The sequence below is a fragment of the Leucoraja erinacea genome, chromosome 16, assembly GCF_028641065.1.
Source record: "Leucoraja erinacea ecotype New England chromosome 16, Leri_hhj_1, whole genome shotgun sequence".
Classification (NCBI taxonomy): Eukaryota; Metazoa; Chordata; class Chondrichthyes; order Rajiformes; family Rajidae; genus Leucoraja; species Leucoraja erinaceus.
The window spans coordinates 37,668,840-38,228,002 of NC_073392.1; the positions used below are offsets into that span (position 1 = coordinate 37,668,840).

Below are 559,163 nucleotides of genomic sequence, written 5' to 3' on the forward strand. Positions count from 1 at the left end.
TATCACTTCTGAGAATTTTTAGATACCAATCGTCCATGGTTCCACATTGGGTTTGGTACATACAAGAATGAATCAAGAAAAAAACAAACAAATGCCTTATTCCTTTGGCATCTGAAGTGATAAATCTGGCTGTAATTTTTTTTGAAAAATTTACCGCCAGATTTATCACTTCTGAGAATTTATAGATACCAAAGGAATCAAGAAAAAACACAAATAATGCCTTACTGTTGATGAAATGCAGTGAGCAAATGTGATAATTCCCAATATTTTCAATGTTTACCAAGCACTTTAGCTGCTGTAGTCCCTTCAGTTCTCGCTTCTCTATACCTTCATTTCGCTTCCCTTTTGGAATTATGAATTTGGGTACATGTCTCTCACACTTACCCCGACTCCCACAATGTTTTTCAGCGCAAATATTCAACATTTGGCAGTTTTTAACAGGTAAGAAAGTATGCGTTTCTAGCATTAATAACATATACCGGAAGTGACGGATGTCTTCCAGTTGGATTTAGCGGCTCCGTGCGTCGAGCCCTAAGACCCAGTGACCTTCCGTGCAACGCCCCTGTATTCATGTGTTCTCAGTGTTATACCAAGCCAATGAACCTACAAACCTGTTCGTCTTTAGAATGTGGGAGGAAACTGAAGGCCTCAGAGAAAACCCACGCTGGTCATGGAGAGAACGTACAGACAGCACCCGCACTCGGGATCGAACCAGGGTCTCCGATGTTGCAAGGCAGTAGCTCTACCGCTGCGCTGCCGTGCTGCCCTTGAGCTGCCAGAGAAAGTTACAGAAGAGGATAGAATTACAACTTTTAAAAGACATTTGGACAGATATATAGATGTTGATTAGAGACTCGTGGGCCAAATGCAAGCAAATGGGCCAAGCCCAGTATACCATGGCATGGAGAAGATGTTTCCATGTTGTATGGTGCTTTGATAGACACAAAAAGCTGCAGTAACTCAGCAGGACAGGCAGCATCTCTGGGCACAAAAAGCTGGAGTACTTTTATGACTCTATGAAGTAAAGCAGGTGGGTATTTTACACAATCCAGTAGTTTCATGGATACTATTGCTGACTGACTTTCTTTTAAATTCCAGATGTATATAATCACATGAATTTATGCAATGATTTGATTCAAAAATGTGGCTGCTGGTTCAGTATCTGAACAACAATGCTGCAGGACAATTTCTGTTGATCCAGAGAGGATATGTTTACAAATGTTAGGTAACTAACATTATAAACACAATGCATTTGTTAAAATGGCCCCATACATTATTTTGGGATTAGATTAAATATTGGGCGGGAATGCCTAACATCCCATTGAACGTCCCTTTATCTAACTGTTATGTCTATTCCCCCACTGACTCTCATGACTGAGTTTGGCTGACGACCACACCAGCTAATCACAAGCTATACTTGTATTATCAGTACACAAGGAGGTTATGCCACCATCCCTTGCATGTACTGATGACCTTCGTCCCTTCAATAATTATTTTCTTCAGATTCATCGGTTGTACTTCCTGTTTCAGGATAGGATTTGGTGCTTTAAATGAGAAACAAGTTGTTGTGGTGGTATCGAATGTAACAATTATTCTTGGTTAATCCTTTACACATGTGATATGATTTCTCCATCACCTGTCCTCAATATGTGTTCTCTGTGCTATTTCTTTTATGTTTTGTCCATACTGTAGGAATCTCTAAGTCATGAGTATTCCAGTACATGGATTTTGGTGGGTGTTGCATATAAAATGCTGTGTTGTGTTTTCCCTCTTCCACTTGTCAGGTACAATTTTTAATTGTGACAAAGTAGTGGAGGTTTACTGCCTGAACTTTTGTGCCTTTCTAATTTAACTCCAGATTATTTTTTAAAAATATAGGAGTAGTTACACTTTGTCCAAGTTTGGCAGGTCATCTGTTATTTTCAATAAGAAGTTAAAATTGATACCAATATTGCAATTCTACTGAAAATGTAATGCTTGTTTTATAAAATTGTTCATTTATATTCATAACTAAAAGCGGAATTTAGAGGAATTCTTCCTTAATAATTAATGCAGATTGTGATGCAGATTGTAAAAACTTGAACCAGAAATTGCAATCTGAAACAACTCTTTGTTTTAAAAATCAGACTTGGGTTTGTTCAAGCTAAATTTCCATAACTGCATAAAATATATTTCATTCCATATTATTGTACCTACTTTAGTAATATACTGTACTGAATTGTTTCAACCACATGTTGCTTGCCTTCTATTTCTTTAGTGCCAACTTTGTTGTATTACTTGTAACAAACACAATTTACACAAGGAGTGTCAATCTTTTGTTTCCTGTAGATCATGCCATCATTGCAATGTTATACTCCAGGCTTGAATCTTGTTCACTATTATCTTTTTAGACAATTGCATAAAGTGGAATACTGTGTACATTATTTTCTATTTACATCGGTTTTTGAGGTATCATTCATTTTGTTACCTTCATGAATTTTTAAATGTATAAAAAATCAGCACAACAGTAGCAATTATTCTTCGCCACAGGGAATTCTACACTCCATCCCCCCCCCCTCTACTTTTCCCTCCTACATCCCAGGCTGAAGCAGAGATCCTCGGGTTCTCACAGATCCAGCAGTCCAGATGCATTGAAAAGTCTTGATTAGATCTGGAACAATGGTACGGGATGCTGCCTGCCAATGCAAGGGTCTGGGGATTCTATGCTCCAAGTGGAGTGGTTTGGTGATCTGGTCACGTTCAGGCCAGAAATGAAGGTAAATGCTCGCTTATAGGTAAAACAAACCTATACTCACAAGAGCCCCAGCTTTGCCTGCCTTTTTGTGGTTGTCCAACAGTCCTTGTTCCAAATGCACACTGGCATCATCCTGGCTATACCTTCTCTGACTGCATCGTGGCTGCCTTCTGCACTTGTGCAGAACTGATTGATTTCAGCAACTTTACCACTAATTGCCACCCTGGCCTCAAGTTCACTTGTGCTATCTCTGATACCTCTCTCCCCTTTCATGATCTCTCGGTTTCCATCATAGGGAACAGACTATTGATTGAACCATATACTATAAACCCATTGACTCCCACAGTTATCTGGACTGCACCACCTCCCACTCTGCCTCTTGCAAAGACGCCATCCTCTTCTCTCAATTTCTTCTTCTCTGCCGCATCTGCTCCTAAGATGAGGCTTTCTACTCGGGGACATCCAAGATGTTCACTATCTTTAGCCAACTTGGTTTCTGCCTGCTGTAGTAGATGAGGCCCTTGCCCACATCTCCTCTGGGTCCTGTAGTTCTGCACAGATGGAACAAGAATGACGTACCCCTGATCCTTGCTTTTCAGCCCGCCAGCCTTCATCATCATTCTCCAAAATTTCCACCATCTTCAATATGATTCCACCACCAGTTACATCTTACCAACCCCATCTTTCTCTGCTTTCCACAGAACCCACCCCCTCTACAACTCCTTGGTTAATTTCTCCCTTCCCATCCAAACCAGCTCACCCCAAGTACTTTCCCTGGTAAGAAGGCATTGCAGATGCTGGTTTAATTCAAAGATGGACACAAAATTGTGGAGTAACTCAGTGGGACAGGCAGCATCTCTGGATAGAAGAAATGGGTGACGTTTCAGGTCAAGACCCTTCTTCTTCTTCACAGCTCTCCGCTGACTCAGTCTGAAGAAGGGTCTTGACCCGAAACATCACCCATTCCTTCTATCTAGAGATGCTACCTGTTCTGCTGAGTTACTCCAGAATTTTGTGTCTATTTTCCATGGTCACTGCAGGACCTGTCCCTACACTCTCTCCCTCACATCCATCAAGGGACCCCAGCAGCCCTTCACGATAAGACAAAGGTTCATCTCTTCTAACCTCATCTACTGTGTTTGGTCTCCTTTACATTGGCGAGACCAAGCATAGAAAAGGCGAACATTTCACTGAAAACGTGTGCTCCAAGGCCTGCTGAATACACCGTTTGCTAACCGTTTTAACTCCCCTTCCCATTCCCATATGGTCTTTCTATTCCAGGCCTTCTTCAAAGTCAGAATGAGGCCCAGACAAACATATTCCTCATATTTAGCTTATGAGGAACAGTATGAACGGTTTCAGTCTATATATCAATTTTAACAATAAGTAAATAGTGAAGTTCAGATGACACACAATTCTCATCTTAATTTTTAATTCTAGCCTGATTTAAGCAAAATTCCCAAGTTTTCTTCCTCACCATTGCGATGAGTTGGGGTGACATTTGGCCAAGTACCACGATTGGCTTGAGGGCGCACCATTTCCTCCCAGCTCCACACAAAATCATCAGCAGCCTTGCTTCCACTCGCAGGTAGGTGAGAATCTAATCTAATTTTAAGGACTTAAGGCAGGAATATCTCTCCATGTCACATAAACAGCCATGGGCCCACATTTACTTTATTTCTCAAACCACATCCTGGTGTCAGCTGCCAAAGACTTCACTCAGCACAAATGTCCCCATTCCCATGTGTCCCTGGTTACTGATGGTTCTTGGGCACTCATCCTGTGCTAATGCGGACCCTGCTAGTTTAATATGATAGTCAGTGCTGGCATATTTAAATCAATACTTATTAAAATGGCCCGGCCTTCAAACTGGGGCTGCAGTGGATGTTTCCCTGCTTTGCGCACTCCATCAATCAATATTGAGGATATTGATTGCCAAAGATAGTCACTGCTACAACATGTAAAATAAGATGAGTGGCCACCCACTTCATTCATCCCAGAGCAGTCAGCTTCTCTAGGGCATCGCTGTCCTTGGCATCAGCAGATGAATGGATAAACCAGCAGATTTTACTCAAAAAGGAAAGCTGTCATCCATCATTGTGCAAGCAATCTAGGATCATTGCCAAAAGATCATTCAGTTGGTTATAGATCTGTTGTTAGCAGCACTGTTCTTTAATCCACAGCACTTCCGTCCCACCACCATTCCTTCCCTTTCGATAATTAAGAGGACTGTTGGTGGGATAAGCAATACCCATTCCATATTTACCTCGACAATTCAATTCCATTTAAAGCAGCACATTTACATTAGTAGTTGTGATGGTCGGTAACATAATTGAATGTATTAACAGGTCTTGGGGCCATCTACAATATCTCTGACTAAGTGGAACAAATCATAGTTGGTGCAATATTGTGCACCACATAAATATACCACAAATCTATGGCACGGTGGCGCAGCAGTAGAGTTGCCTCCTAAGAGCCTGTCCCACTTGGCTGTCATTTGTGCCTCATTTTTACGCGTCATATGTAAAATAGGTCGATGCGTCATGATGCGTGGGTGACGCACGCATTGCGCATGGTGAGGCGTGGAATCGCATGCGGTGGCGCGCGGTATCGCGTGGCGCTCCAGGATTTCATAGTGTAACAAAATCCTCGCGTGCCACCTGCGTGACGTATTGCGTACGCACGCTGACGCATTGGCGTTGCACGCTGTATCGCGTGGTGACGTCAATGTCAACGTCCGTAAACATGCGACGCCCATACGCAGTCGGCCCGCCTTTCACACGTCATGTAACCTCTAACCTAGCCCACACAGACCTCTTCCTGGGTTTCTTGCTGGCCTTTCTTGTTGTACTCCTGCCTGGCTGATCTGTAAGTATGAGGGCTGCTGCTAGCAGATGTCTCTGTTGTTCCTGTAGCAATAAAATCTGTAGTTCTTCCATGATGGTCATGATGCAGAATAGGGAAGCAGGGTATTCTAATTACGTCACGCGCACCAGACGGCTGTGCTGACGCATGATGCCGCGTGATTTGCGCGCGACATCGTGCGTGATGACGCTTCAACCTATTTTACATATGACGCGTAAATGAGGCGCAAATGATGGCCAAGTGGGGCAGGCCCTTTACAGCACCAGAGGCTCTGATTCGATCCTGACCATGGGTTCTTTCTGTACAGAGTTTGTACGTTCTTCCCGTGACCACGTGGGTTTTCTCCAGGTGCTCCAGTTTCCCCCCCACACTCCATCAGTTAATTGGCTTCAGTAAAATTTTAAATTGTCCCTTGTATGTGTAGGGTAGTGTTAGTGTGTGGGGATCGCTGGTGGACGAGGACTCATTGGGCTGAAGGGCCTGTTTCCATGCTGTATCACACAACTAAACTAAACAGAGATATTGGAATGGCACAGCAACGGTAAATGGCAGAGTGTAATGTGGATGGATTTAGTAAAGATGAGAGATGGCTGCGAGAAAATATAAGATCCTAAGAAAGCACCAAAATGTGAAAAAGGAGATGAATTTATTATGAAGCATTAAACTAGAGTGTCACGGTAGCAAAGCCATTAGAACTGATGCAACACAGCTCCATAATCCAGATTTATTTCTGACCTTGGGTGTGGAGATTTGTCTTGAAGATCGACACAAAATGCTGGAGTAACGCAGTGGGACAAGCAGCATCTCTGGAGAGAAGGAATGGGTGAAGTTTCGGGCCGAGACCCTTCCTCATGACTTTCATTTTATGACTGTGGGCTTACTTATGAAGCTTAATTTTTTGCCTCTTTATCCCAAAGATGTGTTGATAGATTAATTAGCCATTTAAACTGTCCTTGCTCTGAGTGGTGGGAGAATGATGGGGGTAAATTGATGGGCATGTGAGTGAGTGAGGAAAAAGACTGAAGGGAAGGCTTTGGGAGCTGTCATAACGATGGGATGAATGGCTTCCTTCTACGTCAAAAGAAAATATGAATAATGAACTGAAGTAAAATTTAGGAACACAAACGGTCAGAATGCAAGTTTTTTTCATTCTAGGATCACCGTGATGTTCCCAACTGGTCTGTGTTTACTGGAGTTGATGAAAAGCTGCATTTGCACAAGTGGAACCCCCTTTGATATGACCATGGGCAGCTTCCATGCTCAAACCTGAGTGGCAACCCTGTAGATTGTCAGACTATGGCTGTGCCAGGGCAGTCTGCAAAGAAACCACATTTCCCAACCTCAGGCAGACACAAACATGCCGTTCCTGTGGTTTCGTTTCCATCGGACTTATCATGTTTACTGTTCTGAAGGAGGGCAAGCTGCAGGAGGTGAGTTTATTTAAAAAATAATCCGAGCATTCGCTTTCCTATTTAGTGCAAAGTGATGGTGTACGATGTCTAAGAAATACTCAGGACTCTTGTTACCAATCAAAATTAAAAGAATCAAACTTGAAATAATCTCCTCCACACTTTTAACAATAGCGGTAAAATTCATTCAACTGTTGTGTGAAACAAACAAATTTCTACCCATTGCTGGTGCTTCTAAACCTTCATTGGGTGTACTCTAGGCTTTCAATATTACCACTACTCACTTGGTGCAATATCTGAGAAAGATTTCCATTTCTACTTATTCATTCATTTATGAGATTCATCAAACTCGAACATTTATTGTTAATTTCTAATTTCTTATCTGAACTTAGTGGCTTTCAAAGCTGTTTGAGAGAGCAGTAGACAGTCAGCCATATGTTGGCTCTGGAGTTGCAATTAGAAAAGATAATTAGACCAGATAAGGATGGCAGATTTCTTTCACCAAAGGATCGTCTAGTGTTTTCATGTTCTGCTTTACCGCCACTCAGTGTTTTTTTTTTTGCAGCCAATAGGTTTCTGGTACTCACAATTAATAAACATATGTGTCACGTGGGTGGAAAATGAAATAATAACATTTAAACTTTTGGAGGTGCTGGTACACGTTCAATCACAAGAGATGCACTGGCACTAATATTCATCATCACTAGGTCTAAATGCTTGAAATATCATACCAACAGCACGAAGGGACTATCTTCACCAGAATCACTGCAGTTGTTCAAGATGGTGGCTCATTACCATCTCCAGGGCAATCATGGATGTGGACTGACATGCTCAGTATTTCCTGCATTTTTTAGGTTTTGCTTGAACTTCTTCCCAATGCACTAAAATGCTCCATTCATGGCAATATCCATGTGCATTTACTTTACCCCCTCTAGATTCAACCTATAGCCTAACCAATATTTTATATTATTACTTCCTTATTCTTATGTTCTATGCTCTGGCTCTTAATCACCTTATCCACCTGTGTTGCTGCTTTCTGGGATCCATGGACATGTTGACCAGAATCCCTCTTTTCTTCAGTACTACCTACAATCCTATTGTTCATTGTGTATACCCGAGCCTCGGTTTTTCCTCGCCATTTCTCTGCCCATTATGCCAAATCATCAACATTGTTCTATGACTAAGACAACCTACCTCAGTATGAAAAAAAAAAACAATTTTCACATGGATATTACTTTGAATGGAGCATTTTAGTTTTGAGGAGTTGGGTGGTCATGTTGCAGTTGCATAAGGCGTTGGTGCGACCACATTTAGAGTCTTGTGTTCAGTTCTGGCCACCATGTTATAGGAAATATGTTGTAAAGCTGGAAAGGGTATAGTGAAGATTTGCAAGGACGTTGCCAGAACTAGATGGTCTGAGGTATAGGCAGAGACTGAGTAAGCTGGGACTAAAATCGCAGGAAGATGAGGGGTGATCTTATTAGGGTGAATAAAATCATGAGAGTAGTAGATCAGGTAGATGCACAGAGACTCTTGCCCAGAGTAGATGAATCGAGGACCAGAGGACATGGGTATAAGATGAAGGGGAAAAAATGTAATGTGTGCCCCCCATAATGTTTGGGCCAAAGACCCATCATTTATTTATTTGCCTCTGCACTCAACAATTTGAGATTTGTAATAGAAAAAAATCACATGTGGTTAAAGTGCACATTGGCATTTTATTAAAGGCCATTTTTATACATTTTGGTTTCACCATGTAGAAATTACAGCTGTGTTTATACATAGTCCCCCCATTTCAGGGCACCATAATGTTTGGGACACATGGGTTCACAGGTGTTTGTAATTGCTCAAGTGTGTTTAATTGCCTCCTTAATGCTGGTATAGAGAGCTCCCAGCACCTAGTCTTTCCATCACCTTTGGAAACTTTTATTGCCGTTTATCAACATGAGGATCAAAGTTGTGCCAATGAAAGTCAAATAAGCTATTATGAGACTGAGAAACAAGAATAAAACTGTTAGAGACATCAGCCAAACCTTAGGCTTACCAAAATCAACTGTTTGGAACATCATTAAGAGACAGAGCACTGGTGAGCTAACTAATCACAGAGACTGGCAGGCCAAGGAAGATGATGACAGAAGAATTCTCGCTACACTAAAGAAAAATCACCAAACACCTGTCTGACAGATCAGAAACACTCTTCAGGAATCAGGTGTGGATTTGTCAATGACCACTGACCGCAGAATACTTCATGAACAGAAATACAGAGGCTACACTGCAAGATGCAAACCACTGGTTAGCCACAAAAATAGGATGGCCAGGTTACAGTTTGCCAAGAAGTACTTAAAAGAGCAACCACAGTTCTGGAAAAAAGTCTTGTGGACAGATGAGACGAAGATTAACATATCAGAGTGATGGCAAGAGCAAAGTATGGAGGAGAGAAGGAACTGCCCAAGATCCAAAGCATACCAACTCATCTGAGAAACACAGTGGTGGGGATGTTATGGCCTGGGCATGTATGGCTGCTGAAGGTACTGGCTCACTTATCTTCATTGATGATACAACTGCTGATGGCAGTAGCATAATGAATTCTGAAGTGTATAGACACATCCTATCTGCTCAAGTTCAAACAAATGCCTCAAAACTCATTGGCTGGCGGTTCATTCTACAGCAAGACAATGATCCTAAACATACTGTTAAAGCAACAAAGGAGTTTTTCAAAGCTAAAAAATGGTAAATTCTTGAGTGGCCAAGTCATTCACCAAATTTGAACCCAATTGAGCATGCCTTTTATATGCTGAAGAGAAAACTGAAGGGGACTTGCCCCCCAAAAAAGCATAAGCTGAAGATGGCTGCAATACAGGCCTGGCAGAGCATCACCAGAGAAGACAACCAGCAACTGGTGATGCCCACGAATTGCAGACTTCAAGCAGTCATTGCATGAAAGGAAATGCAACAAAATACTAAATATGACTAGTTTCATTCACATGACATTGCTGGTTCCAAACATTATGGTGTCCAGAAATGGGGGGATTATATATAAACACTGCTGTAATTTCTATATGGTGAAACCAAAATGTATAAAAATGGCCTTTATTAAAATCTGACAATGTGCACTTTAACCACATGTGATTTTTTTTCTATTACAAATCTCAAATTGTGGAGTACAGAGGCTAATAAATAAATGATGGGTCTTTGTCCCAAACATTATCTATAGGGAGCTGTCAGAATCTGAGGGGTGACTTTTTCAAACAAAGGGTGGCGAATGTATGGAACAAGCTGACAGAGGAGGTAGTTCAGGCAGGGACTATCCCAACATTTTAGAAATAGTTAGACAGGTACACGGTTATGAGGGATAGGGACCAAATGCTGGCAGGTGTGGGCAAGTTGGGCCTGTTCCCACACTGCATCATTCTATGACTGTATGAGAGGCTGAGATTGTTTCTGAAATCTAGCTTGGGGCAGAGGGGTGTTGTGGATGTAGTTGTTCTCACAACATTTAATAAGTATTCAGATGAACAGTTTTCAGATCAGTTTTAATGGCTTTGCCACTGTGGCACCCTAGTGTAATGCTTCATAATAAATTCAACTCCTTTTTCACATTTTAGTGCTTTCTTAGGGTCTTATCTTATTTTTCGTAGTTTATCCCCAGTGTTGAAATGTCGTTGATATTATAGTTGGCTGAATAATTTTATTTTTTAACATGTAATATAAAAAGTCATGGTTTAGGTATGAAGTGGAATTTATTATAAACCAATGGGACGCAATGAAGACACTGATATCAACTGCTATGTCACAGTATATAGACAATAGTTGCAGGAGTAGGCCCTTCGAGCCAGCATCGCCATTCAATGTAATCATGGCTGATCATCCACAGTACCCTGTTCCTGCCTTCTCCCCATATCCCCTGACTCCGCTATCTTTAAGAGCCCTATCAAGCTCTCTCTTGAAAGTATCCAGAGAACCGGCTTCCACCGCCCTCTGAGGCAGAGAATTCCACAGACTCATAACTCTCTGTGTGAAAAAGTGTTTCCTCATCTCCGTTCTAAATGGCTTACCCCTTTTTCTTAAATTGTGGCCCCTAGAAGAACACAGGTCAAGTGCTGCAAATTGGGATGAATTTAAACAGATATTGATGGTAATGAACTTTGCAATGGTCGTGCCATTGAAGACCAAGGGTAGGTGGTCAGACTCCCCCATGTTGCCGTTGTCATTGCCTGATACTTTTGTGGTGTACAAGATTATTCTACACTCCTTTTCAGCCTTCCCTACATATTATTTAGATTTGCTACATTGCAAACATGGGCTTCTTCATTTCCGAAGAGTATCGAATGGAATTGAACATTATGTAATCACCAAACAAACATCATTTTTGTGGCCTTATAATGGAAGGAAGAGTCATTTGATGGAGCTACTTAAGATGTTAGACCTCAACACTGTTCTGATGAATCCTTTCAGTGATGTCCTGCGCCTAGGACAACAAATCTCTAGCAACTCTAACCTGCATTATTTGTTCAACCTGGAAACTATTCTTCCCTTGACGCTTTAATTTTATTGGGGCTTTTTAATTACATGTTGTGTCAAATACTGCGTTAATGATTCCAAATCAAAATTAAGGTCAAGCTTTGGTAATATTTTTGATTCCAAATGTAATTTCTCTCTCCAGAAAAAAAACCCGTGTTTGCTTAAGAGCAGTTTTGCATTTTTTTGAAATGTAACTATTCTATAAGTATGGCGTGAGGAAATCTAAATATTTAAAGAGTAACCATACAAAGGACAAGGAGATTATTATTATTATTATTTTTTTTTTAAAACAATTTGTTTCATCGCTTTGAATTAATGCAATGTGAGAGAGTTTCCTCTCGGGAATCCTACCCTCCAAACTCAGTTTAATCTCCTAATCTGTAGGTTACACCACAGTGAGCGAAACTGGCATTCACAATGAATGGAAACATAGCGAGAGAATACTCAGCTAAGTAGACAAATGTAGAGAACATTAGATTTAACATCTCAATGACCTTCAATCAGGAATTTAAAAAAATTGGTTCTGATAAAGGACAATGATCATTTCCAACTCTTGTCTTTTTATGGAAACTATATTTTGCTATTGCGAGTTGGTGAAACAAACAATTGAAAATGAAGTAGTGAATTAAGCTGATTTTTGCTGTAAATATTTTATTGTTTCATTTTAACAGAGAAAATAAGTAGTCCACATATTTGATAAACACTTATACTTTAATCTTTGCTTACATAGGTAGTTTCAGCTAAGAAGCAAAACTGTTCAATAAAGGACATTTCAGAGAACCAAATCACTTCCACAAGGCACAGTTTTTCACTTCCAAGACCCAAGACAATGATTTTAGTTTTTTTCCCCATCTAATGTTCTTGTGTCACGAGTGTTATTGAATCATAAAAACAGTCAAATCTGGAAATATCTTCAAATTCTCCAATTAATTATCAGAACAGAATAAAACAGCCATATTTAATGTGGATGTTTAATATTTAATAAATAGTTTGCCAGTTTTCATCTTAAAACATGATATTTGCCAAGGTTTTACTTGTAGGTGATGCTGTGGCACAATTAACACCTACTTCCTGTATAATCTCAGGTTTACAGGAAAGAGATGATTTGCTTCAACAGCCTACACTGGCTTTTCAGCTAAACCCTCGTGTCCAATCCCATGATGCTGCTGTTCCCCATATCCTTGACTACACTTCTGTTTTAAGTACTTATCCAATTCCAATTTAATTAATGTTTTGGTCTCTGCAATAATAGTCCCTATGGTAAAGGACTATCTGTGAAAGTTCTTAGTACATACTGTGATCCTCATCGTAACCCTGACCCAAAGAGGTTTTCATTTAGTTAACGATTGAATCATGGTTGAAATTTCAAACCTACCTCCAAAATTTTAAGCACAAAATCCAAGTTGGAATCCTATGCAGGACAATTTGGAGGTACCATACTTTGAATGGGATGATACATCTACTCAGGTTTACAGGGAAACTGCTTGATAGCACTATTTTTTGTCCTTCCCTCACCCACCTCGTAACCCATTTAAGGACCTCAATTGTGACTTTACTTCCTGGTTGTCTGACCATGAATTGATCGATTATTTTTTAACCTACAGTGTTCAAATGTTCAAGGCCATTACTTACATAATTGGAGTCATTATGTCCACAATCATTCCATTATATCAGACTGTTCTCGAGCTGTTTGCTAAAGTTGAGGGAGCTGTATTAAAATATGGAAAAGGTACAGAGAAGATTTACAAGGATGTTGCTGGGACTCGAGGGTCTGCGCTATAGGGAGAGGTTGAGTAGGCTGGAACTCTATTCCTTGGAGTGCAGGAGGATGAGGGGTGATCTTATTGAGGTATATAAAAACATGAGAAGAATAGATTGGGTAGATGCACAGTCTCTTGCCCAGAGTAGATGAATCGAGGAACAGAAGACATAGGTTTAAAGTGAAGGGGGAAAGATTTAATATGAATCCGAGGGGTAATTTTGGTGGGTGTATGGAACAAGCTGCCAGAGGAGGTAACTGAGGCAGGGACTATCCCAACCTTTAAGAACCAGTTAGACAGGTACATTGATAGGGCAGGTTTTGAGGGATATGGACCAAACTCGTGCAGTTAGAACTAGTGTAGCTGTGGGCAAGTTGGGCCGAAGGGCCTGTTTCCACACGGTGTCACTCTATGAATACGAGTCTGTATGTAACAACCGGCGATTTGTCTTATACGAGTCGGCATCTCCATCTCATGGTGGTCGTAAAGTTTCTCACCTCGGAGTCGGCGGATCCAGAGTTAAAATCCCAGTAGATTGAAGAGCACAAAATCTTCGCCCTCCTTTCGTTAAACTCCCGCGGGAACATTTGGGCAACGTGGGAATCTTTCCGGATACTCCCCTGGGGCTTTTCGTCTATGCTCTCCGATAGATGCAAGGCATCCCAAGACGTCTTCTTTTTTTTTTAAAACAGCTGTGCAGTTCTCCCGTGCCCCATCCAACATTCTCACCCAAACACAAAATCTGGTCACAGCACGTTGTTCTTTATGGGATCCCTCTGTGCATATTAAGTCAACGTGTGTCTAATGAAAGTGAACAGTAATTATTTTAAAACACTTTGCTGAAAATTCTGGTGCTGTGGTTTTTTTTTCATCATCCGATCATTGCTTTGACAAAAACAGTTACATTCTTCACTGCAATAGCATGATTTGGTGGGACTCACAGAGTTACTATTTTATGTTAAAGCTTTACTCCTTCCTCCAAATATTCTCTTTGCCATTATTTCTCTCTTTTTTTCCCCTCCTATAAAGAGGCGTTCAAAACGCACGATGTGAAATGATGCTGTGAATTGCCTTTTTAAGTCGAGTTCCCTCAATTAAGTACAGCTAGCTGGTGAAATCACGTCGGCTTGTACGTGTGATGAACATTGAGCTCAGCTGGACGGCATGCAGCGGTGGCCAAACCCCCAGCCACACGTTCACTCATTCACTCAGTGCAATACAAACAATGGCGGAAGGCAGCTAGAAAAAGGCGTTTTGTGTTTACCTCTGTATTAAGGAACGACTGTGATTCGTTTCCCCGCGGGCAAACGAACTTATGCACTGCATATATGTTCGCCATGGAAGGCGCAGCGGAGAACCCGAACCGAGCCGTGGAATACCTCAAAGAGCTGAATAAAATAATCGAGACTCAGCAAGAGTTGTTGGAAAACCAGAAGAAGCGCATCGAGGAGCTGGAGCAGCAAGTGGCCGAGCTGTGGAAGGAAAATGCTTCTCTCAAAGAGGAACACCAGCGGCATCTGGCCACTTGCCGTTTACAGAGCGCCAATTATACGCCTCTAGCATCAATTAAAGAGGACTTAAAACAAGAAAAGTAAGATTCGCTGATACTCCGTGCCGGTTTCTTTATCCAGTGTAATTACATTTGCCAAATGTAACCCGTTATTTTAAGATATGAACTGAATGTTGCCGGCGTGGTATTGTTGGAAGTTAAAATTCGAAATATAAATATTCTATATTATATGAATAACAAACATTGTTATCAACGTTAGGACTGGGCTTCCTTCAATATTCATAAGAATAGTAAGCATGAGGCAAACTAGATTATGTATGTTGAAGCGGATATAAAGTAAATACGCAGGGACGGAGTAAAATTTGCTGATTTAAGTTGAATAGGTACTGATTTAAATACTCCCTGGAAAATCAAGTCTCTGTCGAAACCTAAGCTCTTAACGATCTTTTATAATCGGATGATTTTAATGTATTTCCGATAATTTTTGTTTCAAGGATTCGAGTGATCATATGACTGATCATTGCTCTCACTTTATTGACATTAGGAAACGGCAACAGAAAGTGAAGCTACTGGGTTTTATTATACGTCTCCAGCTATTTATGTGGCAGTGGATTATAAATACAAATCCTTTTAATTAATATCGACTCAAATACTTTCTTGGATAAAAAGTGATTTTAAATCAAGGTTTTAAAAAAAATCGGAATTGCTTAAATCAATTACAAAATATAACTCAATTGCATAGTGTTTAAAAATAAACACTAGCCATTATTTTAGTTCTAAACTAAAGGAAGTAGTATTCTTTGATGTTCTTAGCTGCCCAAATCCTCGGTGGGAATGACTAAATAGAAGATAAGTATCCAGAAACGCAAACACCGATGTTTTGTGCTCCTGGTGTTTATGCATAAGGGCGTTGGATATTTATAGTTTACATATGGGACGAAATAACTCGACCGGTGTTATTTCTGTCAAAATTAGAAGACGTCGCCAATTAATGTGAAACATTTCAAAATATATAAAACATTTTGTTTAAGCGAGTGTATTGCGTGCTTTTCAGAATTAAAACAAAACATTGCTCCAGTGAAACTGGTATAATATTAGGTACCATCTGTGGCATCCCGGTATTTAGGACAGTATTCTGATAAATCGATTTAGTTAATCTCTAATCCGTGATATTTTTAGTAACTGAACTCGTGTAATAGTGGCCTTTACTTTTCCGCTACTTTAAAGCCTTCTCGTATTAAGGTGTAATTTACGTACACTCCTGCGATTTGCGTACTTTAGCAATTTAAATCATTCTTCATGAATGTGCTTGAATGAATGAAATAAGAAGGCGTATCTGGCTTTGTGATTACTCAAGATCAACTGCGGGATAATTTAGATTCTGCCGCTACTAGTTTCAACAAATCGCGGCTGTCATTTCTCGTGTCAGAATACTTCAAACAGGAAGTATCGTTCCTGTTTGACGGATAATGCATTACAAGCTGCAATTTCACAGTGACACCTTTCCTTTATTAACGTTTTGATATTTCTTAGATAAAGCGAGCCCGAGGATTTTTTTTTTCTGTTTCAGGAAAATTGTAACCGTAGTACAGTTATCCATCAAATATTAGCCAAGAACAGAAACGGTACCTGTACATTGCAAGCGTAAAGAAAACATCAAGCCATTGATACTGTAAGCGAGATCGATACATAACAGCGGGTGAAATGCCATTTAGCTGAAACGACCGCAGTTGAAGGGAGCTTTATATTGCAGTATGAATAGACATCAGCGCGTACATACTTCAAGTAGCCTTGATTTGAATTTCACAATGCATCTAATGGGACGTTCAATTTCAAAGAAAAGGAGAGTTCGACGTTAAGGTTGGCTTTATTCCCTTGGGCAGTCAAGGCTGGATGCCCCAGGACGTCAAAAGATTGATGATACTATACTGTGTAAGAAGGAACTGCAGATGCTGGTTTAAACCGAACACAGACACAAAAAGCTGGAGTTACAGCGGGACAGGCAGCATCTCTGGAGAGTAGGAATGGGTGACGTTTCGGGTCCAGACCCTTCTGAACCAGAGTGTACTATACTTGTGGTTTTGGATTGCAACACAACATTCTTGTGATTTATATAGATATGTAAATATAAATAACAAATCACAGGGATGTTGCGTTGCAATCCAAATATATATCGTTGGGATGTTTAAGAAGGCTTGAACGTGTGTATGTTGCTGCTTGTGGTGACTGTGATGGCATGGGGTGTAAATGCGCGGCTTGCTATAAGCTGCCTCTGTGCGGGCGGTGGGGCGGGAGAGTGCGGCAGCGCGCGTGCGCGGCGGCGGCGGCGGCGGCCAGCGCGAGCACCGGGGGCGCCATCTTTCCAACGGTCTCTTCAACTTGAAGGGAGAGAGAGGGAAAATATCTCTGACAGACAGGCGCCATTAACCCGTCTCTCTGGCTCTTCACACACTTGATTCACCAGGACAAACTCTTATGGTGGGTTAACTCCCCGAGTTGTATTAACATTTTAAAGGAGGGAGGTCTGAGGAAGGGTCTCGACCTGAAACGTCACCCATTCCTTCTCTCCAGAGATGCTGCCTGTCCCGCTGAGTTACTCCAGCATTGTGTGTCTTATCTTCGGTGTAAACCAGCATCTGCAGTTCCTTCTTACACATTTGGTCTGTCAAGTACAGTTTGGGTTGTGATAAACCGTCAGCCACCTAACATTGCTAACTACCTCCCCACCTCTCTCTCTCTCTGCAGATGCTGCTGGTCCAGTTGAATGTTTCCAGCATCTTGCATTCCTTTTTTTCCCCAACAGTAGTTTTTTTCCCCCCATTTGGATTGTGCCAATGGTACAGAAGTGAAATGCTGTAAATGTGAAATAAAAATACCAGAAATTTCGCAGCAGCATCAGTAGAGAGAGAAACTGGAGTTACTATGCTGACACTTAAATGAGTTGCGATGCTGACTCTTAAATTAGGTGGGAATGTTAAGGAAACTGGCATATCCTAAGGTTTGGAGAAAGGGAAGGTTGGGAGAATATTGGGAAGAACAAATGATACGTACAGTATGTGTTGGGGTTGAGATCCAGAGTGACTGACATTGGAATTGATGGAGGGGGTGAAGGTAGCTTGTTAACGGCAGCTGATCTGTCTGGTGAAAGTGTAACACAAGGGAATGCACAATCCATGCTGGAAGTGAGAAATACAGAACAACATCTGCTGGATATCTGAAAGAAAAGGAAGTGCAGGTCATGTGAAATTTGTGAAGAAACAAAACAATAGAATTGCAAAATAAATGCAGAAAATAGAGGTTGAAATGCAAACAAAAATGCAGGTGCTGAAAATACTGAAACAGAGCTGGAATGAATTGTGCCAATGTTTGCTTTGTTCTCGTAGCTGTGTTTTAAATGTCACGGCATAAGATTTATTTTTGATGATAGTATGTACCATTTGACCCAACAAGCTACTCATTCGTTTCTCAGTTCTTTAATGGTCTTTAAATGCATCCTAAGTATTACATTTACTGCCTGGACAGTCCTTTATACATTTTTCTTCATCTTAGATTATACGCAATGTGTTGTCTTTCTCCTCTGCTTGCCGTTACACATGTTTTAGCAGCAGGGAAATCATTTTGATATTAAGGATTCTATCCTTTTGAGTTAAAGGTATGAAACGGGCACATTTTGGTTGCACAATTTGAGGTTTTTTTTTAAGCACCTCAAACTCACTTAGGAATGAAGTGCTTGTGGAAAGATACTGGCTTTAGTTTAGTTGAGAGATACAGTGTGGAAACAGGCCCTTCGCCTGCTGAGCACACCAACCAGCGATCCCCTTAATTTACAATTTTTACCAAAGCCATTTAACCTACAAACTTGTACGTCTTTGGAGTGTGGGAGGAAGCTGGAGCACCTGGAGAAACCCCATGCGATCACAGGAAGAATGTACAAACTGTAAGACAGCACCTGTAGTTGGGATCAAACACAGGTCCCTGTGGCAATAAGGCTGCAACTCTACTGCCGCACCACTCTGTGCTGACAAACAAACTACCAGTGTATACTTAGTTATTACACTGGGCTTGGGGTCCAAGTCCATAACTCTCTGAAAGTTCGAACACAAGTAGATAGAATGACAAAGAAGGCATGTGCTATGCTTGCCTTCATAAGTCAAGGCATTGACTATAAGAGTCAGAAAGTCATGATGCCAGTTTTATGATTTTGGTTAGGCCGCATTTGGTGTATTGTGTGCAGTTCTGGTTGTCCCATTACAGGAAGGATGCGGAGGCTTTGGAAAGGGTGCAGAGGAGGTTCATCAGAATGACTCCTGGTTTATGGAGTATTAACTTTAGGAAGATGTTGGATAAACTAGGATTGTTTTCTCTGGAATGCTGGAGGTTGTGAGGAGACCTAATAGAAGTATACAAAATTAATAGAGGCAAGCTTAGGGTTGACAATCGGAACCCTTTTCAAGGATGGAAACAACAAATAATAGAGGGCTTTGCTTTAGGCTGAGAGGGGCATAGTTTAAAGTAGATGTCTGGGGCAACTTTTTTTACACAGAGAGTATTGTGTGTCTGGAACACGCTGCGGGGATCGGTGGTTGAGACGGATACTACAGTTACATTTAAGAGACTTTTGGATAGGCATATGGATATGCAGGGAATGAAGGGATATGGGTTATAGCAGGTAGATACAAGATTGTTGTGGCATCATCCGTGGCACAGACGTTGTGGGCCGAAGGGCCTGTTCTTGTGCTGCACTGTTCGATGTTCCATGTGGCCTGAAACATTCTAGTTTCCAGTCAGTGGTTCCATTGAGAACTGCCAGTGACATCATTCTGAGGGGACAGTTTTTAATTCCTCTACTTACATATTGAAACGCATCCAATTTATTCCCTTTACTGAAGCTATGACTTGTATGACCTCATTTATTTGAATTGGGTTAATGACTGATTATTTCCTGTTTGTTCTCTTTATGGTTTTATCTATTTATTAGTTGTTTTTTTTTCCAATTTTTCTCAGAATAATAGAGACATTTTAAAAGACAGAGCCAAATTAGATGTGCTAGAAGTGTAAAGATGAGTATGGGCAACAAGCTGCTCAATCAATTTTGAAATGGGTAGCAACTTCGGGAGCTCACACATACAAAGTCAAAGTGGTTATCCAAAAGTTGCTGTCAGTAATCTCCTGTCCTTTCGCAGTCGATATTGTTTCACCAACCATCTCCAGTGGAGGCAAAGGATATCGTTAAGCAGGCAAATGTAGGATATTAATTAACTTCCAAAATATTGCACATAAATGAATGAGGTAAATAGTTTTTAAAAGCATATTGAACCATTGTTATTATGCAGCAAACTTTATGGACTTATGACCATTGAATAAATATTCATAATACAATGTATTGTAATTAACATTTTAATATTTAGATATGTATTGAAATTTAATCCATGCTCTGTAAAACACTTATAAAATTGGCTTTTGACTTTGTGGTTGAGAATACCAGTGATTAAGACAGCTCACATCTACCATCATCTGTTATTCACGTGAATTGACACCTGACAAACTGGTATTGGAAAATAAGGTGCATTTGATAGTCTGCTGGTTCTTTTATAAGCAGCTTGCTCTATGAACAGGAAGTTACTTTAGTACCTTCTACAAATGTTAACTAAAACATATAATGTTTGGGCATTGAAAACATATAGGAACAGGGGCTGATTTTTCGGTCATTTTGAGTATGCTATGCTATTCAGTACAATCGTGACTGATCGTCTATCTCAATACCATATTCCTGCTTTCTTTCCATACTCACTGATGTCATTTGAATCTAGAAATTTGTTCAGGCAGTTCAGCTGTAACATAAGGTTTCTCATTGTCTTATAGAAAATCACATTGTAAAGGCAATGTGTCTATTGGGTCCTTATACCTTTAAACCTTTCCTATGCATGTTCCTGCCAAAATGTAATTTTAAATGTTGTTATTGCAACTGCCATACCAACTTCCTCTGGCAGCACATTCCAAATACCCACCACCCTTTGTGTGGGAGTGTTGCCACTCGGGTTCCTATTAAATCTTTCCACTTTCAACTTAAACTTATGCCATCTAGTTCTAGAATTTCTATCCCTCGGGAAAAAGTCTTTGTGCATTCACCCTATTTATTCCCCATATAATTTTATACAGCTCGAAGACACCCCTCTGCCTCCTGCATCAAATAAATAAAGTCCTAGTCGGCCCCATCTCTCCCTTTAGTTCAATCTTTTGAGTCCCATTATATCTTGTAAATCTTCTCTACATGCTTTTCAGCTTAATGACATATTTCCTCTTGCATCATGACAAAAACTGAACACATTAAGCCAAGTGCGGTCTCACCAGCATCTTGTACCACTGTTACACAATGCCCCAACTTCTATACTCGATTCTCTAATTGATGAAGACCAGTGTGCCTAAAGCTTTTTTCACCTTCCTATCTATCTGCAACTATATATTCCTAAATCCTCTGCTCTACCACACTCCCCAGTGCACCACCTTTCAGTATGAAGGTCTTCCCTGGTTTGACTTCCTAAAATGCAATACCTCACACTTTAAAACTCCATTTGCTGTTCATTGGCCAACTTGCCTAACTGATCAAGATCTCACTGCAATTTGTGATAACCATCTTCACAGTCTACAATACCACCTATTCTATTGTCATCTGCTATCATGCGTTGTACATTCTCATCCAAATCTTTGGTATACATGACAAACAGCAGTGGGCCCAGCACTGATCCCTGAGGCACACCACTGGTCACAGGCCTTCAGTTTGAAGAACGACCTTCCACCACCACTCTTCCTCCTATCATTAAGCCAATTCTATATCCAGTTAGCTTACCCTCCCTCGATCCCACACGATCTAACCTTCCAGCGCACCTTACCATGCAGGACCCTTATCCACAATTTTGTTGAAGTCCATATATGCTATATTCACAGCCTTGCCCTTGTCAATCTTCTAGGTTATTTCTTCCAAATCTCAAATCAAATTCTTGAGTCATGATCCACCTCACACAAAGCTATGCATGGAAGATTGTGGGGCAATCCCCGTCTCTTCAAATGCATGTACACCTTATCCCACAGAATCCTCTCCAGTAACTTTCCTTTGACAAATGTTGGACTTACTAGCCAATAGTTCCCAGTTTTTTCTGCAGTCCTTAAATAGAGGCACAACATTAGCCACCCTCTAGTCTTGTGGTACCTCATCCCTGTCCAATGATGATTTGTACATCGCGGCCATGGTTCATACAATTTCTACTCCAGATTTTCAGAGTTCCTGAATATACCTGACTAGGACAGATATCTATCTTTGTATGTTTTAGTTCATTTTATCATTAAGTTATTTGATTTAGTACCATTCGAGATTAATACCTTTTTGATAGATGAGCCTATTGGTTGGGTATAACTTCACTGCAATTATTGAAGGTTGGGTTAAGGCACAACAACAGAATAAATTCCTCCCTTTCATATTGATTTGCAGTTACTTATGGAATGTTTAAGAGATTATCACAGCTACTAGCTTTCCACAATTTTATATTAGCGACTTGGATGTTACAAAACTGGAAGGAAAAGTGAGCTACGAGATCAAAAAGTGACGTATGTAACTTGGAAGAATGGACAAAAAGGGAGCAAGTGATAAAATGTTAATTATATAATGAATAGATAAAAACAGTATTAAATGTTGATTAATATTATTAAATACTAGAATAAGTACACGGGAGGCCTGGTTCCCCCACCCCTCCCCCCCAAAGCAACCCGTTCCCCAACTCAATATTCCACCACTCACCCGTTCACCCAACGCAACCCATTCCCCCAACACAATATTCCACCACTCACGCCTATCCTCACTCCCCCCCCCGATCAATCAGCGTGGCGATGGTGACTGACGGGAGAGGAGAACAATCTGTGTGGCGGCGACAGACAGCAATCTGCGCATACCCGGCTTTTACGATTTATAAACCTTAATAACCTTTACGATATACTATAGATCGGAACAAAACTTGTTGCACTTGCAGCACGGGAGAACGGTGAGTAAGCTGACGTTATATCGTAGAGCTATCGTGTACCGTTTATGTGCAAATAGAAAAACCACGCAAACTGGAAGAGCACAAGATCAGAGTTTTAGTTATGTACAGAAGATAGATAGATAGATTGGCGCATGAGGTAATCTTGGTGGGCTAGCTCATGGGACTCGAAGCAAACGTGAACATAGAATAAGCAAAAAAGAAAGGCATATGTGTCTTTTTACAATACTGGAGAGATTTTGAGGAACAAGATTATCTCAGTTTTTTACCAATACACTGTTCTTAACAAAAGTATCACCTATCATGTGAAACCTTATAAATAACAGATATAAATTAGACAACTTCAAGACCGAAGGTAAAAAACTTTGTTCATGACACAAATTTTCATCGTTTTACCACCAATTTGGACACAAAAATGTGATATTAAAAACTTTGCCACATTTAGTCATGAATATTTAATTCATAAGTAAACTTCATATGGCCCCTCATAAATATACGTTTTGATAATAATCTAGGGAAATATCTTCATCAATACCAGGAGAAAAATAAAGTAACATAAAGATAATACAGTACAGTAAAGATCCCGTAACGGTCATTGTGCATAGTGTCCATTGTCACAACGACCGTTATCGGGGTCGGTACCTCCGTAAGTTAAATCACGGAGGCTCCAAACCTCGAATGCTTTTCAAAAACCCAACAAGGTTTCCGATGCTAGTAGCAATTTTTGGGTGAGTTAATTATTTTTAATGAGCGAATCTTCAATTTGGCAACGCACTGTCTCTTGTTTACCTTTCGTACGGACCAAGTCGCTAACTTCATTCCTTCGTGTCAATTTCGGAAAGCTTCGCAACGACTGTTACAGAGACATTTTACTTACTAAAAAATCAGCCCAAATCAAATGTTCTGACGAATCATCGGCCATCAATATAGCTCAAATCCATAAGCTAATGTACCGTTTAGATCACATAGATGAAAATGTTTGGTTTTCGTTAATAATGTAACATTCGTTTTCTGGGACACAAAACCTTTTAGTGTCCACCGCAACGTACGTTTGTGTGTATGATGTGTAACGCGTGTTGCGATATCTACTCAGATGGATGCAGTACTCTACTATATGATCAGGTGAATGAAGTGGTGCTTGCAATTTTCTTGGTCCATGGGGTATTCATAAACATTAGAAAGGAATAAGAAATACATGCACTTACTGTGCCAACCGTTACACAAAATGTATTTGTGTATTCTGATGCCATTTTCGGAAACTTGCCATCAATATGCTATCTTATATTTTTTTTGTTGATGCAATGTTAGTCATGAACCCAATAAAGTGCCTGTCAACTTTTTTGAAGGAATTTGAAATGTGACCCCCTTTGTCACATTTTTGTTTTGTAAAAAGTATTGTAAGAGTATTGTAAAAAGACACAAATTATACTTTGGCCATTGCAGAATTATTGGAATATAATATAAGATTGTGCAAAACATTGATTACTCATCTGGAGTATTGAGTTTGGACATAGTCATCATAACCAACAAAGGATATGCTCAGGAGTGAGTGTATATTAGATTCATTAGAATGGTTCCTGCGAAGAAAGGCTTCTCATAAAGGAAGATTAAACTTGGCCTCTGCACTCTGACATTCAGAAGAGAGGTAATCTTGAAATGGTTCTCATTTTAGTAAAGTGGTTGCAAGGGGACTCCTTCCTCTAGCTGGATAGTCAAGAACTACAGGCTAAAGAGACAGCTAATTGGGGCTGAGATGAGGACCAATTTCTTCCTGCCTAAGGTTGTATATCCGAAGGCAATGAATGCTCAGTTGTTGAGTTATTTCTGTACAAGGGGAATTAGACATGTGACAGCGGCCCCTCTCGGATGCCGCTCTAATCCCCCTCTCTGGCAGACAGGCCGGGAGAGGCCAAACCTCAGTGTTATTGAGCTGAGGCTACAGCTAAATGACGGCTGTGTCCAATTAGCTGATATTAGACTGGCCCACTTGAACCTCGCTGGCCTACTATAAACCCAAGTTGGTGTATTGTTAATCATTGCTGATTAAACCTGAGAAAGCTATGAAAACAATGAATAAGCAGAAGAGAGTAAACAAAACTATCCTGAAACTAATTTGCAAAATTTTGAAATAAATGTGGGAACTTTTCAGCTGCTCAATGCGGAGGACATAAACATTGATCCAATATTACAATTAAGGAACTTACAAGTTATCAAATACTTGGAGGTACTGAGACTTCAGACACTGCAATCTGTAGCAAAAAATGACAGTTGCTGGAGGAACCAGCGGAGTTCCTCCAGCAGCTCTTCTATTTTATGCTTTTAATCAATGCACTCCTTGTTTTCTTGTTATGCATACTTCCAATAATTTATCCCTTTAGGATTAGCTTTCCTAATTTTGTTTAATTGCCCATCTAGTCTTCTCTGTTTACCCAATGCCATACTCGAGATATCCTGATATTAGTCCTAGTTGGTTTTGTTACATCTGCAAATGTATATTGTTTGGTGCTTGAATTGGTTTGTTCAAAATTTGACAACTATTTTGAACCATGAACCTGATTTAAGATCTGTTTTAAGATTTGATCATTTTTAAATCGTCATTGGTGCATAATTCTAGTTTGTAAGCAGCTGTTATGGTAAGAACTTAGTTTCTCAAGTGACGACGAAGCAGTAAAGAGGAGGAGTGCCACTGCTTAAAAAAAAAAATCCTTTTCTGGCAGACATGACCCTGAGAATCAAATAAAAAGAAGATTGCCTCTAACAGAGTGGCCATTGTGATAGTGGTTGTGTTTTGGTTCCAAGTGCTGAGTTTGAGTAATAGGTATTGAGGCTTTAAAGGTCTCATGGATGAGCAGTGATAAACCACGGTCTTTTTACTTTTCTTCATTTGCCTTGTCGTCAAGATGGCAGGGTGGGCAGTCATGTGCTTCTCCTGTTGGATGTGGGAGATTGAAGAAACTTTCGCAATGGGAAATGTGTGCAGCTGCTGCTCATGACCGACCTCAGTGGCTAGAGCTGCAGTTGGACTCATCTGTGATAATGAGAGCATCATCAATGGGAGTTTCAATGAGCTGGTCACACTTAAGGTGCAGGAGACATGTAGTTAGGTGACCACCAAGAAAAGCTGAGTAACAGGGGTTGAGTGCAGGATTCTGCAGGAAGTTCCTTCAATAAAGTGTACACCATTTTGGATACTGTTTGGAGTGCCAGGGGAATGGCCTTTGGGAGGAGAGCAAAAGCAGCACCCAGGTCTCTGGCGCAAAGAATAGAGACAGGGATAGCTACAGTGATAGGAGACTCGTTAGACAGACAAGAAGTTCTGTGACTGAAAACAAGATATTAGGATGATATATTGCTTCCTGGGTACCAGGGTCAAAAATGTAAGTGTGAAGTTGCAGAAAATTCTCAGGTCTTGCAGAATGAATATCGAGAGATTTTTAAAAAACAGCACCTAAAGGGTTGAAATCTCTGGATTAATTTTGATGCCATATTCTACTGAGAATATGAATAGGAGGTTGGGGAAAATGTATGCGTGGTTGAGGACCTGGTCTATAGTCGAATGTTTTAGATGTCATATGAACCAACAAATAAATTCTTACTTGCTGCAGCTTAACAGGTCCATAAACACACGGGTATTTAATAATTGCAATGCAATAAATTCATAACTTAATAATAGGTAACTGTTATTTAACAGTTTAACATTTTAAAAGGTGAATAAGTAATGGAGCTGTCCCACTTAGGCGATTTTTCAGGCGGTGGTCAAGTTGCCGGCAGTGGCCTGAAAAATTGGCAACTGGAACAACGACTCTCAGAATGGAACACACACACACACACTCCTTCACCATCCCGTTATGCAGGCGGGGGACAAGGCAAGCAGGGGAGCGCTGTCTGAGTGAAATTTACAATAAACAGGAAGGTTGGTGCTGCAATTAAGGCGGCAAAGCACACTGTACGGTAAGTCTTTTTTAGAGGTGGGGAGAAGGAGTGGAGACAACTTTTAAGAAGCAGGAGATGTGAAGCTCGGCGGACATTAACATTACCGGTCGGTTACCCTTGGTTCTGAAATCTACTGCTTATGTTTTTTTTCCCAATGAGCCAATGAAATTCACTGGTCAGCATCGGCTACAACCTACGAGAACCTTCGACCTCCTGGCAACCTACTAGGACCTCCTGGCGACCCACCTATGGCAGAGGAATTCTTCCTACTCTCCATGGCGGCTTCATTCTGGTCGCCGCTAATTTTTCAACATGTTGCAAAATTTGCGGCGACTATAATGAGGCTGTGACGAGTTCCCAGAATGCGGAAACTACTCACGACCATGAAGGCGACTGCCCGGCAACCACCCGCGAACATGTGGCAACCATGTGGCGATTGCGTAGTCTCCTGCAGTCGCCTAAAAAGTCGCTTAAGTGAGACAGGCCCATTACTATCCAAACTGTTTTATAAAGGCATCAATAATAAAAGTGCCCAAGAAGAATAAGTAGATGTGCGTCAATAATTCCCAACTGGTGACAGTAATGTCTATGGTGATGAAGTGCTTTGAAAGGTTGGTTATGACACATATCAACTCCTTCCTAAGCAAAGACTTTGACACTACAATGTGTCCACCAGTACTTTAGATCAACAGTAGATATTGCCTTGCTAACTCTTTACTGTGCACTGGTCAACTTGGGCAAAAAAGACACCGACGTTTGGCTGTTGTTCATGGGCTAGAGCTTGACGTTCAACACCATCCCCTTCAAACTTGTCATCATGCTGGGGAAACTAGATCTCTGCTCAGCCCAATGCAACTGGATCCTCGACTTCCTCATTGGCAAACCACAGTCAATACAAATTGGCAACACCACTTCATCCGTGATAGCCATCAGCATAAGTGCTGCTCAAGGCTGTGTGCTCAGTACCCTGCTCTACTCGCACAACGCCCATGACTACGTAGCCAGACACAGTTCTATTATTGTCTTTAAAATTTGCCCATGATACCGCTGTCGTAGGGTGAGTAGCGGGTAATGATGAGTCGGAGCACAGAAGGAGAACAGAACAGCAATCTTGCTTTCAACGTCAGCAAGATCAAGGAACTGATTGTCACAAATCTTTTTTCCCTTTTCATAATCGACAATGTTACTGGGTCTGGAGAGTTTGCGTTATGAAGTGCATGGATGAGCAGGATAGTGACAATTTCAAAGAAGCATCAGTAAGTTGGCTGATTGCCTTATGTAGATGAACTTTGCAGCTACATTATGTGAATTGAAAAGAACAATTATTTTAGATGGTGGATACATTAATGTGGATGTAGTCAAGGTTATTGTGTTGGAGTTGCATTTAATCAAAGTATATGAATATTCTATCAATCTGACCAATTTTGTTAGATAATGGAAAGAATAGGGAAATTGGGAGGTGAGTCTATAATTGTAGAATAGCTGGCAATCATTGTAGAATATACCTGTTGTTTTGATGGTGTTATGTGGCTGGTTCGGTTAAATTTCTGCTCCATGGTGATCACCACTAGAATATAGTTGGGGGATTTGATTCAATTGTCATTACATCTTGTGAGTATGTGGTTAAACATGTTGGAGATGGCCATTACCTGACACTTGTAGCTTGATGTTCCATGCCACTTTATCAGACTATGATATAGGAGGCTATTTGACTCTATAATATCTATAATAGCTGATATTAACTAAGCCTATGCCAGCTAATGTTGTACAGAGCTTTCTTTTGTATATTTGTTTAGAAATCTGGTTGTTGTTGGCAAAGTCAGCCTTTATTGCCCAGCTTTAATTGCGACTGAGAAGGTACTGGTGAGCAGCCACCTTGACTGCTGCCATTGTTATGGTATGGATACACTAACAGTGCTGATGGGTCCCGATTCCAGGTTTTGAATATATGCAATGATATATTTCTGTCAATATGGTGTGCAACTTGGAAGAGAACCTGCAGGTGGTTGTGGCCTTTAACCTTGTCTTTCTCAGCAGATAAACTGCAATGCATTTTTGTAAATTGTGTACTGCAGCCACTGTGCACTGGTGATGGAGAAAATTAATGTTTAGGGTTTGGATAGAGTTAAGAGATAAAGTTAAGCAAGCTACTTTGTCCTGGATGGTGTTCAGATGCTTCAGATTTTGGCACTGCTATCATCTAGGCAAGTGGAGAGTATTGCATCCCAATATGATGGTAGGAGGTCTTGATGTCAGGCAGTACATTGTTCATTGCTGATACCCAGCCCCTGATCTGCTCTTGTAGTAACTGTATTTGACTGGCTGGTCTGGAGTGTTTTCTGGCCAGTGGTGATCCCCGAATCCCTTATATGACTGCATCCACACAGCTGCTTGGATTCTACCATTTTAGTTGATTATTTCCACCACATTAGGTTAGTTTAGTTTCGAGAGAGAGAGCTCGGAAACTGGCCCTTTTAGGCCCCTTCCGCCCGACTAGCGATCCCCGCACACTAACACTATCCTACACACACTAGGGACAATTTACAATTTTACCAACTAACCTACAAATCTATGTCTTTGGAGTGTTGGAGAAAACCGGAGCTCCCAGAGAAAACCTACGCAGGTCACGGGGAGAGCGTACAGCACCCTTAGTCAGGATCGAAGCCTGGTCTCTAGTGCTGTAAGGCAGCAACTCTACTGCTGCACCACCGTGCTGCCGTAACTTTTATGCCATGAATGCACATTGGCCTTCATCAGTCAGGGTATTGAGTATAGAAATTGGGATGTTATGTTACATAGAAACATAGAAAATAGGTGCACGAGTAGGCCATTCGGCCCTTCAAGCCTGCACTGCCATTCAATATCATGGCTAATCATCCAACTCGGTATCCTGTACCTGCCTTCTCTCCATACCCCCTGATCCCTTTAGCCACAAGGGCCACATCTAACTCCCTCTTAAATATAGCCAATGAACTGGCCTCAACTACCTTCTGTGGCAGAGAGTTCCAGAGATTCACCACTCTCTGTGTGAAAAATGTTTTTCACATCTCGGTCCTAAAGGATTTCCCCTTTAACTTAAACCGTGACCCTTTGTCCTGGACTTCCCCAACATCGGGAACATTCTTCCAGTATCTAGCCTGTCCAACCCTTTACAATTGTGTACAAGACGTTGGTGAGGCCACATTTGGAATGTCATGTTCAGTTTGCACATCTGGAGGGATATCATTGAGCTGGAAAGAATGCAGTGAAAATTTACGCGATGTTGTCTGGACTCTGGCCTGAGTTACAGAGATGGATTGGACAAGCTTGGACTTTTCCTTGAAATGCAGGAGGCAGAAGGGGTGATCTTGCAGAGGCGTATAAAATCATGAGGGGAATAGACAGGGTGAATGCAAGGTGTCTTCTACCCAGTGTATGGGAATCAAGAACCAGAGGACATTGGTTTAAGGTGAGGGGAAATATTTAATAGGAACCTGAGAAGCAACATTTTCACACAGAAGGTGGTGGGAATGAGCTACCAAAGTAGGTGGTTGAGGCAGGTACAATAACAACATCTAAAAGACACATGGACAGGTTCATAGATAGGTCCAATCCATATGGACCAAATGCAGGCAAATGGGATTAGTATAAATGGGGGACTGAGGTCGGCATGAAAGAGCTGGGCTGCAGCCCTTTTTTCGTGCTGTATGGCTCTATGAATGTGATGAGGAGTTGCAGATACTGGTTTATATCAAAGATGGACACAAATGATGGAATAACTCGGTGGGTTAGGCAGCATCTCAGGAGCATAATGGATAGGTTACGTTTTGGGCCAGGACCATTATTCAGACCTTCAGAAGTCTGAACAAGGGTCCCGACCTGAAACATCACCTATCAATTTTCCCTGGAGATGCTGCATGATCCGTTGAGTTATTCCAGCTTTTTGTGTCTATCTTCAGTTTAAACCGGCATCTACAGTTCCATCTTTCACAATAAACCAGTGCATGTGGCTCGGGGCAGTGCCCTAGGCCCAACCATCCTCATCAGCTTTGGTGACCTTCCTTCCATCACAAGATCAGAAGCAGAGTTACAAAACAAAATCTGATGTAGGAACTCAGCGGGTGCAGCAGCACCAGGACTGATGTGGGATTTCAAAATGTTGACAATTCTTTCCTCCACAATCAAATGCTTCTCAACCCACCAAGTTCCTCCAAATTCCATCACCCGCATTAAATCACACATTAATTCATTTATGTCCCTAATTCATTAATGATTGCATTGCTCCAATTTGATTCATAACACTGCATCAAATCATGCAGCACAGGTCTGCATCCAGACCCTTCTTCAGACCGATTAGGAATAAGGGAAACGGGAGGTACAGTCGGTGATGGGAGAGATAAAGAGCAATAAATGAAAGATATGCAAAAGGGTAAAGGAAAAGGCCATTGTAAAATGAGAAACTAGTGCAACTTGGCTGGGGAGGGATAGAAAGAGAGGGAATGCCGGGGCTACCTGAGGAGAAATAAATTAATATTCGTACCACTGGGGCCCAAGTGAAATATGAGATGCTGTTCCTCCAATTTGCATTTAGCCTCACTGACAATGGAGGTGACAGAGGACAGAAAGGTCTGTGCAGGAATGGGAAGGAGAATTAAAGGGTCCAGTAACCGAGAGACCAGGTTGGTTCATGCGGGCTGAGTGAAGGTGTTCCGTGAAAAGATCGCCCAGTCTGTGTTTGGTCTCGCCTATGTATAAGAGTTCACATCTTGAACAACGGATACAGTAGATGAGATTAGAGGAGGTGCAAGTGAACCTATGCCTAACCTGAAGACTGTCTGGGTCCCTGAACAGTGTCAAGGGAGGAGGTATAGCGACAGGTGTTGCATCTTCTGTGGTTGCAGGAGAAAGTACCCGAGGAGTGGGTGGTTTGGGTGGGAAGGGATGAGTTAACTAGGGAGTTGTGGAGGGAACGGTCTTTGCGGAAGTTGGAAAAGGATGGAGATGGGAAAATGTGGCGAGTGGTGGGATCCCGTTGGAGGTGGTGGAAATTTCAGAGGACTAGGGGGACTCTGTCTCTGTTGCGACTAGGAGGACGGAAGCAAGGGGAGAGCTGCGGAGTACCGATGAGACATGAGTGAGGGCCTCATCTATGATGAGTGAGGGGAACCCCCTTTCCCTAAAGAATGAGGACATCTTGGATGGTCTCATATGGAACACCTCATCTTGGGTCCAGATGCGACGTAGATGGAGGAATTGGGAGTAGGGGATAGTCTTTACAAGAGGCAGGGTGGGAAGAAGTGTAGTCGAGATAGATGTGGGAGCCAGTGGGTTTGTAATATATGTCAGCCAATAGTCTATTTTTTGTGATGGAGACTGAGATCAAGAAAGGGGAGGGAGGTGTTGGAGATGGTCCAAGTAAATTTGAGTGCAGGATGAAAATTGGTGAAGTTGATGAAGTCCATGAGTTCTGCATGAGTGCAGGAGATAGCACCGTTGCAGTCATCAATGTAACGGAGATAGAGTTTGGGAATAGGGCCAGTGTACGATTGGAACAGGCATTGTTCAACGTAGCCTACAAAGAGTCAGGCATATCTGGGGCCCATGCGGGCCTTGGAGGAAGTGGGGGGTCAAAAGAGAAGTTGTTGAGGGTGAGGACCAGCTCCGCGAGGCGGAGTAGAGTGGTAGTAGAGGGAAATTGGATGGTTCTGCGGTCAAGAAAGAAACTGAGGGCTTTAAGGCATTTCTGGTGGAAGATGGAGGTGTCGAGTGACTGAAGGTCCACAGTAAAGATGAGGGTGTGGGGGCTTGAAAAGTGGAAGTCATTAAAGAGACGAAGGGCATGTGAGGTATCTTGGACATAGGTCGGGAGAGATTGTTGTCACATGGACAGAGAAACAGTAAAAACTTTATATTGTGTGCAATCCAACCAACTCAGCATAAATGAATACATCAGTTAATGCAAAAGAGAAAGAAAGAGTGCAGTTTATATTGCTATAGCCACAGAGAAAGTGCAGTCTCTGAGATCTGCAGTGAGGTAAATTGGGAATGCAGTAAACCCTTGTTATTAAGAATATCTTTACAACGGTTATTGCGGATGGACCTACTGGCCTTCACCTCCAGGCCAGGCTGCTGACACTTCCTCCCCGACTGCTTCCAAACTGCGATGTCAATGCAATCCCAGTCCACATTACCTACCCGGCAGCTTCCTGGCCGCCGTCGCTATCTCCGGCCTCTTCCCAGCCGGACCTACCGGCCTTTACCACCAGGCCAGGCCGCCGACGCCAGCCTGCACCGCCTTCCCGGCTGCTTCCAGGCGGGACCTACATACGCCAATGCTGGCCCACCACTGACCGTCATCTGCATAATGATCGCCCGCAGGCCACGACCAATGACTCGGCTGATCCTTACGCCTCCTCCAGCAGGCGGGACTGTCGTCACCTGGATCCCAGTCCCAGATCCGGGCATGAGGTCTAGAGAAGGGTCCTAACTCGACTTTACCTATCCATGTTCTCCAGAGATGCTGCCTGACCTGCTGAGTTACTCGAGCACTTTGTGTCATTTTGTGTATTAACCAGCATCTGCAGTTCTTTCTTTCTACTATTAATGCAATGATTCTCTGACAGCTGGAAAGAAGCTGTGCTTGAATCTGGTGGCCCGTGCGTTCAAGCTTTTGCACCTCCTGGGTCAGGCCAATAACCCTGCACTTACATCAACTAGGACTTGACAATGGTGCCAAACTGGCGACTCTGTATACTGTCTTTACTGCTGCTATACACTTTAACTGTATCTGAGATACTTAAGATGTATCTAAGTGCTTATGTATTGTGAAACTTGTAGTGAACTGTATGCAAAAATGAATTTCACAGTAACTCGGTACATGTGATGAATAAAGTACCATGCCATCATGGGAGAAGGGAGCGGAGAGAATAACTGGTCTTTGATTATATTCTGCTTTCCTGACGTAGCATGAAGTATAGATGGAGTTAAGTGGGAGAGAAGCTAGTTTGCCTGTTGGACAAAGCTAGCTCCCTCTGCAACTCCTTGGTTTACTCATCCCTTCCCATACCCTCCCTAGGTACTTTCCACAGCAGGAGATGTAACACCTTTCCATTTACCTTCTCCCGTGCATCCATCCTGGGACCCCAACAGCCTCTTCAGGTGAGAGAGAGGTTCACATGTATCTCCTCTAATGTCATCTACTGCATTTGGTGCTCCCGATGTGGTCTCCTTTACATCGGTGACATCAAGCCTGGACGAGGCGACCATTTTGCCAAAGTCCTCGATCTGCCAAGGCCTGCTGGGTTTAATTTTAACTCTCCTTCCCATACTAACCTTTCGGATCTGGGCCTCTTCCATTGCCAGAGTGAGGCCACACACAAACTGGATGAACAGCCCCACATATTCTGTGTGGTTAGCTTACAATCCAATGGTATGAACATTGAATTCTCTAATTTTAGGTAACTAACATACAACACCCACACCCCCATTAAACCTACTCACCTTTTTATCCCCCTCTCTTCCTTGTGTGGCACCCGTATGCACAGCCATTTCTCCCTTTCCACCTATATTGCTTCCTCCAGTTTAACATTTCATGCCTATTATATCCATATCTCTTATCTCTGGCCTTTGGCCAATCGTCTTCCAAGCACAAACGCTTCTCTCCTGTGTCCTCCTTTCACTTGCCAGGCTTTGCCTTGCCCCTCCCTGTCTTCCAACTTTCTTCCCCCCCCCCCCCCCCCCCCCCCCCCCCCCCCCCCCCATCAAGTATGAAAAAGTATCTTGATATGCAACACTGCCTATCCACGTTGTCCAGAGATACTACCTGACCTGTAGAGTTATTTTTGTAAATCAGCATCTGCAGTTCTTTGTCTACATATTTACCCAAACTTGGTGACACAGATAGACAGGTAGGTGAAGAAGGCATATGACATGCTTGCCTTCATTGGATGGGGCATTGAGTACAAGAGTTGAGACTGCATGTTATGACTGTCAAGGATGATGCTGAGACTGCACTGGAATATAACATTAGGTAGGATGTGATTAAGTTGGGGAGGATGCCGAAAAATTTCACAAGAATGTCAGGCTGTGACTTTTCCCTGGAGTGAAGGAGGCTGAGGAATAACTGCTGATGTTTATAAAATCATGAGGGCATAAATCAGGTGGATGATCACTGTCATTTTTTTCCCTGGGAAGAGCAGTCTAAAACCAGAGGACATAGATTTAAGGCAAGAGGGAAAAAAAAAAATCACAGGGAACCTGCGGGACAACTTTTCACACAAATGGTTGGGTGTGTATGGAATGAGCTGCCAGACTAAATACAGGCTAAATGTATTATCAATTGCATTTTGACAAGTACAGAGGTCTCTGGGAACTGATGGATTTAATGCCAGTATCTTAAAAGAAGAAGGGAGCTGATGTTTTGGTTTTATTTTTCAAAAAAATCCGAGATTGAAGCAAACTTCCAGTAAATTGATAAATGACAAAAAAGCTAGCAAATTGGTAAACCATAGGTCACAGTCCAATATTTGTCAACAGTAAAACAATAATGCTGCTCTTAACATTATCAGAGCTAGACTTTTTGAAAATTTAAGGTAATCAGGCAGTCACATGGTTTTATGAAACGGAAATCACATTTGGTCAATTGATTAGCATTCTTTTGAAGAACAAATGTGCTGTGAAGAAGGGGGTATTGATGAATGTAGCACATTAACATTCCCAGAGGAATTTGACAAATTTTGTGCATCAAAGGTTATTACAGAAAATAATAGCTTGTGCAGGTGGGAATAGTGGCAGAGATTTAAACCTGATAGCAAACAGGAAATGCAGCATACTAAATTGTTCCTTTCTTGCTTCACAAGATGTAGTAATGAATGGTGTGTTGGGCCCACAACGTAATTATTTGGAAGAACACATTGGTATAGTTGCTAAATTCACTGACGACAGAAGTTGAAAGGAGAGTAAATTACAGAGAAGTCAAAAGGAGGTGAGTTTGAGATGGAAATAGATTAAATGAATGGGCAAAGACATGCAAAATGGAGTACAATGCGAGTTGGAGACACAGAAAACTGCACATACTGTAATTATGAGAAAGTGGAGGAACTCGGTCAGACAGCATTTGTGGAGGAACTGGACATATGTCATTTCTGCTTGGAATCCTTTGGATTAATGGGGTGGGGGAAGAAAGCTGAAAAGAGTTGGGGTCTGGGACAAAAATGTGGCAAGTGATTGGTAGTTACAGGTGAGGGGGAGGGTGATTAGCAGATGGATGAAGTAAGTGACAAAGGTCAGATATTGAAATAGGAGGTGTGAAATGTAGATACGCAAGGTGAATATGGATGGAATTGATTTTGCAGATCAAATAACGCTTTCCTGTTTCATCACTGTCATGTCTGTCCATGGCCTTTTCTACTGCTATTGCGAGGCTAAATGCAAAATGGAGGAATAATATCTCTTATTCTGCTTGAGTAGCATGACGTGAAAATTCAGGAAACCCACAGCTCTGATGTTTTCCTCCCAAACACCCTTCCATCCAACTAGTGTGAAGAAGGGTCTCGAACCGAAACGTCACACATTCCTTCTCTCCAGAGATGCTGCCTGCCCTGCTGAGTTACTCCAGCTTTGTGTCATCTTTAATATTCTTCTCCCATTGTTTATATTTACTGTTCCCTCCCTGTCTGGTTTCACCTATCACCTACTGGCCTCTATTTCATCGTGCCTTCCTCTCTTACTAACATATGCAGTTGATCTCTCCTCTTCTCTTTGTGTGCCGAGTTCTTCCAGCATGCTGCGTTTTGCTTAAAGATGAGATGCTGTTACTTAAGCTTAAGATGGGCCTCGTGTAGCAGTGCAAGAAACCATAGTCGATAAATGCTGGAGTAACTCAGCGGGCCAGGCAGCATCTCTGCAGAAAAAGGATGGTTGATGTTTTGGTTCAGGCTTCTTCAAATCCGAACCTGAAAGGTCACCTATCTGTTTTCTCCAGAGATGCTGCCTGACCCGCTGAGTTACTCCAGCACTTTGTGTCTATCTTTGGTATAAATAAGCATCTGCAGTTCCTTTCTACACACAAGCTGTAGTCGCTGAGAGTAGCATTGGTAATGGGCCGTTCGTCTCAACTTGCCCATGCCAATCAAGATGCTCCATCTATGCTAGCCCCATCTGCCTGCGTTTGGTCCATATCCCCCTAAAGCTTTCCTATCCTTGTATCTGTGAAACCTCTTCTCTTACTGGGTCTGTTTTGCTTGGCATTCCAAGGCTTTCCCTTGTCATGGTTGACAGAGCCATTGACCCACATCTTGCATACTGCTCGCACTTCTTCTTGCTCTCTGAACAGAGCAAGGACAGATTTACCTTTTTTCTCTACCTCCAACATCCACATTCAGCTGATCATTCTTCGCAATGTTTGCCACTTTTAGTAAAGTTCTAGAAATAGATATACTTTGCTTTCCTTTTTCAGCATTCTGAAGGGATTGTTGATCTTGCAACTCCCTGGACTGTGTTTCCATTTGCATCAGCTATTCCCATTATAGCATTTTCTTCCTCAACCCCAGGAGATGCATCGTCTGTCCAATGCAATGATTCATAACACATTTCCATTCAAGTGTACCGCTTTCAGTGTTCAAATTGTAGCCTCTACATTGGACAAACAAGATGCAGATTGGATGACAACCTTTGCAGAACACTTGCATTTAGTTCATAGGGTGACTGTGCTTCCAGTTGCCTGTTACTTCTCTATCCCATGCCACCTCTATATGGAGCCTCCAGCACTGTTACAAAGAGGTCCAAAATAAAGTTGGGGGAACCATCGCACCTTCCTTCCTAGTGTATTGCAGACCAAATCTCACATGGGCTCAAGCCATGGGCCCAAGCAATGCCTGACTTTTTGTGAGACACATATAATAGTCCTTGTTTCAGTCTTTCTTGGGATCTGCTCCCTCAATAGTTTTCCAGACTCCTATCAAATTCAATTAGAAGTAATTTATTTTATTTGATGACATTGGACTGGCCAGTGGTACTGCTATATTGACTATTTTATTTTGGTCTTGGATGGAGGCTAGTGCAGTGGTGTGCTTCGCCTGTAGGATGTGGGAACTCGGCACGTTGTCCAGTGTCCTTGATGACTATCTCTCCATATCCTTGATATCCTGCAACTCTGCTCTTGCTCTTGCTCCCCCCATTTGTAACAAGGACAGAGTCCCCCTTGTCCTCATCTTCCACCCCATCAGCCGTTGCAACCAGCACATAACCCAACATTTTCACCGCCTCCAACGGGATCTCACTACTAGCCACATCTTCCCATCTCCATCCCTTTCTGCTTTCCGCAGAGACCATTCCCTCTGCAACTCTCTGGTCAACTCATCCCTTCCCACCACAGGTACTTTCCTCTGCAGGGGATGCAACATGTCCCTATACTTCCCCCTTGAACTCCGTCCAGGGACCCTGACAGTCTTTTTAGATGAGGCAATGGTTCACTTGCACCTCCTCCAACCTCATCTACTGTATCCGCTGTTCCAGGTGTGGACTCCTGTATATCGGCGAGACCAAGTGCAGGCTCGGTAATCGTTTTGCTGAACACCTCCGCTCAGTCCGCCTAAACCCATCTGATCACCCGGTTGCCCAACACTTTAACTCCCCCTCCCATTCCCACACTGCTCTTATTGTCCTGGGTCTCCTCCATTGTCAGAGTGAGGCCCAGCTCAAATTGGAGGAACAGTACCTCATATTTCGCTTGGGTAGCTTACACTCCAGCGGTATGAACATTGACTTCTCTAACTTCAAGTAGCCCTGGCTTTCCCTCTCTCTCCATCCCCTCCCCGTTCTCCGACCAGTCTTACTGTCTCCGACTACATTTTATCTCTGTTCCGCCCACTCCCTTCATCACTCTGAAGAAGGGTCTCATCCCGAAACGTTACCCTTTCCTTCTCTCCAGAGATGCTGCCTGTCCCGCTGAGTTACTCCAGCATTTTGTGTCTATCCCCGAGGACTACATCTGCAGGAGATGCGTCCAGATGCAGCTCCTTAATGACCACATCAGTGAACTGGAGCTGTAGCTGGATGAACTCCGGCTCGACTGGGAGAGTGAGAAAGTCATAGAGAGGTGGTCACACCTAAAGTGCAGGCAGAGAATAGATGGATGACCACCAGGAAAGGGAGAAGGCAGAGTGTTAAGGAATCCCTTGTGGCTATTCCCCTGCAAAATGGGTATAGCCTTTTGGATACTGTTGAGGGGGATGACTATTCAGGAGACTGCAGCAATAGCAGCAGCAGCCACATCTTTGACACTGGATCGGGCTCTGCGGCACAGCGGGGTTGGAAGATGTCAAGCATAGTGATAGCAGACTTGTTAGTTGGACAGATGGGAGATTCTGTGGCAGAAAACATGACTCCGGGATGGTCTGTTGCTTCCCTGGTGCCAGGGTCTGCGATGTCTTAGAGAGGCTGCAGAACATTCTCAAGGGGCAGGGTGAGTAGTCAGAAGACATAGTGCATGTCAGCACAAATGACATGGGCAGGAAATTGGAAGAGATCCTGCAGGGTGAATAGGAAGTTAGGCAAAAGGTTAAAATGTACGATCTTGTTAATCTCTGGATTACTACCCGTGTCACGTGTTAGCGAGAGTAGCAATAGTAGAATAGGACAGATGAATGCATGGCTGAGGAGTTGGTGCAAGGGTCAGGAATTCAAATTTTTGGAAAATTGCGATCTCTTTGGCAGAGAGGTTCTGTACAAGGTGGCATCAGACAGGGCTTGTGAAGATTATAAAGCAAGTTGCAAATAACTCAAGCAGGTGATTGGAAAGGCCAAAAAGGGCCATGCCATGGCATTGGCAACTAAAATTAAGGAAAATGCCTTTTTATACATATGTTAAGAACAAAAGGGAGACCAGAGAGAAGAAAGGATAAAGAATCTCGAGTCGGAGGATGTAGGTGAAGTGCTAAATTAGTACTTTGCATCTTTACAAGGACTTTGAGATCAGGGAGGAGAATACCGATGCACGGTGCCACAACGGTAGAGCTGTTGCTTTACAGCGCCAGTGAACCCAGGTTCCATCCTGACTACGGGTGCTATCTGTACGGAGTTTGTACATTCTCCCCATGACTTGCATGTGTTTTGCTCGTGGATCTCCAGTTTCCTCCCACACTCCAAAGATGTACAGGCTAATTGGCTTGGTATAATTGTAAATTGTCCTTAATGTGTGTCGGATAGAGTTGGTATGCAGGGATCGTTGGTCAGCACGGACTCGGTGTGCTGAAGGGCCTGTTTCCGCACTGTATCTTTAAACTAAACTAATACGGTTATGCTATGGCAATTTATGATCAAGAAGAAGGTGGTGCTGAGGCCCTCGACGTCTGATGGAATCTATTCCAGGTTATTAAGGGTGACTGAAGAGGAGATGGGTTCAATACATTGGAAATGTATGGATGAAGTTAAAGGGAAAGAGAGCACAGGAGAGGTTACTGAAGTCTTCAGAAGGTAATGGGACAGAAAGTTTAAAAAGGAATACATGTCTAAGATCAGGCCAAATTGGGACCAGTTTGAGAAGAGGGGTGATGAATACTGAATTAAAGGTGTTATATCTGGATGCGTGCAATATATGGAACAGTGGCTGAGCTTATAGAGCTGTTAGAAATTGGTAGGTACAACCTTGTGGGCATCACAAAGACATGACTACAGCAGGATCAGAGCTGGGAGCTGAACATCCAAGGATGTTCTGTCGAAAAGATGGGAGTTAAGTATGTTTTATTGTCATCTGTCTTGGAATGGTCAATGACATTCTTACAGCAGATATGTAAACATAGTTCTTTGTAAATACCATAATATAAAACAAAGATAGTACAATTGGTAGCAATGTTACAAAATTTTGAGATTTAAAAAATCAAGTCTGCAATTTATCCCATCAGATAAAGCATAACAATAAGTTTAATTTGACACCTAATTCACTTTCATATCTCAAGTAATAAAAAAGTTATGGCCATTTTCATACTCTGAAATTAGCATCTTGTTCCCTATTAATTTTCTATGGACATAACAAAAAAGTTGTGATCGTGGACAGTCAAAAGCCCATAACTTTCTTAAAAATTAAGAGAATTGAATGAAATTTTCAGTTATCATAGATTGAAGCATTCTGAAACAAATATAAAATAATCTTACTTGGATGACCTGAAATTAAAGCATATAATTAGTTAGTTACCCAATTGTAGCTAATTTCAATTTACAATTCCTAGATCTAAACATCTATCCATTTCTTAATAAATGATTAACATGTTTAAATAGCCCAAGTGTCCAAATAATATTCACAAATTATTTACAATAAAACATGATTTTTAAATCTCATTTACATCAATTTATAGGCCAAATGGAAGGAATTTAGTGTTCAATTGCTGTAAATTAAAGTCAATTTAAATCGGCTTTCTAGTGGGTTCCTGTGAACGCGCTGGTTTAGAACGTTCACATTGCGCTGGATTTGTGCCCTCAAGTGCCCAGAAAAATACTGCGGGATATAAAGAGCCCAAAATGAACTACTCGCTATAGAAAACTTTATAAACAGGTTTATATACAAGCCCCATTTAATGTAAAAATAAGGTACATACCTTTAATTGTTTGCTTTATAAAACCCTGGGGCTGCGAGAGGTTGCGGATTGAGAGAGTGATTTTTAACCTACTATAACTATTATACAAGGCCATAAAAACTAATAATACCTTTCAGCGATTTTCCGTTAATAATTTACAGCGATTTTCCGTTAATAATTTACTAGGCTGAACATTTTCGATTGCAACAGCCTAGTAAAAATCGCGTTTTAAACCCGCCCCCTCTAAACAGCGCCAAAATCGCGCACACGGGGTAGGGCAGATGCTCAGCCACGATTCAGGTAGGTTTTGTAACATACCTACAATTGGAAAAACAGGCAATAAATATAAACAATAAAAGACACAAAACACATAATACCCTGGGGGGGGCACAGTGCCAGAGACCCGAATTCGATGCTGACTTCCGGAACTCCCTGTGGCAGCATGTGTTTCCTTTAGATGCTCGGGTTTCCTCTCTCATTACCTCGATGTGCAAGTTTGTGGTTTGGTTGTGTTTTGCGTGTTGTGTGGGTTGCTGTTAGAGCCGCTGCCTCACAGTGCAGGGGGCCCGGGTTCGATCCTGGCCTTGGGTGCGCTCTGTGGTATCGTGGCTTTTCTCCGGCCCATCTGTATATCAATCTATAAACCCACTGAGGTAGTTCTCCTCTACACATTGTGATTTGTCCCTCATGTACCCAAGAACCATCAGGCTAGTAAACACTGCAACCTCTAATAAGCTCCAAACTCTCTAACAAAATACGTTTCTAACTCCAAACTCCTTATTACGGATTTTGGGGTTATCGCGGACCAAATCTGTTGTAGACGAGAGTTTGTTATTTCACGGAATGACCACCAGATGGATGGAGCACAGATGGGTGCGGGGAGGGGCACAATGGCGCAGGGAGAGGCACAGAGGGGGAGCGGGCAGCGCGTCAACCAAAGGACTGCATATTCAGCGGCTTCGATTAAGAGCTCGGGGGGTGAGGGGAAATGCAATACTCTGTTGCGCCAGGCTCCAGGGACAGGGAAAGGGCAGAGACAGTGAGAGGGGAGCTTGCTGTCTTTTGGAGCTGGGATTTCCGATTTGCAGCCTCTTTTTGAGACGGGGAGAGGACAAAGACAGGGAGAGGGATGCGGGTGGATGTGGACTCGAGGGAGGCCGCGGTCGGGCGGTCATGGACCTGAGGACCCTGAGCGAGGGTGGGGCTCGAGGGCAGAGACAGAGAAAGGGCTGCGGGCGGACGTGGACTCGAGGGAGGATGCGTGTGGGCGGTCATGGACCCGAGAACCCCGAGCGCCAGTCAAGTGGGGCCACGGCGAGCAGGAGGCGATAAAAGGACAGCGTCGGGGGGGGGATGACGTCACCCGCACCGTATGGAAAGCAGTGCAGAGCAGACTCATTGTGACATCATCAGCTCGATTATTTTCAAAGAAATTTCAGATTTGTGAACATTTCCATAAATAACTCGTGAAATAAAGCATGAATATTTGAGATAAGCCGATTTCTGAATCCACGGGATAAAACTCTACAGGAATATGTAAAAATATCACCGTTAGAGCATCGTTTTTCCTAGCAGATGGGATCACACCCCCCCCCCCCCCCCCCCCAAAGATCAGAGTTTTAAGTATATAGGATATGATTGAATCAAAATTTCACAATTCAGTGGTATTGATTTTCAGCGTTCCATACTGATATTTGAGAATACATGAGGTTGCATGCAAAATTCTAATTTTCAAAAATCCAGTTTCTGTGAAGGACATTCTATTGCATTTATGTGAGAAATACCGATTTCCCCCAACAAAATACTGATTTTCAGCCATCAAAATACAGAAATGCTCGCTGAAACTTGGCAGCTCTGCAATTATTTACAATCACATTGTGTTTGAGAATTCAAAATATGATTTGGAACTAGAATTTGTTATAATAGTATGACAGTAAAATAGTAAGATTAAACAAGAACTTACCAGTTTGATCTTTATTTTATGAGGAGTTACGGTGAGCGATTACGTGAAGAAGCCCCGCCAGTCCGCATGCGTGTCAATCTTCAAAGCAGCGGTGTGAAATCACAGATAACAGCAGTCTAAGTAACATAGTAAGACTTAGAGAAGACTAGAACTACCGAGTGATCTTTATGAGAGAGGGTAGGGAGCGGTGGGCACGAAATCGCTCATTGTAACTCCTCATAAAATAAAGATTAAACTTCGAACTGGTATGTTCTCGTTTAATCTTACTATTTTACTTCGGAGTCACGTGAGTGAGTGATTTTCAGCCATTTCAGAGGATTTCAAAGCTCTGATTTCATGCCGTGAGAAACAAGTCTACACAACCACAACTGCTTCATTGACAGATGAGGGAAACATTCATAATGAATAAATAACAGTAACTCCTCTCATCCGGGAGTAAACTAACCACTGAACCTAAAATAGAGCTGGCAAATACCCCTGGTCTGGCAATAAGTTATTCAGATAGGAAATGTTCAGAAAGTTCGTTTGTTCGACCATCCTGCAGTCACCAGGGTGTGGTCCAGCGGAACGTACATAACCTTTGCTGCTGATGTTGTTGCAGCCCTGGTGGAGTGAGACTCGAAAAATATCAGTATCTGCATGAGCCAAACCCTGTTTTAACCACCTGGAGTTGGTCTAAACCAATACCTTTTTAAAACGTTTTTGTAATTAACAAACATTGCTAGTTCAGAGCCTCTAAGGCTCTTTGTGACGTTGACGTATTGTTGTATATGTGTGACCATACACGAGTGAAGGTCCATGGGGTATGCCATGAAACTAGTTTGAGACCTCGCGTCTGCTCTGCTTAACTAAACATTAAAATATAATATTATTTGCAGATGTAACCATCCTGTCCAGTCACAATATGTAGTGACTGAACCCGTTGCGCTGAGACCAGCGCCATGAGGATAACTACCTTATGAGAGCCGAGCCAAAGCTAAGGATGTAGCTGGAGCTCCCTGAAGAAATAGTGTTAATACCACATCAATATCCCATACTGCCTTGTGCTTGTCCTGGGAGAACTTGTGTGAAAGACATCCTTTATAACTCGGTATCAGGGGGTGAAACCCGACAGAGTGGGTCCCTTTTGCTGCAGCAAATATGATGGGAAGGCACGTTGGGCACAGTTAATGGTCCTATAACTTAATCTATCGTCAAAGACCTATTTGAAACGAACTCCAAGACGTCAGTTATCTGTACTGTATTAGATGTAACATAAGTATTTAAACAAACGCTTCCCATCTCCTGAAGAGGAAATGTAATGCTTTCCTTTCTTGGTGCTATCCCTGCACTCTGCAGTGAGCACACACATGGATCGGTCTGACAACCGGAGCCGCACGAGCGGTCTACTCAGAATCTATGTCAATAAATTGATTCTATCATGCAGAGGCTGGTTTCCCGAGCCACAGGCTGAACCAGCAAGTTTTATGTTTAGAATAACCGTAAAAGGTTGTATTATTATTCCCGACAAAGCGGGAAGCATGGCTGCATAGGCCAGTCAGACAGAACGACAACCAAAAGTGGGATCTTGCTGACTTTATTGCAAGACCCAACTAATGAGGCAAAATGAAGGGAGACAAACATAACTTCTTTCTCCTTGTAGCGAGAATGTATCTTTTGCCACTGTTATCCCACATATTTTTGCAACCGGTAAATGAGCCTGGAAACAAACATATCGATTCGGTGTTCCATTGAGCCATAATTTCATTAAATGCTTTGTAATCCAACACCCATTTTGTGTTGTCATTGATTGTAGGTGATGATACTCCAGCGTAAAATTAGATTAGGTAAATTATTACAGGATATTCTGTCTTGATTGCACCCATGTGATTAACATACACCACCACATAGTGTATCAGCTTAACGTTGAGCATGCAGATAATGCATATTCACTCAATAACCCTTTCACCTCCAGAATGCACCTAGTGTTTATAGGTAGTTCATAACAATAACTGAATAATTGTTAACTGATGCAAATCTCCTCCGCCTCTGAACTAGATGGCACTCATAATTTTCCACCTTAGAGCCCCATCAGTTTATAATATAACTGAAATTTCACTGACCAGATTGCTGGGGCAATGCTTAATACTGTTCGTCCACCATAATGGCCTTGGTAGCTTCAGCTGGTAATAGTAATTATGCTATTGTGACAAGATTACTACTTTGCACGATGTAAGTTCCCCCACTTGCACAGTTGAATCACAGCTACTATATTGCCAATTATACTTGATGAGTAGAAGGCTGTTTTATCACAACAAGATTGTTTGAGACTCCTATTAATTCCAATCTCTTACCCCAGGGCGGAGTCACAGGCTAATTAATAGTTAAAGGTAAATCCCAATGTTGAAAAACTATAGTTGGTATCACCTTAATTTTCTTAAACATAGTTTGAGGCTGAAACAGTTGATTTTAGTAACATACAGCGTTAGAATATCCTCCAGACAAGACATAACAAATGTTTTTGAGCTCTGAGCAGTCCAAATGGGTTTTAGTATTCTGGTAAATAACCTGTGAAATGAATGTTAAACCATTTTGCAATGTTTTATCATTCCCTTTATCCAGATACATTTAGAATGACTCCCGTGATCTCTGTAAATGGGAGCATGGGGAGTCATAAGGAAGCATCCTAAGGAAATCAGATGTGAAGTTTCCTATTCTGAAAAATTTATACTGCACATGCAAGTTAAACGACATTCTGCATCTTTTCACAATGAACAGGCCACGCCTGCAAATTCCGTACCTGCTCGAGCAACAACTCTGGCCCGATTTCTGAGCCAATCCCGGCCACAATACTGAGCCTGCCTCTAAAGACAACTCTGGACCTAATTCTGAACTTGCCTGTAAAGATAATTCTGTGCTTGGAACCTTAGTATTGTGCAGCTTTACATGGTTAGATGCCACAACCATTTGTGTGTTGTAAGGCCACTAGGACCCCTTCCATCCTTATCAAGGGTAATGCTACTTTCATACAACACATTTTATCATTATCATTTGTACAAAAACAAGTCTAAATATTACCAACTTGTAGATGATCCCATATTTTTACTGAGCCGGACTTGGGTCTCGGATTGAAGACCTCTGCCCAGCTTTCATGCTGCACCAGCTTCAGTGAACTGCTTACTGCCAACGGAGGCACGGGGTGTGTTGTTGCCGCAATGATGAAGCTTTGCTCGTCGTTGGTACCTCGATTGGTCCGACAGATTTTGCTTCCTTATCCAGGTTTTACCTGTTGACTAGGTCTTACCTGAAGAGAAGATTCGGCAGCTGATCTTTAGTGTCACCCTTGATAGCGTTGTTCATTCCCGGCACTTATAGCATGAGGGGAACTCTGGCCCCTTCCGGCTATTCTGCCACCTTCATTTGCGAGGACTCCCTTGAATCCATACGCATGTGTTCCAGTACGTTCCACAGACATACTTTAGAATTTGAAGTCCGTTACACTGACCACTTGCACTCCCCTTCACAACGAGGGAGATTCGTCGACAGCCCTGAACAGGTGCTGCTGCAGGCTCCTGCCTCGTGGTATTGCCACCAGTTATACCTCCGATCTCGGAGTCAGATCAAAACTGACTCCGTGTGACTCCATGTGCTCATCTCCTCCAAGAGGGAGACATCATGCAGCCCTTCTATAGGTGCTGCTGCCAGAGGCTCCCGAGGAGACCCCCGGATATAAAGCTCCTCTTGCTGGAACATATCGTGATGGAGCATCCTCTCCATCAGGTGTTTCCAGACAGCCCTTCAACAGGTGTTGCTGCCACGGGCCCCCAAGGAGACCCCTGGATATAAAGCTCCTCTTGCTGGAGCATATCGTGCTGAAGCATCCTCTCCATCAGGAGCTCTTTCCAGACAGCCCTGATATGGTCCCGTGGCAGCAGCTCTGTTAAAGGGCTGTATGGGGAAGATCTGCTCCATGAAGAGCTTAAGGTAAAGGAACCTCTAGGAAATAGTGACCATCTATATATTACTAAAAGTTTGTTCTTGACCGGTTTTGGCGATCTGTGCTGCGATTTCCGAGAGAACGCCGCCACCTACGGCCGTCATTTTTGGCCACCTCGCTCAGAGCCCCCCTCCGCCACATGTGTGCCGAGGATTTTTCCAGTCGATGAAAAATGACAGAGATATTATGATTTTAAAAATTTTCACCCTCTCTCTCTCCTCCCCTCCAAAACCCACCCTCCCTCTTCTCCTCCTCGCCACCCCCTCTCCCCCCCTCTCTCCCTGCCCCCTCCCCCTCACCCTCCCCCCCCCCCCCCTCTCTAGATGTGACTGCAAGTTGGGGGCTATGCGTCAGTGGTTATGGGGTAAAAGGACAAATTAATAATATTAATATAATATCAAGGGGGGGGGGGGGGGTAATTAGCATGAGTGCGGGGGGGGGGGGGGGAGATAGTTAGTGTGTGTGACGCTGCATGCCGCCCGCCCCCCCCCCCCCCCCCCCCCCCCCCAACCGCACGTTGGGGGAACAGACCCAACGGGTCTGCACTTGGTCTAGTAATATGTTAAAATTCAACCTGCAGTTTGAAGGAAACATTAAATCAAATGAAGAAAGATTCTAAAGGGAGGAATAAGGTGATCATGGCTAACAGTATGATAGTAACAGAGAAGACATATAATATTGCAAAGATTAGCAAGAAGATAGAGGATTGGAAAGCTTTTAAAATCCAACTTGAGGTAACTAAAAGTAAAGGAAGAAAAGATAAAATATGAAAGTAAGTTAGCTAATAATACAAGAGGATACCAAAAGCTTCAGATATATGAAGAATAAAAGAGAGGCAAGAGTGGACATTGGGCCGCTGGGAAATGACGCTGGAGAAATAGTAATGGGTAATAAAGAAATGGCAAACGAATCAAATACGTTTTTGCCTCGGTCTTCACAGTGGTGGACACCAGCAACATGTCAGAAATTCAAGAGAATCAGGAAGCAGAAGTTAGTGGAATTGCTATTACTGTGGAGAAGGAGTTTGGGAAGCTAAAAAGACTGTAGGTGTATGTCACCTGGACCACTTGGACTCCATCCTAGGATCTGAAAGAGGTAGCTTTAGAGATTGTGTCGGCATGAGTAGTGATCTTTCAAGAATCACTACAGTTAGGAGAGGACCCAGAAGACACTAAAGTGGAATTCAAGAGGCTTTCAGATAGGTGCAGGAAATGGGGGGATATGGATGAGGCAGATGAGATTTGTTTAACTTTGCAATTTGTTTGGCATGGACATTTTGGGCCATAGGGCCTGGTCTTACACTGTACTGTTGTATGTTCCTTCCTGGTAGTTAGTTTCTGCCCGTACCTTCGATGTGATGACTTCACTAAATCTCTGCTCTCATTCTCCAGCTGCAGCTCGCGTTCACTCACGTGATCAGCCAGGAGCTGCAGCTGGATGCACTTCCCCACAGTTGTCATGTTTGGGCACACTGGAAATCTCTCTGACTTTCCACATTTTGCAGCAGGAGCATATCCTGGTCGGGGGGCGCTGTTCTGGCAGCAGCCATGTCAGCAGTGCGTCAGTTTTTTCAACTTTTTTTTATTTTTTAGTATGTTTTTAAAGTGTGTATTTAATGTTTTTTGTGTGGGGGGTGGTGTGGGGGACGAGGGGGAAACCGGTTCGGTCGCCTCCTCCATGGAGAGGCGACTTTTTCCAGGTCGCCTCCCCCGTGGCCTAACAACGAGGATCGGCGCGGCCTTTCCCGGAGACGTGCCCGGGGCTTCAGCGGCGGGCGCAGCGTGGACTCTCGGCGTGGAGCGGGTGAACCCTCGCTGGAGGGGAGCGCCCCGTTTCGCTGGCCTGGGGCAGCCGGCAGCCTGAAGTCGCAGCCTGAAGCCGCGGTCTGCAGAGCTCCAGCTGGTGCGACGTCTACAGCCCGGGATCCCTCGTGGGGGACCCGGGGGAGGAAGAAGCCATCACTGCCGGCCCGCGGCCAACTTCTACCGCGGGGCCAGCATGGACCTTACCATCACCCCTGGAGGGGTGCTTTGACCGCTGGCCCTGCAGTCTACGGTGCTTCTGGCTGCGGCGGGGACTTTAAATCTTGACCGCTGGCCTGTGGCCTACAACAATCTAAAGCCGCGGTCTCCGGTGAGGAAGAGCCGATCCTGGACTGACTCTGCACTCTGGTCCTGTCCACGGGGGGGGCGGGGGGGAATGGAGGAGGATTGGCCAAATTTTTGTGCCTTCCACCACAGTGATGAATGCTGTGGTGGATGTTTGTGTTACATTTTGTGTGTTCTTTATTATTGTATTGCTGCTGACAACCCAATCCTTGCCGGGTCACTGCTCGTGCGGTCGACCGGTAGGTGCAGAGAGTAGCTTTGAATGTTTGTCTCTTCGTTGATTGTGTCTCTTTCTTTTTTTTATTTTAAAAAGCTACTGTAATGCGCCCTTTTAAATTGCCCCTAGGGGATGAATAAAGTGCTTGATTGATTGATTGATTGATATCAGTGTAATAATGTAACTACCGTGTAGTCACATGGTAGCATCGTACATGGCAGCCGTGCCAACAGCCTGCCTTGTCTTTTTCTTCTTTTGCTGTATTTGGTTTGTGTTTACTGTGTTTACTTGTATGATTTTAGTGTACCTTTAATTTTTGTATTATGTGAGGGTGGGGTGTTGGGGGAAACCTGTTTTTAATCTATTTCCTTTATGGAGATGCGACGTTTTCATCATATCTCCGTCTGCACTGCGGCTTTAACATCGTGGAGCTGGCGGTCCCTTTGTTAGGGATCGACTGCGGGAGCTCCAACCGCAGGCGCTTCGACCGCCCTGATCGCGGGAGCTTACATCGACGACTGCGGGAGCTTCGATCTCCGCGACTGCGGACGTTTCGATTGAGGATTGATTGAAAATGAGGAAAGAAGGTATAAGTTATTTGCCTTCCATCACAGTGGGGAATGTGAGGTCGCTGAAAAAACAAAATGGACGTGCTCCCTGCGCTGGTGAGGACTCGGAGGACTCTGAGGGAGTGCTGTGAGTGCAGTGATCTTGGTGTTTTGCGGGGACATGACTCCGTGAGGACATCCTGGAGTTTAGTGCAAGAGTGGGCGGCTTTCTGACTGTTCGGGCAGATAGGGAATGCAGAGAGAGTGACAGCGGTCGGTACAACTCTGGTCACATCACAGTGAAGGAGCGTGTGTGGGGCGCGGACATTGAACTGATGGCTGTGGTTCTCCGCTTATGCTGTGTGCCCTGGGGATTCTTGCATATTGTTATGGTGGCCGCTTAAGTCTATATTTAATTTTTATGTGGTTATGTACCTTGTTGCTTTTTTGTATGACTGTTGGCAAATCAAATTTTGTATGTTTACATACTTGGCTAATAAATTAATTATAATACAATACAATAGCTGCCACTGCACTAAGACCAAAGTTGAATAACGAAAAAAGTCCTTTTCCTACCATCTTGCTCCACTCAGCCTCCGAGCTGAAGGCTCATTAGTCATTGCCCTCAACAAAGTACTTTGCCTCAGTATATAGCTTCTCCCAATATGCTGCTCTGTTAGTGCCTGCATTTTATACACCACTGGGAGCAGTCATTCCCAGACACTAACAGCTACTTTTTAAATCTCTCGTGCTGCTCTTCCTCTCAGCTGCTTACTTGACAGTGAAACTAACCTGGGCTCTCACCAAAAGCTGGTTTATAAATCTCACAAAGTGCTGAAAGAACTCCGTACGACCGACAGCATCTGTGGAGGGAATAGAGAGTGTGTAGGAAGGAACTGCAGATGCTGGTTTAAACTGAAGCTTGACACAAAAAGCTGGAGTAACTCAGCAGGACAGACAGCATCTCTGCAGAGAAGGAATGGGTGACGTTTCGGGTCGAGAGCCTTCCTATAGTGCGGTGCCATTTGGTCTGAAGAAGAGAGCAGACCTGAAACATAGCCTGTTCATTCCCTCCACGGAGCATGCCTGAATGTAGAGTTCCTCCAGAAATTTCTTTGCTCAAGATTCCAACATTGCAGTTCCTTGTGTCACCACTCAACAGTGAAACTGAAGTCGTTGTGAAACATGGGCCGCAGTGATTCAAGAGGATTGGCTTTATTGATCTTTATTGGTCTTTTGGACTATGGATGAAATACACTATGCCCTTAGACACCAGTAACCATTTGTCTGGAATGGGGAAACAAAATGTCAATTGATATTTTTGTCATGCTTTTTCAGATGCTCTCCCTGCATTATGATGCAATAGTATCAAATGTCCCCTTGTAAAATATCTCAAAGATTTCAATAAGGTTGGATGATAGGTGGAAGTTGGGAGGTAATTGTGAAGTGGAAGAGGGCCGTTATTACTACACATTTATTTTGCACTGATTTGTTTTGACTATCTTGAGGTTAGACTCACGAATTGGGCAAAGTACACAGTGGAAATCACCATTTTTCCCCTTCTTCCCATTACTGTTACCAAAAGCAGTACAAGTTTTTTTTGAGATCAATCAAATATAGTCGGCTTTGGTTCTCTGATAATTTTTGATGTCATGTTTACAATAGGTTAAAGATTTCTATGATTTGTACTTTGGTCAGTAACTGTTATCATGCAAAGTAGTTTGGCTGCTTTTTGTTTGAACTTGAACTTCTAATCTATTTTGCGTACATCTGTCTTGTTTCAATATATTATGAGTAACTGAAGCTCCTCCTAATCCTTTTCTAGCTTTGATCTTGGAAATTGTGGCACTGTATAATAACCCGGTACTTTTGGAATGATTACATGGTGTCAATGTTAAGCTGAAGTATGAAGTCACAAAGTGCTGGAGTAACTTAACGGGTCCGGCAGCATCTCTGGAGAACACGGATTGGTGGCGTTTCAGGTTGAGACCCTTCTTATAGCCTGAAGAAGGGTCCCAACCCAAAATTTCACCCATCCATGTTTTTTAGAGATACTGGCTGAGCCGCTGAGTTACTCCAGCACTTTTTGTCTTTTGTAAATCAGCATGTGCAGCTCCTTGCTTCTACATTAAGCTAAAGTAAGTTTCATTATGCACTATGCAAATGACCATACAAAAATGAGATCATTTGGCAATATGACCACACACTGGAGTTGAACCTCTGAAAGGTTAATGTATTCACTACTGCTTTGGATGTATCTATTTTGAGGGCATTTAAAAAGATCTCTGGACATTTGTGTTTAGATTTCTGTATACAAAAATGCTATGCTGATGCTTCTTTGTTGTACTGTGTGTGTGCTAACCTTGGATGACATTTTGGACAAAAGGTTCTAATATTATTTCAGATAATGGGTGTTGCTGTTGTTCCGATAAATGTTAGAAACAAACATTAAGTACGTGCAAAATCTGGATTAATTCTGTAAATGCATGACACTTATTGGCTATTTTACAAACACATTTAATGTGATAACAACACTGTGCAGATTAAAATATGTTTAAATATTTGGGTATGTTTATTTGGTAACATACCCAAATATTTAAATGTGCTAAAAATATCCCAACCTCCTCATCCTGTGTAGTACTTGATTTATAAATTACTTTAGTAGCTAAATAGAAAATAAAATGTCACTTTGAGTAATTGTGCTGTGACATGAAGGAACAATATAACTTGTCTTGTTAATATTTTGTTTCAAATTGAATATGAGTGTTCTGTGAAGTATTTTATGTAATCTAATAAAATGCAAATATTCTGGGGATCTGTATGATGTATTTTCTGGCAGTTAAGAGACTAGATAGATACATTAATAGGACATATAATTGGTTATTATTTATAAGGGTGCTTCATAATCACCATTTTGAATTTGAAATGTACTGTCAAATATTTTTTGAATTGTTTCAGAAATATAGAAATGTGGTTCCTTGCTTATAGCTCAGTGGTTGAGACCAGTGGTTCCACACCTCAAAAAAAAACTTCCTTAAATAGAATCCGAAATTTTCTGAAATTTTATGGTATTTCCTGAAATTTCCTGAATGAAATTTCCTGAACGCAACGTTCTTCGGCTTTGTGAGATAATCATCCACAGATTCATAACTTGCTTGTGTGAACTCTTGAAGTGTGGCGATATATGCGATGGTTGGTCTTTGGTTCAAGGTGGGAAACAATACCACCCACTTTTGCGTCATCTGCAAAGTTCCTTATCATGCCTTTTACATTCTCACCCAAATCATTGATATAAACCACAAACCCCAATGGGCCCATAACTGATCCCTGAGGCACACCACTAGTCCTAGGCCTTCAGTCTGAAAAACAACCTTCCGCCTTCACCCTCTGCTTCCTTCCATGAAGCCAATTTTCTATCTTGTCAGGTAGCTCTCCCTGGGCCCCATGTGATCTAATCTTCCAGAGCAGCCTACTGTGTGGACCCTTATCAAATGCCTTGAAGTCCATTTAGCTTCCCTTCCTATTCTCGTACTGACATTTCTGTCCTGGGCCGCCTTCTTTGCCAGGGCGAAGCCAAACACAAATTGGAGGAACAACACTTAATTTTGCTTGGGTAGCTTACAACCCAGCAGTATGAACATGGAAACCTTTAATTTTGGGTAACTTCTATATACTCCCCCCTTCTTGCACCCTAGTCGTATTACCAGTTCACAGTACTCCACATTGTTTTCCTTTCCTAGCCAGTAAAGGGCTTACCAAGCACCGTCCTGGCTGAGGTAATTTGTGGCTGGCCTTGACTGGTGCTGGTCTTTTCTCATCTCCAGCTCTTCACCCCGTACTTTCAGTTTGAAGAAGGGTCCCAACCTGAAACGTCACCTATTATTTTTCAGAGATGCTACCTGACCCGCTGTTAATTCAGCACTTTGTGTCTATCTTTTGGTATAAACCAGCATCTGCAGTTCCTTGTTTCTACATCTATGGCTTTGCACTCATCGACATTTTGTTTACTTCTTCAATATCTGACTATGAAGTGCCGTCCCTACTACCTGCCGAGGGAATTCACCTCAGCCATCCTGACAGCAGTCTACATCTCCACCCCCCCCCCCCCCCCCCCCCCCCCCCCCCCCCCCCCCCCCCCCCACGCAGACGTCAAACTTGCTCTGAATGAATTTACTCCACTACAATAGCCACGAGACAAAACACCCAAGCCCTGATCATTGTAACTGGAGATTTCAATTAAGCCAACCTCTGGGCGTACTACCAACATGTCGCTTGCCCACCAGGGGCCAGAACACCCCCGACCACTGCTACACATCAATAACCGCTCTGTTCCTCAGCCACATTTCGGGAAATCTGATCACCTAGCTGTGCTTCTGCTCCCTGCCTACAAACAACAATTGGAACAGGAGGATCCGGTACAGACAGTTGTTAAATGGACATCTTATGCAACTGTTTTGAGTCAGTGGACTTGTCCGTATTCGGGGATTCTACAGCTAACCTGAATGAGTACGCCACTGCCGTGACTGACTTCATCAGCAAGTGCGTGGAAGACTGTGCCGACGAAGCCGATCCAAGTGTTTCCCAGACATCAACCACGGATGAACAGCAAGGTACATTCACAAGTGAAGGCTAAGTCCGTTGCAAAAAGTCAAGTGATCCGGAGCAGTACAAGAAGGCCCACAATGATCTTCACAAAGCCATCAAGGATGTCAAGAGGCAATACCAGGACAAACCTGAGTGCCAGCATAATCACTCAGACACATGGAGAATGTGGCAAGGTCTGAATCAGATAACTGACTGCAAAGCAAGGTCAGGCAACATCATTGATGATAGTGTGACCCTACCTGATGAACTGAATGCTTCCTCTAAAGTGCTTTGAGCAGAAGGCCTACATGGCGGTGAGACCTGGCCCTTCAGACTCCGATGTGTCTCTTCCCAGGGTCACTGTCGCAGAGGTTAGATTGGCCCTCCTGACGGTAAACCCACTGAAAGCTACTGGCCCAGACGGAGTTCCTGGCCGTGTCCTTAGTAGCTGCGCGGACCAGGCAGCGGGAGTATTCACGGACATCGTTAATCCCTCCTTTCGGAGGTACCCATCTGCTTCAAGAAGACTACCATCATCCTGGTGCTGAAGAAAAGCAAAGCCTAAAGGACTACCATCCAGTTTTGAGAGCCTAGTTATGGAATGCATTAATTCCAATCACCAAGCAGCCTTGACCCACAGTAGTTTGCCTACCACCACAATGCTATCGCCCTGACTCTACACTCATCCCTGGTACAGCTGGGTAAGAGAGACACCTTCGTCAGACACTTATTCATAAACTACAGTGTCTTTAACACCATTATATCATCCAAGCTCATCACCAAACTTGCAGGACTTGGAGTCAGCACCCATCTCTGCAACTTGATCCTCATCTTCCTGACCAGCGGACCCCAATCAGTAAGGATAGAGGACCAATTCTACGATAATCCACAACACTGGTGCTCCACAAGGATGCATTCTCAGCCCCCTTCTTTACTCCTTGTACCGTGCAGCCATGTACAAATCTAATTCAACTTACAAAGTTGCAGACGATACCACTATTGTGGGCCGGATATCAAAAAGTGATGAGACAAGAGTACAGAAAGGAGATTGAGAACCTCATGTTCTGGTGCGGAGATGACAACCTTTCTCTCAGCAAGATAAAGGAGATAGTGATCGACTTCAGGAAGCGAAGCGGTACACATACCCCAGTTTGTTTTGATGTTGCCGAAGGAGAGATGGTTGAAAACTTCAAATTTCTAGGAGTAAATATCACCAACAACTTTTCCTAGACCACCCATATTGAAGCAATGGCCAAGAAAGCACACCAATGCTTTTATTTCCTTAGAAAGCTTAGGAAGTTCAACATGACCCCCATCAACTTCCACCAACTTCTACAGATGTGCCACAGAAAGCATTTGATCAAGATGCATCACAACTTGGTCTAGGAACAACACCATCCAAGAGAATTGTGGATGCAGCCCACATGATCTCCAATGCTGACTATCTCTAATCAGTCCGTCTTTCCAAATATATCTATTAGACAAAGAGCAGACCCGTTGGGTCTGTTTCTACAACGGCGTTTGCGGGGGAGGGGAGAGGAGGAGGAAACGGGAGAGATTTGGGAGGGAATGGAGAGCGGGGTAGGGGGTGAGAGAGGGAAACATTAGGTGCAGGAGTGGTGGAAGAGGGACAGAGGGGAAGGGGGCGGGGGGAGAGAGGGAAGGGGTGGGGGTAGAGAGGGAAGGGGGTGGGAGAGGGAGGGGTGGGGGAGGAGGGGGAGGAGAGGGAGAGGGGAGCTGGAGAGGGGGGAGGAGAAGAGGGGTGGGTACGGGAGGAGGAGAGAGAGATGGGAGGGGGGGGGAGGGGAGGGTGGGGGAGGGGGGGAGTAGGGAGATGGGGTGAGGGGGGGGGGGGGGGAGAGGGGGTAGGGAGGGGAGGGGGGAAGAGTATGGAGGGAGGGGGAGAGGGGTATGGGGAGTGGTGGAAGAGGGTCAGAGGGGTAGGGGGGAAGGGGTGGGGGGGAGAGAGGGCAGGGGGGAGGGGGAAGGGAGGGGGAGAGGGAGGGGTAGGGTAAGGGGGAGAGAAGTGGAAGAGTGGGGAGGGGGGGTAGGGGTAGGGGGAATGGTGAAAGAGGGACAGAGGGGTAGGGGGATGGGGGGGGGGGGGAAAGAGGGGGGGGGGGGGTGGGGTAGAGAGGGAAGGGGTTGAGGGATGGGGGTGGGAGGAGGAGGAGGGAGAGAGGGTGAGGAGAGGAAAACATAGAAATTAAGTGCAGGAGTAGGCCATTCGGCCCTTTGAGCCTGCACCGCCATTCAATATGATCATGGCTGATCATCCAACTCAGTATCCTGTACCTGCCTTTTCTCCATACCCCCTGATCCCTTTAGCCACAAGGGCCACATCTAACTCCCTCTTAAATATAGCCAATGAACTAGCCTCAACTACCTTCTGTGGAAGTGAATTCCAGAGATTCACCACTCTCTGTGTGAAAAATGTTTTTCTCATCTCGGTCCTAAAAGATTTCCCCCTTATCCTTAAACTGTGACCCCTTGTTCTGGACTTCCCCAACATCGGGAACAATCTTCCTGCATCTAGACTGTCCAACCACTTAAGAATTTTGTAAGTTTCTATAAGATGAGGGGGAGGGGCTGGGGCTGAGGCTGGTGCAGAGGCATATGTAAATGGATCCATTCCGATTGGACATCTGTGAGCATTGGGCATTTTGACATCACACGATGGAACGTTCACCAACATGTTATGGCTGAGGGTTGTTTTGTTTTTTTTAATTTTGTGGAGGGAGGGAGAAGGATTTTATTAAAAATATGTACATAAACATGACAAAATTTAATCAGGAGTGGATACTTGGAATGAAAAGTGAAATCTCTACCGAAATGGAAAAAATCTCGGCGAAGAAAAAAACTAAAAAAAAACGAACTTGCTCCGCATTATCTCCTTTTTCAACCTTGCCCCCATCACCTTAATGTTATGTCCTGTAGCATTTACTTTTTCCATCCTGGGAAAAAAGCCTAGACTGTCTGTCCTATCTATGCCTCTCATCAAGTCACCTCACAACCAACAGTGTTGCAGAGAAAATAATCCAAGTCTGTCTAATCTCTCCCTGCAGTTAATGCCCCATAATGCAGGCATCATTCAGTTAAACCTCGTCAGTACCCTCTCAAAATCTACCACATCCGTCCTTTAATGGAGTGATCAAACCAGCACATAATACTCAAAATGTGGCCTAACCAAAGGTATATAAAGCTGCATCATGATTTTCGGACTCTTATACTCAATACCCCAACCTATGTAAGCAAGCATACCATAAAGGGCCTGTCCCACTTGGGCATCATTTATGCGTCACGCAGATGGCATGCAAAGATTTTGTACATCCCAAAATCATGGGGCGCCGCGCGCGACCACACGTCACTGCCTACGTCACCACGCACCATGCTCGCGTAATGCGCACCATGCATGCATCACGTGCGTGTCACGACGCGTGCGTCATGACGCGTAAATTATGTCGCGTAAATGACGCCCAAGTGGGACAGGCCCTTAAGCCTTCTTTACCACTTTCAGGAAGTTATGGAGTTAGACCCTAAGATCCTCCAACTAGTGAACATACAAAAATCATTGGTAAGGCCCATGCAAAAACCTCTCTTGCATCTCACAATTACTTGGGATAGATCCCATTAGGTAATCTTATCCACCCCGAGGGCCCTAATACCACCACTTTCTTGATCTCAAATTGTTCAAGTGTATTGTTTTTTTTTATCCGCACTGATCCCGCTGTCCTCCATGTCCTTCTCCTTTGTGAATACAGATGTAAAGTACTGGTTTACTACGTCGGCTACTTCCTCTGACTCCAAGCATAAATTCCTTCCTTTATTTTTGAGTGGTCTTGCCTTCTCCCTGGTTACCCACTAGTTTTTAATGTTCTTATAAAAAGCCTTGGGAATTTTCTTTAATCTGATGCCCTAATGATATTTCGTGCCCCCCTTGGGCGCTTCTATTTGCACGCTCAAGTTAGTTCCTGCTTGTTTTATATTCTGCAAGGGCCTTGGCTGATTTTGTTTTTCTAAACATCGCATTGGCTACCTTTTTTTGATTAATTTCCCAAGCCAAGGTTCTCTTACCTTGGCCCCTTATCCCTCCTCCCTACTGGAACAGGCCAGTCTAAGCTCTGATCAGCTGGCCTTTAATGATTTGCACATGTCAGATGTGGACTTTCCCAATAACAACTGCTTCCAATTTACCCTGGGGAAAAAGGCTGTGCATTGACCCTATCCATGCCACTCATGAATCTGTATATTTCTGTAATGTCACCCTCCGTCTCCTCTGCTTCAAGGAATAAAGTGCTACCCTTCCCAAACTCTGTAATTCTGTCTTTTGAGTCCTGGCAACATCCTCCTAAATCTTCTCTGCACTCTTGCCTGCTTAATGGCATCATACCTATAGCAGGGTGACCCATGTACTTTTACATAGATCAGTTTGAAGACGGATCCTAGCCTGAAATGTCATATGTCTATTTCCCTCCACAAATTCTGTTTGATCTGCTCAATTCCTCTAGTAGTTTGTCTATTGCTCTAGATTACTGCATCTGCATTCCCTTGCCTCCATATTCATATTCCTAGATCCCTCTGCTCTACAGCACTCCCAACTGTTCACTGAGAAGGTCCTGGCCTGATTTGACTTCCCAAAATGCAGCACCTTACTGAAGTCATAGATTCTTACAGGCCCTTCTTATCTTACGTCATTTCTTATGCAGCACCTTACTGAAGTCATAGATTCTTACAGCGTAGAAGCAGGCCCTTCCGCCCAATTTGCCCACACTGGCCAACGTGTCCCATCTACACTACATTTGGCCCATATCCCTTTAAGCATTTGACCCATATCCCTTCTTAGAATAAAGGGGAGGTCATTTAAGACTGAGGTGAGAAAATACTTTTTCACCCAGAGAGTTGAAAATGTATGGAATTCCCAGTGGAGGCCAAGTCACTGGATGGATTTAAGAGAGAGTTAGATAGAGCTCTAGGGGCTAGTGGAGTCAAGGGATATAGGGAGAAGGTAGGCACGGATTATTGATAGGGGACGATCAGCCATGATCACAATGAATGGCGGTGCTGGCTTGAAGGGCCGAATGGCCTCCTGCTGCACCTATTTTCTATGTTTCTATGTTCTATGTTTCTATCCATGTACCTGTCTAAATGCTTCTTAAATGTTGCAATAGGACCTGCCTCAACTACCATGTCCAGCAACTCGTTCCCTCCACCCACTACTCTTTGTGTGGAAAATGTTGTCCCTCAGGTTCTGATTAAATCTCCTCCCTCACCTTAAACCTATGTCTTCTGGTTCTCAATTTCCCCTACTCTGGGCAAGAGATTCTGTACATCTACCTGATCCTCTCATGATTTTGTGCAACTCTTTGTATAACTCATCCTCCTGCGCTCCAGGGAATTCACTCCGAGCCGGCTCAATCTTTCCCTATAGCTCAGACCTTCGAGTCTTGGCAATATCCTTGTAAATCTTCTCTGCACCCTTTCCAGCTTATCCTCATTAAACTCCATTTGCCTCTCAGCCTACATGCCCCGTTGATTAAGATCCCGCTGTAATTTTTGATAACCATCTTCACTGTCAATACCAAATATTTGTGTCATCTGCAAAGTTACTTATCATTCCTTGTACATTCTCATCCAAATAGTTGATAATAATGACAAATAGCAATGTTTTCAGCGCCGACTGCTGAGGCACACGACTAATCACAGGCCTCCAGTCTGAAAACAAACCTTCCACCATCACCCTTTGCTTCCCACCATAATTAGCCAGCTCGCCCAATATCCCATGTGATCCAACCTTCTGGAGCAGCCTGTGATGTGGAAGCTTATAAAAAGGGTTTGCTGAAGCCAATAAAGATTACATCTATTTCCCCGCCCAAATAGACCTCCCTGTTTACTTCTTCAAAAAGCTTGATCATGATTGCTCATTCAAAATTCATGCTGATTACCTCTCATAGAACATAGTACGGAGCAGTGCAGCACAAGAACATGCCTGTTAGCCCACAAAGCCAAACATAATACCAAGATCATCTTACATCTGAATATAATCCATATCCCTCCAATCCCTGCATAGCCATATGCCCATCCAAAAGTCTCTTAAATGCAACTACCATATCTTCCTCAACCACCAACCCCAGCAGCGTGTTCCAAGCACTTGCCACCATCTTTGTAAAATAAATAGTTGCCCTGCACATCCCATTTGAACTTTGCCCCTCTCACCTCTCATATTTGATTTTTTTCCATTGTGGGGGAATACATTTTGACTGTCCACCCTATCCATGCCTCGCATAATTTATGTGCTCCCTGCAATCTCTAGTGTTCCAGAGAAAACAATCCAAGTCTATCCAACTTGTCCATTAATTTCAGAGAATTGGCCAGTGTTTGTCTTTTTGTCTTTCTCTGCAGTTAAATCATATGAGTTTTTTAAAGATCTGTCCCTTCTCCTGTGGTTCCATACATAGCTGTCCATTTTGGCATTTGAGGAGTTATCCGTCGTTACTTTGGCCTTGGAGTTCAATCCCTTTTTTCCTCCCTCAATATACTTATATTATCTCTTTTGATTCTCCTTCATTTTGTTCTCCTGATTTACTTCTTAATTATACTCCTACATGTTCTGTGCATGTCCAATGATTCACTTGATCTCAGCTGCCTACACATGAGCTTTGTCTCGTACTTTTTTTCTGACAAGAGCCTCTCGCACTTTTCATCCACGGTTCTCTATTCCTGCCAGCCTTGACCTTCCCACTAATAGGAACATGCAGACCTTGAACCCTCACTATCTCATTTTTAAAAGCCTCCCAGATGCTCCTTTCGCCTGCAAACAACCTACTCCAATTAACGCCTGCAAACTCCTGTCTGATACTGTCAGAATTCACCTTAAAACTTCTGTCCTTTTCCATAACCATTTAAAAACTAATAGAACCTATGGTCACTGATCCCAAAGCACCCCTCTGCCCCACCTGACCATTGCCCTTTCCTATTTCCCAAGAGTAAGTAAAGCTTTGTTCTCTCCGTAGTAGGTACTCCTATATATTGCCTGAGGAATTTTCGCTGGATGCTTATTCAATTCTATATGGGTTGGTGAGCAACCCATGTGGAACTCCACTGGTCACAGACCTCAAGCCAGAATATCTACCACCACAACCCTCAATTCTATGAATAAGCCAGCGCTGAATCCACACCACCAAGTCATCACGAATCCCTACTGGATTCTTAATCTTAATCCATTGGATCAGCCAATCATGAGGGACGTTATCAAAAATCTTATTAAAATTCATGTTTACAACATCCACTGCTCTACCTTCATCAATTTCCTTTGTCATCTCCTCAAAATTCAGTCAAGTCAGTGAGACACAACTTGCCACGTACAAAGCTGTAGTTAGACACAAAAAGCTGGAGTAACTCAGCGTGACATGCAGCATCTCGGGGGCGAAGGAATGCGTGACGTTTCGGGTCGAGACCAATCTTCAAACTAGTTAGGGGAAAGGGAAATGAGAGACATAGACGATGATGTAGAGAGATAAAGAACAATGAATGAAAGATATGCAAAACGATGATAAAGGAAACAGGCTGTTAGGTGTTTGTTGGGTGAAAAGGAGAAGCTGGTGTGTCTTGGGTGGGGGAGAGATGGAGAGAGAGGGAATGCTAGGGTTACTTGAAATTAGAGAAATCGACATTCATACCACTGGACTGTTAGCTGCCCAAGCGAAATATGAGATGCTGTTTCTCCAATTTGCATTTAGCCTCGCTCTGACAATGGAGGAGACCTAGGACAGAAAGGTCAGTGTGGGTTTAAGAGGGAACTGCAGATGCTGGAGAATCGAAGGTTACACAGAAAAGCTGGAGAAACTCAGCGGGTGCAGCAGCATCTATGGAGCGAAGGAAATAGGCAACGTTTCGGGCCGAAACCCTTCTTCAGAAGGTCAGTGTGGGAATGGGAAGGAGAATTAAAGTGTTCAGCAATAGGGTAGGTCAAGTTGGACTGAGTGAAGGTGTTCAGCGAAACGATTGCCCTGTCTACGTTTGGTCTTGCCGATGTATAAGAGCCTTCAACAACGGATACAGTAGATGATGTTGGAGGAGGTGCAAGTGAACCTCTGCCTAACCTGAAAGGACTGTCATGGTCCCTGGAGAGAGTCGAGGGAGCAGGTATAGGGACAGGTGTTGCATCTCCTGTGGTTGCAGGGCAAGGTACCTGGGGAGGGGGTGGTTTGGGTGGGAAGGGATGAGTTAACCAGGGAGTTGCGGAGGGAACAGTCTCTGTGGAAGGCGGAAAGGGGTGGAGATGGGAAAATGTGACTAGTGTTGGGATCCCGTTGGAGATGATGAAAACATCGGAGGATTATGTATGCGACGGCTGATGGGATGAAAGGTGAGGACAAGGGGGACCATGTCTCTGTTGTGATGAGGGTGGGCAAGGGCTGAGCTGCGGGGTACCAAGGAGATACGAGTGAGGGCCTCACCTGTGATGGGAGACAGGAACCCCTGTTCCCTAAGGAATGCCTGGTATCGAATGCCTCATCTTGTGCACATGAATTGGGAGTAGGGGATAGAGTCTTTGCAGGAAGCAGTGTGGGAAAAAGTATAGACAAGATGGGACGACAGATGGGACGACAGACGGCACAATGGGCTAAGTGTTCGGCTGGCGACTGGAAGGTAGCTGGTTCGAATCCCGCTTGGAGTGCATACTGTCGTTGTGTCCTTGGGGCAAGACACTTCACCCACCTTTGCCTGTGTGTAAATGTAATGTAGTTATGTGAAGCACTTTGGGGTCAATGCAAGTTGACTAAAAATGTGCTATATAAATAAGATTATTATTATTATTATTAAGATAGTCGTGGTTGTCAGTGGGTTTTTAATCGACGTCAGTCAATACAAAGCTGTGCTGGCTATCCCTTATTATTCCATTTTCTTTCAAATTGGAGTAAAGCCTGCCTTTAAGAATTCTCGCCAATAGTTTCCCTGCCACTGACGTGAGGCTCATTGGGTTATAGTTATCTGGATTCTCTACTTCCTTTCAGAAACACAGGAGCAATATTGGCCATTCTCCAGTCTTCTGGAACTCGCCTGTGGTTAGGGAGGAAACAAATATCCCAGACAAGACTCCCGCCATCTCTCTTGCCTCCTTCAATAACCTGGGATAGATCCCATCCTCCTCTAGGGACTTATCCATCTAAATGAGCCTCACCACCACCTCCTTCTCGATCTCAAATTGCCCAAGCGCATTTGTATTCTCCACACTGATTTTGCTGTCCTCCAAGTCTTGCTCTGTGAATCAATACGCAAAGTATTCATTTAGTACCTCACCTACATCTCCCAAACCAAGATTCCCTCTTTTATCTTTGAGTGATCCTACCTTCACCCTGGTCACCCTTTATTTTTAGCTTATGTATAAAAAGCATGGGGATTTTCTTTAATTTGTCTCGACAATTACATTTCATGGCCCCTTTTTGGCTCTTTGAATTGCGCGTCGAGTTCTTTCCTGCTCGCTTTATGTTCCTCATAAACAGTCTAATGCCACCTTCTTAAACTTGACATGCGCTTTTTTTCCTGACCAAGTTCATAACCTCCTTGGTAATCCATGATTCCCTTACCTTGCTGTCCTTATCCCTCCTCCTTTATGGAACATGCTGATCCTGCACTTTGATCCGCTGGCCTTTAAACACCTCCCACATGTCTTCTGTAGACTTACTCAATAATAACTGATCCCAATCCACCCTCCTTAGCTCCTGCCCAATGACATTGTAATCTGTGTTGCCCCAAGTAAATACCTTCCCCCAACATCTTGATCTATCCCTATTTAAAACAATCTTAAAACTTATGGAACGTGTTGGAAGGAACTGCATGTGCTGGTTTAAACCGAAGATAGACACAAAATGTTGAAGTAACTCAGCGGGACAGGCAATATCTCTGGAGAGAAGGAATGGGTAACGTTGAGGGTCGAGATCCTTATTTAGAGTCGGGATGGGGAGATAAGGAAGTGTCAGATGTGAGAACGAGACATCAAAGGGGGTGGGATCAAGGAAAATGTAGAATTGTTAGCTAGGAGATAACAAAGCAAACAGATAAAATGTAATCAGGGACAGTCAGGCTGGTCGCGGGAAGGGGGAGGGGTGGAGAGAGGGGAAAGCAACGGTTACTGGAAGTTGGAGGTCAATATTCATACCGCTGGGGTGTAAGCTGCCCAAGCGAAATATGAGGTACTGTTCCTCCAATTTGTGCTGGGCCTCACTCTGACAATGGAGGAGGCCCAGGACAGAAAGGTCAGTGTGGGATTGGGAGGGGGAGTTAGTGTTTAGCAACCGGGAGATCAGGTAGGTTTAGGTGGACAGAGCGGAGGTGTTCTGCGAATCGATCTCCGAGCCTACGCTTGGTCCCACCAATATATTGTAGTCGGGAGTTATGTTCACTATCTCCAAATTCTTCTTCCACTGCAACACCAGTCACCTGGCCAGGCTAGTTGCCCAATACAAGGTCCAATAGGTCCTTCCTCCAGTCGGACTATCCACGTACTGTTGAAGGAAATCTTGGATACACCTAACAAATTCTTCACTGACTAATCCGCTTGCCCTGAGTAGGTGCCCCTCAATATCGGGGAAGTTAAATTCACCTACTACAACAGCCCTATGGTTCCTGCATCCTTCCATAATCTGTCTACACATCTGATCCACTATCTCCCGCTGACTATTGGGTGGTAAAGCAACTCCTTCACCTCTTTTACTCCACTGTCTATCTCATCTATACATCACTCAGTATTCTCACTCCCAGAAACTAATGGCTATTTTTATTAATTGACAGCTATTGACAGTCAATTAACCTACTACAGTATGTTTCAGATTTACAATGAAACCAGGGCAGAGGATAGGAGAAACCCACACAGTCACAGGAGAGCATGCAAACTTATGGCGCTAATGTATCACCTTATCTCATCCTTGCATTTTGGCACTGTTCATTATTTGTTGGCACTTGGCTGTTGTGTAACTTCATGTTGGCACTTACAGTAAGCTCGCAAAACAGTAGTCACTTCAAATTGTGTAAGAACACTGTATTTCAATTGCTTGTTATTAGCATGTGACAAAAATAACGTATCCCAAATGTAGATAAAACACCCTGTCCATAGTTGGCAAGATCCTAGTTTTATTTGTTATAAAAATTTATTTGTCCATCAACACCCCATCATCTGAGGTTTACAGGTGTGTTTGGTAAGGTGAGATGGGTCACCAGATCTCAAATGATATATGGGACGAAAGTTACAATATATCCATATTTGCTCCTTAAATGCCAGACATTGCCTGATACAGCTCAAAGTGCTGCACAGGTAATACTACTCAAAAACCAAACGGAACAAAAAATTTCCCCAGTGTTTCCCCTCTTTGCGATAAGTGTCAATTCCAAGAAACCAAACTTTCCAAGAAAGGTTTTGGACAGAAGTATTCAGCGTCCTCCCTAACATACTGAAAATCCCATTAGAGCCAGACTCAAAACTGATAATACTGGGAATATCAGAGGCATGTAGTAAATTGACTGCTTTTCAGCGACGCTTTGTCGGCTCTGGACTAATATCAGCAAAAAAAACTCATACTTAAATTCAGGAAAAACGCTGAAGTTCCTCTAGTGAAGACGTGGATTACAGAAATGACGGACACATTAAATGGTCCTGTTTCCTGCGTTATCGCAATGGGAGGATGGCGAGGGCTTCCCATCGACGTCATATATATAAAAACCTCACCCGGGTTCGCTGCTCTTCCAGTTTCGGCCACTTTCGGTGTGACACTGAAGGCGAGCAAGAACGAGGGAAGTTGCAGAGAGCAACTCTTGGCCAAGTTGCCGACTTCTTCCACAAGTTGCACCAGTGAGCCCTTCACCATCTGCTGCACACGGCTGTTGTTGTGGCTCACATTGCAGCCCATGGCCCACAGCGCTTTCTTCAGGCTGCCACTGCCAGGACGTGCTTGGTCACCATGGGGCTCCCTTCCTTCTCACCAGCTGCCGCTCTTCCCTTTGGCTGTTGTTTGTCTGCTTTCCCCTCTGCCACTGCCGCCTCTGCCTCCTTCCCCGGAGTCGCCGACATCTTCCAAGGTATAGGAGGAGGAGGAGGAAATGATGGTGGAATGGGAAATGGACAGTGACGACTCGCAGGAAGAAGAGGCAGCAGGGGAGGGAGCCCAACAGTGACCAAGTGCGTCCTGTCGGTGGCTGTGACCTTATGAATGTGATGTCAGCTGGCGGCTGCAATGTGATCTGTGTCAACCAGACGGTACGGCAACTGGTGAAGAAGGACTCACTGGAGCAGACCAGTGGATCTGTGGGAGAATTTTCTCACCCAGAGTATAGTGAATATGTGGAATGCACTGCAGGACAGATTGGTGGGAGCAGAGTCACAAGCAGCATTTAAGCATAAATTTGCCCAGACATAGAAGGCTACGTGCCAAGTGCTGTACGAGGGATATACTGATGTGCTCAGTGGTCAGTTTTGATGACGTAGGCCAGGTGGCCTATGCCCATGCTCTGTCAGATCATGGAGTCATAGCCATACAGCACGGAAACAGGCCCTCTGGACCAACTTGCACATGGCAACCCAGATGCCGCCATCCAAGCTAATCCCATTTGTTTGACCCTGGCCCATAATCCTCCAAACCTTACCTATCTGTGTACCTGGTCAAATGTCTTTTTAAATGGTGTTATTGTACCTCCTTCAACTACCTCCTATGGTACCTTGTTCCATATGCTGCCTCACAGCACCAGAGACCTGGGTTTGATCCAGAACTCTGGTGCTGTCTGCATGGTGTTTGCACATTCTCCCTATGTTTCCTCCCACATTCCAAAGACGTGCAGGTTAATTGGCCTCTGCAAATTATTCCTGGCGTGTAGAGAGTGGATAAGAAAGTGGGATAACATAGAATTTGTGTGATTTGGTGATGGATGGTCGGCGAGGACTCGTTGAGCTGAATGGCCTGTTTCCTTATTACATGGAGCATAGAACTGTACAGCACAGGAACGGGCCTATCGGCCCACAATGTTTGTGATAAACAATGCCTAATTCAACTGATCACATTGTGGATAAATGTGAGGTTATCCATTTTGGTGGCAAAAACGGGAAAGCAGACTATTATCTAAATGGTGGCCGATTGGGAAAGGGGGAGATGCAGCGAGACCTGGGTGTCATGGTACACCAGTCATTGAAGGTAGGCATGCAGGTGCAGCAGGCAGTAAAGAAAGCGAATGGTATGTTAGCTTTCATTGCAAAAGGATTTGAGTATAGGAGCAGGGAGGTTCTACTGCAGTTGTACAGGGTCTTGGTGAGACCACACCTGGAGTATTGCGTACAGTTTTGGTCTCCAAATCTGAGGAAGGACATTATTGCCATAGAGGGAGTGCAGAGACGGTTCACCAGACTGTTTCCTGGGATGTCGGGACTGTCTTATGAAGAAAGACTGGATAGACTTGGTTTATACTCTCTAGAATTTAGAAGATTGAGAGGGGATCTTATAGAAACTTACAAAATTCTTAAGGGGTTGGACAGGCTAGATGCAGGAAGATTGTTCCCGATGTTGGGGAAGTCCAGGACAAGGGGTCACAGCTTAAGGATAAGGGGGAAATCCTTTAAAACCGAGATGAGAAGAACTTTTTTCACACAGAGAGTGGTGAATCTCTGGAACTCTCTGCCACAGAGGGTAGTTGAGGCCAGTTCATTGGCTATATTTAAGAGGGAGTTAGATGTGGCCCTTGTGGCTAAGGGGATCAGGGGGTATGGAGAGAAGGCAGGTACGGGATACTGAGTTGGATGATCAGCCATGATCATATTGAATGGCGGTGCAGGCTCGAAGGGCCGAATGGCCTACTCCTGCACCTAATTTCTATGTTTCTATGTTTCTATCTCTAAGTTCATTTTAAGTACCTATCTAAAAGCCTCTTAAATGCCATTGTCGTATCTGTCTCAACACCACCCCTGGCAGTGTGTTCTGGGCCTCCACTACTAACTGTGTTTAAAAAAAAACTTGCTCCACATATCTCCATTCAACGTTCCATCTATCACCTTATAGCTATGTGCTCTCGTGTTGGACATTTCTACCCTGTGGAAAAGGTCTACCCTATACGTGCCTCATAATTTTATATGCTTCTATCAAGTCTCCTCTCAACTACCGATGTTCCAGAGAAAACAATCCAAGTCTATCCAACCTCTCCCGATAGCTGAAACCCACTAATCCAGGCAGCATTCCAGTAAACCTCCTCTGCACCCTCACTAAAGCCTCCACATCTTTCCTGTAATGGGGTGACCAGAACTGCACGTTATATCAAAAATATATACCCACCCTACGTAAGTTCCTTCTCACCTCTGTACCTACTATTTCTTGATTCACCTACCATGGGAAAAAGATTCTATGCATTTACCTTATCTATTTCCTTCATGATTTTATATACCTCTATAAGATTTCCCTTTAGCTTCCTGCACTAAATAATCAAGATCCCAGGATAACCATCTTCACTGTCTACAATACCACCTGTTTTGTTGTAATCTGCAAATTTACTAACATGCCTTGTACTATCCCATCCAAATTGTTGATATTGTTGACAAATGGTAATGGGCCCAGCACCAATCCTTGAGGGACACTAGCCACAGGCCACAAGTCCAAAAAAAAAACTTTCCACCTTTACCACCCTCTGTTTCCTATCATTAAGCCAATTCTGTCAGCTAGTACCCATTGAAACCCATGCGAACTAAACTTCCACAGCATTCTACTGTGCAGAATCTTATCAAAGGCTTTGCTGAACTTCATATCGAGTACGTCGGTGGCTCGTGTAGTCTAAAACATTATTTTGCACTAAAACTTTAAATCATAGTTTTGTGTCTTATATATGCCTTCTTAAATTTGCCTTTGAAAGCTTATAAACTTATGATGGTATATAAATGGAGAACTGCTTTTGTTCTGGAGAAAAGCCATATAATATATTTTAACCAACCAGTAAATCTTCATGCCATTCATATATTTGGCACATTAAAGGACATTATTTTGCTTGTCTACTATCAAATATCTCTGTGGATCAATATTTCATTGGAGGGTTTCAGTGATTTTTGTTATGTAATATATTTAATTTTTTATTACATAATGCTAAGATTTAAAATTTCCATTCTTTGGTCAGTGATCAGCACAGGGGCACCTCAAGGCTCTATGATCGCTCCCTACTCTACTTGCTCCACACCCATGACTGAGTAGCCGGACACAATTACAATTCCATCTTTAAATTTGGTGACGACACCAGGATTATTGGACAAATTATGGGTAATGATGAGTCAGTGTATAGGAGGGAGATCAATCGTCTGATTGAATGGTGCCAGAATAACAACCTGCTCTCAACGTCTCTAAGACCAAGGAGTTGATTGTTGATTTTAGAAGAGAGAGGCCGAGGGTTCACAAACCTGTCTTCATTGTCAGCCTGGTGGGGGACAGCATCAAAAACCTCTGGTTCCTGGGCAAGAATATCTCAGAAAATCTGTCTTGAGCCCCACACATTGATGTAAGCACAAATAAACCCTATCAATGACTTTACTTGTGTAGATTGAGGAGATTTGGTCTGTCGACAAATACTCTCTTGAACTTCTACAGGCGTAGGGTGCATATCGACTGGTTGCAACGCAGACTGGTTCGGTAACTCGAATGACCAGGAACAAAAGAGAATATAACAAATGGCGGACAGCGCCCAGTCCATCACGGGTACTGACCACCCCATCATCCAAGGGATCTAAAGGAAGCGCTTCTGAAAAAAGGCAGCCAGCATATCAAGGACACACACCATCCTGGCCACGCTCTCATATCACTCTTGACATTTGGAAGAAGGTACTCTTGCCATCAGATTCAATAACCGTTTCTTCCCAACAACGATTGGGCTTTTGAACATTACGAACATCAACTAAACTATGAATTATATATGCATGGATATTGCGGTTATAATTTATTGAACTTTTTTGTTGTAATTTTATCCAGGAGTGCTGTGTTTAGAGACTTATGTTGCTGGAAATAAGAATCTCATTGTTCTGTTTTTGATACATATAACAATTAAACACTCTTGCCTCTTATATTATAAGGAATTAATAATTGCTCTTTTAATGTGAAACCCAAAGTTGTCATCAAATACAAATTTTCATTTGTTTTTATACAAAAACTATAACGACTCTGTTCAAGCTGTTGCATTTCCAATATCTGAAAAATGAATGAGGTCTATGAGATTAATTTCAATGGTATTATTCCTGCTGTTACTGTTGATGAGTTACTGCCATGATGGATTATTTTATTTATTTTCAAGTCTAATTATCAGAGATTGTAAATTGTCCTGAGGTACCTCTTATTTTTCCCCAGTCTTAGTGCAATTACCATTTCCCCTGCTTCTGTGTACCAGAACTGATTTAAAAACATGCAATATTTAATATCTAGTTGATTTAACATTTGGTTAGTTCTGGGCACCATGTTACGAGGAGGATGTTATCAGGTTCAAAAGGGCACAGAGCCGATTTACGAGGATGTTGCCAGGACTCGAGCGTCTGAGCTGAAGAGAGAGGTTGAGCAAGGCTGGGACTCTATTCCTTGGAGTGGTATGATCTTGTAGAGGTGTATAAAATCATGAGATAAATTGATCGGGTAGACGCACAGAGTCTCTTGCTCCAGTGGGGGAATGGAGAACTAGGGGACATAGGTTTAAGGTGAAGGTGGAGAGATTTAAAAGGAATCTGAGGGGTAATGTTTTCACACAAAAGGGTGGTGGGTGTATGGCAAGAGCTGCCAGAGGATGTAGTTGAGGCAGGGATTATTGCAACGTTTAAAAGACAATTAGACAGGTACATGGATAGGATAGGTTTTGAGGGATATGGGCCAAACTTTGGCAGGCAGGTGGGACTAGTGTCGGTGTGGGCAAGTTGGGCCGAAGGGCATGTTTACACATTGTACGACTATGACTTTGCTATTTAAAGTAATGATTTAACATTTGCTCTTATCCTAGTACCTTTTTATTTCTGGCATGTCCTGCTGAGAATTAATGTCACAGAAGCAGAGATAAAACTACAGTGCCAATGTGACTTATTTTCGCAACAGATGGCAGAGCTTAGTATTTGTCATCTTTTGAGCAATTTGGTTTTATTTTGTTTGCAAAGTTGTGAAGATAATTTGATTGCTCTCTTTTCTGTTAGCAACTTTTCAGATATTTGTTCATTACTACTTTTCCCATGCCTGCGTTAGCAAATTGTATTATGAGAAAACTATGTAAAAAAAATGAAATAACATTGTTATAGATGCTAGAGTAAATGTAATAGTTATATAGCACAGAAACGGGCCCTTCAGCCCATCTGTCCGTGCCGACCAAGATGCCATGTAAAATGACTGCTGTTTTTATTTATGAAGCTGTGATGCCAAAGATCATACCTTCAAGTGTGCTTTCTTTGATTTCTGATTTTTTATCTATAACTAATTTGCTACCATAGTTTTGGATGCACCATCGTTTATAATAGTAATGTCATATTTGATTGAAGAAAACGTACGTCCAAATGCTGGATTATTTGATTTAACAAAAATGTTCTTGGGAATTGTAAAGATGTGAAGTCTGACACACTTGTAACTTTACTTATTGTTTAATGAGCACCCAGGTTAAAACACATTCCAGCACTGACTACTAGCAGTCTATAACTAAGCTGGAACCAAGAGGGCGTGAGAGAGATAGGGAGAGTTATTATACTTGATAACTAAGGCGTGGTTAGTGGTACTGAGGTAGCTATGTTATTGGTTGCATACATGGACCATCTACATCCTTCCCCTTAGAAATCAAAAATTAGAGCTGTGGCAATGTAACAGCACAGGGCATACGAGTTTAAGCAAAGTCGCCGTAGCGAACATACGGCTTGACAATGCGACCCGAACGCGTGCGTACAATACCCCCCCCCCCATTGGAAAGAGGAGTGGGCGTAGAAGAATGCAAGGCGAGAAAGTGGAGAGCAGGATCAAGCGCAGATGAAGCCGGAAATGCAGGAGGAGAAGTTGAACGCAGAGGAGGTGAAGGGACATGGACAAAACCAGGCGGCGGAGGAGGAGGAGAAGATTGCAAAGGAGGAGGACGCAGCAGCGGAGGGGAAAGCGGCATGCAGGGAACAGCAGGGAGACCGGCAGTGGCAGGCTGGAGCGGCAGCGGAGGAGCATAAGGACCCGCCACGGCCAGTAGGTGTTGACGGCCAGTAGGTGTTGATGGCTCCGGCGATAAACAGTCCCTTCATAGTCCACCAGGTAAGATCTTGGTGAGTCAGCCATACCGACCACGGTTGCGAGGCGGGAATAGCCGGTGGTAGAGTGCATCCGAACGACTTGGCCTGGCAGTAGAGGGGACAAGGGGCGGCAGGACTTGTCGTGGGAACGCCGTTGGCCCTCATGCTTTTGGTCAATCCGCTGTTGGACAGTGGCAGGCTCGAGCACTTTGGATAGCAGGGCCTGTTGGGCGATTGGCATGGGAGGTCTGATCATCCGCGACATTAGACGCTGGGCAGGGGAACCCATGGCAAGGTCCCGGGAGATGTTTCGTAGGTTGAGTAAGCCCAGGTAAAAATCGCAGTTGGACAGGCGCGACTGCTCCAACAGAGCCTTAGTACTCCGCACAGCCCGTTCGGCCAGGCCATTGCTCTGAGGATACTCAGGGCTACTGGTGTAGTGATGAAAGTTCCACCTGGCAGCGAAAGCTTTGAATTCGGTACTAGTGAATTGCCGGCCGTTGTCGGTCTGCAAGCGCACAGGGGCACCGAAGGTTGCGAAGTGCTTGCGCAGCTTGCTGATGACCATCTCGGAGGTGATGGAGGGAAGTATGTCAACCTCAAACCAGTTGGAATACTAGTCGACCAGGACGAGGAACTGCTTGCCCTGCCATTCAAATATGTCGGCAGCCAGCGATGTCCAGGGCATAGTAGGCGCCGGCTGCTGCAAAAGAGGCTGGCGTTGCTGGTGTGGGGCAAGGTTGTTGCAGGAGGGACAGGAAGACACTTTATCCCTGATGTATTTGGCCATACCGGGCCAGTAGAATTGTCCTTGGGCATGAGAAATGGTAGCATCGACCCCGGGATGACCATTGTGGGCTGCATTGAAGTACAGATCGTAAAGGGAGGCAGGGACCACGACCTTGTGGCCCTTAACGATGACACCGTCTTGGATAACCAGTTCATCACGGACGAGAAAGAAAGGGTGGGCACCCGACGGCAGAGAGGTGCACCTGTCGGGCCACCCGCGCTTGATAACGGCTGCGAGCTGCTGCAATGCAGGGTCAGCGGCGGTGTGCTCGACCAGGCACTGTAGCTGTTTGGTTGGGACAAAGTTAACGTTCAGTACCAGCAGGTCCTCCTGCTCGTAGGGGTGGCGGTCGCAGGAGGCTAGTGGGGCACGAGACGGGGTGTCTGCCACATGCATCTCAGTGCCCTTCTTGTAAACGATGTTGAAATTAAAACGCTGGAGCTGCAGCATCATGCGCTGAAGCCTGGCGGAGGCAATATGTATCGGTTTGTTGAGGATAGTCACCAATGGCTGGTGGTCCGTTGCGACTGTGAATTTTCTGCCGAAGAGGAAGTCTTTGAACTTGGAGCAGGCGAACACCACTGCCAGAAGCTCCTTTTTGATCTGAGCATAACATTGCTCCGTGTCGGTCATGGCCCGAGAGGCATACGAGACCGGTAGCAGCGACCCGTCGTCATAGAGCTGCAGGCAGGCAGCACCTAGACCAAAGCGGGAGGCATCGCAGGTAACAACAATGGGACGACGCAGGTCAAAGAATTTCAGGGTCGGGGTGCAGGTCAGCTTAGAATTCAGTCATTCGAAAGCCAGCTGGTGTTGTGGAAACCAGGACCAGGCAGTATCCTTTCTTGTTAGCTGTCTCAGGGGCGAGCTTAGTTCACTGAGATTTGGGATGAACTTCCCCAGATAGTTGACCATGCCCAGGAATCGCTGCAAGCTGAGGACATCGTTGGGGCTGACATCTGGGAGATAGCATTTGTCTTTTGCGGGTCTGGCTTCAGACCGTTAGAAGTGAAGATGTGCCCGACATAAGGCACTTCGGATACGCGGAACCGGCATTTTTTTCGTTCAGTTTCAAATTGATCTGTCGGGCCCGGTCCAGGACCCGGGCGGAGGTTCTTGTGATGTTCAGCAGTGTTCTTCCCGTAGACTAGGATGTCATCCATGATGATGGCACACGGCATGCCAGCAAACAGCTGTTCCATGGAGCACTGAAACACCTCGCTGGCAGAGCTAATACCAAATGGCATCCGTAAGAACTTGAATCTGCCATATGGAGTAGCAAACGTTGTCAGGTCGGAGGAGCGTTTGTCGAGAGGTATTTTCCAGAAAGAGCTCTTGGCATCAAGAACAGAGAACACCGTGGCCTGGCCGACTTGGGCTGCAACGTCCTCCACGGTTCTCATAGGGTAGTGTGGTCACCTTATCGCGAGGTTCAGATCCTTTGGATTGATGCACACCCATATCTCGTTCTTGTCCTTTTTTAGGGTGGCAACCATGGTGGAGACCCAGTCAGTGGGTTCGTTAACCGCTTCCAGCACTCCCATCGCAACCATGCTTTTCAGCATAGACTCAACTTTATCCTTCATAGCAAGGGATATTCTGTGTGGTGCACGGACCACGGGCACCACTTTCGTGTCGGTGGTGATTTTGTAAACCAGTGGTAGCTTGCCCAGCTCATTGCCGAACAGGTCAGGGTATTCAGACGTAGGATTCAGCAACATCTGCACTTCATTGACAGTGCGATCAAAGGACACCAGTCCTAGGTCTTGGCATGCGTGGTTGCCCAACAGAGTCACACAGTCATAGTCGAGAACATAGAACAGGAGCGGCCGCGATAACTTCTGCAGTACACAGTTGAAAGTGGCCCTCCCCACAGGTTTCAGCACCTCACCCCCATAAGCATGTAAAGTCGAACGGTCTGCAATCAGCAGCTCGTTAAGTCTAATCTTCTTGAACAGGCTTGTTGACATAACATTGACTTTTGCCCCAGTATCGAGCTTAGCAGAGAAAGAATGATTGTTGACAGTAACGAGGACCGATGGATCAGGGAGTAAAACAGGTGCGTATAGGAGTGTGAACACACTGGCATCTCCTTGAGAACTAATTGGCTCAGAGTCGTGGGCAGTGTCGAGAGATGACTGAGAACCAAACTCGTTGTTGACTTGTACCAGGTTGTTTAATACTTGTCTGGAAGCTGGGAGAAGTTTCCCACGGGACCGGCAGGCAGCAGAGAAATGGTTCAACTTCTTGCAGAAATTGCAGGATTTACCGTAAGCCGGGCACTGCGACTGCATAGAATGCACATAATTGCAATTGGGGCACTTTTTTACAACGTGAGCACCAGGGGGGTTGCCCATCCGCGGAACAGGTCTATTGTTGTCTATTTTCGGACGCGGTCTGTTGAAAAACGTTAGATTGATAGCTCGGCTATCGGACTCCCGCTGTCCAAACTGCGGGTCAACATCTTCGGCCAACCTGCATGCGTGCATGGCCTCGGTCAGGCTTTCTCAGTAGCTCAGATCGCAACTTCTGATCCAGCATCCCCGTTACTAAAATGTCTCTAGTAAGCTGGTCAGTCATATTTTCAAATCGGCACCTCTGGGCAAGATGGCGCAGATCAGCAATAAAACACTCAACTGGCTATTATGGCAGTTGTTTTGCGTAAAGAATCTGGCTCGCTCTAAAATACGGTTAGAGGGCAAGTCACAAATTTCAGCAAACTTCCGTAGCAAACGTACCGGATCATTGGCAGATTCCGCAGGCACTAGGAACTGGTCGTTGTCATCCTGGACCACAGGATTGTAGACAAAAGCAAGTGCTCTCCTCATAGCATCAGGACCGGCAAGGTTCAGCGGGAGAGATGCTTTGACGGCGTCGGGATCGTTTCGGTGAACGATATTCATGTAGTGTGTGAAATACAACTCAAAAGTCGCCCGGCGCTCCACTATGTCTGCATCAAAGACAAGGGGCGAGGGTTTGCGGCACGAGGAGGCCATGGTGGCAGAGGGGTGCGAGAAAACTTCAGATAAAACAACACTTATAAAGAAATAAAACCTGATGTACAGGAGGCGCGCGTTTTAACTATCTGACACCATGTAAAGATGTGAAGTCTGACACACTTGTAACTCGAGAGTCTTCAGAGAGGAGACCACGCAATACGCTTGAGAGGTAGAGACGAAAGAAGGAGATGTCAGGCAAGCTGATTCAGTGCGATGCTTGCAGTATGTGGGAGGTCAAGGACACCGCTGGTGCCTCTGGCTGCTACAAATGCGAGAAGTGCATCCAGGTAGAGCTCCTGAAGGACCGTGTTGGGGAACTGGAGAAGCAAGTGGATGACCTCCAGTTCGTCCGAGAAACGTAGTCGTTCCTCGACAAGTCCTACAGTAAGATTGTTACACCTAAGGTGCTGGAAGAGAGAGGGTGTGAGACAGTGAGAAAGGGAGGGAAGCATGGAATGCCAAGGTCGCCGGGTGTTGTACCTCTTGTGAACAGGTTCACCCACTTAGAAGCTGTCGGCACAGAAGACGTGTTTACACTGAGCGGCGGACTGGCTTGCGATGTGAATAGGGCTGTTGAGCCAAAACCAAAAAAGGCCTAAGGCAGGCAATGCCATTGTAGTGGGAGACTCCATTGTGAGAGGTACGGACAGGGGTTGCTGCGGCAACAGACGGGATGCGAGGATGGTGTGCTGCCTTCCAGGTGCCAGGATCCAGGATGTCACGGACAGAGTGCAGAAAATCCTCAAGGGCGAAGGTGAACATCCGGAAGTGGTAGTGCATGTCGGCACAAACGATGTCGGAAAGAAGGGGATGAATATTCTGCAGCGTGACTTTAGAGAGCTCGGAAAAATGCTGAAAAGCAGGACCTCCAGGGTTGTTATCTCCGGTTTGCTTCCAGTTCCTCATGCTGGCGAGAGCAGGAACAGGGAGATACGGGACCTGAATGTGTGGCTGAGGAACTGGTGCACGGGGCAGGGATTTAGATTCTTAGATCACTGGGATTTGTTTTGGGGTAAGGGGGAACTGTACAAAAGGGACGGATTGCATCTTAACAGGTATGGGACCAGCATTCTGGCAGGCAGGTTTGCCACTGCTACACGGGTGGTTTTAAACTGAATAAGTGGGGTGGGGTGTCGAATGGGATAGGGGAGGATGGAGTTAAAGGGAAAGGGTTTCTTAAATGTGTGAGCGTAGAGACAGAAGGGTGTGAAATGAGGGTAGAACTAATAGGTAGCAAGGTGAAAAGTAAAAGCGGCAGGCCAGCAAATCCAGGGCAAAAATCAAAAAGGGCCACTTTTCAATATAATAGTATAAGGGATAAGAGTGTAGTAAAAACAAGCCTGAAGGCTTTGTGTCTCAATGCAAGGAGCATTCGTAATAAGGTGGATGAGTTGAATGTGCAGATAGCTATTAATGACTATGATATAGTTGGGATCACGGAGACATGGCTCCAGGGTGACCAATGCTGGGAGCTGAACATCCAGGGATATTCAATATTCAGGAGGGATAGACAGAAAGGGAAAGGAGGTGGGGTAGCGTTGCTGGTTAGAGAGCAGATGAACGCAATAGAAAGGAAGGACATTAGCTTTGAGGATGTGGAATCGATATGGGTAGAGCTGCGAAACACTAAGGGGCAGAAAACGCTAGTGGGAGTTGTGTACAGGCCACCTAACAGTAGTAGTGGAGTTGGGGATGGCATCAAACAGGAAATTAGAAATGTGTGCAACAAAGGTAAAACAGTTATAATGGGTGGCTTCAATCTACATATAGATTGGGTGAATCAAATTGGCAAGGGTGCTGAGGAAGAGGATTTCTTGGAATGTATGCGGGATAGTTTTCTAAACCAACATGTAGAGGAACCAACGAGAGAGCAGGCTATTCTAGACTGGGTATTGAGTAATGAGGAAGGGTTAGTTAGCAGTCTTGTTATGCGTGGCCCCTTGGGCAAGAGTGTCCATAATATGGTTGAGTTCTTCATTAGGATGGAGAGTGACATCGTTAATTCAGAAACAAGGGTCCTGAACTTAAAGAAAGGTAACTTTGAGGGTATGAGACGTGAATTGGCCAAGATAGACTGGCGATTGATTCTTAATGGGTTGACGGTGGATTTGCAATGGAAGGCATTTAAAGACTGCATGGATGAACTACAACAATTGTTCATCCCAGTTTGGCAAAAAAATAAATCAGGGAAGGTAGTGCATCCGTGGATAACAAGGGAAATCAGGGATAGTATCAAAACAAAAGATGAAGCGTACAAATTAGCCAGAAAAAGCAGCCTACCAGAAGACTGGGAGAAATTCGGAGACCAGCAGAAGTGGACAAAGGGCTTAATTAGGAAAGGGAAAATAGATTATGAAAGAAAACTGGCAGGGAACATAAAAACTGACTGCAAAAGTTTTTATAGATATGTGAAGAGAAAAAGATTAGTTAAAACAAATGTAGGTCCCTTGCAGTCAGGAACGGGTGAATTGATCATGGGAAACAAGGACATGGCAGACCAATTGAATAACTACTTTGGCTCTGTCTTCACTAAGGACGACATAAAAAATCTGCCGGAAATAGCAGGGGACCGGGGGGTCAAATGAGATGGGGGGAACTGAGTGAAATCCAGGTTAGCCGGGAAGTGGTGTTAGGTAAATTGAATGGATTAAAGGGCGATAAATCCCCAGGGCCAGATAGGCTGCATCCCAGAGTACTTAAGGAAGTACCCCCAGAAATAGTGGATGCATTAGTGATAATCTTTCAAAACTCTTTAGATTCTGGAGTAGTTCCTGAGGATTGGAGGGTAGCTAATGTAACTCCACTTTTTTAAAAAGGGAGGGAGAGAGAAAACGGGGAATTACAGACCAGTTAGTCTAACGTCGGTAGTGGGGAAACTGCTAGAACCAGTTATTAAAGATGGGATAGCAGCACATTTGGAAAGTGGTGAAATCATTGGACAAAGTCAGCATGGATTTATGAAAGGTAAATCATGTCTGACGAATCTTATAGAATTTTTCGAGGATGTAACTAGTAGAGTGGATAAGGGAGAACCAGTGGATGTTTTATATCTGGACTTTCAGAAGGTATTCGACAAGGTCCCACATAAGAGATCAGTATACAAACTTAAAGCACACGGTATTGGGGGTTCAGTATTGATGTGGATAGAGAACTGGTTGGCAGACAGGAAGCAAAGAGTAGGAGTGAACGGGTCCTTTTCACAATGGCAGGCAGTGACTAGTGGGGTACCGCAAGGCTCAGTTCTGGGACCCCAGCTATTTACGATATATATTAATGATTTGGACGAGGGAATTGTATGCAACATTTCCAAGTTTGCGGATGACACGAAGCTAGGGGGCAGTGTTAGCTGTGAGGAGGATGCGAGGTGGATGCTAGGAGGCTGCAAGGTGACTTGGATAGGCTGGGTGAGTGGGCAAATGCATGGCAGATGCAGTATAATTTGGATAAATGTGAGGTTATCCACTTTGGTGGCAAAAATAGGAAAGTAGATTATTATCTGAATGGTGGCCGATTAGGAAAGGGGGAGATGCAATGAGTCCTGGGTGTCATGGTACACCAGTCATTAAAAGTAGGCATGCAGGTGCAGCAGGCAGTGAGGAAGGCGAATGGTATGTTAGCATTCATAGCAAAAGGATTTGAGTATAGGAGCAGGGAGGTTCTACTGCAGTTGTACAGGGTCTTAGTGAGACCACACCTGTAGTATTGCGTACAGTTTTGGTCTCCTAATCTGAGGAAATACATTCTTGCCATAGAGGAAGTACAGAGAAGGTTCACCAGACTGATTCCTGGGATGTCAGGACTTTCATATGAAGAAAGACTGGATAGACTCGGTTTGTACTCGCTAGAATTTAGAAGATTGCGGGGGGATCTTATAGAAACTTACAAAATTCTTAAGGGGTTGGACAGGCTAGATGCAGGAAGATTGTTCCCGATGTTGGGGAAGTCCAGAACAAGGGGGTCACAGTTTAAGGATAAGGGGGAAATCTTTTAGGACCGAGATGAGGAAAACTTTTTTCACACAGAGAGTGGTGAATCTGTGGAATTCTCTGCCGCAGAAGGTAGTTGAGGCCAGTTCATTGGCTATATTTAAGAGGGAGTTAGATGTGGCCCTTGTGGCTAAAGGGATCAGGGGGTATGGAGAGAAGGCAGGAACAGGATACTGAGTTGGATGATCAGCCATGATCATATTGAATGGCGGTGCAAGCTCGAAGGGCCGAATGGCCTACTCCTGCACCTATTTTCTATGTTTCTATGTTTACTTATTGTTTAATGAGCACTCAGGTTAAAACACATTCCAGCACTGACTACTAGCAGACTATAACCGTGCTGGAACCAAGAGGGCGTGAGAGAGATAGGGAGAGTTATTATACTTGATAACTAAGGCGTGGTTAGTGGTACTGAGGTAGCTATATTATTGGTTGCATACATGGACCATCTACAGGAATGTTACTGAACATCTCGATTGGCTTGATTCAAGTCCCACTCATGCCTCTTAAGAGACCCCTTAGAATTGATGATTTATTTTCACTTTGTTCGCTTGGTTTGAAGGTGATTGATCCGGCTAGTGGGGATCTGCAGCTTTTGCCTCTAATCGGTCAGTAGTTAATTAACAGGGTTGGGTAATGGAGTTGGTTTGTGAACTGATTTGCTCCTTTAACATGGGGTTGCTTGTGCTCTCAATGCAGGAGCTTTCAAGCCTGATTGCTCTTTATCTACTTTGAATGCCCATGGACAAAATATTCCTAGGATTTAGTGGGAATCTTGGATTTATTTTTGAAAGCATTTTTGAATATTGTCCTCTGTCCTCTGGATGATCTCTTGCCATGTTAGAAGACAGAAGAGTATTTGTTTTGGTCGTCTGGTGTTAGCCATGTAAACAAGGTAAACCGCTTCTTTGAGTTTTTGGTGTAATTAGAGTGCCAGGGTTGGGAGTGTTGGCCTGGGAGAGCAGGCTGATGTTGAGCCATCATCTATCCATGTCCTCCGGAGATGCTGCCTAACCTGCTAAATTATTCCAGCACTTCATCCTGTAAACCAGCATCTGCAGTTCCTTGTTTTTATATTCTTGATTTAAATTCTGCATTTTACAGCCACTGCATTTCTGGTGTTCTGAGGTGGACAATCGATGTGCTGTTGGCACTCAGAGTCTTTAATGTATTTTTGTGTCAGGGGTCTTTGTTTCTTACTTAAACCATGAGTAGTCTACCAGATTACCAAATTTGAAAGCTTGATCTTCAAACACAATTTTCTGTAGGTAGTCAGTCCGTAGTCCTCCCTAGAGCCCGTTATGCCAGTGAGACATGGAAAATCAATGTGAAGATGAAAAAGAAATTGGATGCATTCCAACAACGCTGCTTGAGGAAGATCCTGACGACTAGCTACAGAGACGAGCACAAACGAGGAGATCTACCAGGAAACTGCAACAAAACCTCTCGGGCAGGATATAGAGGTACGAAGGATGACATTTGCAGGACATAGAAACATAGAAATATAGAAATTAGGTGCAGGAGTAGGCCATTCGGCCCTTCGAGCCTGCACCGCCATTCAATATGATCATGGCTGATCATCCAACTCAGTATCCCGTACCTGCCTTCTCTCCATACCCCCTGATCCCCTTAGCCACAAGGGCCACATCTAACTCCCTCTTAAATATAGCAAATTACATGTACTTAGAATGTCACCAGAACGTGCAACTAAGATAGCAATGACATGGCAACCTGACGGAAGAAGGAAAAGAGGCCGACCAAAACTCACATGGAGGCAAACATTCCAGAAGGATTTAGAAGCCCAGGACACAAGCCTATCGAGGGTGGAAGACGTCGCACATAACTGAAAAGAATGGAGAAAGCTTGCTGCCCAATGCACTCAACAGTGTGGGAGGAACTAAGTCTAAGTAAGCCAAAGTCAATAGTAAATTGCATGATCAATATCTTACTTTGTAAGAGGAGCTTTCTGAAATAAGGGATGCAGTTCAAGTTTTCTGGGGCTTTTGATGGTATTCAGATCATACCAACACTTGGTGTACTGTTTTACAGTGTGAAAACTCTGAAGCCAGAGGTAGTGCTGACATTTTATCAGTTCTCTTACCCGGGATCAGGGATCAGATCAGTCAAATCGTTTGCATTCCTTTAGCCTATAAGGTTTGTAGAAGAGAGACACAAAATGCTGGAGTAACTCAGCGGAACAGGCAACATCTCTGGATAGATGGAATGGGTGACATTTTGGGTGGAGATCCTTCTTCAATGTTTCAATGGTCCTTTATTGTCATGTGTACCGAGGTACAGTGAATTTTGATTTACCATACAGTTTTACCAAAAAAAGCAACAAGATACAAAACTACATAAAGATTAAACATAAACAGCCACCACAACGGCGTGTAGGAATCCCCAGGGCACACAGCATAAGCGGAGAACCACAGCCATCAGTTCAATGTCCGTGATGTGGCCAGAGTTGTACCGGCTGCTGTCAGGACCTCTGCAGTCCCTATCCACCCAACCAGTCAAAAAGCCATCCACGTTTGCACCAGACTCCAGGATGTTCTCATGGCACGATGTCCCCGCAAACACCGAGATCACTGCACTCATGGCAATCCCTTCGAGTCCCCACCAGCGCAGGCAGCACGTCCATCTTGTTTTACGGCAACCTCACATTCCCCACTGTGATGGAAGGCAAATAAGTTTTACCTTCTTCCTCCTTTTCTCCCGCATTCGGGGTGATCGAAACATCCGTAGTCGGGGTGATCTAAACTCTCGCAGTCAGCGACCGAAGCCCCCGCAATGGAACGATCGAAGCTCCCGCGATTGGGGCGGTCGAAGCTCCTGTGTTTGGAACTCCTGAAGGCGATCCCTAACAAAGGCACGCCAGCTCCACGATGTTAAGGCCACAGTGCGGACGGAGATACGATACGGAAAAAGTCGGGGGAAGAGATTTAAAAAAAGTTCCCCCCCCCCCCATCTCCTACATAATACAAAAACTAAAGATACACTAAAACATCCAAATAAAAAAGACTAAAAACAAAACAAGAAAGGGACGAGACAGTCTGTTGGCGAGGCTGCCACTTACTGCGCCACCCAGTGGAATTTTATGGAATTCTTCAGACTGATAGGCAGGGGAGACGGTGATAGAGATAAGTAAGGTGTGAAAATGAGACGAGGAGAATGATGGAGATCAAGGAGAATGGAGAATAGATCATTGTTAGCTAGCAGAAGGTAACAACTAAGCAAACAGAATTAGAACGTTTCTGTTTCTGGAGAACACTGGGATGGGGAGGGGATGGAGAGAGAAGGAAAGCAAGGGTTACTTGAAATTAGAGAAGTCAATACTGCTGGGGTGTAAGCTGTGCAAGCGACATATGAGGTGTTCCTCCAATTTGGGCTGAGCTTCACTCTGACAATGTAGGAGGCTCAGGACAGAAAGGCCAGTCTTGTAGAAGACATTATTCAAACAGTTATCAACTGATATCAGAGTTGCATTTGTGTGCAATATGAGAATGGTTTTCAGTCCCTGTGAAGGATTTAGAACTTTTAAAGTGAGGGAACTGCATTAACGGAGGTATCATACATGCAGGTGGAAAAACCTCTCGTCCCAAATGTTGTTTATTAATTTGCAGCGTTCCCTCAAAGCCCAGAGACAATTTTTACTCAAGTAGGCATTGCATACATTGTTAACTTCACAACATGGCACATGCAAATGCAAAATGATCGGAATCCCATAAGCAGTCTTGCTAAACTTTGCACCTTGGTGATCGATTTTCATCTTTTCCCAGATTGATTTGAAGAATTGAAATTTACTGGTTTCTGCTTGGAAGTTGGATTTCAGAATATCTTTAATATAGCTTTACTTTAAATAAAATTATGCACTGCATTTGAAAGGTAGGCAAAATGGTATTTCGTCCAATCATCTAATTTCATGATTCTCTTTCCCAAAGAAAGTTGAAGATTTTGTGGAATGTCATTTTTTTTTTGTCATTCTCATAATTCTCTTCAAATATAGATCTGAGCTGAGTAGTAAATAATCTCTACCTTTTGCTAACTCAAAACGGTATTCAAGGAAAAGAGATCTGAATTGACTCTGAGTCAGTGATCCAGTTAAATGATCTCTGATAGACACAAAATGCTGGAGTAACTCAGTAGGACAGGCAGCTGATTACTCCACCATTTTGTGTATCTTTGGTGTAAACCAGCATCTGCAGTTCCTTCCCACATAAAGCCTCATCTCTATTTGACTAATTTTTGACTTATTTAGTGCACTTTGAAACTGCATATTCAGATGGCTATAATATTCACTATAGGCTATTTAGTGAATTCAAATGAGACTGCCTGAATAAATGAAATTAATGTTTGCAGTTATTGTGTAAATCTGGCTGGGCTGTGCCATTTTTAATATAGATTATTACTAATCATTCAAAATGTTCCAATCACATCAACTAGAATACTGTTTATTGTGAAATAATTGCTCAGAATTATTGTACATTGGCTTTGCCTCAAAAAGCTGCTTGCTACGATCCAGCAAGCTCTGTGAATTACTCCTTCCTGATATCGAGTGTTGGCAAACTCTCTCTCTAATGTGCAGCTGCATGGATATATTCACGTATTAAATATTGTGTTAAAGAACTCCAAGCAGTTCAGATGACTAATTTCTATCTTTTAAAAATAATTTTCAGAAAGCAAAATAAATGTTGGGATATGTGCACAAGATTAAGATAGAAGCTTAAAAAATATCAATGATTAATAAACTTTGGAATTAAACTCATTGAGAATTGGATTTTCCATGTATGAAATGTAGTTTTTAAGGAATAACTATAATTTTGAATGATTAGAAAGCTGCATTTTGGTTTCTCAAAGTTATAAGCACTGAATGCAGATTGGGAGAAGAGCAATACTTCTCGGATCTCTGGGTGATGTAAAGGGTATTGGTAATGGAACAGGTGATTCATCTACTGCTGTGCATCAAAAAATGTAGTGAAAAGTTAAAGAGGTTGGTGGAGATGAAGAGCAAACCAGAGAGTGAGATGGGAATGGTGTCTTAAATGCTAAAAGGAGATTTGAGGTGACAGTGTGTCTAGTAGTAGTGGCATCTTGCTGATGATAGCAGAAATTACAAATGTTTTGTTGAGTGAGTGAATGATACTTTATCATCACGTGTGGCATGTCACAGTGAAATTCTTTGTTTTGCAGACCATACATTAAGTATGCAAAGAGTCTAGAATTCCGACAGTTACAAAAGTATTCGGTCCTCTTTGTTCTCTCAGTGGCCCCCCCCACGCTGGGCTCCTCTTTGTTCTCGGCAGCCCCCTCACGTCGGGTCCTCCATTGTTTTTGGCGGCACGTCCTCAACTTCATTGCGTATGGCGTGCACAGCCTAAAGTTGTCAGACAACTTGTTCTATTTGATATTATTTGATTGTGCATGCCGGGTTGATTGCATTCGTCGAAACAGGGCGGACCACGTGAAGGTTGCAATCTTCCACCCCACGTCCTCAACTAGACTCTGGCATTCACCGCGGGTCTCTCCTCGGCCTCCTGCTGCCAGGTCCCCTCTTGGATGACTCGGATGTGCATTCTGGGTGCTTGATGGTAAATCTGTGCTTGATCTGTACGGGGAAATGTAGGCGAAAGCAGAGGTCCTGAAAATAAATGGGAGGGAAAGCCAAGTCAACGCCATTCATTGGAGTCAGATCTGGAATCATTTGATGCTGAAGAAGCTCCATAAACTTGACCAGCAATATTACTAGATTTGTGCAGATGAATCATTTGCTTTGGGGGCACAAAAGACTGTGGATGCTGAAATCCTGAGGAAAAGGTGGAGCTGCTGGAGGAACGGTGGGTTAGGCAGCATCTAGTCGATGTTTTAGGATGAGACACTGGATTGGCTTTGCGGGCTTACCTTTCATGAAAAACTTGGATGATTCTGGTAATTTTTACTGCGACGAGGAATGTTGTCTATCAGAGAGATTTCATTTCAAAAGGAATAAAATGAAAATAATTAAAATTGGAAAAGCAGATGCAATGATTATGATATTTGTTTACCAGAGTTGGATGTAAAAAGTAAGCTATTTAAATATTAAATTGTTTCTCTGTCGATACTGCCTGATATGCTAACTGTTTCTAAGTTTCTATTTGGAATTTTAGCATTGACAGCCTTAACTTTCACATTGACAAGTCACTGCATCATTAATTATCTTAATACTTCCGCACAATGGCAATTAGAAGTATAGTATTTCAAAACTTCGAGTATTTTGTATATCATTCGTTAAAAAGATCTGTAAATGTAATTATTTAAAATTACTGCTGTGCTCAGTATTGAAGTATCAGAATCATGTTCAGTAATCAAGATTGTTTACATTTTGCATACAGTGTGCTTCCTAAACTCATTCAGTTTCATTATTTTAATTAATGGCAAGTATTGCTTAATGGACTCTCCTTTTGGATTGCAAAGAATTTGCTATGATTTTTTAAAGATCTTTAAAAAAAACGATGACATGTAAAATGAATGGGAGTATTAAGGGGTAAAGCATCTTTTAGAGCTCGATGCCAGCCTAGTAAGGGAGGAAATTACAAAAGTCCTAATCTCTTTAATCATTTCTGGCCACGGTGGATTGAAGGACTGTTATCATACAGTTAATTGGATTTTCTTGACATTTTGAACAGAGAATTGAGGAATATATGGTTCGTGCAGGAAAATACAGAAGTAAGAGCTGTGATTTATTTTTGAATGGCAGAGCAGGCACAAGGGACAGAATGGTCTACTCCTATTACTTATTATTGGTAGTTCTCAAATGGTGAATAAATTATGTAAGTAATCGCAGATTAATCTGTGACAGGCGGCATAGATTTTGTTAAGGAAAGGGCACGTTTGCCTAACTAATTTTGAGTGGAGGTTAGACACAAACAGTGGGCTTGATATATTTTACATGGACTTCAGCAAGATTTTAGCAGGATGGTGAAAATTAGGATCCAATGGCAAGTGGCAAATTGGATCCAAATTGCTTTAGTGGCAGGAAGTTGAGGGTAATAATTAACAGATGTTTTTGTAATTTGAACACTGTTACCGGTTTCACAAAGGCCAATAACCAGTTATTTGTTTGTTTTGCATTTATTAATAAGCTTAAATGTGGAGTTGTGATAAAAATGTTTGTAGATGGTATAAAAATTAACCTTGGTTGATTGTGCGGAGGAAAGCTTTAGGCGTCTGGAGAATGAACTGGTCATTTGGGCAGGTATATGGTAATTGGTGACATAATGCAATATACAATTAAAAACACGTTTATTGAGAACTGTGGAGAAAAAGACAGATCTTGGAATATATCCGCACATCCCAAAAGGGAGCAAGATATGCATATAAAGTAGCTAGGAAGGCATATGCAATATTTTCCTTTATTAGCTGGGGTCTAGAACTTAAGATGAGAGAGACAAAACTAGAATTGTGTATAGTGTTTTTTAGATCACAGCTCGAGTACTGTGCTCTGTTCTGGTCAGCACATTACAAGTATGATGTACCTTCACTGGAGAGGGATTTTTCAGGGAATGGTTTCCACAAGAGGAAGATGTGTTGCACTGCTGATTATGGAGAACATTACAGCAGTACTCAAGGAAATCCCAAATAGGCTGTGTGCCGAGCATCAAAAATGTGTCTAGAAATCAATTTTTGTGACCCATGTCTCGGAACTACATTAAATTTTGCACAGATTTAGATAAAATATAATTGATAAGTCATAACTCGTCAGTGCCAAAAGTTCAACATTAATTAATTAAACTAATTAGAAAATGAGATCGAAAAAGTAAGTGCCATCTAGTGTCCAATGCCCATATTACACCATGGGGAGCATATTTCTATAGGCTGGTTCAGGAGCCGGACCTCTGCAGCAGTCTCATTCAAAAAACACACTCACAATTATATTAATTATATAATTTTTATATAATTTTTGGCTATCTTACTCAGTGTCCCCCTCCGCTGCGCAAGACAAGAGGATTTTTCCCATCGAAGAAATATAAAAGAGTTATTAGTGTTTAAAAAAGGTTGAGATTCTCTCTCCTGAAGGCCACGCCCCTTCCGGAGGGACTACAAACCCAGAATTGTTCAGTGCCTCAGTCAGTCTCTGCAAGATGGGGGAGCGAGAGGGTCACGTCTCTCAGTCTGAGCTGTGAATAACACTGAGCACATGTCTACTAAACTGTGAGTGGTTTTACTGACCTGTCAGTGCCCGTAATGTGGTTTGAAAATATAGTTTGGAAATGCTAAAGCTGTGTTGCCTTTGGTTTGGAAATGCTAAAGCTGTGTTGCCTAATTAAAGTTGCCTTGCCTAATTAAAGTTGCCTTGCCTAATTGAAAAGCTAATTTGAGAATGCCCTGCCTAATTCAAAAGTTGGTTTGAGAATGCTAAAGTTGCCTTGCCTAATTGAAAATTTGGTTTGAGAATGCTAAAGTTGCCTTGCCGTCTATATCATTAAAAGTCTAATCTTGACCACTTCCTGTTTGATCTGTATATTTATTTTAGGACTTGCACCCTGCTGAAATGGAATTTCAAGGAATAGCCGTGAGTCAACTGCCAGCCCACCAGCCGTGAGTGAGCGAGCTGCCAGCACGACAGGCTTGAGTGACTGACCAGCCAGCCCAAGAATCAATTTGGCCCACAATGTCCATACTAGCTCTCTGGAAACCAGTCCCTTCAGCCCACAACACCGATACTATCACTCCAGAAATCCCCCCCCCCCCCTCCACAGGCCACCAATATTGGAATTGGTGGAGAGATGAAATATTGTGTTGGGGGACCAGCCCTCCTGTGTGATGCTGGGACCCAACGGACCCCACTTAGTCTAGTAATATAATGAATATAATTGTGAGTGTGTTTTTTGAATGAGACTGCTGCAGAGGTCCGGCTCCTGAACCAGCCTAATTATTGGATGAGTGCAGTTCCTCGTTTACTGATCCCCACTGCCAGCCAGTGTGTGGAGTGGGAGGTCATGACCATAGTGGGACTGGGGCAGTGCCAGACTGGGGGAAGGCTAAGGCATCTTCCACTGACAGGAAAATAACTAACCCTAACTCGCCCCCCTTCCAGAGCTGCCCATGGCTGGAGCTGGAGCCACTTTGGGACCGGCTGTGGGCTCCGTACATGTGGCCACGCAGCGCGTCCACCTCGGCCAGCATGCACTTCTGGATCATCGTGGTGATGATGGTGGGGAGCAGCACTGCCCGGCACGCCACACGGGCCGCCTTCAGCACCCCCTTGGCGCCGGCTCCGTCAGTCCGCCCGCTCGCTCGCTGCAACACCAGCCTACCGACAGCCCGACCGACCACTCGCAGCACCCACCGTCCGTCCGACCCCTCGCAGCATCCCCGGCGGACCGACCACTCTCACCGTCCACCAGTGGCCCGGCCACTCTCACCATCTACTGGCGGCCCAGCCACTCTCATGACCCACCGGCGGCCTGGCCCAACCCGACTGACCACTGTCACGACCCACCGGAGGCCCGGCTTCTCTCACCACCCACCGGCGGCTCGGCCACTCTTATCATCCACTGTTGGCCCGGCTACTCTCACCATCCACTGTTGGCCCGGCCACTCTCACCATCCACTTTTGCTCGGCCACTCTCACCATCCACCGGCTGCCCACTCTAACGACCCACCGGAGGCCCAGCCACTCTCACCACCCACCGGCGGCCTGGCCCGGCTGACCACTGTCACGACCCACCGGCGGCCCGGCTACTCTCACCACCCACCGATGGCTCGACAGCCCGACCGATCCTCCACAGCATCCATCGGCCTACCGACAAGCCCGACCGACACACTGTCCGACTGACCGACTGACCCTAACCGTAGCTCTACGTTTGTTATTTATCAGTTTTATTTAACAGTCCACATCATAACTTTATAAAGATAAATCATTTGAAGAACAAAAATATCAGCAAGGTTAGAATTACCTTTATTCCTTGGAAACCTTGTTATTGTTTTGATGTAATGAGGAGGCAGCCATGATCCCAGGGTCCTCACTGTCTAGTGACCATAAAACAAAGCGCGGGATTGGTCAATTTGTGTCTGACCTCAATGTCAAACGTGCATTGATTGGACAATTACTACTCGGAAAATTGGCTTTTTGTCATATTTTTAAAAAATGTACAGGTTTTGGTCTTGACGAGTTTCAGGTATAATTTATATAATGTTTTTAAACAATATGTTAAAAATTCAGGTAGTTCCTGAATTTGAGTGAGTTGGGTCACGAACTTGAATGAAAAAGCGCCTCGGCCCACAGCCTAAGAGGGATTGGCAAATGAAGTTAGGAGGGTGGCTGATGGGATTATACTATAGGCCTCCAAATAGTTGTATTTAGAAAAGCAAATATGAAAACAAATATCAGTTGGTGTAAAAGCAATAAACAATATATATAATATAGTGGTAGGCTAATATTGTCTGGGATTGCTTTGGTGTAAGGGGTGGAATTTTGCCAATACTTTCCCTACTAATGATGCAAGGTTCACTCACCTGTACTTACCTGGCCTTATAGAATATGGGAATAACATTAGTTAGCATGCTGAATTCTGGTATCTGTCACCTATGGCTAAAGGTGATGTAAAATTTCCAGATGCTGGGCAATCTCCTCCCATACTTCCCATATTGTACTGAGATTTTTATCAAGCACTGGTGGTTTGTCCACATTTTATACGTTGGTATCTTTTTCCTGATGCAGATATTCCAGACTATCAGTTTACACCTTCGCTAACTATCCATTCTTCTCCAGGTTGAATAATGACATAAAGCATTCATTAAAAATATCACAACCCTTTCAGTGCCTAAGTGGACCTACTCTTTCTCCAACTACCAACTTTTTGAATATTTTTTGCCCTCCAAACAGATTTCCTACATCATAAATTCATCCTCGTAGGCATGGAAATGGGTCTTTCGGCCCAACTTGTCTATGCCAAACAAGATGCTCCATCCACACTGGTCCCACCTGCCAACATTTGGCTAATTTCCATCTCAACCTTTTGTATCCACGCACCTATCCAAATGTCTTTTAAATGTTGTTCTAGTACCTGTCTTAACTACCTCTCCTGCAGCTCGTTCCATATATTCACCACTGTGTCAAAAATAATCCCCTCAGGTTCCTATTAAATCTTTCCCCTCCCGCCTTAAACTTATTCCCTCTGATTCTTGATTCTCCTACTCTGGGTAAATGACTGCATTCATCCTATCCATCATGATTTTATACTGATTGTGGGCAGATCCTGTGTACAGGATCCAGTGGCAGAAGTGGATGCTGGTTCCTAGGTCCATTAGTTTGGATGTGATTATAGCATTGAAGGCAGAGCTGCAGTTGAGGAATCCGAGTCTAACAGAGGAGACCTTGTTATATAAGTGTTCCAGAGATGAGTTTAAGCACAAGGAGATGGCATCTGCAAGCAAATTGCAGTGGATTAAGACTGGCTGGGAGGCGGGAGTTAATGTGATCAATCACCAGTCTCTTGACGCACTTCATGAAAGTGAATATCAGAGCCAATGGACGGTCGTTAAGGCATGCTACTTTACTTTTAGTTGGCACTGGCATGATAGTGGATCTTCTTGAAACAGGTGGGAATCTCAGGATGGTGCAGTAATGGAATGGAATGCTTTGAGGTACAAGAGCTGGACGTCATGATGCATTATGTCCGCGGCTGTCGGGCAGGGCAAGTGGAAAAGTGTTTTTTGTAAAGTTTAAAATGTCAATAACCTATAAAATATAACATCAATCTGAACGAAACTTGGCCAATTCACACCCCAGGAGAATGGTGAGTAAGGTGGGCCAAAATTGTAGCACTATCATGTACCGTTTTGGTGGAGTTACCAGAACACGCAATCATACAAACAAACAAACAAGATGAGAGTTTTAGTAATATAAAAATATAGAATAAATATATATAGATATGGATTATCTGATGGAGCTCTTTAAAATGTTTGATAAGATAGACGTCAAGAAGATGGTAATTTATCAATCCTTCGGAATTTGGAAGACATTTCTTTTTATGCAGAGTAATTGGAATGTAACAAAAATCGAGTTTATCTGGTATTTAAGTGGGAGCTGAATAAATACATGAAGGACAAATGTGGAATATTCGGAGATCAATTAAGTAGGTTGTCATGAGGTCTCTAAAGCGTCCAGCTACCCTCAAAGACTTCAACGTGTTCAAGAAAGCAGTTTGTCTTCTCCATCTTGTCAAGGGCAACTGGTGATGGCCAATTAAATGCTGGCCCAGCCCATATACTTTTTTTATAGATCGACAGATTTTAAAAAAACTGGAAAGGTACAATTTTTGGGAAGTAAAGGGAAATAAAAGGATTTGCCAATATTGTACAAATGCTACTCTCAACAGGACATTCTTCCAAAATTAAAATCAACTGGCACAGGGGATATTGATGTTCACATCTATAATTTAAATTACAAACTGAGATTTCAATTTCCAGCCAAATTAACGTGGCCAATTTATTGTTTCATTACCCTGTTTTTGTTTATGCATCATTGTTTTCTGTATAGTAAAGTTGGTATCCTGATATAAAAGTGTCTTTGTTAAATTTGCCACCCTTCTCATATCCAAGTCGCTCTTCTATTTCCAACATAGGCACTGTTTAAATTTGTACGTTTTTCACTTCTTGCTCTTTTGAAACAATCTTAAGCTGCTGAGAAATATTCCAACTAACTTTTATTGTGTTCTGTTGATGTCTTACATTTGTGATGGCTGCTGCAGTCTTGTAGATGTTGATTTAATCCTATTGTGTTCACAGGTACATAAAGCTCTAAATCCTAATGAACATGTGTCAAAGGCGATACAATAGCACGGGTCAGACAGATTATCAGATTGCCTTTACATGCAGCTGGGCAATAGTTGATTTAAATCTATTTTAAAAATCCATAATTTTAAACTCTTGTTCCTTCACAATTTATCACCATGGACAATTTGTCTCCAGGCTTTCACAAAATAGTATTTATTTAGCAGGGATAACTAATTTTAAGCTGATTACCAGTTTCTGAATATAAGGTATATGAAATTAAGATAAATGACAATATGGTTCTATATTCATTTAACCAATTGATACAAATACATCTATAGATGCTCCTGAACACATCATCAGCGATGTAACCTGGGGTCATTGGGTGTTTCGGGTCTTTCAACATCAGACACCCTCACCCAGGCGACCCAGCCGTGGTTGATCAGACCACGACTTGTGTTCAGGTGGCATTCGTTCCTCCCCACGGACCTCCTCTCTTGATTCAGAGCCATCCCGAGGCCTTCTCCGCTGCCTCTGTGGTGTTCCTGATGGCCTTTCTCCTCGCCACTCCGTTTATGCCCAATGCACTCAAGGCTTTGTAGAGCGATTGCCCTGCAAAACCTCTGCTGCCAACCTCGATGGGCATACACCTTGCCTTCCAGCCCTGCTTGCGGCAGTCTATGACCAGCTCTTCATACTTGGCCATCTTCCTCTCGTGGACCTCTTCCAGACGGTCCTCCCACGGCACAGTCAGTTCCAACAAGATGATGTTTTTAGTCGCCTCTGAGACCAGGAGGATATCTGGCCTCAGGGTGGTCGTGGCAATGTGCTGTGGGAACTTCAGCTGTTTCACCAGGTCTACAGAAAGCTGCCAGTCCTGCGCTGTCGCCAGGATTCCTGACTGATTCCTGGCTGCTGTGGTTCTTGGCAGCTGCACTGCGGCTTTCACGAAGATGATCATCTGGGTGGTGGGGCGTTCTCGTCTGCAGCTGCTGATTCCCATGCTGATGGTTTCTGCAATGGGTTTAAGAACCTGGTCGTGACGCCATGTGTACCGGCCCTGCCCAAGAGCCTTTGGACAACAGCTCAGGATGTGCTCCAACGTCCTCTTGCCTGAGCATTGTGGGCAATCTGGAGATTCCGCTTTGCCCCAGATGAAGAGGTTCGATGGGCTGGGCAGGACATCATACACTGCCTGGACCAGGAACTTGATGCGCTGCGGTTCAGCCTGCCAGAGCTCAGTCCATGTGACTTTTCGGTCCATGGCCTGCTCCCACCTTGTCCAGGCTCCCTGCTGCCTCAATCCAACTGCTCTGGTACACCTCTCCTCCTCCACCACTGCCCTCACTTCCTCCTGGACCAGCCTGCTCCTCTCCTTCCCCTTGGCCTTGTCAAACTGGGGAGATGGGAAGATTCCCAGGCCAGCTCTTCCCCGAGTCACTGCTCCCACCAGGACTCTGTGGCATATCCGAGACTCTGCTTGCAGCATGGCTTCGCTGGCTCTCCACTTCCTCCCAGTTTTCACCTCCACCCCTGCCTGAGCCACCTTGGGGTCGCTGGAGTCCCTGTAGAGCATCACCTCTCTGGCCCGAGTCACCTTAAACTCCTCCTCCAGGGACTTCAGGGGCAGCTGGAGCTTGGTGTTATTTCCGTAAAGGGCGATGCTGCTAAGGCTCCTGGGCAGTCCCAGCCACCTTCTGAGAAAGCTGCTGACTTTCCTCTCCAATCTCTCTACGATGGATATTGGGACTTCGTGGACAACCAGTGGCCTGAGTATCCTTGGCAGGATACCATGCTGGTAAATCCATGCCTTGAACTTGCCGGGAAGCCCCGACCGGTCCACTGCTCTTAACCAACTCTCCAGTACCTGACAGGTTGCCTGGACAGATGCTGTATCCTTCAGGCTGCTGTTAAACACCTTGCCAAGACTCTTCACTGACCTTTCGGAGACAGTTGGGGTTGGTGTCCCTTCGATGTTGAAGCGGAGCCTGTCCATGACTTTGCCCTTCTTCAGCACTAGTGACCTTGATTTTCCTGGCTTAAACCTCATCCAATCAGCTTCTCCAACCCCTGCAGGATCCACCTGCCTCCTGGCACTGACTCAGTGGTGACAGTCAGGTCGTCCATGAAGGCTGATTGGTGGTTGGCGCATTCCTGACTTGGTCCGAGGGCCCCGGCACTCTGACTCAGCAGACTTGATGATCATGTTCATCGCCAAGGCAACAAGGATCACAGAGATGGTACAGCCTGTGATGATCCCAACCTCCAATCTGTGCCACTCTGATGTTACTGACCCTGATGAGACTCTCATGCTGAACTGGTTGTAATAGTCCAGGATGAGATCTGCCACTTGGCCCGGCACATGATGCTTGGCCATGACTGTCTGGATCAGCTTGTGGGGGATGGAGCCATAGGCATTGGCCAGGTCAAGCCAGAGCACTGTCAGGTTTCCCTTGTTCTCCCTGGCTTCTCTGATGAGCTGGGTCACCACTCCCGTGTGCTCTAGACACCCCGGCACTCCAGATAAGCCTCCCTTTTGCACTGAGCTGTCGATGTAGCCATTGCTGGAGAGGAAGTTGGTCAGCCGCCTCGCCACTATGCTGAAGAAGATCTTGCCTTCAACGCTTAGCAAGGAGATGATCCTGAACTGATCGATCTTCTTGGAATCTTCCTCCTTTGGGATCCAGACTCCTTCAGCGAATCGCCACTGCTGCGCCACTTTTCCTCTCCTCCAGATGACTTTCAGGATATTCCACAGCCGTTTCAGTAACAAGGGGCAGTTCTTGTAGACCCTGTAGGGGACTCCGCTCGGGCCAGGGGCTGAGCCAGCTCTTGCTCTCTTCACAACGTCCTGGACCTCTTTCAGGAGTGGCTCTCTACTATCAAACTCCTTGATGGGTGGAGGTGGTTTTATCAGGATGTTGCACTGGCCCAGCTCCTGCTGCCTGACGGGGTCACTGTAGGTCGTCTGGATGTGCCGGTCGATCTCCTCCTTAAAGCAAGCCAAACTCCCACTGCGCTTCTGCCCGAGTAGTTGTTTGGTGAAGCTGAAGGGGTTGGCTATGAAGGATGCTCTCTTCCTGGCTCTTTCCTTCTGGCGTCTTCGGTGCCACTCAGCTCTACGGAGGGTCATCAGCTTCTTCCTCAGGATGGTTCGCAGCTCAGCCAAGGGGGGACGTTGATCTTCGCTGGCCTCTTTATACTGTTTCTTGAGGGACTTCAGCTCCTGCCGGATCTTGTGGATCTTTGTTGCTCGTTGGTTCATGGTGAAAGGTGTTCTGGCCGGCTTCTTCTCCACTGCTCCAAACCTTTCCACAGCTAGGCTGATGATGATTGTCGTCATCGACCGCAGCCTTCGGTCCACGTCTCCCTTTGCAGTTGCTTCTAGCACCTTGTCGACGTCCTCGTCAAACTGATGCCAGACTGCCGTCTTGCAGGCCTGAGGCCATTTGACTCGAACCTTCTCCGGAGAACTGTCCTGAGGGACTAGTTGCGCCACTTGGAGGCTTCGGGCTCTATGGGGTGATTCCGGTCCCGGCTCCTCCTGCGTCTCACCAGGTAAAATACCTGTGCGTTGTGACACTCCCTGTCCCTCCAAACACTTCATCCGGGTCTGGTGAATCTTTAGGCCTCGGCTGTTCTTACAAACCTTTCCACATCTGCATTTGATACTCATAGTCGGTTGTCCATTGCCATTAGTCGTTAACCTTTGATCCGTCAAATTGAGGTGCTCATCCTCCCCCCCTCTCGGGCACCCCTGGGGGTATTTTTCCATGTGATTTTCTGTAGCGTGATTTGGGTCTCCTCCTCTCGGAGGATGCGGTTTGGGCTGCCAACCCGCCCCGCCCCGGTTGCCGTCTTTCCGAGCTGTCCACTGTCTCTCCAGTCGTCACCACCCTATTCTTGGTTGTCAACCAGTCTATTCCTGGTCGCCACTGGTTTCACCAGCACAGTGATTGATACAAATACATCTATAGATGCTCCTGAACACATCATCAGTGATGTAACCTGGGGTCATTGGGTGTTTCGGGTCTTTCAACACCCAGGCGACCCAGGCGACCCAGTCGTGGTTGATCAGACCACGACTTGTGTTCAGGTGGCATTCGCTCCTCCCCATGGATCTCCTCTCCTGATCCAGAGCCATCCCGAGGCCTTCTCCGCTGCCTCTGTGGTGTTCTTGATGGCCCTTCTCCTCGCCACTGCGTTGATGCCCAGTGCACTCAAGGCTTTGTAGAGCGATTGCCCTGCAAAACCTCTGCAGCCAACCTTGATGGGCATACAGCTTGCCTTCCAGTAATATCCTGTTCATAAGTTTCCAATAATTCGTCACTATTATCTAAACTGGCCAATGTCAAAAAAATATGAAGTTAGAAAAACATTAGTCACCTGAGAAATTGATTTTCTACCATTTAGTAATTGTTAGTAATTCCTATATTATATATGATCATCCTTCCTTCAAAACATCGTTTGTTAATTGTAAAACTGATTTGCTGAATGGCAGTATGTAAAATGGCAGCTGTCTTTGCACTTAATACTCTAATTTAGATTTAGTCTTTATTAAATTCAATGGTAAATAGTGTGGGGCATGTGAATGTACATGTGTAGTTATCGTTATCCTTAAATCTGTATTAGACTTGTGCTAAGTTTTATATCGATGTGGCTCATCAAATTTTTAAAGGGACCATTTTTTTCAATAAACCAGAGATCTTGTGAATTTTTAAGTATGGATTTACTCTCACACAAGAACATTTTCATTTATAAGGTTTTTGTTTCACTGCCAATTCCACTTTGCATACAAATGCCTTAAATGTTCATATTTTTGAATAAGGCAAACACCTTCTGCCAGTTTCATTTGCAAACTGAACACAAGGGGATACAACGTAATTTGTTGAAATGAGCCGAGCTGTTATTCCTGGTGAAAATGGTAAATTTGGTGTTTTGGGAATAGCAAACATTCTAACAATTCAAGGTTCGCTGTGCTGAAGCAGCAATCTTCTTTCTTTTACTCCTGTAATTCCTTGCCTCTGTACATTTGGTACCTTTGTCGCATTTAAATGAGTTCGTAAAAAAATTAAAGTTCCGCTATGTCTTTTATCAAGCCCAAAGACGGAAATATACGTAATTCTTTTAGAAACGTCTTTCCCAGTTATCCTATTGATTATGGCAGTTTATCTGACCAACTGCCCATAAAAATAGAACAGTTTTAAATGTCATTCATATTTAGAAATTCTGCTAGAAATTAATTCTAGACTAAAAATTATCTGTATCACAATCCCATGCATGAAAAAAGGAAGTGCTGGAAGTATATTTCAGCTCAGGTAAAATCAATAGAGCATGAATAGAGTAATAGGGGCATACAGTGTAATTCCGGTCCTAAACTTACCCCCCCCACCCCCCTTAGTCTGGTTCAGTCAAACACCAAATACGAGCACTGGAAATCCAACCCTCTTTAAATACATAACACCAATACCAATACATTACCTAATCCAATACCGCGAGTCCGATCCTTGTCTCTACTTACTCAAGTCCAACAGCCTTGCGCAAATAGAACACACACCCCAGAAGATCGGCACACCCCAATGTGCTCCTCCCTCTTTTATACCTTTATAGATCCTTGGCACGAAAATACATGTGGTGGGGGGGGCAACCCCTACAAGTCAATTATCGATAAGAGCTGCATAATACATTGAATGACAGTTCCCTAACCCAATCATAAAATATCACATAACATAGTTTCAACACAAAGCACATAGGGGGGAACAATTCTGTTAGGTAAAGAAATATTCTCCCAGGTAAAGTAAACATCTTGGGTAAGGCCCCTCTCCCGGACCAATCATAATTAGCGATGGGAAGACTCTACAACATTATTGTAACCCATCATTTCCCCAACCAATCCCAAGCATGCATTTGCAATGACCTAGCTCCTTCTGCAAAATCTCATCCAAATTAACAATTAAAGTCCATCTGGACATCAACCTCTTTTCAACCCCTTCCCAGGCTACAGACTCTCTGGAGCCATGATCCTCATGGTCTTTACAGCTTTACAGATAACAAGCAGGTTTTACAGAAGCAGAAATCCTCCATCAAACACCCAAAATGCCTGATATTATCATTACCTTCTTTTATCATATATGATAACAAACAAAGTAAGATTACAACGGTTCCTGTGATACAAGTTAACATTGATGGCGATGTAATTGTCAGAACTCTAAGTGACTTCCGGAGTTTTCATGGGCATAGTTTCATGATTTCTGACTGACGAGTCTCCATCTCCTGAGTTTGCATGAGCATGAATCCTCTTTGTCCATCACATTAGCTTGATGTACTCTTGACTCTCAATGGGTACGATGTTCCTATACCTAAGAAATTTCTTGACAAAAACAAGTTAGCAGCTCAAACACTTCCACCAATACTCTTGCAATGATGAAGATGGACCCACGCATTCCTTCCTTTTACCTTAATAGCAGTTGGGGTTATCAGGAGAACCTGGTAAGGTCCCTCCAATCGAGTCTCCAAACTTTTCCTTACCCAATTCTTCACCATCATAAAATCACCAGGCTTGACCTTAATGGAAGAAACCAAAGGAGGTAATTCACTATATGCTGCTCGCACCCTAGAATGCAAATCCCTTAGTGCCCGAGTCAAGCTGAGAACGTAATTGGTCATCTCCATAGTCATGTGATGGAAGCTGACTAACTTTGGGGCTTTGTGGTTCCACGGAGTTCTTAATGGACGTCCATAAACAATTTCAGCTGGGCTTTGCCTCTATTTTACTTCGGAGTCACGTGAGTGACTACGTGAAGAACCCCGCCAGGACGCATGCGTGTCATATCGCTACACGCATTGTAACGAGTCACAGCAGGGGGAACGACGTTCCCCTTAGCGGCAAAATTGAAAGCAGGGAACAGCAGGTAAGGAGACTCTGCGTTCCAGAATTGAAAGTCGGGAACAGCAGGTAAGGAGACTCTGCGTTCCTTCCACTTACCTTACAGGTGGAGACATGGACCAGATCCACGAAGGCTGCGGGAAAGCTGGCGGGGGAGAACCGCGGAGTTGCGGGCAGCCGGCAGCAGCAGCCAACGGCACGCCAATCTCCCGTAATGGGAACAGCTGTGCCCGACTTCGCTCCCGCACCGGCCACGGCCGGGCGGTAGAGCGAAGCAAAAAACCAACAGAGTCGTTGACTCCGATGAGTCCGACTCTGAATAGCCGCGAGCGGCCAGTGCCCGTGCGCATTGGGGCCGGTTGGAGCGGCTTTAGGAGCAGCCGCAAGTGGCCAGTGCCCGTGCGCATTAGAGCTGGTTGGAGCGGCTGGGAGCGGGGAACAAAGCAGCCGCGACGGCCAGTGCCCGTGAGCATTAGAGCCGGTTGGAGCAGCTGCAGGAGGAACAGCTTCAAAAGCAGCTGCGACGGCCAGTGCCCGTGAGCATTGGAGCCGGTTGGAGAGGCTGCAGGATCAGCAGCAGCCGCGAGTGGCCTATGCTCGAGAGCATAAGAGCCGGTTGGAGAGGCTGCTGGAGGGAATACTCCAAAGTGGCAGGCTCCGGGAGATGGAGGCTAGCCACAGTGGGCAGTTAGTAAGCCCCACAGCAGTACCTCTTGTGGGGCTGCACAGTGTTTCTCCCTCATCAGAGGGGAGCACGGAGGATCAATCCTGGGCTGAGTGCAGGAGCTGGAGCAGGAGCGGCTGCAGGAACTGGAGCAGGAGCGGCTTGGTAGCTTCAGGAGCAGCCATGACGGCCTTCATTGGAGACGAGTAGCGGCTGCAGGAACTGAAGCTTCAGCGAGCAGCCCACGCACGGCCCAGTGACGGCTGTTGGAGCAGGTGGAGACGGGAGATTAGAGGCGGCAGCAGGAACTGATCAAGGTCTAAGAAGCTCAGAGGGGATAGAGCCTTTTCTGTTGCTGCCTGCCCCGGCACTCTGGAACACCTTGCCGCTGCAGATCAGACAGGCCCCTTCACTGTCCATCTTTAAATCCTCCCTAAAAACTCACTTTTAGCAGGCTTTCGACACTGGCTGAGACTCCGGGAGAATGAGACTAGTTTTATAGGGGACAGGTTTTAGTAGTCCTATAAGCAGTTCCCCTCTTTTGTAGGATGCTGTCTACAGCGTTTATTTCTCCCTCATCAGATTACAGCAGTACCTCTTGTAGGGCTGCACAGTGTTTCCCCCTCATCAGAGGGGAGTATAGGGGGTCAATTTTGGGCTGAACCTGAAGAGGGGTGCAGAACATACCCCTAGTGCACATGGGGTGCAAGAAAACTTATTGGAAGACACTTACCGTCAGGGAACTGCAAAACACTGAATGTTCCCAGTGTCAACCAGTGTATTTGAAAACATGGCAGAGCCAGGGACTTGAAACAACAGAAAGTTCTGAAAGTCCTAACAGCGGGAATTACGGGTTTCGCCCGCACAATAAACAAAAAAGACATGACAGCATTAGAAGAAGTGCCATCCAACCGGCTTTAGACCCTAATTTGCAGGCCTATGCAAACCTGGAACCTCCAAACCACCAATATTGCTATTTGGAGGCAACTTATCAAAACAGGTAAAAGAACTTGACAAAGAGGGTAAAACCCTGGGGCTCATTAAAGCAACGTCTTAAAATATTTCCTGGGGACTGCGCTAACCCTCAACACCGACCGAACTACCGATCCAGACACCGGCACCTCAACGTCCACGGAGGATGCCGAAAAAGTAACAAACCTACCAATAGTAACCATGGAAGTAGGTGGGTCTGGTTCCTTACAAGGTTGGTGGGAGATTACAATTCTATCTGGATGCATGGAATAAATTAACTACCGACACTTATATTTTCAGAAGTATAGGGTTATACCATAGAATTGATACAAAACATAATCCTCAAGTTCAGCATATACCGAACCGAATGTTCGTGCTTACAGGCAAAGAAATAATCAAAAGCGCATGCTGAACTACAGTGCCCATATAAAAAAGGAGTAATGGAGGATATCCAACACGAATCTCAGGAATTCGTGTCCAAAATCTTTATCATAAACTTGACGGTGGTTGCCGCATCATCATAGATTTGACTAATTTGAATACTTTCGTACTATATATTCATTACTAGATGGGAACCTTTGTTACTGCTAAGCAATTGATTCCTAGGTTACTACATGGCAAGCATCGTCTTAAAAGATGCTTACTATACAGTACCCATTAGAGGTGACCACAGATGTTATTTAACACAATGGATCATCTGCGGTACACCCTTAACACAGTTCACATGTCAGTGACTTTGCCGAAAGAAAAGGTTACAGCCTTAATGGAGGCTTGCAGCTATACAATACCATCCATCAGACTGGTAGCAAGAAATTGGCATTATAGTGGCTGCGTTTCCAGCCACACAAATCGGACCTTTACATTATCAAAAATTACAGAGGGCAAACATTCGTGCACTCAAAAATTATGGGGGTCATTCTGACAGACCAATGAAGCTACCAACAGAGGCCACAATGGAACTAAAATGGTGGAAACATAACATTAGGCATTGTTCCGATCCAAACATTATCAGCTACCCGTCTATGGAACTACATACTGATGCCAGTGCACTTGGATGGGATGCTACCAATTCCATCGCCAGCTGTGGGAGAGATGGAATGCACAAGAGGCATCATTATTACAAACACTGGGCATAAACTACCGGGGAATGTCGAGTGCATTCCATGGCTTTAAGTCAAATTGTTCTGGGTTATATCACCAGCATGTTAGACTACAAATTGACAACACCACCGTGGTAGCATATATCAACCATATGGGTGGAAACATATCGACATCATGTGACTATCTGGCCAACACCATTTGGCAATAGTGTATCCAGAGAGAGACATTTGGATATCAGCTACCTACTTACCAGGTAAACTGAATTAGTGGCAGACAACAGGTCACGCTAATTCTATGAAAACACTGAATGGATGGTGGATAAAAAATGTATTGCTGAAATTACAGCACGGTATGGAACACCAGATATCGACCTATTCGCATCCATGCTCTCACCAGTTATCGAATTATGTTCATGGGAACCAGAACCTGGGGCAGTGGTACAGATGCATTTTCGCTGCATTGGGGGATTATTTATGTATGCATTCCCTCCTTCTGCCTCATCAGTCGGGTATTTAGGAATATACCGTAGACTCCGCGTCTGGTATTTTGACAGTACCCGATTGGCCTACTCAACCATGGGTCCTGGTGATACACGACATGGTTTTAGAACCATGCATCACCATCCATCATAGACCTAATTTACTGGTTCTTCCCGCAACAAGGGGTAGTTACCCATGTCATAATTATATAAACCTATTAATTTATAGAGTTGAAAGCACCTCTACTACACCTGGGACTGACGGACCGAACAGTGGATATTATTTCAGCGGGCCACAGACAGTCCACCAAAAAACAGTACTTGGTGTCATCAAGAAATGGGAAGTACTGTCACAACAATAAACATCACCCACAGATCTATGAACATCCCGTCTATTCTGCAATTCCTGGCAAGCCTCCATTACGATGAGAGGCTCAGTCATAGTGCCATCAACTGCGCCAGAAGTGCTCTGTCAACATACCTGTGGCAAGGAACAGAACGGCATTCTGTTGGGGCACACCCTGGTAACCAAACTCATGAGGGGCATTTTAATGTTAATCCCCCAAGAACCAGGTACTCCCAAATATGGGATGTGAGCATTGTACTGACCATGTTAAGAAACTGGTCTCCAGCTACAGCTCTGTCCCTACAGAAACTGACTATGAAAACAGTCATGCTGATGGCCTTGGTCACAGCACAAAGGGTCCAGTCACTATAGAAACTAAGGCTGGACAACATGATTATTTCATCTGGAAATTTAACTTTTCACATCAATGAAATAGTCAAACAGAACAGACAGGGGTCAGCAGGCCTAAAAACAGAATTCAGGGCCTACCGGACAGATGGTCGTCTCTGTATTGTAACACACTGACTATTATATATGGAGTATACTAAGATCATCAGAGGGAAAGAAATGTCACTTTAATCAGCTACAAACAGCCGCTCAAAACAGTGACAGTCCAGACCATCTCTAGATGGCTAAAAAAGGTCCTAATAAAGGCTGGAGTAGACACTAGCATTTTAAAATCTCATTCCACCAGGGCTGCAGCTACATCGGCAGCTATGAAGTTGGACGTTCCTATGGACCAAATCCTCAAGACAGCAGGATGGTCAACGGAGGAAACTTTCCAACGACTTTATAACAAACCAGTAATTGAACCTGGAACATTTGCAGAAACAAATTTAAGTTCTGTAATATAATTTACCCCATAAATAGGGGTAATAATTGGTGTTAATATATTTATCGTTGGGTTTCAATATCGTATTGATGTCTAATGATGTTAACTCTATTCTCCCCATAATCAAGGCAGATGTGATGCATGGACTCGTTTCCACGGCATGAAATCACGGAGCTTTAAAATCTTCACGTAGTCACTCACGTGATTCCGAAGTAAAATAGTAAGATTAAACGAGAACTTACCAGTTTGAAGTTTGATCATTATTTTATGAGGAGTAACATTGAGGGAATACGTGCCCTCCGCTCCCACCCTTGGTCATATACTCAACTGGTATCTCTTCTCTAATCTTACTATGTTTAGTCATTACAGTTATCTGTGATTTCACACCGCTGCTTTGAAGAATGACACGCACGCGTCCTGGCGGGATTCTTCACGTATTCCCTCAACGTTACTCCTCATAAAATAACGATCAAACTCCAAACTGGTAAGTACTCGTTTAATCTTACTATTTCTATGCAGGCATGACACGCATGTGAAACAAAGCAATAGGGAGTAATTTGATCCAACTAATTCCTGTCTCTGCCTGTAATTTAGCTAATTTAGTTTCCAGGGTCTAATTTGCCCTTTTGACAAGTCCAGCAGCCTGTGGTCGATAAGCACAGTCCAGTTGTTGCTGGATGCCCAGCTGTTCATAAAATTCTTTGGTCCTCATTTAATTGGGCAAATTAACATTGTCAGAGGTAAGCCAAATTGGAATACCAAATCTAGGCATCATTTCTCGCATAAGCACCTTGACAACAGTAGTCGCTTTGTTATCAAGTGTTGGATAGGCCTCAATCCATTTGCTGAATACATCAACAATCACAAGTACATATCTTTCTCCTTGGCACTTCTCTAGCTCGATGTAATCCATTTGAAGAGTTTCAAAGGGACCCATGGGAAAAGGGTTCCATCCTCACAGCCCACTCCTTTCCAGGATTATATTTCTGACAAATAATACAGCAGCTACGCACTTTCTGGGCCAAAGTTTGTGATCTTGGATGCCACCAAATAGTCCAAAGAGCATCACCAATTGTTCTCGCACCACAGTGAGTTGCAAAATGCATACACTCCACAACCCAAACTGCTAGAAGATCTGTCATACAAGTCTGTTCTGCCGGAGTAAACCACAATTCTGACATGCAATCTATTGTACATCCAAGCTGTTTCCATAATCTCCATCCTCTTCCTGCTTCTTCCTGCAACTGAGTAATTTCCTGGTTGGTTGGCATTGGCTTTTCCGAGGAAGGCTTGTTACATTAATCTTTTATCTGCCTCATCATTCTTGGCACCACCACATTGCATTCCAGGGATACCTCCTTTGCTGCTTGGTCAGCACGATTCTCTATGTCTATCGGGGTCTGGCCCTTTGTGTGAGCGCTACACTTCATTACCAAAATTTGCCGAGGTAGCAGCAGAACCTGTATTAAATCAGTCACCAATTGCTTATGAGATATTTAAGTTCCTGCTGAGGTTAGGAATCCTCTATTCCTCCACAGCTGTCTAAAGTCATGTACCACCTCAAATGCATATCTAGAATCTGTATATATGTCTACTTTCAACAATAAAGCAAACAGAGCCAATTGGGCTGAAAAGTTGATTCAAAGGCAGCTGTTTCTACACTGTTCCCATCCTGGCCTACAATAGTGTAAGTCTCTCTCCCTGGGGCCCAATGGATGCACTTCCATCTACGTATAGTGTCATATCAGGGTCTGCTCTTGGAGAGTCCTTTAAATCTTCCTTATGTCTCTTGTATAAGAACAAACAATCATGTCCCGATTCTGACTGTTCCTCTGGTGGTGAAATGAGAAAACATGCCGGATTAATAATTGTACAGTGTCTGAATTGGAGTTTTGGATTATTCAATAGATAAATTTCATATTTGTTTTGACGAGCCATTGTCAGATGCTGAGTTTGCAGTTGTCCCAACAAGGCTGCTACCGAATGGGAACTGTACGCTACTATATCTTGCTGTAAGGTCAGGTTTGCAGCAGACTGTAGACTATTATAGATTGCTGTTAAGATCTGCATGCATATTGGGTGTCCTCTCACTACTAGGTCAAGCTTTGAAGAATAATAAGCCACTGGTCTGTGCTTATCCCCAAGTTTTTGGGTGAGGACTGCAGTTGAACATTCGGAAAAGATGGTACCGTAAAATTGGAAGGGTCTATCATAGAGTGGCCTTCCTAATGCTGGCGCCTGCTTTAAAGATCTCCTTAAATTCACGAAAGTTTTCTGAGCTTCTTTGGACAACTGAAATTCACCCTCTAGGCTATTAAAAGGAGTCAATTCCTTGGTGTCTAGTGGAATATTTGTCGTCAGTAGTTCACCATACTGAGCCCCCTGTCTTATCTGCTTCAGAGTCTCTTCGCTATCCCCGGCTGGCGATGACTCTCATCAGCCCGCGGCCTCTGCAGCCTGTCCGCGTTTTGGTTATTTTCGCACTACCGGGTCTTATGTAGTTTTTGTTATTTTTTGTGTGCGGTGTGCAGTGTCCGCGGCCATTGGGGGTGCGGTGGGGGGGTGGGGTGGTAGTGGGGCCCCGAACTCCAGGATCTCTCCCTGCACGGGAGACCCGCAACCTTTTCTCGTTGGGTTTCCGTTATCGTTGCAGGGGCTGCAACGAAGGAGCGGCCTCCAACCTCAGGGAGACGGGGGACTGTGGTGCCGACGTCCACAGACCCGTCGTTGGCTGGCCGAGTCCGGTAGTGGGTGGAGCAGGTGCAGGAGCGCTGCTGCTGCTGCTGCTGCCACCGCCCGACCCCGAGTCGGAGGCTTCAACGGCAGCGTCTGTGGACGGCGGCACCGGCACCCGCGGGTCCCCTGGCTTCTTCCGCTTTTTGGAGGCTCGCGCACGTTGCGACTTTCCCCACCCTCCGAGTCTCCGGTGGTTGAAGAGCTTTAAAAGTTTCCCCCCTACTCCCACCCCCCCGCGCGCTTGGAATGGCCGCGGGACTCTGCGAGCGCACGCCAGGGGCTCTAACAACACAGACCCGGTGTAAAAACGCGGACAGGCTGCAGAGGCCGCTGCTGGCCAGAGCCGCGCCGCGGGACAATCGCCAAAGCCAGCCGGGGGCTTTGACTTTGACTCTGACAGAGGGGCCTTCCTAATGCAGTGGAGAGATAAGTTTAAGATGGCCTTCCATCACAGCAAAGTTTTCTGATGTTTATTTTAATTAAATGTCTTGGGTCTATTTGTTAAAAGTAATGTATGGCTGTGTCTAGTGCATTTCGTTTGGACCTCAAGGTCGTCCAAATGACAATTAAAGCCACTGTCTTATCTGCTTGTATCTCTTTTGGTACAGGAAATTCGCAAATTAGTTCAAATCTATGACTCTCTAGACTTCTTTCCGTGGCCAAAATTATCACTCCCAGAAATTTTACTTTTTGTTGAACCATTAATACTTTGGACTGAGTGACCACACATCCTAAGGATGCCAAGTGGTTCAATAATTGAGCAGTATCCTCATGACTGGTCTGCTCATCTAAACTAGCCACCAACAAGTCGTCCACATATTGAACTAGAGTGGATTTTCTTTTAAAACTTAAGGTGTTAACTGTTCTTGAAGATATCGAGAAAACAAGGTAGGCAAATTAATAAATCCTGAGGTAAGTCTTGTCCACGTATATTGTTGTCCCTTGTAAGTAAAGGCAAATAAATACTGGCTGTTTCTGTGCAGAGGTAATGAGAAGAATGTCTATAATTGAAAAAATCTTCGCTTCCGCTGGAATCAAAGCTAAAGTATGAGCTGAGTTTTCTACCAAGGCATGGATGGGTCTACCATAGCATTGACAGATCTTAAGTCCTGAACCTGTCTGTACTGCCCCTCTTTCCCTGCCTTGGGCACTGCAAGGATTGGTGTGTTGCAAACAGACTGGCACTTTACTAAGATGTCTTGTTCCAGCAATCCCCAAATCAGCTTGTCGCTACTCGGAATTGCCTGTTGTTTCAATGGGTACTGCTGTATCAAAGGCAGTGTTACCTCTTTCTGGAGTGCTACTTGGATGGCATCAATGCAAACACATCCTACCCGAGTTGCCTCTTTTGCCCACACTTGCGGGTCCACATACTCACATACCTCACTCCCCAGCTGCTGGCGTAGCTGGGCAACAACTGTCCTCGTGGTCTGATAAAACTACATTGGTTAGACATGCTCTGTTCTTCATATATATTCGATCAGCCAGATCAATTGCTTTCTTTACCATTGCTCCCAAGTCCTAATTCTTTATTTTTGTCTGTTCTATCATAGGCCAATGTGAAATGAAGCGGAGGCTCATCTTTTAAGTCTAAGGACTATTCTATAAGTCTAAATTAGATCTTGGCGCTTCCTTTTTCATTACGTATTCGATTTTTGCCTTAACAACTGGCTGGTTCTCTTGTTTTCTAATATTTTTCCAGTGATACCTAACTGCACGGGGCATTTGACTTGAACTATTCTCTGACCAATCCATGTTGTTTGTCTTGATTGCTTTTGCTACATTAGTTGGCAAACAATTTAACAAAATTGCGCAGTACTGGGGAGATTAGCCCCATTCTGCAAATTTAAATCTCCGGACTGATCCATATATTGTTCCAAGAACCTTTCTAAAAACTCATCTGCTCCCTCTCTTTTTTTTGGTCTAACATCCAGAATCCTGTCGATGTCTATTGGCTTTTGGAGGATAGTGGCAAGGGCAGTTAAAACTGCATCATCTCTTGCATTGTTATTGGCGATTACATTAGCCAGTGCCTCATGAGTTGGGTGTCCTAAAGTGGATACGGACCTGGTATGCTCTGTAGGAGGTTGTTGTATTACAGCCCACAAATCTCTCGAATCCACGCATAGTGGTCCGGAGATAGTCCACAAAAGATTTTTTCTGTCAGGTATTTTACTTAGTATTGCCATCATTTAATTTGGTTTCCATGGGGAGTACACATTAATAGTTTGAGGATTGTTGGCACCAACTGCATTAGCCGGATCAAAGGCTGGGTTAGGCATCTCCCTAACTGGGAACTGGCAGTGGGATAATTGCTCTGCCTGCATGATTTTTCCTATGTCTGACAATCTCAGTGCCCCCAGAGATTACATCACCCTCCGATGTATCATCCTCATCATTAGGGGGAAGGCGGTACTTTTTAAAGGCATGTCTTTTCTCTCTAGGTGGTTGTTTTATTCTCCTAGGTTTAGTTCGTAAACTGGTTCTGGTGATCGCTCTTTTTCTCGAAATATGGGTGCTATTTTCTTTGTCTTGCTCCTTGTACTGAGTGCTACTGGCATATCTGTTGGTGCTGGAAACTGTTGGAGTCAAGGAACTCTGCTGGTGCTACTGTTTGGGGAGCAGGTGATACTAAAGGATCACTATTAGCAAGGGGAGTGGGTGGTGCTGTCGGCACAGGAGGTCTGTGAGGTACATATAGTGGTGGTGACACATGGGGGAATAAGGTGGAGGCTGCAAACTGCTCTTAATACGAATACTCTCCCAATCTTCCAAATATTCCTCGTCTCCCCCTTCCAAACGAGTCCCTCAACTCTAATTCTACAAGTGTCACTTTTCCTTCAGGAGTCCTCTTAGTCTCATGTTCACCATGTTCTTTATAAGCACATCCACATTCCTTTTTCAAGGTATCCAGAGGTTTATTCCATTCAACATCTTTTAGTTCTATTCCAAGTTTCAAAGCTGAGTCCTGCCAAATCACCATTATTGCAGCTTCTCTACGTTCTCTTAAACCTTCATAATATTGTCCCCACAGCCCAATAAGTTCTTTTGCGGTCTCACTTTGACTATATTGCCAAATAATCTTCTCAATATATCGCATGACCTCCAGGGTTCCAACCCCTCCTTCGGGCTACAACACGTCTCCGAATTGTTTTATTCAAAGTTCCCGAGAAATGCTTTAATCTCTCTGCCTCTTTAGGGAATTTACTGCAAACCATTTGTAATGGCTTTCGGGGTCTGTCACTGTATCAATCTCAATCTGGTTTCCCATTGTTACTTACAATGGAAACAATAGCTCAAGCTATTCACACTTCACGCACAAAATTCCTAAGATTTACAAGTTTGCTCACAAAACAATGGCCAAAAGTTCTTCAACGCAATAGTAAGTCTCTCACAAGACAAGGACACAAATTCCTAACACCTAACAAGTCTCTCACACAATCTATCTCCTTTCAACCGGGTACCCAAGAATCTTTCACGCAAATCTTATACACAGAAATCACACAATTTTACAAGATCAAAACTGATCGCTATACAAAAACCAGTAGCCTTTAATATGAACGCCCTGAATTTGGTAAAATTTAAATCGGAAAATCTAGATCACTGTCCAGATAATTGACACGTCTCCCCCCTCTCAGTGTTGACTTTAAAGTATTCTCAGCCAATTTTACTCCAACACAGTGCTGTTTGGGACTTAAACCACACACAGGCACGGCCTCGAACCCTCTAGGCCTCAAACCCTTCTACCCGCTAAATACTGGTCTTCAGCACCTACCGGCTTCGTGCTGGTTCTCGATGCAAATCATTAAAGTGTCGTCTTTCCAATCGCACTCACAGCACCGATTCAGTACTTTCCCTCTTAGTACTGACCTTCTCAGTCCTGTCTTTGAGGCTATCTCGAAATCTATATCCCAGGCTGAGTGGGGCCTCAAACCCCAGGGTCTACCAACCCTCGGGTCAGTTTAAGTGGAATCCCGATTGCATATTTATGTTTGGCATTCCGTTGAGATCCTGGATGAGCCCCCAATGTAATTCTGGTCGTTAGCTTTCCTCCCTTAGTCTGGTTCAATCAAACATCGAATATGAGCACTGGTAATCCAACTCTCTTTTATTACACAAAACCAATATCTAATTCAATACTGTGGGTCCGATCCTTGTTTCTACTTACTCGAGCCCACCAGTCTCGTGCAAATAGAACACACACCCCAGAAGATCGGCACACCCCAATGTGCTCCCACCTCTTTTATACCTTTATAGATCCTTGGCGTGAAAATACATGGGGGGGGGCAACCCCTGTAATGGCCATTTGGCTTGTTTTGTGCATCATTGATTATGGCATGTTTCTTTAAATTTTAGAGTGCCCATTATATTGTGGGTGGGATATAGGACATATTTTAGGGCGTGTTTGGAGCTAGGTTTCTTGCGCAGAAGCTTAGTTTTGGACCAGCATGGGGAAAGTATACCCTTTGACCATACGGAGTGTAATAGAGACACGAGGAGTTTTCTAACCTTTGAAGTGATAAGCTGGAGTTTGATGAAGATTATAGTGTATGTCGGAAGAAGTTTGGACGTACCTTATTGTTTTTCATCAACAATAAAGAATATATTAATCAAAAGAGTGTGTTACGAAGATTTATCTGTGAAGAAGTTTCGAAGGTCCCCGACGGAGAGCTCGCATGCATATAACGACATTCTCCCTAACCTTGTAGTCTATTTAGCGGCTAGAGGTAGTAATCTCTTGAACGATATAAAAATCTGCCTGCTACATTAAGTCAAAGGTTACCTCCGACGGGGGGTGAAAGCCAGTCCCAGAGAGTGAGACAGAAGATTTGGCTATGATCTCGAAAGAGGTTTTGGATAGAAGACCGGTTCCAGCAGAGGAACAGAAGACAATAGATCTCGGCCAGAGATAGCCTAGAGGTTTATTGACAGCGACATAACCTATCTGAAGACATTATCACAGAAATTGTGAGTAGATATCGATTATTTCTTTGAATCTTGAAGCTGCAACGCTTTAATTTTAAACGGCTTCTGTAAGAAGAGCTAGAAAGCCAGCCATGGAAGTGTTTTGACGGCTGTCTGGAGAAAACCAGATGTCCGACCTTGGTTCGTTTTGAATTGAAGATTAGACAGATTCCTTTTGAGCTAACATCATTATTAATTTAATAGATTTTAGGGATGTTGGGATATTCAGATTGTTATTGTTTCTGAGAAAGATGTTTACACAAAGTTAAAGCCACAGAATTGAAAAGACTTTGTCCTTTCAATTTAAAGACTTGGCAATCTGCCAAGACCTGTTTGATTATGGAACCAGAAGATGAAGAAAGTTTTATGTCTGAGGGTACACGAGGTGGCGATGTAAGGGCAATTGGGCAACTTAATCTCACTGAGAAATGTTGAGTTCTAGCTCTGAAGGGAGCCGAGAAGGAGGAAAACTCGATATGGGAACAAGTTAACGAGTCAATTGAAAGCTACAGAAAACTCATGTATCGAGAAGAAACAGATAATACACAAGCTGTCTACTTGAAAGAAACCGAGAAGGAGAGAACCAAATTATGGAAACAGGTTACCAGATTAATTGAGAAACAGAAGAAACTAATGGAATCAGTACTGAACGCGATCAAAGTGAAATCTAATATGAGCCAACAATGGAACCTCTGCCAAGAGGTTGGAAAGAAACAGAATGTGCTGCTGTGTTCACAGCCATCTCGGGAAGTACGCATAAGACACACCCAGTGGTGGGAAGACAAGGTGAAGATATTTAATGGTTTCATGGATAAGGCAGAAGAGTGGTTATCTGAAATTACACCACAACTTACGCGCTTAGCAGCTGGAAGTGCAATGCGACAAGGTGCCAGGGTGGAAGACGAAATGACACCACAAGATAATATCTCGAAAGTATCTACACGAAGATCAGGACATAAATCTGGTTCTACAGCCAGTTCGGTATCAAGGGCTTCTGCTCGATTGGGAAGCTGATCTAGCTGCTCTCTCAATAGAAGCAGATGCCTTGAGGAAGAAACATGCGATTGAGCAAGAAGAAGAGAAGCTGAGGCGACAAGAAGAGGAGATGACGTGACAAAAAGAAGAGAAGATGAGGCGACAAAAGGCACAGATGAGGTGACAAGAGGAGAAGGCGCGACAAAAAGAAGAGGAGATGAGGAGACAAAAGGAACAGACAACAGGAGCAGCTGAGGTGACGAAAGGAACAACTGGAACTAGATACAAAGATGGCGGTGGCCAAATGAAAAAAGTAGATACTGGAAAGTGAGGGTTCAAGATGTAGTTCTAGAACATCGAAGACGATGAACTCTGATTTAGGAAGAAAGACTCCTCAAAGTGAATTAGCAGTTGGATCAATTCCACAATTGAGGTCCACTGGATTTCATGGCTTTGAACACCCATTGGAATGGAGGAAGATGGATGAAACTTCCTCAGCAAATGAGTGCTAGATCGAAACAAACTATGAATGGAGCGTCTGTAGATGCTAGGGACAAATCAATAGGGACAATCACACTTTTCCGAGTACTGATGCACAGGCTCGAGCAGGCCAATTTGAGTCACAGAGGCCTGTTTATCAACAGGAGGAACCAAGCCAAGGTTATCAGGATGGATTATTGGCATTGGTGAAAAGTCAAGCTGAATTCATAACTTGACAAAATACCTCTCTCATTCTACTACCAGCAGAAATTCATTTCTAATACCAGAAGTATTAGAAATGAAAGTTACAGATGAAATGAAGCGCTTACGATTTTTGGTGAAGTACAGAAGTGGAAGTGTTAAGGTACTTGTAGAAAGTTGTCAAAATGAGCCAGAGAGCCATGGCTATAAAAAGGCGAGAAGGTTACTTAAAGAATGTTTTGGTAATGAGCAGAGGATTGCTAATGCATACATGGAGAAGGCCCATGCTTGGAAAGAAATCAAGCCGGAAGATGGGGAGGCATTGAGTGATTATGCAATATTTCTGAGAGGTTGTTGCAGCTCGAGGAGAAATCTTGGCCACATGGAGGAAATGAATCTTGCGAGTAATACTAGAGTCATCATTAGCAAGTTGCCCAGAAGACAGAGAAAGGTGGAGATACAAAGCAGGAGGAATAATGGATGAGAGGAAGCAAGTAGCCAGGTTACCAGACCTGGTGGATTTCTTGGACAAGGAAGTATGGTACACTATGGAATTATTGAAGATCATAAACCAATCATAACTAACAAAGTTTCTACCTTTACCAAAACTGAAGAAATATCAGAACCTATGAGAAGTAGTTTTGCTATCGCAACCGGACCTGTGGAAAAGACAGATAGAATGAAAGGAAATGTATCCACTAGCAAGCAAATAGTATTTTGTTTGTTATGTGATGCAGTTGGTCACAAAGATTCAAGATGAAAGAATATGAAGAAAAGATGGATTTCTTGAAAGAGAAGGGAATCTGTTTTGGATGTTTGAAAAAAGGACATATGGTGAGAGACTGTAAGAGTACTATAATTTGTTATAAGTGCAGGCAATATCAACCTGAAGTACTTCACATAGAAGAAGAACTATCAGAGCAAATAGAAGATGAAGAACCGGAACAAATAGAAGAAGAACTACCAGAGCAAATAGAAGAAGATGAACCGGAGCAAACGGAACAGAAGAAGAAGCCAAGAAGTGATGCCATCACCTCGCTTCAAGTAACTGCTCATATCGGGGCCGGGGTTGAAGCTTGTAATTTTTCTATCTTACCAGTACAGGTGAGGAACACTAAGACGAAAACAGTGTTGCAAACATATGCTTTTCTGGATCACGGAAGTTCGACTACCTTTTGCACAGAAAACCTGACGAGAAGGCTGAACATCACAGGAGAAGAGACTAAGATTCGATTGCGTACCATGACTAAAGATAAAGAGAGCAGGAGTCATTACATTACCAGTATGGAGATATCCAGTCTGGATGAAGATAATTTTATACCAATATCTGAAGTGTTTACACAGGGAACCATGCCTGTTGGTCATCAAAATATACCAAGACATGAAGACTTGAAACAATTACCTTACCCGAAGGATGTCAAGATATCTGAAATAAATTCTAGTGTTGATCTACTAATCGGAACAGGATGCAAGCAGAAGACCCCACGTGGCGCATCCTGGGCAATGCCGACGACAGAAACTGTACCACAGTGACTGACTGAAGTAGCCAATTCTGCAACCACCGACCGTCAACCGTTACTGACCGACCGGAAAGACGTGATATAGAAGATGGACGGACACGAGGAAGAAGACTTATCGGAACAAATGTTTTGAAGGCATTGGAACCTATACAGATTGTGAGGAGAGGAGCCGTATGCTACACAAACCCAACTTGGATGGGTTATCTTTGGCTCTTTGAAAAGGAATAACGTAAACGCGAATCAGAAGAACTATCCTACCATTGCTGTTAATCAAATATCTACTGATAAATTAGAAAAGCCAGTGATGAAGCAATACAATCATGACTTCAATGAAAGTACCAGCAAGGAATCTGAAGAGATGTCGAATGAAGTTGAAGTTCATTGAAATGAAATGAAATGAAAATGAAATGATTCAATTTTATTGTCATTGTCAGTGTACAGTACAGAGACAACGAAATGCATTTTTAGCATCTCCCTTGAAAGGGAGACACAGGGCGTCGCGGTGTGCCCGCGCCTGCCGCCGTACATTCCATTACAGGCAAAGGTGGGTGAAGTGTCTTGCCCAAGGACACAACGACAGTATGCACTCCAAGCGGGATTTGAACCGGCTACCTTCCGGTCGCCAGCCGAACTCTTAGCCCATTGTGCTATCTGTCGCCCCCTATTATTGATATTATGAACTACTCAATAAAGATTGACTATTGTGTGGACTTCCCTTTCAAACAAGAAAGTGTTAATCTGCCGAGTAATCGTTGTATGGCAGAGCAACGCAACCAGAATTTTAAACGCAAGTTTAGCGAGAATACTAAATTTCATGAAGTAATAATCTCTTTGAAGAATAATTTCTACATGGATGATTGCATAAAATCCATGTCTACTGAGCAGGAAGCAATTCAACCAGAAGAACATCTGACTTCCCTTTGCAATAAGGGAGGATTCACACTTTCTAAGTGGATAAGCAACAATTGTGAAAGCATTCCACTAGATGATAGAGCCAAAGAAATCAGAGAGTTGGATTTGGACAGAGACAATCTGCCAATGGAAAGAGCATTGGGAGTTACTAATGTTGTACAACTGAAATATGTTAACACAAAAGAAAATCCTGCGGATGAAGTTTCCAGAGAACAGACGGTGAGCCGCTTTTTAGACGAGAAGAGATGGATCAATGAACTCCAGTCTCTCTGTAAGCCTGACAGAGATTGGCCAAAGCTTGAGCTGGGATTTGAAATCTCTGCTAATGATCTGGAAATTAAATCAAACCTAACGGTGAATTTTATTGCTAAAAATCCTGTTATTCTTGTGAAGGATTTTCACACTTCAACATTGTTGTTACAACACAACCATGAGTTGATCGGACATGGAGGAAGACATTTCATGCTATCAATGCTTCGGGCTGTTATGTTTTGGACTATATATTTGGTATCATGCCTGATTTTAAGGGTTTGGTGTGCACGGTACGACTTTAAACTAAAACCAGTGTTTTAATAAGATTAATAATCAAGTTATGCTTGCTTCTAGAAGACAAAAGTGAAGATGGAAGAGTCGATGAAGAATTCTGATTGCGGATATATAGTGCATGCTATTCTTTCCTCGTTAGTATAGTGATTAGTCTGCCACGCGGGAGACCGGGGTTCATATCGCCGACGGGGAGCCAAGGGATTCAATTCCCTGATTTTTTGTTTTTGATATATGTTATACTTTTTTGATGTTTATTAATAATTGCCTCATGATATACTTGGAACAATTAGGGGCCGGTATGCAGTGGGCATTTGGCTTGTTTTGTGTGTCATTGATTATGGCATGTTTCTTTAAATTTTAGACTGCCCGTAATATTGCGGGTGGGATTTAGGATGTATTTTAGGGCGTGTTTCGAGCTAATTTTCTTGCACAGAAGCTTAGTTTTTAGTTTTGGACCAGCAATGGGAAGGTATACCCTTTGACGTAAGAGTGTAATGGAGACACGAGGAGTTTTCTAACCTTTAAAGCGTTAAGCTGGAGTTCGATGAAGATTATAGTGTATGAGTCGGAAGAAGTTTGGATGTACCTTCTTGTTTTACATCAACAATAAAGAATATATTAATCAAAAGACTGTGTTATGAAGATTTATCTGTGAAGAAGCTCTGAAGGTACCCCCGCCGGAGAGCTCGCGTGCGTATAACGACATTCCGCTTAACCATGTGGTCCACTTAGCGGCTAGAGGGAGGGAGTGATCTCATGATCGATATAAATTTTTTTAAATTTTTAAAAAAATTTTTATTAGAAGTACGGTAAATTACAATACTACACAACACATATATCTTAATACATTTTTTGTACCGCTTCATTTTTTTTGAGCTTTAAGAAAAAGATAGAAGTAAGGAAAGTAAAGAAAGTGCGCGAGAGTCGTGAAGTGCAAGAGTGTTGGGAAAAGAAAGCCCCTTAGAAAAGAAGTTAGAGAAGGAAGTAAAGTGAGAAAATAGACCCAAGAAAAGAAAGAAAAAGAAAATAGGAACAATCGCTCTATTATAACATTAAACTCCGCAGAAAGGGGACTACCAACCAAGTCTGTTTTTGTTGTTTTACCTCCCGTTACCAGGTCCTGATACCACTTATTTATTTATGAATGACAGTTCCCTAAGCCAATCATAAAATATCACATAACATAGTTTCAACACAAAGCACATAGGGGGAAACAATTCTGTTAGGTAAAGAAATATTCTCCCTGGTAAAGTAAACATCTTGGGTCAGGCCCCTCTCCTGGACTAATCATAATTAGCGGCGGACATTATTGTAACCCATCATTTCCCCAACCAATCCCAAGCATTCATTTGCAACAGGACCTAGCTCCTTCTGCAAAATCTCATACATATTAACAATTAAAGGCCATCTGGACATCAACCTCTTTTCAACCCCTTCCCAGGCCACAGACTCTCTGGAGCCATGATCCTCATGGGCTTTATAGCTTTTGCAAAAGATGACAAGCAGGTTTTACAGAAGCAGAAATCCTCCTTTTTGTCAAGCGCCCAAAATGCCAGATATTATCAATAGTACAGAAATTGGCCCTTTGGCACATGGGTCCATCCTGAACACCAGGCACCCATCCACACTAATCGTAAACTAATTCAATTTATTTATTCTCCTCTCATTTCCACTAACTGCCTTTGATTCCACCACTCATCGACGTGTGCAATTTAGGCCATGCAACCATATCTTTGGAATATGGGTGGAAACTGGAGCACTGTGAGGAAATGGTGCAGTTATAGAGAGAAAGATGCAAATACTGCATTGACAGTACATGATATTGCGATTGAACAAGGCTTGTTCAAACCGTGAAGCAACAATTTGAATAACTGTTTCACTGTGCTGCCAAACTTAATTCTTCTAGTTCTGATAAAGGTCAAACGTGGAAAACAAATATATTTTGAATTGCAGAGATAGATGGTGAGGACAAAGGAAATAATTGTGATAAAGTAGAAACCACGAGTGGCCAATTACATAAGGTCAGAAGTGATAGGAGTCGAATTAGACTTTTCGGCTCAAGTCTACTCTGCCATTCAATCATGGCTGATCTATCTCTCCCTCCTAACCCCTTTCTCCTGCCTTCTCCCCATAACCTCTGACACCTGTACTAATAAAGAATCTATCTATCTCTGCCTTAGTAATATCCACTGACTTCCACAGATTCACCATCTTCTGATTAAAGAAATGTCCCCTCATCTCCTTCCTAAAAAAACATCCTTTGATTCTGATATATAACCTATAGTCCTAAACTCTCCCACTAATGGAAGCATCATCTTCACATCCACTCTTTCCAAGCCTTTCACTATTCTGTACATTTCAATGAGGTCCCTTCTCATTCTTTGGAACTCTAGCGAGTACAGGCCTAGTGCTGACAAACGCTCATCATAGGTTAACCTACTCACTCCTGGGATCAGCTTGACCCGCTCCAGAGCCAGCATACTCTTCCTCAGATATGGTACCCAAAATTGCTCACACTACTTGAAATATCGAATATATAAGGTTTTATATAAGGGATCATATATATGGTCCCTCATGATAGGCCGATTCAGAAGATTAACGTGTACGGGATTCACGATGACTTGGTCGTATGGATTCAGAACTGGCTTATTCATAGACCACAGAGGATTATGTTAGATATTCTGGCTGGAGGTCTGTGACCAGTGGAATTCAGCAGGGATCTGTGCTGCGACTTCTGCGGTTTGAGATATATATGAAGGACCAGGGTTTAACCCGAGTAACTGTGAGTTGTTGCACTTCGGGAGGTTGAATGCAAGGAGTATACAGTTAATGGCACGACCCTTGGCAGCATCAATGTGTAAAGGGATCTTGGAGTCCATGTTCATAGCTTACTAAAGCTGGCAACACAAGTAGGTAGGGTGGTAAAGAAGGTGTATGGTATGTTTGCCTTCAGTGCCAGGGGCATTGAATATAAGAGTCAGGATGTTATGATGCAGCTTTGTTTAGGCCACATTTGGAGAATTGCTTGCAGTTCTGGTCGGCTCATTTGCAGGAAAGATGTGAAGGCTTTGGAGAGAGTGCAGAGGTTCACAGGAATGCTGCCTGGTTTAGAGGGTTTCAGCTACAGGGAAAGGTTGGATGGATTGTTTTATCTGGAATGTCAGCAATTGATGGGGGTCTTGATAGAAGTATCTAAAATTATGGTAGGCAGTTTAGAACCTTTGTCAGGGTGGAAATGTCCAACATTGGAGGGTGCTATAGGATGAAAGGGGAAAGTTTAATGGAGATGTAAAGGGCAAGGTTTTTTTACACGGTGGTGGGGCCCTGGAAGGCATTACCAGGGGTGCTGGTGGAGGCAGGTATGATAGTGGTGTTTAAGAAGCTTTCGGATAGGCACATGGAAGTGCAGGAAATAGAGAGATATGGATCATGTGTGGGCAAATTGAGATCAGTTCAGCTAGGCATCATGTTCGGCACAAACATTGTGGCCAAAAGACTCATTCCTGTGCTTTACTGATCCATGTTCTATGTAGATTGAACTGTATCTGAGGGAGAAAAACTGTGAACATTGCGGGTGGTGCCTTTCCGTCAGAACTGTTTAATTTTAATTGTTTTTTCAAATGTCATGTATAAGATCTGTTATGGTGGATCCCTCGTTGGTATCTCCTCTGTGTCCTCCAGTTTTGCTCTCACTCCACAGACCAAACAAGGATCGAGTTTCCCCAGTCCTTGCCTAACATCTATCAGCCTCTGCATCCAACAGATCATTCTCCAATATTTCTGCCACCTCCAACGTGATCCCACCACCACTCACATCTTCTTATTTGCATCCCTTTTCACCCTCCGCAGAGAATGCTCCCTCGGCATCTTCTTGGTTGACTCCCCACCTATCTATTTTCCCTTTATCCTTTTTCTCCCCCTGTCCCTTTCCACATATATCCCTATCTCTGGCTTGCATTTTTACTTCACTTTAAATTCAGTTATCTGACACAATTTTTGTCTACATCTCCTTTCATCACTAGCTTTAGCCCACATATCTGCCAATCAAAACCTCCCCTCACATGTGTCCACCTATCTCTTGCTAGGCTTTGTCCCCTCTGCCTCTTTTCCTTACAATCAGTCTGAAGAAGGGTCCTGACCTGAAACATTGACTATCCATATCCTCCAGAGATGCTGCCTGACCCTCTGAGTTACTCCAGTACTTTGTGTTTTAGTTTAGAGATAGGGCGGGGAATGAGGCCCCTTAGGCACACCGAGTCCACACCGACCAGCGATCCCCATACATTCACATAACCCGACACACACTAGGTCCAATTTTTAAACACTTTATACCAAGCCAATTAACCTACAAACCTGTCCGTCTTTGAGTTTGTTGCGTGCTCTCCATTTAGCAGCAAGACGATGCATGATGACTGTTGAGCCGTCCACAGTGTACAGATACAGGATAAAAGTAATAACATTTTGTGCAAGATAAAGTCCAGTAAAGTCCAATTTACATAATTCAAGGATCTCCAATGATGTTGATTGTAGCTCAGGACCACTCCCTTGTTGGTGATAGGATGGTTCAGTTGCCTGATAACAGCTGGGAAGAAACTATCCCTGAATCTGGAGTTTTCACACTTGGGTACATCTTGCCTAATGGGTGAAGAGGGTGTGATCGGGATACGACTAGTCTGATTATGCTGCTGGCCTTACCGAGGCAGCGTAAAGTGTAAATGGAGTCAATGGAAGGGTGGTTGGTTTGTGTGATGATCTGGGCTGCGTCCCCAATTCTTGTGATTTCTTGGGGTTTTGGATGGAGCTGTTCCCAAATCCATGCTGTGATGTATCCCGATAAAATATTTTCTACAACGCATCTGTAGAAATTGGTGAGAGTTGTCAGGGACATGCTGATCATCCTAAGCCTTCTAAGGAAGCAGAGGGGTTGGTGTGCCTTCCTGGCCAAGGCTTTGATATGTCTAGTTCACGACTAGTTGCTGGTGGTATTTACCATGGGCGGAAATCCCGGGGGGGGGGGGGGGGGTGTGTGGGGGACGAGGGGACACGTCCCCTCCATGTTCTGAGAGGTGGGGGACAATCCCCCTCATGTTTTGTAATCCAGATTTTGAAATTTGGTGAAAAAAAATTTCCGCAGTGGGTGTGGGACTGATGATCGAAGGCGCCGATTGGACGAGGGAGACGTCGGTCAGCAGGCAATGGGGGGGGGCAAAATTATGATTCAGCGCGATGATTGGAGGAGGGAGGTGTTGGTCAAAGGCAGATGTAGAGGGGTGGGACTGAGGAGGGGGACGTCCTGGTGGAGCAAAGATCATATAGTGGAGCTTGAATCGGCCCGTTCGCGGGGCCTTTCATCATCGAGGCAATCGGGGCTCCCGATGTTGAAGCCCCCGCCGGCCGATTTTAAGCCACGCCGGGCGATGAAAGGTCCCGCGAACGGGCCGATTCAAGCCCCACGATTCGAGGCGGACGAAGCTGGAGTTTGGAGTTGATCACCAATCAGGTCAGCTCCCGATGTTACCGTCCACAGGGCCCACAACCGAAGCCTCCGAAGCTTCGCGTGTGTGTGCGCGTGCGGCCACCAAGAAATAGAGTCCACCCCATGTTTTGATAGCGATTTCCGGCCCTGGTATTTACTCCTCGGAACATGAAGTTTTCAATCATCTCTATTTCGGCACCGTCCATGTATACCGTGTTTTCTTTCCTTTTGTTTGTATATAACCAAAGGTTTGTTTGGCACACCAATTGTCGCAAGTTTCCAGTCCGAAAAACAACCTTCCACCACCATCTTCTCCTTCCTACCATGAAGCCAGTGTGTACCAGTTAGGTAGGCCTCACTCAATCTTGCTGAAGTAAGGTATTTTATAAGATTCCACATGACAGCCACTGTATATTTCCTGATGTATGATTGAGTACTGCCTAGTTTCCAAAACACTGCATGTTATTTCAAAAAACTTTCTCGGATGCAATAGACAAGTTTTGCTCATTTTATGAGTACTGACCAGTAGCTTGGGGAATAAATAAAACTAATTTATAATTAATTGAGTGCTCATTCGTTTCAAAGTTGTCAGTTGGGTTGAAATTGTCACAAAGGTAAAAACAATAAGGCCAGCAACCTCATGACACAACTGATGTTCTGTTGTCAGGATGGCACTAGTCTGGAACTAATCTTTTGTAGTTTAAAACACGTACAAAGATGGAGAACCTTAAAGGAGTTTTAAAAGTATTCATGATATCTCGCAATTTACAAAAATGCAAAGAATATTTGTCACAACTGTTGCAGATGGCAAATTTTCATAGCACTGTTAAATTTAATGTTAAGTGACATTTTGATATTTATGAAAAATGGGTATTCTCCATATTTATACGTGCATTGTTATTGAGACAGTTATGTAATAGCAATTATAGTGGTGGATGTGACTTTGATGTACATAAAGTCTGTCTGGAATTGATCTGCTGCAATAACTCAAATACTGCAGAGATGCGTCAGTGAAGAATTTTGTAGTTAGAAAGATTTGGGGGCTCAAAGTTAATTGTGTGATTTGTGCTACACTCCCTCGATGTTTAGATTGTAGGCATACTTTTTTTGTTTTCTGACAGTCTTATACAATGAAACATAGAATTCTTCTGAGTAATTATTTCAATCGTTGATGCAGATAGCAGGAAATAGAAATAATTTGTTTTATTGTTTTAATTTTATATTTAAATAATTTGACAACTAAAAAAAATCCCTCCATTTGGAGTTGTAGAAACATTGTCCATGTAAAAATGCATGCAAACACACACACCATTTTTAAGCATTTTATATATCTGCAAATGAAGATGTGATGTATTTCTAAAAACTTTTTGGTTTCTTATAATTTCTGTGGTTGGAAATATCTATCTATCTATCTATCTATATTACTAAAACTCTGTTCTTGACCGGTTTTGGCGATCTGTGCTGCGATTTCAGAGAGAATGCCGCCACCTACGGCCGTCATTTTTGGCCACCTCGCTCAGAGCCCCCCTCTGCCATATGTGTGCCGAGGATTTTCCCGTCGATGAAATATGACAGAGATATTAATGATTTTACAAAATTCCCCATTCTCTCTGCTGCCTCTGCTGGCGGCAGGGGGGAGGGACTATAAAACCAGGAAGTGGTGTGCCTCAATTAGTCTGCAAGCCAGAGGAAGGCAGAGGGTCACATTTCTCTGAGCTGTGAATAAAACTGAACAAATGTCCACACAACCATGAGTAAGTACCCTTAATGTGGTTTGAAAATGAAAATATGGTTAAAGTAAAAAAGCACTGCCTGCAAATGGTTGTTTGGGTTGAAATAAAAAGGCACTCTCTCTCTCTCCCCTCCTCTCCTCTCCCCCCTCCTCCCCTCCTCATCTCCCACACTCTACTCCCCCTCCCCTCACCTCACCCCCCTCTCAGCACACACCCTCCTCAACCCCCCCCTCTCCTGTCTCCTCCCCTCCTCTCCCCCCTCTCTCCTCTCCCCCCCCTCCCTCCTCCTCTCTCCCTCTCCTCCCTCTCTCCTCTCTCTCTCTCTCCTCCCTCCCCCTCTTCCCCTCTCTACTCCACTCCTTCTCCTCTCTCCTCGCCCTCCCCCTCCTCTCCCCCTCTCCTCTCCCCGCTCTCCTCTCTCCCCCCTCTCTCTCTCCCCCCCCCCCCCCCTTTCCTCCCCCCCCCTCCCCACTCTCTCTCTCCCCTCTTTTTTCTCCCCCCCTCCTCCCATCTATCCCCTCCCTCACCGTCCCACCCCTAAACCCCCCTCCCCTCCACACACCCCATACCCCCTTCTCTCCACCCTCCCTGCTCCCCACCTCTCCCCCTCCCCTCAACTCACCCCCCCCTCTCAGCACACACCCTCTCTCTCTCCCCCTCTCTCCCCCCCCCCCTCTCCCCCTCTCTCTCTCCCCCCCTCTCTCTCTCCCTCCCCCCTCCCCCCTCTCTCTCTCTCCCCCCCTCGTCCTCTGTCTCTCTCTCCCCCTCTCTCTCTCTCTCTCTCTCTCTCTCTCTCTCTCTCTCTCTCTCTCTCTCTCTCTCTCTCTCTCTCTCTCTCTCTCTCTCTCTCTCCTCTCCCCCCCTCTCCTCTCTCCCCCCCTCTCCCCTCTCCCCTCTTTTTCTCACCCTCCTCCACTCCATCCCCTCCTCCACCGTACCTCCCCTAAACCCCCCTCCCCTCCACACACCCCTACCCCTGCTCCACCCTCCTCTCTCCGTCCCCTCACCTCACCCCCCCCTCTCAGCACCCCCTCTCCCCCCTCTCCCCCCCTCTCTCTCCCGCCCCCCCCCCTCTTTCCTCCCCCCCCCCCCCTCCCCCCCCCCCTCCCCCCTCCCCCCCTCTCCCCCCCCTCCCCCCTCCCCCTCTCCCCCCCCTCCTCCTCCCCCTCTCTCTCCCCTCCCCCCTCCTCCCCTCCTCCCCTCCATCCCAAGCAGGATGCAAGGCTACCAAATTCAAGTGCAGTTTCATTCCACTTCAAACAGGGTGCAAGGCCACCAAATTCAAATGCAGCTTCATACCATTTCATGCTGGGTGAAACCACCATAAAACCACAAAAAACACCAAACTCACAATTCAGTAGACATTCAGTGTGTTCAGTTGATTCACAGCTCAGACAGAGTCGTGACCTCTCCCTCCCCCATCATGCAGAGACTGAGCCACACCCACACTTCCGGGTTTTATAACCCCTCCCCCTCCCACCGGAAAAGGTGTGGTTTTCATGGCGTGATTGACAGGAGAGAGATTCTCAGCATTTTTTAAACACTAATAACACTTTTATTTTTCATTGATGGGAAGAATTCTCTGCACCTGCTCAGCGGAGGAGGACGGAGTAAGATGGCCAAAACTCACAGCCGTAAGTGGTAGCGTTTTATCTAAAATCAATATGGAGTGTAAACAGGAAGTAAGTGCATTTGCAGTAGTGCCTTTTAACTTCAAGCCAAAGCACCCAAGCTGCCATTTGCAGTAAGTAGTGCCTTTCAACTTCAAGCCAAAGCTCCCAAGCCACCATTTGCAGTAAGTAGTGCCTTTCAACCCCCCCCCCTCCCTTCGGCGCACTCTAAAGGACTTACCGGTACTGTGGCAGCCGTTTACCTTCATCTTCATCTTACCTTCATCGCAGACAGCACCCCTCCTCTTTCCCTGGCCCCCACCTTCGCCATGGGTAGATGCAGCTCACAGTTCGGTCGATCCAGCTCGCGGTTTCAACGCAGCCGGTCGATCCAGCTCGAGGCTTTCCAGGAGAGTGCCCTCGAGCTTGAAGGTCGAAGATATTCTTCTGGACTCGCAGATTAGGTCACCCAAGTGGGACAGGCCCTTAAGTTTAACTTTGTTTAATGTCTGACCTTCTGCAAAGAACACTTTTTGGTATATCTTCCAATCTCCAATAGTAGCTACTGTTGGAGATTGTCTAACAAGCATAGTCATCGGTGTCAAACGTATTTACCAAATTGTATATTTTCTGGTGGCCCAATATTTAAGACCCCACCGCATTAATGAGCTCTCCAAGGTTAGTTATTTAATTATTAGAAGTATTGATAAGTATATATTATAATAAATACATTTGCATTTTATTTAATTCTCCCCCATCACTAAACTGTTTTATGTTTCTTCAATCTCTTGGATTGTCAAAAGACTTGTTGACCACACATTTTGTTGACCACACATTCAATACCATTGGTGCATAAATCAGTCAATTGACCTGACAAGGGTTGGAATGCAATTGCTGCAGTATAGGGCACTTTTGTTAAATTTTTCTGTGGTTGTAATTTCAAATTGTTATCAAATCACAGAGGTTTTAAAGCGCTTGCATCAAATTTGCCTCTAATCAGTCAGAGATCAATACTTTAAAACCTTAATGTGGTTATTTATGTTGCTAATTCTTTTCTGTCCAATTAGTGTTCATGAGATTGATTTCAGACTGATGCTGATAGCTCAAAGGAAATTGTAATTTTGGGCTATGGGTGCCACTGTTTTGACAGCTGATGATGTCTCACAGGCTGTCAAGGCCATTTAAGGATGGATTCGGTCTTACGATTGGAAATACAAGACTTTTAATTCCAGGATACTGCTTCCTCTTGGAAAATTGCGCCCAGTAGTACACTGGCTGAAAAAGCGTGTTCCCGGACAGACATGGACGAATTGGGCCAAAGGGGCCATTTCTGTGCTGTGACCTTATGACGCTATAGCTGCTTGCAGTGAAACAGAGTCTGTTTTCTTAAGCGACAATGGTGATGACTTTGGGGAGATGTTGCATGGCAACAGACTTGTTTCCCTGGACTTTTGTTTGCAAGTTTTATTTTCTGCTTGTCAATTTCGAAAGTATTTTTTAAGTACAGTAAACCCTCGTTATAATGGACCATACGGGGAGGTTAGAATGATATCTGTTATTGCCCATTGTTTGCTAAAACCGAGTAAGGTATTATCATTGTATAAGTAGGTATGTTGCAAAACCTACCTGAATCGTCGTTGAGAATCTGCCCCAGGCCGTGTGCGCGATTTTGGCGCTGTTTAGAGGGGGCGGGTTTAAAACGCGATTTTTACCAGGCTGTTGCAATCGAAAATGTTCAGCCTAGTAAATCATTAACGAAAAATCGCTGAAAGACCCCGTCGCAAAAGGTATTATTAGTTTTTATGGCCTTGTATAATAGTTATAGTAGTTTAAAAATCACTCTCTAAACCCGCGACCTCTCGCAGCCCCAGGGTTTTATAAAGCAAACAATTAAAGGTATGTACCTTATTTTTACATTAAAAGGGGCTTCATAAGAACCCTGTATATAAAGTTTTCTATAGCGAGTAGTTCATTTTGGGCCCATTATATCCCGCAGTATTTTTCTGGGCATTTGGGGGCACGAATCCAGTGCAATGTGAACGTTCTAAACCAGCGCGTTCACAGGAACCCACTAGAAAGCTTAATGGACTTTAATTTACAGCAATTGAACACTAAATTCCTTCCATTTGGCCTATAAATTGATGTAAATGAGATTTAAAAATCATGTTTTATTATGAATTATTTGTGAATATTATTTGGACACTTAGGCTATTTAAAAATGTTAATCATTTATTAAGAAATGGATAGATGTTTAGATCTAGCAATTGAAGTTTGAAATTAGCTACAATTCGGTAACTAACTAATTATATGCTTTAATTTCAGGTCATCCAAGTAAGATTATTTTATATTTGTTTCAGAATGGTTCAATCTATGATAACTGAAAATTTCATTCAGTTCTCTTAATTTTTAAGAAGGTTATGGGCTTTCGACTGTCCATGATCACAGCTTTTTTGTTATGTCCATAGAAAATCAATAGGGAACAGATGCTAATTTCCGAGTATGAAAATGGCTATAACTTTTTTATTACTTGAGATATGAAAGTGAATTAGGTGTCAAATTAAACTTATTTTTATGCTTTATCTGATGGGATAAATTGCAGACTTGATTTTTTAAATCTCAAAATTTTGTAACATTGCTAGTATAAGTACTAGAAACAAACAACTGCAGTTGCTGGTTAATAGACAAAAGGACACAAAGTGTTGGTAACAGCAGGTCAGGCAGCATCTCTGGAGAACATCGATAGGCAACTTTTCGGGTCGAGACCCTTCTTCAGACTCTCAGTCTCGGTGAGTTGACAGCCCCCGCCGGCAAGCAGCTTGACATAACATGGAACGCTGAGGTCGTGGCCGCTTTTGATGGGGCCAAGGAAGCGGGCCTTAATGCCCAGACTGCTCTGACTGTGAATGCCTTGGATTCTGCTGTGGTGGGCATATTGGAGCAGTTCCATGGTGGGTACTGGCAGCCTCTGGCCTTTTTCAAATCTGCAGAGCAAAAATACAGTGCATTCGATCGGGAGCTCTTGGTGTGGTATCTGGCGGTGCGGCACTTTCGTTATTTCCTGGAGGGCCGGGTGTTTATCGCCTTCACAAGCATCTCACCTTCACGTTTGGATCCCTGGTCTGCTCGGCAGCAGCGGCAGTTGGCTTACATCTCCGAGTTTACCACCAGTGTCTGCCACATCAAAGGCAAAAACAATCGAGTTGCCGACGTTATTTGGCCTGTCATCGATGCGGTCCTGGATGTTGCTCTGGGGATTGACTTTTCCACCTTGGCAGCTGCTCAATTGGAAGAAGCCAAGATGCCCACCTACCATACTGCCATCTCTGGACTGGTTTTGGAGAATGTGCCGTTAGGTCCAGCGGGTGCCATTGTCCTGTACGACACTTCCACTGGTCACCCGCGGCACATCGTTCCAGCTGCCTGGCATTGGCGGGTGTTCGAAGTTCTCCATGGTTTGGCACACCCTTCCATCCGGGCGACGATTGCATTGGTGGCGGCTCGGTTCATGTGGCATGGCTTGCGCAGGCAGGTCAGTAACTGGACTCGGGCATGTGTTCCGTGCCAAACTTCCAAGGTCCAATGTCACGATCGGGCGCCTGTTCAAGGTTCGACCACGTACATGTGGATAACATGGGTCCGCTGCCTCCGTCCCAGGGTGTTACGCATCTCCTCACGATGATGGATCATTTCACGCGGTGGCCGTAAGCTGTCTCGCTGACTGATAACTCTGCTGCATCCTGTGCCCGTGCCGTGGCAGCCCATTGGATTGCTCATTTTGGTGTGCCTGTGGACATTTTGCTTGGACTGGGGGGCTTAGTTCACCTCTGAGTTGTAGTCAGCTATGGCCCGCCTGTTGGGGATTCAACTCCACCATACCACTGCCTACCATCTTCAGTCCAACGGTTTAGTGGAGCGGTTTCACCGTCATCTGAAGGCCGCCCTCAAGACACTTTCTGTTTGGCGACATCTCTGACGCCGGGCTGGGTCTCCGACTCTGGGCTGGGCTGGGTCTTCCACGCTGGGCTGGGTTGGGGCTCTGACGCTGGGCTGGGCTGGGTCTCCCACGCTGGGCTGGTGCTTAGGGCTGGGCTGCTGCTTGGGGCTGGGCTGCTGCTTGTGTCTGGGTGGCTGCTTGGGACGGGGCTGCTTGGGGTGGGGCTGGGCTGGGCTTTGCTGCTTCAGGTCCCTCTGAAAGTCCGGTTGGAAACCTCCGCCGGCCATCCTCATCTCCAGTAAAGACGCGATGGCGCAGGAAGGGGCGGACCATCCCGGGGAGTTACAGGGGAAGTGACTAACGGCGCTGACTGGCAGGAGAAGAGATCGATCTGCTCACGAGCGGTTTTTAAGATTTTTAAACCTTGCTAACTTTTACGACATTCAACTGATTGGAACAAAACTTGGTGGGCTCGCAGCACAGGGAACGGTGAGTGATCTGGCAAAAAATCGTTGCGCTATCGTGAACCGTTTTCACGCAAATAGAAGATAACAAGATCAGGGTTTTAATTATGTACAGATAGAAGATAGATAGACGATGATGCCGTGATATAAGATGTTATTTACCCACAAATGCTAGCCACTTCTACTATTTTGTTACATCATAAATAATAAATGAAACCTAAAATGAAGCCCTTAAACCTGTGGCGAAATGATTTTGAAAATGTGTTCTTGTTGTGGTCTCAAACCAGCTGGTATTTGTATAGTTTTGTTGCATAAAAATTCAATAAAGTACAAAGAAACATATCTATTTTTAAGAATAATTTACAGCTAATAGATTTTTTTCAAGCAAAAGTTGGTCAGTTCATTTTGAAACTTAGAAATTATAAAATTCTATTTGCTGCAAGCCACAATCTATAAATGTATTGGTAATTCTCCCAAGTTTGTAATAATCAGAAATTCTTGATTTAATTGCACTTCCTCTTCGTTCATGATGTATAATCTTTACAATATATCACATAATTTTCAATAAATTAAATGCTATTTTAATGGTTTTCTGTGATTAATTGTGGATCCATAACTCAATGGGTTGGACAAGAGTAGGTGCAATTTCAAAATTCTGAGAGGTGGCAAAAATAACCCTATTAGTCTTGTACCTAAAGAATAAAGTATAACGCACATGAGCCTTTGACAGCTCTGGGGCCATATTTGCTGAAGTTTAGGATGAGGGTGGACCTCATTGAAATTTACAGAGTAACGAAAGGCCTGGATAGATGTTTCTTTCATTGATGTTACTCAAATTGCCGGGTGCTTCCTGCATTTTCTGTCTTTGTGTCCAGTGCTTATATCATATTTAAATTTTTGAGCCTGTTATTGCTAAAGTTTCTCAAAGAAATAGTAAGTCACATAGAATTAATATAATATTAATTACAATGGACCTGGGAATTCAGGGAAAATGTCTATGCAAGCTATTTTGCACATAGCAAGGAAATTACTTAGTATCTATATGCAGTCCTCCAACTTGTTATCTTAATCAGATGTGCTCCATTTAATTGCATCTCAGCTTTACCACCAAAACATGTTGTGCAGTTTGCGATTATCACAATGTCTGGAAATTCAGATAGCCTTCTGATAACTTCCTTTTTGATTAGGCATGACAAATGGGTAGGACTAGATTAAACACAAAATTTAGTTTCAAATCTTAGATTGAGGTATATTGCAGAATGCATCTGATGACTGTAGCAGAATGTTTCATCAAAAGCAAGAACAAGCAATTAAAACATTTAGAAATGTTTCCACTTACAGTTGTCTACTTTGTAAAATCTGTGCTTTGCACATGTGAACAGAATGTTAAAAAAAGTACTTGTTAAACATTAAAGAGGTTTTATATTATATGTCATTTAGGCAACATGGTGACACATTGGTAGAGTTGTCTCCCTACAATGCCAGAGATCCAGGTTCGGTCTGTAGGAAGAAACTGTGGATGCTGGTTTAAACCGAAGATAGACTCAAAATGTTGGCGTAACTCAGCGGGTCACACAGTATCTCTGGAGAAAAGGAATTGGCGATGTTTCAGGTCGAGACCCTTCTTGTGACGTAGTGGAGAAGGAAACGAGAGATACCGATGGTTATTTAGAGAGATATAGAACAGATTAATGAAAGATATGCAAAAAAAGTAATGTTGATAAAGGAAACAGACCATTGTTTACTGTGAGCTAGGTGAAAATGACTTACAGACAACTTTGAAGCCAGTACAACGACTTAGGTGGGGGTAGGACGGAGAGAGAGGGGATGCAAGGGTTACTTGAAGTGAGAGAAATCAATATTTATACCGCTGGGGTGTAAGCTGCCCAAGTGAAATATGAGGGACTGTTCCTCCAATTTGCATTTGGCCTCACTCTGGCAATGGGGGAAGCCCAGGACAGAAAGATCAGTGTGGGAATGGGAAGGGAAATTAAAGTGTTTGGTGACCAGGAGATCAGGTAAGCTCAGGCGGACTGGGTGTTGTCTGTACAGAGTTTGTACATTCTTTCCGTGACATGCTGTAGAAAACTAACCAGCTGGTTTTGTTTTTCACATGTTAAAATGCTCAACTAGGGTAAGGCCAACTTTGAGGGTATGAGAGAAGGTCTCGCTCAAGTTGACTGGAGTAGGTTATTTGAGGGGAAAGGAATATCAGCCAAGTGGGATGTTTTTAAAAGTGTGCTGAGAAAAGCTCAGGATATATACGTTCCCGTTAAGTGGAGGGCAAAGCAGGCAAATGTAAAGAAGCTTGGCTGACGAGAGAAATTGAGGCATTGGTCAAAAACAAGAAGGATGCATGGCACAGGTATAGGCAGCTGGGATCTTTCCCTCTCCCCCTCCCCTCCTCCATTACCTCACCATACCTCACCCTACCCCTCATCCCCCAGCACTCCCCCTCCTGTTCACTCTCCCTCTTCTTTCCCTTCTCCCCCTCCCCTCCCTCACTCCCTCTCTCACCTCTCCCTCCCTCCCTCTCCTTTCCCCTACCCTCAGTCACTCCTTCTCTCCCTCCATTTGAAAATTGCAATTTTTTTAATGTAAATGAGATTCGGCATCCCATTGTGACGTCATTGTGACGTCGAACGCGGCTGACGGGCAGAGCAAGTGGAAAAGTGGTTTGAAAAGTGATTTTTGTAAGGTTTAAAATGTCAATAATGTAAAATATACCATAAATCTGAACACAACTTGTTTCATTTACATCACAGGACAATGGTCCAAAAATTGTAGTGCCATTGTGTTGCGTTTTTGCACAAATATAGGTACAACCTACAAATATTGAAACAAATATACAAACAAGATGAGAGTTTTAGAGATAGATAGATAGATAGATAGATAGATAGATAGATAGATAGATAGATAGATAGATAGATAGATAGATAGACAGACAGACAGATAAAGGGTAACTAGAGAGAGAGTGGGACCTCTCAGGAATCAAAGTGGTCACCTCTGTGTGGAGCCACAGGAGATGGGCATGGTGAGATGAGTATTTCTCCTCGATATTTATCAAGGAAAAAGACAGTAAGACGTAGGAACTTGGGGCAGTCAATGGAAGTGTCTTGAGAGCAGTCAGTGTTCCTGTCAAAGAAGTACTGAAGGTACTATCGTGTATGAAAGTGGACAAATCTCCAGGGCCTGATCAGATATATCCGAGAACATTGTGGGAAACCAGAGAGGAAATTGCGGGAGCCCGGGTTGAAATATACGAGTCGTCCTTAAATACAGGAGTGGTGCCGGAAGACTGGAGGGTGGCAAATGTTGTGCCTCTTTTCAAGAAGAGCTGCAGGGAAAATGTTGCGAACTACAGGCCGGTGAGCTGAACATCTGTAGTTGGAAAGTTACCAGAGAATATTCTGAGGGATAGGTTATACAGGCATTTGGATAGACAAGGGCTGATTAGGGATAATCAGCATGGGTTTGTACGTGGGAGGTCGTGTCACACAATCTGATTGATTTTTTGAAGACGTGACCAAAAACGTCAATGAGGGCAGAGCTGTAGATGTGTGCATGGATCTCCGTAAGACATTCGACAAAGTTCCCCTGATAGGCTAGTCTAGAAGGTAACATCGCATGGGATCCAAGGAAAGATAGCTGGATGGATAGCAAATTGGCTCCATGGAAGGAAGCAGAGGGTGATAGTGGAAGGTTGCTTCTCGGACTGGAGGCCTGTGACTAGTGGTGTGTCTCAGGGTTCAGTGCTGGGCCCGTTACTGTTTGTCATCTACATCAATGAATTGGATGAGAACATACAGGGCAAGATTAGCAGTTTGCTGATGATACAAAAGAGGGTGGTATTGCAGATAGTGAAAATGGTTGTGAAAATTTACAGCAAGATCTGGATCGATTGGCTAGGTGGGCGGAGGAATGGTTGATGGAATTTAATACAGAGAAGTGTGAGGTTTTGCATTTTGGGACGCCTAACAAGGGCAGGTAGAATGGTAGGTGTTGTAGAGCAAAGGAATCTAGGAGTGCAGGCGCATGTTTCCTTGAAGGTCGAGTCGCAGATAGACTCTTGACTGAGGTGGTCAAAAAGGCTTTTGGCACATTGGCCTTCATCAGTCAGAGTATTAAGTATAGAAGTTAGGAGGTAATGTTGCAGTTGTATGAGATGTTGGTGAGACTGCATTTAGAAAATTGTGTTCAGTTCTGGGCGCCATGTTATAGGAAAGGTATTGTCAATCTTGAAAGGGTTCAGAAATGATTTACAAGGATGTTGCCAGGACTAGAGGGTGTGAGCTATAGGGAGAGGTTAAGTAGGCTGGGTCTTCATTGGAGCGCAGGAGGATGAGGGGTGATCTTATTGAGGTGTATAAAAACATGAGAGGAATAGATGCACAAAGTCTCTTGCCCAGAGTAGGGGAATCGAGGACCAGAGGTCATAGGTTCAAGGTGAAGGGGAAATGTTTAAATAGGAATCTGAGGAGTAACATTTTAACACAAAGCGTGATGGGTGTATGGAACAAGCTGCCAGATTAGGTAGTTGAGGCTGGGACTATCCCAACGTTTAAGGAACAGTTAGACAGGTACATGGATAGGACAGGTTTGGAGGGATATGGACCAAGCGCAGGCAGGTGGGACTAGTGTAGCTGGGACATGTTGGCCTGTGTGGGCAAATTGGGCCGAAGGGTCTGTCCCCACACTGTATCACTCTGACTCTATGACTCTATGAAACTAAATTGAAATTTCATTTAACATTGCATTTCATTCAAATTATAGTATTTTTTATTAAGGTACCTTAAGACCTGCGATCTTATGCCCCTGTCCCACTTAGGAAACCTGAACGGAAACCTCTGGAGACTTTGCGCCCCACCCAAGGTTTCCATGCGGTTCCCGGAGGTTGCAGGTGGTTTCCGGAGGTGGCAGGTAGGGAGACCGACGGGAACCGCACGGAAACCTTGGGTGGGGCGCAAAGTCTCCAGAGGTTTCCATTCAGGTTTTCTAAGTGGAACAGGGGCATTACATGACGTAATCTTATAACACAGCAAAGAGTAGCCGGAAGCCAGAGGATTGGGAAACTTTCATAGGACAACAGAAAGAAATAAAACGGGCAATATGAAAAGATGAAGTACGAGGGGAAGCTGGCCAGGAATATAGAGAAGGACAGTAAAAGCTTCTTTAGATATGTTAAGGGAAAAAGAGTAGCAAAGTCAAACGTGGGTCCCTTGAAGGCAGACACGGGTGAAATTATAATGGGTAACAAGGAAGTGGCAGAAGAGTTGAACAGGTACTTCGGATCTGTCTTCACTAAGGAAAACACAAACAATCTCACAGATGTACTGGAGGACAGAGGATCTAAGGGGGTAGAGGAACTGAAATAAATTTTCATTACGCGAGAAATGGGATTGGGTAGGGTAATGGGACTGAAGGATAATAAATCCCCTGGGCTGGATGGTCTGCATCCCAAGTTCCTCAGGGAGGTGGCTCTAGAAATAGTGGATGCATTGGTGATCATTTTTCAATGTTCAATAGATTCAGGATCAGTTCCTGTGGATTGGAGGGTAGCTAATGTTATCCCACTTTTCAAGAAAGGAGCGAGAGAGAAAACGGGGAATTATAGACCAGTTAGCCTGACTTCGGTGGTGGGAAAGATGCTGGAGTAAATTATTAAAGAGGTAATAATGGGGCATTTGGATAGCAGTAAAAGGATTAGTCCATGTCAACATAATTTATGAAAAGGAAATCATGCTTGACTAATCTTCTGGAATTTTTTGAAGATGTGACAAGTAAAATGGATGAAGGGGAGCCAGTGGATGTAGTGTATCTAGACTTTCAGAAAGCCTTTGATAAGGTCCCGCATGGGAGACTGGTGACTAAAATTAGAGCACTTGGTATTGGGGGTAGGGTGTTGACATGGATAGAAAATTGGTTGGCAGACAGGAATCAAAGAGTAGGAGTGAATGGGTCCTTTTCAAAATGGCAGGCAGTGGCGAGTGGAGTGCCGCAGGGCTTGATGTTGGGGCCGCAATTATTTATCATATATATTAATGATTTGGAAGAGGGAATTAGGAGCAACACTAGCAAGTTTGCGGATGACACAAAGCTGGGTGGCAGTGTGAACTGTGAAGAGGAAGTTAGAAGGTTGCAGGTTGACCTGGACAGGTTGAGTGAGTGGGCAAATGCGTGACAGATGCGGTATAATATAGATAAATGTGAGGTTATCCACTTATACAAGGGGGCAGATTATTATCTCAATGAGGTTAGGTTAGGTAAGGGGGAGGTGCAGTGAGACCTGAGTGTCCTTGTACACTAGTCACTGAAAGTTGGCGTGCAGGTACAGCAGGCAGTGAAGCAAGCTAATGGAATGTTGGCCTTCATAACAAGAGGATTTCAGTATAGGAGTAAAGAGGATCTTCTGCAGTTGTATAGGGCTCTGGTAAGACCACATCTGGAGTATTGTGTACAGTTTTGGTCTCCTAATTTGAGGAAGGACATCCTTGTGATTGAGGCAGTGCAGCGTAGGTTCATGAGATTGATCCCTGGGATGGTGGGACTGTCATATGAGGAAAGATTGAAAAGACTAGGCATGTATTCACTGGAGTTTAGAAGGATGAGGGGGATCCTATAGAAACATATAAAATTATAAAAGGACTGGACAAGCTAGATGCAGGAAAAATGTTCCCAATGTTGGGCGAGTCCAGAACCTGGGGCCGCAGTCTTAGAATATAGGGGATGCCATTTAAGACTGAGGTGAGAAAAAACGTTTTCACCCAGAGAGTTGTGAATTTGTGGAATTCCCTGCCACAGAGGGCAGTGGAGGCCAAATCACTGGATGGATTTAAGAGAGAGTTAGATAGAGCTCCAGGGGGTAGTGGAATCAAGGGATATGGGGAGAAGGCAGGCACAGGTTATTAATTTGGGACGACCAGCCATGATCACAATGAATGCCGAATGGCCTCCTCCTGCACCTATTTCTATGTTTCTATGTTATGGATAACAAAAAATATATATTTCTGGCATTCTTAAATATTGATATTGATATTGAGCTGATATCCATCTAATAATCCTAAATAAAAGAAGGGTAATACTTGGGGGGCCTGTGAATTATATTACTGACTAGGTCTAGTCTGAGATTGCTTTACGTTGGTTTAAGATCTGAAAACAGCTAATTTAATGAAAGGAGTCTTGAAATTCTTTCCATGTTTTGTATTAACAATTATCTCTATTTTGTTTACTTCACAGGTATGAAGGGGAGAGTTCAAGACGTGTCAGGTTTGTGTTCCGTCATCATTCTTAATGTCATAGTGTTCTAGTGCAGTAATTCAATGAAACTGAACTTTTGACTCTCTTGTTGGTTGACTGATTGGATTTACAATCTGGATGTGATGGAGCTTGAGCTTTGAAGGCAAGAGATTTAGGTTCATTTAATGGTTTCCCCCTTGTAGCTCATTGTAGTTGAGAAGTAATATTTAATCTGTGTTGTTTATATATAATACCTTTCATTGGATGTTATCATAATATGCCATTTTGTTAAATGCTAAAGGTTTACACTGAATACAGTGCACTTTTTTTGATGGCATACTGAAATTAATGGCTTACTGAAGATTCTACATTGGATGTATCATTCAGAAGTAATTGAAAATATATTTTGTGGAATAATCTAATGTCCACCATTTGTGATTATTGTTTTCTGAAATCTCGGTCAAAACCAATATATATTAAGTATAGACACAAAAAGCTGGAGTAACTCAGCAGGACAGGCAGCATCTCTGGAGAGAAGGAATGGGTGACGTTTCAGGTAGTGACCCTTCTTCAGTCTCGACCCGAACTGTCACCCATTCCTTCTCTCCAGAGATGCTGCCTGTCCCGCTGTTACTCTAGCTTTTTGTGTCTATCTTCGGTTTAAACCAGCATCTGCAGTTCCTGCTTACACATATTAATCGGGTGAAGTTAATTGTGTTCAACTTCACAACTAAGTAGAGATCTGCTGTGTGAGATGGTAGATTGAGGAGAAACTTTACCCTATAAGAAATTTAAAGCATGTGTGCTTCTTCTGCCCCTCTTGACAGCTGTTTAAAGAATAATCTTAGAAGGCAAAAACCACTTTCTTGTCCTGTAAACCATTTTCCCACATTTTGTTCTCATTCTTGTGCTGTAAATATCTTCTGTGTAATGGGATGAAATGAACAACCAATCCATAAGGTTGAATATGTTGAGCAGAGTACTGAATAAAGCTCTCCATCAAATGGTGCCTACCAAATGGATTAAACTTGAATGGCCCTGAACAAAGCAAATGGTGCAAAATCAAAAATATAGGAATCGTCCAGTCAAACTAATCTTTATATTCTGTTTGTACATAAAAGCTTCAACATTATCTGAAAGTTAATTATGCACATGTCAAATGATTTTTGACGACTTTCATATTGCTGGTAAAAGTTGTATTTTAAGGCCCATCCTTGAAGTGATGTTGGGCTGCCATTTTGAATTGCTTGTGATCCTTATTGTGCAGGTATTCCCATAATGAGAGTAATTTCATCCATTGACTATGTCTTCTTGTAAGTTTAGTTTAGTTTAGAGATACAGCGCAGAAACAGGCCCTTCAGCCCACCGTGTCTGCACTGACCAGTGACCCTGGCACATTAACACCATCCTAGGGACAATTTACATTCATATCAAGCCAATGTACCTACAAACCTGTACGTCTTTGGAGTGTGGGAGGAAACTGAAGACCTCAGAGAAAACCTACGCAGGTCACAATAGACAATAGGTGCAGGAGTAGGCCATTTGGCCCTTCGAGCCACCACCGCCATTCAATGTGATCATGGCTGATCATCCCCAATCAGTACCTCGTTCCTGCCTTCTCCCCATATCCCCTGACTCCACTATTTTTAAGAGCCCTATCTAGCTCTCTCTTGAAAGCATCCAGAGAACATGCCTCCACTGCCCTCTGAGGCAGAGAATTCCACAGACTCACCACTCTCTGTGAGATAAAGTGTTTCCTCGTCTCCATTCTAAATGGCTTACTCCTTATTCTTAAACTGTGGCCCCTGGTTCTGGAGTCAAGGGGACACACTCCATACAGACAGCACCTGTAGTTAGGATTGAACTCAGGTTCCTGGCGCTGTAAGGCAGCAACTCTACTGCTGCACCATTGTGCCGCCCTTCCGAGTTCCGAGCATTCATGTTGGAATAGTATCATATCACACAAAATTCCTCTTACATGTATTGGAACTGGTTGCTCCTTTTTAAGGATTAAGCTAATTGGGGGATTCATACATTTAAAATGAGAAATGAATGCAAAGTGAACATTTATTTTATGACATCTTTAATCTCATAACTACTGAATCTTTTCTGCAGGCTGCGTTTCTGCAGCTGAAAATGTGATTACGGGAACGGTGCATTGTTTCTCTGGATATTCTCAGATGTGAGGGTGAACATGCAGTGGTAGTTTTTCATGTCAGTACTGATAACATAAGTAAAATAAAAGATCTACAGTGCCTCCATAATGTTTGGGACAAAGACTATCATTTATTAATTTGCCTCTGTATTCCACAATTTGAGATAAATTGTACATTGTCAGATTTTAATAAATCCTTATACATTTTGGTTTCACCATGTAGAAATTACAGCAGTGTTTATACATAGTCCCCCCTATTTCGAGGCACCATAATGTTTGGGACACAGGAATGTCATGTAAATGAAATTAGTCATGTTTAGTATTTTGTTGCATGCAATGACTGCCTGAAGTCTGTGATTCATGGACATCACCAGTTGCTGGGTGCCTTCTCTGGTGATGCTCTGCCAGACCTGTATTGCAGCCATCTTTAGCTTATGCTTGTTTTGGAGGTTAGTGTCCTTCAGATTTCTCTTCAGCATATAAAAGGCATGCTCGATTGGGTTCAGATCAGGTGATTGACTTGGCCACTCAAGAATTGACAATTTTTTAGCTTTGGAAAAACTCCTTTGTTGCTTTAGCAATATGTTTGGGATCATCGTCTTGCTGTAGAATGAAGCCAATGAGTTTTGAGGCATTTGTTTGAACTTGAGCAGATAGAATGTGTGTATACACTTCAGAATTCATTATGCTACTATCATCAACAGTTGTGGAAGTGGAAATGAAAGATAATCAAGACGTGAAAGGTGTTGCACTTTGGGAGGTTGAATGTGAAGCAAAAGTATACAATTAATGTCGACATTTTACAGCATTGATGTACAGATAGATATTCGGGTCCAAGTCAGTAGCTCCCTGGAAGTGGTAACACAGTAGATGGAGTGGTAAAGAATGCCTGTGTTATGCTTGCTTTTATTGATCAAGGCATTGAATACAAGAGTCAATAAGTCATGATGCAACGATATAGGGTTTTGGTTAGGGTGCATTTGGAGTATTGCACACTGTTCCGGTCACCCCATTACAGAATTAATTTGGAGGCTTTGGAGTGTGTGCAGAAGTAGTTTACCAGAATGATATCTGGATTAGAGTTATTAGCAACAGTATAAGGTTGGATAGACTTGGATTGTTTTCTCTTCAACGTCGGAGATAGATGTGAGATCTCATCGAAGTATATACAAGTGTTGGAAATGTTGATTGGGTGGGATGACACATTGCCCTGGGTCAAAAATATCCAAGACTAGATGGAATAGCTTTAATGTGAAAGGGGTAAAGTTTAAAAGAGATGAGTGGGGTGTTTTCTTAATACACAGAGGGTGGGTGTCTGCACCGTGCTATCAGGGTTGATGGTGGAGGCAGTCATGATAGTGATGTCTAAGAGGCTTGTAGATAGGCACATGGATATGCATAGAATGAAGGGTTATGGATCATGTGTGGGCAGATGAGATTAGTTTATTTTGGCATCATGTTCAGCACAGACATTGTGGGCTGAAGGGCCTGTTCCCGTACTGTGCTGTTCTGTTCTACATTCGATGATAAAGTGCTTGACGAAATGTGAATGTGACCATTCATAGAATTTGTTCAGTCTATGGCAAGGACTTACTTTTTATAGTGAACATCAACAAGGTGGTACACAGTAGTGTAGGCAAACTTTCTCCAAGTCCCTGTATAATTGCATTAATTGTTCTTATCAATACGTTATCCAAATTAAAAGCTAACTTACCATTTTGCTTTTAATCACTTGGCCTTTAACAACATATAGAATACCCAAGTCCCTTTTGATATCAACATACTTCTCTCATTATTTAATAAATAGTTCTCTGTGCATATTTAGTAGATGGGATAGTCAAGTAGGCGCTGACAAGCTTGCCTTCGTCGGTAAGGTTTTGAGTGCAGACGTTCAGACGTTATGTTACCACTGTACAAGACATTAGTGAGACCATATTTGGAATATTGTGTGCAGTCTGTTTGCGCTGCTATAGGAAGGATGTGATTAAGCTGGAATGGGCGCAGATTTGATTCATCAGCATGTTACCAGGATTAAAGGGTTTGAGATATAAGCAAAGGCTAGTTAGGCTTGGACTTCTCTACTTCAAGGTTCAAGGTCAAGGTTTCAAGGTCTGTTTATTGTCACATGTACCAATTGAGGTACAGTGAAATTTAATTTGCCATACAGCCATAGTAAAAAAAAAAGCAACAAGACACACAACTACATAAAAGTTAACATAAACATCCACCACAGCAGATTCCTGCACATTCCTCACTGTGATGGAAGGCAATAAAGTTCAATCTTCTTCCTCTTTATTCTCCCACGGTCGAGGCAGTCGAAGCATCAGCAGTCGGGGCGATCAAAGCTTCTGCGGCCTGGAGCTCCCAAAGTCGGTCTCTAAACAGGGGGACCGCGAGCTACACAATGTTAAAGTCCGCAGGTTCCCGTGGTTGGAGCTCCAAAGTCGATCCTCGACAGGGATCGCGAGCTCTGTGATGGTAAGTCCTGCAGGCTCCCACGGTTGGAGCTCCCAAAGCCTGTCTCCAGCAATAGCCTCCAACTCTTCGATATTAGGCCGCAGTGCGGACGGAGATACGATACGGAAAAAAGTCGCATCACTATCGAGGTAGAGATTAAAAAAAGTTTCCCCCAACCTCCACCCCTTCATCCACCCCCACGTAAAACAAGCTAAAGAACACTAAAACATACATTTAACACATACCATCAAACAACAAAAAGGAAGGGACAGACAGACTGGAGCATAGGAGACAGTGAAGTAACCTTACAGAGATGTACGGAATCACGAGATCCACAAATAAGGTCAGTCTTTTTTCCAGCGTGCAGAATTGGAGGGCATTGGTTTAAAGTGCAAAACGAAAGATTCTAAAAGACCTGAAGGTGATTTTTTTCACGCAGAGGGTCGTGCATACATGGAATGAGCTGCCAGAGGAAGCCTTAGAGGTGGACGCACTGGCGACATTTAAAAGATGTTAAGTAAATGGAATTAACTTGGCAATAAAACTTGGCTAATATGAACAAGTTGGGCAGAAGGGCCTGTTTTTGTACATTGATTTAATGACTCCACATTTATCTACAGTATACTCTATCTGCCATGTTCATTCACTCAGCTTGTCAGTATTCCCCTGAAGGGTTTATATATCCTCCTCTGTATTCAAACATCCAAGTTGCATTATTAGAAAACTTGGATGTATTTGGTTGCTTTAGCCACTTTTTGATGTAGATTTTGAAAAGTTGGAACCAAGCTAATTCTCCAACTAAAGCTTTCCAACCAAAGATCAATACATTTATTCTATTAATTAAACAGAAACGTTACCTTTTGAGGTTCTTCATGATTGACGAATCAATAGGCAAAGGCACTATTCCCACCAGTTCTCTTTTTGTTCTCGCGGGCATTAAATGTTCACGTTTTTGTCGTTAATTTGATATCAAATCTTTGTACCCTGTATTTTAGCATCTATCGTTGTTTTAAACCACTTACTATGCTACAAATTCCCCCCAAAATTATATTTTTATAAGATTCTATGCACTTAATAGTTATCTCATAATTTTTGTTCAACTGTCTGCTTCACTCTACCCTTCCCAATGGATATTTGTTTGTACTTGCAATATTTCACTTTATTGTATTTTGCAAAGGAACATAAAAAATGTATTTTGTAATATAGCCAATGCAGGCCTTGTGTTTTTTTTTGTGTTCAGTGCAAGATAATTTTCATTGTGGACCAAAATAGAGCCATTTATAAGATTGTCAATAGTTTTGTTTCATAAAAAAATTGTTTTTTAAGTGTTTTGATCACTCTTGTGGATGAATCTAAAACAATTTTAACATGATAATTAATATATTCTGGTATGTTCAAATTCGGTGAGCGTTCTGCTAAAATTATTCTGTGGTACAAAATGTAGCGGTAATAATTTATGAGATCACATTAGAAACTTAACCCATAGAGGATGCTGTACACATTGCTGATAGAATGCTTGTCGTAACAGTATTTTGCTGACATATATGTTACGTGGTTTTAAGGAAAATGCAACTAAGTAAATGCGTGTTTGATTTTTATGAAGTATATTCTCATCCAAGACCGATAGACACGTTAGAATTAGTCACCTAAATTTTTAATGCTGGTTCCTGGGAGTGGAGTTCATTTTCATGTAAAGACTGCTTAATTGATAACATAATGAAAACCTGGATAGGTAATCGTAATTAACAGTGAACACGTAGCCAGATGCAAGATATCAAAACATTACTTTGGCCTTCTCAATTTTGCCAAACTGGAATACAAAAGAGTGGTCTTGTTTGCTTAGAATGTGAAACAATTCTGTAACAAGATAAGATGCTGCAGTCCCAGGAAAGATTCTTTTCACAGGATTATAGACTCAACATCTGCCCATTTCCTTACCCTACCATTAAGTAATTATGAACGCATTGCGAAGGAAGGATCAATAGGAATTCCAGTATCCACAAACATAAAATGGAAAGGAACTGTTTGTAGTGAGCAGGAAGTGACCAAACGTGTTATGCCATTTAATCAAAGGAGAGATTTTGCTGACAGGACATCAAAACTTTGTTTAAATTTCTTTTCCGAAACAATATTTGCAGGAAGGTGTAGGATTTTGCAATTTAATGATTGAAAAGATTAAGTTTTGCATCAAATACAAAGCTAGGCTTTGCACCGAAGAGTGGTCAAGAAGTCATGATACAGTTCAACTTTGATTCGACTGCATTTGGAATATTGCTTGCAGTTCTGCTCCACCCATTAGTGGAAGATGTGGAGGCTTTGGAGAGGGTGCATGGAGGTTTCCCAGAATGCTGCCTGGTTTAGAGGGTTTCAGCCACAGAGAAAGATTTGATAGCCTTGGATTGGTTTCACTGGAATGTCAGTAATTGAGGGGAGACTTGATAGAAGTGTATAAAATGATGAAAGGCATAATGAAAGGGTAGACGGTCAGAACCTTTTCCCCAGGGTCTAAATGTCCAACGTTAGGGTGCATAGCAATAAGGTGAGAGGGGGAACGTGCAGGGCTGGTTATTTAAGCAGGCAGTGTTGGGGGCCTGGATCGCATTGCCAAGGGGGGTGGTGGAGACAGATGTGGTAGTCGTGTGTTTAAGAGGCTTTTAGATAGGCACATGTGGAAGTGCAGGGAATAGACAGATATGGATCATATACAGGCTGGTGAGCTCAGTTTAACATAATGTTCAGCACAAACATTGTAGGATGAAGGGCCTATTCCTGTGCTGTACTGTTCTATATTCATATGCCTTAGCATCTCCTTGACCTGAATACAGACAGTCCTCAAGACATCACCCTTTAACTGTCCCAAGATCCCCAGTCTTCATGTCCTTCTCCACGGTAAAAGCAGAATTATAATTTGAAGACAAATTTACTCACTACCTAGTGTCTTTTCCTGAATGGGTTTAGTTGTTAATCTCTATTTTGTGCAATGAGTCCCCCTCCTACCCAAGGAGGAGATGCTTTCAGCAAATGAATCAGTGTAAATACAGTTATTTTTCTAAATGAAGCAAGTTTGATTCAGAGGATAAATTTGTGCAGAGCTTATAGTGTGCAAAGAGTTTCACAAACACAAGCACAATGCTAGAAAAATATCCCAATGGATAACAGTAAGTAAGTAAGTAAGTAAATAAGTAAGTAAGTTTATTGGTTTATTATATAAGTATTCACATACAAGGAATTTGCCTTGGTGCTCCGCCCACAAGTAACAACATGACATAGTGACAGTTACGAATGACTCGGAAAACAATAAACATTAATAATAATAAAACATTAATGATTAAACACATTTGATCAAGCATGTGAACCAACAAAATACCAGATCAAAGGGAGGCTACATATTTTTGGCTGTTGAGTAGAGCAACTACTCGTGGATAAAAACTGTTTTCATGTCTGGCTGTGGGAGCTTTGACAATCCGGAGTCGCCTTCAAGAGGGAAGTGATTCAAAGAGTTTGTGGCTAGGGTGAGAGGGGTCAGAGATGATCTTGCCCGCTCGCTTCCTGGCCCTTGGAGTGTACAGTTCATCAATGGAGGGAAGGTTGCAGCCAATAATCTTCTCTGCTGATCGGAAGATTCACTGCAGCCTCCAGGTGTCGTGCTTGGTGGCTGAGCTAACCAGATCATGATGGAGAAGGTGAGAACAGACTCTACGATAGTCGTGTAGAATTGGACCATCATTGCCTGTGGCAGATTGTGCTTACTCAGCTGCTGTAGGAAGTACATCCTCTGTTGTGCCTTTTTGACTGTGGAGTCAATGATAGCCCCCCACTTAAGGTCCTTAGAGATGATGGTTCCCAGGAACTTAAAAGACTCCACAGATGTGACTGTGGTGTTATTGATGGTGAGTGGGGTGAGGGGAGGGGGAGCTCTCCTAAAGTCTACAATCAATTCCACTGTCCTAAGAGCATTGAGCTCCAGGTTGTTGCGATGGCACCAGGACGCCAGCTGTGACACTTCCTGACTGTAGGCAGGTTCCTCCCCATCCTGGATCAGTCCAATCAGGGTTGTGTCATCCGCAAACTTGAGAAGCTTGACAGAAGTGTCTGTGGAGGTGCAGTCGTTGGCGTTGAGAGAGTAGAGGAGAGGAGAGAGTACGCAGCCTTGCCGTGCTCCTATGCTGAGCGTTTGCGGGTCCGAGATGTGTTTTCCCAGCCTCACATGCTGCTTCCTGTCTGTCAGGAAGCTGGTGATCCACCGACAGAGGGGTTCAGTCACAGTCCACTCGGAAAGGTTGGAGTGTAGCAGCTCTGGCACAATGGTGTTGAATGCAGAGCTAAAATCAACAAACAGGATCCTTGCATACGTCCCCTGGTGGACCAGGTGCTGTAGGATGAAGTGCAGGCCCAGGTCATCCACAGATCTATTGGCCCGATGTGCAAACTGACGACGAACAATACTTCCATTGAGGACAGAGGCTGAGGACTGTGTTCTGAATCTTTTCTCTATAAGGATTAAAAGCACCCTCCAGTCTTCTAATATTTATGTTGTTTTCTACTAGTTGACCTTTGTATCTGCTGTTTTGTAACTACATTGACAAGGTCAAGTGAATGACCTGACATAACCAAGTCTATTTGGGCCTTATCATAATCTTGATACTGTTTACCAGTTTTGAAACCGGGGGGGGGGGGTTGAGGGGGGTCATACAATAGAACCCTTTTTCAGTTCTTGGAAAAGTAGGGTCATCCTCTTAAAGATATTTTGGTCAGTATTTTTTCTCTTGAAAATGTCAAGAGTATGGGAAAGGGTACTGGTCACAAGCTTATCTTAATTAACAATAAACCCTTTGAAACTAGGTCAGCTTCTGCAGTTATGCTATCAGCTTTTGTTGTCGTGCTAGAAAACTGAGTTTAGCAATCAGCCTTTGGAGCCTGGACAGTGAGTCACTGGTAAGTCCTTTGGGCCTTGATAGCGAATATATAGCGGATATTCGCCTATAACACATTTATTAACTGAAACATCTCAAGAGACTTTTTCATAATTTTTAAATAGTGGAGTTTTTTCTTCTTTTAAAAGAACCGATTTCGTGCATATCTGTATGTTGAAGCAGGAGCAAAGGCAGTGATTTTTTTCTGGTGGTAAAGCAAAAATTCTGTAGTAATTCTGAAATGAAAAAAAAAAATACAGTTGATTCTGAAGTTTTGATTAAAGGTCTTCGACCTGAAAAGTTAGCTGTGTTAATCTCTCTCCTTGGTGCCTGACCTGCTGAAAGTCTGTGTTTTTGGCTCGTAATTTTAACCATCGAACATATCAGCACAAGGATTTGGAAGAATTGGTACTGTAAATGCAGGAAATGGGTAACTGGCGATTAGGAACTTAATTTCTTTTGACAGAAGAGGAGACATCTGGTCCATTAAGTAGATGACTAATTGGAAGATTCACTTAGTTTAGTTATACCGAGGTACAGTGAGAAAGCTTTTGTTCCGTGCTAACCAGTCAGCAGATCGACAACCCATGATTACAATTGAAGCATTCACAGTGTACAGATACATGATTAAGGGAATAACGTGAATAACAATTCCAATCTTTCCATTCAACACTGGGTGATTTTTAACTTCCCTAATATTGACTGGGGCTGCCATCGTGCCAAGGGATTAGATGGGACATAATTAGTTGTGTGTGTTCAGCTAAGTTTTCTCAATATAAAGATGGTGCTACTAGAGAGACAGCAACACTCAGGAAACAAAGCAAGAGGCAGTGCAGGAGCACTTTGGGACCAGTGACCAAAATACTTATTGTTTTTTTCAAATTGTTATTGTAAAAGATAGGACTGGTCCACAAGTTAAAGATCTAAATTTGGGGTAAGGCTGATTTTGATGGCATTAGACTGGAATGCAAAGGTTGATTTAGAGAGGCTGTTAAACGTAGAAACGTAGAAAACAGGTACAGGAGTAGGCCATTCAATATGATCATGACATCATCCAAAATCAGTACCCCATTCCGGCTTTTTCCCCTTATCCCTTGATTGCCTTAGCCCTCAGACCTAAATCTACCAGGGCATCTGGCAATTGATGGTAGGCTATTAAAACTGATATAAGTGTTTGGGACTAACATGTTTCTGTTAGAGTGTAGGGCAAGGTTGGCAGTAATAGAAAACACTGGTTGATGAGAGATATTGAGGCTCTTGTCAGGGTAAAGGAGGCATTCCTTTGATATAAACACAAAATGTTGGAGTAACTCAGTGGGACTGGCAGCATCTCTGGAGAGAAGGAATGGGTGTCGTTTTGGGTCGAGACCCTTCTTCAGACCCAAAACATCACCCATTCCTTCTCTCCAGAGATGCTACCTGTCCCGCTGAGTTACTCGAGCATTTTGTGTCTACCTTTCATTTGTCAGTAGAATGAATGAAGGTGTAGTTCTTTCCTGCACATACCTTCGGTATAGGCAGTTGTGATCAAGCAAAGAGTTATGGGAGTACACTTAAGAGAGAAATCAGGGCTTAAAGGGGACATGAAATATTCTTGGCAGACTATGTAAAGTGGAATCCTAAAAGGTTCTGTATGTTGAGAGCGAAAAAGGTTAACTAGGGGTGAATAGGTCTCCTTAAGGTTCATTGATGTGGAGATGGGCAAGGTCTTCAAAGAATATTTATTTTCTGTGTTTACTGTGGAGTAGATCATGGAAGTTAGTCAGTCACAGGAAGAGAACAGTAATGACCTGAAATGTAACAACATTACAAAAGAGGAGGTGTTGGCAGTCTTGATGTGCATGAATGTGGATAAATCCTCAGTGCCTGGCCAAAGTTAACCTAAGAGATTGTTGACAGCAAAGGAAGAAATTGTTGGGAACCTAGCAGTGAATTTTGTACCTTCATTAGCTACGTGTGAGGTACTGGAGGGGAGGTTAACCATGTGCTTTTATTTTAGACAGGGCTGCAAGGATAAGCCAGGGCGCCACATCCGGTGCATCTTGGTGGGAAAATTACTGGAGGGGATTCTGAGAAACACGATCTATCTGCATTAGGGAAAGCAAGGACTGATTAGGGATAGTCAACATGGCTTTGTGTGTTGGATTAAATTTGGTTTTGGAGGAGGTGACCAAAGGGATTGATGAGGACTAGGCAGTAGATTACATGGGCTTTACAGGGCGTTTGACAATCTTACGCATGGTAGGCTGGTCCAGACAGTTAGATTACATGAGGTCCAACGTGAGCTGGTGAATTGAATACCAAATTTGCTTGGTGAAAGGAGTCAAAGGCAGCACAGGATTGTTTTTCAGATTGGAAACCTGGGACCAGTGGTGCGCCACAAGGAACACTGTTGGTTCTTCTGTTGTTTGTTATATAAGTTGATAAACTTGGATAATAATGTAAGTGGCAAGATTTTTGTTTTTAGATGGGGGTATAGTGGATGGTGAGGAAGGGTCTTAGGTTGCAGCAGGATCTAAATCAACCGGGCAAATGGAATTTAACTTTGACAAGTGTGAATGTTAAGGAAGTTAAACCAGGCAGGGCATGAACTGTGAATGACAGGGCCCAGGGGAGTGTTGTAGGATAGGGGCCTAGGGCTTCAAGTACCTAAGATAGACACAAAAAGCTGGAGTAACCCAGCGGGACAGTCAGCATCTCTGGAGAGAAGGTCTCACCTATTCCTTCTCTTCAGAGACGCTGCCTGTCCCACTGAGTTACTCCAGCTTTTTGTGTCTATCTTCAGTTTAAATCAGCATCTGCAGTCCCTTCCTACATGCTTCAAGTACCTAGTTCCGTGAAAGTAATGGCACAGTTTAACATAGTGGTAAAGAAGGCAAATGACATGCCTTCCATAATTGGTCAGGGTATTGAGCGCAAGAGTTAGGATGTTATATTACCGCTGCACAAGACGTTGGTGAGACCCCACCTTGAGTATTGTATACATTTTTGTCTGCTGTGCCATAGGTAGGATGTGATTAAGCTAGAGTGCATCAAAAAATTGCCAAGCATATATTTGAAACTAGAGGACTTAAATTTTGAGGAGAGACTGGATAGGCTGGGACTGTTTTCCTTGAAGCAAAGGAGGCTGAGGTGGTGACCTTAGAGGTTTATAAAATCACGAGGGGCATTAATAAGATTGATGGCCACAATCTTCTTTTCCCAAGGCGGGGGTGTTTAAAACTCAAAGGCATTGGTTTAAGTTGAAAGGCAAAAGATTTAAAGGGGACCTGAGGGGCAGATGGTGGATAGATGGAATGAGCTGCCAGACAAAGGTATGGAGATGGGAACAATTACATTGTTTAAAAAATATTGTGATGGTTACATGGATAGGAATGATTTAGAGTAAACATGAAACAATGTATTGGAGGAGCTCAGCAGGTCAGGCAGCATATGTGAAGAGAAATATGGACAAGACGGTATTTTGGTTGCGACCCTTCTTCTGACTGAAAATGGTCCCAACCTGTAATGTTGTATATTCATCGTCCTCCAGAGATGCTGTCTAATCCACTGTGTTCCTCTAGCACTTTGCAGATGCTGGAACCTTGAACAAAACAGTCTCAGGTGATGCAAGGCTTAAAGGGATATGCACCAAATGCACACAAATGGGTTTATTTTACGTAGGCATCTTGGTTAGAATGGATGAGTTTGGCTAAATGACCTGTTTACGTGCTGTGTAATTCTGACTTTATTTGTTTATTCCCCAACTTAATTCCTTGCTACATGTTCTCACTTCCACGTCCATCAACATCCCTAGATTCTCAGAAAATCCGATTAACCTACAAGTACACTTTTGGGATGTGGAAGGAAACAAGAGCACCTGGGGAAAAGTCCGTGGTCACAGGAGGAATGTACAGATTTCATGCAAACCGCACGGGAGGTTAGATTGAGGTTCAGATTGCTGATGCACAATAAATTGTGAATTGTCAATCCTTTGTATTACTCTCCTATTCCTGAATCCTGAAATGGACATCATGGCTGTTTATTAGGTGTAGACCAAAATACATCTATTACTGAGGATGTTAGGAGATTATACTGATGAGATAAAAGGAGATATTTGGAAAAGGAGAAAAGGAATGCTATCCAACAATAATAAAATTTGTTTAGGTACTCAATTGTGTATTAATTGAGGGAATTGGTTATTGAGTGAATACTACCTGAAATGTGCAGAAGCTTAACACCATGTAAGCAGCTGTGTTGTATTTGGCCAACATTTGCAGTCTTAAACAATCATCCGAGTGAAATGTTAGTGTTTTAACCCTGGGATGGACAATGCTTGTATGTTTATTTTCAAACTAATACAGGCCTGCTTTCAAAACCAATGCTTGATGTTGAATCTATTAACTGGACCATAATAGCAAACTTATCAGATAATAGAGCACACAATGTTCCGTACTGTCTACAACATGATGGAAAGTATTTTTTTAATTCATTTTGGTGATCCAAAGAACGGTTGTTGTGGTTAAATTAGTTTATTGATTTAAATTGCTTGCTATTTGCATAGTCCCTGGATGACTCTGTTCATTTTCACAATTAATTATAGTCAATGAATGAAAAATGAATACAGTGAACCTTCATTATAACTGACCATGAGTGGGGTGAGAGGGGGTAAGTGATGTCTGTTATCGCCGATTGTCCGCAAAAAAAATGGGTAAGGTATTATCATTGTCTGGACTTGAAGTAAAGAACCACAGATTATGGATAATACACAAAAGGACACAGTGTTGGAGTATCTCCACAGTGGTTCAGGCAGCGTCGCTGGAGAACATGAATAGGTGACATTGGGATCCTTCTTCAGACTGATTCAGTCTGCTGAGTTACTCCAGCACCCCGTGGCTAGGCATCAACTCACTCCTCCCCATTGACTCCCTACCATCTGTCCGATGCAGCCACTGCCGTGGCCCACGCTGTAACCCCCCCATCATCAGCTCCCCCTTCAATCCGCTAATCGGATCGCACGATGGATGAAATAGGGCTTGCTGGTGCACCTTGCGAGCCAGGGGTGGCGTCGGCAGCAGGGGATGGGGTGCCTCTGCGAGCTGGGATGGTGTTGGTCCCTCTCTAATAACCGAAATCCATAATACAGGGGTCTGTTAAAATGAGGGTTCACTGTACAGCATTCAAACCTTCTGGTGGCCATATTGCAATGTTTTCAGTTTCAATAAGAATCGTACATAATAAAAGATAACTGCATGTTGCATTGTCTCTATTTTTAATCTTGTTAAAAATAAGTATGTAAATGTTATGATCTGCATAACTTGATGAAAACAGCGACAGTCATACAACAATGACATCCCCTTCAGCCCAATGTTCCCATGCCAACCAAGGTGCCCAGTCTACACTAGTCCCACCTGCCCATTTGGCCCATATCCCTCTAAACCTATCCATCCATGTACTTGTCCAAATGTCTTTTAAATGTTGTTATTGTGCCTTGTAGTAGATGCTCTATAGCAGTAAAGATTTTAACATTGGTTTTAGTTCTGTTTAGTTTAGTTTAGTTCTGTTATATGCACTGTTCCACTAAATTCCAACTAAAATTCTGTCTGCTTTTGTTTTCTTTAAATTTGTCTCTGTGTAATTTTGTCCTGTTTTTTCTCACATTGCTTTCAGGAGTACAATTGCAGTATGGCAGGTTTATATGCAAATAATTGCAGAGGGTAGTTGAGGCCAGTCATTGGCTATATTTAAGAGGGAGTTAGATGGCTAAAGGGATCAGGGGGTATGAAGAGAAGGCAGGTACGGGATACTGAGTTGGATGATCAGCCATGATCATATTGAATGGCGGTGCAGGCTCGAAGGGCCGAATGGCCTACTCCTGCACCTAATTTCATGTTTCTATGTAAATGTTTTTCAATGCAACATGTAATTTTACCCTTAGTTCTACGTCTCCTAAATATTACACAGATATCTTTAAATTTATAAATGAATTTAGAGTGAGATAATTTAAATTTGTTTTCTATTAAATTTAGCATTTGCCTTTTTTTAAAGGCAACCTTAAACAGCCATGAATAATAGTAATTAACAGAACAGCTGTTTAGATACTAAACTAAAATATAATAATGAACTGCACCAGAATATCAATTAACTTCACAATAATCTTGTTCAAAGTTTAGTCCACTTAAGTGGAAAATTCAGACAAATTTCAATCAAAACATTTGTTTTTAATGTAAAAAAACAATACATTCTAGCACAAGGTTTTCAGTCAAAGCAATTTAAATACATAAATCTGTGTGGAAAATATACCTTAATAAACAATTAAGATAAAAAATGTTACGTCCCATTTCAGGGTACGCTGAAACCGTAATTATGTTTTCTACATCAGGATGAGAGGCAGAAGTGTTTCTTGTGTTCAGATGATAGGTGATAAATATGATGTTAATAGGCCTTTTTCACGGGGCGACTTGACGCAAGATGTAGCCAGAGTGAAGTGGTCGTGGTCTAGCACGATATCACACGATATAACGGGGGAGTAGACAAAGAGTTCCCACGGTACTTGGCATTTCTGTTATTTGTGGGAGTGACTTGTCCGTCTCCCGAGCTTTCCCGTTAAATCTTGAATGACATTGTAAACTGTCAAGTGTAATTAAATCATCACGTGGCACAAATGATGTCACTTTTTTTTTCCCACACACTATAAATAGAGAGAGAGAGAGTGTAAGTTACCTAAAATTAAATAATTCAATGTTCATAGTGAACACGGACACAAAATGTTGGTGTAACTCAGCAGGTAAGTCAGATCTGGGATGAAAAACATAAAAAGCTGGAGTAAGTCAGCGGGTCAGGCAGCATCTCTGGAGAAAAAGTATAGGTGGCAAATCAAATCGCAACCCTTCTTCAGACATCCTAATTGGAATTGAGTCTGAAGATGTGTCTCGTCCCGAAACATCACCTATTTTTCTCCAGAGATGCTGCTTGACTCGCTGAGTTACTCCAGCTTTTTGTGTCTGTCTTCGTTTTACACCAGCATGTGCAGTTCACTCCTTTACACGGGTCTCTGGAGAACATTGATTGGTAACTTTCCGGACCCTGCTTCGGAAAGGCATCGATCGCTGGTCGGCGAGGACTCCGAGCTGTATCTCTCAAAGAAGTACATGTGAAAAATTTCTCACGGACCATAAAAATGCGGGACCTTTCAGTAAAATCCCTTTTAAAGATTATAGTTATTTTCTTGAATCTCATTAACATAACTCATGATTAAGTTGATGTCCATATGCGGATGCAAATCTTTATTTTGTAAATTCAATCCCACAGAAGACAATTTTTACTCACCTTCTGTCCCCTCTGTCCAGCTTCCGGGTTCACCGTTCGCAGGAGTTCCCACGGTACACGCAAGAGTCAGTATGGATATCGCACTGGCCACTACGTGCATATAATGTTGCAATGTTCAACCACAAGTGTACAAGTCACTCTTGGAGAAATTCAAGCTTGTTTGAATTTTCTCCCGAGTCACAAAGTTACACGAGTACCTGCCGTTAGCGCCACGGTGGTCCACGGTGGTCCACGAATGCCGTACGGTTATCGCAAGAGGTTCCCACGATGTTCAACTCTGGTTAACTCTTGCGTCAAGTCGCCCCGTGAAAAAGGGGTTTAAGGCTTCCTGTGTTTTTTTTTCCCCTGCATGGTTCAGAGATTGTATACTCATGCAGTACACCTTAAAGCTAGCAATATCATACTGGGCTATAACAAAGAAGTAATGTTAAGGGGCAAATATGTTACCTGAATGTTGAGGGACAAGGCTCTGTTAATGACGAGCAAGGCTCTGTTATATGAGTTATTTCTTTTACGATATTGTTCAATGAATGGGAATGAAACAATGTAATCTTACATTGGAAGTGCAGCAGTGTTACTCAAGCAGTTTTGTTAGATTTCTGTGTTAGTAGAAGCTTAGCCCTTGAATAGCTTTTTAGAATCCTCTGGTTCTCCACAAACAGACCAAGTGAAGCTTCTGCGTATATAAATGCTTTGCCTCCAAGGACAAGTAAGGTAATCTGATAGCTTTTAAACCTGGAATAGTTTTCTCATTTTTTAGGATGAATGTGCTTGACAATATTCTCCTCCAAAATTGCAGTCTCATCCCTATTAAGAGTTAGTTTTGGAGAATAGGTTTGTTTTGGTTCTTTGGGATAATTTTATGCTGCAATTACTGCCTCCCCTGGAGGATAAATGTTATGAAGGTTTGAATATTTCTCAAAACATTCAACTCGGCAAAGAGTGGCATTGGTTATATCAGCAATTTCAGAAAGTCCATTAACTTCTTTCCATTTCTTTCAAGTGTCAACACAATGATCAAGCTTATTTCTGCATCATCATCAAACTCAGTGGTGTACGGGTTTCTGATCTTCTAACCACTTGCATAACCTTTTCCATTATGAGATCTCAGCCATGCAATACATGTAATGGAGTTCCAGGGTTATCTTGTCAGTTGTTAAGAATTGTTTGTCCACATATGCGTGAAAGATTTAACAAGCAGACAGGGTTCCCCAAATGTTCAGATTTTGTTTGTTTCTATTAATTATATTCAGTTTAGTAGTAATGATTTGAAGCCATAAAATCTTGGGGAAAGCGCAATCTTTAAAACTGCTTGGGTGTTTTGAAGCCATCTTGAAGAATGCACAAAACTAATTATGACATTCATGATAAGAAGCGCAGCACTCTGTAATAGCAATAAACAGCTTTGTAAATCAAAGACTCCCAAAGATAATAATATAGCAAAAATGAGTCAATTTCAACATAAAGGATTTTCCGTAATACATCTTACTCGATTGTTTGCCAATATTTTTTTTACCTTTTTAGGTGTTTTCTTCCCAGCAAACAGACAGATATGAAAAATCATTGTAAATTGTATTTTGGAAGATATCTTTGACAAAAATGTTAATAATAATAATAATAATAATATCTTTTATTGTCATTGCACGTCAGTGCAACGAGGTTTAGGTATGCAGCTCCAACTGATGAAAAAGAAAAGTAAAATAAATAAATAAGCTGTGTGTCGTGACCATCCGAGGGAGACAGTCCAGGGGCGGTGGGGGGCACTCAGCAGGGCCGGTTCAGAGCCGCTATAGCTCTTGGAATAAAGCTGTTTCTGAGTCTGGAGGTTCGGGCGTAGAAGGCCTTGTAACGTCCGCCGGAGGGAAGTAGTTCGAACAGACCGTTACAGGGGTGTGATGAGTCTTTATGGATGCTGACGGCCTTCCTGAGGCACCGTGTGTGGTAGATTTGCCACAAATCAAGCAATCTAAAGAAAATAATCAACCAATGGTTTTCCATCCACTTTTATTTCTCAATAAATTGGAAAAGTTTTAAATTATTTCAAATGTAAGGATATACATAATTTTCACTGAAATAATTTGAGTAATCTGTTATTGGGTTATTAATTCTGATTGGTTAGTGATGAAAATATCTTGTTTATCTTTTGAACATAATGTACTGTAGTTGAACGAATGAATGATGCCGACTGTTCAAGCTTGCCTCTTAATTGTCATGAGCTTTTGCACTGCAAGTTGCCATTAGTGGAAGAAAAACAAGGTACAGAAATTATGAAGGACCTGATGCTTTTCCTTCCATCACAAGAGGTTGAGCTGCACTAGAATTTTACTGCTAAGTGCATGTAGTGGAAAATGGTGGAACAAATTTGAGGCTTGTCCAGCCTTGATCAGGTAGATTTTTTAAAAGGTAAATCTTAATTATTGTTAAAGTATGTTAGACACTCCAAAGTATACATACAATCTTTCTTTCAGATTTTAGTTGTGGGAAATTATTTTAATGGAGTTTTCTTTTTTTCTCTCTTCCACCTCATCTCCCTTCTCTGCTAATTTGCTTTCTGTTTATAGTTTGGCATTAAAATATTTTTATCAACTGAATATTTATTTTACTGCCAAATCGTAAACAGAAATATTTTCAAGGCTTGGCAGTGGCTTTATCTGATATCCTGTAGACAGAACTGAAATGAATTTCTAAATTCTTGACCCGAAACGTCACCCATTCCTTCTTTCCAGAGATGCTGCCTGTCCTGCTGAATTATGAGCCTGTCCCACTTAGGCGACTGCAGGAGACTATGCAGTCACCACATGGTCACCACATGTTCGCGGGTGGTTGCCGGGGAGTCGTCTTCATGGTCGTGAGGAGTTCCTGCATTCTGGGAACTAGTCGTAGCCTCATTATGGTTGCCGTGAATTTTTCATCATGTTGAAAAATTGGCGGCGACTAGCATGAAGCCGCCATAGAGAGTGGCGAGAATTCTCGTGCGTAGGTGGGTCGCCAGGAGGTCCTAGTGGGTTGCCAGGAGGTCTAAGGTTCTCATAGGTTCTTGGAGGTTGTAGCCGGTGCTGACCAGTGAATTTCATTGGCTCATTGGGGAAAAAAACCTAAGCAGTAGTTTTCAGAACCAAGGATAACCGACCGGTAATGCTAATTTCAGCCGAACTTCACAACCCTGTATCTCTGGCTACTTAAAATTTGTCTGGCTTCTTAAAAGTTGTCTCCACTCCTTCTCCCTGCCTCCCTCCTTCTCCCCCCTTCACCCCCCTTCTCCCCCCCTCCCCCCCTCCCCCTTCCCCCTCCTTTTAAAAGACTTACCGTACACTGTGCTTTAGCCGTCTTAATTACAGCGCCAACCTTCCTGTTCATCGCGGCGTGTGTCTGTATTACCTTGGCTTTGCACCGTGTAAATTTCAGACAGCACTCCCCCCGCTTGCCCTGTCCCCTGCCTTTACGGTGTGTGTGTGTGTGTGTTCACTATGACAGCCGCCGTTCCAGTGATTACTGCAATTATAACAAAATAAAGATAAGGAATACATGTCCTAAAGACCAGTGACCCAAACAAATGTGGTAGGAAAATTACTGGCAAGGTTTCTGATGGATAAGATATGTGTATTTTCCAAAGACATGTTTCTTCGGGAGAGTTAGCATGGTTTTGTGCAGCGGCGATCATGTCTCGTGAATTGGATTTGAGTTTTTTTGAAGAAGTAACCAAGAAGGTCGAGGACAGAGCCCTAGATGTAGTCCATATGGACCAGTAAGACCTTTGATGGTCTGCAGGGCAGGATGCTCTGGATACAGAATTGGCTTAATGGTAGGAGCAGAGGATGGTGGTGGAAGTTTGTTTTTCAGACTGGAGACCTTCGACTGATGGAATGCCGTGGGACGCTGGGTCCAATGTCGTTCATCATCTATATCTACAATTTGGATGCTAATTTGCAGACATGATTAGGAAGTTTACAGGTGACACTAAAGTATGTGTTATCGTAGACAGTGAAGAAAACAGTCAATTACAACGGAATATTGTTCAGCCAGTCAAGTGGGCCAAGGAATGGCTAATCGAATTTAATGCAGATAAGTGTAAGGTGTTGCATTGTGGAAGTCAAAACCATGAACAGTAAAGGGCCTGTCCCACTTGGGCATTATTTGCGTGTCATTTACACGGCAACATTTACGCGTCACAACGTGCGCATGACGCATGGTGAGACGTAGAGGCGTAGGTAGTAACGTGCGGTAGTGCGCGGCCCCCCAGGATTTGGGGATTCTCAAAATCCTCGCACGCCACCTGTGTGATGCGCAAATGACGCCCAAGTGAGACAGGCGCTTAAAGCCCAAGGGAGTTTTGCCGAACAGAAAGATTACAAGTGCATTGTTCCCTGTAAATGGTGTCCTAGGTAGATAGGATAGTGACTGAGGCTTTTGCAATGCAGACCTTCATCAGTCAGAGATTCAACAGTCAGATAATTGAATATAGAAATTGGGACATTATAATATCATTGTACAAGATGTTGGTGAGCCACATGAGCTGTATAGAGTGCAGTGAACAATTATTAGGGTATTGCCAGGACGTGAGGGCCTGGACAAAAGGGAGTGATTGGGCAGGTTAGAACTTTATTCCTTGGAGCAAAGGATGCCGAGGGGTGGTCTTGTAGTGTATAAAATCATGAGGGGAAAAGATAAGGTAAATGCAGTCTTTTTCCCAACCAAGAACTATAGGGCTTAGGTTTAAGATGAGAGAGGAAAGATTTAATAGGAGTTTAAGAAGGAACTGCAGATGCTGGAAAATCGAAGGTATACAAAAAAGCTGGAGAAACTCAGCGGGTGCAGCAGCATCTATGGAGCGAAGGAAATAGGCAACGTTTCGGGTCTGAAGAAGGGTTTCGGCCCCGAAACGTTGCCTATTTCCTTTGCTCCATAGATGCTGCTGCATCCGCTGAGTTTCTCCAGCTTTTTTGGATACCTAAGATTTAATAGGAATCTGAGGAGCAACATTTTCACATAGAGAATGCGGGGAGGCTTTGAAATGAAGTACTAGAGGCAAGTACATTAACAACATTTAAAAGGCATTTGGATGGGTATACGACAGGAAAGATTTAGTGAGATATGGGTGAGGTGCAAGGAAATGGGACTAATTTAGATTGGTTGGCATAGGGCATGTTTCCATGCCATTTGACGTGGACTCTAAATGATAAACAGAATTCTTTATCCAGCAAAGTTTGAGGGAATCCTATAGTACCAAGCTTGTCCATTTTATTTTAATCAGCTGGGTGACTTTTATCCGCTTCTTTCATTTTTTTGAGGTGCTGCATCAATAGAAGTAGGAGATTGTGTTTGTGTACTGCCACATCACAGTTGGTCGGGTAATGGAAATACACTCTTACAGAATCCACAAATGACACAAAGCCGAGTGGTGGCTCCATCGAGTGTGGTTGCTTCTTTTTGTTATTTTTAGTCTGTTTTAAAGTTTGTTTTTGGAGGTCTTTTAGTCTTTTTTATGTCGGGGTAGCGGGGAGAGGGGGAATCTGTTTTTCTTAGTCACTTACTGGTCGAGGATGCAACTATTCTCCGAGCCGCATCTTCGCCACCTCCTCGCGGCCTACCATCTGGATTGGCGCGGCCTTTCCTGCTGGAGACCAGCCAGAGCTTCGGCTTCAGCAGCGGTGCAGCATTGGATTCCATCATGGAACAAGCGATGCCTTGGGAATTGCCGCGTTGGAGCTCCGGAGTGCTGGGACTGCCGACTTCAACACCGTGGAGCTGTGGTCTGCAGAGCTTCCAGCCATGGGTGGCAGGAGCTTCCCGCCGCTGGCAGCGCTGACTTTCCAGCCACTGGCGGCTCTGACTTTGACATCACCAGCCTGGGATCTCTCGCCAACGTCGCCAGCAGTGAATCTACGCCCAGCTCGGCCTGTGGACTTCAGGAGCCATGGTCTCCGGTGTGAAGCAGCCGATTCGGAGGCTCTGGGCCACTGAGAGTGTTCTTCGGTGCGGTGACTGCGGAGGCCTTAATAGACCCCGACCATGGGTGAACAGAAGAAGAGGACTGAACTTTGGTGCCTTTCCTCACAGTGGGAAAGGTTGATTTGTGGGGGGATGGGTTTTTAAAAATATTTTTTATGTTTTATGTTAAATTCTAAAGTGTTGCGTTTATCTTATTTGTGTGCTGCATGGTAACTCAAATTTCACTGCACCAATTGGTGTTTGTGACAATAAATGTCCTTTGTCCCTTGTCCAAAAATTTGAGATCTAGAATAAAATTTGCTTTCAAGGAATTTATGAGAGAAAAGGTAAATAAATGAATCTAATTTAAGTTTTGTTTAAACCCTTATTTTTTGACGTGCTGATGACATAGTTGACATGATGACATATTACGCAAAGTTTCAATCGGGACTGTTTTCCAGGAATGTGACCTCGCCCCCGCCCACTCCCCCCTCAACTCCCGGCATGCAGTGTGCCTGTTTAGTGGTGGGTTTGTGAATGATTCTGCGTAATCCAATTATTGCACTTAAATGTAATTTTATTAAGAAAATGTTACTGAAATTTTGCACTGGCAAGAAATCCCATTTTGACCTCCAGTTTGATGCAGAGCTGATACTATGAATGGAAGGAGTAAGAAATCTTAGTCTGTGACTCTGGAAGGTTATACTCATGTCCTGTGAACAGGTGTTATCAAATTGGTCTCTTTAGAGCAATATTTTTGAATTGACTTTGTACAGGTCTAACGTGTATCATTTCTAGGTGAATACTTCACTGCAGCCAACCTGACTTTGATATGTTTTCATAAAAGTACAGGCTCCTTTCCTTTCCATTGAAGTCTTTTGTGATTTTTACTCAAATTGGCAGCTCCTATTGAAGTAGACTCAAATGAATGATGCTTTCTCTAACCTCTAGTTACGTTGTGATTGTCAAACTAGTGTAAATTCTATAGATATATTCAGTAGAGTACAGAGGAAAAAATAACCTTCATCCATGTTATTTAAATGAAAGTTGCCTTTCATGTTTGATACTCATTTTTTGGTGTAAGCAGATAATCAAATGTAACTGCTGGACAGATTTATCAAAATTAACATTTTAAATTCATGTAAAAATTCCTTATTTCTTTGCTTATGGATTAATAATCTGAGGTAGAAATTTTTGATTCTAAATTATCTACCAGAAAGTACTGTGAAGCAAAATCGAATTTGCAATTTTAATGCAATTTCAGGCAATGATTATGTCAAAAAATATTTTTCAGTTTATGCTATTAGTCTATAAAAAAAAAAAATTACTCACCCACAAATGAAAATCTGAACAGAATTGGTGAGGACCGAGCAGTCTATTTGGTTCTCTAGAGTGTCGATCATCTAAAGACAGATTGGTCAATTTTAATCATATTGTAGCACAATTGTAAAATATCAATGTGTTTGAATGATGCCGAAGAAAGCATTTCATCTTTCAAATTTGATCCAAAGGAAAATTAGCAATATCTGGCACCTTGTATCTTTCAACATAATTACGCTGCAGATTTGCCCCTGTATTAGCTTCTATAATCATCCAAATGAAAACAGGTACACCCTTTTGGGAGCTGTCCGGGCAGACGACGCTTCCAGTCCGAGCGGCGGACAGGTCGGTGGCTCCAATCCTAGCGATGAGACTCAACCGGCGAGACCCACGTAGGGCAGAGCTATAGTGGTGGATGACTCCATTGTCTGAGGTGCTGACAGGAGATTCTGTGGCGGCAGGCAAGACTCGAGGATGGTCTGTTGCCTCCCTGATGCCAGGGATCAAGATATCGCAAACTGAATTCAGAACATTCTCGAGAGGGAAGGTGAACAGCCGGTAGTTGTTGTGCACGTGGGCACAAACGACGCCGGGACGAAGAGGAAGGATGTTCTGCAACGCGAGCTTGGAGAGTTAGGAAGACGACTGAAAAGCAGGACTTCTCGGATGGTTATCTCTGGATTACTTCCAGTACCTTGTGCTAGTGAGGGCAGGAACAGGGAGATAGACCTGAATGTGTGGCTGGGGGGCTGGTGCAGGGTGCAAGGATTTAGCTTTATAGACCACTGGGATCTCTTCTGGGATAGGGGTGATCTAAAAGGGACGGGTTACACCTTAACTGGAGGGGGACCAACCTTCTGGCAGGCAGGTTTGCTAGTGCTACACGTGTGGGTTTAAACTAAATAGTGGGGGGGAGGAATTGACTTATTGGGAGTATAAAGATGCAGTTAAAGGGGAAGTGAGTACAGGAAAAGTTACTGAAGACTCACGACTTAATGGCAAGGAAAGTTCGAGAAGGGATAAGAGAGCCAATATGTAAAATATTGGAAGCCAAATGTCAGAGCCAATAGAGACCGTTGTGAGACGGGAGGTGAATACTGAAGCCAAAGTGTTGTATATGAATGTGCAAAGTATAAGAAATAAAATGGATGAGCTTGAGGCTCAGTTAGAAATTGGCAAGTATGATGTTGTGGGAATTACAGAGACATGGCTGCAAGAAGACCAGGACTGGGAACTGAATATTCAAGGGTATATGTCATATCGAAAAGACAGACAGGTGGGCAGAGGGGGTGGGGTAGCTCTGTTGGTGAGGAATTAAATTCAGTCCCTTGCGAGGGGTGACATAGAATCAGGAGATGCAGCGTCAGTATGGATAGAACTGAGGAATTATACGGGTAAGAAGACCCTAATGGGAGTTATCTATAGGCCCCCAAATAGTAGCCTGGACATAGGGTGCAAGTTGAATCAGGAGTTAAAATTGGTGTGTCGCAAAGATAATGCTACAGTTGTTATGGGAGATTTCAACATGCAGTTAGGCTGTGAAAACTAGGTTGGAACTGGACCTCAAGAAAGGGAGTTTGTAGAGTGCCTCCATGATGGATTCTTAGAGCACCTTGTATTGGAGCCTACCAGGGAGAAGGCAATTCTGGATTTAGTGTTGTGCAATGAACCTGAGTTGATAAGAGAACTCGAGGTAAAGGAGCCATTATGAGGTAGTGACCAAATATGATGTTATAATCTACAATTTGACAGGGAGAAGGGAAAATTGGAGGTGTCGGTATTAAAGTTGAGCCAAAGGGGACTATGGAGCCATGACTGGAAAGATACCCTAGCAGGGATGACAGTAGAACAACAATGGCAGGTATTTCTGGGAATAATACAGAAGGTGCAGGATCAGTTCATTCCAAAGAGGAAGAATGATTCCAAGGGCAGTAAGGGGCGACCGTGGCTGACGTGGAAGTTAGGGAGAGTATAAAAATTAAAGATGAGAAATATAACATAGCAAAGATGAGCGGGAAGCCAGAGGATTGAGTAATTTTTAAAGAGCAACAGAAGATAACTAAAAAGGCAGTGCAAGGAGAAAAGATTAGGTACAAAGGTAAGCTAGCCAAGAATATAAAGGAGGATAGTAAAAGCTTCTTTAGGTATGTGAAGAGGAAAAAACTAGTTAAGCCATAAGTTAAGACCAAAGTTGGACCCTTGAAGACTGAAAAGGGTGAATTTATTATGGGGGACAAGGAAATGGCAGATGAGTTGAACAGGTACTTTGGATACGTCTTCACTAAGGAGAACACAAACAATCTCCCTGATGTACTCGTGGTCAGAGGATCTAGTGTGGCGGAGGAACTGAAGGAAAGTCACAGTCGGCAGAAAATGGTGTTGGGTAGACTGATGGGACTGAAGGCTGATAAATCTCCAGGGCCTGATGGTCTGCATCCCAGGGTACTTAAGGATGTGGCTCTAGAAATCGTGGACACATTGGTGATCAGTTTCCAATGTTCTATAGATTCAGGATCAGTTCCTGTGGATTGGAGGGTAGCTAATGTTGTCCCACTCTTTAAGAAGGGCGGCAGAGAGAAATCAGGGAATTATAGACCAATTAGCCTGACATCGGTGGTGGGGAAGATGCTGGAGTCAATAATTAAAGATGAAATAGCGGCACATTTGGATAGCAGTAGCAAGATCGGTCCGAGTCAGCATGAATTTACAAAAGGGGAAATCATGGCTTGCCTAATCTTCAGGAATTTTTTGAGGATGTAACCAGGATAATGGACAAGGGAGAGCAGGGTGACTTGGACAGGTTGGGGGAGTGGGCAGATGCATGGCAGATGCAATTTAATGTGGATAAATGTGAGGTTATCCACTTTGGTAGCAAAAACAGGAAGGCAGATTATTATCTAAATGGTGTCAAGTTGGGGAAAAGGGGAAGTACAATGGGATCTGGGGACCTTGTACATCAGTCACTGAAAGTAAGCATGAAGGTACAGCAGGCAGTGAAGAAAGCGAATGGCATGTTGGCCTTCATAACACGAGGAGTTGAGTATAGGAGCAAATAGGTCATCCTGCAGTTGTACAGGGCCCTGGTGAGACCACACTTGGAGTATTGTGTGCAGTTTTGGTCTCCAATCTTGAGGAAGGACATTCTTGCTATTGAGGGAGTGCAGCGTAGGTTCACGAGGTTAATTCCCGGGATGGCGGGACTGTAATATGTTGATAGATTGGAGTGGCTGAGCTTGTATACTCTGGAATTTAGAAGGATGAGAGGGAATCTTATTGAAACATATAAGATTATTAAGGTTTGGACACGCTAGAGGCAGGAAACATGTTCCCAATGTTGGGAGAGTCCAGAACCAGGGGCCATAGTTTAAGAATAAGTGATAAGCCATTTAGAACGGAGATTAGGAAACACTATTTTACACAGAGAGTTGTGAGTGTGTGGAATTCTCTGCCTCAGAGAGCGGTGGAGGCTGGTTCTCTGGATGCTTTCAAGAGAGTGTTAGATAGAGCTCTTAGGGATAGCGGAGTTAAGGTATATGGAGCGAAGGCAGGAACGGGGTACTGATTGTGGATGATCAGCCGTGATCACATTGAATGGCGGTGCTGGCTCAAAGGGCCGAATGGTCTACTCCTGCACCGATTGTCTATTGTTTCTCCTGTGTAGTGGAGACCACATTGTGAACACTGAATGCAATATACCTAGAGTGCAGTACATCTTAATGGAAACAAGTGCAAGTGAATTGTTGATTCATATGGAAAGACGGTGAAGTTGGATTGTGGGATGGGAAGGGAAAGGACAAATGTTGCTTTAAGTGTTGATCAGGGAAAGTGATGTGCAAAAGTTGATGGAAACAGAATAGTGCACCAGGACGATGCCAAATGAATTGTCCTTGCAGAATTGTGTAAGGGGAAGAGAGGGGAAGACTTGTGGTGGTGGAATCGCTTTGAAGATGGTGAATTCAGAAGCTGGTGGGGTGAAAGGTGACACCATCCTTGTTCTGTTCTTGAGTTAAGGCAGAAGTGTGGGAAATGGATGTGATGTTGTCAAGGGCTTTGTTTACGATGGAAGAGGGGAAGCCACAATTCAGGAAACAGGGAGATATTTTGTAAGAAGGAATACCTATACAGAAAGTATCACTGGAGAATATATGACAGAGAGGGAGGAAGTGGACGAATTGGACAAGTGCATTCTGAACATGCTGGGCATATCTTCCTGCTCTACATTTTGCAACATCTACTCTACCATCTCTTTCTGCAGCTCAGGAAGGTTCTTTTGTTTCCTTCCTAATTGCGATGAGGGGTCCTTGACCTGAAATGTTAGCTGTTTCCCTTCTCACAGATGCAGCCTGACCTTTTGAATATTTCTGATGTTTTCATGTTTTATTTTAGGTAACCAGCATCTTCAGTTTTATTGATTTTTTTTCACTCTCAATCATGTACAATGAGCTTTAGTGTAACATAACTGTAGTTTTGTTAAAATGCATCACTGATTTATTCACTGAAACAATGTATTTGAGTAGATCCAGGTGGTGAAAGATCACATCCTAATTGTTTGAGGGAATCGATAACTATTAAATTACTATTTTTCCAAATGGTTTATAAACTTAAAATACTTTTGAATATTTTCTCAAATATTCCATTTATTCTCATTGGAGACTACTGGTCCACTACCGATTTTCCGGCAACTGATGGTCTCTTTTAATCTGGACAGAATCGCGAGAGCGCTCTTGAAATCCTTCCTGGAAGTCCCCCTGAAAATCTGGCAACTCTGGCAACAAAAGGGAGGCTATTTGGGCGGAACTGAGAAATGGGAAAGGGGTAGCAACACTTATAGGGGTGTATTATAGACCGTCAAATGGGGAGCGAGAATTGGAAGAGCAAAGATGTAAAGAGATTGCAGATATTAGTAGTAAGCACAAGGTAGTGATTGTGGGAGATTTCAATTTTCCACACATAGACTGGGAAGCACATTCTGTAAATGGGCTGGATGGGTTGGAGTTTGTAAAATGTGTGCAGGATAGTTTTTTTGCAGCAATACATAAAAGTACCTACTAGAGAAGGGGCGGTGCTGGATCTCCTGTTAGGAAATGAGACGGGTCAGGTGGCAGAGGTATGCGTTGGGGTACAATTCGGGACCAGTGATCACAATACCATTAGTTTCAATATAATTATGGAGAGGGTCAGAACTGGACCTAGGGTTGAGATTTATGATTGGAGAAAGGCTAACTTTGAGGAGATGCGAAAGGATTTAAAAGGAGTAAATTGGGACAGTTTGTTTTATGGGAAAGATGTGGAAGAGAAATGGAGGACTTTTACAGGTGAAATCTTAAGAGTACAGAATCTTTATGTCCCTGTTCGGTTGAAAGGAAATAGTAAAAATTGGAAAGAGCCATGGTTTTCAAGGGAAATTGGACACGGTTCGGAAAAAGAGAGAGATCTACAATAATTATAGGCAGCATGGAATAAATGAGGTGCTTGAGGAGTATAAGGAATGTAAAAAGAATCTTAAGAAAGAAATTAGAAAAGCTAAAAGAAGATATGAGGTTGCTTTGGCAAGTAAGGTGAAAGTAAATCCAAAGGGTTTCTACAGCTATATTAATAGCAGAAGGATAACGAGGGATAAAATTGGTCCATTAGAGAGTCAGAATGGACAGCTATCTGCAGAGCCAAAAGAGATGGGGGAGATATTGAACAATTTCTTTTCTTCGGTATTCACCAAGGAGAAGGATATTGAATTATGTGAGGTAAGGGTAACAAGTAGAGTAGCTATGGAAACTATGAGATTCAAAGAAGAGGAAGTACTGACACTTTTGAGAAATGTAAAAGTGGATAAGTCTCCAGGTCCGGACAGGATATTCCCTAGGACATTGAGGGAAGTTAGTGTAGAAATAGCAGGGGCTATGACAGAAATATTTCAAATGTCATTAGAAACGGGAATTAGCCGGAGGATTGGCGCACTGCGCATGTTGTTCCATTGTTTAAAAAGGGGTCTAAGAGTAAACCTAGCAATTATAAACCTGTTAGTTTGACGTCAGTGGTGGGCAAATTAATGGAAAGGATACTTAGAGATAATATATATAAGCATCTGGATAAACAGGGTCTGATTAGGAACAGTCAACATGGATTTGTGCCTGGAAGGTCATGTTTGACTAATCTTCTTGAATTTTTTGAAGAGGTTACTCGGGAAATTGATGAGGGTAAAGCAGTGGATGTTGTATATATATGGACTTCAGTAAGGCCTTTGACAAGGTTCCTCACGGAAGGTTGGTTAACAAGGTTCAATTGTTGGGTATTAATGGTGGAGTAGCAAGATGGATTCAACAGTGGCTGAATGGGAGATGCCAGAGAGTAATGGTGGATGGTTGTTTGTCAGGTTGGAGGCCAGTGACTAGTGGGGTGCCACAGGGATCTGTGTTGGGTCCACTGTTGTTTGTCATGTACATCAATGATCTGGATGATGATGTGGTAAATTGGATTAGTAAGTATGCATATGATACTAAGATAGGTGGATAATGAAGTAGATTTTCAAAGTCTACAGAGAGATTTATGCCAGTTGGAAGAGTGGGCTGAAAGATGGCAGATGGAGTTTAATGCTGATGTGTGAGGTGCTACATCTTGGCAGGACAAATCAAAATAGGACGTACATGGTAAATGGTAGGGAATTGAAGAATGCAGGTGAACAGAGGGATCTGGGAATAACTGTGCACAGTTCCCTGAAAGTGGAATCTCATGTAGATAGGGTGGTAAAGAAAGCTTTTGGTGTGCTGGCCTTTATAAATCAGAGCATTGAGTATAGAAGCTGGGATGTAATGTTAAAATTGTACAAGGCATTGGTGAGGCCAATTCTGGAGTATGGTGTACAATTTTGGTCGCCTAATTATAGGAAGGATGTCAACAAAATAGAGAGAATACAGAGGAGATTTACTAGAATGTTGCCTGGGTTTCAGCAACTAAGTTACAGAGAAAGGTTGAACAAGTTAGGGCTTTATTCTTTGGAGCGCAGAAGGTTAAGGGGGGACTTGATAGAGGTCTTTAAAATGATGAGAGGGATAGACAGAGTTGACGTGGATAAGCTTTTCCCACTGAGAGTAGGGAAGTTTCAAACAAGGGGACATGACTTGAGAATTAAGGGACAGAAGTTTAGGGGTAACATGAGGGAGAACTTCTTTACTCAGAGAGTGGTGGCTGTGTGGAATGAGCTTCCAGTGAAGGTGGTGGAGGCAGGTTCATTTTTATCATTTAAAAATAAATTGGATAGTTATATGGACGGGAAAGGAATGGAGGGTTATGGTCTGAGCACAGGTGGTGGGGGCGCTGCAATGGCGGCAGCGCTGTCAGCTGCGCATCAGTTTTTTCAACTTTTTAAATTTTTTTAGTATGTTTTAAAGTATGTTTTTAATGTTTCTTTGTGTGTTTTGTGTGGGGGGTGGTGTGGGGGGGTAAGGGTGAAACCGTTTCGGTCGCCTCCTCCATGGAGAGGCGACTTTTTCCAGGTCGCCTCCCCGTGGCCTAACAGCGGGGATCGGCGCGGCCTTTCCCGGAGACGCGCTCGGGACTTCGGCGGGCGCAGCGTGGACTCTCGGCGTGGAGCGGGTTAGCCCTCACTGGGGCTCGCTGGAGGGGAGCGCTCAGTTTCGCTGGCCCGGGGCAGCCGGCAGCCTGGAGCCGTGGTCTGCATAGCTCCAGCTGGCGCGGCGTCTACAGCCCGGGATCCCTCGTGGGGGACCCGGGGGAAGAAGAAGCCATCACTGCCGGCCCGCGGCCAACTTCTACCGCGGGCCCGGCGTGAAGTTACCATCACCCCTGGAGGGGAGCTTCGACCGCCGACCCTGCAGTCTGCGGTGCTTCTGTCAGCGGCGCGGCGGGGACTTTAGATCTTCGACCGCCGGCCTGCGGCCTACACCAAATTAAAGCCGCGGTCTCCGGTGGGGAAGAGTCGACTCTGGACTTACCTGGACTTGTACCTTGTCCTTTTACCATCTGGACGCCCGCAGCAACGGCTGCGGAAGGTTGAGGTCCCGACCACGGGGGAAAATGGAGGAAGACTGGCCAAATTGTGTGCCTTCCACCACAGTGATGAATGCTGTGGTGGATGTTTATGTTAAACTTTTATTGTGTTTTTGTGTGTGTTCTTTATAATTGTACCGCTGCTGACATATTAATTTCACTTGCACTTATGTGCAATGTGACAAATAAACCGTATTGTATTGTTGTATTGTATATGGGACTAGGGGAGAATACGTGTTCGGCATGGACTAGAAGGGTCGAGATAGCCTGTTTCCGTGCTGTAATTGTTATATGGTTATTATATGGTTATAACTCATGCCGGGTAAGACAGCCAATCTCGACCTCATTGGGAGCACCGAGCCATTCAGTGGCCAAATTTGACTCCTGCGACTGGAGCTCTGGAATTCCAGCCTGGCAGATCCGTTCCCATAGCCGATTTCCACAGCTAATCGGCGGGTTGAATTTTCCCCCTCCGTGCTTGCTGCTAACTGGACTTTAAACAGTATCGGCGGTACCTTCAGGATTGTGACTCCACCAACCATGTGTGACCCGTGAAACTTTGATCAGACAGTTCAGCTGTTGTGATAGCGTTCTTGAATCTTACAAACCTCATGTTGAACTGCAGACCCGCAGTAAATTGTAAAGAAATTCCAGAATCTTGCCTTTTGTTTTTATTCAACTATCAAGAAATTGTGAGGTATTTTATTTCTCCTATTATGCATTATACAGTCGGAAATTGGTTACATAGAGTTACAGGAAATTAAAAGATTCCAAATGTATTGGGCTGCAATACAGGGCGGCGTGGTGGCGCTTCGATAGAGTGCTGCCTGACAGCGCCAGAGACCCGGGTTCGATTCTCACTATGGGTGCTGTCTGTACGGAGTTTGTTTGTTCTCCCCATGACCTGTTTGGGTTTTCTCCTGGAGCTCTGGTTTCCTCCCACACTAAAAAGACCTGTAGATTTGTAGGCTAATTGGCTTGGTTAAATTGTCCCTCGTGTGTAAGACAATGTTAGTGTGCGGGGATTGCCGGTCGGCGCGGATACGATGGACCAACGAGCCTGTTTCTGCGCTGTATCTCTGAACTAAATTAAACTGAACTATTGGGAGAGAACCAAGTGAAAAGGATCTTTTTTCAAGATCTTTGATTTATATCTTTGGTACTTTCACCCCCTTCAAGCACTTGGTTTTATTCATCCTGCCATTCCATTCAGGTTTTTGTTGCCAATGTATTCTCACCACCCCAATTTCAGTCTAATATTCATTATTTTCCAAACCAAGCACTCAGTTTCTCATCTAATCCGATTTCAATCTGTACCTCATTCACCCTTTGTCATCGAAATCCACTGACTAATTTTACTTCGGGGTCACGTGAGTGATTCCGTGAAGAAGCCCGTCCCAGGACGCGTTGCGGCATTACGTTTTCGGCATGCAAAGCGGCAGCCGGGAGTCAGGGCTCCCGAAGAAACGAGAGAGAATCTAAGTTTAGGTAAGTACTTACCTTTACTTTTACAGCCCCTTTGCGTCTGCTTGTTTTTTCCCGCAGGGACGTGCAAGCGGCCCCCTTGGACTCTGGCAGGAGTTTCCCGTTCGAGGGAGGGGAGGAAAGACGCTACCAGGGAGACAGAGCGCCGGCGGACCATGAATGGGACCTGTGCCGGTGCCGAGAAAATCTCCCCAGGGGCTACAGTTGACAGCTGGAAGACGGCGCTAGCGCTCCGTTGGGGGTTCCCCTTAGTCCTCGCTCGCTCTCCACGCACTGTCCAGGTGAGGCAGGCAGGCAGGCGGGCGGGAGAAGGCTTCCGACATTTGCGGAGCCGTTAGGGGAACCCACTGTGCAGAGCTGGCGTGGAGTACGCTGCAGCCCGAGTGCAGGTGAGCAGCAGCCCGAGTACAGGGAGAGCGAGGTCTGCTAATCAGCGGCCCGCTCCCGACTCTGCACCAAGCCCGCCAGCATCAGCTGGGGGCTGAGGGGGGAAATATGCTGCACCTGCCCGCTCAAGAGAGAGTCAGGGCAGCAACAGGCGGTAGGACCGCTTAGCGGGCGGTCCGCAAACCCGACATCGGGACCGAGCCAGCCCGCTAGCACCTGACCACGTCAACGGCAAAAGGGAGCGGGCTGGATGTGTGGAAAACCCGGCAGTGGAACGACATTGGACTGGGAAGTCTCTCCACCCAGGAGGGGGAGAGACAGCTGCCTGAGCTGCAGGAACGACTCTTGGGCATTGGAAAGGTGAGTTTGCAGTTGTGTTTTATTACAGAGTTCAGGAACACAACGCAGAACTCGCAAAGAGGAACTGCCCCGCTCCAACTCTACCAGCGGGGCAGCAACCAGCGGCAGCGTCGCTCGTAGAGCGGTTTTCGCTATCCCTGAGACCGAGCCAAGCCAGTCTCGCCAGAGCCTGTCTCGCCAGAGCCTACACGGCGGACTGGGAAAGGGGCTAGGAAGCCAAACGGCCGGTCGTCTCCGATTCGTCGGAGGGAGGGGAAATGTCCACCCCAAAGCGGGGGAGAGACAGCCGCCTAAGCTGCATCCAGCAGCTATTGGAGGGGATGGTCTACCAAGAGCAGCAGCGCTCTCGGACAGACAGGACAGGCGCCCCCTCCATGGTGCTGAGTCCGGCACCTCCCTTTGCGACCTCGGACCAGGAATGGGAGGTTAGCATCGGTGACCAGGGGCAGGCTGGTCTGAGTATGGGGCAGGCGGAAGGAGCTGAAAGAGAGCAGGGTGTGCAGGAAGAGCTGCTGGGGGTCGTAAGCCGATTCGTCGCTACTCCACGGGTTGGAGCACCACTGGAGCCAAGGATGGCTGCCAGCATAAACCATCTCTCCAACAAACCACTGCAGGAGAAGGTGCTCGCCCAAGTGCTTGAGGAGCACACAGCCCCGGATAATTGTGAGGCTCTCAAGGTCAAGAGCCTCAATCCTCAAATATGGGGCAACGTGGGGCGACCGATTCGGACACAGGAGGTCAAACTCCAGCGCATTCTTCGCCTCCTCACGGCGGCTATAACAGCCTATCGTGTCGAGACCGTAGATATGAGATCTCACCAACAGGATGTCCTGGCACTCATGTGCACGACACAATATGAGCTGAATAACCTGAGAAGAGACAACATCAGGCCGGCCCTCAATCCTAAATTTGCAGGATTATGCAAAACTCCATCAGTAGAGACCGACTCATTTTTATTTGGGAAGGACTTGAACAAACAGCTCAAAGAGATGGAGGAGGCGTCTAAGACCTTTAGCCTCATGAGGGCACCACCGGCAGTGAACATACCAAAGCTCTTCATTCCACCCAGGCGGCAGCACACCACTGTATCTACCAGTCGGCGTCCCGAATATGCGACTGGTCAAAGCTTGGGGCCGCACTATCCCCAGAAACCTTTTTTAGGTCAGGGCCTGCAGCGGACCCCCTGGAAAATGCGCCTCCCCCCAACATCGCCAGCACATCGACAGGGAAGAACACTCAAAAAGAAAAAACACAACCCCGCCAATAACCATGGAGGTAGGTGGGTCTGGTTCCTACCAGCAAATAGAGCGCTTTCTTGGACTATCTTGGCTTTCATATTAATTCAGTCCACGTAACTTTAATGTTGCCAAGAGACAACATAGTTGAATTGGCACAAACAAAGAACAAATTAATGGTCAAACTACCAACTACTCGACAAATAACAGAGTAATTGGGGGAAAATGGTACCATTTTCTGTCTACATGATTCAGATGTTAGTATCAAAATCAACATATAGGTTGTCATTGAGCATCTCATGAAGTTACCCACTGAAATAATATCAGAAAGACAGTGGTGGGGTTACCACTTATACTGGGCATTAAGTATCTAAAAAAAAAAAAAAAAAAAAAAAAAGCTCGGGTGAAAATTATGAGTTTAAGCACTTGCATGTATGTGTATAAATAAGCCTACACTATAGAGGTGGCCTATATTAAACATATGGCAGCATAAAGTCGGTATCATATGACAAGTTGGTCAAAACAATTTGGCAATGGTATATCCATAGAGGTATTGGACTATCAACAACTTACCTGCCTGGTAAGCAAAATAAGGTGACAGACACCAGGTCACATAAAAGTAAGGACAACATCAATTAGATGTTTTCATATAAAGTTTAACAAAACTATCAAGCTATATGATGCAACAGATATTAATGCATTTTCATTGTCGCTGTACTGTACACTGACAATCACAATTAAAATGGAATGTGAAACTGATATCGATTATTTGCATTAACGCTATATCACCAGGTGTTTGGGGATGTCCTATGTATGTCGCGGGGGGAAACCAGACCCTGGGCCAGTGGAATCCTCATTAAAACATTTCTCTGGGACAGATAGTTCCAGCAGAAAGATCGTCAGCTATATATATTAACTTTTCTGGCCTATAGGTCATGTTGTCATTCAAGAATGTATTTATAATATTGATAGACAAATGCGTTCACGCAGCATTGGTGAAATTAATTTTATGTATTTTCCCTTCTGCCTCACCAATCGAGAACAACGCACAGTACAAAAGGATTCTGCTTCAGGTATTTGATAGTACCTGACGGACTTACGCAGGCCTTGTTTCACTTCACGCCATGACATGGTTGTTGGAACTTGGATGGTGTTTTTCCAGTACCCAGAATTATTAATATCGGAGCCGGGCACAAATCTACTGTGCCATGAGAAATAAGCTCCTGAGCTGCAGATTCTGCGCAAACCTCTGGGACTGGGATTGTTATACTGAATAATCGACACCATGTCAGCATCCTTTTGAACATCCACTGGACTACAACACTTGTCCAGCATCAAGAGAAGTACTGCAAGGATAAGGGGGAAAACTTACTCATCCGAATCAGGTACTACGAACTGGAATTCCTGGAGAACCTTCATCATGATGAAGGATTCGGCTACAGTGCCATCAACACAGCTAGAATTGCCCTGCCTGTTCTTTTTCAAAACAGCTACAGGACAACAGGCCATGGGGTCACTGGCTGGTGGTAATGAAGGGTATTAAAACTCTAAACCCCTAGACAATGTACACCTATATATGGGATGTCACAGTGGTTAACCACACTTCAGGGGATCCCACCAGCCAGAGTCCAAAACCTGAACCTTCTATGCAATAAAAACATATGTTAAAGGCACATGGAGCAGCACAGAGGGTCCAGTCACTACTCCTATTTCAACTGGACACCATGCTCACAGCTTCAGACCAGATCTCTATCATTTGTCCAGGGAATGGTCAAACCAGACCAGGAATACTTTATCCAGTCATAAAATCCGGGCTTACCCGCCAGAGAACACGGTAATGTACCAAGACCCTTTTTTACCTTACATAGACACAACCTAATTATGCAAGGGAGATGAAATGCCTTGTGGGTTGGTTACAAAAAACCTTGTGGTCGGGTAACAAGCCTTTTTTGAAATGGCTCAAGCAGGTTAAAGCTCTTGGGATAAAACTAACATGTCAAAGTTGTCATCCCACAGGAGAAGCTTCCACGTCAACGGCAAAAGAATGGACGTACCTATAAACCACATCCTGGCTCCAGCAGAATAGTGGGGGTAAAACGTTCAGAGAGAAATAATTTATTATAAACTGTTGACAAAACCTGTTTTTCATTTGCAGGAAAGATTCCAATCTGCAAATATTCAGATTAGCCAAAGGGAGCATTAAATTTCTTCAGTGTCTATTGTAAAATACCATTGGGTTTTCTATAACAGAATCATTGGTTGGTTACGATACACACTTCCTCCCTCAAAGACTTCGGCAGTGAGTGTAGTAAAACTTACACGGTTTGAAATCACAGAGCTTTGAAATCTTCACGGAATCACTCGCGTGACTCCGAAGTAAAATAGTAAGATTAAACGAGAACTTACCAGTTTGAAGTTTGATCTGTATTTTATGAGGAGTTTATGATGAGGGATTACGTGCCCTCCGCTCCCACCCTCATTACATGGATCAAACTGATAATGGATGTCTCTTTGTTCTTTACTATGTTACTTCAAATACGTGTGTCTTTCTGTGATTCCACACCGCTGCTTTGAAGTATGCCGCAACGCGTCCTGGGACGGGCTTCTTCACGTAATCCCTCATCATAACTCCTCATAAAATACAGATCAAACTTCAAACTGGTAAGTTCTCGTTTAATCTTACTATTATCCTGAACTTACCCTTCTATGCAGTCTTTTAACTAGTACTCTAGCCACTTGCTTAAATTTGTTTCAGAGATAGCACAAAACTGTGAGGAGCAGAGGCACACATTGTCTGTCTGAAAGGCTAGAAGGGAGGTACTGCAAGTAATTAAAAACCTAGCAATGTTATGGTTTAATATGAGGAGAATTGAATACAAAAATGAGGAGGTTATACTTCAGTTATACTAGGTATTTATGGGACAATGTTTGGGGCATTGTATTAACTTACAGAGGAGGTTCATTGGACTGATCCGTGATAAGGTCGATTGCCTTGAGGAATGGTCGGACAGGCTAGGCTTATCTGTTGGAGTTTAGAAGAGTGAGAGGGGACCTGATAACATATAAGATCCTGAGCGGTTGTGACAGAATAGATGGGGAGAAGTAGTTTACTTCACTGGGTGAAACTAGAACCAGGAGTCAATATTCCAAATTGACCACCCATTTAAGACAGCGATAAGATGAAGATTTTAAAATTTTGAGTTTTTGATACTCGGCTCCACTGCGTGATGAGAAAGAGCGCTTTTAATTGTTAGACACAAAATGCTGGAGCATCTCTGGAGAAAAGAAATAGTTCGAGACCCTTCTTTAGAGGTCGTTATAATCAAGGGGATGAAAGGTTATAATGAAAGTGGAAATGGGGAATTGAGGTTAGATTAAGCATGATCTTATTGAATAGTGGCCCTAATTGATATGTTGGAACTTTCATAATCTTCAATAGATATGACAGTTTATAATGATTTTTGACCTTCTCATAGTATTTTTCACAGAACTTCTCTGTGGTGCATTAGTACACCACCCTTCTGAAGTCACAGCTCCTCTGAAATGTTTTTGACTGTACACTCCACTCCTACAGCTGCAGCATGATTGGTGCAAAACAAAGATCTTTACTCTGTGCTGCATTTAATGCGAGCATATGGCATATTGAAAGCTCATTCATTAGGTTAACCTACTTTTTTCTCCAATGAGATTAAGTTGATTTTACATTTTAGTTTTATCCGAGTTTAGTGCACAGGAACGAGGCATGGTTTCACTTTGTAAAACTGTTGCCAAAAATGTGACACTTGCCTGAGGAGTTGTGCTTCTAAAGATCTAATGATGCATCAAGAAGAAGAATTGCTTTGGCTAGTGTACGAAATGTAAATTCACAGCATGCCTTTATAAAAACAAGGAATACTTATGGCAGATAGATATCTCTCTTATCCAAGTGTTCCAGGGATGAGTGTGGGGCCAGGGAGATGGCATCATCCGTGGACCCGTGGTGGCGTAAGCGAACAGCAGTGGGTCAAAGTAAAGGTCAAGGTTTGTAATGGTATACATATTGATTTGATGTTTATTGCCAATGGCCACAATGAATAAAAGCAGAAAATGCCACAAGCATTCAGTTTAATTTATTTACTGTCACACGCACAGAGATACAGTGAAAAGCTGGTTCCGCATACTACCCAGTCAAATCATACTACACATGAATGCAATAACTAGCTTTGCTTCTGGAACAGCATGCAGAGAGTTGCTACATTCCAGCGTCGTCTTGCAACTTCCAAGTCTGAAAAGTTTGTTTTTGGTTCAAGGAGATCTGCAATTTCTTATTTTCTCACTTTAAGACCCATTGTCCTGGCGGCACTGGATTGATAACGTTGGGTTTGTCCTAGCCCAGTGTGATGCTGTAGGCTCCATCCAACACCAGTCCATGCATCTATGGAGATAGAAATAGAAGTTAATGTTTCAGGTTAATGCCTAGTTCTAAATCAAACTTATTATAAGTTGCATAGTAGGTGAAGGGTAGAGAGAACATAAAATGACTGTGAGAATGTGTAAATTAAGAGAAATTGAGTGATGCCCAGAGATGATGCAGAATAAGAGGGCATAACAAAGACTTGTTAATCATTGCTGTTCTGTCTAAAAGAGTTGGAAATGGGAACGGAGTGGGAAAAAAAGCCTGAATTGTGAGAGGTAGAACACTGCAGTTGTTGGAAATGTGAACTAAAAGAGCGCGATGGAATATTCAACACGTCAGGAATAGTCTGTGGAGTGAGTTTAACATAGAGTTAATATCACCGGTGATAACCTTGCTTCAGAATCAATTGGGAAAGGGATGGTTAGGGATGGTTATCTGTAAAAGTTGAAATGTCTTCCCTCATGCTTCCCTTGAGTGTGAGAGGCCAAAAGCAGAGGTCACATTGTCAGTTGCATGGTGAACTAAACTAACATGCAACTGGAAGCTCAAGGTCACCAATTGAAGACTGAACAACAGTTTTACATAGAACATAAAGAAGTACAGCATAGGACCGGCCTTTTGGCCCACAATGTCTGTGCCGAAAATGCCGCCTAGCTAAACTAATTGAATCTACCTGCACACACTCCCCCATTCCCCATGTATAAGTGGTCCTATCTAAAAGCCTGTCAAATGCCTCTATTGTATTTGCCTTCACCCAGCACTCCTATGTTAAAAAAACCCACTTCCCACACACATTTGCATTAAACCTTGTCTCTTTTACCACAAAGATATGCCCACGACTTTAATATTTACATCCTGGGGATAAAGGATAACTATATAATTCTATCAGGTTTCCCCTCAACCTCCAGTGTTCCATGGTGTAATTTTTGGCACTGCCATCAGACTCCCGAACCACTCACCTCCTTCACATCCCATTCACAGATTCCAGGTAACACTGCGACGTATTCTTCCTCTTCACTCTCTCGTTTGGTTACTCGATTATTTTACTTTAATATTCTTTTGCACTATTTGGATTTTGCATTACTATCTTGTACTATTTTGCTGTTTTGTACTTGTTATTGTATTTATTTTTGTATGCTGTTGAATCTGTGAGCTTCGTGTGAATAAGAAATCTCTTTGCACCTTGGTGTAGATGACAATAATCTAATCTAATATCAAATCCTGTAATTTGTAAATTCTTGGCCTACATAGTTTACGGGCAGGTGAGGTTTACTTTGATGCTTAATTTCATTTGTTATAATACAGTACTTTTTGTTTTCAGCTTCATTAGTTTTTTGAATTCTTAGCTACTTTATCGTTTCCTTACTAAAAATGTGCCAACTGATCAACTAATCCAATAAACATGGTTATCTGAATTTTTGTTGGAGACCTAATGGGAGAATCCCAAAGTACATATTTTAATATTTTTGAAGCGCAAAGATAATAACAGGTGATTGCAGTTTTAATACTTACCATTGCATTGCTTATTCCAATATTTCCGGCTATAGACAAATTATTCGATAGAATTATATATTTGCAATGGGGTTATATCAGAACTGAAAAGATCATCAAAAATCTTTAGGACCAATTGATTCATCTGGATGGTCAAAAAGCTTTTGCAGACTGAAACCCAAATATCCAAAATATCTTTCTTTGATCATAGTATTCTGAGGCCTGACTCTTTGGGTATACAAGACCACAATGTCCATGACCATATTTGAAGTGCGGTAGTCATTCTGGAACCTACCTTAATCTCCATCACAATTATGCAAATATCAGAGTTCAAGATATCTAAGTCTGGTTTAATGTAGGCCAATTAAGATAGCACGATTGGATACAAGAATGTCTCATGGTCCAGTCCACACCAAATCACTTAAATGGCTTCCCACTGTGAGCTAGTAGCCCAACCCTGTTCATAGATAATACTGGAGATACTGGAGGCAGCCTCACCCGCTGAGTTTCTCCAGCATTTTTGTCTACCTTTGATTTTCCAGCATCTGCAATTCCTTCTTAAACATCATAGAAAATACTGTTTGTTTAACCAGATGTCCTTGTAATTTCAAAATGGTAATGTTTGTAAGTTAGATATGATACTGTTTGAAGGCTTGTCCATTTTGTATTTGCGGCTACAACACTATAACTGCTGATTATAGCTACTTTTTTCCAAACAATCATTATGCTTCTACCAAGAGCTAGTTAGAGCGTGTAAAAGTTCAAAAGGAATATTATAGTCTGACCATCCAACCCATGTTGATGCTGGTAGGACCTGTCTTTATTTGAGGAAACGGTCTTTTACATACAGCAGATGTGTTTTGGGCTCTGGTTTGTAGGTAGTATTGATGCAGGTGACTCTATCTTCATACATTGAGTTTGAAATGTTATTACCCAGTGGAGAGGTTTTTAAAATATCTTTAAAAAATTACCTTTGGTACAAAAAATTGAGACATGAATCAACCTCTACTCTTTTTATTTTAGTTCTACAACTTTCCCTTGACTCCGCTTCACAAAACTTCCATACAAAACGCATTTGTTCCATACAAAACTCACTGACTTCATCAACTTCACCACTAATTTTCATCATGCACTCAAATTCACGTGGACCATCACCAACATCTCCCTACCGTTTCGAGATCTCACCGTCTCCATCACAGGAAACAGACTATTGACTGACATCTACTACAAACCTTCAGACTCCCATAGCTATCTTGACTAGACTTCTTCCCACCCTTCTTCTTGTAAAGACTCTATCCCCTACTCCCAATTCCTCCGTCTACGCCGCATCTGCGCCCAGGACGAGGTTTTTCATATCAGGGCATTGGAGATGTCCTCATTCTTTAGGGAACGGAGCTTCCCTCTTCCATTATAAATGAGGCTCTCACTAGAGTCTCCTCGATATCCTCTTTTGCTCCACTTTCGCTACCCCTCCCCCCTCTCGTAACAAGGACGAGTACCCCTTGTCCTCACCTTCCACCCCATCAGCTGCCATATACAACATATAATCCTCCAACATTTTCACCACCTCCAAAGGGATCCCACTACTGGCCATATTTGCCCCTTATTTGCCCCTTCACCCCTTTCTGCTTTCCGCAGACCGTTCTCTCCGTAACTCCCTGGTCAACTCGTCCCTTCCCACTCAAACCCCCCCTCCACAGGCACTTTCCCCTGCAACTGCAGATGTAACACCTGTCCCTTTACCTCCCCCCTCATCTCCATCCAAGGACCCAAACAGTCTTTCCAGGTGAGGCAGAGGTTCACTAGCACCTCCTCCAACCTCATCTACTGCATCCGCTGTTCCAGGTGTCAACTTCTCTACATCAGTGAGACGAAGCGCAGGCTCGGCGATCGTTTTGCTGAACACCTCCGCTCAGTCTGTCTTAACCTACCCGATCTCCCAGTGGCCCAGCACTCAACTCCCCCTCCCATTCGCAACCTGACCTTTCTGTCCTGGGCCTCCTCCATTGTCAGAGTGAGGCCCAGCACAAATTGGAGGAACAGCACTTCATATTTCGCTTGGGTAGTTTGCACCCCAGCGGTATGAACGTTGACTTCTCTAACGTCAGGTTGCCCTTGCTCTCTCTCTTCATTTACGCCTCCCCCTTCCCAGTTCTCCCACTAGTCCCACTGTCTCCGCCTACATTCTTTCTTTGTCCTACCCCCTCCCCTGACATCAGTCTGAAGAAGGGTCTCGAACTGAAACGTCGCCAATTCCTTCTTTCCATAGATGCTGCCTCACCCGCTGAGTTTCTCCAGCATTTTGTGTCTACCTTTGATTTTACCAGCATCTATAGTTCTTTCTTAAGCATTTGTTTTTGTTTGTGCTGTTGCAATGAACAATGGATGGGGATTATTTTTTCATGGTAAAAGAATAAAAATAGATTCAGTGATGCACCAGTTTGATTGAAATACTTCTATGAAAATTTTGAGGCACCAAAATAAGAATTAGGTGGCTGGACCAGGTCCAGTCTTATCTAGAGAGTTTCATTGTAGGATTCAAATCTATATCTTCTACGAGAAAAAACAAAGTTCGTGAAGCACAACTCAATTGAAAATAGATCATACTTATGTTCCTGCAGTGAATAGCTTATCTGTCCAGTTAATTTGACCTGAAACACAGCCTTTTATTATTTTCGATCTCATCAGCAAGGTGCAGTTCACTTAAACAAGTGAAATTCATGCTTAGCCAGCTTATGGTGATTTCAACACAAACAATGCCTCCAGGAAATGATGGTTTTGTGTCACACTCTAATTTGTTCAAAACTTGAAAATCATGAGGCTCGCAATTTATCAAGTGGTAAAAGGTACCCATAGTGGTACCTTTTTCCACGCAAAAAGCAAAGATTGTGGAGGCTCTTGAAAAACAGCTTGTTATCTTCTTAGAATACTGGAAGGAGCAAATCAATGATGAGAGGGTTGCGTTAGGGTGGGTATGATTTGAAAGGGTAGGTCGGTATATGTGCAGTATTGCTGGGGTTGTTGGTGAGGAGGTAGTTGTCACTGAAGGTAAAATCAAATTAAGGGCAGGGAAGACCTTAAGATAACCAAGGAAACATTTGGATAGTGACATGGATAATTGGAGATCAGTGAAAGGAGAGCGGTTGACGAGGTCTGGAAGTGGGGGTGGTAGAGGAAAGATCAACAGGAGCATAGATAATATTGGGAGGGAGTTTTGACCAATTGCTTTTGTGCATGAAGAAGGGGTGAGAACTGGTAAAATAGGTAGGAAACTTAGCAAACTAATCATTGTTTTAGAACTCAGAAGACAACATTGCAAATTGATTGGGTTTGAGTCTTAACATAGTAAAGAATTACAAGTTAAGCCATTAGTTAATGTAGATTTTGGAAATGCATTCTACACATCTGCCTATCAAAAAAACCACACACCTGTATTCACCTGTCACTTGCCAGGCTTTGTCCTGCCCCTCTTCTTTTCCAGATTTCTCCCCCCCCCCACCACAATCACCAAAGAAGGGTCCCAACCCAAAACGTCACCTATCCATGTTCTCCAGAAATGCTGCCTGACCCGCTGTGTTACTCCAGCACTTTGTGGCTTCTTATAGTGCTGCCTGACCCCTCAATTGCAAAACATTTTTATTTCCATAAATGGATGCCAACAGATGTTGGGACTGTTTTAGAAATCTCTACAAACCTCTTGATGCAATTTTTTTTTACTACCAAGCACTGGAACAGCAGTTTTTATTGAGTGCCTTGCAGAAAAAGTTGATTTGAAACGATTTTTTTAATTTAATCTGCAAATATCTGCAAAGATTTTTTAAGTAATCTCCAGAGAAGGATTCTCTGGTCCTGTTATTCATTCTGAATACTCTTCTCTACACTACTTTCACGACTTGCGATACTGTGCCCAGCTGGCAACATAACTAAATGATTGGATGAGTCCATAAAACAACTTAAATTACAAAACCAAATGTTCCAGGTAGCAGGAAGACATCAAATTAATACATCACAGTTGGGTTATATATTAGTGAGGATCGGAAATTATTTTTAATCAATGTTGCAAGTAACTTATCATTGAATTAATGTTTTTAGTTGAGCTATTATATGCATTTTTTCTTTCGACAAAAAAAATGCTCATTTTGAAACATTTAATTTTTTTTTTTGTCTTCAATTTAACCTTCAATCTATCTGCCTTCTGGGAAATAATATTTCAAAGAAATTGATTTCTTCACTAGACAGTGCCTAATAACAAGCAACTCTTTTGGGTCCTTTCATCAAAGCTGGACCCTGACTGTTACTGCTGCAACGAGTAAGATCTGCAATAGAGCAAGGGTCCAAATGGTGCATATTTGTTAAATGTATAAAGCATTAGAAAATGAAAGTTCAGGGACTACATAGAGTTTAGTCTGAAGATAACTTAGCCAAAGGTTAACAATTTTGTTTGCCTATGCAACCTGTTTTGCAGCTACGTGTATTATTTGCACAATATTTGATATTTTTATGGAAAACGTTGTCCTGCATTTTTATTTTGTATGTGTATGCGTGTGTGTGTGGTGGTGAAAGGCAGTGGAAAATTCAAAGATTGACTGTGGCAATAATAAGCCATTTTAGAGAGTGTGAAAGGAAAAGTACATTTATTTGAAAACCTTGGATTCTGTTGGTACTTGGAAAACTTACATCAAAAAATAACTCCAATGATTCACTTTTTTTTCAGTAATTGTCATGATTTGCTGTTCAAAATCTAAATGGATGCCTCTAGCGATTCTAATGATTTGCCCAATTATGTTATTTCCCAGAATCCTTGCTGAATTTCCTTAACTCATTAATTTGAGACCGGTATATTTCATTTGAAAAGATGGTTTTCTGTTTAACTCATCAAGGACAATTATATAGTTATTTATAACTCCTGTAAAGATTCATACATATTGCTTCTGATATTGATACTGGGATCTTAAGAAAACTAAATTCCTGTTGAAATCTGGTATTGATAAATTATTCAACGGCATCTTCACTATTAAAATATATATTTGATACAAAATGCAGTCATACAGTTATGAGATGCAAAGATAAGCAATCCTGTAAATAAATGTTTTTCCAGTCCTAAACTGTCAATGTGATGGATTTAGCTTTGCTCTCTCCAAGCAGAGAGATTTGCTTCTTGTCAAGCCACCTCAGGATTTTACAAGTTTACCTCTCAAACATATGAAAGGAATTCTGGCATCTGAACTATACAGCAGTGCAATTAAGAGTCAATCAAATTGTTGTAGATCCCGAGTCATATAAAAGGTCAGTTCAGGTAAGGATTTCTGTCTCTGTAGAATGTTTTTGTGCCAGATTAGTTTTCAAGACAACCCATTGGGTTCATGATCTTTATTCCAGATTTTTTTTTTCAGTATTTGAATTTAACTTTGTTAGCTGCTGCGCTGGGCTTGGAACATCTCTCCCCACATCGTTTTCCGTCTACAGATATTAATCCACTATCTTGACCACAATGCTCTAATGCCACTTTTTTGAAAATGAAATATATTTTGTTTGATGCATTTGGAATTTGTAACATGGGTTAACATAATCTAAAGTTGCACTCAGCAATTATTAGATGGAGAGTCAGTAGCTGCAAGCAACAACCGATGCAAACTTTTGCTATTTGGGGGAAAGCTTCTTATGTTCCTTTTGGATCTTTGAACTGTGAAATTCATTTCACTGCACCTTCAGGTGCATGTGACGAATAAAATTGACTTTGATTTAGGCCCGTCCTAAATCTTATGATGGCTACTCTAGTCTGCATATAAATAGTGGTCATAATAAATAACATGTACATGCAGGTAGTTTTAATAGTAAAACATTTTTGATGGTGCATGTGCTGTGCATTTGTGATACTGAATATTGAACTGTTGAAAAAGCTCTGTAATATCTATAATGTAGTCTGATTTACCTTTCATTAGTTTAGCTGAGCGGTTGGAGACCTGGGCATTCAGCATGCAAAGGTTTACCTGTGAGAAAGTCCCTTGATAAGAACTTCAATACAGTTCTGATTAAAACCTTTGAACTGTGTCAACAGTTTTATTGTCTGCCATCTTGCTAGTTGCAATATTTTGCTTCAGGATTTCCAGAGTGCTTATCATTGACTTTCTTATCTATTGTCTATTTTGTGTCTAATGCTTTAACTTTAATGTTTCTGTTGGCTTCTGTTCTTCAGAAGTTATTCTTAGGCCCAACCAGCTAGGGAGAAGGGTACATTATATAATTTCTTGTTGTGTAATAAATATTGTTTTAAGTGTAACTTCAGATGAATATTTTAAAATGCAGTTGAATATAATAAAGAAGGATGCAATCTTCTTAAAGGATATACTTTCCGCTTTCTGCAGAGACCGTTCCCTTTGCAGCTCCCTAGTTAACTCTTCCCTTCTCACCCAAACCACCCCCTGTCGGATACCTTCCCCAGCAACCACAGGGGATGTCACTATACCTCCTCCCTCGCCTCCATCCAGCGCCCCCGATCTTTCAGTTGAGGCAGAGGTTCAATTGTGCCTCCTCCAACCTCATCTATTGTATCACGTTCACAAGTTATAGGAGTAGAATTAGGCCATTCGGCCCATCGAGGCTACTCCCCCATTCAATCATGGCTGGTCTCTGCCTCCTAATCCCATTTTCCTGCCTTCTCCCCATAACATAGAAACATAGAAACATAGAAATTAGGTGCAGGAGTAGGCCATTCGGCCCTTCGAGCCTACACCGCCATCATGGCTGATCATCCAACTCAGTATCCCGTACCTGCCTTTTCTCCATACCCTCTGATCCCCTTGGCCACAAGGGCCACATCTAACTCCCTCTTAAATATAGCCAATGAACTGGCCTCAACTACCCTCTGTGGCAGAGAGTTCCAGAGATTCACCACTCTCTGTGTGAAAAAAGTTCTCCTCATCTCGGTTTTAAAGGATTTCCCCCTTATCCTTAAGCTGTGACCCCTTGTCCTGGACTTCCCCAACATCGGAAACAATCTTCCTGCATCTAGCCTGTCCAACCCCTTAAGAATTTTGTAAGTTTCTATAAGATCCCCTCTCAATCTCCTAAACTCTAGAGAGTATAAACCAAGTCTATCCAGTCTTTCTTCATAAGACAGTCCTGACATCCCAGGAATCAGTCTGGTCCCTTGACACCCATTCTAATCAAGAATATGTCTATTTCTGCCTTAAAAATATCCATGGACTTGGCCTCCATAGCCCTCTGTGGCAATGAGTTTCACAGATTAACTACCTTCTGACAAAAGAAATTCCTACTCATCTCCTTTCTAAGAGAGCACCCTTTAATTCTGAGGCTATAACCTCTGGTCCTAGACTCTCCCACCTATGGAAGCATCCTTTCCACATCCACTCTATCTATGCCTTTCATTATTCTGTATCAATGAGGTCCCCCCTCAACCTTCTAAACTCCAGTGAGTAGAGGCCTAGTGCTATCAAATGCTCATCATATGCTAACCCACTCATTCCTGGAATCATTCTTGTAAAACTCCTCAGGATCCACTCCAGAGCCAGCACATCCTTCCTCAGGTGTGGGGCTCAAATTTGCTCACAATACTCCAAATACAGCCTGACCAGCACCCCACAGAGCCTCAGCATTACATCTCTGTTTTTATATTCTTGTCCTCTTGATATAAATTCTAGTATTGAATTTGCCTTTGATAGACATAAAATGCTGGAGTAAGTCAGCATGTTTGGAGAGAAGCAATGGGTTATGTTTCGGGTCGAGACCCTCCTTCATACTCCTTCAATGTCCTTCAGACATTGAATTTGCCTTCCTTACTACCGATTTGACTTGCACATTAACGTTTTGGGAGTCCTGCACCAGCACTCCCAAGTCCCTCTGCACCTCCGATTTCTGGATTCTCTCTCCATTGAGAAAATAATCTACGCCTTTATTCTTATTACCAAAATGCATGATTCCGTACTTTGCTACACTGAATTTCATCTGCCACTCCTCTGCCCACTCTCTGCAGAGTCTTTGCTTCTAGATTGCCTGCCCTATTTTAGTATCATCTGCAAACTTGGCCACAAAGTGTTCAATCCCGCTATCCTAATCCGCTGTTCCAGGTGTGGACTCCTATACATCGGTAAGACCAAGCGCAGACTCAGAGATCGTTTCACTGAACACCTTCACTCAGTCCGCCTCGGCCTATGTGTTCTTCTGGTTGCCAAACAATTTAACTCCCCTTCTCAATCCCACACTTACCTTTCTGCCCCCATTGTCAGAATGAGGACAAACCTAAATTGGAGGAACAGCATCTCATATTTCGCTTGGGCAGTTTACAACCTAGCAGCTTACAATGAATATTGATTTCTCTAATTTCAAGTAACCCTTGCATCATTCCTCTCTCTCTGTCCCTCCCCCACCTTAGTCGTTGCACTAGTTTTACTGTCAACCTGTTGAGTTCCTCTGTCTGTATACTCTGTGCCCCACATTTCCTTGAGTATTGTTGCTTTTTGCATCTCTTCCATTCATTTCTCCTAGGTACCGTCTATATCTCTCGCTCTCCTTATTCCTGACTCTTGGTCTGAAGAAAGGTCTTGACCTGAAACGTCAACGATTGATCTGTCTGACCTGCTGAGTTAATTCAGCCTTTTGTGTCTGTCTTTGGTTTAAACCAGCATCTGCAGTTTCTCCCTACACATAAAATATATGGATGACTGATAGAAATGTCCTGGTATTTGGCAGTCCTGAAAATGAATTTAGTAATCCTAGGTTGAGTGGCTCATTTGTGCTCAGTAGTTTGTCCTATACTTTCTGAGAATGTAAAGGATGTAATCTTGCATGGCAACTATTATATTAATATACTATTAAAAATAGATCACACCAACAATTAAATATGTTTTGATTCATGCACTTGGATGTGGGGAAAGATAAAAATCATCTGGGAACTAGTAGAGGTTCAGAACTTGCTTCCTGAAAGGGCTGGAGGGGGTTTAGTTTAGCAATTCCCATACATTAGCACTATCCTACTGACCAGGGACAATTTACAATTTTTACTGAAGCCAAATAAACCTTCAAACCTGTACATGTTTTGAGTGTGGGAGCAAACCGGAACATCCGGGGAAAACCCACACGTCACGGGAAGAACGTAAAACTCTGTACAGACAGGACCTATAGACAAGATCGAACTTCGATCTCTGGTGCTGTACGGCAGCAATTCTACCGCTGCACCATCGCGCTGCCCAGAGGTGGAAAACTTCAATATTTTTAAATATATATATTTGGATGTGTGCTAGGAGCACTGTGACTTGCAGATCTATGTATCAAGTGCCACAAAGCGAATCTAGGTTAGGAAGCTCTTTGACCCGATGGCTAATTTTCTAATTTGGATTGAAGTATTTTTAAAATGCAGATGCTGTGAATACCAGCGTCACCAAAAAGGAGAAAAAAGCTATTTCAAGGAAAAAAATGTTTACCAAGTGCATTAATATGATAAATGTCTTATTACATTTCTACCTGATGTATTTTCTTTAGGTAGCAATAATATTTAGGCTTGATATTGAAATTTGTATTCCTGTGTTTGTGATGAAAGTTCATTCAGTGTTTCAGAGCTGCTATAGATTCTAACCATGTTGGAACCTTGGCTTGACTCTTGTCATTTTTGAAAATTGGTTCTGCACGTTGCTTTCAAAGATTATTGTTTCAATATCCTATTTACTAGTCTCAGCACTCAGTTAATGGAGATGTGTTAGAGTAAAAAATAAATTTATTTGAGTTTTGCTGAAGTTTTACGATTGACCTATATGCATATGGTCATGTTATTAACAATTGAGATTGTATTAAAATAATATATTTGCGACTGACCATAAGCCATGGACTGGAGCTGGGGAATGACCTAACCGGCTGTTTGACAGAATTGCTCTCCTGTATGTGGTTGTTATTTCAAACAACAATTTCTGCCTTAGGTTATCATTGTTAAACATCATACAGCAATCTTTCTATAGCTGGTGATCTAATCCTTAGAGATTACACTGTTTTATATCCTTATAAAAAGACACTTTCTCAAAGGAAAAATACTCCCATGTAGCCTTTTATACTGTGCTATATCATTTTGATCAGGATGCATTTTTAAATCATAGTCTACATCAATCTTCAGCTTTGTGGCTATATATTACAGTTACCCAATAGCAGTGGTGAGGGGTTTTTCCAATCACTGCAATTGTTAATTCTAACAAAATGCCATTTCATTTGAAGTACTACTTTAAAAACTTGTAAGTGCAATTGTGAAGCAGAGGCAATAATCTTGATTTCAGTGCTACAGCAAGCATGTAGCACAACAAAGCCAGTATGAATGTGTCTTATTGCCACTTGGAGATGTTCTTCTAAACTGTATTGCTCAATTATCCGAATAGCTTCAAAGAAATATCAATACTCTTGGTCACTGCACAGACTTTACTTTTTCAAGTAATGTTACAAATAAGTGGGAATCATAGGTTTTCCTCATTCTGCAAAGGACAGTTATATAATTGGCTGTTCAAAGATATTAATTTACCATGAAACCTAAATCCTGCATCATTTCATAAATCCTGCATCATTACATCTGAATAATGCTGATGATATGTCTATAGTTGAGAAGCAATCATAATAGATATTTGTATTAATGATTATCAAATAACTATGCAAGAGTAAAAACTTTTTGTAAACAGTGCCTCGATGGGTTATTCCGGAAGTGGTGACGCTGTTGAACGGCTGCGGCTCGCCTGCAGTCCGTCTGTCTTTACTTTTTGTTGTTGTTTTTTTTTGTCTTGTTTTAGTCACATTTTAGTTATTAGGTTGTGTTTTGTGTGGGGGGGAGGCTGAAACATGGTTTTCTATCTCTCCCTTCGGGGAATGCGACTCTTTCTATCGTATCCCCCCTTCTCTGCCTCCGTCTGCGCTGAGGCCTAATGGCGGAGCTGGCGGCCTCCAACTGCGACCGACCTCGAGGCTCCGGAAGCAGAGCCAGCCAGGACTTACAATGCGAGGCTGGCCGTCTTCAAGCTGCGGTGGCGTTCCAGTGGCAGCGGCCCGGCTTGGGGCTGAGACGGCGCTCCGGTGAGGGCGGCCCGACTCGGGGCTGAGATGGTGCTCCGGTGAGGGCGGCCCGGCTCGGGGCTGAGACGGCGCTCAAAAGCCCCATAAAAGATTACCGCATTAGATAAGCACCTGTGGACTTGAACGTAATAGGTTAAGTCCAGGGGGTCAGATATGGGGCTTTATGTGTGGGCCAAATATATTGTCAGTGCAGAGGGGCTAGGGGCATGGCCAAGTGTGCATCCAGAGTCAAGGTCTGGAATAGTACTAGGTGTACAGTGAAAGCTGGGAAAATGGGAGTGTTCAGCACTGAGAACCTAAGCAGGTAAGCAGCTATGATCAGGGTAGAATAGGGGGCCAGGTGTAAGGCTGGACTCAGGGTCAGGAATGAGAGAATGTATGCAACTGGAGTCAGGGTCAGGAGCAGTACCAGGTGTGCAGTGAGACCCAGGCTGGTCAACATGGGCCAAGTGCTTGATTATAATCTGATTTCCATACATGAATACACTAAGATCATTCATGTGCTGTACCTGTTGATCAGAGTCTGGCTCTACTGTGGAATGTAATTAGGAATGTAATTTAGCCTAAAATTATTCATAGCTAATCCAATTTAAAGCATAAATGTTGCATTCAAGTGTAAATTAAGACTTGCTATAGTATGCACCAGATTGCACTGCTTCAAGCTGAAAAATGCAAAAGCTCCATACCAATGGGAGGCGGGACACTCCTCTCCCACACCCTGCACCCCCTCCCCCCCCCCCCCCCCCCCCCCCCCCCCCCCCCCCCCCCGCTCCGTCGCTAAGATCACTCAGGCTTGGTCTCTTGCAATTTCTCACTCCCATCTTTCACCCAATGTTTGCAGCCTAGAAACGGTATTCTTTTATGTTAAATATGATTCCCGCCTTATAGCAGATAATTTCCATTTACTTAACTTCTTCTAGGGCCCCATAATGCCTCTTATATATTTATGTGTTTCGTGAATGTGTACTCCTCATTGTATCAATGCATTCTTGGTAACAAAGCTGTAGATAATCTGTCCTTTCGTGGCTGCATCACCATACAGCAAGATCACTGCTGATCTATTTTTAGCAGCATCAGCCTAACAAAACCCGATGATCCCTTGATATCTTTAAAATCCTGGCTCTCTGTTGGCTAGGCTCAACAGGAAGGCCTCCTTGGCCCTTTGGGTGTTAGTCCATTGTGGCATTGAACACATTGTCATTTGCATGAAAATAACCAGATCACCTTACCATTTAAACCTTTTAAAACAGGCCGGAATTATTGAATGGCACCATCAAAGGATCTAAAACCTTTATGTATTAAGAGTTAAATTGGAAGAAAAAGATAATGTTGAGTTGTTTGGTGATTAGGTCCCCACATTCAATTCGCCACAGTTTTGAGAACATACCTCCACAGGAATATGATCCTTTCCCAGTTAAGACTGAAGAGGTGACCTTTATCATTCTCACCAAGAAAAAAACCCAATACGTGAAAGAACCAGCAGCAGTTGGACTTCTACCGTGTATTCAGAGGTATTTGATTAAACTCGACTAAGTGGGACCCGTTGGTCCCAGCATCACACGGGAGGGCTTGTCCACCAACGCAATATTCCACATCTCCATCCATTTCCAGTATTGTGTGTACAGTACTTTAATCCCAATATTGGTGGCCAGTTTGGGGGGGGGGGGGGGGGGGGGGGGGGGGGGTGGCTTTCTGGAGCGCTAGTATGGATGTTGTGGGCTGAAGGGACTGGTTTCCAGAGAACTAGTATGGACATTGTGGGCCGAATGGATTCTTGGGCTGGCGGCTCAGTCACTCAAGCTTGTTGTGCTGGCAGCTCACTCATGGCTGGTGGGCTGCCAGTTGACTCACAGCTATTCCATTTCAAGCAGGGTGCAAGGCCACCAAATTCAAGTGCAGTGTCTTACCACTTCAAGCAGTGTGCAAGGCCACCAAATTCAAGTGCAGTTTCATACCATTTCAAGCAGGGTTCAAGGCCACTAAAGGCAGCGTGTCGTGACCTCTACCTCCTCCATCTTGCAGAGACAGAGCCATGCCCACACTTCTGTGTTTTATCGTCCCCCCCCTCCCACCAGAAGGGGCGTGGCCTTCATGGCATGTTTGACATGAGAGAGAATCTCAACGTTATTTAAACACTAATAACTCACCACCTGATGAGCGGAGGGGGACACTGAGTAAGATGGCCAGAAATCACTGCCGTATGTGGTAGCAGTTTTTCTAAAATCAATATAAAGCGCAAACAGGAAGTGCTCAAGATTAGACTTTTAATTATATAGAAGTTAAGGCAACTTTAATTCGGCAAGGCAACTTTAATTAGGCAAGGTAACTTTAATTAGGCAACACAGCTTTAGCATTTCCAAACCAAAGGCCACACAGCTTTAGCATTTCCAAACCAAAGGCAACACAGCTTTAGCATTTCCAAACTATTTTCAAACCACAATAAGGGCACTGACAGATCAGTAAAACCACTCACAATTTAGTAGACATGTGTTCAGTGTTATTCACAGCTCAGACTGAGAGATGTGACCCTCTCGCTCCCCCATCTTGCAGAGACTGACTGAGGCACTCAACACTTCTGGGTTTTATAGTCCCTCTGGAAGGTGCGTGGCCTTCAGGAGAGAGAATCTCAACATTTTTTAAACACTAATAACTCTTATTTTTCATCGATGGGAAAAATCCTCTTGTCCTCCACAGCGGAGGGGGACTCTGAGTAAGATGGCCAAAAATCACAGCTGTAATTGGCAGTGTTTTTTCTAAAATCAATATACAGAACACCAGGAAGTGGTCAAGATCAGACTTTTAATAATATAGATAACTGGAGTTGCGGAAGTCAATTATCCTGATGGAAATTATTGTTTGTGCCACAGTGGTGGTATTAGAGGACTAGTTTTCAGATTGCATTGCAGGATAAGGAAAGCAAGGAGAGAAAATATAACAGTTTTTACAATATGCATAGCATTCAATTGCATATCTGTTTTAGGTGCATTGATTCTGAAGAATTATTGGCATTTGCTTTTAAATCCCACTGCCTCCTGCCAAATGAAATTCTTGGCAGGTGGCTTTGTAATGTGAATCGTATATTAATTGCATATGTGCCACCATATGTGTTTCAATATTCTGAAAAGTTCTCAAAGTAGCGTGAAGGTCAAGACCAATGATAAATCAATAGAAGCGTAGAATGATAGAGCATTGAAGAGACAATTTGCTGCATTATGCTGTGCCATTTCTTTGTCCATTTCTAATCCTCCTTCCCACTTTGCTCCAAATTTTCTCCTTCAAGTAACCTTCCATATTAAAAAAATGATTTTTGAATTATTTCCATCACACAATGGTTGCGTATTCCACATTGTGTTGAATAAATATTTTCAACCACACATTACCTTATCGTTATTTCTTTCATTACTACATGGGGAAAATAGAATACAGAATAAATTTCAGGGGGAATAGAATACAGGTCCTCCCCAGCTTACAAGCAGGGTGACTTGTGTAGACATTTGAACAAGCATTTGGAGGATATAGGGTCTTTGTCTAGCTATCACTTGCCAGGCTGTGTCCTGCCCCTCCTCTCTTTTAGCCTTTTGCCCCTCAACACTCAGTCTGAAGAAACATCACCTATCCATGTTCTCCAGAGATGATGCCTCACCACTGAGTTACTCCAGCACTTTTTGTCTTTTTTTTTGTAAACCAGCATCAGCAGCTCCTTGTTTCTCTATTTTACCAAAACGATATCAGATATGTGGCTAGAGTAGAGAATTTTGGGTTGCTTTCCTTGATGCAGAGAAGGTTACCGTGATACATTGAAGTATCACGAAGGCTTTGATACCTTCTCCTCACAGGTCCTCCCCAGATTACAACAGGGTTTCATTTCTGAGAACTGTTCCTTACCTAGCTAGTTCATAAGACAGAAATCCAGCTCCAGAGTTCCCACACAGCAGAAGATTTCCGCAGCCCTGCAGCAGCTAGTAAATCTGTCCCAAATTAGTGGTAACACAGAAAAACAATTTTAGATTTACCACTTAATAACAGTGATACATAGTCCTCGGGAAATTAATTTTCAAATAACATTTCAGTTTTATTTTCTGCATAATCAAAGCATTTCTGCATATTACATGGATATGCAGGAAATGGAGGGATAGGGATCATATGTAGATGGATGAAATTAATTTAACTTGGCATCATGTTTTCACACACACACACACACACACACACACACACACACACACACACACACACACACACACACACACACACACACACACACACACACACACACACACACACACACACACACACACACACACACACACACACACACACACACACACATTGTGAGCCGAAGGGCCTGTTGCTTTCCTGTATCGGTTTGTTTTATGTATTTGACATTTTTAGCATTTTTGGATTTCTTCTTTCAAGACCAAAATTCCTTGAGTTCATAGGTTCATAAGTTCTAGGAGCAGTATTAGGCCATTCAGCCCATCAAGTCTACTCCACCATTCAATCATGGCTGATCTATCCTTCCCTCTCAACCCTATACTCATGCCTGCCCCATAACCCCTGACACACTTACTTCTCAAGAATCTGCAATCTCTGCATTAAATATCCATTGGCTTGCCTCCACAGCCGTTTGTGGCAATGGATTCCACAGATTCACCACCCTCTGAAATTCCTTCTCATCTCCTTTCTAAAGGGTATGTTTTTATTCTGAGGCTAGGGCCTCTGTTTCTGGATTCCCAGGAGTGAAAACATCCTCTCCACAATCACTCTGTCCGGCCTTTTCATTATTTGGGAAGTTCCAATGAAGTCTCCCCTCATCCTTCTAAACCCCAGTGAGTACAGGCCCAAACACTTATCATATGCTAACCCCAAACATTCCTGGGATCATTCTCGTAAACTTCCTTTGCACCCTCTCCAATGCCATCACCTTTCTGCAGTTATGGGGCCCAAAACTGCATAGTTTTTTAAAGTTTATTCACAACTAAATCTTCAAAGACTGTATTATTCAAATGGAATTTCTTTACAATAATTTCCACACTTGACGATGTGGACAAGGATGTGACAAAAGTACTGGAAGTAAGTTAACTGTATAAATCTCTACCTAATAGGATTGGGCAATCTTTTTGTTCATTTTATGGGATGTGGTTGTCAGATTCAGATTCAGATTCAGATTCAGATTCAATTTTAATTGTCATTGTCAGTGTACAGTACAGAGACAACAAAATGCATTTAGCATCTCCCTGGAAGAGCGACATAGCAACGATTTGAATAAATAATGATAAGTGTCCGGGGGGGGGGTGGTGATTGGCAGTCACCGAGGTACGTTGTTGAGTAGAGTGACAGCCGCCGGAAAGAAGCTGTTCCTTGAACTGCTGGTTCGGCAACGGAGAGACCTGTAGCGCCTCCCGGATGGTAGGAGGGTAAACAGTCCATGGTTGGGGTGAGAGCAGTCCTTGGCGATGCTGAGCGCCCTCCGCAGACAGCGCTTGCTTTGGACAGACTCAATGGAGGGGAGCGAGGAACCGGTGATGCGTTGGGCAATTTTCACCACCCTCTGCAATGCCTTCCGGTCGGAGACAGAGCAGTTGCCATACCATACTGTGATGCAGTTGGTAAGGATGCTCTCGATGGTGCAGCGGTAGAAGTTCACCAGGATCTGAGGAGACAGATGGACCTTCTTCAGTCTCCTCAGGAAGAAGAGATGCTGATGAGCCTTCTTGATCAGAGTAGAGGTATTGTGGGTCCAAGAGAGGTCATCGGAGATGTTGACTCCCAGGAACCTGAAGCTAGAAACACGTTCCACCTCCGTCCCGTTAATGTGGATGGGGGTGTGCGTGCCGCCTCTGGGCTTCCTGAAGTCTACAATGAGCTCCTTGGTCTTCTTGGAGTTAAGGGCCAGGTTGTTGTCAGCGCACCAGTGCTGGACCTCCTCCCTGTAGGCCAGTTCATCGTTGTTGCTGATGATGCCAATCACCGTTGTATCATCTGCATACTTGATGATGGTGTTAGTACCATGTACAGGTGTGCAGTCATAGGTGAAAAGGGAGTAGAGGAGGGGGCTCAGCACACAGCCCTGTGGAACGCCGGTGTTCAGGGTGAGGGTTGAAGAGGTGTGCTTGTCTAACCTCACAGACTGGGGTCTGTTGGTTAGAAAGTCCAGTATCCAGTTGCAGAGGGAGGGGTCGATGCCCAGGTTACCGAGTTTGGTGATCAGTTTTGATGGTATAATGGTGTTGAATGCTGAGCTGTAATCGATGAACAGCATTCTTACGTAAGTGTCTCTGTTGTCGAGGTGGGAGAGGGCGGAGTGAAGTGCCGTTGAGATGGCATCCTCCGTACTCCTGTTCTTGCGGTAGGCAAACTGATAGGGATCCAGTGTGGGGGGTAGGCAGCTTTTGAGGTGAGCCAGGACCAGCCTCTCGAAGCACTTGGTGATGATGGGGGTAAGTGCAACTGGGCGGAAGTTATTGTCTTTGCCAAGGTAAACATTTGTTGTCCATCTCTGCTCTATTGAAACAAGTTCAGCTCAGCACATTTTAGCGAGGACACATTGTCTGTTGAGAGGGCACATTGATGATTTATCAGCATGATATGGAATTCTGTAGCCTACATTGTAAAGGTGAGACAACCTGAGATTATATAAATTAATGAATTTAAACATTTAAGGAATGATTTGATCCATGGTTTCAAGGTTTAATGGACCAGGTAGGGCAGATGAAGAGAAACGTTTTGCTGGTTGAGGTGACTTGGAATAGAGAAACACAGTTTAGACATTGGCATTAGAGATTCCAGAATTGAAGTTTGGAAATCCTAATACATGTAAAGGATGTTCTGAAATTTGAAATGTACTTTTGCAAATGGTACTTGATGCTTGGTAAATGGTCAATACATTAAGTTCACAGCAATCAGATTTATAATTCAGGGGAATTGGAGGAAAAACTATTTGGAATTATATTGCAAGTCAACATGTAGCTGCTGCTATACTATTGTTCTTTTGTCTGACCTGTGCAATGCAAAGTTTGTATCACAACATCAATATTCCACTGCTTTTGCTGTTGCATCAGTTTGTAAACAGCCTAATTCTTCACTACACATGCAATTTCTCTTTTTTGGTATTGTTGGTGTAGCTGTATGTCACCTATACTTTGTGCTTATCTGTATTAATTTTAATCTTGATTATTCTCTTCCTCTTCTAAGATAAACTCATTTATACTATTTGAGTTGCCTCCCTGCCTCTCCTTTTGAGAGAGTCCATTTTAAACCATCGATTTAAAATAAAAATAGGACAAGTTTGTGGAATATTCTATTTTCCTATTCCCATTAAAAAAAACATATCCATAGTTTCTTCTTTCACCAGATTTTTATTCATGACCAAGATTTACTCCGAATCTCCACATCTGCATGTAATAATTTTACCTACATTGTTTGGAAATTAAGGTGCAAAACATTGTTAATTGCTTATTGCAATTCATTGGATTGGTATTTCCCCAATACACAGTGAACAAATCTGTTAATTACTGTTTATTAGTTCTATAATTAAAACTTAATCAAATGTGCACATGAGTCATTTGGTTAGTAAGACTAACAATTTTCTCGTTCTACAGATCTAAAAAAATCACCCATTAGGAATGTTGACATCTTATTGGCCAGTCATCAATCCACCATTATTCGCGGCCAATGATTTAGTTGTTTGAATATTAATATTGTTACATCATGGCCCTCCATAATGTTTGGGACAAAGATTCATCATTTATTTATTTGCCTCTGTACTTCACAATTTGAGATTTTAAATTTGTGTTAAACCATGTAGAAATTACAGCAGTGTTTATACATAGTCCCCCACCCCCCACCCCTCCATTTCAGGGCGCCATAATGTTTGGGACACAGCAAAGTCCTGTAAATGAAAGAAGTAATGTTTATTATTTTGTGGCATTGTGGCAGTACCTGGTGGCTAGCCACAGGCATAGCGAACCCTCGGCTCAAGAGGGAGGAGTTGAGCGTTTCGGAGTGAGAAGCATTTGGTCATGAGGTCTGACCCTGGGTATTTAAGGTCGGGTAACGCCCGGTCACGGGATTGGAGTTGGAAGCAGCACGGTGACGGTAATAAAAACACATTTTGTTCTCATAACTTTGTTTTCAACTCATTCTTGGCTGGGTCCCTGGAGTCCCCGCTACATTGGTGACCCCGATGACCCGGAGTGGAATCCTGGACAAAGTTCACAGAAAAATGTACAGCACTCAACCTGCCGTGGCTGCCTATGAGGCCGAGCTCAACACGTTGGCCCTAAAGCTGCCTACCTTTTGGACCTCGCAGCCGGGGGTATGGTTCAGTCAGGTAGAATCTCAGTTCCACATCAACGGCATAACGGTTGTCGAGACCCGATACCATTATGTGGTTGGGCCTCTCGACCAAGAAACGGCCGGTAGGGTCTTGCCATACCTCGATAATCCGCCCGCCGCGGGTAAGTACGCAGGCCTCAAGGAGCTGCTGCTCCAGATCTACGGGCCGAGCCCCATGGAGCGAGCGGCGCGAGTTCTCAACATGGGCGGAGCTGGCTGCCGGTAAGCACCATGGTGGTCGGCAAAATTCATCGTTTGTACACCTGGGATCGGCCCTTGGGGTATATGTTCCTAATGGACACTGGAGTGGAGGTTTGTGTTTTGCCTCCCTCCGGAGCGGACATGCAGGCCAGTAAGTGGGGCCCTCTCTTAACCGCGGCAAATGGGAGTCCCTCCGCACCTACGCCGTCTGTACCATCCCCATCATATTGGCTGCAAGCCATTTCACCGGGCTTTTTGTTGTCGCGGACGTGACCCAGCCGCTGCCGGGCGCTGATTTATTACGGGCGCAAGAGCTCCTAGTGGATGAGGCCAGCGCCTCATCCATGTGAAATCGTTGGAGGCGATTACCTTGCGCCCTACAGCGCCTGCCCCGTTGAACAGCAATCCGGTGGCAGCGGTGGACAACGTCTATGCCGAGGTTCTGGTGCGTTTCTGGACATTGGCATCCTGGAGTTCGGCTTGGCCAGCCCGAAACACGGGGTCGAGCACCACATCCTCACCTCGGGCCCACCGCTCCACACCCGTGCCTGCAGGCAGCCCCCGACAAGCTACAGATGGCCAAGGCGGAATTTCGCAACTTGGAGGCCACGGGCATCGTCCGGCGCTCCCACATCCCATGGGCCTTCCCGCTGCACATGGTGCAGAAGGTTTCTGGGGGCTGGCGGCCTTGTGGGGACTATCGCCGCCTTAATGAGGCTACGACTGCCGACCACATTCAGGACTTCTGGCCGGGGCTAGGTGTTTCTCGAAGATCGACTTATTCCACAGGTACCACCAAATCCCTGAGCGATTGGAGGATGTCTCTAAAACGTCGATCATCACTACGTTTGGGTTGTTTGAATTCCTGCTGATGGCCTTTGGCCTCAAGAATGCCGCGCAGGCTTTCCAGCGCCTCATGGGTCAGGGGTTGGATTTCATCTTAATTTACTTGGACAACATCCTGGTGGCGAGTCGCATGCGGCAGCAGCACTGCGCCCACCTTCGTTTGTTGTGCCAGCGCCTTAGCGAGCATGGCCTGTTGGTCAACCTCAGTAAGTGTCGCTTCGGCCTCAGGTCCATTGGCCTTCTAGAGCACCGGGTGACGTGGCACGGAGCAGTGCCTCTGCCCGACATGTTTGAGGCCATACACCATTTCCCGTGTCCCTCCATGGTGCAAGGACTTCAGGAGTTTGTAGGCATTGTGTCCTTCTATCAGCGGTTTGTTCTGGCGGTGGCTAGGATCACGCGGCCACTGTTCCAACTGCTGTCTGGCAAGCGGCAGGCGGTCCATTGGGACGCCGTCGCTGTGGCAGCGTTTGAAGAGGCAAAGGATGCCCTGGCTCGGGTGGTCATGCTGGTGCACCCACGAACAGACACCCCCACTGCTCTTACCGTGGTCAGCGGGGTCCTGGAGCAGTGCTTCGATGGTCAATGGTGGCCCCTCGCCTTCTTCAGCTTACAGCTGAACCCAGCGGAGTGTCGCTACAGTGCCTTTGACTGGGAGTTGCTCGCCTTACATCTTGCAGTGCGGCATGTCTGGTACTTCTTGGAGGGCGGCACTTCGTGGCCTTCACAGACCATAAGCCCCTGACATTCGCGTTTGCCAAGGTCTCGGATCCTTGGTCCGCCCGCCGGCAGCACCAGCTGACAGCCATATCGGAATATACCACCGACGTCCGGCACATGCAACGCCGGTAAATGCAACCTGTTGGCGGACGCCTTGTCTCGCACGGAGATCGCTGCCGTGCTCGAACCGGCCGTCGGGATAGACTACTCCGCCTTGGCGGTGGCACAGCTGACGGACAAGGAAATGCCAGCTTTCCGCACCGCGATCTCTGGATTGGTGCTAGAAGATATGCCGTTGGGTTCCTCGGGTGGTTCCATTTTATGTAACGTGTCCATGGGACAGCCGCGGCCGGTTGTCCCGGCGCTGTCGTGTTTTCGAGGTGATCCACGGTCTGGCCTACCTGTAGATCCGTGCCAGGGTTTCCATGATGGCGGCAAGGTTCATCTGGCACGGTCGGTGGGAGGTTTTTGGTCATGCGGTCTGACCCTGGGTATTTAAGGTCGGGTTACGCCCAGTCATGGGGTTGGAGTTGGAAGCAGCAGTGACAGTAATAAAATACACATTTCGTTCTCATAATTTTGTTTCAACTCACTCCTGGCTGGACTCTGCATGCAATGCCTGCTTGAAGTCTATGATTCATGCACATCACCAGTTGGTGGATGTCTTCTCTGGTGATGCTCTGCCAGGCCTGTATTGCAGCCATCTTTAGCTTATGCTTGCTTTGGGGGTTAGTATCCTTCAGTTTTGTCTTTAGCATATAAAAAGCATGCTCCCTTGGGTTCAGATCGGGTGATTGACTTGGCCATTCAAAAAATAACCATATTTTAGCTTTGAAAAACTCCTTTGTTGCTTTAGGCAGTATGTTTGGGATTATTGTCTTGCTGTAGAATGAACTGCCGGCCAATGAGTTTGGAGGCATTTGTTTGAGGTTGAGCAGATAGGATGTGTCTATACACTTCAGAATTCATTATGCTACCACCATCAGCAGTTGTATCATCAATGAAGATAAGTGAACCAGTACCTTCAGCAGCCATACATGTCAGGCCATAACACCCCCACCACAATTTCACCTATAACGTGATATGTTTTGATCTTGGGCAGTTCCTTCTCTCCTCCATACTTTGCTCTTGCTGTCACTCTGATATGTTAGTCCATCTCATTTGTGCTCAAGACCTTTTCCCAGAACTGTGGTTGCCCTTTTAAGTACTTCTTGGCAAACTGTAACCAGGTCATCATATTTTTGCAGCTAACCAGTGGTTTGCATCTTGCAGTGTAGCCTCTGTATTTCTGTTTATGAAGTCTTCTGCAGACAGTGGTCATTGACAAATCCACACCTGACTCCTGAAGAGCGTTTCTGATCTGTTGGACAGGTGTTTTTGACAGATTTTTCTTTATTGTAGAGAGAATTCTTCTGTCATCAGCTGTGGAGGTCTTCCTTGGCCTGCCAGTCCCTTTGCAATTAGTGAGCTCACCAGTGCTCTCTTTCTTCTTAATGATGTTCCAAACAGTTGATTTTGGTAAGCCTAAGGTTTGGCTGATGTCTCTAACAGTTTTATTCTTGTTTCTCAATCTCATAATGGCTTCTTTGACTTTCATTGGCACAACTTTGGTCCTAATGTTCATAAATAGCAATAAAACTTTCCAAACGGTGCCCTGAAATATATAACCACAGTTGTAATTTCTACATGGTGAAACCAAAATGTATAAAAATGGCCTTTAGTAAAATCTGACAATGATTCAGATTCAGATTCAGATTCAATGTGCACTTTAACCACACAATTGTTTTCAATTACAAATCTCAAGTTGTGGAGTACAGAGGCAAATAAATAAATAAATGATGGGTCTTGGTCCCAAACATTATGGAGGGCACTGTATATCTTTTATTAAACTTCCTTTAGCACAGTAGCTCAAAGCTTGATTAGTTTCAGTGATTCCAGTCACAGACACAATTATAAACTTGTTACATAGGATAGCTAGTTGGTTTCAAGTAATTTGCACTTAAATTCAATGGTAGATAAGTGTTTGCTATCTGCACATTCAATTGCTCTCCAGAGTACTATGCATTTGTTTTCTTAATAATTTAATTTAACCACAATAAAGCACTTTTATTAAACTCTGTTTATTCCAATTTCTGTTTGTCTGTTGCATAGATCTTCTCAAATTGCTAATCTCCCTGATTTATCAGATTAAAGTTGTGATATTTCCTTTTTTCTTTATTATTTATGTACATGGCAGAAAGTAGTTACAGCTGAAGGGTCTAAACAGCTTCATCAGCCACAACAGCTCTATATTGCACTGTTTCTTCATGGCTCTTTTCTGCTTCATTATCTACATTTAGAAATAAATATTAGTTGGTTTCACTTGGAAATGAAAATTTATCTCTACAAAATGAATGTTGTATAATAGTACAAAACTGTATCTAATCCAGTAACCAAATAGAATAATTACAGATCTACAGGGAAATGCACTTGTACAGTACAAGTGTGCAAGAGCAGGCTATTGGAAATGTGTGTGTGTGAGCGAGCATGTGTGTGTGTGTATGTGTAAGGGGGTGGGTAGTATCTCCAAGCATAATCACTTTCACAAAAAAGTGAAGATGTTTGAGCATTCGAATGTGGGTCTGATATTATAAAGTTTTGTAACTTCTGGCCCTTATTGTACTACCAGCTAATTCAAATTGGATAATTAAGTTTATCTATTTACCAAATCATAATAGAATCAGTTGGATTGCAGCTATCCAGCAATTACAGTGTGGTTTTGTGCCTCAATGGCGCTCAGGTTAGAGAATCATAAATGGGATTTTAATTTGTATCACACGACTCGGTGATGTCTAGCCAATTAAGCCAAAGTGTTGCCCAGCAAATATTTGCCTTATAATGTTACTGACTCTGTGAAGGAACACAATTGTACATTTTTTATTCCCTTTCCTGAATCACTTTGTTTCATAGTTGGATAAAAGGTCTTTTATCTTGGCAGATCTCTTTTAATTTTGAATCAGTCTGAATTTTTTGTATGAAATTTAAAAGATGATATTTGCAACAATTTATATCTTCTGCAGGCTGACTTTTCCTACTTTTCTAGCGATTAAGCTTTATTTCTAAATGAAGAGATCTGATGTGTTGCATTATCTTTTGCCATAATGAAAAATGTATTTAGTTGGCCGGACTCCATTGAATTCTCCAACTCTGGATAACCTGTTCTTTAGTTTTGTTTGTATCAGCACTGACCATTTTTGCCTGCCATTCCGCTCTTTTTTCTTAAATTTGTATATTCTGACTAGCTGGGCATGTTTCAACAGGCCAGAGGATCTCAACTTTACCACTTGAGGAACACATTGCCAGGCAAAGGGGCATATCTGCCCCTACACTGCTACATCATTACACAGTGTGACAGAAGCTTCCTTTAATCTCCCCACTGTTTTCCACCTTCTCCGTTACCTGGACTCGTTAGTTTTCTCCGATTAGTTATGATAAAGGGTCTTCAATCTATGATTGTTGTCTCATGGGGTTTTATGCTGTTATTTCTTGAACAATGCATGTGTAAGTGCACATTTGCGCATTTGAAAAGTATATGATGAATAAGAACTTGCAAATGATTATTTTCCTTAATTTATTTATAATGATCTAGAGAAAGAAACCCTTATTTTGCTGCAAATGCAATAGGAAGCAATTTTTAAAATCATATGACACTGTTTAATTGCAGTTCACATGCATTATTTATAATGGTAATTATGCTCTTCACACAAAGTTGAACATTTTAAAACCAATATTGAACATTTACATGAAAACAAGGTTACTATACTACTCCAGGGGTAGATTGTAAATATGGCATTTTCTGATCTACACTTCCCTGGAGATTCAATCTGTCAATCTACCAGTATTGTACAAGATTTTTGCATTATTTTATGGAATTTGCAGCTCATTTCAAGAGGCAAGATTGTCATATGTCTTATTGTCATGTCCCAGAGCGGAACAATGAGTTCTTACTTGCAGCAGCAAAACAGATATCTAAACTTAGAACTCTGTAAATACCATAATTAAAAAAAAAAAGTTTAGTGGCACAGGAGGCTAAGCGATGATCTTGTTGAGGAGTACAAGATTATGAGGGGGATCGATAGGGTGAATGCAGAGGGTATTTTTCCCAGAATAGGGGAATCAAGAACCAGAGTGCACGATTTAAAAAGATTTAATAAGAACCTGAGGGGCAACTTTTTTCACACTGAATGTGGTGGCTGTATGGAAAGAGCTGCCAGGGGAGGTAGAGAGTTATGCCCCTGTCCCACTTAGGAAACCTTAACGGAAACCTCTGGAGACTTTGCGCCCCACCTAAGGTTTCCGTGCGGTTCCCGGAGGTTCCCGGAGGTTTTTGTCAGTCTCCTTTCCTGCTTCCACTACCTGTAACCTCTGGCAACCACCTGCAACCTCCGGGAACCGCACAGAAACGGGGTACTGATTGTGGATGATCAGCCATGATCACATTGAATGGCGGTGCTGGCTCCTGCAACTATTGTCCATTGTCTACCCTCAGTCACTCCCTCCCTCCCACCATAACTCATCTTCCCTCCCTACCCCTCTCCTATCCCCCCACCTCCCCACTCTTCATCTCCCCTATCCTCCCCACCTCACCTCCCCCACTGCCCTCCTCTCCCTCTATTTCCCACTCCCTACTTCCCGCACTCCCTGTACTCCGCCCTCTTCTCCCTCTATTCCCCCTCCTCCACTCTCCTTCCTCACCTTCTCCCTCTTTTATCCCTCCACTCCTACCCTTCCCCACTCCCTCCCTCACCTCTCCTTTCCCCTAGCCTCAGTCACTACCTCCCTCCCTCCATAACTCCTCTCCCCTCCCTACTCCCATCCTCTCCCTCTATCCCCTCTCCTCCCCAACTTGGTGAAGACTCACAGCGGGCGCTGGTGGCTCCTCTCCACGGGGATCAGATTCTCCGCTTTCCGTTTGGCGGCATCTCCGACACTGCGCCGCGACGCGCCGCGCCACTTCTGGTCCCACCGAAAATGGTGTCCTGTTGGAGACTTCCGCCGGCCACCCACAGTGACCCTCAGCTCCAGTAAAGTAGCGATGGCGCAGGTAGCGTCCCGGGGAGTGATAGGAGAGGAGGCCAATCTGCACGGCACTGACCGGCAGGAGAGGAGATCGATCTGCTCACCCGCAGTTAGAGCGGTTTAAGGTTTTTAAACCATGCTAACTTTTCAAAAATATCACCGATCGGAACAAAACATGTTACACTCACCGCAGAGGAGAACGGTGAGTGAGCTGGCAAAATATCGTAGCGCTATTGCGTACCGTTTTGCGCAAATAGAAAAAACACACAAACCAGATGAGCACAAGATAAGAGCTTTAGTTATGTATAGATTGGCCAAATGCAGGCAGTTGGACAAAAACAATACCCCCAAGTCTATGTAGTTTGGAGCCTATTTGGAGGGTGTAGTATTTAATAGCCTGATGGTTGTTGGGAAGAAAGTGCTCCTAAACCTGGGCGTTACAGTATACCTTCTTCTCGATGGCAGGAGTGAAAAGAGAGTGTGGTCAGGGTGGTGTGGATCACTGATGATATTGGTTGCCTTTTTGAGACAGCGTTTCCTGTAGGTCCCTTCAATAGTAAGGAGGTCAGTACCTTGATGGATTGGGCAGTTTTCACCACTTTTTGCAATTATCTTTGTTCTCGGTGAACAAGTTGATGAACAAGTCCATGATGCAACCAGTCAATATGCTCTCTACTGTACACCAGTAGGAGTTCAAGAGAGTAATAGTCGACATACCAAATTTTCTAAGGAAGAGGAGACATTGATGGGCTTTCTTTATGAGTGCATCAATGTGCTGGGTCCAGGACCCGTCTACAGTGATATGTGCCCCCAGAAATTTGAAGTATTTTGACTTTCCACCACCATCCCAACGATGAAGACGGGTTCGGGGACCATTTTCCAAAGCCAACAATTAATTCCTTGATTTTACTGACTTTGAGAGCACGGTTGTTGTTATGGCACCATCTGGTCAGTTGATCGATCTCCCTCCTATACTCTGACTCATCGTCATCTGTAATTCATCCAACAACGTTGGTGTTGTTGGCAATTATATTTGCAATTAATTCAGCTTGAACAGTTATCAATGCATAGTGCAATGTGTTACCCTGCCTTGGATTACTGGTCCTATATATACAGCCACCATAGGAATACTAAAATTTTGCATTTTGTCATCTGCAAAAACAAAGTTCAGTGGTAAATTCCTGTATCAAGGGAAGTCACTTACTATATTCTTCAGATTTATTCTCTGGACATCAATTTAAAGTGCTGCTGATATTTTAAATTCAAATATCCAGGTAGAAAGATTATGAAATCAATTTGAATGTTGCTGCTAACACAATATTGTTTGACCAGTCTGTGAAATGTAATTTAATTTGGCTATAATATCAGAATTGCACCTTATCTGTCACTGAAACGTCACCTATCCATGTTCTCCAGGATGATACCTTACGTTGAGTTACTCCAGCATTTTGTGTTTTTCTTAGATCCCAACTATTCCAAGCACTCCTGATAAGTCTTCTTTATAACTCTTCATGTACGTGTTCATTCAACCTCTGCCACCCACATCTTAACTGGAATCCAGCCCCAATTATTCACCACCTTCCTGGTCATCCAAGTTGTATGTGAAAAAGTATATTGGGTACTCTGGCTTAATTGTCCAATTATAAACTATTAGCTAATAGTGTTGCCCCTACTGTTCCTATTAATATATTTATATCTTGTAACCCCTCCACTGAGCCAAACAGCTTAATTCTGGGACCCTGCCCACAACTTTCGATGATACTGACTGGGAAATATTGCTCATTCTTTTTTTTGGAATATAGAGAGAGACATGAGCTGTAACAGTCTCATTGGTGATTTGTCCTGACAAGTGTTTCGGAGGAATTTTCAGCATTTTAAATCATGAACAATGAAGAGGTAGCCGTTATAATAGAGGTTAAAATTGTGTGCATCTCAGTAGAAAACGTCAATGTTGTGATGTTAGTTCGATATATTTGCCAATAATTTTTATCCTTAAAGTATTGAATAGTACAATATCGTGAGCTACCCAAATATAAGTGAAAAGAATTGTGAATTTTGTCTGAATGTGATAGGCTGGGACTGTACCCGCACATTTCAACTGTATATAACTTTTATCAAGTAAACAATGGCATGATGATTTAGCAATACATTTCCTGCTTTTAATGTTTTTAATTCATATGCTTGAATTAATAATTTTAATACAGTGCATATTGTTAGCTTACAGCCAGAATTAAGAAATGAAATTGAGTAGCATATGTCGTAAATTAATCTGTGTAATAAAAAGAGCTGAACAAATAATTTGTTTTTTTTTAACTTCCACCTGAAATGATTAACCTGAAGTTTTTTTGGCAAGCCTCAGCAGTTCATCAAGTATTCTTGAGGCTTATTTTGGAATAAAGAATCATTGACCTAATTAACCAAGATCAAGGAGGACATACAGGAGATTGCATTGGACAGAAATACCCACACCATAAAATGTATGTCACTTTCCCAGGCAGCATCTTTGTTTATGTTTTAAGGTAAATTAATGTCATTATAATACTCATTGCAGTATTGCTGATCAATGTGCAGTAGTTTTTACTCCGTGATATTTTGGAACCGTTCTTAACGCCATGTGAGTGAAAACCAGAATCTTTCTGCCCTCTTCTGGAATTATGACTACAGTGCATTCAGTTAAGGCTAAATACAATTAAAAGTCAAATTAATCGCATTAAAATTGGTGCAAATTATAAAATAACTGTCCCTTGAAATTTTAAAACAAACTTTCAACTAATTGATCAAGCTAGACTTTGAGGAATTTTGCATTAAAATCCTGAATTCCTGTATTTTTGGTGACATTGAGTATATGAAATGATTCATGACACATTTTAATATTTTCATTAAGACACAATTAATTTATTTTTAAATATGAGTGCAACATGATATTTAAAAGGGCATGTGCCTGCTAGTTTTAAGAAATGATAATTGAAGTGAATGACTTGTAGACACAAGGAACTGCAGATATTGGTTTACAAAAATAGATACAAAGTGCTGGAGTAACTCGGCAGGTCGGGTAGCATTCTGGAGAAGACGAAATGTGTAGGAAGAAATTTCTTCAAAGTAGACATACCTTGTGCAGATTTCACAGTGGAGCAGATGAATTTCCCAAGCCACCCAAACCACCTCCTCCCCAGGTACTTTCCCCTGCAACCACAGGAGATGCAACACCTGTCCCTGTACCTCCCCCCTCGACTCCATCCATGGACCCCGACAGTCTTTTCAGGTGAGGCAGAGGTTCACTTGCACCTCCTCCAACCTCACCTCCACCGGCTACCGGCAGGCCGGGGTCATTGCCACAATTGGGATCAAGGACCACTTCCAGGTAAAGGCATCGACATTGCCAGCTTCAAAAGCGTCACCTCTCCTGAGCCCTACTGCTCCCTCTCAGTAGGAGATCTCTTGTTATGGAGAGGATTCTGAGGGATAAGTTGTATGTGCAATTGGCTGATCAGGGGCTGATTAGTGATAGAGAGCATGGTTTTGTACATGGGAGACCGTGTCTTACAAATTTGAATGGGTTTCATGAAGAAGTGACCAAAATTGTTGACGAGGGAAAGGCCATATAGACATTACCTATATGTATTTCAGCAAGGCATTTGATAAGGCTGCTCTGAAATGTTAGATCACATGGGATCCAAGTTATATGGTTATTGTTATATGGTTATCTCAATGCTGACATCACTGAGTCATGCTGCTCTCCCTCCTTTGTTAACCATGCCATATCTCTGCTATGCCCCACACAGCTCCACCCCGCACAACCCTTCGGAAATTGGGAATAGGAAGTGACCTGAAGAATCTGTGGGTGGGCTTTTTTGGACCAGCAACCACTATTCTATTTGTTTTAAAATAGTTATGGATAAAAGAAGATAGACACAAACTGCTGGAGTAAATGCGGGACAGGCAGTATGTGTGGATAGAAGGAATGGGTGATGTTTCAGATCGAGACCCTTCTTCAGATGAGAGCCAGGGGAGAGGGAGAGGGACACACAGAGATGGATAAAGACAGGGCAGACCCACAAGTTAAAATTCTGAATTAGGGTAAGGCCATGATTGGCGTAGGTTGATTTGAACTTGATTGGCATAGGTTGTTGTTGGGCAGAGTAGCATCCGGAAAGTGGGATGCGTTTAAGTTTCATGACAAGAGTTTGTCGCAAGCATGTAGGATGGGTGAAGGGCAAGGTCGGTGGGAGTAAAGAAGTTAGATGAGGAGAGAAATTGAGGTTCTGTTCAGAATCTCCTGGGCCTGATCAGATATATTTGAGGACACTGTGAAAAGCTAGAGAAGGAATTGCAGGAGCCCTGGCTGAGGTATATGAATCTTAATCAGACACGAGTGCAGTGCCATAAGACTGCCAGAGGGTGGCTAATGTGCGCCCATATTTAAGAAAGGTTGCAAGGAAAGCTTGGCCACTATAGACCAATGTGCGTAACATCTGTAGTAGGCATGTTATGGAGAGGATTCTGAGGGATAAGATGTATGTGTAATTGGCTGATCAGGGGCTGATTAGTGATAGAGAGCATGGTTTTGTACATGGGAGATCGTGTCTTACAAATTTGAATGGGTTTTATGAAGAAGTGACCAAAATGGTTGACGAGGGAAAGGCCATATAGACATTACCTATATGTATTTCAGCAAGGCATTTGATAAGGCTGCTCTGAAACTTTAGATCACATGGGATCCAAGTAGAATGCTGACTGGATAGAGAATTGGCTTCATGGAAGGAAGGGGAGGGTGATAGTGAAATTATGCTTTTCAGACTGGAGGCCTTTGACTGATCCACAGGATCAGTGCTGAGACCATTGCTATTAGTTGTTTATTTCAACTATTTGGAAGAGAATGGACAAGTATGATTAGTAAATTTGGTGATAACACTAAAATGGGTGGTATCATAGATAGCAAAGATGGTTATGAAAAATTATGACTTGCTGAGAATTTTTATTCATATTCCCAGACTGACCATTGTGTACTGGACGTCCCGAAATGCCACCTATCCATGTTTTGCAGGGATGCTACCTGACTCGCTGAGGTACTCCAGCATTTTGTGTCTTAGTTTATAAACCAGCATCTGCATTTGTAGACAATTAGTTGTTCTACCTGTAAGTTACTTGTACTCTATTCTGTGTTGCTGAGATATGGCTCATATCTGCTATCTAGTGATCAAATTACGCTATTAGTGCTGCATTGTTCAAACATGTAAAAGGCACCATGCAGTCTTGGTAAAAAATATCATAACCAGCTAAATTCGAAACCATAGATTTGAAACATTCTTATTCACTATAATTGATATTAATCTTCATTACCAATTATTCTCAAATCCTACATTGTAGAGACATGGGCTATTACAAGTGTGAACTCAATTACACATTTTAATTGCACTGTTTTCAGCCACCGTTTTTCTTCCCTGTACAATGAGTGTGCATCTTAAAATATTTAATGTAATATGCATGAAAATTTAAAAAAGTTAATTGGCTAAATTTAATTCTTTAGATTAAATATAGATTCTTTATTGCTCAGGATGCTGGAAACCAGTTTATCCCCCTCAGTGGCATGATTTAATTTCCATCTTTAACCACAAAAATACTTTGGAAATAATTTGGAATTTGGATGCTGGAAGAGCTTTGGTTATGTACTCACAATTTGGATGCAATCTCAATATTTCCCAGCGGTGGTATAATATGAGCGACTTAGATAGCTGTTTGCCATTTTGTATCGGGCAAAAAGCATTGTAGAACTTTTTGCAAAAGTGCGAATCTGTAAAAAAGATACATCCATCAGTTTAAAGTAACAATTGAAAATAGCTCTCAATCTATATCTTTGATTCTCTGGTGAAGGGTTGATATATCTAACATGTATTCGTTGGTCTAGCTGAAGATTACAATTATGTCTAACAATGTATGTAGACATTCTGAAGCTGCAGTCATTCTCCTACTGTAGTGTTTGCGAGGGCTAATAGTTTCTTATTATTACAACTGTGAAATGCAGGTTTTTGGTTTTATGAAACCTTTTGGAAAGAGGTGTAATGTTTACAGCCTAAATAGCTGAATGCATGGCTGTCAGTTGAGTGAAATCAAAAATACACAATCTTGTAGTACGTGATGATCTTTGAGGGGGATAGGACGAGCGTTGATTAGAGTTAGATGAGGGAAAGACCAAGGGGGCATTTGAAGACACATAATGAATACAAATGTATCAGGAAACCCTTGGAGATCCGTAAGCCCAGGTGATGGGTGAATGCCTCTTTGGTAGTTGGGGATAAGAATCATAGAATGGAAAGCCAGTGCATTTTATCAAAGTGATTATTTATTTTGAGTAGTTTGACCACTTGCAGCCTCAAAATATTTTGAATGGGTTCTGAACATCAGAAACTGCAAACTGTGAATTGATTTTAGGATATAGTTGTACTAGAATTCCCATATTCCTTATGAATTGCTTGTTAGTTCATCTGATGAATCACCAACTGAATATGTGTCCTACATTAGTAATGATTAGGTATGATTGGGAAATGGACGGAGAAGGAAGAAAACAATTCTGAATCGTCTACAAATAAAATGGGTCTCAGGACACATAGAATTCTTCCACCAGAAATCTTTTCATGTAAAATTAACATTCTAAGGTATCCATTCACAGATCAAGATGCAGGTAATCCTTGATTATCAAAAATATGTCATTACATAAACTATTAAAATTAAATAAACAAGCAACCAAAGTTCCAGTCAGGAGGAGGGATAAGGATGACAAGGTGAGGGAATGTTAGATCACCAAAGAGGTCGTAAATTTGGTCAAAAGGGCAAAGGAAATGTATGTAAGATTTAAGTAGACAGGGCCTTCGAGGAATACAAAGAAGTGGGAAAGTACTGAAGCAGGCGATTAGAATGGCCATGACATTGCTTTGATGGGTTGGATTAAACAAAGTTTTTATGCCTACATTCAAAGCAATTGAAACCTGGGAGAAAGCAAGGTCGCTGAAGAATAAAGGAGGGAATCTGTGAATCAGAGGATGTAGGCGAAGTACTAAACTAATTCTTTGCATCTATATTCAACAAGGAGAAGGACATGGAGGACAGTGAGATTAGTGTGGAGAATATGAAAATGCACGGGGAGGTTGAAATCAAGAAGGAGGTGGTATTGAGTGGCTTGAGGAGCATTAATGTTGAGACAACCCCGGTGCCTGCTGGGATTTATCTCGGGTTATTAGATTGCAGGAACTTTGGTGAAGATCTTTGAATCTTCTCTAGCCATGGGTGAGGTCCTGGAGGACTGGACAGTGGGCAATGTTTAAGGAGGGAAGCATAGAGAATTCAAGGAAATACAGGCCATTCAGCCTCACATTAGTGGTAGACAAGCTATTGGAGAAAATTCTTTGGGATAGGATTTACTCCCATTTGGCAGAGAATGGGCTAATTAGGGGCATTCGGCATAGCTTTATATGAGGCAAGTCACGTTGTACCAACTTGATTGAGGTTTTTGAAGAGGTGATGAAGGCGATCAGTGAGGATAGCGCAGTTGATGTTTCTAAATAGATTTTAGTGCGGCATTTGATAAAGTCCCCCATTGAAGGTTGCTCTAGAGGATTAAGATGCACAGGATTCATGGTGATGGTTGTGTGGATTAAGAACTTACTTACTAATAAAAGAGCATTGACAGCATAAACACCACAGATCCCTCTGCGCATCAATGCTGCTAAAGGTCCTGCCATTCATTGGATACTTTCCTCTCACATTTGGCCCTCCAAAGATGCAATACCTTGCACTTGACCTGCCATCTGTCATTTCTCTATATCTTGCTGCATCCTCTAACATTCTCTTCACTATTCACAACTCCACCTATCTATATATTTATATATATATATATTTATATATATCACAAACAACAGAGGTCCCTGCACAGATCCCCGAGGAACTCCACTAATTACAGACTTCCTGCCAGAATAAAATCTATCTTTTTCGGGTAATAAATGAAACTACCAAGTCACTGTAGATCCCATGCATCTATATCTTCTGGATCAGCCTACCGTGAGGGGCGATGTAGACATTCACTGCCCTCCACATCTATCATTAAATAACTCATTCAAGTTTGTAAGTCACATCCTGTCACAAAGCATGTGGTTTAGCCTTTAGATTGACTTTACTTTACAGACACAGAGCTGAAACAGGGCCTTCAGCCCACCAATTCCACGCCAACCAGTGATCACCCCGTACACTATCACTACCCTACAGATTAGGGACAATTTACAATTTTACCAAAGCCAATTAACCTACACACCCCTGCGTCTTTGGAGTGTGTGGGGAGGAAGAGAAAGCCCGTGTGGTCACAGGGAGAATGTACAAAGTCCATACCGACAACACCTGTAGGTCAGGTTCGATCCCGGGTATCTGGCACTGTGAGGCAGCAACTCCTCTGTTGGTGTTTCTAGAAAATGGTGTGTGTCAATGGCACAAGTGGGAGTTGGTTAGGAAATTAATTGCCAAGAAAAAAGTTTCTTCTAGGGGCATTCATAAAGTCAGAGTAAATTTCTTTAATTATAACTTTCTATTAAAAATGAATGGGCATAATAAGGTCAAGAATGATTAACTGCTGAAAGACTACTGCCATGCTTCGCATCCCTATCCAAACTAATTGCCTTGGTTATTACCCCCTATATATTCATGTAACTAGACAATAAGATACTAGTTTCATTTCAATTGATTTAACAAACAGAAGCTGATTCAATTGCGAACTGTCCAGGCTATTGCATTAGTTCCAGCTCAAGTGCACATAGACAAATTTTTATTAATAAAAATATACACATTAGATTAAGCTTAAACAGCACTAATATTAAATTAATTCTCATGCATTAGCAAAAATATCCAATATTTGGACTATTTCACAACAGCAAATGAAAATTTCTTGATAATCATGGTGCGATATTTTCCACATAGAAGGAATAATGTTCTTGACTTCCTTGACTTATTTCCTTCCTAAATGAGAGTGCAACAAATAACAAAAACTGGTCACAAACACAACCGGTTGCACAAAAATACTGACACTGCATTTTTCACTTGTATATTGCTTAACATAAATGTTACTGCAGTATGTTAAAATATTATCATAGTGATGTGTGGGGCAAGTGTTTTACACAGGGAGTGATGGATGCCAGGAATACGCTAGCAGAGGTGGTAGTTGAAGAACCTGATACAATAGTAGAATTTAAATGTATTTTCGGAATGCACGCAAGTGTGCAGGGTGTGATTTGAATCATATGCAGGCAGAAGGGTTTAGTTTAATTTGGCATCATATTTGGCACAGACATTGTGAGTTAAAGGGCATGTTGTGCGATATTATTCCATTTGCTGTTTCTTTTTCCGGCTGTTTGACCCATACACATACGTATTCAGCAATAAATGATTTGTAATTAATTATGGTGTTACAATGGAAGAGTAAAACCGTTTTCTTATTCTGCTGGCAACTCACTGCCAAGTTTATCCTCTTATTCAGCCGTCATCAGTTACTGAATCATACTATCGAAAACATTGACAAATACATTCTTCTCACACCTCCACGCCAATACATTCTATTTCCACTGAGAACATTACCATTGTACCTATTTCAGCAAATCATGTTTTTTTGCTACTTTAATTTCTTCCTGGTCAACCTGCTGCACACCCCTCTGCAAAGATTTGGGGATATCCAAAGCCTGCAACCTATACGCTATCTCTCACATAATATACTTTCCTGCCAGCTCTGGTTTTCCAATTGCTCAGATGTAAAATGATTTTCTTCGTAGCCTTCCTCCACCATCTTTTTAAGTTCAGTTCACCATTATTTGTTTCTTAGGACATGTGGTAATTTAAAGATGATGTGTTTTATCCAGTTTTAGTTCTTTAGTAAAGCAAGTCATGACAACAAAACTGCAGGTCAATTACCTTTATGGATATTCCTCCCGCCAGGAAAAATAATACTATGACTGTATGCACGTAAATAGATTTATTTATTGCTCATATTTATGTCGCTCTTCCAGGGAGATGCTAACTGCATTTCGTTGTCTCTGTACTGTACACTGCACAATGACAATAAAGTTGAATCTGAATCTGAATCTGAATCTGACAGCTACTTGATGGTTGCTTGTTCTGTGCAAGTCCAAACCGTGTTTGCCATGTAGTCCCTTGCCCAGTCCTTGATCTCCCTTCATCTTACAGGCACAACATTGTAGATCCTGTATGAATGGAGATCAGTGCAGTACAATGTTTAAATAGGAATGTAATATTCAGCAGATTATTAGGCGTGGTTTCCTGCTGAATGCATATTTTATGCCTATGGGCCTCCACAAACCCTATGGATATTACTAACCAAGAAGCTATTAATGCATGGCCTTGCTTTCCTTCTCTGTAACATTAACTGTTGGAATCAACCGAAGATTAATACTAGGCCCCTCCAATTCCAATTTCTAATTTATATTAATGCCCATAAATATCTTTATAATATCGTCCGTCCAAATGTCTTTTATATGTTGTTACTGTACCTGCCTTAACTACGTCTTGTGGCATCTCTTCCACTCTGTGTGAAGAAGTGTTTTTTTGGAAATTTTTTAAATCTTTCCCCTTTCTCCTTCAACCTATGGTTTCTAGTTTTTATTCTCCTTCCATGGGAATAAAGACTGTTGGTTCACTCCATCTATTACCCTCATAACTTAATGCACCTCTAAAAGATCACTCCTCAGCCTCCTGCCCTCCAAGGAATAAAGTCTTAGCCACCTAGCCTCTCCCGATAGTTCAGACCTTCGAGTGCTGGCCTTCATTGCAAGAGGATTTGAATTTAGGAGCAAGGAGTTACTACTGCAATTGTACAGGGCCCTGGTGAGACTACACCTGGAGTATTGTGTGCAATTTTGGTCTCCTAATTTGAGGAAGGACATTATTGCTATTGAGGGAGTGCAGCGTAGGTTCACCAGGTTAATTCCTGGGATGGCGGGACTGACATATGATGAAAGAATGGGTCGACTGGGCTTGTATTCGCTGGAATTTAGAAGGATGAGAGGGTATCTTATAGAAACATATAAATTTTTTAGAGGATTGGACAGGGGAGATGCAGGAAAATTGCTCCTGATGTTGGGGAATCCAGAACCAGGGGTCACAGTTTAAGAATAAGGGGTAGGCCATAGAGGACTGAGGTGAGGAAAAACATTTTCACCCAGAGAGTTGTGAATCTGTGAAATTCTCTGCCACAGAAGGCAGTGGAGGCCAATTCATTGGATGTTTTCAAGAGAGAGTTAGATTTAGCTCTTGGGGCTAAGGGAATCAAGGGATATGGGGAAAAAGCCGGAACGAGGTACTAATTTTGGATGATCAGCCATGATCATATTGAATGGCGGTGCTGGCTCAGGGTCGAATGGCCTACTCCTGCACATGTTTCATGTTTCTATTTATGTTTCTAACATCCTTGTAAATCTTTTTTGTGCTTCTTCCAGCTTAATGCCATCTTGCATACAGCATTTTAAAGGGATTGTTCTCTTATTATCTTCCTAGTCTTTTCTTGTGTCCCCAAAACAATACCTAAATAATCCCGACAAATGAGCAGCAATCCACTTGCACTTCCAATCTAGTGCACTACGTTTGGTTATCTCTGCAGTGTGAAAATCAAACATGCACCTAACTGTTTTGTGGAGCTTTTGTGGTCAGTTTGCAGAGGTGGCTCACTCCTACTATCATTCCAACCCATCTTGTACTCTTGCACTGTTATAATCATGTTTAAAGAAAAGTAATTGAGCCATACAGCTTGGATATGTGCTTTTTGGCCAATCTTGATGCCCAATTACATTAATCCTGTTATACATCTATCAGTTAAATAAAATAGGTAAATAACGTAGTTAAGGGATATGGAGAGAAGGCAGGAACTGCTTTGAATGATCAGCCATGATCACATTGAATGGCGGTGCTGGCTCAAAGGGCCGAATTGCCTACTCCTGCACCTATTGTCTATTGTAACAACCTTTCAGGTGTCACCACAATACCCTTTTATCTAAGGCCTATTTATTCTGATTGGAGACTGTTATTCTATTATTTCAAGTGAAAGAGAGAAAATGGGTAATTGTACATCAATTGGTCTAATATCTGTTGGTAGATTCCTAGTGTCTATAACTAAAGAATAATATGACCAAATTCCTTGAACATTTTTGTTTGATCAGATGGCGTTAGGGCCAGATTTAGATGAAGAGGTCCTAGGCCTGCTTAAGGGCCCTGGAAGCTCTGAGGTTTCAGATGCTCTCTGGTGCATTCTGAGCCTTATTTTGGAGCATTTTTGCACCAAATTTATGACCAATATTTCAGAAATAATTTTGGTTGCATCAAGAGTAATGAGTGGTTGGAATGGGATGACTGGGGTCATTGTTGTATACATTTTTAAAAATCAGGAATTTAAGCTGTCCTTGTTTTAATAATCAAGTTGTACTGTAAAAGGTTATGTAAATGTTATAAAGGAGCATGCAAGCACTGCAAATACAATACTGTAAGATTTTGCAGTAAATAAAATATTTTTTAGAAAATGTTTTGTGTGTTGATTTGATTGCCTGTTACTGTTTGACTGTGTTAGTGTGTGCACATTAAAAATATGATGCAAAATGAAAGTCGCAAACTATGGAATTCATATTTTTCAGTATTGTTATCAAGGAAAAGAAAGCAGTTCCAATTGTTTGATATTATTCATATGGAGGAGAAAATATAATTGCTCTAAAACCTACCTTAATTTTGCAATCTCACTAAAAATAATCCCCCTTTCTCTCTCCCCCCTCCCTCTCCCTCCACCTTTTGGTTTCTTGGTTTCCTGGTCCTCCAAAATATTCCAAATTGAACTTAAACTGGAGGTGGTGGAAGGAGGACTTAAGCCAGAAAGGGTTCTTGGGAAGAAAGAGCTACCTTAAATTTAGTTGCATCTGGTTGGGTGACTATGGTAGGGTGAAGACTATTCCATGCTTTAAATGGGCGGGGGAAGAATGAATTGCTGTACACATCTGTCTTGGTAGCTGGTATCTCAAACTGGATCGAATGCCCTTGTCTGCTCCTAATTGGTTTACGTTTGGTGTAGGTTTTGTAATCTATGTCGAGCTGGCCATTTAACATTTTGTAAAAACAGATCAAACAGTGAGCTTCATGTCTGTCTTGGAGAGGGTTCCACCTCAGTGAATTCAGAAGTTTGGTAACATCGCTTCTCTCTCATAGGTATAATTAACAAATCGAGCTGCCTGTCTTTGGACACGTTCGATGGAAGAAATGTTTTTATTTGTGCATGGGTCCCATGCTGCAACTGCCAGGTCCAAATGAGGTCTAACGAGGGTGAGGTATAGCTTCTCCTTGACAGAAGTTGAACAATGATGCAAGTTGCGTCTCAGAAAGTTTAGGACACCTGTTGCTTTCACCGTTGCATGATGAGTCTGACCATTCCAACGCAGATCATTCTGCAATTTGATGCCAAGATATGTGGTTTGTTTGGATTCTTCAAGGGTGGCATCAAGTATATTGTAAAATGTTTTTCGCCTGGATTCCTCTTTCTGGTGACACGCATGGTTTCACATTTGGAAAGGGTTGAACTGCATGCCCCATTGTTATGACCACTCAACCATAGTATCGAGATCCTTTTGGAGAGCATCTTCATCATCAGCTGACTTAATTGGACGGTACAGCAAACAATCATCAGCGAATAGCCTGGTCGTACTTGTGACTTATGTAATCTATGTAAAGCAAAAACAGATGTGGGCCAAATACTGTGCCCTGAGGTGTACCACTCAACACTGGATGCCAATCGGAGCTCTGTCCATTCACACACACGCGCTGAAGACGTTTTGTCAGGAAACTGGAAATCCATCATTTTGTGTTGGAACAAATACCATAGAAGTCAAGCTTCCGAAGCAGTCTCTGGTGTGGGAAACATCAAATGCTTTAGAAAAGTCCAGCACTACTAAATCCATGATGACATTACTATCAAGGTGCTTGGCCAGGTCATTTGTCGTCAGGATAAGCTGAGTCACATGATCTATGCCTCCTAAATGCATGTTGGTTGTCAGCAAGAATGTTATGTTTTCTCATGTGTCTCATCAGATTACTATCAATTAAATGCTCCAGCAGTTTGCAGCAAGTGCTTGTTAATGAAACAGGGCGATAATTCGCCGGGTTGGTGGTTGAACCCTTCTTAAAGAGAGGAGTGATGTTAGCCTTCCTCCAATTCAGCGGAACATCACCTGAGTCAAGCGACTGTTGGAAAATGAACTGCAAAACTGGAGCCAGTTCTTCGGCCGCGATCTTGTGGGCTTGATTCTGTATCTGATCTGGTCCAATAGCTTTTGTTGTATTGATGTTGAGCAATAATTTCTTGACACCTTCAACCTCAATTTTAATAGCAGGCATATCAGCATACAGGCTGGGCGGTAGATCTGGAAATGTTGAAGGCTCCATATCTTCCAGGGTGAAACATGTTGAAATTGGTTTGCAAGAGCTTCTGCTTTCGCCTGGTCCTCAGTGATCAGACAGTTGTTACCTTTAAGCAACTGGACATCAGTGTTGTCTGTCCTTCTGGATTTCACATATCTCCAAAAAGCCTTGGGTTTCTATCCCCCAAGAATAGAAGAAACATGTTGTCTATGAGCACTCCTAATAGCACGATCGACTTGCTTTCGCACTCTAGTAAAATTGTCCCAGTCCAGTTTTGTACCCCTTTTTTTGGCACGGATATAAAACTCCTCTTTCTTACTGCAGAGACGTTTCAGTTTTGCCGAAAACCAAGGAGGACGCATACGGCCCAATGAGTTTTTGAGGAACATGATTTGTAACAATATTATTTAAAGTGTCTCTCAGCTACACCCTGTTGTCGTTTATGGATCTTTTGTCTGGTTGCAGGTTGAAGAAATCTTTTCCACCGTTTTTTGCTAAATCTTTAAATTCCTCACTGTTCACTTTTCTCCAGAAGGAAATTTTACGTGGTGGGGTTTTGAAGGAACTTTAAGCTTTGTGTGCAGTTTTGCTTGGATAATATAATGATTCCAGCACACGATGAAACTTCTGAAATTAAATCTGGATGTGAAGAGAACAATAAATCTAAAGTATTTTCGGTGCTACTTGTCTCATCACGCCTGGTGGGGAAAGTGACTTTTTGGGACAGGTGATTTTCCTGAGTAAGGTCAGCTAGGGCTTCCTGAAAAGCTACTTTTGGTTCGCTTTGTATGCCGTCAGACCAATCTACACCTGGGATATTGAAATCGTTCCCCAGGATGATAAGTGGAGGGCGTGACGAGGCGTTAATTTTGGAGATGTTTGATGCAAGATCTAAAAGAGGCTCCTTTTTCATGTCAGGTGGTCGGTAAAAGCTTCTGATCTGTAATGACTGACCCTGGAGTGTAGCTTGACACCAGATTTGCTCAGTCGCTGTCTAAGACTGTTCTTTCAAAACAAGGAATGGTATTGTTAACTCCGATGAAGACACCGCCTCCATGCAAGTTTCTGTCCTTTCTAAAAATTTGGAGGTGAGGAGGGAAAATCTCAGCACATTTGATTGATGGGTCTAGCCAAGATTCAGACCCAATAGGATATCAGGATTTTCAGTTTCAATAAATGAATTGATCACAGCACATTTTCCTTTTATACTGCGGCAATTTATAGCAGCGATTTTGATCCCATGTTCATTGCTGACATCATTGCGATCACTCTCTTTGTTGGTACCATGAATCTCCTTTTGAGCATCACCAATACACGCATTTCTTTGTCCATTAACATGTTGATGGGGGGGTGAGAGCTGGCATAGGGGGAGGACGAAGGATTGTCATCATCAGGGGTATTACTTTTACCATCTTTCCCAACAACGGTCCAGCCATCCACTGTCTTCGCACATTTCAGCAGAGGGTTTTTCTTTGCTTTGGATGTCGTTACACAAGACCACCCAGAAGCAGTTTTTTCAAGTGTTATTTTGGGTAAGTGCCTAGCACAAATTGGGCTGAATGATTTTAAATTCTCATGATTCCATACGTCACAATCAGGGTCATCACTCAGAGATGTAAGACTTTCAAATTAATTGCTCACGTTGAGCAAACTTGTAAGGTCGCTTGACGAGTCAAAAAATGAGCTAGCAAGGTTGATGACATCGTATAATGGACATAACCAGATGGCATTTGGAATTTTGTGGTGAAAACCAAAAGTGTTGTTTGACACATTGGAGCAGTTCATGTGAAACCAACTTGTGCACATCGAGCACTGAATGCCAGAATCTTTACCAGCAAATGAGCACAAACCACACGGGTACTTTGGTTTATGTCCACGGTGCTGACCTTATGGGCCAGGGTTGAGGTTGATGTCCCCAGCCAGTAAATTGACAATAATGAACAATGGTAGGCGACCTCTAGGGTAGCACAGAAAGGAGGTAGCTGAGTGTTTCAACCCATTTCCACAAAACATATTTACGTACGTCTTCTGGACACCGAATTTTGATGAACCAGAGTCACATTGATGGAAAATCCTCAATCCAAGTTGGGAGAAGGCAATTAACAGAACCATGTACAACACCGGTGTTGATGTGTTTCGTATTCATCCGGATCCAAGCATGATACTAATTCAATCTTCAATTATAGAAATCCAATAAGGCGCGAGCGAGGTTACAGTATTCTATGGCATATATTAAAACTGGGCCAGGTGGCGGGAAAAAGTTCAAGGTTAAAAACAGTAAGTTTCCAGCGAAAATCACAAAATTGATCTCGGCTGGTAGCAGGAAATGCACGATGACAGGATAAAACGCTGCTTTACTAGTTTGAAAAAAAGCCACTATAAAATTGGTCTCGGTTGGTCGCACGAGGATTTCCTTGCACAATAAAAGATTAAAAGGATTAAAAGATTAAAAACTCAGTTTTAGTAGTTTAAAAAAAGAAGATACGTCGTGAAAAATAATAAAACTAAATAAGACACGGGAGGGAATAATAAACGTCCTCCCTTGGTGTTGTTAAAGTTGTCATGTCGCCGCTGTGTAAAGGGACAAGGCCGGAGCGGCCCGGTGGACAGTGATAGTCAGCTGTCCACCAAAAATCAGTGGTCGGGGAAAGTAAGTTGCCGTCGTCCGGCCTTAGTTTACTGCGCAGTTGTTGTTGAGCTGCTGCGTTCGCGGGCTGCGGTCGCTCTCTCTCCCTTCCCATCTCTCTCTCTCTCCCCCTTCCCCCTCTCTCTCCCCTCCCCCCTCTCTCCTTCTCTCTCCTTCTCGCTCTCTCCCTCTCTCGGTATCTCTCTCCCTCTCCCCACCTCTCCATCTCTCTCTCCCTCCCTCTCTCTCCCTCCCTCCCCCTCTCTCTCCCTCCCACGCAGCGAGGCCCTGACTCCGCACCACAGACACGGCAGCGCCACCCCCCGGCCTGGAGAAACGGGCACTCCCGCAACGCAATATTCCACTACTTACCTGGAGTAGACACCTAGGATCTTTGGTAGACACGAGACATCGAGGTGATTGTGTGGAGTGCAAATGGAGATCTGAACCCGCCCGGGCCCACTGCGCACTTGTGGAGAGACAGCGTCATTTTGCGTCGCTACTGCGTCACCGGCTTTCCCCAAACGGTGCAGGTGCAGATGGTCGCAATTCTTTTCCCCAAACCTTCCAGCGGGCCGGAACCAAAATTTCGGGTAATTTCCGTCAAAGTGGAAACGCTGATAGCACTCCAATTTTTATTTTTCTTGGGATTTTTTTTTTACTCTGGGAAAAAAACACCTTGGCCGGAGGCCCCCTAGATTTTGAGGCCTTAGGTTTCAGCCTATGAAGCCTATACGTAAATCCGGTCCTGGATGGCATCATCATAGATTTGTAAAAGACAAATTATGCCTGTCGATTCCGATTTGAATCTTTTGGTTTGAAAAGGTGATTAAATTTGTGGACTGGGAATGTTTATGGATGTTATTTATGTACACATCAAGAGGCATTTGATTAAAAGTCCTGCCGTAAAGATGTTGATGCTAATGGAATTGAAGACAGTGTATTGATTTGGTGACAAAATAGTTGAACAAGGCACATAGACCAAAAGTAATAGGTCTCTACTCAAAATGTCTGCACTCTGCACATGGCGTCCTACAAGGACGGATCTGCATTAGAATCAAAATTATTGAGAATATTTGCAAATTACTTGCATGTTGTCATGGAAAGGCACAAATCCAAATTTACCACTGAGATGGGTGATGGTATAATTTGTGGAATTGGAAGCATAGAATTGCAAAAATATAATAATAGGACATCTATGGCAAATTCAGCATTGGAAAATTTTAGCTTACTTTCTTTGGAAATAATAAAATGGATGCAAATCTATTGTGTGTCTGGTGAAACATTGGAGGTTCTTAGGATGGCTGTTGGTCATCCAGATACTTTCATTAATAAACATAATAGATAGGTACAGAGAGTAATCAAGAAAGCATTTTGAATGCAGGCATTTGTATCCAGAACACTGGAACATTATGCAGTAGTTAGATGCCATTCTACACCAGTACAAAACCCTAATTACATTACAATTGAATAAAACGAAAATCCTTGGACATCAAATTTTAAATCACTGGGAGAGTACAGTGTGATTTATCCAGAATTATATTTGGACTCCTCGGATTTGATCATGTTGAAAGATTATGAAAACATGGTTGTCCCCTTAAAATTAGAAGGTTTATGAATGTTTTCAAGATGTAAGAAAGACAGATATTGTAATAAAATTGAAGCTGGGGACTGAAGTAATGGCCTAACGATTAGTCAGCACTTTGGGGAGTGAAGTGATCAAAAATTATTTTAGAAATATCGGTCTTTGAAAACACTTAAGCATTTGGCCTTTGGGTAAAAATATCAACCTCAGAATCAAAACCAATTGACTTTTACATCCAAGGCATTAAATCAGGAAGGAATAAAAGCAAGTTAATGGAGTTATATTGCCGATCAGTCTGAACATCATGAAAGAGTGGAGCAGACTTGCATGACTAAATAATCTAAGTTTCAATTCAATAAGTAACAATTCAATTTGTCCAAGGCTTCCAAATCTCCTTCATTTTTCAAATTACTGAATGGGTGGGGGATGGAGGATGAAGGCAGATGGAGAGATGGTGGGAAAAACGGGAGTTCCTTTCATAGCGTGTGGAGAGGTTGTGCCAGGGGTAAAGTTGCGGGGAGGGCAGGAGTGTTGAGAAGGAGGAGGTCGGGGATTTTGTCAGTAATTCACTCAACGCTGCCGCAGTGCTCCGGGCATGGACAGCAGAACTGGCCACCACTTCCGGGGAAAGAAGCAGCTCAGGTGGCTGTGAGCAGCCGCCACTTCAGCGCCTTCTGCTGGTCCACTCACCTCTGGCACTGTCGTCCGACTGAACATCTCTCACCTGCCGCTCGCCGGCTTCACTCATGTCAGCCGTTTCCCGCAAATCTTTAAATTCCCACAACCGAGTAACCTCAATTGGTCCCTTGAACGCGCTGTTGGAGTTTAATCATTTGCAGGAAGCAGCTGACATGAGTGAGGCCGGCAAGCGGCAGGAGAGAGGTTTACAGATGGAGAGCACTGCCAGAGGTGAGCGGGCTGGCAGAAGGAGCTGAAGTGGCAGCTGCTCGCAGCTACCCCAGGTGCTTCTCCCCCCATTGGGTCCCAGCATCACACGGGAGGGCTGGTCACCAACGCAATATTCCACCTCCCTACCAATTCCAATATTGCTCGCCAGTGGGGGGGGGCTGTCTGTTGCGCTAGTATGGGTGTTGCGGGCTGAAGGTACTGGTTTCCAGAGGGCTAGTATAGACATTGTGGGCCGAATGGATACTTGGGCTGGCATGCAACGATTTTAAAAGCCAAGCCAAGGCAAACAATTGGGCTGCAGCCACCTGACAACCAAAATTCATTTTGAAAACTATACTTAAAAAATAGGCGAGGCAAACAATTGGGCAGCAGCCACTTTACAGCCGCACCGTGGAGTAGACATGCGTTCAGTGTTATTCGCAGCTCAGAGAGCCATGACCCTCTCGCTTCCTGGGTCTGGCAGAGACTGAGTGAGGGACAACACTTCCAGGTTTTATAGTCCCTCACCCCCTGCCGCTAGCGGGGGCAGCAGAGAGAATGACAATTTAAAAAAAAACATTAATATCTCTGTGAATCTTTATCGATGGGAAAAGTCCTCCGGTCCTGGAAGGCGGAGGGGGGCTCTGAGCGAGATGGCCAAAAATGACAGCCGTAGGTGGCGGCGTTCTCTCAGAAATCGCTGCAAAGTGGGCCAAAAGCAGTCAAGATCAGACTGTTAGTAATATAGATAGCACCAAGAAATGTGCTTACCACATTATTGGTACACGAACTCCATTCTTCTTTCTTTGATATTCTAAGATATTCTTAAAATAATGTCAATCCATATTTGAAAAACCCGCCAAGGAGCTTGCGCTGCGCATGCACAGAAGGCTGCTGCGCATGCGCAGTACAGCAAAGGCAGAATTTCAGCTGCCTTCAGCCCCGCTTGTCATTGACGGCTTGAAGCAGAATCGACGACACGTGGGCTGTCGATCGATCTCTTAGATAGGCATATTTCTCCCATGCCTTTACTATTTATATTTAACAATGACCATTTCATCATTTTAGTCAGGGTAGGCAGTGCCTACCTTGCCTACCTTGATGGCATGTGCCTGCTTCTGGTGTTTTGCTGTATTGCTTTGTAAGTGAAAGTGGCTTTATCATTTGTCAGGTTATTTTTATGTAAACGTTTGGGAAAGCACCAAGTACCATTCTTATTCCATGTGGCTTTGTATACTTGCTGAATATTACATGTTAAATTTTTTTAAAAAATTTTAATAACTGGATATAATTTTTTTGTAAAACTTTCATTGAAATAACTCTGATGTTTATATAGAATAACATGCACGCTGAAATGAATGGCCCAATAATATGTTCAAAGTTAGTAATGCTAACATTTGAAATATCTGACCAGGGGAGCTTTTTGCCTTAATAGATAACAATATTAAAGGAATAAATACAAAATGTTGGAGTAACTCAGTGGGTCAAGCAGCATCTCTGGAGAAAATGGATTGGTGAAGTTTCAGGTCAGGACTCTTCTTCAAAGAAAAGAAGTGTCCCGATCTGAAATGTCATCGATCCATTTTCTCCAGAGATGCTGCGTGACCCGCTGAGTTACTCCAGCATATTGTATCTCTCTTTGGTTTGAACCAGCTTCTGCAGTTCCATTTTATGAAATTTTAAGGGAATGCTGTGCAGGTTGATTTTTTTTCAAATGTTTTGGGAAACATCGTAAACAAAGTGTAATATATTAATATCTAGTTTTAGCAATATCTAACACAAATATTTAAAATTATTTTAATTACAATTTAAATCAATCTTAAATTGTTATACAATGCTGCCAGGAGAAAAAATGCATTTCCTTCTGTAAGACATTACTTAGTATCCTGGAAAATTTTGATGGTGAAAACTATAATAAGAAATGAAGAATCTATAGCAGCATAAAAATAAATCTGTCACAAAGGTCTGATTAAAGGGTTTTTCCTGTTCCAAAGTGGTATGTACATTATTCATTAATTAACATAAAGATACAGCATGGAAAAGGCCCTTCGGCCCAACAAGTCCACATTAACCATTGATCATTCATTCACGCTATTTCTATTTTATTTTATTGTATCTATTTTATCCAACTTTCACTTCCACTCCCCACACACTAAGGACGTTTTTTTCAAAATTAAGTTTGTACATCTTTGGGATGTGAAAGGAAACTGGAGCACCTGCGGGCGAAACACATAGTCACAAGGAGAACATGCAAGACAGCACTCGAGGTCAGGATCAAACTCGGGTCTCTGACGTGTGAGACGTCCAATTAATTATCGGTAGACACAAAATGCTGGAGTAACTCATCAGGACAGGCAGCATCTCTGGAGAGAAGGAATGGGTGACATTTTCGGGTCGAGACCATCTTTCAGACAGGAGAAGGGTCTCGACCCGAAACGTCACCCATTCTTCTCTCCAAAGATGCTGCCTGTTCCTCTGAGTAACCCTAACATTTTGTGTCTACATTCGATTTAAACCAGCATCTTTCCTATCCAATTAATTATTATTGGTTTCAGAAAATAGTAATTAATATGTTTAGAAATTTGTGTTATACCAAATTTCTGAAAGGAACAATGCACTGTAATTTAGTCAGCATATTGAATTCTGCCTCTGGTTTTCAGAGCCTGGTATTATGCACAGATGTGACTTCTGTATGTGACACTACCTCAAAGGAATTAATTTCCAGTCAGAAAAGTTTCCGTAATCAATTGTGTTCCCGATCATATTGCTGCCTGATTTGATTAATATTTCCAGCACTTTGTTTCATTTTTTACTTTTTTATTTGCTGTATTTTGATTTTGCAACACTAAAAAAAATCACCTCACTAATTATGTGTTGCTGCATTAGTTTAGGGGGATGGGTTTAGTTGTATTTCCCACATTTTAATTGCTGTCACATCTTTGTGAAAAACGGTGAACAGATTTTTGGTATGTCCCTTAGATGTCCTTGCTATCCATTAAAAAGAAAGCGGAAATAATATTTGAGTAAATTAAAAATGATACAGGAAATATGACTAAACATTTTACCATGGGGGAAAGAAAACTTGTTTTAGGAAAGATAAATTAGAGGCAGGAAGTGAGACCTCGAGAGAATTCAAATAAAATGTAGCCTGTAACCAACAATGTGCCAAGATGCACAAATGATTCATAGCAGCGCAGAAAAACTGCAATCTTAGAATTATAGACGTTTTACAGCATAAAAAGCGGGCATTTGGTCAATCATATCTTTGCCAGAAAAAAAAGAACTCCCAATCCTTGAGGACAGGATCCTTGACCTTCCTGCTCATGGTTCTTCAAGTACACATCCACTTATTTTTTTAATTTGAAATACCGTAGGTTTCAGCATTTACCAGCCTTTTAAACAGTGTCAGATCCTTTCCATTGTCTGTATGTTGAAGGGTTTTGCTCCTATCTTTTAAATCTTCTACCAATTGTTTATTTAAATCCACACCCCTTGGATTTTTCCTTCCCTGGTAAATGGAAATGGGGCTTTTCTATCCAGGCCTTTCATAATTTCAGGACACTGAATAAGTCTCCCTTTAGCTACATCTTTTAGAAATTTTAGAGATACACTGTTGAAACAGGCCCTTTGGCCCACCGAGTCCTGGGCATAATGGAGGCTTTCTTTTCCTTTCTCCTGCAATCTAGTTATTTTACGATTGGCTTATCTTTCACTTTCCCTTATCTAGCTAACATTTTCGATGAACATTATTTTATCTTAACATAATTATTTTGCTTTTATTTCCTTGCACATCCTCTTCATATCTTTACTGTCTCGACCCCAAAATACTTGTACTTCAGACGTTGCAGTACTATTGACTGTTTCAAACAAACATTCTTATCAATATCTCGGTCATCTGAAATTGCTATACAATCAATTTTGGAAGTCTAGCTGTTGCCGAGCAGGAAACAGCCGTATATAACATATCTGCCATTGGATAGGCAATTGACTATATTTTAGTGGTTGAAGTAGAATACTGAATACGGAAATACCTCTGTGAATCGGGCCTGCTATGTTATCCTGAGCATGGGATGTAGATTTTTTGTAATTTAATTCTTCATCCAATTGATGATAAACCAGTGTTGCAATTGTGAAGGACTGAGGTTTGTTGAGGTTTGTGCACTCATTCGTGTCTTAATTGAACCTGCAACTTTTTGGATTTGTAAATGAGTGCTTCCAACCACTCAAGGTGCTGTCAACAGTGTAGGAAGGAACTGCAGATGCTGGTTTAAACCGAAGATAGATACAAGAAGCTGTAGTAACTCAGCGGGCCAGGCAGCATCTCTGGAGAGAAAGAATGGGTGACGTTTTGGGTCGAGACCCTTCTTCAAATGCTGAAATTGGTAATGAAAAAAGTTTTTTATGTTTCAGCACTTGCATTTTTATAAACCTGTGCTCACTCTTGATCAATTAGTCATCACGAGATGAAACAATTTACTTGTGCTGCTTGCAATTTAGTAACCTCGCATGCTGCCTTCGGTATTGGTCAGATCGAATGCAGGTTCAGTAATTGATTGCGTGAGGAAAAACTTAATTTATTCCACAAAATGACCCCAATCTTCTGATTATTTGTCACTTCGACAATGTATAATTGTCATATGCACATATCTGAAATGGAACAATAAATTTGTTACAGCTTTACAGGCACATTACATGCAACAGCAACAGAAATAAATATCCAATAATTATCAATTATTCAACATAAACTAGACCACAATAGTGTAAAAAAACGACATTCATAGAGCAATCATAGCAGGTGCAAAGTTTGTGGTGATTTGTGGCTGTGCTGGGTTGTGGTTAGGGTTGTGCAAAGTGGTTCAGGAGCTTGCTGGTTAATGGGAAGAAGCACTTCTCGAACCTGGATGTGACAGCTCTGAGGGTCCTGTACAACCTTCCCGATAGAAGAAGCGAGAAGAGAGCATGACCAATGTCATATGGGTCTTTGATGATATTAGCTGCCTTTTTGAGGCAGCACATCCTGCAGCTCTTGTCGACGATGGGGAAGATTATACCTTACACCTGTAGAGGTCTAATAGATTATTTGACAAAATGCTGAATTGCTGAAATGCTCTAACTTCTGAGGAAATAGAGGCATTGATGAGCTTTCTTTGTGATTGCATCAGTGTGCTGGGTCCCGGTCAGATCACCAGAGATGCGTGTGTTCAGGAGGTTGAAGCTGTTGACGCTCTCCACTGCCGTCCCGCCAAAGAAGATAGGCGCATGGTCCCTCAGCTACCTAAAGTCAACAATCAACTCCTTGGTCTGGTTAAGGTTGAGAGCAAGATGGTTGTTCTGGCCAGGGGCGGATCTACTATGAAACTAATGAAGCTTATGCTTCAGGGCCCCTAATCCCGGAAGGGCCCCAGAAGTGACTTTAGTCTGATTTTTCACCTCGACTAAACCCCTCGCCTCGACTAAACTTCACCTCACAATTAAATGGTGCTCATTAAACTTCTCCTCAACTAAACCTCCCACCTCACACATAATCGCTGCTTCGACTAATCGCCGCCTCTCTCCCGCTCCCGAATGCGAGCGGGGGCGCGGGGCTTGGGCTCAATGTCAATGTCAGCCCCTCCCCTCCCACTGGCTCTCTCGGGCAATGTGCCTGCGCCGCTCTTCGCGCTCAGCTCGGCTCCGCCCCCTGGTTGGGGGCCGGGGGGATAGAGGCAGCAATTAGTCGTGGTGCGGATTAGGTGTGAGGTGGAGTATAGTCGTGAGGTATCGGCGAGGGGTTTAATGAGGTCGTTGGAGGTTTAGTTAAGTTGAGGTGGGTTTAAGGTGTGAGGTTTATTTGTGGGGCTAGGTTTAGTGAGATACGGTTTAGTCGAGGTGAGAGGTAGAGGCAGCGATTAGTCGTGGTGCGGATTAGGTGTGAGGAGAAGTTTGGTAGTGACGTATCGTCTTCAATCGAGGGGTTTAATGAGGCGAGGTGATTAGTCGAGGTGGAAACATGATTCCGATGCTGGGAGAGGCCACAGTTTAAGAATAAGGAGTAAGCCATTTAGGACGGAGATGAGGAAATACTTTTTCACACAGGGAGTTGTGAATCTGTGGAATTCTCTGCCTCAGAAGGCAGTGGAACCCAATTCTGTGGAGGCTTTCAAGAGAGAGATGGATAGAGTTCTTAAAGATAGCAGTCAAGGGATATGGGGAGAAGGCAGGAATGGGGTTCTGATTGTGGATGATCACAGTAAATGGCGGTGCTGGCTCGAAGGGCCGAATGGCAAACTCCTGCACCTATTGTCTATTGTCTATTTTGTGAAATATATATCTTTTGGCGGTTATTTTACTGCTTTTGTGTTAGAAAAATTCCAAGCTTCTGTTATGTAAACTACTAGCAGAAAGCTTGAGAATCACTTTCAATTTATTGAAAATGCAGGAGCTTCCCCCTGCATTGCCCCCTGGACCGCACCGTGGGCCTAGGCAGCCTCCTGGATCCACCGGCCAATATTTCCTACTTTTTTTTCCTGGAGGCGAATATCATGCTTAGTCCACAATGCTTAAAAATGTTACTATGTGAGAAGGGGTTTTAAAAAATAATAATAATATTAATTATGTAGTGTAATTCATTACAAAAAAATAGTTAAAATAACAATTGAAAGTATTAAAGTATCTTGTAGGCTAGTCGTAAATCAAAAAAATGTCCAAATTAAGGATGTTTCATTCTAAATATATTTAATATAAAATAATTATAAATAATTTAAAACACTATTAACATTTATGACAGAAATTAAAATTTGTGGTGATCTGTCGAGGAACCACCCCATTGAAGAAGATAACAGTGGTTACCCAGACCTCATTGCTGGTTGCGAAGGGGCCCCATAACAGTTCAAGCTTCACCGCCCCAAAATGGTAGGTCCACCACTGGTTCTGGCACCATTCAACCGGGTTATCTATCTCCCTCCTGTAATCTGACTCGCCATTACCGTTTATTTGTTGAACAACGGTGGTATTGTTGGCAAATGTAAAGGTGACGTTTGAACTGTGCCTGGCTGCAGTCATGAGTCTGCAGATCTGAGATGCCTCTGTACATGGGAAAAGGTGACTGGGCATGCAGTCTGAGGCATCCCTATGCTGATAGTTATTGAGGAAGAGGTTCCTAACTATAGTGATTGGGGTCAGCCATTGTAGAACTCAAGGATCCAGTTGCAGAAGAAAGAGCATAGATTCAGTTCCCTATGTTTGATGATGAGTTTAGAAGGGGTGATCGTGTTGGATGTTCTGAGGTCCACCATAGAGACTGAGCTCACAAGATCGTTGAGAGCCTGTGAAGGTACATCTTCATTCTCCCTTTTGAAGCGCTCGTAGAAAGAATGGAGCTTGTTTGGGAGTGATGAGTAGCAGTCATTGATCTACTCTCTTCAAATGATAGCAGTTAATGATGTGCCCTGCCACAGTTGCCGCACATCTGCCCGAGTCTTCGATTTAGTATGGAAGTGTCTCGTTGCATTCTTGATGGCCTTCTGGAGGTCATGCCTGGACTACTTACATGTCTGAAGAAGGGTCTCATTCCGAAGCGTCACTCATTCCTTCTCTCCAGAGATGCTCCCTGTCCTGCTGAGTTACACCTGAATTTTGAATTATTGTGGAGGAGATGTAGCCACCTATCCCCACTGGTTGCACTCTGTGGGTCAGAAAGTCGAGGATCCAGTGGCAGAGGGGGGTGCTGATATCTCGGTCTAAGAATTTGCAATGAGCCTGAATGTGATTATGGTGTTGAAGGCCGAGCTATGTCAATACATAGGAGTCTAACGTAGGAGTCCTTGCTGTCGAAGTGTTCCAGAGATGAGTTTAGAGGTGGGGAGATGGCGTCGGATGTGGCCCTTTTTGCAATGGTAAGCAAACTGCTGTTGATCAAGGCAGGCTGGAAGATTGGAATTAATATGCGCCATCACCAGTCTCTTGAAGCACATCATGATTTTCATGATGATGGAGGTCAGAGCCATTAGACAATAGCCATTAAAGCATGCTACCATACTTTTCTTTGTCACCGGGATGACAGTGATCTTCTTGCAGCAGGTGGGGACCTCAGATTGGAGTAGTGGGAGGTTAAGGATGTCTGTGAATATCTCTGTCAACTGATCGGCAAAGGTCCTGAGAATGCGGTCAGAGACGTCATCCTGGCCAGTTGCTTTCTGCCGATTCACTCTCAGGAAGTCCGATCTTGCGTCTGCCACGGTAACCTTTGATGTAGGCACAGCCGAGACTGGCGGGGTCAGTGACATTCCTCCACCGACCTGTTCAAAGCGGGTGTCGAATACATGAGCTCATTGGGGAGGGACCCATTGTTCCCAGCAATACTGCCCTCCTTTGTTTTGCAGCCCGTTATAATGTGGAAGCCTTGCCACAAACTATGGGAATATATTATTGCCTCGGGACTCCAGCTTAAAAGCCATAAACAGCAATGGGTCCAACATCAATCCCTGAGGCACGCCACTAGTCACTAGAAAAACAACCTTCCATCATGAGAGTCAAGAATGGTTTATTGTCACATACTAGGCCTAATGGGACCCATTGGGTCCCTGTCACACGGGAGGCCTGGTCCTTCAACGCAATATTTCACCACTCACCCATAGTCTCCAAGGGAGGCAAGGGGAGATTTAAGAGCTAATAGTCAAATCTAATAGTCAAATCTAAAATGTAGTTGTTCTTCTACAAAAGCATGGACTAGTAGAACAAAAGAATGGCTCGGTGCCATCTGAATGACATTGTAAATTATATGGAACACAATATGGAGCACAGGTTGTCTTTTCAATACACTTCTTTCCAAGGTACCTTGTCTTTCCAATACACAATTAGTGACAAAAACGCTGTAGTCTGCCGTGTCCAATCCTTTAATTGTGACAAAACCTCTTTAGTCTGCCGTGCCCAATCCTTTAATCATTTCCAATACACAAGCCAATCCGTTATACGTCGTCTTACCTTCGCTGTCTGCTTCTAAGGATCTTGGCTGGAACCAGGCCAACCTCAGACTAAGGGACCTCAGTTTATCTTTTTACCGGGAGCTTCTTCGGGTGGCCAGACTCAAAGGGCTCAGTTTGCTCCCCTTCAGATCCCGGTAAACTGCACCCTCTTACTCTAGTCATCTGTTGCTAGATCCTGCCGACTACGCCAAATGTCAAAGTTTGTTTCTTAAAAAGCAGATAGCAACAAAAACTGTTAAAGGTAAACCGTGGCTAACTTTAATTGATTCCTCAGTCGGGTGTGGTGAGATTACAATGAGGACAAATGTTGCTCAGTGCTTCTCGGGCTCCTACTCTCAGAACAAAGGACAGTTAGCATAATTATACATTTTTCTTATCAGTAAAACACTCCTACCAAATCTGAATATGGCATGACTGAAAGATTATGCAGCCTTTCACAATATAAGAAAGCTGGGTCCAAATCTTGTGTCCAAAGATGAGGATGATGGTGAGAAGTGCAGCCAGAAGGCAAGGAGCAGCCCCTTTAGTTAATGGAACAGGGGCTGCAGCCTCACACACTCCATATACACGTGGTACACAGACTCTTCTTGCCCACAAAAGTGGCAGGCGGCTGGCGAGTCTGTGAACCGTGAGAGAAACAGATTGCAAGGGACTCCTCGGTGCAGTACCCTCCACCCCAGGTCTCCGATGTAGAGGGAACCCCACCGGGGGTGTGTGGGGGGTGGGGGGTGGTAACCAGCTTGGAGGGGATGATGGTATTGAATGCCGAGCTGTAGTCTATAAACAGCAGCCTGATGTATGTGTTTTTTATTGTCCAAGTGGTCCAGTGCAGAGTGGAGAGCCAGTGAGATCACATCCTTCATTAACCTTTGTGGCAGTTGGCAAACTGTATTGGGTTGAGGTTCTTGTTGAGGTAGGAGTTGATATGCCCCATAACCAACCTCTCAAAGCACTTCATTACCACGAACGTTAGTGCCACCAGTAGATGGTTATTGAGATACGTCACCTTACTGTTCTTGGGCACCGACCGGTATTATTGATGTCCTCTTAAAGCAAGTGGAAACTTCAGAAAGTAATTAGAGGTTGAAGATATTTGCAAGAACTCCAATCAGTTGGCCTGCACAGGTTTTGAGAACACGACCGGGTATACCATCAGGTCCAGGCGCTTTCTGACGGTTCATCCCCCTGAAGGATCTTCTGACGACGGCCTCTTTGACTGACTGTAATACCATGTTTTATGAGGGTTCGGGAAGGCATGTCAGTGTACAAAGCGTGTGTAGAACACATTGAGCACGTCAAAGAGTGGTACTTTGTTGTTGCTTGAGCTGCCCCCTATTTTTGCCTTGTGGGAAGTGATGGTATTCAAGCCCTGCCATAACTGCCGAACATCAGGCTTATCCTCCAACTTAGAGCAGAAGTCTCTTTTGGCCTTTTTGATGGCCTTGTCAAGGTCATATCTGGACTTCTTATATACCTCAGAGTAGCCAGACTTGAATGCCTGGGATCTAGTCCTCAGAAGAATGCGGATCTCCTGGTTCATCCAAGGCTTCTGGTTACAAAAACTCTCTCATGGTTTTTGTAAGGAACACAGTCCTCCACACATTTCCTTATGAAGTCATTAACGATTGTAGCGTATTCAATCAGGTCCGTTGCCAAATCCTTGAACATTACCTAGCCTACTGACTCCAAACAGTCCCATAGTTGTTCCACTGCCTCTCCTGACCAGCTCTGTGTGGTCCTCTCTGCTGGGGGTGCGCTCTTCAGTTGCTGCCTTTATGCAGGAAGAAGTAGTACTGCTGAGTGGTCAGATTTCCCAAAGTGAGGACAAGGGATGGAGCGATAGGCATCTCTGATGGTCATATAGCAGTGGTCAAGGGTGTATAACCCTCTGGTGCTGCAGGAATGGTGTTGGTGGTAGTTAGGGAGTGATTTTTTCAGGTTGACATTGTAGAAGTCCCTGGCTATGATGGTAATGGCTTTGTGGTACGCTGACAGGTGTTTGTTGACCACAGCATGTAGCTCCTCCAGTGCTAGACGGGCGTCTACCTGGGGTGGGATGTAGACCGTGGTCAGGACGAGGGAGGCTGAATCCCCTCGGGAGATAGAAGGGGCAACACTTCACTGCCAGATGTTCCAGGTGCGGGGAGCAGGAGTTAGACAGAACTGCCACGTCTGAGCGCCACACAGTTGACCATGAGGCAGACGCCCCTGCTTCTCCCTTTCCCTGATGCCTGCGTTCCGTCCATGTGATGGATGAACCTTAAGGCTGGATGGCTGAGCCTGGGGAGTTGGGGGTGAGCCATGTTTCTGAATCAGAGCACACAGCATTCCCTCAGCTCCCTTTGTTGAAGCAGCCTTGACCTTAAGTCCTCCACTTTGTTTTTAGGTGAACATTGGCTAATAGGATAAACTTTTTTCAATCTCTTACCTTGCAGGAGATGCGATTGTTTTCCGGGTCGTATCTCCTGTTGCTCTGCGGCCTAACATCATGGAGCTGGTGGCCTTGCTTGAGACTGATTTTGAGCCCCACCGCAGCGATGTGGACTTACCATCAGAGCCGATCCCTTGCCTGTGATCGACGCTCCAACCGCGGCCTGCGGATTTCATCATCGAGGAGCTCGCACTTGGGTAGAGACCGATGTCAGGAAGCTGCAAACGATGCAGAAGGTTTAGACCAGCCCCGGGTAGATCGCCTCGCGCGGGGAGCTGAGATTCTCTCCCCCCCCCATTGCAGGAGCTTGATAGCCCCAACGCGAGGGTCCAAATGCTGCCGGCAACGGGAGCCAAGATCGCCCCATCAACGGTAGGCTCGAGGCCCCCGACTGCGGGAGAGCAAAGAAGGGAAGAGATCAAACTTTTTTTCCCGACTTCCATCACAGTGAGGAATGTGGAGGAATCACTGTGGTGGATGTTTATGTTAAATTGTATTTTTGTGTGTTCTGTTGCTTTTTATTGGTATGATTGTATGGCAAATGAAATTCCTCGTATGTTGCAAAATATACTTGGCTAAAAAAGTATTATTATGATTATTATGGTTATGATCTCTATCTCTCTACATGCCTACAATGTTGACACCAGTTTGACCAATGTTCGGCTAGTCTTACTGTTAAGCATGATCATTGACTTCTCTAATTTCAAGGAACTCTTGCATTCCCTCTCTCTCCATCTCTCCCCCTTCCCAGTTCTCTGACCAGTCTTACTGTCTCCGACTACATTTTATCTCTGTTTGCTTTGTTGTTACCTTCTCCCAGCTAACAATGATCGCTATTCACTTTGTCCTGTCTTCACACCTTACACTTCCTTATCTATGTATCTCCCTCTCCCCTAACATCAGTCTGAAGAAGTGTCTCGACCCAAACCGTCACCCTTTCCTTCTCTCCAGAGATGCTGCCCGTCCCGCTGAGTTACTCCAGCATTTTGTGTTCTATCTTTGGTTTAAACCAGCATCTGCAGTTCCTTTCTCCAAGGTTTAAAGACAGCTGTGTGAGAAGATTAAAATAAAATACATTTATTTATTTATCATATAAATTAAAACTTTATGTGAAATAAGAAAAATAATTTCAAACTACTTAACCGCATTTACCTTTTCAATCCAGATCAGAGTCACCATGTCACATCTGTTCAGTCAAGTCATGGCATAAGTGATCAGTTTTAAAATTTGCTTCGCAAGACTTAGGAGGTAATAATCTCACAGAAAGCCGAGGATTTGCAACGGTTGTACAAATGGCTCCAAACACCAGTGAAATTGCTTAGCACCCAATCTTAAAAATTATTAATATTTCTGGTCTACACGCATCTGGACTACACGTCTTCCCACCCTGCCCCCTGTAAAGACTCCATCCCATACTCCCAATTCCTCCGCCTATGCCGCATCTGCTCCCAGGATGAGACGTTCCACACCAGGGCATCGGAAATGTCCTCGTTCTTCAGGGAACGGGGATTCCCCTCCGTCACCATAGATGAGGCTCGCACCAGGGTCTCATCCATACCCCGCAACACTGCTCTCTCTCCCCATCCCCGCACTCGCAACAAGGGCAGAGTCCCCCTAGTCCTCACCTTTCACCCCACCAGCCGGCAAATACAACAAATAATCCTCCGCCATTTCCGCCACCTCCAACATGACCCCACCACTCGCCACATCTTCCCATCTCCCCCTATGTCTTCCCTTCTGCAAAGACCGCTCCCTCCGCAACTCCCTTGTCAATTCTTCCCTCCCGTACCACCACTTCCCTCCTCCTCCTCCCTTTTTCCTTCCTTCTCCCCCCCACCTCCCATCAGTTTGAAGAAGAGTTTTGGCCCGAAACGTCGCCTATTTCCTTCGCTCCATAGATACTGCTGCACCCGCTGAGTTTCTCCAGCATTTTTGTGTACCCTAAATATTATTAACTTCATCTTAACTATTATTAATGCAGAAGAACTCATATGTAATAATTTGATTAATTATCATCTTGTGTGGGGAATCGTGTAGTTGTAATTGAATTGGCTAGTGTGTTTCTCATCTTTCTCTCTAATAATTATCCTTCAGAGAATCTATCTTTAGCGATGAAGTGCTTTTAGATGTCCTGAGGTAAAAAACTAGTAAGTATAAAAAGTTTTTTTTAATTTGAATCAATGTCAAAGATCATAACACTACCTAATTTCAAATTGACAATTGCCTTTCCATGCAAAACTTACAGATCATATGGTTTCTCCTTTCATGACCATTGATATGTCAACTCAGCATATTTAAATTTTTAATGTAGCTAAAATGAAACCTTGACCTCTTTGCCTCCTGAGACTGTCAGCTAACATCAGTATCAAACTGGTTGTAAAAGAGAAACTAATTAATTAACAACATTAAGATTAAGTAAAATAAATAATTAATCATCTTGCTAAATATATTTTGTCAAATATCGTATCTATATGAAATATTTTCAACAATTTATTGCCTCCTGAGATAGACATTAACAATGATGGATATATTCACAACATGAGGCTATTTATATCTGTGAGGTTTCCCTGAAAAATGTGCATTTAAAAACGTTTTAAAATTTAAATCAAAATGTCAAAGATCAAAGCACGATATTGTAAAAATGTCCACTCCCTCGATTTGCCTTTTTCCTCAATAAATACCATGAGTACTAGTGCTTAATTATCAATGTTCTTGGTCTCCTCACCTTAATGTTCAAAAGCTGATTCTCTGTTTCCTGCATCTGTTTTTTATTTCTGATTCTGAACTAGGACCTTTACAGGATGGGAGCTAATTCTGCTACCTATTACAGTTGCATTCGGTATTGCCCAGTTCATTTTCCCACAGTGGAACTTTTAAAGACGTCATAGAATTGCTAAATATATAAGAGCATATATTTTGAATGGAAAATGTATTCTTATCTCCCTATCTCATCACACAGTCGCATACATTTCTTTGGTAAAGAGTTGCTTCCAATCTGCTTTTGTGGATTCTTAGGCAGCTAATGAGACCAGTGTAAAAACTGCTGTGCATTCTATCACATAGGGGGCAGAAGGTGGCTGTTTGGTGGGTAGTTTGTGAGGTGCTATGCTCCGTCTACTGCTTACACAAGCCTTCTCAGATCAATGGACTTGGGATTCTCAGTACCATCCAGAAAGTTCCTTGTTCCTTTTGAGCACTTGTGGGTCAGAGCTTTTTTCAGAGCTTTTTTGGAGTTTGTAGGAATGAACTGCAGATGGTGGTTTAAACCGAAGATAGACACAAAAAGCTGGAGTAACTCAGCGGGACAGGCAGCGTCTCTGGAGAGAAGGAATGGGTGAAGTTTTAGGTCGTCGGTAAGTTTTGCATGGAAAGGTAATTGTCAATTTGAAATGAGGCAGCGTTATGATCTTTGACACATTGATTCAAATTTATATGTCTATCTGGTAATTTCCTCCCATACCAGAGCTCAGAATAATGTTCCTATGTCGTGAATCCTGGTATTGATCGTGCAACATTGTGGCAGGCCCAAATGAGAGGAACTAGATCCAGGGGAAGGAAAAACTAAACTTGTTCAATTTGAGAATATTGCAAGGCAGTATTAGTGATGTTTTCCTATGCCTGAGTTATCAGGTATCAGTAGTTGGATTTCAGGAGCAAATAAAAGGGCCATAATTACTGCTGTCTGGTTGACTGTGTGTTATGTGCCAGATCTGAGATTTTCAATTTCAGATGCCCTTTAGTCAATTGGCCAATTGACCTTAAAGGCTAAGGTGAATTTCCTCACTAATCTCTGCCTTCATTGAGTGCTAGCTCGCAATGTATGGGAAATGACCAATGTCAATTTTCCAGGGTCTTGTCATGAACATCTGTTGTTAGTTAACCGCTTGATACAGCAGTTAATGGGTATAGTTGGGAGTGTATTAAGGCCCAACCTCTCGTGTGCTTCATTTATCAAGTTACCAATCAGTCTCAAAGCATGCATAATGCAAGCATTTTCTGAGTTGTGCTCCTAGAAAGCCGGCTGTATTGTGATTTTTTTCTGTACGTCACGTTTTCTACGTATGCATCAAGAAACGAGAGTTGAAAAATAAATTGTGATTTTGCGCAGATATTATGTTTTATTCTGTACCTCAAATTTTTGAGTAGTAATTTGTGAGCTCTGTAAGGGAGAATGCCCACTATCAAAGTGTCCATAATGCAGGTATCACCTATACTGCAGTTCTCCTACAAAGGCTTGAATTAGCTTGGTTATGAAGTATGCATGCAATTAATTGGTATCTTTGGTTCTAATGAATAATTCTACTTTCATGGGAACTTTATTTCAAGTGAGATGCAACAGTGTGGTGAGAAAGATTAAACGCATTGAGGCAAGATGTAGCCTTGGAGCTTCACTGAGTTTGGTTGTGTTGTGCACCCATTGATTGGTATCGGAGCTTGCATGTTATCATAGAGCAAATGTAAAAAATTAGACCGATTTCTGTGGTCCAAATTGATGTTCTGTAGACCAAATTGATGTTCGATAGTCCCTCCTGATGGAGTCAAAGATTTTAGTGAATTCATACAAGCCCATGCACAGAGGCTAGTCATGATCCCTGCATTTTACTAGGAATGTTGTACAGTAAGGATCATATAAACAGTAGCTTTAATGGACAGTGTCTCCACTGTGATTTGGGGAACAGTTCCTTAGCCTCTGAAATGCAAAGGTTGAGAAGGATCTAAGCACTGACTGTCCCTTGGGTGGACAGTAATGGGCCTGTCCCACAGGCGACTTTTTAAGCGACTGCAGGAGACTATGCAGTCACTACATGGTCGCCACATGTTTGCGGGTGGTTGCTGGGGAGTCGCCTTCATGGCCATAAGTTCCCGTTTCAACATGTTGAAAAATTAGTGCCGACTAGCATGAAGCCGCCATGGAGAGTAGCAAGAATTCTCGTGCCGTAGGTGGGTCGCCAGGAGGTCCTAGTAGGTTTACAGGAGGCCGAAGGTTCTCATAGGTTCTCATAGGTTGTAGCCGGTGCTGACCGGTGAATTTCATTGGCTCATTGGGAAAAAAAACGTAAGCAATATTTTTCAGAACCAAGGATAACCGACCGGTAATGTTAAATGTCCGCCGAACTTCACAGCCGTGTATCTCGGGCATCTTAAAAGTTGTCTCCTCTCCTTCTCCCCCCTTCCCCCACTTCCCCTCCTTCTCCCCACTATCTCTCCCCCCCTCCCCCCCCTCTCCCCCTCTCCCCCTCTCCTCCTCTCTCTCCTGCCCTCTCCTGCCCTCTCCTCCCCTCTCCCCCCCAATCCCCCCCTCTCACCCCCCCTCTTTTAAAGGACTTACCGTACACTGTGCTAGCCATCTTAATTACAGCGCCAACCTTCCTGTTCATCGCGGTGTGTGTCTGTATCACCTTGGCTTTGCACCATGTGAACTTCACTCAGACAGCACTCTTCCCTCTTGCCCTGTCCCCCACCTGCATAACGGGCTGGTGAAGGAAGCGACGTGTTTGTGTGTGTGTTCCACTCTAACAGTCGCCGTTCCAGTTGCCGTTTTTTCAGGTGACTGCTGGCAACTTGACAGTCGCCAGCAGTCGCCTGAAAAATCGCCTAAGTGGGACAGGCCCATAAGGAACCTCTCTGTAATTAGCACAATAACATTTGTCTCGATTCGTGAAGGTGGGCATATGGTGGTATAATTAAGAACCCAGTTATATCCTCTTCTCAGCTGTGGAAGACAATTCTAGAATCGCAGAATTGTATGATTGCAGTGGAGATGTCTGTCTGCTCTTGAGGCTTTGTTATTTTAGAACTAATTATGTAAGTGTAAGTCGTAGAGTCATAGAGCTGTACCACAGAAACTGGACCCTTGGCCCATCTTGTCCACGACGACAAAAATATATTCTCGTTCTAAATCGTATAATATATTGTTACAATTATTTTGTCAAATTCTCACAAATAAAATAATTATTTGATTTTGTCAGCTATTTGAACATAGAATTGTAGAAATTGAAACATTACTCTTGCATTATTATGCTAAAGAAATGGTGCTGCGTGACTGAAAAATACTGCTTAATGTCTCAATATAATGTGTTCTTTTCCACACTAAATTTGGAAGCGTTTCTGTAGTTTGCTGTAATTAAAATTTGAAGGATTTTAGTTAATCTTCCTCTGTCTTGTTAATTATGTGAATGTTCATTAAACCTAAATACATCTAAGGCGCCATTCATTATGTAATGACTTGCCTATAAATTGATTTGCCATTGTCAAAGGGACCGAGATTTGCCTCAACTGATAACTGATGTTACCATGGTGATGTGGCACCAATCAGGAATCACTATTTTGGACTGAACTACATTGGTTAAATGGAGGTGGAAATATAGCTTAAATGTGACTATATTTCATGCATGTTGGATTTTGAGAGTAAATTAAATAACTGAAATGTTGTTTAATTTAGAGAGGTCTATTAAATGTGGGATCATATGCAGAAAAACAGTCCTATAGGAACATATTACAACCCCATCATATCTTACCCAGAGCTCTGTTTCGGTGATGCAGTTATTTGCTGCTTGCATCAAACTGCTGTATTTGTGACCCTTTTAACTGGACTGGAAGAAATGTGGAAGGCCAGTGATTGTAGTTTTTGCCAATAGCCTAATGAACCATCTTTGCTTTTCATTCGATCATCAAGGTGACACAGCTTCAAAATGGCCTTTAGACATTGTCATTTGTAAGTACATGGTTACCTGATATTTTTGAGACATTTAACAGGTTATGGTTTGTACAGTTAGTTTGTGGTAACATTAAAAGATGAACAAACGACCATCTGATGAATGTAAGCCGTTGCAGTGATTTAATTATTTTATTGTGATCGTTCTGACTGCTCAAACATTTCACCGTCCACATTACATTTAGAAGCAGATATTTTAATGTTTAAGGCTTTGGATAAGATGGGTTGCAATCAGGTGTACTGCAAGAATGTGATTAGACTTCAATGCAAAATTTTAATTTTGAGGCATGTCTTGCAAAGTGGTTGATTACAAGGTTCATTCTAAATACATAAATATGCAGGCAAGGGTAAGGACTGCAATTTTGTAATGTATCACAACATATCTGTGTACTGTGTATCCTGATCTCTTAAATAAAATCTGTACCTGGAGGGGCCAGATCTTAATTTCTGGGTGTGGAAATGTGTTGCAATTTGGGTAAAAATGAAAAAAACGTAACTTGGAAACAATCATGATTTTTGAACATGTACATGATCATTTCCTTAGTGTCATGAGAGATTTAGTACATAATTTAACTGATGATAATCAAAAAATCATTTTCTGTTAACAAGAAACCTGAGCTAATCTTTCACTGATCACTGTCTCCACTGTTCATTTGTAAATTGGATTGCTTCGTTATGATGGTATGTGTTACCTGTCGAATGTGGACACGAAACAAATGTTTTGTATAATATAAATGAAAGATTAAATGGGAATACATTAGTAATGTATGTGTACTTTTTTTGTCGTGGACATAAATCATGTATTGCTAGAAACCAAAGAAGAGCACTAACACCTTTAGTTGCTGTGTTAATGCAGCATTTAATGACAGTAATTGCAAATAAATTAAGTCACCAGTCAATGAAGAGAAAAGTGTCATTTTTGATATGTTGTAATTATGTTAGCTGTCAAAAATTGAAGTTTATGATAAAACCTACTCCGTTTACTTTATTGCTTGTTCATTGTTTGAATTAAAAAATATTAATTTACCCAAATCTGTTCAAATGGATACATATCATATTTTAATTCCTTGATGAGTTAATACCAGCATCCAAGTAAGGCTTGATAACTGTTTTCAGATGCATTGGACCTTGAGTCTACAGTGATCTCTTAAACTAACAAATATTTTGAGACATTTTAAGACAATTATCTCTATAATCTTTCTTATTGCTCAATGTAAAAAAATAACTAGAGTTTAAATACTGTTGTAGTTATTTTTATCGTAAATAATGCAGTGGTAATTTGCTCAGTTTTACATTATAGTATGTACACTTAGAATTCATGTCGTTTTTATTTGAATCTTTTAAAAAATATATCGTGAATACTGGAGATTATATGTAAGAGCATTATGTATTCCAGGCGGTTCATCTTTATATTTATAAGGATTGACAAACCAGGCTATTTATGCAGAATATTTTCATCTGACATGTTCAATAGTACAGCAAAACATTGGATACCTTTTCCAAACATTGGACACCTTTTCAATGCCAACACTAAAATTTAATCTAATTGCCCAAACATGACTTGAAGTCAAGATAAATGAGAATTTTAAACCAGAGTACAATTTTAAAGTTAAATTTATGCCGCCACATTTATGATTTGGCACATCTGATGGATTTCAATTACTATTAACGACCATTGCATGCCCCAACACCTCTGGCCGTGGAAAACTGTCAATTTATTTTTGTGACCCCCATATATATAGTGCACTGTTGAGAAATAGAGATGTGCTACTGTGATTTAAGTGGCAGCCTTCAGATCCAGACGGAATGAAATTCATTGCTTGAAAGGACCATATTCTGTTTGTCTGAATCTGCTTTTCATAATCCATAAGTTTTAAAACTGAAATGGGTATTTAATTTTCTCTTTTTTCACTCTACCCTGGTTAAATATAGGGGACCCTAGCAAGCCATTTAGCATGATTTATCAAAGCTATAAGTTTTGAAATGCTCTAAATTAAATTGTGAATCCTGACCACACTTTTTTAACACAACTCCGTAAACACATGCTCTGTGTTTCAGATGAACACAGGAATCTCCAGAGTAGACAATTTACGGCAGAAATTCGTGTGTTATGCTGGTATAATGCCAGTCCTGCCAAACTGACAATGCACCTGAGATGGTGTGTTAGATATGCAAGGGCGTCATGCCATTTAAAAGCAAGATGGACCCACTAAATCTTTCTGCACAATTATGGAAAACAACCTCACTTCTGTGCAGGTGTATTACAGCTGATCTGAAGAAGTATTGATTTAAAGAAAGTTTCTTGGTGGAGACGCTACGGTAAGATCACAGTATGAGTATCTTGTCTGGAACTGAGGTTTTTTTTGACGGTATGAAACTACTGGGGATGGAGTGTGAAAGGGATTATGAGAAGTGGTTCTGCAGAGTAGACCAAACTGTAGGAAGGAGATTGCAATAGGAGAAATATTCTCAGCATTAGGAGAGGTCTAGTAATGGTATTTATTGACAAGTAATTTGTTTTCCTATGTGCCTCTGAGTGTTGAGCAATGTAATAGCACTCGGTTGATTCGACAGCAGCCACAAAAAAGACCAAAAATTCTCTTGTACACGGCATTAACATCACCGTATCCTTGAATTTCTTTGCCTTAAGTTTGTTCTGTCTGTACAGAGTTTGTACCTTCTCCCTGTGACCTCGTGGGTTTTCTCCAGGTGCTTTGGTTTCCTCCCACATTCCAAAGATGTGCAAGTTTGTAAGTTAATTGCCTTCTGTAAATTGTCCCTCATGCATATGGTGGAACTAGTGTACGCTGGTCAGCGTAGACTTGGTGGGCCGAATGGCTTGTTTCCACGTTGTATCACAAAATTAAAAGTTCATCAGGGGTTCTCTGGTCTAGATGAGTTGAATTCATCCTTCAAAGCATGCACAAAGAGCGCTGTGATGGTGACCGACTTTCCTAGAAATATTTTCATATTTTTTCATGTTTCATTTAAATTATGAAAAGGAAGGCGCCATTCGATGATTGATTGAAAGATAGAGCATAGAAACAGGCCCTTTGGCCCATCGAGTTTGCGCTGACTTTTGAACATCAGTTTACACTAGTTCTATGTTAACCCTCTTTCACATACACTCTACACACTCGGGGCAATTCACAGAGGCCAATCGAATTACAAACCGGCATGTCTTTGGGATGCGGGAGAAAACCAGAGTACCTGGGGAAAAAGCCATGTGGCACACGGAGAACACGCAAAGTCCACATAGTACTTGAGGTCAGGATTGGATCTATGTTTCTGGAGCTGAGGCTGCAGCTCTGCCACCTATGGCATTGTGCTGCCCTAATGCAGCAACTACATCAATCCTTTGAGGATTGTGGAAATAGTCATGATATCTGAATTTTTGAAAGGCTGGTTGTAATTAAATAGTGTATGCTACAGCTTTAGCAGTCTCACTAAACTGATTAAAGAAAAGGTTCTAGAAAAGGGTAGTATGATTAACTAGATAAAAAACTGTAAAGCAGTTGAAAATACAAAATTAACTTTTGTTTAAACTTTCTCTGAACATGGTTCAGAGAGTTGTGAATCTGTTGAATTCTCTGCCACAGTGCATTATCTCCTTCCTGTTACAGTGTACAAGATGCTGTTGAAGCTGCATTTGGCGTATAGTTTTCAGTTTTGGTCACCCTGCTACAGGAAGGATGCTGTTAAACATGATGTTGCCAGGACTTGAGGGCCTGAGCTATAGCGCGAGGTTGGGCAGGCTAGGACTTTGTTCCTGGGAGCACAGGAGGATGAAGGGCAATCTTATAGAGGTGTATAAGATCATAAGGGGAATAGATAGGGTAAATCCAAAGTCTTTTACCCAGAACCAAGCAATCATGAACCAGGGACAGAGGTTTTAGGTGAGGGGAAAGATTTCAATAGGAACCTGTGTTCTAACTTTTTTTTTACTTGCTCTGAACATGACTCGGAGAGTTGTGAATCTGTGGAATTCTCTGCCACAGAAGGCAGTGGAGGCCAATTCACTGGATGTTTTCAAGAGAGGGTTAGATTTAGCTCTTTGGGCTAAGGGAATCAGGGGATATGGGGGAAAAGCCAGAACGGGGTATTGTTTTTGGATGATCAGCTATGATCATATTGAATGGCGCTGCTGGCTTGAAGGGCCGAATGGCCTACTCCTGCACCTATTTTCTATTCTCCGGAAGTGGCGGCGCTGCCCTGGCAGCAGTGGCTCGCCTGCAGTCCGTTTGTTTTTACTTTTTGAGTTTTTTTTTTTTCGTTTTGTCTAGTTAAGATTTTGGTTTTCAGGTTGTGTTTATGTGGGGGGGGGAGGGGGGGGTGGGGGGTTGAAACGGGGCTTGCTGTCTCTCCCTTCGGGGGAATGCGACTTTTTTGTCGTATCCGCCTTCTCTGCCTCCGTCTGCACTGAGGCCTAATGGCAGAGCTGGCGACCTCGAGACTCTCCCGTGAGGGGCTGTGGCGCTCCCGTCGGAGCGGCCCAGCTCGAGGGTGGAATGGCGCTCCCGTCGGAGCGGCCCAGCTCGAGGGAGGAACGGCACTCACGTGAGGGCGATCCGGCTAGGGGCTGGAACGGTGCTCCGGTGGCTGGGACGGCGTTCTGGCGGCGGTGACCTGAGTCCGGGGTTCAGCCACGGGCCAGCGGCTGCGTCCGCTGGACTGGAGGGCGGCAGCTTCGACCACCCCGGGCCGCGGTGTTTGAGCCGGCCCGTTTTGCGGGGTTCGGTGAGCCGCGGGACTGTTTGTACCATCGCCCGGTGGGGTATCGCCTCAGCGCAGAGGGAGAAGAGGAGGGAAGAGACTGCAGCCCTAAGATTTTTGCCTCCACCACAGTGAGGAGGTGCTTGGAGGACTCACTGTGGTGGATGTTAATTTGTGTTTATTGTTGTTTATTATTGTAATATTGTATGTATGACTGCAGGCACGAAATTTCGTTCAGACCGTAAGGTCTGAATGACAATAAAGGTAATTCTAATTCTAATTCTAATTCTATGTTTCTATGACATTTTCTTGTCTCTCTGTGATTGCTTGTTTAACAGGGTCTGAGGCCTCTTGCTGCTTTGATCTAGGTAGGCTGAAGAATCCTCATGGTGCATGATTGCAGCCTCCAGAGGTTTTTTTGTTGATGCAATTTAAGGAATTTGGCAGTTAATATAATAATTGTTAGCAACATGGTGAAAGACCTGTGAGTGGGCAGTGAGGAGGTTGCTGGTTCCGAAGTCGGTGTGTCTTAAGATTGTACCTCTAAATCCCATTAATATTCTTACATTTATCAACCTTATAAATATAGAAAATCTAAAAAAAGACTGCTTGAAATCTGAAATATAAATAAAAAATGCTAGAAAAACCCAGCAGGTGAGGCAGCATCTATTGGAAGAGAAACATTTAACATTTCAGGTCTGACAGAGGATTCCAGCAACAGCAGAAATATTTTTAATAGGCAACCATAGACATGAGCAGCTTTTGAGGTGTTTGTTACCTGATGCATAACTGGTACTATTAGCTAGCTTGACCTTGAAACTTAATCAGGGTTGTGTATTCTGAATCGTATTACTTCTAAAATATTTAAGTCCCCTCCACTGTAAATTTTTCATGTATGATTGGTTTCCAAGGCAAGAACTGTATTTCAATTGCTGAAAAGGGTGTACTGAGATCGTGCTTCATTTGCTGTTCTTGCCAAGGTAGGCTTTAAATATTCGTTGCCTTGAATTTTGCAATTTAGAATAGAATCCCAGAATTTAAAAATATATATAATTTGAATAGCTGTGCTAAATGTTTATGACACATTTGAAGATGAAACGAATCCTATTTAATTGATTTAACTGAATTGTTTATCCTGCGTTCTCCTCTTATGAAATTTGGTTCTGTTGACTGAATTCTATAAAATGAGTTGATGCTGTAACCATTATTATGTAGCACATTGAAAATTACTGAATGGGGATGAATTTCTAGGCATTAATTCTTAAAATAATTAATGACTTCTTCTGCTACTGTCAGCAATCACGCTATAGGAATAATAGATCAAGCTTGTATCAGGAGATGTTCTTTATTGCCAGTTTAGTGATATCTTCACAAACGATTTTATTCACTCATTCTATTATGCAAATTTTTTTTCACAAATTAATTCTTATATCATCCTCCGAAACTAGCTGATGTAAAACATCCTAGTCATATAATCGACATCGGAACCAAACGCAGACCTGATTATATGTGTTTAATTTGTGAATCTTTACAGAGATGCAATGGGCACTGTTTAATATATGCCAGGTTATTCTTCCATTACATCATTTGTTGCAGTAAAAAGCAAATTGAGTATCTTCTTAATCATTACAAATGAGCTGATAACTTGGTTTTGAAAAGTGTTTTGCTGTGCTAAATTCAGCATACATTATTCCACATTGATGCTGGAAATGTGTAATAAAATTGGAAAATGCTAGCAACATAATTGAAGAGAGATTTAACAATTAAAATGGTTTTTCTTCAGAAGGTGGGTGTGGCAGAGAGAATAAGGATTGGGATATGGGTGTTCTTGAAGAGAGTAAGTGAGACAGGTAGTGGCGCTGATGGCTGAAATAGGCTGATAGCAGTTAATGAATAATGACCTATGTCTGGAGGTATAAATAAGAGGAAATGTATGAAGCGTGATGAATGCTAAGACGAGAGGAAACAAGATCGCTGTAAATGTGAAATACAAGGTTGATAATTTGTACGGTTCAACTCTATATCTAGTTCAGAAGACTGTAATGTGTAGAGTCGGAGGTGGCGGTGTTGTTCCTCAAGCTTGCATTAAGTTTTGATGAAAATTATAAGTGACCAAAGATAGAGATCAGAGCAAGATGAGAATTCTAGTTGCCTGTCAAAAGCAAGAAGCTCAGGGTTACTATTGGGGACTGAGTATAGGTGTTCTGTAAAATGATCACCAAATCTTTGGAACGTTGAGATGGAAGAGAAAGACTTAAGGGCCTGTCCCACTTGGCGATTCTTTCGGCGACTGCCGGTATCATTGACTGACGTATCAGGTCACCGAAAAATTTGTGGCGTGATGACGTATTGGCGCGCGGTGTTTTTTCAAGTGTCACAACATTTTATTTGTCGCCGCTGGATTTTGAAATGTTCATAATCTTTTGGCAACATTGATATGACGCCGGCAGTTGCCGAAAATATCGCCAAGTGGAACAGGCCCTTTAACTAGTGATGACATCATGTTGAAGGTTTTGGAATTTGCACACGTTGATCTATTGTAGGTGGAAGCTAGTGGGATGGACATGCCGACAAGGAAAACCATTTCATGTTCTCTGTGGAAGCAGATGAGTTGGGTACAGTGACGTGATATATTTACTCCTACTCTGACTGCTCTAAGGACCCTATTCCATTCTTCCAATTTCTCCTCTATTGCCTCTTCTCTGATCACAGCACCATTTATACTGGTGCTTTGATATATCTTCCATTTTCCTCAGCTCGGGCTTTTCCTTCCACCACAGTTGACAAGCTCTGAAGTTTGTTCCATTTCCCACACTTTTGCACTGACCCCACAATCGTCTTGCCATCTCTGGCAGACTGCATACCTTGATCACAATCACAGTTGCACATGTCCAGATAAGTAAATTGATGTAGGCTTTATGCATTTGAATGATATTTCATGGGAAAATCAATTAAGATATCAGTGAATTAAATGCTTTGATTTAATTGAGTCAACTGAAATGTATTTAATCGTTTTTAAATGTTTTCTAGATTTTTGCATTTTTAATTTCTTAATTTTAAGTTTGGAGGGCATTTACATTTTTTTTTGGTTGTTTTGACATTTACCAATGCTAGAGTGCTTTGACAGCTGGTGACTTTAAGCTATGGACTTTGGTATAACCCCCTGCAAGGATTTATCTTGTTATTTAGGTTTCTGTGGCATTACCGATCAGGTTTTAAGCATGACATTAACTGTGGCATTGACAGACAACAACTGTCGGTGGCAAACAGTTCCAAGGAAGTTCAGGGCCTAAAACATAAAACCGGGTGATATAAAACCTCTTTGAATTTTAGACTGCTCTACATTTATTTTTAGTATTTAAGTACATGTTGAGATATCATGACAAATGTTTGTCCTCAATGTTTATAAAGGCTGTTTTGCAGTGTTAGCTTTTTGTTACTACGTGGAATGATGTGGAATGATTGCAGGAGAGTGATGATGCAGGAGTCCAACGACAGAGGTCAGAGTTGGCGTGGGATAGGGAATTAGTGACAGGTCACTGGAAGCTTGGGTTCAGACTGTGTTACATACAGATAGGCATCTGTTTTAATTTCTGGGATATCATTTACAGCTGTTGAGAGCTTTTGTAAATAACAGGCTATAGAGAAAAAATGATAATGAAAATTGATCTCTAAAACTGAATTGGAAAGAAGATTACCAAAATCCTTTTATATTGCCTATATTTATCTATTTTACATTTTATTGGTTTGTGATCAGAGACTTCAAAGTTTCAATTATGTTTAAGCAGCAGCCGCTAACACAGATAAGCACAGAGCTGAATAACGTTTATTTGTTTTTATGCTATTTTTTGAGGAAAAAAATATTTCACCACACGGGGAGATCATCCAGCTTACTTATCAGTAATATTCCGAAGAGTATGTGTGAAAAGATTAGCTGTCAACATAAGTGGAAACTCAGAAGTATTCTTCTAGGCAGATAAATGGTAATATCATAAAGAAATGGCAGAGGAGTTGAATAACTTTTTGACATCAGTCTTCGCAGTTGAAGACGCCAGCAACATGTCTGCAATTCTAGAGAGTCGGGGTGCACGTTAATGGAGCGGCTATTACTAGGGAGAAGGTGCTTGGGAAGCTGAAAGGGCTGAAGGTGGATAAGTCAGATGGACTGCACCCGAGGGTTCTGAAAAAGATGGCTTTAGAGATTGTGGAGGCATTGATAATGATATTTCAAGAATCACTAGAGAGTTCAAAGAATCACCTGGAGAGGTCCCAGATTATTTGAAAATTGCACAAAAAGGGAGCAAGGCAGAATAATGGGAACTTTAGGCCGGTTAATCTGACTTTGGTTTTTGGTAAGATTTTAAAGTCCATTATAAAGGATGAGTTAGGCTGAGGTCAATATGGCTTTGGGAAGGGGGGATCTTGCTTGACAAATTTGCTGGAATTCCTTGAAGAAGTAAATAGCAGGTCAGACAAAGGAGTGTCAGTAAATGTTGTTTAATTAGATTTTCAAAAAGCCTTTGATAAGGTGCGGCATGTTAGGCTGCTTAGGAAGATGAGAGCCCACAGTATCAAAGGGCAGATACTAGCATGGATAGCAGGTTGGCTGGATGGCAGAAGGCAAAGAGTGGCAATAAAGGGGGCTTGTTCGGGTTGGCTGCCAGTGACTAGAGGAGTGCCGCAAGGGTCAGTACTGAGGTTGCTGATCTTCACGTTGTATATTAATGATTTGGACGAGGGAATTGAAGGCTTTGAGGCAAAGTTTGCAGATGATATGAAAATAGGTGGAGTGGCAGGTAGTGTAGAGAAAGCAAGGAGTTAGATAGGTTGGAAGTGTGGGCAGAGATGTGGCAGATAGAATATAGTGTAGCAAAGTGTGGAGTCATTCATTTTGGTAGTAGGAATAAAGGTGTAGACTATTTTCTAAATGGGATGAAAATCCAGAAATCGGAGGTGCAAAGGGACTTGGGAGTGCTGGTGCAGGATTCCCAAAAAGTTAATCTGCAAGTCGAATCAGTAGTAAAGAAAGCAAACTCCATTTATTTCAAGAGGGCTTGTATACAACAACAGGCGTGTAATGTTTAGGCTCTATAGGCCGCAGGTAAGGCCGCATTTGTAATATTGTGAGCAATTTTGGGCACCAGATCATTACAAAAATTATCCCAGGAATGAATAGATGAATCTATGATGAGCATTTGTTGGCACTGGGCCTGTACTCGCTGGAGTTTAGAAACATTGAAACGTACAGAATGGTGAAAGGCTTGGATAGAGTGGATGTGGAGAGGATGATTCCACTAGTGGGAGAGTCCAAGACTAGAGGTCACAGCCTCACAATTAAAGGACGTTCTTTTAACGAAGGAGATGAGGAGAAATTTATTTAGTCAGAGGGTTCTGAATCTGTGGAATTATTTGCCACAGAAGGTTGTGGAGACCAAATAAGTGGATATTTTTAGGGCAGAGACAGATGGATTCTTGATTCGTACAGATGTCAGAAGTTATGGGGAGAAGGCAGGAGAATGGGGTTAAGAGAGAGAGAAGGATCAGCCATGATTAAATGGGGAAGTGGGAATAGACTTGATGAGCCGAATGGCCTAATTCTACATCTATTCCTTATGGCCTTATGACATTATGACATTATGACAAATGGGAATGATACATGTATGCAGTCGAGGTACTAAATAAATACTTTGCATTTGTCTTAATCTGGGAAGAGTATACCTCCAGCGCAATAGTGAAGGAGGAGGCAGTTGTGTTAAGATATTTGTGAAAAATGAATAGCATGGAAGTAATGGAAAAGGTGGCTGAATTATAAATAGGGAAGTCATTAGGAATGAATGGGATGTTGACTTGGACCATAATCTTTCATTGTTCTTTGGATAGAGGCATGGTGCCAGAGTACTGGAGAATGATAACTGGTTACACTCTCATTCAAATACAAGAATAAGAATAAGCTTACAAATGCAGGTCAATCAGTTAAATATCAGTGGTTAAAAAACAACTTTTAGAAACATTAATTCTAGCCAGGATTAATAGTCACCTGAAAGAAATTGATTAATTAGGAAATGCCTGCACAGATTATTAAGCAAACATTGTGTTCAACCAATTTGATGGATTTCTTTGATAACGTAACAGATAGAGTTAATAAGAATGATACAATCTCCAGGAAGCTTTAAGGTGTCGAATACCAGACATATAAAGGACATTGGTCACCTGGATTCAGTTGAATTAGTAACAAACAGCAATGGGTTATGGTGAATGACTGATTTTTTCGGGGACAGGAGGAAGATGAAGCTTTCCCCAGCAATCTGTATTGGAGCAATTGTTTTTTTTAATCTATGTTAAACACCTGGACTTGAAATGATGAAATCCACTTTCTAAATTTACAAATGAGGAATTCACTTGCTATTTTGCAAAATGCAAAGGCACAGTTATAAATTACAACAGGATATGAGCAGGCTGGTCGAATAGGCATCTATTTAGCAGAAGAAGTTAACTATGGAGAAATGTGAGGCAATACATTTTGGTTGGGAAAATGAGGAGAAGCAATATTAAAAAAAAGAATACTATTCTATAAGGTGCAGAAGCGGAGGTTATGGATGCATAAATCATTGAAATTAGCAGGGTACATTGATAAAGCAGTTAATGAGGATATATATAACTCAGGGGTTTACAAAGAGGCATAAAGCATGCAAGCAAGCAAGTCATACAGAACCACTTTTTAAAACATTAGTTTGGCCTCAGCTGGAAAATTGATTTCAACTCTGGTACATCATTATACGAATAAAGTGAAGGCACTGCACATGGTTCAGAGGAGATTGACAAGAATGGTTCTTGAGAGCAGCTATGGTTACAAGGTAGACACAAAATGCCAGAGTAACTCAGCAGGTCAGGCAGCATCTCTAGAGAGAAGGAATGGGTGACGTTTCGGGTGGAGACCCTTCTTCAGGTTAGAAGGTTAAGGCTGTTTTCTTAGGAGAATTGGGAGATCTGAGAAAAGTATATGAAACAAAAAAGAGATAATGCTATGCTGATCTCATGGGTGGAGGGATTGAGGATGAAAAGTTACAGGTACAAAATAAAAGGCAATGGAATGACATAAGGAAATGTATTTTAAAAATTAATTGCAGTCATAACCACATGGCACTGCAACACTACAAATCATATACTTTATAGACACAAAAAGCTGGAGTAACTCTGCGGGTCAGGTAGCATCTCTGGAGAAAAGCAATAGGTGGCGTTTCGGGTTGAGACTTCTTCAGACTGACAGTCAGGTGAAAGGGAAACGAGAGATATAGAAGGTAAATAAAACAAATGAATGAAAGATATGCATAAAGCAACGATGATCAAGGAATGGTGGAGCCCTCAGTGGTCCAGTTTCGGCTGTGTGGTAGGTGATAACGAGTTATACAGACAGTGAAATTCAACAGGACGACAGTGAAAGTAGTACAATGACTAGGGTGGGGGAGGGACGGAGAGAGAGGAGATGCAAGGGTTACTTGAAGTTAGAGAAATCAACATTAATGGCTTGTAAGCTGAAGGTCTTGATAAATCCATTTTCATTAATATCTCTGAGAGAATGCAGCTTGTCTTATGCTGCGTCAGACCTAGCATAGAACATTCTGCCAAGTTTTGAACGTATGTGTTAGGCTGTTCCCACACATTTAAATCCATGGTCGGCCAGCATTGCATCCTGATAGCAACATATTGTTGAGGACAGCTTGAAGATCTCTGCATTTTTGCATTGTGGCAGTCTCAAAGGTACTGTCAGTTTTCAAGGGGATTGACAGATGGTTTCTCTGATGTTACTTTCCTGTTATTACTTTGATGAATATTAATTTAATGATAATATTTATCATCAATAAATATTGTTCAAGGATGCATCAAAAATGTAATGAGGAAATTAGTCATTTTAATATGACTGTAATATAATCCGTTCAATTTGCGTCAGGTTCATGGCTGTTAATAATGTATTGAATCTTTTTTATTTACATGTATTTTTGATAAATGAACATATAGACTTTTAGTCTGAATGCTTTGCTGCAAACACCAATAAAGCGTCTCGCTTGAGACAGAATTGTAAATATGTGCTAGGGATCAACCCTAAATTGAGATATAGCCTATATGGGTGTGCATAATGAAAATAAAATACTGCAAATGTTGGAAAACTGGAATAAGAAAAAAAAACATGCAGAAAAGCATTAGAAATTGACGTAGATGAATAATCTCAATTAATAATCTTAAGGCCAAAAACTAAAGGATAACTGAAGGAGAAATTATGTAATCAGCCAGATGGTTATTAGCCAATGGATTTGACAAACATGAAAGGCAACAATATTCATAACTGTAAAAACAGAAACACAGAAGATGTGGTTTGAAAAGTGTTAATTGTTATCACAAAATTGGAAGGAGGCATGGAATATCTGGGAAGAAATTCAAGAATCCTTGACCCAGGAATGTGGCAGAAAGATGTTTAGTATAGAGATACGACATGGCCCACTGAGTCCACATCACCCGTTGATCACCCGCTCACTACTTCCATGTTATCCCACTTTTGCATCCTACACACTAGGGGCAATTCACAGAACCAATTGAACAACAAACCTGCGTGTCTTTGGAGTATGGGTGGAAACCGGTGTATCTTGAGAAAACCTGCACGGTCACAGGGAAAAGTACACTCAGCATAGACAGCACCCATAGTGATGATGGAATCCTAATCTCCGACACTGTGAGACATGCAAAGGAAAGTACTCTGTATCTTAGTTCACATTACAACAATAAACCAATACGAATTCTAACTCTGCATTCTTGCCAACCCCCGATAATCTGTGGAGGTAATACACAGCTGATGTTTTACATTGCAACCGTTCTTCAGATGGTTCAAGAAGGATCCTGACCGGAGACATTGTCAATTAATTTCCCTCTACAGCTACTGCCTGACCTGCTGAGTTCCTTTCACCCCCTTATCAAAATGCAATCTCTAGCTGCCTAATTTAGTAATTTCATAACTGGCTTTGAAGGAGCCAGGGTATATGGGTGACACATGCCATACAGGTAAATCATGCCATACTTGTGTACAATCAAACAATATGTTTGTACATCTAATAATGTAAAAAGAGAAAGGAGCAATGCAGAATATTCTTGTAGAGCTACAGAGAAAGTGCAGATATAAACAAAAATCCAAGGGCAACAATGAGGTAGATTGGAAGATTGGGAATGGATCCTGAGTTTATCAGATGAAGTGTTGTCAATGTTGTGTTTTCTTGTCTGTATTTTGGTGTGGTCAGACCAGGACAAATTGTTGGTGATATTTATCGCATGTAACTTGAAGTTCTCAATCATTTAGATGAACAAGGGCTGACTCGGGATAGTCAGCTTGGTTTTGTATGTTGGAGGTCGTGTGTCAGGAATCTGAGTAAAAAGATTGATAAGGGCAGAGCTGTAGATGTTGATATGGGCTTCAGCAAAGCAACCGACAAGGTTCCACATGGTAGGCTGATCTGGAAGGTTAGATCACATGGGATCCAAGGAGAGATAGCTGAATCTATAGCTGAATCGATAGAAAATTGCCTTCTTGGAAGGAAGCGGAGGGTTATGGTGGAAGATTGCTTCACGGACTGGAGGCCTGTTGCTTATGGTGTGCCTAAGGGTTCGGTGCTGGGCCCATTATTGTTTATCATCTATATTAATGATTTGGATGAGAACGCACATAGCAAGATTAGCAAATTTGCAGATTATACAAAAGAAGGTGCTATTGCAGATAGTGAAGATGGATGTCAAAAATTGCAGCAGGGTCTTGATCAGTTGGCCAGGTGGGCTGAGAAATGGTTGATGAAATTTAATACAGAGAAATGTGAGGTGTTATATTTTTGGAAGTCTAACATGGGCAGGACCTACACAGTGAACAGAAGGGCTCTGGGGAGTATTGTAGAACAGAGGGATCGAGGAGTGCAGGTGCATAGTTTCTTGAAGGTGGTATCACAGGTAGATAGGGTGGTTACAAAGGCATTGACACATTGGTCTTCATCAGTTATCTAAGACATTGGTGAGGCTGTATTTAGAGTATTGTGTTCAGTTCTGGGCACCATGTTAAAGGAAAGATGTTGGAAAGGGTACAGACAAGATTTATGAGGATGTTCCCAGGACTCGAGGATATGAGCTACAGATTGAGTAGGCTGGGACTCTATTCCTTGGAGCACAGGAGGATGAGGGGTGATCTTATAGAAGTGTATAGAAGGGGAAACGAGAACCAGAGAACATAGGCTTAAGGTGAAGGGGGAAAGATTTAATAGGAATCAGAAGGGTAACTTCTTCACATAAAGGATAGTGGGAGTGGGGAAAGAGCTGCCAGAGGAGGTAGTTGAGGCATGGTCTATAGCAACGTTTTAAAAAGCAATTTGACAGGTACATGGATTGGATAGGTTTAGAGGAATATTGGCCAATCGCAGGCAGGTGGGATTAGTGTAGATGGGACATGTTGATCTGATGGGCCTGTTTCCACGCTGTAAGACTTGAGACCATCTCTGCTTCAGCACCATTGGTTCTGATCTGGGTGTGTATTCCACCTTGCTTCGTGAAGTCGACGGTGAGGTCCTTAGTTTTGCTGACATTGAGATTGTGTCTTGAAACCATATTACTAAGCACTCTTATCTCCTTTCTGTGCTCATCATTGTTTGAATTGGGGCATCAGTGTTGTGAATTATTATTGTGAAATGAGTTTTGTCAACATTTGTGTGGAAGGCAATAAATAGGATCTGTCATGGTTGGCTTTGTTGCCTCGATGTTCCAGGGATGAATATAGGATGCGGGATGCCGTTGACACCTGCAGATGCTGATTTTCAGAAGAAGACACAAAGTGCTCAGCAAGTCAGGCAGCATTTTAGAGCACATAGATAGGTGACGTTTTGGGTCGGGACCTTTCTTCAGGCTGATGGAGGGAGGAGGGGGGGGTGGTGGTAAAGAAAGCTGGAGGATCCCTGTTGAAAGCTCTCTTCCAGCTTTCTTCCCCACAGCCATCCCCCTTCAATCAGTCTGCTGAAGGGAGCTGACCCAAGACACCACCTAACTGAGCTAGCTCCATTTCCCTGCATTTGGCCCATACCACTCTCCTTTCATTTACCTGTCCTAATGTATTTTGCATTGCATGTTTTACATGCAGGTAAATCACGCACAAGTGATTACAATCAAATCAAACATGTATACAACTAGTAGTGCAAAATTGAAAATACCAGCGTGTTGGGTGTTTTTGGTAGCTTTCGGCAGTATAACTAACATATCATGCAATCATATTCAGAAAAAATCCACTCCTTCAGGAAATGTATTATTATTTAAAATGTTTCAAAATTATCATTTGATTGTAATAATTACCCTGAAAATAATTGAAATTATGAAAGATGGAAAATCTGTGAATAGGTCAAATATAAAGGATGTATGCCAGAGGCCCCCTTGCTTGATATTTCGTTCGTTTTGTGCAATGTATTTTTTTCAATGATTTAACATTACAGAAGAATCTAAAAATAACTGAAGTGCGTCTGCTACGTACAGCTAGAGGGCGTTGTAGTGCACAATATGTGATTGTTTTGTTTAGTTTCATGTTTTATTTGATAATTCTAAAACCAAATTACTGAAAGCAGCGTGTATAATTGTTGAACATATACAACACAGGAGACCATTTGCTCATATCTGTGCCCCTCAAACAAAACTTTCCAGAAAATGATCATCAACATTTAAATCGAGACTCATCAAATATAACATCCAGTGAATATTTTTTCCCTCTACATTCTTTTTCAGGCTGCAAGTTCCAGACCTTTACCATCACCTGGGTGAAACATTTTCCCTCATCTTCAATGTTTCAATGGTTCAATGGTCCTTTATTGTCACGTGTACCGAGGTACAGTGAAATTTGATTTGCCATACAGTCATACCAAAAAAGCAACAAGATACAAAACTACATAAAGATTAAACATAAACAGCCACCACAGCGGTGTGTGAGAATCCACAGGGCACATAGCATAAGCGGATACCCACAGCCATCTGTTCAATTTCCTCTAGACCTTGTAACTTTAAACCAATGCTCCCTTGTTTTTTGGATCTTTTTCATGGAAAATTGGTCCATCCTATTTACTCCATCTCACTCTCTCATAACTTTACACACCTCAGTTAAGTATTTTCTTGTGCAGAATCCTATCTTAACTACTCTTTATTCATAGCACAAGTCTTTTGTACTTTTTGCAACTCTTTGTACCTTCTCCAAGCAGTCACATTTTTCCTATACACTGGTGACCAGAACTGTATGCAGTACCAAAACTACATACAGTTCTAGCATATCCTTCCTGCTATGATTATCTCTGCTTTGGCTAATACAGGAAAGGATCCCATATGCCTATTTAACCACATTATTGACCTTGTTATCTTTATCTTAAAGGACCTGCCACGTGTGTATATTAAATTATCTAATGAACTTAATTTTTTTTTTTTGCTTTAAAATTTCACTCTGGTTTGTGGTCTGTTTTAAATGTCTGCATAATTACAATGTTTTATTTCATGATTGCTTGTATTAGTAGTCAACCTCACACTTCAAAACAAATAAATACTAATTGGCCAATGAAAGGTATTTTTAATCATATATTATATTCATTTTATTTTTTCATAAATGCAATATAATGCATAACAATATGTCTTTTCCATTTTTTTAAATTGTTGATTTGAATAATTGGATAACTGGTTTCAATTTTAAATTGTCCTACCTATTTTTTTTCTATATAACTCCCCATAGGAGGAAAACATCCTACTGAAGTCTTTATTACATAGAAACATAGAAAATAGGTGCAGGAGTAGGCCATTCGGCCCTTCGAGCCTGCACCGCCATTCAATATGATCATGGCTGATCATCCAACTCAGTATCCTGTACCATTACTATTATATCTTTGCTCATCTATTTAGAGTATTAGGAGAAGAAAATGGGAAAAAGGTACATGCCCAGCAGAAACATCCAAATGGACAATTGCACAATCAATTTGGACTTCCTGAAGCCAGACCCAATGTTTAGAGAGTCAGTGGTGGAGCATGGAAACAAGCCATTGAGCCCAGCTTGTCTGTGCTAACCAAGATGTCTATTCAAGCTGGCCCATTTGTCTGTTTTTGGCCCATATCTCTTGAGATATTTTCCAACCTATCCAAACCTCATAAAACATTGTAGCATCCGTCTTGGTTTCATACACAGATAGTTCTGCTATAACACGATAGTTGCGTTTCTAAGCAACCTCATTTTAGTTTTAGAGATACAGCGCGGAAACAGGCCCTTCGGCCCACCGAGTCCGGACCAACCAACGATCCCCGCACATTAACACTATCCTACATACACTGGGGCCAATTTACACTTATACCAAGTCAATTAACCTACATACCTGTACGTCTTTGGAGTGTGGGAGGAAACTGAAAATCTCTGAGAAAACCCACCGAGGTCACAGGAAGAACATAGAAACTCTGTACAGACAGCACCCATAGTTGGGATTGAACCCGGGTTTCCAGCGCTGTAAGGCAGCAACTCTACCGCTGTACCACCATGCTGTTATAGAAAATTGTGTTGCAAAAGCAGTGGTTTCAATGAGGAAAGGAATTTCGGGGCCTCAAGAGTTTCAGGCTTGCAAGTACAAAATTATTTCTGCCACTTGATTTTCCAAAATAAAGGTCTATTTAACAGGTTTATTTTTGTGATTGTAAGATAGAAAAAACAAAGGTTTTATGTTACTTTGTTTAAAACCATTGCACAAATGCCTCAAAAAGGCAGTCATCATCATCAGATTCAGATTCAATTCAACTTTATTGACATTGTGCAGTGTACAGTACAGAGACAACGAAATGCAGTTAGCATCTCCCTAGAAGAGCAACATAAATATGAGCAATAAATAAATCTATTTACGTGCATACAGTCATAGTATTTTTTTCCTGGTGGGAGGAGTGACGGGGGGGGGGGGCGATTGGCAATAATCGAGGTACAGTGTTGAGTAGTGTAACAGCTGCAGGGAAGAAGCTGCTCCTGGACCTGCTGGTCCGGCAACGAAGGGACCTGTAGTGCCTCCCGGATGGTAGGAGGGTAAACAGTCTGTGGTTGGGGTGAGAGCAGTCCTTGGCGATGCTGAGCGCCCTTTGCAGACAACGTTTGCTTTGGACAGACTCGAGTGAGGAACCGGTGATGCGTTGGGCAATTTTCACCACCCTCTGCAGTGCTTTACGGTTTAGAGACCCACGCCAGCCCGGCCACACTCTCATTTCATTCTTGCCATCCGGGAGAAGGTATAGGAGCCTGAAAACTGTAAGGCCTAGGTTCAGAAGCAACTTCCCTACAACCATCAGGCTATTAAACACTGCAACCTCCAAATAAGTTTCGAACTACATGGAACTACATAACTACATTATTATTGTTTGTTTTTTTTTTAATGTATACAACTATTTTGTTATTTATTATGGTGTTTACAGGGTACTATGTTTACATATCTGTTGTGCTGCTGTAAGTAAGAATTTCATTGTTCCATTTCTGGACATATGACAATAAAGCACTCTTGATTCTTGAAGTAATTCTAATCAATTTCAATAGCCACCGGTAGTGCAAGTGACATTTTGTGTTCTTTAACAGTTGTGTCTGATTACTGCACAGAGGTTACATTGAAATATCCTAGACTATTTTTTCTTCCAAGACAACTTTTCTTTGTCAATTTCCAAAGTAATTTTTAAGTTATTTTCTAGTTCCCAACAGATATTGAGTTTTAACCAATGGGGTCCTCATTAATATAAATAGAGACCCATAATTAAATCAATTGTGCCGTATTCAGTTTGCGATATGAAAACATGCATTTTGGCAGAACTGTCTGTTCATCTCTACAGGTACATGGAGTAGGCTGATATCAGTTTTTAAATGTTTTTGATTTCTGTGGAGATGTGGTGTATCCTTATGGAAAACAGTTTAATATTTAGCGGTGCAGCAATGATGGAGTTTGATTTGCCTTTTTTTTTGTAATAGATACTATGCTTGACTGTTAGAGTCTACAGTATAGGCCTCCCACCAATTTTGTTACATGTCCTCTGTTCAAATATTGCCACATTTGATTGGGTTCTCCCAATTTACGTTCCACAAAGGCCTTTGCTCCATAGGTTCTTGTTCAGAAATTGGAGATTAGAGAGAGAGAGAGAGAGCACAAGAGAGAGGACGAGGGGAGGATTTTGCAAAGTGGGCAGACAGAAAGTCAGGATGTTTGGTTTTAGAATCATTGTGTTAAACAGCACAGAAATTATTTCTTCAGCCCAGCGCATCCACACCGACCAAGGTGCCTACTGGTATTTGGCCCATATCCCTAGAAACCATTTCTATCCATGCACCTGTCCAAATGTCTTTTAATAGCTGTCATTGTTCCTGCCTCTGCCTCTACCACTTCCTCTGGCAGCTTGTTCCATGTACCCACCTCCCTCTATGGAAAGAATGGCCCCTCAGATCCTCCTTACATCTTACCCTTTTCAAACCGGTACCCTACAGTTTTAGACGTTGTTTAGACAGTTTTAGTTCTGAGTTGGATGATCAGCCATGATCATATTGAATGGCGGTGCAGGCTCGAAGGGCCGAATGGCCTACTCCTGCACCTAATTTCTATGTTTCTAGACTCCACTACCCTGAGAAAAAGATGATGACCATCAACCTTATCTATGTCCTATGAATATGCATAACTCTGACTATGATTTTAAGGAAGGGAGAAATATTGTGGGTGTGGGGAACAATTAGATGAATGGGTTGGCGGGATGAAGTCAGTTAGGGAGGTAATCGGAAAGAGAGGAGGAATTACTGAGGTAATGGCATGCAAACAGGAAGGGGTGGGATAATTAATCATCATGAGAATTTAAAAGAGCTATCCAGCTGGTGGAAGATTGAATCACTTGCACTCCTTTGGCAGTGAAATGACAAAGTAATCTAGCTATAGGCATCATCCGTCTAGTTGAGATCTGTGCAATTGTTTGTGGACCAAATTGTTTTTGGACCCCATACAAATGGTGCAGTTGCATGAAAAACTATTTAAAAATCTGTATTGTGTATCTTTTGAAACCACTGTGTGTGTCAATAACATGAAAACAGGAGCTGGATTTAATTTCAAGAAGTTTGCTACCTTTTTTTAAAATTTAAATGCCATTATCTAAAACACATAAACAAGCACCTTGTAATGGAATTTCCAGGCCAATGACTTCTTAAATCATATCTATTGAAAATTATCCATCAGACTAGATGAACTAGTGTAGAAAATAATGTTGATTTGCAAATGTATTTTAAATGTTCTATCTGAAGTAGTTTCTGCAGCTCTTTTCCAATATCTGCAAGGTCCAGATGTCATGATTTATCAGAACATAAAGCATTTCTGCTTCCTACTGGCATGTTTCCACTCCAATGAATAATAATAGTCATTTAATAATAATAATTTATTTGTCATTTGAACATATAAGTAAACATTTGAACAAAATGTCATTCCTCACGGGGCTGAGGTGCAAGGCGCATAGTGGTTGATATTGATGTACGGTGCCAGTTCAGCGGGTGTGTGTGTGCGTTGGGGGGCAGCAGGGTGTTCATTATTCTACCAGCCACAGGGAAGAAGCTGTTGCACATCCTGGTGGTGCTGATTTTGATGCTCGGGTATTTCATGCTGGACAGCAGAGGGGCAAAGAGTCCATGGGAGGGGTGGGAGGAGTCCCTTATAATGTTGGAGGCTTTTCGGAGGCATCTTTTGTAGAAAATATCCAGAATGGATGGGAGAGGCTCCCCGATGATGTTCTCCGCTGCAGGGTCTTCCTGCCTGATGCAATGCCGTTCCCGTACCAGACGGTGATGCAGCTGGTCATGACGCTCTCTATGGTACCTCTGTAGAACATGGAGAGGGGCAAGCCTCGCTCGTTTCAGCCTCCTGAGGATGTACAGCCTCTGCTAAGCCCTCCCGGCCAGGTGTGTAGTGTTGAGAGACCAGGAGATGTCATCAGTGATGTGCATCCCTATGAATTTGATGTTGCTCACCCTCTCCATGATGGAGCCATTAATGTGCAGGGGGGAGTGGGCAGCTTGCATTCTCCTGATCTCTTTGATCTTTGGTTCAGAGACAGATTGCTGTCTTCGCTGCAGTTCATAAGCTGTGCCACTTCCTCTCTGTAGGCAGTCTCATTGTTGTCTCTGATGAGGCAACAATGAATATTTAAGATGGATCATAGTCATAGAGCTATACGGAGTGGAAACGGGACCTTTGGCCCATCTTGACCATGCAAACCAAGTTGACATTCTCGGTTAGTCCTACTTCCTGCATTTGGCCCATATTCCTCTAAACCCTTCCTATCCATCTGTCCAAATGGCTTTTGAAAATTGTAATAGTATCTGCTGCAATAGTTTCATCTGGCAGTGAAAAGATTACTCCTCAGGTCCCGTAGAGTGAACTTTTAATCTCTGAGTGAAAAAGTCCCCCCTAAGGTCACTCTTAAATCTATCCTCCTCACCTTAAGCCTATAGCATCAAGTTTTAGAAACCTCTATCCTGGGAAAAAGATTGAGCATCCACTTTATTTATTTCCATCATGATTTTGCATACTTCAGTCAGGCACCCCTCAGCCTACCACGCTCAAAGAAAATAGTCTATCTCAGTCAATAACTCAAGCCCACAAGCCTGAATAACATACTGGTGAATCTCTTCTGCACCTTTTCCAATTTAATGACATCCTTCCTATAGCTGGACAACCGGAACTGCACACAAATTCCAAGTGTGGTCTCACTGACAGCTTGTACAGCTGCATTATGATGTTCCAACTGTCTACCCAAAGTACTGGTGATTGTTGGTTGGCAGGGTCTTGGTAGTCCGAAGAGCCTGTTTCCACGCTGTATCTATAAACTAAACTAAACCAAATTAAACCTTTCCAAATGAAGGCAAGCTTGCCAAATGCCCTGCAATTTGTTATGAATCAATCAAAAGGTTAATGAGATGTTTACTTGAAGGTAGTTTAATGCATTTTGAGCTGAATATTAGGAATTCTAAAATAAATTGTTAATCTAAATTGCAATTCATGTATACGCATTATATGGAAATACAGGCCATCCCAGGTTTACGAATGCCCAACTAATCCCTGCAGCAAACAAGCTTCATTAATGGCATTAAATTCTCAAGTCTGACATAGGCACATGCATTAATTCCTATGAACAGCAGAACTAGTTTCCCCTCTCCATTTATACCAATTGTTCTTTCTCGTCAGTCTTGAGTGTTTTTGAAGTCATTGATTGCAATACTGTGGATGTATGGTTGCCATTTCAAGTGATTTTTGTTCATTTTTGGATAAAATCAACTTGGGCATCACTAAGAATGTGATTACCTGGCAACAACCTGTACAGAATGTGCAAGGCAATAATACCCCACTTAATGCAGGGATTTATGGCCCATAATATCCTCCTCATGCTGTTTAAATATAATTGACAGCAGTGGTTCCCAACGTGGGGCGTACGCCCCACAGGGGGGCAATTTAATTTTTAAGGGGGGCAATTGAGCGCGACTGAGGTCTGGGTCCAAATTTTCGATTTTTATTTTTTATTTTCCATCAGGTAAACACATGTAGTTTATGTTTCAGATGTTATTTTGAGTAAATAATTTTTTGGGGGTAAAAAAGGTCTTTATTGTGTAGTTATTACAACCAAGGTATTGGCGTTTTAAGCTTCTTCAGCTGAAACGGAGTTCACTTTTTAAATGATAAGAATTATATATCACCACATGGGGGGGGGGCATCAGGATTTTAGAGGTGATTAGGTGGGGCATGGTCAAAAAAAGGTTGGGAACCACTGATTTACAGCATATTCTTCAATTCCCTACATATGCCTGTGAAGTCTTTTCTTACATTTATGCGTAATAATTCCCTTACCATTGCATGTATGCTTCTTTATCGATGAAAAGGTATCCTCTGAATTTTAATTTAATTATTTCTTAATACCTGTTTTATATCTTTAATCTTTCAGATATATAATGATACAAATGGAAAGATCTAACCGTTTATTAATACATGTTGTAATTTTACAGATCTCTTGATTCATCACTTCATCTAAAGAAGAAACTTAGTTTAGAGGGTGGTGAATCTGTGGAATTCTTTGCCACAGAAGGCTGTGGAGGCCAAGTCAGTTGATATTTTTAAGGCAGAGATAGATAGATTTTTGATCAGTACAGGTGTCAGAGGCTGTGGGGAGAAGGCAGGAGAATGGAGTTAGGAAGTAGTGGTCATCAGTGGTGTTCAGCAGGGCTCAGTGCTTGTGAGAATCAAGAGTGTTTTATTGTCATATGTTCTGAAACAATGGAATTCTTACTGGCAGCAGCACAACAATGTAAACATAGTACTCGGTAGATATCATATTAAACAACAAAAAGATCAATAAACAAAAAAAATATATAGTACAAAAACAAAGCGCAAGTCCCTCGTGCAACCCTGGCAGTTTGTAGCTCGGAGTTTAGTTGGAGTTTGTAGTGTTCAATAGCCTGATGGCGGTTGGGAAGAAGCTGTTCCTGAACCCCAAAGTTCCCGCTTTAAGGCTCTTATACCTTGTTCCTGATGGCAGGAATGAAATGAGAGCATGGCCAGGGTGGTGTGGGTTCTTGATGATGCTGGCTGCCTCTTTGAGGCTGTCTCCTATAGATCCCTTAGACAGCAGGTAAGTCAATACTGGGCAGTGTTCACCACTTCTTGTAATCTACTTCGTTCCTGAGTGCTCCAGTTGCATAACCAGGCCCTGATGCAAGCAGTCATTATATGCTTTACCCTACATCTGTAGAAGTTCAAGAGGGTATTCATCAACACACTGAATATCCTCAATCTTCGAAGGAAGTAGAGGCATCGATGGGCTTTCCTTATGATTGCATCAGTGTGTTCGGTCCAGGACAGATTCTCAGAAATTTGCGCACACAGGAATTTGAAGTAGTTGACTCTCTCCACTGTCGATGGAGACAGGTTTGTGAAACTTCAGCAGTGCCGCTGTTATTTATATATGTGACTTAGATGAAATGTATATGGGCTGTTTAGTAAAAATTACAGGATTACAAAAATTGGTGAAACTGTGGATTTTGAAGAAGATAGTTTAAGGATGTAGATCAATTGGAAATGTGAGCAGACAAACGGCAGGTGGAGTTTGATCCCGACTGGTGTAAGGTGTTGCACTTTGGGAGGTCAAAAACACGAGGAAAGCACGCAATAAATGACAGGACCCTTATGAACATTAACGTGCAGACTGCAGGAAAGAGCTGCAGATGCTGGTTTAAACTGAAGATGCTGGAGTAACGAGGACTAGACTCGAAACATCACTCATTCCTTCTCTCCAAAGATGCAGCCTGTCTGGCTGAGTTACTCCAGCATTTTGTGTCTATTAACGTTTGGAGGATCTAGGGATGCAAGTCTATAACATCTTAAAAGTGGCAACTCAAGTGGATAAACTGGTAAAGAAGGTAAATGGCAATTAGTATAAAAGCTGGACATTCATGTTGCAGTTATATAAACCTTTGGTTGTTACACATTTAGAGTTTGTGTATAGTTCTGCTGGGCACATTATGAGTAAGATATGGAACCTTTCGTGAGGGTGCAGAAGAGATTCAGCAAGATATTGCCTGGATTAGAGAGTATTAGGAGAGGTTGGAGAGGGGTGACCAGATACAAGTGCATACAATTTTGATGGGATAAAGAGAGGATAAAGAGTGAATTTTTCTCCCACAGTGAAAATATCAAATACCGGAGGGCATAGCTTTTAGATGAGAGGAGGGACGTTTAAAAGAGATTTACAAGGCTGGTTTTGTTCACAGAGACAGAGTGTGGTGGGTACCTGGAAGCAGTTATGATAGCATTGTTTAAAAGGCATTTAGACAGGCATTTGAGCAGGCGGGTAGGATATAGACCATACACAGACAAATTGGATTAGTTTAAATCGGCATTATGGTCAGCACAGGTGTGATGGCTTGTGGGGCTTGTTTCTGTGTTGTGCTGTTCTATGTTCTACACATAGTGCTGAAATTCATTTGACAATTACAAGTCTATTCTACAAGTTTTTTTAATGCCACGTTGTAATTTGTTGCTGTCATCTGAATTTTCTGAATTTGTAGTCGGCTGGGCAGTACTCTGCATATCGCCAGTCCTTCTAGTATTGGCCATCTGTCACCCCTAATTACTTGTTATTCCCCAACCTAGGAATTACCTTGTTGTCAAAGTTCAATTTTTTTATTCTAAGTAATGAACCAGCAATGTTTCTAGCACTCATTTACATTTGCCATTATGTTGAGCAAAGCTGTTTTTCAAGCACAATACATTGAGCAATTTTAAACACTAAAACTTAGGAACAATATCTTGACTTCGGAGGCATATTAGCTTAGATATATAGAGCAAAGTTTGAATTCCAATGATTAAATAAGAAATCATTATACAAACTATAATTGTATTTTCTGAAATTTTAAGAGTCATTTGGTTGAAATGGTGAAGTTACCAGGGAGAACTAATTGGATAGTCAAGAGAATTTATTGTCATGTGTCCCAGATAGGACAATGAAATTCTTGCTTGCTGCAGCACAACAGAATATTGCAAGCATAAATACAGAACAGATCAGTGTGTCTATATACCATAGAAAATATATATGCACACATAAATAAACAGATAAAGTGCAATAGGCTGTCATTGTTCAGAGTTTGTTTGATGGCAAGTTTAATAGCCTGATGGCTGTGGGGAAGAAGCTGTTCATGAACCTGGATGTACCAGATTTCAGGCTCCTGTACCTTCTACCTGATGGCAGCGGAGAGATGAGTGTGGCCAGGATGGTGTGGATCCTTGATGATGCTGGCAGCCTTTTTGAGGCAGCGACTGAGATAGATCCCTTCAATGGTGAGGAGGTCAGAGTTGATGATGGACTGGGCAGTGATCATAACTTTCTGCATTCTTTTCCGCTCCTGGACGCTCAAGTTGCCAAACCAAGCCACGATGCAACCAGTCAGCATGCTCTCTACTGTGCACCAATAGAAGTTCGAGAGAGTCCTCTTTGACATATCGACTCTCCATAATCTTCTCTGGAAGTAGAGGCGCTGATGTGCTTTCTTTATAATTGCATCAGTGTGCTGGGACCAGGAAAGTTCTTCGGAAATATGCACGCCCAGGAATTTGAAGTTCTTGACCCTTTCCACCATTGATATAAATGGGACTGTGGGTACCTATCCTACCCCTTCCAAAGTCCACAATCATTTCCTTGGTTTTTCTGGTGTTGAGAGCTAGTTTATTATGCTGGCACCATTTGGTCAGTCAGTCGATCTCGCCTCCATACTCTGACTCATCGCCATCAGTGATTCATCCCACAACGGTGGTGTCATCGGCGAACTTGATGATGGAGTTCGCACTATGTCCAGCTACGCAGTCATGAGTATAGAGTGAGTAAAGCAGGGGGCTGAGCACGCAGCCTTGAGGTGCTCCCGTGCTGATTGTTATCGTGGATGACACATTTCCACCAATACGGACAGACTGTGGTCTGTGGATGAGGAAGTCGAGGATACAATTGCAGAGGGATGCGCAGAGATCCAGATCTGAGAGCTTGGTAACCAGCTTGGAGAGGATGATGGTATTAAACACCGAGTTGTAGTCAATGAATAACAGCCCGAAATATGAGTTTTTGTTATCAAAATGGTCCAGTGCGGAGTGGAGAGCCAGTGAGATCACCTCCACCGTTGATCTGTAGTGGTGGTAAGCGAACTGCAGTGGGTCGAGGTTCTTGTCGAGGTAGGAGTTGATATGCGCCATAATCAACCTCTCAAAGCACTTCATCACCACCGACGTTAGTGCCACTGGTAGATAGTCATTGAGGCACATCACCTTGCTCTTCTTGGGCACTGGTATTATTGATGCTCTTTTAAAGCAGGTGGGAACATCAGACCTCAGAAGTGAGAGGTTGAAATAGATGTAATATTTAGATCTAATACTTTGTTCTGCTAATGAGTCTAGCACTAGGGGTCATTGCTTAAAAAAATATAAGGTCAGATTTAACAGGAAGCAGCGGATACTATAAATTTTGACCCCTTGTAAATTGATGCCAAATCAATTGTTCATCTTAATACTAAATGAATGTTAGCACAAGGGGCTATTATTAATTATTATTATTTAAGTCAGGTCGGGGGGAGTTCCCCTTGCCACAGGTACCGTGTAATCCTGTGCTACCTGCTCCATGGTCAGATAGTCGGCGACTAAAGCGTTTCTCCCACCTGGTTTGCCAGGTGAGGAGGGGGCTGTGGACCCCCAGCAGGACCAAAAACAAGACCTGTCAAAGGGCGGATGAGCTCCTAGCAAGCCAACGGCCATCCACACCTCAGTAGAAGTTGTGATCACTGTCGTACATAGCATTGTAAGGAATTTACACACAGGTCATATGAAAGTCCTGACACCCCAGGAATCAGTCTGGTGAACCTTGTCTGTACTCCCTCTATGGCAAGATTAAGAGCCCAAAACTGTACCAATACTCCAGGTGTGGTCTCACCAAGACCCTGTACAACTGCAGTAAAACCTCTCTGCTCCTATACTCAAATCCTTTTGCTATGAATGCTAACATACCATTCGCTTTCTTCACTGCCTGCTGCACCTGCATGCCTACTTTCAATGACTGGTGAACCATGACACCCAGGTCTCGTTGCATCTCCCCTTTTCCTATTCGGCCACAATTCAGATAATAGTCTACTTTCCTGTTTTTGCCACCAAAGTGAATAACCTCACATTTATATGCACATTATACTGCATCTGCCATGCATTTGCCCACTCACCCAACCTATCCAAGTCACCTTGCAGCCTCCTAATTTAAATGGTTTAGAGATGTTTAGAGGGCTTCAGATGGGTTTGGGTGTGTTTAGAATTGTTTAGAGGGGAACAGAGGGAAATAGGGGGGCTAGAGGGGGTTTAGAGGTGTTCAGAGGGTCCCAGAGGGGTAGAGACGTTATAAGCCCCCCGTGAGAAATTGTAATTCTCTGAAATTGAAGATAGACATAAAGCTGGAGTAACTCAGCAGGCCGACTCTGGAGAGAAGACCCTTCTTCAGACCGAACTGAACTCACGTCGGTGAGAGTACTTGTGATTGTCTGAAGAAGGGTCTCGACCAGAAACGCAACCCTCTCCCCAGAGCCGCTGCCCCTCCCGCTGAGCCACCTTCAACTTCAGAGCCAAACAAAAAACACAGAGTGCTGGAGGAACTCAGCGGGCCAGGTGGCTGCCTCACCCGCTGGGTTTCTCCAGCATTTTTGTCTACCGCTAAACATCAATGATTCCGGGAATGATGAGGGGACAGGGTGATAGAGAGGGAGTGGGAGAGCTAGAGAGAGACGATATGGGGAGCGGGAGAGAGAGCGCGAGAGAAAGGGAGGGAGGGAGAGAGAGCAAAAGACAGAGAGACACAATGTGGGTCGGTAGGTGAATGACTAACCTGCACACCAGGAAGAAGCCCCTTCACGCGGTCCGGGGCCCTCACTCATGATGGTGAGTTTAATGAAATTCTCAACGTGTCATCGATCTACATTCCTCAGTAAATGTAATTGTGTTTTAAACAAGTATTAATGACGCCGCGTGAATTTTATTCAAAGGAACACGGCGTCATTAATACTTGTTCAAAACACAATAACATTTACTGAGGAATGCGGATGGATGCAGATTGATGACATTGCATAACAAGGTGTTAACTACTTACTGTTAAGAAGTGCTAACAGTACTAGTTAACAAATCGTTTGTGTCTGATGGCGTGCAGCGGTTGTTATACATGTTCGTTTAAAAAAAATCCGGATGGCGAATTAAAAAAAAATCTTTATTTAACAAAGAGAATTTGTATTTCCCTACGAAATACGGAACATTAGTGCAGGGCCCCGCTTAGGAGCGGGGCCCAATTGGGAGCAATCGATCAAATCGGCTTAAGGCCTGCCCTGTTGACACACACCAAAATCCTATACTTCCAGCAGCGGAAGTCCACAAGAACTGAAGGATAGAGATGTGTGGTGCGTCCGTCACCATTCCCGTTGGAAACCAGCACCACTGCGACGCTAATGTTTTCAACGATGATGAATAAATTATATAAGAATTATTATTATTTCTGTGACAAAAACATAATTTCTTTACATCCACAAAAACTATTCCCATGAGTTTTATATCTATATTATTAAAAGTAAGATCTTGACCACTTTCTGTTTTTCTGTTTCATGATTTTTGAAAAAACGCTGCCACTTACAGCTTTTGGCCATCTTACTGAGAGTCCCCCTCCGCTGCGTAGGACAGGAGGATTTTTCCCATTGATGAAAAATAAATGAGTTATTAATGTTTAAAAAATGTTGACATTCTCTCTGCTGCCCCTGCTGGTGGGAGGGAGAGGGACTACAAAACCCGGAAGTGTTGTACCTCACTCAGTCTCTGCAAGGTGGAGGAAGCGAGTGGGTCACGTTTCTCTGAGCTGTGAATAACACTGAACACATATCTACTCAATGTGAGTGCCCTTAATGTGGTTTGAAAATGAAAATGTGGTTGCTTTGAAATGCTGCACTGCAAATGGTTGTTGGTGGTGGTAATTGCTTTGAAATGCTGCACTGCAAATAGTTGGTGGTGGTGGTAACTGCTTTGAAATGCTGCACTGCAAATGGTTGTTGGTGGCGGTAACTGTTTTGAAATGCTGCACTGCAAATGGTTGTTGGTGGTGTAACTTGACAACTTCCTGTTTGCACTCTATATAGGGAGTGCAGAGACGGTTCACCAGACTGATTCCTGGGATGTCAGGACTGTCTTATGAAGAAAGACTGGATAGACTTGGTTTATACTCTCTAGAATTTAGAAGATTGAGAGGGGATCTTATAGAAACTTACAAAATTCTTAAGGGGTTGGACGGGCTAGATGCAGGAAGATTGTTCCCGATGTTAGGGAAGTCCAGGACAAGGGGTCACAGCTTAAGGATAAGGGGGAAATCCTTTAAAACCGAGATGAGAAGAACTTTTTTCACACAGAGAGTGGTGAATCTCTGGAACTCTTTGCCACAGAGGGTAGTTGAGGCCAGTTCATTGGCTATATTTAAGAGGGAGTAAGATGTGGCCCTTGTGGCTAAGGGGATCAGGGGGTATGGAGAGAAGGCAGGTACGGGATACTGAGTTGGATGATCAGCCATGATCATATTGAATGGCGGTGCAGGCTCGAAGGGCCGAATGGCCTACTCCTGCACCTAATTTCTATGTTTCTATGTTTCTATATTGATTTTAGATAAAACGCTACCACTAACGGCTGTGATTTTTGGCTATCTTACTCAGTCCCCCTCCGCTCATCAGGTGCAGAGGATTCTTCCCATCAATGAAAAATAAAAGTGTTATTGGTGTTTAAAAAAAATGTTAAGTATCTCTCTCCTGTCAATCACGCCATGAAGGCCACGCCCCTTCCGGTGGGAGGGGGAGGGTTTATATAACCCGGACGTGTGGGTGTGGCTCAGTCTCTGCAAGATGAGGGAGGGAAAGGTCACGACTGTCTGAGCTGTGAATCAACTGAACACACTGAATGTCTACTGAACTGTGAGTGTGGTGTTTATGTGGTTTTATGGTGGTTTCACCCTGCTTGAAATGGTATGAAACTGCATTTGAATGTGGTGGTCTTGCACCCTGCATGAAATGGTATGAACTGCATTTGAATTCGGTGGCCCTGCACACTGCTTGAAGTGGTAGGAAACTGCACTTGAATTCAGTGGCCTTGCACACTGCTTGAAGTGGTAGGAAACGGCACCTGAATTTAGTGGCCTTGCTCCCTGCTTGGAGTAGTATGAAACTATAATTGAATTTGGTGGCCTTGCACCCTGCTTGAAATGGTAGGAAACTGCACGAATTCGGTGGCCTTGCACCCTGTTTTAAATGGAATGTCAAGGAATAGCCATGTCAACTGCTCGCCCACCAGCCATGAGTGAGCTGCCAGCACATTAGGCTTGAGTGACTGAGCTGTCACCCCCAAGTGTCCGTTTGGCCCGCAATGTCCATACTAGACCTCTGGAAACCAGTCCCTTCAGCCCACAATACCCATACTAGCGCTCCAGAAAGCCCCCCCCCCCCCCCCACTGGCCACCAATATTGGAATTGGTGGAGAGGTGGAATATTGCGTTGGGGCTCCAGCCCTCCCATGTGAACAAGGGACCCAATGGGTCCCACTTAGTCTAGTTCAAATATATTTTTGGGCCATGGTTCATTTTAAAATGTTTTCTCCAATTGAATATTCTTGAACAAGACATCAGATTGAACTACCTCCAATTTGTTTGCGACTGTTTTCTAAATGTGCAGACAAGCAAATAAGGAAGATGATGATGTCCTTGCTAGGAAATATGAGCATAGAACTCTTTAGGTCTTTGACATGCTGTAAGATATCTTGTGAACGCAGGGTGGAAGGGTGGGAGATTGCAACCTTCACGTGGTCCGCCCTGTTTCGACGATGCAATCAACCTGACTTGCGCAATCAAATAAGATCAAATAGAACAAGTTGGTCTACAACTTTAGGCTGTGCACATCATACGCAAGACGAGAAGAAGAAGGCAGGGTGGTGAAATAGAGCATATCACTATGACGGCTGTCAGAGGTTATGGGGGATGAACCAGGACAATGGGGTTATGATGGAAAGAAATATCAGCTACGATTGAATGGCGTAGTAGACTTGATGGGCCGGATGGCCTAATTCAGCTACTATAACATGAACATGAACTTATCTCTGAATTCTCTTAGTGCAAGGGGATTATTCCGCTATTATTAATTATGGCAATGGGACCTTTCATGTTCATTTGAAGAAAGATTTCGCCTAAATTTAACATTTCTACTGCATCTCAGAAATGGTATTCTGCATCTAAAATATTGTAACTTCTGCAAAATTCTGACTAGTTATTGTGTTGTGATAAATTAGCTGGTTTTGATATTAACAATATCTCTAAGTGAGTAACTCCGGGATTTAAACCTTCCATCAGGTTGCCCTAATTTCCAGACAGGGTTTGCATAGAGTCATCGTTGCATCATCTAAAGCGTAACGTGAGGAAATTGGGAGCTCCACTGTTGGACCAAAGCCAGTATAATAACGCCAATTACCCAGCTGTCTAAAACATTGTCAAAATAATGCTCGGCAAAGAGTGCGAGTATTTTAGTGAATTGTTTACATCCTGCATTGGTGTAATAGCCTGGTTTCAGTAAACTATTTTCAGGATTCGATGATGAGGGGGGAAAGAAAGTCAAATTATTGGAACAGTGTGGATGTGGCCATTGCTAAGTGTAAATATTTAAAAAAAGTCCCTTTGGCCGAAACAATGAATCATTGCAAAATAAAGGAACTAATATTCTCTATAAAGAAGTGAAAGCAAGTGGCAAGCTTACATTTCCCATCCTTTAATTCAATACGTATAGGTCCAACACTGATTTTCTGGCAACCTGTGGTCGGCCCCCACCCCCCACACCCTCTCCTTTAATCTAGACAAAATGACCTGGAAATAAAACTGCCTGTTCATTTCTGCACTTTAAAAAAATATATCATCTACTTAGTCTTTGCCGTTCGGTTCAGTACAACATTTCCAGTTATCTGCCTAGCAACATCTTTACCTCCACCTTTGATGCCCCAGGGCCTGTTAAAATTATTACTTTCTTCCACCTTGGCACCTCTTTAGTATGTTCCTCATCTGTACTCGCTCAAATGCCAAGAGATGCTGATTTGAATGGATATGATGGATGAGTAGTTCAGCCATTGACCACAAAATCAGCTGAATCACACAAAGCATTGTAGTACCATGCTCTTTTCAGTCAGAACTATTCACTCTCTCATGATCTAACTGGTTAACCCATGACAGTTCTAATGATATTCTTTGGGTTTGCCACCAATTCTAAAGTACCTCATTATCATAATTTAGTTATCTGAAACAAAGAAAATGAGAGCCATCATACCCTTTCAATTTTGCCCAGTTCTCCATCTGGTACGAGGTGTTTAACTTAATACAATTAAGTAATGAGGGTATTTTAAAAATCTTCACCGTTTCAATGATACTTAAGTTATTTACATAAAGACATTATTTTGATTTTCTTTTCATTGAAGAAAGTAATTATCAAAAGCATTTGCATATAATGGTGGCAAATGCAAAGCTGACGAGAGACATAAAGGGACTATTACATTTATAAAGACTCTCTGTAATTTTTTACAATCTTTAATAATAATGTACCATATTTCCGAGGTGCAAATAACATCCTCATTCTATGGTACCATGCCTGCGATGGTGTCTACATTTCTCATTACAAAAACGTTATTTTAGAATTAGTCAATAGATTGTCACACATTTGTCACTCCAGATTTTATCAATGTGATCCCGTTGCTACAGCAACCGCCATCAGCCTATCTATACTGCTCAAGCTTGCAACCTCCACAGTCAGGAGGAGCCCACTGAGCACCATGTGGTACAGGCGATTAGCTTCTCTGCTCACAAGAGCTGATTGGCAAAGGGTGACGGGAATTAGATAAAGCATAATTAGCACCCTGATTGAGTAAGGTATTGTTTTTGTTGTCATTCCGGGTTACTGGGAAAGGCCCATTTCTCACACTGAAAAGAGGACAATGGAGCAGCTGTAGTTCTGAAATTAAGTGTCCAGTGAAGACAGTTTATTCGTACTGTACTTGCGATAGTTCAGCCCTATTTCTTTGTTAGAAAAAGAGGTCTGAATTTTAGATTATCTTTTTGAGCATCTATCGTGGATTTTTTTTCTGCAGATCTCTGCATTATTTGATACATCTTTAGGAATCCAGGAAACAATGAACACATAAGGTTTCTCACGCCGGGATTAAAATTGCAGAGTAAAAGCAGGTTTCGAATGACAAAGAAGTACGATTACCATGCTTAGTATGTTGAATTGGCTTTGTAAACTCAAGACGATGTTAAAAAGTCTGACGAAGATTTGCTGATTTCCTTGTGATAAGTTTTTTAACCCCACAAAGTTTAATGAGGTTAAGAGCTACGTATCCATCTTTTGTAAATATTGCTGTTTTTGAAGAGCTCCAACATCAGTGGAAGAATATCAAACTACTTTGTGAAAATAATTGCTTCCGAGATCCTAATGCTGAATCCTAAGCAGGAATTTTACTGTGAATTATTTAAAGTCAATTTAGTGGAACAAAGAAATATCAGCAGGCAATTTGTAAAATGTTAAAATTGAAAGCCTTCTGCTTGGATTACTGGCAGTTCTTGTGCCTACATCCAATTCATGGATTTTACAAAAGGTAAGACATTAATTATAGTTTATTATTTGGTCCATGTACACTATAATTGCCATGTAGAATAATGTAATCTGCAGAATTTTAGGGAATTTAGTGTGATGCTATATTTGGGAAAACATATTAATTGTTAAAAACATAATGATTGTTAGTGCAGCCTCAAACAAAGAGTGGAAAGGCTAGGTCCGACAGAAATAATTTTACATTTCTTAATGTTGGACTGAATTTAGTGTGATTTTGTAGTAAGCTGTTTGCATGTCAGCATTTTTTTAATTGAGTTTTATTTCAACAGAAGGCATATGTAATTAATGTTTATATATAAACATTAATGACATTAGTATATTGAGGAACAGGTTCTTGTTCCTCAAAATAAAATTGCCAAGTAACAATTGAAAGTTAATACACTTTCAGGATCTCCCAACAAGGGAGTTTTACTGCTCTTCTGCAAGCAGATCTCTGAAGAACTTCAATGTTAGCTAATTTCCAATGAAGTTCACTATTGCCTGCTGCTCTGGTAGCCATTTGCATCGTCGCTACCAAAGTAAAAAAAACGCTGAATAGTTACGGTGCATGCAGCCACCAAAAAAGAGTGCTCTTTTGTGATTGATTAAAGTTTACGGGTGAATGAGGGGGTATTAGTAGTTTCTAAACTGGTAAATGAATACAAGCAGGAAAGGAAGAAAACCAAACCAATATTAAAAAAAACATTTTGTAGCTCCAAGTTGAAATGCACAAGTTAATTATTCTCCTTGCATGTGTAGATAGCTACAAAATCTGGGGGGGGGTGGGTGTGGGGGAGGGAGGGGAGATTGTCCAAAAGTTATCTTGCTACGATACACTTGGCATATCTCATTCCTTCCCACTAACTCGAGTTCCCACAACATACTGTGACACTACAGTTTAAGCTTTCTCACCGGTGACCAAGGCAATTCGTTGGAATGTAGACACAAAATGCTGGAGTAACTCAGGCAGCATCTCTGGTGAAAAGGAATGGGTGACGTTTCAGGTTGAGGCCCTTCTTCAGACTCCTTGGAATTCGATGTGGCTGTTGTCAGCGTATGGTGGGCACCTTTGCTATATTTTTTTTAATTGTACTTAGTGACATATGGCCGAAATGCTAGCTGAAATTGGACACTTTGGAACTTAATATGGTAGTCAGTCAAATAGTGTGGAAACAGGCCCTTCGGCCCAACTTTCCGAACAATGACATGGGCCTGAGAAAGATCAGTTGCACCAATATGGACAATATACAGAGGTTTAACTCTTCCAATTTGCAATTCCAGATGGAATTCAGCATAGCAAAGTGTAGTCATGTAATTTTGTAGTAGGAATACAGGCAAAGACTATTTTCTAAATTGTGAGAGAATTCAGAAATAGGAGGTGCAAAGAGACGTGCAGATTTCCCAAAAAGTTAATTTACAAGTCATATTGGTAGTAAGGAAGGCAAATGCAATGCCTGCAAATATTTCGAGAGGACTAGAATATAAAAACCGGGATGATATGCTGAGGCTTTATAAGGCACTGGTCTGACCACATTTGGAGTATTGTCTGCAGATTTGGGCTCCTTATCTGAAGAAGGATGTGCTGACATTGGAGAGTGACCAGAGGAGGTTTACAAGAATGATCTCATGAATGATTAGATTAACATATGATGAGTGATTTACGGCACTGGACTTGAACTCGCTGGAGTTTAGAAGAATGAGGGGGAACCTCATTGAAAATTACCAAATAGTGAAAGGCCTGGATAGAGTGGATGTGGAGAGGATGTTTCCACTAGTGGGAGAGTCTAGGGCCAGAGGCCATAGCCTCAGAATAAAAGGATGTACATTCAGAAAAGAGATGAGGAGGCATTTCTTTAGTCAGAGGATGGTGAATCTGTGGTTCGTTGCCACATACAGCTCTGGAGGCCAAGTCAATGGATATTTTTAAGGTGGAGATTGATAGATTGTTGATTAGTATGGATGTCAGGGATTATGGAGAGAAGGCAGGAGAATGAAGTTGAGAGGGATAGATAGATCAGCCACAATTGGAATGGTGGAGTAGACGTGATGGGTCGGATTGCCTAATTGTGCTCCAATTGTACAACTTATGAACATGAATTTTCATGACTTCATCGGAAAATTAATCTGGATGTGATGCGTTCTGGATAAAATTTTATTTTGTGCGATTGCCATCTAAAATTATTTTGCCATGTGATCAACATTTCCTTTAAAAAAAAAAAAAAAAATTGAAGTTCCAAACTGACTATATTTTGTTTACACAGTTTACATTCATTTTCTACTACTAAACATTATGGTAGCTTTGTCATGCTGTTGAAATCATTTTATTATTGTCTACCCTGTTCCCTCTTGAGAATGTGATCACTATCTGTACTTTATCATAAAAAGGGACATTATTAAACTCTGGGTGCACTGTAGCCCCAACGGATTATGACATAACCTCCATTTGAACTTGCGTTGATGAAGAGAAAGATTCTTAAAACATTTTCTGTTATCAACTATTTGAAAGATACTCCCAACTGAAGGTCAAAGTTAAGATTTTACTGGTTTATGATTTTAATAAGGGAAAACAACTCCTGTTTAAAGTATGTTTCTCTTCAGATGATCAATAAATAACTTTGCAAGTGCATTCATGTTTCTTAGACAAGAGAGCCGTTTTGGCCAGCCATGGTTTCTTTTGATAGATGTGACTGTTATGAACAATAGACGCACACATTTTACTTGGGTCCTGACACCAGAATAATAGATCCTTGTACAATGGGAAAGTGAGACAAGTTTTAATCAGAAATAATTTGCGTTTGTCAAGGCTGAATGTGCAGGATTCTATCTGTGTTAATTGCATTTAATTATATCACTTGGATATCAAATCCTGATGTTAAGACTAGAAATAGAGCAGGAAATGTGTTTCGATTAATTTCACATCATATGTACAAATTTCCTATTTGAGTTATATTTTATATTTGGTAATTAAGTAATATTGGTTTAAAATACAGCGCCTAAGCTAGTATAATTAATATAATAGCTAGTCGACAAATTGCCCATATTACGGACAATACAGGAAAAGAAACTGATGATGTATGGTGAACTGAAATGCCCCTGAAATGCCATATTTAAATATATGCCTAAGAAATATATTCTTTACAAAATGTTTAAGTCTTTTTATTTGGTCTGAGCTTCAAGTCAGGAAACATTCAAGGTTGTTTACATATATTGCGAAACAGAACAATTAAATTCTTACTTGCAGCAGCACGACAGGTTTGTAAACAAAGTAATCGATAGATAGACGAACAACCAAATAAGTAAAAACCTAATATAATGCAAAACAAAGCCCAAAGTTCCTGGTGCTATCAAGACGGTTGGTAGTTGGACATTTAAATGTAGTTTGCAGTGTTCAGTCGCCTGGGAAGAAGCTGTCCCTGAAAATCACCGTTTTCAGACTCCTTTTCTTTCTTCCTGATGACCGGAGTGAAATGAAAGTATGATCAGGGTGGTGTGGATTCCAGATGATGCTGGCTGCCTCTTTGAGGCAGATATAGATCCCTTTGATTTAGTTTTATTTCCAAAAATAAATTTGATTCACTTTGAGGGTGGGGAGGTGAGTACCCATGATAGACCGCCACTTTTTATGCACAATCAAACACGACCACCACTTTTTGTAACCTCCTTTGTTCTAGGGCATTCGAGTTGCTGAAGCAAGCCAGGATACAATCAGTCAATATGATCTCTATCGTATTCCGTGCAGAGGTTCAAGAGAGTATTAGGCTTACTCTTGGCTTTACAAGATTCATGTCAACCAACAAAGGCTGAGAAGTTTAAGAACATCCCAAGAATGGGTGATCAGAAGCCTTTGACATTTCTTTAAATAGGCTGCATAGTTATTGTATTTCGTATTGTCAGTATGCACTACATTCTGTCACTTCATTGGAGGAGAAAGTAATTAAAGCCTGAAGGAAAACTCTAAATATTCAGGGCACAATATTCCTCTTGGAAAATGTTGACACCTTACATTGTCTTACAATACCTACAGGTTAATGTTAACTGCACCACAGAGTTTTCATTGCATTGACATTTAGAATCTAGTAATCACTTCCTCAACATTTAACCATGGTCATATTACATGGAAACTTTCCTCAGAGCCATGCTGTCTTTTCAAGAACATATTTGGACTATGGCCGAGATAGTCACAAAATGCTGGAGTAACTCCAGCAGCATCTCTGGAGAGAGGAATGGTCGGGTTGCGGCCCTTCTTCAGTCTGAAGGCTTTGTTATGCCTCTCCCGCATTCCAGCTTTCTTCTCCCCACCTACAATCAGTCTGAAGAAGGGTCTCAACCCGAAACATCATCCATTCCTTCTCTCCAGAGATGCTGTCTGCCCTGCTGAGTTACTCCAGCATTTTGTGTTTATCTTTGGACTATGGCCTCCATTTATTTACATTAATGAACTAAATGATTGGACTTCTACCCCTCACAGTATTGAAAGGGATTACTGTGTAAATTGCTGAAAACACTCGTTCTATATGTGATATTCCACCTGCAATAACATTGCATAAACTAGTACAGTATTAATTGCTAAAGACAATATTTGATACACTTTATTTCTAGACAATTGTCAGCAACAGACATTTTTCTCTAAAATCATACACTTTCATACATTCACATAGAAGAGATTGATTGATGTACCAAACCTCATTAAGGGAGTCTGTGTGAGATGTAGGATTCCGGGACATGGTAAAACTGCCCTGTCTCTAAAGGACTGTAGTAACTTGGCGGGACAGGCAGCTTCCCTGGAGAACATGGATAGGTGTGTTTTAGCTCAAGACCCTTCTTCAGAATAATTGTAGGGGGGAGAAGAAAGCTGGAAAAGGGGAGAGGCAGGACAAAGCATGGCAGGTAATATGTCGACATTGGTGAGGTGGGGTGGCTGCTGATAGGCAGATAGTTGGAACAAAGGCTCGTGATATAATAGGAATTGGAAGGTAAAGGCATTTGGCACTTTATTTCTAGACAATTGTCAGCAACAGACATTTTTCTCTAAAATCATACACTTTCATACATTCACATAGAAGAGATTGATTGATGTACCAAACCTCATTAAGGGACTCTGTGTGAGATTTAGGATTCTGGGACATGGTAAAACTGCCCTGTCTCTAAAGGACTGTAGTAACTTGGCGGGACAGGCAGATGGAGGGAGACCCTTCTTTAGTGGAAAAAGGGGGGGACAAAGCATGGCAGGTAATCGACATTGGTGAGGTGGGGTGGCTGCTGATAGGCAGATAGTTGGAACAAAGGCTCGTGATATAATAGGAAGGAAGGTGGCAGGCAGGTTTGAAGAGTTGCCGATTGTAAAGTCAGAGAGAGGAAATTAGTGGGGGTGATGAATGGTGGGGAGAAATAGGTGGGGGGGGGGCAAGAGGGAAGAGAGGGGGGAAGGAAAAGGTGGGGGGGGGGGGGGGGGGGTTGGGGGAGTTGTGAGAGGTTACCTAAAATTGTATGTATATACCGATGGCTGCCCAAGCTGAATATGAGGTGTTGTTCCTCCATTTTGTGTGTTGCCTCACTCTGGCAATGGAGGAGGCCTTGGACAGAAAGGGCAGTGTGCGAGTGGGTAGGGGAGTTAAAATAGCAACCAAGAGATCCTGCGGACTTTCTGCGAAACAGTCACTGATTCTACTTTTGGTGAGTGAGAGCCTGTTGAAGGCTTGCCTACATTGCACAACTGGAAAGTTTTTTTTGGTGCTTCAGATCAATTAAAATTTAAAGGTTTTTGGCAGTAATTGACATATGACCTCGCCTTTAAGAAATGACACAATGGGAGGATGAAAAACATTGCTTGGTGATATAGTAATTACAAAAGACAGAGTTATCCTGAGGAGAAGACAAAAACATGTTTTTCTTTTTAAACATAGAGATCCACAAGGATCATAAAAACAAGGATATGTAAAAACAATTTTAGTTAGTTCCTTTTGTTGTAGATGTAGATAAACCACACAGAAAGAAAAGGACAACAATTGCATTGTTTGGTTGAACTGCATGTGAGTTTATCCAGCCAAAGTCTATAATGAAGCTAAATGGAAACAATTGTAAAATAGTAAGTTGGCAGAAAAAGAACAATAAGAAATAAATTGCTCTAAACTTCATGTCATATTTGAATCTGTTGGATAACCTGAAGTATTTCCAAGACTTTTCTGTTTTCATATTCTGCTCACTCATTTTTAAGTCTCTATATGTGTGGCACTCTGACAGCTAAAAACCAACCCATCTTCCACCGTATCAACCTATACACTCAGCCAATCATTTTCACTATTCCCAGGAGTTCCAGCTTGATGCCATCTGCAGATACATCTTTACTTTGCCTTTCAGTATTCCTCGGAATCCATTACTCACTGACACTTCAGTTCCCTCTGTCACCATCAACAACCCCTTCTCTGCACAAGGGACATTTATTTGCAACCATACGAGATCTAATCTTCTTCCATCTTTTAACCGAGCATTCCTTCCTGTATTGTTTTTCAGTTGAAACAGTACATTCTTCCTGGATGCTGCATTGACTACACATAATGTGCTACACTGAACGTCTTCATATAAATTGCGGAGAGACAAATTACTGGAGTAACTCAGTGTGACTGGCAGCATCTCTGGATAGAAGGAATGGAGACCCTTCTCTAGAATTTTGTGTCTATCTCTGGTGTAAACCAGCCTCAATGTCTACATGAGACTCTGGTTGATTGTTGAGTTAATTATCTGTCCCACTGCCACTCTGCTCTGTCTTTAGTTTTCCTTGCAGCACTACATACATTCAAAGAATAGCTACTGATTTTACAACCAGGCACTTTGCAGCCACTTCAAATAAAATGGCCCTTACAACCCATTGCTTGTCCCATTGCCACTCTTTTTTTTGTGATTTGATCTCTTTGGCCTTCCAGTCCATCACAGACATGGCTGGTTGTGTTCTTTCCTCTCCTTCATCTTCTTCTGCACCTTAATTGACTTCAAATGTTTTTTCAAGTTCAATGTTGTCATCAAAATTAAATGTTCCATTAACTAAATATTATTGATGTTGAAAATCTATGATAAAGATAAAATATGATGGAAACATTAAGCAGTTCGGGTGTATTTGCAGAAAGTGAAACAGTTCAACCTTGTATCTTACATGAAATATTTATTGTAATTGGTATTGGTTTATTATTGTTACGTGTACTGATATAGAGTGGAATGCTTTGTTTGTATCAAATCATACTCTAGATAAGTAGAATCAAGCCATACACAAGTTGAGCAGGCAGCGCAAAGAGCAGAAGAGTACAGAATATAGTGTTACAGCATGATAGCATTACAGTTACAAAGTGCAGCTTAAACAAAATGCAAGGTCCATAATGAGGTAGGTTCATAGCTACACTCTAGTTTATGGCAGTACTGTTCAAGAGTCTGATGGCAGCAGGGAAGAAGCTGTTGCTGAACCTGGTGGCATGCGCTTTCAAGATTTTGCATCTTCTGTCTGATGGGAGAGGGGTGAAGAGGGAATGACCCGGGTGAAAATTGTCCTTGATTATGTTGGCTGCTTTCACGAGGCAGCATGAAGTGTAGATGGATGTGATGAGGGGAGGCTGGTTTGTGTGATGGATTGTGCTACATCCACAGCTCACTGCGATTTCTTGTGGTCTTGGGCAGAGCTGTTGCCAAACCCAATATGATGATTTCTATGGTGTATCTGTCACAATGGCCAAAGTCATTGGAGACATGCCAAACCTCCTTGGTGGCCAATTCTCTATCTGTACAATTGCTTCCTTACTCTGCTGGATTATTCTCAATATTTTTTGTTTTTATTTAATTGATTGTATATGTATTCCAACAACTATTTCATTGGATTTTCCTAGGATTCCTCCCTAATCAGCAATCATATTGAACATCTGGTTCTTCCTAAACCTAAAATTACAGGTCCAGCACTGATTTTCTGGCAACTGGTGGACCAGCACCTCAGTGAGTCAGATTTGCCCCCTGTGGCCGGGGCTTTGACACTCCGGCAGATTCGTTCCCATAGCCGACTTACACGGCCAATTAGTGGGTCGAACTTGCTTCCTGCAGCCGAGGCTCTGGACCTCCGGCTCGGCATTCAGTACAGGGAACTGTTTCTTGTACCGTGGACTCCTCCCATCGGCCGTGATTTCTGATGGTCTGGTAAAACAGATAATCCAGAATGTCTCGGGAACCAAGGGTGTCGGGAAAATCAGTGGTGGTCCTGCACTATATCGCCATTAATTATTTATCTTCTTTCCCCCCCCCCCCCCACCACTGTTAATGTTGCAACAACTTGTGCAGGAATAAAATATCTGACCAATTCAACTTTTGTCTGGTTTGTATGGAAAATCAACTCGATTATTGTCAAGCTATTTTAGTTCTGCTGTTTATAACACAAATGAAATAATATTTGTATTAATTTTATGATAGAGATTTTCAGAAGTTGGGCCCAGTATCCATGAAGGAGTTGCATTATGTTTGTAAATTGGAAAATGTGTGATTTAGAGATGAAATTTCTGATGGTGGTATTGTTCATGTCCCAGACAATGGTTGTGGAATGTGGAGGAGCTAACAGAGTAACCCAGCAGAGTAACTACAATGCTCATTGTAGAGGCAACCATAGATGTGCTTTTGCTGAAGTGAGTGAATATTTAGGATGGTGGATGAGTTGTCAATTAAGCAGGATTTTATCCTGGACTTGTAGAACTCTGCTGTTTGAGCTGCAGTCATTGAAGCATGTGTAGAGTTATGCCATATCTTATCCTTGTGGATGGTGGAAAGATTTTTGCACTGTCAGATATGACTAGCTCTTTGGTCGTCAAGTCAAGTTTATTGTCATGCAAAAGTAAAAGAGGGATAGGTGCAATGAAAAACTTGCTTACAGCAGTATCCCAGCCCCATAGACTCAGACGACATGCAGGATATAAATGATACATAAAATAACAAATAAATCCTACAAGACAATAAAGTGATACAGACTGCAAAACATGACACAGTACAAAAATATAATTAGAAACAAGCACATGGTAGTGTAAGAGGTGGGCAGTTCCATTGTTGAGATAGATTTAGGGTTGTTCTGCTCAGTTCAAGAATTTGGTGGTTCTAGGAAAGTACCTGGTGGTGTTGGACTTGGGGCTCCTGTGCCTCCTCCCTGACAGTAGCAGCAAGAAGGCACGGTCTGGATGGTTGGAATCCTTGATGATAGATGCTGCCTTCTCGAGGTAGCACCTGTTGTATGGAGGAGGTTTGTGTCCATGATAGATTGGGTTGTGTTCACCACTCTCTGCAACCTCTCTGTGATGGAATTGCCATGTCAGGCCATGGAGCACCCATCAGGGTGCATGCTACAGTGCATTCGTAGACGTTTGTGAGAGTATTCGATGATGTGCCGAATCTTCTTCAATACTATAGAAAATAGAAGTGCTGGCCCACCTTCTTCATGATTATATCTATGCACTAGGGCCATGCAAGATGTTAAAGCCCAGAATTGGAAGGTACCAACTCTCTCCACTGCCAGCTGCCAATGAAAACTGGTGCATGACCTCCCGATTTCTTCCCGAAATTGAGGATTAGTTCCTTAGTTTTGTTGATGTTGGCAACTCAACCACATGTTCTATCTTTCTTGTGAATGCCGGCTCATATAACCCATGACTCGGCCAACCACAGTGGTCATTGAATTTACAGGTGACATCAGAGCTGTGCTTAGCCACATGGTTATAGATATAATGAGAGTAGCAAGCGGCTAAGCACGGAGCCCTGAGATGTACATGGTCAGTGAGGAGGAGATGCTACTGATCCACATTGATTGAGGTCTGCTGATGAGGAAATCAAGAATCCAGTTGAAAAGAGATGTATACAGGCGCAGGTGTTTGGAACTTGTGTGTTACATTTGGAGAGGATGATTGTGCTGAATGCTGAGCTGTAGTCGATGAACAGAAACCCGATATAAGTGTTTCTGTTATCCAGATGGTCCAAATGAGTGAAGAGCCAATGAAATAACATTTACTGTAACCTGTTGTAGCAATAGACACATTGAAGTACATCCAGGACATTTCACAGACCGGAGTTAATTCTGGCCATATCCAACCTCTTGGAGCACTTCATTGGTGGACGCAAGTGCTACTTGGAAGTAGTCAGTGAGTACGTCACCATGCTCTTGGGCATGATAGATGTCATTTTGAAGCAATTGGGAACCTCAGTCTGCAGAAGCAAGAGGTTGAATATGTTGTTGAATACTCCAACCATTTGGCCACATTATTAAGTGATGGTTCCAGCTGATTTAATTGTCAGTGTTGACCCCTCAAGATAATAATGTAGGATGACTTGGTGAGGATAGTGCAATTGAATATTAAGGATAAATGAGTAGACGGTCTCTGACTTATTAGACTTGTGTGGTGGGACGCTCATTAGGCTCCAATCACCTAACATGAACGTTGTCTAGATTTCGACACGTGCATTAATTGAAAATAGAATGGTGCATTGTGTAATCATCATTGAACATCTCCTCTCCTGATTTTATTGACCGAGGATACTACACTGAGAAATCCCAAACTGGGATTATAGACTTCTACCAACCACAATGATTAGACTATTTTTCTTTTTCTACACATTGACCAGTTTTATTGGGCTCCTGTTGCCACATTTCGTCAAGTTTGCCTTGACGTCCAAGAACAGTCATTCGCACCTTATCACTGGTACTCAACACTTTGGTCCATGTTTGGACTGACGATGTGATGAAAACCAAATTGGGCCTCGAGCAGCTGCCATTTTCTAGCATTGTCATGATTGAGAATGGAAGATTGGGCGGAAATAAGCCAGGTTATATTGGCCTGCTTATTCTAAACAGGATCTATCTGAACAATCTTCCCACAATGTTGGGCAGATGCCAATTTAGCATTTTGTACTGGAACAGCTGGGCTAGAGTCTCAACTAGTTCCAGAGCAATTCATTGCTGCTATCAAGATATCTTGTCCTGTAGCCAGTAGTGCTCTGCTGTTTCTGTACATCATGCTCAATGAATTTAGTTGGCTGAGCACTAACTTGTGAAATGGTGAGGAACTTGGGCAGAAGCCAAGTAGTATCGCTAATTTGACAATTCTGGCTGTAAATGCTTATTTGGTACTTGTGCTGGTCCATGCCATGGTGAAGGATGGGATTCGTATTGGAGTTGCTGTCTCCCCATAGCTCTCATTTGCCATGACACAAGGAAGTTATTTAGCCCATCAGCTTCATGCTGGCTGCCAGCAGAACAGTTGCATCTTTTCTATAGCTTGCTGCTTATTTACCTTTAGCCCTGAAACTCATTCTTTCCCACATGCTCATCAACTCCCCTTTGATTGTTTTGCCCATTGCCTACCCTAGAAGTAATGCAACATATTAAATTAATCCACAAGCAAATATTTAGGATGTAGGAAGAAACTAGAGCGCCCCCGGTAAACCCACATGTTCAGAGGAAAAAGTGCAAACTGCACACATAACCCAGGCTCATAATTGAACCCTGATCGCTAAATCTGTGAAGCAGCAGCGCTACAGTAAGCATCTATTCATGAACCATGATCCACTTGTTGAACTGTGATGAACCATCATTTATGAATAAGTGCTATGGTTAATCATGAAGATAACCATTAACTAAGAGAGTTAAATAATGACAAATTAAATGTGGAAACAGGTAATTGATCTTGGAATATCAACATGAGAACAAAATCTAACATTTTGTTTTTATGTTTCTAAAACTTCTAAAGATCAGGAAATATTTTTACAATGTTCAATTACATACAAAATCGGGCGCCATGGTGGCGCAGCGGTAGAGTTCCTGCTTTGCAGCGCCTGAGACGCGTGTTCGACCCCGACTATGGGCGCTGTCTGTATGGATTTTTGTACTTTTCGCGTGGGTTTTCTCCGAGATCTTCAGTTTCCTCCCACACTCCAAAGACGTACAGGTTTGTAGTATAATTGGCTGTTTGGTATAAGTGAAAAATTGTCCATAGTTTGTTTAGATAGTGTTAATGTGCGGGGATCGCAGGTCACTGCAGACTAGATGGGCCGAAGGGCCTGTTTCCGCGCTCTATCTCTAAACTGCAGTTAAACTAAAACCGTGAAGCTGTCTTTTCTGCATGTAAAAATACATGGACAGCCATCAGACGCTAAGTGGCCAATGACACTTGGCAAATGACATCTGCACTCAATTCTAGGCATGATTAGACACTGGAAGAGCCAAACAAATAAATTCTCATTAATGTTCAACTACATTAGTAGCACTCTCTTCTGAGCACAAGCACATGCACAGATTTCGCTGTACAGTTCTGGTCACCAAATTACGCAAAGGCCATGTTGGGATGAACTGAATGAGTGCAGAAGAGATACACTGTTATGTTGCCTGGAAAGGAGGGCTGTAATTGCAAGGAGTGATTGGATAAGCTGGGTTTATTCTCAGTGGAATGTTGAAGGATGAGGGGTGATCTTATCGAAGAATAATAAAACTGTGAGGCATAGATAGAATAGTTTAATTTCCCAGGACGGGGGAGTCTTGAACTGGAGGGCAGAGGTTTAAGGTGAGAGGCAAGACATTTAACAGCCAATTTTCCACACAGAGGGAGGTGAATATCTAGTTCAAGCTGCTAAAGAAGTTAGTGGAGGCAGAAACATTTACAATATTTAAACTACATTTGGACAGATACTTTGATAGGAAAAATGGTAGAAGTATGAGGGCCTAATGCAAGGAAATGGGATTATTGTGGATAAGTCTTTCAATTGCCATAGACGAAAGGGCTTGTTTCTGTGCTTTATGGTTGAAGAACTACACTGGTAACATAGGAATACTTTCATGGATATTTGTCCCTGCTACAAGTAGATAAGTAAAAATGAAATAAAATATATTCCTTTTATTGGTTTGCTCTTTACCTATCTCTATCGCGATAGAGTTGGTGTTTCTGAGCCAATTCAGATATAGTTGGATCTTCTGACAATAAATGGTAATATCCATCCATGACTAAACACATTCAATAATGCATTTCATAAATTCAGTTGATAACTATTTTTAAAATGGGATATGCCTTTTATTGTGAATGGGCTGAATTGTAAATTAAAGTTTCTCAAAATTGTGTGTCATTTATTCTAGCTCATTTTGAAATCTGAATGAAAAGATTAATCTGTTCAAGAAAACACCAGGCAGTGACTGATGCACAGACTGACAGTCAAAGATATGCTGCATTGTGTCTGTGGAAAATGATAGTATTTTCTCTCAATATCAACCGAAAGGACAAATGTAACATTTTAAATTTAAAAGATTATTTTATTCCAAGTTGCATATTATATTTGAAACTCACTTCATTGTATCAGTGCCATTTAGTGCAAATTATTTACACGATTATTTAAATTGCACTTCTCTCATAAACTGAGATGCCCAAGTAAAATCGACTTTCGCAATAAAATCAGAATGTTGGTAAATTTAAGCGCAGAACATAGAACGTATAACGCAGGAACAGGCCATATGGCCCATGATGTGTCTACAGATGTGACTCTGATGCCAATTCAAAATGCACATCTGCCTGCACACGCTCTGTATCCCTCAATTCCGTGCCTGGTCATGTGTCTGTCTAAATGCTCTTAAACATTGCTATCATTGACAATAATAAATTTTGACGTATTTTAAGAATGTTTTCCCACCTTTGTTTCAGCTTTGACATATTTTCCTACAGTTTAGGATAAAAATAACCAATTTATAAAACTATTTTTTTAACTATCGTACATTCCTATTAACTGCCAATGAATCTCATCAATAATTCATTTTGCTCTTATGTAATTAATGATATGTCCTATCACAGAAATGTTTTTCCTTTGCACTTCTTGTGCAGATACCTTTTGTCTGTAACAATCAATATAAGAGATTTTCCATAGATATAAACTTGGCCAATTATCTATTTGGACAACTGCCTGAGACTTGCTAATAGTTAGCGGCTTGACTGGGTGGCATTTGCTGTCCTGTAAATTTCCATCTCAGTTTGATAGGCTAGGTCTCTGGAGAACTCTGTGTCACTCATTGATTAAGTGTTCTGCATGTGATGGGGCTGCCAGAACTATTGATAATGTGTAGCCCTTGATTTTCTCAGGTGGTTGGCAGGGGAATGCTTCCAGATGTATTCATTTTTGAGGACCGGAATTCCCTCCCACCAAAATTAACTTCAAGGTTATATATATATATATATGTATGTAAAAATGGGGAAAAAAAGCCTTGCAGCATCCCTTTATATGCATTGGCCACTATTCCCTCATTATAAGATACAAAGCTCCAGAGCTCTGGCACATCCGAGATTCACCTGGCATTCCAAGCAGACCACACCTCTGTCTGAGGGCTTAGACCACTTAGCAGACGCCTAGAACTCCACCACATTGTCCATTTACCTAATTACACCAGCCAGTCATTGTGTTGTTGCAAAATGATCGCCAAGCCCCACCCCAAATACCATGACTTGGGGCACGAGAGTGAAGGCTTACCTGTTATTCCAAATACATCACTTCCAATTCTTTCTTCTGCCATAACCCTTGGTGTCATACTTCATCCTGAGGTTAACTTCTCAATATCATTAAATTGTTTTTGTAAACTAATTTGCCTTACCTTAGCTCATCCAAGCTTTTTGTTACTTCTAGACTTGACTATTGAATACCTTCTTGACTATCTTATTTTGTATGGAATGCTATTCAACAGCCTCTAACCACATTGAACTGTACTAATGGAATCCAATTCAACTGGCTTGTGCCTCATTGAACTATACTGATACCCCTTTGAGCAAAGTCTTGAGATCTCAATACTCACTCTTGCTTTTAACATTTCTCCAATATTTTCCCTCTCATGACTTCCATAATCTCATTTAGCTGCAACAATGTTTAAAGATTTCTTTGCTCCTCTGATTCTAATCTTGTACTCTATTCTTTCAAATGCTAAAACTTTTTTCAATTTTTTTCACTTACGGCTTCTCGGTCTTTTAAGAGAGTTCTAAGCACGTCTACGGCTATGTTTTGCTTGTTCTTAGTCTTTTGCATTATTTTGTAAATTTTTGTTTCATGTTATTTTCATGTAGCACAGCTTTATTTCACCATACCTAAGAAAATAGTTGTACTGCATACAATTGGGCTCTTCAGCCTGCCATGCCCTTCTACCTAATCCCATTTGCTTGCATTAGGTTGAACCTTTCTATGCCTTACAATCTGTCCCTCCTAAATGTCTCTTAAATATGATTGTATCTGATTCTACTGCCTCCTTTGGTAGATCATTCCATATAAGACCCATTCTGTGTTTAAAAAAATCCCTCAATCCTTTTTAAAACTCCTTCCTCTCACCTTTAAACCTAAGCCTTTTTATGTGTGACCCTAATTATGCCTCTTACAATAATGTTTTATACTTCTATTGGGTCATCTCTCAGATTCCTGCACTTCAGTGTTTTAAAAATGCAAATCATTTGTGGTCACTGGTAGAAGACTATAGGACTACAGTATATCACACTGACTGGGGCCAGCAGTTCTAAATGGAACTATCAGCATTCTGCAGGTCTACCTTATGTCAATGCTTACGCAGAGTCACTAAGCTTGGGACAAGCTGAGTGGTAGATATTAGTACATCAGTCTCTATAACACCTTCACAGAACTTCAGATGGAATCTAGTATTATAATATTCAGGAATCACCTTTTCCAATTCCTCACTAGTCAAATCTGGCATTGGATTGGAATCGCTATTCATTTGAAGAGAGGTTCTTGACCTCAAGGTAAGGAGGAAAAGGATAAATTAATGATTTAGCTTTGTTTTAATGGGTTGAAACAGTTCTTCAGTGTCTCATAGTTTATTTAGTTTTGGGTTCAATCATTTACATCAATTTTAGGCTTTGAAAGCACCTCTAAATATCAGAGGAATTAGAAATATGTAAACAAAGTTTTGGGGTTTTGACAGGAGGCACAGGTGAGTGCTGAGCTTTGCTGTCTTAAAAAGACTGTCGGGTCATTCCAGCCCAGGGCATCAGCAGTAGGTCGTTGATGGAGAGAATTAGCTGCTTCAAATTCTTGGGCGTTCACATCTCCTGTGACCTGTCCTGGTCCCAGTACATATTCATAATCAAGCCAACTTCTACTTTCCGAGAGGTTTAAAAAATTGTCATGTCTTCAAATACTCCCAACTAACTTTTACAGATGTACTGTAGAAAGAATCATGGCAGGTTAAATGATGGCCTAGAGCAGCAATTCTACCTCCCAGGAATGCAAGAGGCTGCAGAGAATGATGGGTTCCGTCCCATCCATCACTGCCATGGCCCTCCCCTCCTTCAAAAGCATCTACATGAGGTGTTGCCTCAAGAAGACGCCATCTATTATCAAGGATCCTTCTATCGTCAGGAAGATGCCTTCATCCCACATCTACCATCGGGCAGGACGTATTGCAGCCTGAGCTCCCATGCCATCAGGTTCAAGAGCAGCTCGTTTCCTACATCTATTAGGTGTTTGAGTCGACCAACGCAACACTAATCCTATCTTCATAATAATAAATTTTATTTATTGGGCGCCTTTCAGACATCTCAAGGACACCTTACATAGGTTAACAGGAATATAAACATATAATCAGAATAAAATAAATAATAAAGACAGCACAGAAACACAAACTAAAAACAGAATTCAGTCCAAAAACAAAAATCAAAAACACAATGTGAAGAGAGAGCAGCGGCAGCTAAAGCGCGCCAGTGTCCACTCTCCCTCCACGGCAGCCACCTTGGACGCAGACTAACAGGATTACCTTACAGACAAAAAATCATCCCCACACAATGGACACCACTGTGGGGGAAGGCACAATGTCCAGTCCCCATCCCAAGATTCACCCCAAAGTCAGGCCTATTGAGGCCACCGCAATTGCCTCTACGGAGGCCCGATGTTCCTGGCCGTTCTCACCGGGTGGTCTTGCCCCAGCGTCGGGAGAGTCCTCTCAGCGGCTGGGCCACCTGGAACGGCCGCTATCTAGCTGGAGACCGCGGCTTTCGAAGCCGACAAGGCCGCGCCGGTTTGGAGCTCCCAGGCTCCCGATGTTGTAATCAGCGCCGCCCGCTCCGCAGCCCGGAGGTGTTGAACACGGCGGTCTCAGCTCACCAGAGCTCCAGTGCGTCGATCCAGCGCGGCGACCCAGGCAAGGCATCGCCCGCTCTGCTCCGCGATAGAGCTCCAACGCTGTGCCGCCACCGAGGCCGAGGTGCTGGGTGGTCCCCGCCAGGAAACGGCGCTCCAAGCCCGCTGGTAGGCCACGAGGACGGGTCGACGGGAGTCTTGACAATGGAACACTGCAGTCCACCTCTTGCACTACCATGGACTTGTTTTATTTTCTAATTTGTTTTTACTTCAATTTCTTGTTTTTGCACAATCTTTAAAAAGATTTAGATGTAATTTATCTATAATATATATAATTTTTTTAAATTTGTTTTTCTGGGTCTTTGTGCCTTTGATGTTGCTGCAAGTAAGATTTTTCATTGTATCTGTATCTCACCGTACATGTGCATATGACAATAATCTTGATTCAACTCGACAGATGCCTTCCAGGTGTGTAATTCTGAAAGCCTCAGAACTAATCCTTTTTGCCCCAAGGAGAACAACTTCAGTTTCTTTTCATTCGCAAGAAGCAAGCAGTCTTTCATCTCTGGTAGCATTTAATGAATCTCTTATGCACTTTCTTGAAATCTTAAGCACTCTTTTGCCTAATTAGTATTTTGTAAAGGTTAGCATGACATCCTTGTTTGACTGGCTTGATTGTATTCTTTGAATCCTTGCAATGGGTTTATATGAGTAACATGGCTTCTAAAATGAGTCCCACATAGTAGACTTACAAATAAATCACAAGGAATTTAAAAGACATTGGCTTGGGAGAGATGAAATTGGCTGAGGAGCAGGAAGCAGCATTGTCGTTGAAAGGTTATGTTTGGTACTGTCAGACGGGAGTAGAATTTTGTTGCATTGTGGAGCTGGAAAGCATCATTTTCAAGTGCTTAAATCTACTAATCTCACCGTTGTCTTTCCTTCATCTGTTTTTTATCATAAATCACTTTTCCCAATATCACTTCCTTTATTGAGATACTGGTATTTTCAGTGAAGATAGTTAGAAATATCCAGTATCCCAGCCACACTCTTTGACTCTACAAAAGGTTGATCTTTCAATTAGTTAACTATGGACAACTGCCTTATTTTGTATAGAAAATAGTCTTGGATTCAGCAGGATTGTTTAACCGTTTATGTAAAAGAAAGACCGAGTAGTTTCTGTTTTATTTTCGGAAATTGGTGAACTCTGTTCGGACTAGTGGGAAATGTATTTTTACAATCCATAGGCCTGAGGAATTTGGCCTAATCTGGTCCTTGTTTTGTAGTATTATTAGCTAAGTTTCCCTCAAAGAATAGTTAAACAAAATGCTTCCAGGTTTAGATATTTAATTAGATATGAAGCTTGTTCTATAAATGTTTTAATGTCTGGAACTCTGAATCTGCAAGTGGTGACTTCACTCAAGTAAACAAATTTTAAAACCGCAATTTATAGTTTCTTGCCAAATGTTTTACAGGGAAGATACACAGATCTATTCATTACTAACTCCATATGAAATGGTTTATTATACCAGACAAGCCAAAAAAACGTAGCGGGCTGCTGAGAGTTTAAACAGTCCCCACCAGATGATTCTGGGTGTGTGGTTGATAGCTTGCTGTCTTCTGGAAAGTAATGTTCAGAGGACCAACCAGTGCTGGAGCTCAACTGTCAAATCACATGGGGTTGTTTAGCCTTTTACCTTACTTGGTAATTGTGAACATCATATGTTTTCAGTTACTCTTTCAACAATCAACAGATTATTTATCGAGAAAACACGTCAATGTCGCAAAGTATAGTGAAACACCAAATCTTGGAAAAATGTTAACAATATTCTTTTGAGGCTTCAGGATATACACATTTTCCTTAAATAAGTTGGGATGGAAATTGTTTCATGATTGTGAGTCATTTACTGCCTGCTAGTTCCACCAGGAAGTAATTTGCTTGCTCTTGAAAGCTGCCTTTTACGCTGCTGCAACTAAAACTCCGAGATTTGTCGGAATAAAATGACCAAACTGGTGATTTCAAAAACATGTGGAATCTGATGTGGAAGTACTGTATTTCTGTGCGGACCATCAGGTAAGATGTTCTTTTAAGTTTGTTTTGGCAGAATCAGTCTTTAGAATTTGAATACTTTCAAAACTTTTATTTTTCTCTCAAAAAATAGGCTGTTAGTCTAAAATGTAAGGCAGTCATTCAAACATTGTGAGTTTTAATTGAAATGTTTTCAGAGGCTGCTTGTGCTTTTTGTACCTGGATAAAAATGCACTGTTGGTGTCAGAGTTTACTTGTATATGATTGGGGTTCTAAATGGGATAACAGACATTTGCAAGTTTGAATGCCAGAGAGTACAAAACCTCTATATTCAAAGACAGACGTCTCGAACTTCCTAAGGTTGTCCAGCATTACACTAGTTAATCAGTGTTTTGGCCTTCACCCAAGCTAGTTCTGAAGAAGGGTCTCGACCTGGAACGTCACCCATTCCTTCTCATCAGAGACGCTGCCTGTCCCGCTAACTTACTCCAGCGTTTTGTGTCTATCTTTGGTTTAAACCAGCATCTGCAGTTTTTTCTTACACAGGCAATTTAAATCTGGGACAATTCGGGCCAGCAAAGTAGGCTCTCTGCATCCCAATCCAATGGGTGTGTGCGCAGTTTGGGTCGGGGTTCAATTGAAGATAGTGGGCCCACACCAGCAGGATCTAGCCTAGTTATTAATAATACAAGACCTGCTTTTTATTTCTTGTTTCAGCTAGATTTTAATGTGTGTATCAATAGGACGATTAAGGTCACTAATATTAACGTGTGATCAATAGAACTAATACAATTAGCTTCAGTGAGCTGATCAGATAAATATTTGGTCAAATATAAATCTTCTAAGATCCTTGAGTGTGGGGATAGGTTCCAAGGTCTTTTGTCACATCTTAAAGCATGATAAGTGATGTTGCCCACAGACTATCAGGACACCTTGTGTCCATAAAGCGGCATTCGTGCATGCTCAAACACCTCCGGGAAAAATACACTAAACTTTAAAAAATGTTGTTGTGAAGTTCAGACTTTCTAATCGCCAATGTAAAAACAGCAATTGTGATGTCGGGAAAAAGACACAAAGAGATGGAGTAACTCAACAGGTCAGGCAGCATCTCGGGATAAATGATGTTTCGGGTCCCGATTCATGTTCAGAAGAATTGTGGGGGGGAGGAGGGGGAGAAGAAAACTGGAAGATGGGAGGGGCATCCAAAGTTTGGCAGGTAATAGGTTTATATAAGTGAGGGGAGGGGTGGGGGTGTTGATAGGCAGATGGCGGGCAAACGCCAGAGATGAAAAGACAGATAAGATCATGTGATCATGAGATCATAAGTGATAGAATTTGAATTACGCCATTCGGCCCATCAAGACTACTCCACCATTCAATTATGGCTGATCTTTCTCTCCCTCCTAAACCCATTCTCCTGCCTTCTCCCCATAATCTCTTTCACCCGATATGAGACAAAAGGATAGAACAGTTTCAAATTGTGAAGCTGGAGAAAGGGATGTAGGTGAAAGGTACCCAAGTGGAATGTGAGGTGTTGTTCCTCTAGTTTACCTGTGGCCTCACTCTGGCAATATAGGAGGCACAGGACAGGAAGGTCAGTATGGGGACAGGAAGAGGAGTTAAAATGGGAATTAGGAATCGTGAATGTACAACAACTCGTATTCCACTTAGGATACAATCCAATCGTATGTTTCCCGATGTAGCCTATTGTACATTGGCGAGACCAAGCGTAGACCTCCGCTCAGTCAGCCAAAGCCCATGGGATCCCATACTTGACCCGCTAAGTTACTCCAGCAACTTGTGTCTTTATTTGGAAACCAACATCTGCCGTTTCTTGTATCCACAATTGTGATGTCAGAATGGTCCTTTGTCTGTGGGGACCACTTGGTGATTCAAAGGCATAACGTGGAATTTGGGCTCGTGGCTTGAGATATGAAAGGTATATATCTTATTTGAGACATGGGTATCCAATTTTTTCATTCTTAATAATTGTTATATCTGAAAGTTTATAGGTTAATGAAAGTTTGAGCATCAGATTTGTCACTCACGAGGGGGATAACATTTAGGATATATACTTTGCATACTCATATTATTCTATGCTCTCCTGTTAGTTGTTTTTATATGAGCATCATTTTTGAATAAGATCTTTTTAAAATTAAGCCCATTTTTAAAAGGATAGCCTGAGTAAAAGTAAAGAAATGAAAAGAAAGCTTGGAGTAAATATGCAGCTTATGTGTAAGTGAATAATGGAAACAAATCATATTCAGGATGGAAATCTAGAGAGTATTATAGCAAATCCATCTGTTGGTCTATTGTTTCAATTTAAGTGTTTGAAAGGGGTTGGACAGGCTAGATGCAGGAAGATTGTTCCCGATGTTGGGGAAGTCCAGAACAAGGGGTCTCAGTTTAAGGATAAGGGGGGAAATCTTTTAGGGCCAAGATGAGGAAAACATTTTTCACACAGAGAGTGGTGAATCTCTGGAATTCTCTGCCACAGAAGGTAGTTGAGACCAGTTCATTGGCTATATTTAAGAGGGAGTTAGATGTGGCCCTTGTGGCTAACGGGATCAGGGGGTATGGAGAGAAGGCAGGTACAGGATACTGAGTTGGATGATCAGCCATGATCATATTGAATGGCGGTGCAAGCTCGAAGGGCCGAATGGCCTACTCCTGCACCTATTTTCTATGTTTATATGTAATACTTAATCTAATAATTTTACTGGTATGTCCAGTGGACTTTAACATCAGTTATTTTTTAAATGGTATTGATTTAATAGTTAAGTTGTAATATTAAAAAATTGGGAAAGGTATTTGGGCTAATTAGTCATTTGAAACTGACATTTTTAATAAATATCAGTCTTTTTATCTGGACATAAGCATAGAATCTATTTTGATAATAGTGCAGCTTGCATTACGTACCATTGTTACTGCCTTTAACAAAGTTAAATCATATTGGAAAGAATGTAATGATCTCAGCTAGCTTTAGTCATTGTACTGCAACGCCTATTCTGTTTGGTGATGACCAGAGGATCTGCTGAGCCTCGCTTTTGTGAAAATCACTGTGATTCTATCGGTCCAGATTTTGTAGTCAGTGGCAGAAAACTAGCAATTGGCTGCACTGAAAAACTGCAAACTTCAAGCAATTACATGTGGCTTCTATTCATCCTCTCCTGAGACTGTTTACCGTCTGGTATTCTAACCAACCTGTGGGATCTGGAAATAATGATGTGATTAAGTCTGAATCATAGAAGATTTGAATGCAAAATTGTCCCGTGTGTAGGGTAATGTTAATGTATGGGGATCGCTGGTCGGCACTGACTCAGCGGGCCGAAGGACCTGTTTCCGGACTGTAACTCAAAACTAAACTAAACTAGTTGCTTTGTTCTGGATGGTAAAGAACTCCTTGACGATTGTCAAGAGTCAGTCGTTTAATTGTCATATGTTTCTTGAAACTGGTTGGCACGGCTTTCAGGCTTTTGTACCTTCCCAACTGTCGGTGTGAAATGAGAGCACGGCCAGGGTGAAGTGGGTATTTGACAAATCCGGCCCACCTCTATGAGGCATTGCCACATATAAATTCCTTCAATGGTTGGGAGGGCAGTACCTGTGATGGGCGACCACTCTCTGTAATCTCCTTTGTTCCTGGACATTCAAGTTGCCAAACCAGGATGTGCGACCATTGGTTAGTATGCTCTGCACTGCACGCGTGGAGATAAACAAACAATGCTGCCATTGCCAATGTGCACATCCTGCAAGCTATTTAAATTTTTCTACATGTTCTATAAAATGCCATTAGCGACATGGAGTAATGATTACCAGTGTTGACAGTTTTGCTGTAAAGACATTAGCAATCTTGAGGCCAATATATAGGAAATAAAGAGAATCCAGTGTTGAATCATTGACATTAGACAGCAACTGGTGATATTCTGATCATGACTTAACTAATATACACAATAGTCAGCTTATGATCAGCATTCGTGCTTAACTAGGGGAAAGGTAAATTGGTGACAAGGATGCCCTCCTGTTTGTGGGATGTCAAGTTTATAACATTTTAGGTAATATATCTTCGAAACACTATCCACAATGAAAGACGGTGGCAATGGCTCTAGCTTTGTGAATTTACAACATTTCACATATTTCTAACAAATGGAATTGATTAAAATGGCCTTTCTTGGTTGTAAAAATGTCCATGTTAAGTCCAAATTGCTGTAGAAAGGACTTGAATTTGAAGCAAACATGATGACATCTTTCTAAAAGAATGTCTCAAACGTGCAAAATACCTATATTTCTCGCAGCAGAGCTGCTCCTATTATTTGTGTGCCTAGGATTAATTTGAGGCCAGCAAACTGAACACAATTTGGACGGAGTCCATAATTTTGACTTTGAGTTGGCTGTAATAAACATATGAAGTAATGGCGAAACCGGGACCTTCTGGTTCTGATTGAATGCTGTTGTGTTCATGCCTTTTCATTTCATTGTGTTGTTTTATTTATCATGATTCTGACGTACAGCTGCAATTTGGTATTGATTGTATATTTTCAAGTTGATGGTTGTGGATTTTGGTGGGCAGATGTTGTAGAAAATAGCAAACGAATAAGTCCCATGTTATGCTGTTTCGGTATGTTTGAGTTTCTACAGCAATACATTCATCAAAATTTGGGGCCTGGTTAAACTGTAGGAAACATGAATAGTTCACAGTGAAAGTATGCTTGTAAATTTGGTCAAATATTACTGCTTGTAAAGGCAGAAAACTTAAATAAACTGTGTTGGTTCAGAGAACTGTTTATTATTTTGCACATAATAGCCTGATCGTATCAAGGCTAGGTTGAAATTCATTTCTATTTACTTCCTTAAAAACAGCAACAACAAAAATTTTAACTGTATATTTTCTTTTCCTGTATCTAGCAATGTTACAAAATTTTGAGATTTAAAAAATCAAGTCTGCAATTTATCCCATCAGATAAAGCATAAAAAGAAGTTTAATTTGACACCTAATTCACTTTCATATCTCAAGTATTTAAAAAGTTATGGCCATTTATATACTCGGAAATTAGCATCTTGTTCCCTATTGATTTTCTATGGACATAACAAAAAAGCTGTGATCGTGGACAGTCAAAATCCCATAACTTTCTTAAAAATTAAGAGAACACCTATCATTTGCCAATTTTCAGTTATCATAGATTGAAGCATTCTGAAACAAATATAAAATAATCTTACTTGGATGACCTGAAATTAAAGCATATAATTAGTTAGTTACCTAATTGTAGCTAATTCCAAACTTCAATTACTAGATCTAAACATCTATCCATTTCTTAATAAATGATTAACATTTTTAAATAGCCTAAGTGTCCAAATAATATTCACAAACAATTCACAATAAAACATGATTTTTAAATCTCATTTACATTAATTTATACGCCAAATGGACGGAATTTAGTGTTTAATTGCTGTAAATTGAAGTCAATTTAAATCCGCTTTCTAGTAGGATCCTGTGAACGCGCTGGTTTAGAACGTTCACATTGCGGTAGATTTGTGCCTCAAATGCCCAGAAAAATACTGCGGGATATAATGGGCCCAAAATTAGCTACTCGCAACATTAAACTTTGTATAAAGGGATCTTAAGAAGCCCTTTTTAACGTAAAAATAAACAGCCTACCTTCCGTTTTCCCCTGTATGAGATCTGGCCCGTTGTCGGCGGTCGGGGGTTTAGAGGTTAATTTTTAACCTACTATAACAATTAAGGAAAGCCCTTAAAACTAATAATAGCTCAAGCGAGGGAATCTTCCAGCGATTTTTCGTTAATAATTAACTAGGCTGAAAAACCGCGATTTGAACAGCCTAGGGAAAATCGCGTTTTAAACCCGCCCCCTCTAAACGGCGCCAAAATCACGCACACGGGCTGGGACAGATTTTCAGCGACGCTTCAGGTACGTTTTGCAACATACCTACTGTATCTTCTATTCTGGGTAGAGGTTCTGGATTTATTAGTAGCAGTTTTTAATCTTAATGTTTGACCCTTACCTTAGCTGTAACAGGGCCAATTACAATGTCAACATTTACCCACAAGTTGTTTAATTTTTTTTGTTTGCATAGTAATTTGCAAAAAACATAAACTGATAATTGCAGGCCGACGGAAACGACCCAGAAACAAGACTGGTAAATGTGGACATCCAGACATCCTTAACCAATCAAATTGAAGGGTTGAGAAATAGCGGAATAATCCATAAATCTCCAATAATTAATGTCAGAAGGACTAAGACTACTACCACTGCCACCACCCTTTCATCAATTTCTGTTTTTTCAGTGCCAAAACACAATTATTTCCAATTAAAGGCTGCCATTTTTAAGGTTTCTTAAAGTAACGTAAATTATTGACTGTGGCAGATTTTATTTTTATCTATTTTCACATGCAGTGACTTCATAGATTTCAGTTTATCTCATTAGTGAAGCAGACATTGGAAGTTATTTTCATAAAGTTATTAGCACTGTTGAGCAACCCAGGGCAGTCATTTTTCAGACCAGGCAAAAACAGCAGCCGTTACTAATCTGAACTAAATATAGAAAATGTTGGAAATAAGGAGTTGGTCTGGCACCATCAATGGAGAGAGAAACAGATTTAATGTATCTGGTTGGTGATCTGTTTGCTTTTGTTTTATTAGTAAGGACACCCAGTTTGCATCTGCCCCTCAAGCAAAGTCAACACAGTGGTAGAGCTGCTTCCTTACAGCGCCAGACACCCGGGTACGATTACTGGTGCTGCCTGTATGGAGTTTGTCTGTTCTCCCTGTGAATGCATGGGTTTTCTCTGGGTGCTCAGGTTTCCTCACGCACTCCAAAGACATACAGGCTTGCAGGTTATTTGGCTTCAGTAAGAATTGTAAATAGTAAATTGGCTCCAATGTGTAGGATAGTGCTAGTGCTAGTGCGTACGTGGTGATTATTGGTCGATGCAATCTGGGTCGACTGAAGGGCCTGTTTACGTGCTGGAGTCACGACACTGAATATGCTAAAAAAAAATAGGAAGTGCTATTTAGTGTTTACTTTACTTCAACAGCAGGCAATTGCAATGTAACGTAATATCTTTAGGACTATAGAACCTGTTTAATATGTGTGTATTAATAATGTAAATTAGGTACATATGCAGAAAAACAATATGTGACATATATATTCACACTGTCCTGAGACAAAATTGAACAGTATTTTAAAATACTTATGTAGTAGTGAGATACCATTGATTCAACAATGTAAATATACATATGCAGATATTAATATAGTACATTGATGTCAGTATTTCAAATGAAATCTTGATAAACTTAATAGACTGTTTTAAATTGTAGACCTTCAATTCTCTTTAGTATTAAAACATTCCTCTCAAAACCCCAAAATAACCAATCATTGTATAGTATAGCTGCTGCTCTCCCACTCTTCGACCCTGTTCTGACCCAGACTCATTCCACCAATCATTTGCCAAACTTTTTCCCATTCCCATCTCTTTTCCAGCTTTCTCCCCCTGTGACAGCCTGAAGGAGGGTCCTGACCTAAAATATCACCCATCCATGTACTCCAGAGATGCTGCAAGACCTGCTGATTTGCTCTAGCTCTTTGGGTTCTACTGCTTGTAGAACATCGGTTGATGCTGTGCCAAGAAAATGGTCCTAACACTTAAGTTCATCTGTCTAAACAGTGTGGACAAACTGTGAAAGGCTCTCTGTAAAAGCAAGAATTTTACTATGCATTCTTTAAACAAAATTTGTCAAAGCCAGATGTATCCTGAAGACATGTGTTACGCTGACATCATTTGTACAAATATTTGTCTTACAAAATGAAGATCGTAGTTCTACAACAAGGATCCTGGCCCTTTGGCCCACTGCGTCCATGTCGATTTTTTTCACCCATCTGCACTAAAACAATTATCCTGCAATACAACCATATCCTTCTACGCCTTGACTATTTCAGTGTCTGTTTAAATGCCTCTTAAATGTACTAATTGTATCTGATTGTACCATCTTCTCTGGCAGTGTGTACTCCGGATATCAGGCAGTGTATCATGTGAAGGAAAAAAACTTCCCCCTCAAATCCGTTTCAAAACGCCTTCCTCTCACGTTAAATTTATGTCCCCTTGTCTTTGAGATCCCTTCCATGGGAAAAGGATTTTGACCATTTATCCCATCCATGCCTCTTGAAATGTTGGCCCAGATGATGTAGTCATCGATGTAGTGGATAAAAAATTTGGGGGATAGGGCCAGTGTATGCCCGAAGCAAGGACTGTTATACATAACCATCACAAAAGCAAGCTTTGGTGAGGGCCCATGTGAGTGCCGAAGGCTACACCTTTAACTCGGAGAAAGTGAGAGGAGTCAACAGAGAGGTTGTTGAGAGTGAGGACAAGTATGCCAAACGGGTTATTCACCACCCTATCGACTTGTGTTGCCACTTTCAAGGAACTTTCAACCTTTCTGTTGTGCCTTCCCATCTTCAGTATATATGCTACCCTATTTGACTTCCCAAATTGTGGCTCCTCGCATTTGTTGGGATAAAATTACATCTGCTAATGCTTCTCCCAACTTTCAACCTAATCTATATCCATCAACCTTTCCTGCTATCCACAACAAAGCTAACTTTCTTGTCATCTGCAACTTTACTAATCCTACGTCCTACATTCACATTTGTTATTAATATATCTCACAGATTTCAAAGGTCTTCCTACCGATTAGCCAGCTTGCCTTGGAGTCTGTGTGTCTGAACCTTCTGGACCAGCCTACTATCAGAACTTTGCCAAATGCTTTACTAAAGTTCGTATAGATAACATCTAGCACCCTGCCTTTCTCAATTTCCTTCATCAGTATCTCTTCAAAAATTCAATTGAATTACTAAGACACAATTTCTCTTGCTGATTATCCTAAATCAGTCCCCTGCCTTTCCAAATGAACATTAATCCATTCCCTTAGAATTTTCTCCAATAATTTCCCCACCACTAATGTAAGGTTGCAGCTACCCGGTTTATGGCCTACTCTTCTTAAATGAAAGAACAACATTAGTGTCCTGGCTCCTCGGTACAGAAAATGTATTTGCAGAAATCTCAGTTTGGGCCCCAGCAATCTCTTCCTTGTTTCCCATATAATTCTGAGGTAGATCTTACCCAGCCCTGGGGATTATCAGCCCTTATGTGTTCAAGACATCTAAAGTCTCCACCTTAACACTGACATGCTCCAAACTATTTAATGTATCACCCATGTTGTAGTGGCAGATATTACATCGTCTCAAGGATTTAGTCCTCGATAGTCACTTTAATTGATGACCGAGGATCAGAATGTAATGAATACGCACCCACGAGCTCTCCACAGGCGACAGATAGCACAATGGGCTAAGAGTTCGGCTGGCGACCGGAAGGTAGCCGGTTCAAATCCCGCTTGGAGTGCATACTGTCGTTGTGTCCTTGGGCAAGACACTTCACCCACCTTTGCCTGTAATGGAATGTAATTACGGCGGCAGGCGCGGGCACACCGCGACGCCCTGTGTCTCCCTTTCAAGGGAGATGCTAAAAATGCATTTCGTTGTCTGTACTGTACACTGACAATGACAATAAATTGAATCATTTCATTTCATTTCATTTTTCCACGAGACATTCAATGCTGTCGAAAGATAAATCTTCCAACCACACTCTTGATTAATAGTTTCTTTATTGTAGTAGTACAAACAGTAAGATAATTCATACTAGCTTCTTCTTGTCTAAATACATTTCAATCATACTCGTGGTCATGCTCATGCATGGTCAAAAACTATGTATCTTCCCCAATCTTCTTCGAACTAAACTAAACTAAACTCCTTGGGAGTCTGCGCGAGAATCCCAGCCGCAAACACACCTCAGACTACGTATAAATCCCGCCCACATAATTACAGGCAGATAAAATCTAAAGGTAACTGGTTAAAGTTATAACATACTGAGTTAAGCTCAATGGCTACAACACATGTGCTTGCTACCCTCCACCTCCTTTTACTTGGTAAATAAGAAGTATTCATCTAGGACCATGCTCACATCCCATGGCTCCCACATAGATTGCTCCTTTTGTGCCGATGGTGATCCACTCTTTCCTTAGCTACCCTGACACTACCCTGATGCTACCCTGACCTACCCTACCAGCCAAGGATATTTCATGGCCTCTTACTTTCTTAAGTACTCGCCTACACCTATAAAGTAGTTAAGGGTAGAAGTTATTGTGTTGCTTCGTGTTGGTTGACTTTAATTATTTGCACAAAGCACCTCCTCTTGTAACAAGTTCTGAAATTATTTGTTTTCACATGGAAAATATGAATGGGGTGAAATATGATTTTTATTCTGCCTGACCAACGTGCTTACAATGTTTAATGCCAGTTGTGTGCATCCAAGTGTATAACTGTAAGACAACTGAAACATAGGATACAGCCTTTCAGTAAACATTATCTAACACAACAATTTCTTAATCTTTCAGGAGGCAAGTAATTTTTTTTTCCTTTATAATACTTTTCATTCTTCTGAGAGCTTGCATTCTACTATTTATATAACTGTCAGTGTTGGATTGGCATAACTCACTCGCGGAGCCACAGTATGGCTCATAGTATGAGTGACACTAATCTACACTGGAAACAGTGAATATTCTGAGTCTCATCAATATTCTAACTGTAATATTGAAGATTTAGGAGCCTGGATGCAATTCCAGCGTAACCTGCTGATATCCAAGCTCCACCAGAGCCACTGGATACTAGACTTCATTGAACACTTGATACAATATGAATACAAACCAAATACCGGAGGGAAGTATGTCATTGCACTTGGAAAAAATTGACTTAATATTTGTTCATGAATTCTGGCAAAATGAAGTTAAAGAGCAAAAGTGATACTATAGAACGTATTTATGGTGAATGACGACAATTGTACTCGTAGAGCATTACTGCAGGAGTTCCTTGGTGAGGTTACATTTAATAACTGCTGCCTTACTGATTTTCCTTCGATCAGAAGATCCAGAATTGGCCATTTATCTAATGAGTCCTATGTTCACTCCATTTACAATTATAATTAATATAGAAGATTGTGCATGAGTATTGTGGTCACCCCATTACAGGTAGAATGTGGAGGTTTTGGTGCGGGTGCAGAAGAGGTTTACCAGGATGTTGCCTGGATTAGCGGGTATTAGCTATGGGGAGACTTTGGAAATATTTTGAATTGTTTTCTTTGAAATGACAGAAACTGAAGGGAGACCTGTCTTCCCAAACAATTAAATGTTGTATTTATAGGGACCCTACATTTTATAATCCTCTCTTTCAAAAAATGGCAGCAAGTAGTTTTAAAAAGTGGAAAATAAGGCAGAAAGTTTGATCAAATCGTTTGATCAAAAAGGAGTTTAGAAAAGCAGCAAGGTTTAGGGAGAAAATGCCAGTGCTTTCGGCCATTACATCTGAAGATGCAACAGCCAGTGATGAACCAGTTAAATTTTTGGATGCTAAAGAAACTCGAATTTGAGGAATGGAGAGATCTTCGAATGTTGTTGGTGCAGTGGAGAGCATAGAGTTTATAAACAACAGTGAGAATTTTAGAATCTTTAATTTGCCGTAGGGAGTAACTAATTATTACCTAAGATGATTGCCTTGATGATAAACAAGGTTTTGAATGATGTAATGATACAGTTAGGAATTAAAACCCCAGCAAGGGGGATATTAGAATGATCAAAAGTAGGGATTAAAAGCCCTGTCCCACGGTACGAGTTCATGCCAAGTGTTCTCCCGAGTTTGCGCTGATTCAAACTCGGAGATTTACGGTAATGGCCACTCGTCTGTACTTGGGGGGGTCTCGTGGACATTTTTCAACATGTTGAGCAACGAGTCTTCCCATGCTTACCTGCCGCCGTTAGCGAGTCTTCCCGAGTAACTGCCGTTAGCACTGAGAGACGTCCCCGAGCTCCGACGTACCCGCTACGTTCATTCTCCGTGCTTACTACGTTTTTTTTTTTAAACTCGGGAGAGCTCTTGGAATGAACTCATACCGTGGGACAGAGCTTTAAGCTAAGTACAATGAGAATTTTTCAGATGGGGTGGAATTGGATTCAGAAGCGATGGAATGGGTGGTTTTATGGTCTGGTTATGTAGCCTGCAGCTCATTCTGCAGCAAAATATAAAACTGATGTTTAGTTTAGTTAGAGATACAGCGTGGAAACAGGCCCTTCGGCCCACCGGATCCACGCCGACCAGCGATCCCTGCCCACAAGTGGCAGACTAGTGGATAGAAGGAGAGCAAAGTACAGCAGAGTGGCCTGCTGGGAGTGGGCTTGTTGAGGAAAGCCCATGTCGTGAACAGTGTAATATGGTTTTAGATCAAAGGCAGGAAGAGGGATGGAGTTAATGGCTATGAACTGAGCTATGAAATGTTTATGTTTGGGACTGAGGACAATGACATCAGTCATTCAATTTCCGCCAATTTGTGGTTAGTTTGGAACAAATATTACATTTGAGGTTTAATTGCAATCATTTAAAGGCCATTTGCTAATGAACATTTTATTGAGTGTTACCCCCATCTTTGTTTATTTCTGTTAACAAATTGTCAAAATTCTGAACTGCATAAAATTGACAAATGTTGAAGTGCAGATGTTGGAATCTTGAGCAAAACACAAAGTGTAAAGGGCCTGTCCCACGAGCATGCTACCTGCATGCGGCAAGCGCGACCAAACCGGAAGCGGGGGCCGCGCGGAGGTCGAGTGATCCCTGTACAGGACCGGTCCCACCAGCATGCGCCTGCATGCAGCGAGCGCGACCAAACCGGAAGCGAGAGCCACGCGGAGGCCAAGTGAGTGACGTGAAGTCCGGGCGAAGTCCGCGGGAAGTTCGCGCGTGACGTACGGCGTCAAGACGCTGCGTACGGCGTCGAGACGCTGCGCACGCCCGTCGAGTGAGTGCGTATAACATCGAGGCCGGCAGGCCATTGCCGCGCGGAATATTTGAACACGGTCAGTTTTTTGGAGCCCCGCGTGATGTTGGGACCAGCTCCGCACAACTCCATACGGCTCCGGCGATCGAAGTGGGACCGGCCCCGCAAGGCCGTACGGCTCAAGCGACCACGTTAGGCTGCGCTTGCCGCATGGAGTCGCATGCTCGTGGGACAGGCCCTTAACTCAGTGGGTCAGGCAGCATCTTTAGATGGAATGGATGGGAAACGTTTCAGATCAAGGGGACCCTTCTTCTGTCGGAAGAAGGTTCCCGATTTATAACATCACATGTTATAACTCCACAGTCTAAAGAAGGGTCCTGCATTTTGTCTTTAGCATGAGTGAGAAATCTCATTTGATGATTGAAGATAGATGAAATCAATGTGTATCTACTCTATTCCCCGATATATCAAGTAAGTCAAGCACATCTTGTATTTACACTGACCCTCTTAAAATGTTCTTCTTTCAGATGTTGCAAAACTTTGACTTCTTATTCCATTGCATGGCCGTCCGAAGGGGAGGGGGGGGGGGGGTGCGCTGGGTGTCGACCCCAGAGTAAGAAGAAATCAGCAGAATTTTTTTTTTTTAAATCGGAGCACAATCAGCATTTCCACTTTGTGGGAAATTGCCCGAAATTCTGGCTTCAGCCGCTGGGGAGAAACAAATGCACCCATTCGCGCCTGCGCAGTTGGGGAAGCGACGCAAAATGGCGCTGTCTCTCCGCGCGTGCGCAGTGGGCCCGGGGCGGGATCAGACTATCATTTGTGCTTCACCATTCTGCTCGATGCATCGCGTCTCCTCCAGGTAAGTAGTGGAAGAGGAAGGGGGGGGTGCGATGTATGTCTGTCTGTCCGCCAGTCTGTCCGCCTGGCAGCTTGTTCCATACACCCACCACTCTTTTGTGTGAAAAAGCTACCTCTCAGATTCCTGTTAATTTCTGAAATATTGGTCATAAATTTAATGCAACAATGCTCCAAAATAATTCTCATAATGCACCAGAGAGCATCTAAAACCCCTGAGCTTCCAGAGCCCTTAAGTGGGCCCTGGACCCCGGCATCGAGTGACTTCACGCTTCGTGCTCGTGATGTGCTCAACACGCACATTATTTCACATTAAATTTCTTTTAATCCTGTCATGCCACCCCCCTTTTTGAAAAGCTTCGTACAGGCCTGCATTGGTACATGGATGATTCATCAATTCTTTGTGGAAGTACACACTTTTTGTATCTATCTTTTTGTGATGCACCTTTATCATTCATTAAATTTGATTGCTTATATTGCCTTACCTATTTAGCTTTTGCATCATGCCAGTTACAACTGAGTGAATGGAAGGATTCTTGAAGTGTTTCAACTGGTGAACCCCTGGTTACTGCATAAACCAGTTAATTCTAACCTACTTGGTGGTACTCTTTCATTGCAGTACTTTAGTTGATCTTAATCAGTTGATTCTAAAGGGGCTGTCCCACTTGGGCGACGTAATTGGCGAGTTTAGAAGAGTTTAGGAGAGTTTGAAAAAATGTCATGTTGAAGACCTCTTTCGACTATGTAGAAGACCTCCTTCGACCTCCTTCGACCTCCTTCAACTATGTTGAAAACTAGCTACGACTAACTGGAAAAATTGGGCACCGAATAGTGGAGAGTGAAGACGACCCCCTTTGATCTCCTTCGACCTCCCTTTGACTATGATGAAGACTATCTACAACTACCTTCGACTACCCTCGATTACATATGACTAACATGCTGACCTACTACGATCTACTACGACTAGACCTACGAGTAAAAAAGTATTGATTTTTTTTTTCCATGGTGACCTTTTTTTACTCGCGGGCATTTTTCAACATGTTGAAAAATACGCTACGACCTAGCTGAGGCCTCAAGTACACGAGCATGAAGGACAATTACAAAGACCTCCTAGGACCTCGTGTCGACCATGCTGCGAGTACGAGTCGAGGGCAAACTAGCCAGAACTCGCGGATTTGGTTGCCCAAGTGGGACAGCCCCTTAACCTTACCCTAACCTAGGCTTAGAGTTAGCACATGGAATTCATTTGAAACAATGCCACACTAGAATCAAAATTTGGATGTGCAATTAATATTCAGATTTTGATTCTTCTTTGGTATAGTTTCAACTCCAATAAAATACTAGGTGTCAAAAATTCCATGTCAAATGATCCCCATTGGGTGTTCAAGGCAAAACTAACAGCTCAATTCTTTATATGAAATGCACTGGACTCTGGTTAATGAATAGCTGTTTCCAGCTGAAGCAGCAAAGTCTTGAAAATGGTCTGGCAGCTCCCTTTCAAAAGACTAGACAATGCCTCATTTGTTATTGAAGGTTACTTGACTCCACTTGTATTTACCTTATTCCCATAATGTTCTGTTTTGAATCAATGACTTAGGCTGAATAATAAAGCAAATTTTAACATTCCTTTCTAGGAACGTTTCCTTTCTCGAGTTTAAAAGTTATCATTTTGGACATTATGTGCACTGGCAAATCTTTGCCCTTAAAAATATTGAAACTTCAGGAAGAACATGATAAAATAGGTCAAAGTCAGCATGGTTTTGTTAAGGGGATATCTTGCCTGACAAATCAATTGGAGGTTTTTTTTTAGGAGGTAATGTAGGGCAAAGGCGAGTCAACAGATGGTGTTTTCAGAAGGATTTTGATAAGGTGCTAAACGAGACAGTATTAGAGGTAAAGTTCTAGCATGGATAGAAGATTGGCTGACTTAATTAGTATGGGCATCAGTTACGGGGAGAAGGCAAGAGAATGGGAAGGAGAGGGAAAAAAAGATCAGCCATGATTGAATGGTGGAATAGACTCGTTGGGCTGAAGAGTCTAATTTTGCCACTATGTCTTAAGGCCTTATGGTCTAACATGAATTCTATTAAACTGCACCTGCACAGAAGTTTAGATCGTATATGGGCCATGTTGCCAGTAAATGAATTGCCTTGCAAATCATAAATATGTCTACTGTCACCCAAATCTGTTTCCAGTCATTTTCATGTGATACCTGATCACATGTGTAACAGGTATAAGCAGTACTTCTAAATTCTATTGTTGTCCCTTATTGGCTCAAACAATACTTTAACATTCAATTCTTTAATTTTTTAAGTAAATACCATGCTTCAAGTCTAATTGCAGATGATAATTTTAAGAGAGTCAGTTATTCTATAACACAGATTTGTAGGTTTCCCCATTTCAACTGGTAATGAGTGCATTTTATTGCTTGTCATCACTTGTTTCCAGGAAGATGCTTCTCTGTGAGCGTCAATGTCATCCATATAAATCCATATCAGAATATTAATAATCACTTTGGGAACTTTAAAGGATCCATTAATAATGTTTTAATGTCTTCAGAGCATAATTAACAAATTAAACTAATTATTTTTTGTGATATTTACACATCGATTACAGATTACACTCAATTCACGTTTATTCCGCCCCAGGTCCTAAGTTCTCACTGACTCAGGAAAGGCATTTAAGACAGAAAAATTAAGTTGTGTTTTTTCTTTTGCATAATACAGTGAAGGCAATTGTTATTTGTATCTTGGTGCTTTTCAAAATTACCTCACTGTCGTTTTAATTGGTCAAATCTATTTATCCTTTATTGGCCCTGTGATTGGTGCAGCTTGCATCAGTCCTACTTTTATTTTTATTTACAAAGATATTTTAGTATGAAGCTCACTTCATTTTATTGTTGCCTGCATCAGTCTTTCATCAGCTTGATGCTGTGGCTGTCTCATTTTTATGCTTTCATTCCTTAGTTTGTTATTCAGGCCTAGATTTTCCATAGTTTTGGTTTATTGCCATGGAGGTACAGTGAGAAACTTTTGTTGCGTGCTAACCAGCCAGCGGAAAGACAATATGTGATTACAAACGAGCCATTCACAGTGTACAGATACATGATAAGGGCCTAGTTGGTATTCTTAGAAAGAAGCCATAATGCTCATCCCATTACTTTCAGACCACCACATCTTTCTGTCTAATTGCATTATTAATATTGCTATTCATACCCGTCTCAAAATGACACTATCATCCCCTCGTGTATCATGTGTCAATGCAATAATTCTGATTTCTCATGGTGAATGCGTTTAGGGACAATCCAGTTAGTTGTATTTGCATGCACTGTGTTGAACAGATAATTCTGGAGTGTAAATTTGGCAATGGATGCACTTTTCCTACAGTGGACTCTAACCTGCAGTCTACTTGAGTAAAGGAGCAGAAAAAAGTAGGGCAAACAAATGCAAGTTTAAACCAATTATGGTGGTTTTCTACTTAAGGTAACAGTGATTTTCAGTTCATGGAATGGTGTAAATATGAATTGTCTACTAATTAGTAACAAACTGGCAGGAACTGTTTTGGAGATAATCACACTAACAAAGGCTCAGAGACAAAGGGCACACATATACTCCTCACAAACTGCTCAATTTTTCATGTCTTAATATTCAAGGTTTGAGAAAGTGGATAAGTGTCGAGCAAATGTTTTGAGTTGTTGCACTTCAGGAAAGGGGAAAAAAGAGAAAATAACCTCGATTTTTTTTTTGGACTTGAAATTGAAGGAGGGTGACAGTTAGCTCTCCGAGTTCCATCTTGTTGTGGCATAAAGCCAGCATTGGAATTCAATATGCTGAAAATACATGGTATCAGCAATTGGGGAGAAGAAAGACGTTGTGATACTTTGGTTGCTTCTTACCGCATTGAAATGTATACAGTGCGATCATATTATTCACTAATATATTTTTATTTCAATCTGTTATTAATTTCAAAGAATATTTATTGACGGCCATGTATTAATCCTCAATTTAAATCATTTGTTAATCCATTGGAAGAAATGTCCTTTTGTTCTGCAAAGGAATATGATCTATTAAAAGCTGATTTCCTTTTTAGAACAAAAGTTGGAGTGCTGTATTTAATTTCACACAGCCGTACAATGTCTGCATGACCTAGAGTAACTGTATGGGAAGAGTCCTATTTAGCATCTGATAGAAGAAATTATTTATGCATTTTATTATTTCCTAATTATCATCAATCAAAATCCAATGGGTTGGGGCCTGCAGATGGTACATCCCGTCTTCAGCTTTAGTATATTGAGCATATTCACAAAGGCATTTAACTTTCACAATGCTGATTGCTTTTCCAGAGAGGCTGTCTTAAGACAGCTGGTGGATTTTCTCTTTTGTTACATCTTTCAGGACAGGCACCACTGCAAATTGGTAGTCTCCATATTAAATCTGTTCTTTTAGGACTATGTTAGCATTAGGTTTGCTTTGAGATCATCCATCTAACAAGATGTCAATGAAGAAGCTGACTACTAAATTGAACAAATGTTTAATATAAAGTATGGCACTTTTATTATTGAGCCTATTTGCTGACTGTCATTGTCTCAGTGATTCTTCCTTTAATAGAATCATTAAATAACCAACACACTGACACACTGACAGAAAGGAAATAGACTCCATAAAATTTAGCAGTCATTTTCTTTATACATCTTGATGCTCTGGGACTATTTGTTTCCACGATTTTAATTGTTTAAATTGCGACCAATGTTTTGCATATAGCAGGCGTTAAGTGCTTAAGAGTGCAAAGTAGTCATTATTTACATTAGTTGGATAACGTGGAGAGGCATGGCTTGGAGGGGATACTTTCCAGCAAATAAAAGTACAATAGTTTTGGTAAAACTTGATTGCATATTGACTTACGATATTTTCTTCTGTGGGAATTAATGATACTTGCAAATTTTCCTAATGCAAATTTTGTAGAATCAGCTTTCACATTTGAAATTTTAATTTTTACAAGTATTTTTACGTTAAATTTTAATTGGTACAAGTACTAAATTTGTGTTTATAAATATGGATGCTATTATTCAAATTTTTATGTATTGGTGACTATTCTCTTATTTAACATGCAAGAAACGTAATGCGTCATGCAATATGCAGAAGTAGTATTAATGTTTAGGTAGTTTATCTTCTGAGAGCAGAAGGGGCCTTGCAAAATGGAGTTAAAACACATGGAAAATAGCTGAAGATAATGACAGCATGTCGAATGAAGCAGATTGCCCACTGGCTTAAGAATATGCAAAGTTTGGCTGTTGCTACTGTTCCAGCAGATGCTCATGCAAGGGTCCTTGAGTCGTGCACAAACTCTGAAGAGCAGATACAAATGAAAGGTTTAACTATTCATAATTCAGTCAATAAAATCAGAACATGAGCACAAATGTATTCATAAATTCATTGTGCCTGAAACCAATATTCTGCAAAGATCTCCAGCTGTTTAAAGTAGTCTTTAACAAAGTAAAATCATCATTCCCCATCTCCCGTTTCAATGCAGTTTCTTATCCACATAGTGAAGATGCTGTAATTCAGATATTTTTATTCATTGTTATTTTGCAATCCTGGATTACAAAATTTATTAGCCATGAATTATTAAAAATCTCATTGCAGTTTAAGCCTCTAGGTATTATGTAAAGGAACCATTTTCCACACCTCATTGAACTGATTTCATTGACTGGTCTGGTTTAGGGCTCAGCAATGAAAAAATGGTATCCCACCTTTTAAGAAAGGCAGGAGAGAGGAAAACAGGGAATTATAGACCAGTTAGCCTGACATCGATGGTGGGGAAGATGCTGGAGTCAATTATAAAAGATGAGATAGCTGAACATTTGGATAGCAGTAACAGGATCGGTCCGAGTCAGCATGGATTTACGAAGAGGAAATCATGCTTGATTTATCTTCTGGAATATTTTGAAGATGTAAATAGGTAAATGGACAAGGGAGATGGATGTAGTGTACCTGGACTTTCAGAAAGCATTTGATAAGGCCCCACATAGGAGATTAGTGTACAAAATCAGGGCACATGGTATAGGGGGTAGAGTGCTGACATGGATAGAGAAGTGGTTGGCAGACAGGAAACAAAGAGTAGGGATTAACAGGTCCCTTTCAGAATGGCAGGCAGTGACTAGTGGGGTATCGCAAGGCTCGCTGCTGGGACCGCAGCTATTTACAATATACATCAATGATTTGGATGAAGGGATTCAAAGTAACATTAGCAAATTTGCAGATGACACAAAACAGGGTGGAAGTATGAACTGTGAGGAGGATGCTATGAGAATGCAGGGTGACTTGGACAGGTTGGGGGAGTGGGCAGATTCATGGCAGATGAAGTTTAATGCAGATAAATGTGAGGTTATCCACTTTGGTAGCAAAAACAGGAAGGCAGATTACTATCTAAATGGCATCAAGTTGGGAAAAGGGGGAGTACAATGGGATCTGGGGGTCCTTGTACCTCAGTCTATGAAAGTAAGCATGCAGGTACAGCAGGCAGTGAAGAAAGCGAATGACATGTTGGCCTTTATAACAAGAGAACTCGAATATAGGAGCAAAGAGGTCCTTCTGCAGTTGTACAGAGCTTGTACAGAGTTGTACAGTTGTACTCAAACCCCAGCAGTGAGACAACACCTGGAGTATTGTGTGCAGTTTTGGTCCCCTAATTTGAGGAAAGCCATTCTTGCTATTGAGAGAGTGCAGCATAGGTTTACAAGGTTAATTCCCTGGATGGCGGGACTGTCATATGCTGAGAGAATGGAGCAGCTGGGCTTGTACACTCTGGAATTTAGAAGGATGAGAGGGAATCTCATTTAAACATATAAGATTGTTAAGGGTTTGGACATGCTAGAGGCAGGAAACATGTTCCCGATGTTGGGGGAGTCCAGAACCAGGGGGCACAGTTTAAGAATAAGGAGTAAGCCATTTAGAATGGAGACAGGGAAACACTTTTTCGCTCAGAGAGTGGTGAAGCTGTGGAATTCTCTGCCTCAGAGGGCGGCGGAGGCGGGTTCTCTGGATGCTTCCAAGAGAGAGCTAGATAGGGCTCTTAAAAATAGGATATGGGGAGAAGGCAGGAACGGGGTACTGATCCTGCACCTATTGGCTATTGTCTGTTGTCTAAATCAGCGTTATCACAATTGCCTTACAGCAATATGGTGCAGTGATAAGGAATGATAAAATTCATATTTTTATTATTTAGGACAGCACTAATTAAATGGAAGGTTTTCCAAAAGGATTAGACATAATATTAGCACTAATTATTGTCAATTGGTTGGAGAGTATCACAGTATTCTCCAACCTGTCAACCTCTATCCTCGTTATACTTTCCCTTGATATTGATTAATTATTGTACTCTTGCGCCCATATTTGTCTGCTCTTTCTGTCACTTCTTCACTCCTCATTCCTTGCCTCTCACCAGAATGACCTCCAAGTCATTTATTTTTCTGAAGTGCTTCTGGTGCAACGGAGATACTGTATCCATTTAGAAATATGCCATTTTCCTTCAGATGACCTCTGGGAAACAGGTTGAAGAAAAGAACGGTTAGGGCCAGCTGCTCAAGGATGAGCAATAATACCAGAGGCAGGAATGAGTGTGAAACCCCAGCAGTGAACAGGAGGAGAGGTAACAGAACAGCCAAGTATTACAAGAATGGTAGGTCAAGGTGGCACAGTGCTAGAGTTGCTGCTTTACAGCGATTACAGCACCAGAGACCCAGGTTCGATCCCGACTACGGATGCTGTCTATACAGAGTTTGTACGTTCTCCCGGTGACCGCTTGGGTATTCATTGAGATCTTCGATTTCCTCCCACACTCCAAAGACATCCAGGTTTGTAGGTTAATTGGCTTGGTATAAATGTAAATTATCTCTAGTGTGTAGAATAGTGTTAATGTGCGGGGATTGCTGGTCGATGCAGACTCGGTGGAGGGGCGGAGCAGCCTTACTGGCAAAACTCGAACATGTAAGTCTGCAAGTGGGAACGAAGGACACTCTACCTTCAGGTAGAGTGGCAGTACTTATATAGAGTACTGCAAAAATTTAGTATGGGAGAGAATTTTATTACATGGGTAAAATTATTGTATGATAAACTGATGGCAAGAATTTTAACTAACAACATGTTATCTCAAAAATTTCAATTATCAAGGGGTAATAGGCAGGGATGTGCGTTATCACCCCTGCTATTTACCCTTATGATAGAACCTTTGGCTGAAAGTGTAAGAATTCATCCGAATATTCAGGGCTATAATACTAGGGACTCAAAGAATAAAATTTCATTATATGCAGACGATATACTTTTATATATTACAAAGTCACAAACGAGCATACCAAATTTATTAAATTTAATAGAGGAATTCGGGTCTTTTTCTGGATATAGAATAAATGGAATAAAAGTGAAATCATGACGTTAAAACCTCAAGAACCTACACACTTACTGAAGTTTCCCTTTAAAATCGCAACAGAAAAATTTAAATACATGGGTATTCAGATTACTAAAAAATATAAAGCATTATTCAACGTTAATTTTAAACCTTTATTAAATAAACTTAATAAGCTGATTACATTTTGGAAAACACTTCCTTTATCATTATTAGCTAGAATAAATGCAATAAAAATGATCTTCCTACCCCAATTACTATACCTATTTCAGTCTATACCAGTATATATACCAAAATACTTTTTAAAAAAAATTAAAAAAATTAGACTCTAATATTACTCATTTTATTTGGGATTCTAGATCACATAGAATTAAAAAAGAACACTTATGTAAACCAAAAGATGTCGGGGGACTCTCACTCCCGAATTTTATGTATTATTCCTGGGTGGATTTTTGGCTGGATAGTTCTACCCAACAGACAGAATGGATAAAAATGGAGAAAGAGGATTGTTTTTCTTGTAATATAGGAACGATCCTCTTCTCCCCGAAAAAATTGAACAACACAATATATAAGAAGAACCCAATTATATATGGTACAATAAGAATTATTCAGACAAAGAAGTGTTTTTATTAATTTCATATTCTGCAGAATAGGTGTGTCTCTCCTCTGATGTCCACTAGAGGCACAAAAAGCACATCGAGATGCTTTCTATCTTTATACCCTTCTTCACTGTGGTCACTACCTCAGGTCTCCCCATCGAGTTTCGTCCAATCATAACATAAAGCCCACATTCCCACGAGAAAGTCCAGGAATGTCTCGGACCATGTCCTGACGTCAAAGACTCCCAAGGCCTTCTGCTGAAGTTGTTATCTGTTTGCTACTTTTTATCTAGAATTTCTCTCTGTTCTGTATATTGTTACTTTATTCTACCAGCAGTCTGGCTTCTGCGGATAAGCTCATTTCTTTCTAAGTTATATTTTTCAGAGTTCTAGTATAATTCAACCATCCCTATTAACCCTTCTCTCACAATCCACCATTTTTCTTTTTGCTACGCATCTTTTGAATTATACTATATCTTCCTTTTCTAGTGCTAGCAGCAGATTCTTCGCCTCCCTATCCTCCTCTCGCTAGTCATACTGTGTTCTGAAGGCCAGCGCAGGGAATAATACAACATCCGAATAGGCACAAAGTCAATGGTTCCTTCCCTTCACGCACAGTCTACGGGCTGATATTGTCCGGTGGGGCCTCCACAGGACCCTTACATCGGTTTGCGTGTGTCCACCCTTTTTCTTTTGTTCGTACTGCTGTCTCGGTGATTAATAACACAAGGTAGGGTCCAGTCCACTTTGGTTGCAGCTTTTCTTCCTTCCATGATTTTACAAGATCCCAGTTCTCTGCTTTCACAGAATGGATTGGCAAGTCGAGATGGGGACTCTGTGCCAACAGCTCCTTGGTTTTTAATTCTGTAATAGAATGAGATACTGCCAGTAAACAGTTCCTTAAGAAAACATCATTACCATGGTGGGTATTCCTTCTATCTTTCCCAAATAATAAAAACCTAACTTGTTCAACCTTTCTCTGTATCTTAGTTGCTGAAACCCAGTCAACATTCTAATTGATCTCCTCTGTACTCTCTATTTTAACCTTTTTCCTATAATTATGCCTACCAAAATTATGCACCATACTCCACAATTGACCTCACCAATACCTTGTACAATTTAACATTACAACCCAACTTCTATACACAATGCTCTGATTTATAAAGGCCAACACACCAAAATCTTTCTTTACCATCCTTTCTACACGAGATTCCACCTTCAGGGAATTATACATAGTTGTTCCTAGATCCCTCTGTTCAACTTCATTCCTCAATTCACAATCATTTACCATGTAAGTCTAATTTGAATTTGGCCTGCCAAGTTGTATCACCTCACACTTATCAACATTAAATCCATCTGTCATGTTTCAACCCAGTCTTCCAAATGACTTAAATCTCTCTGTACATTTTTTTAAATCTACTTAATTATTCACAACACCACGTATCTTAGTATCATCTACATACTTCTTAATCTATCTTACCACACCAACATCCATATTATTGATTCACATGACAAACAACAGTGGTCCCAACACACATCCCTGAGGTACCCCTCTAGTCATTGACCTCCAACCTGATAAACATCCATCCACCATTACTCTCTGACATTTCCCAACAGTCACTTTTAATCCATCTTGCTATTCCTTACTAACCACTTCTTAACCAACCTTATTTCCTTTATTGAACTTTGTCAAAGGCCTTACTGAAGTTCACCACTTTAACCTCATCAATTTTCCTAATAACCTCTTTTAAGAAAAATCAAGATTAGTCAAATGTCACAATCACAAATCCATGCTAATTCTTCCTAATCCTACCCTATTTGTCCAAATTCCTATAATATTGTCTTTAGTATCCTTTCCATTATTTCCCACCACTGATGTCAAACAAGTTCTTGTTAAAACTCTACTCTTCTTTGTCCTCCTGTTCAATTACCTCAGGGCTATTGTCTATTCGTACCTGTGGGCCAGCCCTCATGTAATTATTGAAATCGTACTAGGTATCTCAACCTTCTAAACGAACATCGGTCGGTGATTTAGAAAACTCATACATACACCTTGTCTTCAGGTTTAAAGGGTCCTTCTTCCTGGTCCATCTCCGACAGCTTTTACTTTACCTGTTCATAAATAGACTTGTATATCATTATTAACTGTTTCATATACTTTTTAAATTCTAATCGGTAACTGTTCCAAACTCGGTCCCTTGCAGGAACTTCTCCATTGTGTCACCTGCTGGTTAGTTTGCATGCAACATTTCTTCAGTGCCAATGGCAGAGCATTACACAAATCTTATTTATTTTAACCTTCAATGTTCCATTTATTCTTTTCATCAAATGAAAACAATCCGTTGTCAAAGCTGATTTCTGTAGGTTTACCAAACCTCTTAATTACCTTATTCAACATAAACGACACTACAGTGCTCATACCTAAATCGATTCAGACTTACCCTGGACATCTCTTCCAGATGCTGTTTCAGCTGCTTTGTCTGCATTTTAATTTAACTTCTTTGACATGTACTTTTTCCATTTCACCATACAATTTCAAAATTCCCAATCTAGTCTGAACTATATCCTGCCTTTCCCAAGGTCATCATCTGCTGTCTTATATTCTGAAGTATTTCTCTCTCTTCACTTGTGGAACAAACCAACAAATTGTCCACATCAACAAATACTTTCTAAGGGTATACCATATAACCATATATCGAACCTGCCTCCACCACCTTCACTGGAAGCTCATTCCACACAGCTACCACTCTCTGAGTAAAGAAGTTCCCCCTCAACTTTCAACTCTGCCTTTCCCATCTAATTAAAAAAACCTACCTCATCCTGGCCTTTCTTGACATCCTTCCTTAAATCCCTTTCTCTCTCTTGGGGACCCCAGTCCAGTTAGGGCTTATAATCTCCAGATTAATTTCACTCCTGATAGGACTTTGAGGAAAAGTTCCCCAAGACATGTATTATTGGCATGTAATTCTCTGGCCCCGCTTGGTTCCCTCATAGGACTCACTTGTGTCAGTTCATCACTTATTTCAGTCTTTTCAACCAGGGGCTTTGTTCATTGACATTGACCGCAGAGACCAACTGTTTGCTGAATCGGGGGTTGGAAATAAATGACAATCCCACCACCTCCTTCAATTCTGCTTGACTTTAAGAAGAATGACTTCCACCACAATAGTTCATAATATAATGTCCACATGCCTTCTTTTTCTTGTTCATTTTCAACTCTCCACCTTTTCATTCCCCTTTGTTCCTTGGGGTTCACCTTAAGTGGGTAACATTTGCTGAGGGGCCTGCATACCCTCGGTCATGACGGCATCCAACCAGAAGATGGCGCTGTAGCCGGTAAGTTTGTGAGCGGCGGCCATGTTTGTAGTCTTTTGTCGGCCCGGTTGTAACAATTTACATCATCTTTATCTGACACTTAGTGGTTCCCACTACTTTTACCAATGGTGCCTTCAAATCTTTCATGGCCAATAATCGTCCCACATTCTCCTCCTCCAAAGCCCTAATCCATTTCCTTCCCCATCAGGGATATAGGGTGAGGCATTTTTATTTTTTATTTATTTTTTTTTTTTTTTTTTAATTTTTTTTAGCCCTCTCAGTTTATGGGTGCCCCAAGGGATAATCTGTCATCCTGTCGTCTCCTACTTCTGTTTCTCTCTCTCTCTCTCTCTCTCTCTCTCTCTCTCTCTCTCTCTCTCTCTCTCTCTCTCTCTCTCTCTCTCTCTCTCCTCTCTCTCTCTCTCTCTCTCTCTCTCTCTCTCTCTCTCTCTCTCTCTCTCTCTCTCTCTCTCTCTCTCTCTCTCTCTCTCTCTCTCTCTCTCTCTCTCTCTCTCTCTCTCTCTCTCTCTCTCTCTCTCTCTCTCTCTCTCTCTCTCTCTCTCTCTCTCTCTCTCTCTCTCTCTCTCTCTCTCTCTCTCTCTCTCTCTCTCTCTCTCTCTCTCTCTCTCTCTCTCTCTCTCTCTCTCTCTCTCTCTCTCTCTCCTCTCTCTCTCTCTTTCCTCTCTCTTTCCTCTTTCTGTGTCTCTGTCTTTCCTCTCTCTGTCTGACTCATAGAAACATAGAAACATAGAAATTAGGTGCAGGAGTAGGCCATTCGGCCCTTCGAGCCTGCACCGCCATTCAATATGATCATGGCTGATCATCCAACTCAGTATCCTGTACCTGCCTTCTCTCCATACCCTCTGATCCCCTCAGCCACAAGGGCCACATCTAACTCCCTCTCAAATATAGCCAATGAACTGGCCTCAACTACCCTCTGTGGCAGAGAGTTCCAGAGATTCACCACTCTCTGTGTGAAAAAAAAAGTTCTTCTCATCTCGGTTTTAAAGGATTTCCCCCTTATCCTTAAGCTGTGACCCCTTGTCCTGGACTTCCCTAACATCGGGAACAATCTTCCTGCATTTAGCCTGTCCAACCCCTTAAGAATTTTGTAAGTTTCTATAAGATCCCCTCTCAATCTCCTAAATTCTAGAGAGTATAAACCAAGTCTATCCAGTCTTTCTTCATAAGACAGTCCTGACATCCCAGGAATCAGTCTGGTGAACCGTCTGTATCTCTGTGCCTGGCTCTCTCTCTCTCTCTCTCTGTCTGTATCTCTGTGTCTCGGTGTCTGTATCTCTCTCTCTCTCTCTGTTTCTCAACTTGAATGTCTACCATAAAACAACAAACCATAAAAGCTGGTCATGTTTCATCAATTAACTTATTTCCAATTATTTCAATCCATATTCACCATTATTTTAAATGTCCAATTCCTAACACTAGATACAATTTTCCAAATTAACTTTACTGACAAGAAATCTAAAAGAACATCAAGAAACGATTAAAAGAAAATCAAAAGCTGATTTTTACAACTTCCCTTTTTCAGGTTACGAGGATACAAAGAGTTAATTGTACAGCTTGTTCGCAATCCAATTTGAACTACAGTGGAAATGCTCGCCCCCGCCACTGTGTTCAATTTTACAACTTGCTCATTCCAACCTTTCATCTTACAACCATTCGTTCCAAACCGGTTTTTACATACAAATCACATTCGTTCCGTTCTTACTTCAAATAGATTATTCATTTTATATTTTCTCCCTGTCCTGCACTCTTGTCCCTGGCCTTTGCCGTCTTCTTATCTGCTAATTTCGGGAGTAACTCCCTCATCATCCTGTCTCTCTCTGTTCCTTATTTGCTGTTTTTCTACTGCCTGCAACATAATCTTTACTACTTGTTTTTCACTTCTGTGAAAAGGAATTGATCTAACTGTTCTTGTCAGACCTAAAGAATCTTCAAGGAGGCTATTTAACAAACCCCCTTCCCCCTCAGGGTCCTCTCCTAGGTACCTCCCAATGGGGTCTAATTTCAACCGAACTTATCTTCCCCTTCTGCCCTTTGACTCCCCGTCCTGTTGGCCGGGTGATTTTCGTCCACCCCGGCCCCTGTCTCTCTTTCCTTTGGGTATTTTGGCCCCCTCCGGCTCTGCATTTGTCCCAACGGACTATACCTTATCATGTTGGCTTCTCCAACCCCTGGGTATTTCCTGCCCTCCAGGGTCCAGCATTTGCCCCAACGGACTATTGGGCAGAATGCGGGGATTTGGCCCACAGCCTTTTCCCCTCCCTTTTTCTAAACACCGTGTTTAATTACCTTATTTATCATCATCATATTCTTAATACCATGTTCATCATATTCTCAATACAGTGTTCATCATACCTGCCTTGCCCGTACAAGGTCTTTCCACAATCGCCCAGGAAGTACTTTATTAGTCATTGTTCCTACCTGGGTTCTGTGCACAGAAATTGCTCGATTGATTTTTCACGATTTCCAACTACTCCCACTTCTTTGCCGAGTCTCTGTGTGGTCCGGATACTACTGCTTAAACAGCTGATGGCAAGCAAGGAGTCTGAGACTGCTGAACTCAGCAGGGTGCACCTTCCCTTTGTCCGTCTACTCCCGTCAGCTGTCTAGAGTATTGGATCTCGGAACGAGCCCCCAAGTTGTGAGATTCAAAAATCACAAATGCTCTTGAGACAAATTCAGACAAAGAAGTGTTTTTATTAATTTCATATTCTGCAGAATAGGTGTCTCTCCTCTGATGTCCCCTGGAGGCACAAAGAAAATGGAGATGCTTTCTATCTTTATACCCTTCTTCACTGTGGTCACTACCTCAGGTCTCCCCATCGAGTTTCGTCCAATCATAACATAAAGCCCACATTCCCACGAGAAAGTCCAGGAATGTCTCGGACCATTTCCTGACGTCAAGACTCCCAAGGCCTTCTGCTGAAGTTGAAAATACATCAATACCAACGCTTAAAATGTGGATTGTAAGCATGTTGGACACCGCACATCTTGATGAAATGCGATTCCCCCTAATGGATAAATCAGACCAATTCATAACGAGTTGGTCTCCATTTGTCGTCTTTTTGAAATCATAGGGTGCAACACAATTGTAAAAGCTAACTGTTTCAGGACTGGACGAGGGATGGTCAAGATTATAAACAATGATCTCCTTACTTTTCTTTATGTCTTATTCTCTTTTTCCTATTTTCTTTTCTTCAACTTTCTTCATTCATTCGTCTTTTTTCTTTTTCTTCACACACTATATATCTCACGTCTTTCTATCCTTTACAATCTCATTTATTTTCCTTATTATCTTTCTTTATTATAACAAAAAAAAAATAAGAAGCTGTACATAAAATGTAATATGAAAATATATATTAGGCACTTTGGTGCCATATGATTGTACTTGTAATAAAAGAAAATATTAAAAAAAACGAGGAACTCTACTTAAAATAAAGGGAGAACCTGACAAAAGAACATTTAAATTTCATAGAAATAGCACACTTGTGCACCTGTAGTCGATCTTTGAAAAGGACCTTTGAGGAACAACGATTGAAAACTGAAAATAATGACATAGTAATTTCAACTTTGCATGGGAATAACAAATAATAAATCACAAAACTAATAATGATATAATGTACTGCAGAACAGTATGCCGATTTAACACTTTAAAGCTTTTGTAAGGCTGTATTTTGCTAATGAACAGCACAAGCAGTTGTTTACCCTGCATTTCCACTGGAAAATGCAACGATTACTGCAGGTTTGAGTGCACATACTATTGTAAGTAATACCTATTCATCCGCTACAGAGGAACAGAGAAGAAAACAGTATCTATTTATCCACCAAACAGCGCAGTACTTATCCTCTGATACTATGCACTTCCATAATTTTCTGATCTTATTTTGGATTTCGAGCTTTGCTTGTTTTAATTTTAGCTCCATTCTTTTTATCATATAAAAACATGTATTATTGAATAGTGATAAACATGATGTTCTATCTGTATCCGTATGTATGTTCATAAAGTGGTCATATTGGACAGGATTGCCATGTGGTATGCCTGCTTTGCAACAATATAACATTATCACAGTCTTGAACATTCATTCAGTCCATTATCTTAAAATCATAACCGGGAAATAGTACAGGTATTGTGAAAAAAATTATCTTTGAATATATATCTAATTTTGAAGATGGTGGAAATTTACGACAAAATTGTAATTTTCATCAAGATCGTTGAAAGACTGACTTGCTCTTGGAAGAAAAACTTGTTATTTTCAACTCTTAAAGGGTGAACCTAATTAGCTTTGCAAAAGTCATGGTGCAATATTGTTTTGAATGAAAAAATATCATAATTTTCTATTAGCAAATCCTAGTAACAGATCCCCTCTCTAACTGTCCCCCATCTGTGATCCCTCCTGCCCTCCGAATTCTCCCAATTCTGTTAGTCCTTGCTGTCTCCTCCCCTTCCTCAGCTCCCCTGCTGTCTCCTCCCACCCTCCAGCCTTCTGGCTACTCCTCCTTTTCCCTTTCTTGTCCCCACCCACCCCCACCCCCGATCAGTCTGAAGAAGGGTTTCGGCCCGAAACGTTGCCTATTTCCTTCGCTCCATAGATGCTGCTGCACCCGCTGAGTTTCTCCAGCTTTTCTGTGTAACCTAGTAACAGATCATATGTGATTATGCAGATTATTTACCGTCTACCCAAATTAGCTACATCAGATCAGTGATACATACTATGGAAGCATCAAGGATGCAAAATGAGTAACACTCCAACCTCAGGTTTACTGTGCCCGAGCATGGAGAAGTTCAAATATTACAGTGAAAATATGATCTGCATGTTAAATGCACTTGATGAAGACTTGATGCAAGAGCATCTGAAACTACAGAGATAATCAGGAAAGCATCATTTGAAAGCAATATTAGCATTTGATCAGTGTATAAACAAGGAACGGCAAACATTTTCACAAAGAGAGACACAAGGAACTGTAAATGTTGGACTCTTGTGTAGAACACAAAGTGCTGGAATAACTCAGTGGGTCAGGCCACATCTCTGGAGGACATGGACTGGCAATATTTCAGGTTATTCAGACATTGTCACAAAGAGTCGTGTTGTGTGAACAAGGGTGCACCAAATGGGTCATAGGTTGATAATGCCTACTGATTTGAGAGAGAATATTTTGGTTGAAATTAATATAGGGTGCAGAGGAACAGTCAGGATGAAAGCAAATACAAGGTCTGTTTAGATGGTAGCCTCAGGTCATTGAAATAAAAACACTGTAGAATGTGTCAACATTGTAAGAACAGCATAACAAACAAACCTTTGTAGTCTTAGTTATGGCCTACTGGACCCCCTCAGAAAGTGCATGTAAAGAAGGGAAAGCAGTTCCCTGATGTTGATCAATAGCTGCTCTTTAAGAACTATAAGTAAGAACTGGAGAACAGCAGTAGCCCATTAAGCCTCTCAAACCTGCTTTGCCACTCAGTTGAATGGTAGATTGCAAGAATGAATGGAAAATACAGCATTGAAACCACTTCTTCAGCCTACCGAGTCCACGCCGACCACTGATCACCCGTTCACACTAAATCTCTATCATCCCACTTTCTCATCCACTCGCTAGATATAGATACAAAGAAACATAGAAATTAGGTGCACGAGTAGGCCATTCGGCTCTTCAAGCCTGCACCGCCATTCAATATGATCATGGCTGAGCATCCAACTCAGTATCCCGTACCTGCCTTCTCTCCATACCCCCTGATCCCCTTAGCCACAAGGGCCACATCTAACTCCCTCTTAAATATAGCCAATGAACTGGCCTCAACTACCCTCTGTGGCAGAGAGTTCCAGAGATTCACCACTCTCTGTGTGAAAAAAAGTTCTTCTCATCTCGGTTTTAAAGGATTTCCCCCTTATCCTTAAGCTGTGACTCCTTGTCCTGGACTTCCCCAACATCGGGAGCAATCTTCCTGCATCTAGCCTGTCCAACCCCTTAAGAATTTTGTAAGTTTCTATAAGATCCCCTCTCAATCTCCTAAATTCTAGAGAGTATAAACCAAGTCTATCCAGTTTTTCTTCATAAGACAGTGCTGACGTGCAAACTCTACACAGACAGCACCCGAGGTCAGGATCATACCCGGATTTGTGTCAATCTACTAACTGTGCCACTGTGCTGCCAACATCCAACATTTCTCAAGTCCACTCTCCCACTCTTTCCCTATCACCCTCAATTCCCTTACTTTTTCAAAATCAATCTAATTCGGACTTAAATCTATCCAAGAATCCTTCACCTGCAGCTCGTTGTGGCAACGATTCCCAAAGATCCACTGCCCTCAAAATAATTAATCTTCATCTTATTCTTAATTGGCTGTTCGCTTATTCTCGGACTATTCTAGATGCTCCTGCGATTGAAAACCTCCTCTCAACATTTATCATTCTAGTCTGCTAAGAGTGTTATGTTTTTCTACTAAATGGTGGTGAGTACAGCATTCCAAGTGTGGTCTCACCAATGATTTGCACCACCGCATCCTGGTGTCCCAACTTTTGTACACAATGAAGGTGAGCATGCCAAATGCCTTCTTCACCAATGTGTCCACCTGACTCAACACCTTTAGAGAGCCACGCACCTGTATTCCCAAATCTCTCTGTTCTGCAACACTCCCGGTCTGTCCTAGCCTGTTTAACCTTCTCTCTGAGGACAATCTCCCCACATTCAGTATCATTCTAGTCAATTTTCTCTGAACCACTATTTTTCATTCAAATAAACATTCACATTTTCTTGTATATTCCAGTTTGAAATTATTTGCTCACTCTCCTAATCTTTGAACATATCCCTAATCTTTCTGTAACTTCCCTTCCTACCTATGTTTGTGTTGTTTACAAGTATGGCTACTGTACATTTGCTGCCTTCCTCCAATTGTAAACAGCTGCAATCCCAGCATTGATCTGTGGTATTCCACTGATGACGTTGCCGAGCTATAAATGACTAACTCACTCCTACTCACTGCTTCGTGATTTAGCTAATCCTTCTGTAGGAGCCATTTATGTTTAGGCTAGCTACTGTTGGCATATTATATTTTGTCTAGATATTTCTAGCTGTATTATTTTGAACACTTGGGGGAAGGCATTTGATGCATAGAAGGGCATTACATATGTAGCTTAGGGGGGAGGGAGTGACCAGACCAGATCACAGCGGCAGTTTGATCTGGATTATGGATGCTGTCTGAATGGAGTTTGTACGTTCACTCTGCGACCATGTGTGTTTTCTCCGGGTGCTCTCCAATGTGTTTTCTCCGGTTTTCTCCCACATTCCAAAAACCTGCAGGATTGTGGGTTAATTGGCTTTGTAAATTGCCCTAGTATGTATGATGTGAAACTGTGAGAACATAAAACTAGTGTTTAACGCTGGTCAGCGTGGGCTGGGGGGACTGTTTCCACGCTATATCTCTAAATTCTAAAAACTAAAAGGAAAGCAGCCTACATAATCAACGACCATTCTTTACCCTGGCCAGCCGTTCTTCCCTCCTCTCCCATCACGCAGTAGATGGAAATGCTTGAGAGCATGCGCAATCAGCTTCTTTTCTTCTGTTCGCAGCCTTCTGCATGGTGCTCTCAAAAGCTGGGTGTAGTCTCAATCTTCCAGCCAATCTCATTCTGGCTCTTGGACTTTTTTTAAATAAATGTAATGCTAAATTGTTGTAAAAACTATATTCTGGTATGTTTCTCTTTCCACGACATGTTGTACTCGTGTATGGCTTCATTGTCCTCATTTATGGTACGATTTGATTTGACTGGATAGCATGCAAACAAAACCTTTCACTGTATCTCGGTACATATGACAGAGCAAATGGAGACTATGAGTGCTGTCTGTGCGGAGTTTGTATGTTCTCTCTGTGGCCGTGTGGAATTTCTGCGGGTGCTCCGGTTTCATCCCACACTCCATACAGGTACAGGTTTGTTAATTGGCTTCTGTAAATGGTCCCTGGTGTGTAGGATAGTGTTAGTGTATCAGGTGATTGCTGGTCAGTGTTGACTTGGTGGGCTGATTCCATGCTGTGCCTCTAAAGCCTAAAGTAAAGGGTAAAGTAAATAAACCAATAACAATACCGATACCACAACCCCAATGTGAATACTCCACAATGAATCTATCTGCATCTCAATTTCCATAGTACAACTAACTAGCAGCGGAAGTGGGGAAGATTCAGACATGACTTACCCTTTAATCATTTTAAACTAAAGCCTACTAAGTATATTAGGGCCCTTTTACACTCCCCCACATAATCGAAGGATCTTGTCTTTCTTTCAACTACTAAACTCTGCAAGTGGCAATACTGGCTTCTGTTTACATGTGGAGAAGGAGGCAAATGATTGGTAACTTTTTAAATTGCTGATGTAATCCAAGTTTGGCTTTTCTTACATTAACCATATTGCAGCTTTAAATCTCTGAATCTTTATAAACTAATGTATGGATATTACTGAGATTTATTGTTTTCGATCTCTCTTGAGCTACTTAACTCTACAATAATGGCTCCACCATTTTATTTGAGAGTATCACATTGATGCTGTGATTGATTTTCCAAATATTAACGTGATTAGCACAAGGCCTAAAACAGCCGCAATTAAACATTTGGCTTCCCCTTCATGCCGAACATCCAATTGAATTCTCTTCTGGTCGGACGTCCGTCTGGTGCTTTGAGATGTTGCAGCAGTGAGTTTGGAGTGAGATGTGGTAGGAAGCCACTACCTTTCAAGCAAAACTTCTTCCAAAGCTGCTACTTTTGCCACTTTTGCCAAGGCTGCCACTTGATGTTGTAACTTCTACAATGGGAGAGAGTATTGTGGAATATTTAATGTTCTTCTTTCTATGCATTGTTGGCTTCCCCATGGAGATTTCACAGCAGTAGATTTCCAATATAGAGTGTATCTTTAAGCACAAATGTGTCGTTCTCACAATCCTTGTGCATTTTAATACTTAAGTTTAATGTATCTTGGAGATATAGCATAAAGACAGGTCCATTGGCCCACCGAGTCCACGGCGACCAGCGATCACCCATACATAAGTTCTATCCTACAAACAAGGGACAATTTACAGGAGTCAATTAACCTGCAAACCTGCATGTCTTTGGAATGTGGGAGGAAACCGGAACACCCAGCAAAAACCCATGTGGTCACAGGGAAAAAGTACAATTTCCATATCAACAGCACCCATAATCGGGATCAAACCCAGGCCTCTGGCGCTGTAAGACAGCAACTCTACCACTGCACCACTGAGCCGCACATTACGCCGTTCTTAATAACATAACATTATCGAAGCAGCTTTTAAATTTGGTGCTCAAGTGGTATGGATGTGCTGTCTTGCAATTACATTGGGGGAGCAGATGACTGCTGGAATATTGCGTTGGGAAAGAACTTGGTCTAATATATTATTAATATAATTTGTAGCCATGGTATTTCTAATATTGAAAGGTGTTGGCTCATTAATGATATAAATACTATAGTTCTAAATATCTAATTGTAATTGAATTTAGAGTTATAAAAATGACTGTTTCATCATTCACAAATATAGTGGTCCATTGATTATACGGTGAGAGAAATGAAAGATATCATGTACAATGAATCAAGCTGATTGAAGACTGGTCATTGGGATAGTTGGGTACAGAGGAAGAAGCCAACATGAAACTTCAACTTCTGTAGCTGAGTATGTTCATTTCAAATATTCCTCCAATGGGCCCGTCAGACTTAGGCGACTGCAGGAGACTATGCGGTTGGCACATGGTCGCCACATGTTCGCGGGTTCTTGCTGGGTTGTCACCTTCATGGTCGCGACCAGAATGTAGCCGCCATGGAGAGTAGCGAGAATGCTCGTGCCATAGGTGGGTCATCAAGACGTCCTAGTTGGTTGCCAGGAGGTCGAAGGTTCTCGTAGGTTGTAGCCGGTACAGACCGGTGAATTTATTTAGCTCATTGGGGGAAAAAAAACATAAGCAGTAGTTTTCAGAACCAAGGATAACCGACCGGTAATGTTAATGTCTGCCGAGCTTCACAGCCATGTATCTCTGGCTTTTTAAAAGTTGTCTCCCCCCTTCTCCTTCCCTCTTTTAAAGGACTTATGTGACCCTTCCTGTACACTGTGCTTTCACCGTCTTAATTACAGCGCCAACTTTCCTGTTCATCGCGGTGTGTGTCTGTATCACATTGGCTTTGCACCGTGTGAATTTCACTCAGACAGCGCTCCCCCCGCTTGCCCTGTCCCCTGCCTGCATAACAGGCTGGTGAAGGAAGCGATGCGTGTGTGTGTGTTCCACTTTGACAGTCGGCGTTGCAGTTGCCGTTTTTTCAGGGGACTGCCGCGATTTAACGGTCGCCTGAAAAATCGCCTAAGTGGGACAGGCCCCTAACTCTTCCTTTGAAGCTTTGAGCTTTCCACTCTTTTCCTGACTAAACATCGTTTTAACAAATTTAAATCTTGACCTGACTCACTCCTTCTTCCTTCCCTCCCGCCTTAAATCTTCTGCCTTCCTTAGCATTACTAACCGACTTCTTAACTCTTGTTGCAAAGCATTAATTCCCTCTCTCTCCTCAACTGTAGCCTTTCTCTACTGCTTTCTTAACTGTCTCCTCTCCTTCACTAATTTCCTCTATTTTGCTCGGTCGTATAGATCTAACCTATTAGAGAGGGGCCCTATCAGAGAGGGCAACACTGGAATTTCTCTTGGGGAACAAGGGAAGACAAATGACTCTGGTGTTGGTTGGGGAGCACTTTGGGACCAGTGACTGCAGTTCTATTATTTTTTAAATAGTTACGAGGAAAATTAGGACTGATCCACAAATTAAGGTCCTAAATTGGGACAAGGCCTCTTTTGGAGGCATTAGGACGGAACTTGTTTGGTGAGTGTTTGCAGGTAAAGGGACTCCTGGCTTTTAAAAGTGCAATCGGGAGAGTTCAGGGAAGGCATGTTTCTGTTGGGGTGAAGAGCCAGGCTGGAATGTTGAGGCAGCTCTGGTTGACGAGAGAAATTGAGACTTTGATTAAGAAAATAAAGAAAGCATACATCATGTTTAGGTGCAAGCAAATCCATCTAAGTATAAGAAATGGAGGAATGCACTTGAGAGTGAAAACAGGAAGGCATAAATAAACAGATAAACCTTGCAGGCAAGGTAAAGGAAAATCACAAGCGGTTCAATAATACTTTATTGTAACGTGCCTTGGTACAATGATTTTTTTGTTGCCTACAGTTCAGTAACAATCTTACTACACATTAGGCACAATCATACTTCAGTATAAGAGTGTAAGATGGTAGATTACACTGAGTCGCCACATTTCTGGCGCCATCTTGTACTATTTGTGTTCAGAGTTCTTAACAAAGTTAGAATCTAAACTTGGCCATGAAGTCCCATTGTCCTGGTTCTACAGATTCTACAAGTATATTGAGTAAAAGGGTGGCCAGAGGCAGAAAAGATCCTATTAAAGATGAGGATTGGTCGTGTATGGATGGAGCCTTCTGGAGATGGGTGAGATTTAAAATGAATCATCAAAAGCTTTGCAGAAATCACAGTAGACCACATGAAACAAGTTATGCTCATTGCCACGTCCTGTGACCACTTTAAAAAAAAAAAGTCCATAAATATTGGCCAATAAAATCAGTCTTTCTAAATTAGTGTGCACTTTTTCTAGTGGTTTAATCATCATCAGTGTTATGCTGATTTGGCAATCATCTCTTTTGAGAAGTTCAAACACAAATAAGCCTTTTTCCAATCCTTTGCTGTTAATATTTCGATCTCAGGAGGAGGGGAAAACTTTGTCAAAACTCTTGGAATTTGTACTCCAGTTTCTCTTAGTCGTTGAAATATATTCCATCCAGTTATTTTTGCGATTTGTCTACTTTGCGATAAAAACCTTTAGTATTTCCTCTCATTCATTATTTAATCTCCTTGCAGTGGAGGTGGCAGTTAGGGCAGTGGTTCACCCCTGTTATGGGATGTGGAAAGTCAGGGAGACTTCCAGTGTCTCCAGGGATACACCTGTGGGAGGGGTGATCAGCTGCAGTTCCTTACAGGCAGCCTTGGGGAACTAACACCCGTGTTAGGTAAGTTACTGTAAAGGATTCTGAGGGATAAGATATATATGTATTTGGATAGATAGGGGCTGATTACGGATAGTATTGTTTTGTATGCTGGAGGTCGTGTCTAATGAATCTGACTGAGTTTTTTTGAAGAAGTAACCATAAAGGTTAAAAAGGGCAAAGGTGTAGTCATTGACAGCATAGACTTCAGCAAGGTCATATTGCAGGCTGCTCTGGAAGGTTAAATCACATGGGATCCAGAGAGGACCTACTAACTGGATACAGAATTGACTTCGCAAGAGTGTTTTCGGACTGGAAGCCTGTGACTCGTGGTGTACTTCAGGGATCGGTGCTACCACCAACAACAACACAAAAAACAAAAACAACAACAAAAAAAACAACAACAACAAAAAAACAACAAACAAAGAAAACCCCACAAAAAAAACACCCAACAAACCAAAAAAACCCAAAAAACAAAACCAACCAAAAAAAAAACACAAACCAACCAAACCAAAACCACAAAAAACAAAAGCACAAAAGGCCCCATTGCTGATGGCAGGAAAGTAGGCGATATCGTAGACAGTGTCGGGTGTCATCAGGTTTCAACTTCTTTACATCGGTGGGACCAAGTCCAGGCTTGGCGATCGTTTCGCTGAACTCCTGATCTCCCGGTGGCCCAGCACTTCAACTCCCCCTCCCATTCCCAATGTGACCTTTCTGTCCTGGGCCTCCTCCATTGTCAGAGTGAGGCCCAGCGGAAATTGGAGCAACAGCACCTCATATTTCGCTTGGGTACCTTATACCCAGCGGTATGAACATTGACTTCTCCAACTTCAGATCGCCCTTGCTTTCCCTCTCTATCCCCTCCAACTACATTCCATCTTTGTCCCACCCACTCCCCTGACATCAGTCTGAAGAAGGGTCTCGACCCGAAGCGTCACCTACTCCTTCTCTCCAGAGATCCTGCCCATCCCGCTGAATTACTCCAGTGAAGATGGTTATCAAAAATTACAGCAGGATTTTGATCAGCTCGGAAATTGGGCAGAGGAATGGCTAATGGAGTTTAATGCAGATAAGTCCATGGAGTTGTATTGTGGGATGACAAATCAGGGCAGGACCTTCGCATTGAATGTTAGGGCCTTGGTGAGGCCACATTTGGAGTTCTGTTTTGGTCACCCTGCTACTGCAAGGATGTCATTAAGCTGGAAAGAGTGCAGAGAAGATTTATGAGGATGTTACCAGGACTCGAGAGCCTGAACAGTTGAATTGAATGAATATTGAATATTGAATACATTTTTATTAGCCAAGTATGTATACATACAAGGAATTTGCCTTGGTGCTTTGCTCTCAAGGATAACAACACGATATACAGTTGACAATTTAAACATTATAGCTTAAACATGGGAAAAATAAAATAAAATATCAGAGCAAAAGAAGGCTACAGACTTTTGGCTTTCGAGTAAAGCTACTGCTCATGGGAATAAAGCTGTTTATACGTCTGACTGTGGCGGCTTTGACATTCCGGAGTCGCCTCCCAGAGGGAAGGTCTTCAAAGAGTTGGTATATAACCAAATGGATACAGACTAGGACTGTATTCCTCGGAGCACAGGAGTCTGATGAATTAAATTATAGAGGTGTGTAATGCTTGAGGGCAATACATAAGGTGAAAGCACAGAATCTTTTACAAAGTAGAGGGGAATCAAAATCCAGAGTTCACAGGTTTAAGGTGAAAGGGGAAGAAATAATAGAAACTTGAGAGACAACTTTTTCACTCAGGATGGTGGGTATATGGAATGACCAACCAAACAAAGTAGTTGAGGCAGGTACTGTAACAGCATTCCAAAGTCACTTTGACATGGATGGGAAAGGTTTAGAGGAATGTGGGCCAAATGTGGACAAATGGGACAAGCTATATAGGATTCCCAAAATCCTATATAAATTTCCATGTTTTAGCCTTCTAAAGATCGTAAATGGAAATTTTCATCCTTGGAAAAGAATAAAAGTAGGAAAATGTTGGTTGAAAAAGAAAGTAAACATAACACTGTACGTCAGGTAATGTCCCCATCATTTGGTTATATAAAACATCATATTTAATCTTTTATCATGTGTCCAGTCTAACCCTCTATGCATGTCACCTATCCATGTCATGTCTGAGGAAGGATCTTAACCCAAAAGGTCGCCTGTCCATGTTCTCCAGAGATGCTGCCTGACCTGCTGGATTACACCAACACTTTATTTTACTGAAGATTCCAGAATCTGCAGTTCCTTTTTACTCTTTATTAGTCAGCTCCCAATATTTTCCCAAAAGGCCACTTTTTCTGATAATTGGAATTGTGAAATACATTTCAATATTGCTGAGCATTTCAAATTATCTAACAAGGAACTGCAAATTCAGGAATCATAAGTAAAATAAAGTGTTAGTGTAATCCAGCAGGTCAGACAGCTTCTCTGGAGAACATGGACAGGTTTTGGATTAAGATCCTTCCTCAGACATGACATAGATAGGTGACGGTATGAACATTGACTTCTCCAATTTCAGGAAATACTCATCAGGTAAAGCTGCTGCCATACAGCACCAGAGACATGGGTTTGTGCCTGACTGCGGGTGCTGTCTGTACAGAGTTAGTACATTCTCTCCATGACCTGCGTGGGTTTTCTCCGGTAAGCTCCGGTTTCCTCCCACATTCCAAAGACATATAGGTTTGAAGGCTAATTGTCTTGGTATAAATGTAAATTGTCCTTGGTGTATGTACGATCGTGTTGGTGTGCATGGGATCACTGGTCGGTGCGGACTCAGTGGGCTGAAGGGCCTGTTTAAGTGTTGTGTCTCTAATGTAAACTAAACTAATTTGATGTTTCAGATGAAAGGTTGGTCATCAAATGCTGATTATTTTTCTCCATTGATATCACTTGACCAGTTGATTATTACCAGCTTTCATTCCGTTTTACATTCGATTTCCAGCATCTGCATTGATATGATTTTGGATAATAGTAAAGATTCGACTTTGGTAGTTGTAATCAGTTCCAACAGAGCCAAAATCATGAGAGTTGCAACCAGGGCTGCCAACTCTCAAGCAAACTCTCACGTCCTCACGCTCATCAGAAATTTTCTCACGCTCAGTGGTGAGAGTTTTGTGATCAACGACAACTTTCAAAAACTCGAGAGAGAACTGGAAGGAGACAGGGGGACAGGGGGGTGTTGAGGGGGGGGGTGAGAGCAGAGAGCGGGGACAGAGGGGGATGCGGAGAGAGGGGAGCGGGGCGAGAGAGAGAGAGGTGTTTGAGGGGCTGGCGAAAGAGGGAAGAAAGAGCAGCTCCGGGGGAGGAGCAGGCCTCAGTGAGAGAGAGAGGGAGAAAGAGGGCCGTAAAAGGAGGGGGTCGAGAGCGTTGCGCCGCTGCCGTGAGAGAGATGGGGGGGGGGCTGTGCCGAGATTTGCCAGAGGAGAAACCGGCATGGAGCCTGGGGGAGAGTGAGGCTGGGAGGGTGAAATGAGGGGAGAGACAACCAGTGGCTGGTGAGGAAATAAGTACCAAGCACTGAGGTAGATACAGAGGGGAAGATAGTGGAATTCAGAACAGAGGGGGGTGAAAGAGAGGTGAAAGCATCCTGCTTGCCTGCTAGATTTTTCACTTACTGTAACTGCAGGAGAAAATGTTCCCGATGGAGGGGGGAGCTCAGAACCAGGGGTCACAGTTTAAGAATAGAAGGGGGGGTCAGTTAGGACTGATAGAGGGGAGAGAACAGGGGGACTTTCTTCACACAGAGAGAGAGTTGTGAATCTGTGGAATTCTCTGCCACAGAAGGCAGTGCCGGCCAATTCACTGGATGTTTTCAGAGAGAGAGTTACATTTAGTTCTTGGGGCTAACGACATCAGAGGGATATGGGGATGAGAAAACAGGAAAGAGAGGGGACTGATTTTAGACGAAGGGGGCCATGATCACATTGAATAGAGACAGTGCTGGCTGAGCGTGAGGCCGATGGCACCAAATTCCACGCACCTATTTTCTATGTTTGAGAAATTCTGTGATCAACGAATATATAGCATATAAACTGCATGGACCCGCGGGTGTTGGAAGCGGAAGCAGCGGGCCCCCAGATGCGGACCCCCCCCCCCTGGTGAGTGTTTGTCGGGCTGGTGAGTCGCTCACTGCAGACTCTCAGCCTCAGTGCAAGAGTCCCGGGCCGTCGGAGACGTTGAAGCTTTGCGCTGCTGCTGTGAGAGTCTCTGTGCCGAATTCGCCCAGGTGACCGGCATTGCAGTGGCTGGTGGAAGTAAGTACCAAGCACTGGTTGCAACGGTGGAAATGTGGAAAAAGGGGGTGGTTGGTGGTAACATCCGACCAATAGATTTTATACTGCAAAGGAAAAAGTTCCCTTTAAAGTTGCTCAGAAATGTTTAAGAATAAAGGGGGGGGTCAGTTAGGACTGAGATGAGAACAAACTTTCTTCATGCAGAGAGTTGTGAATCTGTGGAATTCTCTGCCACAGAAGGCAGTGCAGGCCAATTCACTGGATGTTTTTCAAGAGAAGTTACATTTAATCTGAGACATCAAGGATTAAAAAAAGTGATCAGGTTCTTTTTGCGAATAGCTTTGATCATATTGAAACAGTGCTGGTTCAGGGCCGATGGCTATCCCTGCAAAATGTTTCTATGCTTGGTATAGCAAAAAATGCTGGAGAAACTCAGCGGGTGAGGCAGCATCTATGGAACGAAGGAATGGTTGACGTTTCGGGTCGAGACCCTTCTTCAACCATTCTTATTACACTTTGTCATTGTGGAATAATAATGGAAGAATCGCCTGCCATTTAAACTGCAGCAGGTAGTTTGCATCCTCTCTAAACATAAAAATCATTAATAGGAAAAAAAATCAGCAAAAATCTCAAATTTATTGTAGTCCAGCCTTTACAATACTAATTTAATAAAATATAGAATAAAATCTTTCCTAATTTATCAGTGCAAGCTCTATGGGTTTGCTGCGATGAATGTCGTTGCATTATCCTTACAAACGCCTATTGCATACACTGGCATTACAGTCTACCAGATGATTACTCTCATCCTGCAGTGTAGGGCTTAAGTGTGCTGATACTTATTTGCATAATATTGAGAGTGAAGAGAGCCTTGGCTATTTGTGTGTAATGCTGTTACACGTGTGATGTTCAAATTCATTCTTTGCCACTTCCTGATTCCCAATCCTGATTTATACTGACGTTTTAACAGCCGGCGACCTTGAAACATGATTGTTTAACAGAAGCAATTATCAGGGGAGCTTGCATTAGGTTACACTAGATCATGAAAGCTGCTGAATAGAGAAAGGCAGGCACAAAGTACAGCCCATTGCATCAATGTTATATGAATTTGCTGATCGGTAAATCCATCAACATAGGCCTGCCCTGAGCTCCACAACGAGGCACCGTAACAGCTTCATCTTCCTTCAGTCACTGCAATACCACTGCATCCGGAACCTTGACAGCTTCAGCTGGGTATTTTTATTTATTCATGGCCTGCAAAAGCATGAAGTCAGAGGTAGGTGAATTATGCAGTGCAGCAAGTGACTGCAGTAACATTTGTAATCTGATGAATAAGCTGTCTGAATCTTCGACTTCATCGGTGTTCACATACTGGTTTAACAGTGGGACAGTATTGACGTTATGAGTGCAGTAAGCTACAATTTGTTGTGTGATGTAATGAAGGAGAGATATAGAAGGTGTGGATAGAGGGCAGATTTACATGGAAGTTGAAACTCTGTTTTAGTGGAGGCGAGCAATAATATTTCTTAAAATACACTGTATTGCTCTTGAAGCATGACAACAAAGCTAAAAGGAGCAGTTATGGGCAGAGGTCATTTATTTGTGTTTCGTGTGTGAGGTGTGTAGTCAAGTGATGTCATTCAGGTGTAACCTGAGATGTTTAAATAATCCCGAGGTATTTTGTTTTATTGTTTGGAAGGTGATAATTTAATGAAGGGAAACAGACGGGGTGACCAAGGGTAAAGGGTAAACTAAAGAGAACAAGTAAAAATTACTGTGAATCTCACTTTTTAACAAGGAAGGGAAGAAAGTCCAGGTTATAATTGAAATTTAATCTGATATCATTTTTAATTGATTAACAGAAGATATCCATAATAAATAAGAACTCCTTTTATTAAATAGTTGCAACATTGAGCAATGGTTATGACTTTGTTGTGTTAATGAAACAGATTGTCCTCAAGCAGGCATAAATACTTGGTTAAAAAGATATATTGATTTTTTTTTAGCAATGTTCCTTCAAAATAAAACGCAAGATATGTAGGATAATATTTTTTTATTTCACTGCCATCCTTGAGAATTAATTCTCTTAAAAACAGTAATAATACTTTGATTGTTAACAAAAAGCTTTTTTGTGTATTTGCATTTGTTCTTATGTTTCCTGGGCTACGAGATTGTGAAAATACTGTTCTTTATTAAAAATGGTGTGTCTTGAAATTGTTCTTTTTACATTAAGGTACTCTGGGGTGATGACATGGGGGCAAGTTTGGTTTGATGTGCTAACTGAATGGATCTTTCAGCAAATGGAGGAGATTTTTACAAATGGAAGATGTTAATGCTTTCAATAAATATTATTCATTTTGAAAAGGTGATGAAGAAGTTAATAAAGGCAGGGCGGTAGACATTGTTTACCTAGACTTTTTAGCAAGGCCTTTGACAAGTTTATGTTTGGTAAGCTAGTCTAGAAGTTCAGATCACTTGAAATCCAGAGTGAGCTAGAAAACTGGATACAAAATTAGCTTGATGGAAGGAGTTAGAGGTTGGTAGTGGAAGGTTGTTATTCCGTTTAGTGGCCAGTGGTGTATTGTTATTGTTTGCTGCTAGATCCACTTTTGTTTGTCATCCGTGTTAATGATTGGGTTGACGATGTTGTTAACAGATGCAAATGACACCAAGATTTGTGATGTAATGGACAGTGCAGAATATTCTCCCAGATTGGACCAGGATCTAGATCAAATGGGAAAGTATACTAAGGAATTACAGATAGAATTTAACACAGATAAGTGCAATGCGTTGCATTTTGATAACTTAAACTAGGCCAGGACTTGAACAGTAAATGGTTGGACCTTGGAGAGTATTGTAGAATAGAGAGACCAAGAGGTACAGATATTTACTTCCCTGAAAGTGGTGACGCAGGTAGTCATTGTTGTGCAGAAGGGGATTGGCATACTTGCTTTCACCGGTCAGGGCCACCCAGCACAGGCGGTTGGACATCATGTTGCTGTCATTGGTGAGGCCACACTTGGAGTATTATGTGGAGTTCTGGTTGCCCAGCTAGAGGAAGCATGTTATTAAGCTGGAAATATACAAAGAAGTTTCATGTGGATGTTATTGGGACTTGTGGGCTGGAACTATAGGGAGAGTCTGGGTAGGCCGGAACTGTTTTCCTTGAGTCGAAGGAGATTGAGGGATGACCTTATGGGGGTAAACAGGTCCACCACCGATTTTCCAGCACCCTTGGTTCCAGAGCATTGCTGTATCATCCGTTTTGCCGGCCTTCCAAGAGTAGTCGAACGGTCCGCCTAGCCGAGGAATCCCAGATACCAGCTCACAAAGTCAACCTCGGAGGTTGGCTATGGGAATGGATCTGCCAGCTCCGTCCAGGCTAGAATTTCAAAGCCCCAGCAACGAGGCAAATTCGACCCACCTATTGGCTGTGGAAGTTGGCTATGGGGACTGATGTGCCGGCTGTGGCGGGGCTGGAGTTCCAGAGTCCCATCTGCAGGATGAAAGTTTGACCCCCCGCCGACCCCCCCCCCCCCCCCCCCCCCCCCCCCATCTAAAACTTCTGAGCCTAGGTTTGAAATGAGAGGCAACATTATTTAAGTGACCTAAGGGACAACTTTTTTACACAGAGGCTGGTGGATATATGAAACCCGCTGCCAGACAAAGCTACAGAGTTAGGTACAATTACAATATTTAAAAGACATTTGGAAAGGTACATGGATTAAAAAAAGGTTTTAGAGGAATATGGGACAAACACAGACAAATGGAACTTGCACAGATACATATCTTGGTCAGCATGGATGAGTTGGCTGAAGGACCTGTTTCTATGCTGTTTACCTCTATTACTAATTAGAGCAATAGCTGTGTAGCTGATTTTTAAAATATTTCGAACTTGAAGGTGTGGAATGTTGATTTATTTTATTGAAGGACAGCTGGGAGATTCCTAATCCTATCAGTTAATTATTGGAAAAAATGCAAATCCAAGAATAGATATTTTCATTAGGAGTGTTTATTTTAAATTAAACATTACTCCATTTCTCAAGAACTTTTAGTTCTTTATAATCTTTTAACTAGAGAGCAGTCATAAGCTACTATCTACTTAATTGACGACCCTTGGACCATCCTTAACTGGACTTCACTGGACTTTATCTTGCATGAAACATTATTCTCTTTATCATGTATCTGTGGATGGCTCGAATGTAATCATCAATCGCTGACTGGTTAGCTTGCAAAAAAAAGCTTTTCACTGTACCTCAGTATACGTGACAAACTAAACTCCCTTGACTGTGTGGGTGTTCTCCAGGTGCTCTGGTTTCATCCCACATTCCATAGAAGTGCAGGTTTGTAGGTTACTTGGCTTCTGCAATTTGTCTATAGTGTACAGGATCTAACCCGTATACGAGTGATTGCTAGTCAGCGCAGACTTTGTGGGCCAAAAGGCCTGTTTCCACGTTGCATCTCTAACCTAAACTAAACTGAACAAGGACCTTGGATAGACACAATCTGCTGGAGTAACTCTGCGGGACAGGCAGCATCTCTGGAGAAAAGGAATGGGTGATGTTTCGAGTTGAAGTCCTTCTTCAGACCTTTCACATCTACTGCGGCTCCACACAGAGATGATCACTTCGGTTTCTGAGAGGCCCGATTGTCTCCCTAGTTACTTTCCTTCCCTAAATGTAGTTATAAAATCTCTTTGGATTTTCCATATTATTATCTACCAGAGTTAGCGCCTGCCCTCATTTTGACCACCTGATTTATTTCTTAAATATGTTCCTCAGTTCCCAAACCTCCTCCAGGAATACACTTGATCCCAGCTGCCTAAACCCATCCCATACCTCCTTTGTCTTCATCAGAGCCTCATCATCCAAGTTTCCATACTCCTACTTGCTTTGTCCTTCTCTCAAATAGGAACATTTGTGGCCTAAACTCTGGTCTCACTTTCCGTTCGTTCCTTTGCCCGCAAACAACCTACGCCAATAAACTTGAGCAAGTTCCTGTCTAATGCCCTCAAAGTTGGCCTTGCCCCAATTAAGAATTTTAACTCGTAGGATGCCACGTCCTTAGCCATCTATCTATATATTATTAAAACTCTCATCTTGACCACTTCCTGTCTGCGTTGTAATTAAATTTGCGCAAAATTTGTCCCCCATAGCGCTATGATTTTTCGCCAGCCTACTCACCATCTCCTCTGCTGCGTCAAATGGGTTTTGTTCCGATCGATGAAATAGTACAACAGTTATGAAGGTTTTGAAGGTTTTCCCTCTCCACCACACACCCCCTCCAGCACCCCCCACCCCTCCCACTTGGCACTATGGTAATGCCAGTCTATGTTGGGAAAGTTTAAATCCCTGCTGTGGCAACCTTATTAGTCTCGCTGCTCCCTGCAGTCTCCTGACATTTACATGTCACTGAAAGCAGTGCTTTAACTGATATATCAATTATTTCAAGGGTAAATGTTCCAGCATCCAAGTTAGCTGCTGAATGCCGAGCCCTTTCATTCCATAAATTGCCAGGTGGAACAAATCCATTGTAAAGGGTGTTTTAGAACAGTGTTATCTCCAAAGCTAGGCTCCACTACGCTGCGATACTTAACCTAGCTGGATGAGAAATTTACGAACATTCAGTGCATTAGAATTCCATGCTGTTCTGATGAGGTCATCTTCCCCAAAATGCACAGCAGGAAGAAATTATACTTTTGCCAGTTGGGTTTCAATGGAACATTTTAAAGATAAATACTGGTATGTTGATATTCCCCTTTGCTGAACAGCTTTGAAAACAGATATTCTTGTGGTTGAAGAGAACAAGGACAGATTTGGTTTAATACAGTAGTTAAAAAAGTACTTCTAATATTTTTCTGCAAACCTTAACCAAGCTAGCAATTTCTAAAATCAAATTAAACACTGTACTTTGTTTGAACCTGAAAACATGAAGGGGAGAACTGGGACTAAAGAGGATTTGCAGAGAAAATGATGATTATTTTGAGATAAAAGGATGATCACCAAATAATTGGGACTGTGTTTGAAAGCAGGGAAACAATGGTCTCTCCAGCAGGTTCTAGTCTATTGCCAATATAGTTGCTGATATCAGCAACATAAATGCTACAAGTGGAAACTGGCCATCATTACACATGATGCTTGTTGGTGTCTATTGAAAAGGAATGCAGCATCCACCGATGGGACTTTGAAATGGGACTTTGAATGAGATGAAACAATACTTCTGTGCAGCCTTTATGATAATTGAAGTCACTTTTGTAATTTGGAATAGCTTGTCTAAGAGAACAATCTTTTGGACGCAAGTCTCAAGATGAAACCTTTATTTTCAATAACTGAAATTTGTTGTATCTCAAATGTTCAATCAAAATCAGAGGAACATTGACACAGGAGTAGACCAATCTGCCCTTTGCCCTGTTCTGCTATTCAATTAGACCATTGCTGATCTGCATCATAACTCTATTTACTTGCTTTGGTCTGTATTGCTTAATACCAAACAAAAAAAAATACTTGTCTGAATTTGAAATGGTCAAATTATTAGTTTCTCAGTTTTCTCTTGGTGCAGAGTACAAGTGTGAAGTCATAGTTATTACAGAGTTGTGAGCTAAATACTCATGGTTTCTTCTCCCCAAAGTCGCCACATGGCAAAATGATCCAAATATGAATCCAAACAAACACTGCATTTGAACAGAAACAAAATGAAAACGTTAAGGTTCTCTCTTGAGAGATGACGTCAGCTGTGGACCTGTTGCAGCGGTAAACTGCAGTGGATGAAGGCTGGCTGGAAGGCTGGAGTTAATGTGCGTCAGTCTCTCAAAACATTTCTTTGTGATCCCATTTTCTCATCCATTGTCTACACTACAGGCTAGATGCAGGAAAAATGTTCCCGATGTTGGGGGAGACCAGAACCAGGGGTCACAGTTTTTGTGGAGAATTTAGGACTGAGATGAGGAAAAACATTTTCACCCAGAGAGTTGTGAATCTGTGGAATTCTCTGCCACAGAAGGCAGTGGAGGCCAATTCACTGGATGTTTTCAAGAGAGAGTTAGACTTAGCTCTCAGGGCTAACAGAATCAAGAGATATAGGGAAAAAGCAGGAACAGGGTACTGATTTTGGATGATCAGCCATGATCATATTGAACGGTGGTGCTGGCTCAAAGGGCCAAATAGCCTACTCCTGCACCTACTTTCTATATTTCTACACATTATCCATTTATCAGGCGCTCCCTACATGTTGGGTGCAATTTACACTGGCCAATGAACCCACAAACCAGCACTCTTTGGGATGTTGGAGGAAACAAGAGGACCCAAGCAAACCCATGCAGTCATAAGGAGAATGAGCAAACTCCACAGACTGCCCAAGTGTGGCACCATCTTTTGTAGGACTCGAACTAGGCGGCAAATCATTTGTAAATGCTCCATGATGGTATTGTTGACAGCTTTCCAGTACAGATGGGGCAGTAATTAATGAGCTTTAGGGCCAGTCCCACTTGGTGATTTTTTCAGTGACTGCCGCCGACATATCAGTGTCGCCATAAGATCTTGAACATTTCAAAATCCAACGGCGACAAAAATTGTTGCGTCACTTAAAAGAACACGCGTCATAGGTCATCACGCCATGTCATAAGTAATCACGCCGCGTCACCGCCGCATCTCACCGCGTATTTTTCGGTGACCTGATACATCAGTCAATGATGCCGGCAGTCGCCAAAAAAATCGCCGTCGGACAGGACCTTTAGATTTGTCCTGTTTCTTGTGGACTCGTGCAGTGAATTGCACTGGAACTGTTTGGAGAAAAGCGTCCAGTTAAACAGCAAAGTCTTCAACATCACACTTGGAATACTCTCTGGTCTTGTTGCCTTTTGATGTGTTGGGTGATCTTTAGTTGTTACAGTTACATGAAGACATAAATTGAATTGATAAAAGACTGATTCTGGAGATGGGAAAGACTGAAAGAAAAAGTTGGCACTTCTGAGATTGTAGTAAAGGCTGTTTGGGCATTTGACTTTGAGCTTTGCCATTTTTGTGGAGAGGAATGTTTTTGTACACACATCCTTATGTCAGTTGTACGTTAGCTAAATTGATCTGTTGATTATGGATCGGTTAGCTCTATCCATTACATGTGCTTTTGCTGCATGACAACCATGTAATCCCGTGAAGGTAGACACAACATGCTGGAGTAACTCAGTGGGTCAGGCAGCAGCTCTGGAGAGAAGGAATGGGTATGTTTTGGGTTGAGACCCTTCTTCAGATTGATGTCAGAGGAGGGGGCGGGACAAATGGAGGAGGCCCAGGACAGAAAGGTCAGATTGAGAATGGGAGGGGGAGTTGAAGTGCTGAGCCAGCGGGAGATCAGGTAGGTTAAGACGGACTGAGCAGAGGTGTTCAGCGAAACGATCGCCGAGCCTGCGCTTGGTCTCGCCGATGTACAGAAGTTGACACCTGGAACAGTGGGTACAGTAGAGGAGGGTGTAGGAGGTGCAAGTGAACCTCTGCCTCACCTGGAAAGACTGGGTCGTTGGATGGAGTCGAGGGGGGAGGTGTTGGATCTCCTGCGGTTGGAGGTGAAAGTACCTGGGGAGGGGGTGGGAAGGGACTGGTTGACCAGGGAGTTTCGGAGGGAATGGTCTCTGCGGAAAGCAGAATGGGGTGGAGATGGGAAGATGTGGCCAGTAGTGAGATCCCGTTGGAGGTGGCGAAAATGTTGGAGGATTTTCTGCTGTAATCCCCTGGAGTTTGGGTTGGCACCTCTGTTTCAGGTATTTAGTGTAGTTTCTAGCACAGTTTTATGCACTCTCCACTCTACCATGATTACTTGAGCGGGTGTCAGGTCAGGATATGAGTTTGTGTAGGAACATCAAACATAGGTACAACATTTTGTGTTCATCTTCAGGATATGAGTTTAGTTTATTAGTTATGTAACTTTTGGTAGTCTACATCATTGTGTGAGCTTCCAGCTTCATGGTGCCATATTGATTCTTGAATCTATCCATTTAACTCTGCAATATATAACGGTGAGGTGAGAATTACTTCATGTCAAATCAACAGAACATGGATAGGTGACAATGGGACCCTTCGGGTCACAGTTTAAGGATAAGAGGGAAGTCTTTTAGGACTGAGATGAGAAAATCATTTTTTACACCGAGAGTGGTGAATCTGTGGAATTCTCTGCCACAGAAGGTAGTTGAGGCCAGTTCATTGGCTGGATTTAAGAGGGAGTTAGATGTGGCCCTTGTGGCTAAAGGGATCAGGGGGTATGGAGAGAAGGCAGGTATGGGATATTGATTTGGATGATCAGCCATGATCATATTGAATGGCCTAATCCTGCACCTATTTTCTATGTTTCTATGTTTCCTCTGACTGATGCAGTCGGCTGAGTTACTCCAGCACTTTGTGTCGAATCCCTTTAAAACTAGGCACCGATGCTGCTGATCTGCACCAGCGAGCCATTCTACAACATGAGCCGCAACAACAGCCGTGTCACCGGATCGTGCGGTGGGTGAAAGGGGCTCGTTGGTGCGCCTTGCGAGTCGGGAGTGGTGTCAGAAGCCGGGGCTACAAACGGCCAGGGAGATGGTGGGAGCCGGGGATGGGTGGGCAGGTCATTTCATTCACATTCAGTTTACATTTGATATTAGTTTTATTTAAGTTTCTGGCACTCCATGGTGCTTTAGGGACACGGGAGACATTAGTGAGCCAGGGTAGCATTGTCGTTTCATTATCGTGTGACCTCTGTTGGTCTGGAAAAATGGATAATCCAAAAAGGCTCTGGAACCGAGGGTGCCGGAAAATCAGTGTTCAACCTGCACTATTTCACTATCCTTAATTCTGTTGTAAATTCAGGAGCAAGAATGATACCTAAGGGTTGCAGTTTTCAATTTCATTCAATCTCTTCACAAAATAACTGGAAATTATTTATTAGCAAAATACAACATGTTGGATGAACCCAGCGGGTCAGACACCATCTGGAGGAAATGGACAGATGACGTTTTAGATTCTTCTGACTTACTCTCTGTGGACATTATTTATCTTTGGGCCGATTATTGGCAAGTAACATCTGTATCAGACAAGTGCCAGATAATTACCATTTCCAACCACAATCCATTGACATTCTGTCATTGCAATTAATTAAATCTCCACCCTCAGTTCCAAGGCGTCACCATTGGCAAGGTTCGTAGAGCTAAACAGAGAATAGGATGGGATTTGCCTCCGTATTTCCACAATGTGTTTACATTAATTATCGGAACACATCAGGAGCTTTATGGTCATTCAAAAGGGCCTGTCCCACTTGGGCGACCTAATCTGCGAGTTCTGCCGAGTTTGCCCTCGACTCGTACTCGCAGCATGGTCGACACGAGGTCATAGGAGGTCTTTGTAACTCTCCTTCATGCTCGAGAGTAGTCTCCGTGTACTCAAGGCCTCCGCTAGGTCGCGGCGTATTTTTCAACATGATGAAAAATGCCCACGAGTGAAAAAAGGTCGGCGTGGAAAAAAATCAATACTTTTTTTACTCGTAGGTTTGGTCGTAGTAGGTCGGCATGTTAGTCATAGGTAATCGAGGGTAGTCGAAGGTAGTCAGTCGTAGATAGTCTTCATCATAGTCGAAGGGAGGTCGAAGGAGATCGAAGGAGGTCGTCTTCACTCTCCACTATTCGGCGTCCAATTTTCCCGAAGTTAGTCATAGCTAGTCGAAGCTAGTCTTCAATATTCGAAGGAAGTCTTCTACATAGTCAAAGGAGGTCTTCAACATGACATTTTTTTCAAACTCTCCTATGCACTTCTAACCTCGCCAATTAGGTTGCCCAAGTGTGACAGCTCCTTAACAGTACTTATAGCTCAACACCATCCAGTAGTACCTAATCTAGTTGATTAGATCTCCATCTACCACTCTAATTACCACATACCATTGTATGGATTGTCCACAAGATGTGACCAGGGCAAGAAAAAGACACAAAGTGCAGGAGTAATTCAGCAAGTCAGGCAGCATTTCTGCTGAACATGATTAGGTGATGTTTCGAGTCAGGACCCTTCTTCAGGCTGATTATGGTGGAGATGGGGGTGGAGGGTGGACAAAGTCTGGAAAGTGATAGGTGAATACAGGCAAGGACTTTTATTTGGATTAGCAGTTGGTTGAACAAAGACCAGAGATGAAAAGACAAAAATTGAGAGATAACCAAAGCTTCCATGTTGCTTCTCAACCCTATGACATCCACCAGCTAGCAGAACAAATGAATCAAGTGCCTGGGAACAAAACCATCAACAAAATCATCTGCAAAGTCATACACTCTCCTGACATGGATATGTATCTTAGTTTTACTTTAGTTTAGAGATACAGCGTGGAAACGCACCAAATCTGCGCTAATCAGTGATCCCTGCACACCATCACTACCCTACCCACACCAGGGACAATTTACAATTATACCACGCCAATTAACCTACAAACCTGTATGTCTTTGGAGTGTGGGAGGAATCCGGAGATCTGGAGAAAACCCACGGGGAGATCGTACAAACTCTGTGCAGACAAGCACCCATAGTCAGGATCCAACCTGGGTCTCTGGTGCTGTAAGGCAGGAACTCTATCGCTGCGCCACCAAGCTGCCTGTAATTCCTTAATCTTTAATGATGTAAAAGGCTGGAACTCTAATAACACTATAGCAAACTTTACACAAATTGAGAAGATGAAAAAGGCTGCCATTCACTAACTCTTTGGTGATAATTGGGAATGAACAGAGGTACCCATGCCCTGTGATTCCATTTCTTTTCAAATTCCCTATAAGTTTTATTTTGTGAAGTTTTGAATTAAGTATCCTGTTTTTATTTGGAATTTGTTTATACTGTGAGTTGTTTGTGATTCCCTATGAAGTAAACTTTGCCAAATTATTTTAACATAACATTTTTCCAATATTTGGAAATAGCCTTTCCTGCAATGGGGAAACTCCCTGAACTGTGTTTTCAAAGACTCTCTTTAGACTGGAGACACCAATGTTTTTTTTTCCCCGGCAGAAAAATAACTTGCACGTCCACTTAAGAAATGTCTCTTACGAATATGAGCTTGAATTAGAATTTAAAGCCTACATTGTATCAGTTTAATAGTGCCTTTCTTTAAATTTTTCATATAATTTAAATATAAAATTATGATTTTAAATGTTTCCCTCTTGTATGTGGGAGATGCTTATTTGCAAATTTAATGGTTATTTAATGAGTATAGAAGCTGGGATGTAGTGTGAAAATTGTACAAGGCATTGGTGAGACCAAATCTGGAGTATGGTGTACAATTTTGGTCGCCCAATTATAGGAACGATGTCAACAAAATAGAGAGAGTACAGAGGAGATTTACTAGAATGTTGCTTGGGTTTCAGCAACTAAGTTACAGAGATAGGTTGAATAAGTTAGGGCTTTATTCTCTGGAGCGCAGAAGGTTAACGGGGGGCTTGACAGAGGTCTTTAAAATGATGAGAGGGATAGACTGAGTTGATGTGGACAAGCTTTTCCCTTTGAGAATAGGGAAGATTCAGACAAGAGGACATGACTTCGGAATTAAGGGACAGAAGTTTAGGGGTAAGATGAGGAGGGACTTCTTTACTCAGAGAGTGGTAGCGGTGTGGAATGAGCTTCCAGTGGAAGTGGTGGAGGCAGGTTCGTTGGTATCATTTAAAAATAAATTGGATAAGCATATGGATGAGAAGGGAATGGAGGGTTATGGTATGAGTGCAGGCAGGTGGGACTAAGGGAAAATAATTGTTCAGCACTGACTTGTAGCGCCGAGATGGCCTGTTTCCGTGCTGTAATTGTTATATGGTTATATGGTTATGGTTAAAATTATTTGCAAACCTCACTCTTGCAGTAACGGAACACTGTTAATAAGGATGCAACATAGAATGTTATTTCTTTTGAGATCTTGTAGTTATCCTTCCAAATTTATTTGCAAAAAAACCATGAACTATAATAATTGAATACTTAGAAAGTTATCAGCATTCCAGTTTTGATTCAATATTTAGTTTTCATTGATCCTTCCCCTTTTAATTATTTAACTTTTCAATTGGATATCTTGACTCCATTGCCATGACTATGGATTATTTATTGTCTCTAGTTTTCACAGCGAAGCATGAGCTTTAATTTTGACTGTACCTCCCAACTGAGCAGTACTTCTTTATCAGGTTGCATATCCTTTGGCCCACCTTAGAATAAATGCTCGGCAAAGCTGGAGTTTATATATTTTTTGTTAATTTTCTTTTATCTCCTCTCTACATAAATACTACCTGACCTAGATTACCTCCAGTCATTTCTGTTTTACTTCAGATTTCCAGCATTTTTAGTAGTTTCTTTTGATATTATGATGTAAGCTTTAGCTTTAGCCTGGTGAGAGAATCATTTATTCCTTTATAGTGTACTTGAGGAATTTAGAGTGCATGCAGTCTTCAGATTTGTAGGATGAATAATTGGACCAGGACATGCAACTGAATTTCAACTTGCAACTGAATTATGCAGTTCTTGCATAATTCTCATTTTTGTAACAATATTATAAATTCCCACGTTTCCAGTTCAGCAGCTGAAAGCAGGAGTTGACGAGCAGACATTTGACAGGCAGCACACTCAACAAGATCAGTTTCAGTTGAGCAGCTGAACGCAGTTAGCTTCGTGGAGTCACCTCTCAGTGGATGTGTAGAAAGGACCACAGACACCAATGGAGCAGCCTGTTGGGATGAGGCTGGGTGGCGGTGAAGTGCTTTGTGGAGGATAAGTGTTGTGGCTTCAGCTCAAGGGGGTTTCGGTGAAAGGGGCGATGGTGGGCTGGTTATGGTTTGTATACTTTCCATCATAAATTGTGCTTTGTTTAACGCGGTAGAGATGGTAGCTATAGCAGTGGTATGCTCTTCCTGCAGGATGAGGGAAGTTAGGGAAATGTCCGGTGTCCTTGAGCACTGCACCTGTGGGAAGTGCATCCATTGCAGCTCCTTACAGACCGCTTCAGGGAACTGGAGCAGCAGCTGGACAACCTCAGGGCCCTGCGGGAGACTGAGGATGTCGTAGATAGGAGTTACAGTGAGGTGGTCACGCACAATGTACAGGCAGAAAGGAGATGGGCGACCATCAGAAAAGGGAGATGACTGAGTGCAGGAACCTCTGAGGCCATTCCCCAAGACAACAAGTCTGCCCCTTTGCAAACTAGTCTTGGGAGAGCAGAGTTGATTAATGTGAATGTCACTGCAGTAGTCCAAGATGATAAAAATCACTGATCCGGGTTCACCCTGTGAGGCTATATGGTCTCTGAAGAGTTAATGCAAAGGCAGGGATACAGATTTATAGACCATTAGGATGTCATCTGAGGTGGAAGTGACCTGTATAAGTGAGACGGATTGCACTGAATTGCAGAGAAGTACTGGTGGCCAGGTTAGTGCCCTCCACATAGCTGGTAAGGCAGCCGGATTAAATATTAATGCGAAAAACTTGGGATGTTATAACCAATATGGAAACCTGGCTAAGGGATGCACAGAATATGGTATCAGTAGATTGCTGGTAGCTGCAGGACTAAAAGGGTTATCACAGTCGGGGATTTTAACGTTTCCAATATCGACTGGCCATGTCATGGTGCCAAAGGCATAGACAGGGTGGAATTTGTTAAATGTGTTCTGGAAAGTTCCCTGAAGCAATTATGCAGAGAGCTCTTCAGGGGAGAGGGCTAATCTTGACCTATTCTTAGGAAATTCAAATTCTATTAGCTTTAAAATATCCATAAGTTAAACGTCTGAATTGTTCTAAGGCCAACATTATTTGTATAAAAACTTGCTAAAGTTGATTGGAGTAGGTTATTTGCAGGCAAAGGGACCTCCCAAAAGTGGAATGCTTTTAAATGAGTGACGGTGAGAGTTCAAGGCATGCATGTTCCTGTAAGACACAGCAGTTGGGTTAAGAAAGCTTGGATGATGGGAGGAATTGATGCTCTGGTCAAGAAAAAGGAGGCATGGGACAACTATAGGCAGCTGAGATTGAGTGTGTTCCTGAAAGAGTTTAGGGGAGTAGATTGAGGAGTATATACAAGAAGAAAATGTGGAGGGCAAAAAGAGGGCAGGAGATAGTTCCAGTCGATACGACTGAGGAGAATTATATTAAAGAAAAGCGAGCAACTTGAAAGAGAACGGGGCACATCAGAGATCTTCAGAAACCGGGTGGCACATTGGTGTAGAGATAGAGTTGCTTCCTCACAGTGTCAAAGATCCAAGTTCAATCCTGATTACAGGTGCTGTCTGTTTGGAGTTTACACGTTCCTCCTGTAACTACACTGGTTTCCTCTGGGTGCTGCAGTTTCCCCACAGATTCAAAAACTTGCAGGTTTATAGGTTGATTGGCTTCTTCTGACCTACTGTATAGATGCAAAGATTGACAGCGTGGAGCCAATGGGTCGAAGGGCTTGTATCCATGCTGCACCCCTATGTAGAGCAGCAGGAGATGGGCAAGGTCCTCAATGAGTATTTTTAATGCGAAGAAAGACTTGAAGGGTAGGGAACTATTAATAGAAATGTCTTGAGGATACTCCATATTATGGTTGAGGAGATGTTGCACTTCCTAAGGTGTATGAATGTAGATAAATCTCTGGATCCTTATCAGATATATCTGAGGGCTCAGTCGGAAGCTAAAGAAAAAATTGCAGGAGCCCTGGCTGAGGTATGAATCCTAGCTAGACACTGGTGAGGTGCTGGATAACTGTAAGAGTGACGAAGGTTGTGCCTCAATTTGAGAAGGGCTGCAAGGAAAAGCCTGGGAACTATAGACCAGTGAGCCTAATGTCTGGAGTAGGTGAGGTACTGGAGAGGACACTGAGGGATAAGATATATATGCATTTGGTTAGATGGATTGATAATGAATAGTCAGCTTGGTTTTGTTTATAGATCATGTCTTACAAATGTATTTACATTTTTTGAAGAAGTAATCAAGAAAGTTGATGAGGGCAAGACTAGATGTTGTCTATATTGACTTCAGCAAGGCCTTTGAGAAGGGATATGGCGATCTTATACAGATGTATAACATCATGAGGGCAGTCGAAAGGGTGAATGTACAAAGTATTTTACCCAAGATAGGGGAATCTAAAACCAGAGGACATAGATTTAATGTGAGTGGGGGGACATTCAGTTGGAACCCAAAGGGCAACTTTTCCACTAAGAGGGTGGCTGATACATGAAATGAGCTTCCAGAGGAGATAGTTGAGGCAGGTACTAGAACAGCATTTAAAAGACATTTGGACAGGTAAGTGGATAAGAAAGATTCAGAGGGATGTGGGCTAAACGTGGCCAAATGGGACAAGCTTAGATGGGGCATGGACGTGGGCCAAAGGGCTGTTTCCATGCTGTATGGCTATATACATTTTAGACTGCCTTTGAATTGTCATCCTTCCATATCCCAAAAACATGCAAATTATTTGGTCACTGTAAATGATTGAAGTGGTCGAATTTGGGCTATTTGAAGGAATATGGGGAGAATAAAATGAATAGTGTTAGTATAAATTGGTCTTTGGTGGTCTGTGTCATCGTGGTGGAACTGGACCAAGATGGCCGAGCATTCCTTTTCTCCAGTTCAGTCATGAAATCTCCAAAACACAACTTATCCACTGATTCCAAGAAGGGGGCTAACTATTTAATCCTTAAATCCTTATTATTTCTATATTCTGACCAAAGATCCCCACACTAACTTTCAAACTCTCCATTTTCCATTCCCCACCACCTGGCCGGAGACTTCTTTTGATGGTATTGCATTACAGAAAATAGAAGATGTACAGTTAATACCAAATTTTTCAGGTTGGAGGGAGAATTGAATTTTGCAAAATCAAATCTAGTAGATTGGCATGCTGTTTAACAGTGAACAAAAATAGTGTTCTATACCTCAGTTTCACTTAGCAATGACTCTACCTTCCTCCAGACATTATATTTACCACTCTCTGGGTGAGATTTTAAATTATATTTCACCATTTGGTTATATTTAGATCTTGCTGATGGACTCATCACTTCTGTTTAACCTTCATCTGTAATTCGGTCCAAAATAATTATTACATGTAGTAACTCAAGAACATTAGGTAAAATTACAGAAAATAGGACTGTTCGACCTTGCAATTCAATATGTTTATGGCACATCCTCTAGCTCAATACCATATTCTTGCTTTCCCCCTCTGATGCTTTTGTGTCAAGAAATTAATCAATCTCTTCCTCAAATATATCTAGTAATTTGGTTTCCTTCATGCTCTGTGGAATCGCAAAGATTCACTACCTTTGAATGAAGACATCACACACACACACACACACACACACACACACACACACACACACACACACACACACACACACACACACACACACACACACACACACACACACACACACACACACACACACACCCCCAGTGATGAATAGGAAGGTTGGCGCTGTAATTAACATGGCTAACAGAGTGTATGGTCTTTAAAAGAGGGTGGAGAGAGAGGGGGGGAGAAGGAATGGAGACAACTCAGCGGGCATTAGTGGAAAGAACTCAGCGGACATTACCAGTCGGTTATCCTTGGTTCTGAAAACTACTGCTTACCTTTTTTTCCCAATGAGCCAATGAAATTCACCGGTCAGCACCGGCTACAACCCACTAGAACCTCCTGGCGACCCACCTACGGCACGAGAATTCTCGCTACTCTCGATGGCGGCTTCATTCTCGTCGCCGCTAATTTTTCAACATGTTGAAAAATTTGCGGTGCCCATTATGAGGCCGCGACTAGTTACCAGAATGCGGGAAGTCGTCGCGACCATGAAGGCGACTCCCCGGCAACCACCCGTGAACATGTGGCGACCATGTGGCAACTGCATAGTCTCCTGCAGTCGCATAAAAGGTCGCATAAGTAGGACAGGCCCATAAGTTTAAGAAAAGAGAATTAATGATTTCTGCAGGCAATTCTGTGAGGAGGATGTGCTGTGCCTTTTTTCTCTCCTGCATAATTTAGCTGTGATCAGATATTCCTAAAACACCCAGTTGCTGCAGAACTACTGTTTTCCTTTATAGAAACATAGAAACATAGAAAATAGGTGCAGGAGTAGGCCATTCGGCCCTTCGAGCTTGCACCGCCATTCAATATGATCATGGCTGATCATCCAACTCAGTATCCTGTTCCTGCCTTCTCTCCATACCCCCTGATCCCCTTAGCCACAAGGGCCACATCTAACTCCCTCTTAAATATAGCCAATGAACTGGCCTCAACTACCTTCTGCAGCAGAGAATTCCAGAGATTCACCACTTTCTGTGTGAAAAAAGTTTTCCTCATCTCGGTCCTAAAAGATTTCCCCCTTATCCTTAAACTATGAGACATAGCTTAAGGCTTTGAATTAAAGTAAAATATATTCATGCATATTTATTATTTAAGCAAGGTACTAACCTTGGGTGCAGAGAACACTCGCCTTTCAATTCAGCATAATCTGAAGCTTTTATAATACTTGCATACGAGATCTTCGGCAGGGCTGCCAACTCTCACGCTTTGAGCATGACGCTCACGCATTTCAGCCAATTCTCACGCCCTTACGCTGAAGACAGAATTCTCACGCTGACAGGCTGTCTTCAGTCCCTGCGGAGCTATAGGATCTTTGCTGCACAGTTTGTCTCTTTGCGCTGCATGACAGCGATCTGCACGGATTGGGGAAGCGCGTTGGTCCCGGGTAGCGGGTGTCAGCGCTTTTGTGCACCGTCTGCGAGCGCTGCACTTCCGGCTGCCATGACAACCTCGCTCCCTCCCTCCTGCCCTTCAACTCACACGGCAGCAGCAGCGCCAGCGCCGCCAATCCATGCTGCACCGTGCCCGCCAGGCTCCCCATTGGGCGGCCGGGGAAAGAGAGGGAGGGGAGAAAGAGAGGGAGGGGGAGGAAAGAGGGAGGGGGCGGATGGAGGAGGGGAAGGAAAGGCGTGTGTGTGTCTGTTTCCCTGTGTGTGTCTCCTTGTGTGTGTGTGTGCCTCCCTGTGTGTGTGTGCGTGTCTCTGTGTCTCCCCGTGTGTGTGTGTCTCCCCGTGTGTGTGTGTGTCTCCCCGTGTGTGTGTGTGTGTCCCTGTGTGTGTGTATCTCCCCATGTGTGTGTGTCTTTTGTAAAACATGGGGAGGACCACAATGAGGCCAAACATCTAGGACAGGGTTCGGCAACCTACGGCACACGGGCTTAATCCGGCCCGTAACCTGAAAAACCACGTTTTTTTTCAATTCGTTTTCGCAGGGTCGGGGCAGGCGAGCCGACCTGAGAACTGCAGCCAGTCCCTGGGACGCGAGCTGATCTGGGAACGGCAGCCAGTCCCTGGGCACGCAGAATGCCAATTTGATCATTATGGACAAATTGGGCCAGCCACATACATGTTGTATAACTCTGACTCTATGAAGATCTGAATGGGCTTAGAATTACCATTTAAGCAAAATTGCCCCCACTTTCCCCATTTTGATTCTTGAAATTAATATCCCTTTGCTCTGTTAACAGCGTTAAAGTACTTATGAGGTCGAGTCAGGAAAGGGAACATGTTATTTCTTTTTAGTTTGCTTTAATTTGTTAGTTGATTGTTTGTTGAGTGCCATCATTTCTGAAATGGTCTTAAAGTAACTTAACTGTTTTAAAGCAGTAATAAGTGATTTTTGTCCAAATAATTGGAACTTGCATAAAATGTTTGCATTATTAGTAGGACTGCCAACTCTCACGCATTGAGCGTGAGATTCACGCATTTCCCAAAATTCTCACGCTCTCACGCCGATCTCAAAATTTCTCATGCTCAAATATCTGCGGGTGCTGAAAGTTCAAAATAAAGCAAAAATTGTTTTAGAGGTGAGTAAAAACCATGATGGGAATATCAGGTGAATGCATAGTCTTTTTCCCAGGATATGTGATTCAAGCACTTGGTTTAAAGCAGGGCTATCAAACTACCAGCACCAACCCCCCTCCCCCTTCCTCTCTGAGGCACGGCACACACCTCCCACCCTCACCTCTGGCGGCTCTATGTCCGTCGACCGCTCTGTCCACACCCCATGGAGTTTTAACCCCGGCCCGGAGCCAGAAGCGGACCGGGTGAGTGCCGCCTCCGGAGCCTACTATGGGAGGGGGAACACCCTACCTCCCACACCCTCCCCCCCCCTCGGGCGCTACACTCCCTCACAATTTCTCACTCTCAACTCTCACCCAATGTTGGCAGCCCTGTCTTCGGTTTCCTCCCACGCTCCAAAGACGTACAGGTTTGTAGGTTAATTGGAATGGTGCAAGGGTAAATTGGCCCTAGTGTGGTGAAGAGGGTCACAGGTCGGTGCGGACTCGGTGGGCCGAAGGGCCTGTTTCTGAGCTGTATCTCTATACTAAACTAAACTAACAGTTGCACAAGGTAATCTAACATAATGGGAAAATTATATTAGCATCAGCGTTGTCTCGGTAGCAGCACCTGAAGGACTGGAGAGTGGCCAATGTTGTTACTTTGTTTAAGAAGGGAAGTAGAGCTAATCCAGGGAACTATGGGCTGGCAAGCCTATCCATATACCACCCATATTACTCCCAATGGGAGTAAATCCTATCTTGAAGAATTCTCTCCAATAGTTTCCCTACCACTGACGTGAATAGAGGTTTCTATACCATGTACAGGCAGATTAGACCAGTTTACCATGATACCAAGTTTGGCACAAACATTGTGGGCGAATGGCCCATTCCTGTACTGTGTTCTATTCCTTGGTATAAATTTTATCTTATTTTACTTGAACTGAAGTATATAAATTATTTTCCTAATACTAATAATTAATCTGCAAGGAAATATGCAGTAAATATAAACATGAACCCTGATTTTAAAAATTGCTTTTGAATATAGTTAGACATGGGTGAAATATCAGATGACTGGAGGTTGCTAATGTTTTGCCTCTATTTAAGAAATCGTGCAAGGAATAGCCTGGGAACTGGAGACCAGTAAATTATTTTAACCTGTATGCATCAGCAGTTTGGAATATATTATTTAGTGGCTTCCGGCAACAGTGTGAGTTATTGAAATATACACAAGAGTAGATTAAATGTTTGAAATAATTGGAAAGCTGATGGTTTGAAGATTCACTAGGTGCAGACTAGTAAGATGCAATTTATTACAGAAATGCTGAAATGAACAGTATGTGTAGCGCCCTTTCTGTGACATTTGAGAAGTAATTCGAGTAGTTTATTTCTTCTTTCCGGGACTATAAATAGTGGGAGAAATCTAAACAGTCTTTCATATAAAGCATGTTAATGCAAATGTTGTTAACAATATCTGAGGTCTAAATGTGACATGAGTATGGTGAGCAATCCAGCAGTTGAATTAAGTCGCATCGTGGTCACATTTAAAGCTGCTTTGCAAATTTCTGAAATATTATAGCATTAAAATGGTTCATCTTGTGAAATACTCTTTTTTTTTTTTCCAAAAATAGGAAGAGAAAATATCAATCTAACAGTAAGCATGCAAATTTATAAAGTCATAGAAGCATAGATTCATACAGCGTGGAAAGAGGCCCTTCAGCACAACGTGCCTACGCCAGCCAACATGCTGCATCTAGACTAGTCCCACCTGCCCGCGCTTGGCCCATAACCATCTAAACCTACCTTCTAAACCTACCTTCTAAACCTACCATCTAAACCTATCCTGGCCATGTACCTGTCCAAATGTCTCTTAAACATTACGATAGTACCTGCTTCAACTATTTCCTATGGCAAATCGTTCCTTATGCCCACCACACTTTTGTGTAAAAATGTTACCCCTGAGGTTCCTATTAAATCTTTCCCCCTCATATTAAATCTATGTCTTCTTGTTCTCGATTCCCTACCCTGGACAAAAGACTCTCTATTTTTCCCATCTATTCCTCTCATGATCTTGTATATCTCTATAAGATCACCCCTCATCCTCCTGCGCTCCAAGGAATAATGTCCTACCCTGTGCAAACCTTTACCTATATCTCAGGCCCTTGAGTCCAGGCAACATCCTTACAAATCCTCTCTGCACACATTCCAGCTTGACCACATAATTCCTATAATATGGTGACCAAAACTGAACAGAATTTTCTAAATGTGGCGTCACCAATGTATTTTACAACTGTGACATGACCTCCTAACTTCTATAGTTCATACTCTGACAGATGAAGGCCAATATGCCAAAAGCCTTCTCGACGAACCCTATCTACCAGTGATACCACTTTCAAGGAACTGTGTACCTGCACTCCTAGATTCCCCTGCTCTACAACTTTTCCCAGAGCCCTGCCTTTCACTTTGTAGGTCCAGCCCTTGTTAGACTACCCAAAATGCAACACCTCAAACTTCTCTGTACTAAATTCCATCAACCGTTCCTCAGCCCACCTGTCCCACTGATCAAGAATCTGCTGCAATTTTTGACATCTTCACTATCTGCAATACCACCCACAGTAGTATTATTTGCAAACTTTGATGACAGAGTTTTACCACAGAAAAATAGTTTTAACACTGAATGTGATTCCATTCACAAAATAGGTGGAAAGCTGTACTTGTTTTACTTCCTTTATTTTTGTCAATGTGGGTTTATTTTTAATTATATTAATTACTGTGCAATTCACTTTCTGTCAGTCGAACGTAATCAAACCAGACTTCTTAGTTAACATATTTTATGTATTAGTCATAATTACATTTGTGTGGTGAAGAAGATAATCAATTAATTTGTGATGTGGAAAATCACAACTGAAAAAAATGTTTCACCTTATTTCTAACAGTTAAGAAACTTTTATATATATCAAAATGGTCAATTTTTATATCTGTATCAAACCTGTTCACAAACTTGCATGTTTAAATGTCAACCTCTTTGTTGCAAATGAATGTTAACCTCAAATGTTCTAAGTCGCTTAAAATGCAATGAAATAGCTTATTAGTGAGGTATTACATTAAATGCAGTTGGAACATTAATTGTCCTCTCTACTGCCACAGATATTTTTAGAGCACCTCACGACAATAGAAAAATAGAACTGTATATGAGTAATAGAAATGGAGATGAACATGGCAATTGACAATTAAATTGGCAATTGTCTGAGGAAGGGCCTCGACCCGAAACATCACCTATTTCCTTCGCTCCATCGATGCCGCCTCACCCGCTGAGTTTGTCCAGCATTTTTGTCTACTGACAATTAAATTAATATATTTTTTGTTCGGAGAAATGATTTGGATGTTTAAATATCGTAGCAGTATGAGCTTGGGGTGTTGGAAGATTGTTTTCAAATAAAGGACACATGAAGCAATATTAACTTCAGGAGTAGCATCTTATTGGTCGCCGCTAAATTTACATGTTGAAATTTTTTGGCGATAGTGGGTTTGATGCCAATGAGCGTAGTTTGACTTCTCCTGACGTAGGTGCTAGGATGACGTAGGTTGTTTCCGGTTTTTTCGGCAACCTGCTACGACTATGACAGTCACCGGCAGTTGCCTAAAAAGTCGCCATGGGACAGGCCCATTCATGTTTTAAATTAGGGTGGATGTGCTAATGAGTATGAATTTGGATGGTCGTAGAATGTACAAGGACTTTTGTAAAACACAGGGTGATTGGAGGGTTTTAGAGGCGTCGTAATGGCACCATGCAGGAAAGATGTACTTTTGATATCCCACATATAGACCAAGCTCAATGTTGGTCACTTGGACATTGAGCATTTACCACAGAAAAACATTTCGACTGGATAGAGCCGAGTAGCTGAGCAAACGGGTGAGATGGCAATTTTGAATGCATTCAGTAAGGGGTGAGAAAGACTTATTGTCGGTGGCCTGGGTGCACCCACTGATTCACCACACTACCCACCCTGACCACACTTACATCAGCACACAGCCTTTCCACACTGAGCCCAGGGCCATTCATTGCTGAGGGAGCACTGGTTTACCCCAGTTTTCAGGCAAAGCTGCACATAACAGTGGAAACGGCATGTGTTTGTGCAAGATTACTGCAATACAGTGCATTCAGAAAGTATTCAGACCCCTTCATTTTTTCCACATTTTGTTACGTCACAGCCTTATTTTAAAATTCATTTTTTTTTAATCATCAATCTACACATAATAAATAAGTGAAAACAGGTGTTTAGAAATGTTTGCAAAGTAATTAAAAAGAAATTACCGATATATCACATTTACATAAGTATTCAGACCCTTTACTCGGTACTTTGTTGAGGCACTTTTGGCAGCGATTACAGCCTCAAATCTTCTTGGGTATGACACTACAAGCTTGGCACACCTGTATTTGGGTAATTTTTCCCATTCTTCTCTGCAGATCCTCTCAACCTCTGTCAGGTTGGATGGGGGGGCTCGATGCACAGCTATTTTCAGGTCCCTCCAAAGATATTTGATCGGGTTCAAGTCTGGACTCTGGCTGGGCCACCCAAGGACATTCACAGACTTGTCATGATGCCACCAGTGTTGGCTTGGCTGTGTGCTTAGGGTCGTTACCCTGTTGGAAAGTGAACCTCCGCCACAGTCTGAGGTCCAGAACATTCTGGAGCAGGTTTTCATCAAGCATCTCTCTGTACTTTGCTCTGTTCATCTTTCCCTCAATCCTGATTAGTCTCCCAGTTCCTGCCGCTGAAAAACGTCCCCACAGGATGATGCTGCCACCACTTTGCTTCACAGTAAGTATGGTATTGGCCAGGTGATGAACGGTGCCTGGTTTCCTCCAGATGTGACACTTGGCATTCAGGTCAAACGATTCAATCTTGGTTTCATCAAACCAGAGAATCTTGTTTCTCATGCCTTTTGGCAAACTCCAAGCGGGCTGTCAAGTGCCTTTTACTGAAGAGTGGCTTCAGTCTGGCCACTTTACAATAAAGGCCTGATTGGTGGAGTGCTGCAGACATAGTTGTCCTTCTGGAAGGTTCTGCCATCTCCACAAAGGAACTCTGGAGTTCTTGGTTACCTTTCTGACCAAGGCCCATCTCCCCCGATTGCTCAGTTTGGCCGGGCGGCCAGCTCCATGAAGAGACCTGGTGGTTCCAAAGTTCTTCCAGTTAAGAATGACGGAGGCCACTGTGTTCTTCGGGACCTGCAATGCTTCCAAAATTGTTTTATACCCTTCCCCAGATCTGTGTCTTGACACTGTGGGACCTCATATAGACAGGTGTGTGCCTTTCCAAATCATGTCCAATCAATTTAATTTACCAATGGTGGACTCCAATCAAGTTGTAGAAACATCTCAAGGATAATCAATGGAAACAGGATGAACCTAAGCTCAATTTTGAGTGTCATAGCAAAGGGTCTGAATACTTATGTAAATGTGATGTTTCAGTTATTTCTTTTTAATTACTTTGCAAAATTTTCCAAACACCTGTTTTCACTTCTTCATTCTGGGGTATTGTGTGTAGATTGATGTTAAAAAAAAAAGAATTTAGTCCATTTTAAAATAAGGCTGTAACGTAACAAATGTGGAAAAAGTGAAGGGGTCTGAATCCTTCCTGAATGCGCTGTATATTGCAATATAATTTTTGGTGCTGATTCCATTAGTCTGGATCATAGGCATGTGGCCTGAATGCAAAACGAATTGCAAATGTACTAAAGGAGGAAAGAACTGTTAACAATATTGGTTAACGCATGAGCCAATTTCAGAAATCGGAACAAAGATACAAGGAACTGCAGATGCTGGAATTTTGGGTAAAAAACAAAATATTGGAGTAACTTAACAAATCATCTTTGGAGGGAATGGATAGGTGACGTTTCTTCAGACTTTAAGAAGAGACCCAACCCGAAAAATCATCTGTCCATTTTGTCTAGAGATATTACCTGACATGCTGAGGTACTCCAGCACTTTCTGTTTCATTATAGGAAATCAGAAGTTCAGTGGATTAGTGTTGAAATAGCAGTTGGTAGTCATGGTGCTTAGTGTTGCCAGCTCTTACTTTGTTTAAATCTATAATGTATTGGTACTTGGTTTTGTTCTACTTAAAAATTAACTAGGCATTCTTGGGTATGCAAAGATACTCAACTTAAACAAGAGCTCTAGATTTTGGCGGCGCAGTGGTGGAGCTGCTGGATCAGGTTGGATCCTGACTACGGGTGCTATCTGTATGGAGTTTGTACGTTCTCCCCGTGACTGTGAGGGTTTTCATCGGTCGCTCCGGTTTCCTCCCATACTCCAAAGGCGTACAACTTTGTAGGTTGTAGGAAGGAACTGCAGATATTGGTCTAAACCAAACATAGACAGAAAATGCTGGAGTAACTCAGCGGGACAGGCAACACCTCTGGAGAGAAGGAATGGTTGACATTTTGGGTCAAGACCTTCTTAAGATTGAATCGGGGGAAGAGGAGGGGGAGATACAGAGATAAGGGAGTGTAAGGTGTGAGAACGAGACATCAAAAGGGGGTGGGGATCACTTCCCAGTTCTCTGACCAGTCTGACTGTCCCTGATTACATTTATCTCTGTGTGCTTTGTTGTTACCTACTCCTAACTAACAATGATCTATTCTACATTTTCCTCGATCTGCACCCCCTTTGATGTCACGTCCATTTTTTTTTCTCAAAGGGAATCACATAAAACATGGAACAGAATGGCAAGATTTTGCTGTTTCACTCCTAATTGTTGCTTTTGCAGTGTCTTACTAATTGCCACAAGTGATTGTTAAAAGTAAAAGAAGACGTCTAACGTTCTATTAAGCTGCCCAAAACAGATATTACTCAAAACAGTTGATTGTCCTTGTTGATGTTTTCCATGTGCTCAGCAAATTATTAAGTAAAAATACCTGTCTGCAACAGGAAATCTCTTTTAATCTTCCACCACCTCTCATCCTCCCTCTGGCCTTAACAATCTTCCCACCCATATTTATTTGTCTGTTCGCAACCTTTTATCTGTTGCCTCCTCCACCCACCATCTCTCCGCTGTGCCTTTCGAATATGGATTCACTGTGATTCAAAGATGCTCTTGTGACTATATTAATCTACATACAGAATGTTTACTGCTGAACCTTTGGCTCAATATCAAAAAACATTCTATGGAAGAAGCAATGAGGGTTGACGGTTCTTTTTTTGATAAGTTATTGATTTGAATAGAATCCTGAAAAATTTACATTTTTTGTAACAAAAATGAATAATCTCATGTCTTTTGAGATTATCAAAGGTATTAATGCACTGGTAATGGATTATTCATTCTGGTTGGTAGAATGGTATCAAGAAGACCGATTTAACTAATAAATAATTCATTGTGGTTGATAATATGTTCTTTATATTGTGGTTAAATGAGGATGAAATACTTGAGAACATAAATCTTAAAGAGAATTAGATCTAAAAATGGGTTATTAAAATATGAATGCCAAGTGGCTTACAGTCAGAAATAAGTAATTTTCTTGTTTCTATGTAATATATTTTTACTTCACTTTTACCCTCATTTATTCATGATATTCACTAACAGCTACAGTGCCCTCCATAATGTGTGGGACAAAGACTGATCATTTATTCATTTGCCTCTGTACTCCACAATTTGAGATTTGTAATAGAAACAAATCACATGTGGTCAAAGTGCACATTGTCAGATTTTAATAAAGGCCATTTTATTACATTTTGGTTTCACCATGTAGAAATTACAGCATATATAATATATATATATATATATATATATATATATACATATACACACACACACACACACACACACACATATATACACACACACACATATATATATATATATGTGTGTGTGTGTATGTGTATACAATATATATATACATATATAATATATATATAATATATATATATATATTATAGAGATATAGAGATATAGATATATATATATATATATATAGAGAGAGAGAGAGAGAGAGAGAGAGCGCATCCGATACTTCAACTCGTACTATTAAATTGATGAGGATTGAGTAAAATAAGTAAGTCGGACTGCCGAGAAGTCTGTCATTTTGAAATGAGGAAAAGAACAAAACCAACAAACAAACAAAAAGCTTATGATGAATAATAAAAACAGACTGGTTCCATGATTAGAGGCACACCACAAACTGCTAAACAATGGAAAGAAATGGAGGGAGAAATGCATGGACAAATCTTTCAGGCCATAAATAAGAAGTTCTGAAAACTGGTATGTATTTCATCAAAATTGGGAATAAAATCATTCAGAGTTAAGAGAGTTATCACATCACTTTTGTTCTATCCTTTGTTTTCTCCAAGGCATTATTCTGCAAAGTGCACTGAATTCAAAATAAGCATCTCTAATATATAATATTTTACTTTTAGTTTAGCTTCTCATATTTTTAATCATATTTATGCACAATCATGTGTCATTTTAATCTATTTCAAGATAGTTATACAGAGACAAGAAGATTGAGTTTTAATCTTCTGCATGGACAGTAAAATTAATAGACACAGCTTATAGTGTGAGTGTGTGGATTTCTGAGCTTCTAATTTTTAATATTTTTATGCCTGAATGTGCCCAAAGACTAGCCATAATTGTAGTTATGGGATGTATATTGTATTCAGTTATTATTGAATGCTGTAAAATATTAATTATTATTACCTTGAAAAGTGCTTTAAATGTGTATGGGAGAATCTGCATGAAGTCAGATTTCCATGTCAGGTCATTAATAACCCAGGGAACCCCTGTATTTGGCTGGAAGTTCCAGAATATAAACCTAGCAACAGTGAAGGAATAGAAATATGTTTTTTTGAAAAGGATAGGTATAAATATTGTAATTGGAAAAGCCAATTTCATTAAAATAAGACAGGACCTGGCTGAGGTTGACTGGAATGATCTACTTGCTGGCAAATCTATATCTGCACGTTGGGAAGAATTCAAGTGAGAAAAAGTAGAGACAAAGCAACCCTGTAAGCATAAAAGTCAAGGGTAACAATTTCAAGGAACTCTAAATGTTGAAGGTTGCGAATTGGATAAAGAGGAAATGTATGGCAGGTATAGAAAACTAAAGGTAAGTGAGGCCTGTCAGGAATACAAACAAATATAGGGATATGCTTAAAAAGGAAATTTAGAAAGCAATGAGAGGTTACAAATATCACTGGTGAGCAAGTTTAAGGTTATATGGTCATAAGGTTACGAGAAATAGGAGTAGAATTAGGCCATTCAACCCATCGTCTACTTCGCCATTCAATCATGGCGGATCTATTTCCCTCTTAATCCCATTCTCCTGTCTCCTCCATAACCTCTGACACCTGTACTAATCAAGAATCTAGCTATTTCTGCCTTAAAAATATCCACTGACTTGACCTCCACAGCCTTCTATGGCAAAGAATTCCACATATTCACCACCATCTGACAAAATACATTTGTCAGGTAGACAAAAGTGCTGGAGAAACTCAGCGGGCTCACTAATACAGCACCCGCTGAGTTTCTCCAGCACTTTTGTCTACCTTCGATTTTCCAGCATCTGCAGTTCCTTCTTAAACAAAATAAATTTCTCTTCATCTCCTTCCAAAAAGAACGTCCTTTAATTCTGCTATAACCTCTAGTCCTGGACTCTCCCACTCGTGGAAACATCCTCTCCACATCCACTCTATCCAAGCCTTTCACTATACTGTATGTTTTAATGAGGCCCCCCTTCTTTCTAAACTCCAGCGAGTGCAGACCCAGTGCCGGCAAATGCTCATCATAGGCTGGGATAATTCTTGTAAACCTCCTCTGGACCCTCTCTGGTGGTATGGTGCCTAGAATTGCTCCCAGGTTAATCAGAAGGTGAAGGAAGAAACTGGTTTACACCAAAGGTAGACACAAAATGCTGGAGTAACTCAGTGGGACAGGCAGCAACTCTGGGTAGAAGGAGCGGATGATTTTTTGAGGAGACCCTTCTTCACGTTCAAGACTGAAGAAGGGTCTAGACTTGCAAGGTCACCCATTCCATCTATCCAGCGATGCTGCCTGTCCCTACAGAGTTACTCCAGCATTTTGTGTTTAATTAGATGTTCCATACGTCTTTACAGAAAATGAATAGCCAAGTAAAGCGTAGGACCCATTAGGGGCAGCTTTGTTTGGAGCCAGAAGATACAGGAGTGATCCTGAATGAATACTTTTCATCAGTATTCACTAAGGAAGTGCATTTTGTAGTTGACCAACATAGGAAAGGGAAGGTGAATATCTCCTGCAAGTTTGAAGTCAAAAAGTGGTGGTATATGGCTCAGCTTTAAAAGGGGTAAATGCGTAGGGTCCTATAAGATCTATCCCAGGCTGCTGTGATGGAAAAGTAAAGAGATTGCTGGAGCTTTAAGTGAGATTTTTAGATCCTCACTGATCACAAGTGAGGTTTCTGCTGACGAGAAGACAGCAAATGTGGCTCTTTTATTCAAGAAGGGCATTTGGAAAAAGCTTGGAATAATTATAGACCTGTGACGTCAGTGGTAGGGAAATCATTGGAGAAAGTGCTGAGGAACAGGACTAATGAACGCTTGGGTCGCCAGGAACTAATCAAGGTCAGCAAATATGACATTCTCAAGGACTGATCCTATCTGATCACTTTGACTGATTTTTTTGAAGAGGTAATCAAGTATATCAATGAGAGTGGAGTAGTAGATGTGGTTTACATGAACCTCACTCAGTAAGGCCTTTGACAAGATCCCACATAGGAGAATAGTCCAATTTGGGATCCAGGGCAATTTGGCCAACTGGATCCAAGGTTGACTCAGCAAGGGTAGATAGGATGATGGTCGACTGCTTTTAGTGACTGTCACTAATGATGTTCCACAGGAATAGGTGTTGGAACCTTAGCTATTTGCAATACATGTGAAAGATTTAGATGTAGGTGTAGGATCAGTAAGTTTGCAGATGACACAAAGACTTTCTATGATGTACGTCTTTATGACTATGAGAGTTTCGTGTGAGTCAAGGATAATGTAGAGAGAACAAAACTGGATTGATCTAATACGAGAGCTTGATAGTTGCCATGTACTCGATAGGCCAAAGGGCTAGTTTCTGTGTTTTATGACTCAATGATGCTGTGGTTGTCCATTTAATACATCTTTGTATAATTTCAGCAGCATTTTTTCACTGTTATTTCCAACTGTCGTGCAATAAGTTTAGTTTAGTTTATTGTCACTTGTACCAATTGAAAAGATTTTGTTGCATGCTAACCTGTCAGTGAAAAGATTATACATGATTACAATCGAGTTATCCACAGTGTACAGATACAAAAGCTAAAATACTATTTATTATCCTAATTGCCTCTAGGAGCTGTTTACTTGTAATTTAAATGCAATGATGCCAAAATGGTTCTGAATACCAACATTAATTAACTAGTCTTGTTGGCAATCTTCCTGCTGAAAGCTAAAAATTCAAAGAAAGCATTTTAAAACAATAATCACACAAATGTATTCCCAGTCATGGGGCTCACTCCAGCTTTGGATTTAATCAGTACTAACTACTGCACCACATGGGACAGAATGTCTCCAACGTGATTTGGATCCTGAGCCGAAAGCTATAAAATTGGAATATTAATGATGAGTCAAAGTAGTATTCATTCTCTCCAGACTTTGGCTTGGATTCCCTAACAGCACCGCTTGTCTGTGAATTTCAATATCTTACAAGTTATGCTGATCTGTTGTGCAAATCTAGTCACAAATTTGTAAACCTAATGGTGCTTAACTGCACCTGATTATTCAGTACAAATGGGAGTTTGATGGTGCCGGATTATGGTTTTCCAAATATTACCCAAGCATATTTTTGAATTCATTCCATTTAGATGTTGCACAGTAATGCAATAAATGTCCTAGTGCACCATTAAGTAGAAAGGGAGCATGTGAGACAGGACTCTCATCAGTTTATAGAGAGCTTGGGAATCTGTGTGCCCCCATGAGTTGAAATAAAGTGTGGTTTGAGCCCAGTGACTTGAAAAGGAATTCGGCAAAAAATATCATTTGGTGAGCAAAACAATCAAGATTTCCAAATAGTCTGAAGAATTGGATTTATGCTGTAAAGGGAGGGAATGACCTGGAGTAGTAGTCAATATGGTTTTGTGCAGGGGAGATCATGATTTTTTGAGGCGACTATTAAGAACGTTAATGTTGGGAGCGCAATAGATTTGATTTACATGGACTTTACATTTAGATGTGGTTTACATTGGCAAGGTGTTTGACAAGGTACTGTGTGGTAAGCTAGTTTAGAAGGTTTTGGATATGCAAAGGACTTGAGACATTTGGCAAACTAGATGAAAATTGGTTTGATGATAGAAGTCACTGGAAAGAAATGGGCGAGTGTTTTTCTCACTGGAAGACTGTAATAAGTAGTCTATCACTAATCAGTACTGAGACTTGCTTTGAGTAAACTATTTATGGAAACAGGCCCTTAAGCCCAATTTGGCTCTGTCAACCAAGTTGGCCCATCCACTCTACACCCACATGCCCTTGTTTGGTCCAGGTTGATGGAAGTTAGGGGAGAAATGTGTGTGCACCGTGGGGGTGGGGCTGGAGATTTACTTTAAATTATATAATGGCATGAATATACCAGAGTGAGGCCACACACAGACTGGGAAAACCAGATCCTCTATTCCACATGGGCAGCATGCAACCCAATGGTGGGAATGTCTGACTGCCAAGGCTCTTGCGGCTCCTGCTAATAGCCGGAATACAAGCTAGCCTCTCTTCCCCGTTCCCCGATCTGTCTGTCCTTGGCCTTTTCCCTTCCAGATGGAGGTGATATGCAAGCTGAAAGCACAGCAGCTTGTATTCCGCTAGGGTAGCCTACAACCCAATGGTATGAACATCAACCTCCAATTTCATGACGATGGGGGCTGACCATCTCCATTCTCAGCACCCCCCCCATATCTCTTGCCACACAATACCTAGTTTCTTTCCCCTCTACCTTTTGCTCATCTCCCACCCATTTCTAATCTTAGTACCCCATGTTCCTTTTACCCCCCCCTTCTTATCCCTCCCCCGTCCCCTTCCACTGATATCCCTCCCTTTGACTTTTCCCTACACTTCACTTTTTCTTATCTTGCACTGCTGTCTCCTTTTCACCACCAGCCTTTGTCACTACTCCACACTTCACCCACCCCTCCCTCATCTATTGCCTGGCTTTGCCCCACTCCATCTCACTCCATCGGCTTTCTCCTTCCTACTCCGTCAGTTTGAAGAAGAGAACAAACCCAGAATGTCATCAGTCTATTTCCCTACGCAGATTCTGACTGACCAGCTGAGAACGTATGGGTCTGATTAATACATTTGTAGATGGCGTGAAAATTGCTGCAGTTTAGATAGAGAAGCAGTTGTCTAAGGATACAGTGGGACGGATCAGTTAGAAAGTTGGGCAGAGCGGTGACATGGAACAATTATCAGGTAATGCACCCTAGGAAGGTACATTCTGGTAGGACATATAGAGTGTTAAAGTTAGAGTGCTAGAGAGACCTTGGTGTGCAGTGCTGAAGGTGGTGAGGGTATTTGGTATGTTTGCCTTCAAAGTCAGAGATGTTAAGAATAAAAATTGGGATGTTATGTTGCAGCTGTACAAAACATTGGTCAGGCCACATTTGGAGTATTGTGCTTAGTTCTGGTTCCCAAAGTGGTAGCAAAAGAGATTCAGTAGGATGTTTCCCAGAGTGGAGAGCTGTCATTATAAGGAGAGATTGGGGAGGCTAGGTATCTTCACACTGAAACAGAGGAGGCTGAGGGGTGACCTAATATAGGTCAATAAAATGATGTTGGGGCATGGACAGGGTGGAAGTCAGAATCCCTTTCCAGGACAGGTGAATCTAGAACTAGAGGACATAGGTTTAAGATGAGGGGCAGAAGTTCAAACTAGATCTAAGGGGAAGGTTATCCACACAGAGGATAGTGGTGATCTGGAATGAGCTACCAGAGGAGGTGGTAGAAACAAGTATGATTACAACATTTGAATGGGGTTAATATTCAGATAGGCCCATATTCTTTTATGCCTTTCCTATTGCAGGAAAATAGGATTAGCATTGAATAGCATCAGCTTCTGCCGTTCAATTCTATAATTCCATGAGTCAGATAGAGGATTATCAAAGTTTTACTATACATTGTAATATTGTGTGAGCTATCCTCTACAAACCATGAGTGAAGCGATTATATTGTCCCCGCAGACTAAATGACCAGAGCATTGAATTTAGATCTTAATGAATAATAGCATTTACATTTTATTTATATGCCTGATATCATGTTTACTGTAGCACAGAAATAAGCAGTTTGGCAAAAAAGGCCAACAATGTCAATGTATTTGATCCACTCTGACTGAGTGATAGAATGAGACAGCACTGAATCAGGCCATTCTGCCCAACTCATCCATGCTGATCAAGATGCCCCATTCACATGTACCATTTACCCACATGTGGCTGATATCTCTCTCTAAACCTTTCCACTGCATGTCCACATGACTTTTAAATATTATTATTGCACCTGCCTCAACTGCTTCCTCTGGCTGCTCATTCCATATACCCACCACCCTCTGTGTGAAATACAAAAGGCTGGAATTTTGAGGAGAAAAAAACAGTGCTCAGGGAACAAATCAGGATCATGCAGCATCTGCAGAGGGAACGGGACAGGTACTGTTTTGGGTCGGAATCCTTTATTCTGATAGAGTAGAGGGGGGAAAGCTGGGAAGGGGTGGGGATGGGGCAAAGCCTGGCAAGTGATAAGTGGATACAGGTGAAGGGTGGGGGTGATTGACAGACGACTGGAGATAATGACAATTATGACAACAAGGGTGAAAAAAGGCAAAAGATTGCCAGATAAGGAAAGAAGAGGAGTGAAATATAAAGTTGCAGGGAGAGAAATGAGTGGAAGGGGTCATGGGAGACTAAAGGAAACTGGAAAATGTGGAAAAAATGCCACTAAGATTCCTATTAAATCTTTTCCCTTTCACTTCAAACCTATGCCCTCTCATTTTCTGATTCCCTTATGCTGAGAAAAGGATTCTGTGCATTCACCCTGTCTATTCCATCCAGGACTTTATACACCTCGATAAGATCATTCCTCAGCCTCCTGCTCTCCAAGGTTTGAAGTCCCAGTGTATCTAATCTCTCCTGAAAGCTCAGGCCTTTTAGTCCTGGCAATATTCTCATAAATCTTCTCGACTATTTCCACACTACTTACCATCAGTATATCCTTCTGCCTGTTTCTGTCTTACGTTCTTCAATCAGATGGTACATTCACCATATGCTCACCGTCCTTTGTAGAATAGTTTATCCTGATTTCATTCCTTGATTTAAGGCATCTACCTTATATTCACAGCCTCTGGTCTTGAACTTCCCAATGTCAACCTTTTTTTCTTTTTCTGGAGAATAGAGTATCATTAGATAGTTCTCTGACAGTTTTACTTTTTTTTGTCTTATCTTTGTGTGAATTCCATATAATTTCTCAGAATTGAAATCTGTTCAGTTTAGTTTATTGTCATGTGTACATGTACAGCGAAATGTCCATTTTGAAATGCAATAATCAAAACACTGTGTAAATGGGTATTTTGTCTTTATAAACCTATCAGTGTAGTTGACAAGGTACAGCAGTGGTAGAGTTGCTGCCTTACAGCTTTTTCAGCGCCAGAGACTCAGATTCGATCCCGACTACGGGTGCTGTATGTATGGAGTTTGTACCTTCTCCCCGTGACCACGTGGGTTTCCTCCGAAATCTTCAGTTTCCTCCCACACTCCAAAAACGTACAGGGTTGTAGGTTAATTGGGTTTGTATTCAATTTTTTTTAATTGTTCCTAGTATGTGTGGGATAGTGTTAATATGTGGGGATCGCTGGTTGAAGCGTACTGGGTGGGCCGAGGGCCTGTTTCATGCTGTATCTCTAAACTAAACTAAACTAAATAAAGTACGTTTTGTTGTTTAAACATGGCTTTCTTTTGCAAGCTTACAATAATAGATCTGCATATATGCTTTGATCATGTTACTCATACAAAGTTGCCAGAGGCCAAGGGCCACTTTATGAGGCTCAAACCTGCTAATTGTTTTTAGTTATTTACAAAATAACACTACTGATTGCTTAATTTCCATTAATATCATGATGACATTATTGATCAGTCTTAGAGCATTCAGGTCCCCTGAGATTCAGTTACTTTGCCCAGCAACAATGATGGAGCAGCCATATATATACCCATTATAGGTCCAAATCAGGATGGAGTCAGAGTTGGGGGAGGGAACTTGAATGCAATAGTGTTCCCTTGTGCTTGCTTCCCTGGAAACTTCAGAAGATTGTTTGTTAAACTTATTATCTTTTTTTTTAAAATGCTCATATTTGTGGTTATTATTTCCAAAACCATTAGAGCGAATGAAATGTGGAGACCGTAGGATTAACTAATTAAAATTTTCTTGTGCAAACACAGTCCAAGTGCAGATTGTACATCGTTCGTGGTTATGAAATCTTACGAATTAGCATTAATTCAGGAAATCTACGTTTATACAAAATCAAATACTATTAATAAATTCATAAAGACAAAATGTAGCATTCATAATGTGAATGTGTATTAATAGAACTGCCTACACTACATCACATGGTCCCCCTCCCTGTTGTATTGCTGTTTACACTGACAATCCAGATCAAATGATTACGGCATTTCCTCACAGTTGCAAATACCTCCATGGGAAAAGCTTTTAACAAATCAGGTTGATTAGACAGATCAATCAACTACTCCCAAGAAAGCCATTCATTTTCTCCTTCACCTTCTGTTGAATTTTCATTTTCTTCTGAAGCGTAAAGGATATTACACTGAACGGGTTGTGTCTCCTGCATTGTGTTAGAAAACAGATCTAGTTTTATAACATTTGCACGTTGCATCCTCCTTATGTTTTATAATGCTTTCATGAACTGAAGTTCTATTAATACATTAGGTTTGCCTTTTGGTTACTTGTTTTGCCATGTGGTGCATACATTGTACATCTGAGAGAACACAGTCATTGCTGCAGCTTGAACTGGATAGTAGGTAAGCATATACGGTCTGCTACTTCACAATTATTAATGAAACAACATACCCAAGTATGAACTAATTAAGAGAAATTATTAAAAATGTGCACTTTACTGAAAAAATGGTTATATAAATTCAGTAAAGCTCACCTTTTTAATAAGTTCTATTAATTAGTTCATATATAACATTGCTAAATGATGCATCTAATTTCATAATCTTTCAAAATACATTGGCATATTACCACATTTAACAACCACCCTTAAGATGGCATTGGGATTTGTTAACAACTGCAGTTCCGTACAAATCAATACTTTCTTGCAGCATATTTGATAGCATTGACAATCCACTTTATAATTAACCATGAGTGAAATTAAATGCCACACAGCCTAGCTGCTGCTGCATTGAAATCACTGAAAAATGAGCCTCAAAACGTTCACGTCTAGTTATAATGAGAATGTGCTAAGATTGATAAATTATATTTTCTAAATAATTTCCCATTTGAAATTAGACTTGTAGCGCCGGTTGCTTTCTGCATTAAGATGTCTTTTTGCTTTGTGGTATATTTGATTTAAAGAATTTATGAAATAAGGTCTGGCAAGAGGCCTATGAATTTGGCATTCTATGAACTCAGTAATTAAATTGTTGTAGATTCATTCAAGAAAGCTGTTTTAAATTTAGAAAATTGTTAATCAGAATGAGGCCTTTAAAAATATTTTCCAGGTTTGAAGGAAGCTGAATTGCTTCTGCTTTGCAAGAGGTCATAATCCAGTATTCAACAGTCTGATACAATTTAACAATGACATTGTGATATATCTAAAAGCCGCAGTTAATATGCAGTGCCTATGTCTTATTCCCAATTGCCAGTGGAGTACATTATTTGCGATATAACCTCCAATTGTTATTGCTATTTATAGGTATCTTCACTCCTCTGTGATTTAATAATATTAAACACACTTACTTCCTGTACATCTGCCTAGCAGTTTAGTCTTTTTAAAGCAATATTAGTACTAATGTTACTAGTCATCAAGCCTTAGTTTTTGTAAATCTGATTTCACTTTGTTGCACAGAATCTCAAGCATTAGTATATTGGATTCCTTGCAAATGGGAAAAATCCAACCTGATAGTACAAATATATACTTTAATAACTATTATGTCCCTATCTCTGGTTCACTTCCAAGTTTCCCCTTGTATTTTCTGCAGGTGTTTTTTTTTAATTTGAAACGTTTCCTAAATTTGAGCCTAACAAGCTTATAGTAGGATCAAGCTAATTGCATGTATATTTATCACTTGTGGATAGATGAATGATCTTCCAAATAGTGCACATTTTTCTCTTCCTGAGGAGCACTATTGCAGGTCAAACTGTAATATAACAAGCCCAAATTTTTAATTGTTAACTCGCAAAATACAGGATTGATGATTTCAATGCACACTTTACAAAAGATCAGGAAGTTTATTGTTGAACTGTATCAATTGCGGATCTGTATTCCATATATATATATACACGGATGTGGGATATGTTACATTGTTTTTTTTCTATTTTTGGAAGACTTCGGGGACAGATGGGTCTAAAGTGTTTATCACCTCTCAGAATAAGCTGTGCAATTAGCTTCACCTTGTAGTATCTGAATCCTATATGATATTTTGGTATAAAAACAATATTACTCAGTACCATGCATATTGACATTTAATCATGGTCTGTCATAATTTCAGCAGGAATACTTTCTGAAAATTGTATGGATATTTTGCTTGTTCAAGATTCAGCAGCATTTATTCATATTAAAATACATTTATCAGAAAGGCTTCATTTAATGATGTTGCTTTAAATTCAGAGAGTAATCACATTCAGCCGAAATGAAACTCGTGACTAGGAAATAGCAATGGAAATATCAGGAGATTTGATTTCCTGCGAAGCATAAACATACTTTAAAAAAAATCCCTGGGTTGATCTGCAGGCTATGTCATCGTGTGTCGCACTTCTTCCTGATTGGTGGTTGTGTGCAGCTGAAGATTTGGGCTTGTAATGACAGGAGCAGCAAGAACAGGCATTAGAAGAACAGATTGTGTTCACATCTCTCAGCTGTAGAAAAAATATAGCTCTATTCACAGTAATTTAATTGAATAGATTCTTGTGATCATCTTTAACTAGATCCAAGGCAAGTTGGCACTTTTATTGTCAAAATGGAATTGAAAAACATTCTGTTTTGGCAGACTCTCAGACATTGATGCAATTCATTTCAAGGATTATCAATTGCTATTTATTATCTGGCAGTGAATCTTACTAAATCGATTGTTGGTCTACAGGATGTGCAGTTTACTCAATGAGATCAGCAGGTGAGGATGGGCTTTATTAATTTTATTTTAGAAACCACAACAGCAGTTTGTATTGTATTGGAATATGCTGCTTTGCACCTGTTTTGGGTGTATCACAGATACAATAGTGGGGATTTATTTTTTTGTGAAATAATTTGCAACATGGTAAAAGATTTAAATATCTTAACATATGGTAAAACCTTTCCTATGCAGTAAACATGTGACAATCATGTGTCCAAGATTTTAAAAGTTAACATGTAAGTTGACTCAGAATTAATTCAGTAAATTGATGTAAAGAACCATTGAAATATTTTCCTCCTTGCTTAAACATTTTTATGCGAAGTAATAAGAGATTTTAAAATTGTTTGCATCAAATTCAAATGTAGTAGTAATTTTAGTGTAGGGATTTTTTCAATTTTGCACCTCTACAAATTAAAAATCACTGTTTCACAATTTTTCTGCTTGCAAGCATGCCCTGACCACACAGTGGACAGCGAGTCATCAAATGTTCATATTCATGTTTATCCAATTTCAGCCGCCAGTTTTCAGACACCTCCTCATACCTACCACAGACAAACACCAGGCCACCATTTCCCAGACCGTTACTGATCTTGCCACCAAGAGTAATCTCGCCTCTGCAGCCTCCAATGTTACAATTCCCCAGCCCTGCTCTGCCCTTTGGTATCTTCTTCCCAAAATCCACAAACAGGACTGCTCTGGCAGATCCTATGTGATGCGTCTTCTCCTGCCCCTTCAGAACTTATCTCTAAAAACTTAGATTCCATCTTTCCCCCCCCCCCCCCCCCCCCCCCCCCCCCACCCTTCTCCTGTCTAGTCCCCTCTGACCTACATTGAAAACACCTCGCTTGTTCTTCAACACTTCAATAGTTTTCAATTCCAATGGCCCCATTGTTTCATCGTTACCAAGGATGTCCAATCCCTTTACATCTACATTTCCGACCTGGGAGGTCTTAAGGCCCTCCAGTTCCTCCTTGAACAGAGACCCAAACATTTCACCAGTACTAACTCTCCTCTGCCCGGCAGAACATCTCCTCACACTCAACAACTCTCTTTTGACCCCTCTCATTTTCTTCAAGTCAAGTCAAGTTAAGTTTATTCGTCACATGCACATACGAGATGTGCAGTGGCAACATGAAATGAAAAGTGGCAATGCTCACGGACTTTGTGCAAAAAGACAAACAAACAAACAACCATACAAACAGAATGGAATAGAATCACATATTCTTTTACATATTAAATATTGTGGGCGGAAGGAAAAAGGGAAAAAAAACAGCAATTTAAAAAAAAAGCAGTAGAGTGGTACAGTAAAAGTTAGTCCCTGGTGAGATAGGAGTTTACAGTCCTAATGGCCTCTAGGAAGAAACTCCTTCTCAACCTCTCCATTCTCACAGCATGGCAACGGAGGCGTTTGCCTGACCGTAGCAGCTGGAACAGTCCGTTGCAGGGGGTGGAAGGGGTCACCCATGATTTTATTGGCTCTAAGGAGTTGCACCTCCTGATGTATAGTTCCTGCAGGGGGGGGGGCGAGTGAAGTTCCCATAGTGCATTCGGCCGAACGCACTACTCTCTGCAGAGCCTTCTTGTCCTGGGCAGAGCAATTCCCAAACCAGAGGGTAATATTTCCGGACAAAATGCTTTCCACCGCCGCTGAGTAGAAGCACTGGAGGATCCTCGGAGACACTCTGAATTTCCTCAATTGCCTGAGGTGGTAAAGGCGCTGCCTTGCCTTACTCACGAGTGCCGCGGCATGTGATGTCCATGTCATATCCTCAGAGATGTGGACTCCCAGATATTTAAAACAGTTCACCCTATCCACAGTATCCCCATTTATCCTCAATGGTGTGTACGTCCTCGGATGATGTGCCCTCCTAAAGTCCAAGATCAACTCCTTAGTTTTTTTGATGTTCAAGAGGAGGCTGTTGTCCTGACACCAGAGTGCCAGATCAGCCACCTCCTCCCGGTAGGCCTTCTCATCGTTGTCTGAGATCAGGCCCACCACTACAGTGTCATCAGCAAACTTTGACTCTTCAAGTCAAAGGTGTAGCCATGGGCCTGTCTTTGTGTTCATTACGTCAAATAGCCCTTGTTTCAAATGTACACTGGCACTATTTCTCAACTCCTTTTCCGCTACATCAACAACTGCAGTTGAGCTGCCTCCTGCACCTGTGCTGAACTTGTTGATTTCATTAACTTTATCACTAACTTCCTGCCCCCAAATTTATTTGGACTACCTCTGACACCTCTCTCCCATTTCTCAATCTCTCGGTCTCCATCACAGAGGACAGACAATTGACTGATGTTAGCTGTAAACCCACTGACTCCCCCAGTTATCAGGATTACACCTATTCCCACTCTGCTTCTTGCAAGGATGCCATCCCCTACTCTCAATCTCTCCATCTCTGTCTCATCTGCTCCCAAGAAGAGGCTTTCCATTCCATTTCCTCTTTCTTTCGTAAATGTGGTTTCCCTCGTGTTGTAGATGGATCTCAACCCTGTCTCCTCTCTGTTTCACAGTTTTGTTCTCACTCCCTCTCCTCACAGATGGAACAAGGATGGTTTTCTCCTGGTCCTCGCCTTTCACCTCACCAGCCATTGCATCTGATGTTTTCTCCACCTACAAAGTGATCCCACCACCAGTCACACCCATCCATTCCCACTCCCTTTCAGTAGAGATCATGCCCTTCGCAACTCCTTGGTTCGCTCATCCCTGCCCACCTGCCCTATCTCAGGTACTTTCCCTTTCAACTGTAGGAGATGTAACATCTGGTTCTGGTTGATTACCTGTCCCTACACCACCTCCACATCCATCCAGGGATCCAAGTAGCCCTTCCAGATGAGACAGGTTATCTACTCATCTACTCAGTGCTCTTGATATGACCTACTCTCATCCTCGAGACCAACCAAAAACTAGAAAACCAATTTTGTGGAACATGCCCTCGGTCCGACTATTCTTGCAGGCTTTCCTGATTGCTAACCATTTTAACTCCCCTTTCATTCCCATACTGACCTTTCTGTCCTGGACCTCCTCCATTGCCAAAACGAGGCCAATTGCAAACTGAAAGAAGAACACTTCATATTCTACTTGGATAGCTTACAACCCAACAGTATGAACATCCTTTTCTCCAGAGATGTTGTTGCCCCGCTGAGTTACTCCAGCTTTTTGTGTCTATCTTCGGATATTTATTACTGTTCTGACCATTTTTCTGATAGCAGGCTATTTCAACCAGAATTTAAAAAATATATATTATCTTGCAACGGTGAGATTTTGATCTCTGGATTATTAATTTAGCCTCCGCATTGCAGATCTAATAAAACTAAATTCATTTCAGGGAAAGTGTCATATTTTCTAACAGTAAACTAACCAAACCGACTTTCGGTGCTGTCTACTTTCTATCATAATTTTATTTTCAAACCAAAGTATTGCTTTACAGCTCTTTTCTAATATATTCTTAATTTTTCTTCAAGATATACCAGATATTTCTTCAAGATATACTGCTATTATACTGTGTATATCCAACTTGAAGTAACCCCGGCATTCCCTCACATTTTATCCCTCCCACACCCAAGTCGCACTAGCTTCTCGTTTTTCACCCAACAAACAGCTAACAATGGCGTGCTTCCTTTATCATCATTTTTGCATACTTTCATTCATTGTTCTTTATCTCTCTACATCATCGTCTATATCTCTCATTTCCCTTATCCCTAACCAGTCAGAAGAAGGGTCTCGACCCAAAACGTCACCCAGTCCTTCTCTCCAGAGATGCTGCCTGTCCCGCTGAGTTACTCCAGCTTTTTATGTCTATCTTCGGTTTAAACCAGGATCTGCAGTTCCTTTGTACACATTATACCATGAAGTTTGTTTTAAAAGCAGGCAATATCAGAGCAATACAAATCAGATTCAAATGTTGCCCTTATTTTGGATGTTTTATATTATTCTATAATAAACTGAGGATGTTGGGCTAATTCTGACTAATCCTCTGCAGATGATGTTATGCTGATTTCATATAATGAGTGTTCATTAATATTATCCCAACCTCTGAAACCTCCTTCCTTCAAGAAAAGTGGAAGAGTTCAGTGTGAGATCGCTTGCCTCATTGCTTCATGTGCAAAAGGAAACATGGCCATTCTGTAATGAATAATAGATTTTTTAATATTAAATGACAAAATAAGTCTATGGTGTATTCATTAACAAGCACTGATTAAAAGTGTGCCCTCTCCAACAAGGAATTCAGACATTTTCATTATTACAGGCAGATCTTTCACTCTATTGTAGCATTATAGTACTCAGAGGAAAAATAATTTTAAATATTTCCATGAAGAAAGAAGTTAACAAAAAATAAAATATTTGCTTGAGAAGACGTAGTTGCATGTTAGGAAATTGAATTAGTGTTTGTTTCGTGGGACATGAGAAAGATTTAAGGTGCATAAATGGCCTGTCCCATGAGCAGCGACTGCATGCGACAAGCGCGACCTAACGTGGTCGCTTGAGCCCTATGGCCTCGCGGGGCCGGTCCCACTTCGATCATCGGCGCTGTATGGAGTTGGTCCCGACATCGCACGGGGCTCCGGAAAACTGACAGTATTCAAAAATTCCGCGAGGCAACGGCCTGCTGGCCCGCAGCCGCATTGAGGCCGTACGCACCGCCTCGACGGGCATACGCAGCGTCTTGACGCCGTATGCAGCGTCTTGACGCCGTACGTTACGTGCGAACTACCCGCAGACTTCGCTCGAACTTCACATCACTCATCGACCTCCACGTGGCCCCTGTTTCTGGTTTGGTCGCGCTCGCCGCATGCAGTCGCATACTGGTGGGACTGGCCCTGTACAGGGATCACTCGACCCTCGCGCGGCCCCCGCTTCCGGTTTGGTCGCGCTTGCCGCATGCAGTCGCATGCTCGTGGGACCGGCCCTTTAGTGACATTGTGGTTGGAATCATCAAATCCCTTGTGGGGGAATGGAGGTAGTCAGGAAACTGGCAAATGCTTATTGCAGCTACATGTACCACCCAAAAGGCATAGTGGAAAATGGGTGGCTGATTATATTCAAGAAGCAAGTAGACACAAGAAACATTAAAGACATATTGCAAACAGGCAGGATTGTGGTACAGAGATGATGATGAAGGGCTTGATGATCCAGATACTTGATGTGGTACAGAGATGATGATGAAAGGCTTGAAGGGCTGATGTTTGCCTGAGATCTGGTAAATGCCAAAAGCTGTTGTCCACCCCTTAATTACTCAAGATCAATGCCATGAAAGATTTTTCCTTCTTCTGTAGTGCTGGTGATAAGACATTTACTATCTCAATTATTTTTCTGTTTAAATTATTGGAGATTTAATAAATTGATTTATGAATAAAAACTTCCCTAAGCGACTAAACTTGCAGTGTTAAATTGATCTGACATTGTGGAAACCTATTGTTTTTGCAATTACTGTTTCCAATAGCAAAACCACCTGAATTTTACATAAACAATTAAAGAAGAACTCAAAGCTGAACATTTCACAACAATTTTGAAGATATCAATGGCACAGATTATGGTTCATTTGGTGCATAGCGTACGTTTACTATCCACTCTCCTGCTTTCTGAATGAATGGATGAATGTATGAGTGAATGAATGTATGAATGAATGAATGAATGAATGGTACTTTTTTCACCAACAACCTGTGCACCAATTGACTGCAATCTTTTTTGTGGCCATACTCTGAGGTGAACCTACCTTCTTTATTAAGTTCCGAGATTAGTGCTTTCCCCTAACTTGGCAGTGAGTACAGCAATGGAACACAAGGTCCGATGCAGAGGTAGAGTTTCTGTCTTATAGTGCCAGAGACCCGGGTTTGATCCTGACTACGGGCGCTGTCTATACAGAGTTTGTTCATTTCCCTGTCACCACGTGTGTTTTCTCCACGTGCTCCAGGTTCCTCCCTCATTCCAAAGACATTCGGGCCTGTCGGTTAATTGGCTGCTGTAAAGTACCCTTAGTGTGTATGAGGCGAAACTGGGATAACACAGAACTAGTGATCAGTGGTCGGCATGGACTCAGTGGGTTGAAGAGCCTTTTTCGATGCTGTATCTCTGAACTAAACTAAACCTCCACTTCTCCAACTTTCGTCTTTAGTGCTTGAGTATGGAAGTCAAAGATGAGCTGATGTGATTCAGTAAGGAACCACTTGCCTGAAGCTTTCAGCTCACTAACCTTTTTGACATTCAAAGTTTTCAAATATAATTACGTAATATTTATTTCACTACCATTCTTCTGCTCATCCCAGGAGTTAGTGGATTAACATATGATGAGCGTTTGGCGACACTGAGCGTGAGTTCAGAAGGATGAGGGGAAGGGGACCTCATTGAAACAAAGTGAATAGTGAAAGGCTTGGATAGGGTTGATGTGGAGAAGATGTTTCCACTTAGTGGGAGAGTCTAGGACCAGAGGTCATAGCCTCAGAAATAACAGGACGTTTCTTTAGGAAGGAGATGAGGACAAATTTCTTTAGTCAGAAAGTGGTGAATCTGTGGAATTTATTGCCACGGAAGGCTGTGGAGGCTGTCAATTGGTATTTTGAAGGCAGAGATAGACAGATAGATTATTGATGTGTACGGGTGTCAGGGAGAGAAGGCAGGAGAATGGGGTTGAGCGGGAGAGAGATCAGCCATGATTGTATGGCAGAGTAGACTTGATGGGCGAAGGGCCTAATTCTGCACCTATCACTATGAACTTGGCATTACCTTTCTTTTCTTGAACTATACTGACTAAATGCACCAACAGGGCTGTGTTCATATAGAACGCTTTCATCTGTTTTTTCAAATAAAATGTCACCTCCTTTATGTTTTTGTTTAAAATACAAACCAGCTGTAAATAATAAGATCGATTTGATATCTGGTGGAACTCTGTTGTTAAAGCTTTTGTGCATACCATAAAAAAATGATTGCTTTGCCATTGCTCCAAAGGTCAAGAAAGTAATGGAATAAATGTGCTCACAGTATGGGATCAGCACAGAATTGTTTCAGCTGTCAGAAAGGGGAAAATAATTGTATCCATACATCTACTATTTTAAATTATTTGTAAAGTAGTTCTGAAAAATGCACACAAAGTGTTGGTTTGTATTTTAAAGTGTTTCATCGGTGTTGGGTAAATAAAAAATCAGATCATTGTACAAGGCAAAATGCAGTTTATTTAAATTGGCAGCAGCTTTTGATCAATGGCAGTTGAATTTAGGGATTCTTGCCGAGTCATTCAGTGGCAGTGGAGACTCAGAGTCGTTCCAGGATTGGAATATTATTTTACAAGCTGATATGTACTTTGAACTACCATATAATGGAAAACTACAAGCCTGCCATCTGTGCACATTAACCCTCCTCGGGTGCATCTGAACTTTACTATGTATGACCTAATGTAACAAATAGAAGTATGGACACGGCTAGTCACGTACGGCTAATCAGATTTTAATTTTTTTAACTTTTTGCAGTGTGGAGGGTGATGCTGCGGGAAGTGAGACTGGCACCTCTCTTGACAGCCCCTCAAGCTACAGCCACGGCCCAATAACACTCAGCGCTGCCGCTAGCCCTGATCAGTTCGATGGTTCTTCATTGGTATCATTCGCTATCTCACCCGGTCAGCAACGTCCTCGGAGGCCAAAGCTACAGCATTCCACCTCCATATTACGGAAGCAAGCAGAGGAAGATGCAATCAAGCGCTCAAGATCTTTGTCAGAGAGCTATGAACTCTCCTCGGATCTGCACGATAAACAGGTATCGACTTTTCTTTTGGGGATATGTCAATGCAAAAAGCAAAAAAAATAGAATTAAGTTATTTTTGTTTCATGTTAGTTCAAAAGTCATAGAAGCAGAATTTGGCCATTTGGCCCAACAAATCTACTCCAACATTCACTCATTGCTGATCAATCTTTCTCTCTCAACGCCATTACCCTGCTTCTCCCTGTAACCTTTGACATTCTTACATATTAAGAACCAATTAATCTCCACTTTAAACATACGCAACGACCTGACCTCCACAGCTGTCTGTGGCAATGAATTCTACAGATTCACCACCCTCTAGCTAATGAAATTCTTCCTCATTTCTTTTCTAACAGTATGTCCATTTATTCTGAGGCTGTGCCCTCTGATCCTAGACTCTCTTACTAGACGGAATAATATATCCTGCACTCTGTTCTTCTTCTTTTCCTCTTTTGCACTACCTGGCATACTCATGCATGGTGTGCATGAGGTTTTTCAATGTATTTTGATACAAGAGAATGATAAACCATTTCCTTTTAAGACAAATCAAATCAGTGGAATTTTGCTAAATTAGCTTAAATCTCACCAGCACCCTATGAATTTATACTTGTATCATAAATTTGATTGAGGACGGCTCATATTTCTTGAGGACAGTCCATATATCTTGAGGAGAGTCAATGGAAATTTATGGGATATATGAATTATTGTTAGAAACGGCTGAGGTACTGGAAAGCTGGACGGCAGCTAATGTTGTGCCTTTATTTAAGTGCCTTTTTAATTGCCTTTTGGTGTTTTTTTAAAGCTTCCTCATCCTCTATCTTCCTGCTAATAATATTATAGGCCTCTTACTTTTATGGTGTCTTTGAATTCCTTCTTCAGCCACAGTCACCTCATTCTCCCCTTAAAATCTTTCTTCCACTTTGGCTTGAAAAGAATCTGTGTCTTCAGAATTACTCCCAGAAATTTCTGCCATTGCAGCTACACCGTCATTCCTGCTGAGGTCCCTTTCCAATCAACTTTAGCCAGCAACTCCCTAATGCCTATGTAGTTACCTTTACTCAACAGTAATACCAACACATCTTCTCACTCTCAAACTGCAGGTTGAATTTTCTCATATTATGGTCAATACCTCCGAAGGTTTTTCTTTACCTTAAGCTCCCAAATCAAATCCAATTTGTTACACAGCACCAAATCCAGATTTGCCCTATTTGGCTCAACCCCAAGCTACTCTATGTAGACAGCTCGGTGGCATTCTACAAGGATCTGGGCCAAACGCGGGGATGTGGGACTATTGTAGATGGAGCATCTTGGTCGGTGTGGGCAAGTTGGGCCGAAGGCTGCTTCCATGCTTATGACACTAAGACTCCAAATGTCACCTATGTTCTCTGTAGAAGCTGCCTGACCCACTAAGTTACTCCAGCAGTTTGTGCCTTTATTTTGTAAACTAGTATCTGCAGTTCCTTGTTTCTACTGTTCCTTAGCCTCTACCTCTCTTGCAGAGTTGCATATTTAAACAGTTTAGTATTTAGCCATTGTAGACATGTCATGAATTTCCAAGTGTTTAAATGATTTTTCAAATTTAAGTGGTAAATTCTTTTGCATCATTGTTCTGCACCATGTTGTTCGTTTGCTTCAAATGCTTTTTAATGCATAGTGCATAGATTAGCATTTACAATAAATCGGGCTGGTATTCATGTTTATACACGAGCTTTATGCTCAGTGCTTGTGGTCAAATCTGGTCATGATGTTTTAACAACAAATACTTTTTCTATCCTAATTTTGCTCTTTTAATCAATCTCCTAAAGATCATTCTGTTATGTAATCTACAATACAATACAATACAATACAATTTTATTTGTCATTTGAACCTCGTTGAGGTCCAAATGAAATGTTGTTTCTGCAGTCATACATACAAAAAAAAAGACCCAAGACACAACATAATTTACACAGACATCCATCACAGCGCATCTCCTCCTCGCTGTGATGGAAGGCAAAAACGTATCTCTCCCCTGCACTCCCCTCTCCCCCTCGATGTCAGAGTCAGTCAAAGCCCCCGGCGGGCGATGGTAATTGTCCCGCGGCCATTAACGCCGTTAATCTGCCTCTATAATTAGTCACTTTGGCCTTTTGTCCATTTCATTTGTCATAATGTTCTCAGAGTCATGAGAGATTTTTTATACATTTAAAAACAAATTCTCCTGACTCTCCTGACTGACCTTCTAGCTCTAGGTCACCCTTAACATTCTAGAATAGTCTGTGCCTCTATCATTGTACATTAATATTGAAAACAGTGTTTTAATCTCTGCAAGTTATGTCTGCAGTATTCCAAATGCATTCCTTACAATGCTCATCCATCTCAGTGTCGTGTAAACAACCCTTCTATGTTTTTTTTTTGCTGTAATTATTGATTTATATTAAATTATTCACTTCATTTTGGGACTTTGTAACTTTGACTATCAGTAAAAAAAGACACAGTAAACTCAGCGGGTCAGGCAGAATCTCTGGGGAACTTGGACAGGTGATGTTTTGGGTCAGGTCCCTTCTTCAGACTGATTGAGGTGGGAGGAGAGAGGAAACTGGAAGAGAGGTGGAGATGGTGGTGCAGCGTCTGTCACAGCCTGACAGCACCAGGTTACTCGGGTGTTTCCGGGTGCTCGGCTTTCCTCCCATATTCCAAAGTCGTTCACAAGTTACAGGAATAGAATTAGGACATTCGGCCCATCGAGTCTACCCAACCATTCAATCATGGATGATCACTACCTCCTAATCCCATTTTCCTGTCTTCCCCCCATAACCCTTGAAACCCGTTCTAATCATGAATTTGTCTATCTCTGCCTTAAAAATATCCACTGAATTGGCCTCTCCTCTGTGACAATGAGTTCCATAGATTAACTACCCTCTGACTAAAGAAGTTCCTCCTCATCTCCTTTCTAAAAGAGCGCACTTTAACTTTGAGACCTCTGATCCTAAACTCTCCCACAAGTGGAAACATCCTTTCCACATCCACTCTATCTATTCCTTTCATTATTCTGTATTTTTCAATGAGGTTCCACTTCAACCTCCTAAATTCCAGCGAGTAGAGGCCCAGTGTAGTCAAATGCTCATCATATGGTAACCCACTCATTCCTGGAATCATTCTTGTAAACCTCCTCTGGAACCCTCTCCAGAGCACAGCAAATCCTTCCTCAGATATGGGGCCCAAATTTGCTCACAGTACTCCAAATGCAGCCTGACCAGATGCAGGTTGCAGGTTAATTGGCTTCTGTAAATTGCCCCTTGTGTGTAGGATATAACTAGTCTATGGGTGATCACTGGTTGGCACAGATTCAGTGAGCCAAAGGGCCTGTTTCCACACAATATCTGCTAAACAAAATGAAAACTAATAATTAATAACTAATCCCTAATTAGTAATACTAATCATAGATTCACCAATGAGTTCAAACACAACAAACTCATCACACTGCACACAATCCAAAAGGCATCCATCTAAATGTCACAACATTCTTTTTCAAAATATCTCTGTCTCCCCAATCTCTATTTGTGGCTTAAATATGTATACATTTCAGATGGCACTGTGTAGTAGTAATTTTATAATTTCTCCTCTTCTGTCATATTGGTAACAAATAGTTTTACCAGTACTAGGCGGGTGCCTGTCAAGATTTCTAACAATAAAATTGTTGCCTTCCATTAACATCTTGCTATCACCTTCATCCTCTTCCTCAATTTCAGACGTGCTATTTATTGAACCATGTAGCATGGAAAAAGGCCCTCCGGCCAATCTTGTCCATGCTGCCCATATAAGCTAGTCACATTTATCCACATTTTGCCAATATCCCTCTGAATCTTCCCTCTGCATACAGCTGTCCAAATGTATTTTAAATGTTTTATTGTACCCGCCTCAACTGTTTCCTCTGGCAGCTCAATCTATATACCCATCAGTCTGTGTGAAAGGTTCCCTTCGGGTTCCTATTAAATCATTACCCTCTCGCCTTAAACCTATGCCCTCTGTTTCTTGAATTCTGTCCCCTGGGAATAAAACTCTGAATTCACCTTATCTATTCCCCTCATGATTTTTTGAACCTCCATAAGACCACCTCCCAACCTCCTGCACTCCAAGCAATAAAGTCCTAGCCTGCCCAACCTCTTGTATACCTCAGGCCCTTGAGTCCTGCTAACCTTCTCGGAAATCTCTGTACTCTTTCCATCTTAATGGTATTTTTTCTACAGCAGGGTGAGCAAAGCTGAACACAGCACTCCAAGTGTGGCCTCACCAAAGTGTTGTGCACTGTAACACCATGTCCCAACTTCTGTACCTTACTCCCCGACTGATGAAGGCCACCGTGCCACAAGCCTTCTTCACCACCTTATCCATCTGTGAATGCACTTGAAGGGAATTATATATTTGTGCTCTGAGATTACTGTGCTCTACAACACTCCGAGGGACCTCATCGTTCACCGTTAAGGTTTTGCCCTAGTTTGACTTACCTCACTCCTCACACCAATCTTAAATAACTATGTTTGCCATTATTCAACCCACTTGCCCAGCTGTTGAAGATCTCGTTGCAATCCATGCTAACCATCTTCCTTTATTCAGAAAAACACCCATTCTTTCAAAGTACAAAGTTGTTGTAGCCTCTGAAATTTTGAATGTACCTAGTCTGGGCCTGTGCTGCCATTTCCTTCTCTCTCCTTTTTTGAGCAGCTAAAGAGCTGATCTGTTGCTAGCAATTAATTTTGCATGCACAAGCCTTTCCTCAGTTCACTACAATTGATCTTGAATTTCCCAAACTCACCCTATCAACACAAAACGATCGTCACTTTGATTACTATAATTCTTTGCTATATCGTCCATATTACCAGTCAGTACATGGTCTCTACAGAGTACCAACATCCAATGAGGACTGTATGCAGAGTGTACCGACTAATACATATGAAACAGACAAAATAAAACAAGTATCAAATTCAGAGGCAAAAAAAAGTATCAAAGAACAAAAAAAGTATCAAAGAACTATCACAGAACAACAGAAACAATGAAACTAACAGAAATAACGAGTCCCCTGAAGTTTATGGCCAGCATCGTAAAACAAGTGCCACGGAGATAGGTGGATTTGTTGATTGTGTAGACTTCAATCAACAAAACCTTCTCTTCACTGACCACCAGCTCAAGACACATCTTTGCTGTGTGCTCAGTCCCCTGCTCTATTCTCTTTATACCCATGGCTGTGTAGCCAGTCACAACTCTAATGCCATCTTAAAATTTGCCGCCAACGTTACTGTCATTGGGTCCACTTGACCAGTCAGAGTGCTGGAGGGAGATCGATACTTCAGGAGAGGAAAGATGAGAGTCCATACGTGTAGGAAGGAACTACAGATGCTGGTATAAACCGACGATAGACACACAATACAGACTGAAGAAGTGTCTCGACCCAAAACGTCATCCATTCTTCTCATTCCAAAGATGCTGCCTGTCCTGCTGAGTTACTCTAGCATTTTATGTCTATTTGAGGGACCATACACCTGCCTTCGCTGGCGGGGCAGAGGTGGAGCGAGTCATCAACTTCAAGCTCCTGAGCTTGGACATCTCTGATGATCTTTCTTGGGCCCAGCACATTGGTGCAAATACAAAGAAAATGTCCACCGAGGTTTGATAATTATTTGGCGCCCAGCAAATATGCACGCCCAGCTATTAATTTTTTGATCCTCTCCACCTGTAAACAGGATTGTGGGTCCTCATCCTTCCCCTAGCAAAGTCCACAATCAGTTCCTTGGCTTTACTGATGTTGAGAGCCAGCTTGGTGTGCTGGCACCATTTGGTCAGGTAAAGTACAGGAAGTACAAAATATAGGAAGGAGATAGAGAGCTTCGTAATATGATATCAAGACAACAATCTCTCCCTCAATGTCTACAAGATGAAGGAGCTTATTGAGTTTAGGATGCATGGTGGAGTACATACCCCAATCAGCATCAATCAGCTGATGTGGAAATGTTGAGACCGTCAAGTTCCATCACATATCAACAACAATCTGCCCTGGACCAACCACATTGAAGCTACAGCCAAAAAAGCTTACCAACGTCTCGACCTCCTGAGACCAATAAGGAAGTTTGGCATGTACCAGCTTCTAAAATGCACCATAGAAAGCATACTATCCGATTACATCACAGCTTGGTTTGAGAACAACTCTGCCCAAGACCACGAGATATTGCAGAGACTTGTGGATGTAGCCTGCTCCTTCACACATACCCACTCTCCACCATTGACTCCATCTACATTTCATGCTGTCTCGGGAACGTAATCAAGGACCGTTTTCACCCGGTCATTCCCTCTTCTCCCTTCTTCTATCAGGTAGAAGGTATAGAAAGCTTGAAAGCACGTAGCACAAAACTTAGGAACAGCTTTATCTCTTCTATTCTCAGAATCTTCAAACATTTCTCCCATCAGCTTGGGTGTAGTACTGATTTTCCAATGCAGACATGGGACTATTTCCTCAGGTTGTGTAATGCTACAATGCTGCAAAACTATTTTCTGCACTCGGGTATTTTTCTTCCCATAGCTTTACCCGTGATATTTCTGTATGACTTAATTGTGTTCATGTTTACTTTTTCTCTGTATCTTGGCCCAATCTCTCCCTTAACGCCTTTTAGTCGTGGCAGCATCCTTGTGAATCTTCTCTCGATTCTTTCCAGCTTGATAACATATTTTCTAAAGCAGGGTAACCAAAACTGAACACTATCTTCCAAATGTAGCTTCATTTTGTTGTCTTGTCCAACTGTAAAATACCAACCCTACTTCTATACTCAATACGGTGCCTGATGAAGGCCAATATGCCGAAAGCCTTCTCGACCACCCTATCTCCCTGTGATACCACTTTCAAGGAAAGTACCTGTGTTCCTAGATCCCTCTTCTCTACAACACTCCCCCGGGCCGTGTGATTCACTGGGAAGGTCCTGCCCGGCTTTGACTTTCCAAAATGTATCACTTCAAAGCATCTGCATTAAATTCCATTCACCATTTCTCAGCCCACTTGCCCAACTGATCAAGATCTTGTTGTAATTTTGAATACCCATCCGCACAATACCACCTACACAGAGCTCCACCAGATTGAGGAAACTAAAGGCTTAGTGTTTTAAAGATCTCTAATATCAAATAATGCTGCAAACATTTTGACATGCATTCTTAAGTGACATGTTATTGTTTTCTGTGATGCATTGCAAATTATTACCATATCTGTGGTAAAGTGTGCATGAAAATGTGAGCCATTACATAGGACTTTATTATTGGTCAAAGACCTAATGCACTTTGAAGCCAAGGCTAGATATAATTCAATAAAGCTTCCTTAATGAACAATGATGAACGACTTGTAATTTTGAGGGAATTGGAAAATCTGGATCTCCCACACGCCAAACCATGCTGACCATCCCTTGGTTTCCTGGTCCTTCAAAATAGTCAAATGGAATTTAAACTAATCAGTCCCTGTCTAGCCAAATGCATCTATATCTTATCCCTTAGAATCCTCTCCACTAATCCACCTACCACCGATATTAGGTTCACTGTATAGTTCCCAGGGTTTTCCTTGCAGCCCTTCTTAAATAAAGGTACAACTTTAGCCACCCTCCAGTCTTCCGGCACCTCTCTGGCTTCTAATGATAATTTATATATTCCCTAATATGGACTCTCCTCTAGATATAGGTTTCAAGGGTTCAAGGTCAGTTTATTGTGGTCAAGAAGTTTATTGTGGTCAAGAAAATAGTAGTTGAACCACCCGCAGTCGGGGCGATCGAAGCCTCCGCGTTGGGCTGATCAAAGCTCCCATGTCGGAGCGATTGAAGGTCCCACATCGGGGTGGTCTAAGCACCTGCGGCTTGGAGCTCCCGAAGTCGGTCTCTGACCAGAAGTCTCAAGCTCTACGTTGTTAAAGTCCGCGGGCTCCCGCAATTGGAGCTCAGATGTCGATCCCTGGCAAAGGGATCACGGGTTCCACGATGGTAAGTCTGCAGGCTCCCACGGTAGAGCTCCCGAAGTCGGTCTCCAACAAAGGTCGCCAACTCCTTGATGTTAGGCCGCAGTGCGGACGGAGATACGACATGGTAACAATTGCATCTCCGTAGAGGTAGGAGATTAGAGAAAGATTCCCCCAAACCCCTCCCCACCCCACGTCCCACATAAACAAGCTAAGGAACACTAAAACATACATTTAGCACATACAGACAAATGACAAAAGAAAGAAGGGACAGACAAACTGTTGGCAAGGCAGCCATTGGACCATCCTCAATCAAATTTATGATACAAGCTTTGCTATAACTTAATAGGGTTCTGGTGAGACCACACATGGTGCTTTTGGTTTCATAATTTAAGAAAGGATATGCTTGCATTAGCAACATTTCACTGATTTGAATTCTGGAATGAAGGAGCTGTCTTATAAGGAAATGCAATGGTATTGGTTTATCATTGTCATGTATGAAAATACAATGGAAAAACTTCATGCGTACTATGCATGAGTATGTCAGGTAATGCAAACGAGAAAATGAAACAGAACAGAGTGCAGAATATACTATTCCAGCTGCAGAGAAAGTGCAGAAGTAGATTGGAAGATCGGGGAATTCACTCCTAGCTTCAGAAGTCTGATGGCAGCAAGAAAGAAACTTTTCTTGAATCAGGTGATATATCCTTTCAAGCTTTTGTACCATCTCCCCAACGGGGTAGAAGAGAGAATGATGGGAATGTGAGCGGTCCTTGATTATATTAGTTGCTTTCTCATGGTAGCATGGTATAGATGGAGTCAATGTGCAGAGGCTGATTTGGGTGATGGACGACACTGTGTTCACAACTCCTTGTGATTTTGGGCTGAACTGTTGCCATATCAAGCTGTGATGCAGCTGGTTTGGATGCTTTCTTTGGTGCATCTGTAGAAATTGGTTAATCATTGGAGACATCCTGAATTTCCTTCGCCTTAGGAAGTAGAGGTATAGGTGTGCTTTGTTGACCATAATGTCAATGTGCTTGGATGAGGACACATTATTGGTGATACTTGTATTTGGAAACCTGAAGCTCTCGACTATCTCCACTTCAGCACCATTGATATAGTCTGGGGAATGTATTCCATCCCGCTTCCCATCAATGACCAGCTCCTTCATTATGCTGACATTGAGACAGAGAGAGATTGTCGTCTTGCCACCATGTTGAGCAGATTGAACCTAATGGAGTTGAGAAGAATGAGAGGTCATGGAAGTATATCAGATTCTGGCGAGGTAGATACTGTAGGATATTGGAGGCATAGTTACACATTTAGAACAGAAATTAGGGAGAACTCTTTCTCAGAGAGCCAATGTGAAACAACACCAATTTTAGATCTCCTCACAAAGTGAAAAATCCTCATTATCTCGCCAAGTTCACTCAGAACCTTTCAAAGAACTCTCATTATTTAAACACAGCATCTTCCTTTTCTCTCTGCAGAAGGGTGAGCAAATGTGTTTGAGGATGTGAACTGTGATGTTTTATAAGAGTTGGAAACTCATAGAGGGTTTTCATTTTGCAGGGGACTGAACAGGAAGCATAAGGCATTCAGCCTGATTTGATGAATGCATACAGTGAAATGTTAGCAGAAGTAGGCTGTGTTGCATATTGAGAGAAAGCAATGCTCTTAATGGAATGGGTAGGAAGGAACTGCAGATGCTGGTTTAAACCGAAAATAGTCACAAAATACTGGAGTAACAGCGGGACAGGCAGCATCTCTGGAGAGAGGGATGGGTGATGTTTCAGGTCGAGACCCTTCTTCAGACCCTTCTTCTTCACTGAAGAAGGGTCCCGACAAACAGCTGGAATATTCTGCATTGACATAATCTTGCTTCCTTAAATGTATTTCAACTTGTTAATTTTAGATTTCCTCTATTCAGACAATGATTCCACTTCTCCCACTTAACCCTCCTTCTGAACCAACCTTTTTCCTTTTGCACTTACACCTCTTTTATTTTGCAAATCATTCATTTTTGCCTTCTGATCTTTCATAACCTTTACCCCATTACAAATGTTGTGGCTTGTCTCCCACCCTCGTCCTCCCCTTTAACATTCAGACCGTTCACCTTTAACATTTCCCAACTCTGACTGAAGGTCATAGATTTGAAACCTTTCCACTCTTGCTTTCTCCATAGTTGCTGCCAGATCTAAGTGTTTCCAATATTTTCTATTGTTATCTTGAAAGAATTCTGGCTTAATCTGTATAATCCTGCAATGTGCACTTAAAACCTATTACTTCAATTATGGTTTTGGACATTTAAACTGTTAATTGTTGCAACTGAATAATTATATGATACGTAATAAAGTAGATTAGTACTGAATTGTAAACTGAGAATTTAAGCCATTTCAAACAGTGTAAAATTAGGATTGTTAATCCTCGCTAGAATTCAGAAGATTGAGGGGGGATCTTATAGAAACTTATAAAATTCTTAAGGGGTTGGACAGGCTAGATGCAGGAAGATTGTTCCCGATGTTGGGTAAGTCCAGAACAAGGGGTCACAGTTTAAGGATAAGGGGGGAAATCTTTTAGGACCGAGATGAGAAAAACATTTTTCACAGAGAGTGGTGAATCTCTGGAATTTCTGCCACAGAAGGTAGTTGAGGCAAGTTCATTGACTATATTTAAGAGGGAGTTAGATGTGGCCCTTGTGGCTAAAGGGATCAGGGGGTATGGAGAGAAAGCAGGTACAGGATACTGAGTTGGATGATCAGCCATGATCATATTGAATGGCGGACTCGAAGGGCCTACTCCTGCACCTATTTTCTATGTTTCTATGTTAAATAAAGCGCAAATGTGCTTTCAAACCTGGTAACTAGGTTATTTGTCTTTTCCAGGTGGAGATGCTTGAGCGTAAATATGGAGGACGTTTCATAACGAGACATGCGGCTCGAACCATTCAGACAGCATTCCGCCAGTATCAAATGAACAAAAACTTTGAAAGACTGAGAAGTTCTATGTCTGAGAATCGCATGTCCAGACGCATTGTTTTGTCCAATATGAGAATGCAGTTTTCCTTTGAAGGACCTGAGAAAGTCCACAGCTCATTTTTTGAGGGGAAACAGATGTCTATGACTGATGATGCAGGAAAATTAGGAGCTATCGTTCAATCAGATTGTGAAGATCTCGGAGATTCAGCAGTGATGAAGTCTCCAGCTAATAACAACGATTTTGCAGATGCAATAACTGAGCTTGAGGATGCATTCTCAAGGCAAGTAAAATCACTTGCAGAATCAATTGATGACGCACTAAACTGCCGCACCTTGCACACTGATGATGGGCATCCTACTGAGCAGGCCAAACGTTATAAAGAAAATATGCAAAAGGATGAAGAGATGGACAGTATATCTTATGCTAAATCTCTTCATGAAGCTGAACGCAGAAAGTTGGATGACATGTCTGCGTCGTACAGTGATGTCACTCTGTATATAGATGAGGAAGAGCTTTCTCCTCCACTCCCGGTATCGTTACATTCTGTGGATAGGCCATCCAGCACAGAATCAGATTTACGTCTCCGTTCAATAAATTCTGCCCAGGAATACTGGTCCATGACCCACAGGGATGACAAACTGGACACGGATACAAGCTGCAGGAGCACCCCTTCCTTAGAGTGTCAGGAGGCGAGGCTTCGTATTGATCACCTCCCTTTGCTAACGATTGAGCCGCCCAGCGATAGTTCAGTGGATTTAAGTGACCGTTCAGAAAGAGGCTCGCTAAAGAGACAAAATGCCTACGAGCAAAATCCCAATAGCCAGCGTGGAAGTCCCAAACACATAACACACATATCACATTCAATACCCACTAGAATACACCATCGTGATGAAGAATCTGCTCGCCATCGACCACGTCAGATTGACAGCCATCTTGCTATAAACGGTTCAGCAAATCGACAAAGCAAATCAGAGTCTGACTTTTCCGATGGGGATAATGACAGTATCAATAGCACTTCCAATTCCAATGATACGATAAACTGCAGCTCAGAATCCTCATCCAGAGATAGTTTACGAGAACAAACTTTGAGCAAACAAACATATCACAAGGAAACACGAAACAGCTGGGATTCGCCTGCATTTAGCAATGATATCATAAGGAAACGCCACTACCGTATTGGTCTAAACCTCTTCAATAAGTATGTTGTTTTTACTTATCTTTCCATCTCACATTTTGCTCAAATTCTGATGTTGATCTGTGAAATTTAAAGCTGCCCCTTTATTGCTTTTTGATTGAGCAACGGGCCCATATTTGAAAGGGTATTTGTTAATTATAGTCTTGACTTAGGGAAGTGGAAAATGGTCATCTTGTGAGAAAAAGGAGAAAGGTGTGAATGCTTAGCTTTTCAAACTTAAACTTTCATGTATTTTTCTGATGTATTATCTTTAATACCTCCGAGTTTAAAATCAAACAATTTTAGGATGTTTCAAATAACAATTTCAAAATGATCAGAATGTGTGAATGAGTATCAAACAAATCCTATATTAAGCTTTATTCTTTCTCTTTGCCTTATTTAATATCATTTAATGAAATGTCCATAGTTATTGGAGACATTTTGGCCTATGAGGCTTTGCAGCTGCCAGAATCTTCAGTTATACAACAGGGTTTCTACTCCTGGCAACAATAATATGCAGGGGAGCCTCCTGTTATTTGTCCAGAGCCCCAGGAAATGTTAATCTCTCATAAGGTGTGGAATTTAGTTTAGTTTAGAGGTACAGCATGTAAACAGGCCCATCGGCCCACTAAATCCGCACTGACCAACAATCTCCTGTGCCCCAGTTTTATCCTACACACTACGGGCAATTTTACAGAACCTACAAACCTGCACCTCTTTGGAACGTGGGAGGAAACCGGAGCACCCGGAGAAAACCCACGCTATCACAGGGAGAACTTACGAACATCGCACAGATAGCATCCATAGTCAGGAGTGAACCCAGGTCTCTGGCGCTGTAAGGCATCAACACTACCACTGTGCCACTCTGCTGCCCTGCTGCCCTAAGCTACAGATTGGTGCATTTTCTATTAGGGTAGATCTTCTTAATAAAAAACTGTTCTCCTCTGGCTTTTACGTAGTTAGCAAGTCATGTCCTCCCAACACAGGGAAGGTTCTGTCTCTCAGTCAGTTGATTGCTGAACCCTGGACATTGGTGATCCACCATGGACAGTCCAACAGAGGAAGAAGCATCTTCCGCTGACTTCCCTGCACTAAACTGGATAAAATACTTGCTGAAAACCCCAGGTCAATTAATTCCAAGAATATTAACTGGCTACAGTCAGAAGATAGAATACAAACTAACTTTTTATGTTGAATTCACTTAAGTGTAACAGTATTTAGTATACTTGTTATTTTGTTCATTTTAAATTATTTGAAATCTATTTTTCAGTCTATATTTCATTTGTTTCCAATATTTAAAACAAAATCAAAGATATTAACAAACATTTTGGTTCAATTGACAGTTTTGGCAACTAGTACATTGTGTCTGAAGAAGGGTCTTGAACCCGAAACATCACCTCTTCCTTTTCTCCAGAGATGCTGTCTGACCCTTTGTGTTACTCCAGTTTTTTGTGTCTATTTCCAGTTTCAACCAGCATCTGCAGTTACCTCCTACACAGCAGTACACTTTGGGGACTTGGCCTTATCAGGAATTCTGCAATAGAGCCTTTTTTTACCCTACACCCTACCTTTGTAGTCATGTGGGAGCTACCTCCCCAGCGTAAGACTGAGCCTGGGCTCCACTCCAAGTAAGCTCCCTGTCCAGCAGAAGATCCAACTCAAAAAACCCTTGTGAATCTCCTTCCAACCCCTCGTGGACCTTTCTCTGGAAATCATAAACTTTCAGGAAGGTGACTTTTGTTTATGTTGAATTTTAAGGAATTATGGAGAATGATATGAGGGGCTCTTAATCAATACAATATAGAAATATAACCTTCCATTTGTAAAGCATCATATTTCTTTTTTTGGACACCCTTGATGAGTTGCAGTAAATTAAGAACTTTTGCAGTATCATCTTGCATATAACGCAGGAAATACCAACAACAGTGCACAGGATGCCAACAGAAGCAGCAAGCACAAAGTGTAACTCAGCGGTTCAGGCAGCATCAGGGAAGGGAATGGACTGGTGACATTTCAGGTCGGGACTTTACTTTATGAGATGCTGCAGTTTGATGAAGATGATGTAGTAGGCGAGAAATTAAATCACACTGGCATTGCCACTGAAATAATGTAAATATGTCCGTTTCTTCCAGGGTATATTATCTGCAAGATATTGTGTATATGTGCAACACGATTCCCCTAACTCGATTTTGTTGCGTGCAATAATCATTTGTCATTTTACGTGCATAAGCTCCCATTGTGAAAGGACATCTCGGGCAGCAATTTTCTATCAACGACCTTGCATCTCTGTCCCCTAGTTTTTAAATTTTCTACAAACGGAAATGGATCCATCTTATTCAATGTCTAAGCTAATCAGATTTAATTTGTGATCCCCATACTTGCAAACCTCTCTATTAGAATTCTGCAGTTCTGACAATATCCTGATGTGTTCAGTGGATTTAAGTGACCGTTCAGAAAGAGGCTCGCTAAAGAGACAAAATGACATAACCAGAACCTTGCCCAGTTCTGCAAGTTGGTAGTCTAGTCTTTTTAATTGTTACACCATAAGTACTTTGTTCTTAAGGTCAAGCAATACCACAAGCAGTAAAAGTAAATATCATGCAAACATTCTTAAAATCATTAACTATCTTTCACATTATCTTCAGGAATCATTCCAAGTTGACTCTAAGATTGCTCTGCCAATCTACATTGTTCAGTATGCAATTATTTATTGTGTATTTTATGTCTAGTTTGGCCTACATCAATTTGATCTTCTCTGGACTGGATTCTGTTTGCCGTCTTACACGTGCCGCTCATAATTACATGGATAACTTTCCTCTCTGACAATTTGGCTATCATCTCCATATGACTTAATATAATATATTTAAGTTCAGAAAGGCATTGCCTGCATATCAGAGAATACTCCATCATTGATGGAACCACAATAGTAGCTGAGCTAAGGCAGTCTCACAAGTAATGCTGGACTAGACTATTTTCATGCTACTCCGGCCTTGGCCAAGGCCTACATTGTTTTCCACTGGTATAGGCACACTTCATTGCTGGTAGTAACGTTAAATACTTGTTGCATGTCATCAATTGATATTGTTTCCACGTGTCAAGGTTTCAATGTATTGACACAGTATGAGCAGGGGCCACAATTCAGGTTGTGGAGAAGTGAGAGGAGTCAAAAGAGAACTTGTGAGGACAAGTTCCACCAGGCGGAGGAGAGTGTTAGTGGAGGGGAACTGCTCGGGTTGTGTCAGTTCTTGCTGGTGGGGAATGGAGGTCATTTAAATTTATTGAAGATTTGGAGGGCATGCGTAGTTTCCTGAATGTAGGTCGGAAGGGACCTCTCCCACGTTGTGTCTTTTTTTATAAATCATCATTTGCAATTCCTAGTGTCTGCAGGAAAAGCAATGTTTACAAGGGTTCCGACCCAAGGGGAGCTTTATTGTACATTTCCCTCCAGTTTCAGCATCAGACGTTACCCAACAATATCCCTAAATTGGGCCTGCCTATTTAAAACAAAATGTTTTTTATCATTTACACTCATTTAAAAGGATTAGAACAAAGATGGACACAAAATGCTGGAGTAAGTCAGCAACTCTGGAGAGAAGGAATGGGATTTATGGATTTTTGGAGACAGTAAAACTGGGCTATGCAGGGCTGGTGAACGATAAGGTTGGGGGCTGTGGAGGGAAAACAGACGGAAGTGATAAAATCAGAAATAATCTGCGAAGATTAGAAACTCACCTGCATGTTCACAGACTGCAGCTGTGACCTGAGCATAACATAACTCAGCGGGTCAGGCAGCATCTATGGAGGGAATGCATATTCTCTACACATATGCTGCCTGGCCCGTTGAAGTACTTGAGCACTTTTGCTTGAAATTCCAGCATCTGCAGTTTCTTGTGTCCCTGTGACATGAGCATACTGGGCAACACTGGTAAAGTGATGGTTTTGTTTCAGGCCCATGGGTTGCTGTGGCAATGAGAGATACCAGGTGAGAATTAAAGATATAAATAGATTTAGGTAGTGGGTAATTGAGAGGGGAAATGTTTGAGTTAGAGAGAAACTCAAAAATGTGCTGGTGGAGATGGAGTAGTCTGCAAAGCTACATCCTGCATAGCAATTAATGAAGGCCACAGATTGCTGCACTCAGATAGCAAAGGCAGTCTGGGTGCAAAAGTGAATTCATTAGCATTAATATTGGAGAGCTAGCGAAGATAAAGACTTAGCAGAGACTCGCTGATTCATGTATGGTTCCTGACTCCCTACATGATGTACTTTAGTCAACTAAAAGGTAGCAATGAAATTGACCTCTTGATCCAGTGTCTACTCAGTAAATCATGAGCCAGTTTTGATTTCAAAAATCCAGACTGATGTTCCAGTGCACCACTGGTACAGTATGCAATAATCCGTGGCCCCTCTGCATTTTCGGTTAGACATGACAGATCCCATGTCACCATTTAGGTGAAGGGTTGGGTAGTTCACCACTGTCCTAGACAATATGTATCAACAAGGCTGAAAATGAAACAAATTTGATTGTACATATTACAGTTTTAGAAAGCAAGGTGCGTGTACATTTCTTGACAGGTTTCAACAGGGATGAAAATTTAGAAGTGTTACATTGCCTGTAGAGTTGTTTAAGAAAGAACTGCAGATGCTGGAAAAATCGAAGGTGGACAAAAATGCTGGAGAAACTCAGCGGGTGAGGCAGCATCTATGGAGCAAAGGAATAGGTGACGTTTCAGGTCGAGACCCTTCTTCAGACTGATGTGGGGGTGGAGGGAGGGCGGAAAGAAGAAAGGAAGAGGCGGTGACAGTAGGCTGTGGGGGAGCTGGGAAGGGGAGGGGAAGGAGAGAGAAAGCAAGGACTACCTGAAATTGGAGAAGTCAATGTTCATACCGCTGGGGTGTAAACTACCCATGTGAAATATGAGGTGCTGCTCCTCCAATTTGCGGTGGGACTCACTCTGGCCATGGAGGAGGTGTCAACTGCTCTACATCGGTGAGACCAAGCGCAGGCTTGGCGATCGCTTCGCCCAGCACCTCCGCTCAGTTCACATTAACCAACCTGATCCCTTTATTATGTTATTTATCTATTTATTTATTTATTTATTTGTTTGTTTGTTTGTTTGTTTGTTTATTTGGTGTTCCTCAATCTGTGAATGCCATGATAATTCCATGATAATTTCACTTTGTGTTCACAAATGATGAACTAGCGGAAATAGGTTTTCACTATCCTCTCAAGATCATTCTGTAATTCAATGATCATAGATTTCCCTGTACTATTTTGGTCAGAGAGAGGAGTGATGTGGATGTATTGTTGGTTTTCACCGAGCCAATTGCAACAATTCTTGTAGCGATTCAGATCTGCTACAATTTTCCAAACATTGAGTTAGCCAATCTCCTATTTAAATTGAACTTGTTCCGTATTCTTTGCCCGAATATTGAAAATAAAGAATTCCATTTGCCCTCTTTATCTCATGGGCATACAGTTCATGAGCATATGTGTTCAAATTGCACTTATGAGTGCATTAGATGATTTCAGTTGAAAAGGAATTTGAGAACAGAATAACTAATTTAGCATGCAAAGGATGTAGGAAGGATATTGCTTAGGCTGGAACTCGTCATCGAGTATGACTTGGTTGGAAGAATGTCATGAGTCCTTAACTCCCTGAGGTGGCAATTAGATGGAGTGGGATTGAAGGCGTTTAAGAAGGAACTGCAGATGCTGAAAAATCGAAGGTGGACAAAAATACTGGAGAAACTCAGCGGGTGCAGCAGCATCTATGGAGCGAAGGAGAAAGGCAACGTTTCGGGCTGAAATCCAGGGTTTCGGCCTGAAACGTTGCGTATCTCCATCGCTCCATAGATGATGCTACATCCGCTGAGTTTCTCCAGCATTTTTGTCTACCTTCCTGAAAGTTTATGATTTCCAGAGAAAGGTTCATGAGGTGTTGGAAGGAGATTCACCAGCGTTTTTTGAGTTGGATCTTCTGCAGTGGAGCCTAGGCTCAGTCCTATGCTGGGGAGGTAGCTCTGAGATGCCTAGAAAGGTAGGGTGCAGGGTAAAAAAAGGCTCTTTTGCAGAATTCCTGATAAGGCCAAGTCCCCCAAATGTACTGCTGTGTAGGAAATAACTGCAGATGCTGGTTGTAACCAAAAATAGACAAAAAAAACTGGAGTAACACAAAGGGTCCGACAACATCTCTGGAGAAAAGGAAGAGGTTATGTTTCGGGTTCGAGACCCTTCTTCAGACTCAATTTACTGGTTGCCAAAACTAGCAATGGAACCAAAATGTTTGTTAATATCTTTGATTTTTTTAAATATTGGAAAAAAATGAAATATGGACTGGATAAAAGAGAGATTTCAAAGAATTTAAAAGTAACAAAATAACAAGCATACTAAATAGTGTTACACTTAAGTGAATGAAACATAAAAAGTTCGTTTGTATTCTATCTTCTGATTGTATCCAGTTAATGTTCTTGGAATTAATTGACCTGGGGTTTTCAGCAAGTATTTTATCCAGTTTAGTGCAGGGAAGTCAGCGGAAGATGCTTCTTCCTCTGTTGGACTGCACATGGTGGATCACAGATGTCCAGGGTTCAGCAATCAACTGACTGAGAGACAGAACTTTCCCTGTGTTGGGAGGACCTGACTTGCCAGCTACGTAAAGGCCAGTGGAGAACAGTTTTGCTATTAAGAAGATCTTCAGACTGATGGGGCAGGGGGCATCAAAAGGCAATAGTGTGCTGTGTGTTGATGAAGGTGCTCCAATATTGATTTTAGGCAGGGAGCTACAAGATTTTAACAAAATGCTGGTATCTGTTTTTATGTCACCATACTCATGCAATTGACAATAAACTTTTGAGATGGGGAGTGCGTTGTACTTGGAGCTAATATAGTTCTTTTGTGTCCATTACCATTGTCTGTCCTTGTGTAGAGGAGTGTAGGAAGGAACTGCAGATGTTGGCTCAAACCGAAGATAGACACAAAATGCTGGAGGAATTTGGTCAATCCTAGTGCAGGCTTGGTGATTGTTTCGCTGAGCACCTCTGCTCAGTCTGCCTAAGCCTACCTGATCTCCGGGTTGCTAAACGCTTTAACTCCCCCTCCCATTCCTGCACTGATCTTTCTGTCCTGGGCCTCCTCCATTATCAGTGAGGCCCAATGCAAACTGGAGGAACAGCACCTCATATTTTACGTAGGAGGCATACACCACAGTGGTATGAATATTGACTTCTCTACCTTCAAGTAACCCTTAGTTTCCCTCTCTCTCCATCCCTTCCCTTCCAAGTTCCCTGACCAGTCTGACTGTCACTGATTCCATTTTATCTCTGTTTGCTTTGTTGTTACATTCTCCTAGCTAACAATGATCTATTCTACATTTTCCATGACCTTCACCCCCCTTTGTGTCTCCTTCTCACACCTTACACTTCCTTATCTCTGTATCTCCCCCTCCCCTGGCTCTCAGTCTGAAGAAAGGTCTTGACCCGAAACCTCACCCATTCCTTCTCTCCAGAGATGCTGCCTGTCCCACTGAGTTGCTCCAACATTTTGTATCTATCTTGTGTAGAGGAGGATGGTTTGGGAGATGGTACCAGTGAACCGTTTGAATTCTTGCAGTTCATTTTGTAGATGGCATGCACTGCAGCTACAGAATGCATACAGGCAGGGAAAGCATGCATACAAGGTGGAGCATTGGATGTCAGTCAAATGAATTTGCCCTGGATGGTATGGCGGCAACTTGGGTGATTTTCATGACATTCCTGATTTGTTTCCTTTGGATGATTGTAAGTATCTAAGGAGATGGAAAGCAAGTCCTACACAGTATTACATCCAGCTTCTGATTACCTCACATAGCCACAATATATGTGTAGATCATCCAGTTAAATTTTGTGCCATTTGCTTCATCATGATGTCGATCATGGAGTATTTGGTGTTGGTTGTTAAGAGGAGGTGATTAGGCAGTGAAAGTTATGTTACAATATTTTCCATTAATACTTAGCACTGCTCTTTACATTAACAGTAGGTGGTGCATCTGCAATGTTGACAAATATGTAAATTATATCTTTGCATGGGAAGTGAATACTAGGTGTGCAGGTACATAGTTCATTGAAAGTGCATCACAGGTAAATAAGGTGGTCAAGAGGGCTTTTAATACATTGGCCTTTATCAGTTAGTGCATTGAGTTTATAAGAAGAAGGGTCTTGGCCCCAAACGTCAGCCATTCCTTCTCTCCAGAGATGCTGCCTGCCCCGCTGAGTTACTCCAGCATTTTGTGTCTACCTTCGATTTAAACCAGCATCTGCAGTCCTTTCTTACACATTGAATGTATAACTTGGCTCTCTCTGGCTCTATAGTTGCTGCAGTGCAAAGTGAAATTCCCACAGAATATTTGCTGCTTCAAAGGATCTGAATGAACAAAGTAATTATTCCCTGAGGATTCTTATTTTCTCATAGTTGTACTACCTAGTAGTTGCCCTGACTTTATTCAGAGATAAACTCTGTTGCAGTCTGCACGTATCTGCAGATTTCAAGTGATAAACATAACATTGGACAATGGACTTTTTTCTTCAGACACATCAGCTCATAACATAATTTCTAACTCAGCTTTTCATTTCTTTTTACATAGGAAACCTGAGAAAGGTGTACAGTATCTGATTGAGCGTGGATTCGTTCCTGATACCCCTGTTGGTGTTGCACACTTCCTCCTGCAGAGAAAAGGCCTCAGCAGACAGATGATTGGCGAGTTTTTGGGCAATCGCCAGAAACAGTTCAACCGAGATGTACTTGAGTAAGTGTTGCACAAAGAATTGTGAGATTTCCATAATTTAAAAATGTCTGACTTCACTGGTTATTCTATGTTGGGTGGTAAACTCAAGAACCAAGGAACTTCTGTTTGGCAGTTGGGAATAAAATCCTGACCATTACCTGGAAAACTTCCTTTGCTCCTATAGATTCAGTACTGGATTTAAAATTTGTTTAATTTCTCAATCGAACAAAACACAGCAAACGATAGTTTTCCTTCAGTTCCATAATGAACTATGAGCCTTTGAGGATGCAATGGCAGATCTCCTTAAACCAATGCAGACCTTGCAATATAGGTACTATAAATATGTTGTTGTGTAGGGTTCTGAAGCTGATCGTATTACCCCAGGTAGATTTTTAATTTCAAACACAAATGTTATTCATAATAAAAAAATATGTACAAGTACAAAAGTAGATTTCCTAAGTTTGGGAAGCCTCAGAAGCCCAGAAGCTTGCTTCATTGTGCATGTAGATGATACCCTTCCGACTCGGGGTGGAAGGAGTGGTTACTTAAGTTACAGGTCAGTGGTTGTTTGCTGATGATTGTGTTGTATGTAGGTTCTTTCAAAATGGGAAAAAGATTGCTCAGATACTGCAGTAGTCTTTAATTACATGCAATAGGACTTGGACAACATTGAGGACAGGGTTGAAAGATGTTGTGGGTTGATGGAGAACAAATATTTATTGCAACAGCCAAGATAATTGAGTTGCGGACCATGTTTTAATCAACTCAACAAATTAATTTCTGGGCTGAGATATTTGGCCTTGAAGAACTGCAAGCCTCATCCTTCATGTGGTTATGACTGTTGTAAGTGATGAGCTTTCTCCTCAATGCTCATTGACCAATATTAATATGCTGAGTGCCTCTTGGCCAGATACTCTGGAATTTTTCCATTGTATATCGAGGTTTGGAGTTGAGTGATTCTTGCAGAACGCAACTGCACATTGGTGAACAGGTTATTTTTAAGTGCTGCTTCAAAGCACTTTGTTCTACCATTGAGAGTTGGCTGATGAGGCTACAGTTAACTGGGCTTGATGGTTGAGCTAAAATAACAGGATCTGAACTTGTGGTTTTTGTGTTGATTTTTTTTTGTGGTGATACTTTATTTTGACATCTTGAGTTTCATAATGTTTTAATGTTTCTACCTCAATTGTCCTTTGAAAAGTTTGACCATTGTGTAGACAATACCAACATAAAATACAAATTTAATATTTGTTTGTTACTTTCCAGTGACTCTTTTGCTGAAATGCTATGGTGAATCCAGTTTAGCTCACTGCTATTGCGATTTAAAAAATATATTAACCTGAAAAATTAAAGATGTGCAAGTCACATATGTATTATAATGATTCAAACATATTATTTTCCTCAGCTCAATGCCAAAGAAAGCTCTCAACTGAATCCTATCTCAGAGACAAATATAATTAAATAGCATTATTAATAGCTCACTGAAGTTGTCATGAGCTCTCTTGCAACTTCCACTTCCTGATCCTGTATAGATAACATGAGATCTATATACTACTAATCTGGTTTATTTAAAATATACTTCACTTCTCTGTGTCTTTCTTAGCTCTTAGCCTGACTGTTTTAGTGTTTCCTGCTTAATAGCCACACAGAGGAAACAGTTGTTTTATAATATAAAATGTATTATAATACCTTAATTCTTTATGAAAGTCTTTGTTGCATTATAAATACCACAATATATATATATATATTAAATATCATGGTATAATTTTTATTTCAGCTGTGTTGTTGATGAGATGGATTTTTCAGGAATGGAATTGGATGAAGCACTCAGAAAGTTTCAGGCACACATTCGGGTCCAAGGCGAAGCTCAGAAAGTAGAACGTCTTATTGAGGCTTTCAGGTACACAATTCTCAAATGATGGGCGTCATTGTAGAGGTTTGGTCCTGTTAAGGGCTAAACTGTTGTCATGTGGCAAGGTGTTCTGAAATAATCTGCCATTGTTTAATGTTTAAATTCATTAAAAACAACATTTTGGAAAGGTAATTCATTCTGATTTAACTTTCAATGATTTCTAAAAAATTGTATGTTTTTATAAATATTTCTTAAAAAATATAAAGGTGGTTCGCATCCTGACACAGAGCAATGCTGTTCCTTGGGTTCAGCTTTGTCATCTATGAGGAGCTGTTTGGTGCATTGCAGAGGTTAGAGTCGCTGAGGCCTCGCAATGCTTACAGAATCCAGAGGCCCAGCAAGCTTCCAACCCTATATCTGCTCCAATTAAGGATGAGTATGGGGACAATATGGCTGTAATTCCAAGCAACATTTCCCCCAAAGTGTCGAGAAAGATTATTTTTCCCTCCCCAAAAGTTCCCTGCAATATAAATTAACAATGTAGCTTCAAACCGTGTTGTGATTTGTTTCATTACTTAGTACGTATTCTTCAACAAAACAATGGCACAGCTATACAGATATATAGCAGAGCTGGTGATGTCCAATTTATCCAATTAAATCAAGATTTAATATTAAAATTCTGGTGGTGCGTTCAGATAATTTCAGATTTATACTTAATTTCTTGAATTATTATTTATTAATATGATCAAACTATTTCACATGAATAAATAATGAACATTTCCTTCTTCTTATGTTCATAAATGTGTCTACTAATAATTCAGCTTCAGAGACCGTTATTTAATTGCTGCATATTTAAATTCCAGAGGGATATTTATATCCTATGATGATGAAGAAGGTAATTTAATATTTCCTTTTTTCTTCATTGCGAATAGCCCTGTAAATTTAGATCAATTGAATTTGATCAAAATCAGTTGTGCTAATGTTATCGTGAAAGTGAAGACCTTGCAGCTCATCAGGTTATGTAATGTACCCTCATTATTATGAATCTCTTTATGACGGATTTTGTTTATAGCGGACAAAATCTGTTGCAACCAAGGCGTCCGTTCATATCGGGAACAAAGGACCGAGTTTGTTGTTTCACGGAGTGACCACTAGGTGGTTTGAGTGAACCGTGTCTCAGTCCTCATTATTGTGTGACTTGTTTAGTGGATGTTTATTGGCTGTTTTTCCAATACTTACAGATTTACTGTACTATATTTATTCGGTTATAATGGACATTCAGCAATAACGGACATCATTTCTCCCCCCACCCCTCCACCGTGGTCCATTATAACGAGGATTACATTTGTAAAGTCTGGTTCCTGGTGGAGCTATAGCTAGATGTACTCTGGGCAAAAGCTGGATGTACTGCACAAAATTAATGTAGTCGAGGAAATACCAAAGGACATTCTCTGACAAATAACATTCTCTGACCTTCAGCTATTCAATAATAATGCCATCCTCTTTCATGATTTTAGTCAATTTTCTTTGGCCCTGTAAGTTTCCAAGTGAAGAAAACTTACTTTATTTCCATTTTATGTTGTGATTATGAAGTCTACTTGAGTACTCTCAACCCTTGTTTCTCCATTGCTGTGTGATGGTCAATACACTTATTTTATTACAGAGATAAATGCTTTCAAATATCTTGTCCACAATGGCTTGAAAAAATATTTTATCCCATGTTGTAGTTTTGGGCCTTATTATCGGTATCGGTATTATTCATCAAGCATTGTTGATCTCCTTGTTTACATTGAGCTGACTATATGTGTAGGATAATTCAAGTTTACTGAAATGTTTTGCACCTACCAACTTCACACAAAAGTCTTAAGATAGGCCAAGGATAATGTTTGCCATCTGGTGCTTTGCTCCAGTCATGCAGCTGTATTTCCATCCACATTACATGTTCAGCTTCTGAAGTTCTCCCTTTATCTTTGTGTTGTAATCTCAGGGAACAAGACAAGGCCTGCAATGTTTCAGTTTGGTATCTTGTCAAATGTGAATTTAGCCTTGCATCCCTCAATACAATTGGGAATCTTTTAAAGAAAGGCCTGCATACACTGAAGAAAATCAAAACATTTTTCATCAGTGATTTCAATCTACTTTTGATTGTATAATCAGCCATAATTATTGGTGTTGAGCATTTACATAAAAATATGGATTCAATTCTCCTCCCACACTATCATCTAAATACATAAATGGAATCATTTGTGATTTGTTCATGCAATCTTGTTTAATTTCGAAACTTTTTTCCCCCAACTATAACATTGTCCATTCCTTCGCTCCATAGGTGCTGCCTCACCTGCTGAGTTTCTCCAGCTTTTTTGTCTACCTTTGATTTTTCCAGCATCTGCAGTTCTTTCTTAAACATAACATTGTCAATGTTCAGATTAAAGTTTTGGCAATCTATTACCATAGTTGTTTTGAAATCACCACTCTTGTTCTTAATGTTATCATTCATCATAGAACATAGAAAAGTACAGCTAAGGACCAGGTCCTTTGGCCCACAATGTCTGTGCTGAACCCAATGCCAAGATAAACTGATCTCATCTGCCTAGGCACAACCTGGGAAAAAGGTTCTGACTATCTACCCTATCTATGCCTCTCATCATTTTATACACTTCTGTCAAGATCCCCTCAACCTTTGGCATTCTAAAGAAAACAATCCAAGTTTTTCCAACCTCTACTTGTGGCTAATATCCTCTAATTGAGGCAGAATTCTGGGAAATCTCTTCTGCACCCTCACCAAAGTCTCCACTTCCTTCCTGCAATGCGGTGACTGGAACTACATGCAATATTGTAAATGTGACCTAACCAAAGTCTTATAGGGATACATCCTGACTTCCTGACTCTTATACTCAACGCCCAGTTGTGCACAGGACTATCCCTATGTGATTGTTTATGAGATTTACAGCATTATTGTTGGGATATCTATGGGCTGTTGGTATCTGCAATTATACGTTGGTGAGTTTGGCCTAGAAATCAGGCTTTAGGTATCTTTAGTCAATAGAATCCTTTTAAAAATAAGTCACAAAATTGGAATATCTTTGATTTAAGAAATTATTAATGTGGTTTACTTCTTTTGACCTGTGCCATTCACAGATCAGCTACTTGATAGACGAGTAATGAAAGCTGATCGGAAGTAAATCAGCATTTTTAAAGAGTTCATTGCATTGCGGTTACAAGCATAGGGTAATGTAAGAGGGTGCCGTCAGCTCCCCATCCAACCATGGAGGGGTCCATAGTTGCAGGTGGGCCAAAACCCTGCAATTGGCAGCAGCCATTAAATTGACATTGTCTATTGTCTATTAACATGGAACCCTTGTTTTTTACCAAGGCCAGACACCACTGGCGTTTTTCAAAATCGAATAAAAAATTTCACGTGAGGACCTTTTCGAACATAAAAATAATGACCCGATGCAAACATTCTAAATCGAATGTCGTTTATTGAAAGTAGGGTCATCATTAATATGAGTTAATGATTCCAGTTAAATCAATTTCTTTTGATCCAATTCTATCCTTTATGTTTGAAAGCAAGCTTTATATATTGATACATAATCACATAGAGGAAATATGATGGGCACGTTAAACATGCTATTGGGTGAAAGAATGCTTGAAATGCCCTATCCAATATCCCATGGGACTGATCTAATGAAGATTACTTCAGGCTTTCTTGGGTAATTATATTTGTGCTGGTATATTCATGTTTTTAGAAACCAGCAGTGATTTTACATGGCTGGACCAATGTGAGATTCTCAGAATTTTGCTTTTCCTAAACATACTTCGAGTCATACAGCATGGAAACTGGCCCTTTGGTCCAACTTGCCCATACTAACCAGAAAGCCCTATCTACACTAGTCTTATCTGCCTGCCTTAGGCCAATATCCTAAACCTTTCCAACCCATATTCTTGTCCAAATAGCTGTTAAATATTGTAATAGTATCAGCCTCAGCTACCTCCTCTGACAACTTTTTTCCATATACCCAAAACCCTTTGTGTGAAAAAGTTGCCCCTCAGTTTCCTATTAAATCTTTCTCTGCTCCCCTCAAACTGGTGCCTTCTGGTTCTTGATTCCCCTACTCTTGAGTGAAAGGCTTTGTGTATTCACCCTGCCGATTCCACTCATGCAACACTTTTTTGGGATTTACATAGATGAACTTTATCCTGATGTGTATTAAACAGATGATTACTTGCAATAATTTGTTCACTCTGCTGTTCATCTGTTTGCTGTAGTTCTTACCAATATCTTATGTCATGGTAATTTCATAATATCAATTGTACCGTCTTCAATCCTTCTATTGTAGCCAACGTTACTGTATCTGCAATTCTGGAGTAGTGCGACTGTACAGAAATCCTGATACAATCTTCATCCTAGCCTTCGCAATCATTTTGCTGAACACAGACATGTACAGCCCAAATGTGAAACCAGAACGCAAAATGAAACTGGAGGACTTTGTCAAGAACTTGAGAGGTTAGTGTGGCTGAGATGACTTTGTTTCAATTCTTACTTTCTTGAACTGGCCACATTAGTTTATTTTTTGAAATCAAGTTCATCCATTACTCTGGAATCTTCCTGTTAAATTCCAGGATGGTCATGATTAAATGGATATGTAGTCTTGTCATCCATTAGACACTTAAACTAATAGTTTTAGCATGGCATAAAAATGATTAATTTCAAAGTTACTTAAATAATATGCTAATTCATTTTATTGAAGAAGGATAAAATACATATGAATTAAATAATGAAGCACTGGTTCAGTTCTTGTTGGTTGAATCAAAAACACGATTAAGAGCTGAGCTGCCTTTTAAATATTTGTTTTAATGTAGGTTTTGCTCGTCTGCAAACTGACTGCTGCAATTAATGTTGTTAAATATGTTCTCATTGCCCAGCAGCAGAATTGTAAATCCATGTTTACAGAGGTGTATAATCCTGTCACAAAGGGTAATCAATTAATTTAGCAGCATGAATGCATACTCTCATCTTATGGATCCAATTTAAAAAAACACACGAAAGTAATTTGAAAGCATATAGCTATCAGCACAATGGATACAAATGGAGAAAAAGCATTGAGAGTATTGAAATTAAAATAGCATTGTCCTTGCTTTCTGTGTCATATAGTCTCTTAATTTAAAATATATATATTTTTAATCTCTTACTTTCACAGTAGTCTAAAATGTTATTGTTCCCCCCACCTGGTAATGCAAACCTCAGTCTTACAGATGAGTAGATTTCAACAGACAGAATGCAGAGAAAGGGAATTTGAGAATTGTGGAAATTCAGGACCAGGGGATTACATATATAATGTTATGCCCCTTATCAAATGTGAGTTACAGAAGAAATAAGAGGGGGGAAACCAGGAAATAATCAAACTTGTTTGGGAAAATCTAACCAAATACAGTAATTACATATCTAGAAGGTTTTGAATGGATCAAGAAGACCCAGAATGAATTAGTACTGGGCAGGTTCAGTCTAATGAACAGTTGTTTTAACTTGGGTGCTAAAAATAGTGGACGGAGTAGTATCTATCAATGTCAGCTATATGAATTTCCAAAAAGGGGTAAAATTAAAAATTATGGAATTAAAGGTATATCAGAGAGTGGGAGATAGAGGGGGTTGGGAAAGACTTGCATTTATGTTGCTATTTTCACTACCTCAAGAAATCTCGGGATTCTGCACAGCTAATTAAATCGTTTTTGAAGCATGTGAAAAGCACATCAATCAAATTGTTCTCAACAAGTTTCTGACATTGACAGGATGGCATCTACATTTTTGTGCAAAAGTCTGTGGAGAGGGTTTTGAACATATGTGTAGGAAGGAACTGCTTGTGCTGGTTTAAACCGAAGATAGACACAAAATTCTGGAGTAACTCAGCGGAACAGGCAGCATCTCTGGAGAGAAGGAATTTGTGACGTTTCGGGTCGAGACCCTTCTTCAGATTGAGAGTCAAGGGAGTGGGATATACAGAGATAAGGAAGTGTAAGATGTGAGAACGAGATATCAAAGGATATCAAGGAAAGTGTAGAATAGATCATTGTTAGCTAGGAGAAGATAACAAAACAAACAGAGATAAAATGTAATCAGGGACAGTCAGACTGGTCAGAGAACTGGGAAGGATGGAGAGAGAGGGAAAACAAGGGTTACTTGAAGTTAAAGAAGTCAATGTTCATACCGCTGGGGTGTAAGCTGCCCAAGCGAAATATGAGGTGCTGTTCCTCCAATTTGCATTGGGCCTCACTCTGACAGTGGAGGAAGCCCAGGAAGAAAGGTCAGTGTAGGAAATGGAGGGAGTGTTAAAGTGTTCAGCAACCGGGAGATCAGGTAGGTTTAGGCAGACTGAGCCGGGTCTGCTCAGCCCCCTCCCTTGACTCACAGTCTGAAGAAGGGCCTCGACCCAAAACATCACCCATTCCTTCTCTCCAGAGATGCTGCCTGTCCCGCTGAGTTACTCCAGGGTCTTGAACATAGGACAGACTAGAAAGCTATGGACTAAACCAGAGCTGAAAGTATTATGAAAAAGAGCCATTTAGTCGGTGGACCAGGGCCAGATCTTTTTGAAATAATATACTGAGTATTTAGGTGCATCATAGGAAGAGGTTTGAACAACTACCTAATTTCCTTTAGTAGATATTACACAAACCCATGTATGTGAGTTGGATTACATAGCAGTTGTATCTCACTGAATAGGATATAACACTTCTTGTTGTGTGGCCTACTGCTGTTTCTATGTTCCTGTCGATATATGTACATGTATAACAGTTTGCAAGTATTTGCAAAATAAGAGAAAATGGAAATCGTGGAGATTAAACTGGAACCTCCAATTTATGTTAAACTAATTTAATAAGATGATGGAATGACTGGTAGCAGTGAGGCAATGTAACTATGGTGATCAGGTTAAAAACAGAAATAATAAAAGGAGAGAGAAAAAATCCAGGTAGCTGCTAATAAAAAAGTTACAGAGTATATGTGGACTTCAACTAGACCCTTGACATGGTTGGCTGCTCTGGAAGGTTAGACTGCCTGTGATCCAGGGAGGATACAAGATACTGGGTAACTGGATACAGAATGAGCTTTATGAGGTAGCTGCTCCAGGACAAGGGGTCACAGCTTAAGGATAAGGGGGAAATCCTTTAAAACCGAGATGAGGAGAACTTTTTTCACACAGAGAGTGGTGAATCTCTGGAACTCTCTGCCACAGAGGGTAGTTGAGGCCAGTTCATTGGCTATATTTAAGAGGGAGTTAGATGTGGCCCTTGTGGCCAAGGGGATCAGAGGGTATGGAGAGAAGGCAGGTACGGGATACTGAGTTGGATGATCAGCCATGATCATATTAAATGGCGGTGCAGGCTCGAAGGGCCGAATGGCCTACTCCTGCACCTAATTTCTATGTTTCTATGTTTCTATGATCGGAAACAGAGGGTGGTGGTGGAAGGTTGTTTTTTGAACTGGAGGCCTGTGACTAATGGTGTGCCTCAGGGGTGGGTGCTCTGTATGATGAGAATGTACATGGCATGGTTAGTACGTTTGCAGATGGCACTAAAGTAGGTGATACAGTAGACAGTGAAGAATTGCAACAGGATCGTGATCAGCTGGGCATGTGGGTCAAGGTCCATATTGAGTTTATTTCAGTTATGTACGAGGTGTTGCATTTTGGGAAGCCAAACCAAGGCAGGACCTTCACAGTGAATGGTTGGACCCTGGGAACTGATATAGATCAGAGGGACTCGGGAGTACACAGTTCCACGAAGATGGTGGTGCTATTAAGTCGGATGGTGATGAAGGCTTTTGGGATGCTGGCCTTCACCAGACTGGAATTTTAGTATAGAGCTTGGAATCTTATGTTACAGTTGCACAAGACATGGATAGGTTTTGCTCGTCTTGTTCTATTAAAGATGCAATCAAGCTGGAAATGGTGCAGAGAAGATTTATGAGGATGTTGCCAGGATTCGAGGGCCTTAGCTATAGGGGGTGGTTGGGCAGGTTAGGACTTTATAGTTAGAGTGCAGTTGGTTGAATGATGACCTAAGAGGTGTATAAAATTATGAGGGGGATCGATAAGAAAATGCAGTTTGTACTCCAGGGTAGGGGACTGTAGAGGGCAAAGCTTTAACATGAAAGGAGAAAGAGAAGGAACCTGAGAGGCAACTCTTTCACAGAGAGGATGGTGGGGTATATGGAAACAAAATGCCAGAGAAAGTAGTTGAAGCTGTCCAATAACAACATTTAAAAGACATTGGGCGGACAAGGATAGGAATGATTTCGAGGGGCATGGGCCAAATGCATGAAAATGTGACTTGCTCAGATAGAGCATCTTGCTCGGTGTGAACGAGTTGGCTGAAGGACCTGTTTCCCGCTGCATGACTCGATGACACTAACACCATAAGTCCAAATTTGATCTTTGTGGAACACCATTCATCAGAAACCCCATATCAGAAAAACTACCACATTTGGCCAATGCGGCCAAGCCAATTGTGTATGTAACCTACCAAGTCTCTGTAGATTTCATGTGATAGTCTTCTAGATCAGCCATCCAAGAGGAACCTTATGAAAGCTTTAATAAAGTCCTTGTAGACGACATTCAGTAGCCTGGCCTCAATAATCATTTTCATCACCTCCATGAAAAACTCAATCATTTTCGTAAAGCAAAAGAGAACCAAGAAACCACATCTGATGCTCCTACCTCCTGAGGAGATGGAGGAATTCGGCATGTTTTCAATGATTCCTCCAATTTCTACAAATGCACCACAGGAATTATATTTCTGGGTTCCATCACAACTTGGTTTGGGAACAACTCTGTCTAAGACTGCAAGAAATTGCAGAGTTGTGGATGTGGCCCAGTCCATCACAGAATCCAGACTTCCCACCATTGACTCCATCTATAATTCACGCAGCCTTGGGAAAGCAGACAACATAATCAAAGACTTCCCTCCCTCTCCTTGCACCTGTCCGGCAGAAGTTACACGAGCTTGAAAGCATGGACGATCAGGAACAGCTGCTTCCCCTCTGTTATCAGGCTTCTGAATGGTTCTTCCATAAACTGGTGTACTATGTGATTTCCCCACAACCCCAGTGTGGACATTGGACTTTGTCAATAGAACTGATGTGTTACAGTGCTGAGAACTATATTCTTCACCCTGTATCTTCCCCTTTGCTCTATCTTTCGTACGAGTTTGGCTAGATTGTATTTATGTATAATATGTCTGATCTGCTTGGATAGCATTCCCCGTAGCCCTGTACACATGACAATAAGAAACTAAACCTTCCTCAAAGAAAGCCATGTCAACTATCCATGATAGATCAATACTTTTCCAGATGCATGTAAATCCTATCCTGAAGACTCTTCTCCAATAACTCCCCTACCACTGTTCAAGAAGGAACTGCAGATGCTGGAAAATCGAAGGTAGACAAAAGTGCTGGAGAAACTCAGCCGGTGCGGCAGCATCTATGGAGCGAAGAAAATAGGCAAGTTTTTCGGGCCGAAACGTCTGAAGAAGGGTTTCGGTCCGAAACGTTGCCTATTTCCTTCGCTCCATAAATGCTGCCGCACCCACTGAGTTTCTCCAGCACTTTTGTCTACTCCCCTACCACGGATGTAAGTATAAATATCCTGGTTTGTCCAATTGCCCTTCTTAAACAAAGGATGAAGATTGGCCATTCCCTGGTCCTTTGAGATTTTGCCTGTGGCTAAAGAAGCTGCAAAAATGTGTCAGGGTCCCAGCAATCTCCTTTCTTGTCTCTCTCGATAACCATGGGTAGATACCATGAAGCCCTTGGGATTTATGAAAAAGACTTTTTTTTTCTTGAGAACCAACATCTTTGTGTCCTTAAAATCAATTGGCCCTAGAATATAGGAGTACCAATCCCTGATCTCACTATCCTCCATGTTTACTTGGTAAACCTCGATGTCCTTGAGCAGTCCAACCCTCTCTCCTCTTGATCCTTGTTTTTAATGTATGAATTTAATTAATGTATATATTCAATTAATCTAAGTATTAATTTAATTAAGATTCTCTTTAATCGTACTCGCGACAGACATTTCATGGTTCCTATTAGCCCTCTTGATACCCTGTTTAAGCTTTTTCCTGCTTACGTTATATTGCTTCAAGGCCCTTCCTAAATTTTAAGTAAGCTTCCATTTCCTTTCTGACTAAATTTGCAACATCTCTCGTCATATATGGTTGCTAAACTTTGTCATCCTTGACTTTCTTTCTCACAGGAACATGTTGTTCCTGAATTCTGACCAAACTAGCTTTTAAACGACTCCCACACATCCAATGTGGATTTTCCCAATATCACCTCTTTCAAATCAACTCTACCCAGCTCTTGTGTAATATCTTTGTAATTTAGCACTTTCTCTCAAATTTCATGACTCATCCATGACTATCTGAAAACTTAAGGCATTAGGATGTGTTCTCCCACTGAAATTCCAATCACCCGGCCAGGCTCATTCATAACAAGGTCTGATGTCGTCTCTTTCCTGGATAGATTATCTACATATTGTGTCAAGAAACCCTCCTGGATGCATCTAGCAAATTCTGCTCCATCTAAGACTCAGGCACTAAGGGAGTCCCCACTACAACTAGCCTGTTGCTTTTACTCTTTCCATAATCTGCCTGTATATCTATTCTGAAGAAGGATCTCAACCGAAAAGTCACCAATTCCTTTTCTCCAAAGATGTTGCCTGATCCGCTGAGTTACTCCAGAATTTTGTGTCTATCTATTCTTCAATCTTCCTGCTGGGTATTGGAAGGACTATAGTTAACCCCAATGCGGTGATTATACATTTTGGCGGAATTTACCGAAGCCCGCACTTTAAGCCAAACAGCAGTGTTCCCACCTCAAGGTTGCCCTTGTCAAAATGGCTGCTCCAAAATGGGCAGCACAGTGGTGCAGCTGGTAGTGGTGGTGTCTTACAATGCCGATCCTGACCTTGGGTGCATTCTGTAAGTAGTTTGCATGTTCTCCCTGTGGCCACGCGGATTTCCTCCAGGTCTTCCGGTTTTCCTCCCACATCACAAAGATGTGCGGGTTTGTAGGATAATTAGCCCCTGTAAATTGCCACGAGTGTGTAGGAAGTGAATGGAAAGTGGGATAGTTGCAACTAGTCTGAACAAGTGATCGATGGTCGGCGAGGACAGTCCTGTTTCCAAGCTGTATCTCTAAACTAAAATGGTCAGCCCGATGAGATTGTGTTAGATATCCTGAAGGCCAGATCCTTACTTCAGGGCTGCCAACTCTCACGCTTTGAGCGTGCGACTCACGCCCTCAAGCAAACTCTCACGCCCTCACGCTCATCAGAAATTTCTCACGCTCAGTGGTGAGAAATTTTGTGATCAACGAAAATTTCAAAACTCGGATAAACTGCATGGTCCGCGGGTGTTGGAGAGCAGGGGCTGCGGGAGGGATGGGAGCAGAACCAGCGGCGGGAACAGATGCGGGGAGCCGGGACTGGTGAGTGTTTGCCGGGGCCGGCGTGTCGCTCGCTGCAGCTCTGGCCACGCAGCACTCCGGACAGTGCATGTCCCGGGCATCGGAGCCGTCGGAAGCGTTGAGCCACTGCCGCTGCTGCGAGAGTCTCTGTGCTGAAGGGACAGACTCTCAAAGGGAGGTGGAGAGAGACAGAGTGGAAGGAGACAGGGAGACAGTGGGAGAGAGAGAGAGAGGGGGGTGAGAGGGGGAGAGACAGGGGGGAGTGAATGAAGAGAGAGAGAAGAGGGAGGGGGGGGAGAGAGGGGAGAGAGAGGTATGGGGAGAGAGGGGGGAGAGTGAGGTGGGAGAGGGGGGGAGTGAGAGAGGGGTGAGAGGGAAGGAAGAGAGAGGGGGTGGAGAGGGAGGAGAGAATGGGAGAGAGAAGGGGAAGAGAGGGGTGGTAAAAGGGAGAGGGGGAAGAGGGGGAAAGAGAGAAACGGGGAAAGAGAAAGATAGGGGGCAACGAAAAAGAGATATAGACAGAGGAGAAAGAGAGAGGGGAGAGTGTGTGGAGGGAGAGGGAGAGAGAGGGGGAGATAGAGAAGGAGGGAGAAAGGTTGGGGGGGAAGCGAGAGAGGGGGAGAGAGAGAGAGAGGGGGAGAGAGAGTTAGGGGAAAGAGAGGGGAGAGAGAGTGAGGGGAGAGAGAGGGAGAAGGGGGAGAGAGAGGAGAGAGGGGACGAGAGAAGGGGAAGAGGAAGGAGGGAGGGAGAGAGAGAGGGGTGGAGTGAGAAGAGAGGGAAGGGGAGAGAGGGAGAGACGGGAGAGGGAGGGTGGTTGAGAGGAGAGAGAGCGGAAGAGAGGGGGGAGAGAGAGAGTCTCTGTGTCAAATTTGACCAGGTGACCGGCATGGACCAGGCTGCGGCTCGGTGCATCCTGGAGGACAACCAGTGGCTGCTGGAAGTAAGTACCAAGCACTGGGTAGAAACGGTGGAAGATAGTGGACTTCAAATGGGGGTGGTTGGTGAAAGCATCCTGCTTACCTGCTAGATTTTCACTTACTGTAACTGCAGGAAAAATGGTCCCGATGTTGGGTGCATTCAGAACCAGGGGTCACAGTTTAAGAATAAAGGGGGGGGGGGCAGTTAGGACTGAGATGAGGACAAACTTTCTTCACGTAGAGAGTTGTGAATCTGTGGAATTCTCTGCCACAGAAGGCAGTGCAGGCCAATTCACTGGATGTTTTCAAGAGAGAGTTACATTTAGTTCTTGGGGCTAACGACATCAAGGGATATGGGGAAGAAACAGGAAAGAGGTACTGATTTTAGATGAATAGCCATGATCATATTGAATGGCAGTGCTGGCTCGAAGGGCCGAATGGCCTATTCCTGCACCTATTTTCTATGTTTCTATGCTTGAGTATATGGCAATAAAACTCGATCACTTGATTTTGAAGCATTCATGCATGGTGGAGGTATAATGTAGTCATAGAGTGATACAGTGTGAAAACAGGCCCTTCGGTGCAACTTGCCCACACCCACCAACATGTCCCAGCTACGCTACCTGCTTTTGGTCCATACCTCCAAACCTGTCCTATCCATGTATCAGTCTAACTTTTTCTTAACTACCTCCTCTGGCAGCTTGTTCCATACACCCATCACCCTTTGGGTGGATAAAGTTACCCCTTAAAAAGTTACCTCTTAAAAATACTTCATACAAAAAACATTGAAATCATACTTCTACAGTGCACTAAAACATGATTTTAATACATCAAATTTCCATATAACCATATAACAATTACAGTACGGAAACAGGCCATCTCGGCCCTTCTAGTCCGTGCCAAACACGTATTCTCCCCTAGTCCCATCTCCCTGCACTCAGACCATAACCCTCCATTCCTTTCCCGTCCATATAACTATCCAATTTATTTTTATAAGATAAAATCAAACCTGCCTCCACCACCTTCATTGGAAGCTCATTCCACACAGCTACCACTCTCTGAGTAAAGAAGTTCCCCCACATGTTACCCCTAAACTTCTGTCCCTTAATTCTCAAGTCATGTCCTCTTGTTTGAATCTTCCCTACTCTCAGTGGGAAAAGCTTATCCATGTCAACTCTGTCTATCCCTCTCATCATTTTAAAGACCTCTATCAAGTACCCCCTTAACCTTCTGCGCTCCAAAGAATAAAGACCTAACTTGTTCAAGCTTTCTCTGTAACTTAGTTGCTGAAACCCAGGCAACATTCCTCTGTAAATCTCCTCTGTAAACTCTCTCTATTTTGTTGACATCCTTCCTATAATTAGGCGACCAAAATTGTACACCATACTCCAGAATTGGCCTCACCAATGCCTTGTACAATTTTAACATTACATCCCAACTTCTATACTCAATGTTCTGATTTATAAAGGCCAGCACACCAAAAGCTTTCTTCACCACCCTATCTACATGAGATTCCACCTTCAGGGAACTGTGCAGTTATTCCCAGATCCCTCTGTTCAACTGCATTCTTCAATTCCCTACTATTTACCATGTACGTCCTATTTTGATTTGTCCTGCCAAGATGTAGGACCTCACACTTATCAGCATTAAACTCCATCTGCCATCTTTCAGCCCACTCTTCCAACTGGCATAAATCTCTCTGTAGACTTTGAAAATCTACTTCATTATCCACAACACCACCTATCTTAGTATCACCTGCATACTTACTAATCCAATTTACCACACCATCATCCAGATTATTGATGTACATGACAAACAACAGTGGACCCAACACTGATCCCTGTGGCACCCCACTAGTCACTGGCCTCCAACCTGACAAACAGCCATCCACCATTACTCTCTGGCATCTCCCATTCAGCCACTGTTGAATCCATCTTGCTACTCCACCATTAATACCCAACAATTGAACCTTCTTAACCAACCTTCCATGAGGAACCTTGTCAAAGGCCTTACTGAAGTCCATATATACAACATCCACTGCTTTACCCTCATCAATTTCCCGAGTAACCTCTTCAACAAATTCAAGAAGATTAGTCAAACATGACCTTCCAGGCACAAATCCATGTTGACTGTTCCTAATCAGACCCTGTTTTTCCAGATGCTTATATATATTATCTCTAAGTATCCTTTCCATTAATTTGCCCATCACTGACGTCAAACTAACAGGTCGATAATTGCTAGGTTTACTCTTAGAACCCTTTTTAAACAATGGAACAACATGCGCAGTACGCCAATCCTCCGGCACTATTCCCGTTTCTAATGACATTTGAAATATTTCTGTCATAGCCCCTGCTATTTCTACACTAACTTCCCTCAATGTCCTAGGGAATATCTTGTCTGGACCTGGAGACTTATCCACTTTTATATTTCTCAAAAGTGTCAGTACTTCCTCTTCTTTGATTCTCATAGTTTCCATAGCTACTCTACTTGTTTCCCTTACCTCACATAATTCAATATCCTTCTTGGTGAATACCGAAGAAAATAAATTGTTCAATATCTCCCCCATCTCTTTTGGCTCTGCAGATAGCTGTCCACTCTGACTCTCTAATGGACCAATTTTATCACTCGTTATCCTTTTGCTATTAATATAGCTGTAGAAACCCTTTGGATTTACTTTCACCTTACTTGCCAAAGCAACCTCGTATCTTCTTTTAGCTTTTCTAATTTCTTTAAGATTCTTTTTACATTCTTTATACTACTCAAGCACCTCATTTACTCCATGCTGCCTATAATTATTGTAGATCTCTCTCTTTTTCCAAACCAAGTGTCCAATTTCCCTTGAAAACCATGGCTTTCCAATTTTTACTATTTCCTTTTAACCGAACAGGGACATAAAGATTCTGTACTCTTAAAATGTCACCTTTAAATGTCCTCCATTTCTCTTCCACATCTTTCCCATAAAACAAAATGTCCCAATTTACTCCTTTTAAATCCTTTCGCATCTCCTCAAAGTTAGCCTTTCTCCAATCAAAAATCTCAACCCTAGGTCCAGTTCTGACCCTCTCCATAATTATATTGAAACTAATGGTATTGTGATCACTGGACCCGAACTGTTCCCCAACGCATACCTCTGCCACCTGACCCATGTTATTTCCTAACAGGAGGTCCAGCACCGCCCCTTCTCTAGTAGGTACCTCTATGTATTGCTGCAAAAAACTATCCTGCACACATTTTACAAACTCCAAACCATCCAGCCCATTTACAGAATGTGTTTCCCAGTCTATGTGTGGAAAATTGAAATCTCCCACAATCACTACCTTGTGCTTACTACTAATATCTGCGATCTCCTTACATATTTGCTCTTCCAATTCTCGCTCCCCATTTGGCGGTCTATAATACACCCCCATAAGTGTTGCTACCCCTTTCCCACTTCTCAGTTCCACCCAAATAGCCTCCCTAGACGAGCCCTCTAATCTATCCTGCCAAAGCACTGCTGTAATATCTTCCCTGATAAGCAATGCAACACCTCCACCTCTTGCCCCTCCAATTCTATCACACCTGAAGCAACAAAATCCTGGAATATTTAGTTTCCAATCACAGCCCTCCTGCAACCATGTTTCACTGATCGCCACAACATCATACTTCCAGGTGTCAATCCAGGCTCTAAATTCATCCACCTTTCTTACAATGCTCCTAGCATTAAAATATACACATTTAAGAAACCCACCCTCTCTTTTTCTCTGTTTATTGTCTTCTTTCTCCCCTACATTTTAGGTCAGAGTGCTACCCTTCTCTGCCTCCTGCCTCACACACTGACTGCTAGCTTTCCCAATTTGAGAACCTCCCCCCCAACCGTTCTAGTTTAAAGTCTCCCCAGTAGCCTTTGCAAATCTCCCCGCCAGGATATTGGTCCCCCTTGAGTTCAAGTGCAACCCGTCCTTTCTGTACAGGTCACACCTTCCCCAAAAGAGGTCCCAATGATCCAGAAACTTGAATCCATACAAACTGCACCAGTCCCTCATCCACGCATTTATCCTCCACCTCGCTCCATTCTTACTCTCACTGTCACGTGGCACAGGCAGTAATCCTGAGATTGTTACCTTTGCAGTCCTTCTCCTTAACTCTCTACCTAACTCCCTAAATTCTTCTTTCAGGACCTCTTCTCTTTTTCTACCTATGTCGTTGGTACCTATATGCACCACAACCTCAGGCTCCTCTCCCTCCCATTTTAGGATATCTTGGACACGTTCAGACACACCCCTGACCCTGGCACCAGGGAGGCAAACTACCATCCGGGTCTCCTGTCTGCATCCACAGAATCGCCTATCCGACCCCCTGACTATAGAGTCCCCTATTACTATTGTCCTCCTCTTCTTTTCCTTACCCTTCTGAGCAACAGGACCAGTCTTTGTGCCGGAGGCCCGGCCGCTGTCGCTACCCCCAGGTAGGCTGTCTCCCCCAACCGTACTCAAACATGAGTACTTATTTTCCAAGGTGTACAGCCACCGGGGTACTCACCAGTCCCTGCCTCTGCCCATTGCCCTTCCTAACTGTGACCCAGTTGTCTGCCTCCCGTGGTCTTGGAGTGACCACCTCCCTGTAACTCCTTTCTATGACCTCCTCGCTCTCCCTGAGCAGACAGAGGTCATTGAGTTGCTGCTCCAGGTTCCTGACACGGTCCCTTAGGAGCCCCATCTCGACGCACCTGGCGCAGATGTGGACATCTGGAGGGCACTCCGACTCCATGACCTCCCACATCTGACATCCAGAACAGTAAACTGCCCCGGCCCTCATTCTCCCCCTTATCCGAATACAATACAAAGCTTTACCCGGGATACAAGCCAATCAGCTGCTTCCTCTAGTCCGTTCGACCAATCAGCGGCTTCCTCAAGCCAACTTAATTTGAAGTGTGATCTGCGAATGGAACGGTGCAGATTCTGGCTCCTCCCTCACCAACGGCTGCTGGGCCTCTGTTGAAACAAGCCCCGAAAGGTTCCTACCCTTCTACCACACCCTCTCCCCACTCGGTTGCTCCACTTCCTCACCGGGTACCCCAAGGCCAGTGATCAGTGATTGCACAGCCTCCCCCTTTCAAAAATGCTCCAATCCAATTTAAAGCATATATATTGCATTCAAGTGTAAGTTATAAGACTCGCTACAGAATGCTCCATATTGCACAATTTCAAGCTGAAAAATGCAAATGTTCCATACCAATGGGAGGGGGCACCTCATGCTTTGAATACCTTGTCAAAGGTATTCAAGGCATGAAGGGGATGGAGCCACAAGACTTGTTACTTGAGGACAACATGCAGTATGTACCACTGGGTACAGAGTGTCAGCTCAATTGATGTCCATATTTGAAGGTAGACTTCACTTAGCAGGGACTACAAACGTTGGATCTGAGCAGCAAGCCTATCAAGGATGGTCTGATCGAAAGAGTGACATCTTTCCTCTTGCTAAAGCCTTCCATGGCACACTCAACTAATAACTTTTTTATGCAGATAAAATGTAGAGTTTTAGCATACACCTGGAGCAAAATTAGCAGTTTCTGAACCACTATACAATTTCACTGTGCATAAAACTGCAACAGTATCTTTATGAGATACTGTTGGTTTTGCAGTGAGGAAGAGCTGGGAGATGTGTGTAAAATAAAGATTAAAACATGAGATTTATCTACATTTTGGAATTAACAAGACACTAAAGAAGATTGCTGTATCTTGCAGGTGTGGATGATGGAGAAGACATCCCTCGAGAGACACTATTAGGAATTTACGAACGAATCCGCAAAAGGGAATTGAAGACAAATGAGGATCATGTGTCCCAAGTTCAGAAGGTCGAGAAATTGATTGTGGGGAAGAAACCGGTAAGAAGTGAAAGTAATTAATTGTGAAGTACATAATGATGTTTTGATTCATTGTGAATATATTAACTATTCAGATGTAACCACTTCAAAGATGTTTGCAGTACAGTTCATGCTTGTAAACTCACTACAAAAATACTCTGATTGGATCAGTCTATTGACTGGAATTAATCTATTTCTGTATTTTTTTTTGTGAAAGACAATTAACTATTTGAATTGAAAATTGCGACTGCATTGCTAAAAATAGAATTAATTGTACCTGTACAAGAGGAACTGTTTGCTGCTGAACAGGAGGGGTGCAATGCTGGGAGGTTCGCCAATGCCACTAGAGTTGACGCTGGGTAGAAGGTCAGCAAATGGAAGAGAACTGATGGAAAGGTAAAGGTTGAGACTGTATGTCTCAAAGGAAGAACTGACAGGGAGAGAGAGGTTAAGGAATTTGGTGAAACTGATATGCTGTGTTCATTTCAATGCAAGAGTGATATGGGTAAAGCAGATGAATGTACAGCCTGAATCAGTGTTTGGGACTATGATGTTGTGGCCATTATGGAGATTTGTTTGCAAGAGCAGGGCCGGATTTACCTATAAACTAGACAAGCTTAAGCTTAGGGACTCGAAGTCTAGGGGGGCCTGCAGCCAAGGCAGGACACCTACCATTCAACTCTGGGCGGGCCCCCCTCTCTATCTCTCTCTCTCTCTCCATCTCCCCCCGCTATCCGTGTCCGGGCCACCGGGCTCCGCTCGCTCCTCATCCTCGGCACGGCAGGCCGCCTTGCACTTGCGCACAACCATGGCCCGCACATCATAGGCCGCCCTGCGCATGAGCACTGCAACGGCAACTGGTCGGCGCTGGGCACTTTCTCCCTCGCTTTGAATCCGGCCCTGTACAAGACGGACTGTTTTAGCAGCTCGGTGATCCAGGTTTTAGATATTTCAGATTATAGAGAGGGAAGTAAAAGAGGTGGAGGAGTTGCTCCACTAATCAGGAAGAATGTCACGGCATCATTTAGAGAAGATATACTGGAGGTTCCGTCCATTATAGTAATATTCAACATTAAAAATTAGAATTCAAAAATAAAGAAGGTGCAATCACTTTAATGGGATTGTCCTTTAGGCCTCCCAACTGTCAGTAGGAGAGAGAGCGGAACAAATACATAGACACATTGCAGAAAGGTGCAAAAACAATTGGGTTGTTGTAATGGGCAACTTTAACATCTCCAATATTTTTTGGGAGTTACTGAGTGCATAAGCCTAGATGGGGCAGAATTTCTTATGGTGAATCCAAGAGGCTTTCCTAAACAGTATGTGGACAGTCCATTTGGATAGTGGATCTGGTATTGGAACAGGAGCCTGGCCAGATGACTGGTGCTTCACTGGAAAAGCATTTTGGGGATCGTGATCATAGCTCCATAAATTGAATGTTTAAGAAGGAACTGCAGGTGCTGGAAAATCAAAGGTAGACATAAATGCTGGAGAAACTCAGCGGGTGAGGCAGCACCTATGGAGCGAAGGAAATGGACAATGTTTCGGGCCGAAACGTTGCCTATTTCCTTCGCTCCGTAGATACTGCCTCACCCACTGAGTTTCTCCAGCATTTTTGTCTACCTTCCATAAATTGAATGATTGTTTAGAATAGGGATAAGACTGGATCTTGCGGGAAGGAACTAATTGGAGTTTACAACATTATTAGACGGGAGCTAGGGGAGAGTAAATTGTTATTGGGTTTGTTGTCATCTGATACATGAGAGTTATTTAAAAGCTAGTTGATCAAAGTTCAGGACTGGCTTGTTCCAGTAAGGAAGAAAAAAGGGTGGCAAGGTAAGGGAAAGAGGTTGGAAAATTGGTCAAAAAGAAAAAGGAAGCATATGTATGTTTAAAAGATGAAAACGGACAGGCCCTTTGAGGAATATAAACCTAGCTGATTCCTTTATAAGCGAGTTTGGTAATCTGACTGCGCATGCCCAGGTCATAGGTCACTCACCATAAATATTGTTGGTAGCTGAGCAGCTGAACCTTCATTTCATCTGTTTTTTCCAGCTTTGAGTCTTCTCGGTAAGAAAATACCGCTTTCAAACTATGAATTAGTTGCATTTAGAGACAACGAAATGTTAGCCAGTCGGAACCTATCTCCCAGGACGGGAGAAATGAAATACTAGGGGGCATAGCTTTAAAGTGAGAGGGACAAAGTTTAAAGGAGATGTTTGGGGCAAGGTTATTTTCACTGAGGTGGTTAGTGCTTGTAACACGCTGCCTGGGGTGGTAGTGGAGGCAGATAGATAGTGGCATTTTAGAGACTTTTGCATAAACACATGTATATGCAGGAAATGAGGGATATGGATTGCGTACAGGTGGATAAGGGTTGGATTTGGTATCATGCTCAGTACAGACGCTGTGGGTCGAAAGGCATGTTCCTGTGCTGTACTATTGTATGTTCTAGATTGTAAATAGTACTCCTTGTCGAAAGAGCATGAGAATTGTAGAATAGTGGTTATGTCACTGGTACTCTAGGGAATCTATTCCAATGCAGATTCATAAATCTATCCAGATGAAGGATTTAAATTTATTCATCCAGATTTTTCTTTAAAGTTGAAAAATTGTATTAAAAACAGGTATTATTAATAGTGGCTGTGGCAATGATAGGCTGTCATAAAAGTCTATCTGGTTAACTAACTTACAAAGTTGTTTTTATTTCCTTGTAATTAATCAATCTTATCTAGGTTTCAATTAGATGTTTTACTTCGTCAAAGAGTCATAGAGTGATACAGTATGGAAGCCTTTGGCCCAATGTGCTCACACCAGCCAACATCTCCCAGTGACTCTAGTCCCACCTGCCTGCATTTGGTCCATATCCCTCCAAACCTGTCCTATCCACGCACCTGTCTAATTGTTTCTTAAACTTTGGCATAGTCCCTGCCCCTGTCCTGCCATTTTATCTCCTGGTGCAGAAAATAATAGTGATAAAAAATTACTTGTCTGAACTAGAGGGGATGAAGCTTGAAATGAATTTTGTTAACATACTATAATCTAAAAATATCAGCTGACATTTCATCCCTTTTTATCTATTCTCGTTGATGGGAAGTAATAATGACATGATGGAAATTATTGAAGCTGTTGGGCAGTTACATTTGTATGAGTCATCACAAGAAGAAATTTAACAGTTTGGAAAAAACAAGATATGCTTGGAATCATTTTAATAGAAAAGTCTAGTTTTGCAATCAGTCCACTGATGTACGTTGCATGGAAAGGTTCTATTTTCTGGAGGATTCATTTACAGCACCATATTCACTCTGAAATCTAATGTTTTTTCCAAAGTTTAATAAACTGCATATATCTTTCCCTGTAGATTGGATCATTGCATCATGGACTTGGTTGTGTAAGTACAACTTTTCATTTATATTGTTAACAGTTTGCATTTAAATGTCCCTACAAAGTATCACCAACCTTTATTTTAAAATACTGATTTGTTTTAAAGTCTACAGGTGCAACAATGAAAATCTATCTTGCATTCTGAAAAATTGATGAACATAATTCCAACTTCTATTAATGTTATGCATTGAGATATTATTATTGTTTTTGCACATGACTAAATAGTTAAACTCCCCACCTCCATACTACTCTATTTAATGGGAAATTAAAATGTAATGTAGGCATGGATGAAAGTTATGCTGAGGATTGAGCAGAAATGTGCAGTGCCTTAGAAGTGAAAATTAGTGATGAATAGATGATTAGTCAGGTCACCCATTGGCAAGACAACATTGCAAATGATCATTTGTAATCCCGTGGCAGTGATCCATAGAGGGAGAGAGAAATGGAATCAGGGGATAGGGTAACAATAACTATTGTTTTGATTTCACAAGCTGAAAGTTGAGTAATTGTATTGCTTCTGTATCATATCAGAGATCAAAGTTGGGCTAAGGGGTCAGATGAGAGAATATTATGGATGGTATATGGATGCTATGAATATCTAGCATTTGTGAAATGTAAGGATTGAAGAAGCAGGAAAGTGAAGTTTTAATGTGTATTAAGGGAGAACATACCTTCATTCAAATAACATGTTTCACCACCTCACGACATCCTGAATGCTTTAAAGTCAGTGTAGAAGTCAATGTTGTGATAGAGTAAATGTGATAACTAATTTTTCTATAGCATATGCTTCCATAGGATAATGATCAGATGATCTGTTTTATTGTATTGTTAAAAAATAATTATCAGCTATGATGCTGTGGTGAATCTGATGCTTTCCTGTGAATTGTACCATTGGGTGCCCAATGTCCCTCTAAGAAGCAAACTCTTAGGCACTCTCTTCTCATCGAGAAGAAGAAAGAAGTAGACGATGGGTACTTTTACACTCTAAAGTGAATGGTAATCAATTTGTAAGCAGGAGCTAATAATCTTTTATAACCAATATCAATACAGAACATAGACACAAAAAGCTGGAGTAACACAGCAGGTCAGGCAGCATCTCTGGAGAAAAGGAATAGTTGACGTTTCAGGTCGAGCAACCAGTTGCCCAACACTTATTCCCTGTCCCATTTCCACACGGACCTTTCAGTCCAAGGCCTCCTCCTTTATCAGAGTGAGGCCCAACGCAAATTGGAGGAAGCACATTTCATATCTCATCATGTCGTACCAGCTTCAAAGTTGTCTTGTTGCGTCTCATTGTCCATACTTGGTTTCACCTTGGCCACAGCTAACAATGACCTGTTTCCTATATAATCGTTACTTTTATGCATAACCTTCATTCGTTTGTTCTATATCACCGTTTATATCTCTTGTTTCCCTTTTCCCTGACACTCAGTCTGAAGAAAGATCTCAACCCGAAACGTCACCTTATTCCTTTTCTCCGGAGATGCTATCTGACCCGCTGAGTTACTCCAGCTTTTTGTGTCTATCTTCGGTTTAAACCAGCATCTGCAGTTCCTTCCTACACATCAGTACAGAACAGTCATCTTTCATAAATCATTGTCACTGAGCTTTGCCCGAAATGTTTATTTACTATTTCATTGTTCTTACAATAGCCTGGGTCTTATCCTCTGGCCAAAGATGTACTTCAGAATATACACAGTGCAGGAAAGATTTGTTTGCATGTAATAGTATATTAAAAAGGCACATTCCAACTTAATAGAATAATATTTTATTCATTGTTTGATATTGGAAGTCAAACTCTAAAATATGAAAGAGCAAGCTGGTGACTTCTAACGGAAAAAAGCACATGTATTCAGAAACTTTTTTTAAATTGGCAAAGGATAAATATTGATATCTGAAAGAGTTTGCATCCTCAGATTTCATAACCACTTCATGCTAATTCATATTTTGTGACTCTACAACATAAACTTGACAAGTGATACATTTACTGTTGAGAGATTTAGATTGTAAGAGCAAGACGTATTTCACTTGTCAAACATTTAAGTTTTAAATGTACTTTAGCGCCTGATGTTCATTGAACATAAATCTTCACAAAAAATAGTTAAGCTGCTCCAGGTTAATTGAATCATATTTCTTCATCTTGGTGACAGTATTGCTGGATTGAATATCTCTACTGATCTTCATTGTTTAGGTACTTTCACTACCCCATCGAAGATTAGTCTGCTATTGCCGATTATTTGAGGTTCCAGATCCAAATAAGCCTCAGAAACTTGGCTTACACCAGCGAGAAATCTTCTTATTTAATGACCTGCTTGTGGTATGTAATTAATTACTTAATCAAATGTGCATTGAATGGTAAGATCTACTTTAAACGCCAGATTTTTGCCAGCATGTCATTAATACATGTCATAAAATGTATTCCTCAACGCAATGCATTGTAAAGATATGTTTTCCTTTGCCTGATTGAGGCATAATTTGTTTGTCTGTATTTCTTAGATTTGTTTGCATAAACTAAAGTAAATTCATTCTCTTTTAGATTGAGTTTCGAAATAAGGATCCAATGGTAAAAGGAAACATTCAGCATTTCTATTCTGTTTATCAAAGTGGTCAATTTCCCTCATCACACTCCACATGCTACCTTCATCCACTTTGAATGAAACTTTTTTTTGCCTTATTCCATTTGACTTTGTATGATCAGAACATGGATATATTTACTCTGTCCCTTCATCTGATACTGATATAGATCATAACTAACCATGACCCAAACACTACTTGCAGGAGTGTTAACCTTTCATTCTGTTTTTTTGTTCATTAACTAGTTCCCAGTTTGTGCTCGTAGATCACCCCAATCCTAAAACCCCTAAACATGTAACGCCTTAGCAGAATGCTTCCGAAAACTTAAGCTCTGGTTCTAACATGCCAACCTTTTGCTTATAGGTTTAAAATAACCCAATTTATCAAACACCATTTTCCCTGTTTGAAAGCGGTTTTGACTTTGCCTGGACCTAAAATCGCACATTTCCTACTGCTCTCTTACCCCATACTCAGTAACAGGTTCTAGCAATTTTCCCTTACTGATGGAATGTTTGCAATTATTCTGGTTTCTCTCTTCCTCATTAACAGGAAAATTATACTTGCTGCCTTCTAGTCTATGTGAACCATTATGGAACTTGGTAAATTCTCGACGAACAAAGCTAATGCAATTATGGATGGCTTAATGTAATCATATATAGTCTTCTTTGACTGGATCTCGTGCAAAAAAAGCTTTTCACTGTATTTCAGTACACATGACAATAATAAACTAATTAAATTAAAAATATCTACCTTGTTTAAAGCTCTAAGGTGTAGGCCAAAAGGTCCAGGATTTTGGCCCTGTTCATTTATTTTACTGTACTTCAGATTCATGGCATTATACAGCACAGAAACAGAACCTTTGGGCCAACTAATCCAGGCCAACCAAGTTGCCTATCTATGCTAATCTAATTTGCCTATGTCTGGGTCACAAAACTCTAAACCTCTCCTATTCATTAAGCAGTCCAAATGTCTTTGTAACCTTATAATTATTTCTGCTTCTGCCACCTCCACTGGCAACTCGTTCCATACACCCTCTGTGGAAGGAAAACGGGCTCCTCAGGTCCACTAAATCTTTCCTCTCCCGTCTTCAATGTATGCCTTCAAGTTTTAGACTCCCCTTCCTTGGAAAAAAGACTGTGAGTCTCTACCCTATCTCTGGCCCTCATTATTTCATAAACCGGTATAAGGTGCAGAAAAAGATTCACAGGAATATTTCCGACTGGATGGTTTGAGTTAAAAGGAGAGATTGAACAGGCCTCGGGGCAATTTTCCCTGCAGTTGAGGCGAAGGGGTGAACTTTTAGAGATTTATACCATAACCTTACATTATTCGTGCTTTTTTCTTTACAAAATTAAATTGGTCATTCTGATTAGATCCTTAGTTGTCTACTGTGCTGGATTCTCCTGGACTCTCCCTGCTGCACGCACCTGAGCCAACAATTCCCATCTCTCTAGACTTTGACCAGATGCCAGGGGTGAACAGCTGGCTCTCTACATGTGGCAAAGTCCCACAATGCTCCATGTGCCGAATAGGCATCAAATACTGTATCTCCGAATGTTTAGACATTCAAAAACTACTCTCATAAATTGAAATAATTAAAACATGTTCAATATAGAAAAACATAATTAAAATATATAAATAATTAAGTGAAGTGAGCAAAACATTGATCTATACTTAGCTTTAGCCACAGGTCCATCTTTTCCTATGCCAGTTTCTCAGGCACAAATCAGAGGATCAATTCTAAAATGCAGCTGGAGCTGCAGGGTCCAACATTGGATCCCACCAGTGTCTGACCTCCAGCATATTTAGGACTTCTACCGTTGACCAACTGTGCACAGAATATATGACAGACAGCATGATTGGTCCATTAGTTTGTTGTATCTTCATTACCTCTCCCTCTCTGCTTTGATAATTAGCATTCATTATACTTGAAGGTTCTAGTTGAGTATTTAAGTCATATTACTCTCAAACTCATGGCATTCAATCAATCAATCAATCTATTTTATTCATCACTTGCACATAAAGTGCAAGTGAAATGAATTTGCCAGCAGCGGTACAATGAAAAAGAACACACAAAACACAATAAGAATTTAACACAAACATCCACCACAGCATTCATCACTGTGGTGGAAGGCACAAAATTTGGCCGGTCCACCTCCATTTTGAAGTCAATATTTCTAAGACATTATGATGAGTGTTTCCTCAAGATTTATTTATTTATGATTATCAATTAATCTTGTCTTTTAAACGTGGATTAATTTTTGATCACCTTAATATCATATTCAATATTCATGAAAAATGAAGTCAATATTTCTGTTAACGAAGAATAAGAAGAAACTTCACGATAAATTAATCATTTGAAATGCTAATCTAATGCGAGTCTGTTTTGTTGAGAAGTTCCTATTGGCCTGCTGCTACATAGCTAATCCTTCTGGAATGGGTGTGAATCGCTTGTATGGGTTCTGGGACAGCAAGAGTCCTGTGTAGGACCTACAGACATTTGACTGTTGTCTGTATTTTCTATTGTTTGCTCCTGTCAAAGATGCTTTGCATTCAGTGCTTTCCATGATGCTCCTCCTTCATTTTGACTAATGAATTTCCAGGGATTTAATGATTAGTGACTGTTACATTTTGTTCAAAGTGAATTTGAGAACATTCTTACAGCATGACCATGATCAGAGAGTGAACGCTGGGCAGTTAGCCTGGGAGAGGATGCTGACTATGAGTTGCCTACCCTGACTTTAGATTTGAAGGATTTTGTGGAGCCGGTATTGATGGTAATTCTCCAGAGGCTTTAGGTGCCAACTTTGACAATAGACAATAGGCGCAGGAATGGCCATTCGGCCCTTCGAGCCAGCACCACCATTCACTGTGATAATGGCTGATCATCCACAATCAGTACCTGCCTTTTCCCCTTATCTCTTGACTCCACTATCCTTAAGAGCTCTATCTAACTCTCTCTTGAAAACATCCAGAGAATTGGCATCCACTGCCTTCTGAGGCAGAGAATTCCAGATTCACAACTCTCTGGGTGAAAAACGTTTTTCCTCGTCTCCATTCTAACTGGCTTACCCCTTATTCTGAAACTGTGGCCTTTGGTTCTGGATTCTCCCAACATCGGGAACATGTTTCCTGCCTCTAGCGTGTCCAATCCCTTAATAATCTTATATGTTTCAATAAGGTACCCTCTCATCCTAAATTCCAGTGTATACAAGCCCAGTCGCTCCATTCTTTCAACATATGATAGTCCCGCCATCCCGGGAATTAACCTCGTGAACCTTCGCTGCAATCCCTCAATAGCAAGAATGTCCTTCCTCAAATTTGGAGACCAAAACTGCATACAATAATCCAGGCGTGGTCTCACTAGGGCCCTGTACAACTGCAGAAGGATCTCTTTGCTCCTATACTCAACTCCTCTTGTTATGAAGGCCAACATGCCACTAGCTCTCTTCACTGCCTGCTGTACCTGCATGCTTACTTTCAGTGACTGATGAACAAGGACACCCAGATTCTGATGGCAGTTATCTTTTCTCTGAAGTTGCCATTGCTCTGAATTATACAGACAGGCAGAATCATTGTTGTTCACTAGACTATGAGATTTGAGGCTGTAATCTTCAAATGTTTTTCCCTCCTTTAGGCGAAGGCTGTGGTGATGGATTAGACCAGTAATGAATCTTGTATTAATGTTTTATAATGTTGAAAGATGCTCCTAAGATATAGAAATTGAACCATGTTCTCCTGGGTCTCTTTGTGGATTTTGATTATTGGTGGGGGGAAGGGGTGGAAAATACAGTGCTGTGTAGCAGGGATATGATGGTAGCGCATCTGTCTTTAAGGGTAAGGTCCATCCTTTCATATGCTTCAATGAAGGGGTCAATGATGACTTTGAGTCCAGTCTCTAATTGTGCACACATGCAAGTTTCATCTGTAATTGTAAAATCATTGATTAAAGTTGGGCTCAGTTTGGATGATCTTGATTCTAAACTGGAGACAACAAAGGCAAAACAATTTATCACTTGCCCTGTAGATTAACCCTGTTAGGTAAGAGTCTTTTGTTGGAGGTTTATTTTAGAGATACAGAGCAGAAACAGGCCCTTCGACCCACCGAGTCCACGCCGACCAGCAACCCCGCACACCAACACAATCCTACACAGACTAGGAACAATTTACAATCTTACCAAGCCAATCAGCCAACAAACCAGTACATCTTTGGAGTGTGGGAGGAAACCGGAACGTCCGGAGAAAACCCATGCAGATCACGGGAAGAACGTAAAACTTCTTACAGACAGCACGGAGGCAGCGACTCTACCGCTGTGCCACCACGCTTGCCCAATGTGACATGTAATGTTACTGCAAGCAAGATTGAGAAGAGGGCATGACATATATTTTCTTGACATTAATTTACAGTGGGATTAATTTATTGTGAACATGTAGGTGTGGGTGATGCCTTGCATGTCTTTGGTTCACTTTACAAATTCTGTTTCTTCGTCAATAACTATATCCCTCCATCTATGAACAGGGTAAATCAGAAGGAACCTGATCACGGATTGAGTTTCATTTCTAGCATCCAAATTATCTCTAAATTTGCCTTTTCCAGCCCTGTTAAATCTACTGCTCAAATCCTTATCCATGTCTTTCTTCCTTCCAGACTTGGCTGTTCCAGTGTTGAACTCCTGTAAACTAGAAATTCAAATTCAAAATTCTTAACACCCAAACCAATGTCGTCTCCTGGTCAATCTTGGTCTCAAGTACATCCATCACCTAGTTCTTTTGTTTCTCTGTTCAACTTGACCATGGCGACCAAATTGCGTACCTAATCCCATTTGTTTGCTTTGGTCATGTCCCTCCAAATCTTTCTGATTCATGTATCTATCTAAAATCGCTCTTTTTCTCTCCCAATATATTTTACCCTTCATGCCCCTGACTAAGCTAATAGTTATTTGGCCCAGTATCTCCCATGTCTTCTACTTTCTCTTCATTCTATCCTTTGTACATGCATTTAGCTTGAGTGGAATCATGTATATTATTATCTGATTTGAAATAGATAGCACTTGAACAAAAGGTTTTCATTTGACCTTAGAACACGTGACAATAATAAACCTAAACCAAAGAATTTCCATGATAAACTTCCTCGTGAACACTATATTAATAGTGTTCATTGTTAATATAGCGTTTGTTATTGTCAATAAATAATATAGCAGAATTTCAGAATTTTTTAATAGAATTTTTTTCACAAGACAATTGGGAATTTTGAGGCGGAACTATGAAGCAGCTTAGAGAGCTGCTGCCTCACAATGCCAGAGACCCAATCCTAACCCTTAAGTGCAATCTGTGAGGAGTTTGTACATTCTCCCTGTGACCCTGTGGGTTTCCTCCAGGTACTCCAGTTTCTTCCTAATTCCAAAGACATGTGAGTTTGGTTAATTGCCCTCTGTAAAATTGTCCCTAGTGTGTAGGGAGTCCATAAGAACGTGGGAATAATATAGAACCATTGTGAAGAAGTGATTAGTGGTCAACATGGACTCAGTGGGTCCATCTGCCCGTTTCCATGCTGTATCTGTATACTAAACTAATTGGGGCTATGTGTTTATACAAAGCTAATCTCCAAATGGACTTTAGACTATTAATGTAAGTCATGTCCATGCAGACATTTTAAATGAGGAATGCATGGACATCAGAGTAGATTCTTAATTGATTTAAGACTTTTGAAAGGTTAACGTGAATAAATATGTCTAGTTTTCAAATGTTTGCTTCCCGAAGTGAGTTGAAGAGCTGGTACGAATTACTTAATAGTTAACTGTTGCACACCTCTGAGTAAATCATGTATATGTTTTTACTTATGTATGATTGGTGTGTAACCTAAGTTCTTTCTTGTCTAGGTTACAAAGATCTTTCAAAAGAAGAAAAATTCAGTGACCTACAGTTTCCGGCAATCTTTTTCCTTGTATGGGATACAAGTTCTCCTTTTTGAAAATCAGTGTAAGAAATGAAGAAACTTTCAATCTGCATTTTATAAATATTTCTAACATAAATCCTTCCAAAAGGATAAAAAATATTAAATTGTTTTATATTTTTCTTAGATTACCCAAATGGAATCCGACTTACTTCAGCTAATGCAGGTGCTGACATCAAAGTTCTCATTAATTTTAACGCCCCCAATCCACAGGATCGTAAAAAATTTACAGATGATCTTCGTGAATCTATTGCAGAAGTTCAAGAGATGGAAAAGTACAGGATAGAATGTAAGTACAAAATTGTTTGAAATAGTCTTGAATTAGATTTCAATTTTTACATTAAGATGTGAGCTTCAATAGATATTGTTTCCATTTTAAATTGCAACACCTCCTTGACTAAGAAATATTTAAATGTTGAAAGTTTCATTTAAATTTGAACATAGTAGTCTTACAAAACCAAAACAATCATATTTTCTCATGATTTCTCTTGTTGATACAATTTCATCATGGACTGTAAGGAAATGTAATTGAACATTTTATCTTCAGCTGAATTAGAAAAACAAAAAGGAGTTGTACGGCCAAGTATCTCTCAACTATCAGGCCTGAAAAAGGATCCTGGTATTGGTACATTAAGCAGGACCAGTCTGGATGATAGTTATACCACTGGGGAAGGTTTAAAGAGGACAGCCCTAAGCAGTTCGCTCAGGGACCTTTCAGAAGCAGGTATGGTGATGGCAATTACTTTCAATTTTTGTTTTGTGTTGTTATGCTAAATATAATTGTAATATTACTTGATCAGGTGAAAATAAAGGAGACTCTTCTCGGTTTTGACAGAAGTTGGACTACAAAATAATACACCATTTTAGTTTTGTAGAATGTCAATTGTAGAATAAACTTTTGCAATCTTTCAAGTTTATTGAGAGGAGAATTTATTGCATTTCAGGCTTTGAAATTGTGTATTAACTTTATTAATCTTTCATACAAATTTTATCTTTAGCAAATGCGGAACTCAATTTGTGAGCAACACCAAATAATGTTCTGAACATATTTACAATATTGTAAACTACAGATTACTTTTGACTTTATGCAAATATTAAAACTGTTTTTAAGCATATTTGTGCTGCAGTCATATGAAGAACCCAAACTTTAATCGGAGAATATAAATAACTTTAATACTGCCTGAGAGTATTATCCAGTTTAAACATTTCAAAGTTATGTATATTTTAAGCAAACTATTCAATTGTGTAACTTTTGGTAATCATTGGTCTGATCAGAAAAATAACCTGTTGTGAAATTAGAACATCGTGTGATTAACTGAGTCAAAAATAATCAGCATGGAATGGATCACATCTAGGGTGAAGAGAATACTCTGCAATGTACACAACAAGAAATTCCCTGTATTTTGTGCGTGGATCAGTACATGTACAACCATGCTCAAGTGTATTGTTTTGTTTAATGTGGAGAATGACAGTGTGCAATAGCAAATCTAAATCAAAGTGAACTCATTGGCAATAATTCAGTTGCAGCTTGCTAAGTAATGTTGGTCTCAAGTCTGTTTGTTCTCTTTCAAAGTTGATTTTAATTCTGGATGTTGCATTGTTATTTTGTCATATGATGTATTCTTGTATTCAAAAATATTTTATCTGTAGGTTTTAATGAAGCAATGACTATTTGCCCAATTTAGTCCGGGATCACAATTTACCTGCTTTGAAATTATCATTATCTGTTACAATTCAAACACTTCTGATGTTAAAGAAAAATATTAACACAGAATGTTCTGCTCTCCACATTCCATATTCAGTAAAACATAACATGATTAGGCAAGGTCATTGGTTATAAGATTGGATTTGCATCTCTATAGAAGAGATTCTTTCATCTTTCACCATTTGACCTGGGTGCTACCAGTTTCCTACTAGCCATTGCTCTATCCTAGAGTAGAAAAATGAAATCCACTTGAGGTCCAGTTTTTCATAAATGGATGCTGCTTTGAACAATTCAGTGCAAGATCACATTAAGGAAGAGTTTAACAACGTGTTCATTTTGTTGCTTCTACCTATCCACAAATGCTGATAAAGCTAGTCATTTATGTAGTTTCCATTGGTAATAAAATAATCATTACCCATGTTGCTCAAGTTATTTTTCTTTTTACATCTGCAGTATATGTTTTTATACAATATACACCCGTATTTGTATGAATTATAACTAGAAATCAATTCTTGAACAATAGCATTAATTGTTTGAATTATTTCATTTTAAAATGCTGTTTTTTCAATCAATGATGAAATATAACAATGAGCTATTGTTACTTTAAAGCTTTAAAAAAAAAATAGAATTCCTACAGCCGTTGTCCCATAATATGCTGCTTAGTTTCCTTCAAATTTGCCTGCTGGTTCCCAGTTAGATGTGCTGAGCTTCTACTGTGTACAGAGACCAGTCAATGTACATTGGGTACGAGGATGTAGCCCCTGGGTTAATTCTTGGTTTCTAATCTTTGGTATTGCATGTCCTGGGCAGGCAAGCGTGGGCGCCGCAGCAGTGCAGGATCGCTAGACAGCAATATGGAAGTAAGTAGGAAGTAATTGCTCTGTAGCTGGATGTATAATGTATATATTTAAAGCATTTGTTTTGCATCTTTTTGCTTTCTTCCAATAAGTAGCCTGCCTGCCACATAGAAATGCATGTGTGAACTGCTTGCCATGTGCATCTAATGCTCGCAGAGTCAGGCTTCTTGTCAAGGCACACCATTATTGATGGAATCAGTTGAATGTGGTTCTGCTAGCAGCAATTGAGTCTGAAGCTTTTGAAATCATCAGCATGTTATGCTGAATAAATTTAAAAAGTACCATGTTTTAACCTTTGAACATGGATTATATATTATTTTGCTTTGTATGCGCTGCACTTATTCCTTTTTTTTGGCTGCCAATTTTCACAATAACACTTAAGATTCTCAATCATGGTTTTGAGTTCTTAAGATGTTAGCATTTTTGTAAAAAAAAAGCAGTTGAAAGCAATGTATGGAAACACATAGAAAAACTGGATAGAGTTAGATGATCTGAGTGTGGATTTCATGAAAATCATTCATATTACAAGCATTTACCCACACTCCCCTGCTCCAGCTCCAACTTCATGTATTGCCCATGCATGCTTACACTGTGCTGGCACAAGGATTAATAGACATGCTCCTTTGACAAAAACTGCCAGTAATTCTGTAAAATAACTTCATTTCTCTCAACATTTTTTAACGTCTTTACAGTTTTTGTTTTGTCTGTGCAAATGTCTTGTTGTAACAGTCTTTGTGTGTTCTTAAAGGATGAATTGAAATTTGTTGCTCAATGTAAACAAATGATCGCACATTGCTGAAGTTTGTTCTAAAATCTTGAAGAGAACAATTAGAACAGACAGGAAGACAAATAGATAGAATCTGTTAATTCTATTAAAATGTTTTTATGAAAACATTTTTCAGTAAAAGACAAATATTCAAGTTTATCATAGCAATGATTGAATTCATAGTTAATGTGGAGAAAGATGTTTGTTACATTTCTGGATTAATCCTTTGCTAGTTTTACATCTCTTTATTGTCGTAGCGATAAAGATGGTAAATGAATGGTCTCAAAATTGAAAGCTATGTAACCAATAAATATGTTAGTCAAAAAGTGGGGAAAAGCCTTCTTTGTTATTTAAAATATATATAAAACAGTTTACACGTAGCCAGTAACACCAAAGGTCATGTATAGGATGTGTGAATAATCATTCAAATGTGTGAAATCCAAGATGATTTGAGTTACACATTTGCGTTTTTCATCTAAGACACAAAAGGAAAAAAACTGAATACCAGCAGAAAAAAATTATGTTCCTTAATCAGTGCTCTTGCTTCCATATTGGAGATTCAACAAAACCTAGCAAATGTACCTAATTGAATCAGCCTATTCACCTAACAAGGTATTAGAAGTCCTTGCGCAGAAGCTTGAGGGGAGCTTCAGAATAAATTGAAGAAAGTAACAGAAAAATCATGTAGGATATATTTCATGTCTCAAATCCTGTCAATGTGCTTTAGAATATTGGAACTAATGCTTGTATCTTTTATATACTTGTTTCTAAACAAAATTTAATCATAGCAAGTATTTTGTGTTAACATGCACATTTGGAATTTATCAGGTTGATGATTATTTCCCAAAACGTACAATATTGTTATTATACATGCTATAACAGAAATGTCAAAATTTGACATAGAGAATGTTTTTGGAATCCAATATAATTTTTACGGTGAACATCCTTATTTGTTTGAGCTTCAGCGAAAACCTCACCAAGCTAGTAGTGAGCACTCTTAATAGGAGCACTAAGTGAAACAATGCTCACTTTATAACAATGTGTTTTTTATAGTTTTATGCCTATTCAATTGGAAGATTATGGCACTCTCAGTCTCTTTTGGTAGTCAAGTTCAGTAGTGCTTCCGTTCATGAATTTAACCAGATTGCAATCAATAATTTGTTTTTAACAAGCATTCTCAGAAAATCTCAGCACCATTTTACAGAACCCCTAGAGTAAAACAGATAAGGAAAATGATGAAATGCCATTATGGTACCTTAACTGGAAACTTCATCAAAAAGACAACTTTGCAATGTTTAAAGATAGTGTACACAATGGTGAAATGCAAAGAGAGGAAATATCATGAGAATCGAGAAATCAAAGTGTTCCCTATCTCATCAAAAGGGATTTTTAATTCATCTCTCCATCACAATGGTCTCATGATGTTGAGGATCCATTCAATCAACAAATGGTTCAGCCTATTATGCAAATAACCTTTAATTATTGAATGAGGGAGTCCTTTAAACATGTTGGCATCAATCACTTCCTCGTTGTTCCTTAATGTCAAGGTATCTACTGGTTACCACGCAACAAAAGCTTTTCACTGTGCCTCGGTACATGTGACAATAAACTAAACTCAAATCAATTAATTCCTAACTTTTGTGCTGTAAACCCAGGCATATAGTTCATAAGAGGTGTAGGTTTGCAATAGATTTTGCTTCCCATGGGCTTCAAAAATTATGAATCAGGTAAATATATGTACACATGATATTTATGAAAATTACAGCTGTTGTATACAAATTAAAGCTTTAATTCTATGTTTTTTCTATTAAATATTGCAGTGACTGTATCTTTATAAAATGCCCTGGCACATGATGGCAAAAGGCATTTGCTCTATAATAATTAAGAATATATGTTTACTCAAAGGGTGGTTTTAACAAGCTAGCACTGTGGGTCATCCAGGCATGCAGTTATATACAGATGAATTATCGAGATAGTAATCTTGAAATGAATTTAAATTAATTTATGAGAATGCGCTTCAAGTTATAATTTTTAATGGGTTCTTATCTTGAAGAGGAATGAGTTGGGGTGGCTTGATCGTTTCTGCAAATGTGGCAAAATTACAACAATCCACTGCCTGTTTATTCAGAAATGCTGATGGTTCAGGATCAGGCTTGCGCTTGCCTACCCGGACCCCAGATCCTGCACTTTCTTGAAACATATCGGGTTCACTGGATTATACTGCTACATTGCATAAAGTTGTTTCTTAAAATAAGTGAAGCAAAAGAGCATTGGAGTATTAATTGGACTAACATCTGAAAATGAGGAAAATCTACCAGGCCAACACCACCAGAAGTCTCAAGCATATTGGATTAGTAGTAATCTATAGTATATTGTAGACTAATGTATAAAATAAGAGATTATCTGGATCATCCAATTGTGGAATCGGCATTCGTGTGTTGAAAATATTTTGTGTGATACCTGATGATATGGTACATAAGTAAATAATGCTACATTTCATTGAACAAAGAGATCTAATTGTTAAAACAATATAGGTCTTAATGTTATGTAGTCAGTCATGATATAATAATGTTAGCAGTCAGATTTAAGTAACTTTCAAGAGTTTTGTGTTAAATAATTAATTTATTTTTAATTTTTTCTCCCAGGGGTCGGTCATTAACAGCCCTCATGTACATCGAAGAGTCAACCCAACTGCACGAGAAAATCCAATCCGTCCTCATCAGACAATGTCAAACTCATCATCATTGCTTGGTTCTTTATTTGGTGGTAAAAGAGGAAAATCATCTACGCAGGGTTATTCTCTAGCAGGGCCATCTCAGCAGCTCCAATATCCTCCACATCAGCAACATTCCTCAGCTATACATCACACAGGTCAGACAGAAGTACAGACACCGCAGCTACATGCGCACCATTCCCAATTCTGCCACGTACAGCAAACACAGCCTCAACCGCCTCCTTATCATCACCATCACCACTATCACCCTCCTCAACAGTTCCCTCATCAGCATCACCAGCACCTACAGCATTCCCAGCACGCGAGTCATTCCCAGCACGCGAGTCATTCCCAGCACGCGAGTCATTCCCAGCACGCGAGTCATTCCCAGCACACTCCATACGTGCAACAGCACCCCCACGTAACACATCCTCCTGTGCCCATTTCCCATTCACAGCACCCTACTCATGCTCAGCACCCTCAGCATCTCCACGGCCAGCAACCTCCATCTGCTCCTACCACTAGCAAAACCAAACACACAAGTGGCATAAGTACAATAGTGTAGGAAGAAAGAAAAAATAAGAACATTCTGTGCTTGTAATGTCACAAGAAAGCTGCACTGGCACTTACAATTGCAGCAATATATGAATCTAACTTCCTAACTCGAAAGCACTTGATAATACTACTGCATACTATTGATAGTATCCGATTGGAAACATGGAATTTACAGTTCCAGTACAAAATAAGAAATAAAATAATCTACATTATCCTTTAGGCTACCCAGGGGAAAGTTATCCTAGGTTTCTTTCTTTGCCTTGCTTTGAGGCAGGCTGAAGCCTTCTGTGCAGCTTACCATTCAGTGTTTGTGCTGTTCTTTTCCCAGCAGTTGTTTATTTTTGTCTTTCCCTTGGTGTACTGTCTGTTGTTTTATTATTTCAAATATGGTAGCCTGTAACAAAAAACTGATGTGGATCAAATGATTTTGAAGTTGCTTTGTGACAATGGTTTGTGACAGTGGAAGAAACCTTTGTGTAAACAGAACATTGTTATGGTGGCTTTGTTTGAATTTTAGTCTTTAATAGTTTAATTGCACATGGAAAGTAATGTTCAGAAACCTGAAGTTGCAAAACAAGCCTCACTTTTTAAAAAGTTTCAAATAAACTATTCACAGAGACTTAAAACTGTAGAATTTTGAGCAACAATAAATAATGTCAGTATTTATTTAGCAGTAGCCCCTTGGTAACAAACACATCATAAATAATATATTAAGTGTGCCAACTATATCATCACTTAATATTTTAATCAAAATCTGCTTCATGTATAACATGCATCTGCAGTTCTTTCCTACACATGCATACAGTATTTTAATAGGAAACGCTGCACACCTATTTGACTTTAGTATTGAAATTAGTACGATTAATATTATAGGTGAGCTAACTAATGAAATTTAATGCTGTTTGTTATTAAGTTGGCATCTAATTATCTGAATTTGCCATCCTTCATTCCAAAGCACTGCTTATCAGTTGGAGATAAATGAAGGTAAAAAAATATAGAATAGGTCAAAATTGATCTGTTTTCATACAGTATAAACAAAACTTCATGTACATACACAGACATTCAGAAGTCCGCACTGAGAGCAATTAGATGCTGATAGCAAAACCTTCAAAGATGAAATTCCATTTTCTTAAGAAAGAGAGAGAGAGATATATTTTTTTGCTTCAAAGTACATTGCACTCAGCAGGCTGAGTACATCTCACACATATCATTGTCATATTTGTTCCCAAAATTTAAATTTTGGTCCCTTTATTTCAAATATGGATTGGTGATACCACCTAATATCAAATTATTGCAGCCAATGCACTGTTGAAGTGACAGCAATTGTAAACATGCAAAATATTATATTTAGTGATCAAATGAAAGGTCTGCTAAAAATAAAGGAACATCAATGGCATGGACCTTTCTAAAGTAAGACCAGCTCTGACATTTTTTCTAAAAATAACAGGTTTCCCGACATAAATGCCAGCAAATCTATGAACTGAGCACTTTGTTAGCTGCCATAGAGAGCAAAGACAGCAAATAGAGTCTAGCCTTTTTTCCCTTGTTTTTGTTTCCAGTGTGTGCAATATTTTCTTAGTGCTACGAAGTGAGAATATATGTCAGGTTTGTTAATTTAATCATTCTTGAACAACTTGGATCACAGTCTTATCTTGGACTAATTCCTGAGATTGTGTTGCTTTCTGTATAAAGATTGATGTTCTCAATGAAGCAGGCTATCTTGCATGTCATTTAATGTTAATGTTGTCAGGCTACACTCTACATACTGTATATTTGCAACATTTTAGTGTTAACATTAAATATAGTTGAGGTAAATTGATCGCATATTAAAATACTTAGACTGTTTCTTCAGACCTCTGTACTTATAACTATAGTCTAACTGTAATCTAAAATTTGTTCCAAAAAAGATCTGGTTGCCATTCTAGACAATAGTGGTGGGGAGGGTTTTTCCAAGGTCCTCTAAGAATTACACAATAACTCCTTCATGAAGACATTTGTCTGTTACATATACTGTGCATAAATTGTTTGAGATTATCGTGAATTTTCATTGTAAATAAAAATGTATTAAATTAGGAATAGTGTGGATTATTTTTTATATTTACTCTTAAATATCTGCATTATCAGTTGTACTGGCTTATGTATAGTGCTCGAGTGTTGATGTGCAAAGGAGTTCAAATACATGGTGTATGTCTTTTGTCCACATCTTACTAAAGCATATTCTTTCAAGAAGATGTTGGGTATTTCAAATTTTAATTTATGCAAATAAATTCCACCAAATAATATCAGACTGAAAAGAATACACTCTATGGCTTGTAATCCACCCACCTTATCTTGCAGATGTTGCGGACCTGATCTTTTCTGGAATAACACAACTAATATGTATTTGTATTGGTTTTTTTAAGTTAAGAATGAAATGTATCATAATGTGATTTGTTTTCGATAAGATCACTTTAATATTAGTGTACAAGTATTGTATTGCTTAAAAAGGAGAGAAAGCTGCAACCATCTGATGTCAAATGTTTTCCCATCTTGCAATGCATGCTGCAGAAGCCTCTTGCTTCTGGTAACAAAGAACTGAATGAAAGTCAGCAAATACAAGTAAAACGTTTGATGTTCAATTTACTGTCTCATATAAAACTATGTGTTACTGCAGTCCAGCATGTATTTTAAGTTTGTACTCATTGTACAAAATCATTTGACACTGCCACTTCTGCCTGCAAATATAGCAAAGTAATTGTGTACATAGACTAAAAAAGAAATACCCTATCTCAAGGGTGAGATGGGAAAGGAATGGGAAATTAGATTGAAGAGAGTTAATAAATAAACAATTCTTTAATTTGTATATAATTGTAAATTAGTTTTACCAATGTCCATAGTCATTTTAGGGTTGTATTACTTCTGTTCCTATACTATCGTAATGCTTAGATCTGTTGTACTTCTGTGGCAGCCATGTCAAACTATTTGCTTATTGCAAGCAATGAGTTCTTGAAAACATACTAATTGTCATATGCTTTCAAAAATTCATGCATTGTAACTATTTTGCAAATCTCAAGATCCATTTTCAATGTAAAAGGGGAAAGGAGTGGTTTCATTTTAATATGCATTATAGTTGCAAGTAGTACACAACCCTATCCATGTCAAAATATGGCTGTGATAATGTGGAGAACGCAAAATAAATTATACAGAAATACTACTTTTGTCTTTTTTTATTTGATGATTTACTTGATATTTTAGAAAGAAAGCTGCCTGGTATAGTCTGCTATATCCCTTCAAAGACATTCATGTTTTTAAATTATAAAATCCTATCTTACTGCATGTTTTTTTGATATTTTGAATTGTTACTTAGATGATATGCAGTTGCTGTTATATATCTGTAGACTTTGATCTTCAACAGATTAGTGTAAATACACAAGATGTAATTATGGACTACACAAATGTTCTTGAGGATTGTTCAAATTTTTGAATGTTAATCAAGCTATTGCAGACAACATATTGGCACAAATTTTGTGGTTTTAATGGCATTATAGGTGGTAGCTAATGGCCTTGCATAACAAAATCTTATTTACTAACCAGAAGAAGCGGTCCCCAGCAATACCAGCATTTATTGCCCTTGAGAGGAAGTGGTGTGGCCAAAATGAAATACTATGGTGCATATCGAGTAGGAAGTTAAAATAGTCAAGAGATATGCTTATCGTGTTGATAATGCGTTATTACCATTATCAATAATTACCAATGATGGTAATATATTTTGAAGATCATGGGGGAATGGCTATTAACTGGAATTTAATTGGTGCAAATGTTACTTGCCTGCTAGACCATGGCTGAATGTTGTTTGAGGTTTGCCAAGCGCAGGCATGGGCTGTTTTAGTTATCTGGGGAGGATTAAGAAAATATGAGTAAATATTGGCCCTTTCAACTTTATACCGGAATGAAGGCCTTGATGCAGTACCTGAAGATGTCTGGACCAAACTCACTATCCTGAGGAATACGTGCAGCAATATGGCAATCACAATTCTTCTTGCTTTATATTCTATGTAATTCCAGTTTTGATTCTCATTGATTTAGCTCCACTAAAATCATGATGACACAGAGCAGCTCACAGTAGCTTTAAGATTTCCATGGATGCAAAGTTTGATGCAGGAGTCCCAAAGCCGTTGACAGTGACTTGATATTCATGCTGTGTTTCTATTTTGAAGTTTCCCAATACAACGGAATTGTTATGAATATTGAGCATTTACATACTAGAAACATAGATACATACACAATAGGTGCAGGAGTAGGCCATTCAGCCCTTCAAGCCAGCACCGCCATTCAATGTGATCATGACTGATCATCCACAATCAGTATCCCATTCCTGCCTTCTCCCCATACCCTTTGATTCCACAAATTCACAACTCTCTGTGTGAAAATGTTTTTTCTCGTCTCAGTTCTAAATGGCCTACCCCTTATTCTTAAACTGTGGCCGTTGGTTCCGAACTCCCCTAACATCGGGAACATGTTTCCTGCATCTAGCATGTCCAATCCCTTAATAATTTTATATGTTTCTATAAGATATCCTCTCATCCTTCTAAATTCAAATGAATACAAGCCTAGTCGCTCCATTCCTTCATCATATGACAGTCCCGCCATACCGGGAATTAACCTCGTGAACCAACACTGCACTCCCTCAATAGCAAGAATGTCCTTCATATTGGGAGACCAAAACTGCACACAATATTCCAGGTGTGGTCTTACCAGGGCCCTGTACAACTGCAGAAGGACCTCTTTGCTCCTATACTCAACTACTCTCTTTATGAAGGCCAACATGCCATTAGCTTTCTTCTCTGCCTGTTGTACCTATATGCTTATTTTCAGTGACTGATGTACGAGGATGCCCAGTCTCATTGTACTTCCCCTTTTCCTAAATTGACACCATTCAGATAATAATCTGCCTTCCCGTTCTTGCCTCCAAAGTGGATAACCTCACATTTATCCACATTATACTGCATCTGCCATGCATCTGCCCACTCAAGAAACCTGTCCAAGTCACGCTGCATTCTCATAGCATCCTCTTAACCGTTCTCATAGCACCCTCTTCACACCGCCACCCAGCTTTGTGTCATCTGCAAATTTGCTAATGTTACTTTTAATTCCTTCATCTAAATCATCAATGTAAATAACTGCGGTTCAGAACTGAGCCTTGTGGCATCCCACTAGTCACTGCCTGCCATTCTGAAAGGGACCCATTAATCCATACACTTTGTTTCCTGTCTGCCAACCAATTTTTTATCCAGGTTTGGTATCCAGTGTGGGCCTAGTGGCTGAAAGAGGTTGAGCGAGTACGCAAGAATAGAAATTCTGGATGGGCAATCGTGGTCAACAAAATTTTGTGATGGGCTTGCAAGTGATTGCAAATCGTAAGTGGCATTTCTAATTCATATCATTCATCAAAAAGGGATTTTTAATATTCAGTAATGCTCTGGATGACAAAACATCTGGGTTTATTAAGGGCTTCCTCGGGATTTCATGTGAAACTTGAATTATCATTTATACTTTTAAAATCATAAAACAAGGTTTGTTTGACAGAGGTGTAAATTAAAATCTCCAATCCAAGTTTCTGTTCAAATAGTCTAGTCAAATACATAATTGAATGATTGATTGAAAGATACGCCATGGCCCACTGAGTCCACAGCGACCATTAATCACTTGTTCACGAGTTGCTGTTAAAGTAGCTTGCATCTGAGAGAGCATTGCAGTAGGAAAAAAACAATGCAAAAAAGATTAAAAATAAATATTCAACCTGAAAGAAATGTTCGTATAACTTATCCTGACTGCACTACAAACTTAATAATGGTAACGAAACTCCCTCATTATTGACCAAGGTTAACCCCGAGCCAAATATTTATTCCTATTGGGAATGATTCCATTAATGATTTGTTCATGGTATGCGGGCACTTTTTTAACTGCAGCATTAGCTTTATTATGGATCTACATTACACATAATTTAAAAAAGGCGGAAGCAAACTGTCAATTGGACCAAGGTACAACAATCTAATCATTGGTGGATTTTTTTAAATTTCAAAGATAAACTTTATTCTTGAAAAAAAATACGTACAAAAATTTGTGGATGACTTTCTTTACCATAAGAGTATATATTCATAAGGTTCAGACTATATATTCATAATGTTATATAAATACCAATCAATCAATATTTATTACATGTCATTTGAACCTCAGTGAGGCTCAAACGAAACTCCGTTTCCGCAGCCATACAAACAAAGACAATTTCCTACAGACATACACACAATTCAATTTACAAAAACATCCATCACAGTGAACCCACTGTGATGGAAGGCACAGTCTTTTCTCTACCCTGTTCTCCATTTCTCTCCCGACGTCGAAGCCCCAGGCGGGCAATGGCGAGTCCCACGGCCATTTTAGGCCGCGCCGGGCAATGTACGGCCCCGCTCCCGGTCTAAATGTCACAAAGTTGGAGCCCCCAGCGGGCGCTGGAATGTCCCACGGCCATGAAGCCACGCTGGGCAATGTACGGCCCCGCTCCAGGTCGTTCCAACCCCGCGGCACGGGCTAGAGAAGTTGCGTTGCGGGAAAGCGGTCTATCCACCCGGACCCGCGAGTTCCCGATGTCCCAGTCCACCGGACCTGCGGCTACAGCTGGAGCCTCCGAGCTACGTGGTCGTGCCGCAGCAGCGAGTCACCACCGCTCTCCACGCTCCGATGCCAGCCAGTCCCACGATGGTAAGTCCGCAGCTCCGCAGGCTCCGTGACTGGAGCCCCCAGGTCGTTCAGGCTGGAGGCCGCTCCACGGTGCTAGGCCCCAACGATAACGGAGACCCGACAAGGAAAAGGTCGGGTCTCCCTTACAGGGAAGAGATTTTTTAAAGTTTCCCCCCCCCCACATATACACAGTTAAAAACACTATTAAAAAACACAAACAACTACATTTAACTAGACAAAAAAAAAAGACACACAGGCTGTAGGGGCCGCTGCAACAGTGAGTCGCACCGCCTTATCTACCACCCTACAAGACCAAGTGCAGACCCGTTGGGTCTGCTCCCCCAACGCACCTGTTCCTACCAATAGCCCCCACGGGAGGCGCTGTCCTCCAACTCAAGCCGTTCCCGAACATAAGATTCTAGCACTCCCCTTGCCTCCCTCAGCAGTGCTATTTAAAAAAAAATCATATTGCACTTGCTCTGCATGTTGCAATAGCAATTCGCCCTCCCCCCTTGCTAGTCTATCCATTGTGTCATCATCAGTTCAAGTTGCCATTGTGACATCATCATTTGAAGCTGGTCGTTTTGAAATTCAAGGTAATTAATCAGTAATAAGTCGATAAATAAAGCATAAAATGTTCAGTGAAAGTCATCTTTGCCTCGAGAGGAAAAGTTTGAATCATATTAGATGTTAAAATCTTTTGAAAACTGGCATTTTGAAAGCTTTAATCGCAAATAACGTGTCAATCATAGGATGAAATCTTCATTCAGGCTGGTCTCTGCTAGCTGAGCCATTGTGACGTCATAATTTGAAGCTGGTGTTATATGTCAAGAATAAGTCGAGAAATAACGCGAAATGTTCCTGCCTTGATGGGAAAATGTCAACCGGAATATGTAAAAATGTAATTGTTACCGCATAGTGTTTTTGCGAAGATATAAAGACAACCACATATGCACACGTATAAACACACTAACAAGATCAGAGTTTTAATAAGTATATGATATGATATGATATAGTCTAAACTACTCTCTGATAATACATGAATTTGGAGGGAGAGCATGATCTGCATACAGAGCATCATTGCCACTCTTTGGATGCTACAAAACCTTATGTTTGAAAATCTTTTACACAGGATTTAACTCATTGTGACTACAGTCCAAACCATAAAGCTTTTGTGTTTGCTGCACCTGCCATGAATGCATCCCTCAGCACATATTCCTGCACTTGGAATGTGCCAGTTGCCAGCATTCCCTTACGGACCTCATAGATCCCCAACCCCCTACTGTCATTTCTATCTCCTTCCCAAAATCATTTGGCAGGATTGCCCTGTCTAATCCATTGTTTCTGCCTTCTGTCCCCAAACTCATCTGAAAATTCCCCAATTCTACCTTTTCCCCCTCCACTGCCTTCCAACCTATATCCTACACACTTCGTACTTTACTTTCCAACACTTAGATAACTTTAAATTTCAAGGCCCCCAAGATGCCGCATCCTTACCATCCACGTCCAGTCCCTTTACACGTCCATTCCACATCAGGAAGGCCTTATGGGCCCTCCAGTTCATCCCTGAACAGAGACCCAATAAGTTTGCCTCTAACACTCTGCTCCTCCTTGCCCTCAACAACTTCTCTTTTGACCTCTCACGTCAAGCCAAAGGTGTAGCCATGAGCACTCTTGTATGATCCCCAGCTATGCTTGTCTTTCTGTTGGGTACATTGAACATTCCCCAACTATTTCTCCATCGTGTTGACACCTATTTCGCGATTGCCTCCTGCACCTATGCAGAACTCATGATTTCATCAACTTTACTACTAACTTCCACTCTGCCTCAAATTCACTTGGACAGTTTTCTTCCCTTTCTTAATCTCTCGGGTCTCCATCACGGGACAAACAACGTACTTGGTATAAACTGATGTCAACTACAAACCCACTGATTCCCAGTTACCTTGTCCACACCTCTTCCACCCTGCCTCTTGTACTTACTCTCAATTTATCTGTGTCCTTTGCATTTGCTCCCAAGATGAAGCTTCCAACTTCAAGACATCCAAGAATGTTTAAGAAAGAACTGCAGGTGCTGGAAAAATCGAAGGTAGACAAAAATGCTGGAGAAACTCAGCAGGTGAGGCAACATCTGTGGAGCGAAGGAATAGGTGGCGTTTCAGGTCTGAAGAAGGGTCTGGACCGGAAACATCACCTATTCCTTCACTCCATAGATGCTGCCTCACCCGCAGGACTTACTCCCTCAGCCCCAGATGCAATATGAACAGAGTTGCCCTGGTCACATCTTCTATCGCCCCCCCCCCCCCCCCCCCCCCCCCCCCCCCCCCCCCCCCCCCCCCCCCCTTCCCGCAGAGATCGCTCCATCCACAACGCCTTGGCTCACATCCCTTCCCATCCAAACCACACCCTCCCCAGATATTATGCCCTGCAATTGCAGGAGGTGTATCATATGTCCAAATCTCATGACTACCATCCAGTGGCCTTGACATCTACCAACATGAAGTGGTGTGAGGGGCTGGATATGGCACACATTAAATCCAATCAACCAAGCAGCCACTGCACTTTGCCTACCAACACAACAGGTCCACGTTTGATGCCATCTCCCTGGTCCTACACTCATCCTTGGAGCACCTGGATAAGGACACCTATGTCCGACACCTACTCATAGATTACAGTTTTGCTTTCAATCCCATTATCCCAACCAAGCTCATCTCCAAATTCATGGAACTTGGAGTCAGCACTCTCCTTTGCAACTAGATCCTTGACTTCCTGACCAACAGACCACAATTAGTGAGGATAGGGTACAAATAATCCTCTACAATAATTCTCAACACTGGTGCCCCATAGGATGTGTTCGCTGCCACTCGACGACACCACTGTAGTTGGCATAGTCCAGCCAATCACTCAAACCAACCTCCCTTCTATTGACTCAAGATCAAGATTCAAGAGAGTTTATTGTCATGTGTCCCAGATAGGACAATGAAATTCTTGCTTTGCTTCAGCACAATAGAATATTGTAGGCATAAATAAATACAGAACAGCGCAGTGTGTCCATATACCATGGAATATATATATACACACATAAATAAGCATATAAAGTGCAATAGGCTATTAAAGTTCAGATTTTTGTTTGAATTGAGTTTAATAGTCTGATGGCTGTGGGGAAGAAGCTGTTCCAGAACCTGGATATTGCAGATTTCAGGCTCCTGTACCTTCTACCTGAAGGCAGCGGAGAGATGAGTGTGTGGCCAGGATAATGTGGGTCCTTGATGATGGTGCCAGCCTTTTTGAGGCAGCGACTGTGGTAGATCCCCTCGATGGTAGGGACGTAAGAGCCGATGATGGACTGGGCAGTGTTTACAACTTTTTGCAGTCTTTTCCACTCCTGGGCGCACAAGTTGCCGAACCAAGCCATGATGCAACCGGTCAGCATGCTCTCTACTGCGCACCTGTAGAAGTTAGAGAGAGTCCTCCTCGACATACCGTCTCTCCGTAATCTTCTCAGGAAGTAGAGGCGCTGATGTGCTTTCTTTATAATTACATCAGTGTTCTGGGACCTGGAGAGATCTTCGGAAATATGCACACCCAGGAATTTGAAGCTCTTGACACTTTCCACCATCGACCCATTGATATAAACAGGATTGTGGGTCCCCATACTACCCCTTCCAAAGTCCACAATCAGTTCCTTGGTTTTGTTGGTGTTGAGAACCAGGTTATTGTGCTGGCACCATCTGGTCAGTCGGGCGATCTCACTTCTATACTCTGACTCGTCTCCATCAGTAATACGTCCCACAACAGTGGTATCGTCGGCGAACTTGATGATGGAGTTTGCACTATGACTGGCTACGCAGTCATGAGTATAGAGTGAGTACAGCAGGGGGCTGAGCACGCAGCCTTGAGGTGCTCCTATGCTGATTGTTATCAAGGATGACATATTTCCACCTATATGAACAGACTGTGGTCTGTGAATGAGAAAGTCAAGGATACAATGACAGAGGGATACGCAGAGACTCAGTTCTGAGAGCTTGGTAACCAGCTTGTAGGGGATGATTGTATTAAATGCCGAGCTGTAGTCAATGAATAACAGCCTGACATGGATTTTTGTTGTCCAAGTGGTCCAGAGCGGAGTGGACAGCCAGCGAGATCACATCCACCATTGATCTGTTGTGGCGGTAAGCGAACTGTAGTGGGTCCAGGTTTTTGTCGAGGTATGAGTTGATTTGCGCAATGATCAGCCTCTCAAAGCACTTCATCACCACAGACGTTATTGCCACTGGTCGATAGTCATTGAGGCACGTCGCCTTCGCTCTTCTTGGGCACCGGTATTATTGATGCTCTTTTAAAACAGGTGGGAACCTCAGAGCTCAGAAGTGAGAGGTTGAAAATGTCCGTAAAAACTCCAGCCAGTTGGTCCGCACAGGTTTTCAGAACACCACCATCAGGTCCAGGCACTTTCCGAGGGTTCGCCCCTCTGAAGGATTTTCTGACGTCGACCTCTGTGACTGTGACCGAAATACCATCTCGGCGAATGGGGGCTCGGGAAGGTACATCAGTTTTCCCCCTATCAAAGCGTGCGTAAAATGCATTGAACTCATCAGGGAGTGATGGTTCGCTGACATTTGAGCTGCCTTGTAGGAGGTGATGGCATTCAAGCCCTGCCACATTGCCGAACATGCGTCTCATCCTCCTGCTTGAAGTCCCTTTTGGCCTTTTTGATGGCCTTACCAATGTCGTATCTGGACTTCTTGTAGACCTCTGTATCTTCGGACATGAATGCCCGGTGTCTGGTCTTCAGAAAAGTGCAGATCTCATCCAAGGCTTCTGATTGGGAAACACTCGGAAGGATTTAAGAGAGAGTTAGATCGAGCTCTAGGGGGTGGTGGAATCAAGGGATATGGGGAGAAGAGGCACGGGTTATTGATTGTGGATGATCAGCCATGATCACAATGAATGGTGGTCCTGGCTCGAAGGGCCAAATGGCCTCCTCCTGCACCTATTTTCTATGTTTCTATGTTTTCGTTGCAATCCTCCACACATTTCTTTATGAAGTCCGTAGTGACTGTGGCCGAGTCCCTGAACATTTCCCGGTCAACAAACTCCAAACAGTCCTGGAGTAGTTCCTCAGCCCCCCCGGACCAGCTCTAAACAGTCCTCACCTCAGGGGGTGCGCTCTTCAATTGCTGTCTGTAGGCAGGAAGCAGCAGCACCGCAGTATAGTTGGATTTACCAAAGTGAGGGTGAGGGATAGAACGATAGGCATCCTTAATGGTGGTGTAGTAGTGGTCGAGGGTGTTTGGTCCTCTGGTGCTGCAGGAGACATGTTGGTGGAGGTTAGGGAGCGATTTCTTATGGTTGGCTTTGTTAAAATCCCCAGCTATGGTGGTAAATGCCTCGGGGTAAGCTGTCTGGTGCTTATTGACCACGGCATGCAGCTCCCCCAGTGCCAGATGGACATCTGCCTGGGGTGGGATGTAGACCGTGGTCAGGATGATTGAGGTGAATTCCCTTGGTAGGTAGAAGGGATGGCACTTCACCGCCAGGTGTTCCAGGAGGGGAGAGCAGGAGTTGAGTCTTCACTTCACACTGTCTTGACATAGCCACCAACATAATTAAGAACCAGTCTCACACCAGTCTCTTCCTCTTCCCCCTTCACCCATCAGGCAACAGGTAAGTTTGGAAACGCATACCTCCAGATTCAGGGACCGTTTCTTCCCAGCTGCTCTCAGGCAACTGAACTGCCTTCACACCAGCTAGATTGCAATCCTGACCTCCCATCTATCTCATTGGAGACCTTTGAAGTCGGGTGTGGCTGTGGCGCCGACGGACGAGAAGCCGAAGCAAAGAAGTGGAAGCCAAATAACCGAATGGAAACAAAGCCGAAAAGCCAAATAACCGAATGTATACGAAGCCGAATCGCCAACTAACCAAAAGGGTGGGACGCCTAAATGCAAACTAACCGAAAGGGTGGAATGCCTAACAGCCAACTAACTGAAAGGCTGCATCGCCTAAAAGCAAACTCACCGTATGGCCGCTCTGCCAAAACGTCACCTACCCGAAAGGCAGCATCGCCTACAAGCCAACGGACCGAATGCCGCACAACAGAAAAGTCAAATAGGACATGTCGTAGCCGGGGGGGCGGAACCTGTCAGTGATTGGTCCAGACCCCCGCGTCCATCACATCACTGTGGAGGGATGAACATTGTCCCACACCTCGCTCCACCCGACCCACAGCCCGCGAGGGTGGTCGTGGGAGAGTGGGGGTGGCTGTCCCGCGGGATGCGCACCTTCGGCCGCTTACAACTTGGTGCTTGGGTTCAGATTGCCCTGTCACCTATGACTTGCGTGGGAAAATGACCCCCAGGCTCCCATCTCCCAAGTCTGCAGCAGGGTGATGCCATCCAGTTCGACATCCGTAGGTGCCCGCCCTAAAAAGGGCGCATGCTCCAGGTTGGTGCCAAAGTGCAGCGCTGCTGCTGTCTCTGTTTGTTGACGTTCGCCTGACTGAGGTCAGTTGACAGGGCTGACCACGGGGAGGTCGACAAGACTCCAGCATTTTGTGTTTACCTTTGAAGACATGAAGCGGGGGGAATTGAAGGAAATATTGGAATCAGGGGACCGTTTTTCACCCACTTTTGACAAGTGGACCTCAAAGAGAAATCGACACTGCATGTGTCTCAATTTACACTGACAAGCTCTTTGGCTTCGGGCTGATAGGAATCAATGGTTCAATGCCTGCCAAGAAAGAACTAAAGCTGATCATTGATAAACTTGAAACTTTTGACATTGATTTGAAGAAATAGGTAGTCAGGATGATCACTGATAGAGCCAATGTCATGAGGAAGCTTGGTCAAAGGTTAGGCATTTTCCAGCACATCTGTTGTACAAACAACCGCATAACATGTCTGCTGATGATAATAAAGATGAGACTGAAGAGGATGACATCTGTGAAGAAACGATTGAGGACTCTGATGATGAGAATGGTGAAGATGACTATATCGGTTGAAGATCAATCTACGAATGCTGATGTTCAATTTGCAGACATTACTGAATTGATTTGAAATATAGCTGTTTTTTCGCAAATCCGTGAGAAATGAAGTATTGCAAAATCTAGTCAAACGTGAAAAGGAAATGAGATGTCATTAATCCTTAACTTTAGAACTGAAAGAGGTCATACCAACAGTGCTTTGTGAGCTTTCATCCAATCATCTTTTCCCATATGAAAATGATTTGCAGATGGCATCTAAGTTAGCTGAAAGTTTGGATTTGACAGAAATGAGTATCCTCGCCCTTGGACAACATGATGGCAACTTAGTCAAAGCTGACAAAATATTTGATTTCACACTGACCAATCCGGAGCAGCAACCTGGTAATATCAGCAGAAAATTGTATGAAGCAGTTCACAAACAAGAAACCCACGCATTTTGGGAGTCCTCAGGTACTTGGATGATCCAATGGATTATAACTGTCTGGAACCGCTGACTTGCATTCCCACCAACAAATGATCTTGTCAAAATTGCAAGAGACGTTTATATGCAACCGTTCTCAAACAAACACGATAAATAATTTGATGACAATGGGGAAGTAGAGAATGATCAAGCTGAGTACACTGTGAAGCAAAGTAAATCAGAAGAGCTCAATGCCATTCTCCACAGAAAGAATGTCTAGAAATGAAGCCAATGGAGTCATATTCAACCCCGCCAGACATTTTGAAGATATTGCAGCGAGAAATGTTTGACCTGTAAAGCACAATGAAGTGCCCAATCACACTTGAAAAATTGTACAGAGCATTCACGTCTATCCCTTCTAACTCAGTTGATTTCGCAAGATATTTTGGTGCTGTTGGGCTGTTTGTAATAATAATAATAATAAATTTTATTTGTGAGCGCCTTTCGAAAGTCTCAAGGACACCTTACAGAATTTAACAAGAGTAAAAAACATATAATCAGAGTAAAATAAATAATAAAGACATCACCAATACACAAATTAAAGACAGAATTCGATCCAAAGACAAAAAAATCAAAAACACAATGTGAAGAGAGAGAGCAGCGGCAGCTAAACCGCGCCAGCGTACACTCTCCCTTCCGACAGCCATCTTGGACACAAACTGTGATGAAATTGTACACATAATTGTGTGATGAGTGCTGATACCTTATGTTTTTTGAGATCTTACCTAGTGACAGTCAAAAGTAGGTTTACGTTTGTGAAATAAAGGTAAATTTGTCAAGAAAGAATGAGTTTTAATTTGAAAATAACAAAAATTGAATTTTTGAAAGTTAATTACTTTAATCAGGGGCAAAGTGATTAATGGTCATAATTCTAATCATAATCATACTTTATTAGCCAAGTGTGTTTTACAACATACGAGGAATTTGATTTACCATACAGTCACACCAATAAAAAGCAACAAGACACACAAAATACATTTTAACAAACATCCACCACAGTGACTCCTCCACATTCCTCAATGTGATCGAAGGCGAAAAAAAGTTCAATCTCTTCCCTTTTTTGTTCTCCCACAGTCGGGGGTCTCGAGCCCTCCATTGACGGAATACCTTGGCTCCCATATCCTTGAGTTCGGCCCTCCGCATCAGGGCGATCAAGCTCCTGTATCGGGGAGGATCTCAGCTTCCCCGCGCCGGGCAAACGACCCCGGGTCATGGCTGGTCGAAACCTTCTGCATCATTTGGAGCTTCCCGACATCAGCCTCTAACCGTGACTGCGAGCTCCTCGATGGTGAAATCCATAAGCCGCGGTTGGAGCGTCGATCCCAGACAAGGGATCGGTTCCGATGTTAAGTCCACGTCCCCCCGATGGGGCTCAAAGTCAGTACTGAACAAGGCCTCCAGCTCCATGATGTAAGGCTGCAGAGCAACCGGAGATATGATCCGGAAAACAATCGCATTCCGGCAAGGTAAGAGATTGAAAAAAAGTTTCCCCCGACTACTTCACCCACACCCGACGTAAAACAAACCAGAGAACATTAACAAATATTTTTATTCACTTTTACAAAATTGATCCATTAATCAGCTCATCAGAAAGTAGCCCTATTACAGAGATGCCAACAGCCCCTTGAGGTGAGATAGAGGTTCACACGCAGCTCTTCAAACATTGTCTACTGCATTTGGTGCTCCTGATGTGACCTCCTTTGCATTGGTGAGACCAAAAGTAGACTAGGTAACCGTTTCGCCGAACACTTGTGCTGTGTCTTCCAAGGCTTGCTGATTGCTAATTATTTTAACTCGCTTTTCCGCTCCCATACCAACCTTTCTGTCCTTGCCTCCAGATTGAGGCCTCGCATAGACTGGAGGAACAGCATCTCACATTCCACTTGGGTAGTTTATAACCCAATAGTGCGAAATTTGTATTGTTGGTCAATAATAAAGTTAATGCTGTATTCCAAAAATAAGTAATGTCTACATACCATGAATAAATGATTAATGAAATTATTCTTAACAGGAATAAACACTTGGCGCTAGGTTTACCTTGGTCAACAATGAGGGAATTTAGTGCTGAAGGATCTGAGTTACCATTATTGCGTTTGCAGCATGTTTACTGGGGTGGGGTGGGGTAGGGTAGGGAGGCCTCACAGCTCCTGATGTGGGCATCTTTATGTCGGTGAAACCATGTGTAGAGTATACGATCCTCATAAAATAAATATAAATATAGCACAGGAACAGGCTTTTTGGTCTTATCTGCCTGCACATGATCCATATCCTTCCATTCCCTGCATATTCATGTGCCTATCTTTAAGCCTCATAAATGCCATCATCATATCTGCATCCACCATCCAGAGGCAGCTATTCCCTCTATCCTTTGATATTTTCATTCTGAGAAAAAGTTCTGACTGTCTACCCTATCTATGCTCCTCATAATTTAAATGCTTCTATCAGGTCGCCCCTCAACCTCCACCATTCCAGAGAAAACAATCCAAGTTGATCCTTCTTCAGTCTGAAGAAAGGTTCCAACTCGAAACATCACCTATTCCTTTTCTCCAGAGATGCTGTCTGACCCGCATGCCAGACCTGAACTTTGATCAACTGACCTATAACGGACTCCCACGTCAGATCTGGACTTAATCAACAACAGCTGCTCGCAATTTACTCTTCGTAGCCCCTGTCCGATTACGTTGTAATCTGCCTTACTCCAAAGTGGTACCTTCCCCCACAAGGTCCAGACTTATCCCTTTTCAAAATAATCTTAAAACTTATGGAGATGTGATCACTAATGATCTTCAAAATGCAATTCCACTAAAACACCAGCCACCTGGCCAGCTTTGTTTCTAATACCAGGTCTTATATGGTCCATCTTCAAACTGGACTATCCACATAATATTTCCTATAACCCTCCTGGATACAGCTAACAATTCCTGCCCCATCAAAGTCTTTTGCATGAAGTTATACTGGGAAGTGAAAGTCACCCACCACAACAACCCTGTTCATTTTGCATCTTTCCATAATCCGTCTACATATCGGTTCCTCTATCTCCTGCTGGCTATTGGGGGTCCTGGGTACAGTGGATATGCAGAGGATGTTTCCATGAGTGGGAGATCTAGGACCAGGCTGTGCACCCTCAGAATAACAAGATGTCCTTTAAAATAGAGATGAGGAAGAATTTCTTTAGCCAGAGGGTGGTGGATCTGTGGAATTCCTTGCCAAAGTCAGCTGTGGAGGCTAAGTCTTTAGATATTTTTAAAGTGGAGATTGACAGGTTCTTCATTAGTAAAGATGTCAAAGGTTGTGGGGAGAAGACAGGAGAATGGGTTTGAGAAGAAAGATAGATCAGCCATATTTGATTGGCGGAGTAGAATTGATGGGCTGAATGGCCAAATACTGCTCCTCGGACAAATGAGCGTATGACCTGTAGAACATAGAAACATAGAAGCATAGAAAGTAGGTGCGAGAGTAGACCACCAGGTCCGTCGAGCCCGCACCGCCATTCGCTCATGGCTGAACACTAAACAGACACACTTACCCACAAACAGTAGACACAAGACACAGAACACAAGACACTACCCTCCCCTTTATACCGCTATCACCCCTCTCCACCCCAAGAACCTCGTGATCTCCTGGGGGAGGCAAAAAACCGGATAAAAACCCCAGGTCCAATTCGGGAAAAAAATCCGGGAAATTCCTCTCCGACCCCAATCCAGGCGATCGACACTTGTCCAGGAGATCACTCAGGTCTTACTATACTAACCATACCTAGGTCCATATCCCTGCCCTCTCCCCGTAGCCCCTTATCCCCTTGGCAGCTAAAAAACCATCTATTTTAGTCTTAAATATATTTAAAGTTTCTGCTTCCACTGCTCCCTGGGGCAGTGAATTCCATAAATTAACCACCCTCTGGGTGAAGAAGTTCTTCCTCATTTCAGTTTTAAAAGAGGCCCCCCCCCCCCTTATTCTGCAACTATGTCCCCTAGTTCTAGTTTCCCCGATCATTGGGAACATCCTCGGTGCATCCACCCGATCAAGGCCCCTCACGATCTTATATGTTTCAATGAGAATGCCTCTCATTCTTCTAAACTCCAAAGAGTTCCAGCCTACTTAACCTTTCCTCATATGTCAATCCCCTCATTGCAGGAATTAATCTTGTAAACCTTCGCTGCACTGCCTCCAGGGCTAGTACATCCTTTCTTAAGTATGGACCCCAGAACTGTACACAGTATTCCAAATGTGGTCTCACTAATACTGTGTACAGCTGCAGCAAGACCTCCGTGTTTTTATACTCAATCCCCCTAGCAATAAAGGCCAAAACTCCATTGGCCTTCCTGATTGCTTGCTGCACCTGCATACTAACTTTCAGTGATTCATGTACTAATACCCCTAGATCCCTTTGCGTTGCATTACAATGCAGCTCCTCCTCATTTGGAAAATAACTTGCCCTATCATTTTTTTTTCCCAAAGTGAATGACTTCACATTTATTAGTATTAAATTTCATCTGCCAAGTTGTTGCCCACTCACCTAGCTTATCTATATCCTTTTGCAGACTCTTCCTATCCTCCTCATCCCCTACTTTTCCTCCCATTTTTGTATCGTCCGCAAATTTTGATATATTACACTTGGTTCCCTCCTCCAAATCATTTATATAAATTGTGAACAGGTCTGGGGTCCCAGCACCGACCCTTGCGGAAACCCTGCTAGTTACCGGTTGCCATCCCGAGTATGAACCATTTATCCCCACTCTCTGCTTCCTATTTGTTAGCCAATCCTCTACCCATGCTAATATACCCCCCAATCCCATAATTTTTATTTTTTTAGCAATAGTCTCTCTTATGTGGCACCTTGTCAAAAGCCTTTTGGAAGTCCAAGTATACCACATCCACCGGTTCCCCTTTATCCACCCGGGTTGTTACTTCCTCAAAGAATTCGAGCAGATTCGTTAAACAGGACTTCCCCTTCACAAAACCATGCTGGTTCTGTCCGATGAAGTCATGTTTATCCAAGTGCCCCGTTAGTGTTTCTTTAATAATTGTCTCTAACATTTTACCCACCACCGATGTTAGACTAACCGGTCTATAGTTACCCGCCTTCTGTTTACTTCCTTTTTTAAATATAGGTGTTACATTGGCCATTTTCCAATCCACTGGGACCGTTCCTGCCTCCAGGGAGTTTTGGAAAATTATCACCAATGCATCCACAATCCCCACCGCTATCTCCCTCAAGACCCTTGGATGTAATCCATCAGGCCCAGGGGATTTATCCTCCTTCAGTCTCATTAATTTCCCTAATACTTCCCTAATACCATCAGGATTGAGCGAGGGTTCCGAAGAGGGGCAGGCAGGAGACGTAGTCGGGGTAGTGGAAGGTTCGGTAACCAGGAGATCCAACACACGATGCAAACAAACCAGCGAGGGACAGACGAAGGGAGAGTCGAAGCCAGGCAGGAAGTCGAGGAGCCGTTGCAGGGATACACCAAACAGCCCAGGAGAGAGGCAGACAGAAACCAGGATGTACGGGACGAAGGCCGTGGTCCGGGACAGAAGGCTGAGGTGATATCCGGGAAGATGACAGGACGGAATGGTCAGGGGCAAGCAGGTTCGAATCCGTGTAGGTAGTCGGGAAATCGCTGGAGAGTCTTGCATGAATGCTGAGAACAATCTGGCCTGCACTTGCACTTTCTTACTTTTGGGTTCTAACCATATTCCCTCAGTAGATGAACCCTCCATATGTTATCTCTGAATGTCATTGTGATATTCTCCTTGAATATTAGAGCAACTCCTCCAAATCTTTTACATCCCTCTATATCACATCTGAAACATCAAACCCTGGAACGGTGAGCAGTCATGTTCCTTTTACAGCCATGTCTCTGCAATAGCCACAACATCCTAGTGCTAAACACTGATCCATCCTCCAAGTTCATCTGCTTGACAAAACTCCTTGCATTAAAATAAACACACTTCAATGCTTCAGCTTCACCATATTTCTTCATCTCTCCTGTCTGTTATTCCTTTGAGTCTTACTGGTCCTAACTTCTAACTTCCCCGTCAATCCTTCCATTTGCTGATCTTCTCCTCTGGTACCCAACCTTTCCACAAGGATACTGGCCCCCCTCCAGTTCAGCTGCAACCTGACGCTCTTGTAAAGGTCACCCCTCCCCAAGAAGAAACCCTAGTAGTTCACAAAAATTACCTGGTAACCTGGTGCCAAGATAACATCCTTTCCCTCAATGTCAGAAAGACAAAGGAGATTGTGATCGACTTGAGGAAGCAAAGCAGTACACATACCTCCATATAAATTAACAGCGCTGAAGAAGAGATGGTTTAAAACTTCAAATTTCTAGGGGTCAATGTCACCAGCAACATGTCCTGAACCAGCCATATCAAAGCAATGGCCAAGAAAACATACAAAGCATACTTTCTTCGAAGGCTTAGGAAGTTTGGCTTGTCCCCACAAACTCTCACCAACTTCTACAGATGTGCTGCAGGAAGCACTTTATTGGGATGGATCCCAGCATGGTTTGGGAACAACTCCATCCAAGAATGCAAGAAATTGCAGAGAATTGTGGACGCAAACCGACCTCCCTTCCATTGGACTCCATCTACACTTCCCGTTGACTCAACAACACCACCAGCGTAATCAAGGACGAGTCCCACCACAAACACTCCCTCTTCTCCCCTCTCCCTTCAGGAAAGAGGTACAGAAGTGTGAAAACACTTCCGGATTCAGGGACAGTTTCTTCCCAGCTGTTATCAGGCAACTAAACCATCCTATCACCAACTAGAAGCTGCTTCTGCTGATGTGGTCAGGCTTTTGCAGACGGCGCAAATTTCGTTTTTTTCGCTTATGTATTTGGTCATACCAGGCCAGTAAAGCATGCGTTATGCCCTTTGGAGGTTTGCCTTGATGCCGGGGTGGCCCCTGTGGATGTTGTCGAAGTATTTGGCCCAGAGGACAGCTGGGACCACTGCCTTGTGGCCCTCAACTATAATCCCGTCCTGTAATACCAATTCGTCATGAACCAGGAAGTATGGGCGGATTGCGAGCGGGGTGTTGTGTTGTTTATCTGGCCAACCACGCCAGATGAATGCAGACAGCAATTATAAGGTCTCATCAGCAGCCGTGTGTTCTGCTAGGCTGCTCAAGCAATCAGTCGGAACATACGATACCTTAATTACTGAGAACTGGTCCTGTTCAGAGAGTTGTTGTTCGTTGGTTTTGCGTGGGGCTCTTGATAGCATATCTGCTATGTGCATGTCTTTGCCTTTCTTATAGACGATTTTAAAATCAAATCGCTGCAGTTGCGTCATCATTTGTTGTAATCGTGCTGGGGCAGCATGGATGGGTTTGTTCAAAATAGTGACCAGTTATTTGTGGTCAGTTTCTATAGTCACAGACTTCCCAAGGATAAAGTCCTTGAATTTCGTGCAGGCAAAAACCACTGTGAGCAGTTCTTTTTCGATCTGGGCAAAACGTTGTTCAGTGTCAGCTCGTGTACGAGAGGCATAACGGGTTTGAAATCACCGTCGGTAGTGCTCTGCAGGCACGCAGAGCCTAGTCCGTACTGGGACGCATCGCAGGTGAGCGTTACTGGTAACTCCAAAGCAAAGTAGGCGAGTGTAGGTGCGCTAGCCAGCTGCAATTTGAGAGTGTCAAAAGCTCTTTGGTGCTGCGGATACCAGGACCATGCAGCGTCCTTGTGTGTCAGTTCTCGCAGGGGGGCAGATATGTCGCTGAGGTTGGGAATACATTTTCCCAGGTAGTTGACCATTCCAAAGAACATTTGTAGGCTCACGACGTCAGCAGGAACTGGCAGTTCGTTGATAGCAGCAGCCTCTGACGGTTCTGGTATGAGACAATCACTTTATGAAAACATGTCTGATGCAAGTAACTTCTGGAACTCGAAACTTGGAACTTCAGGGGATTGAGTTTGAGCTGAATGTGTTTGGCACGGTCTAGTACTTTCTTCATGTTAGTGTCATGTTCGGCCAAATCGCGTCGTAAACGAGAATGTCATCAACAATGATGGTTCATGGGTACTCAGCAAACAATTGTTCCATCGTGCGCTGGAACTTCGCTGGCGCAGATGATGCCAAAGGGCATTCTCAGAAATTTGTATTGGCCAAAGGGGGTGCCGAATGTAGTGAGATTGGACAAGTCTGGGTCCAGTAGAATTTGCCAAAACAAGCTTTTGGCATCTAGAACAGAGAATACTGATGCGTTGCCTATCGGAGCAGCAACTTCCTCTATTGTTCGCATTTGGTAATGCGGTCGTTTGGTGGCAGTGTTAAGATCTCTGGGGTCTATGCAGATACGGATCTCCTCCTTTTTCTTTGTTACGACCACCATGGTGGAAACCCAGTCAGATGGGTCAGTAACTTCGGCAATAACACCCATGGAGACCATCCGCTTGAGTTCATTGTGTACTCTGTCACACATGGCATGCGGAACACGAGGTGGTGCTCTTACCACAGGAGTGACTTTGGGATCGACAACAATGTGGTATTTGATAGGCAACTTCCCAAGCTCGTCGTTAAACAGTTTGTATTGAGAGAGTACCTGTTGAGTGGGCCCGTCAGCGAGAAAGAGTTGATGGACAGCGCGGCCAAAGTATACCAGGCCTAGATCATGGCATGCATTGATACCAAGCAAAGTCTCTGAATCCCCTTTAACAATATAAAACTTTAAGGGATGGGTCTGCGCGTCTATGGTGCACTTTAAATCAGCTTGTCCAAGTGGGTGTAGAACATCTCCCCATAAGCCCGAAGCGTGGCCTTTTTTCTAAACTTTGTTAATGAGATGACGTTGCATTTGGCCCCATTTCAACCTTCATGATCAAAGGCCTGTTATTCACAAACATGGTTACCTCAGGGTCAAGTTGCTCATTAGACGAAGAGAGGAGAGAGTGGATGGCGGAACTGGTATCTGCACTTTCTGAGAGCGGAGCGGGGTATGGCAAGTCAGGCTCTTGGAAGTCATTATCAGCAAGCTCATGTTGAAGCAGGTGCAGGCTCATCCTTGAAGCTGCTTGTTTCACATGGGAACGGCAGCATCGTGCAAAATGGTTTAACTTCTTGCAGAAATTATAGGCTTTCCCATATGCAACACAGAACTGACAACCCGTAGCATCGAAATAGTTGCAATTTTGACATCGAACAGTAGACCACGTGCGGGAGTTGCGGGAGGAGTCGTCTGTAAAATTGACACTATGCTGCGAACAGTGACCGAAGGGCACAGAGTCAGTGTGGGGAGACGTCTCAGAAATCCGACAGGCATGCTCTGCTTGATCAAGGGTTAGGTCAGCATTACAAAGAAGTTCACCCCGTAACTTGCTATCAAGCATACCTCCAACAAGTTTGTCATGGATGAGCTCATCTCGTAAATCACGAAATCGACAGCGCGCAGCAATGTCAGAGTCAAAGATCAGAGGACTTGGACGGCGACACGAATTTGCCATGATGGAGATAGTAAACACAGAAAATAATCAAAAAAAACAAAACCCGATAAACATGAACGAAGTGGGCAAGATTCACTCTCCGACACCATGTAATGAGGTGACACGGACACATATAAAGATACAACACATGTTTATTAAATCTACTTACAACAAGGATCTGCAGATATTACATTTCCTAGCTGCTACTCATACTAACTAGCGTAGGCAAGCTCTTGATAATATAAAGCACATACTAGGTGGAGTCACTACTAACAAGCACTATAATTGGCTAGTATGAAATAGTCAATCTACAAAAAAAAGCTTCCCCCCCCCCCCCCCCCCATGGTACAGTGAAACAGAATATTCTACCACCTTGCAGTGACGTCAGGGGAGGGCCTAATTTAAAAAAAAGCTTCATCAGCTCCCCAACGCACACCGTTGGGGGAGCAGACCCAACTGCACTTGGTCTAGTGTATTTATAAAATCTCTTGGGATTGCTCTTAATACTATTTGCCAGAACTACCTCCTGGCCCTTTTTTGCCCTTCTGATTTCCTTTTTAACTTTGCTCCTTAGTTGCCAAAACTCCTCCCTTGATACACTTGATCCCAGCTGCCTATACCTGTCCCATGCGTCCTTCTTATTCGTGAGTGTTAAGTAAAGAAGTTGAGAGGTCATGTTACAGTTAAGTAAGATGATGGCAAGGCCACATTTAGAGTATTGTGTTCAGTTTTGGTCACCATGTTCTGAAAGATGTTGTCAAGCTGGAAAGGGTGCAGAGAAGATTTACGAGGATATTGCCAGGACTCGTGGGCCTGAGCTATAAGGAGGTGATGAGCAGGCTAAGGCTTTATTCCTTGTGGTGCAGGGTGTTGAGGGGTGATCACATAGAGATGTACAAAATCATCAGAGGAATAGATCAGTTAAATGCAGTCTTTTGCCCAGAGTAGAATAATCAAGAACCAGAGAACATAGGTTTAATGTGTAGGAAGGAACAGCTGATGCTGGTTTAAACCACAATTAGACACAAGATGCTGCAGAAACTCGGTGGGTGAGACAGCATCTCTGGAGAAAAGGAATAGGTGAAGTTTCAAGTTTGTTCAAGGTCAGTCTGTAGAAGGGTCTGGACCTGAAACATCACCTATTCCTATTCTCCAGATATTCTGTATGACCTGTCTGAAGAAGGGTTTCGGCCCGAAACGTTGCCTATTTCCTTTGCTCCATAGATGCTGCTGCACCCGCTGAGTTTCTCCAGCTTTTTGTGTAACCTTAAATTCTGTATGACCTGCTGAGTTACTGAAAGATTTTGGATCTAACTTCGGACATAGGTTTGAGGTGAGACGGGAAAAATTTGATGGGAACATGAGGAGTAACTTTTTTAAGCAGAGTGATGGGTGCTATCGCAATGTTTAAGCAACATTTAGACAGGTCGCAATGGAGGGATAGGTGGCAAACGTAAGCAGGTGGGACTAGTGTAGATGGGGGCATGTTGGTCGGTGTGGGCAATTTGGGCAGGGCCTGTTTCCACACTGTATGACTCTATGACTCTAAATAGACACTACTATTCATTTTTAGGAAATATTTATCAAAATTATCATATTGGACCTTAGCTGCATCATCCAAAAGTTAGCGAGCAACCTCTGTACTATTACCTCAGCTATAGTCGTTGAAGTGAGTGTCTACAGGCCATGGTTGGATGTGGCTGGCGAAGGTGGTCATTCTGTCTTTGTGTCTTCATCTTAATCTACACAGAAGCAGCCTGGAGTAGAGCAATATCCATAGATACATTTGTGCATTTTCCAAGTGCTGGGCACCGGTGGACATAACAAACTGGAGCAGAGATAGACACAAAATGCTGGAGTAACTCAGCGAGACAGGCAGCATCTCTGGAGCGAAGGAATGGGTGATGTTTCGGGTCGAGACCCTTCTTCAAACTGAGAGTCGAGAGACAGGGAAGGGTAAGGTGTGAAAACGACAGATCAAAGAGGTTGATAAGGAAATGTAGAATTGTTCATTGTTAACTGAGGGGAAGATGACAACGCGGTATACAATCAGTAAAATTTAATCAGAACAGTGAAACTAGTCAAAGAATTAGGGTGGGTGAGGGACGGAGAGAGAGGGGGGATGCAAGCGTTACTTGTAGTTAGAGAAATCAATATTCATATGGCTGGGTTGTAAGCTGCCCAAGCGAAATATGAGGTGTTGTTCCTCCAATATGTGCTGGGCCTCACTCTGCCAGGGGAGGAGGCCCAGGACAGGACAGGAAGGTTAGTGTGGGAATGGGAGGGGCAGAGATATGACACTTTTCTGAGGAAAGGTTCTGGCCCCCGAATCATTTGCTTCATCCTCCACGGTTGCTACCTGAACTCCTGCGTACTTCTCAGCAATTGCAGTTCTAGTTTCAGGCATGACTTGGCTTTCTTTCTCCCACCAGTGGTCGACGCCTTGCCTTGAGTTTGGGCCTTTGGTTGGTTTCCAGGGGAGACGCCGCCTGTTGTTGCTGCCCCCTGCCGGCGGCGCGCGGCGCCTCATCAGCCCGCCCATTGTGACATCGCGGCCGCGCGTCCCCCTCGTGAACGCGCCCTCTAAACCGCCCATTGTGACATCGCGGCCGCGCGCCCCCTTCGTGAACGTGCCCTCTAACGGACCGCCCATTGTGACATCGCGGCCGCGCGCCCCCCTCGTGACCGCGCCCGGAGCTCGGACGGGAGCGGCGCCAACCAACGATGAGCGCCTCGGTTGTGCTGCGCGGGGCCCTGGCGAGGCTGCGCTTGTCCGCCGGGCAACAGCTGCAAGTCCGCCTCACGGATCACCGCCTGAGCTTCAGCTCCCAGTGCCGGGCGTTGGCCTACGCCAAGAACCTGTTTCTGGGCAAAATTAACCAGGTACCTGGGAACGGTGGGTGTGGGTACTGAATAGGGTGCAGCGGCCCGTGGGTGGAGGTACATGCTTTAGGTTAATTATTGTCGCATGGACAAAGTACAGTGAAAAGCTTTTTATGCTATCCAATCAGATAATAGTGTACATAAGTACACATAGTCAAACTCAAGTACACATGGTAGAGCAAAGGTGAACATGCAGAGTGCTGAATATAGTTTTCAGCAGGATAGCACTTATAAAGTCCAATGTCCACAAGGGGGTAGAGGTGAATCGGATAGTACTTTAACTTATGAAAGGATTGTTCAGAAACCCGATAACAAATGGGAAGATTCCGTTCCTGAGTCTGATAGTGTGCGCTTTCAAGCTTCTGTACAATCTGCCCAATCCTCATGGAGAAGGAATGACTGGGGCGGGACAGGCAAGGTGAAGTGTATGGAGCAAAGCCTGGTATTTGTGGATGGTCTGGGCGACATCTACAACTCTACAGCTACTTGCGGTCTTGAGCAGAACTGTTCTCAAGCCGTTCTCAAAAATAGATGCTTTCTATTGTGCATCTGTAGAAGTTCATAAGAGTTATTGGTGACATGCCTCAGTCATCTCAGAAAGTAAAGGCGTTGTTGTGCCTTCTTGGCAGTCGCATCAATTTGGTTGGTCCATGACAGATCATTGGTAATATTAATGCCAAGGAACTTGAAGCTCTCAATCATTTCCACTTTAGCACCATTCATTCTGATTGGAGCATGTACTCTTGCTTCCAGAAAGCAACAAGTAGTTCCTTTGTCTTACAGACATTGAGGGAGAGATTGTTGTCTTGACACCTTATTCCTGCACTCTGTAATATCATTGTTTGAGATCTGGCTCATTCCAGTGGTGTCATCTGCAAACTTGTGATGGAGTAAGCACAAGACAACCAGGAAAAACATGTGGTTAACCAGAGGCATTTAATGTAATCACTCGGAGTTGTCTGCAAGGTGCAATAATGTTGCCGTGAACTGAGTTCCCATATCGGTCATAAGATCATGTGATAGGAGTAGAATTAGGCCATTTGGCCCTTCAAGTCTTCTCCGCCATTCAAATCATGGCTGATCTATCTCTACCTCCTAACCACATTTTCCTGGCTTCTCCCCATAACCTCTGACACCCATACTAGCAGAAGATGCCTGCAGCCCTGCAATAGCCAGCAAATCCATCCTATCGGTCTCACAAATGCTCGCTCGCATGTCGGGTCTGCCCATTAGTTAGGCATTCACAACCTGGGGAAGACCTGCTGTTACTGTGTATAGATCTACACAATGTGTGGAGTATGAAGGTTACGAATTTGGCCTAATTTGTAGCTAGTACAATTAAATGCAGGCACGAACGGGACTTGGTGTGAGTTGCTGTAAAGCTAGCAGAGTTGTGAATGTTCTCAACTTCATGAAGGGCGATGATGGGAGGCCAGCAAGTATTAATCAATTGTAAATGTGAAAACATGGTTGAGAATTTCAACAACAGCAGAGACTATGTTCAGAAGTTTACACAATCAGCTTTGATGATGCCAATGTTTTGTGGCCAGGCAAATCTCTGGGTAAAAAAACCCACCACATTTGCAAATATAACAATGGTGAACTGAAATGCAACTGTTTATTGTGTTCAAGCCTTGGAAGCCAATGTGTTTAACAATAAGGAAGATTGAATAATCAGTTTAATATTTTTGCTTTAAAAGGATCTTAGATTGTAAGTAAATCCCTGAATTACAAGCATTCTAATTCAGTGCATTTGTTTATATTCTAGCACGAAGTATTTCCCTATCCAGAGGTCAGCAAGGAAGAGTTGGAAGAGATTAATCAACTTGTTGCACCCGTGGAAAGGTTTTTCAATGAGGATGGTGGGATTTAATTTTGTCTAATGTGAATTATGTGTCTTTTTTAATGGCCATACGTTATCACTTGTAACTATCTGTAGAGTCGGTCTTGGCTGAGGGAAAAATACCCCGATTCTGTGTATAAATTGAAGAGCTTAAATTATTTTCTTCCTGGGGCTCATTATAACCATAAATACTGGTGTGCCCACATGCCCATGAGCATCAGGCTGACGTTTAGATTTGAATCTGAGCCACACCATGTGAACATGTATCAATGCAAGTGGCGCAGCTTCCCCTCATTTTGCTCCCACGTTTTATTTGTCACGTTCAAGTCAGCATAACAGGTGGAACCTTGTCAGTAATACAAAGGCTAAAGAGAATGGTCTAAAAATACAAAGACCTCTCACCTGTATCCACCTATTAGTCACCATGCTTTGTCCTGCCCCTCCTCTCTCCCACGTTTCTCTGCTGCCGTTGCAATCAGTAGGAAGAAGAGCTTGACCCGTAATATCACTTATCCATGGTTCTCTAGCAACGCTGCCTGATCCATTCAGGTACTCCAGCGCTTTGTGTCTTTTTTTGTGATTTTGTGTTATGCTGTAATTCAGGAAAATATCTGCCAAGAGTTGAGGAATAAAAAACAGTCTCGCTGAACAAGCCATGCTCAGAATAAATGCTTCGAGGAATGTTCATGAATTTGGAGACAATGTCCATTGAACAGTTAAACCTTGATTTGGTTCTCAACCTACTACTCAAACGTGGATTATAATGAAATGAATGCTCTTTGAAGTGTAAATGGAGATTTTGTGTAATTAAGGAGTCATCTGATGGTGACATTTATGAAGTGTTTGTTTTGTCGGAAAATATTTGGTTGCACTGTAAAATTGGAGATTTTAGCAAGATTTTACTGTATCCTTCTGAGATAGCAGAGAGCATTAATTTATCTGGAGCTGCTGTCTCCTGAGTGCATCTGTGGACAAAGTTCACAATCTGATCAGCAGACAATTACAAGAACAAATCTTGCAGGCAAGCAAACTCCTACCCTTTCACTGTATTTTGGAAGGAAAAGGTTTTTTTGTACGGGCTGTCTCATCCTTTATAATGGACCCTTAAAATCACACCAACCACCGGTCTATAGATTCCACATTTCTGTTCACTCTTGTCTTGAACAGCGGAGTAATATTTGCATTTTTACAATCGCCTGGAACCACCCTTGACTCTAGTGATTCTTGAAAGATCAAAATGTCAAAAGCTACCTCTTTCAGGACTCTGGGGTACAATCAATCCGGTCCAGGTGACTTATCCACCTTCAGACCTTTCAGCTTCCCAAGCACCTTCTCTTTAGTGATAGCCACTCCACTAACTTCCACCCCCTGACTCTCTTGAATTTGCAGCACGTTGCTGGTGTCTTCCACTGTGAAGACTAAGACAAAAAACGTATTAAATTCATCTGCCATTTCCTTATTCCCCATTATCACTTCTCCAGCATAATTTTCCAGCAGTCCAATGACTATTCTTGTCTCTGTCTTACTCTTTATATATCTGAAGAAACTCTTGCTATTCGCCTTTATAATAATGGCTAGCTTAATTTCGTATTTCATCTTTTCACACCGTATTGCCTTTTTAGTTACCCTCTGTTGTTTTTTAAAAGGTTCCAAATCCTCCAGCTTCCTAGTAATCTGCAATATTATATACCTTCTCTTTTAGTTTTATACTGTCTTCCACAGTCATCTCATTCTCCCGTTAGAATCTTTCTTCCTCTTTGGAATGAAAAGATCCTGCGACTTCCAAATTGTTCCCAGAATTCCTGCCATTACTGTTCCACCGTAATTCCTGCTAGGATACTTTTCCAATCAACTTTAGCCAGCTCCTCCCTCTTGCCCCTGTAGTCACCTTTGCTCAACAGAAATATGGCCATATCTGATTCCATCTTTTCCCTCTCAAATTGCAGGTTGAATTTTATCATGGTTCTTGATTCCCCTTTACAAAAGACAAGTGCTTTCACCCTTCATAATGTTTGGGACAAAGACCCATCATTTATTTATTTGCCTCCACAATTTGAGATTTGTAATAGAAAAAAATCACATGTGGTTAAAGTGTACATTGTCAGATTTTATTAAAGGCCATTTTTATACATTTTGCTTTCACCATGTAGAAAATACAGCAGTGTTTATACATAGTCCCCCCCATTTCAGAGGCACCATAATGTTTGGGACACAGAAATGTCATGTAAATGAAAGTAGTCATGCTTAGTATTTTGCTGCATATCCTTTGCATGCAATGACTGCAATTCATGGATATCACTAGTTACTGGGTGCCTTCTTTGGTGATGCTCTGCCAGGCCTGTATTGCAGCCATCTTTAGTTTTTGCTTATATTGGGGACTAGTACCCTTCAGTTTTTGGTTCAGCATATAAAATGCATGCTCAATTGGGTTCAGATCGGGTGATTGACTTGGCCACTCAAGAATCGACCATTCTTTAGCTTTGAAAAGCTCCTTTGTTGCTTTAGCAGTTTGTTTGGGATCATTGTCTTGCTGTGGAATGAATCACCAGCCAAAGTGTTTTGAGGCATTTGTTTGAACTTGAGCAGATTGGGTGTGTGTATACACTCCAGAATTAATTATGCTACTACCATCAGCAGTTGTATCATCATTGAAGATAAGTGAGCCAGTATCTTCAGCAGCCATACATGCCCAGGTCATAATATCCACAACACCGTGTCTCACAGATGAGGTGGTATGCTTTGGATCTTGGGCAGTTCTTTCCTCCATACTTTGGTAGTTCTCTCCTCCATACTTTGGGGAACGGCTGCTAACCAGCAGCCGTCCATTTAATTCACTTTTTTTTTGTAGTTCTAGTGAGTTCTGTGTTTTGTTTGTGGGAGAAATAGACTTTTTAATGTGGGGGTAAGGGGGCAACTATATTTGTCCCTACCTGGTCGGTGAGGCAGCTTTTTCTCCGGGCTGCCCTGGCGACCCGTCCTCGTGGCCTACCAGCAGGCGTGGAGCGCCGTTTCCTGGCGGGGACCGCCCAGCACCTCGGCTTCGGTGGCGGCACAGCGCTGGAGCGCTATTGCGGAGCGGGTGATGCCTTGCCTAGGTCGCCGCGCTGGAGCTCCGGTGAGCTGTGACCGCCGAGTTCAACACCTCCGGTCTGCGGAGCGTAGCGGGCAGCGCCGACTTCAACATCGGGAGCCTGGGAGCTCCAAACCGGCACGGCCTTGTCGGCTTCGGAAACCGTGGTCTCCGGTAAGGAAGCGGCCGTCCCAGGTGGCCCAGCCGCTGAGAGGACTCTCCCGACGCCGGGGCAACAGCACCCGGCGAGAACGGCCAGGAACATCGGGCCGCCGTAGAGGCAATAGTGGAGGCCTCAATAGGCCTGACTTTTGGAGAACTGGGGATGGGGACTGGACATTGTGCCTTCCCCCACAGTGGTAATCATTGTGGGGGGGATGATTTTTGCGTGTGATTATTTTAGTTTGTGTCCAAGATGGCTGTCGGAAGGGAGAGTGTACGCTGGCGCGGTTTAGCTGCCGCTGCTCTCTCTTCACATTGTGTTTTTGATTTTTTTGTCTTTGGATCGAATTCTGTCTTTAATTTGTCTATTGGTGATGTCTTTATAATTTATTTTACTCCGATTATATGTTTTTTACTCTTGTTAAATTCTGTAAGGTGTCCTTGAAACTTTTGAAAGGTGCCCATAAATAAAATTTATTATTATTATATTATGATGCAAGTTAATCTTTGTCTCATCTGTCCAGAAGACCTTTTTCCAGAACTGTGGTTGCTCTTTTAAGTACTTCTGAGCAAACTGTAAAGGGCCTGTCCCACTGCAGAGATCTAATTGACGATTTTAGAAGAGTTTAGGAGAGTTTGAAAAAGTGTCCTTCGACTATGTAGAAGACCTCCTTCGATTATGTTGAAGACTATCTACGACCACCTTTGACTACCTTAGATTACCTTTGACTACCCTCGATTACCTACAAATGACATGCCGACCTACTACAACCTACTTCAACTAAATCTACGAGTGAAAAAAAGTATTGATTTTTTTCCATGGCGACCTTTTATTTTTAACTCGCGGGCATTTTTCAGCATGTTGAAAAATACGCCGCAACCTAGCTGAGGCCTCGAGTACGCGGGGACTACTCTCGAGCATGAAGGAGAATTTCAAAGATCTCCTAGGACCTCGTGTCGACCATGCTGCAAGTACAGGTGCACAACCTTTTATCCGAAGTTCCAAATAACGAAAACCTCCGAATAGCGACATTTTTTCAGTCCTTGAAGAAAGGTCCTTGAAAACGTTCACCGAGGGCGGCCCGCAGAGGTGACAGCAGAACCTCCGGTCGGTCCTCGAAGAAAGGGGAACTAAATCCCCATTCATAAGGTGAGGGTATATTGCGCGGGAGGGTTAATAATTGACAATCTGCTGCTGCCTGCCCGCTGAGTTAAAAAGTTCCCACGGTAGACTCACGATACACTGTATCGTGAGTCTTGCATGAGAACTTTTAAACTCAGTGGGCAGGCAGCAGCAAATTGTCGCTCCCTTAAGTTTCACCCCACCTACACCCCTCTGCTTCCCGTCCATGTGTGTGACCCCTTCCCTCCCCTCTCCAGCTCCCCGCCCATTGCGCGGGGGTTTTGCACTGTCTTCACGTCGGAGCTAGTGCCAGTCACCGGAGACGTCAGGACCAACGGGACACCGGCCCCCAGGCCCACTGCAAGCACGGAGATCCCAGAGACCCACAGCCAGCAGCAGCCCAGTCCCGTTCCAATTCCAGAGGAACACGCTCCCCGTAGGGACCGAAGCTGATGGTGTGCAAGGTGCGTCTTGGTCTTGAGGTTGCGGATGAGGGGGCGCAGCTCGGGCTGTGACGTCTCCGGCCACCCCCTGTACAGGAGCTGAGACTGGGAACTGTGGGGTTGTTTGCAGTTGCAGAGGGAGGGGGCAAGGGCGGTAAAGTTCCCAGTCTCAGCTCCATTCCAGGGGGGTGACCGGAGACGTCAGGACCAACGGGATACCGACTGCAAGCACGGAGATCCCAGAGACTCACAGCCAGCAACAACTCTAGCCCAGCCCCGCTCCAACTCCAGAGGAACCCGGGTTGCGGATGAGGGGGCGCAGCTCGGGCTGTGGGCGAACTGCCACTTGTCGCCGTAGCGGCGCATCGGGCAGCGGATTCCTCTGGAGTTGGAGGGACAGGGAGAGACAGCGGCTTTTGAGAATGGTGGGCAATCACTTCCAAAGTTCTGCCCACACAGTCAGAACACCTCTCCTAAACTTGTCTCCCGCACTAAGATTATCTCGCAGAGAATGATCCCAGCCTAACCCTCCATATTCTCTCCTATTCTGCAAGAATAAACTACATTGAAGACTCAAACTCGCGATCGAGTAACTGCCGGGATCGAGGCGCAAACTCGCGACCTTGCGGATATGAGCCGAGCACTCTACCACTGAGCCAGCCGTTAAAATCTACGCTAAAAATCTTCCATTCCGAAAGCCGAAAAATTCTGAATTACGAAAAGTGTCTGGTCCCAAGGCTTTCGGATAAAAGGTTGTGCACCTGTATGAGTAGAGGGCAAACTTTTTAAACTCGCCAATTAGGTCGCCGCAGTGCGACAGGCCCTTAACCCGGCCATCCTATTTTTGCGGCTAACCAGTGGTTTGCATCTTGCAGTGTAGCCTCGGTATTTCTGATCATGAAGTCTTCTGCGGACAGTGGTCATTGACAAATCCACACCTGACTCCTGAAGAGTGTTTCTGATCTGTTGGACATTTTTGTTTGGGGATTTTTCTTTATTATAGTGAAAATTCTTCTGTCATCAGCTGTGGAGGTCTTCCTTGGTCTGTTTGTCCCTTTGCGATTAGTAAACTAACCACTGCTCTTTTCTTCTTAATGATGTTCCAAATAGTTGATTTTGGTAAGCCTAAAATTTGGCTGATGTCCCTAACAGTTTTATTATTGTTTCTCAGTCTCAGAATGGCTTATTTGACTTTCATTGGACAACTTTGGTTCTCATGTTGATAAACAGCAATTAAAAAATGTGATGGAAAGACTGGAGGAAAGACTAGGTGCTGGAGCTCTCTTAGAACCTGCAATTAAACACACCTGAACAATTACAAACACCTGTGAAGCCATGTGTCCCAAACATTATGGTGCCCTGAAATGGGGAGGAAACACAGCTGTAATTTCTACATGGTGAAACCAAAATGTATAAAAAATGGCCTTTAATAAAATCTGACAATGAGCTCTTTAACCACATGTGATTTTTTTCTATTACAAATCTCAAATTGTGGAGTACAGAGGCAAATAAATAAATTATGGGCCTTTGGTCCAAATATTATGGAGGGCACTGTATTCCCCTCATGATTTATACTCCTCTGCTGTAGTTTGTGTCATTGTGTTTATTTAGCCCATCAAAATAGTTAACATAGTCCAGCAGGCAGGCTCCACACTTTCTAGTTATAGATTGTTCTCCACATGCTGATAGTGAAGGGCAGCATGTAGGTCACATAGTATGTGGAAGAAAGGTAGTGGAAGTTCTCTCTCAGAGGAGATAAGGTCAATATAAGGAGGCATTGTTTTACATTGCAAAATGCTTTCTCATCTGGAAGCTATTACCTGAATGTTTAGAGATAAAGGAAATAGGCCTTTTGGCAAACGGAGTCCATGCTGGCCACAGATCACCCGCAAACTGGTCTATGTTATTCCACCTTCACATTCCACACATTTGAGGGAATTCACAGAAGCCTATTAACCTACAAACCTGCACATCTTTAGAGTGTGGGAGGAATCCGGTGCACCCACAGAAAACAGACGGTCACAGGGAGAACATACAAACTGCACAGACAGCATCGGTGATCAGGATCTAAACTGGTCTCTAGTGCTTTGAGGCAGCCCCACTATGCTAACTTGCAAAATAATATTATCGACCACCAATATGATGTTCCAAGATAGGATATGTGTAAATCATTTTTTACAATCCCTGTGGAAATTGTTCTAATAGTTGTACTTTCTTAAAAGACCACAGGACTACATTGTGTGTGTGTGTGTGTGTGTAATTAGTGAGCTAATGGTGCTTAAATTTAGAAAGATTATCAACATAGAGTGATACAGTGTGGAAACAGGCCCTCCGGCCCAACTTGCCCACACCGGCTAACAATGTCCCAGCCTCACTAGTCCCACTTGCCTGCGCTTGGCCCATGTCCCTCCAAACCTTTCTTATCCATGTACCTATCTAACTGTCTCTTAAACAATGGGATAGTCCCAGCCTCAACTACCTCCTCTGGCAGCTTGTTCCATAAACCCATCAACCTTTGTGTGAAAATGTTACCCCTCAGATTCCTATTAAATCTTTTCCCCTTCACCTTGAACCTATGTCCTCAGGTCCTCGATTCCCCTACTCTGTGCAAGAGACTGTGCATCTCCCCGATCTATTCCTCATGATTTTGTACACCTCTATACTATAAGATCCCTCCTCATCCTCCTGCGCTCCATGGAATAGAGACCCAGCCTACTCAACCTCTCCCTATAGCTCACACCCTCTAGTCCTGGCAACATCCTCGTAAATCAGCAGGTACAATGCATCTGTATTTCTTGTAAATAGGAAATATTCTAGCATAATGGGTGGCTTAAATCATTGACCACAAAGTAGTGAGTTAAATAAATACAGTCTACATTCGTTATTATGGACCTTGTTATAACAGATTCTGATCATAGTGGACCGAGCATTCTCACAGTAATCAGACATCACTGAACACAGGCTGCCCGTTACACTGGAGGCCATGAAAATTGGCGAGCAATTGCTTCGATCGGCATTTGTGCAATGATAGACACAAAATGTTGGAGTAACTCAGCGGGACAAGCAGCATCTCTAGAGAGAAGGAATGGGTGACGTTTCAGGTTGAGAACAAGGGTCTCGAGACAGGAAACCTCACCCACTCCTTCTCTCCAGAAATGCTGCTTGTTCCGCTTAGTTGCTCCAGTCATTTTGTGTCTCTCTTTGGTTTAATCCAGCTTCCGCAGTTCCTTCCCACACGCTTGTGCAATTATAGTCTATTAAACAAACAGTCTTTTGTGTTTTTAGTTTGCAGTAAAGAAACATTTGCTGTTAAAAACTTTAAAAACATCTCGTTGTTCCTTGGAGTGAATCCCTTACTCGGTTATAACAGCCAACCAGCAATAATGGACACCATTCCACCCTATCCCCGCCTCCCCATGGTCCTTTATAATTAGGGTTATCTGGATAACAAAACTACTCAGGATTATAAAAAGGTTATTATCGGCATAGAAATAATGATCTAAACATTCTATCATTCTATACGCTGTTAATTTTAAGGAATGTACTATATTATTAGACTCTTATTGCGTCCTGGTTACAAAAAGGTTTCGTTGTTTTATTCTTCAGGAATAGTAAATTACTGCCATCAGTTGTAAAACCACAGCCTTCACCTCAAATACCATACTTTTCCAAATGACCATTGCATCCATCCTGTAGAAATGAAACCATTTGAAAACATGTTTCGTAATTGAGATCTGCATTGGTAGGTGGAGCTTCTTTTACAGAAAAGTATCTCATCATCTAGCAAATGATTTGAACTTTGTAAAAAAATAACTTTATTAATAATTATATTTGTTTCAATTTAGTTTAGAGCAAGGTATCAGGCCCTTCGATCCACCAAGTCCGCACCAACCAGTGATACCAGTACATTAGTTCTGTCCTATACACTAGGGACTATTTATAGAAACCAATTAACCTAGAAACCTGCACGTCTTGGGAGTGTGGGAGGAAACTGGAGCACCCAGAGAAACCCACAAGGTCTCAGCGAGACCGTGTAAACTCCATTCATACAGCACCCTTAGTTAGGTTTGAACCTAGGTCTCTGGCGCTGTAAGGCAGCAACTCTACAGCTGCACTACTGGGCCACCTTTACGCATTACTTTTTGTTAAAAATTAATGAGTACAGTAAGGTTAGTATTGTTGGAATGTTCTCCTTATTGACATTCAGTTGAATGGTCTAGCCCTGTTTCCAATATAGAGCTCTACAACATGGAAACATGCCCTTCAGCCCACCTTGTCCATGCCGACAAAGTTGACGTATTGGGCTTGTCCCATTTGCCTGCATTTTGTCCATCACCCTCAAAACCTTTCCTCTCTGTATCTGTCCCTTGTATCTATCTCTTAAGTCTCTCCCCTCTCACCTTATGCCTCTAGTTTTAGAATTCTCTACCCATTGTTTCGGGAATAAAGGTTTAGACTTCTAAATGAGAGAGGATTCCAAAATCTAATCTTTAAAAGGATGTGGGAGTGCTGGTGCAGGATGCTGTAGTTTGCAGGTTGAGCCAGTGGTAAGGAAGACAAATGCAATGTTCTGGCATTGGAGAGGGTCCAGAGAAACTTTATGAGAATGATCCCGGGGATGATTGGGTTAATGTGTGAGGAACCCAGAATGCCTTAGGACCTGTACTGACTGGAATTAAGAAGGACGAGGAGCGTTCTCATTGAAATCTACCGATTGGTAGATAGAGTGGATACGGAAAAGATGTTTCCCGTAGTGGGAGACTAGGGGTCTAGGATCATGGATGTACCTTTGCAATGGGGATGAGGAGGAATTTCTTTAGCTAGAAGCTGGTGAATCTATGGAATTCATTGCCACAGACAGCTGTGGAGGCCAAATCATTGGGTATTAGTAAGGTCAAAAGTTATGGGAAGAATGAGGTTGAGAGGAAAAATTAGATCAGCCATGATCGACTGATGGAGCAGACTCAATGGGCCGAATGGCCTAATTCTGCTCCTATGGTCTTATGATGGGGTGTTGAAAATGGCATAGGGAATACCTACCTTTTGGGGGGCATAAATTATTGGAGCAATGAAGTCTTAGTCCAACTATAAAACATTGTATGCAGTTCTGGTTGCCACACAATAGGAAGGACATGATTGCACTGGAGAGTGTTCAGCGGAGATTCACCAATATGTTACCTGGATGGAATATTTCAGTACGAGGCAAGACTGAATAGGCTTGGTTTATTTTCCTTTGAGCAGAGGAGGCTGAGAGGACATAATAAAGATACATAGAATGATGAGGCATAAATAGGGTAGATAGAAATCTTTCCTCTTGGCAGAAATTTAACGTGAGGTTTAGATGGTGTACGAAGATGATTTTTTTTTTACCCAGGGAGTGGTTGCAATCTGAAACACATTGCTTCCGATACTCTCACAATGTTGGCAAGCCAAGGGTTAGTAGGTTACTTAATAGGCTACTGATTACTTGCTCCTAAATGGGATAATTAAGGATAAGACTTGATGGTAGGGATGGACTTTGTAGGCCGAAGGGCCTGTTCCTGTGCTGTGTGACTCTGAGATTTAAGGGCCTGTCCCACTGTACGAGGTAATTCAAGAGTTCACCTGAGTTTCCCCTGATTCGAATTACGGTAACAGCCGTTCGTAAGTACTCGGGGCTCTCGTGGACATTGTTCACACTGTAGAAAAAAGAGCACGAACTTACCCCGTTTCCCGAGTACCTGCTGTTAGCGTTACGAGCCGCTAAAAGATGTCCCGAGCACCGACGTACCCGCTACGTACATTCTACTTACTTACCACGAGTTTGTTTTTTTTTAAACTCGGGAGAGCTCTTGGGTAATCTCGTATAGTGGGACAGGCCCTTAAGAGACCTTCAATGGACAATAGTGAGTGGGAGGGATAGAGAAAAATGGCATGCATTTTACATTTTTGAATTTGTTTATAGTTTAATTGTTTTATTTGAATACTTTTCATGTTTTAATTGCAGAGACATTCACAAACATCCAAGCACTCTTGTAGTTTGAGACACAGCTAGACTTGCTCTTGTGAGGTGGAATTTACTATTACATTAAGTCCTGCACCACACAGGAGATTGCCGATCTAGCTTCAGAATCATGTTCAGAGAGGGATACCACTGCATTTCACTCAAGTGGGCCATACTGAAACAACCAGTGGACCAGACATTGTGCAACATTGTGCACATAATGGAGTAAATTCAATTTTTGCGTTTTAAAATCTGCTCTAAAAATTCACTTGCACTGAAAAATCAGTGGAAACACCATACTGTGCTTTTTTTAAGTGCAAGATTGAATGATAGTGACGCATGCATATTTGACATGCCAGTATATATTCGGATGATCATCAAAATGATCTTTTTCTTCAACAGTTGATTCAAAGAAAATTGATTTGGATGCAAAAATTCCGACAGAAACTATGAAAGGGCTCAAAGAGCTGGGCCTTTTTGGGCAACAGATTCCTGAAGAGTACGGTGAGTTTATAATTGTTGAACAACAAAATTACTGCAGGTAATCTAACCTTGCAGGTCGAATAATTTACATTTGCGGCTGTACATTAATGATTAGATCAATGTCTGCTAACCACTAGATTTATGTTTTGACAAAAATAGAATGACTGCAGATTTGTTGATCTCTGCAGGTGGCCTTGGATTATCAAACACTATGTATGCTCGACTTGGTGAGATTACTTCCTTAGACGGATCCATTGCTGTTACCCTGGCAGCGCATCAAGCGATTGGCCTGAAGGTATTGGAGATATTTGATTATTTTGGCTAAATACATTTCAAGCATTGATTTGAATTAGACAATTGAGAATAAGCTAACAATTTATCAGAAAAAGACACACAAAGTGCTGGTGTAACCCAGCGGGTCAGGCAGCATCTCTGGAAAATATGGATCTGAAGTTGGGTACTGACTCGAAACTTCATCTATCCATGTGCTCCAGAGATGCTATCTGACCCACTAAGTTACTCAAGCACTTTTTTTTTTTTTGTAAACTATCATCTGCAGTTCTTTGTATCTCCTAACAATTTATCAGTATGTCCTTTGAAAGAAAAGCTCTTAAATTTAAGGAAATAACTTAAGTGGACATCAGTTTAGCTATAGGACTAACTGAAAATGATGTTGAAGTTCATGATACTTACAGCTTTCACATGTGAATTCAGCTCTTTTTCCTGCCAGCATTTTTCTTTTTTCTTTCATTCAATACGTGAAATATTGTCTGAAAAAGGTTATCATCTGAATACACCACCTATCCAAGTTCTCCAGAAATGCTGCCTGACCTGCTGAGTTACTCCAGGACTTCGTATACTTGTGTGAAACCTTATTTGGTGTCACTGAATAAGCATAATTTGATTTAGCCCAGTTTGTCTCTTCCCAATCTTTTATTTTTCAATATTAATTTAAATTCATGCAGCAAAAGAAACGTGATCCCATGTGAAACAAGCAGGTTTTGAAGATTCAGATCAATGATGGAGAAAGAATACTTAAATAGAAATAAAACACTTAATAAAACGACAATAAACAGCAACAAAATAACCACACCTTGAGTCTGGACAAAATGCTGGAGTGACTCATCGGGACAGGCATCATCTCTGGAGAGAAAGAAAGGGTGACATTTGGGTCGAAACCCTTAAGACAGAGAGTCACGGAAGAGGGAGTCTGGAGATATATGGTAGAAAAGAGAATGTAAGATGTGAAAATGACAGATCAAAGCAGACGATGGTCTAGGAAATGTAGAATGGTGCAATGTTGGCTGAAGGGACGGTGACAACGAGGCATACAAACAGTAAAATTAATCAGGAGGACAGTGAAACTAGTCGGAGAACTAAGGTGGGGGTGGGACTGTCCCGCTGAGTTACTCCAGCATTTGGTGTTAATCTTCAGTGTAAATCAGCATCTGCGGTTCCTTTCTACACACACATTGAGTCTCATGCCTTTCTAGGGCACCCGTGTTCTGAGTGAGCATACTCACAGCATCCATTTATATTTTCAATTTTACCGTGCTTCTCGGATGTCTGAGATAAAAGATTTGTCTTGCCTTAGTACTATAGGCCATTCTGTATGTCCTGAGGCCTCATAATTTACTAGTTCTTCCAAGTAAAACATATATTTTCCTAAGCACCTGATTTTTTTTCTAAACAAGCCTGGTTTTTCAATTAATGCTGTTAGCAGACAAATCCATTTTAGCTGAGAAGCATGCTGTAATCTTTACATTACAGACCCATAAATCTCCTCTATGAATGGTCCCTACGATATCAGTTACATAGTTGGTAGGACCTTGGCTTGTATTTTTTATCTTGCGCAAGATTAATAACTCAAGAATTAGGCACTTTCCCAATTATTCCACACTAAATAATGGAGATATTAAAATAATATTAGACTTGTTAAATTGGCACATTTTATCAGACTTTTTTTGCATGGGATGAGAGACACCAGGGGATGGAATGGAAGGAAGTGAAGTCTAGAAACACTTTTTTTTTCGTTGTGTTGCTGTTGATCAAACTAGTTTCAATTTTTTTTGTTTTTTTGTTGTGTAAGTGGTTGCATTTGCTCAGAGTCCATGATGGTATGGCACTATGTCACTATATGAGTGATTTGGATGTATTCTTTGGTAAATTTGATTGCAAATGAGGCATCAGTGTGTGCAACATTAACTGATATTTGTTCATTTGTATGAGTTTAGGGAATCTTGATTGTTGGTAATGACGAACAGAAAGCCAACTACCTCCCTAAGCTTGCAACAGGAGAGCACGTTGCAGCTTTTTGTCTCACAGAACCTGGAAGGTAAGAAGCGAGCTATATGAATCTGATAATTATTGCATTTGTAAGAGTCATCCATAGGAATGATTTTAATATTTTGCACAAGAGTAGTCTTGGAAGAATTTTAAGGTCTACAGTGAACAATGAAACAGTTTATTAATAACCACGATGTGCTTTTGCAAATGATCTTATTAAACAATGACTGTCTAGACTCTGGCTCCTGGTGTTTGCATTTAGAATGTACACATACTGTGTGTACAAACAGCAGTGATGTTTTTAGACTTCATTTATCTGCATCATTACACTAAACAATGTATATATGTATTACAATGCTTTAGAGAAAAATATCAAAGCATGTACTGCTACTAAGATTGGGTGCTGCTTTTTTCCACAAACTCTTTAAATTGTTAACTGGCTTGGAAAGTGAGGCCAATTTTAATAGTCATTATTTTGTTTCATCTTTCCAGATGAATTTGTAAAACAGTGGGTTTCAAACCTTTGCCAGAAGAGCAGAGCATTAGTAGCTTAACTTCTGCTGCATAATACCAACTATGCAAAGGATACATCTGCGTTTTAACTTTAATATCTTGCCAGAAATAATGTGCATGTATAATAAGTCTTGAAGTAGTTTTAAGCATGGTGACATTCTCCGATGGGCCATTTAGGATAGAGGAACTGCAGTCTGAGAACCTGAGATAAAATAGGTGTACTTATGGTAATAACTTTTAGTATAATATTACAGCTGAGGTTAATCTTCCCATATGCTGGCTGACGTGCATTTCCAGCATTTTCTGTTCCTATTCTTATAGCTGTATCTAAACTAATCGGGTATTGTTGGCTGTATGAGAGGTCATATTTGGAGATGCAAGCCACCTTCTCGGATTCCCTGGTATTAAACAGACCTCAATCTGTGCTAAAGCAAGCAATCTAGGTGTGTATGTTGTGTGCATGACCACAAAGGTGACAGATGAGACATTCAGTTATTCATCTTGGTGCACAAAACAAAATGGCAGTGATATTTTTTAAATCGTTAGAGATTGGATAATGTTGTTGATTAGTGACACAGGTATCCTTGTGCACAAAGTCATGCAGATGCAGCAACTGATTTGGAAGGTAAGTAGTACTGTGGCATTTACAATTAAAGGGTTAGAAATGTGTCTCACTGCAATTATGTCGGCCTTGGTGAGCCTGCACCTGGCACAGTGTGTTTCATTTGGGTTTCCTTAAAAAATGGATATATCCTCCATCATTCACCGGACTTGTTCCAAGAATAACAGACTTGCTGTATGCTGAGGGAGTGAATAAATTAGGCTTGCATTCTTAAGGGTTTTTAGAAGAGTCAGATGTCATTCAAGCTTAAAGAACTCAACATAGTAATTGTAACAAGATAGATGTAGAGAAAATGTTTCCTCTGATTCAGAAGTCCAGGAGTCACAAGTCTGAGAATAATGTGACTGAAAAAAGAAATTCTTCATATAGGGGCTGATAAATCCTTGGAATTGTCTACTCCAAGCGGACTCTGGAGGTTCAGTCATTGAGTTATTTCAGAATGGGGATTGATTCATTTATGGACATCAAGAGACTTGAGAAATATGCGAATAGTGCATAAAAATGGGATTGAGGTAGAAGATGTGTCATGATCTTGATGAATGGCAGAGCTAGTTCAAAGGGCCACATAATCTACTCCAGTATTAAATTCATATGTATCAACAATGGAAAAATAGTAAGTATCGACAAGAACAATCTGTCATTATGCCAGTTTATCAAGAGATGTCTTCTCACATTATTATATACATTTTCTTTCCAGTTTTGTAAAAGGTATGCACCCCACTGAATGAAAGTAATTTTAGTGATAGTATATAATTCTGGGTGAGACCCAACTTTTAACACACATCACAAATATTTATTATTTTTTGTTTAGTGGAAGTGATGCAGCATCGATTCAGACCAGGGCCAAACTCAGTGAAGATGGGCAGCACTACCTTCTCAATGGATCAAAGGTAAATGCAGTGTTCAAACAATTTTGTTCAACTTATGTTTTTGTTTTGTTTGATGTGAGTTATTGTAGGATTCAAGAATAATTACCTTGGAACTACAGGTAGGTAGCCTGTAGTTTTCTTTTCTAGTTCCATACTTTAAGAAAGGAATCATGCCAATAAAATACTGAGCAAGACTTTATAATCTTGTATTTTAGAATCAATTTAAAATATCCATTTCATCTATTTCTTTATATCATTATAAATCATCTTTATATCAAAGCTATTTTATTATATTTTGTCTTCTCGTGTTAACAATCTACAAACTTGAAATTATTTTTCATCGTTCTGTGTTACGGACCATAATTTTCATTTTACTTTTCAAAGCGAGAGCCTCGTATGGCCAATTCATTTAAATCGATGAGTGGCTGATCCATTTACAGACAATGTAGTTCTCTGGTTTAATCAATGGCATGTGTAGTGTCAGACATTCTTATTTGGCTGCTAATATTGTTAAGTTTTCCTAATATTGCTCATTGTTTAGATTCCAAGGGCTTCTCGACAATAAACAGCAACAAAAGTGTGCAAATCTCTGGAATGAGAACAGTTTGTAAATTTAATTCACTATGAATTTATCCTGTAAACATTGGGAAGTCTAATAAAGGCAGCATGATAGTTAGCACTGTTCCTCGCAATATTGAGTCATGTCTTCGTCTCAAGTGTTGTATTAGCTGGATGCTCCGTCTGATGTTATGGTTTCCTGCCACATTACAATGACATGCTGCTAAACTGGGTCCTGTAAATTGCTCCTTAATGTAAAGTAAAAGCATAAATAGGCAAATGTTATTTCAGTTCCAAGAAAAAAAATTAAGAGAATTTTTGTGATATTTCAGAAATTGGCATGTTGGTTTGGTGGAGGTTTTATTCGTTAATGTGCTGCCTCATCTCAATTCTGATTTGTCTTGACGAACTCAATGGAGATGGGTATGAAAAGTTATAAAAGTGAATTTCAAATGCCTGAGGTTCTTCTGCAACGGATAGACTGCAGTCAGTCTAGGCTTTGCTCATAATTTCTAGAAAACAATTCAACGTTTTGGTTTAGAATTTACAGTGAGATAGGCCACATGTTTTAACTGATGATTTACCAAAAGAACATCCTGTGTAGTTCCGTTGGTATAAACTTGCTAGTGTAAGATATATTAATCTACCGTGGCAAGCCGTAGTTTAGCTAAGGGATATGCCACGGTAAGAATGCGACTGCGTGAAACTGAAAGCTAAATGAACCTGGCTCGCAATAGCCTTAAAAACGTTATTCCCTTATCATGTATCTATATACTGTGAATGGCTCGATTGTAATCATGAATTATCTTTCTGCTGACTGGATAGCACGCAAAATAGCTTTTCACTTTACCTCGGTACAGGTGACAATAAATTAAACTAAACTAAATATTTCCACCAGAGACATTAAAAAACAATTGAATTTTTGAAAATGTGTAAACACTAGGGGAACTTAAGAATTTCACACTTCCAAGAGAACATGAAATGAAATAAAATGATAATTAGCAGAACATTATTCTCTGAAATTGTACTTTCCTCATGTTGCCCAATGGCTTCTACTGCAGATCTGGATATCAAATGGTGGAATTGCAGATATTTTTACAGTGTTTGCACGAACAGAATTGGTTGACGAAGATGGTATAGCCAAGGACAAGATCACAGCTTTTGTGGTGGAAAGAACATTTGGTGGTATTACCAATGGGAAGCCAGAAGACAAACTAGGAATCCGTGGATCAAATAGTAAGACATTTCTAATTCAGGCATGAAGGCAATTAATTTTCTTGTCACCATAAAAATCAGAATGCAAATTCATTACATATGATGAGCTAACTTTGAATGTTAAGTATGCTGCTAACTTTTGATAATTTGGTAACAAAAAACTTTTAATATATTGTAAAATTATAGTATCTGGTAAATAGTGACAATGATTGACACCTGCTAATCTATCCAGATGATTCTGTTTAAATTTTGGAGATTGTTTGCGAAAATCTAGTCAGGAAATCGTTTTTCTTTTCACTGAGTTTATTCAGAATTATGAGCAGATTGGGAAATTTTCCATCTGCGTCAATTAGCTAAGCAGCTCGGGAAAAATTGAGGTGTAAAGGTGAAATCCTGTTTTGCATATTCTTAGTGATTCTCTGTTTAACTAACAATCTGAATTGAGCTGGATTCAGCTCATATACAGGTCCACCTGCATTTACCCGCGCTAAATACAGAGGACTGATAAAATGCACTCCTTGGAACTCATCCAGTGAGACATGACGTGGCCTCAACAACCTCCCCGATGTTGGGGAAGTTGCTCCCGATGTTGGGGAAGTCCAGGATAAGGGGTCACAGCTTAAGGATAAGGGGGAAATCCTTTAAAACCGAGATGAGAAGAACTTTTTTCACACAGAGAGTGGTGAATCTCTGGAACTCTCTGCCACAGAGGGTAGTCGAGGCCAGTTCATTGGCTATATTTAAGAGAGAGTTAGATGTGGCCCTTGTGGCCGGGGGGATCAGAGGGTATGGAGAGAAGGCAGGTACGGGATACTGAGTTGGATGATCAGCCATGATCATATTGAATGGCGGTGCAGGCTCGAAGGGCACCTAATTTCTATGTTTCTATGTTTCTAAAATGGATGTAAATAAATAGAACAAATCTGATTTAAAAGAACTATGGTAACTGGAATTAAACCAAAATGATTAAAATCAACTTAAATTTTTTTTCCCCTCCGGAACTGAGATTAATAAGGTCTTCACTCGGTCTGACATAAATCAGTGAGTGGTTTCTATAGTGCAATGCTGAGCAACCCCATAATGACTCTGTTGCTCCATTGAACTCTCTCTGGTGTCCCAAGATGGAGTAGTGTCGGAGACTGGAGCAGATGAACACCCTTGGTTCCTATCCAAACCACCAGGCACATCCAACATAATTTAGCACAAGATGGCCTTTGGCAAAGATGTTTTTAGTAAAATATTTTCCTTAGTTTCCCTTTTAACCCTCTATGGTGAAATGGACTATTTACGTTGCCACTCTGTTCACTTCAGTTTCTAAGGAAAATGTGCGTAGAATTGAAAGACACTTTTGCTTTAAGATTAGTTTTGTAATTAATTTATCAGACATGTTCAACAATAGTTAATGTTACAGTGTTCCATATTTTAGTCTGCAGAAGTCTGCTTTAGATATTTTAATGCATCTTAATTACATGCTGACCATGTTCATTATTCCCATTTGGCAACAATTTGCTGAAGTAGGCAACTTAATGTTGTTTTTGTTTAAGAGGACGCCTCTACATGTACATTTCTCTGTGGGTGAAGCTACTGACAGTGTTAGTTGATAATGGTATGGGGAAATCAAATACCTATCTGGAATCTGAATAAAAGGAATGACATATTGAAAGGTTGACAAATGAAAAGAGGAAAAGCAAGAAACAAATGTAAATTAGATGTGGAAAGAGAAATAAAATGAGGGAAAAAAAATATGGATATATATGGATGATACATTCAGGGCACACAGTTCTTTGGATTTTAAATGCAGAAATACAGAGGGAAAAGATAGCCTTTTTCAAAATATATTTTTAATTCTCCATGATCATGTAATGAATTGCACATGTGGACTCATTTTCCAATTGTCCCAGATTGATACTGAATTAGTACAGGAGCTGAGACTGTGGGGAACTGGTGGAGTTGTTTGCAGTTGCAGAGGGAGGATCAGCTCCAGGCCAGGGGCGTACTGTTCCCACAATGTTGCTTTTATATGATACTAGACCAAGTGCAGACCCGTTGGGTCTGTTTCCCCAACGGTGGTTGCGGGGAGGGGGGTGGGGGGGGGGGGGCTGAGGCATCACACTCACATTAACCACCCCCCAAACACACAGGTGGGGGGGGGGGGGGGGGGGGGCCTGAGAAGAGGGGAGGGAGGGGGAGGAGAGAGGAGCCAGGAAACGGGACAGATTTGGGAGGGAAAGGAGCGGCGGGGTAGGGGGTTCCTCTGAGAGAGGGGGATGCGGCTTTTGAGATGGGCAATCAGAGGGATGTGGATGGGGGGGATGGGGAGGGGAGGAGGGAGGGAAGGGGAGAGGGGTCGGGTGGGCGAGACTCGCGGGGCGGAAAGAGTGGGGAGGGAGAGCTAAAAATCTTCCATTCCGAAAGCCCGAAAAATTCTGAAATACGAAAAGGGGGAGAGAAGTGAAGTGGAACACAGAGAGGGGGAGGAGTAAGAGGGATGGGGTCCCAGATTGATACTGAATTAGGGGAGAGAGATGTGGGGAGGAGGGATGGGGACGTGAGAGAGGAGAGCGGAGGGAGGGGTAAGAGTGTGGAGGGAGGGGGAAGAGTGTGGGGGGAGGGGGGGGGTGGAAAGAGGAGAGGGGAGGAAACGAAGGTGGTTTGGACGAGAGGGAGGAGGAGTGGGGAGTGGGGGGAGAGAGATAGTGGGAGTGGGAGAGAGGGGGAGGGTCAGAGGGGTAGGGGGGGGGGGGGGAAAGAGTGGGGAGGGAGAGGGAGGGGGAGAGGGGTGGGGGGGGAAAGGGGTGGGTGGGGTGAGGGGAGAGAAGGGGTGGAAGAGTGGGGAGGGAGGGGTAGGCGGAGTGGTGGAAGAGGGACAGAGGGGTAGGGGTAGGTGGGGGGAGAGGGGAGAGGGGGGCGGGGGGGAGAGAGAGGGAAGGGGATAGGGTAGAGAGTGAAGGGGGTGGGGGAGAGAGGGATGGGTGGGAGAGGGAGAGGGGTGAGAAGAGGGAAATTTAGAAACATAAATCAGGTGCAGGAGTAGGCCATTCGACCCTTCGAGCCTACACCTCCAGTCAATATGATCATGGCTGATCATCCAACTCAGTATCCTGTACCTGCCTTCTCTCCACACCCCCTGATCCCTTTAGCCATAAGGGCCACATCTAACTCCCTCTTAAATATAGCCAATGAACAGGTCTCAACTACCTTCTGGGGCAGTGAATTCCTGAGATTCACCACTCTCTGTGTGTAAAATGTTTTTCTCGGTCCTAGAAGATTTCCCCCTTATCCTTAAACTGTGACCCCTTGTTCTGGACTTCCCCAACATCGGTTTCTATAAGATCTCCCCTTAATCTCCTAAAATCTAGCGAGTACAAGCCGAGTCTATCCAGTCTTTCTTCATATGAAAGTCCTGACATCTCAGGAATCAGTCTGGTGAACCTTCTCTGTACTCCCTCTATGGCAAGAATGTCTTTGAGCATTGGACATTGTGACATCACACGATGGAATGTTCACCATGGGCTGGGGCTCCTGCAAAGGCATATGTAAATGAATCCATTCCGATTGGACATCTGTGAACATTGGGCATTGTGACATCACACAATGGAAACCTTCACCAGGGGCTGGGGCTGGGGCTGCTTCTATGGGTGAGAAGCCAGTTTATTTTTGAAATATTGGGGGGTGGGGGGAGGATTTGATTAAAAACGTGTACTTAAACACGACGAAATGTAATGAGGAGCGGATACTTAGAAAGAAAAGTGAAATCTCTACCGAAATGGAAAAGATTTCGGCGATTCTGCGTCTGGTTTCGGAGTTGCAGGGAATCAAAGGAAGAAAGGCAGTCGACAGCCGTCCATGTAAATTGATCCATTCCGATTGGACATTTGCGAGCATTGGGCATTGCGATTGGACATGGGGTGATTTATATAAATATTTTTACACAATATGTGAAAATTTCATGTAGTTTGGTGACTTGGGTCACAAAACTGCAGAATAAAGCTCCTCGGCCCACAGCCTATTCTCTGTACTCCCAATATGGCAACAATGTCTTTCAGCATTGGGCATTGTGACATCACACGATGGAACGTTCACCATGGGCTGGGGCTCCTGCAAAGGCATATGTAAATGAATCCATTCCAATTGGACATATGTGAACATTGGGCATTGTGACATCACACGATGGAACGTTCTGCAGGGGCTGGGGCTGGTGCTGCTTCTATGGGTGAGAAGCGATTCTGCGTCTGGTTTCGGAGTTGCAGGGAATCAAAGGAAGAAATGCGGCCGGAAGCCGTACATGTAAATGGATCCATTCCGATTGGACGTCTGCGAGCGTCGGGCATCGCGATTGGACGTCTGCGAGCATCGGGCATTGTGACATCGCACGGCGGGAACGAATCGAAAGGCAGGAAGGGCGCCGGACGGCAGTCGGTCGGATGGCACGAGAGTTTTATATATTAATAGATAGATAGCTCTAATGAAAGTAATAATGTAATGTTTATTTAGAGTCGGTCGGATGGCACGAGAGTTTTATATATTAATAGATAGCTCTAATGAAAGTAACAGTGTAATGTTTATTTAGAGCAGTAATTTACTAAAGCTATTTGAACATTATATGGCATGTACTTTGGGGAAAAAAGCTGTGAAATGTTTTTCCATATTTCCTCTGATGTTGGTTCTTTTGGGTGCTTATTCTTGAAATTTCCACTGAGCATTTACGAGCCTTTTAAGATATGCTCCATAATACAGACTTTGGTGGAGTAATGTTTCTCAGCACTTTTTTCTCCCATTCTTTGCCAACAATTATTGACGTATATAGATGCAGATGTTTCTTGAATGTTTCTTCTCTCCAGTCTTATCACGTTTCTACTGTTTTCATATTAATGGCCATTCCTACAAATATTGAAACTAATGTCCTTGCCCTAATGGAGTTTCAAGACATCCTCTTTAACAATTTAGTTAGTCAAATCAATATAACTGGCATTTTAAAGCTACATGATTAAATGTAGTCTACCAAGGCTCCATGTTGCAAACTAATTAGTGGTTGTAAGATGAGACTAAAGGAATAAATCGCATTTCAATTATGTTAGATGCCTTTTGCAACTACATTTCTATCCTTGTGCCATCCTTTCTCTTCCAGCTCATGGATCAAAGGAGGGGGAACCTGATTGGGGTATACAAAATTATGAGGGGAATAAATGATCTCCATTGCTAAAAATTCTCACTTTATTCCTCCATGTTTCTGTCCCTACCTATCTCTAGAATTTCTTCCAGCCCCTTAATCCTCTAAACAATGCAGAAATCTAACTGTTAGTTTTGTATTTTCAGCTTGCGAAGTTCACTTTGAGAATACCAAAGTACCGGTAGAAAATGTTCTGGGAGAAGTAGGTGGTGGGTTTAAGGTAAATAACGTAGAAATTTATTTTTGCCTGTTAAAATAATAATTTAAAATTCAGTTCAAAGATATTTTGTCAATGTAATAAATATTTTCAATGCTTCATGGGAAAGTAAAAAATTGCAACTAATTTCATTTAATTGTTTTCAATGTTGGCAATGTTTTTTCTTTTATGGCATTATTTCAAAGCTGAACATTTTTTTAAAATATTATATTGAGTTGTCATTCCAGTGTATAATATTCATTTAAATCCATTTTATTTTTGTTTCTAAAGCAAAATATTAAGATACCATGTTTTGAAGTTCAGTGCTCTAAATCATTGATCTCTTAAACCATCCTGATACTTTTAGCATGCCTATTAAATATAGTTAAGTATAATAAATATCTGCATTATTCTGTGATAAACTAAATAAAGTTTTAGTAATTGTACGAAACAAAATTATTAAAGTTTGCTGCCAAGACCAAAATGGTATGATGAGCGTTTGACCGCACTGGGCTTGAACTCGCAGGAGCTGAGAAGGATGAGGGGACCTTGGTTGAAACTTACCGAATAGTGAAAGGCTTGGATAAATTGGATGTGGAGAGGGTGTTTCCACTAGTGGGAGAGTCTGGGACCAGAGGCCATAGCCTCAGAATAAAAGGACGTGTCTTTAGAAAGGAGATGATGAGAATAGGTTTGAGATAGATTTGCCATGAATTAATGGCTGTGGACTTGATGGGCCAAATGCTGAATATATTCTGCTCCTATAACTTATCGACATGAAAATAGGAGTAGTTGCAGACAGTGAGAAAGGCTGTCAGAAGATACAGTGGGATATGGATCTGCTGCAGAAATGGGCAGTGAATTGACAGATGGAATTTAATCCAAGCAAATGTGAGGGGTTACATTTTGGGAGGTTGAATGTAAGTGGGGAGTATACAGTTAATGGCAAAACCCTTGCCAAACCCAAAACCCTTACAGCATTGATGTAAAGACTGATCTTGGAATCCAAGTTCTTAGCTCACTGAAGGTGGCAGCATGAGTAGATAGGGTGGTAAAGAAGGGGTATAGTATGCTTGCCTTAATTTTAGGGGCTTTGAGTATAAGAGTCAGGAAGTCATGATTCAGTTCTGTAAGACTTTGGCTAAGCCACATTTGGAATATTGTGTGCAGTTCTGGTTGCCTATTACAGAAAATGTGTGGAGGCTTTGGTGAGGGGCAGAGGATGTTTACCAAAATGCTGCCTGGATTAGTGGGTTTCAGCTGTAAGGAGAGGTAGAATAGACTTGGATTGTTTTCTCTGGAACATCAAAGGTTCAGAGAAGATTTGATAGGTACACTAAGCCCTTGTTATAACAGACCATAGGAAGGGGGGAATAGTATTTGTTAGTGCCGATTAAACGCAATAACTGAGTAAGGTATTATAATGGTCACAAAATGCTGGAGTAACTCAGCGGGTGAGGCAGCATCTCTGGAGAGAAGGAATGGGCGATATTTCGTCGGTCATTTTATGTCTACCTTCGATTTAAACCAGCATCTGCAGTTCTTTCTTACACATTAGGTATTATAATTGTATAAGTAATAGAAATAAACATCTGCAGTTACTGGTTAATACACAAAAGGACACAAAGTACTGGAGTAATTCAGCAGGTCAGGTACGAGCCAGGGGTGGCGGGGCTGTAAGTGGCCACGGAGGCAGTGGGAACCGGGGGTGGTGTGGGCAGCAGGGGTGTTGGTGTGAACCGGGGGCAGTATGGGCAGGCGGGGTTGTAAAACACAGGGGGGAGGTGGTGCGAGCCTGAGGTGGCGTGGACATATATCTACATCCGTCTGCTATAACTGTAGTCTGTTATTATATGAGCATAGATAGGGTAGACATGCAGAACCTTTTCCCAGAGTGGATATGTCCAACACTAGAGGGCAAAGCTATTAAGTAAGAGCGGGAAAGTTTAATGGAAATGTGCAGGGCAAGTTCATTGACAAAGAGTAATTGGGGCCTGGGACGCATTGCCATGGGTGATGGTGGAGGCAGATAGACACGTGGATTTAGATGGACAAATGATTATGCAGGGAATAGAGGGATATAGCAGAGAGAGGTCACTCACAAATTGGAGGAATAGCACCGCATTATGCTTGAGTAGCTTACAACCCAATGGTGTGAGCATTGAATTTCCCAATTTTAGTTAACCTCTCATAAATCCCCCCTTTCTCACCCAACCTGGACTCCGACCTATTTACTTTTTATTCCTGATTCCAGTTCCTACAGTTTCCTGTATTTCCATTTTCTGGTTCCTAACTTTCTTGCCAGTAGAAACGGCTTACTCTATCAAAGACCTTCATCCATCTTATGTCTTTTCCATTTACTTTCCCTGCTCTAAGATCAATCTCTGCATCTCTGATATCACAATGTAACTGAAGCTCCTCATTGTTGGTACCATATATTGTAAATTACTTTAATTTTATTTGTGTCCAAGCAATATGTATGACATGGTTGGTTGTCTCTTTATATAGTGATGTTATGAACAATTATATGCTGTGGAGAAATATAACTTACATAGACAGCAAAATGATATCTAGAGGGGTAGTAAAATTATATAAAACAATCTATGGGCTCTTGTTTCCAATACATACGAACTGATCAAAATCAGTAGAATCATTGTTGAATTGATGGAGCAGTATTATTCTTTAAGCAACAGAGATTTGATTGGAATGAAATTATTTCTCTTTACCTCCAGGTGGCCATGAAGATCTTGAATAGTGGACGATTTAGCATGGGTAGTGCATCTGCAGGAATGATCAAAAAGCTTATTGGTGAGTATTAAAAAAAACGTGAATCATTGCAAACTGATTACTGATTGATGAAAAAGCATCAAACGTTGTAACAACTCTCAGAGAACTACAACACCCACAGATCTTGCAATTCTGGTTTGAGCCTGGCTGCATATACTATCTGTGTGAACTTTGCTTGTTTTCCCTGAAACCTCTAGTTTCCACCCATATCCTAAAGATTGGTTAATTAGCTGTTATAAATTATCTCTTGTGCAGGCAAATGAACCAAAGCAGAGTTGATAGGCGTGGGAAGGTCTACAGGGAAATATGATGCAGGGAAATGGGACTGATGGCATTGCTCTGCTGGGAGCTGGCATGGACCTGATGGGGGGGTGTGATCAAAATAACCTCCAAATCCAGCTTGGGTGTGATTTCTTTATTTAACGCTGACAAAAATGAATTTATTGTCCATTCTTAGATGGGGGGGCTGAGGTATAATTGCGAGGTAGGAGGATTAGACAATATCTGAGGAGGGCCTTATTTTACACAGTGGATGATTGAAGTCTGGAATGTACTACCTAAAGAGGTCAGCTGAAGACTTTCCGATTGATCCATAACATACCGTAGCCCGCGACAACCTTCCTTGCTCTCTACCACATAACCAATTTCCACATCATTTGGAAACTTACTTACATATCTATCTTACCATAACGCTATCCAAGATGGAATACAATTTTTCCATAACATAAACCAGATAACCCTTTTTTAACAATCAGCCATGTAGATTGTGAGAAGTTGAGAATCCAGTGCTTGATCATTTGTGTAGATTTCAGGCTGAGATGGTCGAGTTCAGGTCAGTAAGGGAATTGAGGATTATGAGCAATGGGCAAGAAGATGGACCTAAAGAAAGTCCTATCATCCATGATCTTACTGAATGGTGGAGCAGGATTGAGAGGCTGAATTGCTTACTCCGGTTCCTGGTGCTATTTCTTGTGGTCCTATGGCCTGTCACATCCCTGCTTCCTGCCTGTTGGTCATTCATTTATCTGTACCAAAGTGATACTATGGGCTCTAGCCTTATGGCTTAAATCTTGAGAAGCATATTCTGTAAGTCCAAATACAATCTACTCATCCCCTGTTATCCAATCTGGTTAACATTTCCTCCCCAGAAAAACTCATGAAGCGATGCTGAATCTGCTCGATTAGAATATAATTTTTTCAATGTGCATGGTGGTTGTTGAGAAGATATTTCCCCTGTGAGGGATCTAGAACTAACAACATAATAGGACGTCGCTTATTTCATATGGGAAAGAGGAGCCATTTATTTTCAGTGAGGAGAGGAAGTAGAGTTATTGAATATATTCAGTTGATTTACAGACATTTAAAGAATCAATGGCTGTGCATAGATAGTGGGGGGTGGCCAAGATGAAATCAGATTCAGATTCAGATTCAGATTCAATTTTAATTGTCATTGTCAGTGTACATTACAGAGACAACTAAATGCATTTAGCATCTCCCTTGAAGAGCGACATAGCAAATTATTTGAATAAATAATAAACCTATGTCTTCTGGGGGGGGGGGGGGGGGCAAGATGATTGGCAGTCACCCGAGGTACGCTTGTGATTTTGTAACCATAAATCAACCATATCCTCTTATTAAATGGGAGAACAGGATCCTGAGGACCCACTCCTGCTCCCGTTTAGTTTTGTTTACAAGGCTTTATGCAAATACAATCTTCAATTTTTGTTGTGAACATTTTGTGTAGAGTTGACTGCAGCATTTGCTGATACCCGCAAAACAATTTGACAGGAAGCTGAGTGAGTTTGGATTGATACAGGTGGGTCCTTTTTTTTGTTTTATCATTACTGGTTATAGGCAAAACATTGACGGAACAAGGTAAAATGTATAGGGTCAACTTGCCCACACCGGCCAGCATGTCCCATCTACCTTCCCGCATTTGGTCAATATACTTCCAAACCTGTTCTGTCCATATACCAGTCTAACTGTTTCTTAAATGTTGGGATAGTTCCTGCCTCAATTACTTCCTCTGGCAGCTAGTTCCATACATCCACCACCCTTTGTGTGAAAAGGTTACCCCTTGGATTCCTATTAAATCTTTTTGCTTTAACCTTGAACCTATGTCTTCTGGCTCGATTCCCCTACTCTGGGCAAGATACTCTGTGCGTCTACCCGATCTATTCCGCTCCTGATTTTGTACACCTCTATAAGATCACCCCTTATCCTCCTGTGCTCCATGGAATAGAGTCCCAGCTTACTCAACCTTTCACCATAGCTCACATCCTCTAGTCCTGGTAACATTCTCGTAAATCTTCCCTGTACCCTTTCCAGCTTGACAACATCTTAGGACTACCTAAGATGGCACCTACCTGCGGCAACATTTTGCCAGCGGCACAACAGAAAATCTTCAAATATAGTATTTCTGAGCTCACCTGCATTAAAGAATCTGCAGAAACCAACGATGGAAGTAGCGAGTTGCTAACGCATTTAAATGCATTAGTGCTACTGCGATCTCCCGACTGAGGGAATCCCCGATTGGAGGGGACTCTCGATCTTCTACAGGTGCACAGTAGAGAGAATACTGACTGGTTGCATTGTGGCTTGGTTTGGTAACTTGAACGTCCAGGAGCGGAAAAGATTGCAGAACGTTGTGACCACTGCCCAGTCCATCATCGGCTCTGACCTCCCCACCATTGAAGGGATTTATCGCAGTCGCAGCCTCAAAAAGGCTGCTATAATAATCAAAGACCCACACCATCCTGGCCACACACTCATCTCTCCGTTACCATTGGGAAGAAGGTACAGCTTGAAATCTGGAACATCCAGGTTCACAAACAGCTTCTTCCCCACAGCCATCAGGCTATTAAACTCGCCATCAAACAAACTCGTCATCGAACAATAACAGCCTATTGCACTTTATCTGTATATTTACCGTGTGTATATATATGGTCTATGGTATATAGACACACTGAACTTTTATCTCCTGTTCTGCATTATGTTTACATATTCTGTTGTGCTGCAGCAAGCAAGAATTTCATTGTCCTATCTGGGACACATGACAATACAACTCTCTTGACTTGACATCTTTGCTATAAAGCGGTGCCCAGAACTGAACACAATACTCTAAATGCAGCCTCACCAACGTCTTATACAACTGCAATATGACCTCTCAACTTCTATACTCAATACTCTGCCTGATGAAGGCCAATGTGCCAAAAGCCTTTCTGCACAACCGATCCACCTGCCATTCCAACTTCAAGGAACTATGCACCTGCACTCCTAGATCCCTCTGCTCTACAACACTACCCAGAGCCGAACCATTCACTGTGTAGATCCTGCCCATGTTAGATTTCCCAACATACACCTCATCGCATTAATGACGATACTTTAATCTATCTTTAATTAATGTAGAAGATAAAAATAAAGTTTACCTGGCAGTTTCCTAATATCAGTCTGATATTTCCTAATATCATCAGTCTGAAGAAGGGCCTTGACCCGAAACGTCGCCTATTCCTTCTCGCCATAGATGCTGCCTCACCCTCTGAGTTCCTCCAGCATTTTTGTCTACCTTCGTAATATCAAATGTTATTCTTATTGGCAATGTGTCTGATTGTAAACAACATTTCTTGCTTTTCACTGCTAAATTCCATGAAATAAAGAAGAATACAATGTAGGAGAGTAATTGAAAGAAAACTAACCTGGCTGTGTTTTTTGATGCAATACTCCAATTTTTTGAAATGCACTGTTTTCTGACCCATTCCCCAAATAGTAAATGATTGTTTAGTATAAAGTCAAAGGGGGCACAGACTGCAAGAATGAAATCAAGAATGTGAATCACAGGATTGATCTTTGTTCTGAGGTATTCTATAATCTCTGCTAAAGTTATTGTCGTTATTTTATTGCATTTGGAAATGGAACATGGGGAAATTATTTGTTCTGCTCATGGTGTTGCGTAAACTAATTGTAATTTTCAGCGTGTATTATGTAAATACAATAAATTTCATTTCAGATGTCTTCGGAAGCAAGCGAATTTGATAAACAAAGAGATACAACCATAGTGTTTAAACTTTTAGAGATTCATGAGACATATCTGGAAAACCTGTAACCTTGCTCACTCTGTTCCTCCATTCATCACAAGCTTTGGAATGAAGATATTTGCAGAAGTATCATTACAAGTTTCACACATTGTGGAATTGGCATCAACATTGTTTTCCAATAACTTGTGACTGAGAAACTTGATTAGTTTATTGTGTTTGTAGGGTTTAAATTAATCATTTGAATTTTTTTAGTTGGATACTGAATCATAGATTTTAAAATGACTGATTCTGCTTCTTGCATTTTAAGTGTGGGAGGAGCAATTTAAGGCACCTTAAGAAGAAGAACCAAAACGGATTCATCTTTGGCCTGTGAATTGTCTCAAACATTTACACTTAGACATTTAAATAAATGAACTAGAGGTCAGATGCCATTGAATCTGATCTCTTCCTCTGCGACTGGCCATCACTACAGAGAACACCAGTATACTGAACTGACATGCTGGCTGGAGTATAGAGCATAATTATCTCTGGATAGCCACAGCACCCAAGCAGCCAGGCTGATCCGACCCACTAAGTTGTGAAAGGCATGAATGGCAACAATAAAAGTATGAGCATCCTGAAATGACAGCAAACCAGATTGAGCACGACCCGACTTATTATCTGATCAATTTTAATCAGTTTTCATAGAAATTGCAATTTCTTTTAGGAGAAATTTGCTCTGATGGCTGTGCAAGCATATGTAATGGAGAGCATGGCTTACTTGACTGCAGGAATGATGGACCGGCCAGGAGAGCCAGACTGTTCTCTGGAAGCAGCCATGGTTAAGGTAATTAATTGAAATTCAAAAATATTCTCTTAAACTAGGTACACATGACAATAACTTGCCTTTGAATTGAATTGGAGTATTGTGCTCAGTTTTGGTCACCCAGCTATAGGAAAATGCAGTTAAGATGCAAATAATGATTAGAAGATTTACGAGCTATAGGGAGAGGTTGGGCAGCTTAGGACTTTTTTTCCTTGGATCTCAGGCGGCTGAGGGTGATCTTATTAAATGCACAAATCTTGCAGAGAATAGGGATGAATGCACATGATCTTTTTCCCAGGTTAGAGGTATCAAGAGGTTTATGGTGAGAGGTGCAAGATTAAACAAACCTCAAGGGGAAATTTTCCAAACAGTGGGTATATGAGATTCCAGAGGAAGTAGTTGAGGCAGGTACAATAACCACATTTAAAAGACAGATGTGGATAGATTCATGGATAGGAACATTTAGAGAGATATGGGCTAAACAGGGGCAAATAGCACTAGTCTTGATGGACCATCCTTGTCAACAAAGACGAGTTGGGCAGAAGGGCTTTTTTTGTGCAGTATGTTTCTATGACTCCAAGTATGGCCAAAACTAATTTACTTCTGACCAGTGAATTGTCTCAGACTTATGCAGCTTGACATTGAAACAAGGATGTCATAAAGCAGCTGGAGGGCACCCAGTGACCACATCAGGGAGGTGTCAAGGAGGCCTCCCTCCATTGTACTGGAAAACGTGGTCACCAGGATGCACTATGAACCATCTCTTGCATTACTGTGGATGTTTCAAATTGTGTTTTTGCAGTAATGTATTGTTTTGCACATCCCTTTTCTTCTTACTAACGTATAATTTATAGATCTCTTTTATTTATAATTGATGGTCTGAGTGTTGTTTAAGTGTACGTGTCTATGATGTTGCTGCAAACAAGTCTTTCATTGTACCTGTACCTCACCATACTTGTACATCCACAATAAATACGACTTGACTTGAACTGCTCGTAAGGTCAAAAAATAAACTACATGATTGGATTAATATCTGCGGATTTAATTATAATGTTCCTTGCCAATCTTGAAGCAACTGTTTGGAATTAAGAAATATTACTTTCCCATGATTTTCCTGTTGAGGCAAAGGTCATAATAGGTGACATATCAAAACTATTGCTATTAAGAATGGTACTGAATTGAATGCTTGCTCTTCAGGTAAAGTTTTCCTTACTTACTTCTTCCTGTAAAATTGCATACAGTACGATGCCAAAGCATTCATATCTTCATTAAATATAAAAATATATTTACAAAGAGCCATCATTGTAACATTGTTTAATTGTTAAACAATTGGAAGTGCTAGTAAATTGCAATCTTGATTTAACACTTTAAAATAATGCATCTAATTTTCTTCTGTTGATGATTTAACATGACTGAATAATGGCATCTTCTCAGATGGCACCCAACCCAGGCGACTCTTTATGTGCTAGTCACAGAAATGGACCTGCAATCACACATTAGTCACTCAGCACTTTTAAATCTCCACTCGTACTGAACACTGAATGACTCAATTGTAATCGTGTGTTGTCTTTACACTGACTGGTTAGCTCGCAACAAAAGCTTTTTACTGTATCTCGGTCCACGTGACAATAAACTAAACTTAACTATGCAGAGTGGCATCCAAATAAGTTCTAACTGAATATGTCTTTGGACCAGATTTTCAGCTCAGAGGGAGCATGGACATGCATAAGTGAAGCACTGCAGATTCTAGGGGGCCTAGGCTATATAAAAGATTATCCTTATGAACGATACCTTAGGGATAGCAGAATTCTTCAGATATTTGAGGTAAGATACATTTGTTTCATTTGTTTGGATGCTAAATGTAATCATAACAATTAAGCATGTTGTAAAATGGTAAGTAATTCTTTGGATAGAATCTTTGTATGTAATAGAATACTTTTATAGTCACGGGAGAAATTTACAATACATCATTAACTATGATAAATATTTACGTGCCTAATTTTAATAACCCACAATTTTTTAAGAAAATAATAGATTTAATCGCAGAGCATAATTATCAAAATATAATAATGGGGGGAGATTTTAACTGTGTTATAGACCCATACTTAGATAAATCAATAAAGGTAGGGAAGCGTCTTGTTAAAACTAAGACCTGTGAATTTGTAAATACTTATATAAAAAATAACAACATAGCTGATGTTTGGAGAACAGCAAATCCAAGTGGTAGGGAATATTCATTTTACTCATCAGTTCATAAAACTTATTCACGAATTGACTATTTCTTATTGGACACAAAATTAATCCCGTATACGAATAAACCATCATATCATAATAGTATTATTTCTGATCATTCACCATCGATTTTTATACTTAAAATTGAGGGAATGCCGGGTATAAAACCTTTTTGGAGATTCAATGCACACATATTAAATAACCCGCAGGGCTATGAGTATATAAAAGAACAAACACATTTTTTTTTCGAAATAAATGTCATGTCGGGTATTTCTGCACCGCTATTATGGGGTAAGTTTTCAAAATAAGGAAAATAAAAGAGAACTTCAGCGGATAGAACTGGAAATAAAATTACTAGAACTGGACAATGCATCTGACCCAACCATAGATAAACATAATAAGATAACTTTATTGAAATATAAAATCAATAGAATACTATCGGCAAGAGTAATAAGATTATTCCAAATTACAAAACAAGCACACTTCGAATTTGGGGATAAGCCACATAAATTACTTGCGAGGCAACTGAAGCAACAAGAAAAGGAAAAACTATCACTAAAATTAAATCGGATAAGGGTGAGTTTCTAACACTGCCAAAGGATATTAATAAGAGGTTTGCCCAATTTTATCATAATTTATATACACCTAAAATAAATACAGATGTTAGTAAAATTACACATTTTTTAGATAATTGCAATCTCCCAAAATTGGATAGTTTAGAACAAGAGCAATTAGGAGCACGGATTACTAGTGAAGAAATAAAACAAATAATAAACTCACTGAAAAATGGGAAGACCCCAGGACCAGATGGTTTTAGTAATGAATTTTATAAAAGATTTCAGAAGTCAAATGTACCAAGATTATTCAATTTATACATGCAGGCTTTTACCGAAAATAAACTAGCAGAAACCCTAGCAGAAGCAACAATAACGCTTATACCAAAAAAAGATAAAGATTTAGATGAACCGGGTTCTTATAGAGCGATTTCACTTCTAAATACGGATCAGAAAATTTTAGCAAAGATTCTAGCTAGAAGACTAAATAATTATATTAACAATTTAATAAATACGGATGAAACGGGATTTATACCCAAAAGACAATCATTTAATAATTTGTGAAGGCTTTTCAATATAATGTACTCTCACAATGAGGACAATGAAGATATTTCAGTTGTTACGCTGGATGCAGAGAAGGCATTTGATCAGGTAGAATGGCAGTATTTATACAAGGTACACAAAAAATTTAATACGGGAGAGAATTTTATTAGATGGGTTAAACTACTTTACGATAGACCTACGGCAAGAATATTAACTAACAATATGCTATCTCCAACATTTTACTTATCAAGGGGTAATAGGCAAGGTTGTGCCTTATCACCATTGCTATTTGCCCTTATGATAGAACCGCTGGCCGACAGGATTAGAAATCACCCGAATATTCACGGATATAACACCAAGGACTCAAAGAATAAAATTTCATTATACGCTGATGATATCCTTTTATATATTACTAATACACAAACGAGTATACCCACATTATTAACACTAATTGAGGAATTCGGCTATTTTTCAGGATATAGAATAAATTGGAATAAAAGCTAAATAATGTCTTTAAAACCACAGGATTCGAGACACTTACTAAAATTCCCCTTCAAAATTGCAACAGAAAAATTCAAGTATCTGGGTATTCAAATTACGAGAAGACACAAATCATTATTTAGTGCCAATTTTATACCACTATCAAATAAACTGAATGATATGATTACATTTTGGAAAACGCTCCAGCTCTCATTGATAGGTAGAATTAACGCTATAAAAATGACTTTCTTACCACAATTAATATATCTGTTTCAAGCGATCCCAATATATATTCCAAAATACTTTTTCAAAAAACTAGATTCTACTATCACTCATTTTATATGGGATTACAGAGCACACAGAATTCAACAAAAGCATTTGTGTAAACCTAAAGAAGTTGGGGGTTTATCATTACCTAACTTTATGTATTACTACTGGGCAATGTATATTAAGAACATAATGTACTGGTTGGATAGTTCCACTCAGCAGTTAGAGTGGATAAGACTGGAGAAAGAGGAGTGCTATCCGCACGATATAGGAACGATCTTGCTCTCACCGATAAAATTGAATAGTATAATATATAAGAAGAACCCAATTATTCACAATACAATAAAAATTTGGAAACAAATAAAAGTATCCTTGAAATTAAATAATCTATCAGTACTAACCCCACTATTGAACAACCCCGCATTCAAACCATCTCTCATCGACAAAACATATCAACAATGGGATAGACTGGGGATTAGGAAAGTAGGGGATATGTATGAATTGGGCAAACTGTTATAATTTTAACATTTAAAATTAAAATTTAAACTGAAGGATAATCAATATTTTAAATATATACAGATATGTGACTTTATGAAGAAATATATACATAGATTTCAAACTATTTTAGACCCTTTAGAAGAAGCAATGAATATTAAGGCTGATTCACAAAAACTAATATCATACTTTTATAATAATATATTAAATAGAGAATTACCCTCAACAGAAGCACTAAGAGAAGATTGGGAACATGAGCTAATGATAAAGATCTCGAAGGATAGATGGGAGAAGTATCTGTTGAACACACATCATTGTTCTATTAATGCAACATAATTTAAATTCAATTCAAATTATTACATAGACTATATTATTCAAAAACGAGGTTGAATAAATTTTATCTAAACGTCTCTCCCAGATGCGATAAATGTTTGTTTCAAAACGCTAATATAACACATTCATTTGTAGGATGTACAAAGTTGAATAAATTTTGGAGCGATATATTTGATATATTTACAAAGCTTTTCAAGTCCACAATAGAACCCAAAACGGAATGGATTATATTTGGATTAATAGTAGAAGATATCAATTTAAATAAAGACCAAAACATTTTTTTTAATTATGGGTTAATAATTGGAAAGAAATTGGAATCATGTGATGCAGCGGTACCGTAAAGATTGCTGATTTCAGTCCATGCCGTGGATAGATCTACATCTCCGAATAAAGACTTGAAAATTTCTCTTTTAAGGGGCCTTCTCTCCTATTTCTACTTTCCACTTTTTCTTTTTTTTTTATATACACACTTCACGTTTTTTTATTCTCTACCATCTATTTTTCCTCTTTTTCCCCTTTCTATTGTTTTCTTTTTCTTGTCTTGCTTACTTCCTTCTCAAAACATAAAACTAGAGGTTGTACATGGAATGGATTACGGTATGACATAGTTGGCACCTAAAATTGGGTTCCACTGTACTGTTTTGTACTGTATTAACTTCTAATAAAATTTAAAAACATTTTTTTTTTTAAATAGAATACTTTTGTGGATTTTGTCACCTATATAATGAACGGAATTAGTTTGTGAGTCTTAAGTTGGAAAAGATACATTTGTTTTTAATATGTAACTGTTACTTCACTTAACCTGCAAATCTGACTCTCACAAATTACATTTTATGGCACTTTATAAGACTTGACAGGTACGTAAATAGGAAAGGTTTTGAGGGATATGGGGCAGACATTTGCAAATGGGACTAGATTGGATGGAGCATCTTTGTTGGCGTGTATGAGTTGGGCCAATGGACCTTTTTCTGTGCTGTATGACTATATGCAATCGATATGTTTCTAAGTAATGTATGTAACAAAATTGTAAATGCCTGACAAACTGGACCGATCTTCTACAGCTCAAAAATACAGTGTATTTATGCTCTTTGAATAGAACTTGCAGTCTATGGTATATTTGAATTACTTTATTTCATCAACATCTGCAGCAAAGGAACATAATGCCTTCCCTTATTCATTAAACAATTTGCAGTCCAATGCTGTGATCCAATACAATTTAACCTGTGATAAAATATTTCTGATATTAATATTATGAGCAAGCTTCATAAATATTCAGACTTTGTGATTTTTCTTTAACCAATGGGGCTTATTGTTTTAAATACACACAGACTCTCAATTTGGAAAAAAAAAGCCTTGTGGAGGCATCATAAATCTCTGTGTATGCTGAATATTCACATATATAATGATGAATGCAAGACGCACCCAGTTCAGTGGTATAGCTGTTGTGTTTGGCAACAGTATACTGATTGTGGTCATGAAAACCAACAAATTGTGAAATGTGGCTGTTCTGCACAAGAAAACTAGTGCTTGTTCTTGCTGGATTAACATATTTAACCAAATAACCACAATTAAAGTATTTATTTTAAAGCTGGCAGCTTCCATTTTCCGACAGATAAAATTATATTTCATGTATTGCAGGGCACTAATGAAATTCTACGGATGTATGTGGGCTTGACTGGATTACAGCATGCAGGAAAAATACTCACTGGAAAAATTAAGTAAGTTGGCGAAAACATGTTTTTTCGCTCTGTTCTAAAGGTTTTTCTTCTAAAGCACATCCTAAATATTAGCACCCTCCCCATCCTCAACCACTGTTTAGTTGAGACAAATCTGACAATCTATCAGTGGTATCTTTGACTATATCCTCAACTCACCCTTCTTTGCTATGAGAGTACTGTGCCGTTGTCACTGGTTTTAATTCTCATTTTTCTTCTATGATATTCTGTAACTTAACCTAGTTGAATGTATTTGAAGTCAGGTTGCAGAACTGATGCAAAGCTAAAATTTGAGCAAATTTAAATATCTCAATTATTCGTGGGAGGAAAATAAAGTCTTGCTTCAGAATTTGATAAATCTGGTATAACTGAGTTGAAATTCAATGTGTTCTGCATTGTTACAATTGTGTCTTTTTGATGGTTCCTCAGGCCACTACGGGCACTTCTAAATACACACTTTTTCTATTTGCTTCCAGAGAGATGAAGAAAGGAAATATTGGAGTTGTGTTGGAGATTTTAGGAAAAAAATTGGGAGGATCCCTTACAAAAGTGGATTATGGGCTCACGGGCAAAAATGGTGTTGTGCATCCCAGTTTAGAGGTAGTTATTGATATGTCAAAGTTTCTGAATGCAAATGTATCTGTCAAGTGTTGTTTCTTTGGGGTGTAACATAATAACCAGCTAATAATTATCATACAGAGCAGACCATCAAGCAAATTACATAATTGAACACTTAAATTCTTGGGAAACACAAAATATATGCTTCTGTAAAAGAAAATGTCATGGGCAAACAATCATGTCAACAGTTTTGCGAATCAAAATCAGTAGATTTCTACTGAGGATGTAAATTAATGGTTTATTATTTTTTTTAGCGGCAAATATTCATGACAATGTGTGGATTTGAAACATAGTTTAACCTAATCATTAACCAATTAATGTTGAGTTAAGTGTCATCTAAAATTGAATTTAGACATATTAGCACGTTACCAAATGCCCCCTAAAAAAATTCCAATTTAGCCCCATGAGCTTTAAATTTGTTAACAAATCTAGTCTATGTTACCACACGTCTTTTTTAGAAAGCATATGTAATGTCAATTGCACTAGCTTCAACTATCCTTATTATTTCATGAAAGGATCCCATCATGTTAGTTTAACATGATTTGCCTTTAAATTCCAAATGACTGAAGGATGATTTAATACACCAAAATTATAAATGTGAACACGAGCAACTATTTGAATTTGTTTCCTTTAGGCCAGTGCCAAGAAAATGGAGGAGAATGTGCACTTTTTTGGCAGCATAGTAGAAAACGTATTGTACAGATATGGCAAGGTAATCAATCAATATTTATTTTCTTATTAAATGTGGTCATGTCAAGAAAATGTTTACTTGTTCTGTAAATTGCGTAAAAATGTTCAACTGAAAGTTGGATTTTGATACCTTTATCACAAAACTATCATCTATGGAAAATGAATATCTAAAATCTGTGAGTATAAATTGCAAAATGCAGTAGCAGATCTTTTGGTAAATACAGGCATTTGTGCACCAGTTGCCAGCATTCTTTCCACACTCTGCCATCACTTCCAGGTAGCTCACTGTACAAAAGACAAGTTATAAACTTGCTGGTAGGCGTGCTCTGACATTGTATTACGTTCTTTTAAGATTGTAATGTTAAATAATAAAATTAAATAAGTGTAAAGCACATTAAAAAAATTATTATGTAAACAGTTAAGTATGTATCCAGTTCTTAGTTACCAAAAATAATTTAGATATTTTTAAAGAAAATAATTATTTATCTTGATTAAGTAAATCTCTAAAGTTTAGTTAAGAGATACAGCACGCAAACAGATCCTTCAGCCCACAGAGTCCGCACCGACCAGCGATCCCCGTACACTAACACTATCCTACACACATTAGGGACAATTTTACATTTATACCAAGCCAAATAACCAACAAACCTGTACGTCTTTGGGGTGTGAGAGAAAACCGAAGATCTCGGAGAAAATCCACGCAGATCATGGGGACAACGTACAAACTCCGTACAAGACTGCATCCTTAGTCAGGATTCAACCTGGGTATCTTGCGCTGTAAGGCAGTAACTCAACCGCTACGCCACCGTGCCGCCCACTTGTTAAACATGAGTTTCATTCTGCCTCGGTGCATTTCAGTTGAGAGTAATTATAGGAGTTCATTATTTGTTCACTTTACTGTCTGTTTTTAGTACAGAACCTGATAAGGGATCATCAAGAGCAGGGAAATTAAATGAGAAACCCTTTCTAATACAGACATCATTTTAGACGGCCAACATTTTAGATATTGAGGAAAGCATTTGCTCCAGGAAAGTGCCATCTATTGGTTACAACCTGTAAAACAGATTTATTTTGAGAAGTCCAAGTTCCACTGCATCTTTTTTAACATTTAAATCTGAACATGAGGATTCATAATTAAAAGCGTGATTGCAATGAAAAAATGGAACGAGGACCAGTAAATAGGGGACACAGAAATGAAAAACTTTAAGGTGTATGTGTTATTTTGTTGTTTTTGTTGATATGCAAAAAAATCGCATTTTTATATTTTTTTAAAATACTAATTTCAGAGAGTGAATGTGCACTTGCCTGCTAGGAATTAACTTGCAAACAATAAATGTGCCATTTTGCCAAGCAGGACTGTTATTCTATGGTGGACAAAAAACAAAATAATGCGCTATGGTAGCTTCTTGACACAGACATTTATCACAGATGGGTGAGACATTGGGGAAGAGTTTATTTATTTTAGTTTTTGAATAATATGGTCTATGTAATCTTTTGAATTGGATGAGAGTATGTCGTACGTTGATCGAACATTTATGCACCTGTAGTAAGTAATTATCCCAGCTCTCTTTTGAAATTTTTATAGCTAATTCTTGTTCCCAGTCTCTTCTAATTCCATCAGTTATGGGTATTTCTATGTTTAAGAGGATGTTATATAAGTACGATATTAGATTAGCTGATTCCGCCTTTGTCTTCATTGCTTCATCCAGTAAGTCGGTAGGCATATTATGATAGTCTTTTGTATATTTTTTCAGATAATCATGAATTTGAAGATATTTAAATATCTGTAAGAGAATTAAAATCACAAAATTACTATGTGGCCGACTGGGACTACTACCATTACCTGGCTGATGTTCCAAGATAAATATAAAGAGGGAATTAACATTAATTACCATAGAACATATGGTGACAGAGTAATATTGAATGGTCCTCCTGCAGGAATTTGAGCACATGATGTAGGCTGACCATTCAACATAGAACTAAAGAATCGCTGCACTGTTAGAGGTGCTCCACCCTGGATGACATGTTAAACTGAGGCCCATTTGTTCCTGTATTATTTCAAAGAACACCAGTTAACCCAGTGTCACAGTCGATGTTTACCCTTCCATCAACATCACTAAAACAGGTTGACTCAAACATTTTAGCTCTTGGTTTCATTTAGCTTTTCTACTGTTTTGTGCTCAAAACAAAAAAAAAACTGATCTCAAGGTAGATCAAAAGGACACAAAAGCTTTGCCCATGTGGAAATAGAAATAAATCTAACACCAATTGATCTGGGTGTGTTCATTGCCTCATATACACAGGGCTAGATTATGCAGCTCTTATACTCTGGGACTGGAATTTCATCAATTGTTAAAGATTTAAAATAGCTTGACTTGATTCTTTTTGAGAAAATCAATATTCCTGGAGACCTGCTGTGAATTGTACCTTTTAAAATGACTTTATCTTCATTTCACTAGAGCGATGTAAAATTTATGGTTTTGGGTTGTAACATTACATTTTGGTATTTGACATTCACACGAATAGAAGATTCAATCCTTTATGACCATTTTAAATCATAAAATTCTTCATCAACATCCATCAACCCAACAATATTCCATCTAAAATGTTGAGAATGGTGCCTAATCCAACCACTGGTAACAGGATTTCATTTGTCATGTTTGCCTTGCTTTATAAAGCTTGTCATTAATCTGGGTGGCCAAATATCAGACTCTGTCATTGGAGGGATTTATTTGATCTATGGTCACAGGTACTCGATAATTTTCAATACCACCCTCAGATTACCCTGTAATCCATTTTCTCATGAGAACAGTTCTCACTTTTCATTTGTGTCGTCTTTCGCAAGGCAATATCCAATGTGTGTAATGATTATATTATTGGACGAACATGCAGAAATTTGCAATACTATTCCACTGTTTCAAATCCCTAGCCATGGCAGTTTAGGAATTTAATTAGGAAAGGAAATTAATAATGGTAACCCTGAAACTACAAGATTATCAATAAAAACCTAGGTGGTTTATTAACATAAAGAAGAAATTCAGCTGTCGTTGCCCTGCCTATGTGGCTGCAGTCCACCTGTGTAGTTTATTCTTAACTGTATCCTTAGTTATAATAATGATCTGTACTGTTCCTTATTTATTTCCTCAGCATCTTTGCTATAGTGTAGAGCTTCAAACTGATCAGTCCAGACTAAAGTGATTTCATGAAGATATTACATGAATTCACCACTTAATTGTACTTTTGATAATGTTTTAAACAACAAATTCATAAAATTTAGCTTCCTGTTAGTTTTAAGAAATATACGCGTGATGAGCTGAAGTGCTGAAAGTAATGTCTTGTGAATATATCTGACTGACACTTGGCTTTGACTTTAGCTTGCTGGTCACTGATTTTCCGCTCAGCCACTCTGCTACACTCCCATTCTGTGCCATTTTTGATTGAAATACATCAACAGCCCATCTTCAACATTGGCTTGTGTAGGAAGGGACTGCAAATGCTGGCTTACACTGAAGATAGACACAAAATGTTGGACTAACTCAGCGGGACAGGCAGCTCCTCTGATTGGACTAACTCAGCGGGACAGGCGCCAGCTCTCGGACACCTCCTTCTACTTATCCTTGGACCATGGCCCCCTAGATGGGCATCAGGCCATAATCTCAGACCATTTCTGATTTTATCACTTCTGATTGTCTACTCTCCACAGCCTCCAACATTATCGTTACCCAGCCCCGCAAGGCCCTGTTTTGTCTTCTCCACAAAATCCATAAACAGAACTATGCAAGGAATGGAGTGATATGGATCATGTAGAAGCTGAGGAGATTAACTTGGCATCATATTTCGCACAGATGTGAACTGATGGGTCAATTTCTTTACTGTACTGTTCTAACTGTTCTGTGGGCTGTGACTGAGATGGAGAAAGGTCCATGCGGGACGGTGATTCCCAATGCACATTACTTACTTGTAATGTAGGACTGTTTTCCTTTCTGCCTCTATTTACAGACAACGGGTACCCATGGACTTTTTTGTTAACCAACTACAGTAACTATGCACATATACACATAGCCCTGTGTTTCTGGATTTAGTTTAGAATTGTACCACCTTGTTTATTTTGCCTTTCCTTAATTTGCCCAAGAAATACTATTCTGCATGAGTGTTACTGGACAAGATCAAGAGGAGTATCCTAATCTAATATCATTGTAAGTCAGAGAGTTGGGTTAGTTTAAGTATAAATGACAATGAAGGTGAGGATTTCAAAATAATGATTTGATTAAATGCGAATTAACTAAGAGAGCGAATAGTCATGAAATATAAGTATTACAGGTACACAACCTTTTATCCGAAAGCCTTGGGACCAGACACTTCTCGGATTTCGGAATTTTTCGGATTTCGGAATGGAAGATTTTTAGCGTAGATTAGGTAGGTAGCGCGGGCGGCTTGAAAAGTCTGGAGCGGCTGCCTCCTCCCCGGAGACCGGGGAATCATTGTAAATCATTGCTTAAATGTTAGTCAGTTAGTTTGGAGGAATTTTATGTGGGGGGGGGGGGGGGGGGGGGGGGGGGGGGGGTGAAGGGGGAAACTTTAATTCTTAGTCGGCGGCCACAGCGCTGGGATACCAATGCCTCACCGGGTCGCCGTGTGGTAAGCTCCGGAGTGCTGTGGCAGCGTCCGGCCGCGGGCCGCGCTGAATTTGGAGCGCCGCGCAGCCAGGGGTAAAGTTGCCGGGGTCGGAGCTACAACCGGCGCCGGACGCCCGCAGCCCCAGCTCCGCGATGTTGGGAGTCGGCGGCCACAGCGCTCCAGAGCTTACTGAACGGCGCCCCGGTAAGGCATTGCCCGCTCCCCGCCTCTCCGACCAGGTAGGGGACTAAGAATTAAAGTTTCCCCCTTCACCTCCCGCCCCCTCCCCCCCCCCCCCCCCCCCTTCACATAAAAGCCCTCCAAACTAACTGACTAACATTTAAGCAATGATTGACAGATGTTTAAGTGTCTCCCCGGTCTCCGGGGAGGAGACAGCCGCTACAGTAGTACAGACCTGGGTTGACCGTGGGTTGTTTCGGGTCAAGTTTGGCGCCAAACGCGAACTTTGGTGTGCAGACGACATCCTAGAAAAAATGTCCGTTTTTCCGCGCTTTTCGTTTTCCGGAATTTCGGATAAAAGGTTGTGCACCTGTAATAGTTACTTGTGGTCAATATAGGAGGAATTTCACCCACCTAAATCTTTATATATTTGATCTAATAATGTTAACTTTTGTTTTGCATAAGTCTGTCATAGAATAATGTGTACCTCTCTCTACAGACTATAGTAGAAGAACAACTGGTGGTGAAGAAAGTGGCCGATATTCTTATTAATCTTTATGCCATGACAGCAGTTATTTCGCGAGCTAGTCGCTCTATCAGCATTGGGCTTCGCAATCATGATCATGAGGTAGGTTCATACTACCTAGGCTATTAATATTACTCCCATCAAATTTGCAGCAAATCTAAATCTAATTTATGCTACTCCACCCAAGTTTTGAAACCAAAATATTGCTTTTATTAATGGTATTAAATATTTAACCCAATGACATAGAAGTTTAACTTGACAATTATGTTTTAAAGAAAATAACAGAGGCAATAAATTGTAGGTGCTGCTGCAAGAAGTTATTCTTTTGCCCAGTAGTTTATAGACAAACCAATGATAAAGTCGAACCGAACCAATAGTCATCAATGATTTAAGTCACTTTGTCTCCTGTGTGTATGGTGAAACAAATATGATTATTACATAGAACAAAAAACAAAAGGCTGGGTGACCTCGGCACATCAGGCAGCAGCCATGGAGGGAATGGGCTTTCCCATCATAGATGCTGTCTGACCCACTGAGTTCTACCAGCATTTTGACCTTTGCTCAGGACCAGCTCCTGCAATTTATTATTGATCCATGATTATTTCATGGGAGTTTTTGTTCTATGGTTTATTTTTGAAGGTGCTTATCTCAGAATGTATATACAATGCAATCAGAAAGTATTCAGACCCCTTCACTTTTTCCACATTTTGTTATGTTCCAGCCTTATTTTAAAATGCATTAAATTCTTTTTTTTTATCATCAATCATCACACAATACCGCAGAATGAAGGAACGATAACAGGTGTTTTGAAATTTTTGCAAAGTAATTAAAAATAAATAACTGAAATCACATTTACATAAGTATTCAGACCCTTTGCTATGACATTCAAAATTGATTTTAGGTGCATCCTGTTTCCATTGATTATCCTTGAGATGTTTCTACAACCTGATTGGAGTCCACCAGTGGTAAATTAAATTGATTGTACATGATTTGGAAAGGCACACATCCGTCTATATAAGGTTCCACAGTTGACAGTGTATGTCAGAGCAAAAACCAAGCCATGAAGTCGAAGGACCTCCGAGACAGGATTGTGTCGAGACACAGATCTGGGGAAGTGTATAAAATAACTTCTGCAGCATTGCAGGTCCCAAAGAGCACAGTATTTTCTTAATTGGAAAAACTTTGGAACCACCAGAGCTCTTCATTTGGCCACCCAGTCAAACTGAGCAATCGGGGGAAGGGCCTTGGTCAGGGAGGTGACCAAGAACTTGATGGTCACTCTGACAGAGCTCCAGAGTTCCTTTGTGGAGATGGGAGAACCTTCCAGAAGGACAACTATATCTGCAACACTCCACCAATCAGGCCTTTATGGTAGAGTAACCAGACGGAAGCCACTCCTCAGTAAACGGCACATGACAGCTCTCTTGGAGTTTGCCAAAAGGCTCTCGGACCATGAGAAACAAGATTCTCTGGTCTGACGAAATCAAGATTGGACTCTTTGGTCTGAATGCCAAGTGTCATGTCTGGAAGAAACCAAACACCGCTCATCACCTGGCCAATATCATACCTATGGTGAAGCATGGTGGTAGCAGCATCATGCTATGGGGATGTTTTTCAGCGGCAGGAACTGGGAGACTAGTCAGGATCGAGGGAAAGACGAACGGAGCAAAGTACAGAGAGATCCTTGATGAAAACCTGCTCCAGAGCGTTCTGGACCTCAGACTGTGGCGGAGGTTCACCTTCCAACAGGACAATGACCCTAAGCACACAGCCACAACGCAGGAGTGGCTTTAAGACAAGTCTGTGAATGTCTTTGAATGGCTCAGCCAGAGCCCGGACTTGAACCTGATCGCACATCTCTGGAGTGACCTGAAAATAGCTGTGCATTGGCGCTCCCCATCCAACCTGACAGAGCTTGAGAGGATCTGCAGAGAAGAATGGGAGTAATTACCCAAATACAGGTGTGCCAAGCTTGTAACGTCATACCCCACAAGACGTGAGGCTGTAATCACTGCCAAAGATGCCACAACAAAGTACTGATAAAGGGTCTGAATACCCATCCAAACATTTCTAAACAGAGCTTGAGAGGATCTGTAGATTGAGAGTATGTTAGACCTATGGGAGCATCTGCCCTAATTACCCGATTTGGGCGCTGTTTACAGGTGTTAAAACGCGATTTTTACTAGGCTGTCCAATCGAAAATGTTCGCCTAGTAAATCATTAACCCGCTGAAAGAAGACGTGAGGTATTATTAGTTTTTATGGCCTTGTATAATCAGTTTAAAATTACTGCTAAAAAGATGCCACAAACAAAGTACTGATAAATGGGTCTGAATACTGTATATAAAGTTTTCTATAGCGATAGTTCATTTTGGGCTCTTATTTCTTTTTTGATGACTTTGCAAACATTTCTAAAACACCAGGAACCCACTAGAAAGCCGATTTTTGACTTTATTTACAGGGTAATTGATGTAAAAGATTTAAAAATCATGTTTTATTGTGAATTATTTGTGATGATATTTGGAAATAAATAAAAATGTTCCATTTTTAGAATATAGATGTTGTAATGTAAGTTTGAAAAAAATGTGGAAAAGGTGAAGGGGACTGAATACTTTCTGAAAGCACTGTATTCCCATACCTCTGATGAAAAGGAAATTGTAATAAATTCTGGCAAAGGTTATGAATCACAAAACACTATGGCTATTGAAGGAAAATTTGTCATTTGGGAGGGAGGAGGGAAAGAAGTACTGTTCTGTCAAAAATTATCCTTTTGCATTTAGAAGGATGAGGTGGTTCACATTGCAACCTACCTGATAATGAAAACCTCGATAGAGTGGACAGGATGTTTCCAGTAATGAGAGAGTCTAGAACTAGGGGCATAGCCTCAGAATAAAAGGACATACCTTCATAATGGAGATGAGGAATTTATCGAGCCAGAGGGTGCTGAATCTGTGGAATTCTCTGCCACAGACGGCCGAGATATTGGGCATTTTTAAGGTGGAGATTCATCGGTTCTTGGTTAGGAGGAGCATCAAAGGTTATGGGAAAAGGCAGGAGAATGGAATTGAGAGTAAAATGGAGATCAGCCATGATTGAATGGTGAAGTAGATATGATGGGCTGAATGGCCTAATTCTGCTCCTATATCTTATGGTCACGTGCTTGCAGAAGGCAGAAAACAACTCTAGATTAACTATCCTATTTTTCTCTTACATTGTTAATCTCTCCAAAATGGATGATGTACAATAAAAACAATGCAGCAAAATGTCCTCCCTCTCCCAACATAATTGCATCGTTCTGCTTGTGTCGGCCAGTAGCTCAAAACCATCAACTCGGTTTCCTTATCATTATTTCCAATGTTTTCCTTGCTGCCATATGCGTTAGGATTCAAAGTCTTCAACATTTTTGGAAGCAATTACTTGTGCCTTCTCTGACATTTATCCTAATGGACTGCAGTAATCCAACAGTTTGTTCTTTTCTGGAATGATTGATTCCTTCACAATACTATACCACTGATTGATCTTGATGGCTTGTCTTGCGGGTCTCATAACTAATTTGTCAGAGATAGAATAAGCCTGTAATAGCTCCAGGCTTGTATATGTGCAGTGGATTTCTTTTCTGAATTCAACTCTTAGAAAACAGACATCTAAGAGTATAAATTTAAATAATAAGCACATGCCACTCATCTCAGTTGTACAGTTTAAAAAATATTATTATTTTCAAGGCACCAGGCCAGACAAATTGCTGAATTTTATATAAGTAGAATTGCTTAACATAATTACGTTTCTGGAATGAATAGAAGTAAATTGCTGTCTTTATTAATAATTCAACCCACACGATTACAGTAGCAATGTTACAAAATTTTGAGATTTAAAAAATCAAGTGTAATTTATCCCATCAGATAAAGCATAAAAAGAAGTTTCATTTGACACCTAATTCACTTTCATATCTCAAGTATTTAAAATGTTATGGCCATTTTCATACTCGGAAATTAGCATCTTGTTCCGTATTGATTTTCTATGGACATAACAAAAAAGCTGTGATCGTGTGCTGTCAAAAGGCCATAATCTTCTTAAAAATTAAGAGAACTGAATGAAATGTTCAGTTATCGTAGATTGAACCATTCTGAAACAAATATAAAATAATCTAACTTGGATGACCTGAAATTAAAACATATAATTAGTTAGTTACCCAAGTGTAGCAAATTTCAAACTTCAATTACTAGATCTACACATCTATCCATTTCTTAATAAATGATTAACATTTTTAAATAGCCCAAGTGTCGAAATAATATTTATAAATAATTCACAATAAAACATGATTTTGAAATCTCATTTACATTAATTTATAGGCCAAATGGAAGGAATTTAGTGTTCAATTGCTGTAAATTAAAGTCCATTTTAAATCAGCTTTCCAGTGGGTTCCTGTGGAACGCGCTGGTTTAGAACGTTCACATTGCGCTAGATTTGTGCCCTCAAATGCCCAGAAAAATACTGCGGGATATAATGGGGCCAAAATGAGCTACTCGCTGTAGTAAACTTTGTATATAGGGTTCTTAAGAAGCCCTTTTTAATGTAAAAATAAGGTACATACCTTTAATTGTTTGCTTTATAAAACCCTGGGGCTGCGAGAGGTCGCGGGTTTAGAGAGTGATTTTTAAACTACTATAACTATTATACAAGGCCATAAAAACTAATATTACCTTTTGCGACGGGGTCTTTCAGCGATTTTTCGTTAATGATTTACTAGGCTGAGGAATCCTGCATTTTCGATTGCAACAGCCTGCGAGAAAATCGCGTTTTAAAACCCTTGCGGTCTTCCCCCTCAAAACAGCGCTCAAAATCACACACAGGTGGGCTGGGGCAGCTTTCCGTTTTCAACGACGCTTCAGGTACGCTTTTGCAACATAGCTCCTCGAATTACAGAGGGAGCCCTCCTGCAGTCACCACCATCTCCTTCCACAAGGTTGTGGGATTTACCAGGACCCGTGATCAGTTGATTGACCCCTACTGGTCATCAGCGAACTTGCTTTTAAGTACATTTTATTGAGTACAGGCCTTTTTGGCCCATCAAGTCGTCGCCGACCAGTGACAATCCCGTACCACTTGCACTTTCCTACACAATAAGGACAATTTACAATTTTACCAAAGTCAATTATGCTACAAACCTGTACATCTTTGGAATGTGGGAGGAAACCAGAGAACTGGACGAAACCCCATGCAATCACAGGGAGAACGTACAAACACTGTACAATTAGTATCGAACATGGGTCTTTGCCCTTGTGAAGACAGCAGCTCTACCACTGCGTCGCCAAAGTTAATGATACAAATAAAAAAGATGTTAAAAATAAAGATGCAAATCATTTAAAAGCTCTTTTCGTTAAATAAGTTTAATCATTAAAACAGCTAATCAATTCAGAACCATTTAAATTACTTTATAGATACCTGTGAGCCTTGCAATTATTCCTCTCCATTCATATGCTGGTGCAATTGCTGGGTTATTACAGAGCATTCATGTTCCACCACACACTTCCTGAGAAGTGTAATTAGGGAATCGGCTGCAAAGAGCAACCAGCAGTTTTAGGGCTTCGACAGTTGCACAGAAATTCTAAAATTGCTGAAATTTATGTTGGGAGATACTTGGTCTGCAGCAAGTTCTGACCATTGTTTGATATTTGTTTTATAAATAGTATTTGAATACAATTACATTTACAAATTATGTCCTAGACCTATTTAAAGGTTTTGCAGAACTCTTGGATAAGGTAATATATCATATGCAGAATCCAGCTGAACCTGGATTCTATTTTGCCAGCAACTGCTGTCTGTATCAAGTTTGCATGTTCTGCAACTTCAGTCTTCCATCTTCAGAGTAAGAATTTCATCATTCCTTTTTGGGACATAGACCAACTGAGTACATTGAAGAAGTAAAGAACTGTAGATGCTGCAACTTTGAGCAAAACACAGTGTTAAGAGGAACTCAGCAGAGGAAGGAATAGACACAACATTTCGGGTTGGGGCCATTTTTTCAAACTGGAGACTGAAATTGAATATAAAATCCAAGATTCATTTAAAGAAAGAATGCATTAAATCTGGTGAATTGATACTAACTCAAATTTGAAGTATTTCGCTGTAGAAAAATTACATTTTTAATAACAAGATCTTTCTTGAATTTAAAGATGACTGCCTTGGACTATTATGAATGGGACTGGTCTAAATTTAGCATTTCACTTCCTTCAAAAATGATTTGATCTTTTCAGTAACATTTAAGAAGCACAAGGAAATAGTTTCTGAACTGTTAATAACCTGATTTGAAATGGCTATTGGAGTTAATGTTTGTATTTGCTTAATTATGTATTTTTTCCATGTATAGTAGCACGGAAATGCATTTTTCAGGAGCTGAAGAGGGCAACAGACTACATCTGTTTCCTCTTTGGTTTGACATGATTTTCTGAACTGTTTCCCAGATGTTCTCTTTCTATCATCAGATTTTACTTGCCAACACCTTTTGCTCTGAGACCTATTTCCAGAATAATTACCTTTTGATGAAACTACAGAAAAGTAAGTATTTTCAAGAATATGAAATGCTACTAAGGAATGCATAAAGCAAACCTTGAACTGTTCAGATGAAATTACAAATGTTGCCGTCTACAGCAATATATTTTGGAACGGGCAATTTACTAAAGGGCATTATCTTCATAACAGGATTTTTCTTGAATTCCGATGACATCGGCTTGTCATAGGACTGGTTTTAATTTAATTTATTTCACTTCCTCAAAAAATGATTGCGATCTTTTCAGTAATTGTGTATTTTTTCAATTTATAATAGCATGAATTAATGCACTTTTCAGCAGCTGAAGAGCAAATTCTAAACATGCTCATAATTCTCCATAGTACCACAAATACTGGAAATAAAAAGTTATTCTGAGAATACAGAGCAGGTCAGGTCGTATCTGTTCTGAAAGAAACACTTAATGTTCAGGTCAATGACCTAGCGTCAAAACTGCCAATAATTATTTTCTTTTACCAAAAAAAAGACTGTGTAGCGGGTGCGTGAGAGAGCCTGAAATGAAGGCGAGGAGCCAGGCAAATTCTGTAGAGGCTTTAATGAGCACAGCACACTACTCTCTGCTTCAGTGAGAGACTGAAGACTGGTCTCGCACCAAAAATCCCTGCTCTCATCTTGTCGCTGGGAGCCGTCCCCGAAGTGCCGAGGGGGATGAACCAGGGAGTGGCCTACTCCCCAGGAAATGCCACAGGACTCCCCCACGAACCGGAGGCATGAAATGGACGGGGACGTACGGGACGACCAGCCCGTGTGCGCACAACGGCGGGTGCAGGAACCGGAGTGCCATGCGAAGGTAGCGGCGCGGGCGCTTGGGGAATGGGCCGGAACGGCCTTGAACGGTCCTTCATACGGCCACTGAAGGGGCGTCCAATACGCGTCCCAACGCAGGAAAACAAACGGGCAGTCCTGGAGAACGGAAGGATCGTGCAGCCTGAACGAACCGTGGCGAGACGTCGGCGCCGGTGCCAACTTGACCACCTTCTCCCGAAGCCGTTGCAGGGCGGCTGATGGCTGCTTCGCCTGGCCCTGTGCTGATGGGATAAACTCACCGGGCACTGTCAGCGGGGCCCCATACACCAACTCAGCTGAGGAGGTGGCCAAGTCCTCTTTGTGCGTGGTGCGGATACCCAGCAAAACCCACGGCAATGCGTCGACCCAGTCCGGGTCCTTGAGCCGAGCCTTCAGGGCAGCCTTGAGCCGGTGGTGGAAATGCTCCACCAGGCCGTTCGCCTGCGGATGATACACCATGGTGCGGTGCAGGTTAACCCCGAGAAGGCGAGCCATGGCCGACCACAGTTCAGATGTGAACTAAGGCCCCCGGTCGGACGTAATGTCCAGCGGCACTCCAAATCGGGCAATCCAGTGTGCTGCCAAAGCACGGGTACACGTGGCTGAGAGCAGTCTGCAAATGGAACCACTTCCGGCCACCGCGTGAAACGGTCGACCACAGTTAGGAGGCAGGTGATGCACCAAGAAGACGGTAGCGGCCCCACGATGTCCATGTGGATATGATCAAACCGCTGGCGAGGGATGCGGAACTCCTGGAGCAGTGCCCGCACATGCCGCTGTACCTTGGCAGTTTGGCATGAGATGCAGGTGCGCGCCCAATGCCGAACCTATTTGCGCAACCCGTGCCGCATGAAATGGGAAGCCATGAGGGCCATCGTCGCCCAAACTGAAGGGTGGGCAAGCCCGTGGAGCACCTCGAACACTGCGATGCCAGGCGACAGGGACGATGGGCCGCGGCTGACCAGTCGAGATGTCGCACAGCAGCCATGCACCCCCGGGGTCACATGGAACGTCCTTCAATCGCAGACCCGAAACTGCGGTACGATAGGTGGACATCTCATCATCCGTCAGCTGGGCAGCCAGCAGTCAATGCCATCGGCCACCTGTAAATTGGTGTTGACCGTGGGACGAGACAAGACGTCGGCTACACTGTTGTCTTTTCGCTCTATGAAAATAATGGAGGTCGTGTATTGAGAAACGAAAGCCAACTGCCGCTGCTGGCGAGCAGACCACGGGTCGGAAACCTTGGCGAACGCAAAGGTGAGGGACTTGTGGTCCATGTAAGCAGTAAATGTCCGCCCCACCAAAAAGGAACGGAAGTGGCGCACGCTGAGGCAAAGGGCGAGGAGCTCGCGGTCAAAGGCAGAAGGCTGCGTGTTCTGATCACGTCGGGGTCACCAGTGTAGTGGGTGCGTGAGAGAGTCCGGAATGAAGACGAGGAGCCAGGCAAATTCTGTGGAGGTTTTAATGAGCACAGAACACTACTCTTCGCTTCAGTGACTGACTGAAGACTGGTCTCGCGCCAAAAATCTCTGCTCTTGTAGCTGGGAGCCGGACCTGACCATGAAGTAGGGGGAGGAACCAGGGAGTGGCCTACTCCCAAGGAACCGCCACAACTGCACTATTTGAAGATGGTTTTTAATCTTGGTTTCCTACCATTTTCAATTGCACAGTGAAATATTCAGTGTAATTTTACTGCATGAATAGACCAGAGTTTTTCAGAAATGAACTTGGGAAACAATAGATCTCCTTCGTCTTCATTATTTGCGCATCGCAGCTGGTAAATCCAATAGAACACCATGATGGAGCTCAGAGTAACATGCTTTTTAGGACAGTTACTTTTGAGCTTGATCAAATCCTCAATGATCAGGATGCTGAATTGGAAGAAGATGCTGACATTGATTCATCTAAATTTCCAGTGGATTTGGAGGATTTTCAAGGAGTCTTTACCTTATGGTGACTTTCAAGATATGCCACGTGATTTAAATCTTCCAGATTGTTGCAATGGATTTTGATTGGTGATGTCATTGAAAGGTTGAGAGAGGACATTTATCTTTCAGGTGTTTGGTGTTCGACCAGTTCTATCCTATGAAGAAATCAACAATGACTCGATGCTTGGCCAAATTCCTCACTGGTGTGGGAAACCTTGGTCTGACAACTCAAAATAGAGTGACATTGGAAAAGGCATTGAGTGCTTTGAGTCTCTCTGATAGGAGCATATGGAACCAAGTGTAGAAGGAACATACAACCTAGACAACCTATCCACTTTCTCTCTGAAGCACCACCACCTGCGGTTGAATCTTCAGCATTTCATAGTTCGGTCACCTCAACGCCCACCGAACTGGAGTGGAAGCACATCATCTTTAACCACAAGGACCTGCTCAAAAGGAAGAGGATGAGAATCTCACTATTTAATTTGAGTGTGTGGGGTTGGGCGTTGGGAGATCCAGCATTCCAAATCTATAGACAAAGACTAGGCAAAGTTTATCAAAAGTAAGAAAGTATTTTGGGAGAAAGTATTCCTGAAGCATTATTCCCAGAGCACAGGAATAATGATTTAATAATTACATTTTGCAACACAGGAGATACGACCTTCATGAAGCCTTTGCCAGCTCCCCAAAAGCATGACCTAATTCTCTAATTTTCTGTCAATGAGTTAAAAGTAATGGAAAGTCACTAGTGTCATAAGAAATAGGAGTAGAATTAGGCCGTTCAGCCCATCAAGTCTACTCCCCCATTCAATCATGGCTGATCTACATCACCTAAACCCATTCTCCTTCCTCCTCCCCTTAACCACCGACACCTGTACTAATCAAGAATCCATCTCTGCCTTTAAAATATCCACTAACGGCCTCCACAGCCTTCTGTGACAAAGAATTCCACAAATTTACTACCCTCTAAATTTCTCATCTCCTTCCTTAAAGAACATCCTTTAATTCTGAGGTTATGACCTCTAGTCCTAGACTCTCCCACCAGTGGAAACATCCTCTCCACATCCACTCTATTCATGCCTTTCACTATTCTGTATGTTTCAATGAGGCCACCTCATTCTTCTAAACTCCAGCGAGTACAGGCCCAGTGACGACAAACTCATCATAGGTTAACCTACTAATTGTTGGGATCATTCGTGTAAACTTCCTCTGAACCCTCTCCAGAGCCAGCACAACCTTCCTCTGATATGGTGCCAAAAATTGCTCACAATATTCTGAATGCAGCCTTACCAGCGCCTTATAGAGCCTCAACATTACATCCCTCTTTTTGTAAACAAACTCTCTTGAAATAAATGCTAAAAATTGAGTTTGATTTCTTAAATTGGCATCATTGCTTTTCTGAGAAATTTAGCACTACACTGAGCATTTTGAATATTTATATGTATACTTTTAAAACACTGAGAATGATGTGCACTATTTGACAACAAGATAAAATAAATAAATGCCGACCAAAACAACACTACATTGAAAAGCTGTGAGCATCCACTGTCGTATCAGAAGGTATCCTAACAACCTGGGCCCTTGTGTATCAAAAGGAAATGATCAACGCTAAATTCATGTGCTAAGATAAACTTTGACTGGAGGAAAAAAAGCTCAAATTTAGCACATACGTGTAAAGGTTAAACATTGAATTGATTTCTGGATGTGCTCACAGTGACAATAAACATTTAAACAATTGGCAACATAGCCACATCTATCTTTATTTAATTTGCAATTTATGATCTTTATCAAATTGACAAATTAGTGTATATGATTTGAAATGTCATCAACATTTTAAGCATAAAGTGGCAATATGATATTCCATAATTAATCTCAATTTCCTCTTGAGGTTGTACATTAGAGTGCAATGTGGACAGTTGGGATTGGAAAAATTACTATTTATTAAAAATACTGAAACATTTTTGTTCAAAATCATCCTTTGACTTGTAATGTGGAACAGATGAGGTAGAGTATATGTGAAAAGATTATCCATAATCTATTTTGCTGTGTGCTCGATTATGCTGTACTGCAAACTTAAATGATCCCACTCAATACTCTTTAATAATGTACTTTAAAAGTAATGATCAACTATATTTTTTCCTAATGCATTTATTTTTCTTTGTTAGATTCCCCAGAAAACCTTGATGACAACATTAAGAAAATAGCACACGAAGTGTTGGACAAGAGAGAATATATTTGCTCACATCCGCTTGACCGAACGTTTTAGGAAATAGCTATGGTTTTAGTTTTTAAAACTTGTAAATAAATCTGGGCATTATCACTTGGCAATAAAAGAAAACTGCTCGATTCCTGATAAAAAGATGATTTACTAAATAATTAATAACATGTATTTGTTCATGCAGTTGAATTGATTATATAGTATCATTCAGTAGTTTGTTCAATGACAGATTAAACAATGTATTTATGATGGGAATAACTGAGTGTTTTAGACAGTTAACATAGACCACATCAGTTTGAACATCAAAAGTACAAGTATTACCAAACAATGAATCAGTTAACTGGGTATCTGTTGGCATATTTTTTTTTAAGTGATAGCTCTTCGACATTTCCTCATTTAGTCAATTAAGCTTTCGGATGTGGAGAATGCTCAGTGCAGTTTCTGCAAAGGAAAAAAAATACAAAACGGCTTTAATTTGTGATTGAAACTAACTTATGACATTGTTAACATTTCAGATTTCAGAAGGATTGAAGACTTGAGAATGGAGGGTTAGCTATTTGCAGAATTACACCATGAAGCCTTAATGTAGCATTGGTTGGTAGGTACATTTGTGTTGGCTCTGAATCTGCAACTATTATTAGTTTGCACAGAGTTCTGGCAAGTGAACAATTGGAGTCTGATTTCTAGTATATAATGATTTCTCCATTAAGTGCTGAGTACCCACCAGAGTTTGTTCAGTCCCAGTTCGAAACAGAGATGTTCTGTTGAAGTAATGGGCCTGTCCCACTTAGCGATTTTTTTTAATTTATTTTTTTTAGGCGACTGTCATAGTCTTGTCAGATCGACTGTACCCCATCCTACGACTATGTCTAAGACAAGCTACGACAACCTAAGACCTAGTCGAAGTCACGCTACAGTAAGCTCCTGACAACCGACGACCCAATAGTGGTGACTTAGGACGTCCTCCTTCGACACACCTACACCTACGACAACTGATGTCAAGCTACGACCCTGTAGGCGTCACAATGACCACCAAAGCATTGACATCATCCTATTTTATTATTAAAGGGTTTGCAGGATGGGGTTTCCAATCATTCTGAGTCATGACTGCCATGAAGAAACTTCAGAGGTCATTGCTCTCAGTAGAAGAATCCCTGCTGCTTGCAGCAGCCCGAATGCTTATAGATCCGCAAGACAGAAGGACAAGAAGAATGGTGAAGAAGAAGCCCAACGAGAGGTCTGTGTGGTTGAAGCCCTTGTTCCAGAGAAGACCCAGGTTGGGCAAGTATGAGAACCTGATGCCAGCTTTAGCAAGAAGATCAAGCTGCCTTCAGAAACTTCACTAGAATCCCCCCCCCCCAAGCTGTTTCAGGAACTGAAGACACTGGTGGGCCCTCTCCTGGAGAAAAAGGAGACCTTCATGAGGAAGCCACTGGAACCAGGCCTGTGCCTAGCCATCACCCTCTGCTACCTGGCATCAGGAGACTCCTACAAGAGCCTCTCCTACAACTTTCTTGTGGCCCACAACACCATTAGCAAAATTGTCTGAGACACCTGTGAGGCCATCATCAATGCTTATGAAGATGAAGTCATGGACTGCCCTAGCACACCAGATGTGTGGAAGAGAGTGGTGCAGGGGTTTGATACAAGATGGACCTTCTAGCACAAGTGGGGCAGTTGACGGCAAGCATGTGGCTATCAGGTGTCCACCCAAGGGAGATTCAATCTACTTCAACTACAAGAAGTTCCATTCCATCGTACTCATAGCTGTGGTGGATGCAAATTACAACTTCCTGTTTGGGCACACCTGACAGTGTCGCAGATGGTAGGATCTCCATTGGGCAAGCACTGGAATCAGCAGGCTTTCCTGATCCATAACCTCTGTCAGGAGAAGATATCCCTGACATCCACCACACACTGGTTGCTGATGATGCCTTCTCACTCAGGTCATGGATGATGAAGCCATACCCTCACAGGCAGATGTCAAGGGAGCAGAGGACCTTCTGCCAGGGCTAGGGGGGTCATGGAAAATGCCTTTGGCATCCTCGCCAGCAGATTCAGATGCTTGCTGACTATGATGGAGCAGGAGCCCAAGAATGTGGAGACCATTGTGTACGCAGCATGTGTCTTCCACAACCTGATCTGTACCAGAAGTGCAGCAGCAGCAGCAGCCATGGAGGAGGGTGACCGACTGGACAACCAGACAGGCAACATCACAGGCTCATAAAGGACAGGCTGCATCTATGGTGCCACTGAAGAGATTGCCAGGAAACACCAGCAAAAAGAGAGCCAAGGAGCAGAGAGACCATCTCTGCACCTACTACAACTCCGAACGAGGCAGTCTACCATGGCAGAACGACTACATCTGAAGACCAGCAGCAAACATCCCACATCACAAACAAGTCCACCACTCCAGGAAGAAAGCCCACTACAGACCACAAGATAAGGCCCTTTTCAGGATCACCCACATCCTCCCAAAAGAGTTTAATTTTAAGTGCAGTGCAGTGTTTGTGTTTGTTTTATTCATCACAATATATAAAAATAATTTGCTTTTCAATGCAGTGCAATACGTGGAGATTTGTACTTACGTTTTTTCAATGCGCCAATCAAATGCACCAATGACAATCTACGTCACCTGGCGACAGCCTACATCATCCTGACGACCCACTACCATTGCACCAACGTCACGAGAATTCAAGCTACGCTCCATGGTGTCAAAACCACTGTCGCCGCTGTTGAAAAATGCCAGAATGCCGTTACGACTTGTTGCAAGTCTGAGGAAACTACTCACGACTATGCAGGCGACACCCCGGCAACTACCCGCAAACATGTGACCGCGTGGTGACCGCATAGTCTGGTGTAGTCACCTAAAAAGCCGCCTAAGCGAGACAGGCCCATAAGTGTGGTGGAATACTTGGTCAGAACCTCTTCCAGTTAGGAGTGCAGTGTAGCTGTTGGTTGAGTTTAAGTAATAATGTGCAATTAAATACATTGGATTAGTTCACATATTAAGTGGTTCACCGTGGCTGAATCAATAATTCATATGATATCAAATCAATTGTGCCAAAGCACCAGTAATTTAGATAAAGAAAATGATTAAGACAATCATGACTAAGGTCAGCAAACTACTTATGCTCCATGTCGTCCTGAAGAAGTATGTTAGTAACATTTTCCATTTATGCTTAACACTGATGAATCTACTGTAATTATTTTGGATGCCCTTCCAATCTCCAACAGACTTGGAAAAAATATGCATTAGAAGCCATCTGCCTTCAAATTTCAAAATAAGATTAAGGGTACAAAATTCCTGATTTAATAAAAAGGGTTATAAAAAAAGACAGACAGCAATAAGCGAGTTCGGTATTCCGACTATGCATGCCCAGGTCATAGGTCACTAGCTATAAAACAGTCTTGGCAACAGTGGTGCTGCATCGTGTGCAGGCTTATGTTTCATCCGTAGTCGGGGGTCATCTCTCCATCGCTGCTGGCTCTCCGTCGCTGTGGGTGCTGTTGGGTAATCCCCTTCCCCTCCCCGGTGTCCCGCCCCTGTCCGGAGGTGTCTGGGGTGGCCCTGGTCTGGCGGGGCGGCCCCAGACATGCAGCCGCTAGTTCCAGCTCAGCTCAGCCTATGGCCGGCAACCCTCAAACCCTCCACCTCCACCCCCCCTCAGTCTGACACTGAGATCCTGCTGAAGATGGGCAGCCGCGGGGTTACGGGTACTGTTGGTGTTGGTGGTGCTGGCGGCAGCAGCAACCTCATCCCCATCCCTTGCCCAGACCCAAGCCCAAGCCCAGAGTCCCGGCCAGCTCTACCTCCAGGTCGGGGCTGAAGGCCGTCTGCAGAATGGCACAGTCTAGCTCCGGGCCAGAGGAGGCTGAGCCCAGGCTGGCGCAGGCAAGGCCGGGGCCCTCGCTCCTCGGGGTTATGGATGAAGTGGCAGCGGGTACCGTAGGGGCAGAAGCCGGTGGTGTGCAAGGTATGGCTTGTACTTGGGTAGCGGCTGAGGCCGTGGGTGAACTGGCACTTGTCGCCGTAGCAGCCCATCGGGAAACAGGTTCTTCTGGAGTTGGGGCGGGGTTGGCGCTGGCTGTGTGTCTGGAACCACTGGTGTTGTCGGCCTGCCGGGAGAGGTGGAGGTGAGCTGGGGTTTACACTTCTTTGTGCCGGGCCTCAGGGACGGCATCCCGTCAGTCCGGACACCCCCGGGCGGGGATGGGACACTCAAGTGGGGTGGCGGTTCGGCAGCGCTTGTGGGTCGCCACTTGTAGTTCGCCCGTTTCCTTCCCCCCGTCTCCCACTGAAAAAAGACAAAAAATCTGTCCCAAACTGGATTATACTGTATTTTTTGTTAGGAATTGGCATCTCAGGAATGGAAAGCAGTGTAACGGCTAAGTACAAGTTAATACAATATGCAACATAAATAAGCAAGGAAAGATGGAGGATGAAATAAATCATTTTTGAATTGTAGAATTGAATTGTGGTATACCATACCAGCTCTGGGCTTGAGACAAAAAATGTTGGTCTCCATGCCTTAAAAAGGTAGGCCTGAGATGGACCATGGCACGAAAGAAACAGCCACTTAACTTCTCAGGCCGTTCTGCCCCGATTACTCAGTTTGGCTGGGCGGCCAGCTCTATGAAGGGTCCTTAATGACGGAGGCCACTGTGCACCATTCCCCAGATTTGTGTCTCGACACAATCCTGTCTCGGATGTCTGCAGACAATTCCTTCGTCTTCATGGCTTGGTTTTTGCTCTGACATGCACTGTCAACTGTGGGACCTTGTATAGACAGGTGTGTGCCTGTCCAAATCATGTCCAATCAATTGAATTTACCACTGGTGGACTCCAATCAAGTTGTAGAAACATCTCAAGGATAATCAATGGAAACAGGATAAACCTAAGCTCGATTTTGAGTGTCGTAGCAAAGGGTCTAAATACTTATGTAAATCTGATATTTCTGTTGTTTCTTTTTAATTACCGTATTTCCTGGCAATTTAGATGCACCCCCAGTATAAGTTGCTAAATGTTGAGTAAAGGATGGCGGGACAGGATCAAGGGTTTGGTTTAGTTCAAGGGTAGGCAACATCGTCTGTGTGCCCGGGGACTGGCTGCAGTTCCCAGATCCCTCGCATCCACGTGACTAGCTGCAGTTCCCAGGTCGCCTGCGAGCCCCGGGACTGGCTGCAGGGCCCAGGTCGCCAGCCCTGGGGACTAGTAGAGAGAGAGCAAGCCCAGGACAGAGCAGCCAGCCTTCCGCCCAGTAGCTACCCACCAACCACCACCTCCACCGGTTGTGTCTGTGCCAAAGGACACCGTGGGCGGCTGGTGGGCAAACTGGCAGAAGGCGCTGAGGTGGCGGCCGGTTCCGCTGTCCAGTCCCGGCGGCCGCTCGAAGCCACCCAAGGTACTTCCCTCCCCGGCCACAAAGCGGTGGCTCCGCGCCCTGAGCGCCACGGCAGCGGTGAGTGAGTGAGTTGCTGGCATGATCCCTGACCCCCCCTCAACGCTCCTGCCCATGCTGACCCGGGCCAGACTCCCCACACACTGTGAAAGGAACTCTTCTCCCCCCCCCGCAGCGGCGCTGTCCTTTTCCAGCCGCTTCCCATCAGCTGCCGGCAATGAGGGATAGCCTTGGCTATCCCTCAGTACAGTAACATCGTTGTTGATGTTGCTGTACTGAGGGATAGCCAAGACTATCTTTCTTGGCTAACAACCTGACCTTTGGCCTCCAAGACGCAGGTAAATTTTCATGCCATATTTTTGGGTAAAAAATAGTGTCTTCATTGCTGGGAAATACGGTACTTTGCAAAAAATTCTAAACACCTGTTTTTGCTGCTTCATTCTGGGCTATTATGTTTAGATTGATGATTAAAAGAATGAATCCATTTTAAAATAAGGCTGTAACATAACAAAATGTTGAAAAAGTGAAGGGGTCTGAATACTTTCTGAATGCACTGTATGGTATGTCAGTTTTAAGGCATTGAAAACATTGAGAATAATGGAAAATAATAAGCTCTGAGAGGTATACTCAAAATAAAAAGGATTTACATAAAACAAAACTGACGTGGGTACCTAACTGGCACAGTTTTAGATTTGTCGAAGCTATCTACATCTGTATGTTCAAAATTTGAAATAAAATCTCAGGTACATCAAAAAGATTAAAATATTTTTTAACGTGAATACATCGAGAGAAAGTACTTTATAGTCTCAAACAATGTGCCGCTTGTCACAAAATGAGTAAATATGGGACGAAGTCTTACATTAATGTTGGAAACACAAAATGTGGCAAGGGTGTTGGGGGATTAACATTCTTCAAGAAGTATAATTAAATTTTTTATATACATCCCGAGCTCTAATTTATCATATCATGAAAAAAGTACCTTCCAACATGTGTCTGACAATAAACTAAACATAATACTATGATGATGATGTTCCTATCCATGTACCTGTCCAAATGAATTTGAAATGTGTTCATTGTTTCTGCCTCAACTACTTCCTCTGACAGCTCAAACCATTGACCCACTGCTCTATTTATGAACAAATTGCCCCTCGGATTCCTATTCAGGGGAGAGGGCAGGAACGGGGTACTGATTGGGGATGATCAGCCTACTCCTGCACCTCTGGTCTATTGTCTAATGTCTAAATATTTCCCCTATCACCTTAAGCTGGTGTCCTTTGGTTTATGATTTACAAAAAGGGGGTAAAATACTCTGTGTATCTACCCTATCCATACTTGATCTTATGCACTTCAACAAGATCACCTCTTTTTCAAGGAATACAATCCCAAACTGCAATAGCTCAGGCCCTCAGATTTTAGCAACATCCTTATATATCTTCTCTGCACACTTCCCAGCGTAACAGCATATTTCCTATAGCAAGATGATCAAAACAGAACTACTCACTACTCCCAACTGGGGCCTCAACAGTGCCTTGTACAAATATAAGATAACATCCCAACTTCTACACTCAAATCCCTGACTGGTGAAGACCAATGTGCCATAAGCCTTCTTGACCAATGTGGCACCACTTTCAAGATACTATGTACCTGCACTCATAGATCCCTCTGCTCCCCCAACCCTCCTCTGAGTCCTGTCATTTACTATGAAGGTCCTGCCCTGCTTAGACTTCCCAAAAACAACATATATTTATCTGCATCAAACTCCATTAACCATAGCTCTGTCCACTTGCCCAACTGATCAAGATCTGGCAGTAACCTTTGGTAACCATCTTCGCCATCAACATTACCATGTCATTGAGCAAAGCCTATTATTCAAGCCCCACATTTATAATATTAAAGATGAAAGTTGGATTTTTAATATCTTTATCACAAAACCATCATCTGTGGAAAGTGCCTACCTCTAAAATCTGTGAGTATAAATTGGAAAATGCAGTAGCAGATCTTTTGGGAAATACATGCATTTGTGCACCAGTTGACAGCATTCTTTCCACACTCTCCCGTCACTCCAACAACTGCCAGGCAGCTCACTACAAATGACAAGTTATAAACTTACTGGTGGTAGGTATGCTCTGACATTGAGTTATGTTTTTTTTTTAAGATTGTTATGTCTATTAATATAATAAGTGTATAGTACAATAAATAATTTATTATGTAAGCATTGTTTTCCAGTTTTTAGTTATCAAAAATAATTTTGAATACTTTTTAAAAATAATATAATTTTTTATCTTAATTATGTAGATCTCTAAACTTGTGAAACATGAGTTATTTGGTGCATTTCTGTTGAGAGTGCTTGTAAGAGTTCACTATTTGTTCACTGTACGGTCTTGTTTTTAGTACAGAACCAGGTAAGGGATCATCAAGATCAGGGAAATTAAATGGGAAATCCTTTTTAAAACGGTCAACATTTTAGACGGCCAACATTTTAGGTATTGAGGGAAGAATTTCCCCCAGGAAAGTGCCATCTATTGGTTACAACCTGTATAACAGATTGATTTTGAGATGGCCAAACTCCACCACATCTTTTTTTAAATTTAAATCAAGACATGAGAATTCATAATTAAAAGTTTGATTGTAATGAAAAAGTGTAACGAGGACCAGTAAAGAGCCTGTCCCACTTGGGCGACCTAATCCGTGAGTCCAGAAGAGTGTCTTCGACCTGCAAGCTCGAGGGCACTCGCCTGGAAAGCCTCGAGCTGGATCGACCGGCCGCGTTGAAACTGCGAGCTGGATCGACCGACCTCGAGTTGCATCAACCGACCGCGCACACACACACACACACACACACACACACACACATCGCGAAGGTGGGGGCCATGGAAAGCAGAGGAGCGCAGTCTGCGCGATGAAGTGGAAGGTAAACGGCTGCCACAGTTACGGTAAGTCCTTTAAAGAGCGCGGTGGTGGGTGGGGGTGAGAGAGAGAAGGGGGGAAAAGGAGTGGAGACACTTTTAATAAGTTTAATAAAGTTTAGCGGGCATTTTACCTACCGGTAGGTCACTCCAATGAAAAAATCAAAATGCCCGGTCAGTGAAGGAGATTGCCTACGGCTGCCCTCGAGTGCCTGTAAGTAAATAGCGACCCCACTCAACTGCACTATGAGTTAAAAAGACCCATGTGGACCATTTTACTCGTGGAAAAATTTTCAATATACTGAAATATTTTCCGCGACATAGCTGAGGCCACGAGTATTCGGGAATTTCCCTCGAGCATGAACGACAGTTCCAGCCACCTCGTAGGACCTCCTAGGACCTCGTGTCGACCATGCTGCGATTTAAAGTACAGGGTAAACTCTTCTAAACTCGCAGCTTAAGTCGACCAAGTGGGACAGGCCCTTAAATAGGACCCACACAAATGTAAAACTTTAAGGTGTATTTGTTATTTTGTTGTTTTGTAGATATGGACAAAATCACATTTTTACAATGTAAAAAAAAATCGGATTTCAGAGAGTGAATGTGCACTTGCCTGCTAGGAATTAACTTGCAAAGAATAAATGTGCCATTTTGCCTAGCAGAACTGATATTCTGTTGTTTACTCTGAGGCAGCTCTAGCTTCACTCAGCATTGTTCAATGGTGTCTTAATAATTATTTGTTGTAATCATATCTCTGTTCATGAGTAGGTCGTGTATTTCAGTTGAGAGTAAGTGTAGGAGTTCTGTATTTGGTCACATGACTGTTTAAAGTACAGAACCTGGTAAGGAATGATCAAGAGCAGGGAGATTAAATGAGGGGAAGAAAAGACACAGGAATGGTCCTGACTAAAAACGTCAACTATCCATGTTCTCCAGAGATGTTGCCTGACCTGCTGAGTTACACCAGCAACTTCTGTCATTTTTTGGAAACCAGCATCTGCAGTTCTTTGTTTCTAGTTCAAGAAATTAAATGGGAAATTGGTTCAAATTAGTCTATTAGAATTAAGTTGCAAGGAGGCAAAATAGGTGTACCCCTGCCTTAGAGAGAATGTATAAACATTGGACTCAAAAATGGAAATAAAACAGGAATATGTGAAATTGGGAAACATATTTAACTATCTTTGAAAGGACATTTTTAGATATAAACACGTTACTTTGATGAAGTGCTACTCCAATGGCAGTGAAACTAGATATTTTGTATGGAACTTGCACTCTGTAATGATGACCACAAAACAAATGGATTTTCCTCAATATCCACATCGTTCACTAATATTCTTCAGGAGAAGACATCATCTATCCCTACCGGGACTGGCATACAATTGACTCGGACCATACACCTGTTAACAATTAGCTGCTGACTGTAAAGTCTCAGCAAATTATTCAGTTGTTGAGTAAAATAGAATAAAGACATTCACCGGACAAATTTTAGTTCAATCATCAGTTTTAAGTGTGTTCAAGAGTGAGTTCAATAAACGAAGGGTCCTGACCCAAATTCATAATTGCTTTGTCTCACACCTTCTGTCTTTTCATCTCTGGCCTTTGTCCAACTATCTGTCTATCATGTGGCATGTTCACCTGACAGGCTGAGTTGCTCCAGCACTTTGTGTCTTTTTGTGTGAACCAGCATCTGCAGTTCCTTGTTTCTACACTGCATGAGTGCATTTTGGGGACTGGGCAATTGCTTTGGCTAGGATGGAGGAGAAAATATGAGATAAGTGCATCCAAAGCTTCTTTGTGTGAGAAGGAACTGTAGATGCTGGTTTCAACCCAAGATAGACACAAAAAGCTGGAGTAACTCAGCGGGACAGGCAGCATCTCTGCAGAGAAGGAATGGGTGACGTTTCGGGTCGGAAGAAGGCCCGAAACACACGACCTGAAACATCACCCATTCCTTCTCTCCAGAGATGCTGCCTGTCCCAATTACTCCTGCGGGTGGAGACGGAGCAGAGAGAGAAGGGGGAGAGAAGGAAGGGAGAGAGAGGGGGGAGGGAGAGAGAGAGAGGAGAGAGATAGAGAAGAGTGGAGAGAGAAGAGAGGAGAGAGAGAAGGAAGAAAGAGAGGGGAGCGTGTGGTTCATTTACCCACACAAGCCATAGGTGACTGGGCAATCTGAACTCAAGCACCAAGTTGAAAGCGGCCGAAGGTGTACAGCCCCCATGGCCACCCTCCGCGGGCTGTGGGTCAGGTGGAGCGGAGGTTTAGGACAATGTTCATGCCTTCACAGTGATGTGATGGACACGGGGGTCTGGACCAATCGCTGACAAGTCCCTCCCCCCCCCCCCCCCCCCCCCCCCCCCGGCAACGTCAAGTCCATTATTGGACTTTTCTGTTGAGTGGCAGTCGGTCCTTTGGCCTGGAGGTGACGCTGCCTTTCGGGTAGGCGGCGTTTCGACAGCGCGGCCATTCGGTAAGTTTGCTTTTAGGCGACGCAGCTTTTCGGTTCCTTGGGTTTTAGGCATCCCGCCCTTTCGGTTAGTTTGCATTTAGGCCTCCTATCCTTTCAGTTCGTAGGGGTTTCGTCTTCGGACTCTTTCGGTTTATTGTCATTTCAGCCTCGTTTCCATTCCGTTCTTTGGCTTCGACTTCTTTGCTTCGGACCCTTAGTCCCCTTTATTCAACTGTAATACTGACACCTCCCTTCTCCCTATCCAATTGTAGATTAAACTTGACTATGGTCACTACCCCCTGATGGCTCATTAACCTCAAGTTCCTTTATCAAATCTGGTTCATTACATAACACGAAATCCAGAATTACCCTGTCCCTGGTAGACTCCAACACAGCTGCTCTAAGAATCCATCAGGAAGGCATTCTGCAAAGTCATTTTCTTGGGATCCAGTACCAACCTGATTTTCCCAGTCTACCTGCGTATTGAAATCTCCCATAACAACTACAGCATTACCTTTAATACATGCCAATTTTAACTCCTGATTCAACTTGCATGTCCAGGCTACTGTTTGGGGGCCTGTAGATTAGTCCCATTAGGGTCTTTTTACGCTTACAATTCCTTAGTTCTATCCATACAGACTCCACATCTCCTTTTTCAATGTCACCCCTTGCAAGGAACTGAATTTCATTCCTCACCAACAGAGCTACCCCACCCTCTCTGTCCACTTGTCTGTCTTTTCGATAGGTGCTATACCCTTGGATATTCAGTTCCCAGCCCTGGCCCCCTTGCAGCCATGTCTCTTTATTAATCAAGAATCTGTGAAAATTACCTCCGTAATAATATCCATTGACTTGGCCTGCACATCCTTCTGCGGCAATGAATTCCATAGATTCACCACTCTTTGACTAAAGAAATTCACTCTATCCAGGCCTGTCACTATTCAGTAAGTTTCAATGAGGTTCCCCCTCAACCTTCTAAACTCCCGTGAATACAGGCCCAGTGCCTTCTAACGCTCATCATATGTTAACCCAATCATTCCTGGTGGAGAATCAATTTTAGGCATTTTTCATCTCTTTCTGCAGATCACAGCAATGAAGGAGGAAAATCTATCCTGGCCTGGATCTCACGGAGCCAATGAAGGGAGGGAGAAAAATACTTGGGTGAGGTTTAATACTTGCAGGGGGCTTACTTACTGATGGGCTGAAGGGACTCCTCCTGGGCTAGTACAGGCCTGATGGGTCGAAGGGGCTCTTTCAAAAAAAAAAAGCTGTGAAATCTCAGTGAAAGGCACTTTTTCTGGACTTTTCCTGGCCTGCACGGGCCTTTTGCTAATACAGGCAGTTTGGGCCAAAGGGACTGGTTTCTCGGCTAATAGGGGCCTTGTGGGCCGAAATTAGTGGTTTCAGGCAGGCCAAACAACTTTTCATTTCCATTTCAATTTCAAGCACAGGGCAGGCCAAACAGTTCATTGCATTTTCAAGTCAAGTTTATTCATCACATACACATATGAGATGTGCAGTGAAATGAAAAGTGGCAATGCTCGTGGCTTTGTGCAAAAAGACAAAAACAACCAAACAAACTACAAACAGAACCACATATTATTTTACATACTAAATATTGTGGGTGGAAGGAAAAAAGTTCAGTAAAGTTAATCCCTGGTGAGATAGGAGTTTACAGTCCGAATGGCCTCTGGGAAGAAACTCCTTCTTAACCTCTCCATTCTCACAGCATGGCAACTCTTTGCCTGACCATAGCAGCTGGAACAGTCCGTTGCAGGGGTGGAAGGGGTCTCCCATGATTTTATTGGGCAGGCCAAACAGCTTATTGCATTTTCATTTCATTTCCATTTCCATTGCAGTTTCAAGCACTGGGCAGGCCAAACAGCTCATTGCATTTTCATTTCATTTCCATTGCCATTGCAGTTTCAAGCACAGGGCAGGCCAAACAACTCATTGCATTTTCATTTCATTTCTATTGCCATTCCAGTTTCAAGCACAGGGCAAGCCAAACAACTAATTTCATTTTCATTAAGGGCTAACAAATCATTTATTGCAAGTACCTTGCAGACTCACAGTTCAGTTGATTCAGCTTAGAATGAGAGTAGTGGCTTCTCCCTCGCGAACTTGCAGAGTGACTGAGTCACATCCAGGCATCCGGGGTTTTATAGTTCCCCCGGAAGGGGCATTACCTTCATCGCGCTGATTGACATGTGAGAGGATCTCAAGGTTTTTTAAACACTTATAACTTTTTTATTTTTCATCGATGGGAAAAATTCTCGGAGCCTGCTCAGCGGAGGAGGACTATGAGTAAGATGGCAAAAAAATCATAGCGATATATGGTAGCGTTTTTTCTAAAATCAATATAAAGCGCAGACAGGAATTGGTCAAGATGACACTTAATTATATAGATATATATCACCCAGCGATCATTAGAGCCTGGTCACCTGGGAAAGGAAAAGCAAGTTTGAATTTTAAGCATAAATGTTAAATAATGAATGCTGGTGAACTTGAGAAAGCTGAATAGTTCCTGCAAGAGAATTAAAATCACAAAATTGCTATGTGGCTGACTAGGACTACTACCATTACCTGGCTGATGTTCCAGGATAAATATAAAATGGGAATTAACATTACTTTCCATACCCCATGTTTCATTTACATCTTACTGAGCCTCAGCTTTCAAAATATAACTGACAGTAGCACACATGGTGATACAGTAATATTGAATGGTCCTCCTTCAGGAATTTGAGCACAGAATGTAGGCTGATCGCCTGATCATCCAACATAGAACTAAAGAATTGCTTGACATTGATTCTTTTAGAGAAAATCAATATTCCTCGAGACCTGCTGTGAATTGTACCATTTAAAATGACTTTCTTCATTTCACTAGAGCGATGTAAGATTTGCGGTTTTGGTTGTAACATTACATTTTGGTATTTGACATTCACACACATATAAGATTCAATCCTTTATGACCATTTTGATCACAAAATTCTTCATCACCCTCCGTCAACCCAACAATATTCCATCTAAAATGTTGAGAATGGTGCCTAATCCAACCACTGGAACAGGAATTCATTCTTCATGTTTGTCTTGCTTTATAAAGCTTGTCATTAATCTGGGTGACCAAATATCAGACTCTCTCAATAGAGGGATTTATATGATCTATGGTCATAGGTACACGATAATTTTCAATACCACCCTCAGATTGCCCTTTTCTCATGAGAACAGTTCTCACTTTTCATTTGTCTCGCCTTTCACAAGGCAATATCCAAAGTGTGTAATAACTATATTATTGGACGAACATGCAGAGATTTGCAATATTATTCCACAGTTTCAAATCCCTCATCGTGGCAGTTTAGGAATTTAATTGGGAAAGGAATTTAGTAATGGCTACCTTGAAACTACAAGCCTATTATTAAAAACCTAGGTGGTTTATTAACATAAAGAAGGAATTATGCTGTCCTTGCCCTACCTATGTGGCTGCAGTTCGACCTATGTAGTTTACTTAGTTTTAGAGATACAACGGGGAAACAAGTCCTTTGGCCCACCGGGTCCACGCTGACCAGCTACACCACATATTAACACTATTCTACACACACTAGGGACAATTTACATTTATAGAAAGCCAATTAACCTACAAACCTGTACGTCTTTGGAGGGAAACCGAAGATCTCGGAGAAAACCCACACGGGGAAAACATACAAACTCTGTACGGACATCATCCGTAGTCGGGATCGAACCTGGGACTCTGGCGCCAAAATCTAACTCCCTCTAATCCAACCACTGGCTACAGAAATTCATTCTTCATGGTTGTCAGGAGCAGGGAGGTTCTACTGCAGTTGTCCAGGGTTTTGGTGAGACCACACCTGGAGTATTGCGTACAGTTTTGGTCTCCTAATCTGAGGAAGGACATTCTTGCCATAGAGGGAGTACAGAGAAGGTTCACCAGACTGATTCCTGGGATGTCAGGATTTTCATATGAAGAAAGACTGGATAGATTCAGATTCAGATTCAATTTTAATTGTCATTGTCAGTGTACAGTACAGAGACAACGAAATGCATTTAGCATCTCCCTTGAAGAGCGACATAGCAAACGATTTGAATAAAAAATAAATAATAAGTGTCCGGGGGGATAGACTCGGTTTGTACTCGCTAGAATTTAGAAGATTGAGGGGGGATCTTATAGAAACTTACAAAATTCTTAAGGGTTTGGACAGGCTAGATGCAGGGAAATTGTTCCCGATGTTGGGGAAGTCCAGAACAAGGGGTCACAGTTTAAGGATAAGGGGAAATCTTTTAGGACCCAGATGAGGAAAACATTTTTCACACAGAGTGGTGAATCTCTGGAATTCTCTGCCGCAGAAGGTAGTTGAGGCCAGTTCATTGGTTATATTTAAGAGGGAGTTAGATGTGGCCCTTGTGGCTAAAGGGATCAGGGGGTATGGAGAGAAGGCAGGATACTGAGTTGGATGATCAGCCATGATCATATTGAATGGCGGTGCAGGCTCGAAGGGCCGAATGGCCTACTCCTGCACCTATTTTCTATGTTTCTATGTTTCATAGATAGATAGATAGATAGATAGATAGAGCCGAAGTGCTGAAGGTAATGTCTTGTGAACATATCTGACTAACACTTGGCTCCTTAACCTTAGCGTGCCCAATTCTGTAACTGACCACTGATTGTCCACTTCTGTGCCATTTTTGATTGACATCAGTCAACAGCCCATCTTCAACATTGGCTTGATAAACACATGGATACTCTGGATCACATAGCAGAGGAGATTAACTTGGCATCATATTTCACACAGACATTGTGAGCAGATGAGCCGGTTTCTGTGCTGCACTGTTCAAACTGTTCCATGTGCCATGACTGAAGTGTGAAACAAGGTCCATGCAAGACCGTGATTCCCAATGCACATTACTTACCTGTAATGTAGGACTTGGAAATCAATCTAACATTATCTATTTTACTTTCTGCCTCTATTTACAAACGACAGGTACAGATGTGATTTTTGTTATCCAACTACATAGCCCTGTGTTTCAGGATTTCTTTTAGAATTGTACCGCCTTGTTTAATTTTCATTTCCTTAATTTGCGTTAGAAATGCTATTCTACATGAGTGTTACTGGACAAGATCAAGAGGAGAATTGCCAGTTTGAAACCTAATCTAAAATCATAGTAAGCTGGGTTAGTTTAAGCATAAATGACAAGGAAGATGAGGATTTCAAAATAATGATTTGATTAAATGCTAATTAACTAAGTTAGAGCGAATAGTCATGAAATATAAGTATAATTAGTTAGTTATGATCAATATAGGAAGAATTTCACCCACCTAAACTATATATTTGATCTGACTATATTAACTTTTAATTTTGTTTTGCATAAGTCTGTCATAGAATTATGTGTAGCTCCCTCTACAGACTATAGTAGAAGAACTGGTGGTGAAATATACTTATTAATTTTTATGCCATGACAGCAGTTATTTCGAGAGCTAGTCGCTCTATCGACATTGGCCTTCACAATCATGACCATACTACCTAGGCAATAAAATTACTCCCATTAAATCTGCAGCAAATCTAAATCTAAATTATTTTGCACTACCGAAGTCGTGAAACCAAAATACTGTTTTTATTAACGACATTAAATATTTAAAGTAATGATATAGAAGTTTAAATTAACAACTGTGTTCAATGAAAATAACAGAGGCAATAAATTGTAAGTGCTGCTGCAAGAAATTATTCTTTTGCCCAGTAGTGAAACTGGGAGGAGGTGGCTGATCTAGCACTCTGGTGCCAGGAGAACAGCCTCCTCTTGAACATCAAAAAAACGAAGGAGCTGATCATGGACTTTAGGAGGGCACATCATCCGAGGACGTACACTCCATTGAGTATAAATGGGGATCCTGTGGATAGGGTGAACTGTTTTAAATATCTGGGAGTCCACATCTCTGAGGATATGACATGGTCATCACACGCCTTTCCCATCAGTGAGTGTCTCTGGAAGAGGATCCTCCAGAGTAGTCTTGCTCCCCCGAACACGCATATGTCTATATGATGCTGTCTGAGCGGTGGAAAGCATCTTGTCCCACTGAGTTCGTTACCAGCACTTTGACTTTTGATCAGAACCACCTCTCCCGCAGTGTTCTGCGGTATTGATCCATGATTCGGACTGTAAACGCCTTTTCGGTGAGAACGTTTTTCCTTCTATTATTTTTGTTAATATGTGATTGTGTTTAGAATTTGTTTGGTTTTTTAAGCGCGAGCATTATCATTTCACACAATGTATGTGTATATTTCCATACTTCTAATGAAAAGGGAGTTGTAATTATTTCTGCAAAAGGTCATGAATCACAAAACACAAGTATATATTTCCTGAATGGCTATTGAAAGAAAAATTAAATGAACACTAAAATAAAATTGTTAATTATGTTCAGTTTCCTTAAAGCATGTTTATTACATTCAGATCAAGGCGAGGATTTGACATTGACGATGAGGATGAACTAGTAATTGTTTACTTCAACTTTTGAAGCAGTTATGGCGTTAAACAAAGCAGCTGAAGTTTGAATTAAATCAACTCGAATGGGGAGGCGTGTGTTGTGAGTGCAAAGGTTGTAGGAATGACTAGAGGAATTTGATTGCCACGCAGAGCTTAGGTCTGCTTGGTGAAAGAGCAACACCAGTGCAGCTCACACGACGGAGACTATTGTTATTGTACAGTGCTGGAGCTTCCGTTCGGAAGAATTTCGAAACACTTCCAGAGACAGCAGATTATGTGATAGCTGCTGTTTCAAGAAGCAATTTGTGGTATAAACAAATGCTACATTTGAATGACATTTATTCCGGCAATCAACACAGAGAGACGGGGAAAACATTGCTCAGTGTCACAAGATGCGTCACGTTTCTGAGGGTTGCGATTATGGGGCTGAGTTGGACAATCAAATCAGGGATCAAATTGTATAAAGTTGCAAATCAAATGACTTAAGATGCAAGTTGTTGGAGAAAGGTGACATGCTAACATTAGAGGAAACATTGAAAATTGCCTGTTCATTTGAAACCATAGAAACCCAGTTTCAGACCATGAGATTGGATGGAGGAAGCCAAGTTGACAAAATGACATTCGCTGGCACTCAGGACATGAACATGGTATGGGTCATTCCAAAGCTGAAGATGACTGAATATTTTAGATGTGGAGATTTTGGACATTTTGCTGAGGATTCATGTTGCCCTGCCTCATGCAGGACATTTAGGAGTTGTTGGAACTAAACAAAATTTCCGTACAAAGGTATGGTGCACAGGTATGTAAAAAGATGTGGAGCGACATGTGAGGTCATGTCATGGATGTCATATGGTGAGCAGACCCGGTTCTCCTGAGCCAACATGAAGCACATTGTTACCGACAGGTCTAAGGGAGGAAGTTGCTATAGATTTTCTAGACCCACTTCCATCGGGAGAGTCAATACTAGTTGTAATTGATTACTTTAGCAGATATTATGAGTATGTGATAATGAAGCCTACAATGTCATAGTGATCCAGTGTCGACCCAACTCGCCCACACCAGCCAACATGTCCCAGCTACACTAGTCCCACTTGCCTGTGCTCGGTTCATATCCCTTCAAACCTGTCCTATCCATGTACCTGTCTAACTGTTTCTTAAACAATGGGATAGTCCCAGCCACAACTACCTCCTCTAGCAGCTTGCTCCATACACCCATCACCCTTTGTTACCACTCGGATTCCAATTACATCTTTTCCCCTTCACCTCGAATCTACAGTGCCCTCCATAATGTTTGGGACAAAGACCCATTGTTTATTTATTTGCCTCGGTACTCCACAATTTGAGATTTGTAATAGAAAAAATCACACGTGGTTAAGGTGCACATTGTCAGATTTTAATAAACTCCATTTTTATACATTTTGGTTTCACCATGTAGAAATTACAGCTGTGTTTCAACATAGTCCCCCCATTTCGGAGCACCATTATGTTTGGGACACAGCAATGTCATGTAAATGAAAGCAGTCATGTTTAGTATTTTGTTGCATGTCCTTTGCACACAATGACTGCTTGAAGTCTGCGATTCATGGACACCACCAGTTGCTGGGTGTCTTCTCTGGTGATGCTCTGCCAGGCCTGTATTGCAGCCATTTTTAGCTTATGCTTGTTTTGGGGGCTAGTCCCCTTCAGTTTTCTCTTCAGCATATAAAAGGCATGCTCAATTGGGTTCAGATCGGGTGATTGACTTGGCCACTCAAGAATTGACCATTTTGTAGCTTTGAAAAACTCCTTTGTTGCTTTTGCAGTATGTTTGGGGTCATTGTTACCATCGGGGGCACCGCACGATTGGCAGCCCCGCCAACAGCCTGTCTACTTTTTCATCTTTTTTTTAATTTTTAGTGAGTGTTAAAAGTCTGTGTAAATATTTTTCGGTTTTACGTGGGGGGAGGGGGAAGGGGTCGGGGGAAACTTTATTTCCGTCTCTTACCTTGCCGGAGTTGCGATTAATTTTCGTATGGCATTCTCTGGTCACTCTGTGACCTACCATCGATGGAGCTGGAGGCCTCCTCGGACTGACCTTGGGCCCCACCACGGGACGTAGACTTCACATTGGGGTCGATCCCTTGCCTGCGATCGCTCCAATCGTGGCCTGTACATCGGGAGCTTGCAGTCTTGAGAGAGAGAGAGGCCGTGGATGTCGGGTGCTCCAATATCGCGGAAGGTTCGACCTGCCCCGACGCGGGGTTCGATTGTCCGGAGCAGGGGAGCTGACATCCCCCTGATGAAGGAGCTGATCGCCTTGATGCGGAGGGCCAGCCGCCGTCTACGGGAGTCAAAATCTTCCCGTCAACGGGGGGCTCGAGGCGCCCGACTGTGGGAGAGGAAAGGGAAGAGATTGAACTTTTTTTCGCCTTCCATCACAGTGAGGAATGTGGAGGAGTCACTGTGATGGATGTTTATGTTAAAATGGGTTTTGTGTGTTCCGTTGTTTTTTATTTGTATGACTGACTTGACAAATGAAATTCCTCGTATGTTGCAAAACATACTTGGCTATTAAAGTATTATTGTGATTGTTTTGCTGTAGAATGAATTGTCGGCCAATGAGTTTTGAGGCATTTGTTTGAACTTGAACAGATAGGATGTGTCTATACACTTCAGAATTCATTATGCTCCTACCATCAGCAGTTGTATCATCAATGAAGATAAGTGAGCCAGTACCTTCAGCAGCCATACATGCCCAGGCCATAATACCCCCACCACCATGTTTCACAGATGAGGTGGTATGCTTTGTATCATGGGTAGTTCCTTCTCCCCTCCATACTTTGCCCTTGCCATCACTCTGATATAAGTTCAGCTTCATCTCATCTGTCCACAAGACCTTTTTTCCAGAACTGTGGTTGCTCTTTTAAGTACTTCTTGGCAAACTGTAAACCATTCTATGTTTGCGGCTAACCAGTGGTTTGCATCTTGCAGTGTAGCCACTGTATTTCTGTTCATGAAGTCTTCTGCAGACAGTGGTCATTGGCAAATCCACACCTGACTCCTGAAGAGTGTTTCTGATCTGTCGGACAGGTGTTTGGGGAATTTTCTGTATTATAGAGAGAATTCTTCTGTCATCAGTTGTGGAGGTCTTCCTTGGCCTGCCAGTCCCTTTGTGATTAGTAGGCTCACCAGTGCTCTCTTTCTTCTTAATGAAGTTTCAAACAGTTGATTTTGATAAACCTAAGGTTTGGCTGATGTCTCTAACAGTTTTATTCTTGTTTCTCGGTCTCATAATGGCTTCTTTGACTTTCTTTGGTCCTCATGTTGGTAAACAGCAGTAAAAGGCGATGGAAAGACTGGAGGAAAGACTAGATGATGAGAGCTCTCTTATACCTGCATGAAGGAGGCAATTAAACACACCTGAGCAATTACAAACACCTGTGAAGCCATGTGTCCCAAACATTATGGTGCCCTGAAATGGGGGGAAACACTGTTGTAATTCCTACATGGTGAAACCAAAATGTATAAAAATGCCCTTTAATAAAATCTGACAATGTGCACTTTAACCACATGTGATTTTTTTCTATTACAAATCTCAAATTGTGGAGCACAGAGGCAAATAAATAAATGATGTGTCTTTATCCCAAACATTATGGAGGGCACTGTATGTCCTCTGGTCCTCGATTCCCCTACTCTGGGCAAAAGACTGTGCATCCACGCGATCTATTCTTCTCATGATTTTGCACACCTCTATAAGATCTCCCCTCATCCTCCTGCACTCCATGGAATAGAGACCCAGCCTACTCAACTTCTCCCTATAGCTCACACCCTCTAGTCCTGGCAACATCCTCGTAAATCTTTTCTGAACCCTTTCAAGCATGGCAACATCTTTCCTATAACATGGTGCCCAAAACTAAACATAATATTCTAAATGCGGTCTCACCAATGTCTTATACAACTGCAACCTGACCTCCCAACTTCTATACTCAATACTCTGACTGATGAAGGCCAAAGTGCCAAAAGCCTTTATGACCACCTTATCTACCTGCGACTCGACCTTCAAGGAACCATGCACCTGCACTCCTAGATCCCTCTGCTCTACAACACTACCCAGAAGACAACCATTTACAATCACAATAATACTTTATTCAACATTTTGCAACATACGAGGAATTTCATTTACCAAGTCAGTCATACAAATAAAAAACCACGTAACACACAAAATACATTTTAAAATAAACATCCACCACAGTGCCTCCTCCACATTCCTCACTGTGATGGAAGGCTTAAAAAAAGTTCAAATCCCTTCCCTTCTTTGCTCTCCCGTGGTCGTGGACCTCGAGCCCTCCGTTGACGGGACGATCTTGACTCCCGTAGCCAGCGGCGTTTGGACCCTCCACATCGGGGCGATCAGCTCCTGCATTGGGGGGATGTCAGTTCCCCTGCGCCGGCGAATGAACCCTGCATCGGGGCCAGTCGAGCCTCTGCATCATTGGAGCTCCTGACTCGGCCTCTCCCAAGACCGCGTGCTCTTGATTGTAAGTCCGCAGGCCGTGGTTGGAGCAATCCCAGACAAAGGATCAGCTCCGATGTTAAGTCCACGCCCCGCGGAGGGGCTCAAGTCAGTCCGAGGAGGCCTCCAACTCCATCGATGGTAGGCCACAGAGTGACCGGAGATACGATCCGGAAATTAATCGCATCTCGGGCAAGGTAAGAAACTGAAAAGAAAGTTTCCCCCTCCCCCTCCCCCTCCCCCTCCCCCTACATAAAACAAATAAGAGAACATTTACACAAACTTTTAACACACATTAAACATTTTAAAAAGATGAAAAAACACACAGACTTGGTGGGGCTGCCAATCGTGCGGCGCCCCTGGTGGTTCAGGACTGAGTACGTCCTGCCCTTGTTCGACGTCCGAAATGCAATAAATCACACTATTCTCTATTGAATTCCATCAACCATTCCTCCGCTCACCTGACCAATTGATTCAGATCTTGCAAAATCATTCGCAACCATCTTCACTATCTGCAAAACCATTGACTTTTGTATCATCGGAAATTACTGTAGCAGTTTTGATGGAAATCTTCAAGTCACAGTTTACCGGTGACATTATATTCAGACAATGGGCCTCAGTTCATTTCTCAGTTTACTGACTACATGGAGAACACAGGTATGTACCACCACAAAGTTACACCAAAGTGTCCGCAAGCTAATGGAGAAATGGAACGTCAGAACCAATCTCTAGAGAAGAGGATGCGAAGTGCTCAAGCAGAAGGCAAAGATTGGAAGGAGTCCAATCGCTCTTATAACGTATGTGAAAAATGCTCAGGGACACTGCAACCTAGGTTGAGACTGTGGGGCTCACTCAGGCTATTAAATTCAAGAAAGTCTACAAAACAAGAATCGGTGAAGTCTGGCAGAATTGTTTTGAGGCAGTCAGAAAATCAGAGAAGACCCTAAGGAGATACGAGGACTATTGACATGGGAAATCAATGTATGCCAAGATAGTGGAGTTCAGTTTCATGATTTTTGTTTGCAGAAATGGTAACTGAATATTTAAATGCGTGTTACTATGATCAGAAAGCTCAAGCATTATGGCGGACGACAAAGCGTTTAGTTCAATGCCCTTGATCGGCTCAAGGCAACAGAAGGCCCATCAGAAATTGATGAGTGCATCAGGATGGGACGAATTGAGAGGGTGCCATTATTGAACGGTGAGTAGAGATGGGCTGAATGGATGTTCCATCTTATGGTCACTGCCTCAGGATGGAAAACAACTCTAGACTAGCATTCTACTCTTACTTTGTTAATGTCTCTCCAAATGGGATGATGTAGAGATTACAATAAAGGTACCTCGGATAGTTGGCTTTTAGGCTTCCCTCCCTTTCGGTTAGTTGGCTTTTCATAAGGTGGCGGTCCCAATCGACAGAAGGATGTCAACTCATTCCTTCACAATACATTATATCACATATGAGATGATTGATTTTTCTGGAAGAAATTATGGAACAGCGGTTTATCTTGATCTAGATGGTTTATCTTGTGGGTCTCATAACTAATTTGTCAGAGACTTGTCACAGATAATAGCTCCAGGCTTGTAAACGAGCAGTGGATTGCTTTTCTGAATTCAACTTACAGAAAACAGAGTTCTACACATCTAATAGTATACATTTAAATAATAAGCACATGCCACTCATCTCATTACACAGTTTTAAAAATATTATTCATTTCAAAGCTCGAGGCCAGCCAAATTGCTGAATTTCGTATATATGTAGAATTGCGTAACATTAATTACGTTTCTAGAATGATGTCTGCTGAATAGAAGAAAATTGCTATCTTCATTAATTATTCAACCCACGCGGTCAGAGGGAAAACGTACAAACTCCGTACACACATCAGCCACTGACCTGTTCCAACATAATACATTTGACATCAGCACCATATTTGTAAAGGTCCCATAACCTGACTGCTGTTAGACAAAGCTCCCAGGTTTAATATATTTAGATGAACAGTCTGCAGGCTTTAATTTGGATTTGTGTCATGATTCTAAAACAAACAATGGAAAATCAGTTTGAAGAGAACCGTAGACCAGGTTCCAGAATGTGAATGGAAGCAAGCAGATGGGGAACTGATCTCTTATACCACAAACCTTGCAGCACCAGCCACCTTTGACGCTGAGGATTCCAAGTGCCTCATGGTCACTTTGTGCCAACGCCACTAATTTACTACAACATTTCAACATTGGATATTTTCCAAATTGAAATTGTCAGATTTACTCCACAGGTCAATGTTCCTGATCAGTAAACAATGTGCTTGATAGTGCAGGGAACCAGAAAGAGGTGTCCCAGCAACTGCATGTTGAGGGGATGGGACCCAACGGATCCCACTTGGTCTAGTATATTATTTAAAAGCTGGATATGAATAGTGGAGGTATGATTAATATGTTTACAGATGACATAGAAATTGCTGTGAGGTGAGTAGTCTTTGACTGCAGACCAACATTGATAACATTGGCTGAGTTGTGATGGGTAGAATTTAATTCTTAAAAAATGTGATTTGTTGCAATTTGGCGAGGACTATAATAAGGCAAGAAATGGCACAATGAATGATAGGACTGTGGGAAGTATGGAAGAACCTTTATGTACGGATCCCTGAAGGTAGCAGCGAAAGTAGCACATGGGATACTTGCCTTCACTAGCCAGTGCATAAAATATAAAAACAGTGGGATTATGGTACAATTATTTAAAATGTTACTTAGGACAAAGGCCAAGTATTATGTGTCTTTCTGGATGCCATACTATTTGGAAGAATTTGATTGCACAGGAGGAAGTAGAAAGGAAATTCACTAGGAGATTGTCCGGAATTGAGCAATTCTGTTGTGAGAAGAGATGGGAAAGGTTGGGTTTGTTTTGTATGGAGCAAAGAAAGCTGAAAGGGATATGATTGAGGTATACCTGTGAAGGCAGATACTCCTGGACTGTGAGCCCAGTGTAATGTCTCACAAATAAAAGTGATGATTATATGCTGCAAGAATCTTTCCTCTGTGACATAGGACGTTGGGTAAAACAGATTTTAACGTAGGATTTAAAGAGCAATTTGGTGGAAATCTGAAATGAAAACAAATAAAATGATTATATGCTGCAAGAATCTTTGCTCTGTGACATAGGCCGTTGGGTAAAACAGATTTTAACGTAGGATTTAAAGAGCAATTTGGTGGAAATCTGAAATGAAAACAAAATGGTGGAAATATTCAACATATGTGGAAACATTTCACGTCAATGTCCCTTCGTTAAAACTGAAATCATTTATTGATGAAAGGTCACTGACCTCAAAAATTAACTCTGTCTCTCGGCACAAGTGCCACCTGACTTGTTGAATATGCCCAACATTATCCATTTACCAAGCTCACGGAACTGGGTTTCTGTGCATCCCTCTGCAACTGGATGCTTGACTTCCACATCAACCACAATCTGTACAAATTGGTGACAACTCTTCCTCTTTGATAACCATCAGTGCAGGAGCACCATAGCACCAAATGAGAAGATTACGTACTGTATATCAAAGAATACTCTCTTGAACTTCTACAGGTGTACAATGGAGAGCACATTGACTGGTTACATCAAGGCCTGGTTTGGCAACAAAAGAAGATGGTAAAAAGTGGTGAACACTGCCCAATCCATCACGGGTACTGACATCCCCACCATCGAAGGAATCTACAGGTGTCGCTGCCTCAAAAAGGGAGCCATCATCGTCAAAGATCCACACCACCCAGGCCACAATCTCATGTGATATAGGAGCATGAAAACTGCAACGTCCAGGTTCAGGAACAGCTTCTTCCCTACAACCATCATGCTATTAAACACTACAAATAAGCTCCAACTACATAGAGTAGGGGCATTGTTATTTACTTTGCACTATCATTGTTTGTTAATTTTTTTTAATATATTAGCTCTTTTGTTGTTTACTGTGGTGTTCACTGGAATTTAGAAGAATGAGAGGGGATCTTATAGAAACATAAAATTCTTAAAGGATGGGGCAGGCTAGTGCAGGAAAAGTGTTCCCGATGTTGGAGGTGTCCAGAACCAGGGGTCACAGATTAAGAATAAGAGGTAGGACTTAGATGAGGAAAAAAAATTCACCCAGACAGTTGCGAATCTACAGAATTCTCTTCCACAGAAAGCAGTGGAGGCCAATTCACTGGATGTTTTCAAGAGAGAGTTAGATTTAGCTCTTGGGACTAAAGGAATCAAGGGATATGGGGAAAAAGCAGGAACGAGTTACTGATCTTAGATGATCAGAGATGATCAGACATGGCAGTGCTGGCTCGAAGGGACGAATGGCCTACTCCTGCATCTATTTTCCTGTTTCTATGTGTTTATATATCTGTTGTGCTGCTGCGTAATTGTTTAATTGTTCCGTTTTGTGACATAGGACAATAAAACACTCTTGACTAACTGAGGACATGGAAGAAGCAAGGAACTGCAGATGCTAGAATTTTTAGCAAAACACAAAGTGTTAGTGGAACTCAGCGGGGCGGTCAGCAACTGTGGAGGGAATAGACGGATGACATTTTGTGTTGGGGCCATCCCTCAAACTGGAGCTTGAATTGAATATAAAATCCAAGATTCATTTAAAGAAAATGCATTAAATCTGGTGAATTGATGCTAACACAAATTTGAAGTATTAAGCTGTAGAAAAATTATATAATCATAACAGGATTTCACTTGAATTTAAAGATGACAGCATCAGACTATTATGAATGGGACTGGTCTAAATGTCACTTTCTTCAAAAATGATTTAAATCTTTTCAGTAACATTTAAGGAACACAAGGATATAGTTTCGGAATTATTATTAACCTAATTTAAAATGGCTATTTTAATTTTAGTATTTGCATAATTATGTATTTTTTCCATGTATAGTAGCATGAGTTAATGCATTTTTCAGGAGCTGAAGAGGAGACAGACAGACTACATCTGTTTCCTCTTTGGTTTGACATGATTTTCTGAACTGTTTCCCAGATGTTCTCTTTCTATCATCAGATTTTACTTGCCAACACCTTTTGCTCTGAGACCTATTTCCAGAATGATTACCTTTTGATGAAGCTACAGAAAAGTACGAATTTTCAAGAGTAGTAAATGCTACTAACGGGCCTGTTCCATTTAGGTGATTTTTCAACGGACTGCCAGCGACTGTCAAGTTGCCGGCAGTCGCCTGAAAAACCGGCATCTGGAACGGCGACTGTCAGAGTGGAACACACACACACACACACACACACACATACATCGCTTCCTTCACCAGCCCATTATGCAGGCCGGGGGCAGGGCAAGCGGGGGGAGCACTGTATTAAAGAATCACGCAGTGCAAAGCCAAGGTGAAACAGACACACACCGTGATTAACAGGAAGGTTGGCGCTGTAAAAAGACGGCTACAGCACAGTGTACGGCAAGTACTTTAAAAGACGGTGGGGGGTGAAGGGTGGAGACAACCTTTAAGAAGCCAGAGCTACACGGCTGTGAAGCTCGACGAACATTCACATTAACATTACCGGTCGGTTATCCTTGGTTCTGAAAACTACTGCTTACCTTTTTTTCCCAATGAGCCAATGAAATTCACCGGTCTGTACAACCTACGAGAACCTCCAAGAACCTTCGACCTCCTCACAACCCACTAGGACCTCCTGGTGACCCACCTACGGCTCGAGACGTCTCGCTACTCTCCATGGCGGCTTCATTCTAGTCGCCGTTAATTTTTGAACATGTTGAAAAATTCACAGCGACCATAATGAGGCCGCGACCAGTTCCCGGAATGCGGGAACTCCTCACGACCATGAAGGCGACTGCCTAGCAACTACCCGCGAACATGTGGCAACTGCATAGTCTCCTGCAGTTGGCCAAAAAGTCGCCTAAGTGGGACAGACCCATAAGGAGCGCATAAATCAGATCTTGAACCCCAACCATGGACTGTTTACCCTCCTACCATCTGCGAGGCGCTATAGGTCTCTCCGTTGCCGGACCAGCAGGTCCAGGAACAGCTTCTTCCGTGCAGCTGTCACACAACAATGTACATCGGTGACTGCCAATCACCCCCCCCCCCCCGACACTCCTCCCACAGGAAAAACACTATGTCTGTATACATGTAAATAGATTTATTTATTAAAATCATATTCTATGTCGCTCTTCCAGGGAGATGCTAACTGCATTTCATTGTCTCTGTACTGTACACTGACAATGACAATTAAAGTTGAATCTGAATCTGAACCTGAACTGTTTAGTTGAAATTAAAAATGGTGCTGTCTGTACCAATATACTTTGGAATGGACAGTTTACTAAAGGGCATCTTTTTCATAACAGGATTTTTCTTGAATTCAAAGACGACTGCATCGGACTGTCGTAGAACTGATCTCAATTTAATTTATTTCACTTCCTTCAAAATCTGATTCCGATCTTTTCAGTAACATTTAACTGAAAGTAACATCCAGGACAAGGGGTCACAGCTTAAGGATAAGGGGGAAATCCTTTAAAACCGAGATGAGAAGAACTTTTTTCACACAGAGAGTGGTGAATCTCTGGAACTCTCTGCCACAGAGGGTAGTTGAGGCCAGTTCATTGGCTATATTTAAGAGGGAGTTAGATGTGGCCCTTGTAGCTAAGGGGATCAGGGGGTATGGAGAGAAGGCAGGTACGGGATACTGAGTTGGATGATCAGCCATGATCATATTGAATGGCGGTGCAGGCTCGAAAGGCCGAATGGCCTACTCCTGCACCTAATTTCTATGTTTCTATGTTAAGGAACATAAGGATATAGTTTCAGAACTATTAATAATCACATCTGAAATGGCTATTGGAGTTAATTTTAATATTTACTAGACTGAGTGGGACCCGTTATGTCCCAGTCACACGGGAGGGGGGTGTAGGGGAGGGGGGGGGGGGGGGGGGGGGGGGGGGGGGGGGGGAAGGGGAGTGTGGGGGAGGGGGCATATGGGGGAGGGGACAGGGGGTGTGGGGGAGGGGGGGTGGGGGGATGTTTGTGTGTGTGGGGAGGTGGAGGAGGGTGTGGGGGAGGGAGAGTGGTGTGGGAGGGGGGAGGGGGGGGGGTGTGGGGGGGGCGGGAGGTGTACGTGGGGAGGGGGGTGTGGGGGGGGGGATGGTGGTGGGGGGGGGGGGTGTGTGGGGAGGGGCTGTGTGGGGTAGGGGGTGTGGGGTTGGGGGGGGGGGGGGGGGGGGGGGGGGGTGGGGAGGGGGAGGGGGAACCTTCAATACCTTCATAACATTTGTACTATTTCACCGATCAGAACAAAACTTATTTGACGTAGCAGAGGAGAACGGAGTAAGGTGGCGAAAAATCGTAGCACTATGGGGGATCATGTTTGCGCAAATTTAATTACAACGCAGACAGGAAGTGGTCAAGATGCGAGTTTTAGTAATATATAGATATAGATTTAATTGTGTATTTTTTCCATTTATAGTGGCATGAATTAATGCATTTTTCAAGAGGTGAAAATGAGTCAATTTCAAACATGCTCATGCAAAACTGGGTGGCGCCAGCAATGGCTGCCTCGCTAACAGTCAGTCTGTCCCTTCTTTTGTTTGTATGTGTTAAATGTGTGTTTTCAGTGTTCTTTAGCTTGTTTTATGTGGAGGGGGGGTTATTGGAAACTTTTTCTAGTCTCTTACCTCGACGAAGGTGCGATTTTTTTCCATATCGTATCTCCGTCCACACTGTGGCCTAACATTGAGGAATTACCGGCCTTTGCTGGAGACCAATTTTGAGAGCTCCACTGTGGATGCCTGCGGACTTTAACATTGCGGAGCCCATGACCCTTTGTCAAGGTTCGACCTCTGAGCTCTACCACGGGAGTCTGCTGGACTTTAACATCATGGAGCCCACTTCAGGAACTCCAAGCCACAGGAGCTTTGACCGCCCCGACGCTGAGGCTTCAACCGCCGGCTGCAGATGGTTCGACTGCCCCGACAGCGGGAGAATAAAATAGGAAAAAGATTGGACTTTATTGTCTCCGTTCACAATGAGGAACGTGGGGTATCCGCTGTGGTGGATGTTTGTTAACTTTTATGTAGTTGTGTGTCTTGTTGCTTTTTTCTTGTATGGATGTATGGTAATTCAAATTTCAATGTACCCTAATTGGTACACGTGACAATAAACTGACCTTGAAACCTTGAATTCTCCAAAGTACCACAAATACTGGAAATAAAAAGACATGCTGAAAATACGGAGCAGGTCAGGCAGTATATGTGGAGAGAGAAACACAATGTTCAGGTCAATGACATAGCGTAAAAATTGCCAATTATTCTGTTCTTTTACCAAACAAAGACTGCATCTTTCGAAGGGTTTTTAATAGTAAGATTAAATGAGAACTTACC

At 42.0% G+C, this 559,163-nt stretch overlaps 2 protein-coding genes, 1 long non-coding RNA gene and 1 other non-coding gene across 9 annotated transcripts; 2 read left to right on the forward strand and 2 right to left on the reverse strand.

The window, feature by feature from the left end:
* Positions 1-14,617: 14,617 nt before the first annotated feature.
* iqsec1b (IQ motif and Sec7 domain ArfGEF 1b) lies at positions 14,618-448,868 on the forward strand. 6 transcript variants are annotated; one of them, XM_055648194.1, is made up of 15 exons: positions 14,618-14,880; positions 137,538-137,567; positions 385,950-386,232; positions 397,064-398,355; positions 406,953-407,114; positions 408,871-408,993; positions 413,286-413,452; positions 427,050-427,189; positions 430,530-430,559; positions 432,744-432,869; positions 439,006-439,105; positions 439,207-439,368; positions 439,627-439,803; positions 441,595-441,644; positions 445,053-448,868. In XM_055648194.1, exons 1-15 carry the CDS (start codon positions 14,618-14,620, stop codon positions 445,683-445,685), a joined length of 3,738 nt encoding a protein of 1,245 aa, XP_055504169.1. In that variant the 3' UTR covers positions 445,686-448,868. The 6 variants fall into 6 exon arrangements, with proteins under 6 accessions (XP_055504169.1, XP_055504173.1, XP_055504172.1 ...); XM_055648198.1 differs by lacking the exon at positions 441,595-441,644 and having other exon boundaries at positions 445,053-445,202; XM_055648197.1 differs by lacking the exons at positions 14,618-14,880; positions 137,538-137,567 and adding an exon at positions 242,687-242,837.
* LOC129704958 (U6atac minor spliceosomal RNA) lies at positions 46,160-46,288 on the reverse strand. Its single transcript, XR_008724833.1, has one exon. It is a non-coding gene; the product is annotated as a U6atac minor spliceosomal RNA (small nuclear RNA).
* LOC129704827 (uncharacterized) lies at positions 320,143-323,678 on the reverse strand. Its single transcript, XR_008724785.1, has 2 exons — positions 322,707-323,678; positions 320,143-320,569 (listed from the first exon to the last, which is right to left on the reverse strand). It is a non-coding gene; the product is annotated as an uncharacterized LOC129704827 (long non-coding RNA).
* A 23,049-nt stretch (positions 448,869-471,917) lies between the features above and the next one.
* Positions 471,918-529,400, forward strand: acad9 (acyl-CoA dehydrogenase family, member 9). Its single transcript, XM_055648200.1, is given in 19 exon segments — positions 471,918-472,148; positions 473,917-474,010; positions 485,175-485,276; positions 485,444-485,550; positions 487,490-487,590; positions 489,488-489,566; positions 491,165-491,339; positions 496,635-496,708; positions 499,417-499,492; positions 501,216-501,244; positions 501,246-501,287; positions 504,212-504,331; positions 506,006-506,134; positions 510,853-510,932; positions 511,406-511,529; positions 512,182-512,259; positions 517,534-517,662; positions 524,042-524,114; positions 529,007-529,400. Coding segments are annotated over 19 exon segments (1,872 nt in total). The 5' UTR covers positions 471,918-471,989; the 3' UTR covers positions 529,108-529,400.
* Positions 529,401-559,163: the final 29,763 nt, after the last annotated feature.

Coding starts and splice junctions, on each gene's coding strand:
- iqsec1b (XM_055648194.1), top strand. CDS start 14,618: ATGTTCGCCATGGAAGGCGCAGCGGAGAACCCGAACCGAGCCGTGGAA. Junction 430,560..432,743: donor TGCATCATGGACTTGGTTGT/GTAAGTACAACT, acceptor TTCATTGTTTAG/GTACTTTCACTACCCCATCG. Junction 441,645..445,052: donor CGCTAGACAGCAATATGGAA/GTAAGTAGGAAG, acceptor TTTTTCTCCCAG/GGGTCGGTCATTAACAGCCC.